The 576,716-nt window shown below is 37.1% G+C and overlaps 13 protein-coding genes and 4 long non-coding RNA genes across 38 annotated transcripts; 9 read left to right on the top strand and 8 right to left on the bottom strand.

Annotated features, from left to right (window-relative positions):
• Nucleotides 1-10,946: 10,946 nt before the first annotated feature.
• Nucleotides 10,947-73,863, top strand: LOC136263126 (uncharacterized). The gene is made up of 31 exons (XM_066057619.1): nucleotides 10,947-11,875; nucleotides 18,597-18,764; nucleotides 20,539-20,817; nucleotides 29,707-29,979; nucleotides 30,946-31,196; nucleotides 32,826-33,027; nucleotides 33,311-33,414; nucleotides 39,190-39,297; nucleotides 40,260-40,323; nucleotides 40,799-40,903; nucleotides 42,808-43,090; nucleotides 46,847-46,910; nucleotides 46,970-47,038; nucleotides 47,423-47,552; nucleotides 48,025-48,147; nucleotides 48,205-48,274; nucleotides 49,610-49,715; nucleotides 49,960-50,030; nucleotides 50,099-50,234; nucleotides 50,531-50,622; nucleotides 52,561-52,672; nucleotides 56,360-56,516; nucleotides 58,359-58,443; nucleotides 59,304-59,370; nucleotides 59,574-59,680; nucleotides 65,749-65,878; nucleotides 65,936-65,977; nucleotides 66,909-66,977; nucleotides 67,514-67,580; nucleotides 68,845-68,919; nucleotides 73,624-73,863. The coding sequence occupies exons 1-31, from the start codon at nucleotides 11,011-11,013 to the stop codon at nucleotides 73,704-73,706; spliced, it is 4,557 nt and encodes a 1,518-aa protein (XP_065913691.1). The 5' UTR covers nucleotides 10,947-11,010; the 3' UTR covers nucleotides 73,707-73,863.
• A 10,247-nt stretch (nucleotides 73,864-84,110) lies between these two features.
• Nucleotides 84,111-86,178, top strand: LOC136263110 (uncharacterized). Its single transcript, XR_010704462.1, has 2 exons — nucleotides 84,111-84,210; nucleotides 86,015-86,178. It is a non-coding gene; the product is annotated as an uncharacterized lncRNA (long non-coding RNA).
• Nucleotides 86,179-104,323: 18,145 nt separating this feature from the next.
• Nucleotides 104,324-310,349, bottom strand: LOC136263117 (uncharacterized). 2 transcript variants are annotated; one of them, XR_010704463.1, is made up of 2 exons: nucleotides 310,306-310,349; nucleotides 104,324-104,491 (listed from the first exon to the last, which is right to left on the bottom strand). It is a non-coding gene; the product is annotated as an uncharacterized lncRNA (long non-coding RNA). The 2 variants fall into 2 exon arrangements; XR_010704464.1 differs by lacking the exon at nucleotides 310,306-310,349 and adding an exon at nucleotides 309,102-309,166.
• On the top strand, nucleotides 105,185-176,420 carry LOC136263035 (adhesion G protein-coupled receptor L4-like). Of its 3 annotated transcripts, none has more exons than XM_066057487.1 (31): nucleotides 105,185-105,351; nucleotides 113,033-113,120; nucleotides 115,390-115,640; nucleotides 116,934-117,132; nucleotides 125,845-125,945; nucleotides 126,303-126,410; nucleotides 127,713-127,794; nucleotides 127,930-128,205; nucleotides 128,792-129,073; nucleotides 136,930-137,031; nucleotides 140,022-140,280; nucleotides 142,571-142,640; nucleotides 143,137-143,205; nucleotides 144,647-144,785; nucleotides 148,092-148,232; nucleotides 148,296-148,365; nucleotides 150,243-150,348; nucleotides 150,395-150,465; nucleotides 152,323-152,461; nucleotides 152,746-152,834; nucleotides 154,420-154,531; nucleotides 156,936-157,092; nucleotides 161,147-161,231; nucleotides 161,336-161,402; nucleotides 166,676-166,779; nucleotides 168,649-168,778; nucleotides 168,835-168,876; nucleotides 170,525-170,593; nucleotides 171,178-171,244; nucleotides 172,356-172,442; nucleotides 176,163-176,420. In XM_066057487.1, exons 2-31 carry the CDS (start codon nucleotides 113,039-113,041, stop codon nucleotides 176,243-176,245), a joined length of 3,639 nt encoding a protein of 1,212 aa, XP_065913559.1. In that variant the 5' UTR covers nucleotides 105,185-105,351; nucleotides 113,033-113,038; the 3' UTR covers nucleotides 176,246-176,420. The 3 variants fall into 3 exon arrangements, with proteins under 3 accessions (XP_065913559.1, XP_065913567.1, XP_065913574.1); XM_066057495.1 differs by having other exon boundaries at nucleotides 105,185-105,359; XM_066057502.1 differs by lacking the exons at nucleotides 105,185-105,351; nucleotides 113,033-113,120; nucleotides 115,390-115,640; ... (1 more) ...; nucleotides 125,845-125,945; nucleotides 126,303-126,410 and adding an exon at nucleotides 126,743-126,761.
• LOC136263056 (adhesion G protein-coupled receptor L4-like) lies at nucleotides 178,235-209,122 on the top strand. Its single transcript, XM_066057514.1, has 22 exons — nucleotides 178,235-178,327; nucleotides 179,943-180,035; nucleotides 180,095-180,249; nucleotides 183,410-183,565; nucleotides 183,881-183,940; nucleotides 183,993-184,098; nucleotides 184,231-184,344; nucleotides 184,397-184,496; nucleotides 184,553-184,667; nucleotides 187,283-187,329; nucleotides 187,391-187,526; nucleotides 188,602-188,690; nucleotides 193,761-193,872; nucleotides 194,712-194,868; nucleotides 196,042-196,126; nucleotides 197,186-197,252; nucleotides 197,908-198,011; nucleotides 199,701-199,836; nucleotides 199,888-199,929; nucleotides 200,434-200,502; nucleotides 208,395-208,458; nucleotides 208,905-209,122. The coding sequence occupies exons 1-22, from the start codon at nucleotides 178,237-178,239 to the stop codon at nucleotides 208,985-208,987; spliced, it is 2,181 nt and encodes a 726-aa protein (XP_065913586.1). The 5' UTR covers nucleotides 178,235-178,236; the 3' UTR covers nucleotides 208,988-209,122.
• On the bottom strand, nucleotides 211,213-230,757 carry LOC136263065 (uncharacterized). Of its 9 annotated transcripts, none has more exons than XM_066057541.1 (16): nucleotides 230,242-230,757; nucleotides 227,497-227,796; nucleotides 226,614-226,685; nucleotides 225,961-226,038; nucleotides 224,935-225,096; nucleotides 224,041-224,079; nucleotides 223,662-223,682; nucleotides 222,732-223,265; nucleotides 221,437-221,532; nucleotides 212,499-215,657; nucleotides 212,340-212,451; nucleotides 212,191-212,291; nucleotides 211,902-212,141; nucleotides 211,786-211,846; nucleotides 211,673-211,731; nucleotides 211,213-211,616 (listed from the first exon to the last, which is right to left on the bottom strand). In XM_066057541.1, exons 1-10 carry the CDS (start codon nucleotides 230,573-230,575, stop codon nucleotides 215,584-215,586), a joined length of 1,710 nt encoding a protein of 569 aa, XP_065913613.1. In that variant the 5' UTR covers nucleotides 230,576-230,757; the 3' UTR covers nucleotides 211,213-211,616; nucleotides 211,673-211,731; nucleotides 211,786-211,846; nucleotides 211,902-212,141; nucleotides 212,191-212,291; nucleotides 212,340-212,451; nucleotides 212,499-215,583. The 9 variants fall into 9 exon arrangements, with proteins under 9 accessions (XP_065913613.1, XP_065913603.1, XP_065913622.1 ...); XM_066057531.1 differs by having other exon boundaries at nucleotides 211,792-211,846; XM_066057550.1 differs by having other exon boundaries at nucleotides 211,673-211,846; nucleotides 212,499-212,565; nucleotides 212,618-215,657.
• LOC136263104 (uncharacterized) lies at nucleotides 228,603-230,234 on the bottom strand. The gene is made up of 2 exons (XM_066057590.1): nucleotides 229,021-230,234; nucleotides 228,603-228,971 (listed from the first exon to the last, which is right to left on the bottom strand). Exons 1-2 carry the CDS (start codon nucleotides 229,648-229,650, stop codon nucleotides 228,963-228,965), a joined length of 639 nt encoding a protein of 212 aa, XP_065913662.1. The 5' UTR covers nucleotides 229,651-230,234; the 3' UTR covers nucleotides 228,603-228,962.
• On the bottom strand, nucleotides 233,423-284,171 carry LOC136263018 (uncharacterized). 3 transcript variants are annotated; one of them, XM_066057477.1, is made up of 11 exons: nucleotides 284,040-284,171; nucleotides 283,572-283,980; nucleotides 271,200-271,478; nucleotides 270,893-270,976; nucleotides 268,719-268,799; nucleotides 267,838-267,885; nucleotides 262,695-262,736; nucleotides 251,738-251,788; nucleotides 251,560-251,685; nucleotides 233,801-233,894; nucleotides 233,600-233,754 (listed from the first exon to the last, which is right to left on the bottom strand). In XM_066057477.1, exons 2-11 carry the CDS (start codon nucleotides 283,960-283,962, stop codon nucleotides 233,733-233,735), a joined length of 1,218 nt encoding a protein of 405 aa, XP_065913549.1. In that variant the 5' UTR covers nucleotides 283,963-283,980; nucleotides 284,040-284,171; the 3' UTR covers nucleotides 233,600-233,732. The 3 variants fall into 3 exon arrangements, with proteins under 3 accessions (XP_065913532.1, XP_065913541.1, XP_065913549.1); XM_066057460.1 differs by having other exon boundaries at nucleotides 233,423-233,894; XM_066057469.1 differs by lacking the exon at nucleotides 284,040-284,171 and having other exon boundaries at nucleotides 233,423-233,894; nucleotides 283,572-284,025.
• Nucleotides 284,092-307,181, top strand: LOC136263000 (uncharacterized). 3 transcript variants are annotated; one of them, XM_066057432.1, is made up of 8 exons: nucleotides 284,092-284,250; nucleotides 290,442-290,590; nucleotides 296,650-296,774; nucleotides 299,395-299,706; nucleotides 301,312-301,596; nucleotides 304,076-304,179; nucleotides 305,646-306,016; nucleotides 306,682-307,181. In XM_066057432.1, exons 2-8 carry the CDS (start codon nucleotides 290,523-290,525, stop codon nucleotides 306,992-306,994), a joined length of 1,578 nt encoding a protein of 525 aa, XP_065913504.1. In that variant the 5' UTR covers nucleotides 284,092-284,250; nucleotides 290,442-290,522; the 3' UTR covers nucleotides 306,995-307,181. The 3 variants fall into 3 exon arrangements, with proteins under 3 accessions (XP_065913504.1, XP_065913512.1, XP_065913521.1); XM_066057440.1 differs by lacking the exon at nucleotides 284,092-284,250 and having other exon boundaries at nucleotides 290,326-290,590; XM_066057449.1 differs by lacking the exons at nucleotides 284,092-284,250; nucleotides 290,442-290,590; nucleotides 296,650-296,774 and adding an exon at nucleotides 297,824-298,077.
• A 454-nt stretch (nucleotides 310,350-310,803) lies between the features above and the next one.
• LOC136262961 (uncharacterized) lies at nucleotides 310,804-322,419 on the bottom strand. The gene is made up of 5 exons (XM_066057383.1): nucleotides 321,906-322,419; nucleotides 320,674-320,976; nucleotides 318,253-318,408; nucleotides 318,057-318,198; nucleotides 310,804-310,935 (listed from the first exon to the last, which is right to left on the bottom strand). The coding sequence occupies exons 1-4, from the start codon at nucleotides 322,294-322,296 to the stop codon at nucleotides 318,059-318,061; spliced, it is 990 nt and encodes a 329-aa protein (XP_065913455.1). The 5' UTR covers nucleotides 322,297-322,419; the 3' UTR covers nucleotides 310,804-310,935; nucleotides 318,057-318,058.
• Nucleotides 322,157-327,977, top strand: LOC136262994 (uncharacterized). Its single transcript, XR_010704418.1, has 3 exons — nucleotides 322,157-327,078; nucleotides 327,128-327,660; nucleotides 327,725-327,977. It is a non-coding gene; the product is annotated as an uncharacterized lncRNA (long non-coding RNA).
• A 17-nt stretch (nucleotides 327,978-327,994) lies between these two features.
• LOC136262971 (uncharacterized) lies at nucleotides 327,995-347,063 on the bottom strand. Of its 4 annotated transcripts, none has more exons than XR_010704416.1 (7): nucleotides 346,218-347,063; nucleotides 340,359-340,415; nucleotides 332,522-332,689; nucleotides 332,436-332,472; nucleotides 331,622-331,678; nucleotides 330,037-330,114; nucleotides 327,995-328,476 (listed from the first exon to the last, which is right to left on the bottom strand). XR_010704416.1 is itself a non-coding variant. In XM_066057401.1 (7 exons), exons 4-7 carry the CDS (start codon nucleotides 332,464-332,466, stop codon nucleotides 328,106-328,108), a joined length of 537 nt encoding a protein of 178 aa, XP_065913473.1. In that variant the 5' UTR covers nucleotides 332,467-332,472; nucleotides 332,522-332,689; nucleotides 340,359-340,415; nucleotides 344,916-346,083; the 3' UTR covers nucleotides 327,996-328,105. The 4 variants fall into 4 exon arrangements, 3 of the variants coding, with proteins under 3 accessions (XP_065913473.1, XP_065913467.1, XP_065913482.1); XM_066057401.1 differs by lacking the exon at nucleotides 346,218-347,063 and adding an exon at nucleotides 344,916-346,083 and having other exon boundaries at nucleotides 327,996-328,476; XM_066057395.1 differs by lacking the exon at nucleotides 346,218-347,063 and adding an exon at nucleotides 332,723-332,780 and having other exon boundaries at nucleotides 327,996-328,476; nucleotides 332,522-332,677; nucleotides 340,359-341,013.
• Nucleotides 347,064-347,155: 92 nt separating this feature from the next.
• Nucleotides 347,156-351,430, top strand: LOC136262953 (uncharacterized). The gene is made up of 6 exons (XM_066057374.1): nucleotides 347,156-347,323; nucleotides 348,340-348,648; nucleotides 348,799-349,092; nucleotides 349,630-349,721; nucleotides 349,874-350,253; nucleotides 350,631-351,430. Exons 1-6 carry the CDS (start codon nucleotides 347,260-347,262, stop codon nucleotides 351,064-351,066), a joined length of 1,575 nt encoding a protein of 524 aa, XP_065913446.1. The 5' UTR covers nucleotides 347,156-347,259; the 3' UTR covers nucleotides 351,067-351,430.
• Nucleotides 351,431-371,893: 20,463 nt separating this feature from the next.
• On the top strand, nucleotides 371,894-378,177 carry LOC136262946 (uncharacterized). Its single transcript, XM_066057367.1, has 21 exons — nucleotides 371,894-372,118; nucleotides 372,181-372,356; nucleotides 372,624-372,749; nucleotides 372,935-373,078; nucleotides 373,159-373,368; nucleotides 373,422-373,602; nucleotides 373,666-373,944; nucleotides 374,003-374,497; nucleotides 374,554-374,730; nucleotides 375,340-375,417; nucleotides 375,468-375,881; nucleotides 375,960-376,031; nucleotides 376,081-376,202; nucleotides 376,897-376,963; nucleotides 377,016-377,102; nucleotides 377,160-377,228; nucleotides 377,277-377,374; nucleotides 377,515-377,639; nucleotides 377,691-377,790; nucleotides 377,835-377,893; nucleotides 377,947-378,177. Coding segments are annotated over exons 1-12 (2,415 nt in total). The 5' UTR covers nucleotides 371,894-371,985; the 3' UTR covers nucleotides 375,962-376,031; nucleotides 376,081-376,202; nucleotides 376,897-376,963; nucleotides 377,016-377,102; nucleotides 377,160-377,228; nucleotides 377,277-377,374; nucleotides 377,515-377,639; nucleotides 377,691-377,790; nucleotides 377,835-377,893; nucleotides 377,947-378,177.
• Nucleotides 378,178-393,291: 15,114 nt separating this feature from the next.
• Nucleotides 393,292-440,492, bottom strand: LOC136262884 (uncharacterized). Of its 2 annotated transcripts, none has more exons than XM_066057305.1 (10): nucleotides 440,011-440,492; nucleotides 437,302-437,604; nucleotides 433,407-433,478; nucleotides 429,268-429,345; nucleotides 428,635-428,793; nucleotides 422,796-422,831; nucleotides 403,856-403,885; nucleotides 401,482-401,520; nucleotides 394,028-394,300; nucleotides 393,292-393,969 (listed from the first exon to the last, which is right to left on the bottom strand). In XM_066057305.1, the coding sequence occupies exons 1-10, from the start codon at nucleotides 440,378-440,380 to the stop codon at nucleotides 393,608-393,610; spliced, it is 1,722 nt and encodes a 573-aa protein (XP_065913377.1). In that variant the 5' UTR covers nucleotides 440,381-440,492; the 3' UTR covers nucleotides 393,292-393,607. The 2 variants fall into 2 exon arrangements, with proteins under 2 accessions (XP_065913377.1, XP_065913382.1); XM_066057310.1 differs by having other exon boundaries at nucleotides 437,302-437,565.
• A 22,621-nt stretch (nucleotides 440,493-463,113) lies between these two features.
• LOC136262866 (uncharacterized) lies at nucleotides 463,114-556,576 on the top strand. Of its 3 annotated transcripts, XM_066057293.1 has the most exons (20): nucleotides 463,120-463,723; nucleotides 484,474-485,166; nucleotides 485,761-485,872; nucleotides 486,576-486,730; nucleotides 486,786-486,927; nucleotides 486,975-487,145; nucleotides 536,212-536,334; nucleotides 536,383-536,535; nucleotides 537,197-537,367; nucleotides 537,421-537,589; nucleotides 537,647-537,748; nucleotides 538,082-538,170; nucleotides 538,226-538,282; nucleotides 539,491-539,639; nucleotides 539,696-539,831; nucleotides 545,274-545,408; nucleotides 547,770-547,925; nucleotides 547,987-548,133; nucleotides 548,187-548,359; nucleotides 556,253-556,576. In XM_066057293.1, exons 1-20 carry the CDS (start codon nucleotides 463,251-463,253, stop codon nucleotides 556,416-556,418), a joined length of 3,672 nt encoding a protein of 1,223 aa, XP_065913365.1. In that variant the 5' UTR covers nucleotides 463,120-463,250; the 3' UTR covers nucleotides 556,419-556,576. The 3 variants fall into 3 exon arrangements, 2 of the variants coding, with proteins under 2 accessions (XP_065913365.1, XP_065913374.1); XM_066057302.1 differs by lacking the exon at nucleotides 486,975-487,145; XR_010704362.1 differs by lacking the exons at nucleotides 547,770-547,925; nucleotides 547,987-548,133; nucleotides 548,187-548,359; nucleotides 556,253-556,576 and adding an exon at nucleotides 539,887-539,989 and having other exon boundaries at nucleotides 463,114-463,723; nucleotides 545,274-545,401.
• LOC136249910 (uncharacterized) lies at nucleotides 509,056-509,745 on the bottom strand. The gene is made up of 3 exons (XR_010698380.1): nucleotides 509,556-509,745; nucleotides 509,416-509,499; nucleotides 509,056-509,366 (listed from the first exon to the last, which is right to left on the bottom strand). It is a non-coding gene; the product is annotated as an uncharacterized lncRNA (long non-coding RNA).
• Nucleotides 556,577-576,716: the final 20,140 nt, after the last annotated feature.

Raw genomic sequence — 576,716 nt, 5'->3', positions numbered from 1 at the left:
CGGTTTAATCACTTGAGTTCCTCCTGCCACAAGTAGAAGAATGCAAATGAAAAAAATGATGGTGTCTTCTTTGATTGACTTCCCAAAGCTACATCAATTCATCTTTATAAAACAGACTAGTTACGTAGATTGATCACCAGTTCTATAAAAAGAACACAGAACAGGTATAAGAAAAATTAGGAATTTTAAACTAGAGTAGGGATCACTAGAATATAGTACACCAATAAAAGTACTAAAACAAGCTTGAGTTCGTATAATTATAATGACAGCCAATTACTGTAACACAGAAAGAAATAAATATCCCTACTGCACATTTCAATTACGGAAACTCCACAGCGCAGTAAGGATATTCACTTCTTTTTGTGTTACAGTAATTTGCTGTCACAATACACTAACTCAAGCTTGTTTCAGTACTTTTTATTGGTGCACTATGTTCTAGTTGATCTCAGAGAGGAATTTATAACTAGCCTTCGTTGATCTGACATTATGTCAGATCAAAATCAAACTTGATCTGACATGATCTGGCATTGTATGGCAATGCAGTATGCATAAGCATGCCAAGCTAGGGGGATGTGGGACATGCCCCCTGAATTTTGTTTTGGATTTTCAAATCTTGGATGTGAGTATTTTGACATTCAAAACTCCTTAAGTAGCCATGCACTGCATCATTGCTAAGCCACACACATAATAAATCTATAATAATAACATTATGATGATTTGATATGAAATTATCCAATATGACATGTATAATAGTAATTATGGTCATAATACTTCAGAACATTTAAAGACCCTTTAGAAACCATTAAAACAATGTGTGAGCATGTAGTAGAAAGATGCAAATTGCACTTTATTGAAAGGTGCAGATTTGATTTCCCAACTCAGACAACTTTTATTTTCACTTTTTTGGGACCTTTTAGGTATGCCTTTTTAGAAGTTTTTCGACTGCTCTATTAGAGTAGTTCACTGTTCTATAAGAGTACACCAATCTTTTTTAGCAGAAAGTGGTTGACCATCCTTGACTGGTTCAGTAGGTAATTGGGCGGCTTCGAGCTAATCAATCAGTAAATGTCTGATGGCCGGCCATTACAATCCACTCTGCATGTACCCCTGTACCTACCATGGAGGTAGAATTATAATATTATAAAGATAACATGGCACACAATAGTGTTATTCAGCCAAGGAAAGTAAGGGCACATGTAACAGACGATTGAGTGTGTTGTATACTGCAGCTGGAACCAAGATAACATGATTATATGCATTCATACGTGGCTCAATAATAATGTAGCAAACATACTAATTTTGCATCAAATATTTAATCTGGGTGGGACACTTTATATTACAAATTTGTGCTACAGTATATTGGTTTGACCATATTCAAGTTACAAACCTTCAAAGTTTGTCTTGTGTATGTTCCTTTCAAGTACTGTACATAATGGTTTTTTTGTGTTTTTTTTTGCACGTACATGTAGATAAACCTCATAACTCATACATGCTTTATTTGATTCATGTCAAATTTTGAGGGACAATAATTGTTTTCTGATTTGTGTAAAGATTATGGAATGCACTTAATGAATTTGAAAAAAATTCTAAATGAAAGCTACAGTACACCCTTTTTTACAACTTGGCTGTTTTGGCATGGATTTGATATAGTACTCAAATGGTGTACACTATTCCAGTGGTTGAGGAAGTTGTTGATATGAGGGAGCTGCATGACCAGGACATAGAGACACTTGGAAGCAGGAGGGCAGAGGGACCAACCTGGATTTTAAAGCATGCACTCTTTGAACTACAGTATAAAGCCCTCAGATTTTAGCCTTTCTGTGTATCTTGTTTCAAAATGACCTGCACAGTGTACATATTACCATTAATTTTGTGTTATTTATATTTTGCAGTTTGCAATAGGTCTCTTTGTCAACATGGTGTGACCAATGCGGACTGCAGTGGCTGTGTGTGTGATAGTGGATACACCGGAGTATATTGTGATAGTGATATTGATGAGTGTGATACACCAGGGGGTGTATGTCAAAATGGTGGAAACTGTACCAACACTGATGGAAGCTTCACTTGTAATTGTCCAGTCACTTATGGTGGTTTTACATGTGCAGATCAGTGTTATGCATGTTGTGATAACCCCTGTACTAGAGGAGGAACTTGTTTCAGTGATAATTTGAATAACTTCACGTGTATGTGTGTGCTTGGATGGGAAGGACCACGATGTCAAGATTTTGTGGGTTAGTAAGAATTTTGTACACTAATATCATTGTCGTTTATATTGAAAGATCAAAAATCCATGCCCAGCAAAGTGTAAACTATGAAAGCAACCTGCACTTGACATTGCAAAAATGCTAAAACTAACCAAACTAATCATAGCTGTTTGCTCTACGAAACTGCTATAGAAATACTGTAAGTTATATGGACAGTCTGGTGGCAGGGGTGAATCCAGAGTTTTGGCAAGTGGTTGCACCAGGATAGTAAGTATGTATATAAAGCAAGGGGTCTGAGGGTGCAGCCCCCCAGAAGCTTTGTATGCCAGTTTCAGGCCCAGAAGTTAAGCAATAAAACTGTGAAGTATTCTTAATAGTGTTACTATACATATGTGACCCAGTATGGGGAAACCAGTCTTATTGCTTATTTAAAAGTATCAAGAAATGCCGGTTCAAGTATTTAGTGTGTTGTGGCTCACCAATGGTTGAAGCTGTGTGTATGAAATTTTCACAGGTTTACACCAATTCATTACCTTCTAGAGTATCCACTGTGCAAGTAGCCAGCAACTAAGTTTCCCACCATTTTAAATAGTTTTAAAACAGAGGTTGACTGTATCAGGTGAGCTCCAAAAGGGGTGGGAGGCAGGAGCCTTGAAGATGGGCAAGATCACCTATGTTTTCCCAAACTCCTAATAGAACGCTCACATAAACACAACCTTAGAAACCTCAAAAGAAGCCATAGAAGTTAATTCGGAAGAAATTTTGGTCCACTAACCAATATGAAGTCAAAAGGACCTGATAAAAGTACTTTTAAAGAACTGAAATCTACCATTTTGAGCCATTTTGTTCATCTTATTATCACCATACTGTATATTACGGATCACAGAGGTTTGGGTCTTTCTGGACAAAAAAAATCATCCAAAAAACAGCTTCACAATACCATAATGGCACCTTAGCAGTATTGGTTAAGTATAACCAAAAGCCCAAAAGTGCCTTCTGTACAAACCTAAATGCTTCCAATAGATTGTTATGAAATTTATAAAAAATCTATGGCATTGTCTACTGACTAACTGCCTGTCTGGCAAGCATAACTTGATAATGGCTAAGACTACAGGCTTGATTTTTCACTGTTTGATGTTGCTTTGTCCTGAGACGTGCCTTTTGGCATACCACAGTACGTGCAATGTATGTATCATGTACTTACCTTTGTCCTCTTTTATATCCCATTTCTTTTTGCTGACTGCCCAAGGTGTCAATTCACAATATGGCTTCCCTACATTTGTAAATAGGAATTGTCCATATTTTCTGTAGTAACTGGATTGATTGCAGAGACTCTTCTGATACTGTTTTTTATTTGTAACACTGTGTAAGGGGCTGAAAATAGGAGAAAGTGAAGCATACTAGCCACTTCATTTTCGAGTCAGTAATTGATAGTTAGGGCATGCGAATCGTCTGTATTTTTCGTGGTGACTGGATTGATTGCAGCAGCACTTTTCCTACTGTTCTTCATTTGTAGCACTGTGTAACGGGTAACGGGCTGAATTGAAGTCTAATGATCAATTTACTTTCAAGTCAGTAATTGATAGCTGGGATAGGTGCAGGCAACCTCCCTTGTTTCCCTACTTTTTTCTATGATCCCAATAGTAGAGCAGTTAAGCAACAAATTTTGATGAAATCATTCACTTTGTGATAAAAGCACCAAATTTTCTGTGGAAGTTGCTGAATCATTTGAATACGATGCCACGAAATCATTGCTTTAGGGGATGTTTGGAAACTTTTGAACTAGGTTACAAACCTGTTTCTAGCTGGCCAGGAAACCATACAAGTACACTCAAAATCTTTATAGCATGAATGTATCAAAACACACAATAGTGTGTGGTGCGGCCAAGTACAGCCAGTGCGGGCGCATGACAGACAAGTGCGTATTTTACAGGAATTAAGTAAACACCGTTTTCGCGCATCCATAACTCAATAGGACCTGACCAGAAATTTACCATTTTTGCTGTGGAATCACCTTAAGGTTTTATATGGGCACATAAGTGGGGTTATTGTGGGATTGGATTAGATGTTGTTTTGGAATCATCACATAACCTTAACATAAGTACAGAATGCGGAACATATTTTTGTCAAAGAGCTAAAAAAGCTAGCACCTTATTGTCTCAACAAGGAAACTGACCGGTTGCTGCCATTACATGTTCCATAGTGTTACAGCAGTGTGAAGAACAGGTGCATTATAGTGTTTTGCATGTTGGTTGTCAGTTGCACAAAATTTCTGAATGGGACTGACCCAATGATAGGTGGTCAAACTTTTTTCAAATTCTTACAATATCTGATTGGCTGTTTTTCATGTGATATTTTGAATTGTAACTGACAACTGTCTTGCAATCTACTGTTATGTAACAGTTGGCTTGAGTGGTTACGATGACAAGTTGTATTAATTTTGTGGTGCAACAGCAGTATAAATACCAGACTCAGTTTCACATATGGACCACACCTGCACATTACAAATAATGCAAATTACCATTCTACAAAGACACTTACACATCTAGATCTTTGGTAAAATCCATCTACAGTTTAATTGAAGATAAAAAATATGCTTAAAACACTCTAGAAAACAGATAGGCACTGAGCAGAATTTTCTGTGATACATTACTGGACTTCTCTGTTCATCCTGACAAATGTAGCTACAATTTTAAACAGTGCCTCCCATAAGTGAATTGCTTTTGGCATGCTTATGTGGTCAAATTCATGTTGGCTTGGGTGACTTCGCCCAATGCAGGTTATTAGCCTGTACTTTGGGAAAGCATAGCAAATGAATAATCGAAAGAGAGATTTGCAACGCTTGAGGTCTTTTCTGGAGCAGGTTTTTAACCATCTCTAGCAGGTCTTTTAGTGTATTTTAAAGACCTCATTATCTCCCAAAGATCAGTGCATTTTATTTATACCATTTTCTAATAATAACATTACTGAGATGATACAGATGCATGTGTGTATACTTCAAGTGGGTTTCCTTGTTAAACTCAGACTTCCACCATTTATAGATATCTGACCGGATTTGCGAAAAGGGGTCTTCCACACACATTTAATTTACCAACTTTGGTGACTCATAACTACAGATTGGAAAATGCTATTGACTTGACATTTGGTCAGTAGTGAGCACCACCATAGCTTAGTAGATGAAGAAATTTTTACGTTAATGCATTACTTAAGTATTTATGTAGTTATGATCTTCTGAATTCATAGAATTGGATGTGTGTAGAAGACCCTTTTTTGCAAATCCAGTCACCTATGTGGCTTACTGTTGTCTGACTCTTATACATACATTTTAGGTTTTACTTTAGCTACACTGAGTCAGTGGCAACTAGATATGAATAATGGAACCATCACCTTGGAAGTTGAAGGAGTTTCAGAAATTAACATTGCACACTTGGATTGCTCACAAATTACAATTGTCAATAGTGATACTTCCAGTCCTGGGTTGACCTCATACCAGTTAACAGGTTGTGAAAATGAGCAAAAACTAATGATGACTAGATTACAATTTGATCTAAATGAGGCTGATTTAAGTGTACTTAAGACCCTAGAAGATCTGGCCACAAGTGAATTAAATTCATATATTAGCATCAATGCTGGTAATGGCATCCTTGGTGCTGTAAATAATGTTGAATTAGTGGCTATACCACCTGATATGGCAGTACAAGTCACCCTATATCTGCCTGATATAACTAGCCCTGTAATTGTCAGTGTTAACAACTTTGATTTGAATGCTGGTCAATTTACCATACAGTTTGATGAACCTATTGATGTCTCGTCACTAATAATAAATGGAAATACTGGCTTTCAGTCAACTGAACAAAACACAGATAATTCTATGAATTACACATTGCAGTTTGTTACATTTCTTAATAGAAATGCACATTATAACATTACCATCATTCTTAGCCGTACAGATGTCAATAACATCAAAGCAAACACCAGACTATGTACATCATACACCAACTGTTGGCTATTTATTTCGGATCCCAGTCAGTTAGTACATGATACAGCTGGTAACACACTATCCAACAACCTGACTAATAGTTCATGGGCTGTGCAATCTTTTATTGATGACACAACTGGCCCCTTACTGGAGTCATTTTCTTTAGATCTTGGACAAAGACAGCTTATCATGAGTTTCAATGAGCCAGTTAAAGTAATATCAACAGTATTTGCTGGCATTAACCTTTTGTCATCTCCTGGAGAAAATACTACTATGTCATTTTATCAGTTGCAACCTGATAACCTGTTAAAAATGAATGATTTGGATATAACTGTATTACTAAGTGATTTTGATTTAATCGAACTGCAATCTAGACCTAATTTTGCTACACAACTAAACAACACCTACTTGTGTTTGCATTCATTTACTGCTATAGGTGATCTCTCACATAATCAAAACTTGGTTTTACCAATATCTGCTGACTATCCTATTGGAGCCAGTAGCATAGTTTTGGACAATGAACCACCTGAGCTTGAAAGGTTTGATTTAGATCTCAACACAAATGAAATCACACTATATTTCAATGAGCCTGTTATAGTAGAGGAATTGTATTTTATATTAGATATCTCTTTTGATTATGGTAATGATTCTGTCGAAATTAATAGAACGGAAAACACTTCAAGGGCTGCACATTTTCTGACATTTTATTTGTCATCTGATATAGACCAATTAAAAGCTTCCATCGCTAATAGCAATTATTATGGTTACAGCTATGACATTATTTTCCATTCCCCAGCTGGTCTAGCTGTGGATACCAGTAGCAACCCATCAAATGATGTATTTGTGGATACTTTTAATATCATTAATGACACTACTCCAGTTAGCCTACTTTCTTACACTCTTGATATGAACATTGGGGAGATCACTATGACTTTTGATGATGCAATAGGGTTTAGTGGTTTTAGACGTGGTGCTTTTCAACTGTTAAATAATGATTCTACAATTTTCCCCCGCTACTTGACTATCTTGACTGCTCCTCCTTCTTATCGGGTATTCCCAGCAAGAATGTCGGGTTTCGATTTAAACAGACTAAGGCAGGTTAGGTCTGGAGCACAGGACATGCTTATTGCCTTCACTGAGTCATTTATACAAGACCGTTTGGGTAATCCTTGCATTCCCATTACATGTGGTGAGGCTCCACAGGCAGCGATATTTATTCCTGACATACAACAACCTTATGTTGAATATATTTTGCTTGATATGGATAAAGGTTTCTTTCTGTTACGCTATTCTGAAGTTGTGGACATTTTAACATTAAACATCAGTGGAGGATTTGTTCATTTTGAACATTTATTTCACTTTGACATATTTCCGTATGACTCGCATGATACTTTGTATCTTACAATATCTGAAAACAATCCAAATATGCTTGACGATCTTAGTTTACTCAAACTGCAAGATAGCACAGAAGATGTCTATAATGAAATATATTTGAATGTTTATGTGCTTGACATGGTTGGAAATCCTCTAGTACCTTTTAACCTAAATGATGGCAATCATAGTATCTACTTTACTCCAGATATGACACCACCAAAACTAGAACAGTTTGTTTTTTACTTATTTCATGGTGCACTAGCATTAAAGTTTAATGAAGCTATAAATGTGAGCATGATAAACGTTGCCGCAATAACAATAATAAACAATTTTGTTTTGTCACAGAGCACTGCTAATTACACTCTAACAGGGGGTACTATCGTTAGTGAAAGAGCAGATCAGGTAAATATCACATACACAGACCAAGATTTTTATGCTATTGTAAGCAACTATTATTTGGTTTCTAATCCTTTTGTGCTACTTCACTACTGTGCTGTCTTGGACATTAGCGGTAACTGCATTATTGAAAGTATGCCATTGAAAGCATTTGTTACCAGTTATGATACCAGCAGGCCATCCATGCTTTCATTTTCCTTGGATTTATCAGCTAATATTTTTGGCTTATACTTTTCGGAGCCAGTAAGATTTGGTAGCTTAGATCCCACACAAATCACAGTGCATAACACTTCAAGTGGGCCAGGCTCATCATACAACCTAACTGGTGGGGCTCCACTGCATGATCCTTACAACAAATCAGTAGTCTTCATGGTTCTAACACTGTATGATCTAAGTAGCTTAAAATTAATGCAAAATATAGCTTCAGATTCTGACAACACTTATATTTCTTTCACAAATAAAACTATAAAAGATTTGGCAAACAACAATATATTTGACAGTGCAGCAAGTGGTCGCTTGAAAGTCTCTAACTTTACTGCAGATACAGCTGCTCCAGTTTTGTCTAGTGTAGAGTTAAATATTCAAGATAACCAAGGAATTCTGTCATTGAGTTTTAATGAACCTGTTGAGATTGATTCATTATTAAATATCAGTGGAATCAGTATACAAAATGAGCAGTCTGATCCTTCTTTGACATGGACATTGAGCAGTGGAGTTGTTGCCATTAGCATAGACAGTGTTGTAGTAGAAATAACATTTGACAATACTGATTTTGTTGAAATCACATCTATCTATAACAATAGTAATGGATCTATATTTGTCACCATTGATAGCAACACAATTACAGACATTAGTGGAAATCTTAATAGTCCAATAACCAGTAACAATGCTTTGCAAGTTAATGTTGACCTAAACCATCCACCCTTTACATTAGATTATTTTGATCTAGATATGAACACAGGTTTATTGACTTTGTTTTTTTCTCATCATGTAAACCTGTCAAGCATTATGCCGTGTCAGATAACTGTACAAAATTCACAATCTTGTCCTACGGTTCTCTACACCTTAAGTGGATATGCAAATTTGGAAGAGGATAACAATCCTACCACTACTGTAAGTATTTATTTAACTAGAGCTGATATGAATTCAATAAAGTTCAACTTACAATTGGCTATTGATGGAAACAATACCTTTATTAGTACTACTAGTTCATTGGCTGTGTCACTGTTAAGTGAAAAAAGTTTATCCCAAATTCCTGTAAGCAATGCACTGCAAGTGAGAAATTACAATGCTGATGTTTCGCCACCTACAGTAGAGAGATTTGGTTTTGACTGTAATCGTGGAATTTTATCTCTACATTTTGATGAAGTAGTATACATACCTCAAACAAACATTAATCCTGCAGCTATTACATTGCACAATTTTTCTGGACCTTCAGGAAACCACTACACACTAACGTCTGGTAGCTCGACAGATCATGGACTTATCTATAATGTTGTGCATATATTTCTTTCTATGGATGATCATAATTACTTAAAATTTCTAAGCATATGCAAAGACAACGAAAGCTGTTTCTTATCCTTGTCGAATGAATTTGTTCAAGATGTTAATTCAAATTACAATCAAAACATATCATTCAACTTTCCACTTCAAATTTCATATTATGTACCTGATACAACCAGGCCTTCTATATATGTCAATGGTTCATATGCTAATTCAGGGCTTGATCTCAATTCAGGAATGTTGTGGTTATATTTAGATGAACCAATTAATTTAAATGCGACTAAACTTGGATTATTCAGTTTGATCACTTTTGGTTTACCTGCAGCTTTGATTAATATAAATAATAGCACATTATATCTGAACAATCCAACACACTTGATTTGTTTGTTAGATTCAACGGATTTAAATGCTATAAAGCTCGAAACTGATGTATGTGTGTCACCAAGTAATTGTTTTATTAGTATTGAAACTTACGACTTATTTGGAAATTCAATACTTCCTAATGGTGGTTATCCTCAAATAACTAACCATTTTGTACAAGAATTCATTCCTGATACTACTAGCCCTGTGCTCCAGTCTTTCAGCTTTGATCTCAACAGAGGATTATTTATATTTACATTTGACGAGGTCATAAATATAATTTGCTTTAATACCACCATGGTCATGCTTCAAGATGAGCATTTCCCATCCAATGTAAATTTTTCATATAATCCAATTATGCGGGGAACTATTAGCCATTCTACAAATGGGATTGAAATTACATGGCTGTTGGATTCTTTAGACTTGACATTGCTTAAATCTCTTGGTCAGCTTTTTGTTTCTATCAATGCATCATATTTGAGCTACTCCAACTTTATTTCAGACTCTAGTGGTAACTATATATTACAAAGTAATGGTGTAGGCCTAGCAGCTGCTACATTTATTGCTGACACAACTAGTCCAACATTAGTTTCTTTTGTAGAATTAAACTATGCTGATGGATTAATGACTCTTTTATTTGATGAACCAGTTACCAACATAAATTTTCAAGCGTTCACTATAGACAGTATGGTAGAAGTACAGCTAACCAATGGAACATACATTTATCTAAATGAACAAAAAACGTATTTAAACATTCAATTTGGTCAGTTTGATTTACGGAACCTTAAGCAATCTAACTTAAATGGAACTGCTGTGTATCTATCCTTTACCAATAATGCTGTAAGAGATTTTTCTGACAATTTCATTGTTCCTGTATCTAGAGTATTGCCAATTGAGTTCATACCAGATGAGTTCATACCAGTTACAAGGAGTGCAGTATTCCTACATTCTGTACTAGACATGAACACCGGTAATTTAACCATTGAGTTTGATGATATCATCAACTCCTCAACGATTAATCCAAATGCTATCACTATTAGTAACGGTCAAGGAAGTTATTATACATTATCAGCAGATTATCCAGTGAATCCATTTCAAAGCGATTTTAGTGTTTACATTCCTTTTGAAGTATTTGATTTAAATGCCATTAAACTTAACACTGAAATAGCTACTGAGCAATCAAACAGTTTTATTATGTTCAGTGAAGATTTGGCTAAAGACTTTGGCAGTAACACTGTCACAGGAGCAGCTACACAGAATCCTGTAGTTGTCACAACCTATATACCAGATACAACTGGGCCTTCACTTACATCTTTTAATTTGGATTTAAATGAGGCTATGCTGAGCCTTAGCTTTGATGAACCTGTGCTGTTAGCCTCTTATTATGCTCCAGGTATTATTTTTCAGGATGATGAACGACAGGACACTGCACATCATCAGTACATGTTGACAGGTGGGGTTGTTGTACCAGCAGACAACAACACAGGGGCAGTAGTAATTACCATTGCATTGTTACATTTAGATCTGAGTGCTTTGCAGTCACTGGACAATCTGACCAATAGTATCCACAATTCGTATATAAGAATTTTGCCTGAAGCTTTTGTTGATATGAATGGAAATGCAGTGAATAGTAATAATGATTCAGCTATTCATGCCACATTTATCACACCTGATGTATCCTATCCTGTACTGTTGTCATTTGATTTAATCTTAAATGATAGCCTATTGATACTGAGATTTTCAGAGGCTGTGAATGTGAACTTCTTTAATGTATCAGGGATCATTTTAATAAATGAACCCACTATTACTCCTAGTACAATTCAGTTAACAATTAATCACAATTCATCACATTTTACCAGTGAGTACAGTACCAATGTGCACATCAGACTGATGCCTGATGATCATGCCTTCTTGACCAATCCCAATATACCCATTGCTAAATCAAACTCAAGTGTTTATCTTTTCATTGAAAATGCAACAGTTTATGACTATGCAGGATTGCCATTGCTATCATCCTTAAGTGCCATTCCGGTCAGCAATTACAATTATATAGGTGCAGGTGAGTATTATAGAGCTGTGTAACTAATGTATGTTAAATTTACTTCACTCACCATTATACATACACTCTTCTTTCTTCAGCACCATACAGTGCCTGATTTCCCACCACTATCAACTATAACACGCACTCGACACTTTTATTTTGAGTTATTTTAAATCAGAAGGAATTGAACACACCTCATTGAACCATAAGCACACCAATAACTTACCTGGTGGTGATAGCTCCATCACACTGTACCACTTACAACACACCACACTGTCACATATGCATTAGATTTGCACTGCAAAATACTGCTTTCCCTGAATGGAGAGAATTGTATTCATTAGTTGTACATACCATAGTTGCTATATGACACAAGACATTATTGGTAATATTAATATCTAATCCAAAACAGCCAAGCTGTAAAAAAAGTGTGCGGCCCTCAGAAAAGCTATGGTGAAAAAAGATGTGAAATCCAAGGTGGCGGCCAAGAAATGGCTGTGATGGTAGGTTAGTGGTAAAAATTTTAATAATGGCAATTCAGGTGAATTTTTGTGCCGCTTCACAAAAATTCACCTGAATTGTTGTTATTAAAATTTTTACCACTAACCTACCATCACAGCCATTTCTTGGCCGCCACCTTGGATTTCACATCTTTTTTCACCATAGCCTTTCTGAGGGCCGCACACTTTTTTTACAGCTTGGCTGTTTTGGATTAGATTTCATTTCTTTTTGTATTTGTATACCCCAAAGCCGGCCTATGGCCAGCTTTGGGACTTTTTTAACCTATGTTTTTTTCTTTACTACAGGAAGAAGAAAAGATGAAGTAGATGTACTTTAAATATTTTATCAGTAAATGTACAAATTATATATACTGTATAATACATATGTGACCGGATTTGCGAAAAGGGGTCCAATTTGCCAACTTTGACAATTGATAACTTCAGATTGGAAATAGCTATTGCCTTGATATTTGGGCAGTGGTGAGCACCACTATAGCTGAATACATGGTGAAATGTTCAGGTTAATATGTTACTTGAACACTGAGTTATGGTCTCCAACATTTACGGAATTGGATGTGTGTGGAAGACCCCTTTTCGCAAATCCGGTCACATATATTGATTACAGAAATCTCCATGGTGGTTTCTTTGTAACTGAACACTCTACAAGGTGACTTCTTCTAATTGCTCTCTCTACAGGGTGAATTGTTTGTAGCTGAACGATCTACAAGGTAACTTCTTCTAGCTGATCTCTCTACAGGGTGATGTGTTTGTAGCTGAATTTTGTATAGGTGATTTGTTTGCAGCTGAGCTCTTTACAGAATGGTTTCTTTGTAGCTGAACTCTCTAAAAGGTAACTTCTTCTAACTGATCTTTCTACAGGGCAATTTGTTTCTGGCAGAATTTTCTACAGGGTGATTTCTTTGCAGCTGAACTCTCTACATGGTGGTTTCTTTGTAGCTGAACTCTCTACAAGGTAATTTCTTCTAGCTGATCTCTCTACAGGGAGATTTGTTTGTAGCTGAACTATCTACAAGGTAACTTCTTATAGCTGATCTCTACAGGGTGATTTGTTCGTAGTTGAATTCTGTACAGGTGATTTGTTTGCAGCTGAGCTCTTTACAAAATGGTTTCTTTGTAGCTGAACTTTCTCCAAGGTAACTTCTTCTAACTGATCTTTCTACAGGGTGATTTGTTTGTAGCTGAACTATCTACAAGGTAATTTCTTCTAGCTGATCTCTCTACAGGGCGATTTGTTTGTAGCTGAATTCTGTACAAGTGATTTGTTTGCAGCTGAGCTCTTTACAGAATAGTTTCTTTGTAGCTGAACTCTCTACAGGGTGATTTGTTTGTAGCTGAAATCCCTACAAGGTAACTTCTTCTAGCTGATCTCTCTACAGGGTGATTTGTTTGTAGCTGAACTCTCTACAGGTGATTTGTTTGTAGCTGAACTCTACAAGGCGATACTTCTAGGTGATCTCTCTACAGGATTCCTTGTTTCTAACTGAACTCTCAACAGGGTGATCTGTTCATAGTTAAACTTTCTACTGGGTGATTTGTTTGCAGCTGAACTCTCTAAATGGTGGTTTCTTTGTAGCTGAACTCTCTACAATGTGACTTCTTCTAGCTGAACTCTCTACAAGGTGACTTGTTTCTAGCTGATCTCTCTACAGGGTGACTTGTTTCTAGCTGAACTCTCTACAGGTGATTTGTTTGTAGCTGAACTCTCTACATGGTGGTTTCGTTGTAGCTGAACTCTCTACAAGGTAACTTCTTCTAGCTGATCTTTTTCACTGCATATTTGTTTGTAGCTGAGTTCTCTACAGGGTGATTTGTTTGCAGCTGAACTCTCTACATGGGAGTTTCATTGTAGCTGAACTCTCTACAATGTGACTTCTTCTAGCTGAACTCTCTACAGGGTGACTTGTTTCTAGCTGAACTCTCTACAGGTGATTTGTTTGCAGCTGAACTCTCTACATGGTGGTTTCTTTGTAGCTGAACTCTCTACAAGGTAACTTCTTCTAGCCGATCTTTCTACAAGGTGATTGAGTTTTTTGCAGCTGAACTCTTTACATGGTGGTTGCTTTGTAGCTGAACTCTCTAAAAGGTGACTTCTTCTAGCTGAACTCTCTACAGGATGATTTGTTTGCAGCTGGATTCTCTACGTGGTAGTTTCTTTGTAGCTGAACTCTCTACAATGTGACTTCTTCTAGCTGAACTCTCTACAGGGTGACTTGTTTTTAGCTGATCTCTCTACAGGGTGACTTGTTTCTAGCTGAACTCTCTACAGGTGATTTGTTTGCAGCTGAACTCTCTACATGGTGGTTTCTTTGTAGCTGAACTCTCTACAAGGTAACTTCTTCTAGCTGATCTTTCTACAGGGTGATTTGTTTGTAGCTGAATTCTCTACAGGGTGATTTATTTGCAGCTTAACTCTCTACAAGGTGACTTCTTCTAGCTGAACTCTCTACAGAGTGATTGATTTTTTTGCAGCTGAACTCTCTACATGGTGGTTTCTTTGTAACTTAACTCTCTACAGGGTGATTTGTTTGTAGCTGAACTCTCTACAGGGTGATCTGTTCATAGCTGAACTCCCTATAAGGTAACTTCTTCTAGCTAATCTTTCTACAGGGCGATTTGTTTGTAGCTGAGTTCTCTACAGGGTGATTTGTTTGCAGCTGAACTCTACATGGTAGCTTCTTTGTAGCTCTACAATGTTACTTCTTCTAGCTGAACTCTCTACAAGGTGACTTGTTTCTAGCTGATCTCTCTACAGGGTGACTTGTTTCTAGCTGAACTCTCTACAGGTGATTTGTTTGCAGCTGAACTCTCTACATGATTGTTTCTTTGTAGCTGAACTCTCTACAAGGTAATTTCTTCTAGCTGATCTCTCTACAGGCCAATTTGTTTGTAGCTGAACTCTCTACATGATGGTTTCTTTGTAGCTGAACTCTCTACAAGGTGATTTCTTCTATAGCTGATCTTTCTACAGGGTGATTTGTTTGTAGTTAAACTCTCTACACGATAGATTCTTTGTAGCTGAACTCTCTACAAGGTGATTTCTTCTATAGCTGATCTTTCTACAGGGTGATTTGTTTGTACCTGAACTATCTACATGATGGTTTGTTTGTAGCTGAACTCTCTACAAGGTAACTTCTTCTAGCTGATCTCTCTACAGGACAATTTGTTTGTACCTGAACTCTCACATGATTGTTTCTTTGAAGCTGAACTCTCTACGAGGTGATTTCTTCTAGCTGATCTTTCTACAGGGTGATTTGTTTGTAGCAGAACTCTCTACAAGGAAACTTCTTCTAGCTGATCTCTCTACAGGGAGATTTGTTTGTAGCTGAACTCTCTATACATGATTTGTTTGCGGCTGAATTCTCTACATGATGGTTTCTTTGTAGCTGAACTCTCTACAAGGTAACTTCTTCTAGCTGATCTCTTTACAGGGTGAATTGTTTGTAGCAGAACGATCTACAAGGTAACTTCTTCTTACTTATCTCTCTACAGGGTGATTTGTTTGTAGCTGAACTTTTTACAAGGAAACCTCTTTTAACTGAGCTCTGTACAGGGTGAATTGTTTGTAGCTGAACTATCTACAAGGTAACTTCTTCTAGCTGATCTCTCTACAGGATGATTTGTTTGTAGCTGAACTATCTACAAGGTAACTTCTTCTAGCTGATCTCTCTACAGGGTGATTTGTTTGTAGCTGAATTCTGTATAGGTGATTTGTTTGCAGCTGAGCTCTTTACAGAATGGTTTCTTTGTAGCTGAACTCTCTACAAGGTAACTTCTTCTAGCTGATGTATCTACAGGGTCACTAGTTTGTAGCTGAATTCTCTACATGGTGGTTTCTTTGTAACTGAAGTATCTACAAGGTGACATCTTCTAGCTGATCTTTCAACAGGGTGATTTGTTTGTATCTGAACTCTCTACAAGAAATCTTCTTCTAACTGATGTTTTAACAGGGTGAATTGTTTGTAGCTGAACTCTCTACAGGGTGATTTGTTTGTAGCTGATCTCTATACAGGTTACTTATTTCTAACTGATCTCTTGAATTCTGTTCAGGGTGACTGCTCTATTAGGATGACTGCTCTATTAGAGTATCTCGATCTCGCACTTGCTACACCTAGTTGGATTTCGTGTTATAACTCCGTGGCTTTAAGTCTGATTCTTCTACACCATTGAAGAGCCTTTCTAAGATGATAACTCCATCTGTACAGCGATTTTGAAAGCATTACCCCAAGCGGTTTACCTGGTAGGCGTGGCAAGCATAATAATAATAATAATAATAAAATAAAAATATTAAAAATTAGCTAATCTCGATTGCGTAATTGTTACACACTGTTGATTTTTTCGCTGTATCTTCCTGGTTTTTAGCTCGATTTCTTTCAAACCACAAAAGGTTTGAGGTTCAATAGTTAACCTATTCACCCACCGATTTTCAGCTTCTTCCCATACGCGGTTTACCCTGTAGGCGTGACAACATATTGGTGTTATTTTTCGTGCATAATCGCTCATAACTATTTGTCTGTTTATGGTATTCCAGCCAAAGTTGGTACCGAGATGCGCCTTTATACCCCCCTTCTGTGTGCCAAATTTCAAGGCAATCGGATAACGCGTTCGAGTTTTATAGCAGTTTTTGTAAGTGTGCGACAAGAAAAAGAAAAATAAGAAGAAAAAAAAACCCGAAGAAACTCAGCCAATTTTTGAAGTCGCATATCTCGGGAACGCGCGAAGCGATTTTGCTCAAATTTGGAATGTAGAGTGCTGCAGTTGGGGGGCATGTCCACAGCAAAAATCGTCTTGTTTCATCAAGGAAGCACAGAGCTACGGAGGTGCGAAAATTGCGTTTTCTTTCTTCCTGTTTTTTTTTTTTTTTTTGAAACCATCAGAATAATGATGAAATGACAAAATTACATACAGAGCCTCGGACACATGCGACTACAAAGATAAGATCCGCGTAGGCATGGCAAGGATACATACAAAAATAATTAACTACAAAACTTAACTTAAAGTGCAATATACTCACGGGTGTTACGCGCCGGCTTCTTGGGCCGCACGACACACTACCGTGTGTCTTGATTCCCTGTAAGTTTTATTACTACCCGAACACAATGAACATTATTGTAGCCATTGATTGACTGCGACACAACAGATACACTCATATAGTACTTATGAGTACATTGAATACCATACTACCATTATCACATGCCAGGAGTGGTCACCCAATATCTTTAGTGGGTTGGGTGGGAGGGGGAAAGGAGTTAGCTGAAGCTTGAGTAGTGCCAACATCATGTCAAGGTGACAAATAATGATCACGTGCCTACTTCAAGTTGTGCATGCATACATCCTAACCACAGCTGTTTTTTGTTTACCACAACTACCTCATCCATTTCATAAATTAACTTGGTTTAAATTGTGCCAATGTAAACCTCATAACTACTGTGTGAACATATAAAAAGCTACTGTAATATCAAGCAAAGCAAATGTTTTCAATACAACTACCTTATTTAAGCTGGGCATAAAAATTGTTAGACTCACTTAAGCACTGTATGCTTCATCCCAAGGTATAGGTTTGTATAAATGTTGCACTGTAAAATATATTAGTGAATTTCACTACTAATTCTGCCACAATACTCACTACAGTGTATTTCAATAGTGACCTTCACTACTCTCTTTTCAACATGACATAAACAAACACCCATAACTTCCAAATCTACTGCAACGAAACGATGATTTTCAAGCTTCTCATGAGTAGGCAAATACAGCAGAACCTCAATTATTTGAGCCCCTTGAGACCAGGAGTGGTGCATAAATCTGAAAAGTCCATATCTCTGAAACTGTGTATAAATAAGTTTAAAATAGCATAAAGAGCATTGTTAGATATTTTTGTATTTCATCTACTCGGACTAGTCACTACTCTAGTAGAGCAGTCATTTCCATAGTTCAGTTAGCCGAGAATCCAAGTAAGTGTGGTCTGGATAACTGAGGTTATCCAGGTTTTATTATTAGACACTTTCTTCATTAAGAATATAACGTTCTAAAATTTATGGAATTTTTAATATTATATATATGCAAGTATTTGAATCACCCCATTGTATTCAATGCTTATGCTGTAAATTTAGGCTTGCATGATTTTGTGTTGGGTTTTCGCAGATCTGGTCACATAATTATTTGTTTACATTCTGCATTTATATTAGCCCATCTGTAACAATTGTGTACAATGCATTGCACAGGTGTAATGTGTGAAGCTTTCACAACAACTGTTGAAGGTTCAGTAATAAAGAACTGTACATCTGGTATATCAGGAGTTGGATATGTAGGGGATACATGTATTGTTATGTACTATAACATTACTGAATTGTGGCTTTGTCAGAACAATAGAGAGTGGACTACAGTATCTGGTAAGTACAGTGTATAGATACTACCATGTTGGCAGATAATATAATGTATGTACATCTACATAATTTGTTTTGTGTCAAGAGGTGATAGTAAAGTACACAACACATTGGGCTACATATGTTAATATTCAGAGCAAGGGTGATATCTTTGAATAATTGATCAGAATTGTTTCTATAACATTGAAAGAAAAGAGAGTTGTATTTGTATACTTGACAAAGTTTAGTTTTCTAGCAAGCTTCAATTTACTTACCCCACTTTCTTCAGCAAATCAATGTCTGCATATCAGTACAAGCTTTGAAGGGTTTGCTGAGAAAGTCATTGCAATATAGACAATGCCAATTTTCCCATATATATCTTGAGTAGGTTAATATAAATAACAGATCTTATCATGAAACTATTCAGGTACATGTAGTAATCATACGTAGATTATCCTTCTCTGTATCTACTGCTGAATGTATTAGTATATAAGTCAAACAATCTATTAAAGTTTTGTAATTTATACACCTTGTAGTGATTTTAAAAAATGCAAGCATGTCACATATTTATGCTTGGTATACAAACTTCTGGTTATTATTTTGCACCTACCTGTACCAATAATGTTGACAGCCACTACAGTGGCATAGATATACATGTAGCCGTAGTTGAAGTATTGCTGCGACAACTACTAAAGCTGCCATGGTACACTAAGTTAACAAAGATACAGTAGAAACTATCTAAGCTCATCACCCTCAGGCCGCAATTTCTCATAAATAGGCAGGTGGCTGCTTTAGACAGGTAAATTGGTGTATAAACATTAGGAATTTGAGGTGACTTTTTTGGATAGGTTGCCTTTCTATGCAGGTGGCTGTTAAATATAGGTTTCACTGTAAGTAATACTCTAAAATACTCCAACAGAGCAATCAGATATTCTTACAAAGGATCAAACTGTCAAATGGGCACCCAGTGTATTACTATTTTTCTGTGACCTAGTCTGGGAAAACCGGCCTTATCACCTATTTAAAAGTATCAAGAAATGTCAGTAAAAGCATTGTAGCTCGCTAATAGTTGAAATTATATACATATTTGTACCATATTTTCACATGCTTTACACAAATTCCTGACCATCCAGAGCATCCACTATACAAGTAGCCAACTGCATCCTGCCTTTTTAGATAGCTTTTAAACCAAGTAGGCTTGAGCCAATTATGCTTTGAAAATAGCCTATTATGCTTTTGAGCAGTACTCAAAAATCCAGCCTATTATGCTCAAAATTATGCCCATAAAATCTAGATCATGCTCTAGATTTGGCTATTTTATTAGTGTATATCAGCCTTCCTGGCTGCTGTATTAGAGTAAGTGACTGCTCTATTAGAGTATTTCAATCTTATTTCCATCAAGTGTGAATAATCAGCCAAGGAACAATAAAATTAATAACCTTGTGTTCTTGGTGAAAAATCAAATATGCGATCAAACCGGTTTTCCCAGATTTACTGTATATAATTTAATATGTACATAGTAGTGATGACACTATATTTGTACTTTCAAGATTGTACTGTAACAATTACCACACAACAACAGCCAAGCTGTGAAAAAATGGTGCGGCCTTAAAAAGCCTGGGTGAAAAAAGTTGTGAAATCAAAGGTGGCGGCCAAGAAATGGCTGCAATGATGTTAATGCTAATAAATTTTTTAACAATGCACACAGCCATTATTAAAATTTTTAGCATTAACATCATTGCAGCCATTTGTTGTGGCTACATGAAATAAGCATAATACTGTATGTTCAATTTTTACACAGTTTTAGAGTTATTACCAGATATTTTTCAACGTCAACTTATCAATGTGTTGGAGACAGTCAGTTTTACTTGTGTAGCAACAGGTTACCATCTACTGTCACTTAATTGGTCATATCCTATCAGTGATGACAGAGTGAATATTGTCACTATTAACAGAGATGATTACCAGTTTACCTCCATATTGACCATAGACTCCACTCTGTTAAGTGATACAGGAGTATACATCTGTACTGTTTCAACACAAGAGTTAACTGGATATGTATCTTACAATCTAACAGTTGGTATGTGTCTATAGTCATAATGTATGTTATTTGTTTTAGAAAAGTACATAAATATTTACTTTAGAAACAAATCTATTGGCTGTTATAGTATTGTGCAAACACCCTTCTTGTCCTTCCCATGCACACACAAAAGAAAATGGTCTGAACCATCTGATTTTATGTGACTATGTGTCTGTATGTTTGTTTGCCTTTCTGTATCTACATGAGCAAAACAATTTATGACTGTATGTGAGAAATATGAACATGCCATAATACGTAGCTACATTAATGTTGTTGATTCACTTCATAGCATTATCTCGCAGCTGCATGCCAATCCACTACTGATCCTAGCTGCTTGTCTGTCGATCCTTCTTCTGTCTCCATGTGGCCACCACCACAGACCTCTCACAATCAAATGATTGTGGATGGGGTTTGGTGAGCGCATAGGGACTTGACAGTTGCAGGATGTTTTTTTTTGTATTCCTTTTTCTTTTTTTATTGTAGTCTGACAAAAAAATGTAAGCTGTTAATATCAGAATTTTTAAATAGATACTTCAGGGCTAGCTTTAGTCCCTCCCCAGACTTTTGCTACTATTTTAAGCCAAACATTGTGTGAAGCTGTGCATTGTATGAACCTATTCAGCTGTTATTCTAGTCACATTCCCTCTATTAAGGAATGAAGAAGCTGTGTGAGCAGCAATTACTCTGTTGTCACCCTCCTTTGATGGATTTAAGCATGTTTGAATGCTTGTTCAGTAAATTAAACAATTTTGGCCTAAGAAAAGAGGTGGGCTGAAAAGCGGAGAGTGAACCCCTAGCACAGGTACTGTGTTGCTGCTACTGTTGCCACTGCTGCTGCTCTTTTTTTATCTCTGTGGCAGCAACAGCAACACTGCTAGTGCTGGGGTGGTGAGTTCTAAAAGGAAAAGAAAACAAGTTGATGCTGTGCTACTTCTAAAAACCAAGCACCATGCAGATACCTAACATATCTGGAATTAACCAACTACAGGTATGTATTACTGTTAAGCCAATAGGCAATAATGTATACTTAATTTATTGCAATTCTTGGATTTCATAAATCATTAAATTTTTGTAATTTTTCAATTATGTTGCTATGCACTGCTAAGAAAGTGCTTGTTAAACAAACTGCTTTTAACTACACACAGACGTATCTTCTAAACTGCTTTATAGTTTGCCTATCATGTTGTTTCCCACAAATTCTCTTGACTAAGCTTCAAAGCTGTTCTTCATTTTTGTTTGCATATGTAGGGGATACACTCTCTTTCAAATGAAGGGATAGGCTATTCCTGGTAGTCTACGAGGTCTGCATTGTTGTTTTCAGTTGTTAAATGCCTGTAAAACCAGAAGGGAAGGAAATTCACAAAGTCTGAGGAGTTGTCACACCCATATTTCAGACCGCCAAAAAGAAACCACCTCAGAGCAATGTGGAAGTTTAATATAGACTTCTCTTTTTACTTCTTACATAAAACTTCCTTTACCATTTAACGATTTTGCTCATGTGGGTGCATACTGACAAACATAGATAAACTCTTTTACGAAAACAATTCCAGTAAATCAGGTGCATGCCCACAGCCGGCCTTTGGTTGGCTGTTGACGCTCGCCTGGTTAAAAAAAAAGATGCATGCATGTACACATGCACACTGTAGTGTAGTAGTATTTAGCACTGTATGCATGCGTGTAAGTACATGTGATTGTAGTTGTTGATTGTTAATAATAATGGCGTCGTAACTCATTTGATTGTAATCGCTCTAATCCTTTACATTGGCAACGAGGATGGCTCAATCAGCTGTGAACTTTGAACCCTACAAGGAGTCTGATGATATTGAGGACTATTTCGAAAGACTAGAACTGTTCTTTGCCATGACGGGTGTGAAAGACGAGAAGCAAGTGGCACACCTGCTCACTGGATTGGACGCCCAGACGTACGCAACTCTGAAGAACTTAGTAGCACCCAAGGCACCAAAAGACTGTGAAATGGACAAGATCAAGGAAGTCCTAGTTAAACATTTTAAGCCCAAACCACCCGTAATCGCGGAGCAGTTCACCTTTCATAAACGAGACCAACTCCCAGGCGAGCCTATCAATGAGTTTGTTATTCAACTACGGCGCCTAGCCCAAACTTGTGACTTTGGAGCGTTTCTAGATGAAGCCCTACGTGATCGCTTGGTGTGTGGGTTACAGAATAATGTAACACAAAAGAAGTTACTTGCTGAATCAAATCTGACCTTACAGAAGGCAGTGAACATCGCTACTGCATCTGAAATGGCTGTTTTGGAGGGTCAACAGACCAACACACCAACAAATGAGTCAGAAGTCAACTTTGTGAGATACACTAAGCATTGTCAGTGTTGTGGGAAACGTGGCCATGTAACGTCGGTATGCCGTCTTCGACAGAGTGTGTCCTACAAGTGTGAGAAGAGAGGCCACCTGCAAACAGTCTGCAAGTCATCAATTAAACCTACAGCAGCTCCTGACAAGGCAGTCAAGCAAGTGATGTCCAATGATGATAGTAACTCCCTTGACCAGCTACTGAAGGGTAAGGATGGTGATGGCACTGATGAGTTGGACCTGTGGACCATTACTGGAGGAGTGACACAGGGATACCATGTACACTTAAAAGTAAACCATAAACCAGTCCAAATGGAGTTGGATACTGGAGCTGCAGTGTCGGTTATGTCAGAACAGCAGTGGAAGAGTATGACAAATGGTGAAACTGTCAAGCCATACCAGGGCAAACCTTTACGAGGGTATTCAGGACATGAAGTGAAGGTAGTGGGGCAAGCAAAAGTGAAAGTGGAATATGAAGGGAAACAAGCACAACTACCACTGCTCATTGTAGAAAGTGAACACAAACCAGCACTGTTTGGCCGGGATTGGATTACTGCTATCAAGTTGGATTGGACAAGGGTACACCGACTACATAGTGACACGGCAGTTGCAGGGATGGTGAAGCAATTTCCAGATGTTTTTCAGAAAGATGTGGGATGTATAAAGGGATACACTGCAACTATCAGGCTTAGGGAGAGCGTAAAACCAATTTTCAAGAAAAGCCGCTCTGTGGCGTATGCCTTGCAACCAGCCTTAGATACAGAACTAGAACAAATGCAAAAAGATGGCATCATTGAACCAACAGACAACAGTGAGAGGGCTACCCCCTTGTAATAGTACCCAAGAGTAATGGCAAGATAAGAGTGTGTGGAGATTTTAAGGTGACAATCAACCAATGTGTGGAAACCAAACCGTATCTCTTACCAATGGTAGAAGACATCTTTGCACGGCTAGCAGGGGGCAAGGTGTTCACAAAACTGGATTTGTCGCAAGTGTACTTGCAACTGCTGGGTAATGAGGACAGCAAGACACTGTTAGAAATTAACACACCGAAAGGATTGTTCCAATATAATCGATTGCCCTACGGGGTTTCAGTGGCACCAGCCATTTTCCAGTCAGTGATGGAGCGTGTCCTTCAAGGCCTACCAGTGGCATGTTACTTAGATGACATACTAATAGCTGCCCCCACTGAGCAAGAGCACAACTTGATTCTGGAGAAAGTCATGAACAGGTTACAAGAGAGTGGAATCCATTTACGAGAAGAGAAATGTGAAATTGCCAAGGGACAGGTTGAGTATCTAGGCCACATGATTGATGCTACCGGAATTCACCCAACTGAAGACAAGGTACGTGCTATACATGAAGCACCAACACCACATGATATCACACAGTTAAGAGCCTTTGTGGGACTACTTAATTATTACGGGAAATTTATCCCACAGGTTGCTACGCATGTGGCTCCACTGTATAAGCTGCTAGAGAAAGACAATAAATGGGCTTGGACCAAGGAATGTGATGCTGCCTTTAAGACCTGTAAAGACCTTTTAACAAGTGAAGCAGTGCTTGCGCATTATGACACTCAAAAGCCTATCAAACTGGCTTGCGATGCAAGTTCCTATGGCTTAGGAGCTGTCTTATCGCATGTTTCAGAAGATGGAGAACATCCCATAGCATTTGTATCCTGTTTGTTGAGTAAGGCTGAAAGGAATTATAGTCAAATAGAGAAGGAAGCGTTGGCTTTGGTGTTCGGTGTTAAAAAGTTCCACAAGTATTTGTTTGGTAGACAATTTACTTTATTAACAGATCATAAGCCACTGATGTTTATCCTGAATCCCAAGTCTGCTCTACCTCCAATTCAGCTGCCCGCATCCAGAGGTGGGCAATTTTCCTTTCAGCTTACAACTACTCAATTGAGTACAAGAACACCAAGTCACATGCAAATGCTGACAGCCTTTCGCGGCTACCAATGGAGGGGGATGAGGAGGACAATATAGATAGCGTATTCAAGGTCTCCCTTGTTGACGGGTTGCCATTAACAGCCACCGATATAGCTGCAGAAACAGTTAAGGACTCTGTCCTGTCACATGTATTCCAGTATGTGTTAGGGGGCTGGCCACAAAACGGTGTGAGTGATGGGTTGAAACCATTTTATCAGAGAAGAGACCAGTTATCAACTGATCAAGGATGTGTGTTGTGGGGAACTAGAGTGATCATACCTGACTCACTGAGAAGCCGTCTGCTGAAAGAGCTTCACTACACTCATCCTGGAATTGTTAAGATGAAACTACTTGCTCATAGCTACATGTGGTGGCCAGAACTTGATGTTGATGTTGAAAGAATTGTTAGGAACTGTCAAGAATGTGCTATGCAGCGCAATTTACCTCCAGTGTCCCCACTGCATAGTTGGCCTTGGGCTAACATGCCAATGAAACGACTACATGTGGACTATGCAGAAATAGAAGGGTACCAAGTGTTGATTATAGTTGATGTCCATTCTAAGTGAATTGAGGCAATACCCCTACGTCAGGCAACAACGGCAACCACACTTCAGGCACTGCAGACCTTCTTTGCTAACTTTGGGCTTCCAGAAGAGATTGTGAGTGATAATGGGCCACAGTTTACTGCCACAAATTTTGCAGAATATTGCAAGAACAAGGGAATTAAACATTCTCGAACACCTCCCTTCCATCCGGCATCCAATGGAGCTGCTGAGAGATCTGTGCAGGTTGCGGATCATCTACTGCCTGCTGCTGACTCTACACAAGATAACCATGAACTTCAGCAACCCGATAGTTTGTATGTACCAGAAGCTGATGTGGCCATTTATGAGTCGACGAATGAGGATGTTGAAGGGGTCAATCAGCCAGTAAGTGTAGGTGCACCCCTGAGACGGAGTTCTCGCAATACCCAACCTCCTAAAAGATTAATTGAAGTAATGGAGGAACACTAACTTGTATTATTATTTCGCTATGTATAGCTGCTAAATTGATTATCAATCTTGTATGATTATTCAGTATATTGTTTTGTATAGGAAGGGAGGAATGTAGTGTAGTAGTATTTAGTATTGTATGCATGCGTGTAAGTACATGTGATTGTAGTTGTTGATTATTAATAATAATGGCATCGTAACTCGTTTGATTGTAATCGCTCTAATCCTTTACACACACACACACATGCGCTCGTGCACACAACCTATGCATAAAACAGTAACACATACAAATGAAAATTAGTGGTGATTATAATGCTTTTTATCATGGAGCAGTATACACATGTATGCATGCAAACAGTTTCTTGGACACATGTACAGGCACATAGAAAGGTGACCGAGTACATTTTATGGCAGTGCAATGTGGGTGGGTGGGAGTTAGATAGGATAACTGAATAAAGCATGAGGTGATTGCACAAAAAAAACGTGTTCACTATACATGAGCAGGACTTCTATTTAGAGCCCAGCCATTTCCTTTTAGTGCATATTGTTCCCCGCTCACTAAGTTGCTTGTTGCTAAATGTAGTATGCTATATGCCCGCTGTTCCTTCCAACATTAATTTGTTTAAATATCCCATATAAATTTCCAGGCAGGTAAGTTTTGCTTTTCAAGTGGTCCATATTTACCGGATTGATATACAGTTCACTTTTGTACAGATGAAACAAGTTTCAGGAAATGTTGTGAATGCTTTTCCTAGTATACTGGCATTAAATGTAGGGTTGTACTGTTAAATCAGATTGGTATTAATCAGTAGGGGTCAATAATTAGGAGGTGTTTTTGCCATAGTTGGTAATCAATAATTGTAATGGTATGGCTAGCAGTTTATTAGCCAATTCAGCTTTAGCAGCTGCAGTACTATTGGAGTCCAGTGTATAAGGATCTGCTGAACATGTTTCTTACTATTCTGATTACTCAATTAGCATAATCAGTGATTTCCTAAAGGCTCTGGGTTGTATTTATTATGGTTTCTGGTAACCCCTAAGTAAACAGTGATGATTGGAGCTCTAACCCAATTGTTGATTAGCAGCTTTGAGCTGTGGTATGTGTACAACTTCTTAGCTTTACAAGCATTACTTAACATGCTGATTGGTATGGCAACACTCTGGGTAGCGTGCACATGGTAGGTTCAAGCAGTGCACACCCCGAGGTGCAATCACCACTTACCATGAGTGCATGTGTACATTTAAAATACACATTACTATATAATATGTGACTGGATTTTGGAAAAATGATCCAAATTGCACATTAGAAGTTTTGAGATAAACAGTTTTAAAGAATTCAAGCCAGCATAATTCTCCAAGGATAGCAAGCACGTGTATGAAATTTATACAAAAGATGCATCAATCTACTGTATTACCTTTCAGGCCACTTCTGGTACTTGTAGCCGCTTGTAGAGTTTCCTGCCAAATAAGATAGAAAATCTGAGCAGTTGGACGAGCGAAGTAGTATCATGAGTGCTCACAAAGGGGTGGGGGTGGTGGGGTGGGCAAGAGTTAGACCTCAAAATGGAGGCAGAATACAATTGGAGTCCAGAGACGAGATTACAAGGCTGTACTGGCTCCTTAGTGGTTGATATGTAGCAAAATCCACAGAAAAATGTCTGGCCAACATTATCAGGCTGTCCACCAGTAGACCACTGGTTCTTGCCAAGCCAGGTCCTTCACAAGGCCTAAGACTGCCACTCGAGCTCTACACACTACCTAGAAAAGACATCTGTTGAAACCAGCCTCGAATAGTTTGAGTGGTACTGAGGGTCAAAACTAGTAGTACAATAGTGTAGCTATCCACTGGTGGTGTTTGTTTTATTTTTCCTGATGTGCGATTTGGATCGGTTTTGTAAAATCTGGTCACATATTCTGTCTGCTAACACACCATGGTTTGTAAGGGGTCTAGTGACAGTGCTCACTAGACACATTTCCCCCTAAATTTGGTTGCATTTTGCCCACATTCCATGCGCATCTCATACATCATTCTGTGTAAAATTAGGCTGTAGCCACATAACATCTACACACAGATGTAAGTGTTGCAATACAAGTTTATTTGTGGTACAAATTGCAAGAGGATGTGACTTGCCCATGATATGCAGGCATTTTGCAAGTGTCTTGCCTGCATTTTTCCTACATTTCGATTGTATTTTAATTGTGGGAAAATGTTACCTTGGAGCTGAGCTGTACTGTAATATTGGTTATAAAACATGATCCCTTTAAACACTGTAGGATTACTGTGTCAACTATTACTTCAGCACAGTCATTACTATTGAAGTTTGTGAAGAGTTGGTTGAACCTCCCCGAATTTGCATTCCTGGAACTGTTTTTTACCCGGATGTGTTAAACCACCCCTTTTACCTCACCTGAAGCAGTCAGCTAAACTCTCATACGTTCTGGCTGTTGAGTGGTCAGTTGACCCACTGATTGTAGAGCTGCAATATTCTGTACTAGCCAACAGTGTAGATGTCTCTCCCACTGTCCTTTACCCTCTATCTGCTGCTAAGGCTTCAGTTGCCAACATCCACACTATGACATTCAAGAACCATGTATGTCATGATTTACGTCATACTCACGTTGATTATGGAAATCCAAATTCAAGATATTAACTGTTCAGAATAAATTTTTAGACATTGTCACTCTGGAGCAAACGTGTCCTTTATGGAAGAGATTGATGTATGGCACCCTGAGAAGCAAAGCTGTCCTTGCTACGTGCTGGTTGTGATACTCTACCAACTCCTATGAACCTGGCTAGGTGGAAATCATTACCAGCCCTTTGTCAAGTTCCACAGCCCACAACAAACCATATCTTGACGGGATGTTTTGTTGTTCTTGATCAAGGTAGGTATACTTGGAGACATGATTCAGTTCTACAGGTTCTCATTCATGGACTCCAACAGCACTTACCTGACATTTTAAAACTCTATGCTGACCTTCGAGGATATCTTGCTAGTGTCTGCCCTCCTAGTATCATTCACACCAATCTTTCCTCCACCCTTAGCAGATGTGCCTTGGTGTTGGTTTCCAATAATTGATCTGTTTGTTCAAACTAACTATCCCCACCAACACCCACTAATACCCAGCAGCATATTTTGGCTACTAGAGCTCAGAAGGAAGATTGGTATGGCTGTTTAAAATATGATCTGCAGCTTTCTGGCTTATCTGTTAATATCATTTCCATCGAGATTGGTTGTTTAGGCCATTTTTTGCCAGACACAATTGCTCAAGTGGCCAATGCTTGTGAAGCAACAAAGAAGACTATACGATTCCTGTTTGAGCATGTTACTCATACTGCTATCTCCTGCTCAAACAGGATTTTTAATTCTAGAGCCTCCCTGGACTGGGATCTATCAGTTTGCCTAAACTGAAGTTTCTGCATTATTATTATTTTTTGCATTGTATTTTAATAGTGTAAGTATTGCCAGGGCTCCTATATCCAGTGCATGATACCCCTGAGTCTAGACCCCTGTACTTATGTTGTAATTGTATTAACAAAATAAGACATCTCTCTTTCTCTGTAGTACTTTTGTATGTATATAAGTGTGAGAGTATGCTCTATGTTTCTTGCATGCACTGTTTCTTTTCTATAGTGCCACTATTACAAGAAAGTGCTCAAAGTATTACAACTCTAGAGGGCCAGTCAGTTAGTTTGGAATGCCTACCAACATCAAACAATTTCCCAGTCCAATGGATGTTTAATGGAAACAACTTGCATGAGTCAGGAAAGTTCACATTTTCACCAATAAACCTCAATCACTCTTTAAGTATTAGTGACCCTGGTATAGATGATAGTGGAGATTATAATTGTTACCTGGATAGTTTTCCAATGTTAAACAGAACTATCACTCTTGAAGTGATTGAAGGTACGTTTGTAAGCTAACCTAATGTGTAGTTTTAATTTTTCACAATTTTATTTTCTTTTGCATGTACAAAAGAATTGATAATATTTAACAGGACACTGGGCACTTGCCAATTATACTGGCCTGAGTTATAGTATGTATCCAATACATCAAGTATAATGCTAACATAATAGGCAGAGTAATTATGTCTTGCTACAAATTCTTAGCATGTCACAGAAAAAGTTCTATGTATTCTAAAAGAACAGTCAGTAAAGCAGTCAAGTAGCGCTGTGTTTGGCATAGTTGTTTTATTCGAGGCTGTTAATAATATTCTTCACAAAGCGGTGAAATTGATCACAGGCTGGCGATGCTTTTACTTTTATTCACAAACTCGAAGTTATCATCATCTACATGTGTACAGTAAATTTGAAACTTGGAAACTGCACTATAAAATTATGAGTGTAATGGTTGAAATGTTAAGTACTCCTGCATAGCATACAGATTAATAGGTTAAACTAAAAGCACTAGTGGAAAATGTTACATTATGCTATGTAGAACATAGCAAGGCTATCATGGTTACATATGCAGGGGTGGATATGGGGGGGGAGGGTCAAAGGGGGCTCTTGACCCCCCTCCAAAAAGTTTTAGCATACCAAGATCAAGATACTCTAATAGAGCAGTCATTCTAATAAAGCAGTCACAGTATTATAACAGTGTGTAGTGAGCTATTTAAGGATTTTTATATACTTTATCAGCTATAAATGCATAGTTGGTGAGGTATCCAGTTATTGTCAGCTGGCTGTGACTTTTTTTTTTTGGTCTCACCTTACTAAACCAGAGACAATGTAGTGCACAAGTTGATTTTGATCCCCCCTTCCATAAGTCTGGATCCAACCCTGCATATGTACAGTGTAATATACATGTAAAGCTTTGCTATAAATTTTATTGTTTTACAGTTAAAATTGATATTTGCAATTGTCTGTTATGTAGTTTGTCAACCAAATTACATTGATGGAGTTTCATGGGACAGACATAGAACTGGACAACAGGCTCGTATTAGATGTTCAAGATTTCACCCAAGCTTTCGTCCTGGAGTATACATTACTAGAATGTGTAATGATAACAAAGAATGGGGTGATGTGGACTATTCCAGTTGTACTATGAGACCAGAAGCTGATCCTTTTGTTATGCTAGAAGTAGAAGCAATGGCTGACACAAATTCATCATCCATAACAGCTGAGGTGATTTGATGTTAATGTACCAGTAAGCTTCTATAGTGGCTGGATAGCTTTGGGCACTGAATGTTCTATTAAAGTGCACCTGTAGCTTTTCTGCATATGCAACTTGCTTTATGTTTGTTCAGTGTAAAATAATTTTTGTATGTAAAACTAGTACAACAATTTCTTACACAAAAAGTTTTATAAAAGATCTAACTACTCTAATAGAACAGTAATTTACGTAAATTATACTAAAATGTTTATACACGAAACATTTTATCAGCATATTTTTTTCCTGAAAATAAAGCAAATTACGGTAGTTTGAGTATTGTAGTTGGTCACATGATGGGTTGTATACTTATACATATTTCCATATATTTTACTTGAATTTCTTGTAACAAAATAAACTTTGCAACCAAAATTTGGAATATAAATTTGAGTTGTCACATTAAAATTCATGAACAGAAAAGCATTTTAATCTACTGTACTGTACCAATTAGCTTTACAATGATTTTACACTGTACGAATAAGGCAAAGATTAAGTACAGGATATAGGCTAGCTAAGATGTCAATACTGAATGCTAGCTATTCCCTTGAAACCATAAATGTCTCAAAAACTTGACTTGAACATGAAAATATTTAAAAAATATTCTTCTTGACTGGCAGTGTCTACATAATAATATTATAAATGTAGGAAGTTGTACCCACAGCCTCAGGATAAAAGTAACGTATGCAATAGCTGCAATATTCTTATCAAGAGACAGACAAACTGACAGTATGCTTGCTTGTTGGAGACCCAATGAGGAGACTAAGGACACTATGAACAGTAATGGAGCCTCCTCATGGAGCCACTGTAATCCATTAAGATATTGCTACAGTATACATACCCCACTACATAATTTCTTATCCATAAGTCGCAGGTATTAATAAAGGCTATAAATTGGCAATAATTATCCAATTACTGTAGCTACCTGTAATAAACCTCTTCAGTAAATCTTTGGAAATGTTGATACATAGTTTCAAGGAAGTACGTACTTTGTAACTCTTGAAAACTGATGTACATGTATCTAATCTTTACTATCCATCATCAATTCGTAGACTTTCAATGCACGTCCCCTGTGGGATACTCAATGAAAATTTGTTGACTGCTCTATTAGATTATTTAATGCAGACAACTTTTTTTCAGATTACTTCAATTTTACTTAGCGGAAAGATCCAACAATTTATCAATGGAGCATTGCACTGTAAAATCCATTCAGTATTATATTGATATGGTGATCTTTACCAGCCATTTTCCATTGGTCATTCCTTCTCTGTTCCTACCTTGCATGTTCTAGAATTTTACTTCACTACAGTAACCAGTTAATACTCAACTATTCACCATCCGACAACCAGTTTTGATTAATTTTATGTGTTTAAAGTACTTGTATATATGTGACTAGCGGCTGTTAATCTGCAGTAGCCATGTACGGTATATAATGTTTATTCACCATTTCATCTCACTTCTAGCATCCTTACTTTTGAAACTAAGTACTACTGTACTTTTTAATCTTATCCTTTTATATAAAGCTATAGTTTGTCATATTAACAGTTGGTGTTGTACAAGTACCAGTCTTGTTGTTCAAGTAACAATTGATCATTTTCAATACACAGGTATTACAGTCTATAGAACACTTGAATTATGGTATAACAAGGACAGCTACTGATGTATACCTCATCTCTTCAGCTACAGTTGTTGTGGTGGTTATTGACATTGACAATAACACTTTATCTGAAAGCATAGTTGGAGACATTATGATGACATTAATGGTAGGAAATGGCCAAGTTATATCAGCAACAGCCTTCAATCCAGAATGTATGTTAGCAGTTATAATAACTTGATGTGCATTGCATACAGTAGATGGTTCATTCCCTATTAATGTATTTAACAAGGGAAATATAATTAACTGTGCGCTTGTTTTTAGAAGTACAGTACTGCAACACAACATTATTATTATCTGTAGCATTAATGTATTTGAAATAGGTAAAGTATCTGTATTTTTATGATGTAAAAAGGGGTGAGTATATGAATGAATGTGTGCTCATGTCATATATACAGTATGTTTCCCTACTTGCATTAACTACAACTATCATTTTAGATCAGTGCTCCTGCACTGATGTCCTGACCAGAAATAGACTAAACCACATTTGCATTGGACCAAGTGTTGCTCCATGTACGCTGCTATCAAGTGGAAGCTTTCAGGTAAAAATCATTTGACAACATTTGCATGTGTATCAATTAAGAAATAATTTGTAGGTACATATCGGTGCAAAAATTTATGTGCGCATTTAAAAATATAATTTAACTTAACTGATTGCAATCACAACAGCTACAAATTGTATGCACAATACTCTTACAATCTTGTTTTTGTTTATTTTATGGCAATTACTTTAATTTGTACCATATCTGACCTTGTATTCCACAGTAGCTTTTCTTTACCATTCTAAAGGTAGTATATATAGCCATCGAATGGTGCTGAATTTCTAACTTTTAGATTCTCACAAGGTCTGAGAAAACTGACCAGTTGTGCACAAATAAAAAATAAAACATGATAATCTGTTTAAAAAACTTGAGTTTAGTTTTATATGCATGGAAGCCAGGCTATCTCAAATCCATTTAGACAATAAGTAAAATCAGAGTACACCTGTAGGTGTTGAATCCTTAAGCTAGGACATATGAGTATCAAATATCAATTAATCTGAAATGATCTACGTAATTTTGAATTCTAAATTATGATAAATGGTGTTATAGTAACTAGTATTTTAAAAATTGTTAATTTAAAAATGAAGTAGGGATCTATGCAATAAAAAGTAGTGAAACAAGAGATGAATGATGGTATTATAGCATAGCTCGATCGGAAAGTCCCTATTTTGGCACATTAGCTATAATTTTGCTCAATGCCAAAAGTAGGGACTTCCCACTGAGCTATGCTGTAATACCATCATTCATCTCTTGTTTCACTACTTTTTATTGCATAGATCCCTACTTCATTTTTGAATTAACAATTTTTTTAAATACTAGTTTGTTTAGTTTTTGTTGTAGCACAGCTAGTTACAGTGTAACTTGTGAGCTAGCTATTATGCACCTATCAATGTCAAGTCCCACCTACCCCGGGTTGGGCAGATTTGGGGATTTGAAAATGTTAGATGACAAATTCCCAACCCTGGGGACAACTTCGAGTTACAAATCCCCTACTAATTTGTATTGTTTATCCCAGGAATCACTAACAATATGGCCAAGTATGGCTATTTGTGTTGCAAATGCCCCTTCCCTGGGGACGAGTTTGGGCGACAAATCCCATACAAATCCCCACTCACTGCCCAACCTGGGGTAGGTGAGGCGTGACATTGATAGGTGCATTAAGTTTCTGTACAGCTTATTAAAATATGTACTGTGCCAAAACTGGAAGCACATAGGCCCGTAGTAACGTGCATGGCTACCTTTGATCGTAGTAGCAGTGGCGCTCAGATCTATGACCTGTCTCAGTACGATGATCTGCATTCTATTCACTTGGGCCGGAAGTTGTTCAAACGAACAGGCCCTTTCAGTTGTCTGGAGCTTAGTCTTGACTAACAGGATGAAGTAACACAATTTCCACTCGAGTACTATCCAATCACTCGCTGATCTCACAGACAGCATGTTCAAAGGAACAAGCTGTTGAGTCTCAGTCCATCTACAAATCTCTTTGTCAATTGCAATCCAGGTGTTGGCAAAAGTCTAAGTGACAATTCAGCAGCCTTAATGTTTCACCATAGATTTCATGTGCAACGCTTGAAATTATAAGCGCCCCGCTCTTTCACAGTTTCAGCAGCATAAGTGCTTTCTGAAATAATTTTGTGGTGTCTACAGAAACTGTTGGTACGGAAAATTAATGCCTCGGTATGGATGGTATGGTTTTGATGCTTGAAGAAGAAGACAATCAACCTGATTGAAGATAAAAGGAAAGACAAGACACACAGGGTGTACACTCGTTGGAACCCCAAAAGGCACATCCCACCAGTGAGTTTGTTGTGGTATAAAATGGTGACCGTGTGTTGCTTCGTTTAGGCTCTAGGCTTGTGACTGTGGTCAGGCAGTGAGTGAGTGAGACGAAATTTCAAGGTTTGGAGGTTTTTTCAAATTCTCTATCCGGTCACCGGTAAATGTTTTCTTGTTTTAATGCTGTATTCATGTTAGATGGACTAATATTACTCCGTAAAGGTTACAATTTCCGGATGTAGCTAATATTTGTTATAATTATATTACTTGCTACTTCATCATGTAATGTGTATTGCTTGTTACTACTGCAAAAGTAATGTTATTACATATGCGTTATTTCCACTACAGCTAAGTGACTGTTATATTAGAGTAGTTTATATTACTTGACTGCTTTATTAGAGTATCTCGACCTTTCATGCATAGCAGTAACTATCCATTGTATCTATATATAGTAGAGAACCTGACTAAGTTATGTATGCACTTCATTTAGGAGAGCATATCTCAACTGTTTTAGGGTAAATTGACCCCAAGGAACAACATGGGATATGTGCCAAAACCTATATCTGCTGCGAAATATGTAAAACTGACCATGCCCTTTTATCACATTGACGCCTTAAAATAAAGCATTGTTTCTTAAATTGTTGGAGCTACAGATCTTTTGAGGTTTTTAAAAAATGTTGAAAATAGTCCTATTTGCATGTGTATGTAGGCAATAAAAGAGTACAAATTGTTGACTTAAATATTTCATGAGATAATGGCAATAACCCCACAATTAACCTATTTTGTACAGCATGTGTGAACAATAAATGGTGGACGAAAGCATGCTGGAGGTTAACTTGCACAAGCTTGTTTACATTCCTTTTTGACAGTAATGTCACAAAGCTGCTTAATTCATGAACTCTGACCAGTTTGACAACATATTTCTTGGTATAGGTGGATTTCATATTGAGAAGATTGTGTTGGCCTGTCTTGGTTTGTACTTGGAACCATCTGGAAGTAATTTTTGAGCAGACAGTGTGCTATGGTACTGCTACAAAGTCTTTACATCTATGATGGTGGAGGAATTTCTCTCCAAATATCCAGACAGGCAAATGGAACTAGAGGCAATGCAAGTCAACTGTGAGTCCAAAGAACTCTTCTGTGAAAATCGGATCACAGCTAAGCAAGGTATTTATAATATCCTAGCAGCCTTTGAACAATACCATAAGGAAAGAGTATTGCAGTCTTAGTCCTTTATTAACTGGAACACATATATTTCTGACCTGTTCCTAATTGTCAGGGATTTGAACAATTTTATGTGCACTGGAGATTTGGATTCTTTGCCTCAGTGCTATAGAGCGGACAATTTCATCTTTTGGGAAAACTAACTACTCTTGATGGACACCATTATTCCTGCACGACTGTTATTAACTAAATGAAAAATTCCCACTCCTCTACAACTCCTACATTAAAAGCTGATTTGTCATGAACAGAATAAAGAAAGGTAGTAGAGTCAGGCACTGGAGCAGTGCTACATAACAAGTCTGCCAAAGTAAATGGAGGAATAATTGGAGTCGCCAAAAACAAAGATGCAGTAACTTTGTGGAGAGTCATAAAGCATTAAAAAGATCAGAATGCTGACCTCCTAAAGATGGAGGATAAGGAAGTTGATGCAGGAAATTCTTTAAGTCACCAGTCAGGGCTTACTTCCATGTTCCATCACATTGTTATCAGGTGATACAGATGTCTTTGTGTGCTTTAATTGGAGAAGTCTTGGTCTCTAAGAGCTCTGGCTGATTCACAATTCAGGAATAACACTACTACTTCACAATATCTGCAGAAAGCTGGGAGATGAGCTGACACAGTGCCTTCCTACACTCCATGCACTGTCTCGGTGTGACACCACTAGAATAACAAACAAGCATGCAGCACTCAAAACCATCCACAACCCAGAAAATTATTCTCTGATTGTGAATTTTGACTATCCACCACTCAGTACAAATGGCTGAGACATTCTTGGTCAGGTGTTTAAACCATGAGACATTTGATGACACATGCCATGCTGCATTCAGTAGCAACGCTCTGAAAATGGATTTTGAGAAAACTCCTTGCGCTTCAGCAAATGGAAGAAATCATATTCACCGAGCTTATTAGAGATGCCACTTCTTTTTATAAAAGCTGAAACCTTTGGTTTTGAAAGAAGAGACAATATCCTGGTTCCTAAAGTTTTGAAGGGACAAAAACAAAGCTTGAAGGTTTGCCAGATCCCTGCACATGCAGCAAGTGTGCTTGGATAAGATGTTGCTGCAGGGCATGTGCTGAAAATACTGCAAATGCAAAACTGCACTAACCCTATCAATGAATGAACAGTATCAATGAACAAACAGCTAGTATAAATGAGCCCTGTCAATTTTTTTGTGCCATATCCATTTATGTTCACTTACTACTTTATATTATATATAAACTCTTAATAATATATTAGCTATGCATATTTTCCTTTTAATATATAGTCACATGCAGGTGTTCTACAATTCCAGACTTTACTGTCTAAATATGACCATTTTGAACACTGGAAACATGTCAAAGAATCTGTAGCATCAATAGATATAACTATACTTTATGTAATAAAAAGGGCGTGGTCAGTTTCACATATTTCGCAGCAGGTATAGGTTTTGGTACATATCCCATGTTTTTCCCTTGGGGTAAATTTACCCTAAAACAGTTGAGATATGCTATCCTAAATGAAGTGCATACATAATTTAGTCAGGTCCTAGACTAACATATAAAGCTTAAAAGCTGTCCGTTTGTCTGTCATACATTCCATGGCATCCAACAATTCTCTCACCAACCACTGTACAAGTCGATGTGGTTTTAGCATCAAACAAAGCGCTCATCGCCTAAGAATTGTATCACTTTTAAATGAAGTTTCCAACTACCATCATTTGTCATTTACAGCTCGTTGAATGCAAGGATTATATAACCTAAATCTTGCTGGGATTCTTTCTGTAAACTGCATGCAAACCGCAAGTAAACAGCTTTCCATTCAACTTAAACTGGCTTTTATAAGCAACTTTTAAGCTAAAGGACCACAGATCACATTTGGTCAAAGGGGTAGAGCGTCGAACTTGCGAGGGTTCAGTCCCCAGATCAAATCCTCATGATAGCATTATGGTTTTTTCTTTTACCTGACCTTTTTGGTTACAACTGTTTTTTGCTTCCAACCATTTTGGTTACAACTTTTTTGTTACAGCTTTTTATTGCTTCAACAACTTTTTTGGTTACATTCCATTTACTGTTACACCTTTTTTCTGTTACATGTATGTGTTCTTTAATGCACATATATGGCATACCATTATTCTCTCACTGGGCACCTGCTTACCTTTTTTTTGTTTTAAAAGAAAAATTTATTTCAAGTGTTTTGTACTTGCAATCAATACAGCTTATACTTGACTGAGGTATGAGGAAGGTGTTGAGGTGATGACAGGATAGCATTGTTTTAGATATACATGTAGGCTAACATGAATTGCTTCAGTGCTTTGTTTCACCTTATTGTTAGCTAGATTAAGTAATTGTAAAGTCTAAAGTTCCAGTTTGCTAGGTTAGGTAATCCAAAGGATGCAACACATGTTGCTGCCAGACCTTTAGTGCTGGCCACAGTAAAGTTATACTAAGAATAAGATATCATTAAGTACACAGAATTTAATAGTGTAACTAATGGCATGTAAGGAATCCACAGGTATCAATCACAACAATCTATCACCATACTTGAATGCATAACATGTGAAATTCCTGCAGGTATCAGTGCTGTAGGTCACTGTATACTGATGCTACATGCTGCATTATGTACAAATTCATTCCTTTTTTGGGGTTTCCAATGCTGTGTGGGAAATTTTGTCACTAGATAGCTACAAGATTACTTAGTGTAAAATGCATGTGCATGACTCATTGTAAACAGTCCTGTACCATAGGGCAGATACCAGTTGTAGTGTTCAATAAAGCATTATATACTTACCATTACAGTGTACAATCTTATCATATGCTGGTAATGGGATATGGTGTGGACTAGATTCTGATAGTGATGGATATCCTGACATTCAGCTGGACTGTTTAGGGGATAGTTGTGAAGAAGTTAGTGTTCTGTATGTAATGCACTCCATATGTACAGATGTGTGGTTTGTATAAACATTTGGAGCTGCTGAAAGTACAGTGTAGCATAGGTACGTAGCAAAGTTCCTTTGATGTCACCTTTGATTTAGATTCTTAAACTGTGGATTATTTTAATGCTGCATCCTTTCTTGCATGGATCCTTTCTTGCATGGCTTTAAGGCTTGCAAAATTCACAACATATTTTGTAAGTTTTGCAAGCCTTAAAGCCAGTCTATTAATGGGTTTGCTCATGGCTGTCTGAAAGAATAACAGAAAGACTGAAGATCGATTGCCTTAATTTGTATATTTGTTATTTGCTATTTGCATTATTTTATTGTTGAAATAGCTGAATGCTCTATTAGGATGACTGCACTATTAGAGTACTTCAATCACCTGAGTTTAGTTTTGTGTAGTAACTTATTAGATTACATTTTATCCACTGAAAGATTTTTCTATAATATTATTAAACTATTTACATACATACTGGAAATTTTATTCATGAAACTCCATCCCACACATTCATTTCATGGTTGTCAAATACATTTGTATTGTACTGGCTACTCTGTGGAGATTAAACTCACCTTCATGCTGTTTACCACGTAGGTATAAGACATTAGGGGTTTTAGCAAATGATTGATCATTACTCTGCCTTTATGTTTATCAAATTCATGCAAAATTCATTAAAAAATAATAATAATAAAACACCTTTGGACCTCCTTGAGGGCACTAAGATTATTCTTACAATACTAGATTTAATGTTAGAGTAGGGATTCCTCAAAAATGTAATTGCATCTCTTAAATGCTACCCTCAATATAAATTTCACAATGCAAAATACTCGATAGAAGAATCTTGGTGTATCTTTACAGTACTACTGTACTGTAAGAGTATTGCTAACTATATGTACATGTTATTGGTTTGTGATTTTGTTGCATTTACACAACAGGATGAGTGTCCATTAACTTATAATACATTGGGAAACAACCCAGATCCATGTAGTGATCAGCAAGGCAAGTAAATGAGTTTAATGAAACCATACATACACTGAATAATTATGCTTGTACACACTAACTAGTTGCAAGGGAGTGTCCCTTTGTATGCAAACGAAGTTGAAAATCAACTTTGAGAATTTGCCTCAAACTTTTTGTAAGAAAACTGTTGAGAAATACTTCTGTATGTAATATTACATGTACAGGTGTACATACGTGTTTGGTTAAAGACAGTTTTTTTGAGATGCATTTCCTTAACAATGCTAACAACACAATAATAGAAAGCAATTGATGATCAATAAAATGCATGAAAATAATTATAATAACTAAATTAATTGATGTTTTGTATATACAGTATATTATCACAAAAACTAATTAGCTAAAATAAACAAGCTTAATACAGTATGCAATACATGGTTGAGTAGTACTATATGCAGTACAGTATAATTATGTTTTCTATTAATTGGACAAATATGGCAAATTCATAAATCACTAGGGTTAGGATGCCAACAGGAGAATGATGTATGGGGAATACAATGGCAGTTTACAATGGCTGGAGTACTGGCTACACAGAAATGTCCTGGACTTGCTGAATCATCAGGTAGTTATAGATGAAAATACATATATGCATACATCTGTCTGTAAGCTCTAGAAATTAGGCCTTTGAAATCATCTGTCATAATAAAACTATAACCACTGGATAGTTAGTAACACATTTTCTTATTACATTGTAAGGCTGGTGTAAGCACTAAGGCCACTACTGTAGTGGCCATAGTAGCAAAAAACCTAATTGAAGTATACAGCTATTAGATTAATACGCTGTACCTTAGTAGTCTAGAATAGTCAGGCAATTATGTAATGTATTCTAATTCAATAGTATTTGTCCTGTATACAGTTAATGACCAAAACTGTCTTCTGAAAGTGCTCCCAGATGTAATGTCACTTATTTGAGTTTTAAATATTTTTCTTTGGAAAAATGTAGGCATATCTTGCATACAACTGTGCTTCGCAGGGTGGCAATGATCAGACATCACACAGTTGTCACTTGGCATTTGTCACTTTCTCCAGTTCAGTAAGGACAAAACTGATACAAGCAATATCTTTACTTAATGTTCACATTTAATCACTGCTTTGGTTCATATAGCTAAATCAGAGGATAAGTATATTATTGTAATCATCCCTTTTCAAGTTTTGACTGTTTTGCACCACAACTGGCCTTCAGTCGGTTGTGTAGTGAGTCTGGTTTACCGTAATTCTTTTATAGGGACTGTGATAATGCAAATGTTCTCACTATGATTGAAAAGGATCAAACAATTCAGTTGTACAATTAACACACACCATCAGAAATGTGACCTGGAAAAGGGTGTGTGTTCAGTAGTGTGCAAGTGTGAATATTGATATACTACAATCCTCCCCTCTAAAAAGAATTGGGGGAAAAACCTACATACGGAAAGTTTTGTCACAGTGAAAAAATAAAGAACCTGTCACAACAAATGGAAACACACATACACATTACAAATATGTCTGGTGCATTTCTGACTCTAGTAGATTTGTGTAGTGATTGAGGTGTCTGGTCTACAGAGTTGCTGGAGCCTCCTTCATCACTGTGTACAATAATTGGAAAATGAAAGTCATCATCCCCTGAAGACATTTGCTGATTTGAGACTGGTACATTAGCAGGGCTGCCTTTTCTCTGGTTATGGGGACATATTATGCCATGGCGTACTTTGTAGGATACTGGACTTGTAACAGCAACAATTTCACCCTCTACCCATTGGGGAGATCCAATAAATTTTTTTACAGCAATCTGTCTCCAGGATTGAAAGTCCTGTCCTTTGTGTGTCGGTCATGCTGCTCCTTTTGTTTGCTTTGAAGGTCTGTAACATATTTAGTCAGATTTAGCACAATTAAGTCTAACTTCGATTTTGGCTGCTGATTCATCAAGAGGCTAGCCAGCAAAATTCCAGTTGTATTATGAGGAGTAATTCTGTAATCAAACAAAAAACTTTGAATTATCGCTTGTAACGAACCCTATTTCAGTTTCTTCAAGGCAGATTTGAAGGTTTGTACTGCACTTTCTGCCAAGCCATTAGTGGCTGGGTGGTATGGGATAGATTGATGCCATTTGATGAATAAAATTGTTCCATTTCTGCACTGGTAAAAACTGTCATGTTGTTAGTAACAACAGTGTTAGGTAGGCCATGAATAGAGTAAATTCCTCTGAGCTTGTCAATTGTAATGCTAGATGTTGCCCATTTTACTGGTATAATTTCTAACCATTCAGAAATGCATCCAAAAAACAAGGAACATGTGTTCCAGTAAGGGACCTGCATAGTTTGTGTGGGGTCTAGACCATGGCTTGTCTGGAATAGACCATGAATGAAAGGGGGCTATAGTGGTGGCAAATATTTGTGCTATGCACTATTAATGTCATACAGCCATATGTTTAAATTTACACTTTCCATTTTAAATGCACAAACATCCATCACTGTGTCTTTCTCACAGCACTTGCATCTAGATACTGCTCTGAGGATGGAGTGTGGGATGTGACAACCAATGTTACTCAGTGTCAAAATATTGAACTGATAGTACTAAGGGATATTTTAAGTGAACAGAGCAACATTCTTTCTGACAACACAAATACTACAATGATGGACTTGACCACATTATTTGACATTGATGAAGTACAGTCAGTTAGTGAAGAGCTCTCCATACTCACTGACACTTCATTTGCAATTGTACCAAATGACATCAACACAACTAATAGTGCAATTGAGATAATTGTGAGGTTAGTTATGTAATAGTTGTATCCTGTTCACGAGGGCATGTGATACAACTGATATGTACCATGCCCTATACAGGCTGGTAGCCTGTGGGTGATTAACCACCCAAGATACGAGTCGGAACACTGAATTCATTATATAGACCAACTTGCAAATTTTGATTGTGGTACAAAACGTTGTGACTACATTGTAAACATGAATGGGCAAGTCCTAAGAGTATCCTGGAAAAGTTCAAGTTAGCAATTTACGAGTATTTAAAGCTGCTGCATTGTTTTATAAACTGTTTACAACATTTACTAAACACCTATAGGGGTAAGCTTCACTGTAGAGTGTTTATATAGTGTTACTCAAAAGTGGGTGTGTCCGCAATCCAAAATGCGGCGAATCGCTTCTGAATGTGCTATAACACTAGTTCTCACCTTAAACCAACGTTTCTCAACTCATAGGAAGGCAAGGGTGACAAATCGCTTCGGTCTGAGTATTGTAGGATGCAAAATCGAAAGTATTGTTTTTGTCACGTGACAAAATTAATAATAATTTCCCACGATTGATTTCGACTAGAGTTACTATATAAAGAATTCGGCGGTACTGATCCCACATCAAGGCCATGGTTTAACTTAAATGTACCATGGCCAGTCAGGGTTTATAAGATATGTACCCTGAAATTTTCCTTTGAAGTTAGGTGGCTTCATGGTACATATGTTATTATATACCATTTTGACACCTCAGATCAAAGGAAACCATAGGGTTATATATCACATATTTCCCTGACCACAGGGCGATGTCATGTTATAGCCCTGACCACAACTGCCTTTGATGCTGAGGCAACTACAAAGCATTAGTTCCCTTTGATTGTTTATATAGAGATTCTTAAAGTTTTGCATTGTGGGTTTGAATTAGAGCTGCTTAAAGTTTTGTATTGTGGGTTTGAGTTAAACATGTTGGTTTAGTTAGGGGCATTGTTGTGAAGCAAAAGGAATTGAGTGAGTCAGCATTGCATAGTTCAGTTACTAAGTATCACTAAATAATCATTTTTGTAATGTGGGGATTGTTTTTCTACAGAGTACGTTTCAACTGCATGAAAAGATACCTCAAACATTCACAACCTATATGTCTAAGTGTTTATTTTAGCACCTTAGGTTGTTTTATTCATCCACAATGTGGTTATTAGGTTTAAAATGGTATCACTACAACGAGTGAAACCCACAATCATTTCATTTTTGTGCCCACAATTTAAACCACAATTGGTGTTTGCAAACCTCTTTATAAAAGTAATGTGGTGAATGCAGGTTTGTCTTCCTTCACCTATCAAACAGTACAGTAGTACTGTTTAAGTAGGATTTGCATCAAAAGTGACGCGCGCCGCCAAAAATGCCGCCCTTAAAAACCAGCTTAGAAACTTTTTGCGTGACAAAAATCACCTTTACGGAATAATATTAGTCCATCTAACATCAAATGTAGCGTTAAAAACAAGAAAACACTTACTGGTGGCCGGATATAGAATTTTTTTAAAAATCGTCAAAACTCAAAATTTCGTCTCACTCACTCACCTACTCACTCACTCACTCGCTCACTCACTCACTCACTCGCTCGCTCACTCACTCACTCACTCGCTCGCTCACTCGCTCTCTCACTTACTCACTCACTCACTCACTCACTCACTCACTCACTCACTCACTCACTCACTCACTCACTCACTCACTCACTCACTCACTCACTCACTCACTCACTCACTCACTCGCTGACCACAGTCGCAGGCCCTTAAAAACCAGCTTAGAAACTTAACCATGCCCTTGATGTGGCTTGGGCATATATATCAGGCAAATCCCTCGTGGCCATGGTATAACTATTAAATACAGTATAAAGTGAAATACATACTACTTTACAAATTTTGTGTTTGTCACAATAAAAGGAAAATTCAAATGACATTATAGCCTTAACATTACCAGGACAACTAAACTAATATGTTTTTTTAACACTTAATGTACCATGAAGCCACCTAACTTCAAAGGAAAATTCAGGGTACATATCTTATAAACCCTGGCTGGCCATGGTACATTTAAGTTAAACCATGCCCTTGATGTGGGATCAGTACCGCCGAATTCTTTTTGTAGAAACTCTAGTCGAAGTCGATTATGGGAAATTATTATTTGTCACGTGACAAAAATGATACTTTTGATTTTGTATCCTACAATACTCAGACCGAAGCGATTTGTCACTCTTGCCTTCCTATGAGTTGAGAAACGTTGGTTTAAGGTGAGAACTAGTGTTATAGCACATTCAGAGCGATTCACTGCATTTTGGATTGTGGACACACCCACTTTTTGAGTAACATGATATAAACACTCTACAGTGAAGCTTATCCCTATAGGTGTTTAGTAAATGTTGTAAATAGTCTATAAAACAATGCAGTAGCTTCGTAAAATCGCTAAATTGAACTTTTCCAGGATACTCTTAGGACTTGCCCGTTCATGTTTACAACGTAGTCACAACCCTTTTGTACCACAATCGAATTATGCAAGTTGGTCTATATAATGAATTCAGTGTTCCGACTCATATCTTGGGTAGTTAATCACCCACAGGCTATCAGCCTACATTGGGCATGGTACATATCAGTTGTATCACGTTCCCTCTTGATTTGCCTGATATGTACACCCACGCGCTCTTGGGCCTAATGGCCCTCGAGCTTGGGGTGTGCATATCAGGCAAATCACTAGGGTACATGATACAACTATTACTTAATGCATAGGTCAGTTGTGTGAGGATACAATCAGTGACAGAGAAAATTGTTTATTTTAAGCCTAAAGGAAGAGGTTAAATGTCTGGCAGTATAGGGTCAGAAATGTAGAAGTTTTAGCCTTCACAATGTCTCAAATTTCACCAGACTATTTATATTTATAGATATATGTACTGTACACATGATTATTCTGAAACAAAACTTCAAATTATACAAGCCAAAAGTGTTTAAAACAGCATTTATTAGACTACTATATTTGCAGTCAATGGAAGCCATTTTGCTGGAAAATTTACAGTGCTACTACAGTGTGTCCATCTCTTATAGGGCTTATACACCCTGTGTGTGTAACTACAAATACAACATTTGTAATCAGTACAAACCAACTTAAGATACACAATTCTCAAATTGAGACATAATCCCAACAAGCGCAACAATGGTGGGGAATTTGGGACAAATGCCCCCCATTTGTAGAGGAGCCATACTTCTTTTGATTGAAACGTTGCCAGGCCAAAATAAATTTATAGCTCATAAAACTATTTATTGCAAACTCACCTGAAGCCAAAGTCAAACCAGCTGTCAAACATTCACTTGAGCACCTTCTGGCATACTAAGCGCCTCTAAAAATAATTGACAATCATACTCTTATAAACAGATTTTCAGACTTTACAACCTACTATTTGTAAAGGCCAAATTGGCAAAAATCAACAGCAATATACAGCTACTAACAAGAGAATTCATCTCTGTAGCTTAGCCTGTTTGTGACTCTCCCCTTGCCAGCTCCTGAATCTGCCCCTGGACAGTTGCTTTTATTTAACTGTTCCATTAGGGTATTCGGGCATTTATCAATCTTTTTGCAGTCTTCAGCTCCATTCTAGAAAAAAATTTGTTTTGCCAGATCATAAGCCCTCTCCTTTCCACTACCTATGGATACAATACACACATGTAACAATAATAATGCTACATGCATTCGACAATGCTAAACCATTTGAAGTTATATTCACTTTGTATCATACATATGTAATAGTATTGTTAGAACTACTAGTAGAAGTGGTGTTGCTGAGTCAGTGCAGTTGAATCAGATTGTTGAGGTACATATATACTGTCTATATGGATTCTATGCATTGTAACAACAACTCACCTGCTGTAGATGACTTCTGATATTATTGATAATTTGCTTGATATCTCCAACAATGCATCATTTGAGATCTCAAAAGAAGTAAGGTTACATAAAAAAATTATAAGTTTAATTAATTAACCACCATTTCATGCTATTATCTGAAACTTTCTGTACAGTATATTTAAGTAAAAGTGATGCTATTGTATTCCTGAACAACTAGGTACTCAGTATATCAATTGTTTTTTAACACACTTTAACAGTATACATAAAATATTTTTTCTATAGTTGTACTGCACTTATGTATGTAGAAAACTATTTTGTAATGGAATTAATACATAAAAGTCTAGTTACACATTCTTTTACTACTGACTGCTATAGATTCCCTAGAAATCAACAGCAAATAGCTACAGACACTTCTGAGTAGCTTTCTGTATAATTTGGAATTCACATAGAATGTTTTACAAAGATGATATTATTACACAGATGCAGTTACCTGTAGCAGAAGATTTACTGAGGAACATCGAAACATTTGCTTTAGCAATTGGTGATATACTAGAAATTGGACAAAACACTACTGAAAATAGGACTGTTACTATTAACAGGGATAATATAGGTATACGTACATAATATTATTAATAATTATACACGTATCGTGGTCATTGTTAGAATTTGTATATGCATAAAGTTTCAGTTATGCATTTTGAATATCAATGTCACAGGGCCGCCCAGAGAAATAAAGGGGCCCAGGGCAAAGAGTTAAAGTGGGGCCCCAGGAGCAAGGAGGGTTCCACTCTGAATCACAACTTCAGCCTAGCTTAAGTCAAAGACCAAAAAAAAAGGTCATTATGTGTTGACAATGACAATATCCGCCCCTCACCAACTGTATCTCCTTATTTATAACTATATACATACATAATCTTTTTAGCAGGTGTTCAAGGGGCCCTTGATTGGGGTCCCCTGGGCCGCTTTCAGGCTGGGACCTGAAGCAAAACGCCCCAGTTGCCCCCCCCCCCCACCATCCCCTGTGGGTGGCCCTGATCCATGATCTTGCATGTTTCACAATACTTAATTTTGCATTTTTGTAGTTATGAATGCACAAAATGTGCCAATTAATCCTGAGCTGATATCTACCATTGTATTTCCTGAGGACTTCCACACTCAGATTACTATACCAGCTAATGCCATCATATATCAGAGAAGTACAGAAAGTAAGCACTGTTATCTGTACCAAGTTGTTGTTTTCCTACTGCCATTTGTACTTATAGGTTTAAGAGTACCAGTTGTAAGTTACCTTGCTAGTAACTTGCAGTCTTATCTAAACAACCAATCCATTAGGTAAAGTATCATATAGACACTGTATATGTGACCCGGTCTGCGAAAAGGGCTCTTATAGCCTTTCCAATTATCCATGTTTGGCTAATCATAACTCCTAATCTACTAAAGCTATCACCATGTAATTACCCCCACAGCTACTGCCAGGTTAGGGTTGTTGAGTGACCAAATTGTAGGCTTGTACCATATTCACCAGTCAAGTTATGGGTTACCATATATATGCAATTGGAAAGGCTATCACTACTTGAAGGTTCTTAGTTTACTAATTGTTAAGCTGCTTTACTGTAGTTGTACCCAGTTATACTGACAGTAAAATTTCAGTAACTTTAAGTATATGTAACATAATTGTTTTACTAAGTTTTAAACTCTCAGTAAAACATCAGTGAATACAGGTTTACTGAAAAACTACTAAAATAACAAACAATTAACTGTTCCATATACTGGGGATATACCACTGTAGTAAACTAAGAAACTTCAAGCAGTGTATAAGAGCCCTTTTCGCAGACCGGGTCACATATGTATATTTGACGTACATTACAGTATTTAATGGTCTGAACAAATTTTTCTATATACATGTAGTTCTAATATACTGTAACAACTCACAATTCAGCAATATTATAGCTAATTGGGGTTTATTGTATGTACATTCGGTCCTTTTAAAGTCAAAGCGTGCTACTAAATGATAGAATATAATGCAATCAATTTGCATTTAAGGACTAAATGCTTTGCATTAGCTATGTATGAGGGGCAATTATACTGTCATCACTCTGCGTAGCATTATGCCAGCATTTTGAAAAGATATCAAATATATATATAAAGAAGGAGCATTTAATAACAAGACACCAAGATTTTATTCTAATTGCATAGTCACACCACCTAACTTTTGCATGCCGCTCTACTAGAAAATGAAATAGCTTATTCTCCTTGGATGCAGATAAAGCTTTAAGGTTATGTTACACTTTTATTTTGAACTTATTCAGATCATAACAATACTATATACTCCTATAAGTTTGCAACACAATGCTATGTATGTAAGTTTTTGCAATCAAAATGATGACCATCATTACTTTCATTCTAGTTGATAGTTTTTAGGTTCACTCTATACAGAATGAAATGTAATATTGCCGTGCTAATGGGAGCCTAAAGCAAATGCATACTGTGTACTGTGTCCTTACAACCAATATTCATAAGCCTACATGCCCACAACGTTTTGTTAATATCATTTAATTTTGGCCGTTGTGTTTTGTTATACGTACATATATGCTGATTATTAAATTATTTGTCAAACTGCATATTTGTGTATATTATGGATCTTCATGCTCGTACATTATTTTACAGTAATCAACAGAGTAGTAACAACATGTCAGAACTTGTCATATCCAGTCAGATATCTCAAGATTTCATCAGTTTACCAGAAAATGGAACTGTAAAATTGAACTTCAGTGTAAGGATCATGTTGTCAACAAGGAAATATCCCTTTGTTTGTGGATAAATCCCAGTACATACTATAGTTTCCATTCTATTTTGTTAGCTAGCTACAGTATCCGAACAATGTATTATAATATCCCAAAAGTCATTCATACTTTTAACAATGTATTCTTACCAATTTAGTTTAATACTGCATATGTACATACAGCAATTTAGTGTTTATTCTACTTTTTACTGGAGTGTTTTGTTGTGATTTCCAGTTAGGGGATAGAGGCAATATAAAGATTACTGCTCAGTGTGTGTACTGGGACTTTGATTTAATAACTGAAAAGTATGTGAGCTACAGTACAACACATGAATGAAAGTTACAGTATATATATATATATGTAAATTTCACAGCAACCAAACTAGAGGAGGATGGTCCATTGAAGGTATAATACAAGATGGTGATCCCAGTCCACCAGCAGTGATATGTAATAGTACACACTTGACTAGTTTCTCTGTATTAGTCAGTGCTAGTAGTGAGGCAGCTGAGGTATATTATAGTATGCTACATAATTATCTAAATTTGCCATTGTCAGTATATTGATGAAAAGTAGCATTAGTATCCATTCATGACCTTATTAGTTAGTACTGCAAGCATGCAGAAAATCATCAGTCATGTTGGAAATGGTCTGCTTAACTTCATCAATATGGTTGCTTTATACTGTACAGTATCATGTTATTGGTGAAGCCAGTATGCAGTACGTATGTATTGTACACTTAAACAACACAGATGCATACATGTAAACATGTTAACTTCAAAGACATACAGTATGTTATACAATGCAGACAGCACCTGGACTCCAAATTGTCAGTTACATTGGATGTGGGGTGTCCATTGTGTGTCTACTGTTGACCATTTCAGCTATCCTCTTTTTAAGGTTAGTGCAGTTCAGTGTATTATAATGTGACCAAATTAAAAAGAAACAAAGCAATATCATACAGTACTATATTGTACTGTATAGTACTGACACTACTTGAAGGTTCTTAGTTTACTAATTGTTAAGCTGCTTTACTGCAGTTGTACCCAGTTATACTGACAGTAAAATTTCAGTAACTTTAAGTATATGTAACATAATTGTTTTACTAAGTTTTAAACTCTCAGTAAAACATCAGTGAATGCGGGTTTACTGAAAAACTACTAAAATAACAAACAATTAACTGTTCCATATACTGGGGATATACCACTCTAGTAAACTAAGAAACTTCAAGCAGTGTGAGGAGAGTATCATACTCTCGTATATCCCTGTTGAAGGGTGTATCATAAAGTTATGACGTAATGACAAGATGCTGTAGTTTGTGACGTACGAGCAGCTGTAAAAGTGCAAGAATCGTTAACACCATTTCACACTCACGATGCTCAGGATAGCCGTATTTGCAAATGGTCTAGCAAGAAATGCCTACAAAGCAGTCTTAACCCATAAAGGAACGATTGTAGTTCAGTGAGAAATGCTTAGAGCTGGAGTTAATTTGATTGCTAGCGACGTTGTTAGGCACACGTTCAATCAATATCATGTTCAACTAACGACATCATTAATTATACAAGGAAAAATGGGTGAACTCAGAAGTGCTACGTCATAACTTCAAGATACGCCCTTCTACAGGTGTATATGAGAGTAGGATACTCTCCTCAGTATAATATGTATTACGAACTCTTGATAGTAGGGACCACAAAGGAATAGGCGTGGCCCACGAAATAACATCAGCCAAAACCAGCCTCAATTGTCCCAGACAACAATGAGGCAGTATTGGTTAGGTAAAACTAAGCCCAAACAAGCTTTCAGATCAACCTGAAATGCTTTCAACAAGTTGCTACAGAATTTTATTTGATGGAATTTTCTACTGACTGACAGATGCCTTTAGACAAGCAAAACTCGATAACTGCTAAGGATATGGGCTTGATTTTTTCACTGTTTGATGTTGCAATGGCCCGAGAGGTGCCTTTTGGCATACCGCAGTACGTACAATGCATTCTTCATGGACGTACCAGTGTCCTCCTTTGTGTCCCATTCATCTTTGCTGACAGCAAAAAGTGTTGATGTGGTGGTAGCACATGATGGCTTCCCTTCTAAATGGAAATCATCCATATTTTTCATAGTAGCTATTTTAATTGCAGAGGTACTTTTCGAATAGCTCTTGATTTATACTGCTGTGTAATAGGTAGAACATAGCTGACAACGAAGCGTAATGGATACTTCACTTTTCAGATGATAATTGATATAACTGGGGCGTGGCACCATTTCTTTCCTTTGGTATGTGTGGATCGCAGAGGTGCTTTCAAACAGTTCTTGATTTGTAATACTGTGTAACGGGTTGAACATAACTGACAACAAAGCATAATGGATACTTCAATTTCAGATGATAATTGATATAGCTGGGACACACGGCGCCATTTCACTGAGATGCGGTATATGTATGGGTTGACCAATCAAAATAATTACTTACAAAAAAATTTAACAAACAAATACACAAAAAATTTGGAATTTTCAACTAGTACTGAAACAAGCTGGAATAGTGAAGTGTTATATCCCTACTGTGCATTTTTATTATGGTATCTTGAGCACAGTAGAGATATAACACATCTTATTGTTTTACTGTGATTTAATATCGTGAACTACTCCAGCTTGTTTCAGTAGTTTTTATCAATGTAAAATGGTCCCTACTCTAGTTGAAAATTCCAAAAATTTTTGTACTTATTTTGATTAATGTAACATGCTGTATTAGTGGAACAGTACTATACAAATTAGCAGGAGTATCTATTTGTTAAATAATTCAAGTAATCAAAAGCATTATAATGATAGTGTATGAATCTATTACAGAAAAACTACTTTGAAAGCAAAGCACAATCAAATCCACTTAAACCTCTCAGTTGCTCTTCTGCTTGCAATGATAACATTTGTTGGTGGCATAGAAACAGCTAAGGATAGTAAAGTGAGTGTCTCTGTGTAATTGATGTCTGTAGTCCACTAAAGTACAAGCAACAGATGTGCATGACTATTATACTGTAAATCTTACATCACTGTACAAATTGACTCTGTTTTTTTACTTCAGTGGCATAACCAGACCATTAGAAATGGGTGGGCATGCCTACCCACAATTTTCACCCCATCCAACTACTGTAACTGGCACAAAACATAATGCATTTCCATCATTTGTGAATTATATATAATATTATACATCTTTTAAACAACTGTTTTAAATGTATATAATATCTAGATAGCTAATTATAGCACAGCTGTTTCTGTAGTTATTTCACTAGTCTAATGCTACTCATGAATGTAGAAACAACATTATGCAAAAACTTACTTAAGCTTATTACACCTCCTTGTACTACTGTGGCTCTTTATATTTGTACACAACTCTTTATACCCCAGCTTGATTCTTGAGATAATCAATTCAGTTGCTACTTCCCTTCTCACACTGACTTGCTTGGTGCCAGATACTGTAGTTTAACTTTTTGTGCATCACTTTAGTCCACTCAATGACCAACAAAAGAATACGTGCTGTTGCTCACATAGGATAGACTTGATTCCTGTCATGGTTTCAACTCCACCTAAAGCATTAATCATCTGATGCTGTGCTTTAAATAGAAAACCTGTTAAGTTAACTAGATCACATGATGTACTTATTGAGCATTTCTTTTAATATCAGGTGTTGATTTTGTCACTTTTAAGGTATGCACACAACTTTAATAGTCTCTTGTTCATTGTAGCAATAACAAGCCAGCAAAGGGAAACCTAAGTGCATGGAACCAATGAGTAGGGATGCATCGATTTCACTGGAAAGTTTTTGGGAATAATGGATGGATAAAAGCAATAAGCAAAATGCTGGCATAATTGGTGCAATTTTTGTGGAGTGGGCATAGATTTTGTACAAAAGATCGAGATACTCCAATAGAACAGTCACACGCGATTAAATATCAACAATACCTAGCTAATTGTTATGGAAAGAGCATGTAATGATTGAGATATCCTAATAGAGCAGTCACATAAGCAATATATAGCTAGCTTCTTGCTATATATGATAAGTCCCATAAGCAATTATATAGCTATGATCATGGTAGAACAAGTGCAGATCAAGGTATTCTAATAAAACAGTCACTCTAAGGTTGAATTGTAGCTTGGTAAAGCTATATGCGGAGCAAAATAGATAATTCTTGAGCAAAATGTGAAGCATAATAGGTGAAAATAAAAGAATTTCTGGAAAGAAAACTAGGTGGAAAAAAAGCAAAGTAGACTCGTCCCTACCAATGACAACTCCTTTGCTCTCTTCTTAGGCCCTTTTGACTTACTTATAGAACAATATTAGCATCAAAACAGGCTGGGAATCATTCGCACTGTATTGAAGTACAGTAAGCCAATGAGCACATTGAATTTCAACAGTATAATAGAGGTGCACTGAATCAGACATTTTCCAATAATTATACTGATAGCTAAACACCAAAACTTATTTTCCTCCCTCAGGCATCTTGTGCTCACTAACAATGTCTCTGAGATCTGCCTAGCAAGCAGGCATGTGCCATCCTACAGAAATTTAGGCAGGTACATGCCCACCCTGGTTACACAACTGCTTCACTTGTTGTAAAATGAAACAACAGATGATTCTCTTTGTAATGTACCCATATGACAATCCTCAAAAATGGCGTGGACATGATATTAATGAATTTTATACAGTATTTTATATGCATGTTGTATAGTCAGTACTTGTTCACCTGAGCCCCGCCAAAAACAGTGAACATGTGTTCACTACCAATGGTTTTGTGCTGGAACAAGCATGTTTTCATGTTGTAAACATGTTTGCATGCGTAAATCAATGTATGGGATATTTTTAAGCCTCACAACTTACCTTGTCTTGCCCGTATTAATTTGACTAATAGTTCTAACGTTTAAAGAGGTTCACAGTGCTGCTAAATGTTTGGGCAGGTGGCCCATGTAACAAACAAAAAATGAGAGCTCAGGTGATGCGAACCAACTATATATAGTCCATGTGAGGCCATTAAGTGATGTATTGGTAATGTACTGTGTGGTGTATGTAATGTACTGTGTGGTGTATGTAATGTACTGTGTGGTGTATGTAATGTACTGTGTGGTGTATGTAATGTACTGTGTGGTGTATGTATGTATTTTCTGATTGTGCTTTTAGTTTCTAATTACTGTAGTTTATACCCAACCTAAATATTATTCTTGGAGTGATGCTACAGTGTTATACAGGCAGCCCAACTTGTAGGAATTGGATAAAACTGGTGCAGTAAAGAAGCAAGCACAAGACACTCTAACAGATAGTGTTCAGCTACTCTAATAAAGCAATCTACAATATTAAATTAGTGCAATAGTATGATTACTAGCAGAACTGACTAAACTTGACAATTCACAATACTCTAATAGAGCAGTCACAAAACCTGTTGGTGACTGTGTTATTTGGGCATGTGTGTGCCCTATTTGAGTTTCTTGATCTTTTTGGTTTATGCTAGCACTATAGCGATAAGCAGTGCTTTTGGATAATCTTTTCTGTTATACTGCAAGTAAAATCATAAATTCGGTCAGACTGGGTCACATGCATACATTATTCTTTTACTATTAGAATAAGTACTGAAGTTAAACAATGTTATCTACATACTAAGACTTATTTTGTTCTAAAATTAGTAACTACAAATAAATAATTCAATGACAGCTTAGTATGATGCATTACTAGCAAATCTGAAGTAATAGCTAGCTATGATATTTTCTTACCAAAATATTTTGCTAATACTGTGTGTTACACTTTCATGTTTCATAGTTTGTTAATTGAGTTTATGTGATTTTGTCCACACAGCATAATTCATACACAAATACTGACTGTATTTATTCCGTCTATGTTTTGGTGTTGGACTAATATTCCAAAAATTCTACCTCAGCTCAAACAAAAACAGACCACAGCCCCGTATAGTAAATAACATTGTAGCCATTCATAGATTTGAGATTTGTTTTGTCTCACCAGCTCGTTATAGGGAGTTTTTAAAAATAGCTGTTTCAATACTGACTAAAGGCAGGATTAAAATAAGTAGTATTGGAACACAATTTTTTTGCTGTACCAAGTGTACAGCTTAAAAATAGTTTGTATCCACTCTGGAAATTTATCCAGTGACTTCTCAACACCACATAAAAAAGTTTTCACATACACCTTGATAACTAAATTTAAAAATATACAGTCAGTGTGCTTTAAAGATATGATTTTGTAGCAAAATGGTTGTTTTCTGTCACATAAATCGTGACCGAATTTTGGTAAATCACCAATATGGTTGTGCATGAAATTTCTTAATGTTGAGGCGATGCTGTTTAGTGCAGGGTCCAGTTTAAAATATATTTCAGAACCTTTATTGTAATTCAATGAATTAAGAAGTGATAATAATAATTAACAAGTAAATTTACGCCATAAAGCTGATTATTTAATCATTAAATATTTTAGGTGTCAAATGCACCGGTATGGGTGATTTCCAAAATTCAGTCACATTACTACATTATCATTAAAATTATGTAGTGGACCAATTAAACATATACAGTACATGGTGGTGTTTTATAAGCCTGTGGGCCATGGGGACGATATACATGTATAGCCATCTATGTTGCTATCATTTTATAGGAAGGTTGTATAGTGGTCACCACCCTACTACACTACTTCTTTCTGGCTGTTTTTTGTTGGATGTTGTGTGAAGGGATCATTATCTTAGTGCTGTTTGTGAAAGTAATTTATCATGGATTCTTCCAGCGTACGTATTTCTTCTTATTGCTTGGATGGGGTAAGATTATACCGGGTACATGTACAATATTTCATTATGCAATGCAAGTGTAAGCAGAAAAATTAATGTTTGTACACTCACACATTGCAGGATATAAAGTGCACAGTATTTGAATGTGCACCTAAAAGGACACAGTGTGTGTATGAACTTGCTTTTCTCTTTCTCCATTAATTATCAATTGTTTAATTTTACCATGTGCACTTTCTAAACTGTACTACAGACATAACAGAGTGGGTATTCATTAGAAAAGTTGAAAATATACAAGAGAAAGGTTGAAAATAACAGAACACTGTATGTGGTAAAATTTCTACATTGGCATGCTTTTATTATTCAATGTAAGAGTATTCCCAAAATCATAATATTATGTTGGTATACCATCATGTCTTTTACGTCACTGCTTTTAATAGCATGAATATCTCCTTTATTCTTAATCAATACACACTAGCATAATTGTTTAATTTTGTTGCCACATAGCAACAGTGTATGATATGCATATTGTATGTCACCTTTCTAATTAGAATTTCATACATGGTTGTTGCATTACAGTGACTACTTTATTAGAGTCACTTGATCTCACTGCTGAGAGAGAGAGAGAGAGAGTATACTGTATATTCTACATGGTTGATCATTTTTGGGCATGGTCACCGTGTGCTCATGTTTCTGTTGCAAAATTGACTATATATGTGCAACTACTGTACTGTGTAACTCTAAAGAGGGAGATTCACCTCTTAAAGTAGATCTACTTCTTCTCAAGGTGCATAGAGTAGATCTTTGCCTTTGCTTTTGTAGTATATAAGTAGTTAGCAGTCTAATTTACCTTTTGTCCTCCAATTTTTTCTAGCATTTCTTTTATTTTTCACCTAGTTTTTATTTCATGAAGAAATTTTGTATTTTACTTGGAATTTATTAACATACATAGTGCATGTACTGTAGGTCTAAGTTCATTATGTGTTTCCAGTCACTATTCTGTATTAGTAAATGCTATTAGTGACTGCCGTATTAAAATATGGAGATTTCCAATGACCTAAATTTCTGCAGGAAGCACAAAAATAATACATGTCTTGGAATCTTGGTAAATTGGTGTGTATATTTGCTTCAAGCACAGACACAAGTGCAATTTGCTTAGTTTGTCAGCAGTTTGCTCTTTGCTTTTATCTACTTAGTATATATTCCAAAAAGTATTCTGACACAATCAATGCATCCTTACTTCTGAGGCAAATTCATCACGTTGGTTTAAAATACAAGTGTAAATGAGTTTCTGAAGGTACTGAGGATTGCCTTTCCCATTGAGCTGTACACCTACTGTGAAGTTTTTAAAATTGTTGTAATCATAAAAATAATTAGGGATAATGCTACTAACACTAGCTACTACCTGCAACATGTATATAGACTGAGGTAATATTTTTACTAAAGTTTTATCACATATGCATCCTGTGATTATGGCTTTTGTAAAAGCAGATGTGGTTTGGCAGAAGCACGAACACTTTTTCAACTGCTACATCACATTTCCAGTAAATTTTTACAGATTTTCTCTATAACCGATACTTTGGGACCCAGAATTTTGTCCTGTGTTTGCAGCAATAAAGAGGTTTTCCTCTTTCAGAGGTAGTCTGTATGGGACAAGACATGATGGGATCACAATCTTTATCCTTATTATTGAGATTAATTTTTTTCTATATATTCACGGAGTTTGATAAGAGACTTTTCACTGTACTATATACAATATATAATAATGTTAGGAAATTAATATTGTAACTTGCATACTATTGCATACTTAACATACACAGTACTACATATGCCAGTATAATATCCTGCCAATTACAAATACACATTTGTGCGCAGGTCTTCCAGTACCAATAGTAGCTATATCAGCAGGATTATCATATAACAATTATGGTATTGAAGGTGATGATGGAAAAAGAACAGTGTAAGTAAGGGTGAAGGTAAATACATTCACACACTGAATGCCCATAATAATCTACAGTACCTATACATATACTATGGTACCTGTACATATACCCCTAAAAAGTCAAGGTTTAAATAAAGGTAGGAAAATTAAAAGTGGCAGCCAAAAACTGACTGCAGTTAACATATTTCCTTGATTAAATGCTGCACCTTCGAAGAATAGTAGCTGTACTCGAGTGGTCCAACAATCGATTTTGAAAATAAGAGCTGCACATGCATTTTGAGCATTGGGTAGTGGTCAAATTTGAATAGTTGCCACATTTACTTTTAGAACTAAGGTGATAAATGATGCGGTGTTTAACCAAGTAAATACAGTATGTTACTAATGCTAGTTTAATGATAATTGTAAAAATTAATTGACATCAATGTCATTTTAGCTATTTCTTTGCCATCCAATACTCACATTTTGAAAGCCACATACCTTTTTCAGCTTGGCTGTTGGTTTTATAATGAACATAGTTTTGCAACTTTTAATCACTTATTTAGAGTATACTGTACATAAAATATTGTAACATCTACAGTGTATGCACTGTATTGCTATGTAATTTATTGCAAATTGGATTTGTGCTGTAGATAAAGGTTCCCAATATGTAATTATCTTACCCTAAACTTACTTTGTACTGTAATTTACTTTATTTTTGTGCAAAAAAATTGTGATAAAATTTTTCATGTAAAAATATTTTAATATTATGATTTATGAGAATGACTGCTCTATTAAAGTAGTTTGATCTTAAGTAAAAATTTTCGTGTAAGAAATTTTTGTATAAATTTTGCATACAAAATTTGAAAAAAAGCAAATCATGGTATTTTAATACATATTAGGTGCTGGATCTCAGATGAAGATGGTGCTATTTGGGCATTTACTGGCCCAGTGATTGTGATAGTAATGGTTAGTATACATCAGACATACAGTATACTTGCAGTTACATCAGACTTGTATGGATGAAAAGCAAAGTGATCTTGTCCTTTATATCTTTATTTAACAGAAATAAGGTCATACACCTGTAGCTACCAAAATTGCAATTTTTAATAAACATGTACATTAAATTGTATACATTATTTTATTGCTTCCTTCATATGTTTTTTTTGTAGATTAATCTTTTCATTATGGTTATCTCACTGGTGAGGATTTATCAGTCAAGAAAGTTACATGCTATGATGACAGACACAGAACAAAAGGCAAAGCTTAGCGCAGCAAAGTAAGTGTGTGTCTACAAGTTTGTATTGCATAGGTATATGATGTATATTATTGTGTGTATGCACAAGGAAACATGCTAGTAGAGCTTTGCATACGTAGGCAGGTACCTTTCATGTGGCTTCCACAAATTAAGCCATATCTGTAAAACTAGCAACCCCACTAACCAAAACCTTTACATTGAACTTCTATTTTTTGCACAACCATGTCCATGAGTTAAAATCTCTAATACATGTACCTCAGTAACAGATAACCCATTTTTGTGAAATATATCTCAGGACGGAACAACATTCATACCGAAATTTGAGCTAATCGGTCAAGCTGTCTTTGAGAAACGTGCCTTCAGATTTCATCTTTTTCTTTTAATTTTTTATCATCTTCCATTAATTTTTTGCGCTACTTACAAAAATTGCTATAACCTAAGTAAACCGTATCAGATTCTTTTCAAAAGTGGAGGGTAAAAAGATTATATTGTAGCACATTTATCTTCCAATTTTTGTACAGATTGGTGCAAATTACAAGCATTTTTCAAAATTACAAATGCAATTTTAAGTCATGCCTGCAGGGTAAACTACTACTTAAAAATCAGTTTGCAGATAGGATGACTATCATAGTATAGTGATTTGAAAGTACTGAAAGTGTTAGATAAGGAGATGTAAAGCATAAAAAACCAAACATGTGAAACAAGCACGATTGAGGTACTTTAACAGAACAGTCACCAAAAAGTAAGAAAACTTGTGTGGAGAATGTCAAAAATGTTCAGGGTTTGAACCATGAACCTTTACACCTGTGCATCCAAATCCTGCCAATATTGTCTGTTGCTCATCTCACTTAATTTCTACCTGATAAATGGAAGTTCTAGTTTAATACACTAGAGTGATAAAGTTTTATAATTTTATTGATGTAACAATGGAAATTCTAGAACATTCTGTACAGAACAGCTCAGAAAATGTGTGCTCTATTAGAGCACTACAAAATATAGATGATCTACCACCAAACATCACATGTGATCTAGATACTCTAATAGTAGCTGTCAGTGAAAGTGCGATCTGTTGTCACTTGTACAGACTAAATTACTCATGCAAACTACTTGAATTTTCTTGCACATGTCAGTAAACTATTAAAGTACAAATGTTCGGTAATGCAATTGAAATCTGTTTAAATATCTAACGTGAAAATCAGCCATAAATGTGTGTAAAAAGCACATATTGAAATTCCTTAACACATGCGTCATTCAACAAATAATTATGAAGTTACAAATAATACAAAATTAAGTTCGATATAGTACAAATGTTACGGGGGTTTAGAAAACCCGGACCGGACCAGACCAGGTCAACTTCTTCAAGTAAGCCAATTCACACAATAGCTATAACATACAATTCACACAATAGCTAGCTATAACATACACTCTTCACCTTGTAGCCACTCTGCCAAGAAAATAATTAGCTAGCTACGATGGCTCAGACTGCAACAGCGATTGCGCACGAAACTTCATTCACGATAAAACAACCTAACTAAGCTATTAAAATACTTTCTACTACTTTTCACTACACAATCGCTACAAAGCTACCAGCTCTTTCTGCTGTACTCAACTGTTACACACACTAGTGACCGCCCGAATTTATTAGAATCGTGATATACAAAGTGAAAGGAACTAAGATAACAGCAAACCTTTGAACTTATGTAAAGGAATGGTCATGGATGACTGGCTAAACTAAGAAAGGTAAGCTAGTGCCCATGCAGGGTAGCTATATAGAGATTTCTGGAGTAGTAAGGTTTTGTTCTATTTAAAGCTTACCTTGACATGTAGCAAATACTCCATTACTCATTCATCACTACCGAAATAAATTCAGAGGTTTGCTGTTATCTTAGTTCCTTTCACTTTGTATATCATGATTCTAATAAATTCGGGCGGTTACTAGTGTGTGTAATGTGCCTATAAATGTAATTCCCGACTACCACTGATACGGGCTGAGGGTGGGGAAAGGTCGGGGATGGTGGGGGAATTGATCGCTAAATTTCCCCGACATAGTGGGGATTTGTCTTCTCTAAAGAAATTCACTCAGACAGCGAAGATGTGTGCTTTCAGTTTAGGAAAGAGAGTCGGGTGCTAGCTATTACGTTTATGCTAGAATCCACTCAAACTAACTCATCACTAGACCAACGCCACACGACCGTACAAATCCCCGCCTAGCCCCAGTATTCCCGGGGTCTGCAGGTCGAGACTTGGTCGGGGTTTGTATCGCCAGTACTCCCCCAGTAGGTGGGGAATTGTCATTTTCAGAAATGCAAATCCCCACCTTCCCCCACCTCAGCCCGTATTAGTGGTAGTCGGGGATTACATTGATAGGTGCATAACAGTTGAGTACAACAGAAAGAAGTTGTAGCTTTGTAGCGATTGTGTAGTGAAATGTAGTAGAAAGTATTTTAATAGCTTAGTTAGGTTGTTTTATCGTGGATGAATGTTCGTGCACGATCACTGTTGCAGTCTGAGCCATCGTAGCTAGCTAATCATATTATGTTCTTGGCAGAGTGGCTACAAGGTGAAGAGTGTATGTTATAGCTAGCTAATTCGTGAATTGTCTGTTACAGCTATTGTGTGAATTGACTTACTTGAAGAAGCTGACCTGGTCCGGTCCGATCCGGGTTTTCTAAACCCCCAAATGTTACTTAACTATTCTACTTACCTGTAGGAAAACAAACAGATAGACAAATTCCAGCATATATGAATTTAAAAAGTAATCCAAAACAGCCAATATGTGAGAACAGGTGCTGCTTTCCAAAAATAGGGTAATATGAACAAGTTGATACTTCTAAAAACCAGGTGCCATGCAGCTAGCTACGTAACTCATCTGGAATATTTTTAACTATAGACAGTATATGCTACTATGAATTAACCAACTGTGTATTACTATTTTACAATAGGGTAGTTTTGGGTTGTACAATAATATTATTAGCTAACTCTCGTATTTTGTAATTTATGAAATTTACGTAATTCGTTCAATTACGTTGCTATGCACTGCTAAGGAAGCGTACGCGTTTGGTAAACAAACCGCTTTTACCAACATATTACGCACAGAAGTATCTTCTAAACTGTATTATAGTGTGGCTAACATGTTTTTTCCCACAAATTCTCTCGACAAAGCCTCAAAGCTGCTCTTCATTTTTGTTCGCATACGTAAGGGATATGCCCCCTTTCAGCTCGAAGCGATAGGCCATTCCTGGTAGTGTATGAGGCCTACACCGTTCTTTTTCAGTTGCTAAACGCCTGAAAACCTCAAGGGGAAGGCAGTCTGAGGAAAGTCGCCACATCCGTATTTCAGTCCGCCAAAAAGAAACCACCTCAGAGCAAAGTTCACCTGTGTAGAAGTTTAATGCAGACTTCATTTTGCTATTACTTCTTACGTAAAAGCTGCTTTTACCATTATTTAATGATTTTGCTCACATGGGTGCGTACAGACAAACATAGGTAGATAGGTAGATAGGTACACACACACACACACACTTTTACGAAAACAATGAGCCTTATCCAAAATTACGTTACAGACATAAAATGGCCACTGTAGTGTGGGGACGTTCGTAAAATTTGTATGGGCGACTATGGAAAGAAATTTTTTGAACGGAGATATCTCAGCCAAGAAGGAAGATATCGAACTCTAACTAGTCGGTATGGCTATAAGACAATACAGTAAATGCGTAAAAGTGATTTTCGGTTGATTTTCAAAACAACGCTAGATTCCTATTCTTTCAGCTAATTTATAACGATATCTGCTGGTTAGAGATCGATATCTTCCGTCTTGACTGAGATATTCCCGTTCAAAAAATTCTCCCCATAGACATCCATACAAATTTTACGAACGTTCCCACACTACATTGGCCATTTTTATGTCTGTGACGTAATTTCGGATAAGGCTCATTTCAGTAAACCAGGCACACGCCCACAGTTCGGCCGGCTGTGGGCGCGCGCCTGGTTTAAAAAGATGTGATATCAAAGTGGAAACGGCTGCAATGATATTATGTCAATTAATTTGTAGTGTCGCAGACATTTTAATATCATTGCAGCTATTTCTTGGCCACCACTTTTGATATCACATTTCTTCATTTTTGGGAGGCTGCACCTTTTTTCAAATCTTAGATTACATTACTTGTATACTGTAAGTTAATCAGATAACTATTGCAGCTTCAAATAATTATAATTAGGAGAGATTGGCAAGCTGCACAGAGCATACACACCTGTATATTGTTGTACAAACTCAACTAAGTATTTCATCAGCAGTAGCACACAAAAACTATGAAAAATAGACTTAATTATCATACAGTACGCAGACATGGGGCCAAGTACATGAGTACTTATACTTAAGTACACTTAAGTACAGATTTGAAAGTACTTGTACTTTACTTAAATACTTTCTTAATTTCTCCAGTGTACTTGTACTTATACTCAAGTACTTTGCTAAGTACTTGTATGTACTTAAGTACTTAAAGTACTTTTAAGTACTTGTAAGTACTGCAAACATTGTACGTAGTTTGTACACAGTGGGTGAAGGTGCAGTTTACAACTTTTTGCAATTCTTCTACTGCCTTCCCCAACCTTACTATGTACCATATTGCCACGATTAATGATGTCATAGCATTCTGGCAAACAAAACAATGCTGCTATTCAAGTCAGTGAATTTTAAGAGTTTAAGAGAGAGAATGGTTGACAAAAACCAACCCCCTAGGCGCACTTACATACTACAATACACTGAATACAGCATATATTTTACTACAGCAAAATGTACTTGTACTTTACTTAAGTACTTCCAGCATGTACTTGTACTTTACTTAAGTACTCTCTTGATTGCTGCTGGAGTACTTGTACTTGTACTTGGAAAATTCAAAAGTACTTGTACTTTACTTAAGTACTTTTAAATGTACTTGGCCCCATGTCTGACAGTACGGCAGTACCATATAATAGGGACCACAAAAGTGTGGGTGTGGGCCATGAATAAACAAAAATCCAACCTCACTTTTCCCTGATGACAATGAAGCAATATTGGTAAGGTAAAACTAAGCCCAAGCAAGTCTTTAGATCTACCCAAAACGCTTTCAACAAGTTGCTATGGAATTGTAAAAAAAAATATTAAACAGAACTTTCTACTGACTGAATAACTGACTGACTGACTGACTGAGTAACTGACTGATGTCTTCAGACAAGCGTTCATGTAACTTGATAAGGCTAAGACTACAGGTTTGATTTTTTCACTGTTTGACATCGCTCCGGCCCGAGTGGTGCCTTTTGGCATACCGCAATACATACAATGCAATCTTCATGAACTTATCAATGTCCTCCCATTCATCTTTACTGACAGTGAAAAGTGTTGATTTGGTGGTAGCATGTGATGGCTTCTCTTTGTTATGGAAATTGTCTGTATCTTTCACATTGGCTACTTTGATTGCAGAGGTGCTTTTTGAACAGTTCTTGATTCATAATGCTGTGTAATGGGTTAAACATAGCTGACAATGAAGCATAATGGACAATAATTGATAGCTAGGGCACATGGCGCCATTTATTTCTTCAGATGCGGTATGCGTGGGTTCAGCAGTCATAAAAATTCTCTTTTACAAAAAAACCTTGACAAACAGGTATACAAAATATTGGAATTTTCAACTAGAGTAGGGGCCATAACACATTGATAAAAAGTACTGCAACAACTGGAGTAGTTCACGGTATTAAATCACAGTAGCTAAAACAATAAGAAGTGTTATATCACTACTGTACTCAAGATACCATAATGGAAATGCATAATAGGGATATAACACTTCTTATTGTTTTACTGTGATTTAATATCATGCACTACTCCAACTTGTTTCAGTACTTTTTGTCGATGTGCTATGGCCCCTACTCTACTTGAAAATTCTAAATTTTTCTGTGTACTTGTTTCATAATAGAGAGTCTAAATTACTTGTGCAAGTACAGTTTATACAATAATTATTTTATGATGTCTATAGTTTCCTTTGTGTAGTTGTTACAATGTTCAAATTTAGGTTAATGTCGTAGTACTGATTTAACCATTAAATGAACAATCACAGAACATTACTGTTGAGTATTTTGGCACTTCTACCATTACTTGGAGGAACTTGGATATTGGGACTGTTGTTTCTGATTGATAGTGACTCTGTAGCTTTAGCATGGATCTTCACTATTGTGAACTCTTTACAGGTGAACATATGGTTATTCATTTCAATTTAATTAATTTGGTCATTTACCTGTACACAGGGGGCTACAATATTCTTCTTTCATGTTGTTAGGAACAAAGAGGTAATGATGTTTTGTTGAATTAGCTACAGTATGTTATTGGATAGACAAAGTGACACAATACTAAAGTTTTTTTCTTCTAATTTTGATGCAACTTAAAGTTGAACTTGCTTATTTGCACAACTACTGTACCAATTTTGATCATCTTTTATGTATATCATTATGCAACACTGGCAAATTTTGATCTCGAGTAACTTTTCTCAGAACCTGTGTGAACCACTTGTGGAAACTATTCAATTCAGTAGCAATTGCATTTTTGGAAATGTGGACACAGAGCTGGTGTAACCACAGAGAACTGGCCAGCCATATTTGTCTCTTGCCCTGTATTTAACGTAGTATTCATGACAATGCTTTATTCATAACTCACATATATGAAAATTTCCAATGTTTGATCACTTCTACAAATTTGATATTTGAAAATTCTTACTAACAAACATCAGTTGACTTTGATTTCGGTATTGTACTGGAGGCAAGCCAAGGAACTTCCCATTGCTAACTTATTTATTCATCACACATAATAATAGTTTCATATTCCCTCTACATCACTGAACTGTTTAACAACAACCACCCACGTCATCACTACAAATAACCAGATATTATAAGGCCAGAAAATCAGTCGGCTGGATCAAGCAATAGTGCATGGATATAGCTGATGTTAATCCAATTAAATGTGAAAATCATTGTTTTGGCTTAACAACAACAGTTGGTTATAGTATTTGTATTGCTATCCACAAAAACGTAGCTATTTTTCACCCGTACTTGTAGTAATCAAGAAGCAATTTAAGCAAAGCCAAAGAAACAGTAAATTTGAGCCAATTGGTGTGACTGCTCTAATAAAGTGTCTACACACTACTGTATTCAACAGTTTGTGCCATCCGTATATCTTTTGCTTTGTTGCTGAAATCACTAGTAACTGTCCTCTATACCACTACAGGTAGTAAATGGAATTAAAGAAAAAATTGCACGGTGGAAAAAGGATAGATTATTGAAGTCTACAATGAAGGTTACCTACAGTACTGTATTTGCACAGTGTTTTCACACATACAGGTTACATACTATTCGAACACACATTTACTTACACAGACACAATATATACACATAAATGTGTGTGCATTTAGTCTCCAATTGGTTCATATAGAAGTACACTAGTACTATAATAATTTGATACATGGCAATAATGGCATAGCAATAAAGTAGAGTGTATATCAAGAATAAAAAAAAATCCATTTGAGATGAATGAGGTCCATCGCATTCACATGCATAGCCGTGATAATTTATTAGAGATTTAGCACAAGAAAGGATAATAAATAATTAAAACTTGAAGAGATGTACAGAAGGTGAAAGAAATGTAGTAAAAGCAATTTCAAAGCATTGATCATTTTTTAAAAAACCAGTATTTGTATTGTGTGTATATACTTTGTACTTTATAATACAGTGTACTGTAGTTGCACGTTAGATTTACATATTATGTGTAAAAAATCACTATTATGTTCAAGTGCAATAAAATATTTAATGAATACAGGCTTTCTTTATTTTCAGGATTCGTCACTGGATAGGCGTTATGGGCTTTCCAACTTCATACTGAAGCAAAAGAGTCTTGAAATCAGTGAGATAGCAATAATTAATGCAGAAATAAAATTGACACTAACCTCCAATTGCAGGCATGAATTTCTTCAAATTCAAACTTTTCAACCCTAGCATTTTTTTGAGTATCAAACCCTTTTAATCATATGACAAAGAGAAATTTCAGTTTTCTTAACAGTGAAAATTCTTTTACTGTACTTTCTTACAGCATATCAAATGGTACGGTACGTACCATTAAGTAGGAATCACCTCAAACATTTTGCACGCCACCCAAAATTCTGCCTTTGAAAATCATCCTAGACATCTTATGCGATGAAAATCACCTTACAGAATAGTACTAGTCCATAATTATATGTATACATCATGATACAGCTTTAAATATAACGAAACACTTATAGATGGCCGGATATAGAATTTTAAAAATCACCATAACTCGAATTTTAGACTGCCTGACTGCCTGACTGACCACAGTCGCAAGGCTAGAGGCCTAACGAAGCAGTGCACGGCCACTATTTTACACCACAATAACAAACTTACCAGTGGGATGTGCCTTTTTGGGTGTAGGCCCTCTTCGCCTTGTGTTTCTTTTATCTTCAATCAAGCCGGCTGCTTGTTTTCTTTCAGCAGCATATTTAGATGCCACAGAATTATTTCAGAGCTGGATTTCAGAAATGATTCAATTCCAGCATAACTATCTATAAAAGGTATACTAGCCTGCAACTTCACGATTGGGATCCCATCCGCGGTAGGTTCGCGACCATAAAAATCTAGTAATAGACTACAGATACCACACCCTTTAACAATCTAGCTACATGTATTTACTTAACAGTAAACAGGCCATGATAACCTCACCCCTTATTGGTCTAGCTTAATGCACACCCCTTGGCTGATTCAAGATACTCTAATACAACAGTCATTCTAATTACACTGTAGCTACCTGTGCTACAACAACAAAAACTAAACAGACTAGTATTGTTAATTTAAAAATGAAGTAGGGATCTATACAATAAAAAACAATGAATAAAGACATGAATGGTAGTAATAGCTTGGTGGGAAAGTCCCTACTGTACTTTGGCATATTAGCTATACAATTATTTTGTTCAATGTCAAAGTAGGGACTTTCCCACTGAGCTATGCTGTAATGTCATCATTCATCCCTTGTTTCACTACTTTTGCACAGAATCTTCATTTTAAAACTAACAATTATTTTTTTAAATACTAGTACAATAAATATACTCTTACTCATTGTGGTGTATGCATACATATACTGTATACTGCTGTTACAGGTAGCACAGGTACTGGGTTGCCTCCTAACCATAAGTACTTCGTTTCACCCTTTGAAGATTATAGTTTTCTTACAGGTACGTTATATAATTGGGGAGTATTACTGTACATGTTCACATATTTATTTGAAACTCTTAATTGTTTCTTTAATTAAGTAGGGTTTAACTAGTTGAATACTCAAAATCTGATTGGTTGAAACAAAATGAATCTCCTACATCCACACATAACTCTCTCTCTCACCACATCATGAGGCTATATATTTACAACACAATTATGCTACAGTTACATTAGTTTTAATCTTCTTTTGCAGTTGTGAGGGTAGAATAATAAGTTGAAGTTATGCAGTAAATTATGTGCTTACAGTAGGTGTCACAACATATTTAACGGAATAACTGCCATATGGTAGAATCAATTATATATATATAAAGAACTTTGTGCGAGAGTATCAAAGCAAAAAAAGTGTTCTATATTCGCCATAAAGGCACAAGTGTTCTATATTGGGCAGTTATAGAACACTTTAATAGACCACAGTTCTATATCAGGTAGTTATAGAACTGCCAGGTCTATTTTGTAGGCTGATAGCCTACTTTGAGTGAGTAATCACTCATTTTGGTCAGTACAACCAATCAACCAAGCCAGTGTAGGCTGATAGCCTGACTGTGCTGGCTGACCAGTCAACCCAACCAGTAAGAAGAAAACCACTGGATTTTATTTATAGACACACTTGAAGATTTCGATGATGGTTTCTTGTGGTCAGCAGCAGTGAACATTCTTAGTACGTTTTGCTCACATAAACGGACGAGTACTAGGAATATAACGGAAGTATGCTTATTAATATACCACAATCAAAACCTTTACGTATTGAGAAGACGGACTAGACTCACAAAACGACTAATGAAGGCGTAGCACAGTGCAACGCAGGCGAAACACAGGCGCAATGCTTATTCTACCGATGATAACACTCCTCCGTGAGTTTCTAATTGTTTTGTGTGTCTTGTGTGTACCTCAAGTTGACAGTTCTCTATACCAGATAAAGCACTACCTTTCGCTCGTGCTATACGCGAAATATAGCACTCAAAGAGTGGTCTCGAGACGAAATATAGTGCTCGGCTTCGCCTCGTGCTATATTTGTCTCTCGCCCACTCTTTTCGTGCTATATTTTCCATATAGCACTCGCGGCAGTGTTTTATCTAGTACATATATAACATCACTTTCTAAGTGCTCTGTAACTACTATCAAATGTTTCAGTAACCCTGTGCTTATCCTGTAGTAGCTGAGTTGCACTCTTAAGTGAATGGGAACAGGGATAACTAGTCCACTATGCAGACACGTATATTATTCTTCAGTCTTATATGTACAGTATTTATACCATTAAGGCATTCATATTTAGTTTTAGTGGATGTTATTGGCTATTGCCATAAACTTTATATCCCTGACATTTTTTTGATATAAAATGTGACCCAGTTTGGGAAAACCGGTCTTATCGCCCATGTCAGCAGATCCGATTTTCCACCTAGAACACAAAACTACATGAATAAACTATCTAATTTCACAATCAAAATCAGCTAGATTTGAGTGGTCTGGTTTTGCTGGCTGCTTTTCCCAAGCCCAGTGGCAATCCATACATGCGTGTAGGGCCTTAATGGAGCTGTGGTCAACCCGGGGATGGCTGTAAGTGATTTTACAGCTCTGTGGTGTTGAATAAGTACCTCTGCTGTGAATTTCCTCCATTTTAACCGATTTTGAGACCTGAATGGCCCATAACTTGACTTAATTCATCCCTATGCCTCCATTAAAATTTTTTGAACAGTCTCTTGCTCTTCTTCAAGGCCCCCGATTCCCTCCCCTTTAGGAACTTGCCTGATACAGTCAACCACGGTTTTAAAAACTATCTAAAATGGCGGGAAACTTAGTTGTTGGCTACTTGCACAGTGGATGCTCTGGAAGGTAGGGAAGTGGTGTAAAGCATGTGAAATTTGGTACACATACTGTAGCTTCAACCATTGGTGAGCTACAACACACTAAAAAATACATAAAACCTGCATTTCTTGATACTCTTAAATAGGCGATAAGACCGGCCAGTTTTCCCAGACTGGGTCACAAATTATACCAATATATATATTTGCAGTATATATTTTATAGCTGTAACATTGGCATGAGTGATTTGCCTGATGTGTATGCTCAAAGCCCGAGGGCTGAGGGCATACACATAGGCAAATCCCGGGTGTCCATGTTACAGGTAATATGTAACACTTCCATTTCAGGCTGATAGCCTTGATGCCAATATGAGTGTAACAACTATATGCATGCCTGATAGATTCAATTATGGTTAGGCAGCAAGTAACATTGTTACTATGTTATAATAAACAGACAAGTCTTACAAATATCACGGAAAAGATGAGTAGGACAAATTTTAGGTAATTTACAAGTGACTTTTAGTGTTTTAATGCTTTCGCATTGTTTAAAGACTAATCACAACGTATACTAAAGACCTAAACGGGTAAATTTCGTTATAAAGTGGTTACCTCATGTCGTCCGTAATGTGGATGTGTCTGCATTCAAAAACATGCTGAAATGCTTGTGATTGCACTGTAATATTAGTTCTCACCTTTAAGTAACATTTCCCAACTTGTAGAATGGCAAGGATACTGAAACACCTTTATTTGAGTACTTCTTGTTACAGCACTTCAATTTGAGGTACTCATCACATGAGTATTGATTTATTCCCACAATCAATTTCGGTCTGAGCTTGTATAACAAACAGAAGGTGGTACCACTACTTCATCCACTTCAAGACCATGCTTGCTTTGATGAAAGTAGCTTACTCTTTTAGAAGTGCAACCTCTTTCCCGGGATACATTTCAATGTACAACAGTGTACATTTAGATGTCTCCCTGTAAAGAGGTATGGCAAATGTATCCTCTGGAATTCCTTTGATCTGAGGTGTCAAAGTGCTACATACCACTATGTAACACTTCCACACCTCAGATCAAAGGAGCCACCTGGGCTACATTTCGTACAGTGTATGTAGTCCAGCTAACTGGGCTACATACGAAATGTAGCCAGGCTACAATTAAGCAGTGATTATATAGACGTCAAGGCCAAAATTGATTGTGGGAATCGATTAACACTTACATGATTGGGATGCAGGACTTGGATTTTGCTATGAAAACCACTTAGACAGAGAGCGTTTTGTTATCCTCACCATCCTATGAGTTGGAAACGTTGGGCTAAGGTGAGAACTACTGCTACGGCCTATTCACTGATCATTTCCGCATGTTTTTGAATACGGACAGACCCCCATCATGAAGCTACTACTCTGTATGGAGTAACCACTCAACAAGCAAGTTTACCTATCTATGCTTTTAGTGAACTCCATACTTTTTCCATAAATGATACTGATTAAAACATTAAACTCACGTAACCAAAATTCTCTGTAATATCTCTAGGATATGTCTGTTCATCGTAACTGAACATAACCAGAATGAACCAGCTGCTAACCCATAATCAAAACTTTTAGGTATGCATATATAATATAGCCAGTGGCTGCACTCGTATTGACTTGGGTGATTGATGCCCTGTACAGGATATCAGCCTGATAAGTCTATTACTTAGTGTGGGCGTTCAAAGGCATCACTCAGGGTTTAACTTGCATATTCATCGGGCAATATCTAGATATTACCCTGGCAATGGAAACGTGGTTTGCACATGGCTTTTATTCCCAACCAGTTCAAAGATACAAGATGATTTGACTTGTTTTATTGAGCAACACAGAATGTTTTATTGTGGGTTTTAGTTTACACATTAGGCAAGGCTCAGTGTAGTTGCTAAGTTTAGATTATTTGACAGTATATAAACTACATTCTAAGACAAATGATCTGTAAAATGATCACTTGGGCAAGCGATGCGTAGATGCGTATTTCTGCCCACTGTGCAGGGGGCATATCAGCTATTGAGCAGACCATGAAGCAAGAAGAATATGACAACTAGGTGAACAGTGCAGTACTTAACTTGATGTATTTACTTACTTACTGCCACAATAGTGAAGGTTTAATGTAGTATTAAAAGCTTTGCACCCCAAAAATCAATCCCACAATTGAAAGTTCCTGGCATGTGTAGAAACATAACGACATGAGAATAACATTCTGAGAGCTATTTGCATATGCAATGAAACCACAATTGACAATCAGATGCTTAAAACAAATTGGGTGAGTGATCTGTAGTTCTTTCAGCTATCAGGTGAGTGTGCCCTGAGTGCTATATATGCACTTATACCACAACTGTGTCAGGATTTTGCCGATATATACACCCTTATCCCTCGGACCTGCAACCCTTGGGGTTCATGTGTATATATCACCAAAATCCCCCGCAGCCATGGTATAACTATTGCATATTTGCACCTGTAAATTGGCGTGTTTTATATCTACAAAGTATAGATAATAAAATACATATCAGAATATGTGCCATTACATGATAATTCTGGCCACACACTGTACATTCATTGTTACAAGTAAATTTTCAATGATTTGATGTACAGCATGGTAATGCTGCATCAGTGATGCTGACCATTTCATCATCACTGGATTTGGCAAGATTTGCTTCTTTTGCCTACAGAATTGATGGTATGAATGGCAAGTGATGATCCTGAGATGCAATTTTTAACTATCTGATTATTAATAATGCCAATGGTCTGATGTGACCCAATTAAAAATATGATTGAGCAGTTTCCCTGAATGTGTACGTATGTGTATTTCTATCTTATTATGTGCTGCTTTCTGTAGCTGGAGACTCACTCATTGCAGATAGTGATGAGAAGGTTACTTTTGCTGATAAGGAATACACTCCAACAGACCAACTGTATTAATTCTTTGTTACAGCATAAGCATGCAACACTATTTGCACAATGTTCTTTTTTTCAATAATTGCTGTAGTTACTGTAGTTTATTCTTTCCACTTAGAGATTGTAAAAGTGTTTTTTCTCTGTTTCTTGCACTGATGTTTTCTACAGTATGTATGGCCTCTTGTGGGTGTGTAGTGGGATAGCAATGTCTTCATGCATGACTAATTTATTAATGATACGTTTGATTTATAATAATATAATATTAAATTTTGAGGATATTAAATAGCAGGATGACAGTGTTTAGATTTATTGTTGGCAGGTGAGGATTATGTTCTCATTTGGGGTAGGTATCAGGGATGGATCTAGGATTTCAGAAGTGGGGTTCTAATAGAGGCATTTATAGTCGCTGGTTTGCTAAGAAAGGTGACAACTGGTTGATACAACTAGCTTTATACAGTATAATAATATAGTGTGTGAAGCACACTTAGCATGCAGAGCATGCTGTATCTAAGGGGGTCTGGGGCATGCCCCCACAGAAAATTTAGCCTATTCAGTATTGCATTATGAGTCATCTAAGCGTAATAATGATGAAATGACACCTGTATTCCTGAACAGTTGTAATACTAAGGGTACAGCCACAATGGCAGATCCAGGATGGGGCACTTGGGGCAAATTCCCCCCATGGAAAAGCCATACTTATTTTGATAGGAATACTATTCACCATGTTAGACCAAAATCAATGATATAACTCATGAAAACAGCATATTACCACCATTTATTGCAAACTCACCTGAAACCAATTTTAAAACAGCTGTCACTCGTTACCTTCGTGTGGATTAAGCGCCTCTAAAATAATTATCATGTTGCTGGGGTGAAGACTTTCATAACTTTTTGAACAGCTTTGAAGATTTAACAACCATCTGTAAAAGCCACTAGTATATTAAAAATTATAAATTTAAAAATGAAGTAGGTTTCAAGCTATAAAAAGTAGTGAAACAAGATATGAACAATCATTATGGTAGCTATTACAGCATAGCTCAGTGTTAAATCCCTACTTTGGCATTGAACACAAAATAATTGTTATACTCTGCCAAAGTAGGGATTTAACACTGAGTTATGCTGTAATAGCTACCATTGTTCATATCTTGTTTCACTACTTTTTATAGCTTGAAACCCTACTTCATTTTTAAATTTATAATTTTTAATATACTAGTTTGTTTAGTTTTTTTGTTAAAGCATACAGCTAGCTATAAACATGTGACTGTTTTATTAGGGTGACTGCTGTATTAGAGTATCTCTAGTCAGCCTGCGAAGATGTGTGCTTACCCCAAAAATGGGTGTGGTCATCGTGGTTCGATCGATTAATAGACTAGAGTATCTCGAATCAGCCTACCAACTTGAAGGTGTGTGGTCACACATACAGCTAGCATAAAAGGTGCGTGGTCATCGTGGTCTCGATCGATAGATCGATAATACGTAGAATAAAGAATGGGCGTGGCTTATCGTGAGTACTGGTACCTCCGTACAGTAAGGGGCCGTACAGTAGCGTAGTCTAAGCGCCTTAAATAATTTTGTGGCGTCTATTATGCTGCTTAAAGAAAGTGTTGATATGGAAAATTAACGCCTCGGTATGGTTTCGTTGGATGAAGAAGAAGACAAGCAGTCTGATTGAAGATAAAAGAAAAGACAAGGCGCACAGGGCGTACACTCGGCGGAACCCCAAAAGGCACATCCCACCGGTGAGTTTGTTGTTGTGGCGTAAAATGGTGACCGTGCGCTGCTTCGTTTGGGCTCTAGGCTTGCGACTGTGTTCAGTGAGTGAGTGAGTGAGTGAGTGAGTGAGTGAGTGAGTGAGTGAGTGAGTGAGTGAGTGAGTGAGTGAGTGAGTGAGTGAGTGAGTGAGTGAGTGAGTGAGTGAGTGAGCGAGCGAGCGAGCGAGAGAGAGAGTGAGTGAGTGAGTGAGTGAGTGAGTGAGTGAGTGAGTGAGTGAGTGAGTGAGTGAGTGAGTGAGTGAGTGAGTGAGTGAGTGAGTGAGTGAGTGAGTGAGTGAGTGAGTGAGTGAGTGAGTGAGTGAGTGAGACGAAATTTCGAGTTTTGACGATTTTTAAAAAAATTCTATATCCGGCCGCCAGTAAGTGTTTTCTTGTTTTTAACGCTACATTTGATGTTAGATGGACTAATATTATTCCTTAAAGGTGATTTTCGTCGCGTAAGAAGTTTTTAAGCTGTTTTTTAAGGGCGGTATTTTTGGCGGCGCCCGTCACTTTTGATGCAAACCGTACTGTTTGATATCATTGCTACTTAAAAATTACAGTAACTAGCAAAAGAATCTGCTCTCCCCATCACCTACAACTTAGCCTGTTTGTGCCCCTCTCCTTGCCAGCTCCTGGATCCACCCCTGAGCCAGTAACTAAAAATTTATTCTTTACATCTTAAAGAACAGGAACAGGAAAGATATGAATAATACATGATCATTATACTTTCCATTAATTTTGTATTTGAAATACCTTACTATAATTTAGCAGTGTACTACACCTTTAAATTAATTTTACTGGATTGTAAGGCAATACATTGTCAAAGATAATACACAGGATTGGATCTTGAGGTCATTTATATAGTCACATGCATAAAATGCACACAAAATTAACTTCAACTTTGTATTATAGCCACAGACTGTTCTGTTGCTATTTCAATCTGACTTTTTACAACTATGGCTCCATCATCATAATTATTTACAAACGGAGTGCAAAGTTACTTACATATACAACCAGTTTTGGCCACAACTAATCCTCTGAGCACACTGACAGTGTAAATGCTGCAGTATCATTTGAGTTTATAAAGTTGAGTTTCAAGAGATTTGGGAATGCAAACTCTTAAATTTTATTAGCTTCATTTGATGGTAAAATACAGGGAGATTCATCAGATAAATGTAGCATGGGAACTTTGGTACTGATAAAGCAAAAACAAACCGTTCTCAGATACTAAACCCTGTTAACTTTATGCATGCTAAGAAATTCAGTTTTACTTAAGCATGTCAACCCTAGCATCAAGTTTGTAGCAACAATTGAAAATACCCACTATGATATTAAACAATTTTACAGAAGCTGTTCTCAGAGAAAGTGATTAGTATATGGCAGGATGTTTGGAGCAACAGTGTACAGGTTAGGAAGACAGTGTTTTTCAAGAAGTTACCAGTGCATGACATAATGGTAACTTTTTGAAAAACATAATTTTAATGATGGATGTTCTATTAGAGTGGTTGACCGTTCTATTAAATTATTTTGATTTTTAGCATGCAGCTTTTTAGCAGCAGTCTTACACCAAAAGTATAATTTAAAATGAATCCCTCTCAGTAACTATTAGCCATTAACCTTTTCTCTTTCCATCTTTTCATTGCCCATGCATATGTAGTTATAACATATGTAGTTATAAGATGCAATTGCAACCGTGTACTACAACTTCTAGAAGCTTCCTAGCTTGCACATAGTAAAATTCTGGAGGGAGCAGCACCCCCCTTCCCAAATCCGCCCATGGGTATAAACAGTGGACCCAGGACCAAGGACCCAGGACCAGGGGACCCACAGAGATTCAGCTCTTTTTTGCAATTTTATACACTTTACAATATTCTATACTTGTACTAGATAGCAGGGACGGATCCAGACTTTTAAAAAGGGGGGTTCCACTTTGGAATTGCAACTTCAGCCTAGTTGTAGGCTAAAGACCAAAAAAAAAAAAAAAAGGTCATCACATACTGACAACAGCTGCCCCTCACCTACTGTGACTGCTCTTTTAGAGTATCTCGAGTAAGAGAGGCTCTCTCAAAAGGGGGGTTCCATGGAACCCTTTGAACCCCCCTGTATCCGCCCCTGGATAGCTAGCTACCTTTGCAAGTAGTCTTGGCATGGCCAATCCACTTTTTCCCGTCACGGTGTCTCAGTCTCACAATGTTTATAAGCACCTATGAAAAAGTGTCTGCATGAAGCTGACTGCATTAATTTATAGGCCACTCGTCTGCTGCACAATGAGCGTACTATAGTCTATTATATCACCTAGCTACTAAAGTTTAGAAACGTTGTGCAAACAATTATTCCGGGGAAATAACAATTACTACTGAGACTAGCTATATATAAAGTTAAGCAAGTTTCAGTTCAGGAGCTGGACAACCGGACCTCTGGTGCATTTGCACAATGTTTCTGTAGATAGGCGACATAATAGACTATTGTGCAGCAGGCGACAAGTAGCCTATAAAGCGCTAATAATAATAATAATAATAATTGCTAAAAACACTTTTCAGAGGCGCTTATAATTTCTAATTAGAATATTAAACATCGTGTAAGACACCGTGACTGGGAAAAGTGGATTGGCCATGTAGACTACTTGCAGAGGTACCTAGCACAAGTATGGAAGTATAAAAAGTTGGATCCTCGAGGGTTCCCGGGTCCTTGGTCCCCGCCGGTTCCACTGTTTATAGCTACCCTCTAAGTTGGTCTGGTGGGCAGACAAGGCAACCACAAATCAACAACTCATGATCACTCCCTTGGACTGTAAGGAGAAATACCGTCTCCTAGCAACCGAGTGACTGTTATTATAAACAAGTTATATACTAGAATGTAAACTCATCTTCTAGACTTCCTTCTGTCACTTTTGATCTTACTGTGGTCAACTAAGGGCTTTTGACAGATAACAATTTACCAAACTGAAAGGACAATGCATTACAACTACAACTGATAAGCAATGACAGACTCACCTTGTGTATTATAGTAAAGTTTCAGTCCTGACATAATGTACGTATACGTGTATGTAGGAAAGAAACAAAATCCTAGGTCATCATTATGAAGCTCAATACATTATTAATAATTGCTAATGTCAAGTCATTACTCTTTTATAACATAAAGGCTACCAGCTTTCATTGGTGTGATTAGTACATAAACACACAAACCAGCTTTTCAAAATAGAAATGTTTTGATTTTAGCTGTGATGTGCTCATGGGATGCACAAAAAATTATACCTGTTAATAGGCATTCCAGTATCCGAGATTTTTTAATTAAAAAATTCTCCGTATATTCCCCAATAGAACCCTGGCACAAAATAACAACTCGTATTTAACTTGGGATTGCTCCGTCGTCCAAGCTCCAATGAGGATGAAAATCACTGTGGGGTTTGTCCACACGCTGATCATGAAAATCCTAGTTTTATCGTGCGCGTTAGCGGTGGGGACTATTCTACGGAACGGAACGGAATGATGGACTAAACTACGGAACGGAACGCTTTCTCAAATTGAATCTTGCAACTTACCATTGCTAAACTGCCCTTACGAGTTATCAGTGGCACCTCCAGTGGGTGATTAAACATAAGATAAAAAGAATTAAAGGATCGATTGTGGGTTCTTGTTGGTTGTCATTAGTAACGAAGTATTAATTGTGGGATGAGCTGTATCAGTGATGTTCATCCTTGGTTCATCTACGGATATACCAAGAAGGGCATTTTATGTAAGCTGGTTTGCTCATTTTGACTTTAGAAAACAGTCTGGGCCGGCTTTTCAAGTCATTTGTCAGTGTACAAATAAAGCAAGCAGGAAGACACTGGTAACAGGAAAGAGCCAGCTGAATTAAAACTTGAAGAATTTTGTGCAGTGTGAGAGGAGTAAATATTTTGGCAGATCGCAAAGGGGCTATATTCTGCGAACATCACTGAATTGTATGCATGGAGTTATTAACAGACGGTGCAGTGGACTAATGCTGTATTCAATAGTGAACTGATTTTAACAAATTCAAGGATGTGTCTGACTGCTAGCCTTGAATCAGCCAAAACTCCAAGATCAACCAAATCTCAATTATAAGCTTAGCTATGCATGTGAAACCATGCCCATAGCCACCAGGCAAATGTGATTTGGACCAAGATGTGTGTGTAATTTCAATGTATATAGTCAGACCGGAAATGGAACACTCACATTAATTACATACCACCTAAGAATCCTAGGATTTCTTAAGTGTAACATTTCACATGCTTCACTTCAAACAAAACAGGTTAAATTTGTTCATCTATTTTCAAGTGTTTCCCAGTCCAGCTGCATGGTCCATGAAATTACAGTGGGATCACATGTATTTGTTACAGTGTGGGCTGCTCTGTGTTGGATCTACTCTAGAGTTGAGATTTCAAGGTAGACTGCCAATGTACCGACACTGTTGTAGCATATTTAAGTGGAGGACAAATGAATTCAGTAATGCTAGATTATTTAAGTATACAAATTTTTCATAATGAAATTGATATCCCATTTTGAGTTGTACCTCCACTTTGCAACATATTCAAGAACAAGAAGTTACCACCCTTTTAATCTCCAACCGCTGTCATTAAATATAACCAAGATCTCACCAGTCCTTGTTTTTTCCATCTACAATTTTGCTTTGGAACAATGATTATCTAAAAGCTCTAATTCATATTTAGTATTTAAATCTGTAATTCACCTTGTTGTGGTTTTACAAATTTTATTCTTCATTTCCTTTGAAGTTGTACAGTATAGGTAAACAAAGATAAATTTTCTCTCCCATCTTATTCTAGGACGGAGAAAAATTTAATTATTTGTATACAGGTTCAAAATTGAGAAAATATAAAGCAAGTGAATTAATATTATACAGTCAGTTTGCTTTTGGATATTTAATGTCTCCAATTGTAACAAAAATTCAATGAATCCATGCATCTCATCACTGGTTGTCTGAACCTTCTGCAAGTGATACCTCACTCAATCAACCATATATTCTGTTTATTAGACTGAATAAAGTCATGATCACCTAGACTGTTCCTGTCACCAGTAACTTTCTAGTTAATTTCTCTGTGGATATTACGCTCTGAAACTGAAGAAATTGAGTGGTCTTCTAAACTATTAATTTATCTTGTCAAGATCACCAGAAGCAACTGACATCCAATCAGCTACTGTATTGTAGTAACAAAACTTGCCTTGGTCATGCAATAAATGAATTGAAGAGACCTGCTTGATATATCAGGTAATAGAACAATGCACTGCATGAAACAGCTATTAATATTTTATTATTATCCTATTCCATTTCCTGAAAGTTCCACTGATGAATGCAACTTCAGTAATGATAGCGGCTAGACAAGCTGTAAGTTTTGATTCAGAAAACATTCCATTCTGTAAAATAGACCCCATCCTGGATTCAACTCACTACTCGGGCTAAGATATCTGACATTATGTAGTCCACTATTCTGCTAATGAAGCATTGATGTTCACACAATATATAGCCTCCTTGAGGTATCTGAATGTTTGCTCCTCACACACCGCACAAAATTCCTTTAGATTCTGTTTAGCCTGACAGAGTTGATTCAGCTTGTCACCATACTTGTTTCCTTTGTAGTGTAGCTACATACTGCCGGATTTATGCCTATTAGAAAGGCTGAGCCCCAGATTGTACATTCTAAAGTCAAAGTAAGCAAAAACAACTCACATATTAGCAAAAACAAGTCATGCATTAAGTTCCCTACTTGATACATCCGAAGATAAACAGCAAGAACTCACAATCGATCCTTAAGTTCGTTTTATCTTTCTTGGGATACGTTTGTTTACCAGCTGGAAGTGCCACCGATAACTTGTGCAGCAATAGTAAGCTGCAAGCTTCAATTTGAGAAAGCATTCCGTTCCGTAGTTTAGTCCATCATTCCGTTCCGTTCCGTTCCGTTCCGTAGAATAGACCCCACCCGCGTTAGCTACATATAAGTAAGTTTTGTGTTGTTTTGTAATCTTTTGAAGCCTTATAATGTATGTAGAATACTTTAAAACTTTTTAAAAAAGTACTGTCGGGTGGAAGGTAGTCACTGGTGCTTACTTTAAAGTGCGTAGTTACTTTGCTCGGGTTAGCGATTTTCAGCTCCAGAGCAATTTTCTGATGGCTGTGTCATCAGCTCAAAGTATAAACCACTTCAAAGTCGGCATAACAATACCATAATTGAAACCACAACTCCACCTTAGGTATTGTTGCAACATTGCGGCACCCGAGTCCACTTTAGTTGTTTACCTTTATAAGTTGTTTACTTTTATAAGTTGTTAACTTGATGTTTTTACTTACTTGACATAGCCTCTTGCCTATATATAGGTATACACCATTGTATTGAGAAGTGTGCAATAGGTGAACATATTTGCTCACCACAAAGTATACAAAGATAGCTGAGATCTGATACAATCTGAAGTTACTCTCATTACATGTACAAACTTGCAGATAGAAGCAACTGCAGTTTCAAGATGGCCCAGATTGCTAGATGGCTTCCTGATTCAATTGTGCCATTTTCCCCTTTAAAATGTATGGGGAGCCCCAGAGAAAAAATGTACCTTTTTTCAGTTTTTAAGCACTGTGCATGCCAAAGTAGCTAATTTCAACCCAAATAACTATATATTTCTGAGATCGGCAATCAATACTCTATCCATTGGGCATATAAAAAGCCCATTTTTCCAAAAATTAAAAATCGGGCTGGAATGCCTACTGTTAAAGCCTACAAGCTTTTAATATTAATCCATTTGAAATATTGTTTACAACATAAGTTATGTCATGTACACTGGTTTCCCCATCAATAGCCATCTGTTGTTAATGTGGTACATTTATTTAACCTTTAATGTTTGGATGTGGTTTAATGACCTCGTTTTGGGTAGCTACAATGTATTTATGCATACTACATTTAGTTGTATGGTTTGAATAATAAGATGCTCGGTTACATGCATAAAAGCATGCAAGTCTACACAATGTAATCACTCTTTTAGATAGGTCAAGGTATTAGTATTAGTAGTATTCAATTATGGACAATGTACAATCATTACAGGTAACTTATAGTCAATAGGCCGAGGGCCTTTTAGTCTGTCCCTATCCAATTTGATGTCAGTAATTATCTAAATTGATCTTAAACTTATTTAAACTATCTGACACGATCACATATAGGGGGAAGGAATTCCACTGATTTACAATTCGGTTAGTAAAGAGATTTAATCTTGGGTTGATCCTGGAGTAAACTAAATACACAATACCTACTTGTGAGAGTAATAAGATCATCCAACTACAGTTAAAAGGTGATTACATTACTACTCTTTAGCAGTTAATATGAAAACTTCCATGTAGCTAAAACAACTAATTTTGTAGTTCATTTCATACAGTGTCCTACCATTTTTATAAGTACATAAGATACCTTTTTTTACAATTTCATAGAGAATGTATGTAGCTACATCAGGTGAACACATGCATAGTTTCAGCATACAGTAAATACCGTACGTACCCATAAATGTATAGCTCCAGTGCCTAACTGGTAAAGTACATAGATAATAATAACAATAACACATCAACATTAAAATTAAGTAGCTAAAGAAGTCTAAAAGTCACCATTACTACATGATAGCTATCTGAGTGTTGAAATAAGTTACTGCTGTTGGTCCAGCAATGAAGGTTGGCTCAAGGCTTTCCGAGAAGCAGTAGCGTCTTGCAATCAGCCTTCTCTCAGTATAGCAGACTGTGGCTCATGCATGCACTTGATTTATTAGCTCACGTCAAGCCGAAGCACCTCAAATAGTCTGTTCTATTCGCTCCTTTTCTTTTACGTAGTTTAGCCCATTAATGTAGCGACATAATTATCTCATTATTTGAACAACAATTCTGAGAATGAGCTTAGAGTATTTCTTTGAAAAACCACAATATATATAAATAAACACTTAAACTTTTTTTTTAAATTTTTAAAATTTTTATTTGTTTTTGACAATGATAATAATATAAATAAACACTTAAACAGTGGGCAGAGAGGCAAACTCTGCCCAGTCCTGGGATGATGGTATTGTTGCCATTACAGAAGCAGCATTGCCACGTTGAACATCAATGGCAACCTTCTGAATTAAAAATTGGGTGGCCCTATTATCACCAGACTGTTCCATCACCCAGGAACCTATCCGCCTCACTAATGAGCGTGCACATGATCCCCAAGCACCCAGGGTCTCAACACGTAAAGGGGAGAAGTACAGTGAAATGATGAAATCAGAGAAGAATACTTTCTGCACTTAGCTGACTCTGCAGAGTTTGCCAGCCGGCTGGCACCACTTGCAGAAGTAGATAAATTAGATGGGGCCAGAGTGTCTGAACAGGTAAAGTCCCAGAGCAAGAGTAAGCCCGTGACCAAGGAATCAATGACATGCCATCTGGCCTCTTACCATCATTACGACACACACCGACTGGCTCCAAAACAGCAGGTACACCTCCAGACACCAGAGCACGACGAATAATTTCATTCACTGCAGCGTGCCGAGGAATACGGCCTCCACTACGCCTGCAAGACAAACTATGAGTTCCAAAAACATCAACTTTACAAAACAGTGGGCAGAGAGGCAAACTTTGCCCAGTCCTGGGATGATGGTAAAAACCACAATTCTGTTTATTAGGTGTTTTGCTAGCTAGCTATACGAGGTTCAGTAAACGTTTACTATATATTTGAATTTTGGGCGTATCATTATAGCGAGGCTAGCTATCAGAGAGCTTAACCGGCTGTTGCTGTAAGTTAAATCTGTTGCTTTGTGAAGCACACACTGGCTGAATTATTGTGGTAAGCAGGTGGCACTTAAATAGCTTAAATTGTATATGCAGTGGAACCTCTCTAGCTACAACGGACACCTTGGGACCAAGAATTTTTGGCTACTTTTCGTTGTGGTACTGTAAACAGGTTTTCCTTTCCGTAATACGCAGAGTTGTTAGCTAAAGAAATATTCCGCTAAACTGTTAGTCTCGGGTCTGCGAGGACGAGACTACTAAACTGTAGGGTTGGCAATGAAAAAATCGACCCTTTTTAGATTAACTTGTAATGGGGATGGAGCCTACCAATGGTCTAGTTTTAAATGGCGGGTTCGGTAATGACCAAATGCCTTCCGTTTCATGTGGGATATAGCCGTGTCATAAATTTTTAACGGATTTCGGCTCATTTTCATAAAAATGGGCAGGAACATCTAGAATGTTGTCCATTGCTGTTTTGGGTTATTGAGTGAGGTGCTCTACGCTTAAAAGGTGATTTGCTGTGCTTCAATTTTCGCTAAAACGGCACTTGACGGGTCTGCAATGAAAAATCAACCCACTGAAACGCACTTAACAAAGTATAAGGTTAGTTTACTAACTCCCAGGCACATTTTTGGACCTTATACGTGGAGATTTACAGTGTTTACGTGCCAACGCAAACTGATTCCCTTGCTCACGCTGTACTAGAAACTCGCAGCATGCGCATCTGTTTCACCAAGAATACGCATCCGTTTTCGATAGTATACTGACCACCATGCAATGCACCATTCATGGAAACATTGAAGTGTTCTAAACAGCATCGATGATGCTGCTGCCTATTTTTATTTAAAAACCTGAATAATCGCGAAATTTTAAAGTGCGCGCTACAGAAACAGCGAGGGGAATCACTGTATTATTACCCTACGGCTTTGAATGATGTAGACTTGGGTAGGTTTATCATCCAGAGTTGGAGAAGAGACTATAGAGGGAGAATAAACGTCTTAATGATTAAGACAAAATATACATTAGGAGCATACAGGGGCCTAGTCACAGAGGGTACCATGTGCTGATGGATCAGTACAGGAGCCCTGGCAAGAGTTACATTAACTAAAATTAAATTACAATACACCAAAAAATATAATACTTAAAGCTTACCTACGGTGGTCTAAAAGATCCCATTCCGGGGAGGCTCTAGAATATTTTTTCATTGCTAACCCTAAGGCCATACCTATTTGATCTTATGTTGCGCGGGCAAAATTATTTTAAATTTGGGTAGGTAGGTCGGTTTGAAAATGAAAATGATAAAAAATTTTAACACAAGCGTACAAAATGCAAATAATGAATGTAGCTATAATAGTACATACACAGTTAAAAAATCTAGGTTTCATACTCTTCTAGTAGCATCAGATTTAAACATAAATCTCCAAAAGAGCTTTCCCATCGTATTCTACAATTTTAGAGCATTGGACGATCTTCAATGGTCCCTTTTGGACTATATCACGAGGGTGTTTATGATGTGTTGTCCTTAATTAAGAACACGTGATCCGCAAACGTGATTTTCAAAATTATTTCATTTGAAGAAAAATGCAGTCTGTCGGGCCCACGCAACATAAGATCAAATAGGTATGGCCTAACGTGCATTAGTTAGTCTGGTGTATAAAAATATTAAAGTAGCATTTTTAAAATTTATTTAACTTATTAGCTAAGGCTTTACAGCACAAGGGCTCCACTGAAAATCAGTGTTTTTCACTGAGTGGAATCCCTGTTTAAATATTACAATTACAATTACAATTACAATTACAAGTGCTTAAGGTCCGCTGTAGGACACCTGGTCCGAGGGGTCCGCCACGATTCGGAATCACGCCGAAGACCTCAGGAATTACTGGAATCAATCAAGGAATCATGGAAGTATGGGAATCTGAAGTGGAATCAACTTTGTAATTAGAAATATTTTGAAATAAATGTTATGAAAATTATATCGTAAATTACCGTTTAACACAGTATAACACACTCATAAGCTAAAGACGCTAACTCTCACTTGTTTTGCACCTGGTTTTACACTTTGTGTATACGCCTACGTGTATTACAGTGAGTGTTCCTGTGCGTTTCTAGTGAGGTTTAAGTCTTCGCAAGTGAGTGCGAGCCGTCGCAGAAGCAGCTAACTACAGCCACTATATACTAGCTAATTCATTCTCCGTCGGCTGGCTGTTGGATCGAGGTTTCCCGGATTCCAGAACATCCTGTAATCTAACAATTTCAATAACAGCTCCTACAAGTTCTCAGTGGGGCCCGGATCCGGTGTTCCCAACGAGACTTATACTAACCCTTAGCTAACTAGCTTGTTAATGAGTTGCAATACATTCTTACTATAATTATTGCAGAACTCATATGGGTGGGTATATTACAATATAGATGTAAAATCATGAGGCTACAAATATAAGCTATAAAAATAAATTACAATGTAATATGTTTCAGAAGTTCCTTAAAAGTATCTATATTGTCACAATTTATATCACTAGGTAGAGTGTTCCACAATCAAATTGAAGCAGGAAAGAAACTGTATTTATAAGAATCAATAGCTGTGTCTGGCTGTATAAATTTAAGTTCACTACTTCTGGTATACCTTGATCTATGAGCTATATAATCAGGAAGTGATACATCCGCAATGCTATGAATAATTTTATGGAACATCTGAAGCCTTAAATGTTTGAAATGAGTTTCAATGGTGCTCGAGTTAAGACGTGATAACATGTTTGATACACAGCTGGTTTGATATTAATCATTCATTACAAAGTGAGCTGCACATCTTTGCACAGACTCAAGTTTGTTTTTTGACTGTCTGCTCTAAGGAGCCCATGCTGCAGCTGCATATTCCATTGTGGGCTTGACGTAAGTAAGAAACAGGTCGATTCTTTGATTTTACAGGAGCAGTTTGCAAAATTTCTCCTCACAAAACTTAATACAGACTTTTCCTTTTTGCACACATTGTCCACATGTTGGTTAAAAGATAATTTTGAATCAATTGAGACTCCCAGGTACTTGGCACACTGAACCACAGTAAGTTGTTCTCCATGAAGGTGGTAACTGGAGTATACGTATATGGTTTCGTTTAAGAGTTATAGATACAACCACGCATTTGTCAACATTGAAAGACATTTTCCACTTTTTCTCCCATAGCTCCAATATCTGTATGCAAATCCTTAACATCTGTTAAACTATCAATTCTCCTATATAGAATGCAGTCATCAGCGTATAAGCGACAAATAGAACTTAATTCGTTAGTGATATCGATTTGATTGATTGATTGATTTGATTTTTAAATTAGCTTCAAGTCAGTCGGCAATGCCGTTCTTCCCTGACTGAGGAGGAAACACAAAAATAGCATACATATACACGTATAAATTACAACTGCACACACACAGACTGAACAAAAAATTACAACATACACATAGCACATACAAAACAATTAAGCAAACAATTTACAAACATAAAAATCATCAACAAATTTTACAAAAATAAGAAAATAAATCATCCTGAAAAGTTGGAGATGTTAACATGTCGTTAGGAACTGCATTCCATCAGTGGGCAGCTTGAGATCTAAAATGCTTTTGAGTAAAAGAAACTCTACATCTTGGTGGCTGTGAAAATAGCTGTGTAGTACGAGTAGCATATTGATATCATTTATGTATGTAAAAAATAGCAGAGGCCCTAGTACAGAACCTTGTGGGACACCACTCAAAACATCACAGGGGGTGGAAGTGCAACCACCACACACAAAACTCTGTGTACGTCCAGTCAGGAAAGATGTGATCCAGTTTAAGGTCTTTCATCAGGGTTAACTAGTGTTGTGACGGTGTCCACTGACACTTTTGCCAGACGCCGAAATATAGAGCTGCCTGCCCAGTAATGATAAAGTAAATAGGCTATTGCCAGCGAATTTCTAGCGGCTCGCAGCGGCTCGAGTCCATGCCGGGTGGAACTTAACGTGACTTCAATACTCACCAGTAGGTTCAGCAGAGGTAGCTAAAGTGATACACTGTGATAGTCACCATTCTGGCTCGCCTATAGTACAGAATCCATTCTAGGGAATCGTGGAATCAACTTGGGAATTACAGAATCAGCCTTGGAATCAGCCGGAATTATTAGAATCATATGGAATTATAGGAATCCCTTTTGGAATTAGACGGAATAAAGGAATCGAGAGGATTCAACGTTCGGAATCTAGGAATCAACTGGAATTACGCGGTGATTCCGAATCACGTCGATCATAATCCTGAGTGGCGGACCCCTCGACCTGGTCCTACTCACCCCTAGCTAGCTATAGCTGTAACTACAGTATATACCTTAGTCCATAAACCGTAATAAATTCATCAATGATGTAAAGTAACCAGTTTGCTGGTTCATATAGTGGTAACGTATGTGAAGAGATGCAAGTTGCTACATACAGTTTTTACACAATTGAATCATAGTAATTTGTATTTTGTAATTGATGAAATATTTTGTAATTCAGTTTGCTAAGCACTGCTAAGGAGGTGTACCTCAAAGAAACCAATTTAACCCACTAATAATGCACAGAAGTATCTTTATTAGATTAGATTAGATTATCGATTTTTGTCAAAAGACAAGGGTCACACAAAAGGCAAGGCCTGCAAACGTGCTCCCCTTACAAAGACATACATACATACATACAGTTACAAGTACAAAATAAAACATACAGCAGAAATATGACACACGACAACTACATACCTATACAAAAAGAAAACAAAGAGAAAAATACAAAATCAGGTTAGCTGAGCAGAAATTGACGAAGTGCCATCCGAAAAGGAATTGCTTTGGAAATTTGTAGTTTGTCTATAACATTTTCTTACACAAATTCTCCAGGCAAAGCCTCAAAGCTGCTCTTCGTTTTCGTTTGCATACGTATGTACGATCACGCCCCCTTTTCAACTCAAAGGAATTCGTTATACTCGGTAGTCTAGGAGGCAAGCGGTGTTGTTTTTCGACGACAAAATAATAATAATAATAAATCTGCTAGATAAAATAAATCTGCTAGTAGCATATAGAATGGTACGGTACACAACTGAACATTTTTCTCATGTTAAGGGTTAGAAGCATGCACTTTTTGTTTGTTTTATATAGCAAGTAAATGAATAAAACAAGAGACAACAATTCAAAGTACATGTGATGGAAGCACCTGACCATAGGATAATGCAAGGTCAAGTGCTCCAATAGTCATGATCACTGGGCTGCCACGATGAGACCTGGCTCCACGTTACTGTATGTCGAACAGTCTTAGTTGTTTAACCAAGAGTTAATAATGGAGTGCATTCACTATTATCATTAAGATTATTACTAATATTATTATTATCACTATTATCACTATTTAAACCAAGAGAAGTACAATACAAAATAAAGCACTTAAAGCACAGAAACAGTATTTTACAGTATATATTTTGTACTTTAATTGTACTCTTAAAATACACAGCTTGCCTCCTCCTTTTTCCTACTAGCAGATTTAATTCAGTCATTGATGTACAGCATGAGAACTAGCCATCTACATTGGTTAATGTTTCATGATGACCTAGCCTTGTTACCTGATTTTTGATTCAGATATTAAGCATTGTGGAATACATATCTCTGTTACATTTGATTTGTAACTATATAACTATGTGCGTATTTCCATAGTTATGTCTGGTTGCGGTTCGTAGCTGGGTTTCATATGCTATGAATGTGACAATGACTCATGCAGTCTTGTGGACAAACCCCTTCATATTGAGTTGACTTGCCTGTTTATGTTACAAGAGGATGTTATTATTGCATAATAAAAGTCACTCTTTTGTAATAATGTACCATGCAATTAAATTACAGTTATCATTATAGCTGTGGGTTACGTAAACAGACTCCAAATATGTACAGGTCAACTTTAAACTCCTTCCCGCTTTAAACTTTAAACCAAAAACCACATTAGATTCTCAATTTTGGACTTCCAGTCCAGATAACAGAAGTACTCTAAAATATAAAGAGTGCTTAGAATTACATTTAAAGTCTGAATTGCTACATTTTCCTTTTGGAGGTATAGTACAGTATTTGGTAGTAATTTTCCATATCAGTTGGGATAGATTTAAAAGGTTCTGTGAAGTGCACTGTACTTTACTTATCATTAATAAGTGCTTCCATCTTGGTTACGAGAAAAATTTTTTTGTGTTACGTACATTATGTATGTGTAATGCTACAACAAATATTATTAAAAGGAAGTTTCATATTACACTGCTATGCTTGTTGGTGTGTACAGAGTACACAGGTTTATTACAACATTCATTGAAATATCTGAAATATGTGATATGCTAGTCACATGCAGGTCATCCCAAATTATGCAATAGGGTATAAGATCATTGATATAATGGTTAGCCACACCAAACCCACTTACTTTTTTGAAGTTGTCAATAACAACAGGTGGCTAATAGTGATAACAGTAAAGTATGGTACACTTGAAAGGTTAAGTTTTAGAATATCATATGTGACTGAATTTGACAAAACAAGACTTCCACACACATTCACTTTTATGACTTTGAAACACCATAACTTAATGCTGGAGTATGCCTTAGTTTCAAATTTTGACTTCGTATTTTACAATGCTATAATGAAGAATTGCGTGAAAATTTTAGGACAATAACTTACTGAGTAGCTAAGTTACAGTTGGTTAAAGTCAAAAATTGAATGTGCATGGAAGCCTTGTTTTGTCAAATTCAGTCACATAAATATAGCATTTGTGGTTTGTATACAATATCTCAAGACAAAGATTATATTTTACATTAGATAGTGGTATGTATGATATGCGTACTTTGATCTTTGGAAGATAATGAAGCCTTTAAAAGCCACAAAGAGACCTGTTAGCAGGTCCTTAGAGTTAACTAGTTACAGACCTTCTCTAGCCCTAATAAACTGGTTGGAGACCTGCTAGCAGAAAGACCTCAAGCATTGCAAGTTCACTTTCGACAATTAAATTGCTATGTTCTTCGAAGTATACAGCCCGCATGCAGCGGGTGACCAGTCACCCAAGTCAATACAAGTTTAACCACTGCACTCCTTTTTAAGCATGCGTAAAGGAATTCAATTATGGGAAGTGCATGTAAAGTCTAACATTTACATTTGTTATGACGCACAGACAAATTTTCATGGAAAATTCTGTTTAAAGTGCATGAATTTAGAAAGCGTTTTAAGCTGGTTTTGTCTTCTATTAAACTATTGGTGAAGTTTACAAAGACCTAGATGGGCATGCTTCCTTTTATAATGGTTATTTTTGTGTTAACTGTAATGTGGGTGTGTCAAAATCGTGCCTGATCTTTGATGATGTGGCATCATAGTGAAGCCAGCAACAATTTGTGACAAGTGTTCACCTTTGTTACCCACTCAAGTTTCTATACATCTGTTCTTCACACTGCTGCGACACCATGGGCACTTGGCAACTCATTACTTTTCTTGTGGTACATAATTTGCTATAGCACTGCTCTCAGTTCCACTTCTAACTTTACTAGGAAGCAGTGATAAATTAAAGTGCAAATTTCAATTTTCTATAGCTAGCTGTTTGACAAAACATTTTCAGTCTTTTGCACTTACTGCATTTTACCATTGTATGATGATTTTAAAATGATTTATCCAATCCCACAATGACTACCCATATCCATTATCCAAATTGGTTAGGAACCATACCCTCGGTTCTTCATGGTTAATCAAGAACCTCGGCTTGGGTTCCTAACCTATACTTAGATGTTGGCCACCAATTGAAGTTGTGAAGAATACACAATGCATATACTCAGAGACATGTGTATAGATTGGAAATATCGCTATCATTCTATTTAAATAAAATCTGAGAATAGAACAATGTCAGCTGTTGTTTGATAGAAGTGTGTTTGTTAGTGAATAATTGGTAACAGTTCTTTTTAACTTTTACTGTATACCCAGAAATTTTTGCGGTACATTAAGTATTTTTCATGGATTTAACAGTTAGTAAAGCTACCATGAAATTTTATCATGTGAACAATTATGGTCTGGCACACATTAAGGTGAGCCCACCAGTGTTAACATGCGCACAGCAAAGGAATGACTGCAACATTTAATCTTGATGATAGTGTTATACATATGTGACATTGCTAGATTGACTGTTTGAAATGGTGAATTTATTATTTTTAAAAACAGTTCAACTTTAAGATGATTACTGAAGGGCAGCCTACTCACTTCCTTAAGCAAGCATTCATATTCAATTCAAGATTCATTTTTATCCTGTAATTACAACAGCAATTGTAGCAGCATGATACATGTATACGTTTATACTGTAGGTTAAGACTTGAATCGTACATAGCCACTGTATGTAGTAGAATGTTCTTCATTTCACTTGCATCAATTAACTACTGCTGTTATAACATTTTCTTTAGTGCATGCTTCAGAATCTATAGAAGACTAAGGTTTGTTACAATAACTCAGTAGATATCAAGGCTATGTTATAAACCAAGACACAAAAACTAATGCACATAGGCCCTAGCAATGTGTAACTGCCATAAAATCAAATCCGTAGTGTTACCCATTGTTGAGTTATAATTGTCAGGAATAGTTAGTTGGCTAGGAAGTTGTAGAAATTTTCATAGCTGGGACGTTTGGCAGGAGGAAACTTTGGCAAATTTGCCATGATAGGATTTTGGCAAAAGTTTGGTGAATTTAATACAGATTTATATTAGACATTAAACGATTTGACAGATTTTAGTTTGGTGAAACACAACTCACTCCAAATTCACCAAGCTTTCCTCTCACCAAACTTCCAGCTATATGGACGGTACAGGGTATATATTACATTGTATTTTATTGAGTTTTTAGAAGCTCATTAGAAGTCATGTCGCTTTGAAAGCATGTTTGGGGTTGTTTGTATCTACAACTTGAGATAAATATATTTGGGAGAAAACACTGTGATCTCTATACCAAATACCCGGAAATTTTCACAGTATATAATTATATATTCCACGATTATGCACTCCGTCCGGATTTTCATGTTTTAAATGCCATGGATGTCTCCTATCCCATGATTAAACTTTATATAAAAATCATGGGGCACTGTTGTATTCGAATTCATCTACTGGCTTCCCAACTTCTAGCTTGATTCAAAGATTTTTGTTTTCAACCAAGCATTTGGACTACTTTTGCATTCTGACCAAGAATCTGGAATTTGGATTGATTTTAACTTCAGTGATAAGGCACCTTGTAGCTGTAACCATCTGTATAGCTGCACCTACAGAACACTCCATAGTAGTCTAAGAGTTGCAACGATACAGTGTGTAGACATATCAATTTATTGCCTCTGGTATACCACTATACAGTGATATACACCTGTATTGCGTGATACAAAGTGGAGTCTAAGCAATGGTCTATGTTGTTGTTGTTTTTTTGTTTTGTTTGTTTTTAAGAGAAATAAATGAGCTAATTTTTCTTTGAGAAGCATTACATACAATGTACAATAATTTGATTGTCAGCCATGTTAACAAACCACGATATGTCGATATATCACAATACACGATATATCGATACGGTTTGACTTTGTATCGATACAGCGAATATTGTCTTAAAATGATACGATACACGATATATTGATATATTGTTGCATCTCTACTCCATAGTCTTTCAACTGGCAGTATCTTACCCTGGTGTCTATGGGCACAGTAGGGAACCAGAGAGCACAATTTGTATATATGTAAATTCTCATACTGTATGCTTGATTGAATGATGTTATGTATGTCATTATGTAATTACTTAAACTTGTGTACTAGTTTCATGTAACAGGTACCTGTAACTGTGCTGTGGTTTAGAAGTCTGATATGGATGTTAGCAACACGTATTTTATTCTCATGGAATAATTGTGTCAGTTGCCAACAAAGTGAGTGAGTCTACATACTGTAGTAATGCATTTATATGTACTGAATTATTTTATACAATTTTCCTGGCAAACACATTGTAAGATACAGTTAAAATGAATATTCAGCAAATATTCATAACTGGAATAATTTCCAACATTGATGAGTTATGTACAGCATATTTTCACTAGTCATTTATTACCAAATGCACATTGCAACCAAATAGATAGTTACAACTGTAATAAAATTATTGCATAAGTATGTTATGATAATGCGGCTGGGCCTACGAAAACAGGGCATGTGGGCACATAATTTTTGCCTACTTATTCAAACTTTCATCACTCATAACGTTTTGTACCATTATGCTATGGCAATGCAATTTCTAGCTCTGAGTCAGCATTTAATTGGCTTTATGATGCAAGTTACAGAATGCAAATATTATTATTCTGTTCCAGTACTGAGATATGACCTGTATAGTGACGGGGTGTAGTTTGTGCCCAAATGCTCTGTTTTCACAGGCCTGGTCACATATGTATAGTGATACTGTGCTTACTGTATTCAACAGAGACAGATCTGGGAGTTCAAAGGGTCAATGGAATCCCTCTTTTTGGAAGAGCCTTTATATTAGAGTACTTGATGGACTGCTGCCAAGTTTTTGTAAATTCAGTACACCACAATAAGTTTATTAGTCAAGATTGCAACTGCTTCTACAGAAACGCTAGAAACTGCTATACTCCAGCATCTTTATGTGTAATACATCCATCTAAAATAATTATAGCTTGTGTTACTCCAGTTAAGATGTGAAGAATCAGTATTTTATCTTAGCCAAACATATGTATGTAATTTTAATACATTATTAAACCAGGCATGTACCCACAGCTGGCCTTTTGCTCAATGTGGGCATGTGCCTGGTTTCCTGAAATTGGTTTGGCAAAAACTATGTGTCTGCATGTATAGGTGTATGTGTGTCTGTCCAACACCCATGAGAATAATGAGCTACAAAAAATAAACCTTCATTCAATGAATAAAGGCTGTTCACATACTGGCTTAAAGCTTAACTTTCTGTGTTCATCGTGTTTACGTACTTTAAGGGTGTGTAGCTGTTAACTGAAACCAGGTGAAACAGTTCAGTAATGGCTATAGCCTACATGCTGTAAGACTGAAAAACAATGCCTTATAAGCTATTAATGATGGTGTACCTTCTCAAGTTGAAAAAGAATGTATCCCTTTGTACGTGAAAGAAAATTAAGAGCAGCCATACATGAGGCTTTGTGTAGAGAATTTGCATATGAAAACACGATAGACAAACTATAGCAGTTAAGAAGACACTTCTGTGCATAATTTGTGGTTTAATTGAATCATGCTTACTTAACAATACATAACAATGTAATTAATGAATTACAAAATAATTGGTGAAGTACTAAATACATTGAATGCACTGCATGTATCATTACAAAACATGTGCCGCACCCTCGAGTAGTACCACAGTACGGCACTATTTGAAGGTCTTTATCCTTGTTTCTGAAAATACTTTTAATACCACACCGTCAAATAGTACCGCACTACTTTCGTAATTACTCTTTACTAGTGCACTCAATTTAAGGAAGGTGTTGTCCTGGTAAAACTTAAATGGCTGTCACATAATCAAAATTCCAGTTATTAGTTAGTAAATTGACCACATAGCATGAGGTGTGACATGGTTGTGCTACAAGGAAGAAAGGTCTTGTATAAAAGAAGCAAGTAGTAATGTGTTGTAATTGTTTTATAAAACTACAATGTAGATAGCTATAGTAATGGTAGGTTTAAAGTATTGGACTAAGTAGTGCACTCTCAAATAATACCGCAGTGCGGCACTATTCGAAGGGTTTTATCCTTATTTTTGGGCAAAAAATAATAGTAGCCCTGGGGAACAAATTGAGTAAGTACAATATTTGCTGGGCGCCTGGTTTTTAGACATAGCACAGCATCAACTTGCACTCTGTTGAAATTGTATTGCTTGCAACGACAATATACAAATGCATTTCTGAATAAATACACTGTACACAGGTACAGAAGGATTTTTAAGTTGGAATAGGGATCAAAAGAAAAAAAGTATTGAAACAAGGAAATAGCTAAAAAGTAGGAGAGGTTGTTTATACCTGCAGATATATTTAATCCCTATGCTTCAGTCTAACTGTGACTGAAATAAGTCCATTAGTATATCTGCAGGTATAGACAACCTCTCTTGTTTCACTACTTTTTCTTTGATCTGTTAAAATTCATAATTTTCCTTCTACCTGTTTACTCTTTTTATAGCACAGTTATGACTACTGAACCCACACAAACTGCATCAAAAAAAAGAATGGCTCCAGGCATGCCATAAAAATTAACTAATTTCGCATCTAAATGTGCATCCCAACAATCAATTACTGAAGAGTGAAGTGGCAAATATGCTTCATTTTCAGCTATATTCTGCCCGTTACACAGTGTTACAAACAAAGAACAGTGAGAAAGTGTCTCTGCAATCAATCTACTTGCTAAGGAAAATATGGGTATTTAGCATAATAGCTATTCAATATAGCCACAGGGAAGCCATACCACATTATTGTGAATTGACACCTTGTGTTGTCAGCGAAAAGAACTGGGACACAAAGGAGGACAAAAATAAGTCCATGATGCATGCATTGTACACACTGCAGTTGGCAAAAAGGCATGTCTTGGGATGAAACAGTGTTGAACAGTGAAGAAATCAAAATCCATAGCCTTATCCACTGTCAAGTTTTGTTTGGCTGGAGTCACCGAGTCAGTTAGTAGAAAATTCAACTAAATAAATTAAAATTTCATAGAAACTTGTTGGAAGAGTCTAGGGTTTGTCTGAAGACTTGGTCATGCCTAAAAATACTATCAAGCTGTCGTAAAGAAAAGTGAGGCCAGTTCTGGGTAATATTATTAGGCACGAAAACTCAAACCTCCATGATCCCTTATATACAGTACTACTGAACTGTATGATAACTACTATACTGAAGCTACAATTAACTACCATGTTTTAGAGTGAAATCTTTCCCCCCTTGTCAAAAGTCTGGATTCACCATGTGTATGCGCTCTCATTCATATTTCACTATTTAGATGATGCTATAGTTGTACACTCATATGCATGCATAAGTAATCTGTTCAAGAATTTCACAATTATACAATTCATGTGTGCACATTCGTAGCTTGTCAAGAAGAGTAAATTGGTGGAACTTTGTGGAATAGAAATGTGATTGCACAATTGGGATACAAGAGTTGTTCGAGATTTCATGAAAGCTTTTGTTCTGGTGTCTACATCACCAGAATGTGTCGTTTTGATGGTGAATGGGGTTACATAGACTATTAAAGCTGCACAATGGGAATAAATGCAACTCATTTAGTGATGGTTGAGGTGACAGGATCCACAGATTTCTGTGCCAGCTATAGTGAATCAGGTGGGTAGATACCATGCATATCCACACGTGGTTATGTGAGGTTTTACATGGACTACACTAGCTTAATATATGCAATAGGTCTTTTAAACCAAGTGTACAGTCAAAGCTACCATACAGTATAGCAACATTTTAACTTATCAAACTTTATGTCATTTTATTTGTATATTTCAAAATATGACTGTACCTGCAAGAATCTCACATGTTGGTGCAAGCCTAATTTTACAGTAAAATGCAATAAATGCAATGGGTGAGATATTTATAAAAGTAAAAAGTCCATAAATATTTGAATGCTTGTTTCATAATGAAGGAAGGTGCTAGCGGAAAAACCCTTGGTTGCATCCCAATGCAGGAGTAGTTTGACAATCTTTATTTTGTGTCAGTACTCTCAAGGAAACAGAAGATAAGATATGAGCATTAATCTGCCTTGCATTGGACCAGTGGTTCTCTGTAGGTTTTTCTTCAAATTTTTGCTATTGCCCTGGTCATAGGAAGGACCTGGTAAACAACGCTTACCCAGCAATGGATTTGCCTGTTCATGGAGAACCGGATCGTGTAAGTTGCATCTTGGTAGAGGACTGCATACGTAAGGTATGACCGTTATAATTAAGCGCCTGTAGTATTGTCAAGTACAAATCAATGTTTCTATTGTTGCCACTTTGTAGTGCTGCAACTTCAAAATTTCTTGGCTTCTAGGGCTAAAATTTTGGTTAACCATTCTTTTGGCTATCTAGATAAAGAAAATGTAAATAATTTGAAGAATGCACTAACATGTGGGGTTCTTGCAGATTCAGTCACAAATGACAACAGACATGCCCAGAGGAGTAGATAATGTATTATCAACTTTCAAAAATGCATACATAGATAGTACACTGTATGCATTTGTTTTGAAAGTTTGCATTATCCACGTCTTTGGGGCATCTACAGTATGTTCTGCTCAAATGTTACATCGTCTTGTGAGAGTGCGAGTTATTTTAAAACTTGCTAATTAAAGGGTGCAGTACTAATTTCACTCACAAGTATTTATCCATTTCATTTGGGATGAACACTCATGGGTGAAAATTAATGGGTGCCACACCCTTTAATTAGCAAGTTTTTAAATCACTCGCGTTCTCACAAGATGACGTTGCATTTGAGTGATATATACTGTAGCTGTTTTGTAACTGGCTGAGAAATGGTAGATGTATATAAAGGGTAGGTATGACATTTCAAGGGTAAACCATGAAAGTTATAGCTCATCATCATCTGTGGTATTTGTGGATCTTAATATCAGTGATTCTGAAACATTATAAGTGATATTAGGAGCAATGCATTATTTGGAAATCAAGAAATCACGGTTAATGGATTTCGCCCATCATGTATTAAGTGTATATGTTTTAGCATGTTTACAACAGATTCAAGAGTATGTGCCATTGCATGATAATTCAGGCCATATATGTGACCGGATTTCACATAACAAGGCTTCCACACACACAAAATCAAACTTACGTTTTTACCAGAAATGGATTGCTGGCCTAATACACTACTGTACTTCCTTCAGGACTGGCAAGTCTGGTTTCTGTGGCAGCTTTCTTCCAACCCTGTCAAAGCCACGAGTGGGAGATTGGTGCCATTGAATGGCCATGGCTTTGTGATAATGGTGTGTAGTGAGCTGGGACTTCACAGAGAGCTCGCCAATAGTGTTCTCAGTCAATTTGGAGTGATTTGATGGCCATGGAGGGCCATGGAGAGCCCAAACTTGGCCTCTGGATTCCAATCGTCTCCTTGCTTCATTTTATACCCCTATATTAAGCCCACCCACCGCCCCCCACCCTCCCACCGCCCCCCACCCTCCCACCGCCCCCCACCCTATTACTACCACCTGTGATATTATTACCCGCTCAAGAAAAGCTGCCCAAAACAGGGCTAATTTTGGGTATCAGAAATGTATACACCCACTCAGTGATAGCTAGTAAATAGATGCATACTTGGTGCAAATTTTGTTTGCACAGCTGTAGGCACTGGGAAGTTATTACACAATGATTACTTAAAATCACCATATCTCCTAGCGAAGCTTTGTGCGTCGAAGCCAGGTTTTGTCAAATTCAGTCACATAATTATACTGTACATTCATTGTTACAAGTAAATTTTCAATGATTTGATGTATAGCATGATAACGTTATTGTTATTAAAGCTTTACAGTGACCAGTACTGAAGGTTTGACAGCAACACGTGCTGCAGCCTTAGGATTACCTAACTTAATTGCAAGGACTTAGACTGAGTGGCTTATAGCTGAAAAGGTGCTGCATCAGTGATGATGACCATTCCATCATCACAGAATTGGACAAGATTTGCTTTTTTTGCCTATAGAATTGATGGTATAGACAGCAAGTGATGGCTCTGAGATGCAATTTTTAACCATCTGATTATATATTAATAGTGCCACTGGTCTGATGTGATGAAATTAAAAAAAAATGATTGAGCAGTTCCCCTGAATGTGTACATATGTGTATTTCTATCTTATTATGTGCTGCTTTCAGTAGCTGGAGACTCACTCATTGCAGATAGTGATGAGAAGGTTGTTTTGCTGATAAGGAATACCCTCCAACAGATCAACTGTATTAATTCTTTGTAACAACATAAACATACAACATTATTTGCACAATTAATGTTCTTTTTTTCAATTGTTGTAGTTACTGCAGTTTATTCTTAATTTCCACCTAAAGATTGTAAAGGTGTTTTTACTGTTTCTTACACTGTTACATTAGTGATACAACCAATGTACAGTAATCCTAAACACTGCCATCCTGCTATTTAATATCCTCAAATATATATTATTTACAAATCAAAAATATCATAGTTAGTCATACAGGAAGACATTGCTATCCCACTAAGGACCCATAAGAGGGATAAAACCATACAGTACACAAAGTAGAAAACATCAGCTAATAATGCAAGTACTTTACTTGTATTATTATGCACGTCTTAAAAACATATAAATGAATGCTTTCATACCTTGGTATCAAAGTTGGCTCAAGCCTATGCAGAAGTGATGTATATTTAATTGTCCAAATTCAGTGTAACATTATAAAATTAATTACGATCATTGATGTGACTGAGTCTGCAACTAGTAATAGCTAACTGCCTGATTTTTAGAAGTAGCACACTGCATCAGCTTGAGTTAACTTGTACTGTAGGGCAAGAAAAGCTACTGTTTGGTTAATTATTTGTACCAAATACAGGATGTGGCCAGGTTTGCAGTAACCAGGAATGTGTGTGCATACTGCACCACTAAATGTTGTGTTTTCTAAAGTTTGGAAAAGTATGTAATATTTATGTGATCACATGCCCCATTTTTGCAGACCCCTTTCTAGCTAAGGCAATCACTGAATCAACCATTTATTAAATTTTAAACTGTAAGTGTGCATAGCCAAAGAAAAAATAGCTGTCACTGGTAGGGTACAGTGGGACACTTTCATTTTGGAGACGGATGTATATCAGTATAATAGTTTCAAATTTTCTCTACAACAAAACTTTCAATGCACTGTAGTGGACAAACAAAACCACATGTGTACTGTAGAAACATTGATATTTTAGTGATTTTTGTGTGAATGATTTGTACCTATAGCTATATTCAACTGTTGACCATAGAATTTTAAAAGCATTACCCTGTAAACTACAGTACTATACCATGGGTACAGAACACTTTCATCACAGGCGGATCCAGAGTTTGAAAAGGGGGGTGCACTTTGCTGAAAAGTTGAAGGGCAAAAAACAAAAAAAAAAAAAAAATAAAAAGGTCACAGCAATAATGGCTGTCCTTTACTAAATGCATATACTATTAAGTATATAAAGATCCTTATTCAGATTCTTATTCATAACTTCATAGTTAAGCTACACTGCCTCATGAACACTGTGTCTGCTTTATTAGAGTGACTCCTCTATTAGAGTATCTCGATCTTGTATGCACTTTTTTGAAAGGGAGGAGGGGAACACGTGATCCCCCCCCCTCTGGATCCGCCACTGCTAACTGTGTGGCAGAAACTGTATGGGATTCTACCAGGGGAGGAAATGTACAAACATTGAAGGGAGTCTTGTGTGGCAGATTTGAGTACAGTTTTCCTTATTCCAAGAGTAGCTCTTCCCAAGAATAGCTTAGAATGTGATAATTAATTAGGATTGTTAGGATGGCCTTAGAAACCCATGTGGCTTCAGAACCCCCAGAAATTTAATCGGCCATGAGAGCCACAATTTGTGGCTGATCATATCACTAGTCCTATTGCATAATCATAATACTAGGAGAACCATGGAACCTTGCACATCTACCAAAACAACCACCATCATTGATGCTGCCTAGGTCCAGTCGTGGATTTTATTCTCCTTTCTCCACCTTTTCAAACATACTTCCTGTAACAACTTTAAACAGGCTGTAGGACCAGGTATCCTACAGAACTTCAGCACTTGTGCTGTAAAGCCTTAATAAAAAAATAAATAAATAAATTGGACAATGGTTGACAAGCAAACAATATCAAACAGCTACAGATTCTATCATTTACTGACCACATTAAACAATACATAATTATAGTCTAGCACACTGGCAAGTAGCTTGCATCCTAACACAAGTCATGAGCACACAAGTCAAAAATTATTAAAGTTGCTAATGTTTAGCTGTCTTGCTATTGGTAGCTGATACACAGCTGCGCAAAGCTAACATGCTCATCTTAAACCAGTTTAGCCAGACCACTTTCTTTATGTGTAGGTGTAAGTTATCTAACCATACAAGACTACCTCTGCCTACATACACATAGTCAACATTCAGTGTAGCATTACCTGCAACCTGTTGCCTAACTCAGCAACATGCTGTTATCAGCTATTCTGTATGTCACAACCAAACATGAACTCTTTTTGGATAGAACCAAACTGGAAGCAGGATGCCACTGTTATTGCTGTGCCTTAGCCCCCCACAAGGTATATGGGATAGAAACCAGTTTCATCCCAACCACACTTAATTATCTAGTTATCAAAACTTCTCAGTTTAATAATCAAGATATCTTGCTGGCAGGTGGGGATTTTGTTATTCTATTTACTGTATACAGTATGTTATTCTGATTTGGTCTGGTGGGCAGACAAGGCAACCACAAGACAACAACTCATGATTACTCCCTTGGAGTATAAGGAAATACCATCTCCTAGCAATCGAGTGACTGTAAGAAGTGACCAAAATGTAAACTCATCTTTTAGACTCCCCTCTGTCAGTTTGACCTGACCCATATTTTACTGTGGTCAACAAGCAGCTTTTCAGATAATAATTTACCAAAATAAGAGGACAATGTATTACAACTACAACTGTTAATCAATGACAGTGTACATAAACACACAAAACCTTTCAAAACAGAAATGTTTTGGCTTAGCCATGATGTGCTCATATGATACACAAAATAATATCTGCTAAAGCCTACAAGCTTTTAATAATCCATTTGAATTATTGGTTACTATTGTGTCATGTACACTGCTTTCACCATCAATAGCCACCTGTAGTTGATATCTTTTAAGGTGGTGTATATTTATTTATGAAAATAACCTTTAGTGTTTGAATGTGGTTTAATAACCTCGTTTTGGGTAGCTACAATGTATTTACACATGCAATATATGTTTAGAATAACAAGATATGTGGTTACATGCATAAAGCCATTCAAGTCTATATATGTAATCACTCTGTTGGATAGGTCAAGGTGTAACTAAATACACAAAATGGCTACTTTTGAGAGTCATTTAATAAGATTATCCAATTACAATATATTAGCTATAGGGTGATTAGTACATTACTACTTTTTAGTAGTTAATCAGAGAACTTTTATGCAGCTAAAGCACAGCTACATTCTGTAGTTTATTTCATACAATGTCCAACCAATTTATAATTATACCTTTTTTTACAATTTCATATAGAGAATGTAGCTACATCAGGTAACACATGCATTGCTTTCAGTATACATGTATAGTACATACTGTACGTACCCATTAATATATAGCTACAAAATTCATACACACTTAATTCATGAGTTTAGAGCACACAGTCTTGTAAAAACTGCACGCTAAACACTCGAAGATCTAGTTACTATATGTAACCGGCTGCACATTATGTGTGTAAATTCACTGTGAGCCTCCATCTGCTTATGTTTCTAATGTACTATTTTGTGGAACATACATCCAGTAGTTCTAAAAGACACATAAAAGTATACTTACTATATACTGTAGATAATGAATGTAGTTCAGACTCTAATCGTAATAATTGTATATACAGTGTAATTAGCTACATGCAAGTAGTAGACAGTTTATAATTACATGTATGCAGAGTCATTAAAACTGATACTTAGCCATTGTATTGGACATATCTCAGTGTCACAACCACATATCAAAACTCATGTCAAATTAACCCATACATTACAATTTTTCGTAAAATATTATTATGCGTAAAATCAATGTACAGCAGCCTATGGAGGTAAGTTAGTTTTAAGTTACATTATTCATCATAACTCTGGTTCTGAAGGCGGTATCAAAATTGTTCGGCCGCCATTATATACGCATAACACTCCTCTATTCGATGGTAACAAAATTTATTCGAGGCTAAAGTGTTTACAGCTTGCAAATTTACAACAAACGATGGTAAATAGCAACTTACGCAATACAAAATCCATTGGAGAGCAAATCACGAATTTCGCGTTCTAATTAAATAGCGGAATCACGCCGTTACCATAGTGATTACGAATTTTGTTCGGCCGGAATCGGATAGAGCAATTCATAAGGAGTTGAATGATATTAAGTTTTATGGTATTTGATCGTGTCTAGTGCTTGCAATTATTGAATATACAAAATGATGTAAAATGTATGGAGTTTGTATTGGAGAAACTGAAAAAGTGATCCATCCATCCTGAAATCTTTGAAAAAATCAGTGTTTAATCAGTCCATTTCATGATCTAAGGGCAGAAAACAAACAAAGAACACTGGTAATGTACAATATTGCTGATAAAATGATTACTGGCTGTAAATTTGATTTTGCCATTTTTGCAATTCTGACTTTACAAATCCCAATAGCATGTTTTGATATGAGTGATCTAGCATCTATGACCAGCACACTGGCTTTTACACAGTGCAACTGTATGGCTGTCTTCTGCAGTTGGTTAACTTATACTAGTAGCTAACAGGTTTGCATAAAATCAGAATTTCTTTGCCGGCGGCCCTAACTCGTGTGTCGACAATGGTATAATAGACCTTCATTTTTATTCTGTTCTGAAACAAGCAGCTAGCTAGCTACTATATCATTTGAAATGACCGATTAACTAAAGCACACTTGTAGCTAGCTAAAGAAGTCTAAACTTGCCATTATATCTGAGTGTTGAAATAAGTTAGCTACTGCTTTTGGTCCAGCAATCAAGGTTGGCTCGATACTTTCCGAGAAGCAGCAGCTAGCGCCTTGCAATCGGCCTTCTTGCAGGTTCCTATAATTAAAGCAGACCCGCATGCATATGCACGTGATTAATTTGGTTAACTCACGTCAAGCACCTCAAATAGTCTGCTCTGTTCACTCTTTTTTTTTTCCCTTTTAGTTTAGCCCATTAGTGTAGCGACATAGCGCGACACAGACCTGAGACTAACTAAAGGATATTTCTTCGAAAAACCACAATAGTGATATTTTCGGTGTATGGCTACGAGGGTAGACGTCTAGTTGTACATTTGAATTTAGGGCGTATTATAGTGAGGCTCCGGCTCAGCGAACTTGACTGTTGCTGTAAATCTGTTGCCTTGTGAAGCACATAGCAATCATTAAAAGACTGTGGTAAGGAGGTACTAACTTATAGCTAGCTAAGTATCTTAGATTGTACTGTGACATGCAGTGGAACCTCTATAGCTACAACGGACAGTTAGGGGACCAAGAATTTTTGGCTACTTTTTGTTGTACTTGTACTACTGTAAAATTAACAAAGTGGATAATTATAGTGCCGGCACCGGTTACGAACGTGAACAGCTATTTTACCGGCACAAGTCCATCAGTTGCTGGACTATCAAACAAACCAGTTGTGCATGTCTAGGCGAGCTAGGGTTGGTACGCGTCCAATATGCCCCGAGCATTCGACTTCAGGGCACGCGTCTAGTAGGTTTCCCCGAGCATTCAATTTTAGGGCACGCGTCTAGTAGGTTGCCCCGAGCATTCAACTTTAGGGGACGCGAAAAGTAGTTCCTTAGCGTTAGGGGTAGGCTAGGGTTCAGCTTTGGTTTCTTGTTATATGTAGAAGTCACCTCACTTCAGTCGGATGTTTATAAGGTAGAAACTAAAACGAGGTGAGTCATAGCTGCAGCACCGGTGGTATAATCGTTACGAACATTGCTTATGAGTACGGATGCCTGGGTTCTTGCTGAGACAACTTTTTTTTTTTCGCTTTCTTAGGTTTTTTGTCTAAGTTTTTTTTAATGCACGTGACTGCCGGCACTATATAACTTGGCTTTTTTTTAATGCACGTAACATTCTAAGTATAATTATACCCTCTACTACCGGCAAAATAGCCAGAAAAACAGTGTAACCGGTGCCAGCACTATATAACCTGCCTTTCCTTTTCTTAATTTTGAGAGTTGTTATTGTTATTATTGTTACTATTGTTACTGAGCAGACAGCACAGCTGATATGCTCAGGAAAAGAAAAGCAATCATAAAATGAATTTAGCTACGTGGTTACAAAGATTACAGTTATTGAGTTCCATACAATGTTTGCAGTTCCACTGAAAAAGAGTCAATATTGTTGCTCTCAATGTTAAAGAAATATTCCGCTAAACTGTATTACTAGCTTGCTATATACTGTGTTGTCAAAACATAGCCTTCTCACAGGTCCCTAGTGGGATAGAATTTAATTAAAAAAGCTAGCATTTTTAGGAAGTGGATTAATGAGTCTACACTGTAGTGCCGGCACCACTTATGAACGTGAACGGCTATTATTCTAGCACACGTCCATCCTTTAACCGGACTATCAAACACACCAGTTGAGGTGAGCTAGGGTTGGTACGCGTCCCAATATGCCCCGAGCATTCGACTTTTAATAGGGAAAGCGTCTATAGTATGCCCCGAGTATTCGACTTTAGGGCACATGACCAGTAGTTTGCCTCCGGTCTTGCAGGGCACGTGAAAAGTAGTTGTTAGGGTTAGGGTCAGGTTTAGCTCTGGTTTCTTCTTCACTCCTGTTGTATATAGAAGTCACTTCAGTTGGACTTTTTTAAGGTAGTAACTAAGGTACATGGGTAGCTACAGCACCGGTGGTATAGTGGTTACGAGCATGGACTATGAGTATGGAGGCCTGGGTTCAAGCCCCAGCACCGGATCCGTGTATCATTGCATAATAAATGCGACTCTTGTAATTAAATTACAGTTATCATTAGCTATTAGTTAAGTCAACAGGCTCCAAATATGTACAGGCCAACTTTAAACTCTTTCCCACTTTAAATTTTACTATATGATAAGTCAACTGAAAACCACATTAGATTCTTTACTTTGGATTTCCAGATAACAGAGGTACTCTGATAGGTAAAAAGTACATTTAGCTTAAGTCACCAATTATCGGCACCATTTTGTCACGCAATTGTAATTCCTTAATTCAATAGCATATGAACTTCTGGTTGGAACCATTAAACAGAGCAGTCCTTTGTCTCTTAGTGCACGAAATTTTAATTATCTCACATGAATAAACATCTTGTTATGAGGAAAATCGTAGCACCTATCATGTGCCAATTATCGGCATGGAGTACCTATTATCGGCAACTGTACTTCCATGATTGACCAATTTTTGGCACAATGTGCAATTTTGGGTGTAATTCCATGATGGCTTGTTGTTTTTTTGGTGAATTTTTTTATGGGAGGTGTAGTCCTTGGATAACTCCATTTCACAGAAGTTTTATGAAGATGAGGCCAGCTGTTTAAGAGATATTCAGGTTAGACATAAGAGCATACTGGTTTCCAATGCAAAATTATTAAATTCCATGCTTAACCAGAATGGCTTGTATAGTGCTTTAACAACAATAATCACCAAATGAAATGTATTTAAGAAATGTTTTAGGGATATAACAACCCATTGTGGAACTCATTGTGAAACTTGGTAGCCTCCACTATATACCCTGTAGCCTCTATAGTTTACAAGTGCCAATAATTGGTACCTGACGATAATTGGCAACTTATGCTAATTACATTTGAAGTCTAAATTGCTACCTTTTCCTTTTGAAGCTATAGTATTTAGTAGTGTATCAGCTGTGGTTACTTTAAAAGGTTCTGTGAAGTACACTTAAGTGCTTTTCATTTGGGTTATGTTATTGGTGTAACATGTATGTGTAATGGTACGCCAAATAATACACTATTATAAAAATGAAGTTTCATACTACACTGCTCTTTTTACCTTGTGTGTACATGCAGAGTACACAGGGAATATTATGTTTATTACAACATTCATTGAAATATTTGAATCATGTGACATGCTAGTCACATGCAAGTCACATTTAGGTCACATGTAATTATGGGATATAAGATCATTGATATAATGGTTAGCCACACCAAACCCACTTGCCTCTTTGTCAATAACAGATGGGTAATAGTGAAAACAGTAAATCATGGGTTCACTTGAAAGGTTGATTTAGAAAGTTTTAGAATATCAAATGTGACCAGATTTTACAAAACCGATCCAAATCACACATCAGACAAAATCAAACTAACACCTCCAGTGGATAGCTACACTATTGTATTAGTAGTTTTGACACTCAGTAACACTCAAACTACTTGAGGCTGGTTTCAACAGATGTCTTTTCTCGGTGGTGTGTAGAGCTCGAGTGGCAGTTTTAGGCCTTGTGAAGGACCTGGCTTAGCAAGAACCAGTGGTTTACTGGTGGACAGCCTGATAGCAATGTTTTTCTGTGGATTTTGCTACATATCAGCCACTAAGGAGCCAGTACAGCCCTGTAAGCTTGTGTTTGGACTCCAATCGTGGCGTGCCTCCAATTTGACCTTGCCCACCCCATCACCCCCACCCTCCACCCCTTTGTGAGCACTCGTGATACTACTTCGCTCGTCCAACTACTCACATTTTCTATCTTATTTGGCGGGAAACTCTACAAGCAGCTACAAGTACTGGAAGTGGCCTGAAAGGTAATAGATTGATGCATCATTTGTGTAAATTTCATATGCGTGGTTGCTATCCTTGGAGAGTTATGCTGGCTTGAATTCTTTAAAACCGTTTATCTTGAAACTTCTAATGTGCGATTTGGATCGTTTTTCTAAAATCCAGTCAAAAAATTATAGTGTTTGTGGTTTATATACAATGCCTCAAGATGAAGGTTATATTTTTCATTAGATAATGGTATACATGATATGCATACTTTGATCTTTATATAGAAGATAATAACGCTTTTTAAAACCACAAAGAAACCTGTCCTTGAAGTGGTCAGAGACCTGCTAATAAAACTGGTTAGAGACTTACTAGCAGAAAGATTTCAAGCATTGCAAGTCTCACTTTCAATCATTAAATTGCTATGCTCTTCCAAGTATACAGCCCACAGTGGGTGACCAGTCACCTAAGCCAATACAAGTTTAACTACTGCATTCCTTTTATAAGCATGCCTAAAAGAATTCAATTATGGGAGGTACATGTAAAGTCCAACATGGTAGCTACGTTTGTTATGATAAACAGACAAATCTAAAAATATCACAGAAAATTCTGTTTAGAGCACATGTGTTTTAGTTAGCATTTTAAGCCTATTTTATCTTCTATTAAATTATTAGCAAAGTTTACAAAAGACCTAGATGGGTAAGCTTCCTTGTAGAATGGTTGTTATGTGTAATGTGGGTGTGGTCTGTAATCAAAACCATGCCTGGTCTTTAATGCTGTGGCACCGTACAGAAGCTAGCAACAACTTGTGACAACTGTTTGCCTTCGTTATATCTCATCTACAAACTGTAACAGTTGTATCTACCTGTTCTTCACACTACTGTGACATCATGGTAACCAGCAACTCGTGACTTCCTTGTTGACACTTCACTACATAATTTGCTATAGAACTGCTCTCAGTTTACTTCTAACTTTGCTAAGAAAACAGTGATAAATTTCAGTGCAAACTTCAATTTTTCTAGCTCTTTGACAAAAACATGTTCAGTCTTCCACAATTATTGCGTTTTAACATTGTATGATAATTTTAAAACGACTTATCCAATCCCACAATGACTACCCATATAAACAATCCCATTATCCAAGTCAGATAGGAACCATTGCCTTGACTCTTCCTGATTTAAGAACCTTGGTTTGGGTTCCTAACCTATACTTAGGTTGGCCACCAATTGAAGTTGTGAAGAATAACAGTGTATATACTCAGAGACATGTATAAGTTGGAAATATTGCAATCATTCTTCGTAATTTAAAATCTAAGAATAGAGCAATGTCAGCTGCTGTTTGATTGAAGTATGTATTTTTGTTAGTAAATCATATAATTATAGCTCTTTTTATCTTTTACTGCATACCTGTAATTTTTCGCAGTAAGTACTTTAATGGTTTTAACAGTTAGTAAAGCTACAATGAAATTTTATTGTGTGAAAATGTATAATATGGTCTGGCACATACAGTGTGAAGGCTGTACATGAGCCACCAGTGTTACATGTGCACACCAAAGGAATGACTGCAACAAGTGTTACATGTGCACACCAAAGGAATGACTGCAATATTTAGTCTTGATGCTAGTGCTGTACATATATATGACATATACAATGATATTTGGCTTTCTCCATGTGCAATTCTTGCTTAATTTAGTCACCTCTTGAGTTTACTGCCTCGGTCATCATTTCCTACAGGGATCATGGACATTATGTCACTACATGTACTTCTCGGTTCAGATGCCCTTTGCAATTGGTTTATCACTGAAGTTAAAATCAATCCAAGTCCTTGGTCAATCCAGATCGTCGGTCTAGAATGTAAAAATCAATCCAAATCCTTAGTTGAGAACAAAAATCTTTCAATTGAGCTAGAAGTTGGGAAGCCAGTAGATGAATTTGAATACAACAGTGATGTGTGATAATTTAAAGTGACATCCATGAAATTTTAAAACATGAAAATCCTGACGAAGTACATATCATGAAATATACATACTGTGAAAATTCCGGGTAATTGGTATAGAGATCAAAATGTTTTCTACCATACGTTTGCATTTATCTCAAATTGTACTTTCACGAGATACAAACAATCCCTAACATGCTTTCAAAGCAAAATGACTTCTAATGAGCTTCTAAAAACTCAAAAAATATGTAATATATAATTAAATTTTTTATAAATTGTAACTAACTGACTAACTACTCCAGACAATCATAATCCAACAGTGGGTTACACTGCGGGTTTGATTTTATGGCAGTTACAGTACATATCTCTAGGGCCTGTATGCATTAGTTTTTGTGTCTTGGCTTCTTACTTAGCCTTGATATCTACTGAGTTATTGTAACAAACCTGTAACTTTGTACACTGTATATTATGGATTCAAGTATTAACCTACTGTAGTATACAGTAATATGTGACCGGATTTGCAAAAAGGTACCTTTCCACACATTTACATGCTAGCAAACAAAATGTCATAGATGTTGACTTGTTATACTGATTAAGTTGCTCTTTGCATCATAATGTAGCCAGATACTGTAGCTACACTGATGGAAAAGTCCAGGCAATGGTATGGTATGATTAAAAAGTTATGAAGTTGTAAAGTTCAAAAATGGGTCAAATTTTGTATGTGAAAAAGGTACCTTTTTGCAAATCCGGTCACATATACGTATATATCATGCTGCAACTGCTGTTGTAATTAAGACAATAATGAATCTTGAATATGAATGCTTGAAGTGAGTAAGCTGCTCTTCAGTAATCCTCTTAAAGTTGAACTGTTTTCAAAGTATATAAATTCACTTTCTCAAACAGTCTGACTAGCACCTGACTGAGTAGGCACCTAGTAGCTGTAACCATCTACACCTACAAAACATTCCACAGTCTTTCAGAGCAGAGTTTATATTGGGCTAGGAGGGAGGCCAGGCATGGTGGTATTGACATGTAATTAAGTTATTTGTTTTTGGTCTGTGGTGACCACAAAGGTATGTACTCTGAGGTTGAAGTTTACTATGCTATACCAGCCTACTTGTCTCAGTAACCTGTACTGTAGTAGTAAAATATATATATATATATAACCGGGTAGGTTAAAACAGTGGACCCGTGGACCAATGACCTGGGACCAGGGAACCCGGGGACCCGACTCTTCTTGGAATTTTATACCCTTCACAATATTCTAAACTTATACTAGGTACCTTTGCAAGTAGTTTTGCATGACAAATCCACTTTTTCCCCTGTCACAGTGTCTCACACGATGTTTACACCAATTAGAGCGCCTCTGAAAAAAACCATCTGACCACTAGCTGTAGGCCACTAGCTGTAGGCCACTTGCCTGCTGCATATTATGAGCATACTAATCTATTATTTTGACTTGCTACTAAAGTTGTGCAAACAAATATTCACAGGAAATAGCAATTACTAGCTAAGCAAGTTTCAGCTCAACATTCAAACAGACTTCATACATCGTGGTGCATTTCCACAATATTTCTAAATTTTAGTAGCGAGTTGACATAATAGGCTAGTATGCTCATTGTGCAGTAGCCAGTAGGTTAGTGGCCTATAAATGCAATCAGCTTCAGACACTTTTTCAGAGGTGCTTATGATATCTGATTGGTTTAAACATCGTGTGAGACACTGTGACAGGGAGAAAGTGGATTGGCCATGCAAGACTACCTGCAGAGATACCCAGTACAAGTATAGAATATTGTGAAGTGTATAAAATTCCAAGAAGAGTCGGGTAACCAGGTCCTCAGTCCCCGGGTCCACTGTTTTTACCTACCCTTTATAACCTGATTGCCAGTAGTACTTTTATTTGTGGTATACGTATATTCATGATCACTTGACTGTACAACCAGTTCATATTTTAAGCTAGAATGAGCAAGGCATCAGTGCATCTCTTATGTTCATACACTATATTAGGGATAAAGCCAGTACAAAACAGTGGTAGCATAAGCAAAGTTTGACCACATATAGCTATGTAGAAGGCCTTGACAGAAGTCCTTATGACTCATTTCTTTGTAATAGAATCGATTCCATAGAAGCTCTTTTATGTGACAAGTAGTTACCCTTTAAAATACTGTAGTATCACTGTGAGTGGTTGAGTAGTAATCGGCTCTACAGTACATGGGTGGTCCCAGAAGCAAACGTCTACTGTAACTTGGTAGAAATACAGGAAAGGAGAAACAACAAGATAAAATGTCTGGTCAAATAGCTTGATGTCCACTCAACTTTCACAATGTCCTGACAGTATGTCAGGGCATGTATGAAAAGTTATTTTGCACACTGTTATGTATGTCATACGTATATAAGTAAAATTACTTACACTTGCATTAATGTGTACTGATTACATATTATGTAACAGGTAACTATGCTGTGGTTTAGAAGTCTGACATGGATGTTAGTAACAAGCATTTTATTCTCATGGAATAATTTTGTTTGTTGCCAACAAAGTGAGTGAATTTATGTACTGTAGTAATACATTTATATGTACTGAATTATTAACTATTCTATACAATTTGCCTGGCGAGTACATCAGTTAAAATGACTATATTAAATAGATAGTTACAACTGTAATAAAATCAGGTCATAAGTTTGTTATGAATATAATGTTATTGTGCTTACTGTATTCAACAGAGACAGACCCAGGAGTTCAAAGGGTTCCCTCATTTTGGAAGAGCCTTGATATTACAGTACTTGATGGGCTACTGCAAGTTTTTGTAAATTCAGTACACCACAATACGTTTGTCAGTCAAAATTGCAAATGCTTATAGTGGCAAAACACTCATTTTACTTTTCTTTACTGCGAAAACACAGAAACTGCCATACCCCAGCATCTTCATGTGTAATACGTGCCTCTAAAATAATTATAGCTTGTGTTACTCCAGTTTAACTCTATTTTATCTTAGCCAGACAGACATATATTCATTTTTAAACCAGGCATGTACCCACAGCTGGCCTTTGGTCAACTGTGGACGTATTCCTAGTTTCCTGAAATTGTTTGGCAAAAACTGTATATCTGTGTGCATGCCTAGGTGTATGCATGTCTGTCCAACACCCATGTGAGCAAACAGGCTTTGAGCTACAGAAAATAAAATCTTCATTCAATGAATAAAGACATACTGTATTAAAGCTTAACTTTCTGACTATTTGAAGGGGTGTGGCCATTAACTGAAACAGTTCAGTAAGAGCTAGTCTATGTACTGTAACAGGCATATAACAACTGAAAAACAATGTAACAAGCCTTGTAAGTTACCAAGTATAGTGGCGTATCTTCTAAATTTAAAAAAGGATGTATCCCCTTTGTACGCAAAAGAAAATTAAGATCAGCCATATATGAGGCTTTGTGGAGAGAATTTACGTATGAAAACATGATAGACAAACTATAGCTAAAACAGTTAAGACGATACTTCTGTGTGTAATTGGTGGTTTAAAGTGGTTTGCTCGAGTTATGCTTACTTACCAATGCATAGCAACATAACTGGTGAATTACTAAATACATTTAATTTCAATGTACTGCATGTATTGTTATAAAACAAGGCGAGACAAAGCTATGGCATGTTGTGTGGTTAAGTTAAGAATTGATTAATTCAAGGGATTGCTAGTACCTGGTTTTAGAAGTACTGTAGCACAGCATCACCTTGTACTCTGTTGAAATTGTATTGCTTGCTACAACAATAAACAAATGCATTTCTGACTAATTACATTGTACACAGTTAGAAGGAATTTTAAGTTGGATTAGGGATCAAAGGAAAATAGTAGTGAAACAATGGAATAGCTAAAAAGCAGTCAAGCAAGAGAGGTTGTCCATACCGGCAGATATACTAATGGCAATTTAATCCCTATACTTCAGTCTAACTATGGCTGAATTAGGGATTAAATGTCCATTAGTATGTCTGCAGGTATAGACAACCTCTCTTGTTTCACTATTTTTAGCTATTCCCTTGTTTCACTACTTTTTTCCTTTGATCTGTAATCCAGTTTAATATTCATAATTTTCCTTCTACTTGTTTACTCCTTTTTAAAACAAGTTACGACTACTGAACCCACACATACTGCATCAAAAGAAAAAATGGCTCCATGCATGTCATCAAATTAATTTCGCATCTGAACGTGTGCCCAAACAATCGGAAAATGAAGTGGCCGGCATGCTTCATTTCAGCTATGTTCCATCAGTCCATTATGCGGTGTTACAAACAAAGTACAGTACGAAAAGTGTTTCTGCAATCGATCTACGTGCTATGGAAAATATAGACATTTAGTATAATAACTAGTCAACACAGCCACAGTGAAGCCGTATCACATTATTGTGAATTGACATCTTGTGTTGTCAGCAAAAAGAACTGGGACACAAAGGAGGACAATAGTAAGTCCATGATGTGCATTAATTGTATGCACTGTAATTGGCAAAAGGGCATGTCTTGGGACGAAGTAATGTTGAACAGTGAAGAAATCAAATCCATAGCTTTATCCATTGTCTAGTTACATGTATGCTTGGCTGAAGGCATCAGGCAGTCAGTTAGTAGTAAATTTTGTAAAAAAAAAAAAAGTTCATGGGGGTGACTTGTTCATGCCTAAACAGTAATGCCACCATGTGTATGTACTCTTATCCATATTTCACTATTTAGATGATGCTACAGTTGTATACTGATATGCATGCATAAGCAGTCTGTTCAAAATTTCATAATTATTATAATACAATTCATGTGTCCACATTCGTAGCTTGTCAAGAAGAGTATATTGGTGGAACTTTGTGGAATAGAAATGTGATTGCACAATTGGCATACAAGAGTTGTTCAAGTTTTCATGAAAGCTTTTGTTCTGGTGTCTACATCACCAGAATGTGTCATTTTGATGGTGAATGGGGTTACATAGACTATTCAAGCTGCACAATGGGAATAGATGCCACTCCTTTTGTGATGGTTGAGATAACAGGATCAACAGATATTTCTGTGCCAGCTACAGTGAATCAGGTGAGTAGATGCCATGCAATTGCGTGGTACCATGCATATCCACACGTGGTTAAGTGAGGTTTTACATGGACTGCGTTAGCTGAACATAGGTAATAGGGCTTTTAACCATGTGTAATGGAGCTACCATGCAGTATAGCAACATCACACTATTTTTAAATCATCAAATTTCATTTCATTTTAATATGGCATGTTTGTACATATATTTCACACAAAATGTGACTGTATCTGCAAGAACCCCACATGTTTGCGTAAGCCTACTGTAATTTTACAGCAAGAAATATTTATGAAAGTAAAAAGTCCATAAATAATTGAATTTTTGTTTCACAATGAAAGAAGGTGCTAGTGGCAAAACCCTTGGTTGCATCTTCAATAAAGAAGGGGTTCGACAATCTTTATTTTGTTTCATTACTCTCAAAGAAACGGAAGATATGAGCATTAATATGCCTTGCATTGGACCAGCAGCTCTCTGTAGTTTTTCTCAAATTTTTGCTATTGCCCTGGTCGTAGGAAAGGCCTGGTAAATAAAACTTACCCAACAATAGATTCACCTGTTCATGGAGAACTGGACCAGTAAGTTGCACCTTGGTAGAGCGCTACATTCGTAAGTTATGACTATTTATAACTATAAGCTCCTGTAGTACTGTCAAGTACAATCAATTTTTCTATTGCTGCCACTTTGTAGCTCTGTAACTTCAAAATTTCTTAGCTTCTGGAGTTAAAACTTTGGTTGACCATTCCTTTGGTTATCTAGATAAAGAAAATGTAATGTGAAGAATGCACTAACATGTGGGGTTCTTGCAGGTTCAGTCACAGTTGACAGCAGGCATGCCCAAAGGAGTAGATAATATATTATCGACTTTCAAAAATGCATACATACATAGTATGTATTTGTTCTGAAAGTTTGCATTATCCACTTCTTTGGGGCATCTACAGTACATACTGTTCAATTGCAACATTGTCTTGCGAGTGTGCGAGTGATTAAAAAACTTGCTAATTAAAAGGCTTGGCACCCATTTTGATCACAAGTATTTATCACTATTTCACTTGGGATGAATACTTGCGGGTGAAATGGGTGCTACACCCTTTAATTAGCACGTTTTTTAATCACCCGCACTCTCACAAGATGACGTTGCATTTGAGTGGTACATACTGTTGCTGTTTTGTAACTGGCTGAGAAATGGTGGATGTATATTGTAAAAGGGTAGGCAAGTATTACTGTCTTTTTAGAATTATAATTATGTCTGTTTGTACGTGTAATATTATAATATGTCAATTGCAATTTTTATTGATTAGGTGATCCAGTCAATAGAAAGGCTCAATTATGACATTTCAAGGGTAAAACATGAAAGTTATAGCTTATCATCATCTACTATCGTTGTGGTATTTGTGGATCTTAATAATATCAGTGTTTCTGAAAACATTATAAGTGATATTAGGAGCAATGCATTATTTGGAAATCAAGAAATTACAGTAAATGGATTTCACCCATCATGTAAGTGTATAAATTATGTTTTGGCATGTTTACAGCAGATTCAATCTCTGTGACAGGATTCAGAATAAACAATTCTTGTTACCAGTGGGGTAGAACAAGCCAACTTGAATTGGTAATGGAATTACTTAGGTCCTTAGCACTACTAAAATATACTCTAAATAAATGGGTTGTTCTACCTTTGTATAAGGATATATCCACCATAGATGATTGTTTCTGGTTGTTAGATAAATGCGAAGACTGTTCGTGGCAAATTGGTGGCCACCACATGTCCTCATTTTGGAATGCCGATTTCTTCGTAACGGTTTGGTTATTCTTCACAAAATGTACAGTACAAACACGGTAGATATCTATGAACCTTATCTAACTTCTTCATCGATATTTTGTACAGTGACCATTGGCTCACGTGAAAATACTTTAATTAGAACACCACTTAGTACATTGCGTAATGCATATCAGTTCACGTGGGCTTGTCCTACCTCCTGTCTTACTACCAGGAGTAGCAATCACATAATCAATGTGTACATGGTATTATATATTATCGATTGTGGCTTCTAATCATAACTATACACAGGCTTCCTTGTCTGTTAACTTTATTAACAGTGTTAGTGAAACCATACTTAACTTAATGGCCATGCAGCCACATGTTGTGACTTCAAAGTAGTAAAGCTAACATTCTCTCAATAAAGTGACTGGCCAACCATGAAGTATGTAGCTAAATGTGACACTGCAGAGCTTGTGCAAATTGACAACAAGTTATTATTAATGGATGTTTCTTTACATGCATATCTACTTTCAGCCATATCAAGACACACGGTAGTGTGTCGTGCGGCCCAAGAAGCCGGCGCGTAACACCCGTGAGTATATTGACAGGAAGAAAGAAAACGCAATTTTCGCACCTCCGTAGCTCTGTGCTGCCTTGATGAAACAAGACGATTTTTGCTGTGGACACTCCCTCCACCTTCAGCACTCCACATTCCAACTTTGAGCGAAATCGCTTCAAGCGTTCCCGAGATATGCGACTTCAAAAATTGGCTTAGTTTCTTTGTTTTTATTCTTCTTATTTTTCTTCCTCTTTTCGCACACTTACAAAAACTGCTATAAAATGCGAACGCCATATCCGATCGCCTTGAAATTTGGCACACAGAAGGGGGGTATAAAGGCGCATCTCTGCACCAACTTTGGCTGGAATACGATAAACAGGCAAAGAGTTATGAGTGATTATTCACGAAAAATAACACCAATATGTTGTCACGCTTACAGGGTAAACCGCGTATGGGAAGAAGCTGAAAATCGGTGGGTGAATAGGTTAACTATTGAACCTCAAACCTTTTGTGGTTTGAAAGAAATCGAGCTAAAAACCAGGAAGATACAACGAAAAAACCAACAGTGTGTAACAATTATGCAATCGAGATTAGCTAATAAAAAACGACTACTTGTCACGCCTACCAGAAAAACCACTTGGGGTAATGCTTTGAAAATCGCTGTACAGATGGAGTTATCATCTTAGAAAGGCTCTTCAATGGTGTAGAAGAATCAGACTTAAAGCCACGGAGTTATAACACGAAATCCAACTTGGTGTAGCAAGTGCGAGATCGAGATACTCTAATAGAGCAGTCATCCTAATAGAGCAGTCATCCTAATAGAGCAGTCATCCTAATAGAGCAGTCATCCTAATAGAGCAGTCACCCTGAAGAGAATTCAAGAGATTAGTTAGAAACAAGTAACCTGTATAGAGATCAGCTACAAACAAGTCACCCTGTAGAGAGATCAGCCACAAACAATTCACCCTGTAGAGAGATCAGCTAGAAGAAGTTACCTTGTAGGGAATTCATGCAACTATAGAAAGAGATAATTCAGCTAGAAGAAATCACCTTGTAGAGTTCAGCTACAAAGAAACCACAATGTAGAGAGTTCAGCTACAAATAAATCACCCTGTAAAGAGATCAGATAGAAGAAGTTAACTTGTAGAGAGTTCAGCTACAAAGAAACCATCATGTAGAGAGTTCAGCTGCAAACATATCACCTGTAGAGAGTTCAGCTACAAAGAAATCTCCCTGTAGAGAAATCAGCTAGGAGAAGTTTCCTTGTAGAGAGTTCAGTTACAAAGAAACCACCATGTAGAGAATTCGTTTACAAACTAGTGACCCTGTAGAGACATCAGCTAGAAGAAGTTACCTTGTAAAGAGTTCAGCTACAAAGAAACCATTCTGTAAAGAGCTCAGCTGCAAAAAAAATCACCTGTACAGAATTCCACTACAAACAAGTCACCCTATAGAAAGATCAGCTAGAAGAAGTTACCTCGTAGAGAGTTCAGTTACAAAGAAACCACCATGTAGAGAATTCATTTACAAACTAGTGACCCTGTAGAGACATCAGCTAGAAGAAATTACCTTGTAAAGAGTTCAGATACATAGAAACCATTCTGTAAAGAGCTCAGCTGCAAACAGATCACCTGTACAGAATTCAGCTACAAACAAATCACCCTGTAGAGAGATCAGCTAGAAGAAGTTACCTTGTAGAGAGTTCAGCTACAAAGAAAACATCATGTGGAGAGTTCAGCTGCAAACAAATCACCTGTAGAGAGTTCAGCTACAAACCAATCTCCCTGTAGAGAGATCAGCTATAGAAGAAGTTTCCTTGTAGAGAGTTCAGCCACAAACAAATCACCCTGTAGAAAGATCAGCTAGAAGAAGTTACCTTGTAGAGAGTTCAGTTATAAAGAAACCACCATGTAGAAAGTTCAGCTACAAACTAGTGACCTTGTGGAGACATAAGCTATAAGAAACTACCTTGTAGAGAGCTCAGCTGCAAACAAATCACCTGTACAGAATTCAGCTACAAACAAATCACCCTGTAGAAAGATCAGCTAGAAGAAGTCACCTTGTAGAGAGTTCAGCTACAAAGAAACCACCATGTAGGGAGTTCAGCTAGAAGAAGTTACCTAGTAGAGAGTTCAGCTACAAAGAAACCATCATGAAGAGAGTTCAGCTGCAACCAAATCTCCCTGTAGAGAGTTTAGTTAGAAGAAGTTACCTTGTAGAGAGTTCAGCTACAAAGAAAACATTCTGTAAAGAGCTCAGCTGCAAACAAATCACCTGTACAGAATTCAGCTACAAACAAATTACCCTGTAGAGAGATCAGCTAGAAGAAGTCACCTTGTAGAGAGTTCAGCTACAAAGAAACCACCATGTAGGGAGTTCAGCTAGAAGAAGTTACCTTGTAGAGAGTTCAGCTACAAAGAAACCATCATGAAGAGAGTTCAGCTGCAACCAAATCTCCCTGTAGAGAGTTTAGTTAGAAGAAGTTACCTTGTAGAGAGTTCAGCTACAAAGAAAACATTCTGTAAAGAGCTCAGCTGCAAACAAATCACCTGTATAGAATTCAGCTACAAACAAATTACCCTGTAGAGAGATCAGCTAGAAGAAATTATCTTGTAGATAGTTCAGCTACAAACAAATCACCCTGTAGAGAGATCAGCTAGAAGAAGTTACCTTGTAGAGAGTTCAGCTACAAATTTAAAGAAAGCATCATGTGGAGAGTTCAGCTGCAAACAAATCAACTGTAGAGAGTTCAGCTACAAAGAAACCACTATGTAGGGAGTTCAGCTAAAAGAAGTTACCTTGTAGAGAGTTCAGCTACAAAGAAACCATCATGAAGAGAGTTCAGCTGCAAACAAATCTCCCTGTAGAGAGTTCAGTTAGAAGAAGTTACCTTGTAGAGAGTTCAGCTACAAAGAAACCATCATGAAGAGAGTTTAGCTACAAACAAATCACCCTGTAGAGAGATCAGCTAGAAGAAGTCACCTTGTAGAGAGTTCAGCTACAAAAAACCACCATATAGAGAGTTCAGCTGCAAACAAATCACCCTGTAGAAAAATCAGCTACAAACAAATCACCCTGTAGAAAGATCAGCTAGAAGAAGTCACCTTGTAGAGAGTTCAGCTACAAAGAAACCACCATGTAGGGAGTTCAGCTAGAAGAAGTTACCTTGTAGAGAGTTCAGCTACAAAGAAACCATCATGAAGAGAGTTCAGCTGCAACCAAATCTCCCTGTAGAGAGTTTAGTTAGAAGAAGTTACCTTGTAGAGAGTTCAGCTACAAAGAAAACATTCTGTAAAGAGCTCAGCTGCAAACAAATCACCTGTATAGAATTCAGCTACAAACAAATTACCCTGTAGAGAGATCAGCTAGAAGAAATTATCTTGTAGATAGTTCAGCTACAAACAAATCACCCTGTAGAGAGATCAGCTAGAAGAAGTTACCTTGTAGAGAGTTCAGCTACAAAGAAACCATCATGAAGAGAATTCAGCTGTAAACAAATCTCTCTGTAGAGAGTTCAGTTAGAAGAAGTTACCTTGTAGAGAGTTCAGCTACAAAGAAACCATCATGAAGAGAGTTTAGCTACAAACAAATCACCCTGTAGAGAGATCAGCTAGAAGAAGTCACCTTGTAGAGAGTTCAGCTACAAAGAAACCACCATATAGAGAGTTCAGCTGCAAACAAATCACCCTGTAGAAAAATCAGCTACAAACAAATCACCCTGTAGAAAGATCAGCTAGAAGAAGTCACCTTGTAGAGAGTTCAGCTACAAAGAAACCACCATGTAGGGAGTTCAGCTAGAAGAAGTTACCTTGTAGAGAGTTCAGCTACAAAGAAACCATCATGAAGAGAGTTCAGCTGCAAACAAATCTCCCTGTAGAGAGTTCAGTTAGAAGAAGTTACCTTGTAGAGAGTTCAGCTACAAAGAAACCATTCTGTAAAGAGCTCAGCTGCAAACAAATCACCTGTATAGAATTCAGCTACAAACAAATCACCCTGTAGAGAGATCAGCTAGAAGAAGTTACCTTGTAGAGAGTTCAGCTACAGTAAAAAGAAACCACCATGTAGAGAGTTCAGCTGCAAAGAAATCACCCTGTAGAAAATTCTGCCACAAACAAATTGCCCTGTAGAAAGATCAGTTAGAAGAAGTTATCTTGTAGAGAGTTCAGCTACAAAGAAACCACCATGTAGAGAGTTCAGCTAGAAGAAATTACCTTGTAGAGAGTTCAGCTACAAAGAAACCATTATGTAAAGAGCTCAGCAGCAAAAAAAATCACCTGTACAGAATCCAGCTACAAATAAATCACCCTGTAGAGAGAACAGCTAGAAGAAGTTACCTTGAAGAGTGTTCAGTTACAAAGAAACCACCATGGACAGTTCTGTAATAAATATATGTATTATATATATAATTTGTACATTTACTGATAAAATTTAAGGTACATCTGCTTCATCTTTTCTTCTTCCTGTGGTAAAGAAAAAAAGATAGGTTTAAAAAGTCCCAAAGCAGGCCATAGGCCGGCTTTGGGGTATACAAATACAAAAAGAAGTGAAATCTAATCCAAAACAGCCAAGCTGTAAAAAAAGTGTGCGGCCCTCAAAAAGGCTATGGTGAAAAAAGATGTGAAATCCAAGGTGGCGGCCAAGAAATGGCTGTGATGGTAGGTTAATGGTAAAAATTTTAATAACGACAATTCAGGTGAATTTTGTGCCAATTGACCAAGCGGCACCAAAATTCACCTGAATTGTTGTTATTAAAATTTTTACCATTAACCTACCATCACAGCCATTTCTTGGCCGCCACCTTGGATTTCACATCTTTTTTCACCATAGCCTTTTTGAGGGCCGCACACTTTTTTACAGCTTGGCTGTTTTGGATTAGATTAGAGTATCTCTTCATCTCTCATGCAAAGTATACAAATTGTTTTACAATTTGCCAAAAACTGCACACTGCAATATGCTCAGCGTCTTCACCAGCCTAATACCGGTATGTGTACCTCAATTTTGCTAGCATGACAATTGCCATATGCCTACATTATACAGACTATGGAATCATACAGTATGATAGTACTGTATAGTAGGGACCACAAAGGAGTAGGTGTGGCCCACGAAATAACATCACCCAAAAACCAGCCTCAATTTTCCCTGACAATGATGAGGCAGTATTGGTTACGTAAAACTAAGCCCAAACAAGCTTTCAGATCAACCCGAAACGCTTTCAACAAGTTGCTATGGAATTTTAAAAATAATTTATTGAAGGAATTTTCTGACTGACTGACTGCCTGTCTGACTGACTGATTCCTTCAGACAAGTGTAACTCAATAACAGCTAAGACTATGGGCTTGATTTTTTCACTCTTCGACATCGCTTTGGCCCGAGAGGTGCCTTTGGCATATCACAGTATGTACAATGCATTCTTCACGGACTTACCAGTGTCCCCCTTTGTGTCCCATTCATCTTTGCTGACAGCAAAAGTGTTGATTTGGCGATAGCACGTGATGGCTTCCCTTCGTAACAGAAATTGTCCGTATTTTTCATAGTGGCTGTTTTGATTGCAGAGGTGCTTTTCGAAGAGTTCTTGATTCGTACTGCTGTGTATAATGGGCTGAACACAGCTGACAACAAAGCGTAATGGATACTTCACTTTTCAGATAATAATTTATATAACTGGGGCACACGGCACCATTTTTTTCAGTATGCATGGATTGCAGAAGTGCTTTTCTAGATCCAAAATGCTGTGTAATGGGTTGAACATAACTGATAATGAAGTGTAATGGATACTTCACTTTTCAGACGATAAATGATATAGCTGGGGCGCACGCGTTATTTCAGATGTGGTATGCATGGGTTCACCAGTCATAATAATAATAATACTTCCAAAAAAAGTTAACAAACAAGTACACAGAAAAAATTTGGAATTTTCAACTAGAGTAGGGATCATAGCACATCGATAAATAGTACTGAAACAAGCTGGAGTAATGCACGATACTAAATCACAGTATAACAATAAGAAGTGTTATATCCGCACTAGATGTGCTATGGTCCCTACTCTAGTTGAAAATTTCAAAATTGTCTGTGTACTTGTAATTATATGAAGCTAAGTAAAATAATTTTGTATTGGAAACCAGTATGCATCTAACCTGAATATCTCTTAAATGACTGACCTCATCTTTTCTGTGAAACAAGAGTTATACAAGGACCGTATATCCCACAGAAATTTCACAGTGAACCAACAGGGCACCAGAAAGTTACTCACAAATTTGGCGATAATTGATCAATCACTGTATCACATGTCGATAATTGATGCACAATATGCTTTGCAATTTCACTTATAACACGACAATTACTTTCGTGAAATAATTAAAATTTGGTGTGTTAAGAGACAAGTGACTGCTCTATTGAATAGTTTAAACCAGAAGTTCATACATCATTCCAGTGAAGACTTACAATCATTTTAGGTGACTGGGCCTGCAAAAGCAGGGCATGTGGGTACATAAAATGTGCATATGTTTTCACACTTTCATGGCTCATAAAATTTGATACTATTAAGCTATGCCCATGAAATGTTCAGCACATATTACTCATTTAATTGGCCATATAATACAAGTTATAGAATGCTTATATTCTATTCCAGGACGGAGATATGACGCGTTGTGTGACAAGGTGTAGTTTGTGCCCACGTGCCTTTGCAGGCCGGGTCACATAGTATGTACTATGTACATGTTGAGCTGGATCCTCAAAAAAGCATTTAATAACTCATGGATGCAATTACAAATGATCTTGAAATTTGGCTCATTTGTAGTACTGCTTGCAATTGATAGGCATGCGTACGTTATCAATGCCGGGATAAGTTTTGGAATAATCAGTGGTAAAAAGTATCAGGAATAATTCCGGAATAATAGGGTGATCTTCCGGAATGATTAGTTAGAATTCACACATTTTTCATGTAGTATCGCAGAACAATTGTAAAGGAGCATCCACAATCATTGCTAGCACAAAATCGGGCAAAAAGATCGAGATACTCTAATAGAGCAGTCACTAACCCTAATAGAACAGTCAGACTGTGTCTGCTCTATTAGAGTATCTTGATGTTTGGGCATAGTTTTTATGCTTGTATTTTCAGCTGCAGAAGAATATCCATTTGACTTTTACAATTCCAGGAATTACTCCAGGAATATTTGGGAATAATTTTGGGAGTAATAGGTGAATAAAAAAGAACTTCCAGAAAGAATAATAGGTAATTAATTTAAAAAGCATAATGTACTCAAACCTAGCAATTGACCTGCTAAAAATATTTCAAAATATTTTTGTTCAAATGCTTAACACAATATTTATGGTCAATCAAACTTCCACATACACTTCATATTCATATGGGGAAGCCACAATAGTGTGGTATCACTACAACCTTTTCCCAAACTTGTACTGGATCCAAACCGTATATGTCTGTTGTTGACACTTTTACTGTTACCACTAATCATCTGGTTGTCTGAAATGTTAATTCTCTTGAGAAAAAACTACTTTTCATTTTTACAGGATCCAGCTCAACTTGTATGTACTATAGACAAATGATGCCAATAAACATACGGTTGCAATAACTGGCTGTCTGTTTTTTTTTCTTATGAGAAAACCTCATTTGTACAGTAACATCAATTCTTCTTGTAATCGCATTAAATTGTGGTTTTTAATAGCAGGACCACCTTATTAATAAGGCCACTAAAGTTTGGGTCTTGTAGTTAATAACATTTCACTGTATCTACAATGTATTAATATGACTACTGATCAATGTGAATAATCCTTGGTCAAACATTCTGTTGGTTTGCATCAGTGTAAGACTTAGTTTTGTAGCTGTGTCCTGATGATCATGGTATCATAATTCTCATGTGTATTAATCACACAGGTCACTGTCCTTGTGCTAATTTTATGAATAATGCAATGAATTATGTCTGTATTGGACCAAGTATAACTCCATGTACCTTACAGTTTGATGGCAGTTATCAGGTAAATGGTTTTGTGTTGCTTACATAGTGCCATTAGACATGTATGTATGCAGTACAGTAGAAATGATCTTGGCATATCTGCATCCTTATGCAATGAATGTATTATGTGATTATCACTACTCCCTTAATCAAATACAACAGAAAACACTAGATTACTTACAAGTATTTAGTATGCTGTTTGAACGTGTGATCAGTTTGAAAATATTACACGAAAGCATAATAAGTAAATCACAGACTTATGCATTTGCGCACATTGTACATATAAAAATTTTTGCTTTCTTGAATGTACTGTATAATCATAATGTACTGTGTGCAGTATGCGTATATAGTGTAGAACACATTTAATCTAAATTAATAGTGTACAAGGCCAATGTATGCTGGTAATGGGGCACGGTGTGGACTAGATTCTGATAACAATGGCCAGCCTGATGTTCAATTGGACTGTATAGATGAAAGTTGTGAGCAGGTTAGACTATCTTCTTATTAACTGGAAGGGAATGACATTACTGTATGTAAGTAAAAATTGTATACAGTGGACCCTGGTTATCTCAACCTCAATGTTCTCACTCAGGTAATGGGAAAATTGTTCAGATAAGTGAATTGTTTGCATAACTGAAGACCATGCATTTGTATTATACAGAGCTATACAGCTGTACTCAGAATACTTTAATAGAACAGTCATTTCCAATTTTGGACAACTAGGGTACATGGATAAATGAGAGTCGGATAACTGAAGCTCTACTGTAATACAGAAAACAATCATTATGATTCCTTCAGTAGTTGGTTTAAAGACTCATTCCTGTGGTAAATCGTACAGGTATACCAGTTAGCCCTCATTGTTTCTTCCGTGACTCCCTATGCTGTTATAAGTTGTTAGAAGTATGTAAAAGTGTTGATGTGTCCATGTCCTACCATCCATGTATGAAGCTGGATTGAAAATCACAATTATAAATTATACTTGACTGTTGTATTAGGATGCACTAAGTGTTATATTAGGATGTTTCAATCTTGCTATTTGCAACAACGGAATCTTAGGTAAAGCTGACCCCCACAATAAACCACTAAGGAGTGCGGTCATGTGCTTAATTTGTGTGAAAAATTGACAGTCATAAATACAGTTATCCATCTTTCTTTATCTTAGTATATAGCATCACACGTTAGGTTTGTGTTAATTATGGCAGCATAATTTGGAGCATAAAAGGTTAGCAGAAGCATCAAGCATTATGCCAGCATAGTAAGAACGATTTTGTAGATGTTAATAGCCCAGAGGATAAAATGTAGTGGTAGCTTTGATATTGTGCAGTATCCAATGTCCTTTATACTGTGTTGAAGCCTGAGATTAAGAACTTTTGAGGACACTGAACCACTTTTGTTTTAGACACCCTGGGATTATCCTAAAGTGTCTTCATCAGCCTGTATAGAATTTTAATTTCAAAAAGTAATGTATAAGTGGAAATGCATACTCCTAGTTACATTTACAAGAACCATGGTCACCTATGAAATGTAACTGTTAGAACCGAATGTTTTGATAGTTACATATGTAGGTAATATACATATGTACGTACGTTCGTTCGTTCGTTCATATGTTCATACATACATTTGCTTTCAAATTCAGTGATTGTACTTTTCTTTCCAAAGTAGGAGTTCTATGCACAATTTATTGAATGGTATGAATGGCATGCATGTATTCATACTGTAATAAACAGACTGTTATAATTTATTATATTTAAAAGGACCGTTCGTATTATATGAATGTTGTTAATTTTAGCTGTATCAATGTCGAGACACTTATAATATGCATAACAGAGATATATGCTCACAACGAGGAAATACTCAAATTGAGCCTTCAGGTACATGTTATGTTTGCACGTATGTGTATTAGAAACATCAATATTATTTATATCAATTGTGATACCTCATAATATGACCGTACTGTACATTAATAAAACTGTGTATTATACTGCAATCTATTATGTCTTATACAGGCATCACAGTTGAAACATTATCTCATATCGTTGTGGTATTGCAAGGACAACAAGTTATGTTAGAATGTACACCTACACCTGGCTATTTACCTATAGAATGGAAGTTTAATGATGCAGAAATTGAAAGAGATGATGTTACCTTTTCCCCACTTGATCTTCAACGTACTTTAACTATTGATAGTGTAGAATATGATGACAGTGGAGAGTATACTTGCTTTGTGCCAGGGAACTTCATAGCACCAATTAACCAAACAATTACTCTAGATGTTTTGTCTGGTATGCTGTGCTGTATGTGTCTGTTCCTATGCATTTAAAAGTACACGTGTGTGTGTGTGTATCCATCCTATTACTTCCTGTACTATGTATTTTCATGGTAGCAGTGTAAAGAATAATATGTAAACCAACTACATGGTTCGCATAAGCAAACACATGACTAGATTTAATTTGCTGCAGTACATACAGAAGTAACAAATCACACAGGAGCAGTACTAAAATGTAACAACCAGGATATAATTTCAAATCTGTAGCATTTATCAAAGTAAACAAGGCTGGCGTACAGAGCTGCCTTGTTTAGGGTGTGTGATGACAGTAAGTGGATGAAAATAAGAGTATAGATTGTAAGAAGCAGTGACATGCATTGGTGGCTTTGTAAAACTACCCATTGCAAGCTTTATCTGTGTATATCATCCATTAGGGAGTGTCAGCATAGCTCCAAGTTATCTAGAACTCCAATACAAAGCCTGCCTGGTAAATATCGCTCCATTTAAAACTAAACCTGTTTGTGGTTTCAAGGTAATTGTCTAGTATAAATCTTCATAGTGTATGTATAATTTATTAGATTAGTGTCATGTTAATTTTATAGGTGCCCCAAGCATTATAGGATTATCTGCTTCCCAGCTAGTTGCTATAGAATCACAGCTCACTCTGATATGTAATGCTAGTGGTTTTCCTACACCTGCAGTAAAGTGGAGAATAAATGGAACAGTATACAATAGGGATTTTGTACACATGCAGTTGATTGATAAAATTGTCATTGAGACATTGACAGTTGATTCTGTGGCATGGAGTGATGCAGGATTCTATGAGTGTGTAGCCACAAACAGTCTGGGAGTTGTTGTTGGAAACACAACAATAAATGTTGAAGGTAATAGCTATAACCTAGATCATTTATGCCACTTACATATTAACAAGTACACAGAAAAATTTGGAATTTTCAACTAGAGTAGGAACCATAGCACATTGATAAAAAGTACTGAAACAAGTTGAAGTAGTGCACGATATTAGATCACAGTAAAACAATAAGAAGTGTTATATCCCTAATGTGCATTTCCATTATGGTATCTTGAGCACAGTGGGGATATAACACTTCTTATTGTTTTACTGCGATCTAATATCGTGCACTACTCCAACTTGCTTCAGTACTTTTTATCAATGTGCTATGGTCCCTACTGTAGTTGATAACTCCAAATTGTTCTGTGTACTTGTTTGTTAACTTTTTGTAAATAATTATTATGACTGGTGAACCCATGCATACCGAATCTGAAATGGTGCCGCGTGCCCCAGCTATATCAATTGTTGTCTGAAAAGTGAAGTGTCCATTATGCTTTGTTGGCAGCTATGTTCAACCCGTTACACAGCATTTCAGATCAAGAACTGTTCGAAAAGCACCCCTGCAATCCATACATATTGTGCTGCGGACCCCAGTTATATTAATTATCATCTGAAAAGTGTAGTATCCATTACGCTTCATTGTCTGCTATGTTCAACCCGTTACACAGCAGTACGAATCAAGAACCGTTCAAAAAGCACCTCTGCAATCAAAATAGCCACTACAGACGATTTCCATTACGAAGGGAAGCCATCATGTGCTACCACCAAATTGACACTTTTTGCTGTCAAAGATGAATGGGACACAAAGGAGGACACTGGTAAGTCCATGAAGAATGCATTGTACGTACTGCAGTATGCCAAAAGGCACCAGTTGGGCCGAAGCGACGCTGAACAGTGAAAAAATCAAGCCCGTAGCCTTAGCCGTTATCGACTTACGTCTGTCTGAAGGCATTAGTCGGTTACTCAGTCAGTCAGTCACTAGAAAACTCTGTTAAATAAATTATTTTTAAAATTCCGTACAACTTGTTGAAAGCGTTTTGGGTCAATCTGAAAGCTTGTTTGGGCTTAGTTTTACCCGACCAATATTGCCTCATCGTCGTTAGGGAAAATTGAGGTTGTTTTTTGGGTGATTTTATTTTGTGGGCCACGCCCACTCCTTTGTGGTCCTTACTATACACTACTATTGTAGTGTATGATAATGTAACGTACAATGTCACTTCTCTTACGCAGGTTCATGTTTATTGTTACAATATATACATGTGGCAAACATAATGTACATTTATATAAAGTTAGTGTCCACATGCACAGAACTGATGTGTTTCATGGTGGTGATTGTAAAGCTTCCTTGTCGATTCATCCAACTTTGGTTTGTGAATTCACCTATCAAAGGTGTAGGCATTTCAATTTCAGTGTAAACAAGCCATTGTGTGATTGCATTAAATGTACGTTTTTTTAGATCTATACATACTTGTATGGTGAATAGGGACCCGCCGATTATGCTGGGATAATAATGAGCATAATAGGTGCCTGAAAGCACTGAACATATTGCTAGCATAGTAGGCAGAACATGTGTGCATTACTGTAAATTCTTGCTTATCAAAATACATATCACAGAAAAAGATCGATATACTCTAATAGAACAGTTAAGACAATAATCAGGTAGCTGACTGTTCTATTACAGTATATTGATCTTTTTCTGTGACATGCATTTTGACAAGCAAGGATTTAGAGTGTGTGCTTCAGCAACTTACTGTTTTCCCAGAAAGTGCAAATTTACTAGAAAAATATGGAAACTGAGGTATAAATATTGAGCATTAATTTAAGGATAATAGGCAAAATTTTGAGCAGTGCATCATAGCATAATAGGTAAAATAATGAGCATAATTGGCGGGTCCCTAACGTTGAGTACTTACATCAGCTTCCCTTGACCACAAAATATGCTACAGTGTCTTGATTGCACAATGGCTTGTAATGTAATTATACATGCACATACATACTATCTAATCCAAAACAGCCAAGCTGTAAAAACAGTGTGCGGCCCTCAGAAAGGCTATGGTGAAAAAAGATGTGAAATCCAAGGTGGCGGCCAAGAAATGGCTGTGATGGTAGGTTAATGGTAAAAATTTTAATAATGACAATTCAGGTAAATTTTGTGAAGCGGCACAAAAATTCACCTGAATTGTCGTTATTAAAATTTTTACCATTAACCTACCATCACAGCCATTTCTTGGCCGCCACCTTGGATTTCACATCTTTTTTCACCATAGCCTTTCTGAGGGCCGCACACTGTTTTTACAGCTTGGCTGTTTTGGATTAGATTTCATTTCTTTTTGTATTTGTATACCCCAAAGCCGGCCTATGGCCAGCTTTGGGACTTTTTTAACCTATGTTTTTTTTCTTTACTACAGGAAGAAGAAAAGATGAAGTAGATGTACTTTAAATATTTTATCAGTAAATGTACAAATTATATATATAATACATATGGGACCGGATTTGCGAAAAGGGGCCTTCCATACACATCCAATTTGCCAACTTTGACAATTGATAACTTCAGAATGGAAAGAGCTATTGCCTTGAAATTTGGGCAGTGGTGATTTCTTTGCAGCTGAACTCTCCACATGATGATTTCTTTGTAGCTGAACTCTCTACAAGATAATTTCTTCTAGCTGATCTCTCTACAGGGAGATTTGTTTGTAGCTGAACTATCTACAAGGTAACTTCTTCTAGCTGATCTCTCTACAGGGTGATTTGTTCGTAGCTGAATTCTGTACAGGTGATTTGTTTGCAGCTGAGCTCTTTACAAAATGGTTTCTTTGTAGCTGAACTCTCTACAAAGTAACTTCTTCTAACTGATCTTTCTACAGCGTGATTTGTTTGTAGCTGAACTATCTACAATGTAATTTCTTCTAGCTGATCTCTCTACAGGGTGATTTGTTTGTAGCTGAATTCTGTACAGGTGATTTGTTTGCAGCTGAGCTCTTTACAGAATGGTTTCTTTGTAGCTGAACTCTCTACAAAGTAACTTCTTCTAACTGATCTTTCTACAGCGTGATTTGTTTGTAGCTGAACTATCTACAATGTAATTTCTTCTAGCTGATCTCTCTACAGGGTGATTTGTTTGTAGCTGAATTCTGTACAGGTGATTTGTTTGCAGCTGAGCTCTTTACAGAATGGTTTCTTTGTAGCTGAACTCTCTACAAAGTAACTTCTTCTAACTGATCTTTCTACAGCGTGATTTGTTTGTAGCTGAACTATCTACAAGGTAATTTCTTCTAGCTGATCTCTCTACAGGGTGATTTGTTTGTAGCTGAATTCTGTACAGGTGATTTGTTTGCAGCTGAGCTCTTTACAGAATGGTTTCTTTGTAGCTGAACTCTCTAAAAGGTAACTTCTTCTAACTGATCTCTCTATACAGGGCAATTTGTTTGTGGCAGAATTTTCTACAGGGTGATTTCTTTGCAGCTGAACTCTCTACATGGTGGTTTCTTTGTAGCTGAACTCTCTACAAGGTAACTTCTTCTAGCTGATCTCTCTACAGGGTGATTTGTTTGTAGCTGAACGATCTACAAGGTAACTTCTTCTAGCTGATCTCTCTACAGGGTGGTTTCTTTGTAGCTGAACTCTCTACAAGGTAACTTTTCTAGCTGATGTCTCTACAAGGTGGCTAGTTTGTAGCTGAACTCTCTACATGGTGGTTTCTTTGTAACTGAACTTTCTACAAGGTGACTTCTTCTAGCTGATTTTTCAATAGGGTGATTTGTTTGTAGCTTCACTCTCTACAAGGTAACTTCTTCTAGCTGATCTCTCTACAGGGAGATTTGTTTGTAGCTGAACTCTCTACAGGTGATTTGTTTGAAGCTGAACTTTCTAAATGATGGTTTCTTTGTAGCTGAACTCTCTACAAGTTAACTTCTTCTAGCTGATCTCTCTACAGGGTGATTTGTTTGTAGCTGAATTCTGTACAGGTGATTTGTTTGCAGCTGAGCTCTTTACAGAATGGTTTCTTTGTAGCTGAACTCTCTACAAGGTAACTTTTCTAGCTGATGTCTCTACAAGGTGGCTAGTTTGTAGCTGAACTCTCTACATGGTGGTTTCTTTGTAACTGAACTTTCTACAAGGTGACTTCTTCTAGCTGATTTTTCAATAGGGTGATTTGTTTGTAGCTTCACTCTCTACAAGGTAACTTCTTCTAGCTGATCTCTCTACAGGGAGATTTGTTTGTAGCTGAACTCTCTACAGGTGATTTGTTTGAAGCTGAACTTTCTAAATGATAGTTTCTTTGTAGCTGAACTCTCTACAAGTTAACTTCTTCTAGCTGATCTCTCATACAGGGTGATTTGTTTGCAGCTGAGCTCTTTACAGAATGGTTTCTTTGTAACTGAACTTTCTACAAGGTGACTTCTACAAGCTGATTTTTCAATAGGGTGATTTGTTTGTAGCTTCACTCTCTACAAGGTAATTTCTTCTAGCTGATCTCTCTACAGGGTGATTTGTTTGTAGCTGAATTCTGTACAGGTGATTTGTTTGCAGCTGAGCTCTTTACAGAATGGTTTCTTTGTAGCTGAACTCTCTAAAAGGTAACTTCTTCTAACTGATCTCTCTATACAGGGCAATTTGTTTGTGGCAGAATTTTCTACAGGGTGATTTCTTTGCAGCTGAACTCTCTACATGGTGGTTTCTTTGTAGCTGAACTCTCTACAAGGTAACTTCTTCTAGCTGATCTCTCTACAGGGTGATTTGTTTGTAGCTGAACGATCTACAAGGTAACTTCTTCTAGCTGATCTCTCTACAGGGTGGTTTCTTTGTAGCTGAACTCTCTAAAAGGTAACTTCATCTAACTGATCTTTCTACAGGGCAATTTGTTTGTGGCTGTATTTTCTACAGGGTGATTTGTTTGCAGCTGAACTCTCTACATGGTGGTTTCTTTGTAGCTGAACTCTCTACAAAGTAATTTCTTCTAGTTGATCTCTCTACAGGGTGATTTGTTTGTAGCTGAATTCTGTACAGGTGATTTGTTTGCAGCTGAGCTGTTTACAGAATGGTTTCTTTGTAGCTGAACTCTCTACAAGGTAACTTCTTCTAACTGATCTTTCTACAGGGCAATTTGTTCGTGGCAGAATTTTATACAGGGTGATTTCTTTGCAGCTGAACTCTCTACATGGTGGTTTCTTTGTAGCTGAACTCTCTACAAGGTAACTTCTTCTAGCTGATCTCTATACAGGGTGATTTGTTTGTAGCTGAACTCTCTACAAGTTAACTTCTTCTAGCTGATCTCTCTACATGGTGATTTGTTTGTAGCTGAATTCTATATAGGTGATTTGTTTGCAGCTGAGCTCTTTAAATAATGGTTTCTTTGTAGCTGAACTCTCTCAAGGTAACTTCTTCTAGCTGATGTCTTTACAGGGTCACTAGTTTGTAGCTGAATTCTCTACATGGTGGTTTCTTTGTAACTGAACTCTCTACAAGGTAACTTTTTCTAGCTCATCTTTCTACAGGGTGATTTATTTGTAGCTGAATTCTTTACAGGTGATTTGTTTGCAGCTGAGCTCTTTAAAGAATGGTTTCTTTGTAGCTGAACTATCTACAAGGTAACTTCTTCTAGCTGAAGTCTCTACAAGGTCACTGGTTTGTAGCTGAGCTCTCTACATGGTGGTTTTTTTGTAACTGAACTCTCTACAAGGTGACCTCTTCTAGCTGATCTTTCTACAGGGTGATTTGTTTGAAGCTGAACTCTCTACAAGGTAACTTCTTCTAGCTGATCTCTCTACAGGGAGATTTGTTTGTAGCTGAACTCTCTACATGATGGTTTCTTTGTAGCTGAACTCTCTACAAGATAACTTCTAGCTAATCTCTCTACAGGGAGATTTGTTTGTAGCTGATCTTTCTACAGGGTGATTTGTTTGAAGCTGAACTCTCTACAAGGTAACTTCTTCTAGCTGATCTCTCTACAGGGAGATTTGTTTGTAGCTGAACTCTCTACATGATGGTTTCTTTGTAGCTGAACTATCAACAAGGTAACTTCTTCTAGCTGATCTCTCTACAGGGTGATTTGTTTGTAGCTGAGCTCTTTACAGAATGGTTTCTATGTAGCTGAACTCTTTACAAGGTAACTTCTTCTAGCTGATGTCTCTACAGGGTCACTAGTTTGTAAATGAATTCTCTACATGGTGGTTTCTTTGTAACTGAACTCTCTACGAGGTAACTTCTTCTAGCTGATCTTTCTATAGGGTGACTTGTTTGTAAACGAATTCTCTACATGGTGGTTTCTTTGTATCTGAACTCTCTACATTGTGGTTTCTTTGTAGCTGAACTCTACAAGGTGATTTCTTCTAGCTGAATTATCTCTTTCTATAGTTGCATGAATTCCCTACAAGGTAACTTCTTCTAGCTGATCTCTCTACAGGGTGAATTGTTTGTGGCTGATCTCTCTACAGGGTGGCTTGTTTGTAGCTGATCTCTATACAGGTTACTTGTTTCTAGCTGATCTCTTGAATTCTCTTCGGGTGACTGCTCTATTAGGATGACTGCTCTATTAGGATGACTGCTCTATTAGAGTATCTCGATCTCACACTTGCTACACTAAGTTGGATTTCGTGTTATAACTCCGTGGTTTTAAGTCTGATTCTTCTACACCATTGAAGAGCCTTTCTAAGATGATAACTCCATCTGTACAGCGATTTTCAAAGCATTACCCCAAGCGGTTTACCTGGTAGGCGTGGCAAGCAGTCGTTTTTTATTAGCTAATCTCGATTGCGTAATTGTTACACACTGTTGGTTTTTTCGTTGTATCTTCCTGGTTTTTAGCTCGATTTCTTTCAAACCACAAAAGGTTTGAGGTTCAATAGTTAACCTATTCACCCACCGATTTTCAGCTTCTTCCCATACGCGGTTTACCCTGTAGGCGTGACAACATATTGGTGTTAATTTTCGTGAATAATCGCTCATAACTCTTTGCCTGTTTATCGTATTCCAGCCAAAGTTGGTACCGAGATGCGCCTTTATATCCCCCTTCTGTGTGCCAAATTTCAAGGCAATCGGATATGGCGTGCGAGTTTTATAGCAGTTTTTGTAAGTGTGCGACAAGAAAAAGAAAAATAAGAAGAAGAAGAAGAAGAAGAAGAAGAAGAAAAAAAAAACGAAGAAACTGAGCCAATTTTTGAAGTCGCATATCTCGGGAACGCGCGAAGCGATTTCGCTCAAATTTGGAATGTGGAGTGCTGCAGTTGGGGGGCATGTCCACAGCAAAAATCGTCTTGTTTCATCAAGGAAGCACAGAGCTACGGAGGTGCGAAAATTGCGTTTTCTTTCTTCCTGTCAATATACTCACGGGTGTTACGCGCCGGCTTCTTGGGCCGCACGACACACTACCGTGTGTCTTGATAATTGTATTAGTTCTACTGATCATGCAAACTTTGGTACAGTAGTGTATGGTTGAAATATCATTTGCTCTAATTTTTAAAGTAGACATGAGTCCACCACAGCTGGCCAAACATCAACAGTAGTTGGTTTGGGAAAACAATGTATATGCCATGCGTAAAGGACTGGTTGTCCCTGTTATCATTCACTGATGCTTACAGAATAAGTGCAAGGGCTACTAAAACATTCAACAGAAGCTACAAAACACTTAGAAAGTGATGCTAAAGGCGTATTTAATTGATTTCTCCATAAGGCAGTTATGACAGTGAGTGGGTTAATGCAAAATGCAGCTACATGTATTTGAAGTCAGTTTCTTTAATCCGTATCTGCCTGTACATGTAGGGATGCTAAATTGTGAGCCTTGTACAGAATTTTCACATTCAATAAGTTCTATGTAAAATTGTTTACTGAGATTCTTAGTACTTGGTTGTAATAGTCACCAGTTTAATCTATATGACTTGTAATGATTTGCAGATAAAAATTGTCCTGAAGAAGTTGATAGTGTTTGGGGCATTGAGTGGCAGAGAACTCTTTCTGGATCTCGATCAATGCAAAATTGTCCTGGCATGTCATCAGGTAGTCACATCATTAGTACATTAATTACATGTATGCATATGTATATTATGGTATTATGCAAGTTTACAATGGGTAGGGATCATAAAAATAATGAAACAAGGAAGGACATCACCACCAACACCTATAGTGGACATTTAATTCATACATCAGCCTGTCAACACTCAATAGTATAGCTATGGCTGAAGTAGAGATTAAATGTCCCCTAGTCTAGCTACATGTGTAAATGACCTCCCTTGTTTTATTGCTATTTGTTTGTTTGATCCCTATAAAATTTCTAATTTTTACTCACACTTTATTTGTAAAAATGTACTGGTTACCACATCAAATGAAAGAATGGCACTAAACACAAACTTGATTGTGTGACTGAATATGTGCCCCAATAATCAAAATTAATATTACTGAAATACAAAGTGGCCATTCCACTTCATGGTTAGCACCTCTACAATCAAACAAGTCACACTACACTACAAGACACTGAAACCATGATGTGTCACTGTGAATCAACATTTATGTGGTAGTGGAGAAAGAAATGGGACACAAAGAGTAATTTCATGATGCATGTGTTGTAGCTGCTGCAGTTAGTGTAAAGACATGTCTTAGGCCAAAGTGATGTTTTTAGCAGAGACGAACTCAAGCCCATAGCCTTAACCATAGGTCAGGCTATGGTTGATTGAAGGAATTAGTTATTTAGTCAGTTATATAGTAAAAAACAAATCTGTTGATTTTAAACCAGGAGCATGTCTGGTTTGTTGAATTTTTTCCAAAAAGTGCATGTGTGTACCTATCTACCTATCCATATGTACCCATGTGAGCAAAACCATTAAATGGTAAAAGCAGCCTGTGTAAGAAGTAAAAAAGCAAAAATAAAGTCTGTATTAAACTTCCACACAGGTAAACTCTGAGGTGGCTTCTTTTCAGCGGTCTAAAATATGGGAGTGGTGACTTTCTTAGATCCTACCCTTGGGTTTTGCAGGTGTTTAGCAACTGAAAAAAGTCGCAGGCCTCATAGACTACCAGGAATAGCCTATAATTCACCAAGTATGTATTCTTTTATATGTAATGTACTGTATCTTGGTTGAAAACCAATAGCTATATTGAAGGTAACAGTAGTAAGCCTCACAGTTAACATGCTACATATTTATCATACAGCACAAATTATTAAACCAGGTGTGCACCCACACCCGGCTATGGGTGCGCACCTGCTACTGAAATTAACAACTTCAAAACAACATTGAAGGCCTCTTAGACTACCAGAGATAGTGTATCTTTCAAGTTGAAAGGGGGCATTACCCGTACTTATGCGAAAGAAAATGAAGGGCAGCCTCAAGGCTTTCTCTAAAAAATTTGCATGAGAAAACATGATAGATGCACTATAAAACAGTTGAGAAGATACTTTTATGCATAATTTGTGGTTTAAAGTGGTTTGTTATATGTACACTTCTTCAGCAGCACATAGCAACGTAATTACACCTGCAGATCGTTTAATCCCTACACCTGCACTTCTAGTACTTCAATCTATACCCATATCCAAATTAGGGATTACATATCCACTAATATATCTGCAGGTGTAGATAAAAGATGCAGATACAGGGGGGTTCAAAAGGGTTCCATGAATGGAAGAGCCTCTAATTCAAGATACTCTAATAGAGCAGTCAATATGAGCAGTCAATATCGAGGTACTGTAATAGTGCAGTCAATATCGAGGTACTGTAATAGAGCAGTCAATATCGAGGTGCTGTAATAGAGCAGTCAATATCGAGGTACTGTAATAGAGCAGTCAATATCGAGGTACTGTAATAGAGCAGTCACACTATTTTTCTGAGGAGCAGTGCAGCAAGCTACGTATGTAGTTATAAATAAGGAGATGTAGTTGGTGCAGAGATGTAGGGCAGCTATTGTCAGAAGATAGTCACCTTTTTTTTGGTCTTCGACTTACAGCTAGGCTGAAGTTGCAATTCTAGGGTAGAACCCCTCTTTTTAAAAGTCTGGATTCACCCTTGGGTGACCTCCCTTGTTCCCTAAATTATTTCTATGATCCCAAATTTAACTTAAAATTCTTAATTATTTTTTTCCTTTTCCTTATACTTGTTCGTTTACTTTATTTGTAACATTATTATGACTGGTGAACCCCTTACATACCACATCAAAAGAAAGAATGGCACCAGAGTTGATATTTTCGTGCCATAACCATCAATTGCTGACTCAAAATAGAAGTGGTCATTATCCTTTACTTTCAGCTGCTATGTTTAGCCCATTACACAACACTACAAATGAAAAGCAGTAGGAGAAGTGCCTTTACAATCAATCCAGTCACCACGGAAATACAGATGATTCACTTGTCCCAACTATCAATTACTGACTTAAAAAATAGTGGCCATTACGCTTTGCTTTCAGCTACTGTATGTTCAGCCTGTTACACTGTGTTACAATGAATGAAGAGTGCCTCTGCAATCAATCTATCCACCACCACAGAAAATATGGACGAATCCCATTTACAAACATAGGGAAGCTATCATGCTACTGCGAATCGACACCTTGGGCTGTCAACAAAAAGAAATGGGATACAAAGGAGGACAAAAGTAAGTCCATGCCACATGCATTGTACACAATGCAATATTCCAAAAGGCACCTGTTGGAACGAAGTGACATTAAACAGTGAACAAATCAAACCCTCATCCTTAGCTGTTATTGAGTCACACTTGCCTGAAGGCATCAGGCAGGCAGGCAGTCAGTACAAAATTGATTTAAAATAAAAATTCATAACAATTAATTTTATGGAAGTATTTATGTCATACTGAAGGCACTTTTGGGCTTGGTTATGCTTAACCAATACTGCCAAGGTGTGGAGGAAGGTATCATGAAGCTGGTTTTTGGGTGATATCTTTGGCCAAAAAAACCCAAACCTCCATGATCCCTAATATACAGTACTACAGTACTACTGCACTGTATGATATTCAACAGTTAAATATTATTCTATGTCATTTGATTAGGACATGCTTATAGATGGTGCTTACAAAATGCTACTTGGGACACTTTTATAAATACTACTTTGTGTCAAAACACACAATTGGTTGAATTAAATGAAAGAGTTAATAATTTGAAGACCCTCCTTAGCAACAATACCAACCAAACTGTAACTGAAGTTGAAACTGTGAGTGAGGCACTGATAATGATCACTGATGCATCAATGGGAAGTATTACTCCTAATGATGTTAACAGATCCATTGAAATAATTGATGTTATTACAAGGTACGTATGTAAACATACCGTCCATACTGCTTGCACTCTGAAGCGTATGGTACTACTGTAATATTATAGCCACTTACTGAATTTATGATAGACTAGGAAGCTTAACCTGTGCCGAGAGCTTTTTTGCGCAGTGGATTTCCTATGTTGTAATTAGTATAAGCATGGGTGGGTTATATATATCCAATTGACATGCAATGGAAATGCTGAACTAAAATGTGAGAAATCTATAATTGTGACCAGATTTTGGAAAACTGTCGATCTATGCACAATAGTACTTTTGTAATACAACACATTTAAAAACAATGGGTAAAATAATGCAAGCTCCAGAAAAAAACTTTACACAAGTAAATCCTATGCATTGTCGTATTTGCCAGTTCATAGGGAGTACAAAAATCCTTCCATACACCAAAGGGTTTTGAGTTACAGACATATGCTTACATTGTGGTGATGAAAAAATTTGTCGACAATTGTTCTACAGTGAGTTTTCCTTTCTTCTTGAACGTGCAAGCATACCTAGGGAAAAAAGCTATACCTTGGTGGATTCACAGATGCATGGTGAGCACAATAAACTAAGATTCCATTCCATATGCCATTGTTTCAGTAAGATATGATGGTTTATGTAAGCACCTGTAGATTATTTTCTCATTGGCTTTAATACATAATTGTGTGACCAGATTTTACACAAATCGCACATCAGGCAAAATCAAACTAACACCTCCAGTGGATAGTTACACTATCGTACTACTAGTTTTGACACTCAGTACCACTGAAACTACTCAAGGATGGTTTCAACAGACGTCTTTTCTGGGTGGTGTGTAGAGCTCACATGGTCCTATAATCTCGTCTCTGGACTCCAGTTGTGGTCTGCCTCCATTTTGAGATCTAACCCTTGCCCACCCCGCCACCCTCCACCCCTTTGTGAGCACTTGTGATACTACTTCGCTCATCCAACTGCTCAGATTTTCTATCTTATTTGGCGAGAAACTCTATGAGCAGCTACAAGTACTGCAAGTGATCTGAAAGGTAACAAATTGATGCATCTTTAGTGTAAGTTTCATATGCGTGTTTGCTATCCTTGGAGAGTTATGCTGGCTTGAATTCCTTAAAACCGTTTATCTCAAAACTTCTAATGTGCGATTTGGATGGTTTTTCCAAAATCCAGTCACATATCAATTTATTTGCTCGTCCGGCTGTCTAGTGCTGTATTTCCAGCACTGCTCAATAATAAAGCTGAAACTTAGCCAGTCCATTCCTCTGTCTCTATAGACAAGAAAGAACAAAAAATTGTGCGGATATTGGTTGGTTTTCTAAAATTAAGTCACAATTATTACAGAGCTTGATCTCCATTAATGATGGATAGTACAAAGCATGGCGCCATATACACTGTACTGCAAAGAAACATCAAAAGACTGAGATCAGTAAAGGAGATAAAAAGGACAAAATGTGACTGGATTTTGGAAAAACAATCCAAATCGCACATTAGAAGTTTTGAGATAAACGGTTTTAAAGAATTCAAGCCAGCATAACTCTCCAAGGATAGCAAGCACGTGTATGAAATTTACATTAAAGATGCATCAATCTGTTACCTTTCAGACCACTTCCAGTACTTAGCTGCTTGTAGATTTCCTGCCAAATAAGATAGAAAATCTGAGCAGTTGGACGAGCAAAGTAGTATCACAAGTGCTCACAAATGGGTGGGGGGTAGAGGGTGGCGGGTTGGGTAAGGGTTAGACCTCAAAATGGGGGCAAACCACGATTGGAGTCCAGAGATAAGATTACAGGACTGTGCTGGCTCCTTAGTGGCTGTTCTGTAGCAAAATCGACAGAAAAACATCTGGCCAACATTAGCAGGCTGTCCACCAGTAAACCACTGATTCTTGCCAAGCCAGGTCCTTCAAAAGACCTAAAACCGCCATTCGAGCTCTACACACCACCCAGGAAAGACGTCTGTTGAAACCAGCCTCGAGTAATTTGAGTGGTACTGAGTGTGTGAAAACTGGTAGTACGATAGTGTAGCTATCCACTGGAGGTGTTAGTTTGATTTTGCCTGATGTGTGATTTGGATTGGTTTTGTAAAGTCTGATGACAAATATTATGAAAGCCTGATATCAGAGATGTTCTCAGATTTGTATTGCACCCAACAAATTGTTTGGATGCATGTGGTACGTACATCACTGCTAAATGCTTCTTTTGCTTGTCACCAGACAGTTGATGTTGAGACTTTTGAATAGCTCCCACTCCATATGGATGTATTACAAATTCACAAGATTGTACATTTCTTTCAATGCAGGATCACCCATGATGCAAGCTCAAAGGAGACTACAAATGACACAATACGATCGCTTAATTCTACTTTAAATGTATGTATATAATATAAACTAATTTTGCACATATTGTAGCTAATGTGATTATAAAGTAATGTTCATACTACATTAGGAAACTTATCATAGGAGTGCACTAGACTTATCTTGGGTGAAGTTTCCTTTAAAAACAAATTTCAGAAGTGCTGCAAGGCCATGCCAACTCGACAAGTAGTATGTGTTTAGTAAAATATCATGAGGAAGCAACACTATTAATTTTATTGTACTGTTATAAAAGACATGAACATTCCTTATAGTTGCAATGGAGTTGTATAGCTTTAGTGTTGCCACAGAGCATCATACTGTAGGTACATACACTGTACATGCATATTGTACATGTATACAAAAATAGCATATTTTGGAAACATCTTTGATTTTACTACATATCTGCATACCAGTTTTTTATGATAGTATTCTTTATGTTATAAATAAAAATTAATTTGTGTAAGATATTATTATACGTCATCTGCTGTATTTCTCTTTCCACTGTAAAAAGAATGTAGCAACCACAATTGATAATTTATTAAGTGATTCAAACAGAGTGTCTTTTCAAGAGTCTCAAAATGTGAGTTAAACATATGTAAGCAATTACTTGTGTGTAGATACAAGGCAGTCAAAAGAATATTATACCTGCACCTATGTGCGTATATATATTAAATGTACAGATTGTGTGTGGTTTGTGGATGTCTGTCACTGTTAACAAGGTAACTGAACACATTGCTTGCTAGTGCTATCATTGCCACTTTCACTGTTTAGCTGCTTCTCACTGCTGTAACATGTACATTCAACTCATGCTTCATGCGGAAAATTTTGCAGCACAAGAATCTGTCCTTGTGTTTTGCTTTAATAATTATATTGTACACTTATTTAGCTTGATACTGATGTCTGTCATCATACTCTGAGTTTGAAAGATGAAGTATACATATCATACAGAAAGACTCAATTGTTAGGTGCAGATATGGACAACACCAACTAGAACAATACCGTAGCAGTAAACTACTTAATCTAGTTTGCTTGATAGTGATGATTTTTAAGTTGTGGTAGTATTTTTGAAACTTGCTTATGAAACTTTCACACAGTACATTCAGTGTTGGGGGTAACGCGTTACATAATAATTATTACTTTTGTGGTAACAAAGTAATACAATGAAATATGCTGTAAAAACTGATAATATAACTCAAGTTTCCTTACTTGCAAATGTAACGTGTTTCCTAAGCAATAAAGTTACTGTAACGAGTCTAATATTATGTAATATTATTACTTTAAGGAACAAAGTTACTAATCTCGTTAGTAATCCACTGAGTAATGCCTAGCCACTACGAAGTAACGAAGCCTACTATTCACCAGCTTCTTGCTTATAACCAAGATTTGCACATTGTCCAACAACACAATCATGTCACGTGATAAAGTGGTAGTTTCACACGTGACAGCTTAAGGCTGTGGACACAAAGTAATATAATATGTAATATTATTATTATAGTTACTTTATTATATGGGTAATATATAACTGTAACTAAATACTTCAGTTGTAAATAATCTGTAATGAGTTACATTTAAACAGTAGCTGTCCCAACACTGAGTACATGTATTCAATACCATGTTATTTTTTGTAAACTATTTAAGTAATTTTTTTATGCAAAAATTTCTTACACAAAAAATGTTGCAGAAATTGAAATACTCTAATAGAGTAGTCATTCATGAACATTACCTGAAAATATTTTTACACAAAATGTTATCATGAATTTTTTTGCATAAAAATAAAGTAAATTGTGTATGATGCACTGTAGTTTGTCTCAAAACTATGGTACAAAGTTAATTTCAGAAGGCATCCATCTTGTTTGTGAGCGCACCTGCTCATAAACATATTGCAAGCCAAACCATTAGCATTTCAAAAATGTGAAAGATTTTTTTGTTGGGAATTATAAGGAATTTCAAATTTAAACAATAAAAAATCAGTCTTTATTTCTATGTAATTTAATTAATGTATATGTGATACTTTATTATAGTCACAGTTGCCAACACTTGGGGAAGATTTACTGAGAAGCATTGAGAATTTTGCTATAGCAGTTGGTGAGGTTGCTACTACTGAGGCTAGTTTTAACAATCTCACAAATATGAGAAAAGCTATACCAAATGATAATATATGTAAGTGAACTTTGTGAGTGTGTTTGTTATAAGTGCTGGCTTGTGGTTTAACATGTCATGTGCAGTATTTATCCTTGATAGTTGTGTATAAGAACACATGTGCTCTTCAATTTGAATTAGATATAATGGATAGATTTTGTACCTGTAAATATAAGTATGTACTTTGATTTTATTTAGACTGTTTTCGGTATTCAAAATCTAGGTTTATCCATTGGAGACTTGCTGTGTGACGATACGGGCTAACAATGGTTGTCATGTTTTAAGACAACTTTGTATGGTGCACATTGGGTCAGAATGAAGGCAATACCATTCATGTACTAAAAACTGGGTATAGCAATACTGGGAAGCCGGGCTAGATTAGAACTCAACATTGGCTAATTGGGTAATTGAATTTCAATGAACTACTCGCCAATTCAACTTCTTTGCTGTTTCTAACAAGCTGGGTATTGTTCATTCAACAACTTGATACTCATTTGCTTCACTATTGTCCATCACTAGGCTTGAGTCTATTATGCTCCGAAATTTACCTGTTATGCTTTTTGGCATTTCCCCAATTTTCCACCTATTATGCTTGTTTTTATGCTTTTTCAGAAATGCATTATGCTTCTATTTTGTGTATTTTTTTCTTTTTGCAGAGAGAAGGTCTTTATAAAATGATAAAACGTGAATGGATAAGTGTCACTTCAACTGCAACATATATAACAAATGATAGCAATAGCTTGAAATTAAGATGTGCTCCAGAATTAGTAGGCATATTAGAGCGAAGTGTCTAGGGGTCATATCTATAGTTATTCAGACGCTAAAGACATTTTATTGTCTAGTATCTTCATAGTTTTGTATGCAATTAATTATATGTACGTATAAAATATTATCATGGTTTCTGATAGATTTTCTGAGTTGTAGCAACTGGTATTCAAAGGACAGCAACTGTTATGTGTGCAGCACCATGCCAAGCACATATTAGTTTCCTGGAGATAAATACTTAAATGGTTATCTCTGTTGCATGCAGTGACTGTTCTATTAGAGTGTTTGACTGTTCTATTAGAGAATCTCGATCTTTTTGAAATAATTATTTTTCTGGTTTGATATAAACTCCAGTCTCATCCTGCACAGACTTCACTATTTTCAATGTCCAGACATTCAATAGCTATACTGACTCAATACTAACTTTATTATCATCAGAGTTTCTATTGTATAATCTTCCAATCCAATAATCATTATCATCATATCACATTTTAGACGAAGAGACATGTTACATAATACCAAATTCAATAACTGAAGCTCAGCTAAACTGCTTTGCCATGCCTTGGCACTAGTTGGTACATGACTGCATCTGTTCATCTGTCCTATAAAACTCAAACCCACAATGAAAAAAAAACACTCATTCCGTTGAGTGTAAATTGTGTAAGTAGTATTAAAGACTGCAGTGCATTATTATACTCGTTGTCAGGAATCATTAATTTCGCCATCCAAAACAGGTTAGCCTTGACTTTGTGACTGTTACAGCAGAAGTTATACTTATAGTGGCAGAAATTTGTCCATTGTGCTCTGAATTATGCTCCATTATGCCAGCATTATGCTTTATGCATTTCATCCCCTATTATGCCAAAAATTATTCTGGCATAATCGACACAAGCCTAACCATCACAAATAGTGAGAAGGCACTTTTCAGTCATAACATTGTCCAGAAACATAGTTAACAGCTTTGGTTGTGTAGATGAAGTATGTCACTGTGCAAGTTGTCTATGAGTAAGTATTCCTAAGTTATGGTGATGTGATATGGCACTGTGTCGTGTGGTTGCCATGGCGCCAGTATTACCGTTGATACAACAGAAATAGCCATGAATGTAGTAACTACAGTAATTTGAGTGTAATGTAAAATAGGTCTAACACAGTGATATGGGCACAATGTGGATAGGGACCCGTCGATTTTGCTGGCAAAATTTTTGGCATAATGGGTGAGTAAAAGCAATGAGCAAAATGCTGGCATAATAGGTGTATTATTTGTGAAGTGGACATAAAAATTGCACAAAAGATCAAGATACTCTAATAGAACAGTCACTTTAAGGCGAAACTGTAGCTTTGCACTTGGAAATATTCAAATAACAAAGATCAGTGCTGAGCAAAATTTATAATTCTTGAGCAAATATGGAGCATAATAGGTGAAAAATAAAAGAATTGCTGGAAAGAAAAATAGGTGGGAAAAAAATCAAAATAGACTGGTCCCTAAATGTGGAGTCTATGAAATTTATAAACCCTTGGGCTCTTAAAGTAACTTGTGCACTACAGACTCAGGCCTTCAGGTTTATAAATTCTATAGACTCCACATTGTGCCTGTATAACTATTATATATTTAACCCATTCACGGCGGCAACCACCATATGGTGGATCGCCCTAATAAAACATTCGCTGAATACAATTTCGATACGCTTACACTGGTATTGTGCATTTGTTAGCATGATGCGCCTATGTTGAAATGCACACACCCATAGAGGTCCCGTTTCTGGGATTACCGGATCCTTCGTGGACTATTGTGGGTTTGTTACGTGACCCGGTAAAACTTTTCTTGTGAACAGAGTCGAGTTAAGTGTTTCTTCGAGTTGATACTAGTGTTTTCAAATACTCTGAATTGTTTCTGATGTGCTACAATAGCTGAAGAAGACAGTCGAGTGTTTTTCAAGAATGTGGCATTATGTGCACAGTGTATATACGCATACGCAATGAGGTTGTTGAGCTAAATCTCGATAAAACCAGCCAGGGAGACCATCGCTCAGTAAGCAGACTATCTAGAACTGTTTAATAGACTGTTATAGTGATTTGTACATACTTTGTTTGTACCCGACTGTTTGTATGTGCTGTTTATATTGTTTTTGTCTTTGTTGTGTTGTAATTACTTTGCGGTTTGTGTTGTGTAAACATAAACAATATCACCAAGTTCACAAGTCTATAGCAAATATTTCGAGGGGTGGTTACTAAGTAGTTTAGTGTACAGGTAGTGTTACACTGGGAAATTCGGCGAGACCTATATAGTCCACCAGGAAATTCAGCCGTGAATAGGTTAATTAATGAATGGTGCACAGAAAATCTTAGAGATTTATTCTATTTGTTGATGTTGCACTAAAATCTCATATGTACATATACCCTTATTCCGAAACCTGAAATTGCCTCTTTGATGATTTCCATAACAGACCTTTACTTGTAGTAAACCGTGGATTAATGATTTACAGAGCTTTATGTTTTTATTGTGATGAGTTGAAAAGATTTTTACTGCATAATGATTCCCTGTATTAATTTTTTTTAAAACAGTTGTTGAGGCTCTCCTGCCAGCAGACAATGAAGAGATGATTGAAACTATTGTGTTTCCAGATGACAATGTTGTGACCAAAATAAATGGTGTAAAAATTACAATACCAGCCAGTGCTATCATCCAACAAAGACACTCAGAAAGTATGTGTGATAAATATTTGTGTGCATACATTTGAAATACCATCATTCTTATACAATACACAGATGCTAAAGTACCAGTTGTCAACTTCATCACTAATAATTTGCAGTCATATATTAATGATCCAAATCTAAGGTATGTAAATAGTATTGTTTCACAGTATGTTGGAGATGTTCAACTTCTTCATGTGCATGCAATGTCCGTGTACTGTACAGTGTGCAGTATATAGTAATTGTATGCATGCAAGAAAATACTATGAACTATTTTATGAAGGCTTGTATCTCAGTGATGGCTATGCAGATTCAACTCAAATTTGGAAAGAAAGATGTCTTAACCTGAGGAAGTTTCTACAGCTAAAATGGTGAACTACTGTTCTGTTCAGGCATTATCAAGCTACAAATACGTACATGAAAACAGCATTTTCTTGGTTCTGTAAAATGAGTTGTAAAATACACTTGTTTGTAGTGTGCCTGCACAGGAGCACATCAAATCCTATGGATAAGGGAGCATGTACCTTCGTAAAGAGTGAAATTCTAACTTGGCTGCTGTGTACTACACAGTAAGTAACTTTTAAAATTTCCTAATTGGGATATTATGTGGAAGTGTATGCTCAAGTATGTCACGTTTCTACTGCAACAAAGCAAAGCTATGGAATTGAAGTTCAATGGCATGACAGAGGAATTGTAGTACAGGCTTAGCAGGACAGTCTTTCTACAGTTGCTAATCACACAATATTACTCCACTTGGCTATTTCAAGCTTTATCTTCAATTTGATCATCTTCCTGTCGAAGCAGTTTAGCTACCTTCACACAAGACAATGGCATAGCAGCCCATTCATTGTATCCCTGTTGCATGTAAGGATGATGTAACCAATTATATACATAGTAACACTCAACCTCATGTTTGAATTTTGCTTGTAGTATTGGTAGTAAATGGTCCTTTATCCATAGGATTCGATGAGCTCCTGGCCTGCATCAGCTGTACTTGGCTACATGACACACTACTGCATGTGTGCCTATTTTAATATTTTTGTAGTCTTGTAATAGTGCACAAATTATTCTGAGCATTTCTATTACAATGGACATAGAACAATCTAGAATCTCCACTGATAGATCTACTGTCACACTTCGTTATGCTAGTGTACTAAACTAGAAGTTTCATTTATAAGGTAGAAATTAAATGTCGTGAACAACTGAAAGCAGTGGTGGAGTAGTAAAGAGTTTGTACATATAGGTGTGGAGGTCCCTGGTTCAAACTCTTGAGAAGCTTTTTCTGTGCACATTTGTACTTCTCAGTGACTGTTCTATTAGAGTATCTTGATAATTCTTGTTTCACATGTTTGGTCCTTGTTTATAGTTTATATCTCCTTAACTAATACCTCAGTACTTACAAATCAAAAAAAAATTTAACTATGATAGTTACTTCATGTACAGACCAATTTTCAAGGCTTTCTATCAAGCAGGCTACCTGTAGGCATGACAACAAATTGCTTTGCAATTTTTAAAATTGTACATAACTCCCTTGTTCTTAATTTGATCAGTGCTGTAAATGTGCTGTTACTACTTTCCAAATTTGAAGTATGTAAATTTACTAAAAACATGCATGAGTTATTCCAAGTTTTCTAAAGTGTGTGAAAAGAAAAAAAAAAACATAAGATTAAGATGAATAAAATAAGGTAAACTTTGAAAGTGCATATTACAGTAATGGCTGGGCAGATTTGACACAAATTTGAAATAGGAGGTGCCCTATCCCGGGGGTGTTTCCACGGTAAACTGGTTGATTCTTGTTTCAGCACTATCAAGCTACAGATGTGCATTTTTTTGGTTTCTGTAAATACACATTCTTGTCCGTTGCACATCCTGTCATAAGTCCTGATGAGTGCACCATGAATGTGCATCTGCTTAGTATCCATATGAAAGTCAAAATGTTGTATTTTTTTGCACTGATTGTCAAGTAAATATAGACACAAAATGTAATCGTATGTATGTAATGTATATTTTGTAAATTTCCAGTGAGCAAAGTAGCAATATGTCATCTGGAGTAATCATTTCCACAAAATTCTCTGAAGGACCCATCAACCTATCAAATGAAGCCAGAGTGATGTTAACTTTTAACAATGTTAGTAATGTTACCACTATGTGGATGTGCTATTTATTATCCGTAGTTGGACATCTCAGAAAATGATACAGTCACCACTGAGTGTGTATTTTGGGACTTCAATCTAGTACGTGAAAAGTAAGGAGCTGCTGTGTATACCAGTAGAGAACTGAGTATAATTATATATAGTTCAGACAAAAATGTAGTGAGTACCCTCATAACAAAATAACTTTTCCATGTAACTACAGAATATACATGTGTGCCTATGATCACCATGATTCAGAACTTGTGTTTTCTTTATTATTAACACATGTTTTGAATACTCACTTTGCTGTGAGCCATTTATATTGTTTGTGTCATGACTTGCCGGAGAATGGACGTACAGTAACATACAGTGCACTTATCTCACCATAATGTAAGTACAGGTTTATCTGTGGGCATATGTTCCATGTTTTATACCGGAAATTTCATAGTTTTGGTTTTGGTAAATAAAAGTCCCCAGGTGCATAGTGTGCTTAATGCATTTGTGAAATGAACACTGCTTGGAGACATAGTTAACAGATTCATAGTATAGCACTACACAATATACCAGTATAATCAGCAATGGTAACATATAAACAATATACAATAGGTGTGTGAAGATGTTGTTGAAAATTATTCTAATAGAACAGTCAGGTTACAATGAAGATACAGTAATATGATTGTGTATGATGATAATGCCATAAATTTGACGATTACATACAATATAATTACAAGAGGTCAGGAGTCTAGTCTCAGTATTATCAAGTTATTAAAAAAGTAATAATAACTGGAGCCCTGGTAAGACAAACAGGAAAAAAAGATATTTGTGGCTACATACTTATAAGACTAAATAATTATATCAACTGTTCAACAGATTAATTACATACCAGGATGCTGAAGCCCAAGCATTATATATCCTGTATGAACAGGAGATGGCAACACAGGCTGCCTGCTGAAGTATACAACGTATTGTACTCTTTGGTAGATCACACACTTTGCTAATGTTGAAATGGTCAATAGCATGGAATGGCCAAGACAACTAACTTCAGTTGTCACAAGATCAACCAAAAATCAGTTATGTTAAAGATCCAGTAGTAACGAACCATAGCAATCTTCTTTATGGTTCCTGGTACCTAAAAGGTGATGTTCAGCTCCACCGTGCTATTAGAACTCTCTGTTCTAATAGCATGATGGAATCTGTGGAAACCAGCACGAGATCAGGTCTGCTTGGAGTAGATGTGATATGAGGTGGAATAGTACTTGGGGGACTAACACTCACCTGGTACAGGAAGATCACTATAGTGGTGCAATCATGTACATTGTTATGTGTGACTAGATCTGGGAAACCGGTCTTATCACCCATGACAGCAGATTTGATTTTTCACCAAGAACAAAAGCTACATGAATACTGTATCAAATTTCACAATCAAAATCAGCTATAATTGAGTGGTCTGCTTTTCCCAAGCACACTGGCAATCTGTACTAACAGTTTGGGGCCCTAATAGAGTGGCTGTACAGCTCTGTGGTATTGAATAGAGACCTTTGCTGTAAATGTTGAATGGCCCATTAATTCATCTCTACACTTTCCTCTTTAATTTTTTATAAACAGTTTCTTGCCCTACTCTGGGCCCCCACCACCCGCTCCTTTGGAGCTCGTCTGGTGCAGTCAACACTGAGTTAAAAACTATCTAAAATGGCAGGAAGTTTAAGTGTTGGCTACCTGTACAGTGAATACTCTTGAAGGCAAGTAAATGGTGTAAATCATGAAAACTTGGTACATGTAGCTTCAACCGTTGGCAAGCTACAACGCACTGAAAACTTAAAGCAAGCATTCCTCTATACTTTAAAATACAGTACTTATTAGGCTGGTTCTCCCAGACCAGTTTACATGTATGTAACAACTATGCACTGTACTGTATGTTGATGCATTTTGACATTTAGAGTTTCTCATCATTATTATTATTATTGTGTTAGCGACCAAACCAGAGGAGGATGGTCCAGTGAGGGTATAATACAAGATGATGATGACACTCTACCAGTACTGTGTTATGCGACACACTTAACTAGTTTCTCTGTATTGATCAAGCCAAGTGGTAATACAAGAGCTATCAAGGTAATATAAGATACTTTTAATACTGTAGCTACTTTATGATTTAATACTGTACACCTGATGAACACTCAAGTATGTACGTATGTATGTATTTTACTTTTGTCCCTTGGACTGCTAAATACTGTTAAGGTACACAGTGTACACATACTGCAAATAGTACAGTAAATGCCTGCCCAGATTCTACATTCATTTCCTAAAAATCATTTGAAAACTGATATTTAGCCTTTTCAATGATGTATATACTCTATTTTGCTTACATAATATCTATTATTAATTATGATATACAGGAGTCTGGACTACATATTGTGAGCTACGTAGGATGTGGTATATCTATTGTAAGCCTACTACTGAATATTGCTGCAATAATTGTACTAAGGTATATACAGTGAGGAGTATGTGTTAATGTTAATGAAATGTTTGACCGGCAATTTGTAAACATGACTAATGTGAATGTGGATCACGTAGTAGTTTATTCATGCAATATTATACATACAGTATATAACTGACCTAAAGCTGTGACCAGGATATTTACATATATACCGTATGCACAGTATGGAGTGGTGTGCATAGAAAATAGTGTTAAATTTTGTTTTGGTTATGACCATTGTTACCTGTCTATCAGTGTGTTTTATGTTACATCTCTTTACCTTGGTGCTAATGCATTGGCTGTTGCTACCATAGTTATTGTCAAACCTGTTTTGTTTCTTTTCATACACCAAGTTAAAAGTGGCCTAGTCAATGTTTATCAATTCTACGTACATTAATGATTAAATCTTTGGTGGATAACTAGCATGTGGAAATAGACCAGTTCATTTAAAGACTTAAAATGCAGTTAGTATTATTTTCACATGACGTAACAACTGGATGCTGTAGATGCCCATAAAAATGTATTGAAGCCATTGGGAAAATGATGATAATAATTATTGATGGTTAAATCTCTGTTAGTTACAAGGTATATCTTTGTCTGTAGGTTTAATGAGACTACATTAATTGCTCTTTAGATTTTGTGGTTCTCCACAGTGAGTAAAGTGAAAGATGAGCAAGTTATAGTATGAAGTTAAATATTTTGCTGAAAAACACTTTCCATAACTAATACTCATGAGTGGATCTAAAAACTACTCAGAAGTGGGTGAAAAAGCTTGCTATAGTAGAGCATTTCATCAATCACAGCAAAGATAAAGCCATATACAATCAACTTGATGTGTCAGCAAACAAACAAACATCATATTTAGCAAGCTAGTAAACACAGTCCAAGTGATCTGAACACTTGTTTTGTGTTGTTCAATTTAAACATAGAAACAAGCACCTTTTTACATGTTTCACTAGTCACCAAACAACTTTTTTTCCAGGCACTTTCAACTTCTGAATTACCTGCATATAAATTCCCAATGGTTACACCTATAGAAAGAAGACAACCACCAAAAGGTATAGAAATCAATGTGCTGTAGTTTTCCATGCTGTTTGGACACTTCTTTAGATTCTGGGTAACAAATATTTTAGTGTCCATAGTCGTCCATTTCCCAATAGTTTCTGTATACTTTAATGGTTAACCATAGCATCTAGTATTGTGCAATAGCAAATACCAGAGCAATTAAAATACTTTTGCCTTAAATGGACTGGTCGATTCAAAATACAACAACAGCAAAATCTGACCCGAGACTGAATTTAGGAGCTGAAAATTTTAAATGAATTAAAGTGCAATGACCCTCAGATATGTGGTATTTAAAATGTACATACTGTAGCCTTGCAGAAAATAGAATACCAGCAATTTGAGGAATAGAGAGTTAAATCTCCTAACAAAAAACATTTCACATCATACAACCAACTAGCTAAAATAATTTTATTACTAAGTAGTAATACAATTATTTTAGTCGGTTGGTTGTTTAACAAGTTTTTACTGTAAATGGATTTGTATGGTATGCTGTGTTACCTGGTATTTACATGTGTGTTATTTATTACAGACGAAATTCACTGAAATCCAAACATAATATTGTTCATCTAAATCTTTCAATTGCTCTTTTAATTGGTTTAATACTCTTTGTAAGTGGAATAGAAAATTCTACAGGCAGTGAAGTGAGTTGTTACAGTTATTGTATCATTGAATGGTGTTTTGTCGTACAAAGAAGTTCTCCTAACATTGATATGCATTACATCTTATCAATTTTGATTTATCTGGGTACTAAGAGTATGCTTATGTATTGTGCAGGCCCCGGCCTATTATGCCCAAAATTTTACCTATTATGCTTTTGATCAAAAATTAAGCCTATTATGCTCAAAATTATGCTTTCAAAATCAAGATTATACTCTAGAACTTTATTAGAGTATATTAGTGTGTTCTGACTGCTGTATTGGAGTAAGTGACTGCTCTATTAGAGTATTTCGATCTTTCTGCAAAGTGTGAATAACCAACAAAGAAACAGTCTAATAAGTGTTTTAAAATGTGAAATGCACTAATAATACTATTGGCAGTGATTATTTACATTCTTTCAGGTGCGCATATTCCACATTTTAATTAAAATTTTAAATATTGTCCATATTATACTGGCATTATGCTTGATGCTTTTGGCCACATATTATGTTTTAAATTATGCCGACATAATCGGCTGGGGCCTAGTATTGTGAATAAATTTAAAAAGTGGGTGGTGCCTGTTTCTATGAGCAAAGCCCTATAACATGCAAGACATTGTGTTTATGGCTATAATATGTGACACAATAAATGCCAAGTTATACAGTACAATTGTACAGCTAGACTAGAATCATAAAATAATACTTGTCTAGCAACTGTAATACAGTAGATATACAGTAGATCCCTCAGTTATCCAACCATCTTTTATCCATATCCTGATTTATCCGAAATTGGAAATGATTGTTCTATTAGAGTATTTAAGCACACATGTATGCTCTATTAGAGTATTTCAACAAAGCTCTGTATATAAATGTGTGGGCTTCAGTTATCCGAACAATTTACTTATCTGAACACTTTCGACATTGTCAGAGATATATTGGGGTTTGGATAGCCAATGTATACAGTGTTTTAATACTAAAATAACTATTACTGATTTAAAAACGAAAAGGGATAAAAAGTAGTGAAAAAAGAGATGAAATGATAGTACAGTATTACAACATAGCTCAATAGGAAAATCCCTACATTGGCATGTCATAGCAATTTTGTTTAATGCTGGAGTAGAGATTTTACATGCTGTAATGCCATCATTCATCTCTTTGTTTCACCACTTTATCACTTAAATCCCAGCTTCATAAAAATAATATACAGTACTAGTTTGCTTAGTTTTTGTTTTCAGCTAATACACATAACTGTTTTATTACATGACTGTTAGAGTGACTGCTGTATTACAATATCTTAAGTGTGGTGTTTTAAGGGGACATGTTCACTATTCCTTATTTTCACTGTGCTACCATGCTATGATTATAAATTCAGCTACAACATATACTAGGTGGGGTCATCATGTTTGAGTATATAGTATGTTAAGAGGTGGCCTCTGCACTCAATAGTTATTAGTTAATTTAGATCATTAAGGGGCATGACCTCAAAACCTGTTGTGAAGTTACAGATTTGTATCTACCAGGTGTTCAGTACCTCGTACAATAGCGTAAGCACTTTAAATAGTTTTGTGATGTCAAAATATGATCCTCAAGGATAGTGGTGATACGGAAAAGTAATGCTTTGATACAGTTTATTTGCATGAAGAAGATGATGACCACCTGATTGAAAATAAAGACAAAGACACTTGTCAGAACCCTAAAAGGCACATTCCACTGGTGAATTTGTTACTGTGGCATAAAATGGTGGCAAGCAGGCAGACCAAAAGTCAGGTTTTGGCAATTTTCTAACAGTTCAATATCCAGTCATCTGTAATAGCTTTTAATGCAGTGAAAAGAAAATTTTTATCATGTTAAGATACCTCTATACACTGTATGATGATGATTTTTACCCTTAAATGCACATAAGCCTATATATAGACAGTTTAAGTATGGCCTTTAAAAACCCATAAGCCTTTATTTAGGCTTTTACATATGGCTGTAAACAAAGCACTGTAACTTTTGAAGCTTTCATCGTATAATTTGTGCCATTCTACTCGTGATGTAAAATGATACCTAGGGGTTTACCCTACGAGTAAACTATAGGAACCAAAACTTGCCATAAAAAATAATTTTCAACAAAGAACCACAAAAATCCATTACATACTGTTAGAAACCTTGCCAGTTTGTCCGAATCACTGCAAACAAGCATTATTCAAATTACCATTCAATGGCAAATCAGGCCATATACAATTAACTCATATGATTAAACGCACAATCAATAAATTTGCTAATGAGTACCCACATGTGCCTAGGTAGTTCACCCAGATGAAGATGTCTCAAATTTAAGCAACTGGTTTTGGTGTTGCTACCTTTTTGTTGTTGCTACTGCTGTGTGATACATTTATATTTTTGGTGTTGTTTTGTGTACTTGCAGGGAACCTGTTTAGTGGTCGCAATTCTTCTACACTACTTCTTTTTGGCTGTGTTTTGTTGGATGCTGTGTGAAGGAATTATAATCTTAGTGATGTTTTTTGCATTGTTTTACAAAGGAATTTTCCAGCGTTTGTTTTTCTTCATGATAATTGGCTGGGGTAAGGCATTACTTGTTCATACAGACACAAGGAATAATTAGGGATTTTAAACTCATATATAGAAATAAAAAGTATATGTTATGAAACAAGGGAGCATGCCTACACCTGCAGATATACTAGTGCATATTCATCCCCACTTCAGTATTATAGTCAATAATATAACCATGACTGATTCAGAAGTATATAGTAAATAAATATCTGCTAGTATAGCTGCACTTATATTGCTGCAGAGGCAGTTGACCTTCCTTGTTTCACCTCAAATTTAAAATTCTTAAATTTTCTTGTATTGTGCAATTGTTTGGTCTTTTTGTAGCATAACTGTAACTGGTGAACTCGCACATACCATATCAAGGAATAGAATGTGCTAAATAATAATTAGACACCAAGACCAAGGGAACTAAGCAATTTAGTAACCCCGATGGCCCAAGGCTGTAGCATCCTGAGCACAGTGAGGGCACTACTAAGGGCCAGAGGAGTTACTAAATTGCTTAGTTCCTCGGTGTCTAACTTATTTAGACTATGGTTTAAAGTACGTACCTTTATAGCCAGAGCATGAGTGTGGGGTGAAAGAGCAATGCAGAACAACAGAATGGTTTCTTCCTGAAGTCCTTACAGCACCCAAAAAATAATTATTCGACCGGTAACCAAAGTAATGGCTAGAGCTACAGCATATATGCTGTATAGTCTACTATTTGTCCAGAATTATTTGCGGAACACGGAGAAGAAGACTATTACAGTATTATCAAGTACTGCAGTGTACCTTTCATGTTACAATTATTTATCATGTACAAAATTGCTGGAGGGCGGGTTACTAAATGAACATGTGTAGGTGACTAAATGAGCATTTCAGGTGACTAAGTGATTTAGTAACCCTGTAAATGAGTTGTACCATAGTCTAAATAATAGTTATACACCAAGACCAAGGGAACTAAGTGATTTAGTAACCCCAACGGCCCGAGGCTGTAGTATCCCGAGCATAGCAAAGGAGGTACTAAGGGCCTGAGGAGTTACTAAATCACTTAGTTCCGTAGATCACTACTGTGTCTAACTTACTTAGACTATGCATTGTAATGGTTTAATGTATGTACTTTTTTATAGCCATGACATGAGTATGGGGTGACAGAGCAATGAAAAATAGCTGACATCCATCCTGAAATTCCTATGGTGTCCACAAAAATTTTTTTGAGGGGTGGGTACCTGTAACCGGAGTAACAGCTTCAGCTAGATGTGCTTATATAGTCTTCAGATTATACATTTGCAGAACACAAAGAAAAAGAGTATTACAAATATTAACAATAAGCATTAAAGATGAAAATGAAAGTGTAATTCTGCTCCCAAGAATAAAGAATTGCTACTTGATGATCCATGACAGCGAACGTTGGCCGGTTCTTCACCTAGCCACTCCGCTAAATTAAAAACCAAGTTGTTCAACAGCCTGTGATGCATGTAATGGTAGATATAGAAAGACACACGCGCCAAGTACTTCAGTGCATATTTTTGTTTTATCTTGTACAAAATTTCTTGTGAGCACACAGGTGATTAAGTGAACATGTGTAGGTGACTAAGTGAACATGTGTAGGTGACTAAGTGATTTAGTAAACCTCTATATAAATGAGCTGTTATATAGTCTAAATATTCATAAACCGAATTTTCATGAATGTGCTTTCCGATCATCATTTATATGAACGCTACAGTACTTGAAGTGTCCATTCTTCTTTGTTATCATCTTGGCTGCCATCTTTGATTTCACAACCTTTTTAAAACCAGTGCTTTGAAGGCCACCAACTTGGATGTTTTGTGTGTATCATACATAACACACTGGCTTGGTAAATTAGTCATAAACCTAGCATTGGTTCACAGCATTGTTACAGGAATATTCCAACAAAATCTTTAGTATTCATAATTAGAAAAAGACTAGCACGTGTATTCCCCATAGTGCCAATCAGACTCTAAAGTGAAGACTATGTAGACATGTTAGCCACCTTTTGTAGTCAAATGTATTTGGCAAGTATCTATAGATATGAAACCACACATTTTGGGAACTAGACATATATGTACTAAACAATTACTGAAATATGAAGTGGCCATTCCACTTCACTTTTAGCCAAAGGCGTAGGAACAATTTTCAGAGTGGGGGGCCAAAGATAGCCATTACCAGTTAACCATAAACTGATCAACACCCATGCAGACACACAGGGTCCCATTGTTACAGCTCCTCTGTACTAGTGCTCGGCGGTATTGAAATTTGAATACATGGTATTAGTAACAAGAAGATATCGCGGTATATCGATATATAGTTAGCTTGTTATTGTAGCTATTGCATCATTTCTTGGGCCTAGTATGAAGCAGTATGCATCCCAAAAACCAAAACTATATAGTTCAGTACAAGTAGGCATGTGTTGTAATGTGACAACCTCAAGTTTTTCTTTAGGGTGTGTCTGCTAAACCATCAACAATTTGGGTAATTAAACACCAAAGGCTAGCTGGGTTAAAAGCAATCCTATACTGGTATTCATCAATATACCGGTATTTTGATATATCGGTTATCAAAGATGTCAGGGTATGATAATTGGTTATGATAATTTATCACAATAAACGGTATTACCGGTATATCGCAGAGTACTACTCTGTACCCAGTTCATACGTGCGTTTATATAAAGGTGTTGTGGGGTGTGTTATCACTAGTTAATAGCCCTACACCTATACTGCATAGCTACCTCTTCACTCCCTATCCTGCTAATGGCTGCTATGCTCCTCTACACCTACTGCATGTACTCGATGCATGTATATATCATGTGAGAAATCATGTTCATGTGAAGGTCTTCTTTTTATGCTACTACACACTACAAGGATTACAAAATTAATAGTTGCTATCCGAAGAGTGAAACATCATTACCTTTAAAGAACTACAAACTGGGATGTCTGCTCTAGCAGGAGTTCCCAAACTGAGTGTAGATCACGTGAATACCATACTGTATTCACAGTTGGCCACTTTCATTTTCAGCATCCTTGTATGTTCCTCTTTAGACTACTTAATAAATCTACTTCACCAAAGTATTTATATAAATTGTCGGTAGTCAGCAACTCCCATACACTCGCACACTACAGTGAGACTGCCCTTAGATTTTTTACCAACCTCAATTCGAGTTAAATCTTTTCCACATCATATAATGCCATGGATGTGGCACTTTTTCTACTGTTTAAACTTCTCACTGCACGGGATTCAGGAAATATTTGAACAACAGATATCATGTGCAAGCATAACAGAAATAAAGTTACAGGCACTTCTTGTGTTTAATACAGTACAATGAATGGCTTGACAGTTGTGGTGGACTGGTGATGCCACACTCCAGAGAATGATTTTGCATGATGGTTGTATGGCTTCTCGTATCGAGGTATGCATTTCTGTGTGTGTATATAGCTTTGGCTACTTGGCTCAAAAGTGGGAGGGCCAAAACATGCTTTTGAAAATAGTGTGGGGGCCTGGCCCCCCTGGTTCCTACGCCCTTGCTTTTAGCTATTCCATTTGTTATACAGCATTAGAAATGAAGAACAATACATGAAGCACCTCTGCAATCACCAGGTCACATGACAAAATCAAAGCACTGAAGCCATCACGTGTTACTGCAAATCAACACCTATTTGATAGTCTAGAAAGAAATGGAACACAGGACATGCTGTGAAGGCATGTCTTTGGCCAAAGCAACATCATACAGTGAAGAAATAAAGTCCAGAGCCTTATCTGTGTTGAGTTATGTTTTGTTGAAGGCATCAATCAATCAGTCAGGCAGTTATTGTAGTCAGATTTAGCTACTGTAAATGAAAGATTAAAACCTTCCTAGAAATTTGTTGAAAGGGTTTGGGGTCCTTTTAATGACATTTATGGGCTTTGTTATGCCTAAACAATACTGCCAAGCTGTTATGAAGGATAGTAATGCTGGTTTTTGGGTGATAATTTTGGGCAGGAAAGTGAAAACCTCCATGTTTCTTTACTATTCAGTACTACCATACTGTATGGTTACACACTTTGCTTATATTTTAATATATTCTACAGGTCTTCCTATACCAATAGTAGCAGTATCAGCTGGACTGTCACACAAAAACTATGGAATTAAAGATAGTGATGGATCACTAACAGCGTAAGCATTGATTATGTATAGTTTAATGGATGATTAATTCTACTGTATGCATATATACATGTGTAACATCTTCATATGCAATTCTCTTACACATTACTGATTAGTTGTTGGATCTCTGAAGAAGATGGTGCCATTTGGGCATTTACTGCTCCTCTTGCTGTTATTTTATTGGTTAGTTTAACTCTTCATTGAATATTATGTATATACAGTATATATTGTGTATTTAACTCCACAAGTGAAGAAAAACAGCCCTTGCTCATAGCTAAATACCGTATTTGACTGGATAATAGCCGTGGCTACTATAACCTTCAGCAAGCAAGACCCTGCGGCTATTATGTGAAGGCAGCTATTATCCGAGGGCGGCTACTATGGGCTTGTGTAGCAGCAGCTCGTGGTGTTTATATGGATTCACGAGTGACTGACCTAACTTCTCTCAAAAATGCTACTGTATGTCCTGGTTTAAAACAATTTCTTTGCCAGTTTCTGCTTCAAACGTGTATTATCAACACTTGTAACGGTATGTTCTGATACAAGCCATGGCTCTTATCCAAGAGCGGCTCTTATTACAACAATTCTAGGCTGTAAAGCAGCTACTATCCAGGGGTAGCTATTATACAAGCCACGGCTATTAACTGGTTAAATACAGTACTTAACAGTATTATGCAGCTAATTTTTCAGTCATGAATATGGCATAGAATTTTGTTTGAATTTAGATCATGTGATTTACACTGTATAATAAAGCAGTCAAGCTGTGGAATGGTGTGTACCCCAAAATTCAGGGTAGAAAAGTTGTAAAATCACAGATGATAGCCAAGATATGGTTGCAATGATCAATCATTTTGATTGTGGTCATTATAAATAGTTGACAGTAACATAATGATACAGCCAGATCTTGGCTTCCATTTTTTGGTATCCCAACTTTTTTACCCTGGAATTATTTTTGGAGCTGTTTTTGGGCGACAACTACAGAATTTCAGCTAGTATTAAGTTGCAAGGCCAATGACACTAATAGAACAGTCCCATAAAGTAAAATGGTGCCCCTGAAATGGCAAACAAGCATTGTCCATGCAGAATACTAACCAAAGACTGCATCTAAGCATTCAAGCCATTGAGTCACTACAGCCAGTTATTTGTCTCCCTTATTTTTGTCTTTACACAGTAAAATTGAAGTTCAACTTTAAACATGACATATCTGAAGAAAGAGCTAAACATGTGCATGCAGGCCTATACTGTAGAAAATGTTTAATGCAATGGATAAAAGGTGCAAACTGTGCTAAAAATAATGTGAATAACCATTAATTTTATTAATGAAACTACAGCTGTAAGTTGCTATTGGCAAAAACCTTGATGTCATGGTATAATTATATTAAAGCAAGTGGATTTGAAAATCTTTGTTTCATAATAGTATGTTTGTTGTGTGTGACATGTTGAAAGTAGGCTTCATGAAATAATGGGTTTCAGATAGGGACCCACCGATTATGCTCATTATTTTACCTATTATGCTATGCTGCACTACTCAAAATTTTGCCTATTAGGCCAATGAAACTTGATTACCAGTTTCTCGCTCAGATTTTTGAAAATTTGATGCGGGCGGGCGGTTATTATTCATTATTCATTATTTTTCCAAAAGCACAACACACATCCAAACATGAAGATTTCTGTCAAAAAAACAGTGAGATCTACACTGATTATTCTTGCATTAAATAGCTAAAGTACGTTACTAATCTATAACAAGTGATTTTTCCATTAGAGTATAGCTGATTGCTCTATTAGAGTAAAAGTGACTGTTCTATTAGAGTATTTCGATCTGAAATACCAATAATGAAATTCCATGCGGGTGTATCAAAAGCATGCGGGCGATGACGCGAAACTGCTAATCAAGTTTCATTGGCCTTATGCTTACATTAATGCTCAATATTTATACCTCAGTTCCCATGTTTTTCTAGTTAATTACACTTTATGGGAAAACAGTAAGTTGCAGGAGCACAGACTCTAAATCCTTGCTTGTCAAAATGCATGTCACAGTAAAGATCGATATACTCTAATAGAACAGTCAGCTGTCTGATTATTCTCTGACTGTTCTATTAGAGTATATCGATCTTTTTATGTGTTATATATTTTGATAAGCAAGATTTTATGGCAATGCACAAATGTTCTGCCTATTATGCTAGCATTATATGCTCAATGCTTTCAGGCACCTATTATGCTCATTATTATGCCAGCATAATTGGCGGGTCCCTAGTTTCAGATTAAGTCACTAATCTATTGTACATAGTGACAGTTGTGATTTGATACATATAAATTTTGTGGTTACCAATAAAAGTTTGACTATTCTATGTGCATTGTATTTGAAGCCTGAAAGAGTACTGCTGTACTGCTGTACTGTGTATACAGTATGAGAATATCTTCAATAAACTATTATGCATACCACTATTTTTGTGACTACTTCTGTGAATATCTTCAATAATAATCAGATAAGAAAGGCCATGGGCAGCAGAAAGGAGGGCTCAGTCTGCTTAAGGGGGCTTAGTTCTCTTCAGATTAGAAACTATTCCTCTTTGAGTGGGGCTGAAAATTGCAAGAAAAGATGAATATACTCTAATAGAACATTCAAATACCATAATAGAGCAGTCAAGTGCTTCTTAAAGACTACAAGTAAACAAAAGCTTTGCCTGTACTGAAAATTTAACCCACACACAGTATATGACTTCTGCATTTCTTCCCATTGTACATTGTATAAACTGTATCCAAGCGTAAAAAGATTAAGGAAGAAAATCCATCCCTCCTGGAGGAGACTGAGTGTGGCCCCGACTAGACATTGGGTGACCTGCAGTTCGATTCCTGGGGTTGGAGGGATTTTTTTCCTTACTTTGGCCCCTTTTCTGTTACACCTTTTCAGCTATAAGTCACTAAGTCTAAGTCCTTGAAATTAGGTTAGGTAATCCTAAGGCTGCAGCACATGTTGCTGCAGACCTTCAGTGCTGGTCACTGTAAAGCATTGATACAGTAATACAATACAATACAAAAGGGTGATTTGTACTAGTGCTTTATAAATGTTGTATAACTTTTAACCTTACACAGATAAAGGTAATAACTTTTCCAATAAAGTTTCCAAAACAACTTTTACTTCAAATACATATAGTCTGTTTCAAATGCTTACAGATAAATGAGTTTAGCTAAAAGGTTTCAAATTGCACCTATATCTATATCTTTGATAAATTATGAAAGCCAAATTGGCTACAGCTTTTTGTGGTCCTACTGCCCAAAAGCTTTTACTCATGTGATTAGTATACATGACTTGGATTTGGCCATGAAATCATTCAGATGGCCGGAAAGCATTTTGTTATCCTTTGAGTTGAGAAACATATAAGAACTAGTTCTATAGTAAGTGTTTCCGCATGTTTTTGAATACAGACCACACTCACATTACTGATAACATGAAATTACTACTCCACATGCAAGCAAGCTTACCCTGCAAGCTTAATGATTAGTATAGGTAATCACACACATTTGAGTGCAATTAGGGAATAATTGTACGAGTAACAGTCAAAATTGCACGAGGCAAAGCCGAGTGCAATTTTGGCTGTTACGAGTACAATTATTCCATAATTGCACGAAAATGCGTGTGATTGCCTACTAATCACATAGTGACCACCCTTCGTGGTTTGTAGTACACATCTATCCAGTTCTATGTGGCCATTAACTTCAACCAGGTGATTGCATAATCCTTCTTTGTATTACATCATTAATTTTGTTGTTGCACTTAAAAGACTTCATGTGCCAGCAATTCTGATTGGCTACACAAAATGTCTACATATGTTGCACTTAAAAGGCTTCTATTGTCAGCTTCTTTGATTGGCTATTCATTATATCACTTTCTTGTTGCACTTAAAAGGCTTCTGTTATTCCGCTATTTTATTGGCTACTTTACAGTGCAATTACAGAAACAAGGCCATGGGATTTGGGATTAATTGCACTCCTACTATTGAGACTAATGTATGGCAAATTAAATCACTATGTGATTATGCCATAAATGATTCAATTAAAACATTAGGGTCACAAAACCAAAGGTATCCCTAGTTTATCATAGCCAAACATATTCAGAATGTAGCAACTGCTGATCCATAATCAATTCTTTCATGCATGTACATATATATAATGTATTCAGTGGTTGCACTCATATTGGCGTGGGTGATTGATCACCTGGTGCGGGCTATTAGCCTGCTATTGATTGTGAGTGTTACATATTAGCTGTAACATGGGGCAATTGGTAATGCCCATGTTACAACTAAAACTGTTACTATACAGGATTGACTACAGCTGTGTACATGGATATACAATATCTACTGCCACTACTTACTTTACTAGCTGTATGAATGCAATTGTTTATTTTGCTTTCAAATCTATTATAACAAGTACTAAAATTTTTTTTTGGAATTTTAGGAGTAGGGACCATAACACATTGATAAAAAGTACTGAAACAAGCTGAAGTAGTGCATGATATAATAAATCACAGTATAACAATAAGAAGTGATATATCCCTACTGCGCTCAAGATACCATAATGGAAATGCACAGTAGGGATAACTTCTTATATTGTTTTACTGTGATTTAATATCGTGCACTACACCTGTACTTCAGCTTGTTTCAGTACCTTTTATCAATGTGCTATGGCCCCTACTGAAGTTAAAAATTCCAAATTTTTTGTGTACTTGTTTAACTTTTTTTGTAAAATAAATTGTCATGACTGATGAACCCCACGCATACCGCATCAAAAGAAAGAAATGGCGCCACATGACCCAAAAAATCAATATCATCATTGGAAAAGTGACGTATCCATTATGCTTCGTTGTCAGCTATGTTCAACCTGTTATAAAGCATTACGAATCAAAAACTGCTCAAAAAGCACCTTTGCAATCAAAGTAGCCACTATGAAAAATATGGACGGTTTCTATTACTAAAGGAAGCCATGCATCATGTGCTACCGCTAAATCGACACCTTTCGCTGTCAACAAAGATGAATGAGACACAAAGGAGGACACTGGTAAGTCCATGAAGAATGCATTGCATGTAGTGCAGTATACCAAAAGGCACCTCTGATCTTGCGGTGAAGCGACATTGAAACGTGAAAAAAAATCAAGCTCATAGCCTTAGCCATTAGCAAGTTACATTTGTCTGAAGACTTCAGTTACTCAGTCAGTCAGTCACTAGAAAATTCTATTTAATAATTAAAAAAAAAATTTCACAGCAACTTTTAAAAAGCATTTCAGGTCAATTTGAAGGCTTTTTTGGGCTTAGTTTTACCTAACCAATGCTGCCTCATTGTCGTGAGGGAAAAGTGAAGTTGGTTTTTGGGTGATGTTTATTTGTGGGCCATGCCTACACCTTTGTGGTCCCTACTATACGGCACTATTGCACTGTATGATTAACCTTTCCTCCCTACAGATCAACTTATTCATTTTGATTATTTCACTTGTAAAAGTTTATCATTCAAGAAAACAGAAGGCTAACATGTCCAAAGCACATATGTCACAACATAATGCTGCCAAGTGAGGATTAGAAAATGAGTCATAACACTCCTTATTAATACGTATATGTATGAGTGTGCTCAATGTACCTGTTTATAGTATGATGTATTTTTATTCAGTGGAATTTTCTACTGACTGACTGACTAAGTGCCTGCCTGCCTGATTCCTTCAGACAAGCGTAACCCAGAAATAGCTATGGCATGTGCATCCATAAATGCCCAAGACTTACGCATTAAATTTTACACCATTCCATTCAAATTCTTGTAATTCAACACTCGCTTGCACTATTTCCACAAATCAACTGCCATTGTATTCCTTATAGATTGGCGATCATGATGGTATCAAAGATTTCTTTCTTGAACAATAGTAAGGTGTTAAAACATAGCTTTCAAACTAAATTCTTCGTTTGTACACTGTACTTAGAAAACCTGCTGTAACTTCGTCCCCATTTACACTACAGTGCTGGGATAAACATCAAAAGTCTCATCACGTCATGGCACATCATGTGGTATGTAGTGTCACGTGATTACAACTTAATAAAATGGCGGAGCGAGACGAAAATGCAATCGATGCAAAATGAATATTGTCAATTACGCGTGTGATGGAAGAGGAAAAAAGACCTTTCAAACTTTACGGAACTACTTCTATACTACTGTTTTGTGTTAGACAAATATCTTCTGTGAGATTCAAGAACATTTTACTGAAATTCTTGTGATCTTTATTGTACGTCAATAGCTTTTGTATGCTGCTTGAAATTTCTTTTTATAAAAATGATGTAAAAGCGACTGAAACTGTTATAAATCAAGGCTACTGTTCTGTATGTAAAATATCTTCTGTGAAAAGTTGTGTGACATGAAGGGGAATCTGTGCAAGAAAGGATAGCACCTTGAGATTTATGGTAGCACAGAAAATTCTCAAAACATATATATGATGTTTAATCAACCACGCCTCCAGGGGGTATGTCATGACCTCACCCTTCAAGTTTGTTATAAGTCAAGTTAGTTTCCACTTGGCGTCCAAAAGTGATGTACTAAATAGAAGAAAGTTATGGGTGTTTTAAAATTTGGACATTTATGGATGCAGGCACCATAAGACTACAGGCTTGCTTTTTTTTACCGTTTGACATTGCTTTGTCCCAAGATGTGCCTTTTGGCATACTGCAGTACATACAATGCATGCTTATGGACTTAAATTTGTCCTCTTTTGTGTCCCATTTCATTTTGCTGACTGCCCAAGGTGTAGGTAATTAATAGTTGAGGTGTGTGAATCATCCGTATTTTTCTGTGGTGACTGGATTGATTGCAGAGGTGTTTCTCCCGCTGTTCTTCATTTGTAGCACTGTGTAACAGACTGAACATAATTATAGCTGAAAGTGAAGTGTGATGGCTATTCCCTTCCGAGTCTGTAATTGATAACTGGGGTGTGTGTTCAGATGTAAACAAACAAATATAAGGAAAAATAAGGAATTTTAAGTTCGATTAGGGATCATATAAAAAAGTAGGGAAAAAAGGAGGTTGCCTACACGTGCAGATGTACTAGTGAACATTTAATCCCTAATTCAGTCATGGGTATATATACACTGAAGTAGGATATTAAATATCCACTAGTATTTCTGCAGATGTAGGCGACCTTCCTTGTTTCCCTACTTTTTTCTATGATCCCTAATCAAACTTACAATTCCAAATTTTTCTTCTACTTGTGTGTACTTCAATATTATACTGTAACTGCTTCCACTTGTAGACAACTCATTATAATAAATACTCATTCTTCACTGTCACGTTAATTTCGTCGTTGTATGAGTCTTAAAAAATAATAGTTGTTCATAGAACATGTACAAACCTCATACAGTCAAACAGTAGTATGTGTATTATCTTATTACATACTTTATAGAACATTGTTGGTGAGCGTGTTGGCTCTTCTGCCTTTACTTGGAGGAACTTGGATATTGGGAATGTTGTTTTTGGTTGATAGTGACTCTGTAGTTGTAGCATGGATCTTCACTATTGTGAACTCAATGCAGGTGTGCAATTCAAACTTCAAATACTAGCATGTTTACTAAGTTTGTATATTTCATAGGGTTTTGCAATATTTTATTTCCATGTTGTTAGGAACAAGGAGGTATGATTTTTGCATTACATCAACATCCACATGGAATATACAGGGTGTACTTATGTCTTGAAGTGTGCAATGTTTTGCAATCCTTGAAAGAATTATTATGTATGTGTGTAGCATCCAATAATTTTCCTACATGCAACATAGTATCTATACCAAAGACAGCCAAGGTGTAACAAAAGGTTGTGGGACCCACCAGGGTGAAAAGGTTGTAAAAAAATCAAAGGTGGCAGCCAAGAAATGGCTGTGATTGTAGGTTAATTATGGCAATTCAAGTGAATTTGTGCTGCCTCTTTCAAGTTTCACTAGGATCGGCACCAAATTCATCCGAATTTTTGGTATTAAAGTTCTTGCCATTAACCTACCATCACAGCACCATCTATGATTTCACACCTTCTTTCATCCTGGCCATTTAGGGGATGCACCTTTTTACAGCTTGGTTGTTCTCGGTATAGATACTGTATTATTGCTTTTTGTAATTGCAAGCCTCACAGCCGGCTTATGGCCAACATTACTACTGAAAGTAGAGAAAGATTTTTTTAACTTGCACGGGTCTAATTAATTATTAATTTGCAACTGTGTAATAGTATTGTATACGTATGTGTTTCTGGGAGACTTTGTTGTGTAACTGAACAGTTTACAAGGTGACTTTTTTTACAACTGAATACTCTAACATGATGACTTGTTATGTGGCTGAGCACTCCACAAGGTGACTTGTAATGAAGCAGAAACCTATAATTGTTGGCTTGTTATGTATCTGAATACTCTATAGAGTGACTTCTTTTTAGCTGAACTATCTGACTCGATGTGTAGCTGAACTTTCTACTGGAAACTTGTTACTCGCTGAACTCTCTACAAAATTACTTATTACATATGTAGTTGAACTCTCTACAGGATAACTTTGTTATTAATTTGACCTCTCTTGAGGGTGACTTGTTGAGTAACTGAATGATCTTTTAGAGTGATTAACTAAAATGTAGCTGAATGCTCTAATAGGGTGACTGTTAGAGTCTGTCGATTGCATACTTGCTACACATAGTTGGTTTTCGCATTGTGGCTTTAATCTGATTCTTCTCTACCACTGAAAGGACCATCTACATACTGCTCATTCCCCTGAGCAAATTGCCTGATAGACGTGATAACTAATGTTATTCACAAAACTCAATCTTGCAGTCATTGTGCACATTTGGTTATATTTTACAGGTGCTTCTCTATGGTCTTTATCCTGATTACTTTCACACCACTAAAAGGCATTCCTACAATGGTTGATATACCACAAATCTATTTTCATTCATTCCTTGAAGCAAATCACCCCTCAGCGGATCATCTTGAGGGATGATAGAATTAGAATTTTTTCATGTGAATAATTGATCATAACTCCATTAGATTCGCACAAAAAATTGTACTGATTTACTGCAATGATAAGTATTCAAATGCCGTTACAGTATTTTGTTAAAGACATAGCCAAAAGTGGTCAACTGAAAATGGAGTAATTTGTTTTCTTAAAACTATACTGTAAGTGCAATGAGAGTGATATGCAGAGTATGCTATAGTATATTTCCTTCATATAAGTAAGCATTTATAAGATTACAGTATGGTAGAGTATGTTGTTACCTTACACTGAGTATTGTATATACCCTTTTAACACATGCAGGTAAAGGCTGAAATTCAAGAAAAATTTACAAACTGGCGGAAGGAAAGAATGCTGAGATCATCAATGAAGGTTAGTTGGCAGCTAAAATAGATACAGTAATTGAGCAAAGTGTACTAAAGCCTGAGCTAACCTCATAGACAATAATTTTTATGCTTCAAACTTCAAACATTTATAGGCAATTTTAATGCAAGTAAAGATACTATTATGCATCACTGTATGCTATGTACACTTAATTGTAACAGCAATAATGTACAGATCATTTTCCATTGCATGAAAACTCAGAAATGTTGAGCCTTTTATTTTGTAGAAGGTGAATGAAACAACATGGGAAGCACTAATTTATAGCCCACATATATTCATGTCATTTTCTACGCTACTGACATAGTGGAAGTTAGCCATAGCCATTGACATTAAAATACACACTGTATCTAGTGCTAAAACAAGTTTGCATGTGCTTGTGTATATAATGTGCTAGACTAGTATGCTGCATGCATACAAAAAAATTATGGAGTAGGAAAATTTTAACATATCTATATTCCCATGTTTTCTTTGTATTTGCAACATTAAATTTTGTAATATTAATTTTGCACTTCTTTGGTTTTACATTATATTAGTGACATGCACTCATTTAAAATACTGTACTTTCATTACAGTCATCTTTTATGAAAAGCAGCGCTAAAGACTCCACATTGTCCAGACAAGACTCTACTGTACAGTCTAGTAAGACATGTATTTTTGTTATTAGCAAAAGTGTATGTATGACTGTGTAGCTACGTTATAACACTTCTACACTGTATTAGTGCACGTACAACAGTAGTCACTATCCTTTAAGTGTAAATATCCTACATAACTGGACTAAGTGGTGGTGTAGAGAGAAAAATCACTTGCTGAAATGGTTAGAAATACTGTACGATATCATACTCTGAGCTACTAGCCTTTCATATATACTGTATAATATAGGTAAAGCTACTGTAATCATTTATCCAACACAGTCTTTCTGAACTCTCCTTAATCGTAAAAGATACATTTCATGTGATCTAGTTATCTGGACACTAATAATGTAGAAGAGTAGATTGATGTCTTGTACTGATACTGGAATATGACTAGTTATATTATACCACTTAATAAGTATAGTGATGTACTGATACTGAATCAGATACTGTTACTGGTATTGACCCTATTTTACTGTGTCATACTGTACCAGTATTGATATGCCTGATACTACAGTGTAACTAAAACTTTGCATGATGGATTTACAAGATGGTGGTATATGTGTAGCAAGTTGAACAAACTCGTATAGGAGCAGAAATAAATCATGAATTCTTTGAAAGTAGATTAAGTATTATTATACATACGTAACAGCGAAATGAGAGGTTAGCCATGTAAAGTGATTAATCCTTGTGATTGATGGTCACAAACCAGCGCTTTGTGAGATAAGCAAATTTGTTTTGTAATGTGTATACATAGCAAAGTATTGGTATGGGATCAGTATCATCCATTTTCACCTTGATATTGGATTTGCTAGTATATTTTCAGTATTGTAAAAGTAACATCAGTGCATCACTACTATAGTACTGAAGGACCTGTCTTATAAAACTTTGTGTGCATGACATCTTCCATTATCCATTTTTGTATAATACAGATAAGTGACCATTAATCCTTACAGTATACGTATATATATATATAGATATAGATATATATAGAATATGCATTGACTTTAATATGAACTTGTAAGTGCAAAATAATGTTTGCAAACCCATAACAAACTTATGCATAATAATCAGTTAAATGTACCATGGTACAAATGTGAATTTTACTTTATTTTCTACAGGTGGTCCACTTTCCAGAGCTTCTTCTCGTTATGATAAAAACAAGCATTCCTATGTATCCTCCTCCAAAGGTTATAGCTCTTCTACAGGTACAGAAATTATTGTGCATGTGGGGGGGTGCATAATATACAGTGTATGTGGCTGGACTGCACAAAGTAAACCATATGAATGGGTGAAAGAAACAAAATTGAGATAGCACCAGTGCAAAGTTGCAGTACTAATGAGCTAACTATTTCCTCACTAATTTAAAGTTGCCTTCATCTCATTGGGTCTGAATTTTACAGATGCTATTCTGACAGTTTGTATAACCATGTCAGATGTGTCTTTAACACTGTAAACATGTACATATGATCATAAGTAGGGTACTGAATGTGTAACACTGTACATGTTTGTTTTGTAAGATTTCTGCCTATAAACTGACCCTAACAAGCTGCTTTGTAACCTGGTGCCTTTAGTTACCATCCCATATGTTTGAACCTACAGTAGCTGGGCCCACCTAATCACCACCCATTGTGAGTACACATAATAATTAAAAGTATAACTCATGTAAAACCTAAATGGCTGACAAGTCAACAGTATGCTGGATGCAAGAAAATTACATTTTTAATCTTTTTTTTTGATGACACACTGGAATGATGCCAGGTTTCTTGGCTGCACTACACAATATTGTATATCTTGATATGCTGCATAATGCTAACGATGTCCATTATTAATAAACAGTTGGCAGTGAACGTATAATGTATAATTCTGCAAGTGCACTAAATTTAGCCTCACAGATATACAGTACTATACCATCTCTACAAGTATTAGCTAAGAATTTTAAGTTTGATTAGAAATCATAGAATGAAACAAGTGAGGTTTCCTACACCTGAAGATATACTAGTGGACATTCAATCCCTAACTCAGTCATGGGTATTGACTGAAGTGGGGATTTAATGTCCACTAGCATACGTATCTTAAGGTGTACACTTACCACACAACTAACCAACCCACACAGTCATACAGGAAAGAAATGGCACCAGGTTTATTGTTTTCATCTGGGGTACTGATGAAAGCCGGAATGGAACGGAATGGAATGGAACCAATCGGGGCGCGCTCCAAATTAAAAAAAAATTGTTTATAACAGATTGTGCACTATTTCCAACTGTCACACAATAACTAGAATTGTGCTAGAATTAGTTTGTTTCTGTTAATAGGCATGCTAGTAATCGTTCAATCAAAAGTTCTATTAAATGCCCACCACGTGGCAAGGTGTGTGTAAATAAAATCCATCCAGTTTAGTTTAATCCTGATGTAGAAGTACTTCCTTACCATTCCAAAAGGTAAACTACTGTAGTATTTTCATGTTGTAGCGGTATTCAAGCCTTTTTGTACAAGTGTCACTGGTTTTCTGAAGCAACTATAATTCTACCATTATTGGCAGCGATTTACGAGAGTTAGCGAACTGCAGTATGTTATATTAACAGTGCTTACAAAAATAGGTTAAGAACTTAGCTAAATGATCGTTTTTCAGCTTAGACAATTGTGCAATGCATTCTTACAGTGGGCATTAAATAGAGCCATTGAGCAAATGTTTTATAGCATGTCTATAGCAGTAGCGAACTAATTCTAGCACAATTCTAGTTATTGTGTGAAAGTTGGAAACAGCACATAATCTGTTTAAAGCGATTTTTAAACTTGGCGCACGCCCCCTTTTGGTCCCGTTCCGTTCCATTCCGGCTTTCATCACGACCCTTTCATCTGAACAATAAACCTGGTGCTATCAATTACTGAATTATTGAAGTGGCCATTGCATATTCGTTTTAGCTACAGTATGTTAGACACCATTACAAACAAAGAAATCTAGGAGAAGGACCCCTGAATTAATCCAGGCACACTAAAAAAATTGTACTAGTGCCATGAAACGTAGTGAAGCCATCACATGGCGTTACCGTGAATCAACACCTCATACTGTCAGTAAAAATATCTGAGACAAATAGGAGGACCCAGGTAAATCCTTGAAGTACACATTGTATAATACTTCAATATGCTAAAATACACCTGTTGAGCTATGTAAAGAAATGTTGAACAGTGAAAAATTAATCCTATTTCCATAGCCGCTATCGAGTTATGTTTGTCTGAAGGCATTAGTTAGTCAGTTGGTCGGGCAGGCAGGTAGGCAGGCAGGCAGTAGAAAATTCCAATAAATATATATAATTTTTTAAAAATTTCATAGCAATTTGTTTGGAAGAGTTTCAGATCAGAAGGTACTTTTGGGTTTGGGCATACCTAACCAATACTGCCAAGATGTCATAAAGGTATTGTGAGTAGGCCTGTGTCAAATATGCCTGCATGATAACAAGTTGATGTTGTGCTACTTCTAAAACCAGGCGCCATGCAGCTAGCTAACTTGGAATTAACCATAGATAGCATGTGCTACTATGAATTAAGTATTACTATTTTAACCAATAAGGTAGTTTTGGGTTGTGCAATATTATTAGCTAATTCTAGTATTTTGTAATTCATGAAATTTTCGTAATTCATTCAATTACGGTGCTATGCACTGCTAAGGAAGTGTTTGTTAAACAAACCGCTTTTACCAACATATTACGCATAGAAGTATCTTCTAAAACTGTTTTATAGTTTGACCATTGTGTTTTTTCCCACAAATTCTCTCGACAATGCCTCAAAGCTGCTCTTCATTTTCGTTTGCGTATGTAAGGGATATGCCCCCTTTCAACTCAAAGCGATAGGCTATTCCTGGTAGTGTACAAGGCCTGCACTGTTGTTCTTCAGTTGTTAAGCACCTGAAAACCTCAAAGGGAAGGTAATTTACAAAGTCCGAGGAAAGTCGCCACACCCATATTTCAGTCTGCCAAAAAGAAACCACTTCAGAGCAAAGTTCACCTGTGCAGAAGTTTAATACAGACTTCATTTCACTTTTACGTCTTACGTAAAAATTGCTTTTACCATTATTTAACGATTTTGCTCACGTGGGTGCGTACGAACAAACATACGTAGATAGGTAGATAGATAGGTACACACACACACACACTTTTATGAAAAAATTTCAGTAAACCAGGTGTGCACCCAGTTTAAAAAGCATAATAGGCTACAATGCCATGCCCTAGCATATTAGGTGACTATGGAGTTTAATAGCAAGAGTACATAATAATAGAGTAGGGAGGAGAGTGTCTAACTTCAGTGGATTCACCAAACTCACAGTGCTCAGACCTTGCGCAATCAACTATAGTCACCAAAGGTGACAAATGGCTTGCTCTATGAAGGAGGTTGTAGTACTTCTACTGCTTCAGTTAGGAAATATCAACAGTCTTCTGTTCACTTAAAGGTATTGATTTATTACTAGAAGTTTTATGGATTGAAGTAGGAGGGTTTGAGCACAGTGTGTTTGTATGGATTATATTGAGAGTTAGACACTCTCCTCCCTCTTCTATTATTAGGTACTCTTGTTAATAGGTTGATATATTCCCTAATAGAACAGTCAGTGGAAACTATTGTACAAAGCTAACAGAACTCTCTAATAGAACAGTCAATATGAAGTGATATATTCTAATACAGCATTCACCGATTACATCCAAATGTTCAAACATAATGTGAACACTGAAAAGCAAAATACATGAAAATTTTCACAAATTCCTGAAAGCATTTTGGGCAATATTTTGAGCATACTGACTCAGGCTTAATTGTGAGGCTGATGTTAGGGTGATATTTTTGACCAGAAAAGGCTAAACTTTATACAGTATTACTGTACCTGATGATAGTATGTCTTACTTATAATAATGTTATCAAAATTATATTGTTGTTATTAGTGGCTGTGGACCCCATCATTGTAGAAACTGATGACCAGGCTACACTTGCTGATAAAGATGTACTACAGTACAGTACAGTTTAATAGTGCTTCGTCGCCCACTGAACATGTTTAACAAACAGCACATTTTGTATTTATTCGCACACTGTACACAGAATATATTTTTTTGAAGGCAGCTATACAGTTTCAAGCATTAACTGGAAACTTGTGTTTGTATTTTGTAAACTTATGTACTGTATATTATAGCATGTTCAATGCAGATCAGCTGTTAACACTGTGTGTGTGCATGAATGTACAAAGATATGTCACCAGACTTGCATAATAGTGATATACTAGTGAAATGTCTATGGCTATCTGTGTTGTCAACTTTAGTATTAATTTTAACAGTTACTGTAACACCAGGTGTAATGGGTTTGGTTTCTCTTGTATTTTAAAAGTACAACTATGTACATATATGTGACTGAATTTTGGAAAATCATCCTTATGGCCGCACCTGAAACAATTAGAATTTTTGAAACTAGCATGGTGCTGTTAATAGCAGAAAGCACTTTTCAAATATTTCTAAAAATTTTCTTGTAATTCAGGGTATCTATGGTTTATTCTACCCTTAATTGGGTAGGAATTTAACTTATAATGTTGTGTTTCAGAACTAAATATTTAATATGTCAAATGCGCCCATAAGAGTGATTTTCCAAAATTCGGTCACATATGGTTTAAATTAGCTATACAGTACCTCAGATCACTTGGGCCTATTCAGGCTCTGTAGTAGCACCTTTGTTTTGTTCAGGAACTACAACACAGAGGTATTATGGGATGGGTATACATACATGGGTTTTGCAGATGAGACTAAAGTCATGCACTTCAATGCAGTACACCATATGTGTGGCAGTGTACTCATAATATTATAGAAATAACTGATAATCTAATAAACTGTTAATAAATTTCAGTGGCATGCTATCAGTGTTAGTGGACAAAATAAACCTGGAAAGGGTCCGAGTAACTTAGCCACCTTCAAAATTTGCAACCACAACTATGATTTATTTATTTTATTAATACATCAAGATTATTATTTGTGTACAAAAATAGGAGTAGTGTTGATGCATAAGACAAAACATAGATAGCATACAGTGTACCCTAAATAAATTGTTTTGAAGGGGAAAATTTTTGCAGTTTTGGGGGTTTAAAATTATCCTTGATTTAGACCTCCATAATTATAGTAGTCTAACACATTTTGGGAGTGTTTAAAAATCCTCGAAACTTTTTGATTAGCTAGGTAACATTGCTCAACCGTGAAAAATTTGCCCTCAAAATGACTTGGCCACCAGTGCAGGATACCGGTAGACCTTCAACACACTGTAAATAGTACAACCCATATAATAATCAGGTACATGTTACATACTGTTGTAATTTTTGTGTGTTGAAAAACATGTAAATAAATAAATAAATAGGTATGATATAAGCGCCCCATAAAATAATCTTAATAATTATGATGCAGATTTGGCACCTGATACCGTACGCAAGGAAATTTTGACGTCAAAAAATTTGACGAATTCAGACTTCAGCAGATTTGACGAATAAAATGTTGACGAAAATGAAGAAATTGTAGGCAAAACGTGTACTTTTAAGGGCGCTTATAAACATTTGACGAATTTAAATTTGACGAATTAAACCGATTCGTCAAATTTTTTTGACGTCAAAATTTCCTTGCGTACGGTACACACAACTAGAAAATAGTGGACTTCTCAAGTTAGTCTCGTCCTCACCATACGTAATATGCCTACCTACTCACAGACCCATTTTCCGGGGTGACGCTTTAGGCTTATCGATTAGAGATATAAACCTCTGTCCTTTGGTGGGGCGCTTATTTGATGATTTTTATCAACGAGCTAATTGATAAGCACCACCTAGCTTTTCAGTCTCAAGCTGGTCACGAGTGTATTTCATTGTATAAGTTAGATGTAGATTTATGAGTTTCACAAAGCCTGATTAATGCCACGTTAACGCATAGCTATATTTTGATGTAAACTTGAAAGGGCGGGGCCTCGGGCGGGGACTTATTCAGTACGGTGGTCATCATGAGGGTGTGGTTGTACGCGATTTTGTTCTCTCAAGTCATCAGGTCTGCACTTTTACAGAGTGGCCGAGAAGTTGACGACTATGACTGCAGTGAGTTTTAATACACTGAAGACACCAAAACGGTTGTGCGTTCTCCATAGCTAGCACTAACCACCCCATAGTACATGTACCTAGTAGCAATGAGGGCAAGCGGATACAATTTATTTTTGTACACCAGATAGCTAGCTGAATTACGTAGAGTGCTGTAGCTCACATCTCCTAGACCGCAACCCTTTACAGTGTAGCTACAGTATGTAGCTATATCAAAGTTATATGATTGTCTAAATGTTCGGTCCAGTTGCTCGTCATACGTGATCATTTATATATCTATGTACTGTAGTGTGTGTGTGTGTGTGTGTGTGTGTGTGTGTGTGTGTGTGTGTGTGTGTGTGTGTGTGTGTGTGTGTGTGTGTGTGTGTGTGTTAGTATAATATACTGTACTTGTAACTTTATGTTTTGTTTGTACTGCATGCATATTACTCAGGCATGGAAGAATGACTATGCGCTGAATGTCATAGCTATACAGTACAAGTTTAAGCAAAAATTAAATGAAATAGTATCAGTAACAGGTGACCATCATCATCCATTAGGAAGAGTAAAAGTTACTATGACACATCAGCCTTGTGGTTACCGTTAATAGTCCATTATCCATATTGATCGTTTGTTAAGGGTAGCAAGTATCATTTTTTGTACTCCTGTTACAGTAGCTAGCGAATTTTGTGTTATTGGATTATTACCCAGTGTTGGGAAAGTTACTTTGTAAAAGTAACTAGTTACATATTGCATATTACTTGCAACTGAACTATTTAGTAAAATAAAGTAACTATAATAATATTACATATTATAATTTATTACTTTGTGTCCACAGCCTTAAGCAGCCATGTGTGAAACTACCACCTTATCACGTGACATGATTGCGTTGTTGGCCAATGTGCAAATCTTGGTTATAAGTAAGAAGCTGGTGAATAAGCTTCATTCAGTAGGCTTCATTACTTCGTTGTGGCTAGGCATTACCCAGTGGATTACTAACGAGATTAATAACTTCGTTACTTATAGTAATAATATTACATAATATTAGCCTCGTTACAGTAACTTTATCGCTTAGGTAACACGTTACATTTGTAAGGAAAGTAACTTGAGTTATATTATCAGTTTTTACAGCATATTTCATTATATTACTTTGTTACCACAAAAGTAATAATAATACGTAACACATTACATAAGTAACGCATTACTCCCAACACTATTATTATCATACATACAGTACCTATACCTAGTTACATATGTACACCTGAACCACACTCTATTTCTTATTTATTAAGGCTTTACAGCACAAGTGCTGAAGGTGCGTAGGACACCTGGTCCTACAGTCTGTTTAAAGTTGTTACAGAAAGTATGTTTGAAAAGGTAGAGAAAGGAGAAAAATCCATGACTGGACCTGGGCAGCCTTGAACTGTAATATTGCGCTTGTCCTGCCTATGTTACCCAATCTTCTTGGCTACTATGTCAAGATCTTAAATACTAGATGGCATGTTACCTACACATGCTACACTGTTATCGAAGACTAATCAATGGCATGCAATATTGTTGTGCACACTATGTTGTGATATCTATCCTATATTTTCATACCTGCATAGTAGAGTACTAGTCATGATTTTTTTTTCAGATTGTGTTTGTCAAGCAGAGGCTGTTGCAGGTGTGTTGTGGGCACCCACTTGTGTTCGTGCTTACATAGAAAGAGATTGTTTTCAAACAAATGGTAAGTACATTGCTTAGATGCATTCCATGTTAACAATCTTCATTTATGTATTCATTCAGATACCACTATGAGTTCTATGGTGTTTGAAAGAGACTGTGTGCGTGACCATGGCTCTACCAGCTGCACATGGGCCCCTGACAATGTAACAATTGTAACACAAGTACGATGCCCTACAGGACAATCTGTTGCTGCTGCAAGGGAATTAGCATCAATGGTAACTTTATATTATATCTGATCACATTAGTTATAAATAATAAGTAATTTCTGTGTGGACAAAATGTACAGCATTGCAACTAGCTAACTATCTCAATTAATTACATTTTGCATATTACTATTTTGTACGTCAATCTAAAGTGCAGACAAAAGTAAATTTTAGTAGGTTTCACAATAATTACCATGCTCCTCAATTCTATTTAAATGTTGTATTCATTACCTAAAGACTTTTACATGAGTGAAGCTTTCCAATACAAAAACTGTGAACCTATTTAGTTCATCTCACTAAAGTTTTATGATTATCATAGTGATAATTCCACACTCAACTTTGGAAATACGCTACATGCTTATAGTAAAAGTACTGCCACATGTGTGTATGGAAAGTACAGCATGAAGGGGTGTGTTGAGAGGCTAATACAGCAAAAGGCAAAGCTGAGTGGAGACCCCCTGAGTGGTGTATTTTTGTAGACACAAGGTGCTTTAAGTATTATATTGTACTTCCTGGATTTCTTGTTTGAAGCATTCATCTTGCATGCCTGAACCACTTCACTTTTCAGTGATCAGACTATCAGTAAGTGTCATGTCAGTTTATCTAGTTGTAGAACCAACTAGTAGGATTAGTCTGGCTAGTTTTAGCAATCTACCATGTAATGCATGTGATCAATCATGCTGTCTGAGTGGGATTGTTTTCATAACATTCCTTACACAAATGTTCCACATAACTGTACTGTACTTGTCCAATTATGCGCATAACTGTACTGTACATGTATGACTCGTACAGTAGTTGCATAGCTAATTGGTACTGTACAGTATGTGACAGCACTTTGATCCTCCCATACAAAGTAAAATAATGTCATTACTGTTTAAAGAACCAATGTGCATGTGTATGGAAAATACAGCACAAGGGGGAGGCTAATAGAGTACGATGCAAAGTATAGTACTATATTTGTTTCAAGACATTCTCCGAATGCTGTATTATTCATATACACAAGCATAGGTACGTGGTGCTTTAAGTGATATAATGTACTTCCTGGTCTTCTTGCTTGGAACATTAATCTCGCGTGCTCGGAGTGCTTCAGTTTTTTTTGGTTATCAGACTATCAGTAAGTGTCCATGTAATCTATTTCTAGTCATAGAACTGACTGGAAAGATTAGTCTGGCTAGTTTTAGCAATTTACAATGTCATGCATGCTATCAATTGTGTTCACTGAATGGGTTAACATTCCTTACATAACTGTTCTGCATAACTTTGCTGTAAGTGTAGCTACCAATTGTCCACATAAATACTGTATTTGCCCAATTATATGCATAACTGTATGACTCATACAGTATGGTTATGTAGAGTAGTAAAATGGCCATTATACAGCTGTACATTGTTTTCAGCTATGTCCAGCTCTTTACACAGGAAAAGAAATGAAGAACAGTATGAGAAGCACCTCTGCAAACTATGGAAAATGTGGACAATTCCTGTGACAATCATAGGGAAACCATTGTGTGCAACACCTTGAGCTGTCGGAAAAGAAAATTGGGAGACAAAGGTAAGCCCATTATGCATGCACTGTACGTACTTCGTTACGCCAAAATACACCTGTCAGGCTGAGCCTGTGACCTTAACCAATATTGAGTTGTGCTTGTCTTAAGGCATTAGGCAGACAGGTGGGCAGGTGGGCATTTGGGTGGGCAGGCAGGCAGGCAGGCAGTTAATCAGTCAGTAGAAAATCCCACGAAATAATTTTTTTTAAATGCAGCAATTTATTGGAAACATTTTGAGTTATACTGAAGGAACTTTTGGGCTTGATTCTGCCTAACCAATACTGCCAAAGTGCCATGAAAGTATTGTGGGGCTGGTTTCTGGTCAATATGTTTTGTAAGAATGTACAGTACTATTACATACTTTGCTTGGCTACACCCTTGATGATCCTTAAAGTTGCTCACTTACGTTGATCCATAGAGACAAATACAAATTAAACTCTGATTGATATTTGGTGCATCACTTTATAATAGTATAGGAACTCATCTGTTTTATATGCGCTTGCATTATTATGTACACATTGAGCTGAGACATGAGAAAACGGATTTTTCTCATGAGAAATAAAATTTTAGCCAACCAGATGATTAATGATGAGAGTAAAGGTGTCAAAAGCAGACATATGTGGTTTGGCTCCATTAAAAGTTTGACAAAAGGTCGTACAAGTTGTATTCACTGAATCACAAATGGTACAATAAAGTGTCAGACATTTAATGAAAGGATTTTGCTAGCAGGTCAAGCAGTGGTACAAAATTAATGATCATCCATCCATGAGTTATAAAATGTGACTGGGTCTGGGAAAACTGGTCTTATCACCCATGTCAGCAGATTTGATTTTTTACCATTAACACAAAGCTACATGAATAAACTACTGTATCAAATTTCATACGAAAATCAGCTAGACTTGAGTGGTCTGCTTTTTCTGGCTACTTTTCCCAAGTACAGTGGTGATCTGTACGAGTGGTCTGGGGCTCTTATGGAGCTCTGGCCAGCCTGGGGTTGGCTGTATGTGGCTGTACAGTACCGTGGTGTTGAATAAAAACCTGTGCCGTAAATGTGCTTTTGTTTTAGCCAGTTTTGAGACATGAATGGCTCATAACTTAGCCTAATTCATCCCTATACCTTCCTTTTAAAAATTTTAAACAGCCTCTTGCCTTTTCCGGGCCCCCACCTCCCTCCCCTATTGGAACTTGCCTGACACAGTCAACCTGCTATCTAATATGGTGGGGAATGTAACTGTTGGCTACTTGCACAGAGGATGTTCTGAAAGGTAAGGAATTGGTATAAAACATGTGAAAATTTGGTACACATAGTTATCAGCTAGGTACAACATACTAAATGTTTAAAACCAGCATTACTCGATACCTTTAAATCGGCAATAAGACTGGTTTTCCCAGACTGGGTCACAAAATTAAAATGAGGACTCAGCTCAACGTGTACTGTACACATGTACTATAGTCTCTGCTTTAATAAGAATGCCATCCATCTGTACTGGATTTCATCAAATTATTTCAAAATAAAACTAAAAACATCACATTTTTCATCACACACACACGCATGCACACACGCACGCACTCATGCACACACGCACACATGCACACTAGCAAACATACACATCCTAACTCCCTTACAGATAGATGATGTTGATGAAATAACAGCTGACACACTGAGAGCATTAACCAACTTTACAATGATTGGAAGAAGTAAAAATGATGTCATTTTAGTTGCTGAGCTGTTTGGTACCATATCATTTGCAATCGATAGAGAATTAACTGGAGAATTTTTTAATGTACAGCAAAGATAAAATACGTGACTGGATTTTGGAAAATCACCCATATGGGTGAATTTGACACCTAAATTACTTAATAATCAAATCGCGAACTTTATAATGCAAATCGATTTGTTGATGGTTTTAAGCTTTTCTCAATACTTTAAATTACAAGAAAATTCTTAAATTATTTTTAAAACTGTGCCCTGCTCTTATTAGCAACCAACTAAACTTGAAAGCTCTAATTATTTCACACATGCCCATATGGGTGATCTTCCAAAATTCAGTCACATATATGTATGTAATTGCATATAATGTATAACATACACTGTCCAGGTCTTCTTTGAGTTACTTGAAGCTTTATTAGCCACTGAGTATCAGACTGTGTTTGATGAGGTAAGCAGTCACATAATTAACTCTGTACATCAAAATAGTGTGTGATTTTCAGGATGAAAAGTTATATTATATGGATAGAATCTTTGATGCTACTGAAAAATTTTTATTTGATCATCTTAACCCTAATGATGAAGATATGTATGATGGCGACTACTTTGGTTTGTTGAATGTGCAACGAGTGTTGCATGATTTTGATGTCCTGCATTTGCGGACTTTAAATTAAAGCCTTTTTGTTAGAATAGCAATTCCAACAATACATTAATGTTAATACGTACTGTATATTTCCACAGAATTTGAGTTGTTTGATTATGAAGAGTTAAATGATAGTGATAGTATATTTCTGTCACATGGCGAGTTGGGGTCAGTACAGTTGCCACGTGAAGCAGTATGCTCACTCACTTTAGGTAGAAACTTACATAGATTGATGAAATAATTGGCACTAAACTGTACATTTAGGTAGATCTAGGAGAGCACTATCAAAGGCATTCAAAAGGTCTATAACAAACCTACTTCCTGGAAATCTCAGCTCCACAGATGGAAAGTTCAGAAATAGAACGTAAGTATTTATTTGTGTTTAATCCAAGCAAGAGACATTTTAACTTTAATTTGTAGGACTTACCGACTAATGTCACCAGTAATTTCAGGCTCTATTAGCTGCTGTGATGCTCAATGTAGAGATGCTTTGAATACAGTTGGTGCTAAGATCACCATCTCTCATACAAGAAAGGTGAAACGGAACGTTAACATAGCTGCTGTGAATTAGAATTAAATATCACCATATCAAAGCAGGGCTGTAGTTATTAATTTGTTATGCTGTAGGATATGTATCCAATTATTTACCCTGAACAGTATACACCTTATTACATGTATCAGTGTGTCACAAGTTTAGCATGTTATGGTGAAGGTAAGAGATAAGCAGTGTTTTACTAGGGTTTGAACTAAGAGTAGTAGTAATAATGTCTTTGAAATTTTGTCATAAAAGGTATGACATTTCGGCGTCCTGCTCCTGCCAAGTTAGCTTGCAAGAGACTTTGTAAATGACACAGTCTGCATGTATATCATTATGCTGTTATGTGGTCTATATATAAAGGACACATGATATTGTGTCATGTAACCAAGAAAGCCGGCATGCTACACCGTGAGTATATTGACAGGAAGAAAGAAAATAGCATTTTCACGCATGCATAGCTCCATGGCCCTTCTCCAAAGCACACCATTTTTGCATTATAGTTGTCCTCCAGGTAGGGTAGGCTACACAGCAAATTTTATTAAATTTGTACCCGCCATTTGTGAGATATGGGCATTCAAAGTTTTGATTTTATTTCTTCATTTTTTTCTTCTTAAGTCGTAGGAAGGCTATGGGGGCTTCAATTTATTTTCGTACATTTTGTAATAATTGCTATAAAACACAAATGTGTAACTCGATTGCCTTGATCTTTGGCACCAATGAAGACAATATACAGGTGAATTCACATACCAAGTTTTCTTTCAATCTGATAAATATCCAAGGAGTTATGAGTGTTTATTCACGTACAAAGATCAAACTACAGGACAAACCAAGTATGGGAATAATTTTAAAATTGGTGTGTAGATAGGCTGATCATCATAGCAGTGTCTATTGGTGGTTTGAAAAGCAGTGGAGTTACAGCTACAAAGTTATAAAGCAAAAATCAAACAAGTGAACAATCTTGGGTCAGAAATACTCTAATAAAGCAGTCACTACAGGAAAGGTGCACAAAATGTAAATAAACCTTACCAAAGTTCAAACCAGAATTCAAACCAGAGACCTCCATACCCATCCTCAACCACTGAATCACTGCTATCTCGGCTGATCACCTCGCTCAATTTTTATAAATGAAAATTGTAGTTAAAAGCTGCTTATAAAAAAAAAACTTTATAATTTCATAGAAGTACCAATTAAAGTACTGGATTGTTCTAGAACATTCTATGTATAAAATGTGCACTCTAGCTATTGAGTGTTACAATGATATTGCCAAATATTGAAGTAAAGCTTGCAGTACAATACATTAATAAGTCTGTTTTCAATAGTCATCATTGTGTCTGTATAAAAAAGAAGTGTTAAAAACAAACCTCAAAGTCAGCCATAGGCTGGTTTTTGGGCCTTGTAAGTATAAAAAGAAGTGAAATCCACTCAAAACAAGCAAGCTGTGAAATGGTGCAGCTTTAAAATGCCTGGGTGAACAATGTTGTGAAATCAAAGGTGGCAACCAAGAAATAGCTGCAATGATGTTAATGCTAATAAATGTTTAATAATGGCTGTGTGCATTGTTAAAAAATTATTACTATTAACATCATTGCAGCCATTTCTTGGCCACCACTTTGATTTCCCAACTTTTGACACAGTCTTTTTAAGGCCGCACCAATTTTTCATAGCTTGGCTGTTTTGTGTGGGCACTAGTTTTGTGTGGGTACTTCTTTGATTACAATTGATTTATTTGGCTAAATGTCCAATTATATAATAAGTTTGAACTTTTGTTGGTACAGTATATATTTTGTATTTTTGTCCTTACTTTGTACTTAATGGCAGATCCAGTATGGGGCATTTAGCCCATCTCCATCTTTTAAGTTACACCTTCTTAATAATATTATTGCTATGCATGCAAGCAAGATACTGTATAAAGCATGTACATGTACATGTAGCTGTATTAATGGTATAAACCACATCATTAAAGCATATACACATACAACTCATAGAGGCATCCTCTCTTACATAGCCCTCTCCAGCTTAAACAGGCAGTCCACTAAAGAAATTTTTGCAACCAATGGAGCTCTTTTTAATAGGGCAATTAACATAATGAAGCAGTCTATTACTCTAATAGAACAACCATTGCAATATAGTTACATTACAGCTGAACAACAAAAATACACACAATATTATCATAGGCATATCAATAGGAGACCTCCACTTTAAATTTTAGTTGGTCCTTTTATTAAGGACAAGATACTCTAATGGAGTAGTCAACTACTGTCATGTACTCAAATTAAATGTTGAAATGCAATTTAAAAAAAAAATACACTGAGTGTGCTTTGCACACTACAACCTGTATCAACCAGTTAGTTGCTAATCTTAGATGCCCACTTAAACGTTTGTTGCAATGCCACGGTATTTACACCACTCTGATGCATGTCTCATTGTAATTGAGTGTGCATGCATTGACGCTATAGCTAGAGAACTTTCTTCATGACCCATGCAGCCATGACCCATGCAGCAGCTTTACTTGAGTGTGCCCTTTCCCCAAGATCTTCCCCTGATACATACTACATATGAAATTACAGATGAGCTTATTTTTATCACATATACAATCTATTGTGTTTACATAGATAAGGGAAAATGAGATTCCTCTTTGTGTGTTCTGGAATCAAACTAGGTATGTTTCTTTTTTATTGTGTATATTCTGTATACAAATACTTTTTTCATTGTCACACTAGGAGCAGTAGAGAGATTAACTCATTCTGGTCTACTGCTGGGTGTGATACAACAAGCTATAACTCTACCCATACAAATTGTGTTTGTTATCACTTGACCCACTTTGCCATTTTGTTTGGATCCAGAAGTTTACAACAGGTTTATATTATGTTCAGTGGTCTGTTGTATGTGTGTAGGTCATTGTACCACACTAATTCTCTCTTTTACACCATGTACACTGAGGTGGTACATAAATTCCAAGGCAATAGATAAAGACCTAGGCTGTGAAGTTACTGTATATTAATGTATTTGTGGACTTATCACCTATAAAACAAGTCTTGACCATTATTATGTAAACAATGTTAATCAACACTTCCTACATTTGCTGTAATCTCAGTTATGAACAATTAATGTAAGATGCAGTAGTTGGTTTTGTGTTAGTTATATTGGCATAGGTTTGAAGGCTGGCAAAGCATTTAGGGATAATCAATCGCAAAAGTGCTACCCAAAATGCTTCCTATGAATCTTTGTTGAAAATTTGTTTTCGGTGGCATTTTCTACAGAATGATACCTTTAGACAAGTGTATCATTTTAAGAGCATCATTTTAAGAGCTATATAGTACTACAAGCTTGGTTATAGTTAGATGTCACTTCAGCCCTACAGGTACCTTTTGGCATACTGCACATGCAATACATGCAATACATGCATCACGGCCTTTCCTTTGTCTGTGGTCCATTTTTCTCACTGACAGCACCAGGTGTCAATTCACAGTACACTTTTTGGTAGTTGACAGTTGGGTGCATATTCAGATGCAAACTTGTTGAATATGTCTGGTGCCAATCTTTCTTTTAATGCATTAATGTGGTATGTGCGGGTTCATCAGTGACATTTTGTTACGAAAATGTGAACAAACAAGTACAAAGAAAAATATATAGCAAAAAAACAAGGAAGGTTGCCTACGCCTGCAGATATACTGTGCCTATTGGACATAAGTTTCCTTTGTTTGATTAGTTGTTATGTCTATGATCTCTAACTTATAATATCTGATCTTTCCTTGTACTTGTTTATAATATAAACCACAAAAATTTTCATGGTAAAACTGTACATGTGTCAGGTAGCACAAATGCAAATTTCCCTCCTTAGAAATTTGAGCAACTGTGTATTAAATTTGTTGATAGATATGTGTATATACCTAAAATTACGGTATGTAATACTCATTCTGGTAACATGCAGGAGACTGGACTACATTATATCAGCTACATTGGCTGTGGTATTTCCATTGTGTGCCTTCTACTGGCTATTGCAACATTTGTCATACTAAGGTACATAAGCACAACTTGCAGATCTAAAAGTAAATATGTACTAGCCATAAAAAACTACATTATACTGTACAATACTGTAATTCTATGCAAAAGTTATTCATGTAAAATTACTCTTGTGCATCATGTGTACAAGTGAAAAACACTTTCATTATTTGCAAGTGGTTATCATTAATGACCTTTGGCTGTGTGTTGTGATCATATGATGTTTGTCTAAATTACGTGTGATGCTTGGCAACTACTGTATTTGCATATGTAATGTATTCTTCTACAACAAAAGGTAATATTTCTGTAGCTTCTTTGTAGCATTTATTGTAGGTACAGTGTACGGCCGTCAGTGTTATAGAGGCTATAGTACACATTGTCACTAAATGGATTCTAGTTTTATAATGGATAGTATAAGTGTTTCCATAGTTTGTGCAGTTTGTAGCAGATCTTTATACAGACTGGCTGACTTATTACTGTGATACCTACTGATAAGAAAAAAAATCACTGTAACAGTCTGGCCTGATACCTGTAGATGCTATTGGGAATATTGCTACTACTGCAGCTGATCTATCATCAAGACACACGGTAGTGTGTCGTGCGGCCCAAGAAGCCGGCGCGTAACACCCGTGAGTATATTGACAGGAAGAAAGAAAACACAATTTTCGCACCTCCGTAGCTCTGTGATTCCTTGATGAAACAAGACGATTTTTGCTGTGGACATGTCCCCCAACTGCAGCACTCTACATTCCAAATTTGATCAAGACACACGGTAGTGTGTCGTGCGGCCCAAGAAGCCGGCGCGTAACACCCGTGAGTATATTGACAGGAAGAAAGAAAACGCAATTTTCGCACCTCCGTAGCTCTGTGATTCCTTGATGAAACAAGACGATTTTTGCTGTGGACATGTCCCCCAACTGCAGCACTCTACATTCCAAATTTGAGCGAAATCGCTTCACGCATTCCCGAGATATGCGACTTCAAAAATTGGCTCAGTTTCTTCGTTTTTTTTCTTCTTATTTTTCTTTTTCTTGTCGCACACTTACAAAAACTGCTATAAAACGCGAACGCCATATCCGATTGCCTTGAAATTTGGCACACAGAAGGGGGATATAAAGGCGCATCTCGGTACCAACGTTGGCTGGAATACGATAAACAGGCAAAGAGTTATGAGCGATTATTCACGAAAAATAACACCAATATGTTGTCACGCCTACAGGGTAAACCGCGTATGGGAAGAAGCTGAAAATCGGTGGGTGAATAGGTTAACTATTGAACCTCAAACCTTTTGTGGTTTGAAAGAAATCGAGTTAAAAAACAGGAAGATACAACGAAAAAACCAACAGTGTGTAACAATTACGCAATAGAGATTAGCTAATAAAAAAACGACTGCTTGCCACGCCTACCAGATAAACCGCTTGGGGTAATGCTTTGAAAATCGTTATACAGATGGAGTAATCATCTTAGAAAGGCTCATCAATGGTGTAGAAGAATCAGACTTAAAGCCACGGAGTTATAACACGAAATCCAACTTGGTGCAGCAAGTGCGAGATCGAGATACTCTAATAGAGCAGTCATCCTAATAGAGCAGTCACCCTGAAGAGAATTCAAGAGATCAGCTAGAAATAAGAAACCTGTATAGAGATCAGCTACACACAAGTCACCCTGTAGAGAGATCAGCTAGAAGAAGTTACCTTGTAGGGAGTTCATGCAACTATGGAAAGAGATAGTTCAGCTAGAAAAAATCACCTTGTAGAGTTCAGCTACAAAGAAACCACCATGTAGAGAGTTCAGCTACAAACAAATCGCCGTGTGAAAAGATCAATAGAAGAAGTTACCTTGCAGAGAGTTCAGCTACAAAGAAACCATCATGTAGAGAATTCAGCTACAAACAAATCTCCCTATAGAGAGATTAGCTAGAAGAGTTACCTTGTAGAGAGTTCAGCTACAAAGAAACCATCATGTAGAGAGTTCAGCTACAAGCAAATCTCCCTGTAGAGAGATCAGCTAGAAGAAGTTACCTTGTAGAGAGTTCAGCTACAAAGCTACAAAGAAACCATCATGTAGAGAGTTCAGCTACAAACAAATCTCCCTGTAGAGAAATCAGCTAGAAGAAGTTACCTTGTAGAGAGTTCAGCTTCAAACAAATCACCCTGTAGAAAGATCAGCTAGAAGAGGTCACCTTGTAGAGAGTTCAGTTACAAAGAAACCACCATGTAGAGACCTCAGCTACAAACTAGTGACCTTGTAGAGACATCAGCTAGAAGAAGTTACCTTGTAGAGAGTTCAGCTACAAAGAAACCATTCTTTAAAGAGCTCAGCTGCAAACAAATCACCTGTACAGAATTCAGCTACAAACAAATCACCATGTAGAGAGATCAGCTAGAAGAAGTTATCTTGTAGATAGTTCAGCTACAAAGAAACCATTGTTTAAAGAGCTCAGCTGCAAACAAATCATCTGTACAGAATTCAGCTACAAACAAATCACCCTGTAGAGAGATCAGCTAGAAGAAGTTAACTTGTAGAGAGTTCAGCTACAAAGAAACCATCATTTAGAGAGTTCAGCTTCAAACAAATCACCTGTAGAGAGTTCAGCTACAAACAAATTGCCCTGTAGAGAGATCAGCTAGAAGAAGTTACCTTGTAGAGAGTTCAGCTACAAACAAATCACCCGTTAGAAAGATCAGCTAAAAGAAGTCACCTTGTAGAAAGTTCAGTTACAAAGAAACCACCATGTAGAGAGTTCAGCTACAAACTAGTCACCTTGTAGAGACAACAGCTAGAAAAGTTACCTTGTAGAGAGTTCAGCTACAAAGAAACCATTCCGTTTAGAGCTCAGCTGCAAACAAATCACCTGTACAGAATTCAGTTACAAACAAATCACCCTGTAAAGAGGTAAGCTAGAAGAAATTACCTTGTACATAGTTCAGCTACAAAGAAACCACCAAGTAGAGAGTTCAGCTTGAAACAAATCACCTGTAGAGAGTTCAGCTACAAACAAATTGCCCTGTAGAGAGATCAGCTAGAAGAAGTTACCTTGTGGAGAGTTCAGCTACAAACAAATCACCCTGTAGAAAGATCAGCTAGAAGAAGTCACCTTGTAGAAAGTTCAGTTACAAAGAAACCACCATGTAGAGAGTTCAGCTACAAACTAGTCACCTTGTAGAGACATCAGCTAGAAAAGTTACCTTGTAGAGAGTTCAGCTATAAAGAAACCATTCTGTTTAGAGCTCAGCTGCAAACAAATCACCTGTACAGAATTCAGTTACAAACAAATCACCCTGTAGAGAGGTCAGCTAGAAGAAATTACCTTGTACATAGTTCAGCTACAAAGAAACCACCAAGTAGAGAGTTCAGCTGCAAAGAAATCACCCTGTACAAAATTCAGCCACAAACTAATTGCCCTGTAGAAAGATCAGTTAGAAGAAGTTACCTTTTAGAGAGTTCAGCTACAAAGAAACCATTCTGTAAAGAGCTCAACTGCAAACAAATCATCTGTACAGAATTCAGCTACAAACAAATCACCCTGTAGAGAGATCAGCTAGAAGAAGTTAACTTGTAGAGAGTTCAGCTACAAAGAAACCATCATTTAGAAAGTTCAGCTTCAAACAAATCACCTGTAGAGAGTTCAGCTACAAACAAATCTCCCTGTAGAGAGATCAGTTAGAAGAAGTTACCTTGTAGAGAGTGAAGCTACAAACAAATCACCCTATTGAAAGATCAGCTAGAAGAAGTCACCTTGTAGAAAGTTCAGTTACAAAGAAACCACCATGTAGAGAGTTCAACTACAAACTAGTCACCTTGTAGAGACATCAGCTAGAAAAGTTATCTTGTAGAGAGTTCAGCTACAAAGAAACCATTCTTTAAAGAGCTCAGCTGCAAACAAATCACCTGTACAGAATTCAGCTACAAACAAATCACCCTGTAGAGAGATCAGCTAGAAGAAATTACCTTGTAGATAGTTCAGCTACAAACAAATCACCCTGTAGAAAGATCAGCTACAAAGAAACCATCATGTAGAGAGTTCAGCTGCAAAGAAATCACCACTGCCCAAATTTCAAGGCAATAGCTCTTTTCAATCTGAAGTTATCAATTGTCAAAGTTGGCAAATTGGATGTGTGTGGAAGGCCCCTTTTCGCAAATCCGGTCACATATGTTTTATATATATATATATAATTTGTACATTTACTGATAAAATATTTAAAGTACATCTACTTCATCTTTTCTTCTTCCTGTAGTAAAGAAAAAAAACATAGGTTAAAAAAGTCCCAAAGCTGGCCTATGGGCCGGCTTTGGGGTATACAAATACAAAAAGAAATGAAATCTAATCCAAAACAGCCAAGCTGTAAAAAAGTGTGCGGCCCTCAGAAAGGCTATGGTGAAAAAAGATGTGAAATCCAAGGTGGCGGCCAAGAAATGGCTGTGATGGTAGGTTAATGGTAAAAATTTTAATAATGACAATTCAGGTAAATTTTGTGAAGCGGCACAAAAATTCACCTGAATTGTCATTATTAAAATTTTTACCATTAACCTACCATCACAGCCATTTCTTGGCCGCCACCTTGGATTTCACATCTTTTTTCACCATAGCCTTTCTGAGGGCCGCACACTTTTTTACAGCTTGGCTGTTTTGGATTAGATTGATTTATCTTTGCAATCCCATTCATTTTCACAGGCTCACAACAAGGGTGTTAATTCATGGGTAGCATGTCAAAAGGCTTCTTTCCCTTAAGTCCTGTAATAGCAAATCCTAATGTTCACCGGTTTTACTAGGATGATAACAATTCAGTAATATACACATATCTCTGTTATTTATACCATATTAATAAAAAAGTACTGAAAAATTTAAAAGTCAGTGTTATTAAATTTTCAACTGAATAGCACATGTACAATCGCAGCTTTTTGTGAACACTTTCTTAATGGATAAAAAATGTATACTCTAAACTAAAGGAATATGAGAGAGTAAGACAGCAATCATATGTATGGTTGTTTTAGTTAGTTTGCTGAAACTCCATCTGCCGAGGTCATACTGTTCTATTGCATACTGTATTTTGTGTTGATATCATTGCATGTTGTGTTCAATTGCAGAAATAGATTGCTCAAATCAAAACATAATTTGATTCACTTAAACCTGTCAATTGCTCTATTACTTGGCTTGATATTGTTTGTTAGTGGAGCAGAAAATGCCAAAAACAGTGAAGTGAGTTGTAGCTTTTACATGTACTGTATTTCAATATGCAAAAGTACATGTATAAACTTACTGAATATGAGATACTCTAATAGAACAGTCATGTACCCTAATAAAGCAATCAACCCCCAAGTCAATAATTCTAACGTGTTTAGTCACATTTACTATATGAAAATCACTAATACTTATTTCTTAAATGTTTGGCAAAAACTTTGGAAATGATTTTGGGATAATTTTGAAAATATAGTAAGTGACAAAATAAAGAGAATTTCCAAAAAGAACAATCAGAAAATTCTGGAACGTCTTACACTAATGTCTAGTTTCAGCATTAATATTACTTAGAATAGTTAAATGAACTGTTCAATTGTTTGTACAAGTGAAAATGTCTAATGAAGACAAGGTACATGTATGTACATAGTACTACATTTTTATACATGATCACTGCTCTATTGCTGTACTGATATAATCTGTTTTACATAGCAATTTTGTGCATGGGGAGTTTTCTCACAGCTACTGCAATACTATTCTGAAAGAAGCAAATTATTAATCTCAAAGTACACTGTACGCTCTGCACACAGTACAACATACATGTAATATTATTAGTATTATAATAGTAGATTCTACAAAGTTTAAATGACTCAACGTTTGATATGAATATTAATAATGCAGTGAGACATAGCTTTCCCATCACAGTGAAGCACTACATGATGTTTTAAACTCAAATAGATACACAGCTTTCTCATTTTAAGAATTTAATTATAACTGAGAGCTGTTTTGTTGTTGTTGTTTCTATACAAAAGTTTGATTTTTTCTTTCAATGTCAATTCCTTATTTATTTGATATTGCTGCAGGAGGGCTGCATAGTGGTCACAACATTTCTACACTACTTCTTCCTTGCTGTTTTCTGTTGGATGTTATGTGAAGGCATCATCATCTTATTTATGCTTTTAGCGGTGTTCTACAAAGGATTGTTCCAAGAAATGTATTTCTTCATGTTCCTTGGCTGGGGTAAGTATGTATTACAGAGTATATTGTGAATGGATACTCATGTGCTCATGTACTGTAAATCTCATACTGTACGTAAGTAGTATCATCATATTAAGGCATACCAGTGTATTACATACACTAGATCTATCATGCTGTATCTTCCTGTACATACAGTATATTTTCAGTACGTATATATATATATATACAAAAAGCAAGCAAATAAATAATTATTCTTAACATTCAAGGTCTCTTGCCCACTCCTCATAGGGGGGCTAAGTGTGAACCTAGCCCACTTTTCCTATAATATGATTGTGATTGGAAAAAGTGAAAACTGATATGAGGTCTTGGATGATGACAGTGGTTGTAGGATAAAAGCTTGTTCGTGAATGTTGCAAATCAAATGGTTATCAATTTCATTGTGAATAAATCTGTACAAATACATACGGTAGTTTCATTCATCCATTCTCAAGGGATTCCCAGTCCAGCAGGTCCAAAAGATTTAAGTATATCACTGTAACAGAGATATATTGTTACAAATCGGGCTACTTAGTGGTGCACCTACTCTAGTTGAGATAGCTGCCAGAGTGCCCAGTAGGGACCCGCCTATTATGCTCATAATTTTACCTATTATGCTATGCTACACTGCTCAATACTTACCTATTATGCTCAAATTATGCCCAATTATTTATACCTCAGTTCTCATGCTCTACTAATAATTTCCAGTTTATGGATAAATAATAAGTGGCTGAAACACAAACTTACTTGTCAAAATGCATATCACAGAAAAGATCGATATACTCTAATAGAACAGTCAGCTATATGATTGTTCTATTAGAGTTACTGACTGTTCTATTAGAATATATCGATCTTTCTGTGATACCTATTTTTATAAGCAAGAATCCATACTATTACACAAATATTCTACCTATTATGCTAGCATTATGCTCAATGCTTTCAGGCACCTATTATGCTCATAATTATGCCAGCATAATCGGTGGGTCCCTAGTGCCCAGATTGTTGCAGCATCAAGTTGGGGAAGAATAAACACGGTATAGGTGTGCAACTTCTTACAAATTTACAAATCGGTAGTGTATTGTGTATCATTCATGTACTGTTACAATAGATGTATGTAACTTTTCCCCAGGAAATACTGTACATACATGGTCAATATTATTTTTGTACATATACTAACAGGTCTTCCAGTACCAATAGTAGCTGTGTCTGCAGGATTATCATATAAACGTTATGGAATTGAGGATGATGATGGGTCAATAACAGTGTAAGCATAGTGTTCAATGTGTGTGTATAATAATGCATACATATCACTAGATGTCATTTACATTATCATAACATTTCTGCAACTATATTATATTAGTAACATTTGGCTGTTTTGAGTTATCCCATGCCCACAAAATAATAACATTCCATAAAAGTGGCAGATCTAGAATTTTTAAAAAGGGGTTTCTGAAAGTTTGTTTAGCTGAAAACAAGGCATCTGAGGACATTTTCAAGAAATTTTTGAGATTTTAGAAGCGCTGAAATTGGATTTTAGGCTACTTTAAGTTAAAAATGGCAATAAATCCAATGCTTTAAACTGTATTAAAACTACAGCTAACTATATGGCAAGAGTTGTGACTATAGTTTTGATTGCTCTATTAGAGTAGTTACTTGACTACTTTATTAGAGTATCTTGATTGTTTTTAACGCAGTGGGAGGTGAAAAGTAAAGTGTTGCTGAGGGTTTAATAGCTATAAATGGTGTTAGTTAAGTGCATGCAATTTGGATGCATGTTACTGAAATACAGTGGTGGGTAGTTGTTTGCTATGACAAATTGTCAATACAACAATAATGAGCTAGTTAGACTGCCACTGAGCTAAATTTATTATTATTATTAGCACTTTACAGTGACCAGCACTGAAGGTCTGACAGCAACATGTGCTGCAGCCTTAGGATTACCTAACCTAATTTCAAGGACTTAGACCTAGTGACATGACCTACTGACTGATAAGGTGTAACAGAAAAGGGGCCAAAGTAAGGAAAAAAAATCCCTCCAACCCCAGGATTCGAACTGCAGGTCACCCAATGTCTAGTCGGGGCCACACTCAGTCTTCCTCCAGGAGGGATGGATTTTCTTCCTTAAACCTAAAGTATTTATTATTGTCAAAATGCAACTTAAAAGGGAGTTTTGTTGAAACCACAGAAACCCATCTAGATCTGCCACTGCATAAGCACTTATTGAAACTGCTTACATGTATGTAGCTGAAATACAAAACATAACAAAATCTATACCTCTTTTGCAACACTACACGATGCATAAAACTGCATACTCCACCTGCAGGTGCTGGGTATCAGATGAAGATGGTGCTATTTGGGCATTTACTAGTCCTGTGATCTTGATCATAGTGGTTAGTCACTTATGCGGTAGTTAATTGTCGATGTACTGGATATTATGCATGTACTGTACAAATTGATATAAATATAAATTGACCATTATGACTGTTCTCTTGTATAATGTGAGTTCATAATTATCTAAAATCATCTATTTAGATTCCAGCATCGAGAAAATAGTCACTGTTATATACTGTATTATTGAAGTATTAAAACATGGCTTACATTAATATAACAAATTCATCTGATTGTGTGCTTACTAAACTTAGTTACACATCTGTTTGATTTTTTCTTGGATATGTTGCAAGCCCACAACAAACTTCTAATTGCAAATCCTCCTTATCATGCACATAGCACACTGCTTGAAACTTCTTTGTTTACTAGAGTGGTATATCCCCAGTATATGGAACAGTTAATTGTTTGGTATTTTAGTAGTTTTTCAGTAAACCTGCATTCACTGATGTTTTACTGAGAGTTTAAAACTTAGTAAAACAATTATGTTCCATATACTTAAAGTTACTGACACTTTACTATGGGTACAACTACAGTAAAGCAGCTTAGCAAATCAGTAAACTAAGAACCTTCAAGCAGTGGCATGGGCATACTTCTTGTAATGCTGTTCACATTTATATCATCATCATCATCATCATTATTATTATTATTATGTTTCAGATCAATATTATTGTTATGATTATTTCACTTGTGAAAGTTTATCAGACAAGAAGGGTACAGGATAAAAGGACCAACACAAATGATGCAAGATATGAGACTGCAAAGTACGATAAAAAAATTGTCTTAACAAACTATACATTGTATGTACTGTGCAACCTCTCAATAAACTCCCCAAATTAAGAATACAAATAGAAAAAAAACCTGCATAATAAGGACAAAGATTTTGGTACCAAACAGGCTTGATTCCACATAGTGTATTAAGGAACGTTTATTCCTGCTGCACATCCCTTCTCGTCTGAACATTCCTAGAGCATGATTTTTGGCAGAGGTATTTCACGTCACTTCATCTTCCTGTGTTCTAAGTTTGGTGTCAAAAGATGCTTCCCTTGACTAGTAACCACTGAAAACATGCAAAGTTGAATAACTGTTTATCGGAACCAGGCTCAATCATTGGGACTCCATATACTTGCATGTTTCAATTATCGGACAATGGTCAAATGGCTGGTCCTAGCCTTGGAACTTCAAAATCTGAAAAAATCCTGTACATTATATGAAGGTCTAACCTACATCCATTCAAAATTTCAGCACATCAGATCACATAATGTATGAGCTACAATGTTTTTGGTTAAAATGCAAACATAATAATGTGCTAATTATACACACAGTGGTAATTTAAAGGCTCTACAGTATTTTATAATAGAACAACCAGCTCCCGACGAACTGTAAATCCTTCTCTTGGTTCTGTTCTTTATGCCTTGAGTTGGTGGTTTCTAGATGCTTTGTAGGGAAAGCATGGTGGCATACTTGAACTCCAGTTGTGGAGATGAGTATTAGGTTCCCTATGCTTCTCAACAGTTGACTAGATGGTAGTACACTATTTTAGACTACATTCTCACTAATCTTTGCCTTCATTACAGCCGCCATAGTGATGAAGAGAAAGTGCCATTAATGGTGCAGGCTGAACTTGCTTCTAAAAGCAGCCCCAATTCTACAGTACGGAAGTTACACGAACTGTTAACCTTTTCCCATTCCTTTATCAGTAGAATTACAACCTTTAACAAACATAACATACTCTTTGTCAACGTTAACCATGCCATTTCTTTGTACCATGGAATTCCACCGTTTTTATTAGTATAATATCCACCTGATAATTGAATCATGTGTTTCTGGTAATTGAGTCATAATGGTTGCTTACGCTAGCTTTACCTCTGAAAGGGGAAACCTCTTTGTTCCAGAAAATATAGTGTATAGTGTCTGCTATACTGCAAACACATCACAGAAGATAATACTCACTACTGGACAGTAATCTATGCTATTACCATGAAATTCCCATTATCCTGTGAAATACTCATGAAAGTTTCTGTTGATAAGTTTTTCATGGGTAATGAAATACCCATGAAATGCTGGCGTAAAATATTGTGCCCTGAATGACCCATGAACGAGTGAGTTTTCATGGGTTTGTATGTTTGTACAACCCATGAAAAACTTGTGAAATCACACCAATGAAAATCCTGTGGAAAACATTCGTAGGTTTTCCATAGGATTTTCATTGGTGTGATTTCACAGGTTTTTCATGGGTTGTACATACATACCAACCCATGAAAACTCACTCGTTCATGGGTCATTCATTGGTACATTATTTTGCTCCTTGCATTTCATGGGTATTTCATTACCCATGAAAATACCAATTGTAACTTCCATGGATATTTTATGAGGATCATGGGAATTCCATGGTAATAGCATGGATATATTGTCCAGTAGTGACTGTAGTTAAATTTTTGTATGTCCTACAGGACATTATTGTTGAGCACTATGGCACTATTACCACTTCTTGGAGTTACCTGGATCATGGGACTGTTGTTTCTGATTGATGATGAGCAAACCAGTGTGCCATTAGCATGGATCTTCACTATTGTTAACTCATTACAAGTAATTTCAATTGGGTAGATTGTTTACACTATTGTTCATGTGTATACACAGGGTGCTGCTATATTTTTCTTCCATGTTGTAAGGAACAAAGAGGTACTATAGGTTCTGTAGTGAATGTTGATGTTGTGTGCATACAAATATACTACAGTTGAACATATAGCAATTCTAGTCATACACCTTACTGACTCAAGCTATTTGTTCTAGAGACTAAACTATCCTTCGTAAACATTTACACCAACATGAGGTCAACCATGGCATGGGCCAACCTAATTTAGAGCAAGATATAATCTAAATTGTTAATTTGCCAAAATTATATCTTGTGCATGATTTACAAAAAAATCTAATTGATTTAAACCAGACACTTGGGTACTTTAATTCTTTTGTGCACATGTTCATTTTGTTCAGTTGACATTTAAATGCCTTGTTATAAACTTAATCTGTAGGGTGTCGGTAATCAGTCTATTTTTCTGCTAACAATATTTTAGTCTAGACTAGCACTGACAAATTCCAAATACATACCTGTATTGCATATTACATCTGTATAGCACTTTGTTACATTTTACAATGCAGTTGTTGTGTTTGTCCATCTACACACAGGTTAAAGGTGGTCTTCAAGAAAAAATCGAACAGTGGAGAAAAAGTAGACGGATGAAATCATCATTGAAGGTTGGTAATGACACACAAATATGAGAGATTAAGCCTGGGCTGGGCAGTATTGACAAAAATGATACCTTAGTAAAACACCACCTCAATATGTGATCAGATTTTACAGAACCGAACCAAATCGCACATCAGGCAAAATCAAACTAACACCACCAGTGGATAGCTACACTATCGTACTACAAGTTTTGACCCTCAGCACTACTCAAACTACACGAGGCTGATTTTAGCAGACGTCTTTTCTGGGTGGTGTAGAGTGCTCAAATGGCGGTTTCAGGCCTTGTGAAGGACCTGGCTTGGCAAGAATCAGTGGTTTACTGGTGGACAGCCTTATAATGTTGGCCAGACGTGTTTTCTGTAGATTTTGCTACATATCAGCCACTAAGGAGCCAGCACAGCCCTGTAATCTCGTGTCTGGACTCCAATCGTGGTCTGCCTCCATTTTGAGGTCTATCTTGTGCCCTCCCTGCCACTCCCCAGCCTCCACCCCTTTGTGAACACTCGTGATACTACTTCGCTCGTCCACCTTCTCAGATTTTCTATCTTATTTGGCAGGAAACTGTACAAGCAGCTACAAGTACTGGAAGTGGCTTGAAAGGTAACAGATTGATGCATCTTTTGTGTAAATTTCATATGCGTGCTTGCTATCCTTGGAGAGTTATGCTGGCTTCAATTCTTTAAAACCGTTTATCTCGAAACTTCTAATGTGCGATTTGGATCGTTTTTCCAAAATCCAGTCACATATACAGCTTAACATTGACTATTCCAGGTTGCATGCAAATGACCTCAAGTTATTGTTTACTTGTAACCCACAAGTACAGTAGTGGTACAACAAATTAAAACTCTTATTTGCTCATTTTGGTAATGAAGAACAAGACTACAAGTCATCTGGCTTTCTCAGAACTCTGGATTGGTGGGCCCTTTGGTTTACCAAGTACAAGTACATACAGTAGGTTGGTACTTGGTAATTACCACAACTGCAGTTGTATAGCCAAATATTGTTAACTGGTACAAACAAAGTACTTTGGTATTTACAAACAGCCGTGACAAAAGTCACCTGATTGCTCTATTAAAGTTACTGACTGTTCTATTAGAGTGAATTTTTCTTACTCTTTTACAAACAAGGATTCATGTATAGTATGACACATCATTCTACCTATTATGTTAGAATTATGCTTAATTTTTTCAGACAACTACTATGCTCAAAATTATGCAAACGAAATTGGTGGGTGCCTGTAATTTGGTAGTTAATGGTATAGGATGCATCCATTTGGGCAGAAAAAAAATGTTTGGAATAATAGAAAGACAAAAGTAAGTAGCAAAATGCTGGTTAGTTGGATAAAGCTCGATCACAATGTATTAGTTGAGAAACAATGATCAAGCTAAGACTACAGAATTATATATAGAAAGAATCATCATTAGTGATCTTATTTTTGAAAAACCATCCTTTCCTGAACATGAAAAAGTTGCAGGAAAACTAATTTGGAAGTTTCAGCAATTAAAAAAAATAAATAAATTTGCGCACTCTGACAAAGTAACTAGTAAACCTTCTTGCTGTGAAGTTTCATACCCAAAACTTCTTTTTCCTAAGAGATATGGATGATTATATATATCAAACCATGTAACAATTTTTACATGCATGAAACAGCATTTAACTTACAAATTGGGTGATTTGTCCAGGTTATGGAATGGATAAAACTAAGAGTTAAGCAATGATGCAAGTTATTTAATTGAAGTAAAGGTCCAAGAACTTTTTATTTAACTGTCAGAAATCTTTTTAATATATTTTAGATGGTGAGAATGGAAATATTTGTGAACAAGGTGATTTGTCACCATTTGTTACACTTAATCATTCACAGAACTCTATGCATTGCTATAAAAAGTTAGTTTGTAATGTACATATCAAGACACACGATAGTGTGTCGTGCGGCCCAAGAAGCCGGCGCGCCACACCGTGAGTATATTAACAGGAAGAAAGAAAACGCAATTTTCACACCTATGTAGCTCTGTGATCCCTTATCCGATTGGAACCAAATTTGCTAGAGACGTGCCGCCCAGTTAGGGGAGTCTACATACCAAATTTAAAGAAAATCGCTCCAGCCATTTCCGAGATACGAGCGAACAAAATTTCGTTTTAATTTCTTCGTTTTTTTCTTCATCTTCATTTCGCACACTTCGCAAAATTCGCCATAAAACACGAATGCGTGCTCAGATTGGGCTGAAATTTGGCACATGTAAAGGGCTCATTAAGGCGAATCCCCGTACCAACTTTGGTAGGAATCCGATGAACATCCACGGAGTTATGACCGATTATTTGCGTAAAATAAGGTCGAAGGTCTGTCACGCCTACAGGGTAAACCCCTTGGAGGAATCAGTTGAAAATTGATATGTAGATGGAGCAACCATCGTAGGAGTGCCTTTTTGTGGTTTGAAAGGAATCGGGATGAAGACCATGGAGATATGACACAAAACCCAACCTGTGTCAAAATTACGCGATCGATTTTTATGAATAAAAAAACTATTAGTTTTTGTATCTACCAGGCAAACCGCTTAGAGCAACGAGCTAAAAATCAGTATGTAGCTGGAATAATCATCATAGAAAGTTCTTGCAGTAGTACAGAAGAATTGGAGTACAAATCACTGAGTTATGATTCGAAAGGCAACTACGTGCAGCAAATGCGAGATCGAGATACTCTAATAGAACAGTCACCCTAATAAAGCATTCAGCTGCATTTATAATTTACTCAGTTATATTACATTGCAAGTTATTCTGTAGGGAATTCAGCTACAAACAAGTCACCCTGTAGTCAGATAAGCTAGAAGAAGATACCTAATAGAGAGTTCAGCTACAAAGAAGCCATCATGTAGAGAGTTCAGCTCAAATAAATCACCCTGTAGAGAATTCAGCTGCAAACAAATTGCCCTGTAGAGAGATCAGCTAGAAGAAGTTACCTTGTAGAGAGTTCAGTTACAAAGAAACAATCGTGTAAAGAGTTTAGCTGCAAGCAAATCACCCAGTAGAAAGTTCCGCTATGAACAGATCACACTGTAGAGGGAAACAAGTCATCCTGTAGATAGATCAGCTAGAAGAAGTCACCTTGTAGAGAGTTCAGCTACAAAAAAAAATCACCCTGTAGGGAGCTAGCTAGAAACAAGTCGCCTGTAGAAAGTTCAGCTAGAAGAAGTTACATTGTAGAGAGTTCAGCTACAAAGAAACTACCATGTAGAGAGTTCAGCTGCAAACAAATCACCCTGTAGAAAGATCAGCTAGAAGAAGTTACCTTGTAGAGAGTTCAGCTACAAAAAAATCACCCTGTAGAGAGCTCAGCTAGAAACAAGTCGCCTGTAGAGAGTTCAGCTAGAAGAAGTTACATTGTAGAGAGTTCAGCTACAAAGAAACTACCATGTAGAGAGTTCAGCAGCAAACAAATCGCCCTGTAGAGAATTCAGCTACAAACAAATCACCCTGTAGAAAGATCAGCTAGAAGAAGTTACCTTGTAGAGAGTTCAGCTACAAACAAATCACCCTGTAGAGGGTTCAGCTACAAACAAGTCACCCTGCAGAGACTTCAGCTAGAAGAAGTTACATTGTAGAGAGTTCAGCTACAAAGAAACTACCATGTACAGAATTCAGCAGCAAACAAATTGCTCTGTAGAGAATTCAGCTACAGATAAATCACCTTGTAGAAAGATCAGCTAGAAGAAGTTACCTTGTAGAGAGTTCAGCTACCAACAAATCACCCTGTAGAGAGTTCAGCTAGAAACAAGTCACCCTGCAGAGATCAGCTAGAAACAAGTCACCCTGTAGAGAGTTCAGCTAGAAGAAGTTACATTGTAGAGAGTTCAGCTACAAAGAAACTACCATGTAGAGAGTTCAGCTGCAAACAAATTGCCCTGTAGAGAATTCAGCTACAAACAAATCACCCTGCAGAAAGATCAGCTAGAAGAAGTTACCTTGTAGAGAATTCAGCTACAAACAAATCACCCTGTAGAGAGTTCAGCTAGAAACAAGTTACACTGTAGAGAGATCAGCTAGAAACAAGTCACCCTGTAAAGAGTTCAGCTAGAAGAAGTCACATTGTAGAGAGTTCAGCTACAAAGAAACTACCATGTAGAGAGTTCAACTGCAAACAAATTGCCCTGTAGAGAATTCAGCTACAAACAAATCACCCTGTAGAAAGATCAGCTAGAAGAAGTTACCTTGTAGAGAATTCAGCTACAAACAAATCACCCTGTAGAGAGTTCAGCTAGAAACAAGTTACACTGTAGAGAGATCAGCTAGAAACAAGTCACCCTGTAGATAGTTCAGCTAGAAGAAGTTACATTGTAGAGAGCTCAGCTACAAAGAAACTACCATGTAGAGAGTTCAGCTGCAAACAAATTGCCCTGTAGAGAGTTCAGCTAGAAACAAGTCACCCTGTAGAGAGTTCAGCTAGAAGAAGTTACATTGTAGAGACTTCAACTACAAAGAAACTACCATGTAGAGAGTTCAGCTGCAAACAAATTGCCCTGTAGAGAATTCAGCTACAAACAAATCACCCTGTAGAAAGATCAGCTAGAAGAAGTTACCTTGTAGAGAATTCAGCTACAAACAAATCACCCTGTAGAGAGTTCAGCTAGAAACAAGTTACACTGTAGAGAGATCAGCTAGAAAGAAGTCACCCTGTAGAGAGTTCAGCTAGAAGAAGTCACATTGTAGAGAGTTCAGCTACAAAGAAACTACCATGTAGAGAGTTCAGCTGCAAACAAATTGCCCTGTAGAGAATTCAGCTACAAACAAATCACCCTGTAGAGAGTTCAGCTAGAAACAAGTTACACTGTAGAGAGATCAGCTAGAAGAGGTCACATTGTAGAGAGTTCAGCTACAAAGAAACTACCATGTATAGAGAGTTCAGCTGCAAACAAATTTCCCTGTAGAGAATCTACAAATAAATCACCCTGTAGAGAGTTCAGCTAGAAACAAGTTACACTGTAGAGAGATCAGCTAGAAGAAGTCACATTGTAGAGAGTTCAGCAACAAAGAAACTACCATGTATAGAGAGTTCAGCTGCAAACAAATTGCCCTGTAGAGAATTCAGCTACAAACAAATCACCCTGTAGAAAGATCAGCTAGAAGAAGTTACCTTGTAGAGAGTTCAGCTACAAACAGGTCGCCCTGTAGAGAGATCAGCTAGAAACAAGCCACCCATAGAGAGTTCAGCTAGACAAAGTTACATTGTAGAGAGTTCAGCAGTTTAGCTGCAAACAAATCGCCCATAGAGAATTCAGCTACAAACAAATCACCCTGTAGAAAGATCAGCTAGAAAAAGTTACCTTGTAGAGAGTTCGCTTACAAACAAATCACCCTGTAGAGAGTTCAGCTACAAACAAGTCATCCGGTAGAGAGATCAGCTAGAAGGATCACCTTGCAGAGAGGTCAGCTACAAAGAAATCACCCTGCTTCATCTTTTCTTCTTCCTGTAGTAAAGAAAAAATGACAAGTTAAAAAGCCCTAATGCCAGCCTATGGCCGGCTTTGGGGTATACAAATACAAAAAGAAGTGAAATCTAATCCAAAACAGCCAAGCTGTAAAAAAAGTGTGCGGCCCTCAGAAAGGCTATGGTGAAAAAAGATGTGAAATCCAAGGTGGCGGCCAAGAAATGGCTGTGATGGTAGGTTAATGGTAAAAATTTTAATAACAACAATTCAGGTGAATTTGGTGCCGCTTGGTCTTGGCACGAAATTCACCTGAATTGTCGTTATTAAAATTTTTACCATTAACCTACCATCACAGCCATTTCTTGGCCGCCACCTTGGATTTCACATCTTTTTTCACCATAGCCTTTCTCAGGGCCGCACACTTTTTTTACAGCTTGGCTGTTTTGGATTAGATTAGATAAACAGTAAACTGGCCACATCTCTGGAATGCTTCAAGTTATCAAACTAAAATTTTAACACAAGATAGATAAACACCCAGTGTTTCATTTTAGCTAAAAAGGAAAAAATGACCAATGTGCAGAAAAGGATGTTTTTCCATAATTGGGTCACAATTTGGAGATTGAGGTACTCCAATAAAGCAGTCACTAAATACAGTCACCCTAAACAAGGAATAGTTCAACATGTACTGTGTTAATAAATCCAAGCACATTACAATACTTCTGGGAAAATAATGAACATATTAAAAATAAGAGGAAAAAACAAAACAAAACAAAATAGACTGATTGACAGCCAACATGTGATAAACTATTGGTTGACTAAGATAAAATTTCGGTGTGCAACCCACTCCATGGTGGATCCATGAGGTGTTTGGAAACTCTCTTGGAAATATCTGAACAACATAGGAGTTATAGGACCGGTACAGTTTAACTTTTGAGAAAAGAATGTCTGGATATCAAAACAGGATGTAAAATGGACTTATCTCTACCTCTATTCCATGAACTTAATGAATCTGCATCTACTGCAGATGGACTGCATGCTGATACAGTCTAGGATAATAAGAGCTTGACATTAACATATTTCTGACTCCCTGTATCACAGGCTTTAAGCCTTCTCACAAGTCCCTAGTGGGATAGCATTCACTAGGGACCCGCCAATTATGCTCATAATTTTACCTATTATGCTATGCTGCACTGCTCAAAAATTTACCTATTATGCTTGCATTTATGCTCAATACTTACCTAATATGCTCAAATTATGCCCAACTATTTATGCCTCAGTTCTCATGCTCGGCTAATAATTTCCAGTTTATGGATAAATAATAAGTACCTGAAGCACAAACTTACTTGTCAAAATGCATATCACAGAAAAGATCGATATACTCTAATAGAACAGTCAGCTATGTGATTGCTCTATTAGAGTTACTGACTGTTCTATTAGAATATATCGATCTTTCTGTGATACTTATTTTTATAAGCAAGAATTCATACTCTTACAAAATATTCTACCTATTATGCTAGCATTATGCTCAATGCTTTCAGGTACCTATTATGCTCATAATTATGCCAGCATAATCGGCGGGTCCCTAGCATTCACAGAACTGAACAGAACACAACAGAATGATTTGCCATGTCTAACTGGCTACTGTTAGGGGCTCCCAATTATCCTTTGAAGAAATTTTTTCTTCACCTATTATTCCCAAATTATTCCCTAATGTTTCCTGTAAAATACTGTAGTTTCTGCTTTCTTCTGCAACTGTAGAGGCAACTACTAGCAAACAATGCAAAGCATTTTACAATATAATAAAGCAGTCACATTGCACTGGGTTGACTGCTTTCATTCTGTGTATTTGAAAGTTCTAGTAGACTATCATGATCAAGTGTTATTATGCATGCTGGCAGTGTTTGAGAGGAGTCACCAAGATAATTTTATATTACATTGCAAGCTTAAGTTAAATGTATGAATTTTAACTAAATATACATCCTAGTATTCCATGTTACTGTATGTTCCATATGTCATCATGGATTAAGCATACTACAGTATACAGAGCTTACCGAGGTGTATAACTAGCTACTCTACCATGTATAATTGCACACTAGTGTTCCAATAATTGCTTACATGTATAATTTTTGATCACAAGAACTACCCATTATTTCCATGCCACCATTTTTATTTGCTGTTTTGAATCGTTTCATTGATGCTTCAGCTTTAACTTTCTGTTGCTATATTAGAGTATTTAAAGTGCTTCATGAGTCTATCTGACAACTAGTAAATTAGTAAAATTAGTATATAATCTTTTTGAATATTAGAGTATCCCATTTTCAAGCCAAATTGCAGACTTTACTACTTTAGAATTTCACCTGATATCCATACATACCTATTATTTCCAAAATTATACTGCCAGCATAATCACTACATTTCTATACCACACATTCTTATGATTATCATTCACAGAGTTAAGATACAATGTTTTTATTATACAGGAGTATACAATGAAGAGCATGAAAGAATCTAGGAGGATGTCAAAACGAAACACTCTTGTGGCCAGTAAGACATTATTGTGCATTGTTGTTCATAATGGAGACAATGTATGTTAGATGAATATCTTGAAGTATTTCACAATTTAAAGGCATTAATAATGACAGCCTGAAAGTCCAAGCTTTTATTCTGTTTGTATATAGATACAGTAGTGGTTGCCACCTTTGATTTCCTAACGCTGTTTGTTCTTCAAAGGCTGCATACTGTAGAGTATGCATGCCATAACTTTGTTCTGCTGTTATGAGCAATGATAACTGTAGTATTGGTACAGTATAATTATGAAAGATTGCATTATTGTTATGATAGCTATGTACCATCCTCTGTTGTTTGAGAATAGTAATGTGAAATCAAAGTGGTGATCAAGTAAAAATGATGCAATGTTATTAATGTTAAGTACTATGGTTGAATCTCATGGTAACATCATTATAATAATCCTTTGTGGTTGTATTATATAGTAGCTGAAGAACTGCCTAATGTGCAAAGTGATGACCAGGCTACACTTCCTGATAAAGATGTACTCCAGAACACTACAATTTAGTTACTTTATAATAATGGCTCATGTTCACTGTATACATGTTGAGCACAGTGGATTAACAAACACACTCCATAAACACTTTATTCATGGCATCCATATTAATTTTGTTGATATAAATTATCTTAATAAGTATCATGCTAGTGTACAAAACTAATCTAGTAGCTATACAAGGGTAAAGTGGAGTCTACGGAATTCATGAACCTGAAAGTCAGGCTGTACTGGAGGAGTGTTGCTAGGGTGCTACTATATGTATGGCCTGAGGATTTATATGCATAAATTTCATAGAATTGACATTGTTCCCGTATAATATGCTTTAGTCTGTATTATACTACACTCAACATAATTACCTCTTCCATGACAGTTGCACTGACAAAATTAACTGGATTTTTCACGGTACTTGTACCATTCATACTTACGTGACATAACTAAGCACACTCATTATATCACTACACATAACAAATGTGTACTCATTGGATAAACCTGTGTGTTGAACGTTATAATATGGCTGAATTAGAAGGCATGGAGTATATTAGAAACAAGGTCATGGAGTATATGAGATTTTTTATTACCATTGTATTCATCAGTTGCTCCTTTTTATTTTAGTTGTAATAATCGAATGATAATAACGTGAAGAACATAAAACTACAAAATGTTATATGAATTAAACTATGTATGTCAGTGTCCAATTGCATCAATTTTACCATATATACTTTCTAAATAATACACTGTATCAATTTGCAATTTTATCATCCACAATACTACTGTACTATATAGAAAGAAGGTATGGACTTTCCTGCCCATGCAAAAGTACAGTACTACCCTAATTTACCTGTAAACCAGTAACTTATTGGGAGGATTTGTGATTACTCTGAAGGTGTTTTAGGGTTTGATTGTCCCTGCCTAGCTGGAATGAAGAAAAAGTGAGGCTTTGTGTGAAATATTTATCAGATCTTCTGTTGACTGACTAAATGATGCCTTCAGCCAAGCATATACTATGGTTAACGCTACAGACTTGATTTCTTCACTGTTTGATGTAACTTTGGCCTGAGACATGCCCTTTCACCAATGACCAACCACAGCTGCTACTATGTATGTATCATTCTCCATATGTCAACAGTCTGTCCACAATGTACATAAAGAATGAGAAACTTGGTGCACGGGTTGGACTAAGTGCATTAGTTAGGGACCCGCCGATCATGCTGGCATAATTATGAGCATAATAGGTGTCTGAAACCATTGAGCATAATGCTAGCATAATAGGTAGAATATTTGTGTAATAGTATGAATTCTTGCTTGTCATCACAAAAAAAATCGATATACTCTAATAGAACAGTCAGTAACTCTAATATAGGGTCCGCAATCCGAAAAATCAACTTTCACAAATCAATCCCCCTACCATTGTGGGATGTTCATTGTAGTATCCCTTTGCTAGATCCACCATGAAACCGGAGGCACGATTGTTGTCTTCACAGAACTATCGATTTTAGTATTTCGTGAGATGCAAAAATTATTTTAAAATTTCGTGCTCCACACAAAGAACAGGATAGAACTTGCTGCTTAGCTAGGTATTATCTAGAGTTAATGTAGTTAAAAAGTACGCACAGTAATAAGCAAATGATTCACTGGGTTCCCAGCACAGGGTTACTTTCTCTCAAAAAGCAGAAAACAAAACACGAATTTTCAAATTCAAACTGCCCTACCAGCCAAGATAAGAAAAGCCAACTCTTCCTCATAGTGATGTGATAAGGTTGGATGCATAGTCTGTCTATACTGTTAGTCTGGAAAGGATCTGAGACTTCTCACCATCTGGGTGAAGAACGTCAAAATTTTCGTGCGTCATTTCAAGGGATTCTCTCAATGGTACCAAAGTGCTTTCCAGTACTTCTGGTGCCACACTGGTCACTTAATTTTGTTTAGAATGATGATAAATGATGGATCAAAACGTTTGGTATAGTACGTTCGCGTTGAGCTGAACCCTCAAAAACGATTAATAACTTACGATTGCTACATCGCATGGGGCTCCTGTATAGCTCGATACGTAGCGCTTCTCGATCCGCTAAAAATATATTAAAAGCGCTTCATTCGAATGTAAGACACTCCCGTTATGGCACTGTAAAGTTTCGCCATACATTTTCAATGGAGAAGCCTCTAAAGCGCGGCCCTTTGATGGTCATGTTGACACATGTTTGTGGCGAAGCCAGACGTCACATACCCGCCCTCAACACGCATGATTTCACCATCCCTTATGTAAGAGGCTGTAATACACTTTTACAAGAAAAATAAAACAGATTTTGTGCGTGTAAAACAGAGTTGCATAAGTAGAAGAGCTGGGGCCACTGTTGCACTGTATTTAGAAGATAAGTGGCCTGCTTATATTCAGGTAAAAACTTCTTCAGCCTCAAAAGAGAAAAAAACCAAATTATAACAGCTCAAAATCCGTTATGTAGCATTGGCGTTCCTGCAAGTGAGCCAAACAACATGTATTTTACTTCACATTCACCACAGCTGACTATCGTCTTCTGTTCCCATTTAGTCAATTTGTCATTTTAATACTTTTCTCATCACTTCACCACACATGTACACAGTTTTTCCAGCCAGCATTTTGTTTTTGAAGATACATTCCCAAAAAACTCTAAAAATTTCAACAAATGAAATAATACTGTTTGTATGAATTTGGGCTGATAGTACCTGTAGTGACTTCCAAACACTCCTGCACTGATTAAATATACAAGGGATGGTATGTTCAACTTCGGATAGCACAATAAAGCAATGATATTTTTTATTAAAGTGCACACACTTACACGTACTTCATCTGTATTTTTATGTACTTCACAGAGTTTAATCCCAGCTACCTGATGACTCCTGGGGAACAAAATCAAGTTATAACACCAATGCTGCAAATATCAAACAATCTTACATCAGATGAAGTAAGCCCAGAAGAAGACTTGGACCTGCTGCTGCTAGTGGACAATTCATTAATACCACCATCACCATCTTTACTATCACTGCCGATTTGGATGAGGAATTGCTCTAGAAGTTCTTCATTACCCAAGTCTCATCCAAATACACAACTGGTCTTCCTTCAGTTCTGTTGCACCTCGTTCGTCTTTAATATTTATGATACTGATGGACTGTGCAGGGCTGCTCATAGCATACCCTGCACATACGTGTAGTGAAATTAAAGCACAAACAGTTTCAATGCTAACCTCTTGTCATTAATCGTCTTGTACTTAAATCCCATATCACTCAACACTCTTTAAAGCAATGTTCTACCCCCAGAGAAAACACCATCATTCTTAAGTTTGGCCTAAGACGGAGTAAGTGACAAAGTTCCAGGTTTCAAAATTTAACTTACCAAAATCTTTGAGAGCGATAGATTTCCTCCCTTCCGTACAATGAATGGATCTTGTCTGATAGTATCTGGGTTAAAACTGTCTGTATCAACAAGGACTCGTGAACATTTGTACCTGACGATTACAGAATTGAGCGGGCTTGTGCAAAGTGCATTTTGTACCTTTTTCTTGGCGTAAATAAATCGCCTTTCTTGCGGTGCTCCATTCTAATGGATGTCCTTGAAATCCCTGCGTGGCGTAATGTATGCCAAAACCCAGCAAAGAAGGCACGATACAATACCGGTGGCCTTCGAGATTCTCTCCGTGATGTTGATAGAAATTTTACATTTCTTCGCTTCTTGCTTAAAGTACTCCCATAGTTTCATAAGTAGATACTTCGTTTGGCTGTTTAACGTCTTCCCAAAAGGGTTTCGCTCCGCACTCGCTGACGGTATACTGGACGCCATATTCTCAACAATTAAGTGCGCGCCCGTAACATGGGTTTACGAATAAATGCGTCATAAACATTATGTTTAAAGCCTTTGATCTTGTATGGCTTCTTAATCAACAACTCAGGATTCAGCTCAACGCGAACGTACTATAGTAGTGGTACTTGGTGTTTCTGTGATTTCATATGATGCAGTATACCAGCAGCTCACCAGGAGCTCCACCCAGCTCGAATCAAAAATGAAAGATTTTGTGCATTTTTCGGTTTGTTTTTGGATGTTTTGAAGCTTAATGGTGATGTAGGGTGATCTAGTGAAGATTTGAAGCTGCTGTGGAGCGTGAGAGGTGAAGTCAAATTTGGACGATTTTGCTGCCTCCCTTGATGCATAGCTTAGAGCGAGGCGTGGAAGCTGTGGATGAAACAATAATTGACAACCGCTATTACCAAACGTTCAGGGACATCTTTTGCCATAGTTTTAGTCTATAATTGATGATTGTTGTGGCTGCAGAAGCGCTGGAAATGATTAGAAAGCGCGACACAATTCTTTGATAGTGCAGAAAATTTTGACGCTTGTCACCCAGATGGTGAGAAGTCTCAGATCTTTTCCAAACTAACAGCATAGACAGACTATGCACCCAACCGTATCGAAACACTATGAGGAATAGTTGGCTTCTCTTGCCCTGGGTGGTAGGGCAGTTTGAATTCGAAACTTCATATTTCTTTGTCTGTTTTTTCAAAAAAAGCAACCCTGTGCCGGACACCCAGCAAATCATTTACTTATTTCTGTGCGTAGTTTTCAACTACAACAACTCTGGATACGATTTGGCTAAGTAGCAAGTTTCATCCAGTCCTTTGTGTGGAGCACGAAATTTTAAAACTAAATCTTGCATCTTGTGAGATACTGAAAATGATATTTCTGTGAAGACAACAATCGTACCTCCGGTTTCATGGTGGATCAAGCAATGGGATACTACAATGAACATCCCACAATGGTAGGGGGATTGATTTGTAGAAGTTGATTTTTCGGATTGCGGACCCTATCTAATAGAACAATCATATAACTGACTGTTCTATTAGAGTATATCGATCTTTTCTGTGATATACATTTTGACAAGTAAGTTTGTGTTTCAGCCACTTATTATTTATCCATATTAAAATTGGAAATTATTACTAGAGCATGGGAACTGAAGCATAAATAATTGGGCATAATTTGAGCATAATAGGTAAGTATTGAGCATATATTTAAGCATAATAGGTAAATTTTTGAGCAGTGCAGCATAGCATAATAGGTAAAATTATGAGCATAATCGGCGGGTCCTAGCATTAGTAGTTGTGGAATAAGGTCATATTAGACAGAGTTTTGTTACAGCCAGCAGTAAATAGGTAGTTGAATAAAAAATGCATGACTGGTCGATAATAGGTGTTGGTGGTTGATAAAATTTTTGCCTTGATCTAACATCCAGAGCTTGTCAATGGAATATCCTACAGTACAGTACAGTACATGAGGTTTACAAGATAGTTCAAGGAGAGATGAAGTGAATGGTGTAAACTGGAAGTTGATATACAGGACAAGTATAACAACAAAGAGGTATAACATGAAGGACCAAACCCAATCATTGACCTTGGAATGCATAATATTATTAATTTTAATGTTCATGTACTTTCTGGGACGGTCATGGTGAAAGATTTACTCATTTTGTTAGACATGCATAATGCTGCCTGTTATGAAACCTTTTGATAGCATGGTCTATTGTCATGGCTAATGCTTCCATCCACCATGCAAATGATGTCGTGGATGCATAGCTCAGGAGGTGATACTTCTACCACCATATTCACCAGACTTAATGCCTTCAGAAGAAGTATTAATTTAGTAAGGTTAAGTATATCATCAAAGCAAGTGATAAAGTATTCCAGTCAACTACAGCATTACTCATAATGACATTTGGAATGGTAACAAGTGAAGACTGTAATGGTCACATAAAAATCTTAGTGGTTGCATTTGAATGAGATGATAATTACATGAAATTCATAAACAAGAGTGCAACTGTTTAATTAGCACACAACTTGAGTTGCATGCTAAGTGTAGGGTACTTTTACAACTTTAACTGCTTGAGTACCTCCGCAATCGCACTTTTCTCATTGAGATATTCATCCTTTGTGATAACATCAGTAATTCTTTAAAATAAAAGTTGTTTAGTTCACTCAGCTGTTTGTAGTATTCAGAGCATGCATTTATTATGTTAGCTGGACTTCCAGAATTTCCTTTGTCTGCTGCCACCATTTTTACTAGCTCTCTTGAACATGGAGCAGGTCACAATTAACCGAGATCATAATTATTTGATGTTGTATTGGCATGTGCAAGTCTGCATGTTTCCCTTTTAATTGTGCCTATAATTTGTGACCGGATCTGCGAAAAGGGTTCTTATAGCCTTTCCAATTGCATGTACTTGGCAATCCACAACTTGACTTATGGTACCATCCTGCAATTTGGTCACTTTACATTCTTCACATAGCAGTATTCCTGGATGTAATTATAAGACAATAGGTTAAACACTGGATGAGTTATGACTTGTCAAACTTGGAAGGCTATATAAGACCTCTTTTTGCAGATCCGGTCACATTCTTGCTGTGCTTTTCTGTACTGTCAGTTTTAAATTTAATTAGTAGGTGCTGATTTACATATACTAAGGTTTAAACTAACACTTCTATAGTAGATACAGTGTGTTTATTTAAATTAATAAAATATCTTTGCATATAAGATTTAGATGACTCTAATCTTCTTACATTATACTACTGTAGCACTGTCATACTGTATCTTATTAGGTCAAAAGATGCTGGTCGTCTCTACTGACAGATTCTTCTTTAACTAGCTTTGTTGCATCACGTTGGAGATCTGTAAATTGTTTTATTAGTGACATTTAACATTGCTTTGTTTTACATCATCATACAGTACGGTGTCATACAGTACGATAATAACTGTATAGTAGGGACCACAAAGGAGTAGGCGTGGCCCACGAAATAATATCACACAAAAACCAGCCTCGATTTTCTCTTACGACGATGAGGCAGTATTGGTGAGGTAAAACTAAGCCCAAACAAGCTTTCAGATCGACCCGAAACGCTTTCAACAAGTTGCTACGGATTTTTTATTTTTTTTAAATTATTCAACGGAATTTTCTACTGACTAAGTGGACTGACTGACTGACTGATGCCTTCAGACAAGCGTAACTCGATAACGGCTAAGGCTACGGGCTTGATTTTTTCACTGTTCGACGTCGCTTCGGCCCAACAGGTGCCTTTTGGCACACCGCAGTACGTGCAATACATTCTTCATGGACTTACCAGTGTCCTCCTTTGTGTCCCATTAATCTTTGCTGACAGGGAAAGGTGTCGATTTGGCGCGAGCACGTGATGGCTTCCCTTCGAAACGGAAATCGTCCGTATTTTTCATCGTGGTTATTTCGATTACAGTGGTGCTTTTCAAACAATTCTTGATTCGTGCTGCTGTGTAACGGATTGAACATAGCCTACAGCGAAGCGTAATGGATACTTTACTTTTCAGACGATAATTAATATGATTTGGGGCGCGCGGCACGATTTCTTTTGGTATGCGTGGATTGTAGAGGTGCTTTTCGAACAGTTCTTGATTCGAAATGCTGTGTAACGGGTTGAACATAGCTGACAATGAAGCGTAACGGATACTTCACTTTCAGACGATAATTGATATAGCTGGGGCGCGCGGTGCCTCTTCAGATGCGGTATGCGTGGGTTCACCAGTCATAATAAAATTATTTACAAAAAAAGGTTAACAAACAAGTACACTAAAAAATTTGGAATTTTCAACTAGAGTAGGGACCATAGCACATTGATAAAAAGTACTGAAACAAGTTGGAGTAGTCCATGATATTAAATCACAGCAAAACAATAAGAAGTGTTATATTTCCATACTGTGCATTTCTGTTATGGTATCTTGAGCACAGTAGGGATATAACACTTCTTATTGTTTTACTGTGTATGTGTTTTGGGGACCACCTTGTACAGGCTATAAGCCTTTTGTCTACCCTTTCTTTAGATAAATTGATAATAATAATAATAATAATAATAATACTGTGATTTAATATCATGCACTGCTCCAACTTGTTTCAGTACTTTTTATCGATGTGCTATGGTCCCTACTCTAGTTGAAAATTCCAATTTTTTTCGTGTACTTGTATTGTTAACAGTATACATAGAGTTATCAGGTCATGTCACTGCCACACCAGAAATTCGATAAACCTTCCTAAGAGTTGTATGGGAGAAAATACAGCCTTCAACCTTTGCATGAAGTCCTGTAGGCATACATTGCAAGGGCAGTAGGCAGGGGGGTTCGGATGGTTCGGACGAACCCCCTTTCAGAAGCAGAATTTAAAAAAAAAATTTTTTTTCTTTTTTTTCCTAAATTAAAATCACACCAAACCTTACAGCCCTGGAGCTCTCCGGTAGCTACTCTCCAACTGGCGCTCCTCTGTACTACTCTTGAGGGTCACATAATGTTGATGCTGAATCCTGCAAATCATATCTATTGCATCACGTGATCAATTGCGCACGCGATGAATGGCGCGGGTGAAATGGCGAAGGACTGTTCAGTGGTTGGTTGAGACATATTACAAGCTTAAGGCAGCAGCTGCTAAACTTGAGTGGTCGTGTTATACATGTGTCAGGTTAGCGTGAACTGTGAATTGTTGATGTATATTTACCTGATGAATTGTTTGTTTATTTATTACATGTTGTGGTCACGTGATGTCTCGAACATATTGGAGTACAAGCCAAGTCTGAAGTTATTGACCATCAACAGGAGGACCGGCCCAGAATAATGTATATAGCTGGAAATAAGTATTGCCAACTAAGGGACTCGAGTGTGGAGGACTTCCGTGTGCTAGGAAATTGAAGTTGGCTGCCAGTATGCTGTCTGTAAGTGAACATTAGTTAGTTTTACGATAGGTTTATAGTTTCTATAAGCTGCAAAAACAGCAGTGTGTAGGTTTTAGCTAGTTAGATCCGCAAACTCCTTTTAGTGTTACTACCTAAGGGCACATTTTGTGTATGCATTTTCATTCAAACATGGTCTAGGGGAAACACCCAGGCCTTCCCCTTAAGACATTCCGGCCACTTTAAATCCGAACCCCCTTCAAAATAATCCTGGCTACGCCCCTGCATTGTTGCTATAGTGTACATCTCATTATGCTATTTCTTTGCACCCCCTGAACAAGATAACTTAATCATCTCAAAAATGTGCAGTAGTACTCTAAGTTTAATAAGGTGTAGTTATATCCATTTAATTTTTGTCACAAGCTGCTCTCCTGTAAGTTTAGTAATACACATATAGAATGGTTGTTGAAGGGTGATACTTGGAAAAAAATGGTATAAAGATAACTTTGGTATCATTAGATGCAGAATTTTCTGGGGAACAACATATCCAAAATCCTCTAAAATCCCCTTTGGGGAAAAAAAGTTATGGACGTTTGAAGTTTTATGCTAATATAGTGCAACAAGGCATTAACATCCAAAATTTGAAAATTCATGTTTCTGAAATTAACTTGAGATGTATACCACATATCTTAATTCTGTTTTCTTGTACATGGTTATGCTAATGTATCTGTACTTGTTTTACACAGGTTACCATGACAACAACCACGATTATCTCACGATTTGTATATTAATTTACAGTTTTTAGTTTTTTCATATCTAGTTTTACGCATAATAGCTATAGTTTTGAGTTTGGTAATAGTTTTGTGATACGTAGATGAAAACTATCATTAAGCCCAACAGGTCATAGTCAGTAGGCCATTTAAAAAAGAATGTTTTAAAACTAAGCTATGGTCTTTTTTGTGATTTGCATAAGGTTTCATAAAAAAATATTTCTACTTCAAAAATATTTTGCATATGTTTTCTGGAAGAAAATGGACATTGCTAAAATCTATAGAAGTGGTTTTTGTAAATTTCTTTTTAGTATTTTGTTTAATGACATTGTGAACTCACGTTACAGGTTCAGACCACAATTTATGTATAAAAGTGTGCTCTGACACTGTAAATGTATATCCACAGTAAAGCTGCTAATTACATGATACTATTGGGCAGTGCACCACATTAAAGCATAATGAACAAAGTAGTGCATATGAATACTTTAAGTTTACCCATCCCTCCTGGAGGAAGACTGAGTATGGCCTCGACTAGACATTGGGTGCATGACCCCTTTTCTGTTACACCTTATCAGCTATAAGCCACTAAGTCCAAGTCCTTGCAATTAGGTTAGGTAATCCTAAGGCTGCAGCACATGTTGCTGTCAGACTTCAGTGCTGGTCACTGTAAAGTGCTAATAATTATGTGTAGACACAGAGGCAAATATTTTGCCATTAGGGTACAATGGACAAGGGATGATTCACTCTTAGATACAATGATCAAAACTATACAAGTACAATGCCTAGTGTGAATAAAGAGCAGTACTTATATTTATATAAATCCACCAGGTATAAAGGCCAGGTCTAGGAAACCAAATATCTGTTATTTCCATATCCTTTACCACTAGAACTGCGCTCTAGTTTACTGTGGCATTTTTGGTGGATATTTTTCAGTCAAATAGTCAAACTATTCTGTAAGGCCTTAGTGATCTTCCGTTTCTCATCAGCATCCCACTTGTATTTTCTTTGCCACAAATATTTTCCCATTATTAAAGATGTAGCCAACCATTATTTGTCTGAATATCAAAAGATTGAGCATGTGAAGTTATGTTTTTAAGATTATTGCACTTATATACCAGCTACCTTGTTCACTGTAGTATTGAATTCCTTAAGGATTGTGCAGTGAACCTTCTAACATTAATTTTATGTTAGTAAAACTCTACAATCACAAAGGACAACTATACATAGCTACATCTGAAGTAGACCATAGTACTGTGGTATTGTGTTGCTTTCAGATCAGTTACCGTATGTATATAGTTAACTAGCAGTGATACAGAGAGTTGGAGTATGATAATAAGCCTATAGCTATATTATAGCAATATTGACTCACCTGTCCATTTTCTGATGAAAAACAGAATCTCACCAAATAATGCATGACCTAATAATGCTACTCCAATATTCTAAATTATTTTTCTCTCAATAATAAAATTAATATGATGATAAAGCATGTTTCTATTCATCTTTGTTGAAAATCAACTACGATAATTGAAACTTCACCTTGTGTATGTTAACTTGTGATCAGCCTCACAAAGAAGTAAGTAAAGTGTATAAGCCCTAAGGTAGCCATATATAGGCTGGCTGCTGGGGTCTCACTAAATATTATGGTGGAAAGCATGAAAGTATTGATGTTGAGGTTGAGGTATTTAAATTGCAGGTTCACTTGAAGGTTACATACTGGAATGAGCTCATAAATGCTTACTAAGCCGTGCCATGCTTTAATGCATTTGTAATAATAGACATGTACACAGTTCACTCTAAATGCAAACTGTCATACTTATGGTGTACATGCGGCAGTTTCAAAAAAGTTAAATTATGTCATAACAGTGGTCAATCATGGATTTACAGCTTGAGGGGAGAATATTGTACAAGGCTAAAAGATTATTGATAAAGAAATTGTTATTGAGAAAGCATGGCACTACTTATACGTAGCTATTTACACTGAAAATGATAATTAGCTATATATGTATACAAACTGTAACAAAACAGGCATGCAGCTGAACAGTTCTGAATTACCTAAAAGTGAATTTGTTAGTTTACATAGAATTTTATGTACATAAGGGTAAGGTTAGAAGCTATTTTTTATAAACTCATAACTAATTCATGCTCCTATATAGTAATTTTTTCATTAAACATCAAACGACTACAAAATATTCTGAAAAGAGATTTCTCAGAGGATTTTGGATATGTCATTAATGACACCAAATTTATCATGATATTATTTTGCTGGTTATCACCCTTCAACAGCCAGACCAATACATGTTTATCTTCTTCCAGAAATATGTTTAAAAATTTTTTGAGTACATAAAATTAGAAATATATGAAACCTTAAGCAAATCACAAAAATGGCTGAAACTTAATTTTAAAGCATTTTTTTTAAATGGGCTACTGACTGAATTTTTGGGCTTAATGAGTATTTTCATCTATACCACAAAATTATTACCAACTAAAAAGTAGCTTTTATGCATAAAGCTAGATATGGATAACAACTAAAAAACCATAAATTAATATATATATATATATACAAATCGCAAGATGATTGTGGTTGTTGTCATGGTACCCTGTGTACAAACAAGTACAGATACATGAGCATAACCATGTACAAAAAAAACAGAATTAAGATATGTGGTATACATCTCAAGTTATAATCAGAAACATAAAATTAAACTTTTTGGAGGTTAATGCCTTGTTGCACTATATTAGCATAAAGCTTCAAACGTCCATAACTTTTTTTCCCCAAAGAGGATTTTAGAGGATTTTGGATATGTTATTCTCCAGAAAATTTTGAATGCAATGATACCAATTTTATCTTTATACCATTTTTTTCCGGGTATGGTAATTTTTTAACCTTCAACAACTGCACTAATAGAGCACACTCCATAGTTGGTTTTACAATGAGTGTCTGGGGAACCACAGTCTTCAATGTTTCCATTCAGAATATTGTGTATACTAACATACCTTCCACAAAACTGCTTTGGGATGATCCATCTAGTTGATAATCAGCTGCTATCTGCTTAATTACAATTGACTGTGGACGATTAACTGTGGGTATTCCTACAGAATTATAAAGAGTCACAAATAAGTTTATGAAAACTTACATAGTTACACTATAACACCATTGGCCAATAATCAAGTAATATTAGATTGCCCTATGTTAGTCTCTGTAGGGATGCATCAATTTTGTTGACACAATTTCTAGTTCAATTGGCATGTATGGGAATAAGGCATTATGCTGGCATTTCGAAGCAACTGTGAAACTTAAACAAAAAGAAAACTTCACAATTCCATTAACAATAGGAACAGTCAAAATTCTAATGGGACATTCAGACTTATTGTATCACTGAGCCTATACTCAGTCAGTTATACTTACATGAAGTGAAATTCTGAATGAAATACCTAAACATAATATATAATCGGCATAGGCATAGCAACCAGGGGGGGAGGGGGTGGAGCTCTCCTTGCGATTTTCTGATTGTAAATTGTAAAAAGATCGAGATACTCTAATAGAGCAGTCAACTACTCTAATAAAGCAGTCACAGTATGCAGAGAAGCAGTGTAGCAAACCATGAAGTTATAAAATTAATAAGGATTTTTATGTGCTTTCTGATACAAAGCATATTTGGTGGAGGGCAGCCATTCTTAACAGATATTGACCTTTTTCTTTTCAATGCTGTGTCCTACTAAACCGAGAGTCTAGAGCCCCCATATCTTGCTACCCCTATGACCAGATAAAAGAATAGAAGACCATCTACAACTAAAAAATCATGTTTGAGAATAATGTAAAGGTTATGTTATGAGTGCTGCTGAAACATACAGTATAATACATTAATTCTCAATTATAAAAATAATGTCTATTACTCTGTAATACTGTCTCAGCACAATCTGAGCATAACACATACATAATAACTGGAGTACCATGAAACTGAATTTCAGGCAACATAATAATCATTTTTAAAATTGTAATAATATTATTGAAATGATTTCTTGGCTGACATTTGATTCTTCAATTTGTTGATGTTGGCTGTTTAAGGAAACACCTTTTCTCACTTTTTTTCCCTTAAAAATTAAAACTAGTTTGTTTCAACACCAAATACTGTAAGCTACATGTATTATGTACTATAGATGTACCTGTGTAGTACAGCATAACCCTGTCTATTGTAGCATTCATATAAAACAGAAAGCAGAATTGCCTAACTTGTTGATGATGCTTGATATACGTGTAGATCACTAACAAAATTGTCTTACAGTCTTACCAAGCTCATTATCTGGTTGAGGGTTCTCCCGTTGTCCACTTATAGTAGCTACCAGACTTCTCAGTGAACTGAACTCAGGGCGATCCAGTACAGATTGACTATTGATAACATTTATCAGCCTTTTATAAGGAAACCGAAATATGCTTTTCCCTTGCAAGCATGGTGGAACACATGTTTTCTTATCATCATCAATAAGTATAGGTAGAAACTTTGGCGTGTTTCTTCCAAGTATGTTCTTCAGTGTCAATCGATCGATATGAGCATATACCATGGGAATCCGGATGTTTACTATACCAGAGGTCTCTTCAAGTATGCTAAACATTTCTTCTGAGCATACCAACAGCACATAACCATGAACAGAAGCTACACAATACTCAATATGCTTTGTTACCCAGAAAGACCAGTCTGGTATATTGTCGTTGGCATAGTAATGGTCAATAGTACAATCTATGCCATAGCTAATCAATTGATCACTAAGACTCAGAACTTTGTCTCCTTGTGGATCATCTGGTTCTTTAGTATACATGATGAAAACTGAAGAGAATATGTTCACATAATTATACATAATTGCGTCAATGCATGTGGCATTATTAACACATGATGCAACTTTTAATATAGTACAGTGTCTTGATGCAACTATGGTATATAAGAATATGTGGGAGAAGATTATACAAGTATTGATATAATTCAGTTTATAGAATATTGTATAACTTAATAAAGGTGTATACTGAAATTTCTTTACTTTCATGCAAAAATTTTCGTAATAAAAATTTTCATGCAAAAATATTTTCGTATGATTTACGTGAATGACTGCTCTTATGTAACAAATTTTGTGTAAGATATTTTTGTACAAGTTTTTGCTTATTTTTTGCAATGAACAAAAAAAGCAAATTACAATATGCAGTGTGCATTTACTTTGTGGATGCTTACCCTTTGGAGAATTGGCAGTATCTGGACAAAAATATAGACTACTATACATGCATGTACAGTAACTACATGTACAATATATAGAACACTATGAATTATACAGAACAGTTTTTGGATAATTCAGCTTGATGAAGTCATACTTCTCTCACTGCACAGTAACGTAGTTATTGTATAGCTTTGATAATATTGCCATGCAGTTTAGTAAGGTGCTCAAAGAACATAAACAGCAGATTAAATTCAAATTCAGGACTATCAAAAACCTTAGCTGGTTGGACTAAATGCAGTAACTGATACAATACAACTGAACATGTATATATGCAGTATGAAACTATACAGTTGTACATGTATGAGCTACATGAGGTTTGTGAATTGTATTACTTACGTAATTGTCTCTGACTCATCTCTGTGGTCCATCCATTTCCTAAGTTAACAGAATAAAATAATTTTTCAGCGTGTACCTAATGCAAAATACTGTATTTATAGTACTTGTTTAACATGTTGGTTAACATGTTGGTTTATGTTGGTTAACATGTTGGTTAGCATGTCGGTTAACATGTTGGTTAACATGTTGGTTAGCATGTCAGTTAACATGTTGGTTAACATGTTTAGCATGTCGGTTAACATGCTGGTTAACATGTTGGTTAACATGTCGGTTAACATGTTGGTTAACATGTCGGTTAACAACTTGGTTAACATGTTCGTTAACATGTTGGTTAACATGCTGGTTAACATGTTGGTTAGCATGTCAGTTAACATGTTGGTTAACATGTTGGTTAGCATGTCGGTTAACATGTTGGTTAACATGTTGGTTAGCATGTCGGTTAACATGCTGGTTAACATGTTGGTTAACATGCTGGTTAACATGTTGGTTAACATGTCGGTTAACAAGTTGGTTAACATGTTCGTTAACATGTTGGTTAACATGTTGGTTAACATGTCAGTTACCCCAGCGGGAATTGGTGATGCCATTATTTATTGAGGGATCCTTTTTTCAATTAGCGATATAAATTATATCACAATATTCATGCATACAGCAGTACAGTGGTCCTTTTATTATCCGGCCATCAACTATCTGAATTCCATCAACCATCTGAATGTTCTGTTATCTGAACTGTAGAAATCACTATTCTATTAGAGTATTTTCCCTAAAGTGTATGTTCTATTAGAGTATTTAACTGTAGACAAATGCATGGGCTTTGTTTATCAGAACTTTTCCAGTATCTGAACACACTTAGGGCCCAATAGTTTGGATAATCCACTGTACATAGTTACGTACCAGTTGCTACATGTGTAGTGGTGCTAGTGATACTAGCATTTCTTTTGCATCGAATAATGATGAACAAGATGACAATAATAACTATGACAAATGATGCTCCTCCCACTCCAACTCCAACTCCAACAATTATTCCTATTTCAATGTCATCACTAGTGGAGTTATCTGAAGTTAATAGAAACAAATTGCATAACATAGTGACATGAAATCATGTTTCATACAAGTACTGTTATACTGAGGAGCTAAAATCACCATTGATAATCCACATACTGTACATTAAAAATGGTAATTTTGGGTAATTTATATTAATTATATTGTACAGCTGTGTAAAATTTATATACCTTCAAAAGTGTACAAAATGACTCTAATGTACAGCTATACCCTGTAGTTTCTATAATGATACTGCAAATATTGCTGTATTTTGTTAATTCTCCTACTGAAATACTAACTGGTAAAATGAATTACACTCATCACAACTAAGTGTGAAATAACTGGTAGCGCTACAGCTAAAATATTCATAATTTGCTTGGGATAGTGGCATCAGCTGTGCCTATTCTTTTGCTATCAGAAAATATCATCATTAATCAGTTTTCAGGAGCATTAGAATTTATACACTATATGTGACATTTCAACAACTACATGTGCATCTGTACTATTACAACTTATATGAATGACTACATTTCCTTTTTAAAATCATCTTATGTGATAGCTTGAAAGCTGCCTATTATGTGCATGGTAACTTTGAAGTAAAGCTATACAGTAAGATTATGGCATTGTGTGTACTTTATGGTAATGTTTACTGTAACTCAGCTTTAATTTTATGTACTTACATACAGTGCAAATGTGTCCAAGTGAGGCTATAATTTACTCCCCCAAATTTCTGTGTCAGATTGAAAAGACTTAAATAAATGCCTGAGAATATTTGTACAATGCAAGTGAATATGTATTTGCTATTCAGTGTGTACAAAATATGTATCAATGTATGACTAACATTATTTTTAACAGAGATATCGCACAGACATTTCTTACCTGATGTATGTGATGGGATAGGAAGTGATGAGACTGTAGTTAAAGCAACTGCTGCAGTAGATATTGTGCCATAGCTCTCTAAACACATACGAGAGCTTATGCAATCATATAATCAAACAACATGGTATTACATCTTTCAGTTGCCAATCTAATGCTGTGCCAACTTGTGTTTTGTTTACATAACATAAATTGTTACTAGAATACATTATATAAAAGTCCAGCTATACATAATGTTTTAAATTTTCAAAAAAAATTCCAGACAGTTTATCAATTTGTGCATTAGTAAAAAGCATGGCTATACATGTAGTTATAGGATTATATTGCATATATTCCACTACAGTATTGTAATATCAGCTCAATAGCTACAGTATATATCAGTTTATCATGCAGAAATTCAGTAAGCAGCTATGTTATGTAACACAGCATATATGGCTATTATACACATGCCTATATTGTTTTAATGAAATCCACATACTTGTACAGTAGCTATTGGAGATAATTGGCTAGGAAGATAGTTTTATGACAGGTAGGGAATGTTTTTGCATATATTGGCATCACTATACTAATACTACATTTATATGAGTACTGTATATCCTAGAAGATGTGTAACAGAGTTGTAACATCCCCTCAGTATATACAGTACAGTATGTTACCTGATTGAGATGTTAATGAAAACAATTCAGTTGAACTGACTGCTCTTGTAGGACTTGGTGTAATGCATTTTTCTGTAATAATATAATATGCACATAGAAAGGAAGCAGGATAAGGAATGTCAGAGATATGCATGCTGATACAAAGATAAATATACCAATGCTGATATCTCAAGTATGTGGATGTAATGGAAAACTCATGCATAAGTAATCGAATTGATATTATCACTGCCAATTATTGTAAATATGTGTAGCAAATAATGAACTGTCAAGTGTGAAGTAGTTGCTTAAGTGGACAAAGGTTCAACAGTCTCAGCATGCAGTCAGTTTTGATTTCAGTTTGAACAATAATTGACCATTGTGTAAAATTTCTTAAGTTCATATATTCTCAATGCTTGTGATGCATACATGACTAGGCTAGAAATTAAGGAAAATAATTACTGAGCTGTGCACCCACCTATATTAACACAGGTACAAATTGAGAAACTTAATATTATGCATTAAGTTTTTGTTTACCTGAACATGTACATATAATGATAGTAACTATGTATCTATAACCAGATTTTGGAAATCAACCACTTTGCCATGCCTGAAATTATTAGAAACTTGCAGTTTACTATGTCGCATACGTAATTAAAGCAGATATATGCAACTACTTATTGCAAACTTTGCTATACTTTAAGGTACTGACTACTGATTTAAAATTGATTGGTACCTCGTTATTTTAAACGAACAGTAAAATGTAACATAGTGGTTGATTTTCCAAACTCTGGTCACTTTTGAGACAATAGCAGAGGTATTGATAGACACATCACAATATGTAAGTACAGTACCTATCATGCAATCAATTACACCTATAATATATACTGCACACCGACATACGTACCATCTGTTAAGCAATCACTAGTATTAGTAAATGAACTTCTTGGAATTGCATATTCAATTCTGTAAATGCCATCACATGTTATAGGGCAGACAACAGTGAAAACATCCATATCAAAATCAAACTTTTCTTGCCGCATCTGAACACAGTTGTCTAGGTCAATGCTTTGGAGTGATTCACCATTTCTGTGGAGCTCACATGATGAATGTATCAAAATTTCAGTAAACCATATCCTAACATATAGTTTAATTTCAGTGCTTGTAGCACATGTTGACACTGACATACACGATGGACATTGATCACCTATTAATTATAGAACACATACTGTACAAGGTGACACATGCAACTTATAACATAGTTTTATATGTTACTGTATATTACATCTACAGTAAACCATACATGTGAATATATATATATCACATGTACATCTAATTATCAGGTCAACCACTATAGGTGCATTTTCACCTGATTTTTCACAAACCATAGAATATAAATCCATATACCTGGTATAGCTACAGGTGTGTATGCATGTAGGTCATGTAAACTTCATAGCCACTAATCTTGCTGACCATGCATACTCATACCTATATGATTGTATCATATCCTGTAAACTTTCTTGTGAATTTTACATCACCTACTGAACCACCCCTATTAGTGTTTGATCAGTAATTATCGGTCTTTACATGACTCCTATAGCTAGCTATATACAAGTTAGCTACAAACCAGTGAGTGCCACTACAAAGTATAAACATTGCAATTTATCAGCTATCTATTCCTTAGATGTGCATTCATGTACAGTGGTAAGTCCTGTTCATAGGTAATTCATTACATTTGTGTAGAAATTAAAGTATATCCCTCACCATAAAGACATAACTATATACACGCACGCACGCACGCACGCACGCACGCACGCACGCACGCACGCACGCACGCACGCACGCACGCACGCACGCACGCACGCACGCACGCACGCACGCACGCACGCACGCACGCACGCACGCACGCACGCACGCACGCACGCACGCACGCACGCACGCACGCACGCACGCACGCACGCACGCACGCACGCACGCACGCACACACACACTTTTCTATTTATAGTGTCAAGAGTTAATAATAAGAGAGGAGGGTGTCTAACGCTGTATTGTCCTGTAATAGATGATTGCGCAGAAGTTAAACGGCTTCCTTTCCGTGTAACGTATAGGCTTCTAGTATTTTAATATGATAAGAATATGGGACATAACACACGTACATACTGAAAACTACACCATACTACTACTTATTACCTAACTATATACTTATTACTACCTACGTACTTAACTTAACCAATGTCAAAGTCAGGAAATTCATCCTCAGCAGTAAGCAAATACTGGCGGAGTATCATTTTCGCATTGTACCTCCACAAAGTCACAGACAGTTGCTGAAGAAGTTGGCGTCTAGCAAACTTTCGAGGTAAACCGTTCTGTCAGCTATGGATCCTAAAATTGATAGGGCATATGGTGACCAAACACCAAAGGTCTCACATACAAGAGGGATAAAATCTCCTCCATTATCATTCACAATGTCCTGGTATTGGTTGTTATTAGCTATCTCACCAACAGCCGCGGCCACCCCAGCCTGAGAAGAAGCAGAAGATATGACAGCAGACTGAGTGGTACTCCTGACGGAGAGATCAAAATAGGCAGGACGACCAAGATGAAAGTCAGGGTGGTATATGTCGCCAGGACGAGATTGGTCAGATGAAATGCCTTGCTCCCTAAGAACACCAAGGCGATCTTGGAGCAAGGCATGGTGTACAACAGACACTAAAGCATTATGACGCTGGATTCTCAAGGGACCATGAGAGCACCCCAGCAGATGATCACCAAACTGGTCAATGACAGATAGACAAGTACAGAGTGGTAAAGAAGGGAACAAAGGAATGCCAAGCCACAAACGTAAAGCTATAGTAAAATCGTGAGGAGGAATAGCTAGACCCAAAGTAGGCTGTGGAAGTGCTTTAAGCCAACCACTGCTGGTGCCAGAAGAACGTGATAAAGTACGCAGACGTGCTTGATCACGAATAGTGGAACTGCTTACAAGCTGTTTAAAAAATGAATCATCTAAAATGGCTTGAAGGTCAGTTTGAGAGGAGTTATGCAACACAGAAACAGACATACCTTCGAAGAAAGCGAGGGAACAATCCTCCCCTGGAATTTTAATTGGTTTAGCCGCACCGTGATGAATCCTCGAGAATATTCGAAGACTGAACTAAAGACTGAGAACAGGGAACAGTGCTCCATCAATTGAAGAATGCTCAAAGGTAGGGTAACATGGCGACGCAGTGAAAATTCGAAGCGATACTCCGCATTTGGTTCAGTGTTTATTGGTTTCTCAGACGCTCTCCCCAGAGTTATCTTCGAGGTTAACAGCCACACTTCTTTACGCAACAGAGCGATGCTCTTCGTGGTGAACTTGAACATCGAGTTGAACGCACGCCCTTGTGTCTGGGATAGCCTTTGTGGTTAAATGCGAAAATATACTAGCTAGTCTGTACGTTACGCGGAAAAGAAGCTGTTTAACTTCTGCGCAATCATCTGTTACAGGGCTATACGGCTCTCCTCTCTTATTATTAACTCTTGATAGTGTCTTATAGCTAGCTACATCAGAAATAGCTATAGCTAGACTACGTTGCTACATAGTCTAGTTAGCTAATAATAATAATTTAAATAATTATTATTATTTGCTACACATTAGCTAAACACCCACCTTCCATTGGTAGAAAATTAATCTGTTCTTCTGTGCCATTCATTTGATTGAAACAGGTATATAGTCCAAACAAGTCAATACCAGGTTGCCAGCTTAATATCAATCCTGTTTGCTCTTCGCGGTAACTAGCGTTGACTTGTGGATGGTGCACGCTAGTCCATCTACATTGTGAAGGATTTTGCATGCAGCAGGAGACTTCTTGCGTGCTTCCGTTATCTGCTGAGAATCGCACTTGAATATCACTACAATGCCTGACGAAGTTCTCAGTCAACGCAGGTACTATGAACAGTGTTACTAAAAGCACCTGAGAATAACACAGGCTGTCATCCATCATACTTAGCTAGCTATACAGCTTAATAGCTAGCTACCTACGCACAGCTGTTTATTAACTTTAGTTACTGTAGCTATAGGACACCAGCTGTACCGACTGCCCAGTAATCATAAATAAACAAAATAAATAAACTATACTCAGGTTACGGTCAGGTTTGTACTAGTTGCAGAGTTTAGCTAATTATGTATTAAATTATAATTTGACTGTGTAGCTAGCTATATAGTCATAATAATATTGCGTACGTAGCTACAGCTAATAGCTACTCTAATGATATCATTTCGGACCTCACACGAGGCAAATCAGTAAACGCCGGAGTTGCATAAAGTATACAGGTGTATAATATAGAGAAATTATAGCAACTATGTGACTACAGTATACGTGTCATTACGAAATGAGAAGTTTAAAGTGCAGCGTTTCCATCATAGCTAAGTACATTGCAGCCTCAAACTTCCTGCGCAATCCACGAAATTAACACGTATGATAGTCATATATTTCAAGTCACGCTACCAGATATAGCATATGAAATTGTCATGAATTTTGCCATGAAATAGCTACTAATATATAAAATTCCCATGGTTTTCTTCTGGGTACTGCATGCATCCATGGAATCTAGTAAGTAGCTACCATGAAATTCTGATGTGCAAAAGCATTTCATGATCTATGAAACGATTCATGGTAGCTAGCTATACTATGACCTTTATGGTAAATTTCATGGAGGTGGTTTAACTTTTCATGGCAAAGTCATAGCTAGGCATTTCATGGCAATTTTTTTCAGGTAGTGATCAGTTAGTCATACAGTAAGTCAGTAGGTAAGTAGCTAAGTCAATATGACAGTAAGTCATACATATTTTTGGTGACATGATGACTTTTGACACATGTTTAGGGTAGTTAAGCCACTTTTGCAGAGCTGGTCAAATCATGAATATTGAATTTTCATAATTATCACCAATGATGTGTAATATTAAATTATTAAATGAGTCACCAAAGTGACAATTAAGTTCCCACATGAAATCATCAATAAACCACAAAATTTTTTATAATTCAGAATTCAGATGGAACTATTATTATTATATACTTCGTACTTTAATTAAACGTAATGTCACATGCTGATGGCTAAAATTATATATTTTTTTACATTGGTCACACCTTCCAGAGTTTTTCAGGCTTTCCTCTTGGTGTTTTGAAGCCAGTACAGCACAGCTTGTAGCTATGCCTATATAATACAGCATATCATACACTTGATATTATACAAGTGTCTAATCAACGAGAACAAAATGATTATAATTGTATATAATGTAATTCATTTTCAATGGAGCCTTGTGTATAGATGTGGGAGCAGAGAGGAATTGATGTTACCTGTAGATGCTAAATTCAAGATGACTTGTCACATTTCTAGAGTGGTGGAAAATGTTTTGCAGATATTATCACACTTCAATCTCTAATCCAGAGGGAGCTTAGGTGAGAACAGCTGATTAACCATGTGGAAAATGTATTATGAAGATATAACACTGGATGCAAGCAGTACTTGTAGTGTATATATATATGCAGTGATCAATTGTGACTGAATTTTGGAAAATCACCCATATGGGTGCATTTGACACATAAAATATTAAGATTTTTGGTATAAACCACTTGTTAATGATTTTAATCAATTCTCAATTCATTTAATTACAAGAATCTTTTTGAAATGTTTTTGAAACTTGACCCTGCATTAAACAGCATCGCCTTAAACATTAAAATTCTAATTATTTCATGCACAACAGTATGGGTGATTTTCTGAACTTTGGTCACAATTGGTAAAACAGCAGTGATCAGTAATATTCTTTAAAAAACATATCGGATTTGCTCTTAAAAATTAAGATTATTTCTATCTACAACTGTACATTTGAAGGAGGTTGCTACTGAGAAAGAATTTGCATTTAACTAAGTATAACTGTGGGAAGCCAGACGGTTTATTATTAAGATTGGATTAGTTATCAGGATTGACTATTATAATGATCATTGTGTATGTAGATTACAAATGTCAACAAACAGACAAAGTCTCTTATTGATACATCATTATTGTTATTATATTTGTTGGTGAGCAGTTAATATTGGGTGTTTAAGTTGAAATTGAATGTAGAGTATACAGTAGATGCACCTTGTACAGGCTATAAGCCTTTTGTGTACCGTTTCTTTAGATAAAATTGATAATAATAATAATAACTGGAGGATCGAGTCACCAAATTTTTTCTGATTTACTAGTGTCAATGCTGGACTCCTGTGTTTATAGGCTTTAGCCTTCTCATGTGTTACTAGAGGAAGAGTTATCAGTCTTATTACTAGCACTAATGCTTCAGATTTTGGTCAGACAGAGGATCTCCTACATATCTATATACTATATGATTTCATTATTATGTTTAAACCTTGAATAGTTCAATTGACTTCATGGTAGTGAAACTACCCTTCTTTGGCACTTGCAATGCCTAGTTGGTAAACAGCTACTGTACCAACTAGTTGCGGTTGGGGCTGGTAAATTTTGACAGGCTCAGTTTGACTGTAGACTGCAATATCTACTGTATGTAATACGACAGTATAATGACTAATAAAATCATTCAGTCAAACTGCGAACTACTGGTAATTGTTTGCATCTTACAGTGTGTAGCTTGAGTATAGTGTATAATATAGCGCTAGAAATTGTGTCAATTTTCAAACTGAATTCACCGCGCTGTATTGCTGAATGATCAGATATACTATATAGTATGTATTTACTGTACAGTTTCAATGATAAGGCCATCTACAGTATAACCTAAAGAAAGTCGTAGTATAAGGCTAACTAATTTCTTACACCTACTGACTGTATTTCCAGCCTTCTGCCTAGTATTGGCAGTATTTTATTTATGAGTTTCTTCTTTTATGGTATACAGCTGTCAATAGTTAGACATGAAAAATAAAAATATTTTTGTTGCAAATAATATTTAAACTTCAGTTTCACGTTGGATATTTGCACTATTATCTTGAAGTGCAACTTGAGTTTCACATTGAATATTTGCACCATTATCTTGAAGTAATCCAAACAAATGTTTGTGACCAGCATGTGAAGATTCATACAAAGCTATCACAAAGTTCTTTTGTGCTTGTGGACCCTTAGAGCGGAGTGCTGAGAGTAGATATCTTGCCTTCACAATTCTGGTTTTAGAATGCTGTGGACCTAAATCATCTATTTCATTATCAGTCAGTATACCATACTTATTTAAATATGCCATCAATTCATCAACATCAAGGCACTTTTCTATTTCAACTTGAAGTTTGTAGATGATGCTCATTAATCCTTCTGGTTTGCCTGTGGTTGAAATAAAATTATATGTACATCTTGGAACATGAATTTATTATGTATTACAAAACGTTTCTAATCCAAATGCACCAGACATAATATTATGTCTCTGCATGTCTGTGTGTGCATATACTTGCATGTGTAAAAGTTAGGCATATGTAATATTTATTGTACCACAGCTGTGAGGGATGGATATACGAAGCTTAGGACTCCAGATCCAAGCTAGAGTTAGGGGCGTATATATACTAAAGAAGTTATAGTGTAATGATATATGCCACCAATATACGCTCATTTAATGGTGAAAGAACTAAAACGAGCACTTGCACCATTTGTTTTATACTAGTATCTGATGTTTAACTGTGGTTTTAATAGCATGGGCTAATAATAACCCTCAGAATATTGTTCATACGTTATTGTATGTTGACACACAATGTTAGTGAACTTACCATTGAGAGATCAAGTTTTTAATTTTACCATTTTGAACTATGTTAAGCCTACTAGCTTTGATATTAGGAGATGAAGGAAGATACTTACATAGGACTGTTAGTAGAGCAACATAGTGTGATAGCTGTGCACTTTTTGATACAATTATGAAACTCTTTCCATATAAGTTGTACTCCTTGTGACATACAGTATTTTTTTGATATAGTTCCATCACATATGTTTACCTTTGGTGACCTTTACAGCCATTTTCGTATTAAAAATTCATTGTTTTTGTCTTTATCTCCCTGAAGCATCATTTTGCACAGTTTCAATTTAAAGGTGCTGCTAAAACGAACTACTTGGCTTTTATTGTAAGTCAATAGGTGATTGCATTCCTATGTTATGATCATTTACAGTATTATTAGTCATGAAATTCTATGAATTACTTGCCCATTAGTAATTTACACTCCAAGGGCAAGAATTTTATGATTTATAAAAATGATCATAACTTTGTGGTGGAATGAAATGCTAATTTCATCAGTATAGTTCTTAGATCAACACCTTTAATTTGATACCATGTTTTAAGAGTGTAAAATAATGCCTCAGGGAGATAAAGACAAAAATGATTAATGTTCAATGAAACAATGGCTGAAAAGGTCACCAAAGGTCAAATCAGTGATGGCTCTATATCAAAAAACATAATGTCACGTGGAGCATAATTTGTGTGGAAAGTTTCATAATTATATCACAAATAAAGTGCATGAAATGTTCATTTTTTTGTGCTATGCTGCCCTACTATATCTTGTTTCTGTCTTAATAACAGTTAGACATCAAGAAACAGGGTTCTACGGTATTTAGAAATCTCAAAGTCCTGGGCTGTAATTCCTGAGCATGGCGAGGGTGCTACTAAAGGCGTGAGAGTTTTCTAAATCCCGTAGAACCCATTGCTTCTTGTTGTCTAACTTATTTAGTTTACAACTCTTTATTGTACCTTGCGTTGATAGATGCTTGTAAACAAGAAATGTCTCGTAAACAAGACCCCAACACCTCCCTCTACAGTGTGGCTGTTGCTATCCATTTAAATACACTGGGTTGCCAATTTTACAGGTGTGTGCTTGCCATGTTATGTTTCAAAATATATTAATTGGACTACAGCTCATGTGCTTTGACAGCTGCTTTTAAACAATAAATGTTGCAAACAAGCCCATTGCACCTCCCACTAATTCAGTATATGTGACTGTCTCTGGGAAAACTGGTCTTATCGCCCATTTAAAAGTATCGAGAAACGTTGGTTTTAAATATTCAGAGTGTTGTAGCTGGCCAATTATGTAATGGTGGTAGCTATGTATACCACATTTTCACACGTTTCACAACAATTTCTTGCCTTCCTGATCATCCACTGAAGAAGTAGTCAACAGCTAAGTTTCCCACCATTTTAAATAGTTTGTAAACCAAGGTTATCTGTATCAGGTGAACTCCAGAAGGGTGGGAGGCGGGGGCCCTGGAGGGTGGGAAGATGATGTTCAAAAATTGAAAAGAAACATGTTGGGATGCAGTGGCGGATCCAGGATGGGGCATTTGGGGCAAATGCCCCCCCCCCCTTCAAGAAATTGCATACAAGATCGAGATACTCTAATAGAGCAGTCAATTACTCTAATAAAGCAGTCACAATGTTCATGAGGCAGTGTAGCTTACCTATGAAGCTACAAATAGGATTTTATTTTACATAACAGACGTGATATAGTTGGTAAGGATAACTAGCTATTATTGTTGTGACCTTTTTTTTTTTTTTTTTTTTTTTTGGTCTTCAACTGGTTTTCAGCAAGATTTTTTGGTCTTCAACTGTTTTTCAGAAAGGTGCCCCCCCTCTTTCGAAACTCTGGATCCGCCCCTGGGATGAATTAAGCCAAGTTATGGGCCATTCAGGGCTCAGAACTGGCTAAAATGAAAGGAAATTTACAGTACAGGTCATTGTCCAGCACCACAGAGCTGTACAGCCACACACAGCCATCTCCTGGTTGGCCAGGGCTCCATCAAGACCCCAGATCACTAGTACGGCTCGCCACTGTACTTTTAAAAAGCAGCCAGCAAAAGCAGACCGCTTCACTCTGGTCGAATGTGGCAGCGAAACTTAATAGTGCATTCATCAAGCTTTGTGCGAGGCTTTGTGTTTGTGTGAAAAAAAAATCAAACTTCTTGTTTTGGGCAATAAGAATGGTTTTCGTAGATCCAGTCACATGTATGATTGTTACTATCCATTTAAATGCTTATGCATTGCTAATGTGATAATGTGACAGGCACATAATTGCTGTGTTTCATATCACCTCAGAGCATGACCTCTATTGGACATGAGTGTGGCACTACAGGATTTAGAAAACATGTTTCCAGCCAATCAAATTTCAGTATCAAACTTGTAATCTAACAGTATTTCTGTTGTCTCATGGTCTGATCAATGGCTCAGCTGACACTTGGTGAGTATAAATACACATTCATGCATGCATTGTCCAAGCATTTATTGTAGTGATCATTCGTAGTAGAATATTATTATTATTATTATTATTTATTATTATTAGCACTTTACAGTGACCAACACTGAAGGTCTGACAACAACATGTGCTGCAGCCTTAGGATTACCTAACCTAATTTCAGGGACTTAGACCTACTGACTTGACTTACTGACTGATAAGGTGTAACAGAAAAGGGGCCAAAGTAAGGAAAAAAATCCCTCCAACCCCAGGATTCGAACTACAGGTCACCCAATGTCTAGTCGGGGCCACACTCAGTCTTCCTCCAGGAGGGATGGATTTTCTTCCTTAAACCTAAAGTATTTATTATTAGCACTTTACAGTGACCAGCACTGAAGGTCTGACAGCAACATGTGCTGCAGCCTTCATATATCAAACAGTACAGTAGTACTGTTTAAGTGGGGTTTGCATCAAAAGTGACGCGTGCCGCCAAAAATACTGCCCTTAAAAACCAGCTTAGAAACTTCTTACGCGACGAAAATCACCTTTACGGAATAATATTAGTCCATCTAACATCAAATGTAGCGTTAAAAACAAGAAAACACTTACTGGCGGCCAGTGGCGTAGCTACACTGGGGCCCACTGGGGCCTGTGCCCCACCGTCAGCTTTCCAGGCCCCACCGTCAGTAAATGTTGTAAGTCACGTGATTCGACGCGCGACGATTTTTCACAGCGCTACCATGCAGATTTTTATATGAAAATAATCGCTGCAGAAACAATTTCTTGTTATTTCGCTATTACTAACATCAGCGGACAAAGAAAATTATAATTCCATTAAATGCCCACTATCACGTGATCGCGAGTTCGAATGTGTGAGTTGGAAGGAAGGTGTCAGTAAAATGAGGCTGTACGCATCGTGATTATATCAAGTCGGTGATAATATACTATTCTATGACAGGTGTTGAGTGAAGTGTTCTTGATAGAAGACGTGCAAGAGGTTTAATAAATGAAGTATTCCTTTTAATGCTCACTGCAAAAAGGTTGTGAATAGTGAGCTAATAGTGATTGGAGATTAGACCTATGATACTAAGGAGATTGTCAAGATGATGAGACACATGCTACTACACATTCCTTTTAATGCCCGCTGTGGTTTAGCGGATCTCCAACACTGCAGTGCTGATTTGGATCAAGAGTTAATCCGTGAGAGCTGTGGAAGAAGAAATTAGGTAAAATTGCATGCTGATCGAGCAATAGCGTAGGTTGTAGGGTCAATTAGCTTCAGAAACAGCAGTGAAGCAGTATATTTAGCTAGCTAGGCACAACCATGCACTTTAATAAGATTTCTATATAAATGTGTAAGAGTCCACAGTGAGATGGACTCGTATGTCGTGTATTTATATTGCATGGGAGGACTTGATGCGAAGGTGTGCCCCACCAGGCCCTACTGTCACTAAATGTCTAGCTACGCCCCTGCTGGCGGCCGTATATAGAATTTTTTAAAAATCGTCAAAACACGAAATTTCGTCTCACTCACTGACCACAGTTGCAAGCCTAGAGCCTAAACGAAGCAGCGCACGGTCACCATTTTACGCCACAACAACAAACTCGCCGGTGGGATATGCTTTTTGGGGTTCCAACGAGTGTGCGCCTTGTCTTTTCTTTTATCTTCAATAAGGCTGCTTGTCTTCTTCACCAACGAAACCATACCGTGGCGTTAATTTTCCATATCAACACTTTCTTTAAGCAGCATAATAGACGCCACAAAATTATTTAAGGTGCTTAGACTACGCTACTGTACGGAGGTACCAGTACTCCACGATAGGTAACAAGGTCGCGCCCATTCTTTATTCTACGTATTGTCGATCTATCTATCGATCGAAACCATGATGGCCACGCCCCTTTTACGCTAGCTGTATTTGTGACCACACCCCCTCAAGTTGGTACGCTGATTCGAGATACTCTAGTCTAATAATCGATCGAAACCACGGTGACCACACCTCTTTTTGGGGCAAGCACATTTTCGCAGGCTGGCTAGAAATACTCTAATACAGCAGTCACCCTAATAAAACAGTCACATGTTTATAGCTAGCTGTATGCTTTAACCAAAAAACTAAACAAACTAGTATATTAAAAATTATAAATTTAAAAATGAAGTAGGGTTTCAAGCTATAAAAAGTAGTGAAACAAGAGATGAACAATGGTAGCTATTACAGCATAGCTCAGTGGGAAATGCCTACTTTGGCATTCAACACAAAATAATTGTTTTACCATGCCAAAGTAGGGATTTAACACTGAGCTACGCTGTAATAACTGCCATTGTTCATCTCTTGTTTCACTACTTTTTATAGCTTGAAACCCTACTTCATTTTAAAAATTTTAATATACTAGTACATATAATATCTGTATTGTTTTATGTCAATCACAGATGCGCATTTCCTCAAATGTCAGTCATTCTGTTACTTTACTGTAGTATATAGCTAGTGCCTTACTGTAGTATGTAGGATTTGCAAAAATGTACATACCTTTTTCACATAAAAAATTTGACCCCTTTTTAAAGCTATAGTATCTGGCTGCATTGTGATATAAAGAGGAACTTAATCAGTGTAGGGAGTCAACTTTTATTTTATTTTTCATTTTCTGGCATGTAAACTGTGTAAGACAGTGTATTTATTTGCAAACCTAATGACATTTTTACTGTTAAACTAACATAAACTGTATTTTATTTTGTTATATATATGCCTTTTGATCTGCAGATTTCAACAAAATTTTGAAGTGACTATGCATAGAGTAAACCCTCAATTATCATCATGTGTCTATTATCGGCAATAAAGTATTTTAAAATCACAAACCATAACTAATATTTTCCAGATCCATGTGCTGTAACGAAGCATGCTGTAGCTAAGGATGGAGGAGTTTGAGAGGTTTATTGCTCTTAATGGGTACATTGGTCGTTAATAATACTGATATCTTTTTATTACAGTTCAAATTATGGAGTTTCTTTTCCTACTTTAAGAGTTTAGGAGGTGTCAACATAATTCCCTATCCAATAATAGTCTCAGTATTCCTCATAGCCAGCCCAAAAGAAAGTTATTGTCTGAAGAGCAAATGTCTGGCACCTTGAATGTGGTGACTATCAGAGAATTAAAACGAACTGAAGCTGTGATTAGCTATGGTCTACCTCACCAAACTTTGAGGGATAGGCTTAGTAGATGCATTGTTCATAGCACAAATCCTGCTACTAAAAGGAGGAAGAAGAATTGCTCACTGAATATCTAATCCTTTTAGATAAACTCGGGTATGGAAAAACAAGTCATGGGTTTAGTGGAGATATATATATGCAAATCGATGACAAGCCTGGAAATGACAATGAAATTAAGATCAGCAGCAGCTGGTGGGATACGTAAGTTTATGAAGAGAAATCTTTCATTGTGCCTCAGAAGTGGAGACTCAACTGCTGGAGTTAGGATGAGTGCAGTAAAAACTGAGAACATAAATGAATATTTTGATTAGCTCCAGGAAATATTTGATAAAAATAGATTTCTGAGCACCAAGAGGATACTTATATGGATGAGACAGGAATGCCATTAGAGCCCCGTCCCCTAAAGTGGTGGCCCAGATAGGGCAGAAGTAATTTCGGCACCAGACACCTAACCAAAAACAGCAGATAACTGTAATTGGTTGTGGTAGTGCGGTCTGGCAGGCTATTTCTCCATTTGTTATATTTGTTGCTAAGCAGCTCAAATATTTGTGGATTAAAAATGAAGTACCAGGTACACATTTTGCCTTAAGTGAAAATGGATGGGTGGATCATAAGCTCTTCAGTTTTTCCTCACCAAACACTTCATGATCCATGCAGTGTCTCATCGTTCTCTGCTATTGTTATTAGATGGCCACAGCACAAAGATCTCTGGAATTTGCTGCTCAGCATAAAGTCATCATATTTTGTCTTCTGTTTCACACCACATGTGTGTCAACCATTAGACTGTAGTCTTTTTCAAGCCCGTGAAGCAACATTAGCAATAAGAATTAATGTTACAGTTTTTAACAGAAAAATCCCAGATTGGTGATATCAAAGTTTAACTGCTGTGCGATTGTCAGAGGGGCATGGAAAAGGCTACACTGATTTGCCTGCTAATGGATTGTTGGCTTCAGAAAATCAGGTATTCATAGGGATGCACTTTAAAATCAGCTTCAGTCAGAATAAAGCAACAACTGGTATGCTATAGGAAATGATATTTGATTATGTACATACATTCTCTGTAGAAAACAGGAAAATAGCTGATCAGTCAGGCAATGCATCGAGTGACAAGCAAGTGGATAGTAATTCTGCAAACAATGTGGATTGTGTCAGACCCACTTTCACCATTAAACAAGAACAGAAGTATGCTCGCAGATGTGAAGAAGGGTTTGACTTACCAGATGAACGGTATGAACTTAGCTGAAGGTTAATCATCCTGAGCACTTCAGAGCAGGAAACAATAATACTCAGTGTTAACACATTTAAATGCTATTTGCACATATGTGGCAGATCAGTTGATTGGTTGAGAGATGTATCAAGTGGCAAGGAGAATGGTAATCCTTCATTGTCTAAGGAATGTGACCCACCACATTCACAACTGAGCAAGAATGAAAGTATGCTTGCAGATTTGAGGAAGGATTGAACCTACCAGATGAATGCTATGAAGCTTGGTTGAAGGTTTATCCCGAGTACATCAGAGTATGGAATACTCAGCATAGTGATTACTCTAATAATTCACCTCATAAGAACTCTAGTACTGATCAAGTCAGCTCTGCTCAATCAACAGCTTTAACCAGTTGTCCATTTTCTATTTTACCAATTAACAATGTGGTGGCTGTTCAACAATCACCTTTAATGGAACTGCTCAATGTGCCTGTAGCTCAAAGACATAAAAAACCGAACACTAGAAATTTGTGTATTAACAAGACTTAATGCAGAGTGTCTAAAAGTATTACAATGATAAAGAGAACGAGAAAAGTTAAAAAGTTGAAGAAAAGGAATGATGGAAGTAAGAGAGGTTGAGAAAAAGACAACTGAAGGAAGAGGAGCTGAAATGTAAGCAGGAAGAGAAGGCACAAAAAGCAGCACTAAGAGAAGCAAAATGTCTTGAAAAAAGTGAAACAGCCACGAAGGAGAAAGCAGAAGAGGGTTACAGAAAGTAATGATGAAGCAGAAAATCTGATCCAGACAAACAGTTCTATTCTTGGTTCTAGAGATAATCAAGCACTTAGTGATGTTGCAAGTGAAAGCCATTCCCCTAATATAAGTGTCACACAAGAAAGAAAAGCTGGCAGAGGTTCCTCAAAAAATGGAAATCTAGCAGCCAAATGGAATTTGTTGCGAAGAGGTCAAGAAACAATGGTAACAATGAAATTGATGCTGACAGGTGTTTGTATGTTTTGACTCATTAATTTTGCTGATGATGCAGGCACAGAGAGGGAGTGGCTGAGGTGTCATTGCACAAGATGGATACATGAAGATTGCATTGACAATGATAGTGTTTACATTGAGAACTGTGTGTTTTGTCCATTATGTTAGATTATTAACTTATCCATTACTGATGTTAACATTTAGCTTTGTAAAAACATAAAACATTTAGGGACCCGTCGATTTTGCCAGCAAAATTTTTCGCATAATGGGTGGGTAAAAGCAATGAGCAAAAAAATGCTGGCACAATAGGTGCAATTTTCGTGAAGTGGACATAAAAATTGCATAAAAGATCGAGATACTCTAATAGAACAGTCAGACACATTAAAATATCAACAGTGCATAGCTAATTGTTACAGGAACAACAAGTGACAATCGAGATACCCTAATAAAACAGTCACACATGCTAAGCAATATTAGCTAGCTTATTGCTTTACATGTTAGAAGTAATTGCTGATCGAGATACTCTAATAGAACAGTCAGTTTAAAGCGAAACTGTAGCTTTTCACTTGGAAATATTCGATTAACAAAGATCAGTGCTGAGCAAAATTGATAATTCTTGAGTAAAATATGGAGCATAATAGGTGAAAAATAAAAGAATTGCTGGAAAGAAAATTAGGTAGGAAAAAAAGCAAAATAGACTGGTCCCTACAAACATTTCGTGAATTAAAATGACATGACATTTTGGTTGGGAGTTCTTTAAATAGTCATAAATACAGTAGTGCCCTTGAAATTGTAGAATTTTTTAAGTGAAATAATAGCTGATAATTATATCTAAACCAAAACAGCCAAGCTGTAAAAAAAGAGTGCGCCCCCCAAAAAGGTCAGGATGAAAAAAAGATGTGAAATCCAATGTGGCGGCCAAGAAATGGCAAAAATTTTAATTACAACAATTCAGGTGAATTTGCGTTGCCTCCTCCATGATTTGGCACCAAATTCACCTGAATTGTCGTAATTAAATTTTTTGCCATTAACCTACCATCACAGCCATTTCTTGGCCGCCACCTTGGATTTCACATCTTTTTTCATCCTGATCTTTTTGGGGGCCGCACTCTTTTTTTACAGCTTGGCTGTTTTGGTTTAGATATCACTTCTTTTTGTATTGCAAGCCACAAAGCCAGCCATTAACTGGCTTTGGTGCTTCCTTCTAACTTGTTTTTTTTTTTTTTCTGCAGGAATATTGGAACAAAGGAAGAAATGTTGTGTACAGTTTTTTGTCTGATTAAAAATATTTTTGTATATTTAACAATGAAAGAAAGTCATACTGTAGGTAATAAGGTAACTTCTTATACATAACTTAACTGTAGCTGAAACTCCCATTGTTTGTAGCTGAACTATTTTCAGGGTGACTTGTTTCTAGCTGAATTCTCTACATGGTGATTTGTTTCCAACACATATTATTACAGGGTGATTTGTTTGTAGCTGATCCCTATAAGGTAACTTGTATCTAGCTGATATTTCTACAGGGTAACTTGTTTGTAGCTGATCTCTCTACAGGGTGATTTGTTTCTAGCTTATATATATCTGACCGGATTTGACAAAACCAGGCTTCCACACACATCCAAATTTACGACTTTGAAGGACCATAATTCAGTAGGAAAGTGAGCTATCAGTTTCAAATATGGGCGTGTTATTACATAAAGCAATGAAAGCATTGTGTGAACATTGTAGGGCAATAGCATACTGCGTTGTCAAGTTACTAGCAATTAAAGTCAAAGAATTGGATGTGTGTGGAAGCCTGGTTTTGTCAAATCTGGTCACAATTTATATATATTTCTACAGGTTGATCTGTGTATAACTGATCTCTCTACAAGTTGATTTGTTTGTAGCTGATCTCTCTGCAGGTTGATTTGTTTCTAACTGATCTCTCTACAAGTTGATTTGTTCGTTGCTGATTGCTCTACAGGTTGATTTGTTTGTCACTGAACTCTCTACAAAGTGTTTTGTTTGTAGCTGATCTCTCTACAGGGTAATTTGTTTGTAGCTGAACTCACTCCACAGTGACTTGTGTGTACCTGAATTCTCTAGAGAATGACTTAATTGTAGCCAAACTCTCTACAGGGTGCATGACTTGTTTATAGTTGAACTCTCTTCAGTGTAACTTGTAATGTTCTGAATCTCTACAGTGATATTTGTAGCATAACTCTCCACAGGGTGACTTGCTTCTAGCCTAACTGTCTATAAGAGTAACTGTTTGCAGCTGAACTCCCTACAGAATAACTTGCAATATACAATGGCGGATCCAGGATGGGGCATTTGGGGCAAATCCCCCCCCCCCTTCAAGAAATTGCATACAAGATCGAGATACTCTAATAGAGCAGTCAATTACTCTAATAAAGCAGTCACAATGTTCATGAGGCAGTGTAGCTTACCTATGAAGCTATTTTATTTTACGTAACAGACGTGATATAGTTGGTAAGGATAACTAGCTATTATTGTCATGACCTTTTTTTTTTTTTTTTTGGTCTTCAACTGATTTTCAGCAAGTTTTTTTGGTCTTCAACTGTTTTTCAGAAAGGTGCCCCCCCTCTTTCCAAACTCTGAATCCGCCCCTGATATAACAGAACTCTATAATTAAGTATGTCATAAACTTGCTGAATGCTCTATTAGGGTGACTGTTCTATTAGAGTATCTCGATCTCGCATTTGCTACACGGAGTTGGCTTTCGAATCATAACTCAGTGGTTTGTAATCCGATTCTTCTGTACTACTGCAAGGACTTTCTAGGATGAGTGTTCCAGCTACATACAGATTTTCAGCTCACTGCTCTACGCGGTTTGCTAGGTAGACGTGCAAATTGTTGGAATTTTTATTCACAAATCTCGATCGCGCAATTGTTACACACCTTCGGTTTCGTGTCATATCTCCATGATCTTTATTTCGATTGCTTTCAAACCACAAAAAGGCACTCCTATAATAATTGCTCTATCCACAAAACGATTTTCAGCTCATTCCATGAAGCGGTTTACCCTGTAGGTGTGACAACAAATCGATTTTGTTTTACGCAAATAATCGGTCATAAATCCTTAACTGTTCAACAGGTTTGCACCAAATGTGATACTAGGATTCGCCTTTGGACTCCCTTTCTGTGTGCCAAATGTCAAGGCGATCGGAGTAAGGTATATGTGGGTATTATGAGTCACTTAAGATAAAAGCATTCTTATCACCTAATAATGTGACCCCAATTTTTCATACTACTTGTAGGCAAAGGTGTACTCATGAACTACACTATCCTAAAATTTCAAAAATTGTCCTACCATGTGGTGGGCTGTATGATCTTTTCTCTAAAGCACCGTAAGTGCTCATATTACAAGTCATATGGGGGTATTATGAGTCACAATATTTATTACTTCATAAGTTCATTATTTTATATCCAATTATGGTAAATATTGTGGAAATATTTACAGGCACTCTAATGGCATTCAAAACAACATAGTTTACTTTGTTTTTGTACTTTATATCTTCATGCTCCTTACTACATGGTGAGAGGTACATGCAGCTAATCTGAAGCAGTATTCCTGCTTAATGAACTATGTTATCTCTTAATCGGTTTTGTGGTTAGCTTATGATCACTGTCTATGTTGATCTGAAGTAATGTCATCCATTTCGTCCTAAATCTACAGGATTTAACCCTCTGAACACATTTTAAGCTATGCGACCCTTCATACAACCTGACCCAAAAACCAGCATATACCTTACGCGTTTGCGTTTTATAGCAATTTTTGCAAGTGTGCGAAAAGACGAAGAAGAAAAAAACTGAAACTTTGGCTACTTGTATCTCGGAAATGGCTTGGGTGATTTCCTTCAGATTTGGAATGTGGACTCCCCTAGTTGACGGGCAACTCTGCAGCAACTTTGGGTACAATCGGATAAGGGATCACCGAGATACAAAGGTGTGAAAATGACGTTTTTTCCGTCCTGTTAATATACCCACGGTGTGGCGCGCAGGCTTCTTGGGCCGCACGACACACTATCGTGTGTCTTGATCTGGCAATCCTATGTGTTGCTGATAATAAAGATAACCTGTCAATAACTGAGTAACTACACCCCCTGCTTTCAAGGCCTATAGCTTGTTACTGGAAGGTCCTAGAAGACTGATACTTTGATATGTTGGACACAAAAGTCAGAGGTAACCTGTGAGTGATTTTAGCACCGTATATGAGGTTTCATGTGGGTGGTGTCATGTCTGATAAATGAGAGTTTACACTATTTGTAATATATTACTGTAAGATGAATAATTGCAGCCAAAGTAATTAAGTATTTACAACTTTATAAACCAGACTAAAAACTTGTCTGCAATAAAGTAGAACTAAGTGATAGTACAAGCTGTAACAGTGACTAAAACAATTAATACCCACATTGTGGTACCTGTATCTAATCCAAAACAGCCAAGCTATAAAAAAGTGTGCAGCCCTCAAAAAGGCTATGGTGAAAAAAGATGAGAAATTCAAGGTGGTGGCCAAGAAATGGCTGTGATGGTAGGTTAATGGTAAAAAATTTAATAATGACAATTCAGGTGAATTTGGTGCCAAGTTAATGGTAAAAATTTTAATAACAACAATTCAGTTGAATTTTGTGCCAAGACCAAGTGGCACCAAATTCACCTGAATTGTCGTTATTAAATTTTTTACCATTAACCTACCATCACAGCCATTTCTTGGCCACCACCTTGGATTTCACATCTTTTTTCACCATAGCCTTTTTGAGGGCCGCACACTTTTTTACAGCTTGGCTGTTTTGAATTAGATTTCACTTCTTTTTGTATTTGTATACCCCAAACCGGCCTATGGCCGGCTTTGGGGCTTTTTAACCTATCTTTTTTCTTTACCACAGGAAGAAGAAAAGATGAAGGAGATGTTAAATACTTTAAATATTTCTGAATTTATCAGTAAATGTACAAATTATATATATATAATACATGTATTTATTACAGAACTCTATGCATGGTGGTTTCTTTGTAACGTAACACTCTACAAGGTGACTTCTTCTAGCTGATCTCTCTACAGGGTGAATTGTTTGCAGCAGAACTATCTACAAGGTAACTCTTCTTCTAGCTGATCTCTCTACAGGGTGATTTGTTTGTAGCTGAATTTTCTACAGAGTGACTTGTTTGCAGCTGAACTCTCTACATGGTGGTTTCTTTGTAGCTGAAATCTCTACAAGGTGAATTCTTCTAGCTGATCTTTCTACAGGGTGACTTGTTTGCAGCTGAATTCTCTACATGGTGGTTTCTTTGTAGCTGAAATCTCTACAATGTGAATTCTTCTAGCTCATCTTTCTACAGGGTGATTTGTTTGTAGCTGAACTTTCTATGAGGAAACTTCTTCTAACTGATCTCTGTACAGGGTGAATTATCTGTAGCTGAACTGTCTACAAGGTAACTTCTTCTAGCTGATCTCTCTACAGGGTGATTTGTTTGTAGCTGATTTCTGTACAGGTGATTTGTTTGCAGCTGAGCTCTTTACAGAATGGTTTCTTTGTAGCTGAACTCTCTACAAGGTAACTTCTTCTAGCTAATCGTTCTACTGGGTAATTTGCTTGTAGCTGAAATTTCTACAGGGTGGCTTGTTTGCAGCTGAACTCTCTACATGATGTGGTTTTTTTGTAGATGAAATCTCTACAAGGTGAATTATTCTAACTGATCTTTCTACAGGGTGATTTGTTTGTAGCTGAACTCTCTACAAGGAAACTTCTTCTAACTGATCTTTGTACAGGGTGAATTGTTTGTAGCTGAACTGTCTACAAGGTAACTTCTTCTAGCTGATCTCTCTACAGGGTAATTTGTTGAAGTCTGTACAAGGTGCTATTTTGTAGGTGATCTCACTGCAGGTTGATTTGTTTGTAGCTGAACTCACTAAAGGGTGATTTGCTTGTAGCTGAACCCCTTACATTGTGTCTAGTTTCTAGCTACTAGCTGATCTCTCTACAGGGTGATTTGTTAGTAGCCGATCTCTCTACAAGGTGATTTGTTTGTAGCTGATCTCTCTACAGGGTGATTTGTTTCTAGCTGATCTCTCTACAGGGTGATTTGTTTGCAGCTGAACTCTCTATAAGGTGATTTGTTTGTAGCTGATCTCTCTGCAGGTTGATTTGTTTGTAGCTGAACTCTCTACAGGGTGATTTGTTTGTAGCCGATCTCTCTACAGGGTGATTTGTTTGTAGCTGAACTCTCTATAAGGTGATTTGTTTGTAGCTGATCTCTCTGCAAGTTGATTTGTTTTAGCTGAACTCTCTACAGAGTGATTTGCTTGTAGCTAAACTTCTTACATTGTGACCAGTTTCTAGCTGATGTCTCTACAGGGTGATTTTTTTGTAGCTGAACTCTCTACAGGGTGATTTGTTTCTAGCTTATCTCTCAACAGGTTGATTTATTTGTAGCTGACCTCTCTTCAGGGTGATTTGTTTGTAGCTGATCTCTCAACAGGGTGATTTGTTTGTAGCTGACCTCTCTTCAGGGTGATTTGTTTCTAGCTGATCGCTCTACAGAGTGATTTGCTTGTAGTCGAACTCCTTACATTGTGTCTAGTTTCTATCTGATCTCTCTATAGGGTGATTTGTTTGTAGTTGATCTCTCTACAAGGTGATTTGTGTGTAGCTGATCTCTTTGCAGGTTGATGTGTTTGTAGCCAATCTCTGTACAGGGTAATTTGTTTGTAGCTGAACTCTCTATAAGGTGATTTGTTTGTAGCTGATCTCTCTGCAGGTTGATTTGTTTTAGCTGAACTCCTTACATTGTGCCTAGTTTCTAGCTGATGTCTCTACAGGGTTATTTTTTGTAGCTGAACTCTCTATAAGGTGATTTGTTTGTAGCTGATCTCTCTACAGGTTGATTTGTTTGTAGCTGAACTCTCTACAGGGTGATTTGTTGCAGCTGAACTCTTTATAAGATGATTTGTTTGTAGTTGATCTCTTTGCAGGTTGATTTGTTTTAGCTGAGCTCTCTACAGGGTGATTTGCTTGTAGCTGATCTGTCTACAAGTTGATTTGGGTGTAGCTGATCTCTCTGCAGGTTGATGTGTTTGTAGCCGATCTCTCTACAGGGTAATCTGTTTGTAGCTGAACTCTCTATAAGGTGATTTGTTTGTAGCTGATCTCTCTGTCTGCAGGTTGATTTGTTTTAGCTGAACTCTCTACAGGATGATTTACTTGTAGCTGAACTCCTTACGTTGTGTCTAGTTTCTAGCTGATGTCTCTACAGGGTGATTTTTTTGTAGCTGAACTCTCTACAGGGTGATTTTTTGTAGCTTATCTCTCTACAGGTTGATTTGTGTGTAACTGATCTCTCTACAAACTGATTTTTTTGTAGCTGATCTCTCTGCAGGTTGATTTGTTTGTAGCTGATCTCTCCACAAGTTGATTTGTTTATTGCTGATCACTCTAAAGGTTGATTTGTTTGTAGCTGAACTCTCTGCAAAGTGTTATGTTTGTAGCTGATCTCTCTACAGGGTAATTTGTTTGTAGCTGAACTCTCTCCACAGTGACTTGTGTGTAGCTGAATTCTCTAGAGAATGACTTAATTGTAGGTGAACTCTCTACAGGGTGCATGACTTGTTTATAGCTGAACTCTCTTCAGTGTGACTTATAATGTTCTGAATCTCTACAGTGATATATTTGTAGCTTAACTCTCCACAGGGTGACTTGCTTCTTGCTGAACTGTCTATAAGATTAACTGTTTGCAGCTGAACTCCCCACAGAATAACTTGCAATGTAATAGAATTCTATAACGAAGTAAATAAATTAGCTGAATGCTCAATTAGGGTGACTGTTCTATTAGAGTATCTCGATCTCGCATTTGCTACACGGAGTTGGATTTCGAATCATAATTCAGTGGTTTGTAATCCAATTCTTCTATACTACTGCAAGGACTTTCTATGAAGATTATTCCAGCTATACACCGATTTTCAGCTCATTGCTCTAAGCGGTTTGCCTAGTAGGCGTAAAAACTAATACATTTTTATTCATAAAAATCGATCGCATAATTGTGACACAGGTTGGGTTTTTGTGTCATATCTCCATGGTCTTTATCTCGATTCCTTTCAAACCACCAAAAGGCACTCCTACGATGGTTACTCCAACCACATAGCAATTTACAACTCATTCTATGAAGCGGTTTACCCTGCAAGCGTGACAACAAATCGATCTTGTTTTACGCGAATAATCGGTCATAACTCCTGAACCATTAATCGGATTTGCACCATATTGATACTAGGATTCGCCTTTGGACTCCCTTTCTTTGTGCCAAATTTCAAGGTGATCAGAGTACGCGTTTGCGTTTTATAGCAATTTTTGTAAGTGTGCAAAAACACGAAGAAAAAAAAAAAACGAAGAAAAAAAATCTAAATTTTGGCAGCTCGTATCTCGGAAATGGCTGGAGCGATTTCCTTTAAATTTGGAAAGTAGACTTCCCTGGCTGGCGGGCAACGCTGTACCAAATTTGGTTCCAATCGGATGAAGGATCACCGAGATATAAAGGTGTGAAAATGACGTTTTCTTTCTTCCTGTCAATATACAGTATTCACGGTGTGGCGCCCCGGCTTCTTGGGCCGCACGACACACTACCGTGTGTCTTGATATAGTAAGCACTACGTATTATCAACAAATATTGAAGGTTGGATTATTGTCACTTGCTCATGACACATGTACTTTGCATACTTAGGGTGATTTTAACATTATATACACAAAGCTAAAAAGTGCAATAAAAATATTACTTAAAGTGAATACCATACACCTGTAGCAAAAGGCTAAAACATGATAAGAATCTTAAACCATAAGGCAATTGACTTTGATTTCTACTACATGATCAGACATCTATTTTTATATAAGTATTGTTACATACAAATCTAAAATTCTGTTATGACTTCTGGTTCTTTTAATCCCTATGCATACTGCACATGTATCAAGCGAAAGTTTATTATCAGCTGTGATCAATATTTAATTGTAATTTTCAATTTCAGTAAATTTGTTTTTATTTTAAATTCACTGCAAGAATTTGCTAAGTTTTCAAAACTTATCTTGGGAACGTCTCAAGTTAATTCTACATACAGCTGTATATGCATCATGTAAAAATCAGGCCTTCAGATCACTCAACTAAAAATACTTTTTTAAATTTGTAATTAACTTACATATTCATGGTCTATTCACTGTAAAATTTTATACAAATTGAATGTACCATGTCCATGTATCAAGTAAATTTGTACCTCTGTTCATTTTCAGTTATACCAATATAGCGTGCATCCAGTGAATATTATCTCGATATAAAACAGTTTATTTCTCTAAAATGGTGTGTGCATGAAAGGCCTTATTTTTATTTGATGCGTTCACATATGCAAAGTGCATCTTACTGTTATGTTTGTTTCTGCATATGTTCCTGTACAAACAGCAAATGATTGTGATAACTAATACTCCACCAGTTATCAGTAGTAGTCCCACTGATACACCAATAGCGACTTCAGTCGTCCTATCACCATCTAAAACAAACACAGGAACTAATCAATTATTTTTCCATCATAGGATACTTACCTGAGTTACCACTTGGACTAGGAGTCAAGGTTGGCCCCAAGGATGGGGTTACTGTAAAGTGATCAAAAGTGATAATATAATGTACTAGCACTGGTATATACCTGCCCTATGATGCAGAGTTGCTTACAATGTCGATCTAATGCACTTTACACTAAATTTAATCTTGTAGCTATCTAGTGACAAAAATTCATATACAGCATTGGAAACCCAAGAATAAAACATAAAACATCACCTGTCTATACTTTAACTTAGTTTAAACATATAGATAATGTGATTATGTTTCAAGGCACACATTTAGAAAAGAATGCTGTCACTTTAAAGAATGTGAGTTGTGCGTAGCTAAGCCTTGCATTATCCCACATGTTTACCACAAAGTTGTGAACTATAAATGCAGTGTTAGTAGTAACTGTCATACAGGTCATACAGGCCATACAGGTAATGGCAGATTCTACGTGACATTTGACTTACTGTACTGACTACAAACAGAAATGAATTTGTCATAATGTAGCATGTAGCATCAGTATACACTGCCCTACAGCACTGGTATGGTGCAGCAGTTTCACATGTTATGCATTCAAGTAAGGTGATAGATTTTTGTGTCTGATACCTGTACATTCCTTATGTGCCATTAGTTACACTATTAATTTTTGCATACATAATGATATCTAATCCAAAACAGCCAAGCTGTAAAAAAACAGTGCGGCCCTCAAAAAGGCTATGGCGAAAAAAGATGTGAAATCCAAGCTGGCGGCCAAGAAATGGCTGTGATGGTAGGTTAATGGTAAAAATTTTAATAATGACAATTCAGGTGAATTTTTGTGCCGCTTGGTCTTGGCAAAAAATTCACCTAAATTGCCGTTATTAAAATTTTTACCGTTAACCTACCATCACAGCCATTTCTTGGCCGCCACCTTGGATTTCACATCTTTTTTCACCATAGCCTTTTTGAGGGCCGCAATGTTTTTTTACAGCTTGGCTGTTTTGGATTAGATTTCATTTCTTTTTGTATTTGTATACCACAAAGCCGGCCTATGGCCGGCTTTGGGGCTTTTTTAACCTGTCTTTTTTTTCTTTACCACAGGAAGAAGAAAAGATGAAGCAGGTGGACTTTAAATATTTCTGATTTTATCAGTAAATGTACAAATTATATATATATAATACATAATTATATTTATTACAGAACTCTCCATGGTGGTTTCTTTGTAACTGAACACTCTACAAGGTGACTTCTTCTTGCTGCTCTCTCTACAGGGTGAATTGTTTGTAGCTGAACAATCTACAAGGTAACTTCTTCTAGCTGATCTCTCTACAGGGTGATTTGTTTGTAGCTGAACTATATACAAGGTAGCTTCTTCTAGCTGATCTCTCTACAGGGTGATTTGTTTGTAGCTGAATTCTGTGCAGGTGATTTGTTTGCAGCTGAGCTCTTTACAGAATGGTTTCTTTGTAGCTGAACTCTCTACAAGGTAACTTCTTCTAACTGATCTTTCTACAGGGCAATTTGTTTGTGGCTGAATTTTCTACAGGGTGATTTCTTTGAAGCTGAACGCTCTACATGGTGGTTTCTTTGTAACTGAACTCTCTACAAGGTAATTTCTTCTAGCTGATCTCTCTACAGGGTGATTTGTTTGTAGCTGAACTCTCTACAGGTGATTTCTTTGCAGCTGAACTCTCTACATGATGGTTTCTTTGTAGCTGAACTCTCCACAAGGTAACTTCTTTTAGCTGATCTCTCTACAGGAAGATTTGTTTGTAGCTTAACTCTCTACAGGTGACTTGTTTGCAGCTGATGAACTCTCTACATGATGGTTCTTTATAGCTGAACTCTCTACAAAGTAACTTCTTCGAGCTGATCTCTCTACAGGGAGATTTGTTTGTAGCTGAACTCTCTACAGCTAGGTGATTTGTTTGCAGCTGAACTCTCTATATGATGGCTTTTTGTAGCTGAACTCTCTACAAGGTGACTTCTTCTAGCTGATCTTTCTACAGGGAGATTTGTTTGCAGCTGAACTCTCTACATGATGGTTTCTTTGTAACTGAACTCTCTACAAGGTGACTTCTTCTAGCTGATCTTTCTAGAGGGTTATTTGTTTGTAGCTAAATTCTCTGCAAGGAAACTTCTTCTAGCTGATCTCTCTACAGGGAGATTTGTTTGTAGCTGAATTCTCTACAGGTGATTTGTTTGCAGCTGAACTCTCTACATGATGGTTTCATTGTAGCTGAACTCTCTACAAGGTAATTTCTTTTAGCTGATGTCTCTACAAGGTCACTAGTTTGTAGTTGAACTTTCTACATGATGATTTCTTTGTAACTGAACTCTCTACAAGGTGACTCCTTCTAGCTGATCTTTCTAGAGGGTGATTTGTTTGTAGCTAAACTCTCTACAAGGAAACTTCTTCTAGCTGATCTCTCTACAGGGAGATTTGTTTGTAACTGAACTCTCTACAGGTGATTTGTTTGCAACTGAACTCTCTACATGATGGTTTCTTCGAAGCTGAACTCTCCACAGGGTAACTTCTTCTAGCTGATCTCTCTACAGGGAGATTTGTTTGTAGCTGAACTCTCTACAGGTGATTTGTTTGCAGCTGAACTCTCTACATGATGGTTTCTTTGTAGCAGAACTCTCTACAAGGTAACTGATGTCTCTACAATGTCACTGGTTTGTAGTTGAACTCTCTATTATGGTGGTTTCTTTGTAACTGAGCTCTCTACAAGGTGACTTCTTCTAGCTGATCTTTCTAGAGGGTGATTTGTTTGTAGCTAAACTCTCTACAAGGAAACTTCTTCTAGCTGATCTCTCTACAGGGAGATTTGTTTGTAACTGAACTCTCTACAGGTGATTTGTTTGCAACTGAACTCTCTACATGATGGTTTCTTTGAAGCTGAACTCTCCACAAGGTAACTCTTCTAGCTGATCTCTCTACAGGGAGATTTGTTTGTAGCTGAACTCTCTTCAGGTGATTTGTTTGCAGCTGAACTTTGTAGCTGAACTCTGTACAAGGTAATTTATTTTAGCTGATGTCTCTACAAGGTCACTAGTTGGTAGCTGAACTCTATACATGATGGTTTCTTTGTAACTGAACTCTCTACAAGGTGACTCCTTCTAGCTGATCTTTCTACAGGGTGATTTGTTTGTAGCTGAACTCTCTACAAGGAAACTTCTTCTAGCTGATCTCTCTACAGGGAGATTTGTTTGTAACTGAACTCTCTACAGGTGATTTGTTTGCAGCTGAACTCTCTACATGTTGGTTTCTTTGTAGCTAAACTCTCTATATACAAGATAACTTCTTCTATTGATCTCTCTACAGGGCGATTTGTTTGTAGTTGAACTCTCTACATGGTAGTTTCTTTGTAGCTGAACTCTACAAGGTAATTTCTTCTAGCTGAATTATCCCTTTCCATAGTTGCATGAAATCCCTATAAGGTAAATTTTTCTAGCTGATCTCTCTACAGGGTGAATTGTTTGTAGCTGATCTCTCTACAGGGTGACTTGTTTCTAGCTGATCTCTATACAGGTAACTTGTTTCTAGCTGATCTCTTGAATTCTTTTCAGTGTGACTGCTCTATTAGGATGACTGCTCTATTAGGATGACTGCTCTATTAGAGTATCTCGATCTCGCACTTGCTGCACCAAGTTTGATTTCGTGTTATAACTCCGTGGCTTTAAGTCTGATTCTTCTACACCATTGAAGAGCCTTTCTAAGATGATTACTCCTTCTATACAGCGATTTGCAAAGCAATCGCCCTAGCGATTTATCTGGTAGGCGTGGCAAGTAGTAGTTTTTTTTATTAGCTAATCTCAATTGCGTAATTGTTACACACTGTTGATTTTTTCGTTGTATCTTCCTGGTTTTTAGCTCGATTTCTTTCAAACCACAAAAGGTTTGAGGTTCAATAGTTAACCTATTCACCCACCGATTTTCAGCTTCTTCCCATACGCGGTTTACCCTGTAGGCGTGACAACATATTGATGTTATGTTTCGTGAATAATCGATCATAACTCTTTTCCGGTTTATCGTATCCTAGCGAATGTTGGTACAGAGATGCTCCTTTATACCCCGCTTCTGTGTGCCAAATTTCAAGGCAATCGGATATAGCGTTCACGTTTTATAGCAGTTTTTGTAAGTGTGCGAAAAGAGGAAGAAAAATAAGAAGAAAAAAAAAACGAAGAAACTAAGCCAATTTTTGAAGTCGCATATCTCGGGAACGCTTGAAGCGATTTCGCTCTAATTTGGAATGTGGAGTGCTGAAGGTGGAGGGAGTGTCCACAACAAAAATCGTCTTGTTTCATCAAGGCAGCACAGAGCTACTAAGGTGCAACAATTGCGTTTTCTTTCTTCCTGTCAATATACTCACGGGTGTTATGCGCCGGCTTCTTGGGCCGCACGACACACTACCGTGTGTCTTGATATATATATTTTATTCTTATCAAAGCTTTCAGTGGCCAGTACTGAAGGTCTGACAGCAACATGTGCTGCAGCCTTTGGATTACCTAACCTACAAACTGGAACTTGAGATTTTACAATTATTAACTTAGCTAAAAATGAGGTGGTAAAACAAAAAATGGGCCAAAGCACTGAAGCAATTATTGCTAGCCTGTATAATGTACTAAAACAATACTATCTTGTCATCACCTCAACACCTTACTCAGTAAAGTATATAAGCTGTATTGATTGCAAGCACAAAAACATTTTTTTAAATGTTGTAGCAGGTGCCAAGTGAGAGCATAATATAATGACACTTCTCTAGCTAATGATCCACTAGCTGGGACCTGACACATCCATCTGTTAGATTTAAGTAATAGTTAGACTTCAGACCACAGGGGTCTAAGTAATTTAGTAACCGATGGCTCTGTAGTAGCAGGGCCTGAGGGTTACTAAAGTACTTAGACCCCTGTGTTCTGAAGTCTAAGTTATTTAGACCTTTATGTAGTTGTTGTATCTTAACATTGTTGACAGCTGCTTGTAACAGAGAAATGTAGCGTTCATTAGTAGAAACAAGCCATTACTCCACCCGTAACAACAGTTACGGGTTTAAAATTAATTTTCAGGTGACGATGCGTTGCCAACGCTACCAGTGTAGGTGCGCATAGTAAACATGAAAAGGGTCTAAGTAAACATGAAAGGGTCTAAGTTAACATGAAAAGGGTCTAAGTTACTTAGACACCTCCAAAATCCACCACAAAAAGGGTCTAAAAATCTGTTACACTATATCATTTGTGACCAAATTTGCGAAAAGGGGTCTTCCACACACATCCAAATTACCAGCTTTAATGATTCATAACTTCATATATATTGGAATTGACTTGACATTTGGATGGTGCTGTAGCAAGCAACAGCATAGCTTAATTTTGTTCTAAAAATTTCAGGCTTGTATGCATTTTGACCACTTATTTATCAATAATATTATGATATTTCAAGTTCGTACATAGAACTGGATGTGTGTGGAAGACCCCCTTTTCATAAATGCGCTCACATTTGATTATTTTGAGAGAGTTTTTAAGGAAAATTATCATAACAGCAGTAAATCCATGAGATATTGTGAATTTTTTCTACAACTGCCACATTTGCAGAGTTGTTTGACTTCATTTAAGGCTCCCTAGTACATTCTTTCTAGAAATTCTTCTTCACCTATTATTCCCAAAATTATTCTCTAATATTCCTGAAATTATTTGTTAAATGAAATTACACCTTCAACTCAGGGGTGTGCGCAGGAATTTTGAAAAGGGGTTTCCACTACAGCTAAGTGACTGTTATATTAGAGTAGTTTATATTACCTGACTGCTCTATTAGAGTATCTTGATCTTTTCACCAAAATCATAATTCAGAACAATGTAGTACAGTCAAAAATGGAAATTCCGTGACCACTCTTTGGCTAACATGTTTTGATGATTGATTTCACTTCTTGAGGTCATTTATTGAAAATTTAGCTCCCAGGTCACTCCCAAAAGTCCCAGCATTTTTTTCTATGGTGCAAAATTTAAAATTGCTGCTAGCGCAACCTAAAATCGGGGTATGCTGTGTACAATAGTGCACAAAGACACCACAAGGATTCCAATTCTGGCATCAATTTCATGCTATTACCTTTATTAGACCCAATAATCAATAATAGTTTCAATTGGAAGAGTGAAAAAAGTGTAAAATCGAGGTAAAATACTTAAGAATATACATGTAGAAACTTGCATAAGGCAAGATGAAATATGCACATTTGATGAGGTAGCAGTATGTGCATGATCATGCAGGAATATTGAGATTTAGCATAAATACAGAGATTTTTGAGCCATTAGTTCAGTCAGTTTAAGTCATCAATTGGGTAAGTCACCTTTCATAGTGCAAGAATTTGCAATACTAACTGCTATACTTTTAGCCCTCTGATTGATCAAATTTAGTGGCAAAGAAACACCAAAAAGCACATTATTTTTTGTAGCTACATCAAGAAAAGGTATGTGGACTAAATGGTTATTTTGGTATTATAATTTAGCCCATTTTGTCCATAAACATGTAGATTGTAACAAGAATAATGGAGTACCATGCATGCTTCAGTGTGGTGAACCTTGTAATCTAGCCACGGATGTCATTGGTTCCATTGAGAGGTGGGAGAGTATCAGGCAATAGACTCTCCTCTGGAATAGAAGGTCTTGATAAGTTTGGAAGTGTTCATGAATGCATAGATTGGGTGAAAGGTCCGGTTGGACACTTCATTCATGATTCCTCAGGATTGACACTTAGCAATACCGGGAAGCTAGAACAGGCTCAAAAGAGACAGAAGAAACGTGAGGTGGATGAATGCCAGTCGCAGTCTTCATCCATAGCTGAGGTTAGTTCCTAAGACGAAACTCCAGCTGCCAAGAGGCTGCGATCAAGTTCAGGGCTCAAAAACAAATGTGTTTGGTATTGCAAACCAGAATCAGCAAAGCATCCAGAGTCAAAGCTTTCGTTGATTTCATATGACCATGCATGGGCTGCTTTCAAGAGCCACACAGTGGCCCTTGAAGATCAGAAAATGCATGACAGAATCAACCGTCTGATTGATTCTGCAGCTGATCAGCCCTATGCTCTTGAATTGAGGTATCATCACAAATGCTGGCTGAAGTATGTATGGAAATTCCAGAAAATGAGTGAAGATGATAACCTTCCACAAATGCAGAACATTACTTATTGTGAGGTTCAGACTATGTTTTTTGACCACACTCGAAAGATAATCTCTGAGAAGCATGAGTACTGACATAGTCTGAACCTCACAATAAGTAATGTTCTGCATTTGCGGAAGCTTATCATCTTCACTCATTTTCTGGAATTTCCATACATACTTCAGCCAGCATTTGTGATGATACCTCAATTCAAGAGCATAGGGCTGATCAACTGCAGAATCAATCAGACAGTTGATTCTGTCATGCATTTTCTGATCTTCAAGGGCCACTGTGTGGCTCTTGAAAGCAGCCCATGCATGGTCATATGAAATCAACAAAAGCTTTGACTCTGGATGCTTTGCTGATTTTGGTTTGCAACACCAAACACATTTGTTTTTGTCATAAATCAGCCCTGAACTTGATCACAGCCTCTTGGCAGCTGGAGTTTCATCTTGGGAACTAACCTCAGCTATGGATGAAGACTGCGACTGGCATTCATCCACCTCACGTTTCTTCTGTCTCTTTTGAGGCTGTTCTAGCTTCTTGGTATTGCTAAGCGTCAATCCTGAGGAATCATGAATAAAGTGTCCAATCGGACCTTTCACCCAATCTATGCATTTATGAACACTTCCAAACTTGTCAAGACCTTTCTATTCCAGAGGAGAGCCTTTTGCCTGATACTCTCCCACCTCTCAATGGAACCAATGACATCCGTGGCTGGATTACAAGGCTCACCACACTGAAGCATGCATGGTACTCCATTATTCTTGTTACAATCTGGACAAAATGGGCTAAACTACAATACTAAAATAACCATTTAGTCCACATACCGTTTCTTGATGCAGCTGCAAAAAATAATGTGCTTTTTGATGTTTCTTTTCCACTAAATTTGATCAATCAGAGAGCTAAAAGTATAGCAGTTAGTATTGCAAATTCTTGCACTATGAAAGATGACTTACCCAATTGACAACTTTAACTGACTGAGCTAGTGGCTCAAAAATCTCTGTATTTATACTAAATCTCAATATTCCTGCATGATCATGCACATAGTGCTACCTCATCAAATGTGCATATTTTATCTTGCCTTATGCAAGTTTCTACATGTATATTCTTAAGCATTTTACCTCGATTTTACACTTTTTCGCTCTTCCAATTGAAACTATTATTGATTATTGGGTCTAATAAAGGTAATAGCATGAAATTGATGTCAGAATTGGAATCCTTGTGGTTTATTTATCCTACAAAGTGTCTTTGTGCACTATTGTACGCAGCATACCTCGATTTTAGGTTGTGATAGCAGCAATTTTAAATTTTGCACCATAGCAAAAAATGCTGGGATGTTTGGGAGGGACCTGGGAGCAAAATTTTCAATAAATGACCTCAAGAAGTGAAATCAATCATCAAAACATGTTAGCCGAAGAGTGGTCACGGAATAGCCATTTTTGACTGTACTAATGCTATAAGTGTTGCTATCATGTTACAAGCTATTATTTAACTAACATAAAAGTTTAAAATGTGTCCTGTTCCATGATAGATTAATAAGATTCTGGAAACCTGAAGTTTCAATTTCTTAATGTTTCAAGTAGTGTGTAAAATCCAAAGGGGTTTCGTGAAACCCCTGGAAACCCCCCTCGGTACACCCCTGCAACTATAAAGGAAATTGATAGTAAACATAAAGTGTAGTTTAGCAGATCAATATATTCTATTAAAGCATTCACATTAACTGGTAAGTGAATGCTCTAACAGAGTATCTCAATCTTTCTTCCGGTTTATGCTAGCATTGTTTAAGAGATATTCCCATGAGAACAGTACTTACGTACATATTTCTGAAAATTGTTATATTATTCCAGAATTATTCCTGATTATTTCTGCTACATTTTATTGTAGAAATGATTCCAGTATATCCTACGGATTCCTATTAATTGCACGAGTTAGCGCAGAAGTGAAACCTACATATTAATGCATGACAGGACTTTGGACGTATAGTATTTTATTTTTGAGATCCCTACTAGTATGATACCAGTTCATGGCTACTGGACTTTGCAGGGGTGGATCCAGGAGCTGCCAAGGGGAGGGACACAAGTTGAAGGTGGTTGGGGAGAGCAGATTCTCTTGTTAGTTGCTGTATTTTTTAATGGAGTTTAATTTGTTAAACAAAGTTAATGGAGGGAGATAATTTGTGAGTGTTTTGGTAGTGTAGCAACACATTTCATCTAGCCAGCATTAGATAGGTGCATAGCACACTTGCATCACAATGCTAGATAAAGTATAGAACGGTTGGTATTAATTGGAAAACATTATGAATGTATGCACAGGAAAAATACCACGTGTATGGGTCATTCCAAACGTGGGGAAAAAAAGTTGCCTCCCATAGCTTTCCCCTTGGACTAGGAGACTATGTCAGAAATGAGTACATAAAACCAAATACATTAGTGCTGCTATAAGAATGATAATAAAATTAATAATAACTTTTATAATAAGGAGGGAATTAACACTATGGTATGGGATTATTCTATCAGGGGAGGAAATGCAAAGATATTGAATGGAGTCTTGTGTGGTAGACTCAAATCCAGTGTTCCCCCATTCCAAAAGTAGCTTTTCCATCTCTAGACTAGTTTGGGGTGTGATAGTGCAGGGTTTCATTAGGATTGTTAGAATGGCCTTAGAAATCCTAAGTTGGAAACCCCCCCAGGTACATCACCCCCAAGCCTCAATTAGTGATGCACTGATACCACTTTTTCACTACCGATCCGATACCGATACATTTGAGGCTGGAAATGGCCGATACCGATCCGATACAGATACTTTGCCCGACAGGCATTTCTCAAAAGAACCAGCTAATAATTTAGCTTACTAAACTCATTTGCTAATCTCATCAACTGCAGTTTGTTGGTTTTGTGGCTATCAATTACACGAAGATAATAGTTTATGGCTTCAATGAATCTTATTTCATGGCTTACTTCAGTTTCCACTGTACTAATAATGCTAGTGGCTAAGGAATTCATGGCTTATATCAGCTTTTGCTCAACTCCGTTCAATGCACTACTGTATGTATGCCGCCATCTTGATAAGTAACTAAACGACATCATTTAAAGTATCGGTTGGTATCGGGCATTTATAGCTTTACTGATACAAGTCTGATACCACGAAAATAGGGCTGATACTGATACTACGTAGTATCGGTATCGGTGCATCACTAAGCCTCATGCAATTGGGAGCCACAATTTATGGCTTATCATATCAATGGTCCTATTGCAAAATCATAAATAGTATAACTATGGAACCCTGCACAACTACCAAAGCAACCAGATGGAAGTTGACAAATGAATAATATCAACTTAAAACAAATTGCTGATTATTTGTGGTTCTTTTATTTAATGACCGACATTAAAGTAGCAATGATCACTCCTTATTAGGTAATTTTTGTCATTATGGCGTGTGCAGAAGGTTGCGAAGACTTAAAAAAGCTGTTTAAAAGGCTATGAAAATCTTTAAAAACTCCAGCACGATAATTGTTTTTAGAGGCGCTTAGTACCTACCGTGCTTGGTGATGGTTTTACAGCTGTTTTAACTGTGGTTTTAGATAGTTCGTTTAATGGTGGTAATATGCAGCTTTCATGAGTTATATAAATTGATTTCAAGGTGTATGGTATTTCTATCAAAAGATGTATGGCTCTTCCACAGGAAGAGAGGGGGGGGGGGGGGGTATTTGCCCCAAATTCCCTATCCTGGATCCAACATTATTTTATCTGGCACAAATTACAGTACATACATGTAGATTTCAGCTGGTAAATAGTATAGAAACTGTACATCAAATTTACTTCTTACCAATTACTGCTGAAATCATTGTGATTTTAGTTGAAAGAATTACTATAAAGAAAATATACATTATAATCTGCAAGTATAATGCATTATGTACACTATATATCTAGTAGCTATAATATATTTATTATTTAAAAACAAGAGCCAAACAAGTAACTATTAAAAACATTGTCTCAGTTGTAATGTGTTGTGTAGGGTCACATGGTCATGAACACACAACCTCAGTCCATATACCAACATTTAACCCGTGCCTTTTGTGCTCACTGTAATTCAAGTCTTTTCTCAATGCTCTGGGTGATAAACTTGGTCTGGAATGCTACGGATTTAGTTTTAAAAACATACCTGTAGCTCGTAGGGAAATCCTTAGGGACCCGCCGATTATGCTGGCATAATAATGAGCATAATAGGTGCCTGAAAGCATTGAGCATAATGCTAGCATAATAGGCAGAAAACTTGTGCAATGCTATAAATTCTTGCTTATCAAAATACATATCCGACAAAAAGATCGATATACTCTAATAGAACAGTCAGTAACTCTAATGAAATTATCAGGTAGCTGACTGTTCTATTAGAGTACATCGATCTTTTCTGTGACATGCATTTTGACAAGCAAGGATTTACAGTCTGTGCTTCAACCACTTACTGCTTTTTCATAAAGTGCAAAGTTATTAGAAAAATATGGGAACTGAGGTAAAAATATTGAGCATAATTTGAGCATAATAGGTAAATATTGAGCATTAATCTAAGCATAATAGGTAAATTTTTGAGCAGTGCAGCATAGCATAATAGGTAAAATAATGAGCATAATCGGCGGGTCCCTAGAAATCCTTACATTGGCATGCTTTCACAATTATTTTGTTCAATTCCAAAGTAAGGATTTTTCATCAAACTATCTAGTAATACCATACTTCACATCTTTTATTAATTAATTAATTAATCAATTAATTTTATTACTCCTGCTGAAAAACGTAAAGCATTGCTGCAAGATAATTTGGATTGTGGTGTAAAATGTAAATCATGAAGGAATTCAACCTCGCAGGAAAGGATCTAATGTACAAGACAGCTGATAAATTTTTGTTAACTTTGAAAGCTGCAGCTAAAAGCAACAGACGACATCAGTACTACCGTACACCACCCAACAAATAGAGTCAATTGTAAATCGCATGAACAATGTCAGTGACAAGGAAAGACAACTCATTAATGAGTCAAGGCACCTGACAGGTCCCACACAAAATGTGCTTGCATTGTGGAGAGTCATTAGAGACAACACTTAGTCTATACTAGCTATTTAAAAATTTTAAAAGGAAGTAGGGATCCATACAGTATAATACACATACTACAAAAAGAAAGGAAACAAGCTCAAAATGTTACAGTTGAAATGAAAATATGATCCATACAACAAAAAGTAAGGAAACAAGCTACTTGCTAAAACAAATGCGACACATTTTATTTGTACTTTTGGCTAACATCTTAAAATGAGACTATCAAATTAGCCAAAAGTAGGGATTAAAATGTGTCTCATTTGACAGTAGCAAGTAGCCATCTAATCTTCTTTCTTTACTTTTTGTTGTGTGGATTATTTCTTATTTCTGAATCAGTTACCATATTTGAGCTTGTTTCCTTACTTTTTGTATGTGCAGTACATGTAATGGGAAAAGGTGTAACCGAAAAGGTTGCCAAAGCAGAATACAACATTATAACAAAACGGTTGTCGAAGCAAAAAAAAAAGTTGTAACCAAAAAGGTTGTTGAAGCAAAAGAAGTTTTAAAGGTCAGGTAAAAAGAAAGGAAAATAAAGAGGTAATACTTCCACTGGGATTCGATTTGGGGACTCAACACTAGCAAGTTCAATGCTGTACCACTTTGACAAAATGTGATCCGTGGTTTGTACCAGCCTATAAGTGATTTATAAAGGCCAGCTCAATTTGAATGGAAAGCGTTTACTTGCTAGTTTGCATGCGGTTTAAAGAAATAATTCAATCAAATTTTTGTCTACACCCTGCTCTAATCGTACTGTAAATGTCATTTTTGTATGCAATAAGAACCTCTAAAATAATCATCATCTTTGTCTTTAAAGCTATCACAGCTGTTAAAGGCTTCAGCTGCATTCTAAAGGCCTAAATGGTGTAAGCTGGGTCCACAAACAGCCAACAAAGAATTCCTTCACTGGGCAACTACCCCAAAAAATGTCATACTTTTATTTATATGTGCTGATGTGTACATGTACAAAGATTGTGTTAATTACTACATAGGCCTATTGCCGTTGTGTGTAATCAACAGTTCTAACTACACAAACTTATGCTACAAAAATAGATTATAGATGCAAAACTACAGAATGCAATTATTCAATCACTGTTACTATGGTAAGATTTAACAGTGAAACATCGTTGGAGAGTTTATCATTAAGAGTAGAACCCCCCTTTTATAAGACTGTAGCCACCCCTGAAAGGCATGATTACCTTGCAAATAATAAAACTGGTAAGACTACAAAAATGCTAGAGACGACTCCTTGACTACTAACCTGGTCTTATAATATATATATATATCAGTATACGGCACACTTTGTTAGAATAACATGTTCAGACAGTAATGTGCGCCACAACTACTGTATCAAGCACCGCAACTATCAATTTTGACTGGATCTGTAAGAAATCCCATATGTTAATGCAAACTTAATTTTACAGTAGAATGCAATAAATACAATGGGCAAAATATTTACAAAATCAAAAAAATAATCAAAAAAATTCTGTAAGTTTTTTGAGTGCTTGTTTCACAATGAAGGTAGGTGATAACAGCAAAAACTATGGTAGCATGGTGATCTCCACAGCAAGGAGTTTGAATACCTTTCAGTACTCTTAAGGAGAGAGAAGATATGAGAGTTAGTTTGCCTTACATTGGATGAGTGGTTTGTTATCATTTTTTTCTCATGTATTCGCCTTCATCCACAGGGCTGGAGGAGGGAAAATTGAGTTGGTCAGGCAATTGTATATGTTGAAATTACTACTATACAATGGCGGATCCAGGATGGGGCTTTTGGGGCAAATGCCCCCCCACTCCCTTGTGGAGGAGCCAGCCATACTTTTGACTCTGATTAAAATACTAAACTTATGTCAGACCAAGATCATATAAAACTCTTGAAAATATAGGCATTTTACTACAAATTCACCTGAAACCAAAGTAAACCAAAGTCAAACTAACTGAAATTGTCAACCAGCACCTTCGTGCGTACTAAGCGCCTCTAAAATTAATTATTGTGTTGATGTTGGTTAAGATATTCAGAGCCTTTAAGACTTCACAACCATCTGCAAAGGCCAAAATGACAAAAATAAACAGTGAAACACTGCTAAGAGGTGATTATTTGCTGGTTCAAAAATGCAGCAATTAACAAGAGAATCATTTGGCTCTCCCTAACCACCTACAACTTAGCCTGTTTGTGCCCCTCCCCTTTCCAGCTCCTGGATCCGCCCCTGCTATATGCATGGTGTTGCCAATGAGAGAGGAGTTGTTGCACATTGTGCGAGGCACACTCTGTGAAGTGCAAAGCACGAGCATTCTAGGGGGGTGGGGCATGCTCCCCCCCAAAGGAAATTTTTGAAAATTAGACACTCATAAATTATAGTGATATTTTACTGCTAACTACAGTAGCTATATAAATAGGTAGAGGCTATTCGTCTGGTTCCGGATGCCGATTTACCAAACATTCATCTGGCCATATGGTCTGGCTCGGTTCATGTGAATAAAAACGTAAACAAAAAAGGGTCCTCAAACAAAAAAAAATCATGGCCTATCTGGGAATTGAACTTGGGACCTCCAGTGTGTAAGCCAAGGATTGTAACCACTGTGCTACCGGTTCCCAGTTACCCACCTCGCTTAGTTTCCACCTTATTATACGTCATTCAAGAAGAAACCTATTTACGAGTATTATCCAGTGAAGAAGAAACCAAAGCTGAACCCGACCCTAACTCTAATGCTAACTTGACGTTTGCCTGTTAAGCACAATGATGACTTTCACTGTCTGTATGAAAGTAAGATTTTGGGTGAGTTTGAGGCAAGCTAGGGTTGGCCCGGCCTTGCCGGGATGCTCGCTCCAACCCTAGGTTGCCTTGAACTCTAAGCCGGGCCAACCCTAGCTCACCTCGAATTCACCCAAACGCGTACCTTCATACAACTAGTGTGTTTGATACTCGAGTTATGGGTGACATTGTTGGATGACTAGTACCGGACGAACAGGACTACACGATCCGAACTGGATGAATAGCCTGGTGAAATCGGCATCTGGAACCGGACGAAAAGCCACTACGATATAAATATGTTCATTGCTCTTCAGACTTTTTATTAGACCTACAGTTACTTGTAGCTGACATACAGAGGACACAGCATCAAACTTGCTAGCTATATGGCTGCATAGCAATTAGAAGTTCAAGGGAGTCTGGGGGTATAACCCCCAGAAGTTGCAGAATTTTTGCAATTTAAAAGCTTGAAAATGCAGTATTTGTGCAATTAAATTTTGATTAGGGATCATAGAAACAAAAAAGTAGTGAAACAAGGGAGGATTCCCCACATGTGAAGATATATTAAAGGACATTAAATCCCTAAGCCGGTCTATACCCACAGTTGAATTAATGATTAAATGTCCTCTAGCATATCTTTAGGTGTATGTGACCTCCCTTGTTTTACTATGTTTTATTTCTATTATCCCTAATCAAACTTAAATTTTTAATTTTTTGTCACACTTTTTATCACACTTTTTTGTAACATTATTATGACTGGTGAACCAATGCATACCACATTAGAATGAAGAGAATGGTGCCAGCCTTATTATTTTCTCCTGAATGCACACCCCAATTATCAATTAATGAAACAGTAAAGCAGTCATTACACTTTGTTTTCAGTAATGTTCAGCCTGTTACACAGCGTTACAGACGAAGAAGGACCTCTGCAGTGATTCAGTCACGGCAACAAACTCCAGTCAAATATAGGGAAGCCGTCATGTGACATTGCATTAATTTAATCCGAGCACTGAACCTACAGTATGTGCTTAATGTACAGTACTTATTAAGATATTAATTCATATAGCAGAACCTCACAAGTATTTATATGTTTACTCACAATTTTACAACTACATTATTCAATCACATGGTTACCATTACCTTGTGAGGAATGTACTTGGCTACTGATAGACATCTTTATACTGGCAGCTATACATGTAATAAACAATGTAAATAAAAACATGTAAATAATTGTAGTATAACAACATACCGTGCTACCAAAGAAAGCCAGTGCAGGTGTGACTTTTGGCAAATTATACTATACTAGAATCAAAAAGTGTGATTGTCATGAATTCATAACTAAATAATACCAAATGGTATTTATAAACATGCAGTGAAACCCCCATGGAGCTGGATACCTTCCATACCAATTGAAATATGAGCTAACCCTTGGGCCTGTGGCTTTTGGGCCCATGGCCCTTGGGCTCTGGGGTAGACATATCAGGCAGACCACCCATGCCCACATTACAACGTAAAATGTCTGAACTGAAGCAGCATCACTACACCATGTACTTTGTCATGCAAAACTAACTATAGCAGGAAGATATGAAATCATTGAATTGGGAGTAAGTACTTTTTCATTCTGAGACTTCTATTAGGAATACAACCTAACTAGTGCTTGATTGCTCTTTGGAGTGTTTGAAAGTTTTATAGAGTACGACTACATCAGTTTCTTTAAATTTGTAGTTTTTAGCCCACTCCAAGAATTTTAAATTCAGCGAGAATTTATTCTGAGAGAAGTGTTGCAGTCACCTAGAGTATGTAGCCTCCCCCCTTTCTGCAGCCTATGCTACAAACTTGGAGAAGGAAGAATAAATCTTCACATTTACTCATGCCTATACTCATTTCCATACCCAGTGCATGATGACAATTGACCTTAGCAGATTATAACCATGTGATGTACCATATGACTATGTGTTCATACTTCTCACTGAAAGCAGCAGATTGAATATATAATTTTTTTGTGTATATTCAATACTAACCACTTGGTACAGATGAGACGTCTACTGATGGTGATGTTGATGGTGAACTGATCATAGGCATGAAAGATGTACTGTGATCAGCTGTAATTTAAAATGATAGTACACATGTAAACTCATTCTGTAGTGTAGAATACAAACAGGTCATAGAAATTCATTTGGTTTTTTCAAACTAGTATATACTGTATGTATATATTTGTAACCAGATTTTACAAAACCAATCCAAATTGCACATCAGCAAAATTAAGCTAACACCACCATTGGATAGCTACTACTAGTTTTAACATACTCAAACTACTCTAGACTGTTTTAAAAGACATCTTTTCTAGGTGGTGTGGTGAGCTCGAATGGTGGTTTTGATATTGTGAAGGACCTGGCTTGGCAAGAAATGGTTGAATGGTCTAATATTGTTGGCCAAGCGTTTCCTTTGTTGATTTTGTTGCATATCAGCCACTACCAAGCCAGCACAGTCTTGTGATCTCATGTGTGGGCTTCGTGATCAGTTAAGGTCTGCCTTCATTTTGAAATCTATCTCTTTGGTGGGAACTCTACAAGCAGCTACAAGTACTGGAAGTGATCCCTTGTGTAAACTTCCTACATGTGCTTGCTATCTAAGTTATACTGACTGAATTCTTTAAAATTATTTATCTCAAAACTTCTAATATGCATTTTGGATCATTTTCAAAAATCCAGTCACATTTGATAATTGACTTTGACACTACCCTGTATGCATAGATAAGTACAATATGTTGCATCAATTGCCACATGTAGTATACACACATAGACACACTACCATCAGTTGCATTACTAATTCCTTGTTCAAAATGGTTGTAAAACTCACTCCATGACCTTTTCCAAACCCCAGATGTCAGCAAAGCATTAGATACTTTTATTTTGGTGAAAATAAACTCAATTAGACTTGGACTTGCTATATGCAACTTACAGTAATGGTATCACCACCAAATTTGTATTGCTATAACTTACACATCATACCATATAATCCTATAAAACTATACGTGTATTTACTTGCTATAGAATAAAGAGCAACTACAATGCCATGATATAACTTTAAGGTGCAAAAATCATTCTAAGTGAATGTGAATTTTCACAACTTCATAGGCTAGCTCTGTTTATAATAATACAATAGACATCACTAGCATTTTTACAATTGAAGAGATCATATCCAAGTCTGGTTTTCCAGCATTTGAGTAAATGTGCATGAGCATACAGGCACTGGGGTCACTGTTTTGAGGTGTACAATAGTAGCAACATGACTCCAACCTATACTCATAACAAGCATGCACAATGCTTGTATCGACATTCCGAAAGTAACATGATCCAACTGCATGATGGTACACGAGAGACCGGTTATCCCTGTTCCTGTTCACTTTAGGTGTGTGTCCGCTACAGGGTATGCACAAGGGCTACTGAAACACTCAACATTACAGATCATTTAGAATGTGATAGACATCACAGGCATTTATGTAGCGAAACTGACATATGGTGGTTGTGGCGGTGAGAGGGTTAAAATTGATACTAGGCATATTGTACCACCTGTTTCTAGTCACAGAACAACAGCTAGCATTATTTCAGCTACTATAAGTTTAGTCGTTTTGATTGAAATATCATTCATACAGTGAAACCTCTATTATCCAATGTTCAATGGGATAAGAAAATTGTAGCAGATTAGCAAAGACGTCAGGTTATTAAGGTAGAATTACATAGAAAATATCTTTTTGATATACAAAAGAACTAGAGGTATTCTGGATTATAGAGGTGTCAGGTTAGAGAGATTTCAGTGTATACACAATTAAAACTGTGCTCACTTATTAAAAAGTTTATCATACACACTATACTTTTAATCAAATTGCTAAATGTACAGGTGTACTTTAACTGTATTACTACTGTATGGAAAATAAATTAACCAACTTCTGCACTTATTAATAAGCAGCAGAAATGTCTTCAAAACGTCAGCTGTATCCAGTATAAATAGTTCTTGGTATAGACCAGTGAAATACAGTGCATCCACATACAAGCACTCACACAAAAAGATTAAATTTAAAATAATAGCAGGAACAACAGTAGGAAAATGCAACTTGTCTGTTGGTTGCAGGCCTTACACTTTATAAAATGAACTGACTCATTGTCACATCCACTGGTAGATATAAAGTACTCACTATTTACTGAAGATGACTGATCTACATGTACTGATGAAATTGTCGTTGAAGTGATTGTGGATTTGGATGATGTACTGTAATTTACTATAAAAAATGTTCATAATAATAAATATACACTGTACATACATGCATGCATGCACAGACGCACAAATGTACAGTACAATACACACATAGATGTATGTAAGCATGATTATTACAGTATGTAAACACATACATGTACTTACAGGGTACATGCATAAGTACAGAAATAAACGCATACATTCATGCACACAGATATACAAAAGTTTAACATACAGATGCAGCTTACCACAACTGCTAACATTAGTAAATGTGCTTCTTGCAATGTAATAATGGATATTGTGCCTACCATCTTCACAAATTGAGCAATCAAAGCTGTATCCCATTCGTTCAGTTTGCAGTGCAGTAGGTGTATTCAGTGTAATAGTGAGGCTTTCTGTAGCATCAGTGTCACACATATGTGCATGGAGCAATGATGTATTAAACAGTGTTTTCAAGACTAGCAATACTTCAGTGTTGGTAGTGCACACTTCCAATGACATGCAAAATGGACAATTTTCATACATGTCTGTAAATGATAAAGAAGATGATGACTTGTAAGCAGTAATATAAAAACAGATGTGATAATTATATGAACATGTGTTTACAGTAGTAACATACTATACTGTACATTGTACAGTAGATATATATTGCAAGCAACAGATTTGTTGTACAGACAGTACTCAAAGGGGTGAATTGATTTTTGATGGCAAACTATCCTGGGTAAAAATAGTATTATGTCATTATACGAATATGTTTTGTAAAGTGAATCTAATCCAAAACAGCCAAGCTGTAAAAAAAGTGTGCGGCCCTCAAAAAGGCTATGGTGAAAAAAGATGTGAAATCCAAGGTGGCGGCCAAGAAATGGCTGTGGTGGTAGGTTAATGGTAAAAATTTTAATAATGATAATTCAGGTAAATTTTGTGAAGCGGCACAAAAATTTACCTGAATTGTCGTCATTAAAATTTTTACCATTAACATACCATCATAGCCATTTCTTAGCCGCCACCTTGGATTTCACATCTTTTTTGACCATAGCCTTTCTGAGGGCCGCACACTTTTTTTACAGCTAGGCTGTTTTGGATTAGATTTCATTTCTTTTTGTATTTGTATACCCCAAAGCTGGCCTATGGCCAGCTTTGGGACTTTTTAACCTGTCTTTTTTTCTTTACTACAGGAAGAAGAAAAGATGAAGTAGATGCACTTTAAATATTTTATCAGTAAATATACAATTATATATATAATACATATGTGACCAGATTTGCGAAAAGGGGCCTTCCACACATCCAATTTGCCAACTTTGACAATTGATAACTTCAGATTGGAAAGAGCTATTGCCTTGAAATTTGGGCAGTGGTGATTTCTTTGCAGCTGAACTCTCTACATGATGGTTTCTTTATAGCTGAACTCTCTACAAAGTAACTTCTTCTAACTGATCTTTCTACAGGGTGATTTGATTGTAGCTGAACTATCTACAAGGTAATTTCTTCTAGCTGATCTCTCTACAGGGTGATTTGTTTGTAGCTGAATTCTGTACAGGTGATTTGTTTGCAGCTGAGCTCTTTACAGAATGGTTTCTTTGTAGCTGAACTCTCTACAAGGTAACTTTTCTAGCTGATGTCTCTACAAGGTGACTAGTTTGTAGCTGAACTCTCTACATGGTGGTTTCTTTGCAACTGAACTTTCTACAAGGTGACTTCTTCTAGCTGATCTTTCAATAGGGTGATTTGTTTGTAGCTTCACTCTCTACAAGGTAACTTCTTCTAGCTGATCTCTCTACAGGGAGATTTGTTTGTAGCTGAACTCTCTACAAGTGATTTGTTTGAAGCTGAACTTTCTAAATGATGGTTTCTTTGTAGCTGAACTCTCTACAAGTTAACTTCTTCTAGCTGATCTCTCTACTGGGTGATTTGTTTGTAGCTGAATTCTGTACAGGTGATTTGTTTGCAGCTGAGCTCTTTACAGAATGGTTTCTTTGTAGCTGAACTCTCTAAAAGGTAACTTCTTCTAACTGATCTTTCTACAGGGCAATTTGTTTCTAGCAGAATTTTCTACAGGGTGATTTCTTTGCAGCTGAACTCTCTACAATGTAATTTCTTCTAGCTGATCTCTCTACAGGGAGATTTGTTTGTAGCTGAACTATCTACAAGGTAACTTCTTCTAGCTGATCTCTCTACAGGGTGATATGTTTGTAGCTGAATTCTGTACAGGTGATTTGTTTGCAGCTGAGCTCTTTACAAAATGGTTTCTTTGTAGCTGAACTCTCTACAAGGTAACTTCTTCTAACTGATCTTTCTACAGGGCAATTTGTTTGTGGCAGAATTTTATACAGGGTGATTTCTTTGCAGCTAAACTCTCTACATGGTGGTTTCTTTGTAGCTGAACTCTCTAAAAGGTAACTTCTTCTAGCTGATCTCTCTACAGGGTGATTTGTTTGTAGCTGAACGATCTACAAGGTAACTTCTTCTAGCTGATCTCTCTACAGGGTGGTTTCTTTGTAGCTGAACTCTCTAAAAGGTAACTTCTTCTAGCTGATCTCTCTACAGGGTGATTTGTTTGTAGCTGAACGACCTACAAGGTAACTTCTTCTAGCTGATCTCTCTACAGGGTGGTTTCTTTGTAGCTGAACTCTCTAAAAGGTAACTTCTTCTAACTGATCTTTCTACAGGGCAATTTGTTTGTGGCTGCATTTTCTACAGGGTGATTTCTTTGCAGCTGAACTCTCTACATGGTGGTTTCTTTGTAGCTGAACTCTCTACAAGATAATTTCTTCTAGCTGATCTCTCTACAGGGAGATCTGTTTGTAGCTGAACTATCTACAAGGTAACTTCTTCTAACTGATCTTTCTACAGGGCAATTTGTTTGTGGCAGAATTTTATACAGGGTGATTTCTTTGCAGCTGAACTCTCTACATGGTGGTTTCTTTGCAGCTGAACTCTCTACAAAGTAATTTCTTCTAGCTGATCTCTCTAGTGGATGATTTGTTTGTAGCTGAATTCTGTACAGGTGATTTCTTTGCAGCTGAGCTCTTTACAAAATGGTTTCTTTGTAACTGAACTCTCTACAAGGTAACTTTTTCTAGCTCATCTTTCTACAGGGTGATTTATTTATAGCTGAATTCTGTACAGGTAATTTGTTTGCAGCTGAGCTCTTTAAAGAATGGTTTCTTTGTAGCTGAACTCTCTACAAGGTAACTTCTTCTAGCTGATGTCTCTACAAGGTCACTAGTTTGTAGCTGAGCTCTCTATATGGTGGTTTCTTTGTAACTGAACTCTCTACATGCAAGGTGACCTCTTCTAGCTGATCTTTCTACAGGGTGATTTGTTTGAAGCTGAACTCTCTACAAGGTAACTTCTTCTAGCTGATCTCTCTACAGGGAGATTTGCTTGTAGCTGAACTCTCTACATGATGGTTTCTTTGTAGCTGAACTCTCTACAAGGTAACTCTTCTAGCTAATCTCTCTACAGGGAGATTTGTTTGTAGCTGAACTCTCTACATGATGGTTTCTTTGTAGCTGAACTCTCTGCAAGGTAACTTCTTCTATTGATCTCTCCACAGGGCGATTTGTTTGTAGCTGAATTCTCTACATGGTGGTTTCTTTGTAGCTGAACTCTACAAGGTGATTTTTTTCTAGCTGAACTCTCCCTTTCCATAGTTGCATGAACTCCCTACAAGGTAACTTCTTCTAGCTGATCTCTCTACAGGGTGACTTGTGTGTAGCTGATCTCTATACAGGTTTCTTATTTCTAGCTGATCTTTTGAATTCTCTTCAGGGTGACTGCTCTATTAGGATGACTGCTCTATTAGAGTATCTCGATCTCGCACTTGCTGCATCAAGTTGGATTTCGTGTTATAACTCCGTGGCTTTAAGTCTGATTCTTCTACACCATTGATGATCCTTTCTAAGATGATTACTCCATCTGTACAACGATTTTCAAAGCATTACCCCAAGCACTTTATCTGGTAGGCGTGGCAAGCAGTCGTTTTTTTTATTAGCTAATCTCGATTGCGTAATTGTTACACACTGTTGGTTTTTTCGTTGTATCTTCCTGTTTTTTAGCTCGATTTCTTTCAAACCGCAAAAGGTTTGAGGTTCAATAGTTAACCTATTCACCCACTGATTTTCAGCTTCTTCCCATACGCGGTTTACCCTGTAGGCGTGACAACACATTGGTGTTATTTTTCGTGAATAATCGCTCATAACACTTTGCCTGTTTATCGTATTCTAGCCAAAGTTGGTACCGAGATGCCCCGTTATATCCCCCCTTCTGTGTGCCAAATTTCAAGGTAATCGGATATGGCGTTCGAGTTTTATAGCAGTTTTTGTAAGTGTGCGACAAGAAAAAGAAAAATAAGAAGAAAAAAAAACGAAGAAACTGAGCCAATGTTTGAAGTCGCATATCTCGGGAACGCGCAAAGCGATTTCGCTCAAATTTGGAATATGGAGTACTGCAGTTGGAGGGCATGTCCACAGCAAAAGTTGTCTTGTTTCATCAAGGAAGCACAGAGCTACGGAGGTGCGAAAATTTGCATTTTCTTTCTTCCTGTCAATATACTCACGGGTGTTACGCGCCGGCTTCTTGGGCCGCACGACACACTACCGTGTGTCTTGATGTTGGTGAACATAAAATTTCCATTACATAGGAGGGGCAAAAAAATTGTAAATTTAAACAAGTAGAATAGGGATTGAAGTTGTGATTTTGAAAAAAAACTGTGTAAACAAGAAGTAATAGGGATGGTGATTCACAATACTGTTTAATACATCAATACAAGCCAAGCAGCTTGATTTGTGTACATTGAATTTAAGATTCCTATTTTGACTGTTCAAATAAAAGCCGAAATAGGAATCTTAAATTCAATGTACACACACACACACACTGCCCAGAATGTAGTTTCAGTGATGGGCTATTGGCCACACTCTTTTTAAATTTAATTACACCACATGCCACACCCCCAAATTTAATCTTTTCACACCCCCTTTCAGTGATGGGCTATTGACGCAAGTTGAAGAACTCTAAAACGTTCAGAAACAAATTTGAGTGAGCAGCATTTATGTTTAATGTTTAGTTTAATACATCTTGATGCATTTTAGTCTCATGCGTTGCTTCAAATGGCATTTTTAACACTGCTGTACTTTTGCTTTTATGGCTTCATGAGTGATGGCATCTCAAAGGCATGACTCTAGCTCTATATCTCGCAATCGTCTTAGAAAGCAAAGATTTTAATACCACACGCATCTATTGCTAGCTGGGTAGGAATGATTTTAAAATATGCCATACATTTTTAGTGCTGATATCTACTTCCTGTGGGCTGTAGACATGTGAAATACGTAAGAAGAAGAAGATGGAGATTTGGGGCGATCTTGGAATTTTTTAAAAGCTCCCAAACCGCTTCCCTTGTGTTTTATACTTCCAGATCAGTTTTTACAACACAAGAGGAAGGTCTGGAAGGTTTTTGAAATACATCCAAAGCCAGGAAGGCTGCTTTTGGCAGGCATTCTATTAGAGAGTCTTGAAAATGTTTGCCCTGATCCCTATTATGAGCCACAATTGTGGTTCATGATATTCCAATAGAGTTCACACACAAAAACATAATACGGTACATAACTTCTTGTTTTGGGAAGACCAACTGAAGATCGAGATACTATGATAGAACAGTCACTGCATTTTACAGAAATGCTGCTGAGAAATACAGACTATGTTTTGAGCAAAAATACAAAATACAATAATAATAATAATAAACCAATTAACAGAAAGAATAAATATGTGGTAAGTCAGCATCAATAATTACGGTACAGCCTTTCATGTTTAATAGTGCATACTTGCTAACATCGTGCTATACATGACCAGGCTTGTGAAAGTGAGGCATTTGGACACAAACTATACACACTCCATCACATAACAGGTCATATTTCAGTACTAGGATACAATTCTGTGACTTATGCTATAAAGCCAACTAAATGTTTCACAAGTACCAAATATTGCATGGCTGTATAATGATTTAAAAGTTACAGTGTAATTTTATGTGCCCACATGCCTGGTCACATACAGTATGAACATTTCAGCCACTTGTACACCTCATACTTTTTTTGCATATTTCAATGCATTAAATAACAAGTGTAAGGAAACCTAGAAATTTTAAATCTCATAAAATTAAAAAGTAGTGTGAAGCAAGGGAGGTAATCTACACCTGCAACTATACTAATGGACATTTAATTCTTACTTCAGTCACATGCAGCTTGCTAATAGTATAGCTATAGGGTCCACTAGCATAGTTGCAGGTGTAAATGACCTTTCTTGTTTCATTATTTCTATGATCCCTACTCCAATTTAATTTTTTCTTATACGTACTTGTTGTTTACTTTTTGTACAAAATCAAAACACACGATAGTGTGTCGTGCGGCCCAAGAAGCCGGCGCGCCACACCGTAAGTATATTAACAGGAAGAAAGAAAATGCAATTTTCACACCTATGTAGCTCTGTGATTCCTTATCCGATTGGAACCAAATTTGCTAGAGACGTGCCGCCCAGTTAGGGGAGTCTACATACCAAATTTGAAGAAAATCGCTCAAGCCATTTCCGAGATACGAGCGAACAAAATTTCGTTTTAATTTCTTCGTTTTTTTTTCTTCTACTTCTTCATTTCGCACACTTCGCAAAATCCGCCATAAAACACGAATGCGTGCTCAGATAGGGCTGAAATTTGGCACACTTAAAGGGCTCATTAAGGCGGATCTGTGTACCAACTTTGGTAGGAATCCGATGAACATTCACGGAGTTATGACCGATTATTTGCGTAAAATAAGGTCGAAGGTCTGTCACGCCTACAGGGTAAACCCCTTGGAGGAATCAGTTGAAAATTGATATGTAGATGGAGCAACCATCGTAGGAGTGCGTTTGTGTGGTTTGAAAGGAATCGGAATAAAGACCATGGAGATATGACACAAAACCCAACCTGTATCAAAATTACGCGATCGATTTTTATGAATAAAATAACTATTAGTTTTCGTGTCTACCAGGCAAACCGCTTAGAGCAACGAGCTGAAAATCAGTATGTAGCTGGAATAATCATCATGGAAAGTTCTTGCAGTAGTACAGAAGAATCGGAATACAAATCACTGAGTTATGATTCAAAAGGCAACTATGTGCAGCAAATGCGAGATCGAGATACTCTAATAGAACAGTCACCCTAATAAAGCATTCAGCTGCATGTATAATTTACTTAGTTATATTAGATTGCAAGTTATTCTGTAGGGAATTCAGCTACAAACAAGTCACCCTGTAGTCAGATCAGCTAGAAGAAGGTACCTAATAGAGAGTTCAGCTACAAAGAAGCCATCATGTAGAGAGTTCAGCTGAAATAAATCACCCTGTAGAGAATTCAGCTACAAAAAAATTGCCCTGTAGAGAGATCAGCTAGAAGAAGTTACCTTGTAGAGAGTTCAGTTACAAAGAAACAATCATGCAAAGAGTTTAGATGCAAACAAATCACCCAGTACTCAGAAAGTTCCGCTATGAACAGATCACACTATAGAGAGTTCAGTTAGAAACAAGTCATCCTTAAGAGAGATCAGCTAGAAGAAGTCACATTGTAGAGAGTTCAGTTACAAAGAAACAATCATGCAAAGAGTTTAGCTGCTAACAAATCACCCAGTAAAAAGTTCCGCTATGAACAGATCACACTGTAGAGAGTTCAGTTAGAAACAAGTCATCTTGTAGAGAGATCAGCTAGAAGAAGTTACCTTGTAGAGAGTTCAGTTACAAAAAAACAATCATGCAAAGAATTTAGCTGCAAACAAATCACCCAGTAAAAAGTTCCGTTATGAACAGATCACACTGTAGAGAGTTCAGTTAGAAACAAGTCATCCTGTAGATAGATCAGCTAGAAGAAGTCACTTTGTAGAGAGTTCAGCTACAAACAAATCACCCTGTAGATAGTTCAGCTAGAAACAAGTCACCCTGTAGAGAGATCAGCTAGAAATAAGTCACCCTGTAGAGAGTTCAGCTAGAAGAAGTTACATTGTAGAGAGTTCAGCTACAAAGAAACTACCATGTAGAGAGTTCAGCAGCAACAAATCGCCCTGTAGAGAATTCAGCTACAAACAAATCACCCTGTAGAAAGATCAGCTAGAAGAAGTTACCTTGTAGAGAGTTCAGCTAGAAACAAATCACCCTGTAAAGGGTTCAGCTACAAACAAGTCACCCTGTAGAGAGTTCAGTCAGAAGAAGTTACATTGTAGAGAGTTTAGCTACAAGAAACTACCATGTAGAGAGTTCAGCAGCAAACAAATTGCCCTGTAGAGAATTCAGCTACAGACAAATCACCTTGTAGAAAGATCAGCTAGAAGAAGTTACCTTGTAGAGTTCAGCTACAAACAAATCACCCTGTAGAGAGTTCAGTTAGAAACAAGTCACCCTGTAGAGAGTTCAGCTAGAAGAAATTACGTTGTAGAGAGTTCAGCTACAAAGAAACTACCATGTAGAGAGTTCAGCTGCAAACAAATTGCCCTGTAGAGAATTCAGCTACAAACAAATCACCCTGTAGAAAGATCAGCTAGAAGAAGTTACCTTGTAGAGAGTTCAGCTAGAAACAAATCACCCTGTAGAGGGTTCAGCTACAAACAAGTCACCCTGTAGAGAGTTCAGTCAGAAGAAGTTACATTGTAGAGAGTTCAGCTACAAGAAACTACCATGTAGAGAGTTCAGCAGCAAACAAATTGCCCTGTAGAGAATTCAGCTACAGACAAATCACCTTGTAGAAAGATCAGCTAGAAGAAGTTACCTTGTAGAGTTCAGCTACAAACAAAGCACCCTGTAGAGAGTTCAGTTAGAAACAAGTCACCCTGTAGAGAGTTCAGCTAGAAGAAATTACATTGTAGAGAGTTCAGCTACAAAGAAACTACCATTTAGAGAGTTCAGCTGCAAACAAATTGCCCTGTAGAGAATTCAGCTACAAACAAATCACCCTGTAGAAAGATCAGCTAGAAGAAGTTACCTTGTAGAGAGTTCAGCTACAAACAAATCACCCTGTAGAGAGTTCAGTTAGAAACAAGTCACCCTGTAGAGAGTTCAGCTAGAAGAAATTACGTTGTAGAGAGTTCAGCTACAAAGAAACTAACATGTACAGAGTTCAGCTGCAAACAAATTGCCCTGTAGAGACAAACAAATCATCCTGTAGAAAGATCAGCTAGAAGAAGTTACCTTGTAGAGAGTTCAGCTACAAACAAATCACCCTGTAGAGGGTTCAACTACAAACAAGTCACCCTGTAGAGAGTTCAGCTAGAAAAAGTTACATTGTAGAGAGTTCAGCTACAAAGAAACTACCATGTAGAGAGTTCAGCTGCAAACAAATTTCCTCGTAGAGAATTCAGCTACAAACAAATCACCCTGTAGAAAGATCAGCTAGAAGAAGTTACCTTGTAGAGAGTTCAACTACAAACAAATCACCCTGTAGAGAGTTCAGCTACAAACAAGTCACCCTGTAGAGAGATCAGCTAGAAACAAGTTGCCCGTAGAGAGTTCAGCTAGAAGAAGTTACATTGTAGAGAGTTCAGCAGTTTAGCTGCAAACAAATCGCCCTGTAGAGAATTCAGCTACAAACAAATCACCCTGTAGAAAGATCAGCTATTAGAAGTTACCTTGTAGAGAGTTCAGCTACAAACAAACCACCCTGTAGAGAGTTCAGCTACAAACAAGTCATCCGGTAGAGAGATCAGCTAGAAGGGTCACCTTGCAGAGAGGTCAGCTACAAAGAAATCACCCTGTTTCATCTTTTCTTCTTCCTGTAGTAAAGAAAAAATGACAGGTTAAAAATCCCTAAAGCCGGCCATAGGCTATGGCCGGCTTTGGGGTATACAAATACAAAAAGAAGTGAAATCTAATCCAAAACAGCCAAGCTGTAAAAAAACAGTGCGGCCCTGAGAAAGGCTATGGTGAAAAAAGATGTGAAATCCAAGGTGGCGGCCAAGAAATGGCTGTGATGGTAGGTTAATGGTAAAAATTTTAATAACAACAATTCAGGTGAATTTGGTGCCGCTTGGTCTTGGCACAAAATTCACCTGAATTGTCGTTATTAAAATTTTTACCATTAACCTACCATCACAGCCATTTCTTGGCCGCCACCTTGGATTTCACATCTTTTTTCACCATAGCCTTTCTCAGGGCCGCACTCTTTTTTTACAGCTTGGCTGTTTTGGATTAGATACTTTATTCCTGGTTAACCATTGCATATACAACATCAAAGAAAAGAATGGCATTGTATCCCAAACTATCAATTACTGAACTGTGAAGTGATCATTACACTTCATTTTTAACAATGTTTCACCCACTAATTACAGCATTGCCAATGAAGAACAGTACGAGAAGTGCCTTTGCAAATAATCCAGTCACTACGAAAAGTACAAGCGAATATATGCCCCAACAATTACTTACTGAAATGCAAAGAAACCATTCCATTTCAGGTTCAGATATCTTCCACCTATTACACAGCATTACAAATGGAGCACAGTACAAGAAGTGCATCTGGAATTAACCCAGCCATGCAGTGGAAATTAAAGCACTGAAACTATTGACATGTTAATACTATGAACATGATACTGCAGAAAGAAATGGGACCCCAGGGAGAACAAGGGTAAACCCATGATGCTTGCATTGTAGCTGCAGCTGTGGTTGTTGAAAATGCATGTCTTGGGCTGAATTGACATTGGATAGCCAAGAAATCAAGCCTATAGCCTTATTCATGGCTGTCCTGGTATATAAACACTGTAGCTTTATGAAGGAAAGTTTCACACAGTTTTAGTGATGGAGCTTGAGAGAAGAGGATTCAACTAAGCCAACTGCAGCTCACCTCAAACTCACCAAAAAGATTTCTTATTATGTGTGACCAGCTGAGCAAAAGCTGGTCATTTTTGCACATTCCTCAAATTCCATTTTATTGCTTTTCTGTTATTGATAGTAACAAAGAAGTAGCACAGCCAAAGTTTCAGCCTTTTGTGATGAATAATCTTAGAGTTAGCAATTGGAACACTAACTAATACAATTAGAGAAAGCATTTTAATAGATTTTCAATTACATGTACATCTGTGATACTGTGATTAGGAATAAAAAGTACAGAAAACATTGGGAAATGCATGACCACAGACACAAAATCTATTGCCACATAGAATCTACAGGAGGTAGCTATCTGAAGCTCCATTGATGCATACTCCCTGTTTGCTGTAAATGCGCTAAACCAATATCGTGTTATGAGCCAGTAAAGCATAGAATTTGTGACTGATGAAAATGTTTTTTTCAGAGATGAAGTATACAGAGAGCTGTTTGGTTTCCTTGTTTACCAGACAAGAAAAAGTGTTGTACTCACCTGGACTATGCATCTGGACTTGTTGAACATTCCTGATAGCTTAGTTGGCAGTCATGTTTATTCAACATTTTCCTGCAAAGCGATTCACATCAAAGCCTATTAGATGTGTTAGCATTCTTGAACAATTTTCTTAGTCTTGCATGGCCAGACTCTACTCTCCACATGGCACATTGGCATTTATTGCTTGAAGATTATAAGTATTATAATCTTGACTCGATAAGTGCTGCATGGAAAGTAGGATCTGGCCAGACAAGACTGCTGATTTTCTAACTCTGAACTTACAAATATCAGCTGTGAATAGCCTTATCTGGTATCATTTCTAATTTTACAGCCCTATAATTTATCCTATCCATAGCACATAGTCATGAAACAACAGAGAATGCAAATATTCTTTCCATGTGACATATAGAAAATTGGAAATTACAATATACTTTGTGCTGCATCTAGCAGAATTTTTACTGTAGACTATGATCATTTTGAATGGCAATTTTTATGTGCATCCACAGCATCCAATGATTGCACAGTGGACAATTAACACTCAGGCTTACATGCAACTGGTGTATTTGTACAGCAACAATATGGTTTGTTTAATCAATCATAACTCATGACTGAAACAAGATACAAAGATGGGACATGGCTTAATCTGTTCACCATAAGGTATATTCCTTGTACTACTCCATGGAAACTGAGAAAAAGACCATTCAAATAAAAATAATGATGATGGCAAACTTTATTTCTACTGCACTGTATATAAACACACATAGCTACAATAGGTTCCTTCCTGATTTGCAATTAAACATGTGGTAGAACCAAAGGGGGATGGTAGAAGGGGGTGTTAATGTTGGTCCAATGGTGGTTGTATTTGTAGGGAAGTGAGGTAAAGGTCTGGAGACTTATGGATTTGAATAATACATTTTGCCTATTTGAACATCACTGTCTGAGTGGGTTATATATTCACATGGCTACTGTTGAGCATTAGGAAGTATTTGACCCTGGAAAGTGATGGATATTCTGTCTTGGAATATCAGGCTGTTAATTGTGCAAGTGTCCCCCCCACCCCCATATTGTGGACAGCTTCCTCCGTAGCTACTGTACACGGTAATTTTACAGCAGTTACACATTAGCTTCTAACAGTGTTGAGTGGTCAAACACTGTACCATATGCTTTAGCTACAGACTTAATGATACTGGCTGCAGTTATAGGACAGGGTTAGCTATGTGCCTGCTGCTACAGCATTTTTTTTATTAATTCATCATTTGCTCACCTCTTGGAACGAAGAGTAGCTGCTTCTGAATCAATACACTTCCATTGGCTCTGTACAGACAATTATACTGACCATAATTGTCAGGAAGGGACTGCAGAGTTAGCTTCAATCCGGTTTCCGTTTCTTGTCCCAAATTGCCAGACAGGTTGCCTTCTCTAACCCACGTGCACTCAGACAGATTACGACCGCTGCAGCATGAAAAGGTTGCGGCTTCATTGTTATCTGGAGGGATGCACACTTCTACATGGTCGTGACACCGTGGAGCTATGTTGCCATGTGTTGACTTCGTGAATGCTAATAATACTATTGCCAACAGTAAAACAGACTCACGATCAAAAAATAGTTCAGTACACATAGCGAACAGCTGGTTACGGGACTGCCGGGTTGGCATTAATTGACAACACTCAACCTGCAAAGTAAAGATAAAGCAGTTTACTCGTGGATACTGACACAAAGCTATCCGGTTACCTCACTGTTGATTTAGAGTTTCTCGTTTGTCAACAAATAGCCGCGAGTAGACTGAAAAGAATCGGCAGAAACGATGAATCCGGGGTGTGGCTTGTGCACGTGCTCCCAAGACCTTCGAGTTAAGACGAGGAAAGTGTAGTTCACTTTGTTGCCTGGAGCTGAGTTACTAGTGACTTTTTCATTCAGTTTACGGACCAAGATCCTTTACTATGTGAGATATTTGTACACCTTATATTAAAGTTATAAACTTTGTGACACCTGTACTTGTTATTGTGGGATTAATTTCGGATTTATTGTAGCTAGCTACGTGTAAGGAGACTGTAGGAGGATTGCTTCTGTTGCATGGGCTATAGCTATATTTCGTTTGTACCCACAGTAAGAGCCGGACCTATAGATTTAAAAATTTTATTGGTTATCACATGATCATTGGATTACATGTAAACCTTTATCACAATAGAGCTACAATATATCATATACATAGGCTATGGTTGTCAACAGGAACTTGTTTTTAGCTATTTACAGTGTTTCACATGCACATAAAATTGCCACAGTTTGATCATAGCAGAGATAATGAACATGGCGCTTGTGTGCCCCTCTGTTAAAGTATCTCTGATAATACATAGGTTTAACACAATTGTACTTGCTACTAATTGTTATGTTAAGTAATGGAAGCATCTCTGTTTGCATTAATGGCAGTGTGGCACAAAGCAAAAAACAAAATGCAGAGTATGCATGAATTACTACATCAAATATTATTGTATTAATGATGCAGTTGTTTTAAGTTTTGCATCTTGTATGCATTGAACATACACCACTCTTATATATATCCATGAGCTGGAATGCCTTTTATGTGAATATATTTCTCTGTGACAAACAAGGAACTGCACAATATCTTGCCATTGTCTCCCATACATTTTCTAGGGAAAGAACTTGCACTGAAGCTTTAGCATATTCCTTGCTACTCTGATCATGAAAGGACTCACCATAGGAGTCTCCATCTATACCAGCTCAACGCTATGAAACCTGGTCCAATGATTATGATGCCTAACTGTCTAGAGGACATACAACACACTGTGCATGTAATTGACATCCCTAAAGTAGTGTAGCAAAGTGGACTAGGTGTCACACTGAGTTGCTACTGAAATGTACAGTAGCTTCAGTATACCTGTACATTATAATTTATGCCTGAACCTGCTAATTTGTAATAAATTTATTAAGAACAAGATTCACTTTTAACATAGTAGGCAAATTATATTGGTAATCTACTAATTTATCTGGTACCTCCCAAGCACTTGTCTGTGAAGTTTTAAGGTGACCTTTGTGTTGTAATATTAAATTTCCAAAACCACAATTACTTTCCTGTTGGTCAAATATTTGACCAATATATTTCCCTATAAAACCACACCACATCCTTTAAAGGTGCCAGAATCTTTTAATTAATTGCTGCATCTGAATCAGCAAATTTCATTTCTTATAATGCACTTGTAAATGTGCTATTGAAGTACTGTAGTACTGCTGTATGCTGGGTTGTGAATGATTCATAGCACTAATGTCCTGTCAATCACATTACATGGCATTGAATGCACCCATGCACACATGTATTTGCATGTACAATAAATGTATACATAACTATACAATATGTCTGCATATACACAAATTCACATGTTATTATACACATAATAATAATTAACATGCATACATAGACATTTCTAGTTTCTGTAATTACATGACCGACACTGTGCATGCTGGGACCAAGAGTACATAATACAGAGTAAGGAGGAGAGTGTCTAACTTCAGTGGATTCACCAAACTCACTGTTCTCAGACTTTATACAATAAATTATAGCCACCAATGGTGACAAATAGCTAACAATTAATTGATGTGTAAAGGAGGTTATGATATTTTTAATAATATAATTAGATCAACAAGTCTTCAGTTCACTAATTTATTACTGTAACAATGTTTCACTGATCGGAGTAGGAAAATGCAAGCGAAATTACTTTATAAAAGTTATATTGATAGTTAGATGCTCTCCTCCCTACTTTACTATTATGTACTCTTGATAGGACTTGTATGGGTGTGTCAGGGTAGAAAGGCCAAATGATTTTTATGCTATATATGACTTACTGTAACCGTATTGCTTTGGAGATATAGACAAGCTCAATGATTTAGAGATGTAGGGTACACATGTCAAACTCCCTAAATTTAATGTGGCATGTTCCTTCTTGTTGCTACGAAGCCAGATGGCAAATGCATCAACCATATTAAAAAAATGCCCCTGCCACACTTAATCACTGCATGTGACTGTTACAGATACAAAATGTGAGTGGTTGGCTGCTTTATTAGAGTATTTTGAACTTTGTTAAAAACGCTAATTGTTCAAAATGTTTAACAGTTTTATCATACAGTACGATAGCACTGTTTAGTAGGGACCACTAAGGAGTAGGTGTGGCACACAAAATATCACCCAAATCAGCCTCAATTTCCTCTGATGATGATGAGGTAGTATTTATCATACAGTACGATAGTACTGTATAGTAGGGATCACAAAGGAGTAGGCATGGCCCAGTAAATAATATTACCCAAAAACAGCGTCAATTTCCCCTGACAATGATGAGGCAGTATTGGTTAGGTAAAACTAAGCCCGAACAAGATTCCAGATCGACTCGAAACCCTTTCAACAATTTGCTACGGAATTTTAAAAATAATTCATTTAACGGAATTTTCTACTGACTGACTGAGTAAGTAACTGACTGAGTGATGCCTTCGGACAAGCGTAACTTGATAATGGCTAAGGCTATGGGCTTGATTATTTCACTGTTCGATGTCACTTTGGCCTGACAGGTGCCTTTTGGCATACTGCAGTACGTACAATGCATTCTTCATGGACTTACCAGTGTCCTTCTTTGTCTCCCTTTGATCTTTGCTGACAGTGAAAAGTGTTGATTTGGCGATAGCACGTGGTGGCTTCCCTTCGTAACGAAAATCATCCGTATTTTTCATAGTGGTTATTTTGATAGCAGAGGTGCTTTGAAACAGTTCTTGATTTGTACTGCTGTGTAACGGGTTGAACATAGCCGACAACGAAGCGAATTGGATACTTCACTTTTCAGACGACAATTGATATAACTAGGGCACGCTAACTGTGGCACATGGCACCATTTCTTTCGGTATGCATGGATTGCAGAGGTGCTTTTTGAACAGTTCTTGATTCTAAATGCTGCCTAACGGGTTGAACATACTGTAGCTGACACAACGATGCATAATTGATACTTCACTTTTCAAATAATAATTGGGGCCTGCAGTGCCATTTTGGATGTGGTATCCAAGGGTTCACCACTCATAATAATTATTTACACAAAAAGTTAACAAACAAGTACACGGTGTGCTCAAGATACCATAATGGAAAGGTACAGTACGGATATAACACTTCTTATTGTTATACTGTGATTTAATATCGTGCACTAATCCAGCTTGTTTCAGTACTTTTTATCAATGTGTTATGGTCCCTACTCTTGTTTAATGTAACAGTTAGGTACTGCCACTGCCCTTCTCTTTCCACCACCTATGTTGAGGAATTCTAAACTTCTTTTCCTTCCTCAAACTCTTGTACTACCAAACAGCAGGGACATAGGTTTCTGCTTGCTGTTGAACTTCAAAATTGTACGCTTCATACAACTTGATGCAAAAACATCATGTTGTATCATATCAAAGTTAACAAAAGTACAGTACAAGACATCAGAGCAGTGCAGTGTACGCTAATGAAATTTTATATTAATTCCTGAGAACTGGATGAGAGAGAACACCTTATCAACTATTATAAAGATCAAGATACTCTAATAAAGCAGTCAAAATAATTGTTTTTAATAGAGCAGTCAGAAATACTTTAATAGAACAGTCAGAGAGATCCATTGCAGTAAAATGGAAGAAAATAGGAAATAACTTAGAACCAAGGAAATTTTGAAGAGAGGCAAAAATAAATAGCCTAAAAATCAATTCTTTATCCAAATAGTGGTGTCAATCTATTCTTGAGGAGCATTCTTAATGTGATATGGTGGTTGGTATTGTAACACACCGATAATGGAAAATTACTGCTAGGCACATAACAAGTGTGGTACTAGAAAATCTTTGTTTTAATTCCTCTGGCAGTCACAGGCACTTTTGAATGTATAAACAAATGATCATTACTTTACTTGGTTAAACACTGCAGCATTTATTACCTTAGTTCCAAACATTGATGCGGCGATGGTTAAAAATCGATCACCACTCGATACTCCAAAATGATCTTTAAGCCCTTACTTTCAAAATTGATTGTGGCGCCACTCAAGTGTGACTACTATTGAATGTGCAGCATTTAACCAAGTAAATATGGTATGATACAGTGTATGATAAAGTCCTAATACTACTTTGTAGTACTTGCTTGCATTTATTTGTTTCTCTTAACAAAAATCACTATGTTCATTATAATTATTGTGCAAAGACCAATGCTCACTTTGTGACAATTATTGAAGTTATTGTACCATGCATTGCAGGGAAACTCTTTCAATATCGAATTGTTTAATTAAAGACAGCCACTAGATACTGTACATGTAACACTGTGTCTGTATTTTGATTTTATTATGTATACTTGTGCAACACACAAGTGGCTATAGCCTTCTTTCATATAAGTTTTATATACCTATACATACTGTCAAGAGTTAATAATAGTGGAGAGGAGAGTGTCTAATACAATACAGAGCCTCTACAAATGATTCAGTGTGATTCTCTCAGATGTGTTAATAAGCGCACACTGCCGGAAAAAGGAAATGTGATGATTGTACTTGGAAGAACAAAGAAATGTGATGATTCACTTATAGAATATACTACAAATCACAGAATTGTACAGAGGAATCCCTTTGAATCACGCTGAATTATTTGTAGAGGCTCTATATTGTGTTGGACACTCTTCTCTCAATTATTAACTTTTGATACTGCATAGGCATAAAGGGCAATCACAACTGTATGTACAAACCTCAACTACATTAGGCCTGAGCCTAATGTGCCCAAAAGTTTACCTATTATTCTTTCCAGAATTTCCAAAAAAATTCTCCTATTATTCTTTTTTTATTCTTGTACCTAGCCTATTATTCCATAATAATGCTCATTTAGTTTCTTTAGCTGTAGTCGCTTAGTTCTCAAGATGCTGATATAAGAAGTAGTTTTGTCAGAATTAATTAATAGCTAGCCAAAATTGAAGCATTCCACCTTACACATAGTTGTTATAGCCATTACAACAGGCTTAAAATGGCTATCAGGAATAGTTTTTCAGTTATCAGTGTATTAAAGCTATAGCTATAATTATATGCTAAGTTCAGTAGATAATGATATCAATATGTTTGTAGAAAGACTTAAAGAAATACACTGGTATGAGATGTACAAGTTTCAGAATTGCAGATAATCATGCAGTTAAATCCCTGATGCTGTCTGCAGATTGTTAACATGAAACGATCTGACTGCTCTATTACAGTATTTGAGCGTTTTATTAGAGTAAATCGATCTTTTAGAGGCTCTTCAACCTCTTTCAGCCAGCACTCGTATAATAATGCCAGCTATCGGCTATCATTCTTAGTAGCTTACTTCCTTCTTCTAGCTAGCTAATCAAGAAGAGGCACGCCCCTTAATTCCGACGATTATTCCCGTGGACGTCCAATAATTCTAAAATTATGCCTGTAACCATCCTATTATTCTCACGAAATTGGTGACTTATTATTCTCAAAATTATGCCGGCATATTAGACGCAGGCCTAAACTACATTAATTTGGTAAAGATAGTCACTTAGTCACTGCAGATGGTGAAATAATATGCATGGATGCATAACAATTGAAATATTGTGGAGTGTGCAAAATGAAAGGATAAGTTTACATACTGTACATGACAGCTATACTCAACATGTCTTATTATGGTTTGCATTTGGTAAGCGATTTAATTTCTAAGAATTGTTATGGCACACCTTTAAAGTTTACTTAATCAGAACACTTGCATTTCTAAGAAGTGTAGGAGTTTGGTGGTAATACCATGTTAGGGATTTAGTCAGATTCCAAGAATTATACAGTACGTGACTAGCAAAAGCCACAAGGGTATTTTGTAGGCAAAAATAATAATAATATGCCTTGATATGATGTAGCGTAAGATATTGTGTAATATTGCAGATATTAATCTAGGTAGTATAGCTGTAAGATCATGTTAGTTCAGTACATAGCTTGCTGTTCTATATAATTATATGCTTGGTTACCATCAAAGTGTTTTGATGCAGTTTATATTTCATCCAACTTTGGGCTTTGAATGAACTGTAAACTGATTTGCTTAAATAGTACACATAATGTAGCCAACTACTTTTACCAATGGTCTTACTATTTCCTACAGGAAAAGGAAACCATCCTCACCTATTTTACTATATATCCTCTCCCATGATCACTTGTTATTGAAAGATACATTGTTATAGACATGGAACTTATGTTTATTGATTATGTTCATCCATTAATTATGACAGACTTGAAAGCTCAACTTGTAAAGTGAGTATGGAATACGTAGAATGTACAGCATACAAGCTGTTTCACAGTATTAATAATTATGTAAGATGATGCAACAGGTATCAATTCCAAGAATTGTTTTAATACAGAATTTAGTAGTTGTTATTGGAAGTGTGGCTTTTCTGAGAAATTGCAGTATCTAATGTCATAGTTTTTATAGATAACAATACATGGATATAAGCCATTCCCCAAAGTAGTTCCAAGAATTGCTTTGTATGAAAACCACAGGGAATCTACCTGCAGCTTGCAACACAGGAATCTGATGTTATACTTGTATAAAGTATGGCTTTATACAGTTGAAGTGTGTTTTTTTTCCAAGAAATTACGTATTCAATCAATATTATAAATAAATGTCACATTAAGCATCATCAGTTTAGTTCCAACAAAAGCCACATTTTACCACAGAGTACATTATATAGTATGAATCTGTATGACTAGTGCATTATCTCATGGTCAAGTTTACATTAGAATGCCCATTATGCACTAGGAATAACCAGAGAAGTATAACTTAACACAACTACTGTATGTATGTTATTGTATATTATACCTGTAGAAAACAAGTGGGAGGGGCACAAACAGACTAAGTAGTAGGTGGGTGGGGAGAGCAGAATTGATTCTCTTGTTAGTTGCTTTTTTTAGCCGCAATGATCACTCCTTAGTAGGTTGGTTTTTGTCATTATGTCCTTTGCAGATGGTTGTGAAATCTTTAAAGCTGTTTAAAAAGCTATGACACTAATGAAAGTACTAAACACCAGCAATATGATAATTATTTTTAGAGGCGCTTCGTACATACGAAGATGCCGGTGACAGTTTGACTGCTTTTAAACTTTGGATACAGGTGAATTTGCAACAAAAGCTGAAGTTTTCATCATAGTGACTTACACAAATTGATTTTGGTCTGATAGACATAAGGTATATAGAATTTCTATCAAAGAAGTAGCTATGTTTCTTCCACAGAAGGAGGCGGGGAGCTGGATCCGCCATTGTATTGGTAGAATAAAGAAGGAAGCATACCTGAATGCAACACTATAATAGGAGCTGCATCATAAACAAAATATAAATGATTCATGATTTATTAGAAAATAAGTACGTAGCATGCAATCTACTGAATCTACATACACACTACTGTAACAATACTGTATGTGTAGAGATGTACGATTGTTGAAAACTTGTCAAGGCTCTACACTTTGTACCCTTTATATCGCACATAATTATATCCGAACTCCATGCATTAATGAATTCCCTTAAGTAGTGAACAGTTATCTATATGTAGCTATGGTACTGCTAGGATGTGTTTGTCAATGACATTAAACCAACATTATGAAAATTATCATCTTCAATCGTCTGTTTTACAGACTCTTGTTTTCTCAAGGGTTTTTATTCTCTACACCTTAATGCAAGAAACACAACCTAAACTAGATGAAGGACAAAACATATGACTGAATAAACCCAAAATAACAACACTGGAATTACAAATAGTTGTTAGTTTCAGAGTTTATTTAACAATCAATGCATTGAAACTGAAATTAGCATAATCAACCATATAGAAACCAAGAAATGATTTAAAAATAGAAAGTTAAACCACATCTTGTATGGGTCAGCATATTTTTCTTAGTCGTAACTGACTGTCTGGAATGAATGAAAGCCAGCTCATGATCACCACACCATGAGTATATTGGCAGGAAGAAAGATTGATTTTCATACATATGTAGTTCCATTATCTCTTAACCAAATTTTCCACAGAAGTGCCAGTCAGGTAGGGGAGTCTGCATACCAAATTTGAAGAAAATCTCACCCATTTGCAAGATGCAAGTTTCATTTTAATTCTTCATTTTTAAATTCCATAATCACTTTCACTGGGCAGAGTTTACCTCTTTGCTCACTGTTTAAGTGTTTATTTATATTATTATTGTCACTAGTTATTTTTTTTAAAAAACCTTGTAAGTTGAGCATTGAAGTCAGTAGTATGAAAGTACATACAGTATACACAGATTAGAATTAATGCAGTTGAACATTATCAGTATACATAAAACCGTATTGATCAGCTACCTTCAATGACAAGTGGGAGAGACTAGTAACATAATTATAATTATACAAGTAAGCATGGTTACATATAAGATGACTGGTAAATGTGATTAGCTGCATTATGTATACCATTCAAGCAAATAAGTTTACAGCACATTGCAAACTTGGGTGAAATATACCTGTGTTTTATGGCAGATTTTGTAAAGTGTGCAAACTCTAGAGTGTGCGCATGCAAACTGTATTATGTAAGATGATGTAACAGGTAACAATTCCAAGAATTGCAGAATCTATGTTGTGTTGTTATTGGAAGTGTGGCTTTTCTGAGAAATGCAACTCCTGATCTCATAGTTGTTATAATGGTGCATGTGTGTAAGTTCCTTAAAGTATTTCCAAGGATTGCATTGTATGAAAACCACAGGAAATCCTACCTGTACCTGCAGCTTGCAATGCCAGTTAAGCTTGTAGTGAATACATTTGAAGTGTGTTTTTCCAAAAAAATTACTAAATATGCCACATAAAGATCATCACTTTAATTCCAAAAAATGCCTCATTTTACCACACAGTACATTATATAGCATAACTCATGGATTATCTCATGGTCAATGTTACACGAGAATTCCCGTTATGCACTAGGAATAACCAGAGAAGCATAACTTAACACAACTACTGTATGCATGTGCATTCATAAGTGCATATACATGTGTGTGTACCTTAGGCTAGTGACAATTACTTCAATAGTGATAGGATCTCATTGATAGAGTAAAGAAGAAAGTATACCTGGATGCTACACTATATAATAGGAACTCTATTTATTGTAACCAAAATGAATGATCCACAATTTATTAGTAAATAAGTAACATACAGTCTACATACTGTAATATTGTACAATATGTACTAGGAAACGTGCCAAGCTTCTACGCATTATATGTATATACCTACCTGAACTCCATTAATGAAATTCTACAATAGTAAAATACCATATCTCTTCTATACAGAGCTATGATGCTGCTTGGATGTGCTTGTGAATGACATTCAAATCATGATGTTATTAGTTTACCAATACATATCTGTTTTATGAACTTTTCTTATCTCAGTGGTTTACTGCGTATTGCCTACACCTTAATGTAAGAAACACAACCTGGACTAGATGAAGGACAATTAATCTGATTGCTGAATAAACCAAAATAACAAGTTGAACACTGAAATTACATAGTTTCAGAGTTTACATATTTAACCCCAAGAAAAAACATTGAAACTAAAATTAGCTCTAATCAGCCAAATAGAAACCAAGAAATGAAATAGAAATATGTGTCAACCACTTATTGAATGAGTCAACATATTTTTCATAGTCGTAACTGACTGTCTGGAATGAATGAAAGTCACTCTATTGCAGCATTAATCTCATTCAGAAATTACTGTTTTATTATACAGCTGCATACTAATTAGGTGGTCATTGTACATGCCCCTAATATATACATCCCGATATCTCAGTAGCACAGGTTATTAAGTCATGCATGAAACTATTATGAATATTAGAGAACAATACTTATTAAGATTGTCTGAAAAGTTACAGTGTATGGTAGCTAGACTAAGTACAATTTGAACATACTGTTATGCAAGCACCAAAATTTAATGGAACAGTGCATTAATAAATAGTACCATAGAATTTCAACCTTGACATGGCAGGATGCTTGGAATGGGGTAACAGTGAAATCGGTTTAATTGTAGGTAAACACCGGTTCATTTTTACCTTATCAGTTGAATGAAACTTGATGTTCTATTAGAGCAGTTGACTAACATAAGTCTTAGAGTATATATTAAGTTAGTCAAGTGTTCTAATAGAACATTTAAGTTTCATTCAACCAATAAGATAAAAATGAGCCAGTGTTTACCTACAATTAAACCTATTCTTTTTACAGTAGTTGACATTACTCCAAAATATGCTTTTAATTTTGCCTTCACCTGACCTTTGTGTAAAACCTTCTACTAACCATATGGATGGTTAACTGCATAGTATATAAATGAACAAATTATTGCCTACATTACCTATTATTACCTTAATTACTTACAGCATACATGTAAATAAATATTCTTCTGTTTGAATCAGATTACTTTTAGGTTTTCTTTGTCCCTTCAAATATAAAAATAATCTAGTTCACGCAGCATGTGTATAGCTATTATGCATTATGGTACTGCTAGTTCAATGACAGCATGAATGTATTGAATTTTGCACATTTAGTAGATTTCAAAATGATTATCTGAGTGGTATATATATATATATATGTGACCGGATTTGACAAAACCAGGCTTCCACACACATCCAATTCATCGACTTTAATTGCTAGTAACTTGACAATGCAGTATGCTATTGCCCTACCATTTTCACACAATGCTTTTATTGCTTTATGTAATAACAAGTCCAAATTTGAAACTGATAGCTCACTTTTATACTGAATTATGGTCCTTCAAAGTCGTAAATGTGGATGTGTGTGGAAGACTGGTTTTGTCAAATCTGGTCACATATATATATATATATTAAGCAGTGGTGGGATGAAAAGAAATGTTACAATTTACACTAAAGATACATAGCTATTAGCTATTATACAGTGTGAGTACAGTACCTCCAACAATACATCATATTCACACATGCACACACTTAGAATCCAGAGGACCAGAGCAAAACAACTGCAGAAGCCAAAAGGCTAGTTGTAAGTGGCTTAAATGGTAATTGGCCATTTGCAAAACTGTAGTTCTATATTGTAAGTCAGACTGAAATATTGCATGCATGTAAATTATATGTCTCTTTTGCAGTCTACCATTTAGCCTCTTTTCACTCTAACCATTTTGATAGTTTAATTATTATATTACAAAGCAAAAAATGCTCAAAGCATCAATTTAATTTTATCAACCTGTGTGCAGCATAAGTGTAGTAAATTCCATCTTCTTTCCCAGCCACAATCACCTATTCTTAGCTAAGGTTGCTTATAAAAGAAAAGTTTTGTTTTTTTTTGCCACTGTTGTGTACTGTCATAGTGTCAAATTGAATCTATAGCTCCTGTAGTGCTAAACGTATAATACTGTATCAACATCAGCACTTTCATTGTGTGACCAATGTACTTAAAAGTAACTTTCAATGTGTATACAGTTAAATGACCAATATGTATATTGCATGGTTAGCTACTTTCAGAGTTTTGACTATTAACACATGTGTTATCCTCTCTATGCTCAGCACACATTTTGTGGGTGATATGCCATATTTCAACCTTTGAGCTCTGCTCATAATTATACCAGCAGTGATTACTGTATGTGGTAAATAAATTTATGATACAGCATATTACACTTTATCAAAAAATTTCCAGTTATTTTATGCACTAGCCTCTAGGGTTAGTAATTTACACAAAGAAGGATACTTACTGTACATTGCATGCTTTGGATACCACAAATATAAATGGGATAATAACCAAATGAAAATATCTATGTGTATAATTTATTGTAGTTATGTGACTCCTGATGATGATTATGATATTAAAATATTCCTATACCTGAAGATACAGTGTACCTCTCCATGCTACAGTGTATAGGCTTAAAACCAAGTGTAAACCACACTGGATACATAAATGTAGCTACTGTGCCAATACTGCAAAAATCAGTCTAATTTCCTTACCAATCACTAAATATAAATTTCACACTGAAATAAAAAAAAAATCAGACCAAAATGCTATGATTGATATTCATTGTGACAGACTATTGAAGAATGATTGTGAAGGCTGGAAAGGTTATACAGTAAGACAGATTGTTGTGTAGCATATCATTTTTTAAATAGGTACAGTAGCTACTATAAATCTATACTAAATATACCATACACTAAACTTTGGTTTTACCGCACCACATTTTATATTTGTGGTTAATAAAGTTTGCTTTCATTATACTTTCGCTTTTGATATAGCTAGCTATTTGGTTTCAATGTGGTGAAACCGGATAGTAAGATACATTGTTCATTGCTAGTTTTGTAATAGGTACTACATGGAAAAGCGCACACGGCCTGTAGAACTCCATCATCATCCACCAGATCATACCAGAGCAGCTACTTCTCAAGAACTGTTAAAGAATGGAACACCTTGCCTGTTAACATCATTGAAACGTATGATCCAGATTCGTTCACATCACTTTTACAATCATATTACCACACTAGTACTAGTTTGTAATTAGTCGAACAATTGGTTTACTGTATGTTAAGTTAGAACTGTTTATTTATTTTTTTTTCCTGAGCATACCAGCAGGGCTGACTGCTCAGTACAAATAAATAAATAAATAAATAAATAAATAAAAGAACTAAATGCGCTCAATACACTAAGCCAATATATAGTAGCTATAGGTCTATACAGCTAAAACATTCCTTCATATTACGGTAGCTAACGGGAAGGCATAATTAATCATAACCATCTCAGGTTGATAATAAACACTGGTGGGTGATAGATACAGGTATATTACGTAGTTATCTAACGATTGTAACCTTCAGGAGATCCCACCCCACTAGTAAATGTCTTAGACTAGCTATATATAGCATTTGGGGGGCGCACGGCTAGGGACTATTATATGGGTGGAGCCAGGTGCGATTTACGTGAGTGGAGTTACGTGAGTGGAGTTACGTCGATTATCACAGGATGCTAAGCTAGAGTGAGTAGACGTTTGCATGTCTGTTCTAATGGCATAGCTATAGCATATTGCGTGACTGCGTAACGTCGTGCGTTACAAGTTAATTAACTCCTCTATACCTATAAATTTCGTTAACGATCAAAGCCGTCACACTCTTCCGTGACAATATTAAGATTTAAATACTATCAATACAGCACATTTCACCAATTTAATGCAGTGGATCTGATTTAGACACTCGTTGAATATGGCGTCAGTTGCTATAGCTACACAGCTATATTTTAAATAGCTATCACGGGCATTGAATTGCTGTAGCTACGATACTGCAGCTACACTATAAAGTACCATAGCTATAGATACAGTAGTTATAGTAACTATGCAAGTACACTTCATTACTGTATGCATTGAAGAATGTATTACTGTATAGCTAGCTAGTACTATAGCTATGTTCTTTCAATACGTCTTTGCATGCACGACCATGCAAGCATGCAAATACTCCCATAAATAAATAAGCAAGTAAATAAATAATCTAGCTACAGCAACAACATATAAATAGCTACATAATGTACCCAACTAGCTATATAGCTACTGTAGATATAAATTAAGCTTATTTACACTCGTATAGGTATATTTAATATTTAAACTATTTCAATCTAGTTTTTATAGGGTAGACGGATCAGCTGCTAAAGTTAACAATCTTCTGCATTGTTAAGGCTTCAGAGTAATCATTTGTTGTATCATGTTAATAATCCAAGGGAATATATTTTTAATCTGTTTTATTTTTTTGGTAGGTAAGTTCTTAGCTTCGTAGCTAGCTATATACTGTAGATTCGTAGATGTACACAGTAGCTAAATTATATCGCAGCCGAAGTATCACGTATACAGTTACACTGTTAATAATGAAGCACTATGATGGCACCTAAAAATGCTATGGTAGCACCTAAAAGTGCAAAATTTTGACTGCTCCAGTCAAAAAATAGCACCTCTAGGTGCTACCATAGCACTTCATTTTTAACAGTGTATGTAGCTATACTGTAGCTAGCTATATGCAGTATGTCGCGGTACACTGTTGACTCGATGTCATATAGCTACGTATATAGCTAGCTAGCGTGTTACGGAAAAGCTATTATACAGCTGTATTGTATTAGTAGTTATCTAAACTACTTTACTGATTTCGATTAAGTTGCATTTGCAAAACTTCAGCTACAGGTGTTGGTGCTTATAGGTAGGTGCTTATAAGTGTTGCAAACGGTACATCTAACTACAGCAATTTTTATGACAGCTATAGAATGCACATAGGTATCATAATAGTACGTACAGTATAATTTTTAGCTTTATAGTAAGCTCCTGATCTCGCTGCTAAAAGTGCTACGGTAGCACCTAGAGGTGCTATTTGAAACCATAGCATATTTAGGTGATGCTATAGCACATCAGCTTCAACAGTGTGCTGTAAATGATCATGAGGTTCTGATTTACCAATTTCTTCATGTTGTGCTTATTAAAAATTGCAACAATGCTATGAATTATCCAATTGTATTAGCTAGCCATTTATCTACACTGTCAAAACTGAAGTGCTATGGTCAGGGGCGGATCTAGAAATTTTCAGAGGGGGTTTCTGGTTCTCTGGAATTGCAACTTCAGCCTAGTTGTAAGTTTAAGACAAAAAAAAAAGTCACTACGTTTTTTCAACGCGGTGAAGGTGATTTAAAGGTAAAAGTATGAAATTTTGCTAATAGAAAGAGCCATAAAATGTATAACTCTTTGTAATTCTTATCACCCAGACGAATAGTAGGGGCGCGCGCTATTCAGAGGGAGCTTCTGGAAACCCCAGAAACCCCCCTAAAACCGCCCCTGATGGTAGCACCTAAAGGTGCTATTTTTGGACTAGAGCAGTCAAAATTAGCGCTTTTAGGTGCTACCATAGAACATCAGTTTTCAGTGTGCATAGTTACTTCGATATTACTACCAAGTATTAAGTGTAATAGCTACTATATTTATAAAATCTGTAGCTAACTTCAGCTGGAACGTTAAACTAGCTGTCAAACTAGAATTACCAATAACAGTGCAAAGCTTAATTAGCTGTTGTTGTTTTTTTACATTTTTTAAAGATCATGCTGCTACAAGGATAACATCAATACCACATCAGCGTTATGTATTAGAAGGAAGTAGAACTAGTGTGAGATGCCAAAACAGAAGTGATGATGAAAGTACATTCTACTCTTACATTACTAATGCAGTTTGGTATCATGATCAAAATGGCAACATTACTAAAATAGGCAGTTCTGGTGCAGTCTATGCACAAAGACACATACTACATTTTCGCTCCATTACAAGCAATGAAGAAGGAGTATACTACTGTTGTATTTCAGGTGGACCATGTGGCAACAGCTCTTCAGCATCAACTACTGTGCAAATATCAAGTAAGTACCTACCTATACCATGAAGACATGTAAATCAGTTGTTGACATGATTAAAATAATGAAAGTTTGTTGGTACATGGCTCACTGTATGCTATAAGGATAGCTACTTAGGAAATCATTTATGGCTGTAACTTTAATCTGTAATACTAACAGTTGTTAAATTAGACATTATGTTTCCAGAAGATCAATGCAACAGAATGTTCCAGCCAAATACCTTACGTATCTGCACTGACCTGATAATTACAGTTTTAGAAGGTTTTGCAGGGTAGGACAGGATACCATACAAGATAATGTATGGAACAGAACAGGTTTTTGTATGGGATACTTACAGTATATAGGAACAAGAAATGGAGGGAAAAGTTGAGAAACATGTTTGGGTCATTTTAAGACCAGTGGTGGCAGTCAACCTCCCTTACTATAGCCATAGGACCCTATAGGGTAGGTGATTATTAATATGTTTGAAATCACATACAATAGCTCTCAAGAAGTACCGATAAATTTACAGTAGCAGAATGGTGAAGTGACTGGAAATGATTGCTATAATATATAAGCTGATTGAGTTTGAAGGCCAGTTTAAGTACTATAATATAATTGCAGTGTGATCAGCTTTTAGTCATCCAAGCCAATAGGCCATCATCTTGTAATATATTAAGCTATGATTAGATAGTGGGAATGGAGTCATTATGCTAGACCACTATGCTTTAATTTGAGCATTATACTTATCAGCAGTGCTAAAAATAACACACACACACACACACACACACACACACACACACACACACACACACACACACACACACACACACACACACACACACACACACACACACATATATGCATTGTGCTTTATAAAATTCCCACTAGCTACAGTACTAGCTACACCTACTGTATATCCCAAAATAATGTAACTACTTTTAGCCAATAATCTCAGTTTATTGCTCGTCTAAGACCAGATGTCTCAGTTATAAACACATTTCTTCTCTCTTCAGCTGATTTTCTTCTATAGTTAGTTGATTTCTTCTCTCATGGAGAATATTTTTGGCTTCTTGTTCTATCTGACTGTAATGAGTGTTCTATTAGCATTCTGATTGCTCTATTAGAGTATCACAATCATAATATGTCAAAGCTTTATAATCACTTCAAAATTTTCCTAATTTCCTGATTCTTAATATCATATTGCTGCCTGACTGTTATTATTCTGGTGTAGCTAATTGTCACATCCTGAGATAGCTAGGTAACTAGACAATAAAATGAAGCTTCTACTTCAAACACAACAACAGTAGCATATCAGTATCCAAGAAATTCCATTGCTACCCATGCTACTCCCAGTGAGTGACTACCCTTAACTTCCTATCAAAAGTTAATTGCCATAGTCACAGTAAAGTATCTTCACAGCAACAGATGCTAGGAAAATTTTGTAGCTTTAGCTAGATGCTTAATTTGATAGCTGTACGTGACATAATGAGCAACAATAATTAGGAGTAATTAGGAGTAAAATGTGTTCATATTCGTAGTTATAAGATAATATGTATCATTCTGTTAGTTCATTTAATGCAATATGAAATTTAATATGTGAACATACTGTATCTTGTATTTGTGTTACAGCTCCACCTGTAATAGTTGCAAGTAATCCTAAATACACAACTACAGTGGGAACACAAGTAACATTGGCATGTGATATTATTGATAGAGGCTTCCCACCAGCAACATTTGGGTGGATAAGGGATGGCCATGACCTGCGCAATGATCATTCGGTGATAGCAAATGGATCGGTTATTTCACTCACAATGTGTAATGTTAAAATAGCAAGTGCTGGAAAATACACCTGTACAGCTTCTAATGCTGGACTGTCATACCGCACTGATACAGTGGAATTAAATGTTCTTGAAAGTAAGGAAGTTATAGCAGTATGTGTAAATGTGACTGGATTTGTGAAAAGGGGTCTCCACACACATCCAATTTACGAATTTGGCTATTCATAACTTCAGATTGGAAAAATTTATTGCCTTGAAATTTGGACAGTAGTGAGTACCAACATGGAGTAATGGATGTAGAAAATTTAGGTCTGTATCTTTCATGAGCACAATGTTATAATCTTTCAAGTTCATAGAACTGGATGGTGTGAATAGAACTGGATGTGTGTAGAAGATCCCTTTTCACAAATCTGGTCACAAATAATGCATGACTGGCTAGTGACATATTACTATGCTTGTGGTTCTAATACCAATACCAATATCAATATAATTATTATAGTTATTAACTAGTAGCAGTTCTCTTGTATTGGTAAGAATGTGTCCAAGGGTTGGCATGTGAAAGTGAATGTAAGCTAATTCAGTTGTGATTAATTTAATTATTATTTATATACACTTTGTTTTCGATGAATTCTGTAAGTGTATGATACAAGGGTTGGTTGATATTTGCCATCTGTATAACAGAAACATAAATACATATAATTTCTGGTATATTCTTATACACTTAAACCTTTCTAATCATTTTACTGTCACTATCAGAAAATGTGATCTAAGGAAACCAGAGGTCAGATTTCAAAATGTCGTAGTAATTTAGTTAGTTAAACAATGCGTGCACATGGTATTACGTATGTAATCAACCTTTATCCATAAGCTTACCATCTTGTAAGAATTTGCACACTAATACACAGAAGTGGCCAAATTTCTTGTGGCAAAACAAAAGTTTCCACACATCCATTTTTTTGTACTTTAACTATGTAAATGTATTTTGATCACTCAACATGCTATTGACCTAGAAATTTCACACATTTCATCCATTGTATTATACAATGATCATCTCAAACTTAGAAACTGATGACACATTCCTACAGGATACTTTAAGATATGGTCCTTCAAACCCATAAAACTTGATGTGTGTGCTACTTGGCTTTGCCAAATTCTAACAATAAAGAGTAGTAAAAACTCATAATTATATCCCTTTCTAAAAGTTAGTTGGATTATATATATTTCTCTGGTGTACGCAACCATGATCAGCTATCAAAACCAATCAATAACACATGGACATACTGTAAGTATACTCTACCAAATGATCCCTTGTGTAAATTTCTGAATATGTTCATTGACACTTCAATATATACAGTAGGTTCCCAAAACAAAACTGTTTAATTGAATTTACAAACAATTCGTCATGGAAAAATATAACATCTTGTCACTCATCTCTTTGGTATGGAGCTAGCAACTCTAGCAACAAAACTCATACTATTGATTTCACAGTCTCAAATTGTCATGTTACAGTAGGTAGACCGATTTGTACCAGGCATTTACTATAGAAAACTCCTTGAAAATCAATTTTCTGATTCTCTTCATTAGCTAGGACAATAATATTCGAGATTCTCTACACAATTGTAATTGTTATCTTTTGCAATCACATTTTATGTGCGTTTTACTGATATTGGGGCAATAATTTTTGCTCAATGTGCTGCTGTGTGAAAGTCATTGGTACAATCTCTTTATCTTTAGCAAACAGTTCTTTAGCTTCTCGCATATGCTGTGTTAGAAACTTTAAGTAAACCTACAGAGAAGAGTCTACATAAGCATAATATTGTGCATCTACGTACATAACCGGACTAATCATACATATACATACAGTAGCTAGGTACTTTACCTTGTCGCTTGAGAGGAAATTGATTTACTACTAAGACTGCACATAAATCAAATCAAGACAGTGAAATATTTAATCCTTACAAGGTGAGTAGTATTTATCTGTTTAACTTGTTTGATTAATTTCATTCTTAGTTGATCAGGATTCATTCTCTCACCAACACAATGCATAAAGTACTGTCAAAGGACAATTATGGAAGAACTTTACAGTCTCTTTCACAGTAGCTACCATAGCAGCATAAAGAATCAAGCCTATAATGTGCATGTTCCATGGACAAAAAGAAGCACACTTGTGTAGCTGCATACACACCCGGGTGTACTGTACTGTATATACTGTACCATGAGGAATTCCAGGCTGGCATTACTACAGTTTAATATTTTTAAGATTTACAACAGGATTCATTATGCTCACTCTATGTTCATGTATAATCTGTATTACCCAATATCTACAGCTGTATAATTTATATGTGTTTAGTGTACATGTGTCATAGCTACAGAAACTTTATTGATGAGCTGTAAAATTTATTGTAAATAATAATAACCAGAAAAAAATCATGTATCTAGAAATGTTAGCATCATATTTTAATGCTCATAGCATTGTACATATAATTTATGCAACTTCAATCTCTTAAAATTTCATATGGATTATATACATTATACTGAATTGAAAAATATACTGTACATATACTGTACTTATACTGTACATTGCATTTTTTCCTGCATATCCATACATTATGTAGGAAGCTATGATGACATAAACACAACCAATGCTAGTAACTACCATAGTGCCACTATATATTTGAAAAGCAAAACTGATGTAAATTCTTCCTGTCATCACACAAAAGTATGTATTGTGTATACATTTTAGTATAATATGTGTTTGGGCCGGCATTTGGGCACATAATTTTGCCTACTTTTTCAAAGTTGATTGACTAATAAATTTTTATACTATTATGCTATGGCAATGAAATATTTCACCATTAGCAAGCATTTATTTGGCTTTATGATGCAAGTCACAGAATGCGGATATTCTGTTCCAATACTGAGATATGATCTGTAGTGTGATGGAGTGTACTTTGTGCCCACATGCCCTGTTTCACAGGCCCGGTCACATATGGTGTATGTGCATGTTTGTGTGTGTGTGTTTGTGTGTGTGTGTGTGTGTGTGTGTGTGTGTGTGTGTGTGTGTGTGTGTGTGTGTGTGTGTGTGTGTGTGTGTGTGTGTGTGTGTGTGTGTGTGTGTGTGTGTGTGTGTGTGTGTGTGCAAAGTCCCAGGTTCAAAGTGCTGTGATGCTCAGTTCATTGTAGACCCACAGTACAGTTAAGTTCACTCTGCTGAATTAATGGAGACCGGGTGTTACCAGGATTCAGAACTACTTTACTAACAGTTTAATGTATCAGTGTACACCTGTACTGCTAAATAAATACATTACATTCACTATACTGTAGATACCGCTGAAAACTACTGTATAAGAACATAAATATAGTATTATTATTATGATCATAGTGTATAAACCCAGATATATCAAAGATACAGAAGTTTGGTAGAGAAACTCTTCAGGCAGAAGATCTGGGTATCTGTGTCTCACAAAAGCTGTAGCCATTTTAGTTCCCCAGAATTGATTATACACGTGCAAAATCAAAAATTGACACCAATTTTCTGCCTTAAAGTAAAATACAGTGGCATTTAGAATACTTTACAGTTAAGCATACTCAAGGCTGGATTAATACTTTTACTGTTGCAATACAGTTTAAGAATTACATACTGCATAAATGCAATATATGCTATGCAGAGACTCAGAATACTTGGCATGATAACAGTAAGTTAAAAATATAGATACTTAGTCCAGGAGTAAGGCTGCTATCCCAGCTGACTACAAATTTAAAAAAAAAATTAAGCTAGTTATGGTAAAAGCACATATTAAACTGGCTGCTTTATTACAGTATTTCATGTCATTATTGGATTATAAGAATCTTCTTAGTGGGCTTTCTCCTATAGAAATATAATTTTTGGATAGATTTCTTTCTAAGGAAGAAAGACTTACATAGCCACTGAGGATGAAAAGTCCCTTGTTGATGAAAGAGTGTGCATAAATAATATGCAAGCAAAAGGGGATAACACCAAGTAGACTTAAGCACATTGAGGCTACTAACATTTTACTATGCACAAGTACACACTGTACAGTAGAATGCTTTTGGTTGTTAAGTCTACAGCATATGTATTATTTCCATATGTGTGTCCATGTAAGTTAAGTAATAATCATGTAGAAAGTCACAGTGTTTCAGTGATGATTTTTCCATGTACTCTAGTTAGAGAGGCAGTTATATGAGGCATTGAAAAACTACCATCAAACTTGTAACTATAGAGTTAAAGTGGAGTGCAATGACACTGAAAAATATGGAGCAGTTTACTATATACAGTTGAACGGTCCAAAGGCTAGTGACATCTTACAGTCATGGCTGCAAAATGAACAAAACAATTACACTGAAGTTGATAATGATAAGAGTACACTCACCATTAGTGTACCCACTTTGTTTCCCACTGGTGTTATATCTGACCACAATAAAAGTGAACCTTCGGAATCTTTTATACCGATTGTTCCTACAGGGATAATTATAATAATCATGAGCACCGCACTTATTGTTGCTTTTTCTGTTTGCATCATCTACTGTTTATACAGGTAATATTGGTTTACACACACGCACGCACGCAGGCACGCACGCAGGCACGCACGCAGGCACGCAGGCACGCACACACGCAGGCACGCAGGCACGCACGCACGCACGCACGCACGCACGCACGCACGCACGCACGCACGCACGCACGCACACACATACATACATACACACACATACGTGTACAGTATGTGCATACTGTGCATATGTGCAGTGTAAATGTATACTTCTATGGTAGATTGTAGTACCAAGAATTTACTAATAAAGAGACTAAACTGTCTAATACAGTACATTGCAGAAATACGTTAACATGTACAATGGTAGAACAAGATGATTAAAAACAATCTTACCTATAGAGTGTATTATAAATTAGAGAGATTTGTAGACAGAATCCCTTCGAGCTACTGTAACAATTATACAGAATTACAGACTGAGGCTCTGCACTGTGTTAGAACAGTACTCTCCTCTCAAAATACCAGCTTCTATGAAAGCAAAACATGTTAATGATAGTCTCTTCAGTCATGTATAGTCCCATTTGCATCCTCCAATAGTGCTTTGATTGCACAACACAAATTCTATTTGTTAGTTGATAAGAGTGTATAATGATACTGACAAGTACACATATTAGCATGCATATACTGAATTGAGTGCATTTATGTATATGTTTTAGGTACAGAAAGGGGATGTACGACATGGTTAAATCTATGAAATTTAAGAACAATACTTTTACAGATGGTGTAGAACAGGTGGTAACGCTGTCACCAGCTAATTACAAGAAGTTGCCATATCTTGATACTTCTTCAGTAAAATCGAGTGCAGAAGAATCTACTCTGCAAAAGACAAAATGTGACTATACTGTTGTTAGTAACAGGCCAGCAATTAATGCAATGGTGGATGGAAGAAGTAGTGCTAAACGCAAAGAAGTACTAAAACCTCCTATTTGGGACATAAATACAGACAGTGTTCTGTTCACTCCATCCTAAGTACGTACAAGTCATCATTTATTGATAGAGTGTATTTTCCACACAGATGACAATGCCCCTTGCATCCCTGTAATTTATAGATTAGTTGTACAGGTTTTTTGTAATACAATGTGCACAGTCTAGTATATACAGTGTGTACATGTGATTTTTATATTTTATATTGAATAATATTGATCACAAACCAGAATTGTAAAATGGAAATTTAACTACAATACAGTAGCTACAATCTCAAAAATTCACAGTTGCAATTTACAGTGTACAGCTGTTAGTAGCTAACACTCTTGAAGAATAATCAATAGCTACCCATGTAGGAAGTTTTTTCCACTCAAATAGGTCTAGTCATGATTTTTTTCTCCTTTTCAAACATGCTTTATGTAACAACTTTAAACTATCTGTAGGACCTGGTGTCATACAGATCTTCAGCACTTGTACTGTGAAGCCTTAAAAAATTAATGTCCATTTGATTCCACATGGGTACTTTGAGATAATAAGTCACTCTCTAGAGTTCCTATGGATACATATACATGAAACTGACAAAGGGAAAACATCTCAACCGCCTGGAAGACTCTTGTAAGCTTTTGAGTGTTAATCGGATGGCTGCAGGTTTGAGGCTGCCCAGTTCCAGTCATGGATTTTCTTCACCTTTCTCAACCTCTTATGCAACAACTGTAAACTGGCTGTAGGACCAGGTGTCCTACAGACCTTCAGCACTTGCACTGTAAAGCCTTAATAAAAATTTGTCTGTAGATAAAAGCTACAATGTCACTAATGACTACTGCTAACTACATAAAAGGTATACAAACATGTATATGCATGCATAACTAATTACTTTTGTCATGCAGTAAACATAGCCATTTATTGGACAACTATCCCTCTAGAGAACTGCAAGGAGGCTAACAGTAAGCCTATGAAATAAGAAGTCAAAAACCTGTAACTGAAAACTATGCTGACAAATATCATGTAACAATGTGGCCAGATACGTACCTCTCCGATGTGCTGGCATGGCAACTGGTGGAGGAGGTATTGGTTGTACTGCAAATCAGACACCATTTTTAATTATGACTAGTGACCACATTAGCACATGAACACATTAAGGTAAGACTTACTATCAGATGAGATGCTGGAATGTAGAAAAAATCCCAGGCCATGCAGGTATTGATTTAATCCATGGCCACAGACAGCTTGCAGTCTATTGTAGCTATGTGGAATCATGGATACACTTGCAGTAATATAATTATAACTTTATAGTTAATGCGCTGCCACATAGAGCGATACTGTTAGGCCTGCATAAAATATTCCAGCATCGAGGCCAGCATAATAAAAAGCATAATAGGCTGGAGTGTTATGCCGGCGTAATACTAGCATATTAGATGGGTATTTCAAACTGTGGAGTTTAATTCCATTAAAATTGATCGATACTCCCTAACACAGCAGCCGGTGGAAACTTAGCTCATTATATCAATACTCTTTAATAGAACAGTCACTTTGTAGTGAAATACTCTAATATAGCATTCGCTAATTAAAATGTTCAAAGATAATTGTGAGAAAAGTTGCTAACCTAGGAGCATAATGCAAGCATAATGGTAACACTGAAGATCACAATGGGTGAAAAATTTAGGGAAATTCCTGAAAGCATTTTGGGCAAAATTTTGAGCACAGGCCTAGATACTGTATTCAGTCTACTACGATAGTCAATTGTGACTGAAATTTGGAAAATCACTCATATGGGCACATTTGACATGTAAATAATAAAAGTAATAAGCTTCTTGGTGTAAATCTGCTTGTTAATGAGTTTCTCACCATTTTTCAACTTGGTGTTGACTGTATCATGTAAGCTCCCAAAGGATTGGTGGGATGGGGTGGGAAAAGGTGGGGTGGGAAAGGGTGGTGGGTATTGCACTGTGCATATGAGTAACATGTATTGTACAATTGCATATACATACATCTTGTACATTACCTTACAAACTTGCATAATATTTTTATACAGTGGAACCTGTGTTACGGTCACCTGGATTAAGCGGTCACCTCTGCATAACGGCCATGGTCACGAGGTCCCAAATATTTTCCCATACAAATGTATGCAATGTGGTCTGCATTAAGCGGTCACCTGTCTAATGCGTATAACGGCCAACCAACAATTTGCCTATGAATCACTGTATACATAACTTTCTCCTTCATATAGCTTATGCCGTACGCATTCCAGCCTGATTTTAAAATTTTGGACAAAATGGACTTTTTATATGCTCAATAGATAGAGTATTGAATGTTGATCTCAGAAATATATAGTTTGTTGGGTTGGGATTAGCTACTTTGGCATGCACAGTGCTTAAAAACTGAAAAAAGGTATATGCAGTTTTTTCTCCAGGGCTCCCCATACATTTTAAAGGGAAAATGGCACAATTGAATCAGAAAGCCATCTAGCAATCTGGACTACCTTGAAACTGCAGTTGCTTCTAGCTGCAGGTTTGTACATGTAATGGGAGTAACTTCAGATCGTATCGGATCTCAACGATCTTTGTATGTTTTGTGGTGAGCAAATATGTTTTACCTATTGCACACTTCTCAATACAATGGTGTATACCCATAGGCAAGTGGCTATCTCAAGTAAGTAAAAACATCAAGTTAACAACTTATAAAGGTAAAAAACTAAAGTGGAGGTGCCACAATGATGCAACAATACCTAAGGTGGAGTTGTGGTTTCAATTACGGCATTGTTATGCCGACTTTGAGGTCGTTTGTATCGAGGTTTGTATTTTTGAGCTGATGACACAGCCATCAGAAAATTACTCTGGAGCTGAAAATCGCTAACCCGAGCGAAGTAACTACGCACTTTAAAGTAAGCACCAGTGACTACCTTCCATCCAACAGTACGTTTTTAAAAGTTTTAAAGTATTCGAGTCTACATACATTATCAGGCTTGAAAAGATTACAAAATATCACAAAACTTACTTATATGTAACGCGCACGACAAAACTAATATTTTCATGATGATCAGCGTGTGGACAAACCCCATAGCGATTTTCATCCTCATTGGAGCTCGCACTACGGAGCAATCCCAAGTTAAACACGAATTGTTATTTTGTGCCAGGGTTCCATTGGGGAATATACGGAGAATTTTTTTATTTAAAAATCTCGGATACTGGAATGCCTACTTATGGTGGCTTGTTAAGCCAATTTCCTGGTACCACTGTACCGTTTCAATTAATGCGCAATTATCACACTTCCTACCTTTCAATGAATACTATATAATCAATCAGGCTTTATTGCTTAAGCGTATTCAATAGCTATAACCAACATTCATATAGACTCACCTTACCCTTTCTGTACTAAATATCCAGACTGTATTGCGGTTGGCGTGAGCCTCTTAATAATAATTACTCATTTATAAAGGTCATGCATAGCCACTAAAATGCTGCTGACCACCTTATGCAGGTTTTCTCTATAACAGCCACCTGTATATAAAGGCCAGATATATCTGGTCCCAAGGTGACCGTTATAGACAAGTTCCACAGTACATATTTGGCTATTGCCATTTATGTACTTGTGTTGTTTTTAGTGTCAAATTCCGTCTGTATATACAATATTTACAGCACCTTAAATGATGAAGTGGCAATTGCTATTTGCAGTATTTACTTATGTAATGATCACACTATAAGCAGCTTACCTGCATGCACCAATGCTATTATCAATATGAATGTACAATGAAGGTGCAGCAATATGTATACCCAGTCCCTATTTATTGAAAACATAATTATTAATGTACACATAGATGTACACATGTATACATCTATTTGTACACAAATATGCAAATAAAGTGCTTTGTTCAAATCACTTTTCATAAGAAGAGTACACTGTAAAATGTCAACTTTAAAACAAGTTAATCTTCTGCAATAGATAAGCAGAAACTGATATTTGCAAACGCTTTTGAAATCACTTTAAACCTGTAAGAAAACAAAAGACATATGCATTAATAATACACAATATATCTATAGCATGCATATTGCCATATATGCACAAAATATGCATACAAAGCAATGTAATATATAGGTGATAATATCTCAGTACGAGGGTGGTAATCACATGTCAGATATTTCCTGAGTGTACTAGGATATATAACTTTTTTTTATCCCAGTTCAAGTCGCAACCATTAAGCTGATTTTAGTGGTTTATTCATAATTTGTGCAGTCATCACGAAGTGACTCACATACATCATGGCCACTCTCAGGTATATTCTAAATGTTAAGCAGTGTGTATCCATCTTACTAGTCTGCCTCTCCCTACTCATGTGTAACATAGCTAGCTTCACGGTTTACTCTGATGCACTAACTGACAACCCACATACTGGACAGGTGTGATAAGCATCACAGCACTTTGACCCTCTTACACACTGAGATAATGACGCATGTATGTCACAGCATTGTATTAGAGTAGGTGCTGACATGAGATCAAGGTGAAGCAGAAGACAAGTGTTAATAAAGATAAATAAAGTGCTTTGATATAACTGGCTTCTACCCAAGATAGGGAGGTAATGGAATGTTACTACTCTAATAATAGTCACATAGAAATGAAATACTCTAATATAACAACCAGACAAAACAATAGAAACTACTTGAATCTGAAACATCAATGTAAATGGTCTAATACTACAATAAAGAAATATTGTTGATGCATATAATTTTGGGAATAATCCAAAAGCATAATAGGTGATTTTTTGAGGACTGCTCAAAAGTATAATGCTTAATTTTTGGAGCAGGTGCCTTATGCCTATTTAAGAACCATCCTTTCATAGAAGACAAGCAAGTACAAAAGTCACATGTTATACCTGTGTGACTGTGCATACTGTAGCAGCTGCTCTATTAGAATATTAACTCAATCTTTCATTCAGGTTGTATGCAAAGGATGCTTTCTCCATTATTACTGTAAACAAACAGTCATAAATTATTAATTTCTTTGAAATATCTTTGATTATGATAGCGTATGCATGAGCATTTGAACAACTTTATATGCATACCACTCTGTGTTTGTAGCAGCTGTTGTTAGTCCTTTGATTTTGACTGGCAGTATAGACTTTATGGTATTAACTGTTTGTTCCTTACTATAGTAGTTAGTTGCATTATTTTAGTAAACTTAATAGCCATAAAGTGAGAATACTGTGGGACATAAGAAACATCCACATGAATTCTTGCTAGTCAGGAGTAGCCAATTAAGATCTTAATTCTACCTATTATGCTGCTGTATGTTGCAATGCTCAAAATTTCTATTCATTGTGCTCATGATTATGTTCAGCATTTATGCCTCAGTTCCCATATTTCAACTAAACAGTAAATTTGTACTTGATGGGTGGCTGAAACACTAGTTATGTCATACTGTACAGCTGTAAATCCTAAATTTATGCTATAGCAAAAGATTGACATGCTGTTTGCAATATTACAGAAGGTCATCCCTTAAAGATATTTTACCAGAAACTTTTGTTGGATGTAAGAGCTCACTCTTTCAATCAATGAATTATCAATACCTGGAACAAGCTCCCTATTGGACTGGTCACTGCACTTACTTGAAGTGTTTTAAAGAGATGGTTTGATAGTTTTCATAGCATTATCTCTCAGAACACATGGTTTTCATTTTACAAGTTATAGTGGAAAAATATCAATGGGGAAACATTCGTGAATGGCACTCTACTCTGTATATTGATGAAAAGGTTTTGCAATGTTGATCATCTGCATAATTATGTATCCCACCTACTGTAATATAAGTTGGGACCAGCCGATTTTGCTGGCATAACCATGTGCTTAATTGGTGACTGAAGCAATAGGGGTAATGCTAGCTTGTTTGTCATTAATTGGTATATCAAGACACACGGTAGTGTGTTGTGCGGCCCAAGAAGCCGGCGCGCAACCCCCGTGAGTATATTGACAGGAAGAAAGAAAACACAATTTTCGCACCTCCGTAGCTCTGTGCTGCCTTGATGAAACAAGACAAGTTTTGCTGTGGACACTCTCTCCAACTTCAGGACTCCACATTCCAAATTTGAGCGAAATCGCTTCAGGCGTTCTCGAGATATGCGACTTCAAAAATTGGCTTAGTTTCTTTGTTTTTTTTCTTCTTATTTTTCTTCCTCTTTTCGCACACTTACAAAAACTGCTATAAAACGCGAACGCCAAATCCGATTGCCTTGAAATTTGGCACACAGAAGGGGGGTATAAAGGCGCATCTCGGCACCAACATTGGCTGGAATACAATAAACAGGCAAAGAGTTATGAGCGATTATTCACTAAAAATAACACCAATATGTTGTCACGCCTACAGGGTAAACCGCGTATATGGGAAGAAGCTGAAAATCGGTGGGTGAATAGGTTAACTATTAAACCTCAAACCTTTTGTGGTTTGAAAGGAATCGAGCTAAAAACCAAGAAGATACAACGACAAAACCAACAGTGTGTAACAATCACGCAATCGAGATTGGCTAATAAAAAACGACTGTTTGCTACGCCTACCAGATAAACCGCTTAGGCTAATGCTTTGAAAATTGCTGTACAGATGGAGTAATCATCTTAGAAAGGCTCTTCAATGGTGTAGAAGAATCAGACTTAAAGCCACGGAGTTATAACCCGAAATCCAACTTGGTGTATCAAGTGCGAGATCGAGATACTCTAATAGAGCAGTCATCCTAATAGAGCAGTCACCCTGAAGAGAATTCAAGAGATCAGCTAGAAACAAGTAACCTGTATAGAGATCAGCTACAAACAAGTCACCCTGTAAAGAGATCAGCTACAAACAATTCACCCTGTAGAGAGATCAGCTAGAAGTAGGGAGTTCATGCAACTATGGAAAGAGATAGTTCAGCTAAAAGAAATCACCTCGTAGAGTTCAGCTACAAAGAAACCACCAGGTAGAAAGTTCAGCTACAAACAAATCTCCCTGTAGAGAGATCAGCTAGAATAAGTTACCTTGTAGAGAGTTCAGCTAAAAAGAAACCTTCACGTAGAGAGTTCAGCTGCAAACAAATCACCTATAGAGAGATCAGCTAGAAGAAGTTTCCTTGTAGAGAGTTCAGCTACAAACAAATCACCCTGTAGAAAGATCAGCTAGAAGAAGTCACCTTGTAGAGAGTTCAGCTACATACAAATCACCCTGTAGAAAGATCAGTTAGAAGAAGTTACCTTGTAGAGAGTTCAGTTACAAAGAGACCACCATGTAGAGAATTCAGCTACAAACAAATCACCCTGTAGAGATATCAATAGAAGAAGTTAACTTGCAGAGAGTTCAGCTACAAAGAAACCATCATGTAGAGAGATCAGCTGCAAACAAATCACCTATAGAGAGATCAGCTAGAAGAAGTTTCCTTGTAGAGAGTTCAGCTACAAACAAATCACCCTGTAGAAAGATCAGCTAGAAGAAGTCACCCTGTAGAGAGTTCAGCTACAAACAAATCACCCTGTAGAAAGATCAGCTAGAAGAAGTTACCTTGTAGAGAGTTCAGTTACAAAGAGACCACCATGTAGAGAATTCAGCTACAAACAAATCGCCCTGTAGAGATATCAATAGAAGTTAACTTGCAGAGAGTTCAGCTACAAAGAAACCACCATGGATGTAGAGAGTTTAGTTGCAAACAAATAACCTGTAGAGAGTTCAGCTACAAAGAAACCATCAGGTGGAGAGTTCAGCTACAAAGAAATCACCCTGTAGAGAGTTCAACTAGAAGAAGTCACCTTGTAGAGAGTTCAGCTACAAAGAAGCCATCATGTAGAGAGTTCAGCTACAAAGAAACCACCATGGATGTAGAAAGTTTAGCTGCAAACAAATTACCTGTAGAGAGTTCAGCTAGAAACAAATCACCCTGTAGAGAAATCAGCTAGAAGAGGTCACCTTGTAGAGAGTTCAACTACAAAGAAATCACCACCTAAAGAGTTCAGCTGCAAACAAATCACCCTGTAGAGGGATCAGCTAAAAGAAGTCACCTTGTAGAGAGTTCAGCTACAAAGAAATCACCCTGTAGAGAGTTCAGCTAGAAGAAGTCACCTTGGAGAGAGTTCAGCTACAAAGAAACCATCATGTAGAGAGTTCAGTTACAAAGAAACCACCATGGATGTAGAGAGTTTAGCTGCAAACAAATAACCTGTAGAGAGTTCAGCTAGAAACAAATCACCCTGTAGAGAAATCAGCTAGAAGAGGTCACCTTGTAGAGAGTTCAGCTACAAAGAAACCGTTATGTAGAGAGTTCAGCTACAAAGAAAGCACCATGTAGAGAGTTTAGCTACAAACAAATCACCTGTAGAGAGTTCAGCTAGAAGAAGTCACCTTGTAGAGAGTTCAGCTACAAAGAAACCATCTTGTAGAGAGTTCAGCTACAAAGAAAGCACCATGTAGAGAGTTTAGTTGCAAACAAATCACCTGTAGAGAGTTCAGCTACAAACAAATCACCTGTAGAGAGTTCAGCTAGAAGAAGTCACCTTGTAGAGAGTTCAGCTACAAAGAAAGCACCATGTAGAGAGTTTAGCTGCAAACAAATCACCTGTAGAGAGTTCAGCTAGAAACAAATCACCCTGTAGAGAGATCAGCTAGAAGAGGTCACCTTGTAGAGAGTTCAGCTACAAAGAAACCATCATGTAGAGAGTTCAGCTACAAAGAAACCACCATGGATGTAGAGAGTTTAGCTGCAAACAAATCACCTGTAGAGAGTTCAGCTAGAAGAAGTCACTTTGTAGAGAGTTCAGCTACAAAGAAACCATCATGTAGAGAGTTCAGCTACAAAGAAAGCACAGTTTAGCTGCAAACAAATCACCTGTAGAGAGTTCATGATCAGCTAGAAACAAATCACCCTGTAGAGAGATCAGCTAGAAGAGGTCACCTTGTAGAGAGTTCAGCTACAAAGAAACCATCATGTGGAGAGTTCAGCTACAAACAAATCACCCTGTAGAGAGTTCAGCTAGAAGAAGTCACTTTGTAGAGAGTTCAGCTACAAAGAAACCATCATGTAGAGAGTTAAGCTACAAAGAAACCACCATGGATGTAGAAAGTTTAGCTGCAAACAAATTACCTGTAGAGAGTTCAGCTAGAAACAAATCACCCTGTAGAGAAATCAGCTAGAAGAATTTATCTTGTAGAGAGTTCAGCTACAAAGAAACCATCCTGTATATAGTTCAGCTATATTTTAAGTCACCCAGTAGAGAGATCAGCTGCTAAAAAATATACTGTGGGGAATAATGGGCATGTAATAAATATATGTATATAATTTGTATAATTACTAATAAAATCTGAAGTATTAAAAATCTTCTATAAGTTCTTTTCTTCTTCCTGTGGTAAATAAAAAAACACATGGGTTAAAAAACCCCAAAGCCAGCCATAGGCTGGCTTTGCAGTATACAAATACAAAAAGAAGTGATATCTAATCAAAAACAGCCAAGCTGTAAAAAAAGGTGCGGCCCCCAAAAAGGCCATGGTGAAAAAAGATGTGAAATCCAAGGTGGCGGCCAAGAAATGGCTGTGATGGTACGTTAATGGTAAAAATTTTAATAACGACAATTCAGGTGAATTTTGTGCCACTTGGTCTTGGCATCAAATTCACCTGAATTGTCGTTATTAAAATTTTTACCATTAACCTACCATCACAGCCATTTCTTGGCCGCCACCTTGGATTTCACATCTTTTTTCACCATGGCCTTTTTGGGGGCCGCACCTTTTTTTACAGCTTGGCTGTTTTTGATTAGATATAATTTGTACATTTACTGATAAAATCAGAAATATCTAAAGTACATCTGCTTCATCTTTTCTTCTTCCTGTGGCAAAGAAAAAAATATAGGTTAAAAAAGTCCCAAAGCCGGCCATAGGCCGGCTTTGGGGTATGCAAATACAAAAAGAAGTGAAATCTAATCCAAAACAGCCAAGCTGTAAAAAAAGTGTGCGGCCCTCAAAAAGGCTATGGTGAAAACAGATGTGAAATCCAAGGTGGCGGCCAAGAAATGGCTGTGATGGTAGGTTAATGGTAAAAATTTTAATAATGACAATTCATGTGAATTTTGTGCCAATTGACCCCATCACAGCCATTTCTTGGCCGCCACCTTGGATTTCACATCCTTTTTCACCTAAGCCTTTTTGAGGGCCGCACACTTTTTTTACAGCTTGGCTGTTTTGGATTAGATTGAATGTTGCACCCAAACTACTGTATTAGCATTTGTTTTATGAAAATGCATGTTGTTATGGAAGATCAATATATCTCATAATAAAAATGCATCCTGTGCGATCCTCTCACACACAGGTGTGAAACTAAAATTTGATGTCTGGACTCTTTGTTAAATTTACATGTGGTGTGTGATATTGTTTTTTAATATATACCATACCTGTTTCACTGCCCATACAAAAGTTTCAATAGTAGCAGTGAAATTTATCCCGTATTTCACTGACAGCAGTGAAAAAGTTGTAATTACAATTTCATTGGCTAGAATTTATGTTAACAATGTAGCGCTAATTAGTGTTGACGCGTGTTTAGTACATAGTGACAAATTGCGTACATAGCAACGTTAATGCACAGCATGCATATATGCAGCGAGTATGGTATTAACTGGGAATAGCATGGGTATAGCAGTGAAATTTGGGATAAATACCACTCTAGTTGTATTGGAAATGGTAAATTTCACTCGGCTTCGCCTCGTGAAATTTATCCCCATTTCCAATACAACACTCGTGGTATTTATCCCAAATTTCACTGCTACCCATGCTATTACTAGTACGAATAAATAGTAACGGGTATGTAGGTTGGAGGTCAGGTATAGGTATTGATGATGGGGATGGTCTCCCAGCTGTTATACCAGTCAACCTCAAAGTAATAATATTTAGGTAGCAATTAAATATAATTTCAATTATTTTAAATCAAGTTATCTTCATAAACGATGACCTGTTCAATATTAGCTCTATAGCATGTAGCATTCTGGAGTCACATATGAGTTTAAAGAAGATTTGCTACATTACTTAATATAGTACAGTATAAATGGCCCGCACAAAAGTAGGGACACTTATTGACACTAGCTGTTGCCTGTAGACAGCATACACATATCACAGTTTTTACCTTTAGCTCTCTATCTCATCCTTTTTTCGGCAACAGAATTTGTATCCAATGAAAACAATTAGCGCAATGAATATTAATGCAAAAAATACACCTAATACTATTCCTGCAATTCCACCTCCAGATAAACCATCAGATCCATTACCTGCACCATCAAACAGAGTTTAAGCATACAGCCATGAATTGTGTGAGTGTTTACCTGGTGTAGGGGTTGTGGTTGGAGATACAGCTGTAAATGTATTTGAGTGTGTAGTTGTATATGAATTTGTGGGTATGATTGTGGATATACTTGAGGGTGTAGCTGTGGATGTAGACACACTAGTTGGAGATACTGTTAGCGATGTTTCTGAAACCTCTACACAATGCAAAAATAGATACATATGTACAGATGTAACAACACCTTTAAGGATATAACACAAAGTATTTACATTTAAGTATTGGTCATGATTTCACAACTCTTAACCCCAGCTTTTCTGAAGGCTGCACATTGTGTTTACATGTTTTATAGTGTTGAATGTTGGTTGTGACTGAATGTTTAAAATGTAAATTTGCAAGTAATTAGTGGACAGTTGTGGTCATAATTGGGGCCAACACAAGCCAGAATTTTGCATGGTGTAATGGTGGTGATGTAATAATGACAGTATTAAGAAAAGCATAGACTCTGCTTTATAGCTTTATAACTAAACTTTACCAAACAGGGATAGTAAAACACAACCAATACAATCCTGACAACCTATACAGTATCTAAAAGCAAACTGGCTATAGAAGTGTTAAATATCAGCAAAGTGCAACACAGATAATTGCATTATGAAGGCTACTGTTTTGGGTAGTTAAGACCTTCTGCTTGATTGTCTGTCTCAGTATTGCCCATGTAAATGTAATGAGCCTGGGCAAAGTCACTATGCATAAAATTATGAGTACACATATGTGACCCAGTCTGACAAGACCGGGCTTATCGCCTATTTAAAAGTATCGAGAAATGCCGGTTTTAAGTATATAGTGTGTTGTAGCTTGCCAATGGTTGAAGCTATGTGTACCAAATTTTCACACGTTTTACACCAATTCCTTACCTTCCAGAGCATCCACTGTGCAAGTAGCCAACAACTAAGTTTCCCGCCATTTTAGATAGTTTTTAAACCGAGGTTGACTGTACCAGGCGAGCTGCAAATTGGGTGGGAGGCGGGGGCCCTGGAAGGTGGGCAAGATGGTGTTCAAAAATTGAATAGGAAGGACAAGGGATGAATTAGGCCAAGTTTGGAGCCAATGAGGTCTCACAACTGGCTAAAAGGAAAGGAAACTCACAGCAGAGGTACTTATTCAACACCACAGAGCTGTACAGTCACGCACAGTCATTCCCAGGCTGACCAGAGCTCCATTAAGGCCCCACACCACACGTACGGATTGCCACTGGGCTTGGGAAAAGCAGCCAGCAAAACCAGACCACTCAAGTCTAGCTGATTTTAAATGTGGAATTAGATAGTTTATTCATGTAGCTGTGTGTCCTGGGTGAAAAATCGAATCTGCTGACATGGGCGATAAGACCGGTTTTCTAAGACTGAATCACATATGTGATCGAATTTTGGAAAATCACCCATATGGGTGTATTTGACACATAAAATATTTAATGATCAAATCTCAAACTTTATAGTGCAAATCTACTGGTTGATAGTTTTAAGCCATTCTCAATACCTTAAATTACAAGAAAATCCTTGAAATGTTTTCACAACTGTGCCCTGCTCTTACTAGCAACCCACTAAACATGAAATTTCTAATTATTTCACACACACCCATATGGGTGACTTTCCAAAATTCAGTCACTTATGTGACTGCTTCTTAGAAAACTAGTCTTATTGCCTAGCTATTTGCAAGTATCAAGAAATGTCGTTTTAAGTATTAGAGTGTTGTACCCCACCAATAATTGTTGAAGCTATGTGTACCAAAATTTTACGCGTTTTACAACAACTCTCTATTCAAATCATTTACTGTACAAGTATCCAACAGGCTTCAATTCATCAAAGTTTGTTTGTTTCATCTAATAGCTACAGTACAATTTAGCTGGCAATTCGCCAAAGTTTACCCCTGCCAAATTTTCCCTCTAAATGGTATTATATCAACAAAATTATGGTAGTGTGACCCAGAAAGTTCACAAGTCTGTTCTCAGCCTGTACCCATTTGCATGGATTTATTTATTTTTAATACAGTATGCAGTATTGCATTTTTTTTGCATGCATGTCTAACTTACTGCAATATACATTACTTGTATAATATCAACCATTATGTAAACAGCAATGCGATTAAACTACTGTACTTTTAAACAAATCCGTTTTAGCATATGCAAATACACATAATATGTTTTGCTGAAAAGGTACACACATATTCAATGGATTATAGTAAACCATTTGGAATTGTCCTAAAAGTACTAAGTTTTGATATTAAAGCAAGCAGAGAAAAAATGTGACCTTTTATGATGATGCAACTTGAGAACTAAAGTGGTTGGGAATTTTGAAATGATTTAATCTTTTTGGTTTTGTGGTATTGCAACTACATTATGGTACAAGTACTACTAGGTAACAAGGAAATTTCCATCAAGTGCTTTAACGACACTCACAGACACACATACCATTTGTAGAGCAATGACGAGCATTCTCAAATTCTTGCGATGAGAACAAATAAGACAGTGTATATTCAGAATCTTGACATAGTACACATTTAATCTTGTATATCAAGTTTGCTTCTTTTTGGAATACCACAGAATTACCTAGACTGATACTTGTAATATTGAAATTTGTATCAAGTTCACACATTGGACGTGGTTGTATATGCAGCAATGACTCATTTATTGAGACTGTAAAACGAAGTTCAAATTCCAAGTTATTTTGCGTAACACATAAGTCAACTGAGAAGCACTCCTGACAAGTTGGATCTGTAAGGAACAATTCACAATAAAATTGACACCGTAAACAATATCCAGCTGCTTAATAAAGTTGATAATCGTAGTTGTAATAGTATTAACATAGCATATGCAACATGAGAATTCTCAAGGTGATTTGATATTTTGTTAAACTAAGCAATCATACTGCAGTTCAAGTTTACACCCTTAAACTAAAGAGCAATAATACTATATTTCTGTCCCAATAATAGGATGGAATAAAATGTCACACTTCACCAAGTGTTAAAGTCATATGATTGAGTGTAGTTAAAATATAATATATAGCTACCATTAAGAAAAAAGGATGAGCCAGAACTACAATAATAATAGTTATTACTTTCAAGTAAGTGAAGTACAGTACAACATTGTGATTACAGGTATGTATGAGAGCTAGGTAGTCACTGCAACTAACGACCCTCAAAAAAAGAGAAACACATGTACAAGTATTCCAAAATTTGAGTAATTAAAATTTCAGTGTTGAATTAGTACTTCAATAAACACAATATTAAAATGCTACTGAGTGTGATGGTCTCAGTTCTGCTTGTATGAAAAATGTGACAGTTGACCACAGGAAAACAAGTTGTGTAGCTACTATACTCCACAGATTAATTGATGAAATCATCTCACAGCCAAATAATTTGAATAGTCATTGCACCCATGCCCAGTCATTGTTATGATTTCGTTTGTTATGATCTGTTAGTCTCTGCATGAAGTATAACTCTTAGCTACATAGTCTTTATAATAATTGGATTTGTGAACAGACAGAATAGTGAAAATACACCATTTTGCATGTGATTAAAGATTATCAGATGGAAGTCCCTTCAGGTACGTATATAGCTATGTTACTTTGTTTTGTTGCATACACATTTTAACATATATTTATCATATATACTGTAGCTACTGACAAAAGTATTGGCACTTACCAAATTCTGAAATAATCAGTACTTCTTCAACTGTCACATTATTTTCTTCCACACAAATATATTGACCTTTAGGATCATCTGGTGTCCACGTTAAGATTAAGCCATGTGGCGGTTGTTGATCGCTAGAAACGGGTAATTTTAGCCATGTACAATTCTGATTAGTGCAATTCGGTAAGCATGAGATAGTCTGAAATCTTTCATTTCCATCTGATGTAAGGACTTGTACGCCATTACATCGCTCTCGACCAACATTCGTTCCAGCTATTATCAAAAATGGCAGCAGCATCAAAAGAACCTTGATAACTATAATCAGAGAAACCTTAAATGTGTAATACATTGTATGGGAGGAGCGTTGACTTCTGATATCTGACTCGGATATCCGCGTGATCATTGCGTACGTAGTTTTTTCACTGAATCAGTTGGTCAATACAGAAAGCTACAGATACACTTGCGCGTTCCACTTTGTACTAAACTGACACTGTTCAACGTCGGGCTTTAATTCGGGTAATTCAAGAGTCTGGTATACCGGAAGTGCACTTTGTCAGCTCTTCCCACAACTGACACACTTTGATCACGAGATAGTCGCGTGAGTAGTTGGGGTTGACACGCCCTAGTTCGAGTGTAGAAACATATACTTGGAAAGTTTTACTTTTTTTTATTTTTTTTTATGCCGGTTTAATTTGGTGCTCTTTGGACGGCGACAGTCAACTAAATGGCTAAATTAAGGATAAGCCGCCTGAACTAAGGCGCGACAGTGAAACCTGGTGGTGACCGGAACCCCTCGAGTCAGATATACAGTAGCTATTAATGCAACAGTATCAATGTTATACGCCCCACCTTCCCCAGGTCGGGCAGCGAGTGGGGATTTGTAGGGGATTCTTCACCCGAACTCCGGCATCCCCAGGGTACGATAGGGGAATTTTCACAGTGAACAACCTATACTATGATATTACCCGTATTGTTCGTGATTCCTGGGGTAGATAATCCCTGGAACTGAACTTGTTAAATGTATGTATTAAATAATGATGTGTGTTAGTACATGTACTGTAGCTGTGTGTTGTTGTACCTGTTTGTGCTGTATGTTATGTGTTTTTACTATTTTAGCTCTGGTAAGGAAGAATCAGGGGCGGATCCAGGAGCTGGAAAGGGGAGGGGCACAAACAGGCTAAGTTGTAGGTGGTTAGGGAGAGCCAGATGATTCTCTTGTTAATTGCTGCATTTTTGAACCAGCAAATAATCACCTCTTAGCAGTGTTTCACTGTTTATTTTTGTCATTTTGGCCTTTGCAGATGGTTGTGAAGTCTTAAAGGCTCTGAATATCTTAACCAACATCAACACGATAATTAATTTTAGAGGCGCTTAGTACGCACGAAGGTGCTGGTTGACAATTTCAGTTAGTTTGACTGGTTTCAGGTGAATTTGTAGTAAAATGCCTATATTTTCAAGAGTTTTATATGATCTTGGTCTGACATAAGTTTAGTATTTTAATCAGAGTCAAAAGTATGGCTGGCTCTTCCACAAGGGAGTGGGGAGGGGGAATTTGCCCCAAATGCCCCATCCTGGATCCGCCATTGAGAATGACTCATACCAATTACCATGAGGATAATACATGTAATAAATCAAATCAAGATACGTATTATATGAATTAGCTAGTAGGGGATAGTTTGTAACTTGAGTTGTCCCCATGCTAGAGTGGATACAGACTTTTAAAGGGGGCCAGGAGGGGGGTTCCACTCTGGAACCTGTTAAATCTTAACTAAATTACCTTTTTTTTCCCCGGGATAGATGGAATGCCCTTAACACCACCCCCAGCACTGGCTGTCAAATGCTGGACAGCTGGATAACACCAGCGACAGTAAAATACTGAGGGTATCAGCATTGAGCCTGCCCTTGGAATAGGCCAGATCAACGTAAGCAGGTATGGGACAATGTACAGAAGATCGATGTCCCCTCAGGAACATGACGGCAGACCTTGACAGTGAGAAGCAAAGCCTACATCTCAGCCAAAACAAGCATTTACTATAGTTCATATCCCATTTGTCTGCTAACACACCTGTAGAAGCTAACTTCTTGTAAACTGTGGTAGCAGTTGGCCCCATGCCACCACTAGCTGAAAACACCAGAGGAGAAAAACATGCCCTCTCAACCCCTCTCACTCTCTCATCATAAGCACGCCTCTTTTCTTGCTCATTGGTAACATAGCAGTGGGACAAAGGAGACTGCGAATAGGAGCTTGCAAATGGACTAAACACCCTTAGGCTAATGTCAAAAAACGCACGCTGCCTGTTCGGGCACCAAAAGCCCCGGGATACCACATCAAGTCTTGCACCATCCTCCCTATTAGCAGTGGCATACCGAAGAGGCTCGCTATCCAGGGGCTGGAGAGCGGGCTCAATGCTAACATCAGAGCATACCTCACTAAGTAGTTCCGCCGTTAGATTACAAAGTTCATTGTGGCGAATTGATGGAAAACCACTACAAGGACAGCTAAAGGCATGTTGTACAGTGAAGGATTTGCCACACACACAAGTCTGAGGCAGGTTAGGAACCTGCCAACCAAAACATAGACAAAGAGCATCCCTAAACTCACCCTTAGGCATGGCAAATCCATGTGCAGCGATAGGGAGGTTAGTCAACCAGCCTGATGAGTCACACTCAGAAGCAGCCTCAAAAGCCTGTCGCAAAGAAGGCAAGAGATGATCAGGAAAAGACCTAGCCATGGTGCACAAGACAGCACGGTGTGAGGACCTTGCCTCACGCTTACACTAGAACATCTGATGGTAAATATTGAGAGGACAAGACAAACATTGTTTCATCAGCTGGTGAACAAGAGGGACTGTAATGTGCTTGGAGGTAGGAAAGGAAGAGGAAAAATGGATAGAAGGGACTATGACACCCAAACCACCTATACGAGCAGGTATATAAGGAGAACAACTCTCTTTCTACGGGTCCAAAGGCTGGCTTATCAGTAATGGCAGACAGCAAACAAACACTAAGAACTTCATCAAGATTTTTGAAAGACTCTGATGACCATATTGCATGGAGTAGTCCGGGCAAATGCCTAAATTACTATTTAGGCATTTAGAAATGCAACTGAAGTATTATAAGTACCCTCCACACACACATACACACACAGGCCGATGAGAACTGTGTTCTGAATGACGTTTTAGAGAGAGGATGATGTATACTTGTTTGGGCATAGGTAGCTAAATGCTAATCAGTGTATGTGCATTCATAACATTATTTTCATAACCTTACTTTACCTGCCATAAGCCTGCACCATCCTACTTATTTCAGCACTTTGAACCTAAGTACAATTTTCTAATATAGCTAGCACACAAATTTGTTAGTGATAATTCAGAATCTGATGTTATATACATGTAGCAAGCTATGATCTGACACAGCCAAACTTAATAACTTTTGGTGCCTTAATTTTTGGGAGTGGCTGTACCAAACGAGGTGGAGTAGCTATCAAAGTTTTCGTTATTAGCTATTTCATGCAAAGCGGCAGCGTAATAGGATTTCTCCTTTGGAGAGAGGGGATCAGGAATTTTGGGGATGACTATATAGGTGAAAGTATATAATAGCTAACTACACTTGTGCTAATGACTGAAATAGTTGCCAGACTAGTTAGTCAAGGCTGTGCATGTGTCACGAGTGCTGATTTTTGTGATTGAGTGTTCTGGTCGATAGAACTTCATTCATGCACAAAAAAGTACACTGTACGTGTATACTCTAGCTATATGTGAATCTGTTGAATACTCAATTTGTGTGAGAGATTGCATTATACCACAAGGCATTAATAATCTAAAGATCAGGGTGTAAATTTTTAAAACTTAGGATACATACCGTAGCTACAGTACAGTACATATAGTATCTGAGATTGAATAACAGGGTATTTTTCATCAAAACAAGGATTGTTTCACAATCAAGATTACAATTATCTGACAGTATATGCTGGAGCAAAGCTTGCTTATATAGTATAGAGTGACTACCTTGACTGTGGTTATACACACAATTACAAAAAGCACCTTTTTCTAAAGACCATATTGTAATAATGGTATTTCTAATAATCTCTCATGGAGAAATCATTACATCACATCTCAGTCAAAGCGTATAGAAGCTTAGGTCTCATCCATCATACTTTTAGATCATCTCATGCATTAGAAATTAAAAACTAGCTCTAGCTACTTATCACTAGTTCAATCTGTTGTAACTTACTGTTCTCCTATTTGGTGACCTAATCTCATTACTGATATTAACAGTCTTGAGAGAATTCTAGCAATGTGCAACCAAATGTATTCTGAATGACTTTACTAGTGACTATCGACAGCGAGTAATCAAACTCTTACCACTTAATATGTATCAATATAAGTTCTCTGACGTACTATTCTTTATCCAACTTTAAAAAATCCAACTGTCAGTTTCAACATTAACAATTACATTTTTTTTCTCTGGAACTACTTGATTTGCTAAAGCGAAATTGAAATATACATAATCTTTGAACAATGCCACAGGACATTCTTATTTCAATAGTATTCCTCACCCATGGAATGCTCTACCAATCATCAATCTCAATCAATCAATGGACACCATCAAAAGACAGCTGAAGTCTTTCATGCATGATCATTTTCTTATCAATTTTGATCCTAATAATTCATGTTCTATGCCCATGTTCAAGATGCCAATCCTGATCTACTGCCCACAACTTTGATAACATAAGTAGAAACTTTTAAGTTATAGCTAAGTAGATAGTTGTACTATTAATTTGTAATTGCATGTGTAGCTAATTACTGTAGTTGTAACTACTGTACATGTACCCAGGCTGTGTGCAGCTCAATGTACCTCATATTGATATAATGATGCATCCAGTTAAAGGTAATTACTGTAATATAATTAGCTAGCTGCAGTACTGTGTTGATACCTGCTCAACATGTGGTCAGCTATTAGCATGGCAATTCAACAGTATACATTATATTATACAGTAGGTCAAAGGTGCATGTATGCATTGTGCATATAGTGTTCAAACAATAAAGAGGTGTTGTGAGGCTGGTTTCTGGTCAATGTTTTTTGTGTGAAAGTGCAAATCCCTAATATCCATACTATGTTTCAAGTGTTCAGCATGATGCTCCCTTGATTGCCCACAGTTGGGGATGAGAACATTATGGCAAAGGTATGATATGTAAAACTAGTTGTTACCATGCTATGTTCATATTTTGCAGTGTACACACCACATCAATAGAGGCAACACACACTCACTACTTTCTGTTTTGTTGATTTTATTTATGTAAATAATATTATATAGTTGGAGAGAGTGAAATACGTAGACTACACTTCTGTGTATGAAAATGCAAACAGCAGCTATCATTATAGCAACCAATGGTCACCACAGAGGTAACTTATCATGATCACCAGGGGCAGAGGAAATTGTTGAAATAAGAAGGGTGGTCAGAGCATAGAATCTCACATCTCAGATGGCAGGCATTCTGAAGGATGGTGTACCCCAGGAGCTGTAGCCATTTTTATTATTATATATATATAATACCTAATGCGCCAGTAGTAATTGTAGGATGCCTGATATAGTTCACCAGTAGTAAATTTATATATCATCAGACTCTATAACAGATACTGTATTGTCATGCCATTTTCTAGTTAAAGGCTGTTTTGGCAGGTTTACTACACCTTTGTGTATATATCTCTACAGTGAAACTTGACATCTTGGGACAGAAAAAGAGCCTCCTGATTAACTATTGAGGTGTCCTAAATTTCACATGATAAGAGACACTTTAGCCAAATGTCCATGTGTCCTCATTTTCAAGTGTCCTGATTAATATGTTTCACCATGGATCCATTATATGCAGTACAAAACAAGATGCAGACATCACTGAAGTTTGGTATAATTGCAATTTTATTATTTATGTAATAAGACTTTTAATTTATCCAAGTACTTACTGCTCTATTAGAGTACGTATTTTAAAACTCTGTATTAGCTAAATTTTTACTGTGGTTTTCTGCCTTACTTGTAAAAAAATGTAATTTTGACTATTCACAACTTCTACATCATTGCCAAGAGTAGCACAGATAAATTACTGTACTGTGTCATTCATGTACTCATTTTCATCAATTCTGCAATAGTGCATGCTAATGATCACAGTTTGCATAATAGCTCAATCTGAACTCAACAATAATAGCATCTAAACTTAAGTACTGCACGTCAGTTCAATAGTCACACCATTATCTTGAAGCAGTTTAATTAAATGTCGGTGACCAGGAACACTTGAAGATTCATATAACGCTTTCACAAAGTTTTCCTCTCCATCTGGTCCAATTGAATCCAAAATCGATTGCAATTGTCGAGTTTTCAAGGTTGGAGATGTTGTAGATTGTGGGCCTAATCGCTCTCTGTCGACCCTTGTCAATAAATTGTGCCTATTTAAAAATGGTAGTATTTCATCTACTACAATGTACTGTTCCATTTCAGGATTTAATGTGGTAATGATTTCCAATATACTTTGATTCTCAGGATCATGTGTTGAAACCTTCAGTGGTACTTGCTCCCCTGGTGGTTCATCTGTAATGTATAAGAGTAGTACTGTAGCAGAAGTTAAGCGTATCAATATATATATATATATATGTGACCGGATTTGCGAAAAGGTACCTTTTTCACACATAAAATTTGACCCATTTTTTCAACTTTCAAACTTTGTAACTTTTTTATCACTGCAAGCACGTATCTGTAATTTTCCATGAGTATGCCTACATTATGTGGCTACATTTTGCTACAAAAAGAAAGTCAATCAGTGCACGGAGTCAACAGTTATGACATTTCGTTTGCTGGTATGTCAAATGTGTGGAAAAGGTACCTTTTCGCAAATCCGGTCACATATATATATATATATATTATTATATTCATTACACTCTCTGTTTGCTTTCAACTATTTCCTTACTTACTCATAATAACACTAAACAGTACAATTTCAGCTCACCTGTGTTCCAAAATAATTTCCTTAAACCATAGTTGGGCATAATTCAATAAAAATGAATTGTGGATTATATTATTATATAAATAAGGTTGTATTCAAGTATAGCTACAGTATTCGCTAATGTTTAAAATGTGTTCATACAGGATAATATATTATATTATAAGACTGATGCTGTTATACTACTATTTGAGAAGCCTGGACTGATGCTTAGTCACTAGGAACAGTAGCTATTTTATTATGCATTCAGTTTGTTATAACATACATTTAGGAAATGTCTATACAATAGTTAGACACCAAGATCAAGGAAACTACATGTAAGTGATTTAGTAACCCTGAAGGCCCAAGGCTATAGCATCCTGAACCTTGGGAGGGAAGTATTAAGGGCCTAGGGGGTTAATACACATAAATCGCTTAGTTGCCATTGGTCATGGTGTCTAACCTATTTAGATTAAGCATTGCAATGGTTTAAATTATGTACCTTAATAGCCATGGCATGAGTGTGGGGTGAAAGAGCAACGAAAAGCAACTGAACACCTATCCTGAAGTTCCTATGGTGCCCACAAAAATAATAATTCGAGGGGTGGGTACCATATTTACTCGATTTGTGCTGCAGGAGTTCTATTATTTTTTTTACCTAAAAAAGAATAAATCACTTCGAATAGTGCCGCATTGCAATATTATTTGAGAGTGCACTACTAATGTTTAAACCTGCCATTATTAGCTATTCCATGATTCTATATGTAAAATTTTAGTTTTATAACAATCACAACACTTTGCTACTTTTCATGTATACAAGACTTTTCTTTCACTCACATTTGCCTCAGCAATATCTTGTCATTGTTCTCACATAATAATTATGCTATCCATGATCAAAATTCACATGGTCCCATATAAATACACTTGTGAAGCATGCCTGCAGTTTCCCACACTTACAGAGAAGTCACTCAAGTGGAATATAGTAGTTGTAACATGAGTACTTGTGATTAGTTTAATATATATATACATATGTGCAATTGCAGGCCCAAGTGCTTGTGCATAAACATCAGGCTAATCACTTGTGTACATATTACAACTGTTACATGTAGATGGTCTTATTTAAATGGTGACAGTCAGGTGAGCTTACACTCTATTATAGGTTTAATACTCACTGTGATTGTATGTACTGCTTTTAGTTGGAGTGCTTTCTGTTGGTGATGACGTCACTTGCTCAGTATTCAATGATGGTACTATGTATTGTAAATAAAAGAATATCTGACTTTTCTCCATGCTAAAAAATTATATCACATCACTACACCTGTAGTATTATTTTATCTACATTTCACTGTATACAAATATTGAATTGGTATAATCAGTATCAGCTCTTTAAACAGATAAATCAAAAATCAGTACAACTAAAAACTCCTTATCGGTACATCTCTACAGGGGCGGATCTAGGATTTATAAAGGGGGGGGGGGCTAACTCAAGGTACTAATCTCTTGGGTAGAGGTGTGCTTCGCATGCTGGAACTATAGGGGGGTCTAGGGGCATGCCCCTGCAGGAAAATTTTGAAAAATAGATGCTAAAATACTGCAATTTGGAGACATTTCCACATAAAATTCATAATATTTTCTGCCTGTAGATATTTTATATACTGCCTTTAGATTATAGGTATGGCTCTCTGACTCTGAAGTATTTTGCTAATGGAAAAGTTTGGGTAGGTACAGGCAACCAAGTACATGATGCACCCCTCTCACAATTGCACAACACTGAATAAGTGCATGTTAGAATAATAATATGTCGAAAGTGGAAAATTTTGAACAATACAAGATTGAATCTGAAGCATTATCAATGGAAATTGTGTACCTGAATTAAGTATTGTCATACATATTAACTATGTACACAAGTAGATGAATGAAGCCCTTTAAACAGACCAATGCACTTCATTGTATGTATAGGTGCAGGCAGATTTGGAAAAATTCCATAACAGAACCAACTACATGTTTCCAGTGAATGTTCTATTAGAGTAGTTAGCTGACTGCTCTATTAGAGTATCTCGATCTTGTACACCTCCAATGCTGATCCGGGTCCTTGTTGCATAAACTTTAGCATAAATCCACTGATAATACCTTGGAAAAATGTTTATAAGGTGGTTTTATGAGTATTTGTATTATTAGTGATCATATAATTATGCTAAGACAAAATTTCATTATAATACTCAGCATATTGATCAAGTAAAGCCTAAATATGAAGGGGGGGCTTCAGCCCCCAAAGCCCTCCCCCCTGGATCCGCCCCTGCACTACTACCAAAATTGTTAGGCCAAACAACTTTAATGGTACAGATATCGTAAGCATTTCCAGTAGTGATAGTACATATAGCAAGGCATTGAAAAGCTGTAACTTTTGTCTAAAGTCAATTAATTTGAAAACAGTATTTTGCAGTATACCACAATTGCAGAAGTACATTAAATTTCACTTTTACTAAGTACATACCTTACCAAAGAATCGATGGACTGAGGTAAATGACTGGCTACATACACCTATTAGGTCTTTATACTGGTGGTTGCTAAACTATTTCATGCAAATGAGCTAGGCACGCCAGTTTTATCATGCTGATACATGTGATAGTTATATATTAAAGCACTTATTTGGCTCCCTAATTCATGAATCAGACTTGTACAATAGCCACAACAAATCCATGGTGTAATAAAAACAGAAGCACTGTACACAATTGACAATAGATACAATATCTGTACCTTCTTGTTTTACTGTCAATCCATCTGTGGTATCACTTGTACAGTTTGTTGAGACACCTTTGTGGAAATTATATATATGCATGTCATACATCAACAGACACAGTATCACAACCACAAATATTCTAAGTACAACCTATATGCCCCTTGATATAATCTACTGTTCATGTTCACCTGATATCAAAAGCTATAAGCACGTTTTGTCTCCTAAGGGTTGTGTACAGAGCAATCAATGTATGTTCTCCTGTTTCTGCACACTTGGATTAGTAAGTGAAGATTAATGAGCAAAAGGTTTAGCTGTAATGATGAAAATGATGGTTTTCAAGATAGTTTTGGCCATGCTATTTTCCTGAGCTGCATTGTGTTGCTCAGGTCTTAGTAAAATGTATATTCACTCAAAGTAGTCACAATTACAGAGTAGCATGAGGAAAAACTGAGTGCTATGTATTACTATATTACTATTTTGTGTCTTGCCTATTATCTTGTAGATAAATTAAAGCATAGCACAAGTATACAGTAGCATCTGCATGCAGGCATAGCATAAACAGACAACAATTGTGACCCGGTCTGACAAAATGGGGCTTATAGCCAGTCAAATGTTTACTATAATTTCAAAGTTTGAAATTTTTTCTGTGAACATGATGAATATTTCAACTTTTCAATATTAAAAATTTATGGAGAGTTTACTGAAACTTACAGAAGTGTTATAGCTTACATAGAAATGGAGATACACATTATTATACAAACACATGTATTTTCTGGCTATAAGCTCCGTTTTGTCAGACTTGGTCACAATTACTATTATAATATTATTTACTTGGACATGTCATCCATTTCTGTATTGTCATGTTTGTCTAAGCGAATAAGATGATAAGTTCACTTTTAATGTATGCGTGAACAAACCTTTTTGATTCACACTTTTCTGTTTAAAGTAAAGTATTCTATGATACCAACAAATGACAAGCAGAATGATAACAAGCATGATAACAGCAGCTGCTATTACTCCAACTGTTGCTCCTGCAATAACCCCTGTTTTGCTATCACCACCACTTGTGCCATCTGAAGTAGATACTAAATGGTAGGTTGAAGTCACTAAATATTTACTTTGTTCTGCTTGGTTTGATAAAGTCGGAATTATTGAGGGTGAAGTAAGTAAAACTAGCTATAAGAAATGGTTAAGGGGACAAGCATGTATCATAAGTGCAATATAACCAAGATAATGAATTCATGAGCTCTATACACTATTATATTGCTACAACTAATATTGGTCTTGATGTGGATGAGACACAAAGTAGCTATATGCCTTAGAGTAAAGACCATTGGTGTTTTCAACATTAAGTTGTTATTAAATTAAATTAATTATCAGTAAGTTTAATGCTTGATCTATAGAGTACTTAATAGACTGGCTGCTTTAAACAAAAACTTTTTTTTGCCAAACTGTAACAACCAAACAATGATACTATAGTCAGCTGTGAATTTGCACTTGTATGGTTTCTTGGATTTATATTGACTGATACTTTGGTATGTAGATAAATTGTGACCAGATTTTACAAAGCCAATCCAAATTGCACATCAGGCAAAATCAAACTAACACAACCAGTGGATAGCTACACTATCACAGTCTACTAGTTTTGACCCTCAGCATTACTAAAACTACTCGATACACAACCAATCCAAATTGCACATTAGGTAAAAACGAACTAATACTACCAGTGGATTGCTACACTATCATACTACTAGACTTTACCCTCAGCATTATTAAAACTACTTGAGGCTAGTTTTATAAGGCATCATTTCTGGGTGGTGTGGCAAGCTTAAATGGCAATTTCTGGCCCTGGCTTGGCAAGAATTAGTGATGTACTCCTGGGTAGCCTGATATGGTTGGTCAAATATATTTTCTGTTGATATTGCTCCATATCAGCCACTAAGAAACCAGCACTGAATTGTAATCTCATGTCTGTACTTCAATCGTTGTGTGCCTCCATTTTGAAGCCTATGTTTCACCCAACCCATCACCCCCACTTTCCTCCCCATTGTGAGCACTCATAATACTACTTTGCTTGTCCAACTGCTCAGATTTTTATCTTATTAACTGTACAAGCAGCTACAAGTACTGGAAATGGTCTGAAAGGTAATAGATTGATGCATCCCTTGTGTAAATTTCATAATGCATGCTTGTTATCCTTGTAAAGTTACACTGACTTGAATCCTTTCAAAAACCATTTATCTCAAAATTTCTAATGTGCAATTTGGATCATTTTTCCAAAATCCAGTCACAATTGTTCCTAAACATGGAGTTTCCTGTTTTAAAAAAATTGTAACACTGACAGTTAGAATCTATTATACTGTAGAGTCTTATGTACCGTATACAAAGTCTTAGTGTTTTATATGTATTGGTTGCAACATGGGAATAAGGCATACATATCATTCAGCAAAAGCCTGATTTCTCAGAGTTACAGCTAATATGTAACACTTCTGATCCATATCTGGCTAATAGCCTGAATTGTGGGCGATCAATCACCCAAGCCAGTATAAGTACTACAGCTACAGTGTAGATACATGCCTAAATATTTGCTAATGGGTCAGCACCTGGTACAATCTGGCTATTTATGTTTGGTCATGATGATCAGAAATATCTTAGAGATATCACAGAGAATTTTGCTTACATGAGTTTAATGTTTAATCAGTACTTGTTTATGTAATAATAACAGAGTTTACAAAAAGCCTTGGTGTATAAGCTTGCCTGTAGAGTGGTTACTTCAAGTGGATTGGCAATTCTTTGTTATCAGTAATAGGGGTGTAGTCTGTATTTGAAAATGCATGGAAAAGCTTGGTAAATATGCTATTGCACTAGTTCTCACCTCTAGCTTAGTTCAACAATTTTCAACTCATAGGGTAACAAGGATAACAAAACACTTTCTGCCTTAATGGTTTTTATGACTAAATCCAAGTCGTACATACTTTAGTCATGTATATTAGTCTTAATGTCTATATAATCACTGCCCAGTCGTACATTCAGATGTAGCCTGGGAAAAGGCATATCATAACCAAATGTAACCAGAACATCCAGCTGCTGACCCATAATCGAATCCTCTAGGCATGTGTATATAATACATCTAGTGGTTGTACTTGTATTGGCTTGGGTGGTTGATCATTCATGCTTCAGGCTATTAGCCTGATATGGGTCGGAAGTGTTACATATTAGTCGTAACTCAGGGAATTCATGCTCTTGCCTGAGATGTATATAGACAGAGGGCATTTTTATCCTCGCTATTGTATGAGAAAATGTTAGGCTAAGGTGAGAATCAGTAAATAACGTATTCACTAATTGTTTCCACATATATGTTTCTGCCATACCCCCCATCATGAAGTTACCATTCTGTAAGAAGTAACCACTCTACAAGCAAGCTTACCTGTCTAAGCCTTTAGTAAACTCTGTAATTACGTATTCCATAAACGATTTAATATACAGTACTGTACAGCACTGATTAAAACATTAAGCTCATGTAACTGAAATTCTGTGTGATATCTCTAGGATTTGTCCATTCATTGTAAACAGAACATACCAGCTGCTGACCAATAATCAAATTGTTAGGCATGCATATATAATAATTATATCCAGTTGCTTGCACTTGTATTGGCTTGGGTGATTGATCACCTTGTGCAGGCTATCTGCCTGATATAGATGGGAAACGTTACATGGGGCATTAGGGCTTTAATTTCCTGATATATATATATATATATATATATATATATATGTACCACTTTCACACTTCAGATCAAAGGAAAGCCAGTGCATATATATCACATATTGCACTGACTCAAAATGTTAACGAGATACCAGTGCATATATCTCGTTAAGGCAGTGCGTATATCTCATTACACATTGCCTTAACGAGATATACGCACTGCGTATATCTCGTTAACTTGAGACATTGCATACCTAATAGGTGTGCACACTATATCCAGAAATCATCAGATATTTTTGACGTTCTACTGTTATCCTCTTCTCTTATATAGGGAATCAAGCAAGCTGCGATTGTCGGATTGAATTCTGCCAAACAACCTGTGATTGTGGGATTCAATTTTAATACATTAGCAGTAGTTTGTTTTTTACTTTTGTAAATGTAGCAACTAAATTAACATAATTAACACTAGTCTCTTAAAATTGCTATATTAGCAATAATAAAATCAAACTACTGTTTGATGCATTAAAATTGTGTAATATTCCTTCTGCACGCGATAACTTTTGAAATAACTTTGATCACCAAAACATACACATAACTTTGTATAAAAACACAAGTCTATTTATACTATGCAAATCTTACAATACCATGGTTACAATACAAAAACAAGTTGTTTACCTATTAATAAGATATCTACACATCCATAAATAAGATGTTTACATAAGTGCTAACAACATTTACACTTCCATAATTATGAGTGCTAAATAACCTAATTACAAAACTCAACAAAACAGTTCATGAGTAAAGCTTCAGTTTACCACAAATGGAATCCCACAGTCAGTCAAAATTTAATCCCACAATCACAGCTTACTTGGTTCCCTATATAAGAGAAGGGTATAACAACTAAAGATTTTGCCAATTAGGTGAGTCTACATGCTAAAGTAGAACATATTAGTTATACCATGGGCACTCATGCTTTGCCTGTATATACGCACTCGCCCTCAGGCCTGTGGTCCTCGGGCTTGTGCGTATATATCAGGCAAAGCACTTTTGCCCATGGTATAACTATCTAATCCAAAACAGCCAAGCTGTAAAAAAAGAGTGCGGCCCTGAGAAAGGCTATGGTGAAAGAAGATGTGAAATCCAAGGTGGCGGCCAAGTAATGGCTGTGATGGTAGGTTAATGGTAAAAATTTTAATAACGACAATTCAGGTGAATTTTGTGCCAAGACCAAGTGGCACCAAATTCACCTGAAGTGTTGTTATTAAAATGTTTACCATTAACCTACCATCACAGCCATTACTTGGCCGCCACCTTGGATTTCACATCTTTTTTCACCATAGCCTTTCTCAGGGCCGCACTCTTTTTTTACAGCTTGGCTGTTTTGGATTAGATTTCACTTCTTTTTGTATTTGTATACCCCAAAGCCGGCCTATGGCTGGCTTTAGGGCTTTTTAACCTGTCATTTTTTCTTTACTACAGGAAGAAGAAAAGATGAAGCAGGATGATTTCTTTGTAGCTGACTTCTCTGCAAGGTGATCCTTCTAGCTGGTCACTCTACCGGATGACTTGCTTGTAGCTGAACTCTCTACAGGGTGATTTGTTTGTAGCTGAACTCTCTACAAGGTAACTTCTTCTAGCTGATCTTTCTACAGGGTGATTTGTTTGTCTCTACAGGGCAATTTGTTTGTAGCTGAACTCTCTATATGGTAGTTTCTTTGTAGCTGAACTCTCTACAATGTAACTTCTTCTAGCTGAACTCTCTACAGGGTAACTTGTTTCTAGCTGAACTCTCTACAGGGTGATTTGTTTGTAGCTGAACTCTCTACAAGGTAACTACTTCTAGATGATCTTTCTACAGGGTGATTTGTTTGTAGCTGAATTCTCTACAGGGAAATTTGTTTGCAGCTGAACTCTCTACATGGTAGTTTCTTTGTAGCTGAACTCTCTACAATGTAACTTCTTCTAGCTGAACTCTCTACAGGGTAACTGCTGAACTCTCTACAACGTGATTTGTTTGTAGCTGAACTCTCTACAAGGTAACTTCTTCTAGATGATCTTTCTACAGGGTGATTTGTTTGTAGCTGAATTCTCTACAGGGCAATTTGTTTGCAGCTGAACTCTGTACATGGTAGTTTCTTTGTAGCTGAACTCTCTACAATGTAACTTCTTCTAGCTGAACTCTCTACAGGGTGATTTGTTTGTAGCTGAACTCTCTACAGGGTAACTTGTTTCTAGCTGAACTCTCTACAGGGTGATTTGTTTGTAGCTGAACTCTCTACAAGGTAACTTCTTCTAGATGATCTTTCTACAGGGAGATTTGTTTGTAGCTGAATTCTCTACAGGGAAATTTGTTTGCAGCTGAACTCTCTACATGGTAGTTTCTTTGTAGCTGAACTCTCTACAATGTAACTTCTTCTGACTGAACTCTCTACAGGGTGACTTGTTTGTAGCTGAACCCTCTACAGGGTGATTTGTTTCTAGCTGAACTCTCTACAAGGTAACTTCTTCTAGCTGATCTTTCTACAGGGTGATTTGTTTGTAGCTGAATTCTCTACAGGGCGATTTGTTGCTGCTGAACTCTCTACATGGTAGTTTCTTTGTAGCTGAACTCTCTACAATGTAACTTCTTCTAGCTGAACTCTCTACAGGGTGATTTGTTTGTAGCTGAACTCTCTACAGGGTAACTTGTTTCTAGCTGAACTCTCTACAGGGTGATTTGTTTGTAGCTGAACTCTCTACAAGGTAACTTCTTCTAGATGATCTTTCTACAGGGAGATTTGTTTGTAGCTGAATTCTCTACAGGGCAATTTGTTTGCAGCTGAACTCTCTACATGGTAGTTTCTTTGTAGCTGAACTCTCTACAATGTAACTTCTTCTAGCTGAACTCTCTACAGGGTAACTTGTTTCTAGCTGAACTCTCTACAAGGTAACTTCTTCTAGATGATCTTTCTACAGGGTGATTTGTTTGTAGCTGAATTCTCTATAGGGCAATTTGTTTGCAGCTGAACTCTCTACATGGTAGTTTCTTTGTAGCTGAACTCTCTACAATGTAACTTCTTCTAGATGAACTCTCTACAGGGTAACTTGTTTCTAGCTTAACTCTCTACAGGGTGATTTTTTTGTAGCTGAACTCTCTACAAGGTAACTTCTTCTAGATGATCTTTCTACAGGGTGATTTGTTTGTAGCTGAATTCTCTACAGGACAATTTGTTTGCAGCTGAACTCTGTACATGGTAGTTTCTTTGTAGCTGAACTCTCTACAATGTAACATCTTCTAGCTGAACTCTCTACAGGGTGACTTGTTTCTAGCTGAACTCTATGCAGGGTGATTTGTTTGTAGCTGAACTCTTTGCATGATTGTTTCTTTGTAACTGAACTCTCTACAATGTGACTTCTTCTAGCTGATCTCTCTACAGGATGACTTGTTTCTAACTGAACTCTCCATAGTGTTAGTAATAATAATAGTAATAGTGTGATCTGTTCAATCGACATAGCGGAACTTTCTACTGGGTGATTTGTTTGCGGCTAAACTCTTTGCATGATAGTTTCTTTGTAACTGAACTCTCTACAAGATAACTTCTTCTATAGCTGATCTCTCTACAGGGCAATTTGTTTGTAGCTGAATTCTCTACAGGGTGATTTATTTGAGCTGAACTCTCTACATGATGGCTTCTTTGTAGCTGAACTCTCTATTAGGTACCTTCTTCTAGCTGATCTGACTACAGGGTGACTTGTTTGTAGCTGAATTCCCTACAGAAAAACTTGCAATGTAATGTAACTGTGTAAATTATACATGCAGCTGAATGCTTTATTAGGGTGACTGTTCTATTAGAGTATCTCGATCTCGCATTTGCTGCACGTAGTTGCCTTTCGAATCATAACTTAGTGATTTGTAATCCGATTCTTCTGTACTACTGCAAGAACTTTCTATGATGATTATTCCAGCTACATACTGATTTTCAGTTCATTGCTCTAAGCGGTTTGCCTGGTAGACACGAAAACTAATAGTTTTATTATTCATAAAAATCGATCTCGTAATTTTGACACAGGTTGGGTTTTGTGTCATATCTCCATGGTCTTTATCCCGATTCCTTTCAAACCACAAAAAGGCACTCCTACGATGGTTGCTCCATCTACATATCAATTTTCAACTGATTCCTCCTTGGGGTTTAGCCTGTAGGCGTGACAGACCTTCGACCTTATTTTACGCAAATAATCTAATCGGTAATAACTCCGTGAATGTTCATCGCATTCCTACCAAAGTTGGTACGGAGATCCGTCTTAATGAGCCCTTTAAGTGTGCCAATTTGCAGCCCAATCCGAGCACGCATTCGTGTTTCATGGCGAATTTTCCAAGTATGCGAAATGACGAAGAAAAAAAACGAAGAAATTAAAACGAAATTTTGTTCGCTCGTATCTCGGAAATGGCTGGAGCGATTTTCTTCAAAGTTGGTATGTAGACTCCCCTAACTGGGCGGCACGTCTCTAGCAAATTTGGTTCCAATCGGATAAGGGATCACAGAGCTACATAGGTGTGAAAATTGGGTTTTCTTTCTTCCTGTTAATATACTCACGGTGTGGCGCGCCGGCTTCTTGGGCCGCACGACACACTATCGTGTGTCTTGATTACATATATATATGCCCTCAGCCCTTGGGTCTTTGTGCCTTGGGCCTTTGGGCCTTTGTCCCTTGGGCCTTTGTTCCTTGGGCTGTCAGATGTACTTATCAGGCAAAGTCCTCATGCCTGTATTGCAATTATTTCATATGTGATTGACCCTGATCAAAGGTGCCTTGAAGCTAGTAAGTTAATTTTGATTAATCACACTGTACCTCTTAGCTTATCATCTAAAATTACACAATGCAATAGTGGTGCTGTATGTGTACATCATTCACTAGTCAAGTAGTGGATTGCCAGGAATGTGTAATTGGAAAGGCTATAAGACCCTTTTTGGAGATTCAAAAATATCCAATACTTTATCTGCAGTTTACACTACCTACTGCCTGCATAACTGGGAATAATATGAATGTAGTATGCAGTACACAGTTTGTACCTGGTGAAGGTAATGAAGTGGCTACCATCCTGTCTGTTGATCTCAACATTTGATTTACTAGGAAACGCAAAGTTGAAGTACAGTAAAAAGTAAATAATGTAAAAGTATATAAAATTATGATACAGTAGGACACAAGCACCCATTAGACCAAACATATACCTGTATACTTACAAATAGGTGATTTCCACACACATTATAATTATTTACTTAACTACAGATTAGAAAAGTCATTGTCTTTAAACGGATACAGTGACTTACAACAGCTCAAGTTTTCATGCTTTTTTTGGCGTTAAGTTATGATCTCAAGTCCATAGACTTGGCAACTCCTTTCACAAATTAATAATAGCTGTACATTTTTAAATTATGGCTGAAGATATAGGTATACTGTATTTATAGTTTGACAAGGAAGGGAATATTTAACACACTCTAACATACTGTACCATATCTGTGTAAGAACAAAGTATAAAATTTGGTGAGGAACTAATACTCAGTCTGGTAATTTCCAAAGTATGAGAACAACTACAAAACGATCAAATTAAAATCTCATTGCTACCAAAGGTAATTACACTGTTGCGCATGCATAGAAGCCACTGTGACAGCATGAATTTTTGCCAAAACAAATATCATAATATCATTTAATTTACAGTTAGTAAATGACATATATCTTTTTTGCCAAATTTATATGGTAACCATTAATACATGTTTATAATTAGGATATTGTTGACTTTGTAAGTTTATTTCATTAACTGAGTACTACTCTCAAAACATTTTCCCACTTTACTTCATACCATAATATTAACACTGAAGCTTATTCACAACGTTCAATCCAAGACATCCTGATAATGTTGCTTACATTGTTTATTAAAATATGCAAAATGCATATATACAGTACATCAGCATTGTAAATAGTGTTGCTAAAATTCCTCATGTACACTTTAGTTACCACCAAACACATATGAACACTAACATACACGCAAATTGATAAGTGTATGCAATTTTTGATACAGCGTGCAAATGTACTTACAGTAGTTGAGTGCGCTAACAGGATTTTGATTTAATTTTTGATTGATTTTTAATTTAACCTCACGATAAAAATACAATTAACTATTCACTGCACAACAAGAAGTCAAAAACAGCGGCCAGAAGGTTCGATGATAAAAAGATGTCATCGGGTAATCCGTTCCACCATTGTGCAGCAGCATGTCAAAAAAGTTTTTGGTGGAAGTTAAATGATGTAATACTGGTGGAACAAATCGTGATGAGCATCTAGTATTATAGTCATGGTTTTTTTCCAAATAAAATTGAAGGATCTAGCAAGTTATTTTATCATCCAACATAGATTTGGCTCATGGCACACAATGAATGATATTTGACTAGTGATGGAACAGATAGCCAATTTAACTTTTTACGATAATGGGACACAGTCAAATTTTTGTAAATTAATAGTGATGCATGTGCCCCGGTTGTGCAGAAGTTGCAGATGTTGGCTCTGGCTCTGGCAGTTAGACAACATAGGACCCCAGACTGGCTGGGTGTAAGTTAATTGTGATATAACTAAAGAATCAATTAACATTTTAATAACATTAATAACAAGCTTAAGATATTTATTAGTGTAAGGGAGCTGTAAAATTAATGTCAGTTGCTTTGTCCATACATTACTATATACCTGATTGTATTGATACAGTTGAACTGCTGGAACTTGGTGCAGTGCAGGTCCATATTACACATATACAATATCACTTATGCATGTTGCTAAGTTGTTTCATTGTGTGTGACTCAACACACCAGAGAATTTATTTTATGTATAATGCATTATACTACATACATACATGTACAGTACTACAGAATGGTAAACTCATAAATAAAAGACTATTATTGGTCCCTATCAAATCATGTAATCAATTTAGTTATCCATACCTAAATGGAATCCCTAGTAACCATCCTTTACTTCATTATTATATTGTGTTCATATTGTTTAGTGTGGGGCAACCATTTACAGGTTTACAATTTTATGCAGCTACTGTATCAGCAATGGCATTAGTAGTACATTAACTGTGCACATGCATTGTAGTTTACAAAGTGAAGTGTTTGTATTAACAGGAATTTATAGTTTCATGCCATAAAGCACTAGTCTTGTAGCTCATACATAATATGCACAACACATACTGTAGTAACCCTGCATGTACAGTAGTTGTGTAATTTCAACTACTGTACTCACAAAATGAATGCTCCACGCTAGAATGGTATTTTGCAACTACACAAGCTTAAAAATTTATGCATGCACATACGCACACTAGCACAAAGCAAAGTCTTTGGCTACCATGCAGGCACAGTCAGTGAACCAGCCCTAAGACACTTATGTGCTACTCAGGTGTTATGAACCAGCATAGGTAATCTTCCTGGGGGAAGACTAGTAGCTAACCCCCAGAAGGCTGTACCATATTTCACAAGTAAAGGTGTGGGCATCTGAAGTACCACCTGGACTTTTACATGTAAATATGAGACATGCACTTGTTTACTCAGTTAATACCATTTATCTATTCATGTTATATACATCCAGTGGACTGGTACCCTTCTAAACAGTTGGGTAGACTAGAGCTTTGTGAGCATGTTTCTTGCTCAAGGAAACAACAACAGCAACTAGGTGTTAAATCTCAAACTTTCAATTGCTAGGCCAATGCTCTAGCCAGTATGCATGTACACACACATGCTCACATGCACACATGCACGCACACACTGTAAACGCATACTTTAGTGTCACACATGCTACAAACACACACATACTACAAACACACACAGTGGTACATAATATATATATATATATATGTAATACTACAGATATCATGGTATTCGAAATATATACCAAAAGATATACAAACTTAGAAAAGATGTTATAGTGCGAGGCTTCGCCTCGCACTATGGCACCCTTTCCTAAATATGTATATCTTTTGGTATATATTTCGAACACCATGATATCTGTAGTATAATATGTTAATACAACATCTCGTCTCCCACTTGGAAGAAGTAACAGCAATTTCTAATGTTTTTACACCATTATTAATACTGGTAAGTAATTCCTTGTGATGAGCATGCTCTGTTGTTGCTAGGTAACAGGTATTGGTTACTATGGTACCAGCAGTTGTCAAGTCGGACATGCCTAACTGGTAAAACAACTAAACACTATCAAAAAATTTTAGCCAATCAGATGTACAACATCAATATCGTATCCTGTACAAAAACTCCAACAGCAGCTTGTGGTATATTTTTGATATACTACAGCAAACTAGCCAATAGAATCAGTATATCACTTGTACATTTGATATACGCATCTGATTGGCTAAAAATTTTTGATAGTGTTTAGTTGTTTTACCAGTTAGGCATGTCCAATTTGACAACTGCTGGTACCATAGTAACCAATACCTGTTACCTAGCAACAACATCGTTGACTAGCAACCGTTGCTAGGTAACCACTACTGATTTTAGAATGATTTTGAAACCATAGCAATGGTTGCTAAACAACCACCAAAAAGCATGTAACTAGGTCAGGTTTACATTTTGTTGCCTAACAACAGTGGCTATGGATTGTTGGGACCGATTTCAAGAAGATTGCAGGCTGCAACACATTTGCATACTCCTTGAGCATGCTAATCACAAGGAATTACTTACCAGTACTAATAATGGTGTTAAAACATTAGAAATTGCTGTTACTGCTTCCTAGTGGGAGACGAGATGTTGTATTAACATATTATACTAATACAACATCAATATCGTGTCCTGTAGAAAAACTCCAATAGCAGCTTGCGGTATTTTATTGATATACTACAGCAAACTAGCCAATAGAATCAGTATATCACTTGTACATTTGATATACGCATCTGATTGGCTAAACATTTTTGATAGTGTTTAGTTGTTTTACCAGTTAGGTATGACAACTAGTGGTACCATAGTAACCAATACCTGTTACCTAGCAACAACATTGTTGTCTAGCACCATTGCTAGGCAACCACCACTAATCTAAAAATGCTTTTGATACCATAGCAACGGTTGTTAAGCAACTGCCAAAAGGTATATAACTAGGTCAGATTTAAATTTTGTTGCCTAGCAATAGTTGCTATGGATTGTTGGACCGATTTTCAAGAAGATTGCAGGCTGCAACACACGTGCATACTCCTTGAGCATGCTAATCACAAGGAATTAACTTACCAGTACTAATAATGGTGTAAAAACATTAGAAATTGCTGTTACTGCTTCCAAGTGGGAGACGAGATGTTGTATTAACATATTATACTACAGATATCATGGTATTCGAAATATATACCAAAAGATATACATATTTAGGAAAGGGTGTCATAGTGCGAGGCTTTGCCTCGCACTATAACATCTTTTCTAAGTTTGTATATCTTTTGGTATATATTTCGAATACCATGATATCTGTAGTATAACATATACATCTATATATATATCATAGATATATAGACAGACAAGCACACCACAAAGGCATGCACACACACATATGTATATGCTTACATACTTATATGTACTCATGCATACACGTACCAGCAATGGAGCAATCACTAGCATTAATCAATGTGCTTCTTGGAATACTATTACTGTGAACCATTACATATAGGGCAAACAACACTGTAATTCATATTAAAGTACAATTCTTCTTGTAATGCATCTGTTTATTTCAATAACTTGTGGTAGTCCAGCATTTCTATGTATTTCATACTGTGTGTCTATCAATGACTTATCAAACCATATGGTGACAACTAGCTTGATCTCAGTTGTGGTAGTACATGCTGTCACTGACATGCACGACTGACAACTTTCTTGTTCATCTGTATGCATTAACTGCATGTACACTGATAAATAAATGATAAAAAAATTCAACCTTATTCACAAGTCAAGTTATAGGTTGCCAGTTACATGCAATTGGAAGACTATAAGATCCCCTTTTGCAGATCCAGTCACAAATACACAACAACACAAGTCAAATGTACAATACACCAGCAAGAAATAAATACACTTAATTAAAATACAATGATGCATGACAAAGCAGTAGCCTCCATAGCTATCTGTTCATGCCAAACTGTTTTATACAACTGCTCCATGATAAAAGAAAGTTCTTTTACCAAAGTTAGTGTAACATCTAAATGGGTTATATGATTCTGAGAAAGGTTAAAAATTATAGTACCCGTGTGCAGTCATGTGATAAATATGAATAAATGCTCTGTTAACAGAATAATGGATAAAATCATGTGGATGTGTATTTGAGTGTGGGCATGCAGGACTGAAATAATGAATCTCCTTGGGATGGCCATACCTTGTAGCTAGCTACTATGCATCCGTTCGCCAGTAATTAGAGCTATCAAGTTAGTGAGTGAAATTAAAGACTTACAATATGTTGACAGTTTAAACCACCTAAACTTACCATCTCTCAGATATAGACATTGTAGAGGGATTGCGGCAGACTATTTCATAACATGCTGGACATGGATATCTCATCTTTATTAATTTACCCTTCAATCATTTTCTAATAGCAAGAGGTCATAATTAAAGATCTATAAACCACATGCTACCTGCTTGCCACACTATCACTTCTTTTCAGTAAGATTTATAAATGATTGGAATGGACTCCTACATGCATGATTCAGTTAATGTTAATTCAAGCAATTTGTTTAAGACACACCTTGATAGATTTTATTATGATTGTATAATTATTTTTGCAGTAGTTTGATTATGTTTAGATCAGGTTTTTACAGGCTTTGCCTTTCTTACCTGTACCCCCAATAACATAATAATAACAATAGTAATTGCTATATCTATAGCTACGTACATTATTTAATTTCCTCTTACCTTCGGAAGAAAAATGCAGGACCATTTTCTCTGTACCATTCATTCGATTTACACAGCTGTAGGGTTCAAATGGGTCACTTCCAGGTTGCCATGTTAAGGCCACTCCAAACAAATTCTCTGTTTCCCGTCAACCGCCCGCATCTAGCTACTGTCAGCTCTAAATATTCCATTATTCCGTATTCTTCCATTATTTTCCGGTGATTGTTGCATACTGACAGGCTCACTTAAAACCCATGTCAGCTCACGTGCCAGCAGTGCTACCAAGTCGGCACAAACACTTCACGTTTGTGCTATTTTTGCAACTTGAAAAGGAAGGAACAAGCTTAAGCATGCTTTTATGCAGTTTTTTTATGGTTGTGCCAGGCAAATAATGGCTTGAAAAGCTGCCAATCTTATAATGAAATAATGGAAATGGACCGCCCGCCCGCATGCAAATATGCTTCAGTCCAGGACGGGAAACAGAGATTTATTTGGAGTGGCCTAACACTAACCCACAGGGCACTTGATATTTCACGATGGGTAACGTTTGCTTGTGGGTTGCTTGCGCTTTCCCATCTACACTGTGATGGGCTACGCATACAACAAGAGATTTCTTGACTGTTTCCATTTTCTGCCGAAAAACGGCGAACTTGAACATCACCACAAAATTTAGCAATGTTGTTTGTTATGGGCAGTAGTAACCCCCAAAAGATGATCGCCTTGTAAACCGACATCAATGTGAAACTTTTTTGGCTGAATATATCATTCTACAATCAGTCGGCATCAACGTACATTTTATAATACAGTATAGATGACTCAGAACATGATCGAATAGTCGGAGTAATGTAAACAAGGTAATAAATAATGAATTCGCCATCATTAAGTGGGTGTGGCTAAGCTAACCATCCATGACAGTAGATGACTCACGAGACTCTTCCTGCTATATAAGATAGTGGTCTCTAAACCAGCTAGCTGCACGGGGTGTGTGTAAACAGAAAGATAGCCAGGAAATTATATTTTTTTTAGCTACCGTACACCGTAAGCTATAGCTAGCTAACAGCAAATGTTTACTTGCTTTGCGAAGATAGTTGTGGTAACTTCATTTCTTTGGCTAACCAAATATAAAGGTAATGTACAGTATAAAATTGCAACATTGTTACTTATTATGTAATTCATGATTTAATCCCTTGAAATAGCTATGCAGCTAACAGCTGCTGTTAGCTAACTGTATGTGTTCGTATAATATAGCCATATTGCGTAAGCTATAGATAAGGATAAGTAGCTATAGCTATTGATAAGTAGCTATTATAAACTACAGTGGTTTTCGTCGCTAATGCGCAATCATTCAGTTTTCCTGGTTGGGCTTGTTATAGCACTTGTTGGCCGTTACCTACAGTACAAAAACTATAGACAAGTAGCCACAAGTCTTGCACTTGAAAGAAAAGGCTCAGTAGTGACTTCGCTATAGTCAGTTTTGCATGAAACTCAGGTAGAATTCAAACAAAATGTCGATAGTTATGATTAGCTACGCGATTAGCTAGCTAAGCCGGTATATAATGCACTTGTCAATTTCATGCCCCACCCCCGGGGAGGGTGGGGGAATACAGGGGATTTGACAAATCGTGGTGTCAAATTCCCCACTACTGGGGAAAAATCGGCTGTCAAATCCCCACCCCCATAGTAGGGGATTTGACAACACCTCAAGGATGACTAAGCGCATATTTCATGCATGCGACTAGTAATAAAATTATAGCAAGTGCGATTTTATTGCTTAGAAATGCAACTACCGAAAATCGGTCAGTGAATTGGACAACTGTCAATTGCCCCAGGGGTGGGGACAAGAAGCAATGTCAAATCCCCACCTGGGGTGTGGGGATGCCCGGGGGTGGGGGGTGGGGCATGAAATTGACAAGTGCATAATCAAACTGTGTTGTCGTAAAAACCATAGTAAGTCTAGCTAGAAACTACCACTTTGGTACAGGCAGCTAATCACAATCCCTAGTGTATCTTCGATACATTAAATAATTATAATATGGAACGATTTCACCAATCATTCATGCCAAATGTAGCTACTGCAAGCGCGCCGAATTCATTCGATAACAAAAACCTGTAATATTAATTATACAGTATCGGTGCTTTACAGGATGTGCTGGGAGTAAAATAATATCATCTCCACAACAGTTGTATGTACTGGATGGAGGCCAAGGCACAGTGAGATGCCAAAATAGAAGTGATAATGGAGAACATTTCTACTCATACATCACTGATGCAGTCTGGTATCGATATTATGACAACGGTTCTAATGTTACTATCAGTGCTGGCTCTGGGACAGTGTATTCAAGAGGGTACACTTTAAAATTTAATCCATTGTTAGCAGAAGATCAAGGCCACTATTTCTGTTGTACACAGAGTGGGCAGTGCAGTGAAACATTGACTACTGCAACAATATCAAGTACGCTATATATATACTGCCTATAGATCTTTGATAAAGTTGACAGCATAGTTACAGTGTACATTCTGCACATACATAGCTATGTGCATATTATATAGTCATAAATAGAAATGTAAAATTAATACACGGATTACTTTGTTGTCTGTATAGCACCACCAACCATTAAAGCTAATAGCTCAAACTACACAGCAGAAGTTGGATCAGAAATAACCCTGGCATGTAGTATTATTAATCAGGGTGTGCCTATTGCGCGATTCAGATGGATAAGAGATGGCATTGAACAGCTTGGAGACAATGTGGTACTTAATGTTTCTCTTGGACTGTTCACGATGACACTACCAAACTTGACAATGAATGATGGTGGAGCTTACACTTGTATGGCTACAAGCGCACGGTCATCACGTAGTGACCACATTGTGTTAAATGTATCAGAGAATGTGGAAGGTATTCATGATTTTTATGTGCATATTTATAATGTACTGGACTTTACATACTGTACATGTCAATAACTGTTCAGTTACAGTGTTTGCCTATGGAACTTTGTGTTTCTATGCACATGCTTGTGTACCGTATGTAAAATTTCCTATTATTGCACTGCTAAATTTTAATACCATAATATATATATATAATATTGTATTAACAAATACATGTAGCTACGCAGAATACTCATCATATTATTAAGAGCATGAAGGGGAATACTTCGGTGTTGGCAAAAAAATATTATTGATGGGTATTTCCAATTAAAACCACAAGTGGTTTCCTGTGTACACGTGATCATTAAAAATTTGCTAATGTGGCTAATGTATATTACCCATGTGTGTAACCGATGTTCCTCCCTATAACCACCAACCTAACTTTAAACAATATCTTTCATAATAATAATATAAATTAAAAGCCACATACACTGCTGTAACATAATTATACATACAAGTATATCATGCACATTATGTGATGCTGAAAATTTTTTTCATTTATTTACAGCAAATATCAACAATACTGATTACAATGTAACAACTAGGAGAGTGGTACAACTATCAGTGACTTTTGCTGTATCACCTTGCCAGACAGCTATGGTATAGAAATATACGTGTCTGATTTGTATATGTTTGATTGATATATGTTACTGTTAATAATAAAGTAATGCATGTATTACATAAATAGCATTTAGCACACACATGAGCACAAATACTCTTGCTTTACTGCATATTTTGTTTTCATATTTCAGACCAGCTTGTCAGAATCTCTGTCAAATTTTGTGCAGACACAGTATGACCACAGTGTCATAGTGACTGTCAATCAAACTGAGTGCATAAATAAAACAACTGCAATATTTGAGCTAACTCTCACTGGTCCTGTAGCAAATCATACATTGCATCATCTTCTAAATGATATGAACATTAATGCTAATGGATTGGACATTGGTATTGGTGTAATTAAAGTTTGTGAGCAGAACTGCACCGGACCTACTGTTGCAAGTGGTCCCAATGATGATGATGATGGTGATGATGAAAAAATGTTTATTATGCTTATTTTTATTGTTCTCATGGTCGCAGTTGCTTTATTCTTAATATTAATCATCATGCTCTGCCTGATAATCTATAAAAGGTGTGTATCTATGCTTAATGAGAAGTACAGTATAGTACCTTTGGAAATTTTGCAGAATCAGTAATAATTATTATTGCAAAGATCTGCAATGCAAACAAAAAGGGAACAATCATACATGCTATCATAACTATGTCCTGTAGAGTATAGCAGCAGCGTTGTATGTGCTTTGTATGTTAAAGTGCACATACACTGATACGCATAAATAATTCCCCCTAAATTTATTGCAGTATGTATTGCATGTGTGTGTGGCTAGATCAGCTAGTATTTAAGCATATAATTTCATCCATGATTTTTCTGTAGTTATCACTTCACATACGTGTGTGTACGATATATATATATACATGCATATATTCCACCAAGTGTGTCTTTTAATGCAGGCGTGCTCATAATACAGACAATAATGTGGTCATTATGAACAAAATTGATGCCATAACTAATGTGATGGAAAATGGAGCTGATGCTCGGTACAACACTTTACAATATCACACCAATGCCCATAACTCCAACAACACGCCAAAACTGGTTCAGAAATGCCTTCCCATGTCCAGCGGTTATGTTGAACCAAACTCAATGAAAACCGAAAACAATACTATCATCAGATACTTTCCTTTAACACCACGAGCAGCTAAAATTAGAAGCAGCCAGCAAAAGCCAGTTGTTGTGTCAACACCTAATGGAACTGGTATAGTCAAAGTAGGAAATCTAAAAGCTGTTATACCATCAAATCATACTCCTGTTGATCTAGATGATCTAAAAATTGTTCCATCACCCACACATGAATCATATGTTGATGTTGTGAAGCAATCAGTGTAAAATAAGAAGTATAAGAGACAGAATTTTTTGTTATCCTGTATATATATATATATACACTTGTGTACTAGACACAGCTATAAAAGTTATACATGTAAATGCATACTAACGTTAGTATGTAATTTTGACCAATAACTGATATCCAGCTCATCCTACATGTGCTTTTGTATGTGTGTGTCTAAAGGCCATTTAAGCTCAATCTTAATTTGGTTGAATATATTATACAGCTTTTTGTAGCTTTTATATAGATATAAATGTATGTTTTAAAACACTTTTTGTACTTTTATATTATAATTCTCATTTATACATATAGAAGTCTAAATATCTTTGCACGATGGTATGTTACGTATTTATGTGCATAATTATATGCGTGAGAAAAAGGTTGCTAGCTACTGAATGTAGCTAGATGCGTACAGTTGCTTAGTTACGTGCATATCTTTTAGGCATTTGGAAGTATATGGAAGAATGTTTACAGTGTAGTGTTACTACAAACTGCACATTTGGGTGTAAAATTCCAATGCTTTGAATTGCAATTTAATTAACACAATTTAATGGTATACATACGGCTGTTGCCAAACAATTGTATAGGTGTTAGGAAGATAAGTCTAATGAATACTTAGTGCTAAGTTATACAGTAGGCATACAGTAAATTCTGAGCAACTACAGTACACTTACAGTGTAGGTAAAGTATGCTTATCTACAATGTACTACAGGGTAGCTGCATATCTCGTACAGAAAATTCCAGGGTTGCATACAGTATTTACTTTTTACTGTATGTTAATAAAATGCTTCTGAGAATTCTATTAGCGTTCTAAAATATTTTCATGCCAGTGAAAAAAATCCACCTGAATTATTAAGATTCAATGTTAAACTTTGTTAACTGCAATTAGTTGTATATCAACATTCACTCAGATATCAGCAGTGAGCTGTTTCAGTTGCCAGTTACTTTCACAGGTACACTTGTTTTACAGCCAAAGTGTTCTTACATAGATTGGTAGTTATAGCTAGATCGATTTTGGCTGCTCAAGATATCACATATATATAGATTTTAGATTCATGAGGACCTTCTCTACAACTGAGCTGTTTTTACATTGGGTTACAGGTACTTGTAGTTTCTTGTTTTTTAGGGGTAGATAAACTTACTTTGATACAGTGTGCATGCAAAATAGCAATGAACTCGAGGGACTCCATGCCAACTAGTCTTAACCAACTCTTCTCTCTGAAAAGTCTTCCCACATAATAAGGATTCAGTATTCATACAGTACCTACAGTATAACCAGTCAACTTTGTGGAGACTTTGCATGATAACACTGTATGTATTAGGAGTAGAGATCGGTGCAACTAAATTGCTCTTAGACATATAGAACCAAACCCTTATATAGTATGCATCAGACTTTGATAATTTTAAAATTAGCTAACCACAACCCATTTATTAAAACTTATTAACATCATCGTAGCTATTTTAAGTAGAGGGCACAAATTATATACTGTTACAGTATTGTGAACATGACAAACAGATAACACAAAAACACACAGAAACACATTACTACAAGTAAGCACATTGATGAGCTTTTCTACAAGCATGGTTAAACTGATACTCAAAATGCATTTCTAAGAGTAGTTTTCCATATTGTGCACAGATGTGCAGAAGTGGGAGATGGTATATATTACAGGAGAAGCAAAGAGAACACCACAGTAACTATTGCCTCTCATATGCGACTGGATCTGTGAAAAGGCATCTTGTACATACATCCAATTTACCAACTTTTATGACTCATAACTTCAGACTGGAAAAAGTCTGAAATTTGGTAGTAGTTAGCGCCAACATAGCTTAGTCAATAGATAATTTTTCAGGTTAATATGTTTCGTGAGCACTGAGATATGGTCTTCCAAGTCATAGAATTGGGCGTGTGTTGAAGACCCCTTTTCACAAATCTGGTCACATATATGGTGGGGTTGAAGAAAAATGATACAGCCATATATCTAGTTAGTACCTGCATAAGCAACATATAATTAACTGATCATGAGTTGTGCACATGTATGCATTCATGCAGTACATACGTACAGTCACCTTTGTAGAAACACATACTGTATCACTCATATAACTGAATAGATTATGCTGAATATTAAATAATTGAAAATTGTAGCAGTTAAGTTGCTAGCAAGGAAGATGAATGTCCAATCCAAAATGGGTTTTGGGTGGGAATACCATTGTAGTATGTACACTACAGATGAGTCAATACAATTATTATGGTAACACTGTGAGGCAGGTACATTCACATTCCTGCAAATTTGTAGCATTCCTATTGATACCCATTTACCTCAAATTAATGCTTTCTGATACAGGAAGTAAGCCTTGATCTCTATAGTTTTCTTCTCTAATGTCTGTTTGGCGTAAATGTATTAATTGAGTGAATGCACCGTAGTCATACTGTAGGTATTTTTTACAATAGCTCTAAGCATGCAGTATCAACCAACCATCCTATAGCCATATGTTTTCAATTGTGTGCTTATTATAATTATGGCAATGATGGCACATAATGAATAATTATACTGGTAGCTACTGTAACAGACTGAAGAAATTATTGTTTTTTGTTAGTTTGAATTGTTTTATTTTATAAGGTATTAATTGACATGCTCAAATATTATTTGACTGACAAGTTTTCTGCAACTCAAAATCTGCCCCTACTGTAAAACGAAAGCATCCTACTATGTTTTGTAGCTATCCAGTATGTTGTAAGTCTACTTTCTAAATTATGGCATCAGACCTTACACTGTAGCTATATTATTATAACACCTCAAAACAACTCCAAAGAGTGGCATTTGGAAGTGTTGATGTTATTATATGCAATGTGATAAATGACCAAAGTGGTTACATGTGGGTACTGGTTTATAATTTTATTAATGTAATGTACATCCTTACAGTGGGAGTAGGAATGTGAAACTAGACATGTCAGCACTTCATTCAAGCATGCTGACTTAGAAACGTCAATGGCACACATTGTACAGCAGTAAAGTACATAATATAGATACTGTATGTTTTTTCCATGTACAGTAACTTTTATCACTTCACTCTAGGTGGTGACAACATTCAGAATGTACATGGTATTGCAGTACTTATTACCCATAGGCTCTTACAAAGTATTATACAAATCCTAAAAGTTTTAAAACTCAGTCAAAGTGCTGATGTTCTATGTAGTTTTCACATCTGCATTCTGGCCACTCATATATACCGCAGTGTCTCATTTAACTATTCACATAATGCAATTTAGAAATTGTTTGAACCGTATACATTATGTGTGAATGCATCAAGTAAATTCCAGGAAAAAAACACATTTTTGAAATCCCAAGAAAAAGTTGAAGTTAATTTGTCCTTCATTACCTCAATGTTCATACATTGTTTTCACATATTCATATCTTTGGAATGGTTGGTCCTATCAACAAAAACTAAATGGTATCTTGCTGTAACTGATGTAGCAAATCTGATGAACCTTATTTCAAGTCTGTGCACTATAGCATATGAACGTTGCTGCCATTTGTATTTTGATAAAGAATTTCAATAAAAATGTGTATGTAGTCAAACTGTTACATGATGCCATCAATTATTACATTAAAATTACATCAAAACTTAATACTATGTAGCTAATGCCTTGTGTAGTGATATTAATAAAGAGAAAAAATATTGGGTGTGAATAATTCCTGATTTTTACTTGATGCATTCACATGTGTGTGTTGTGTTGTGTGTGTGTATGTTGTGTTGTGTGTGTATGTTGTGTTGTGTGTGTGTGTATGTTGTGTGTGTGTGTTGTGTTGTGTTGCGTGTGTGTTGTGTTGTGTGTGTGTGTGTGTGTTGTGTGCTGTATTGTGTGTTGTGTTGTGTGTGTGTGTATGTTGAATGTGTTGTGTGTGTTGTGTTGTGTGTGTGTATGTTGTGTTGTGTGTGTTGTGTGTGTGTTGTGTGTGTGTGTGTTGTGTGTGTGTGTGTTGTGTTGTGTGTGTATGTTGCACTGTGAAAAAGGAGGGATATAATATGGTATTTCCAGTGGCTTATTGAATACAAATAAGCCGTAATATAAATCCTGCATTATACTCATCTTATACTTTAGTATAATCCATACTATACTATTACATATATGGTTTCAGTTTATTTACCACATTACCTCAAATAGCTTATATCTAATATAATTCCCACACTATACCATCACATATATGGTTTCAGTATGTTTAACACATTAACTAAAGCCTTATGTGAGATTCTTAGTACAATACAGGTTATATCAAGCTTTTTTGTATTCAATAAGCCACTGGAAATACCATCTTGTATCCCTCTTTTTTCACAGTGTTGTGTTGTGTGTGTGTGCGTGTGTTGTGTGTGTGTGCGTGTGTTGTGTGTGTGTTGTGTTGTGTTGTGTGTGTGTGTTTATAAGTATTATATGAAGTTCAAAATGGTGCAACTAAGTTTGTTACTCATGTGCATTCAGGCTTCATTTGCATTAGTACTATTATTAAAGGTATTACTTATACACTTATACTTGAATTTCTTTAAAATTGCTCTAACTTTACTCCCTTGAGTATTATCAACTGTAATATACATATATTATTTATAAATTGTTATTTAACAAGTTGGTATGGTGGCAGTTGTGGGTACTTCAACAATGTTATTGCTGTCATGCAGTGGTTTGCTAACCAATCAATTTAATTCCTTTTCTCATACCTGCTACCTGGCTGTAGTAAGGGACTGGTTTATTTGATTATGGTTAATTAGTGCTAACACCACTGTGGTTATATACCAATGGCACAAGTTAATGCTACTGTCAGCACTTGATAGACACAGTGTATATTCCCCACCATATTCATTGCACATTATGCATACATACGTAACTATATATGTGTGTATACATTAACAAGAGTTGTTGTACAACTGACACAAATATACATACACAATACATGTACAGTATTTTGTCAAATTCATTAATTCATTATATATATGAACGTATGTATTGTAGCTATATGCAGCTATTGTGTTTGCAACTTTGCATAAAAAAACTGTACAATCATACTAGGCAGTGATATCATTTTAAAAGATAAAGTAGTTGATGGTACTTTAACAGTTCAATGTATGTATACCATTAAATTTATCTTGGGTTGGTCTGATACCAAGTGTATTCAGTACTGCATATCAAGAATAGTATACATACAGTACATGTTGTAGTGTAGCTATAGATTCATTTTCTTGCTAATGAGGCTGTACTGATTTACTGCATTTCACAGAACAAATAATGTTTTATGATTTTTTACCATGAGATAGATATTGCACTTTAAATGGTGGTAGGGAAATAAGCTCTATTATAACAGTCATTTATTTGTCTACTCAAACACAAGATAAACTTTGTTCAGAGAAATACGTATTGCTGACTAGGAAGCACTGTTAAAGTTAATATAATTTTATTGCTTGATTGATATAATTATTATATTAATGTAATGTGTGATACCGTAGTAAAATTTTATTGCAGTCTTCACATGTTTAATACGTACTGCAATGTTGTTTCCTCCTGCTAGGAAAAGCAGTGTTAGCTAATCATATGGACACTATAGTGTCAAAAATCACTCAATCAGTACATTGTTTGTATGTATCCCTCATATTTGCTAATCAGTCCAATTTCCATCAGGAAAAGATTGATGCATAGTTATATTATAGTGCAGATGGGGCTGCTTTACAGTGTTTTGAGGAAAATGTCTAATTTATAAATGATTCTAGGGATGCGCCGATTCATCTAAATCAAAATTATAGTTACTGGCTTTTGCTGACTATTATGCACTTTATAGAAACAACATGGTTGAGATACAGTATTCTAATAGAAGAACAGCCACTTACTCTAATACAACAATCAAAATTATTTTAATACTGGCACATTGTATTAAAGCAGTCAGCTTTTGAGTATGATATTTTTTTATTGCGTATTATTGAGTATGATAGACTTCATTATTCATTTTCAAAGCATAATTGGTTCAACCCTTGTGGAGGCATTATTTGGTTAACCTATCTTGGATGAGCTGCATAATATTCTAAAAGTCTTCTGTGAGTGCTTTTTCTCTGCTGATTTGATAATGCAATGAACAGATGAACAGGTCTCTAACAAAGAATGAATGTTAAATTGTAAGCTTAGCTTGTGGAGAATAAGTGTGCAAAATCCATGAGATGGGTTGAAAAGTACATGCTTAGATAAATAATTCCAGCAATTCCAGCAGCCTCATTAACATCAAATATTGCAGAATACTTCATATTGAGTAACTTTGAAAAAAAAAACTGTTTTGTAGCAGGAATTCAGAAGGGACCCTTCACACTTATCAAACCCCCTACTATCTTAGCAATGACAGAGTGCATATTATAATCTTCTATTGTTGACATGTAATTCATATGGCGTACAGTATACAAAACTATTGTTTTAAGAAATCCAGTTAAATGCAAGATATTCAGTATAGCAGCTATAAAGCATTCATTTCTGACTAGTAGCCAATCAAATAATTATTTTGGTTAATCCAAATTATTGCATTTTGCCAAGCTAGGCCATGTGTAATAATTACATAGAAACTAAATTATCTAAATGCATCATGTTGTTTAGTCAGGGAAAGACAGCATTAATAACAGCAGGCCACCACGATTAACATGCATTATTCTTTCAGGCTGAAGCTGTTGGAATAAAGAAATAATAGTAGTCACCACCCAAGTATTTAACTTGGATCCATATATATTATCAGGAGCTTATGAGCCGCCTTCATAAGCTCCTGATATTATTGATCACTGCTAGGCTAATTTCTAAACCACTGTACTACTGTCTTCTTAGAAACCAGAGTTTCTATCTGCAGCTCAACTACTTTGTTTGTTGCTGCTTCTTAGAATTAGTGATGTATACATGACAAGTGACTACAATGGGTGCTAATGCACACCCATAACCTTATTGTGGTTGCAAATATTTAGCAGCATTCAAACATTGTCTTTCTTTCAACATTGCCATCAAGTAAATTTCCCTGTAATTCACTGCACGAAACACTTTACAATAATATTGGTGTGTATCTCAATAAAATTTTATTACTGTAATCTGCTATGTAATGATTTAGTTCCCTTTCTTACAATAAAGCAGACTATTTTATTAGTGTGGTTCATTTATGGTACTGTATACACTACCTACACATAGTTTGCAGTGTGGTTAGACCAGTGTGTGTGTGTATGTGTGTGTAAGGCAGCATATCCAAATGGTTAGCTGGTAATTAAAAGGTTCCAGGTTCGATGCCTGGTAATGCCCAGTTCCCATTGAAACAGTTGTTGTTGTTTACTTGAGCAAGAAACTTTGCTTATATCACTCAAGTTTATACCCAACTGTGGGGACTTGGTGTTAACTGAGGAAGCAACCTACCCAGTTGCAACGTCAATGGGTATAGTGCACCAAAGCATGTACTTCCACAAAAGCAAAAGTTAATGCTAACCCTGGACAATATTATGCTACAAATCATAGCAAATGCACATAGTAGGATACTCACACACACACACACACACACACACACACACACACACACACACACACACACACACACACACACACACACACACACACACACACACACACGCACACGCACGCACGCACACACACACGCACACACACACACACACGCACACACACACGCACACACGCACACTCTATGCTGACTCATCTCATATGAGTAATGCATGTACTGGTTCAATGGGTAGGCATGACCATGATGGCATGGTATTGGGAGCCAAAGGATTTTCTTTGCTTTTATGAGTTGTACGTTTGTTTTGCAGTGTGTACGCATGTGGGGTTGTGATTGTGCAAATGTGTGCATGAGTGTGCGAGTGCATGTGTGCATACATGTATTAATTTTGTGTGCTTGTGTGTATGTGATGTGTGTGTCCCTCTGTGTCTGTATGTATGCAATGTGCAGTGTGTAGTATGGTATATAGCATTGTGTGCGTGTTTGTGAGTGAGAGAGTGTGTAGTGTGTCTGACTCCGGAACTCAGAAGATGGGTGTGCCAGGGGTTTACAGGGAAAAATTTTCACAAAAAATCTTGGATACTGGAATGCCTACTATGCAGTATGCATAATTTTAAATAACTACAGTAACACTTAGCTACTGTAGCTATACTGTATGGTTGCACTTGCATGCTGTATTTGCATACTGATCTCTTTACAAAGACTATTATATAACTATGACTCACAAAGTGCAAATATGCATTATTATTCCTGCCTACATATGATTTGCTTATACAATTACACATTAACTATGTATTACATATGTATATAACAATAATGGTTAGAACAATTACATTATAATTACATGCAGTTCCAATTATTCTTCAGTGCTGTGTAATGATTCTGCTGAATCTGTTTTAACAACAACAACACCATTTTCTTGAAGGGTTTTAATCAAAACTTAGTGACTACTATATATGCATACTTGAAGATTCATGTAATGCCTTCACAAAATTTTCTAATCCTTCTGGAGCTTTAGACTCTAATGAAAATATTAAATAATGGGGCTTTTTAGTTGGAGTGCAGACCTAAATTTTCTCTTTCAATCCTTGTCAAAACATCATATTTAATATGTAAATAAGTCATCCATCTTCACATTTCAGGATTTATACTTTTAAAAGACTCTAACCATACCACTTTTAGGTTTCAAACTTTCAGTGATATTTTGCTTCTTTTTGGTTCATCTGCAACAACAAGAAATTACAATTGAAATCAGTAACTGATACAGTAGCTAAGTATATCTTTTCATGTTTTATCTACTGTACATAGCTACAGGTACTAAAGAGCTTTTTAAGGATTGTGAAATCTTTTGAAATATAGACATTGACTGTTTCAACCTTTATTCTTATACAGCATTTGAAAGGTAATTATGTGGTGTTTAAATTCTTTTTGTGCTGCATGAATTTTTAAAATAAAGCATGTATATAGATACCAGGCTTGTTGTAATTGTAATGGTAATTGTAATTAATTACTAATCATTACCATTTTTTCAAGTAATTACTGTTAGAAATTGTAATTAAACAGGTAATTAATTACTAATCATTACCATTTTTTCAAGTAATTACTGTTAGAAATTGTAATTAAACAGGTAATTAATTACTAATCATTACCAAATTTTGGGTAATTGTAATTGTAATGATTAAATCTGATAAGTAATTACAACAAGCCTGATAGATACATTTGCAGCCACTACACCAGGGCATTGTTGTAGTACCGTACTGTACGCAAGTCCAAAAAGTGTATAATATGTATAATTATAGAGTATACATGTATACAATATACTTTATTAAGTACAGTTAAGTACAGAGTTATAGTTGGACACCATGCACATACCAGCATCTTCAAGGCATAAATTAATGCTGCATAGGAGGCGTTAGAATGACAGCATAGAAACCAAGGCATATCCAAGGGTTCTATTCCATTATCTTAACACCTCCTATGAAGCAATTATGCCTTGAAGTCACTGGTATTGGTGTCTAACTGTTTTAGAAAATGGTCAGCCAGCAGCATTGTAACTATGCTTCAGGCCACTGCTTTGAAGAGTTTATGAAAGGCTGCACAGGAATCTCCACTTGAAAATTACATGCGAATATGCTTTTGATGATACTCATTGCTTACTTTAGTGGCATTAATAAGTACCATAGAGTCAGGTTGTTAAAGGCATGCACTTATATAATTCTCAGAGAAAAATTTCTTAAAAATCATATTATATGCTAGGCACATACGCCTAATAAATGATTGTTGTGTGTTTAACACGACATCACTACATTGTATACAGTACTGAACTTTGTGGTTACCACACCAGACAATACTTCACTTTAGGAAAGATGCAGCCTTGTAGTTTTCCAAACATTAATAATTATTTTTCATTCATTATTATTCATGCTGTAATTTTAACCGCATTTCATATTATTCTTAGTACTTGGTTGTATAATTATTCTTAGTACTTAGTTGTATAATAAATACAAAGAAAAAGGTATTACGCCTGTGAGTCCTGCTCGTTACAATAAACAATTACAAATGTTATCAATCAAAATTTTAAAATTGTCAGTAAAATTAGACGACACTACATAATTGGGAAAATTATTCATGAGTTGATGGCTCTTACTGAAAAGAATTTGCTGCGAATGTTCTTGGGCATCAGGTTTGAAAAGTTTAAAGTCATGTCCCCTTGTGACACTTGACAAATTCAGGTGGAAGAACAATCTAGGTTGAAGATTAACATTCCTTTATATATCATAATCATGTTAGCATGATGCCTTCGACATGACAATGTAGGAAGCTTGAGGGTAACCAGACGCTCATCATACTCTAAACTGGACAGATCCTGAACACATTTAGTGGCTCTTCTTTGCACTCTCTCCATCCTGTCACAAATTGGGTCCCCATATATACATTAGCATATTCAAGGTGAGGTCTTACCAGAGCCTTATAGAGTATTGGAAGGGTCTTTCTATTTAGAGTGTTAAATGATTTTTGATTAATCCCAATATGCAATTAGCTTTATTTATAGCAGAGGTTGCTTGGCTATGGAGCTTTAAGCTAGAATCCACTATTATTCCTAGGTCTTTATGTTCAGATACTACCTGGAGGGGTTGTCCATCCATATAATATGTATGACACGGGTTAGTGTTACCCAGATGCATAACAAACGTCTTTACAATGTTGAAATTCAGCAACCACTTCATCGACCACTCTTTTAGTAATAAGAGATCTTGTTCCAATTGAAAGTTACTCTGCTGGTTTACAATTGGGCAAAACAGCTTAACATCATCAGCAAGCAACAACACTTGGGATGATACTATGCTGGGAAGATCATTGACATAAATTGAAAACAAAAGAGGGCCAAAATGAGATATTTTTGAAATACTTAAATATTGGGACTCTCGTACACCGTGTTGGGTTTTTGCGTGGGCGCTGGCTACTCCCCAATTAGTGCATTTCATATTTAAACTATAATTAACTTTTAAACCGTTTCTTTGTTGGTTATTCACACTTTGCAGAAATAAAATCGAGATACTCTAATAGAGCAGTCACTTACTCTAATAGGCTTGCGTCGATTTAATATGCCGGCATAATTTTTGGCATAATAGGGGATGAAAAGCACTGATACAGCATAATTCTGGCATAATGGAGCATACTTAAGAGCATAATGGGCACATTTCCACCACAATAAGTATAAATTCTGCTATAATAGTCACAAAGGCAAGAGCTAACTTGTTTTGGATGGTGAGATGAATCCTGATAACGAGTAGAAAAATGCAATACTATGCAAGTTTACACCCTCAACGAAATGAATATTTTTCATTGTGTGTTTGAGTTTTATTGGATACATGCAGTCATGTGCCAACTAGCACCAAGGCATGGCAAAGCAGTTTAGCTGAGCTTCAATCATTGAATTTGGTGTTATATAACACGTCTCATCGTCTGATTTTGAATAAAATGTGATATGATGATTATTTAATATATTGGAAGCTCGATTGGAAAACAATACAGTAGAAGATAAGGTTAGTGTTGAGTCAGACAGCTAGTGAATATCTGGACATTGAAAATAGTGCATGAGGTCGGAAGTGATATAAAACCAAGGAAGTATTCCAAGAAGATCGAGATTCTCTAATAGAACAGTCAAACACTCTAATACAACAGTCATCGCATGCAACAGAGAGAATAAGAACCATTAAGAACTTATCACCAAGAGGCTAATATGTTCTTGGCATGCTGATGCAAATTCAAGTTACGTATTATACTGAGCAGTTGCTGTCCTTTGAATACCAATTGCTACAACTCAGAAGATCAATCAGAAACGATGCATAATATTTTATTTGCATACAAAACTACAAAGTTATGTCTATAGCTTCTGAGGAACTATAGATATGCCCCCAGCCCCCCTGCTCTAATATGTCTACGAACTCTGGAGCACATCCAATCTCAAGCTATTGGTATTATTTGTATGTTGCAGCTGAAGTGACACTTCTCCTTTTACATATATTATGAAGAACTTCTCTGCACAAAGAAAAAACACAAAAAAGCATAATGAATTTCTAAAAAAAGCATAATAGGCAGAAAATTGGGGAAAAGCATAATAGGAAAATTTTGGAGCATAATCGACTCAAGCCTATACAGCAGTAAGGAAAGGCTGATATCAAGACACACGGTAGTGTGTCGTGCGATGTGTTTGCAGCTGAACTCTCTACATGGTGGTTGCTATGTAGCTGAAATCTCTAAAAGGTGACTTCTTCTAGCTGAACTCTCTACAGGGTGATCTTTTCATAGCTGAACTCTCTACAGAATGATTTGTTTGCAGCTGAACTCTCTGCATGATGATTTCTTTGTAGCTGAACTCTATTCAGGGTGATTTGTTTGTAGCTGAAATCCAACTTCTTCTAGCTGATCTTTCTACAGGGCGATTTGTTTGTAGCTGAGTTCTCTACAGGGTGTTTGTTTGAAGCTGAATTCTCTACATGGTGGTTTCTTTATAGCTGAACTCTCTACAAGGTGACTTCTTCTAGCTGATCTCCCTACAGGGAGATTTGTTTGTAGCTGAACTCTCTACAAGGTGATACTTCTAGGTGATCTCTCTACAGGATGACTTGTTTCTAACTGAACTCTCAACAGGGTGATCTGTTCATAGCTGAACTTTCTACTGGGTGATTTGTTATGCAGCTGAACTCTCTACATGGTGGTTTCTTTGTAGCTGAACTCTCTACAAGATAATTTCTTCTAGCTGAACTCTCTACAGGGTGACTTGTTTCTAGCTGATCTCTCTACAGGGTGACTTGTTTCTAGCTGAACTCTCTACAGGTGATTTGTTTGCAGCTGAACTCTCTACATGGTGGTTTCTTTGTAGCTGAACTCTCTACAAGGTAACTTCTTCTAGCTGATCTTTTTACAAGGCATATTTGTTTGTAGCTGAGTTCTCTACAGGGTGATTTGTTTGCAGCTGAACTCTCTACATGGGAGTTTCATTGTAGCTGAACTCTCTACAATGTGACTTCTTCTAGCTGAATTCTCTATAGGGTGACTTGTTCCTAGCTGATCTCTCTACAGGGTGACTTGTTTCTAGCTGAACTCTCTACAGGTGATTTGTTTGTAGGGACCCGCCGATTATGCTCATAATTTTACCTATTATGCTATGCTGCACTGCTCAAAAATTCACCTATTATGCTTAAATTAATGCTCAATATTTACCTATCATGCTCGATTATGCTCAATGTCCATGCCTTAGTTCATATGCTTTGCTACTAGTTTAACTCTGTATAGAAAGAAATAATGAGTGGCTGGAACACAAATAATAAATTCTTGCTGCATGCCTGCATGTAAAAGACAAGATCGATATACTCTAAAAGAACAGTCAGTTTGATTGTTCTATTAGAGTTACTGACTGCTCTATTAGAGTATATCGATCTTATTTTGCAATTGTCATTTTTCCAGCTAGAGTTTACACTATCGTACAAATATTTAACCTATTATGCTGGCATTATGCTCAATGCTTTTAGGTATCTGTTATGCTCAAAATTATGCCAACATAATCGGTGGGTCCCTATTTGTTTGCAGCTGAACTCTCTACATGGTGGTTTCTTTGTAGCTGAACTCTCTACAAGGTAACTTCTTCTAGCTGATCTTTCTACAGGGTGATTTGTTTGTAGCTGAATTCTCTACAGGGTGATTTATTTGCAGCTGAACTCTCTACAATGTGACTTCTTCTAGCTGAACTCTCTACAAGGTGACTTGTTTCTAGCTGATCTCTCTACAGGGTGACTTGTTTCTAGCTGAACTCTCTACAGGTGATTTGTTTGTAGCTGAACTCTCTATATGGTGGTTTCGTTGTAGCTGAACTCTCTACAAGGTAACTTCTTCCAGCTGATCTTTTTGCAGGGCATATTTGTTTGTAGCTGAGTTCTCTACAGGGTGATTTGTTTGCAGCTGAACTCTCTACATGGGAGTTTCATTGTAGCTGAACTCTCTACAATGTGACTTCTTCTAGCTGAACTCTACAGAGTGATTGATTTTTTTGCAGCTGAACTCTCTATATGTGACCGGATTTGCGAAAAGGTACCTTTTCCACACATTTGACATACCAACAAACAAAATGATGTAACATTTGACTCCTTGTGCTGATTAACTTGCTCTTAGTATCAAAATGTAGCCAGATACTGTAGCTACATTCAGTGAAAATTTCAAGCAATTATATGCCATGATAAAAAAGTTATGAAGCTTTAAACTTCAAAAAAGGGGTCAAATTTTGTGTGTGAAAAAGGTACCTTTTCGCAAATCAGGTCACATTATGGTGGCTGCTTTGTAGCTGAACTCTCTAAAAGGTGACTTCTTCTAGCTGAACTCTCTACAGGGTGATCTTTTCATAGCTGAACTCTCTACAGGATGATTTGTTTGCAGCTGAACTCTCTACATGATGATTTCTTTGTAGCTGATCTATCTACAGGGCAATTTGTTTGTAGCTGAGTTCTCTACAGGGTGTTTGTTTGCAGCTGAACTCTCTACATGGTAGTTTCTTTGTAGCTACAATGTGACTTCTTCTAGCTGAACTCTCTACAGGGTGACTTGTTTCTAGCTGATCTCTTTACAGGGTGACTTGTTTCTAGCTGAACTCTCTACAGTTGATTTGTTTGCAGCTGAACTCTCTACATGGTGGTTTCTTTGTAACTGAACTCTCTACAAGGTAACTTCTTCTAGCTGATCTTTCTACAGGGTGATTTGTTTGTAGCTGAATTCTCTACAGGGTGATTAATTTGCAGCTGAACTCTCTGCATGATGGTTTCTTTGTAACTGAACTCTCTACAGGGTGATTTGTTTGTAGCTGAACTCTCTACAGGGTGATCGGTTCGTAGCTGAACTCCCTACAAGGTAACTTCTTCTAGCTGATCTTTCTAAAGGATGGTTTGTTTGTAGCTGAGTTCTCAACAGGGTGATTTGTTTGCAGCTGAACTCTCTACACGGTAGCACTGCTTGAAGGTTCTTAGTTTACTAATTTGTTAAGATGCCTTACTGTAGTTATACTGATAGTAAAGTGTCAGTAAACTTAAGTATATGGAACATAATTATTTTACTAAGTTTTAAACTCTCAGTAAAACATCAGTGATGCGGGTTTACTGAAAAACTACTAAATAACAAACAATTAACTGTTCCATATACTGGGGATATACCACTGTAGTAAACTAAGATACTTCAAGCAGTGTAGTTTCTTTGTAGCTGAACTCTCTACAATGTGACTTCTTCTAGCTGAACTCTCTACAGGGTCAGGGGCAGATCTAGGATTTATAAATGGGGGGGGGGGCTAAGTCAAGGTACTAATCTCTTGGGTAGAGGTGTGTGAAGCACACTTCCCAGCATGCGAAGCATGCTGGAACTAGGGGGGTCTGGGGGCATGCCCCCACAGGAAAATTTTGAAAAATTGATGCTAAAATACTGCAATTTGGAGACATTTCCACATAAAATCCCTAATATTTTCTTCCTGTAGATATTTTATATACTGCCTTTAGATTATAGGTATGGCTCTCTGAAGCATTTTGCTAATGGAAAAGTTTGGGTAGGTACGGACAACCAAGAATAGGTGCATGTTAGAATAATAATGTTGAAAGTAGAAAATTTTGAAATTTGAACAATACAAGATTGAATTTGAGAGCATTTTCAATGGTAATTGTGTACCTGAATTAAGTATTGCCATACATATTAACTACACAAGTAGATGAATGAAGCTCTTTAAACATGCAGACCAATGCACTTCATTGTATGTAGCTATAGGTGCAGGCAGATTTGGAAAAATTCCATAACAGAACCAACTACATGTTTCCAGTGAATGTTTTATTAGAGTAGTTAGCTGACTGCTCTATTAGAGTTTCTCGATCTTGTACGCCTCCAATGCTGATCTGGGTCCTTGTTGCATAAACTTCAGCATAAATCCACTGATAATACCTTGGAAAGATGTTTATAAGGTGGTTTTATGAGTATTTGTATTATTAGTGATCATATAATTATGCTAAGACAAAATTTCATTATAATACACTGCATATTGATCAAGTAAAGCCTAAAAAGCCCCCCCCCCCCCCCCCCCCACCTGGATCCGCCCCTGAGGGTGACTTGTTTCTAGCTGATCTCTCTACAGGGTGACTTGTTTCTAGCTGAACTCTCTACAGGGGATTTGTTTGCAGCTGAACTCTCTACAAGGTGACTTCTTCTAGCTGATCTGCAGGGTGATTTGTTTGTAGCTGAACTTTCTACAGGTGATTTGTTTGTAGCTGAACTTTCTACAGGTGATTTGTTTGTAGCTGAACTTTCTACATGATGATACTTCTAGCTGATCTCTCTACAGGATGACTTGTTTCTAACTGAACTCTCAACAGGGTGATCTGTTCATAGTAGTGTTGCACCGATATGCATATTTTCACTTTTACCGATACCGATGTTTCACTCATTCCTGTAGCCGATATGCCGATATTTACCGATATTCTTCTATTCTGTAGGTTAGGGGAGAAGGAGCAAAAATCATCTAAAGTTTATGTGCGTGTATAACATTAGTTGAAATAATTTAATTACTTGCGTGGGCCGCCAATTCTACAATGTTTGCTACCAGTGTGCCACTAACCCCTTACATGGAAATGAAAGCCAAGTAGTTATAAAACACCTAAGTCAGCTTCTCAAACGGAGTTTTGGTGGGATTCCAGACCCTTTCCAAATAGTGATTGGTTGATTGCGTGGGCGGCCGATAAATATACACAGCCTATTATAGCCTTGCAGCCACACTATTCACACATAAAAAAGCTTAAATAGTTATAAACAGGTACAGCAAATAAATGTTTACCACTTACCACTGCATTCACTGCTTTCTTTTAATACTGTCACATGTTTATTACTGTCGTTAATGATTGATTGTGGGTTTAGGTTATCGGCAAATAACTTCCTCTTTGTAGCCGATACCGATACTTGCAAAATCACCTTATATCGGCTGTTACCGATTATTCAACCGATTATCGGTGCAACTCTAGTTCATAGCTGAACTTTCTACTGGGTGATTTGTTTGCAGCTTAACTCTCTACATGGTGGTTTCTTTGTAGCTGAACTCTCTACAAGGTAACTTCTTCTAGCTGATCTTTTTACAGGGCATGTTTGTTTGTAGCTGAGTTCTCTACAGAGTGATTTGTTTGCAGCTGAACTCTCTACATGATGGTTTCTTTGTAGCTGAACTCTCTACAAGGTGACTTCTTCTAGGGTGACTTGTTTCTAGATGAACTCTCTACAGGGTGACTTGCATGTAGCTGAATTGTCTATCAGATTAACTGTTTGTAGCTGAATTCCGTACAGAATATCCTGCAATGTAATATAATCCTGTAATGGAGTAAGTTATAAACGTAGCTGAATGCTCTATAAGGGTGACTGTTCTATTAGAGTATCTCGATCTCGCATTTGCTACACGCAGTTACCTTTCGAATCATAACTCAGTGGTTTGTAATCCGATTCTTCTGTACTACTGCAAGGACTTTCTATGATGATTATTCCAGCTACACACTGATTTTCAGCTCATTGCTAAACGGTTTGCCTGGTAGATGTGAAAACTAATAGTTTTTTTTATTCATAAAAATCGATCGAGTAATTTTGACACAGGTTGGGTTTTGTGTCATATCTCCATGGTCTTTATCTCAATTCCTTTCAAACCACAAAAAGGGCACTCCTACGATTGTTACTCCATCTACATATAAATGTTCAACTCATTCCTCCAAGGGGTTACCCTGTAGGCGTGACAGACCTTCGACCTTATTTTACGCACATAATCGGTCATAACTCTGTGTATGTTCATCGCAAGGTTCATCGGATTCCTACCAAAGGTGGTACTGAGATCCGCCTTAATGAGCCCTTCAAGTGTGCCAAATTTCAGCCCTATCAGTGTAGTCTTCGTGAATTAGGCGGATCTCAGTATCACCTTTGGTAGGAATCCGATGAACCTTGCGATGAAGCAGTTTCAAAACCATGGTAACCAAAAATTACGAAATGGACCACACCCAAATCGCCATGTTTTTGTACCAGATTGCTTGATGTTGCAAGTTGAATTCCTCGCTAAATCCATGCCAAGACTTATTAATACGTGAGTAAAATAGATGCCAGTGATAGAATAAAATGTTCAGGTGAGTTATTAGGCATTAAAAGATACGTACTGCCTCTCAACAGGGCAGTTTCGAAGGAAAGAGAAATGCGTAAAAATGGATTTGGCCAAATTACGACCTATTCACCGCCCAAAGGTGGTTAAAACTAGGGGAAACTTACAGTATAGGTCTTTACCCAGCACCACAGCTGCGTACAGCCACATCCAGCTATCCCAGGATTAGCCAGAGCTCCTGAAAGGCACGAGACCGGTAATGGCGTACTACCAAACTGTGATAAAACGCCAGCAAAAGAAGACTCTTAGTGGTGAATTTTGCTAGAGTTAAGTTTTATTGTCGAAATCAACCATCAGTTAAACTTTAGCGGTCTTATTTTGCTGTCTGCTTTTTCACACGAAGTGGGAATCCCAACACATGAGCGATTCTGGCTAACTCGGGGATAGCTCGATGTGGCTGTACGATGCTGTGGTGCTGGATAAAGACCTATACTGCAGGTTTCCCCTAGTTTTAACCACCTTTGGGCGGTGAATAGGTCGCAATTTGGCCAAATCCATCTTTACGCATTTCTCCTTCCTACGAAATTGCCCTGTTGGGAGGCAGTACGGATCTTTTAATGCCTAATAACTCTCCTACATACTTTATTCTATCACTGGCATCTCTTTTACTTACGTATTAATAAGTCTTGGCATGAATTTAGCGAGGAATTCAACTTGCAACATGAAACAGTCTGGTACAAAAACATGGCGATTTGGGTGTGTCCATTGCGTAATTTTTGGTTACCATGGTTTGGAAACTGCTCTATAGCAGTTATGCAGTGCAGTCTTTTCGACACTTCTTGGAGACAGGCATCTTTGCCATTTCGATTAGGAGGCCTGGGGTTACGTGAATCTGCTTTTTTTTTGCTTCACCTGCATTTTTGGGTTCATGCAACAGTGTTCGTGAATTAGCCTCCACCCTTCTTTCTGTTGATGTTGTGTCCCTCATGCGCATTTTGCCCATACGCGTATACTCGTACGGGGTGCCTGTACGCGTATGGGATGCCCATACGCGTATGGGACGATGTTTTGAAATAGGTTCCATCTTACTATGCACGCCTAGATCTTGTCCAAATAGCTTTGTTGCACTACAAAATCACTGTTATCTAGCTGTAACTGAATGAATTGGCTAGATGATAAATGATTTTAGAGGCGCTTAATTCGCTATCGACAGCTTCAATGGGTTGACATGGCGTGGAGAGAAAAATGACTTTTATAGTTTTACTGGAACTTGCATGAAGGTGTAGTACACAGTCTATTGTATGTGAATAAAACAGTAAAGCTAGCTATAGCATGATATCAAGTTTAATATAATATTTATTCTTAATGCAAAACTAACTTATAGATAAAGCAGCTGGTATCCTGAATCCTGATTTGAACTATCAGCACTTAGAAGAGTTAAAATTGCAAAGGTGCAACAAATGCAGGAGTGTATAGCTAATGTATATAGCTAGCTATTCTGGAACATGTGGGGGACACCCCGAAAGGTGTACTGGGAACATCCTTTTTAACAGTGTGGGTCATAAACAACATTATAACTAGAGAAAATTACTTCATTGCATGGGGCAATTAAGTAATATGTAGCATCACCGATAGCAACTGCTGAGCAACAATACCTCAAGGAGCCATCGAAGCAGGAAGTGAAGTGGCTATCCAGTCAACAATCGAACATGCTCCTAGCAACCACTCACCCATGTGGCCTTTGCCACACATGCATAGGGCCGGGGCTGATCCAGGGAGTGGATGGGGTGGCTAGGCACCCACCTTGCTTGGCCTGTGAATTGCATAGGCATGCCTTTACTTCCTGCCAAAAAATAATAAAATACTGTGGCTATGCATTTACATACTAGTTTCATACCATTGACAGCATGTAGAGGAGAAGTGAGTCTATATAGCATAGGCAGTTGGTAGTAAGAATAGTTAAACAAATCCTAGACTTAAAAGATTTTCTTCTATAGTTTTAATCTCAGGAAGGTAGATATTCAAAAATTGGGAAGAATGCCCTTTTATTCCTAGCAGGGCATGCTGTGCAGTATGCTAGCCTACAGTGTACTAAGAGTACACTGTGACTCATCATGTGTTTATCTAGACTGTAAGTCGTACACCAGCCATGGATATGGTCAGTAGCTATCACCACCCTCATTATCTGATACATTGATCATGCTCGAGTCCTACTAAAACTCACTTTCATTTTGTCCATGTATATATTATGTATAGAAGAAGAAACCATCATTAATAATTGTTGAGAAAACACGAATGACTGATTACAAACAAATTATATTATATTGTGTACAAGAGAATGTGTCCTCGGACAACATGCGACCACATGTCTGACTAACAGTGGACAGCAGTGGGCATGGCAAGGAAAAAAATTAAATTACAAAACTAAAGTTACAGGTTATATTATATACAGAATTAAAAGCAGTCTGGGTTGATTATATATTTTATGTAGATTCTACACTTCTATTCTCTCAGCTTGAACTTGGACCAGCCACCTCCCTTCATAATATTATGAACTCTTGATAATATATATTTCTGTATCAGTGCCTGATACATGCTCTCTCTATAATTTTAGCACCTCTCTTTTGATCTCTTTGCTGCTCGCTTTACTGAGCTTATTTTCCGCCACAAGTGCTGATGCATGCAATCCTATAGTGTTTGCTAGCAGTATAGTTTATGACCTGAGAGTATCACCTGAGAGTATCGAGTCCCGCTTGAATGCCGTGATGGATGATAAAATTTCCGTGGAAAGGGTTCGGAGAGAATTTAACGAGTTCCTAGCTAGCCAGGCCGCGAAACGTTCTAATTCTTTGTTTAACCGTGAGAAATTCGATTTAATCAAGGCCACCTTGCTTGAAGGTAGCTAAGCGGCTGTGTAGTATAGGCTGTAGTTCAATGTTCCTCTTTCGTTCGTACATTAGACCACTCTGGTCACGGAGCTGAAGATGGCTCGGAAGATGGTGGTGATTCCAAGGACGATTACGAAATTAAACCAAGATTTAGGCAGTACGTCAAGGAGAAGCAGTTTGAACTGAAAGATTTTCCGCAGATTGGATTAAATAATGCTGTGATCGTTCCTACAAAGAGCAAGAGCATGGTGAGTTTAACGCGGCCGCGCGATCCTTCAACACCGCGCATGTCGGTGGCATTAACTATGGAGTATGCATGGGTACTTGACAGTCTGTCTCAATATTATACCCTTTTGCAATTGGAGAAATAAGTTTTTAACGCAAAATATATCAGACCCTTTCAATGTGTGAGTGGCTAAATCTTTTTAATATATATTATGTAGCTGCCTATAAAATTTGGAGATATATAGCTATAGCTATTTTCACATGTATGCATGTCTCATTAATATATATAGGTTCCGGCCAATTCTCTGTTTGAAGGCTATAGAAGAGTAGTAACAACAGATGATATATTTGATATCATCCAATCTGTTCATGAGAAAGGCACGGCACACTCGGGTGTTAGGAAGACTTATTCAGTGGTATGCATAATAGTATAATATAATTATATGAGTGTTATTAATAAATCAGCTAGCATTAATGCATTAACTATATACACTCCCTAGCTGCTATTGTCATTATTGCATTATTAAAAATGCACATTTTCACTGTATGTGTAAGCGGTATAAGCACTGCCACACAATAATTTTCATTCTTTCGCCTGAAGATTTCGTCAAACTACGAAGGGATAACACGAACTTGTGTAGAGGAATATTGCAGACTGTGCCTCACTTGCTCTTGTAAGAAGCCTCAATTAACAAAAGCTCCTTTGAAACCTATCATTTCAAAGAGATTCCATGTTCGTGGACAGGTAAATAATATTGCTTTTATATTCCATTTATGCAGGAATAACATAATAAGTGTATTATATATATATACTTCATATTGTAGATTGATTTGATTGACATGTCAAGCATTCCAGACAGCAACAACAGATGGATTGGTCATTACAAAGATCACTTTAGCAAGTTTTCCATTCTATGGGCACAATCTAGGAAGTGTGCTGCAGAAACTGTTTTGTGCTTGCAACGATATGTTTTCGCATACCTTGGGGTACCTAAGATACTCCAATCTGATCATGGTCGAGAATTCAACAATGAGGTTGGAAAGACAACTGTCTAGGTGCATGCTGTATTTTATGCATTCCTTTATAGCTTTTTGAGATGATTGTTCATGAGTGGAGTCAAGAGACAATTTTAATTCGAGGTAGACCAAGGCACCCCCAATCAAATGGGTGTGTTGAAAAAGCTAACGGAGTGGTGAAACACATGCTCACTTCACTCATGGCTGACATGAAGACAACAGAATGGGTTCAGTTTCTTCCCAGAGTTCAATGTAAGTTTTATTTAAAACAGGTGCTATTGATGCCAATTATTGTATATAATTTTGTTTTTCCAGTTACAATCAATAAGCAACCACATGCGACCATTAAAACATCACCATACCAAGTGGTGCTTGGTCTAGATCCATCTTCTGAACCCGTGAAAGGAATGTGTTTGGCAGAAGAAGAGACCATTATTATGGATCCTCCCACAGAAACTGATGATTTGACAGAGCTAGGTAACACAGATTCTTACTCTGATCCGGTGACCAAGGCTACGCAACCTGAAGTGGCCAAGGCCAGAACCTGTGTTGGTGACACAGAGTTCAGACAGCAGACACCTATTATTCCAGCAGGTATAAGGGGAATGATTTAAAATTGCCATTGCAGCTGCTTTGTTTGTTATTAATGCAGAAAATGAAGACAGGCACCATGAAGTTAGACAGTTTGCAAAGAAAAACATTGCAAATTCAGCTGCTAAAATGAAGAAACTTTATGATAACAGCAAAAGAATCAAGGCTGTAAAATTTAAAATTGGGGATGGTGTGACTGTAAGGATTCCACGACATGACAGAGGTGTAGGTGATTTGAGAAGAATACCAGGAGTTGTGGTTGCAAAACAACATGGGTCTTACAAAATAAGAACCGAGTATGGACTTTTGAAAGGAAGATGTCAAACTGACCAGCTTCAGAAGTGCTTTCATGCAACAGTACAAACCACTGGGTGGGAAGATGATCCCACAATAGCACTGCGATCGGCTGCAAAAAAATTCAATCGAAGGAAAACTGATGTTTCACACTGCAATTGCAAATCTGGTTGTGTAAATGGCAAATGTGTATGTTTCAAAAGCAAAGTAAAATGCACAACATATTGCCACAAAGGGACAAGATGCAAGAATTCAGTCATCGGTATGAATAGTAGTTATTTTTGTGTAGTATAATATAATTATATTCCACTTTGACAGCAGATGATTCTAGCATTGATGATAGTTTCCCATTGAACACTGAGACCGGTGAACAAGCTAATGAGAATCGTACAGGAAGCACCTCAGTGAAGACAAAACAAATTGGCAGTGATAGCTTTCCAGTGAAGAGGGAACAGGTTGACCTAGAGCCATCATACAGCAATGCTCGGGATGGATGTGAGCACATATGCATACAATAACTATCATTCCAGACATGATATTACAGCTACATATAGTTACAATAGAACCTGTCTCTAAAAATAACTTTGTAATAAGGACAAAAAATATTAGCCCCATGAGTTCTGGTCCACATAAAAATTAATATGTGACCCAGTCTGACAAAATCAGTGTATATCCCGAAAATACACATGTTTACTGAATCTTGTCTATCTCCATCACTGTATTTGACCTAAAATAATTCTGTAAACCTCATTAAAATTGTAAGCAATTTTTACATATTAAGTGGTTAAACGTTTATGTGGATGCTAGCTATAATCATGGACAAAGTAATGTAGCTTCAAGCATTTAAAAGTAGGTCAAATTTTGACAGGCTATAAGAGACTGATTTTGTCAGCCCAGGTCACATATTGGTCAAACTCTTGGTTCCAAATGGTAGACGGTACACTGCATGTACTACGTTGAAGTGAGATGCATTGAAACATCTGCATGGACATGCACACAAAATATCTTTAATGCTCCCCATACATAGCATATTTGTCATGGATATGTCTAAGTAAATGTACATGCACGGGTAGATCATCGGTATAAGATGAATTGGTATAACAGGTAGTTCTGGGGTCCAGGGAGTAGAAGAAGAAGAAGCCAGTAGTATGTCAGTAGAAGAAACCAGCCCTAAGCTTGAAGGTAAGAAATAAATTAGGTGTGTGTTAATCTGCATGGATTATACATTTTAGGGGGTCATGAAATTTTCAGCAATGAAGATATTCCACCAGGGAACAGCTTTCAGTTTGACAAAATCGTGAAACTTAGCAAGAAGATGAAAACTATTATACAGAACCATCCATCGTTTTTGTTTAAGCCATGTGGGCCTGCCCATGAATACATATCTAGCAGTCTCAAAACCAACTTACCAGCTGCATTTCTGCACAGCTATGTTGTGGATAACTATGAAGACCAGAAATGTTTGAAGGATCTTTGCTATGCTCACAAGGAACCAGTTCCAATCACAATTGTACAAAAGTTTACCAACAAAATGTATGATTTTAGGGATGATGTAGAGACAAACAAACAAACAGCCGACTTATTGAATCAAGAAGAGCCTACAATGGCTAATGTACTTATTGACTATTTCCACTTGCACAAATCCTGTAAGGATATTTTGTAGGCTGTAACTACTTTTCTCTATCTACACTTTTCATTCATTCATTTTCATCTTTATTTTGCAGGAGGGGTAGTTCATCAGTATTGTCCTAATTCATCAGATGAAGAAGTTGATGAAAATGATTATCAAACCAAAGGTTTTGTGCCCAGTATATCATCTGTCTGCATAATATTGCTATCATGCAGGCCGATTAATGAGAATCAGAAACAAAACCCAGATGCTTTTTGAAGCGAAGTTTGGTAGTTACAAAGTTTACGACGAGGGAATTCTGTCACTGATCGACACCAATGGATGGGTTACTGATGAAGTACGTGCTTGTAAACTTTATGCAAGCAAGCATATATGTATATATGTGACCGGATTTCACATAACAAGGCTTCCACACACACAAAATCAAACTTACGTTTTTACCAGAAATGGATTGCTGGCCTAATACACTATCACATTCCACACTGTACTTCCTTCAGGACTGGCAAGTCTGGTTTCTGTGGCAGCTTTCTTCCGACCCTGTCAAAGCCACGAGTGGGAGATTGGCGCCATTGAATGGCCATGGCTTTGTGATAATGGTGTGTAGTGAGCTGGGACTTCACAGAGAGCTCACCAATAGTGTTCTCGGTCAATTTGGAGTGATTTGAGGGCCATGGAGAGCCCAAACTTGGCCTCTGGATTCCAATCGTCTTCTTACTCCATTTTATACCCGTACCCGTATATTAAGACCACCGTCCACCCCCACCCTCCCACCCTATTACTATCACCTGTGATATTATTACCCACTCGAGAAAAGCTGCCCAAAACAGGGCTAATTTTGGGTATTAGAAATGTATGCACCCACTCAGTGATAGCTAGTAAATAGATGCATACTTGGTGCAAATTTTGTTTGCACAGCTGTAGGCACTGGGAAGTTATTACACAATGATTACTTAAAATCGCCATATCTCCTAACGAAGTTTTGTGCGTCGAAGCCGGGTTTTGTCAAATTCAGTCACATATGTTGTATATAGGTGATAGCATCTTATCTACTATACATGATCCGTGCCAACAAAAAGGTTAGAGATAATACATAGAAAAGTCTAGTGCATATGAATGTATGCATTATGTGCATGCTCACTTCCAAACACAGGAAGAAGAAATATTTATCATGGACGTGTCTGCAGTGAATGACATTTGTAATGGGACGTATGTCCTTAAGAAGAAAGTTTTAAGCAATGTATGAGTTGGTACTTTACGAGGACTTACAGACACCTGTATACATATATTTCTGCAGGTTGATTTGTCTCATTACAATGCCCTCATTGGACCTTACTGCTACCAGAAGATGCGCTGGATATTGGTGGTCAGACATATTTGTACATTTATATCTTTATAGCTACTATTTCTTTAGATCGTCGAACCAAAGAATGGAAAGGTTCTCTACATTGACCCAAAGAAGTATGAAGAAAGAGATCATAGACTAATACAAAGGATAAGAAAAAACTGGAAGTTAGTACAGTTAATATTTTGCACACATAGTTAGTTAAGTATGTATACACATTAATTTGCATATCAACAGGAACACATTCTTTGAACTCCCTGGCTATTTGCATATAATTCCTGGCTATTTGCATATAATTCTCTTGCAGCGCTTACAGCACCTATCAATATTGTGGTGGATATTGGCCAAAGAAGTATGTATGGGAAGTCGTTACGCCTCCACACATGCAGTATACAGGAAGACAATTCGTCTTGTGGAGTTTATGTTATGAAGGTATGGCCTTAAGTATATTCTGCAACACAACATAAAGAATTTCTAAAATAGTTTGCTGAACAATATTTAAGACATTTACCAATGAACATCCATGCTGGAACAGTTCACGATTTAAGAATAGAGATGGCAAAAGAAATACTTAACAATTCAGGTAAACAAGCAGATGAGTGTTGTTAGCAATCTATTTGTTTGCAGAACCCATAGAAGAGCATTGCAGGACCTGCTCATTCACTGCTACTAAAGCACAGGATTGGGTAAGTGTTGTTTGCTCTTTGTTTCATTGGCTATCAGCTGAATATATACGTAGATTGGCTGTGGAGCATGTGAATCGTGGTACCACCTGAATTGTGTCAACAGGCACATTAGCATTAAGTTGAATCCAGAGGATATACCTATAGTTAACTTTATTGGACCATGCTGTTCTACTGGTGCAACCTATGTAATTGACTTTATGTAATCATGGTTAAATATTAATGTATGGCATATTATAATTTATAAAATTGTGTTTGGCCCCCAGCGAACATGCATGGTGTAGAGCTAGCACTGCTACTGCTTAGTGCAGAGTAGATATTATGATTATGTGATCCTATGTCAGAAAATCAGTCGATTTTTAGTAGTTTTATATACCGTTAAGTGGATGTGTAAACTTCAGTCTCACTTACGCTTGCGTTAACTAGTTGAAACGAATCTCTTGGACTGAACTCTGTGTTAGTGCATGGGTATTATGTTAGCTGTGCTGTTTGCTTTTGTTTGTAAAGCTTTACAGTGACCAGCTGCACTGAAGGTCTGACAGCACTATTATGTTATAAGTATGTAGTCTTAGTCCATGTCTAATTTATATGCATTAATTTATGACCTGGCTTGTTATAGCTAATAATAATTATATTGATTCATGGAATTGCAGCTTTCAATCGATTTTAATGATTTACCCGGTACTGCATGTTGTGCTATATATGCACGAAGTGCATGTAGCTATTTATACTAACTTACCATAGTTCTGCTTACACAATAATTCACATTAATTTCTACCCAGCATGCATTTGACCACTGGTATATGTCCAGTCACATAATAGAATAGCTAGATATTTATGGTGTGCTATATAAATAATTTGCTATTTATCTATTATACTGGACAGGCAGACTGACATGCCCATCGCTACTCCATTAAGAACAATTAGTAATTATAGATTATAGAATTAATACTCAAATTGAGTTTGTACATTGCAAATAAATAAATAAGTAAATATTTTACTGGACAGGCAGAATGATGCCTGATTTGTTCAAGGGACTCGTGACTAGCTAGCCCAAAAGGTTGCTAGACTACTCAAGAAGTTCATCCGATTTAATCAACATATGCATGCTCCACATGATTTGAATGGTGAAGGCCAGATATATGATACATGCAGCACATAGCAGCTTATAGCATGGAGAAGAAACGTGCGCGAAGTACTATGAGGCAAACAAATAGCTAGCTAGCTAGCTACAAATAAGCGCGACAGCAGTGTGCTAGCAACAGTTTTAAAAACCTACTGGATCAACACTTCTCCTCACAAATGTTTACTATCGATCATGACTGGTAGCTAATTTAAATTATGTTTGATTTTATTTTGCTAGCTATAGAATAGGATCATATACAGACATTGCCTATGTATCCTAAATCACTAATACTAATACTACGTAATTTCTACATAGTATATGCCAGTAGGTAGTACAGCCAAAACAAAGGTATATTTAATGAAACTGAACTGCAAAAGCTACGTATTTGTAAACCCAGTTGAATCTATGCAAGCAACGCTAAGCGCCTCAGAATTAAATTATATCGTCCCGTACGCGTACGGGGCCCTATACGCGTACGGAATGCCCATACGTGTATGGGACAGGGAAAATGCCCATACGCGTACGGGATATCCCATACGCGTATGGGTTGTCCCATATGCGTATGGGTTGTCCCATACGCGTATGGGACAAAATACGCGTACGGGATGCAACATTGATATTAATCAGCTCAGTTTCCCTAATGAAGAGGATGCTGCTACCTTACTTTCTTAATCGGGTATTTCCAGTGGTCATTTGCTTTTCTCAGCCTCTCAGAAGGACCTGAAAGCTACATTAGACAAACATTTATTTGATGACTTATTTGTATCCTTTGGCATTCGCGATCAAGCTCGTTTGACTGCTTTGTCACACCCTTCTGGCACAAGTAGTGGCTGGCTCAAAGCTATTACTCGAGTCAGTCTGGGTTTGGCTATCGCTGGGCCTGAATTTGTTATTGGATTACGTATATGGTTGGGTGTTTCTTTGTTTACGTTCTCTCCTTTGTATACCTGTTTTTCTACAATCGATAACTATGGTTACCATCTGTTAGGTTGCTCTCAAGGCCCAATGAGAATACGTCGACATGATGCTGTGGTAAACATCATTTATAATGCCCTTTCACAGGATCACCCTGGGGTTCTTAAGGAACAGAGAGCTTCTTATGATGATTTTATTATTATTATTATTATTATTATTATTATTAGCACTTTACAGTGACCAGCACTGAAGGTCTGACAGCAACATGTGCTGCAGCCTTAGGATTACCTAACCTACAAGGACTTAGACCTGGTGACTTGACTTTACTGACTGAATTAGGTGTAACAGAAAAGGGGCCAAAGTAAGGAAAAAAATCCCTCCAACCCCAGGATTCGAACTGCAGGTCACCCAATGTCTAGTCTGGGCCACACTCAGTCTTCCTCCAGGAGGGATGGATTTATGATGGGTTGCGCCCTGGCGATGTTTTTCATCCTGACTTCCAGCATGGTCGTCCAGTTTACTTCGATGTCTCCATACGCTGCACCACTCAGCCTGCTTTTATCTCCTCCTGTGCTTCATGTGCTGGGATGGCTGCTGCTGCTGGAGAGGTTGCCAAGGATGAGAAGCATTTGGCAGCTGTGGAGAAGGTGGGGTCAGATTTCATTCCATTAGTTGTGGAAACATTTGGAGTTTCGACACCTTTTGCTCTAATAACTTTACAGAGTATAGCTGACCATACCACTCCTCGCAGCGGTGTCCCTCGGAAAGTTGCTAGAAAGAACTTGCTACAACAACTGTCTGTGCAACTGTGGTCCAACAATGCTAAGATGATCTTGAGGTACTGGGCCCTTCAGGGCTCGGATGATGATGACAATCCCCTTTTCCCCTAGTAATAGTTTTCCCCTGTAGCTAGCTGTAGTTTATGTAGTTGTAATAGTTGTTTGTAATTGTAATCAATGGCTTATACTGAAAAAAAATTTTTTTTTGCCCTATCCGAGTATGCATTCATGTTTTATGTAAATATTTTAATAACGACAATTCAGGTGAATTTGGTGCCGCTTGGTCTTGGCACAAAATTCACCTGAATTGTCATTATTAAAATTTTTACCATTAACCTACCATCACAGCCATTTCTTGGCCGCCACCTTGGATTTCACATTTTTTTCACCATAGGGACACACTTTTTTTACAGCTTGGCTGTTTTGGAATAGATCTCACTTCTTTTTGTATTTGTATACCCCAAAGCCGGCCTATGGCCGGCTTTAGGGCCATTTTTAACCTATCATTTTTTCTTTACCACAGGAAGAAGAAAAGATGAAGCAGGGTGATTTCTTTGTAGCTGACCTCTCTACAAGGTTATCCTTCTAGCTTATCTCTCTACCGGATGACTTGTTTGTAGCTGAACTCTCTACAGGGTGGTTTGTTTGTAGCTGAATTTTCTACAGGGCGATTTGTTTGCAGCTGAACTCTCTACATGGTAGTTTCTTTGTAGCTGAACTATCTACAATGTAACTTCTTCTAGCTGAACTCTCTACAGGGTGACTTGTTTTTAGCTGAACTTTCTACAGGGTGACTTGTTTGTAGCTGAACTCTCTACAGGGTGACTTGTTTTTAGCTGATCTCTCTACAGGGTGACTTGTTTCTAGCTGAACTCTCTACAGGTGATTTGTTTGCAGCTGAACTCTCTACATGGTGGTTTCTTTGTAGCTGAACTCTCTACAAGGTAACTTCTTCTAGCTGATCTTTCTACAGGATGATTTGTTTGTAGCTGAATTCTCTACAGGGTGACTTGTTTCTAGCTGATCTCTGTACAGGGTGACTTGTTCCTAGCTGAACTCTCTACAGGTGATTTGTTTGCCACTGAACTCTCTTACATGGTGATTTCTTTGCTGATCTCTCTACAAATGACTTGTTTCTAACCGAACTCTCTACAGTGTGATCTGTTCATAGCGGAACTTTCTACTGGGTGATTTGTTTGTAGCTGAACACTTTGCATGATTGTTTTTTTGTAACTGAACTCTCTACAAGGTAACTTCTTCTAGCTCATCTCTCTACAGGGCAATTTGTTTGAGCTGAACTCTCTACATGATGGTTTCTTTGTAGCTGAACTCTCTATTAGGTGCCTTCTTCTGGCTGATTTGACTACAGGGTGACTTGTTTGTAGCTGAATTCCCTACAGAATAACTTGCAATGTAATATAATTGAGTAAATTATAAATGCAGCTGAATGCTTTATTAGGGTGACTGTTCTATTAGAGTATCTCGATCTCGCATTTGCTACACGTAGTTGCCTTTCGAATCATAACTCAGTGGTTTGCAATCCGATTCGTCTGTACTACTGCAAGGACTTTCTATGATGAGTATTCCAGCTACATACTGATTTTCAGCTCATTGCTCTAAGCAGTTTGCCTGATAGACACGAAAACTAATAGTTTTTTTATTCATAAAAATCGATCGCGTAATTTTGACACAGGTCGGGTTTTGTGTCATATCTCCGTGGTCTTTATCCCGATTCCTTTCAAACCACAAAAAGGCACTCCTACGATAGTTGCTCCATCTACATAAATTTTCAACTGATTCCTCAAAGGAGTTTACCCTGTAGGCGTGACAGACCTTCGACCTTATTTTACGCAAATAATCGGTCATAACTCCGTGAATGTTCATCGGATTCCTACCAAAGTTGGTACAGAGATCCGCCTTAATGAGCCTTTTAAGTGTACCAAATTTCAGCCCCATCCGAGCACGCATTCGTGTTTTATGGCGGATTTTGCGAAGTGTGCGAAATGAAGAAGAAAAAAACGAAGAAATTAAAACGAAATTTTGTTCGCTCGTATCTCGGAAATGGCTGGAGCGATTTTCTTCAAGCTTGGTGTGTAGACTCCCCTTGCTGGCCGGCACCTCTCTAGCAAATGTGGTTCCAATCGGATATGGGATCACAGAGCTACATAGGTGTGAAAATTGCTTTTTTCCTGTTAATATACTCACGGGTGGCACGCCGGCTTCTTGGGAGAGCATTCAGCTACGTTCATAACTTACTCCATTATAAAATTATATTACATTGCAAGTTATTCTGTAGGGAGTTCAGCTACAAACCGTTAATCTTATAGACAATTCAGCTACAAGCAAGTCACCCTGTAGAGAGTTCAGCTACAAATATATTGCTGTAGATATTCAGAACATAATAAGTCACACTGAAGAGAGTTCAACTATAAACAAGTCACCCTGTAGAGAGTTCAGCTACAACAAGTCACTCTGTAGAGAATTCAGCTACAAACAAGTCACTGTGTAGAGAGTTCAGCTACAAAAAAGCTACCCAGTAGAGTGTTCATCTAGTTCAGCTACGAACAAGTCACTTTATACAATGTTCAGCTACAAGTAAGAGATTTCAGATACAAACAAGTCACTCTGTAGTACAAACAAGTGACTGTGTAGCTGGAGAGTTCAGCAACCAATAAAAAAAACCACTCTGTAAAGAGTTCAGCTATACAAACAAGGTATAACTCTATAGAGAAAGTTATAACTCTATAGAGAGATCAGCTAGAAACAAGTCATCCAGTAGAGAGATCAGTTAGAAGACATCACCTTATAGAGAGTTCAATTACAAAGAAACCACCATGTAGAGAGTTCAGCTGCAAACAAATCACCCTGTAGAGAGTTCAGCTACAAACAGATCACTCTGTAGAGAGTTCAGCTAGAACAATTTACCCTGTAGAGAGATCAGCTAGAAAAAGTTATCCTGTAGAGAGATCAGCTAGAAGGATCACCTTGTAGATAGTTCAACTACAAACAAATTACCCTGTTACGTAGAGAGATCAGCTAGAAGAAGTTACCTTGTAGAGAGTTCAGCAACAAAGAAACCACCATGTAGAGAGTTCAGCTGCAAACAAATCATCTATAGAGAGTTCAGCCAGAAACAAGTTCACCCTGTAGAGAGATCAGCTAGAAACAAGTCACCGAGATCAGCTACAAAGAAACCATCCTGTAGAGAGTTCAGTTACAAACAGATAACCCTATAGAGAGTTCAGCTAGAAACAAGTCACCATGCATGTAAGCTAGAAACAAGCCATCCAGAGATCAGCTAGAAACAAGTCACCCTGTAGAGAGTTCAGCTACAAAGAAACCATCCTGTAGAGAGTTCAGCTACAATCAAGTTACACTATAAAGAGATCAGCTAGAAACAAATCATCTTGTAGAGAGTTAAGTTGAAAACAGATCACCCTATAGAGAGTTCAGCCACCCTGTAGAGAGTTCAGCTAGAACAAGTCACCTTGTAGAGAGTTCAGCTACAAAGAAACCATGATGTAGAGAGTTCAGCTGCAAACAAATCACCCTGTAGAGCAGAGTCAATTATTACTGTCTGACATAGGCCATTTGTCAGGCAAATATCGTGCATGGCCGACCACAATGGAACGGCCTGCCTGACAAAATGTCAGATCAAAATACAAAGAAGTAGAGTCCAAGGTTGTATAGTTTTTATAGTGCATAAGTAAATAGCGAACACAATAATGATTGTACAATTATCATATAGTACGATAGTACTATATAGTAGGGGTTGGTAAGAAATCATATGGTTCCGTGGATTTTCGCCCCTTATAAAACGGCCTTGCAATACGTCTTACCCGAAATAACCACCTGGAATGCATTAGTACTGTTATAATGATGCTGTACCTTGGGTAAACGAAGCGAAAAGTCGAATGTTTCGACGTTCAGTGAGTTACTGATAAAAATTTCAAAATTCATCTACATTTCGTCTGCCAACTTGCCTGCTGTAAGACTTGGTAACGCTAGGTGTACGGCTCCAGAAATTTCAGACAGGTAATGACGGCGGATTTACGAATCTGTTGTTCCGATTATGTTCTGTCCTCTGCACCATGCTGTTTGCTTTCATCATTCATCCGCTTCTTTGTTCTTCTCGAACGATAATCAATAGTTGCGGTGCGCCACAACCCAAACACGTGATTTTAACGAAATGTGAATACGTGTGCGTAAGATGAGGGTGAACAGGTGTAGTACCCAAGGAGTTGTCTCTACCATTTGTTAACGCTGGGTAGTTGTTTTATATAGTCTTAATTATCAGTTTAGTGAGGTAGCTAGCTAATAAATAAAATGTCTTTGAGTAGAGATTTCCAACCTACCGATTTTTCACATGTTTGCTAATCAAATTACACCCCTTCAACAAGTGTCTCACGAGCTGCTGTTCTAGTATGTAGTAGCCAATGCTAGGGTCCGCAATCCGAAAAATCAACTTCTACAAATCAATCCCCCTACCATTGTGGGATGTTCATTGTAGTATCCCATTGCTTGATCCACCATGAAACCGGAGGCACGATTGTTGTCTTCACAGAAATACCATTTTCAGTATCTCACAAGATGCAAGATTTATTTTTAAAATTTCGTGCTCCACACAAAGGACCGGATGAAACTTGCTACTTAACCAAATCGTATCCTGAGTTGTTGTAGTTGAAAAGTATGCACAGAAATAAGTAAATGATTTGCTGGGTGCCCGGCACAGGGTTGATTTCTTTGAAAAAACAGACAAAGAAATACAAAGTTTCGAATTCAAACTGCCCTACCACCCAGGGCAAGAGAAGCCAACTATTCCTCATAGAGTTTCGATACGGTTGGGTGCATAGTCTGTCTATGCTGTTAGTTTGGAAAAGATCTGAGACTTCTCACCATCTGGGTGACGAGCGTCAAAATTTTCTGCAGCATCAAAGAATTGTGTCGCGCTTTCTAGCCATTTCCAGCGCTTCTGCAGCCACAAAAATCATCAATTATAGACTAAAACTATGGCAAAAGATGTCCCTGAACGTTTGGTAACAGCGGTTGTCAATCATTGTTTCATCCACAGCTTCCACGCCTCGCTCTAAGCTATGCATCAAGGGAGGCAGCAAAATCGTCCAAATTTGACTTCACCTCTCACGCTCTACAGCAGCTTCGAATCTTCACTAGATTACCCTACATCACCATTATGCTTCAAAACATCCCAAAACAAACCGAAAAATGCACAAAATCTTTCATTTTTGATTCGAGCTGGGTGGAGCTCCTGGTGAGCTGCTGGTATACTACATCATATGAAATCATAAAAATACCAACTACTACTACTACCAAACGTTTTGAACCATCTTTTATCATCATTCTGAACAAAATTAAGTGACCAGTGTGGTATCAGAAGTACCGGAAAGCACTTTGGTACCATTGAGAGAATCCCTTGAAATGACGCACGAAAATTTTGACCTTCTTCACCCAGATGGTGAGAAGTCTCAGATCCTTTCCAGACTAACAGCATAGACAGACTATGCATCCAACCTTATCACATCACTATGAGGAAGAGTTGGCTTTTCTTGTCTTGGCTGGTAGGGCACTTTGAATTTGAAAATTCGTGTTTTGTTTTCTGCTTTTTGAGAGAAAGCGACCCTGTGCCGGTAACCCAGTGAATCGTTTGCTTATTACTGTGCGTACTTTTTAACTACATTAACTCTAGATAATACCTAGCTAAGCAGCAAGTTCTATCCTGTTCTTTGTGTAGAGCACGAAATTTAAAAAATAATTTTTGCATCTCACGAAATACTAAAATCGATAGTTCTGTGAAGACAACAATCCTGCCTCCGGTTTCATGGTGGATCTAGCAATGGGATACTACAATGAACATCCCACAATGGTAGGGGGATTGATTTGCGAAAGTTGATTTTTCGGATTGCGGACCCTACCAATGCTAAGCACTTCGTAATGCACTTGACCGAATTAAATTTCATCCAGTATTTATTGAAAAACGCGAAATCAAGTTTGAGAAATAAAATTCCCCAATGAAAGCCCATACAAAAATTCTGTACGACATAATGTATGGGAAAACACAGGATTTTATGGCGCCACTTATAGTCCAATGTTGTCGAGTTTTCCGCGAGTTTCTGTGACCTGTAAGGCTGAAAGAAGTGATCCTAGGTAAAGTAGATACGCTGATTATGAAATTGGCATTGGGGTTTTGATGAAAAGATGTTTTGTGGTGGTTAACGACGAAAATTTGTCTTGTAAAATGGTATCTAATCCAAAACAGCCAAGCTGTAAAAAAAGAGTGCGGCCCTGAGAAAGGCTATGGTGAAAAAAGATGTGAAATCCAAGGTGGCGGCCAAGAAATGGCTGTGATGGTAGGTTAATGGTAAAAATTTTAAAAACGAAAATTCAGGTGAATTTAGTGCCAAGACCAAGCGGCACCAAATTCACCTGAATTGTTGTCATAAAATTTTTTACCATTAACCTGCCATCACAGCCATTTCTTGGCCGCCACCTTGGATTTCACATCTTTTTTCACCATAGCCTTTCTCAGGGCCGCACTCTTTTTTTACAGCTTGGCTGTTTTGGATTAGATTTCACTTCTTTTTGTATTTGTATACCCCAAAGCCGGCCTATGGCTGGCTTTAGGGCTTTTTAACCTGTCATTTTTTCTTTACTACAGGAAGAAGAAAAGATGAAGCAGGATGATTTCTTTGTAGCTGACCTCTCTGCAAGGTGATCCTTCTAGCTGATCTCTCTACCGGATGACTTGCTTGTAACTGAACTCTCTACAGGGTGATTTGTTTGTAGCTGAACTCTCTACAAGGTAACTTCTTTTAGCTGATCTTTCTACAGGGTGATTTGTTTGTAGCTGAATTCTCTACAGGGCAATTTGTTTGCAGCTGAACTCTCTACATGGTAGTTTCTTTGTAGCTGAACTCTCTACAATGTACCTTCTTCTAGCTGAACTCTCTACAGGGTAACTTGTTTGTAGTTGAACCCTCTACAGGGTGATTTGTTTGTAGCTGAACTCTCTACAAGGCAACTTCTTCTAGCTGATCTTTCTACAGGGTGATTTGTTTATCTCTACAGGGCAATTTGTTTGCAGCTGAACTCTCTACATGGTAGTTTCTTTGTAGCTGAACTCTCTACAATGTAACTTCTTCTAGCTGAACTCTCTACAGGGTGACTTGTTTCTAGCTGATCTCTCTACAGGGTGACTTGTTTTTAGCTGAACTCTCTACAGGGTGATTTGTTTGTAGCTGAACTCTTTGCATGATTGTTTCTTTGTTACTGAACTCTCTACAATGTGACTTCTTCTAGCTGATCTCTCTACAGGATGACTTGTTTCTAACTGAACTCTCTATAGTGTGATCTGTTCATAGCGGAACTTTCTACCGGGTGATTTGTTTGCAGCTAAACTCTTTGCATGATTGTTTCTTTATAACTGAACTCTCTACAAGGTAACTTCTTCTAGCTCATCTCTCTACAGGGCAATTTGTTTGTAGCTGAATTCTCTACAGGGTGATTTATTTGAGCTGAACTCTCTACATGATGGCTTCTTTGTAGCTGAACTCTCTATTAGGTATCTTCTTCTAGCTGATCTGACTACAGGGTGACTTGTTTGTAGCTGAATTCCCTACAGAATAACTTGCAATGTAATATAACTGTGTAAATTATACATGCAGCTGAATGCTTTATTAGGGTGACTGTTCTATTAGAGTATCTCTATCTCGCATTTGCTACACGTAGTTGCCTTTCGAGTCATAACTCAGTGATTTGTAATCCGATTCTTCTGTACTACTGCAAGAACTTTCTATGATGATTATTCCAGCTACATACTGATTTTCAGTTCATTGCTCTAAGTGGTTTGCCTGGTAGACACGAAAACTAATAGTTTTTTTATTCATAAAAATCGATCGCGTAATTTTGACACAGGTTGGGTTTTGTGTCATATCTCCATGGTCTTTATCCCGATTCCTTTCAAACCACAAAAAGGCACTCCTACGATGGTTGCTCCATCTACATATCAATTTTCAACTGACTCCTCCAAGGGGTTTACCCTGTAGGCGTGACAGACCTTCGACCTTATCTTACGCAAATAATCGGTACTAACTCCGTGAATGTTCACCGGATTCCTACCAAAGTTGGTACGGAGATCCGCCATAATGAGCCCTTTAAGTGTGCCAAATTTCAGCCCAATCCGAGCATGCATTCTTGTTTTATGGCGAATTTTGCGAAGTGTGCGAAATGAAGAAGATGAAGAAGAAGAAAAAACGAAGAAATTAAAACGAAATTTTGTTCGCTCGTATCTCGGAAATGGCTGGACCGATTTTCTTCAAATTTGGTATGTAGACTCCCCTAATCGGGCGGCACGTCTCTAGCAAATTTGGTTCCAATCGGATAAGGGATCACAGAGCTACATAGGTGTGAAAATTGCGTTTTCTTTCTTCCTGTTAATATACTCACGGTGTGGTGCGCCGGCTTCTTGGGCAGCACGACACACTATCGTGTGTCTTGATACTGTAGCACCATCTAGGACACTTCAGAAATCTGCGTTACAACCATCCTGGCTTTCAAGGCATCCATCCACGTCAATATAAATATAGTTTGCAGTGGCGGATTTAGGGGGGTTTCAAGGTTTCCCTTTGAAAAATGATTGCGTAACAATTAAGTGTTTTAATTATCGCGGCGTGCGTCTCGATCGAGATACTCTAATAGAGCAGTCACAGTAGCTACTAAAGTAGTGTATAATATATTTTATGTACTATTACTAGGCTGTGACTTTTTTTTTTTTTTTTTTTGGGTCTCACCTTACCAAACCAGACGATGTAGTACAAACTTTTGCGTATCTCATGTCAATATATATCTCCACCTTCTAAACTGGAAACCCCCTTTATAAATTCCTAGATTCGCCACTGGTTTGAAAGTGACCAGTTTGTTGTGTTGCGAGGAATTGCTTTATAGCATGCAAGGTGATGCATAACTTTTGAAAAAACAGTGTTAGACAAGTGATACCAACCTTGTAAGGCTTCACAACTACCTGTTGTGATGTTCTGATATGCCCACTACTATTGTTGTCATTTTTGTTGCAGCTGCATGACTGCAATTCTAGTCAGAGATAGTTTATTGTTTCTCTTTATTAAGCAGTGATGTCATCATATTATATTATTATAATTACTATTTCTGTACTTCTAGTGTGGCAAACAAAGTAAAGTACAGTAGCATCAAACACTTGCTGTCTTACTATAATATTGAAGAATACTGGTCATGTATGATTATCATATTTTACAAAGTAATTGTTAATTGTGCCCTGTAATGTCAAAGGTCACTCTGTAATACAATATCACTAATTAATCATCTGTAAATATGTTTGGCGTGCCTGTGTATAATTTGTATTTACAGAACTCACACAATTCTTAGCAAATTACTGACATAAAATTAAATATTTTAAGTGGTCATTCTACAAAGGAATGGTCACTTTAGAAAGGTTTTACCTAGCTCATACATTTTACTACATTAAATGGTTATGTGGTGAAAATTTCATGCCATTAGGAGATTCATACTCAAATTTATGGCACTTTGGATATTGTGCTTTGTGCCACATTAATGTACAGAAAAGCCCTAAAAATGTCGTACACAAAGATCACCGCTCTGCTGATTTCTTTTGCTTATATCTTTTGGTAGGAGTGACTGATTGAGGTGCGGTTGCACTAAAATGATTCTAATAAATAGCACAATATATGCCATACCAAAGAATGTAAGGAATGTAAAATTTTTGATTTGGTTGGAAATCTCTACTTTGAGGGGCGGATCCACTTCGAGATCCAGACTTCTAAAAGCGAGGGTTCCACTCTTATAATGGTGTACTCTCCAGCAATGTTTTACAGTAAAATCATCAACATTTAGGCCATTATAAATGCAGCTGAAACCTTAAGCAGTTGCTGTAATAGCCTTAAGACGATAATTATTTTAGAGGTGCTTATTGCGTACAAAGGTAAAAGATAACTGCTTCAAGTGATATTTATACTATGTGGAAACCAAAAGGAGTATAATATAGCTAGCTAGCTAGACAAAAAAGTTAACAAACTAGCTATTTAAAAAAATTAAAAATTTCAAAAGGAAGTAGGGGTTGATATAATATACACGCTACAAAAAGTAAGGAAACAAGCTCAACAATGTTACAGCAGAAATGACAGTAGTAAAAAGTAAGGAAACAAAATTAGATGACTACTTGCTAAAATGAGAGATGCTAGCCAAAAGTAGGCATTAAAATGTGTCTCATTTTAGCAAGTAGTCGTCTAATCTTGTTTCCTTACTTTTTACTACTGGATCATTTCTCATTTCAACTGTAACATTTTTGAGCTTGTTTCCTTACTTTTTGTAGCGTATATATTATATCAATCCCTACATCCTTTTAAATTTTTAAATTTTTTAAAATAGTTAGTACACACTAAGGTTGAGTAAATCTATTGATGTATTCCCTGAATGCCAAATTGTGTAAAGCAGCAGTGTATCAATGTCAGGTAAAGCTTTAGTTTGCCTGACATTTTCATTGGGATTTAAAAAAAATTATAATTGTCTCTGCTGTAGAGCGTTTAGTTATAGAAACAAATCATCCTGTAGAGAGCTCAGCTACTGTATATAGAAACAAATCACCCTGAAAAGAGTTCAGCTACAAACAATGAGAGTTTCAGCTACAGTTCAGTTATGTAAAAAGTCACCTTATTAACTACAATATGTGATAATCATCATTCAATGTTAAATATACAAATATTTAATCAGACAAAAACTATACACGCAATTACTTCCTTTGTTCCACAATTCCTGCAGTAAAAGGAAGCACCAAAGCCAGTTTATAGCCAGCTTTGTGGCTTTCAATACAAAAAGAAGTGATATCTAAACCAAAATAGCCAAACTGTAAAAAAAAAGAGTGCGGCCCCCCAAACGGCCAAGGTGAAAAAAGATGTGAAATCCAAGGTGGTGGCCAAGAAATGGCTGTGATGGTAGGTTAATGGCAAGAATTTTAATTACGACAATTCAACTGAATTTGGTGCCGAATCCTAGTCACGCAAATTCACCTGAATTGTCGTAATTAAAATTTTGCCATTAACCTACCATCACAGCCATTTCTTGGCCGCCACCTTGGATTTCAGATCTTTTTCACCTTGGCCTTTTTGGGGGCCGCACTCTTTTATTACAGCTTGGCTGTTTTGGTTTAGATACTCTAATAAAGCAGTCAGTTCTAGAGCATAATCTTGATTTTGAAAGCATAATTTTGAGCATTTTAGGCTTAATTTTTGAGCAATGCTCAAAAGCATAAAAGGTAACATTTTGGGCATAATAGGCCAGAGCCTATCTGTCAAGTTAGAGTACTGTTCTCCACCCCTGTTATTGACATAGCAGTAAACCTTTCAAGTTTACAGAGCATACAGAAGAGGATATACAGAAGGTGATGGTAATAGTGATAATGAAGCAGAATGCAAGTAGCTATGAAGAAGCAAAGAGTTGATCATGATTAGCTATAAAGTTATCTATTGAATACTTGAAGCTAATCATAAAGATTCAGTAGACCAATCTATCACAGCTAGGGACCCGCCGATTATGCTGGCATAATAATGAGCATAATAGGTGCCTGAAAGAATTGAGCATAATGCTAGCATAATAGGTAGAATATTTTGTAACAGTATGAATTCTTGCTTATAAAAATAGCTATCACAGAAAGATTGATATACTCTAATAGAACAGTCAGTAACTCTAATAGAACAATCACATAACTGACTGTTCTATTAGAGTATATCGATCTTTTCTGTGATATGCATTTTGACAAGTAGGTTTGTGCTTCAGCCACTTATTATTTATCCATAAACTGGAAATTATTAGCAGTGCATGGGAACTGAGGCATAAATAATTGGGCATAATTTGAGCATAATAGGTAAGTTTTGAGCATAAATTTAAGTATAATAGGTAAATTTTTGAGCAGTGCAGCATAGCATAATAATTAAAATTATGAGCATAATCGGCGGGTCCCTAATCACAGCTAACTCCATAGCTATTGGACTATTGGTAAAAACATTATAGTAAATGCTAGTGAGCATCAGTATATCAGAAGCTCTGTAAAATAGTAGATTTTAAACAGTAAGTTTCATTAAATTTCAAGCATTGTAAAATTAAAACCTTGTCAGTGTCTTGGGGCTGTGCTCCAAGACCTCCACATCTGAGTCCTACTACAGTACCACTGGAAACCCCTTCTAAAAATCCTAGGTCCACCCCTAAAACCTCTACGCGACTACGCGACTCACTACCGTGAGTCTCGATAAATAAGATTATTATTACATTTACTGTACAATAGCTAATGAAATATATAAGAAATTGAGATATTTGTAATGAGCTAGTGTAAACAAAGTGCTAGTCAGGCTGCTGAAAAAGATGAGTTCAGTTCAGTAATTCAGATAAAATAACATATTTTTGATGTAGCATGTAATAACATAATGCATAATAATTGCTTTCAGTGTAACATATACAAGTTATATAGTCAATTATATATAGCCCTACAAGTTATATAGCCTTTGAAAGAGAAATACAAAACATGACATGTTAGCATTCTTTTGCACAATTGTAGACGCTAAGACTGATGCAGAACAAAGCATTATAAATCCACTATGTGCATGTACGCAAAGTACGTACTAACTGTTTAATTATGTAATACACGTACAGTGTATATAATATATATATATGTATATATACATATATGTAGCTACCTTATTGTTTGAAAAATAATGCTTTATAATTCTAAAAACATATTCAATTCATACATTTATTTGGGATCATTACAACACAATTGCCTTTCAGTAGCCTTCATTGTGGGTAACTAATAATAATTCAATATTTGAACAATAATATAAATTATACTGTTGAGTTACGTTCTATAGTTATGCCCTTTCCTTGAAGCAGTTTGATCAAATTATTATGACCACCAACATGGGCAGTGCTATACAAAGCTTTTAAAAAACCCTCCAGTTCTCTTTGAGTTTTGTTTTCCAAACATAACAGAAAATAGTTTATTTTTTCAGTTGGAGATTTTACAGATGGTCCAGCTGGATTTAAGTGTTCTCTTTCATTTCTAACTAACAATCCATATGTATTTAAAGTTCCATATAACTCTTTCATGTCAATATAGCGTTCCATATCCTTGTGAAGGCTGAGAATAATTGGCAGTAGATCTTTATTTTCACTATTGTTGTTCACCAGTAATTCTCCTGTATTGTCTAAAAACAAGAAAACACATCAATCTATGTAATTAACTTACATGCAGTACACACTTACCACATATCGTAAATGTAGCAGAATATGAAACACTACTTCCACTATCATTGGTAGCAACACAATGGTATTTACCATCATATGCAGGTTGGAGATTCTCAAAACTGAGAGTGCTACTGTTTATTCCCCTGGCATCTGAAGGCACACTGCCATCCTCTTTCTTCCATTGATAAGATGTTGTGTTATCAGCTTGACATGTAAATGAAACAGTTTCGGGTTCACTCAAATAAACTACTTTATTCTCTGGATGGATGGTAAAGGTAGGTGGTGGGTTCCCTGATGTACAATATAAAGTACATATGTAATAAGACAGTGAATCACACTACTTTACATGCAGGTACCAAGGTGAATAAACATGAAGTCACTAAAGTGATGTACACCTAAGCATATAATTTGCTTGTCACATTAGCAACTGTATACTGCTGTTGGATACCTTCTTATCTGTGTGATGTGGGACACTATTGATATAATCTAAACTTCAATAAACCAGTCAATAAATGTGACCAGATTTGCGAAAAGGGGTCTTCCACACACATCCAATTCTATAAACGTGGAAGACCACAACTCAATGATAAAGCACCTTTTTAAACTGAAATTTTCTCCGTCCACTAATCTATGTTGGTGCTCACTATACTGACTAAATTTCAAGTCAACAGCTTTTTATAATTTGAAGTTATGAGTCATCAAAGTTGGTAAATTGGATGTGTGTTGAAGACCCCTTTTCGCAAATCCGGTCACAAATATATATCAGTGACTCTGTGAATAAAAATCAGGTGTAGATACAATACTCAAAATTCAATCAACAAACTGCACAGTTCCTTCTGTTAATGAAATAATCAATAAGTACAGTACCAGTCTGCTGTGCATGCTAATTATCCATTTTATTCTTTATGACTTCTAGGTATAACTTTGTCCTGTTTCACCTTAGGGTACTTTGCTTAAAGATTTTCACTTAGAATTCTAGGCTAATGGTAAATACCTCATGCAGGCTCTACTTTTTGTGTTCACCCTCCAGTACCTAATTAACTCTAGTAAAGTACTGTAGATATAATCTAATCAAAAACAGCCAAGCTGTAAAAAAAGGTGCGGCCCCTAAAAAGGCCAAGGTGAAAAAAGATGTGAAATCCAAGGTGGTGGCCAAGAAATGGCTGTGATGGTAGGTTAATGGTAAAAATTTAAATAACGACAATTCAGGTGAATTTTGTGCCAAGACCAAGCGGCACCAAATTCACCTGAATTGTTGTTATTAAAATTTTTACCATTAACCTACCATCACAGCCATTTCTTGGCCGCCACCTTGGATTTCACATCTTTTTTCACCTTGGCCTTTTTAGGGGTCGCACCTTTTTTTACAGCTTGGCTGTTTTTAATTAGATATCACTTCTTTTTGTATTTGTATACCCCAAAGCTGGCCATAGGCTGGATTTGGGGCTTTTTTAACCTATCCTATTTCTTTACCACAGGAAGAATAAAAAGACAGAGCAGATTATTAATACTTCAACTGTTTTTGATTTTATCAGTAATTATATAAATATATTTATTACATGTCTATTATTCCCTACTGGATAACTTGTTCGCAGCTGATCTTTCTACTAAGGGACTTGAAATGTAGCTAAACTCTCTACAGGTTGAGTTGTTTGTAGCTGCACTCTCTACAGGGTGATTTGTTTGTAGAAGAATTCTAGTTTCTTTGTCACTGAACTCTCTACAAGGTGACTTGTTTCTAGCTGGCTCTCTAAAAGATGACTTACTCTTGCTGATTTCTCTACAAGGTGACTTGTATCTAGCTGAACTATCTACAGGATGATCTGTTTGTAACTGAAATCTGTACAGGGTGACTTGTTTCTAGCTGATCTCTCTATAGGGTAACTTATTTCTAGCTGAACTCTCTACAGAGTGGGTTCTTTGTAGCTGAACTCTCTACAAGATCACTTCTTCTAGCTGATCTCTCTATAGGGTGACCTGGTCTCTCTGTAGGGTGACTTTTATCTAGCTGAACACTCTACAGGGTGATTTGTTTGTAGCTGAACTATCTACAGGGTAATTTATTTGCAGCTGAACTCTATGCAGGATGATTTGTTTGTAGCTGAACTCTCTACAGGATGGTTTCTTTGTAGCTGAACTCTCTACAAGGTGACTTGCTTCTAGCTGATCTCTCTACAGGGTGACTTGTATAGCTGAACTCTCTACAGGGTGATCTGTTCATAGCTGAACTCTCTGGGTGATTTGTTTGTAGCTGAGCTCTCTACAGGATGGTTTCTTTGTAGCTGGTCTCTACAAGGTGACTTGTTTCTAGCTGATCTCTCTACAAGGTGACTTCTCCTACTACAGGGTGACTTGTATCTATAGTTGAACTATCTACAGGATGATGATCTGTTTGTAGCTGAAATCTCTACAGGGTGATGTGTTTGTAGCTGAATTCTCTACAGGATGACTTGTTTCTACATATAGCTGATCTCTATATAGGGTAACTAGTTTCTAGTTGAACTCTATACAGAGTGGGTTCTTTGTTGCTGAACTCTCTACAAGGTGACTTCTTCTAGCTGACCTCTCTATAGGGTAACCTGATGTCTCTGCAGGCCGACTGTTATCTTGCTGAACACTCTACAGGGGGTGATTTGTTTTTAACTGATATCTCTACGGGTAGATTTGTTTGTAAGTGAACTCTCTACAAGGTGATTTGTTTGTAGCTGATTTCTCTACGGGGTAATTTGTTTGTAGCTTAACTCTCTACAAGGTGATTTGTTTGTAGCTGAACACATTGCAAGGTATTTTGTTTGTAACTGATCTCTCTACAGGGTAATTTGTTTGTAGCTGATCTCTCTAGAGGGTGATTTGTTTGTAGCTGATCTCTCTACAGGGTGATTTGGTTGTAGCTGATCTCTCTACGGGGTGATTTGGTTGTAGCTGATCTCTCTACAGTGGGTGATTTGTTTGTAACTGAAATCTCTACAGGTTGATTTGTTTGTAGCTGAAGTCTCTACACGGTGTTTTGTTTGTAGCTGATCTCTCTACAGGGTAATTTGTTTGTAGCTGAACTCACTGCAAGGTGATTTGTTTGTAGCTGATCTCTCTACAGGGTGATGTGTTTGTAACTGAACTCTCTACAGGGTGATTTGTTTGTAGCTGATCTCTCTACAGTGGGTGATTTGTTTGTAACTGAAATCTCTACAGGTTGATTTGTTTGTAACTGAAGTCTCTACACGGTGTTTTGTTTGTAGCTGATCTCTCTACAGGGTGATGTGTTTGTAGCTTAACTCTCTACAAGGTGATTTGTTTGTAGCTGAACTCTCTACAGGGTGATTTGGTTGTAGCTGAACTCTCCAGAGGGTGAATTGTTTGTAGCTGAACTCTCTACAGGGTGATGTGTTTGTAGCTTAACTCACTGCAAGGTATTTTGTTTGTAGCTGATCTCTCTACAGGGTAATTTGTTTGTAGCTGAACTCACTGCAAGGTGATTTGTTTGTGGCTGATCTCTCTACAGGGTGATGTGTTTGTAACTGAAGTCTCTACAGGGTGATTTGCTTGTAACTGAATTCCCTATATTGTGTCTAGTGTCTATATAGCTGATCTCTCTACAGGTTGATTTGTTTGTAGCTGAACTCTCTACAGGGTGATTTGTTTGTAGCTGAACTCTCTACAGGGTGATTTGTTTGTAGCTGAACTCTCTACAGGGTGATTTGTTTGTAACTAATCTCTCTACAGGGTGATTGTTTGTAGCTGATCTCTCTACAGGGTGATTTGGTTGTAGCTGATCTCTCTACAGTGGGTGATTTGTTGTTTGTAACTGAAATCTCTACAGGTTGATTTGTTTGTAGCTGAAGTCTCTACACAGTGTTTTGTTTGTAACTGATCTCTCTACAGGGTAATTTGTTTGTAGCTGAACTCACAGCAAGGTGATTTGTTTGTAGCTGATCTCTCTACAGGGTGATTGTTTGTAGCTGAACTCTCTACAGGGTGATTTGGTTGTAGCTGATCTCTCTACAGTGGGTGATTTGTTTGTAACTGAAATCTCTACAGGTTGATTTGTTTGTAACTGAAGTCTCTACACGGTGTTTTGTTTGTAGCTGATCTCTCTACAGGGTAATTTGTTTGTAGCTGAACTCACTGCAAGGTGATTTGTTTGTAGCTGATCTCTCTACAGGGTGATGTGTTTGTAACTGAACTCTCTACAGGGTGATTTGTTTGTAGCTGATCTCTCTACAGGGTGATTGTTTGTAGCTGAACTCTTTTGGTTGTAGCTGATCTCTCTACAGTGGGTGATTTGTTTGTAACTGAAATCTCTACAGGTTGATTTGTTTGTAACTGACGTCTCTACACTGTGTTTTGTTTGTAGCTGATCTCTCTACAGGGTGATGTGTTTGTAGCTTAACTCTCTACAAGGTGATTTGTTTGTAGCTGAACTCTCTACAGGGTGATTTGGTTGTAGCTGAACTCTCCAGAGGGTGAATTGTTTGTAGCTGAACTCTCTACAGGGTGATTTGTTTGTAGCTGAACTCTCTACAGGGTGATTTGTTTGTAGCTGATCTCTCTAGAGGGTGATTTGTTTGTAGCTGATCTCTCTACAGGGTGATTTGGTTGTAGCTGATCTCTCCACGGGGTGATTTGGTTGTAGCTGATCTCTCTACAGTGGGTGATTTGTTTGTAACTGAAATCTCTACAGGTTGATTTGTTTGTAGCTGAAGTCTCTACACGGTGTTTTGTTTGTAGCTGATCTCTCTACAGGGTAATTTGTTTGTAGCTGAACTCACTGCAAGGTGATTTGTTTGTAGCTGATCTCTCTACAGGGTGAGTGAAGCAATATTCTCTTTGAGGCTTGAAGAGAATATTGCTTTACTCACCCTGTGTTTGCTTCACTCACCCTTTGAGAATATTGCTTCACTCACCCTTTGTTTGTAGCTATTTTGTGTATCCTGTACTATATCACCATCATAATAAACTGTTCTATACGATGCTGTATCACTTGAATTTGTCATGGTTGGTTATCACTAGAGCTAGCTATCATGACCAACCATTGCAGCTAACCACTATTATGAAATCACTTCATGTTACTGTATGTGAGTGAAGCAATATTCTCTTTGAGGCTTGAATTTCAAAGGAATAAATAGATAAGAGTACATTATTTTGGAGAAAATGGTCGCTGTCATAGTGTCACTCTAACATACTCTAATAGAGCAACCATTGACTGTTCTGTTATGGAGTATTTTTATATAGTAGGTGCAATATCATATAGTGATACTAATTTACCATATAAATATATTGCCATATTGATAGATCTCTACTACTTTGTTGTTTGTTCAATTATTAACATTGCATCGTTGACTTACGTAAATGCCTTCACCAAAAACCTTAACATCTATCATCATTGCATCGTCTTAAGTTGACAGAAGGACAAAATGTGTTCCACCACCCTTCTTGAGCTGGAATGTCTACTTTGTGGATCTGGCTAGTGATGATCAGTCACTGCATGCATCAGCAGGCTGGCTACCTTGTGCCTGGTGAATTAAGGGCTGAAACTGGGTTGTTCAAGTTTGACTGCTTATAGAATATCAGATTACAAATGAAATGAGTTAATTATTTTTCTGATGTGGAAGTGTATTGGCCTATAGTCCTTAGTTTTGATTATACTGCTTGTCTATAGAACCTCACCGTTTATTAATGAGAGTAGATGCAGTCTGCATGAATCCATGACAGTGGATCTCTGCAAGTATACATTGAGCTACACCCACTAATCAAATATGGGTTGCAGTCTAGTCTAATCTTTCAACAGGCAGCAACTGTCATGAGCCACGCTTACTTTTATATGTGGAGCCATGCTAATTTATCAGCAAAGTGTGCTTAAGTTTGTAAGCATCCACAAAGCCAAACTAACTTATAGAAAAAGTGTACTGTTGTTTGTAAACTGATGTGGAAACCCACCCAGTAACTGACTGTTTAAACTACCTGTTTACTCTACTTACTGTATATAGAGCGCTCCAAAATGGAGCTCATGGCAATAGGCCTTGCTTTCATAGACTCGGTTTCAAGGTCTCACATCAGGGACATTCATAGTGGAGGGTGCTAACCATTTAACAAAGATAATGGACTGAAGTACAAACAACAGATGTCTTATAAGTGCCAATGGAATCTCAAAACCAACACCAGCAACTGCTAGTGTCACCAGTACTGAACACTGTAAATAGTATTGGCAAATTTTCATTAAGTGATTTGGTGATGCTATAACCATATTTAGTTCTTCATCAGAATTTGGTATTAATACAGTACTGTGCTTAACTATATGAGGTAACCTTTGTATAACGGCAATTGCCACAACGTATATAACAGCCATCCCAAATATTTTCCCAAACAAATGTATGCATCGTGGTCTGTACTAAGAGGTCATCTGTATAACGTGTACAATGGACAGCCAAGAATTCACTTACTGTATGAGCCACTGTATACAAATTTAAAAATATATCTTTAGCTTTTATATACGTAACAGTCATGGACTTAGAGTGATCAGATGTGGTCAGGTAGAGCTTGTTCAGCCAACTACCTGGCACCATAATCGCACTGTGATATAAATAATTCACAATTATCACACTTCATGCATTTCATATATATAATCCAACTGGCTTCATTGTTTAAAAGTATTCAATGAACAAACCAGTATATTTAATTAAATGAAATAGAGATCAATACAACAAAAAGTAGTGAAACAAGAGATGAATGATGGTATTACAGCATAGCTTAGTGGGAAAGTGGCATGTTATAACAATAATGCCACCAAAGTAGGGACTTTCCCATCGAGCTATGCTGTAATACCATCATTCATCTCTTGTTTCACTACTTTTTATTACATAGATCCCTGCTTCATTTTTAATTATGCTAACTAGCATTCTGTAAATGATGAAAGTTTGGTGCAACTCGAGTTTGGTGAATCAGTTTGTGATGCAGGTTGGTGGATAGAAGTTACACACAGCTATTAGTAAACAATATAAACTAGATATTATTGGTGAATAAAGTTTGGCAAATTTCATTCGATTCACCAAACCTTACTCATGCCAAACTTTGTTGCTTACAGTAATGAATTCAAGAGTGTGTCACTCCAATAGGCACTGTTACAGCAGTAAAAGCAAAAGGTCAATGAACAAGGTTGATGTTACATGATGGACAACAGGCTGGCTTCCCAACAAGGTCAAAGCAGTACAATTAAGCATTGCACAAACATAGCAAAGTAAAATGTAAACTGGTCAATGGTCAAGACAATAACTATCTCTAAAAGCTTATTTCAAAATTTAACATTGAGGCTTTGACCATCATTGTAGATTGTAGTACAGTGCCTATTGGAATTTCTTAATAGTACACCTGTATGGGTGTTAACATGTACTGTAGCTAGAGATCACGCTTTGGTTCTCAATAATGAGAACTACATAATTACACATGAAACAGCATATGTACAGTATATATGTACGTACCTATCTGTTCATCTTCATTAATAGGGGTATCAGTCATTTCTGTAGTAAAGATTACATGCATATGTATCATAACCAAATAAAACTAGTGGAATGCTAACATGTGTGTATATTTGTTAAAGCCATTTATTACAGTGGTTTATGTGCTAATACCATTAATTTTACTAATTTTAGCGCTAACACTCCTTCACCTTCACCATATGTGACCAGATTTGTGAAAAGGGGTCTTCCACACATCCAATTCTGTGAACTTGGAAGACCATAATGTACTCCAAACAAACTGAAATTTTTGCCATCCAATCTAGAATGTTGTTGTGCACTGCTGAACATATATCAAGTCAGTAGCATTTTCTAATCTAGAGCTATGAATTATCAAATTTGGTAAATTGAATGTGTGTGGAAGACCCTTTTTCGAAAATCCAGTCATATACGTATATAGGGCCACAAATCTGAGGGAAGAGTGTTTACAAATCAGATATCAGCCTCATTTTTGTGTTATTACTCTTCTGTGGTATGAGGCATGCACAGATCAAAGGTACATATTTATAATATAGCAGGAGAAAGAATGCTATGGCTACAGTATTCTATAACATTGGCTATTGGTGAGATGGTGTGTAAGGAATGATGTTATTATCTTGGTATTTTCCGACGTACAAATTTCTTTTACACGCAAGCTTCCCTAATGGACTTATCACTTGGAAATAATATTCTGCATTGAAAGTTAAATTGTTGCTCGAGACATTTGGAATTTTGGTATGAGCATATTTAAGCCAGGATTAATTGTAATATTTGTTAGATCAATATATCTTTTATTTTAGATTGTTTATCTACGTATAATCAATGTCAAAAGGAACAGCTGATGAACAACCTACTTTGGAGTCCAAATTATGATTTGAAAATAGTTGATTGTGACAGCGACTTATAACATTGAGCGTTAATCCCTATTTCCATGTAATAAGGCATAATGAACACAACAGGCTTGACTTTTAAACACTGTTCAAAGCAGACCTTCAGTGATGGCCACATGCACGGCAGAACAGCTAATAACAATTATAATTACAGAAATATCCAATACTATCTTCAGACATAGACAACCTCCCTTGTTCAATGTGCATTTCTTTTTACTTCAACATGTATGACCCCTTAAATTTTCTCAAATTTCCTTGTACTTGTTGCTTAATACCTTAAGGCTTAATTATGATTGTTGAACCTGTGCATACCACTCCAAAAGTAAGCATAGCAGGCTTTCATCTTAATGCATTACCGGGTATCAATTACTAAAAGTGAAATGGTCATTATATGGTTTAATTTCAGCTACATTCAGCCTGTTACACAGTATTGCAAGCAAGGATCAATCACCGCGTTAAGTACTCTCATGTTGTCATGATTGATACTCTCATAATAAGCTGACACAACTGTAAGTACCTGTAAGCACAAGCACAAGGAAAAGGAAAATTACCGCAAGGAAAATTAAGAATTTTAGTTCATACAATACATATAACAAACATAGTGAAACAACTACAACAAGGAGGTAGTCTAAATGGTCATTTAATCTCTGTGCTTCAGTTTAGTCATGAAATTCTATGTCCACAGACTCCACTAGCACATCTGCAGGTGTACACATTATTTCATTATCACCAGTTACACAGAGTTACAATGAAAAACAGTACAACAATCCAATCACCATGGACACTATGGATGATAACTGTTATAGCTAATCAGCAAAGATACATGTACAGTGAAGCCATAATGTACTTCTACAAATTGATGTCTTGCGCTGCCAGAAAAAAATGGGACAAAGACAAGCCCATGAAGCATGCATTGTAAATATGCCAAAAGGCACCTGTTAGGCTGAGATAAAGTCTAGCAATGCAAAAAACAAGCCTGTATCCTTAGCTATTACAGTAAAGTGACCTGTGAGTAAGTAAGAACACCTGTAAGTATGTAAGTAAACTAGCTAAATAAATATAATTATACATAATTATGTATGCAAATAAGTAAATAACTAAGTTAGTGAGTTGCTAAGTGAGTAAGTAACTAGGTGAGTAATTTAGTGAGTAAGTCAGTAAGTTAATGAGTAATTCAGCTAGTCAGTCATTCTGCAAACAATTCCACTAAATAAAGAAATTTAACACTCTGGCAATTTATTGGCTGATGAAACTGTTGGGCTTAATTATAGTGTACCTTATCAAAAGGCTCCATGAAGGTATTTTGAGGCTGTAATCTGTTCAGTTTTTGGTGAGAATGTACACACCTCCATGATGCATAGTAAAATTATACAGTACATACAGTACTACCGTACTGCATGAACAAAATTAACTGTGTTACATAATTATGATACTCATAATTATTAATGCATGACAGATACTGTACGTACCAATTTCATTTCGAGCACCATCACCTGGTCCTATAATAGTTAAACAATATAATACAGAATATTTACTCCAATTTAATACTAAAGAAATTTAATATACATATATATAAATTAAAAATTGCCAATTTAAAAATGAAGTAGGGATCTAAGCGAAAAAAATAGTGAAAAAAGATTTGAATGATGGTAATACAGCATATATAGTTCAGTGGAAAAATCCTGGCATCAGAGTTCTAGATCTGCAATATTGTGCATTTTGTGTATCACATACCACCATCAATAAACTGTTTGATACGACACGGTATCATGATACTATAATAAAGTGGTCATGGCTAGTTATGACTACTACTAGCTAGCATAGCAGCTAATGGTTGTAAAATATCAAATTTACAATTTATCTGTACCTTAAAGAACTGATACCAATTTTGCATTTACTGTGTATACAAATTTGTGTTTTTGTATACATAGTATAATTATGTAGATACACTGCAGGCGAATTATACTGATGTGACAATTAGCTTGTGTGTTCTGATATGATCTCTTTAGTATGGTGAAAACAGAAGTACTGTAATTCACTTTATTTTTGTGCAAAAAATTGTGACCCAGTCTGGGAAACCCAGGCTTATTTCCTATTTAAAATTAATAATAAAAGTATCGAGAAATGCCGGTTTTAAGTGTTTAGTGTGTTGTAGCTCACCAATGGTTGAAGCTATGTACCAAATTTTCACACATTTTACACCAATTCCTTACCTTCCACAGCATCCACTGTGCAAGTAGCCAACAACTAAGTTTCCAGCCATTTTAGATAGTTTTTAAACTGAGGTTGACTGTATCAGGCGAGCTGCAAAATGGGTGGGAGGTGGGGGACCTGGAAGGTGGGCAAAATGGTGTCCAAAAATTGAAAAGGAAGGCATAGCGATGATGAATTAGTCTACGGTTTGGGACATTGAGGTCTCAAAATTGGCTAAAATGAAAGTAAATTCACAGCAGAGGTACTTATTCAACACCACAGAGCTGTACAGCCACATACAGTGATCTCCAGGCTGACCAGAGCTCCATTAAGGCCCCACACCGCACGTACAGATCACCACTGGGCTTGGGAAAAGCAGCCAGCAAAATCAGACCACTCAAGTCTAGCTGGTTTGAATGTGGAATTAGATATATAGTTTATTCAGCTTTGTGTCCTGGGTGAAAAATCGAATCTGCTGACATTGGCAATAAGACCAGTTTTGTCAGACTGGATCACAATTGCGATAAAACTTTTTGTGGAAAAATATTTTTGTATGATTTAGGTGAATGACTGCTCTATTAAAGTAGTTACATATGTAAAAAAAGTGAGTGTAAGAAATTTTTGTACAAGTTTTGCATGCGAAAATTATTTTATGATGAAAAAAACAAATTACAATATACTGTTACAAAACACATCTCTACCTAAGTACCTATGGTGGTGTGGCTTCTATTACACTACACAGACATTTAGCTACCACAAACATTTCTATCACAAAGGCTTGTCTGGAGTACTCCACATTTTGATGAGTTGTCAAAATGGCTGGTACAGTACATTGTTTAGTGGTGCAGCAGTAATAAACTTTAAAAGTGTAACAGCTACTGTTTTTTATACTTAGGTAATACATATCACAGCATCTCTCTATAATCTATGACAGCAGTACTTATACATGGGTATTTGTATGGTTTCTTATAATGCTATACTTTTGTAGCACAGGTAATAAAAAGGCTTTCTATTTTCCTGTAATATCTCTAAGAAGGAAATAACTGTTACAGTAATAGAGCAATCACTGACTGTTCTATTACAATTTTCAATATATCAATATCTTTTAAGTACAGTATTGTATCATGATACCAATTTACTGTATCAATATGCCATATCAATATGTATTGCAGATCCCTAATTGGCATGCCACAATAATTGTTTTATTCAATGCAAAAGTAGGGATTTTCCCACTGAGCTATGCTGTGATACCATTATTCATATCTTGTTTCACCTTCCATCACTTAGTCCCTACTTCATTCTTAAATTAACAGTTTTTATAAATACGTGTACTAGTTTGTTTAGTTTTTATTATAGCATATTTTATAGTTGTAACATGGGCATGAGTGATTTGCCTAAAATGTATGCCCAAAGTCCAAGGACGCAGCCCGAGGACTGTGGGCATATATACATTTCAGGCAAATCACAAGCGCCCATGTTACAGCTAATATGTAACACTTCCGTTAAAGCTGATAGAATATGAGTGTAACCACTGGATTCGTTATAATAGCATGCTTCAAAGATTCGATTATGGTGAGGCAGCAAGAACGTTGTAGCTAAAATTGTTATAATAAACGGATGAGCCCTACTGATATTGCGGAAAGTCGCTATTTCGGGGAATTTACAAGTGTATTAATACTTTTACTAAGACTAATCACAACATATACTAAAGACCTAAAGGAGTAAGCTCTGCAAGGTGGTGATGATGACTTTCCTCTTTCCCTGTGACTTTTCTTTCTTTGTTGTTCCCCATTCCCAGTAGTTGTATTTTGTTCGTGGTGGCTATATAGTTTGTTTTGTAGATTGTAATTGTAGCATTTGTTGCAATGTGTACTTTTTTCTGTGTATAGTTAAAAGGGGGTGGGGGGAGGGGGGTAAGTTTTGTTATACTGTTGATTTCAGTTTCGTTTGAACAGTTCTGTCTGCATTACAATTTCCGCGTTATGTATGAGATGAAGCTAAAACTCTACTTCAGCTAAGCTGTATTATGGTAGTGTCACTGTGACTTCTTGTGAGTTTTAGCCAATCCGTAAAGGTTCTTGTTGGCTAGTTCACTTTAAAAACTGCCACGGAATAGCTCGTGGTGCGGAAGGAAGTGTTCAAACGGAAGTGAAATCATCAGTACTACTCATGTCGTCCGTAATGTGGGCGTGTCTGCATTTAAAAATGTTCTGAAATGCTTGTGAATGCACTGTAAGACTAGTTCTCACCTTTAATAGGCATTCCCATATCCGAGATTTTTTAATGAAAAATTCTCCATATATTTCCCAATAGAACCCTGGCACAAAATAACAATGTGAGTTTAACTTAGGATTGCTCCGTCATCCGAGCTCCATTGGGGATGAAACTCGTTGTGGGGTTAGTCCACATGATGATCATGGAAATCTTAGTTTTAACTTGAGTGTTACATCTAAGTGAGTTTTGTGTCGTTTGTAATCTTTAAAGTCTTGTAATGTTTGAAGAGTACTCGGAAACTTAAAAAGAAAATACTGTTGTATGGAAGGTATTCACTGGTGCTTACTGTAAAATGCATAGTTACTTTGTTTGGCTTAGCGATTTTCAGCTACAGAACAATTTTCTGATGATTGTGTCACCAACTCAAAAGTATGAACCACTTCAAAGTCGGCATAACAATGCCCATATAATTTAAACCACAACTCCACCTTAGGTATTGTTGCATCATTGTGACACCTCCACTTTAGTTGTTTATTTTTACAAGCTGTTAGATTAATCTTTTTGCTTAGTGTATGTTAGATACCCACTGGAGGTTTTTTAGTAGGATTGACAACCCGAGGGCGCGGTTTGGTCACCGAGGCGTGGCATTAATTAGTGACTGAGGCACAGCCGAGGTCACTAATTAATGCCCGCCGAGGTGCCAAACCAAGCGTGAGGGTTTCAACCTACTGAAAAACGACAGTGGGTATCTAACGTATTTAGAAAGCAGCTTGTTACCAGCACTGACAAAAGAAGCATAAAGTCATGCTAGGTAAGGTCCTTTTCAGCGGAGCCAGTTTAGTGTTGTTTTAGCAGTGTTATTTAGTTCCAAGACTTGTTTACTAGCTAATACTAAGAAGCGAAAAGCCGGCCACAAATCGAGAAGCTTTATTACAACTGGCCACTGTGATAACTCGGTTGATAATTAACATCACGCAATACAATCGAATCATGTACTACCACATTCATACATTATTGGCCTAAATCATATAGTCTAATTAACTACATACTGTCCCATATGTCTATTGTCAACTATTTCCTACACCTCCCCACTAAGCTTTTCACGAGATGTGAGAAAGCTTAATAGGGGCCCTGCCAGGTGGGGTCTTCAATAAGTCTCTGTGGCCTCCTCCTGACTCTGCTAGAACGTCGTGGCAATGACAAGTCCATTGGCAAGGATTGTTGTTCTTGTGATTGAACGACTGGTGCTGGTTGTGGTAGTGATGACAATGGTACTCGGCATCGGATGAATCTTCGATTTCTGATGAGGATCTTTCCTGATGATGTCTGAATCGTGTACTGGCGATATGGTCCAATTGCAATGACTTCTCCATATATGTCCCATAATTTTGTTCTAGGATTTTGCAGAGCTACTTGGGACTGTAACCGTATGTCTGGTAGTGGGCAAGTATTGCAGTTGTAATAATTTGTGGCCTGTTGCCGGACTTTTCCTGCCTTGGCTCTAGTCTGATCTTGTTGTAATTGTGTTATCGGAGTAAATGAACTGGTGTGGGCAGGTAGAGTGTCCTGTATCGGGCGTCCAAACAACTTGTGTGCAGGTGACAGCCCGTCTTTCACTGAAGGTGTGTTTCGATACTGTAGCAAAGCTCTGCAAAGCTTGTCACCATCTAAATATCTACCGTTCCAAGCTGCACGGATGATTTTCTTCATGGATTTAATAGTGGCTTCTGCTTTGCCATTACTTTGTGGGTAGTGTGGGGATGACATCTGGTGTTGGAACTTCCATTGCATAGCAAATTGACGAAACTGATTGGAAGAGAATTGTGGTCCTCCATCTGACCAAAATGTATCTGGGACTGTTGTGCGTGCAAATAACTCTCTGAGTACAGTGATCAAGTTAGTGGCATTTGCCGATTTACCCATGGGAACTACAGTGGGCCAATCTGTGTAGCAGTCCACAATAACAAGATAACATTGGCCCCCATGATAACAAAAATCAGCTGCTAATTCTTTGAAAGGACGGGGTGGAAGTGGCTTTGCAATCATTGGCTCTCTGGTGTTTGATGGCTTATGAACTTGACATTGTGTACATTGTGAGACTATGTTGTCTATGTCATTATCCAAGCCTGGCCAGTAAACTGTGAGCTGTGCGCATTGCTTGGTGTGCACCGCACCTTGGTGTGATTCATGCAGTTGGTTGAGGATTCCCCAACGCATCTGGGAAGGGATCAGCAGGCGACAACCATATACAATTAAGTCATCATCAACAGTGAGTGATGCCACAACTGCTAGTAATGTTTACAACACTCTGGTAAGTCTCCTCTATGGTTTGGAAATCCCTGCATGATGATGCCTTTCAACTGCTGGTATTCTTCATCCTGCCTTGCCTGCTGTTGCAGGTCTTGGAGCCGTACACTCTCTTCTGTACTGCCTGACTGTCGGACTCTCATCTCGGAAATAGAAACAGTTGGGGTATGGTCCTCCTCACATTCTGCGATTGCATCATCTTGTGTTGGTTCCTTGATCGGGTAGCGTGACAGTGCATCAGGTGCTGCATTCGTACTACCCTTGCACCAAACTGCTGTGAAATTATAAGCTATCAGTCTGGCCCTCAGGCGTTGCAATCTAGGGTTATCAATTTCGTCTAGTCGGTGGTTGCTAAGAATGGGCACCAATGGGTTATGATCTGTGAAGACTTGGAAATTCTGCAGGCCACGTAAAAACATGTTACACTTCATGACTGCCTATGCAACAGCCAACAGCTCTAGTTCTATGACAGCATATCTGGACTCTGCTGGTGTGAGAAAACGAGAGCCTGCCTGTACCATGGACCATTGCTCAGTACCTACCTGCTGCTGTTGTAAGATGAAGCCTACCCCATGTCTACTAGCATCTGTGCATAGTCTTGTTGGTTTGTCTAGACTGAAGTATGCTAATGTGGGAACTTCTGTAAGGTGCTCTTTCGCCTTAGTAAATGCTTGCTCATGTTCAGCAGACCATAAAAAGTCATTTTTTGTGCTTAATAGAGGGCGCAATGGTACTAGCAGTTTAGAAATTGTGTCTGTACTAGATGAAAGCTGATTAACAAGGCCAAAGAAAGAGCGAAGGTCAGAGCAGTTGGAGGGAACAGGAAAGGAAGTTATGGCATCAGTGATCGATGAGTCAATGTGGTAACCCTCGGTGGAGAAGTTGAAGCCTGCAAAAGTGATTGTTGTCTGGCAGAATGTGCATTTATCACGGTTGAGCGATATTTGGCGGTCTTGGCAACGTTGCAGAAACTGTTTGACGTGTGTGATATGACTGTCCTTGTCCTTATCGAATATTACCACATCATCCACCACTCTGCGAAATGCTGATAGGCCTTCAAACGCCTCTGCCATGCGACAGTTGTAATGTTCTGCTATGGATGATAGCCCATATGGCACTCTTAAGTACTTATACCTCCCAAATGTAGTAATGAAGGTGGTGTACAACTGGCTCTCCTCATCAAGTGGACATTGGTGGTACACCTTAGCTGCATCAATCACCGTAAAGTACTTTTCTTCACTGGTAGAGATGTCTGCTACCGCCTCTGCAGGAGTTGGAGACTGGTATCGCTCTCGTTTGACATATCGGTTAAGACGGGAAAGGTCAATGCACATGCGGATCCTATCCGACCCTTTCTTAGGGGTTACTACTATAGGGGAGCACCACTCTGTCACTTCAGTGACTGGGGCAATGATGCCCTGTTCTTGCAATAAATCAAGCTCTGCTTGTAACTTGTCCCTGTAGGCAAATGGGATTGACCTTGGCATCTTTATGCAAAATGGCACAGGATCTTCCATCAGGGGGTAATATGGAACTTCTCTCCCTCCATCACATGGATCTGGCCATCGAACACTGCTGGGTATTGAGCCACTAGGGTTTGGGCCACTGACTGGTTCTCAGTTTGCTGGATCAGCGTACATGCAGGTGTCACTTTCTGAGGATCTCCTTGCAGTAGCTGGACTGCTGGTTGTGGGTAGTATGGCGGAAGTATTCCTAAGCCTTTGGCAGCTTTCCATGAAATCAGTGCACCTGTTACTCCAGGATATATGTGTAATTCGTCTTTGTACTTCAATGCACCCAGCTGAATAGTAATTGGTATCTTACCCAGTGGTACCATGCTGGAACCGTTCACCGTTCTTGGACTGATGTTTGATGGAAGTATGTTGGCGGTGTGATGGCCTAGTGTTTGAAGCATCTCCTGCCCTGCAGCTGAAATGTCTGCTCCTGAATCTGGGAGTACGTCAATGTAGTGGAAACCAGCAGGTGATGAAACACGGACGGTAATGGTTGGCGCTGGCTCTGTGGCAGTGTCATCCACTTTGTAAAGCTGCAAGTGGTTAGCCTGGCTGTGATGCTGAGACTGCACTCGGATGGAGTTTGCACCCGGTTGGAGTTGAGGAACAGCCAGCTCCCGTGTGGTGCCACGGTACTGGTGAGATGGTAATGCCTGTGGTCGTGGCGGCTGTAAAGTGTTTCCAGGGTGCTGTCGAACGCCTCTGCTCCGACACACTTTGGCGAAGTGGCCAACTTTATGGCAGGACATGCAAACCTAGGTTGTAGGCAGGGCACTGTTGGCGTCCACCTTTGTGCATATTAGATCCACATCCTGAGCACATCTGTGTTGGTTGTTGGCTACGTTGGTGTAAAGCTGCCACCACTGATCCCCAGGTCTGGCACGTGTATGTCTGAGCAATGTTTCTTTGCAGCCTCAAGACTACGGCCCATACTTATTGTTTTGGCTAGGGTGAGGTTGTTCTCTTGCAATAAATCCTCTATCGTATCGCCATCACTGGCACCTTCGATGACTTGGTCACAAATGTTCTTCTCCGTACAGGCATCAGAGCAAAATTTGCATGTTTTCGCCAGTTCACGTAGTGCAATAAGAAAGTCATCAAATGATTCTCCAGGTTGCTGCACCCTTCGACGGAAATTGCGGCGCTCGATGGTTTCATTTAAGTGACCATCGACGTAGCGCTGAAGCACCTCAATAATGGTCGTTACATCATTCCTTTGCTCGGTTGTAAGGCCTAAGTTCTGAATTATTGATAAAGTTTCTCGTGAAAAACACAAACTTAATGCTTCTACCTGCTTTGATGCCTCCTGTTGAGCCAGTCCGGATAGGCTGCAGTAGGATCTCCACTGTAGTCACCATGCGGTGAAGTCAGTCCCTCTGTCTATTTGCAGATCTAGCTTGGGTAGATCATTCAATCTGAATGTGTAGGAGGGCCCTGGGGCAGCTTCTGAAGGTGGCGTCGAACTCGGGTCCTCCTACACCTAGGAGAAAACAATGGCGGAAACAGACGTAACTTCGCACTACACAGGTACCTGCACGGGTGCCTCTAACCGGCACCAGGGAATCAAGACTGTGGTTACAAACAGGATCGGGCTTATGTAGCTGTCCCTTCGACAGGTTTCTTGGCTACTCGCAGCGCCATGTGATAACTCGGTTGATAATTAACATCATGCAATACAATCGAATCATGTACTACCACATTCATACATTATTGGCCTAAATCATATAGTCTAATTAGCTACATACTACTGTGCCATATGTCTATTGTCAACTATTTCCTACAGCCACAAAACGACAAGCTTTATTACAACTGGCCACGAAGCGACAAGCTTTATTACAACTGGCCACGAAGTTTATTACAACTGGCCAGAAAGCGACAAGCTTTATAACAGCTGGCCACAAAGCGACAAGCTTTATAACAGCTGGCCAATAAGCGACAAGCTTTAGAGTAAAGTATCAATTATCGGATAATATGACGTTCGGACAGCTTCCACTCACTTCCTGGAAATCCTGCAGCTTACGTTATTGTACCAAAAGGTAGGCTACACCAAGCAATAATTATCGACCAATAATCAGCTATGTGTGATTAATAGCTTAAGAGTTACAGTCACTGTGCGTGCCAAAGTAGCTAATTTCAACCCAACAAACTATATATTTCTGAGATCGGCAACCAATACTCTATCAATTGAGCACATAAAAAGTCCATTTTTATAAAATTTATAAATCAGGCTGGAATGCCTACCTTTAAGTAACTTAACAATGGCAAGGATACCAAAACACCTACATTTTACTGCTGCTTCTTGCAACACTTCAATTTGTCGTAATCATCACGTGAACATTGATTTATTCCCACAATCGATTTTGGTCTGAGCTTTCATAAAACAGAGGGTGGTACCACTACCTCAACCACATCAAGGCCATACTTGCTTTGATGAAAGTGGCTTGCTCTTTTGGAAGTGCAACCACTTTCCCGGGATACATTTCAATGTACACCGGTGTACATTTAGATTTCTCCCTGTGTTGAGGTATACATGGCAAATGTATCCTCTGGAATTCCTTTGATCTGAGGTGTGAAAATGTTACATATGTATTGTCACACACGCATATATATATATATATATATACTGTATAACAGAAAATTTCCAGAGGGTGTAATGTTCGCATATTTTGGAAAACTAGTTTCCGAAAATAAGTTTTCTGAAATTGCTTATTCATAGTCTACATTTAGGTAAAAACTATGAGTTGTCATAGCGCTCCTCAAGGTGCGTAAACAGAGTGGCGATACCAGTATTTCTTATTTAGCTACCTGTGGATAACAGTCCTCTGGCTTAATAATTCCCAGTTCTGTAATTGCAGTGTCACCAGAATGATAGAGATGTGCCAGTGGAAGCAGGAAACTGGCAAGCGATGTGGTGAATATTGGGTGTACGCAGGAAAAGAGAAGGCGGAAATAGCAAAGAGAGCAGCTGTTTACGGGATTAGCACCACTATTAGGCATTACGCAAAGTCCATCATGTATGGCAGAGTCCACCACATAATCCATGACCTGAAGTCTTCACCTGCCTTGCCAGAGCACAATTAATGAAGTGCTGTAGAGTATTTCGAGTGTGCCTGTGTCTACAAGGGGTGTGGTCTTGTGTTATCATACCGCTAGGGAGCAAGGTCATCGCGTTTAGTGAATAGATTGCTAAGAGGTGTGGTCTCCTGTGTTGTTGGGCTTGATCAAAGTAAATTGGGTGTGGCATCATGAAGTTTAATACAGAAATTTCCTAGGCTAATACGCCTAGGAGTAAACATGCTTACAGGCTCTGTCCTCTGTGTTCAATCTCCAGTGACTAACTGGTAAAGTTGAATCTTCATAGCCTCACTTAGCAAGACCGTTTATGCACAGCCGCTTATCGAAATGGAAATTATAAGCATCATACTGGTTGTCCAGTACCGTTTTTAGCAGTGTAAGTGCTTTTAGAAATAATTTTGTGGTGTCTGAATATGCTGCTCATTGATAATGCTTCGATATGATGATGCTTGAAGAAGGTGGCCAACCTGATTAAGGATAAAATGAAAGACAAGGCACAGAGGGAACACATTTGTCTGATCCCCAAAAATCACATCCCACTAAAAAGTTTGTTATTGTAGCATAAAATGGTGGCCATATCCAGGAGCTGGCAAAGGGAGGGGCACAAACAGGCTAAGTTGTAAGTGGTTGAGGAGAGCCAGATTCTCTAGTTCTGTGCTGCATTTTTGAAGCAGCAAATAATCACCTTTTAGTAGTGTCTCACTGTTGATTTTTGTCATTGTGGCCTTTTTAGATGGTTGTGAAGTGTTAATAGCTGTTTAAAAGGCTCTGAATGTCTCAAACAACATCAACATGATAATTATTTTTAGAGGCGCTTAATACACACAAAGGTGCTGGGTGCAATTTCACAGCTTTGGTATGTTTTGATTTCAGGTGAATTTATAATAAATGCTAGTAAAATGTGCATATATTCATGAGTTTCTTGGACTGACATAAAGTTTAGTAGCTATTTTAAGTAGAAGTACGGCTGGCTCCTCCACAAGGGGGAGGGGGGAATTTGCTCCAAATGCCCCATTCCGGATCCACCATTGCATACACTACTTTCTTTGGCCTCTAGGCTTGCCACTGTGGTCAGGCAGGCAGGTATACTAAGTTTTGAAATTTAGCTATTTTTAAAAATATTCCATATCCGGTCACCGAAAAGTGTTTTCTTGTTTTTTAATGCTGTATTTCATCATACAGTACGATAGTACTGTATAGTAGGGACCACAAAGGAGTAGGCGTGGCCCACGGGATAACAACCAGCCTCAATTTTCCCTGACAATGATGAGGCAGTATTGGTTAGGTAAAACTAAGCCCAAACAAGTTTTCAGATCGACCCGAAATGCTTTCACAAGTTGCTACGGAATTTAAAGAAAATTATTTAGCAAAATTTTCTACTGACTGACTGAGTGACTGACTGATACCTTCAGACAAATGTAACTCGATAACGGCTAAGGCTATGGGCTTGATTTTTTCACTGCTCGACGTCACTTCAGCCCAACAGATTCCTTTTGGCATAATGTACAATGCATTCTTCATGGACTTACCACTGTCCTCCTTTGTGTCTCATTCATCTTTGCTGACAGCAAAAAAGTGTCGATTTGGTAGTAGCACATGATGGCTTCCCTACATAATGGAAATCGTCCCTATTTTTCATAGTGGCTATTTTGATAGCAGAGGTACTTTTCAAGCAATTCTTGATTCGTACTGCTGTGTAACGGGTTGAACATAGCTGACAAAGAAGTGTAATAGATACTTCACTTTTCAGACGATAGTTGATATAACTAGGGCACACAGCACCATTTATTTCAGTATGCGTGGATTGCAGAGGTGCTTTTCAAACAGTTCTTGATTTGAAATGCTGTGTAACATGTTAAACATATCGTAAATCGGGTTATTTTCGTGTATGAAAATATTCACGAGTTAAATTTTCATGTAAATAAATATTCATGGGTGCCTGGACCCATGAAAATATTTTACATGAAAGTTTTGTCACGCTGAAATTATAACAATTGTGTATTGCTGATTGATAGACTGTTCACTATTTTACCATTCTTTATTTACAGGCACAGTAAGGAACAATACCTACAGCAGCGAGCAAGCCCGCACAATACTTACAAGTTGATCATGTGATCGGTCACGTACAGCTGTATGTCTAAAGCCTATGTTTGAGATCAACTGTTGTGTATGTGGATATCATGCATATCATCGATTATGTACTGCTACAGTTGGCGAAAATCTTACCTGCACACGAGAACCTACAAACAAGAGTGATAGATATGCAGTAGCTAGCCATTTATAATATAAAAGACAGAAGTATTGGACACATTCCTTGAAAATGTCTCGTGTTTGTTCACTGTTTCTTTGAAGAGAAAGTAGTATTACATGTTTAATAACTGGAACATGAGTGGATTTACCACAGGGTGGGTTGGTTACTAACGTGCTGGTTAAAAATAAAACACATGCAAAAAATTGATGTTTGTTTATATTCGCGTATTAAAGTTTTGTGGATGTAGCTAACCTTGAAAATTTATTACTGTCAAAAATAACCCAATTTACGGTAGCTGACAACGAAATGTAATGGATACTTCACTTTTCAGATGATAATTGGGGTGCATGTCGCTATTTCAGATGCGGTATGCGTGGGTTTATTTACAAAAAAGGTTAACAAACAAGCACACAGAAAAAATTGGAATTTTCAACTATAGTAGGGATCATAGCACATTGATAAAAAGTACTGAAGCAAGCTGGAGTAGTGCACTATATTAAATTACAGTATAACAATAAGAAATGTTATAACCTTACTGTGCTCAAGATGCCATAATGGAAATGCACAGTAGGGATATAACACTTCTTATTGTTTTACTGTGATTTAATATCGTGCACTACTCCAGCTTGTTTCAGTGCTTTATATAGATGTGCTATGGTCCTTACTCTAGTTAAAAATTTCAAAATTTTCTGTATACTTGTGTTATATAGATGGGCTAATATGTGACCCAGTCTGGGAAAACCAGTCTTATCACCCATGTCAGCAGATTCGATTTTTCATCTAGAACATAAAGCTACATGATTAAACTATCTAATTTCACAATCAAAATCAGCTAGACTTGAGTGGTCTGGTTTTGCTGGCTGCGTTTCCCAAGCCCAGTGGCAATCTGTACAGTACATGCGGTATGGGGCCTTAATGAAACTCTGGTCAGCCTGGGGATGGCTGTGTGTGACTGTACAGCTCCGTGATGTTGAATAAAGACCTGTACTGTACAGCTACCTTCATTTTAGCCAGTTTTAAGACCTCAATGGCCCATAACTTGGCCTATTTCATCCCCACGCCTTCCTTTTTCAATATTAAACAGCCTCTTGCCCTCCTTCTGCCTCCCTTCCTTTTTGGAGCTTGCCTAATACAGTCAACCACAGTTTAAAAACTATCTAAAATGGTGGGAAGCTTAGCTGTTAGCTACTTGCACAGTGGATGCTCTGGAAGGTAAGGAATTAGTGTAAAACGTATGGAAATTTGGTACACATAGCTTCAACCATTGGAGAGCTACAACTAATACTTAAAATCAGCATTTCTCGATACTTTTAAATAGGCGATAAGACCGATTTTCCCAGATTTGGTCACATATTATTCTGTAATTTTCATAATGTAAGATGTATCTAGGAGGCAGAATTTTAAGTGGTGCATGCCACTTTTTCTGCAATCCTTACTTAAACATTACAACTGTACTGTTTCATATATTATTATAGTATTATATGCAATGACATGAATACAAGCGTACAGTACCAAATCATGCAAGTGGACACTAAAGGATTGTGCATATTATTTGTGACTTTAAGAACGCTAGTGCACCTGTACAAAAAAAGTGACAGAATTTTGGAAAATCACCCATATGGGTGTGCATGAAATAATTAGAATTTTCATGTTTAGTGGGTTGCTAATTAGGGAAGGGCACAGTTTTGAAAATATTTCAAGAATTTTCTTGTAATTTAAGGTATTAAGAATGGCTTTAAACCATCAACAAGTAGGTTTGTGCTATAAAGTTTTGTGATTTGATTATTAAATATTTTAGTCGTCAAAGCACCCATATGGGTGATTTTCTAAAATTCAGTCACAAATTAGGAATCAAAAGTTTGATTAGAGACAAAAGTAGTAATGCAAGTTACACCGGCAAATATTGGACATTCAAAGACTATAATTCAATCATGTATGGTATATAATAGATTGAATTATGCATTGAATATCTACTTGTATATCTGCAGGTGTAGGTAACTTTCCGTGTTTCTTTATTTTTTGATTCCACTGAATGATCCCTAATCACATTTTGGTTCCACTGTATGATCCCTAATCAAACTTAAAATTCCTAATTTTTACCTTGCAATTGTTTGTTTCCTTTTTTGTAACATTGTTATGTCTAGTTCACCCATGAATATTGCATCAAAAAAATTAATGACACCAGAATTAATGGTATTATTTGAACTTTGCACCCTAACTTTTGCTTACCATCTGTGGTCATTATGCTTCTTTTCAGCTACGTTCAGCCTGTTACACAGCATTACAAAACTGAACAATTTGAGAAGCATCTCTGTAATTCAATCTAGTCTCTATGGAGAACATGTATAGCTTCCATTACAATCTAGGGAAACCATCATGTCCTTCCTCAAATCACCATCTTTCATTTTCAGCAAAGTTATATGAGACACACAGGAGGACACAGGTAAGTCTATGGTTCATTCATTGTACACAATATGGTATGCCTAAGTGTACCTGTCAGGCTGAATTAATGTCAAACAGTGGAAAATGAAACCCAAAGCCTTAGCTATTATCAAGTTATGCTTGTCTGAAGGAATTAGTATGTCAGTCAGTCACTCACTCAATAGAACTGAATATACATGTGACCCAGTCTGAGAAAACCAGTCTTATCGCCCATGTCAGCAGATTTGATTTTTCACCCAGGACAAAAACTACATGAATAAACTATCTAATTCCACAATCAAAATCAGCTAAACTTGAGTGGTCTGGTTTTGCTGGCTGCTTTTCCCAAGCCCAGTGGCGATCTGTACGTGTGGTGTGGGGCCTTAATGGAGCTCTGGTCAGCCTGGGCATGACTGTATGTGGCTGTACAGCTCTGTGGTGTTGAATAAGTATGGTACCTCTGCTCTGAATTTCCTTTCATTTTAGCCAGTTTTGAGACCACAATAGCCCAAAACTTGGCCTAATTCATCCCTTGGCCTTCCTTTTCAATTTTTGAACACCACCTTTCCAGCCTTCCAGGGCCCCCTGCCTCCCACCCAATTTGCAGCTCGCCTGATACAGTCAACCTCGGTTTAAAAACTATCTAAAATGGCTGGAAACTTAGTTGTTGGCTACTTGCACAGTGGATGCTCTGGAAGGTAAGGAATTGGTGTAAAACATGTGAAAGTTTGGTACACGTAGCTTCAACCATTGGCGAGCTACAACACACTAAATACTTAAAACCAGCGTTCATCGATACTTTTAAATAGGCGATAAGCCCGGTTTTCTCAGACTGGGTCACATATTTAGGAAGTGTTTTAGGTCTAGGGATGCACTGATTTTGCCAGCAAAACGTTTGGAAAATACATTGGTAAAAGCAAAGAGTTAAATAGCAGAAAAATAGGTGGAAAATTGGAAAATGGGCACCAAGGCATGGTAACTTTGCACATTTCATATGAAAAAGATTGAGATACTTTAATACAGCACAGTTATGCATGGTATTAGGACAACATATTTCATAGAAATCATGACTAAGAGATCAATGCATTCTAAAAAGCAGTCACTATATACAAAACACGAAATGTTCTAATAGAGCATTCACTATGTACGAAATATGAAATATTCTAATAAAACAGTCACATATGCTTGTAAAGCTTGAGATACTGCAATTATGTATAACTTTATTGATGCTCAGCAAAATAGAGAAATTTCAAGCAAAATGGTGTGCAAAATAGGGTTTAAAGAGAGAATTTTTTGGAAGGAGAAATAGGTGTAAAAAAAGCACTCATCCCTATTTAGGTCACAATGAAGGCACTCTGGGCTTGGCTATACCTCAGCAATACTGCCAATGCACTGTGAAAATATTGTGAGGCTGGTTTATTAAGGGTATATAATATTATTGGGGTATTAGTAGAGGTATTATTATCATTTCAATACACACAGAAGTAAAACAAATACATAATTCTGGTACATAATTACAACATCGAAACCTAACAAACGTTTAAAGATGAATGTTTAGTGATCGACGCAACAAACCAGCAGTTTCCAACAAAACACTTTTCTGTAGAGTACAAGGATATAATTATTATTATAAATACACACACAGTTTATTAATGACTAATTATATAAACTGGTAAGAGTCAGTTTCAGCTCGAGCACTATCCAGTACCTGAGAGCTGTAACAGCCAGCGAAGGATTGAAGCTGTACGAAGTAGAGCAAGCCTTTGCAGATGGAAATATTTGACGTCGTGTAAATCGAGCAAGTCAATGTACTGGGAAAACTTCTTAGAAATTGCACCAAGTGTACCAATTACAATTGGTGTAACAAAGGTTTTCTTCTTCCAAAGCCTTATTATTATTGTAAAACACACATCATGTACAACATGAGAAATTAATTATTCTGAAACTATAACATAGTTCAGGAGTGTTCTGTTATAAATCTTTTAGGATGTGGCAGGAACCCAATAGGACGCTTTTCTGTAGTTTAGAAATCAAGTTCCATAGTAGATGTTCAAAGATTGGAGACGCTTGGCCAAACACGTTGGAATCGACCCAAGGGAACCAATCACAAGTGGCACAACCACAGCACGCATATTCCACATTCTCTGGATCTCAATTTTCAAGTTTGTATACTTCTGACGTTTCTTATTAATCTTCTAACTATGCCTGCTGTCACCATATTATTATTATTATTATTATTATTCTAATGACAAATTAAATAAACACATTAAAGCATACACACAATGAAACAACAGACAATTAAGCAAAAAGGAATATATCTGTCACAACTGTCAATAAGATGTCTCATCAATAGCCGCTCCATCTGCCAAACTTAGTGATCTCCATTTTGTTCGTGATCCACGCACACATAATAAGGCTGCTCGAATAATTGCAAATGATAATCGTGCCCTCACATACCCCATCACAACACTATAATTCTTCCCATTTAACTGATAGAGAGTCTGCAAGCCTGCGCAAAAAATAATCAGCCTCTGAGCCAAATAAACCATCTACAGAAAAGCACAGAGGCGTGAAACTGGCACGACGCGCCAGACAAGCAGCACCATACTTCCCCCTTTTTCTCAACTTCAGCAGTACGAAGGACAGCCTGAGGTGAACGAGATTGATATGAAGGAGCATCTGTGTCAACAATCCGTACATCAAACAAAGCATCAACTTGAGACTGCCAAACACCACGAATTCTTACATCAGCAATCAGGGTCTCAGAAGATGGATCATCCATCTTGTCTTCGCAAACCACAGGCTCCTTTTGAACCTGTCCCTAAGCCAATGAAGCTAGATCACAAATTGCATCACGCACCTCATTATGTCTCTGACAAACCAAGCCACCTACACAACAATCTAAGGCATGTTCCACACTAAAAGGAGAGCCACAACCATCACAAAGTATGCAAGCCAGATGAATCAGATAAAGGAAGACAGCCAAGCCAGCCAGAACCTAGTAGCTAAGCCAGGTGAAGGAAAAAAAAGATTAAGCATGCATTCAATTGCCTGACACCAACACAAAGGAAGTTCACCATGCCAGCTGCACAAGACAAGATTGTTTACTTGTATTTTATATTGTAAAGAGTGTGGCATGTGTTTTAATGTTTTCTTGTATTGTTAATTAATTAAATATTTTATGTGACTGGAAGCTGGCATTAAGACTTGAGACGTTACAAACATAAAAACTTACTTGTAATCTTCTTGTTTACGTGTAAAGTGACCTCTCACTCTCCTGAAGTCACTTTGCGGACATTCACTAATCTTCTCCTTCGCGCAATCTGCAATTAAGCAAGGGTGTGGTACTGGGCATTATATAGAATTACACATGTGGTCAAGTTATCAGCATGAACGGGCGCAACGATTATACGTTTGTGCCTTCGTTCACAGGCAAATCGATCCCCGGTTAGTTTATGTCTCTAGGCCTCGTAGTTTTCTCAAACATTAATTATTAATAATTTATTTATTTAATTATTTATTATTTATGATGTAATTTTAACCGCGTTTCGTATTATTCTTAGTACCTAGTTGTATAATTATTGTGAGGCTATTATTGTGTAACTAGTTAAATCTTGACAAATTGTTATTGTGAACAGCAAAACAGCTCATTTCTGTAATACTGACACACTAAGTTATATTTCCACATTCACTCAATTAATACATTATGTAACACTTTCACACCTCAAATCAAAGGAATTGCCTAGGCTACATTTTGTATGTAGCCCAGCTAGATAAGAAATGTAGCAGGGCTACAACTAGGCTGTTTTACATATAAGGAAGATCAGGGGTGAATGTGCATGGTAATTATAACTATTATGCAATGCTTTGAAGTTGTATTTAAAGGCTTAAAGTTATTAAATCAATAAGTTTAAAGCCTTTGAAGTTACTTCATGTATTTGAGAGTACTTTTGATGTACTTGAAAGTGCTTTTGATGTGGTTTAGTATAGTTTCAAAAAAGTTTTAACTATAGCACTAACACTTACTATGTAAGGTTTTCAAAATGTGTAAGAAACCTATATCACCAAGAGATATTTTTATTGTGGGATTCAGTTTGTCTCAATTGAGAGCCACAGTAGACTCAATTGTAAGCCACATGAAACCCACAATGTAAAGTGCATCTTGCCTATATAGGTTTATATACATTTTAGTAGTTTTTAAAAGAAAGAAACACTTAACAACACAAATAGGCAGATCAAAGGAATTGTTCCTTTGATCTTCCCAGATCAAAGGTATTATTTCTTTGACCTACCCATGTAAAGTGTTACATATTAACTATATCAGGCAAAGCCCTCATGCCCATGTTACAACTATTACATGTAGCTTGTAAAATGGCTTAAGAAGCATTGTCAACAGACAGTTGATACTTAAACAGTTGCATTATATTGATTTACCTGTTGGTGTTGTTGTGTTTGTAGTAGATATTTTTCCTGAGCAAACACATAACTCAGATAAACATTCAAAATACCATGTATCAAACAGTATGGCAGTATTGTTTAAGTAGGGATTGCCACAGTGTGATGCATGCCACTCAAAAGTCTACTTTTACAAGTCACCCTAGACACCTTTAATGAATACTGTACCTTTATTAGTCCATTTAACATGAACACAGCATTATAATATAAAATCACTTACAAGTAGCTGGAAATATATATATATATAATATATAGAAAATTTTAAATTTCCAAATTTGATCTGACTGCCTCCCTGTCAGCTTGCAGTCGCAAGGATAGAGGCCAAACAAAGCAGCACATAGCCACCATTTTATGCCACAGTAGCAAATTCACCAGTATGATTTGCCTTTTGGGGTTCCAATGAGTGTGTGCCCTCTGTGCTTTGTCTTTGCTTTTATTTTTAATTAGCTTGGTTGCCTTCTTATCTAATGAAACCATAATTGAGATATCAATTTTCCATATCAACACTTTCTTACAGCAGCATAATATTATTTAGATGCCACAAAACTGTTACTGAAAGCTCTTACGCTGCTGTAATCAACACTGGATACCTGTTAGATATCTGTAACGTCTGTCTTCACTATATACACCCTGTAGGTTAGCAACCATGTCCATTAATTAGCAGTCTAGGTTTACTAATACTCCTGACCAACATGATGACCTCACCCACTCTAGCTGCCGGTATGATAGCTATTAGTACAGTGAGGATATGGAATAGTGATTACATCCTTTAGGGACGTAAAACTGGCTAGAAATGCTAATACAACAGCAAATTCACCCACAAATTCACCAAATTCACCAATGAAACAAGAGATGAATGATGGTAATTATAGTATAGCTCAGTTGAAAAATCCATACTGTGGCATTGAACAAAATAGCTATTATAACATGCCAATGTAGAGATTTTCCCACCGAGCTATGAGTAATACCATCATTCAACTCTTGTTTCACTACTTTTTATCACTTAGATTCCTACTTCAGTTTTAAATTAAAATATAATAAATTGACAATTAAAGGATAGTGTAAAAGTTATAGTTCAAAGTGTATCATACAGTATGATAGTAACTGTATATTAGGGATCATGGAAGTTTGAGGTTTTCTTACCTCCCCAAAATTAGCTTCACAACACCTTCATGATATCTTAGCAAGATTGGTGAGGTATAAACAAGCACATAAGTGTCTTTAGAATGACCAAAATTGTTTCAGATAAGTTGCTGAGGAATTTTAAAAACTTTTATTCAGCAGAATTTTCTACTGCCCGCCCGGCTGCCCGGCCGCCTGCCTGATGCCTTCAGACAAGCATAAGTCAAGGCTACTGGCTTAATTATTTCACTGTTAGACATTGCTTCATCCCACTTGTCCTTAACGGGGTACTGCAGTATGTATAATGCATACATCATGGATGTACTGCTTTTGTCCTCCTTTGTGCCCCATAGGCTTGAGTCTATTATGCTCCAGAATTTTCCTAATATGCTTTTTGGCATTCCCCAATTTTCTGCATATTATGCTTGTATTTATGCTCTCACAAATGCATTGTGCTTTTATTTGTGCAGAGACATTCTTAATATGATAAAGTGTGAATGGAGAAGTGTCACTTCAACTGCAACATACAAATAGTAGCAGAAGCTTGAAGAGGGGATGCATGTGCCCCAGATATTAAAGCAGAGAGTCTGTGGGCATATCTATAGTCCCTCAGGAGCTATAGGCTGAGCCATTAGTAGTTTTGTATGCAAATAATTATGTATACAATATGAATAATTCTGATCAAATCTTCTGAGTTGTAGCAATTGGTATTCAAAGGACAGCAACTACTCAGTATAATATGCAACTTTCATTTGCAGCACCATGCCAAGAACATATTAGTATCCTAGGATAAACACTTAAATTGTTCTTGTTCTTTGTCACATGTGATGACTTTTCTAGTAGGTTGTTTGACTGTTCTGTTAGAGAATCTCAACCTTTTTGAGCCTGGCTTGATATAACCTCAGTCTAACTGCAGACCAGCAAAGATTGAACTATTTTCAATGTCCAGACGTTCACTAGCTACTGACTCAACACTAACTTTATTCATCATCAGAGCTTCTATCGTAGCAGCTATTGTCTTCCAATAACAATATTTATCATATCACATTTTATTCAAAATCAGATGGTGAGACACATTTGTAATTTAATGATTAAAGCTGAACTATACTGCTTGCCATGCCAATTGGTACTAGTTAACTCAAACCCACAATGAAAAGCATTCATTATGACAAGGTAGCAAGGCTGTGGTGCATTGTTTTTCTTGTTGTCAGGAATAATTTAGTCCAAAATAGTTAGCCCACGACTTTGTGACTGTTATAGCAGAAGTTATTATATTTATTGTGGTGGAAATTTACCCCATTTGCTTCAATGAATATTTAGCCTTGATATCATGACCACTTGCTGATCTCATGATTTCTCATGATTATTTTTTTCAATAGAAAGTTATAAAACATGCTACTGTAAATCCCAAAATGTTTTGTACAAATCACATGATCATTATTAAATTATTGGAGCACCTCTCAAATCTCATTTGGAATTTTGGCAGTTTTCAGTATTTTTTACTGTGTCACGAATGAACATGCTTTGAAACATTTTTGAACCAGTCATTGAAATCCATGGGAAAATGACCCAGCACACATTTTAAAGTGAGATGGTAACCTGCCAGTGATGTTGTTACAACTGTTTATTGCTTTGTTGTGAGGTGCTTTGTACAGAGAATAAAATGAGGCAATGTGCTAAACATTGAATCCACTGCTGTATGTCTATGTAATGATATCACTAAAATATGGGAAGTGATTTAGATTAGTGCATTGCAGTTGTTATGTCTGATGTGATATCACGCGATTCAATGATGGAGCAAAGATACAAAGTAGGTTCATAGTGTAGGCTACTCTGTAGCATAGAGATATTTATAAGCTGCAGTAAACAGCAATATTGCACCCACATATATACACTGTAGCTACGTATAGCTAGTTGTGCATTTAAACATTTTTGTTAAAACAAATATAATTATTTTCAGGAGCCTCATCACAAGCAAAGATGGTAGGCTTCCAGTTGCGTGGGGGAGGAGTGGCTGGCTTTTCTCATGCTTCTAGGTTGAGATATCTGCTATTGCATTTGTAATGAAAATATCCATGTTTTTCTTAGTGATTTAGAGGGTATTATTGTACTCTTCTTCATCAGTAATGCTGCATAACAGGCTGAACATGGCTGAAAACAAAGCATAATGGTATTTCACTTTTTAGTAATTATTGATGATTGGGGCGCACTTGCAGATGCAAAATTTAATTGTATGCTATGCCAGGCACCATTCTTCCTTTTGATGGGGGTATGTGTCATTTCACCAGCCATTATTACCTTATAAAAAGTAAACAAACAAAAATTAAGAATTTTAAAGTTGGAGTAGGGATCAAAGAAAAAAAGTAGCAAAAATGGCATTTTCTTTCTTTCTGTCAATATACCCACGGTGTGGTGCACCGGCTTCTTGGGCCGCACAACACACTATCGTGTGTCTTGATAACAAAGTTTGCTGTCATGAATCGTCAAGTAGCATCTTGGGAGCAGAGTTGAACTTTTATTTTCATCTTTAATGCTTATTGCTAATACTGTAGTACTCTTCTCTGTGTTCTGCAAATAATTCTGGACAAATAATAGACTAACCGCATCTAGCTGTAGCCATTACTCTGGTTACAGGTACTGTACCTACCCCTCAAATAATTATTTTGTGGCCACCATAACAACTTCAGGATGAGCATTCAACAGTTTTTTTTGTTGCTCTCTCACCCCCCACACTCATGTCGCGGCTATAAAGGTATGCACTTTAAACCATTGCAATGCATACTCTAAAATGTTAAACTGTGACTTACGAGAGCTAAGTGATTTAATAGCATCTCAGGCCCTTAGCAGCACCCTCGCTGCGCTTGGGACACTACAGCCTCAAGCCTTCAAGGATACTAAATCACTTAGTTCCCTTGGTCTTGGTGTCTAACTATTATTTGGTCAAGCTAGTCCTAGATCATTAATAATAATTATTAAATAACCCTTAAACCTACAACCCTTTTAAAATACATATGCAAGCACTGAAATGCATTGTCCAGTAAACTGGGTTGTATGCATGCCTTTTGAAACAAACACCCATAGCAGAAAAACTGTTAACGCTGTATAAAAATGACAAACACCATTTTACTCACCATCAAATTTTTGTTTTAATGGTAAAATCCTTTATTGCATCTTTCCATCCCAGCGCCTCATGCTATGATATATCTTGAATGTACCAAAGAACTCTTCTTTCTTCACATAATGAAATACAAAAGGCCATAACTCTACTGTACTTTGTCCTATCTAAATGTCATGTTGCTCCTCACATGATGGTGATCTGGTTGATGAGTTCCTTGTTGTAAAAGTTTATACACTGTTTAATAGCTTACTCTTTACCAATGAATAAAATCTGATTTTACAAGAGATTGGATGAATTCTTCACGTGATTGATTGAAACCGCATATGCAAGTTGGCAAAAAGTATTGGGATTTTTATTTCATTGCTATCTATAATCCAGTTTTCTGGATTATGAGGGTTTAAGAGTTAATGGACAAAGTCTTGGTCCTATTGTGAAGTTACAGGTATATACCAGGTATCCAGTAGTACCTCTAACAGTAGCGCAAATTAAACAATCTTGAGGCATCTAAATATGCTGCTCCATGAAAGTATTCATAAGGTAAATTAATGCCTCTATATGATTTTGTTGCATGAAGAACAAGATGAGTAGCTCGATTGAAGACAAAAGGAAAAACAAGGGGCAGAGGACACACACTCCTCAGAACCATGAAAAGCACATATCACTGATGAGTTTGTTATTGTGGAATAAAATGGTGGCTGTACACTGCTTTGTTTGGCTTCTAGCCTTGCAAGTGAGGCAGGCAAACAAATATACAGGTTTCGGTGATTTTTAAATTTTATATCTAGCCCCCTGTAAGTATTTTCTCACTGACTTTGAGGTTAGATGCACTAATACTATTCTGTAAAGGTGATTTTCAACACACAAGATGTCTCAAAGATGATTTTCTTAAGTGCCACTTGGCCTTCTTAAACAGTGCTACCACACTGTTTGATACTGTACATTGCAACAACCATAACACTTGAATATAATTAGGAGACCACAATGCAAGTTATAAAACCCTTCACATGACTGACCTGTACATACATAGCCACTGTACATAGATACTGTACTTTGCTGTTTATCATGATCACTAATTTTATTTGTGGATGGCTACAAGAATTTGTTGTCCGGTTTAAATTGAGACTTTTGTGATGCCAGTATTTGAATAGCATTGAAGCTCAAAATTATGTAGAAAGGAGGGGTGCACACCTATAGGTTTTTGTTAGTGTGAGAAGCACATTAGCATGCAAAGCATGCTGAGATTTGCATGCTGAGAGTCCAGCAGCATGCTCCTTCAGTGAACGTTTAATTGTGAGTTTGAATTTAAGAGAAGTTTCAGCAATTTATCAATGATGTTCACTGCATTAAGGTGACTGCTCTATTAGGATGACTGTTTTATTAAGGGTTTTGCCATCTTCCTGTGTTTAATCAGTTTCTGAAAACTTCAGAAGCCCCACCGGGTTAGTTTGATAGCGAGTTGCACAAATTAATAGCATTGTGATTTAGTTAAATTGTAGGCAGCATAGAAAGTACAGAAGTCTTCATACAGATACAGTGTACCTGTACATGCACATAATTATTTATACAAATTATCCATACCCTTTTGACTGATTTTGCGGTGAGATCGCCTGTAACACCAACAACTGACAGCAAAAATGAGAATGATAACAACAACAACAACTGCTAATCCTCCCACTGTTGCTCCTGCAATGGTGCCTCCATTATTGTCATCACTACTTGTTTTATTAGTGGCAGCAACTGTAAATAAAACAGCAAGCATGCATTTCTACTGAGACAAACTAGTGTTAATTATTTTTATATTTGCTTTATAACATTATCAATGGTGGCTGTTTGTTAACAGAGCTCTCTAAGGTCATTGGGGTTAATGTGTGGCTTGCACATCTCTCTTTTAGTTAAATTATTTTCCCACACACATGCAGTATATAGACATGCTTTGTAACAACTCAAATTTTTACTTAGAAACATATGGAAACTATCTACCATAAACATAAAGGTGCATATAGGAACTTTTGAGGTATTTTAATGAATGAATGAATTTTACACCTTACATGGCTTCATTTTACAGACTGCGTTTACAAAGCATAAAGATAATAATAATATTTCAGGATAATAAAATATTTTAGACAGCTGTTGTAACTAATTTTAAATCTGTATTTATTTTATGTCCCTCCGACGTTTGTACATATCATTATGGTATCTGTATTTGCTAACCTGAAGTGGGTGATGGAGTCATCATTGTTGAGAGTATAGATGAAGTTTCAGTTGTTGTTACTGTGACACTGTGATTTTCTATAGACACACAAAATATTATTAAGTAGCTTGGTAAACACTCAATACAGGTGAATGCATTAGTGCAATCTAAGTGTGTATGCATGCTTATATTCATGCCATACAGTACAGGTACATAATATATAACCACAACCAGATTTTTGAAAAGGGTCTTTTACTTACAACGTTAATATTTAATAACTTTGAGCTATTTACTGACTTTCAATTTGATGGACGGAGAATATTTGGCTTTAATTGTTACACCTAAGTAATTTTATGGTCTCTTAACTTAATGCTTTTATGGTTTGTATGTTTTAGCAAGTTGCGTTTCATGTACTGTATGTAGTGTAAGTGTTTACTTGTATGTGTGTATTTACACCTGTGTATATATCATACAGTACTACTGTACTGTATTTTATGGATCATGGAGGTTTGGGCTTCCTTGTCCTTCAAAATCGCCCAAAAATAGCATAACATTTCCTTCAAAACAATTTGGCAGTATTGGTTAAGCATAACCAAGCCCAAAAATACCTTCAGAGTGATCTCAAACATTTCCAACAATTTCTATGGAATTTTAAATAACAATTCTATTTAACTGAATTTTCTGCTGACTGACAGCCTTCAGCCAAGCTTGATTATTTTACTGATTGACATCACTTTGTCACTAGACATGCCTTTTTGGCAACTGAAATAAGTACAATACATGCATAATGGACTTACTGTACTTTTGTCCTTCTTTGTGTTCCAGTTCTTTTCACTGACAACGCAAGGAGTTGATTTGTGGTAGCACGATACAGCTTCCCTGTGGCTGCAGTAGCTAATACACTTATTATCAGTATTTTCCATAGCAATTACAGAGGTAGTTCTTGTACTGTTATTCATTTGCATTGCTGTGTAACAGGCAGAAAATCGCTGAAGATGAAGCTTAATGGCTACTGCATTTTCATTTAGAGTCCGTATTGATTGTTGGTGTGTGCGTGCAGACTCAAGTAAATTATGACAGGCCTATAGCTCATTCTTTGTTTTGATGCAATATATACAAATTCATTAGTCATAGCTATATCTAATCAAAAACAGCCAAGCTGTAAAAAAAGGAGTGCGGCCCTTGAAAAGGTTATGGTGAAAAAAGATGTGAAATCCAAGGTGGCGGCCAAGAAATGGCTGTGATGGTAGGTTAATGGTAAAAATTTTAATAACAACAATTCAGGTGAATTTGGTGCCGCTTGGACAATTGGCACAAAATTCAACTGAATTGTCGTTATTAAATTTTTTACCATTAACCTACCATCACAGCCATTTCTTGGCCGCCACCTTGGATTTCACATCTTTTTTCACCATAGCCTTTTCAAGGGCCGCACTCCTTTTTTTACAGCTTGGCTGTTTTTGATTAGATTTCACTTCTTTTTGTGTGCCGGCCTATGGCCAGCTTTGGGGATTTTTAACCTATACATTTTTCTTTACCACAGGAAAAAGAAAAAGATGAAGCAGATTTTATAAATACTTTAACTCATTCTGATTTTATCAGTAAATGCACAAATTATATATATAATGCATATATCAAGAGTTCATAATATAAAAAGAGAGCATATATTTATTACATGTCAATTAATCCCCACAGGATACTTTGCAGCTGATCTCTCTACTGGGTGACTTGAAATGTACCTGAACTCTCTACAGGGTGATTTATTTGCAGCTGAACTCTCTACAAGGTGACTTCTTCTAGCTGAACTCTCTACAGAGTGATTGATTTTTTTGCAGCTGAACTCTCTACATGGTGGTTTCTTTGTAACTGAACTCTCTACAGGGTGATTTGTTTGTAGCTGAACTCTCTACATGGTGGTTTCTTTGCAACTGAACTCTCTACAAGGTGACTTCTTCCACCTGATCTCTCTACAAGATGACTTGTTTCTAACTGAACTCTCTACAGTGTGATCTGTTCATAGCGGAACTTTCTACTGGGTGATTTGTTTGCAGCTGAACTCTTTGCATGATTGTTTCTTTGTAACTGAACTCTCTACAAGGTAACTTCTTCTAGCTCATCTCTCTACAGGGCAATTTGTTTGAGCTGAACTCTCTACATGATGGTTTCTTTGTAGCTGAACTCTCTATTAGGTACCTTCTTCTGGCTAATCTGACTACAGGGTGACTTGTTTGTAGCTGAATTCCCTACAGAATAACTTGCAATGTAATATAATTGAGTAAATTATAAATGCAGCTGAATGCTTTATTAGGGTGACTGTTCTATTAGAGTATCTCGATCTCGCATTTGCAACACGTAGTTGCCTTCGAATCATAACTCAGTGGTTTGTATTCCGATTCTTCTGTACTACTGCAAGGACTTTCTATGATGATTATTCCAGCTACATACTGATTTTCAGCTCATTGCTCTAAGCGGTTTGCCTGATAGACACGAAAACTAATAGTATTTTTATTCATAAAAATCGATCGCGTAATTTTGACACAGGTCGGGTTTTCTGTCATATCTCCGTGGTCTTTATCCCGATTCCTTTCAAACCACAAAAAGGCACTCCTACGATGGTTACTCCATCTACATAGCAATTTTCAACTGATTTCTCAAAGGAGTTTACCCTGTAGGCGTGACAGACCTTCGACCTTATTTTACACAAATAATCGGTCATAACTCCGTGAATGTTCATCGGATTCCTACCAAAGGTGGTACAGAGATCCGCCTTAATGAGCCCTTTAAGGTTACGGGATAGTCACGGGCAATCATTCAAAATTTTGAATGCCTATCGATTCTTTTTGAGAAGACCATAAAACCAGTCTAGCAGCGTGAAAAGTTTCAAATGAAGGTGAAGCCCTTCATATTTAATGTTTTTATGTAGCTACAGTGTAGTTTGAGGCAGGTGGAACACTACAATTGTTGTAGTAACACAAGTAAGCCAGCCCATACATCGCTCAGTTCCAGCTGTCACTACCATGTTTTTCCGCCGCCAAATACAGCAAAAGTTGTAGGCTATATTGGCATTTCTAGGGCATAGTGATACTGTATATTAAATTTGTTAGGTCCTGTGGAAGCGTTTTTGGCGTGTTTCTCCCCAGTGACTCGGATACAAGCCTTCAAAGAGCTTGTTTCACCTGAAAAAACTATTAAAAGTTCAATAAAACGTCTATACTACCAGTAACTTAAAAAATCGCTTCCACAGGACCTAGATATTTTAGTTGTTTAGCCACTTGTGTTGAAATTATAAGGATTCAGTAATCTGTTAGTCTGGTTTTTGGCGGCGAGTTTTTATAAAACATCGCTCTATTGTGGACCACACACCCAAGAACAGTCGTTGTTCTGTAGTAAAAACAAACAAGCACAATTAGTCGTATTACTAACACAACACGGTTGTTGAAATTATTTATCCCTGCTTGGTTTAAAGCAGGTTTGGTAATTTGTTCCGCCCACGCATTTTAAACTATTCCGTAACCTTAAGTGTGCCAAATTTCAGCCCGATCCGAGCACGCATTCGTGTTTTATGGCGGATTTTGCGAAGTGTGCGAAATGAAGAAGTAGAAGAAGAAAAAAACGAAGAAATTAAAGTGAAAGTTTGTTCGCTCGTATCTCGGAAATGACTGGAGCGAATTTCTTCAAATTTGGTGTATAGACTCCCCTTGCTGGCCGGCACCTCTCTAGCAAATGTGGTTCCAATCGGACAAGGGATCACAGAGCTACATAGATGTGAAAATTGCGTTTTCTTTCTTCCTGTTAATATACTCACGGGTGGCACGCCGGCTTCTTGGGCCGCACGACACACTACCGTGTGTCTTGATGTTGTAAAAAAGTAAACAAACAAGTACACTGTAGAAGCTGAATTAGGGGTCACAGAATAATGAAGCAGTGCAACAAGGGAATAGCAAAAAGTAGTGAAATAAGATACACGTAGGTTCCCTATACATGTAGATATACTAGTAGACATTTTTCTTGCTATTCACTACTTTTCAATCCCTAATCCAGCATATATATATATATATATATATACGTATACATACATTATTTAGGCACGAAAAACTAGCATACTCACAGATGCACATTATTACTGCAGTCTGCAGTATAGGACATTGTCATTATTTACCTGATATAGACATTGTTGATGGTAGTTCTGATGGGCTAGTTACTCTGGTAGGGCTTGGTGTGAAACAATTCCCTGTATGAGTAAATGCAATATTATTGTTTGTTACTGTTGCTTAACTGTACACACTGTAGACAGTCAAATTCTTTATTTAACTTATTTGTTCCTGGAACTGTGAAAAAATTCTTATAGCCTTTCCAATTGCACATAACTGACAACCGTTAATTGGACTTGTGAATAAAGTACCAGCTTGATTTTTGGTAATTTTATATACTCACCTCACATACAGCTGTACCACCACTGCTGGGGGTAAGTTTACAGTGATAGGATGACCAAGCAAGGAGTTATAATTTGTCAGACTTGAAACCTTGTAAAAGCTATAATAGATCCAGTCACCCCTAGTGCTAGCTACAATATAGCTACATGTAGCTAGGCTTGTTTCCATATAATATATATAGCTCTTCTGTCTGCACAACTGGCAGTTACCTAACTTGAATAACTCTGTGTAGCTTGGTACATAACTCTCCTCTAAAGTCACAATAAGATTTAGGTCGGTGTTGTGGCCCACTTCAGCTCTTCTTAATAGTAACTCACTAAACACAAAAATTTACGTGCACCCATATGCGTGGTTATCCAAAATTCGGTCACATAATATTATGTGTATATAGCTACATCTGGGTATATTTTTAAAAATATTTCAAGTTTTTTTGTAAGATTTACACAGTAAACCATGTTATTTGATCATTAAATATTTTGATGTCGAATGCTCCCATATGGATGGATTTGGTCACATATAAGTCCTTCGTGACAGCTAAGGTTCACTCGAAATTTAATAACTTCTTACTTTAAAAATGCTATGTCAGAGAGTTCACTGCACCTGTCTTTCACATTTTCTTGGCTACAATGTACAAGGTAGTAGCTGTATAAGCACAGCAATCTTGAAAAATGAGCTGCACACTCCCACTACATATTTTGTTATAATCTAGTCAAATAATATCTATAATGGAGAAATATGCGCAGCAGTAAAAATACATGCAGGCATTAAACAGTGGCCTAAACAACAAATCGCTCGCAGATTCAATGTCATAGTTATTTCGGCATGCTCCCAGATCCCTCTACTCTGCATGGGTGTGCTCTGCTACTAAAGGCATGTCATCCCCTGGATAAATCTAGCTACACCCCTACCCCCTCCTCCTTTAAGAAAGTGTCTCCTCCACCCTTGCTTTTCAGCTACATACAGACAACACATGATGATGCATCTGTTTAACAAGGACCCTCAGATATGATTTAGTTATCCTAAATATTATACAGTTAAAATTAAGCGGTCAGCAGATCCTGTATATATTATATGGAAAACCGGTCTTATCACTTGTATAAAAGTATCAAGAAATGCTGGTTATAAGAATTTAGAGTGTTGTACCAACTTATACATAGCTAGCTCGCCAATGGTTTGGGGCTACATGCAACAGTTTCACACATTTTACACTAATTCCTTACCTTCCAGAGCAAGACAAGGTTCCTGCTATTTTTAACTCTAAGCTGACTGTATTATGCAATCTCAGAGTGGTGGGTGAAATGTTGTTCACAAAATAAAAAAAGAATCCATAGGAATAAATTAGTCCAAAATAATTATGGGCCATTCAAGTCTCAAAACTGGCTAAAATGAAAGGAGAATCATGGGGTATAGGTCTTTATTCAACACCAAGAAACTACACTGCCACACTACACTGCCACACACAGTCATCCACAGGTTGGCCAGAGCTACTGTACAACAAGGCCCCAGACTGCTCGTACAGCTCGCCACTGTGCTTGGGAAAAGCAACCAGCAAATGCAGACCACTCAAGACTAACAGATTTTGACAGTAAACGTTGCATGTAGTCTTTTTGTGTTCATGGTGAAAAATCAAAACAGCTTTCATGGATGATAAGAACAGTTTTCCCAGACTCAGTCCCATACAGCTTTGTTAAGTGAAATCACATGATCCAACCAATAATATACCTGCACAAAGCTGTAAGCTTACTGCTATGGCTGTTCTAAGTGGCCACTATGTGTTTCATGGCTCAAATTATAAAGGTACTTGTTTTAGAGTACCTTGTTATCCTACATACACCCTTAATGCCAAGGAATCGCTATTCGTAACAGACAACTACAGTGGTTTATCTGTTCCTAGTAATTTGCAGCATGCCCATTTGCATTTAGATCAGTAGCTTCTTTTACAGTAATGTGGCATTTCACTGTGCCTGTATAGTGGAACCTCAATTATCTGAACTAATTGGGGAGAAAGGGTGTTCATATAATAGTATGTAAATATGAACATCCTAACATTTAATTATACAGAGCTTTGTTCAACTACTCTAATAAAGCATACACTTGGTTACAAAATGCTCTAATTGAGCAGTTAATTTGGTGTTCGGATAATCAAGTGTTCGGTTAATCGGTGTTCGGGTAATCGAGATTCCAATGTATATTGCACCTTGTAGGAATTACCTCCACCCAACTTTTGTGATACAATAAACCACAAGCGAGACTGAGAAGCATACCCATGAGGTTACATTCACCTTACTACCACCTAATAAGCACTATTCTGAAAATTACTTGAGTGGTATCAAGGGTCCTCTACATTCCATTTAGAGGCACTATGCTGCTATGGGTGCATGCCATACTGGGAATGCCCCCAATGAATTTTAGGTACTAACATTCTGAGATATTTGTGTTGGTATATACAAATAAACTGAAAATTTAAAAACACAAATTTGACTTTTTGCATTTTGATTTACACTTTTGATTGATACCTTTGCAAATCAATGCAAGATCTGCATGGACATATTTTACCAGTTTCTTAAAACCTGAAGCCTCGTCCCAAGCCATCCCTACTCAAAATGTGACCCAGCCTGGGAATACCGGTCTTATTTCCCATGTCAGCAGATCCAGAACACAAAGCTACATGAATAAACTATCTAATTTCACAATCAAAAATTCAACATCAGCCAGACTTGAGTGGTCTGGTTTTGCTGGCTGCCTTTCCCAAGCCCAGTGGTAATCTGTACGTGCAGTGTGGGGCCTCAATGGAACTCTGGTCAACATGGAGATGGCTGTGTGTGACTGTACAACTCCGTGATGTTGAATAAAGATCTGTACTGTAAAGTTCCTTTCATTTTAGCCAGTTGTGAGACGTGAATGGCCCATAATGTGGCCTAATTCATCCCTATGCCTTCCTTTTTTCCAATTTTTAAACAGCCTCTTCCCCTCCTTTCTCATCCTGCCTCCCTCCTTTTTGGAGCTTGTCTGATACAGTCAACCTCGGTTCAAAAATTATCTAAAATGGTGGGAAACTTAGTTTTTGGCTACTTGTACAGTGGATGCTCTGGAAGGTAAGGAATTGACGTAAAACATGTGAAAGTTTGGTACACATAACTTCAACCATTGGCAAGCTACATACTAAATACTTAAACCAGCATTTCTCGATACTTTAAATAGGGGATAAACCTGGTTTTCCCAGACTGGGTGACAAATAAGTAGTAAAACCAATAAAGCAGCAACAACCACACGTGTATATCATAGCTATGCTAAAGCAAAATGGTCAACAAACTGGCGCAATTACAAAATTAGGTGAAGTAGGGTTATAGCAATAAAATGTAATGACACAAATGATGATAGCTATTCTATGTACAGTAGTTACTTTGACATTGAGTATTAACAGTACTGTTACATGGTATATAACATTCCAATGTAGGAATTCTTCCACATACAGTACATAGCTATAATGGCTACCATCGTTATCTTGTTTGATTACTTTTTTCACTGGAACTCTACTTCATTTTAAAATAATAATTTTGCACTTACACAATTAGTACGCAACCATCATATATATATATACATTGTCAAATGGTTACATACCAGATATTGAGCAATCACTAACATTAGTCAGCATAATTCTTGGTATATTGTAATGGATATTGTAAGTGTCATTGCATGTAGGGCAGACAATAGTGAAAGTATCCATATTGAAGTCATGTTCTACTCTGTTTAATGCAATACAGGAGGTAGGTTCAATGTTTGGAACCACATCGCCATTTCTGTAAAGCTCACATGGTGTAGATATCAAAGAATCGTTGAACCACATTGTGATGTTCAGACTGACATCAGTGCTGGTAGTGCATGCTGTCAATGAAATACATGATGGACAGCCATCTTGTTCATCTGTATGCATAAAAATAATTAGCATTAAAATGTACATACATGGCACATTGTATTATTATGCAAGCATGCATGAGGGGCTACATACATACAATAACTACATAGCTGCTGCATAAACATCTGGTTGTCTATATTGGTTACTATAATACAGCTGTATATGTATGTGATAAGAACTCATGATCAACCATCCTGTATAGGAAAACTGACAACATAATTCTTGTAGCTCTAAGTATATAGACACATGCAGGTGCAGAGGTTACGTGTGACTTGCAATTGATTATACATAAAAATAATTTTAAAAATTAATGAAAAAGGTAAAGAAACAAGAGTCAAACAAGCCAGCATGTTAAACACACAGAGATCTCTATTTGGACTCAATGGATATGGTAGAAACCAAGGGAAAAAAACTGTAGCTTCTCCATAAATTAGGGAAGATAAGTACTGAGAATGTTTCTGTATAAACGTTAATTTGAGTACAAATAGAGATCTCTGTGGGTTTAACATGCTGGCTTGTTTGACTCTTGTTTCTTCAGCAATTTCTATTCCCATGTTTAATTTTTAAAATTATTTTTACACTGGTTTGTTTATTTTTTATAAATATGGATACCTAACATGATAATTAGAGGTGCTGGCAATATCAAGTTAGTCATCACGTACATTAGTAGCTAGCTAATACTATGAGTGTTACCGATGTATTGTTTCCTTACTATTGAATGTATACTTTGTACTGCACAGCTTTGATATATCCAACTATAATAATATAGGCAACGCATAGCATACTGTGGGTAGCAGTAGTGTGGCTTCAGTTAGGTGACCACAATAAATCAAGTATCCAGTGGTACATATGCAATAACATTGCATGAACTTAATATACTGTGGTTAATTAAAATGTAGGTAATGATCAGGTTTCCAAAATTAATGAACATGTTAATGTGAATAGACTGGATACTTATCAACACATATTAACACGCTAGTTATCCTTGCAGAGACTAAGTCAGAAGATTGATGGAAAAAATGAACCTAAAAGAAGCAAATTTGTTTGAAAGTGGATGTTAACATTAGTACATAAACGAATACATTCGTTCAATGGTCCAAAGGGTGCATCATTCGAATGACATAATCGAAGTTGTGCGTGCGCAACCTGATCATAGTGAGTATAAGACCATAATAATCCAACTGCTCGTCACGCTATTAATAATTTTTGCTATGGGCAGTTATGTTTGAGACACTAGAAAGTAATGAAAGTTGGTTTTACTAGGTGTCTGACAAGTTAATTGCATGAGTGGCCACACTCACCACTAGTCATGAAGTGCAGTTTGGACAAGCTGTAGAAGAAGAATATTGGATTGTGTACTACTTTAAGGTCTTTTGCAGCAGTTACTGTACATCTTGTTTTGTGTTTTCTCCAGCTGCTATATCTTGTTAAACAGACGAATAATAGTGTCAACGTGAGAAATTCCATCAAAGGATTAAGCTACAATACACTCAAAATTATGCCACCTACATAACATTATGTAGCTATAGCACCATAAAATATTCAACAACGGTTACCTTTGAATGTTGCATTTAAACCTTTGAAGCATAAAATCGACATTTGTTTACGCACTAGTTAACATTGCAATATGCATTTAAAAATAGGTCATGGACATGAAGAAAGACATAGGAAGGAAAGTTATGTACTTTTATCCCCAAAAAGTACTCACATTTTGCTCTAGCCCTGTTGAAAAAATAATAATAAGATGAAAAAATGATGGCTCAAAATGGCAGATTCCAGTTCTTTAAAAGTACTTTTATCAAGTCCTTTTGACTTCATCTTTGCCAATTGACCTAAACTTCTTCCAGATTAACTTCTAAGGCTTCTTTTGAGGTTGGAAAAGATTTCTAAGGTGATGTTTAGTTGAGTGTCCTGATTAGGATTTTGGAAAAACATAGGTGATCTCTATTATGAGCCACTACTGTGGTTCATGATCACCCACTACCGTGGTTCATGATAACTATCATTAACCACACTAATTATATAGTTAGAACGAAAAATTGCTACAAATGTAGCCAGTACTAACACTAAACAAATTTTTGAGTCAGGGGTTGGAGTCTTTTTGTTGAAAAAAGCCTCAGTGTTATTATTTATCCAGGTTAAATAACTGAATATTGTTGTAGCTAGTATGGCTAGCTACACTATGTACACCAGTGTTGCTACTTACAGTAATTCTACATTGTAGCTAGCTAGCTACCTACCGAGAGACTAGTAGAAATGGTAGCCCAGAGCTAGCGGACCTTTGTAATTACACTTGTATACAGTACTGTAAAGTCATAATTAAATAAAAAGAATAATTATAATCATAATATTTATGTCTATAGCAGATATTGTAGCTAGCTAGCTAGCTACACACTCACGTAGCTAGCACTTACTTTCTGGGAGGAAAACCACTTCTTTTTGTACATCATCCGTTTCATTTAGGCAGTTGTACTGCCCAAACGAGTCTGTACCATGTTCCCAAGTTAATACCAAGCCGGTTTGTGCAGATCGCTGTCTGACACTGGCGTGTGGATTTCTCACACTGATCCATTGACATCGTGACGAATCTTGCATACAACAGGTTATTTCTTGAATGCCTCCATTCTCTCCTGATAAACACACTGGAACTCCCCCACACTCTTTGCTGGCGCTATCTGTCAACGCTGGTAGCAGCGCTATGAAAACCGAGATGAAAACTATTATCGAAGAGATCTTACTAATAAACTTCAAAAGAAAAGGCGCGAAACTTTCCACGTTACTCATAATGACTGTTACACTACTAGCGCATGCATCAGCGTACAGCTACTCAGTATAGATGACTCAGCATTTGATTACAGAAGTTCAACTTCATCCTAAGTGCACTGTTGTGAGATCACAGGGTGTGGCATTATTGCGAGGTCACAGGGGTGTAGCTAATTACATATGCATGCAATCACGTATATGCTTACATGTATTGCATTGTTAAAAGGGAATTGGCACAGGGGGTGAGAAACCAGAACCTGCAACTACTAGCTCCTGTATTTGTAGTGGTTTATAATATTTAAATACCGATTCCTAGCATTCAGTAAATCAAATTTTTTTTGTATATTATATAATTTTTTCCCGGGCTAGATGGACTGCCCTTGCCACCACCCCCAGCACTAGGTGTTAAAGTGCTGGACAGCTGGAAATACCAGCAATCAAACAAGGCCGCCAGACTCCAAGCGACCCTCGGAGTAGGCTAGATCAATATTAGTGGTTGATGGACGGCCGGGCCAACTGAAGAGCGATGACCCCTCAAACACATCACTGCAGGTCTTAACAATGAAAAGCAAAGCCTACAGCGCAGCCAGAATAAGCATTTGCTGTAATTAATGCTATACGCTTCTCAGCCAACAGCAAGCTTCCTGAAAACTGTTGTAGCAGTGGGCCCCATGCCACCAGTAGCTGCGAACACCAATAGCGAAAAGCAAGCTCTCTCAACCTCTGTAACACGCTCATCATATGCTTTTCCTTTTTCACGTTCATGAAGCTGGTAACATCTGGACAATTGGGAGCGAAAATAAGAGCGCGCAAAAGGATAGGGTTGAAAACCCTGATATCTAAAAACGCACGCTGCCTATTTCGACCCCAAAAAATCCCATTAAATCGGGATAGGAACATTTACTGTGGTGGTTACTACACAGAATGGCAAGTGTAGTACTAATTTGTAACTATACAGTGTAGCTAGCTTTTGTAGTTCAGAACTATAAGCAACTAATTTTGCACTGGGAAGCTACTTGCAATTGTACTGTATAATAGTACTGTAGATACATGTATTGTGCTGTAAATCATGACTTTGGTTTATTATGTAACTTACTCTTACCAAATGTAGATGGGAATTTTATTATTTATGAGAATTCCACTGATTACCACAGGTGGTTTCCTGTTAATATTAATGAGCCACCAATGCAACCAAAGACTTTTCATATGAGATCATGATGCTTTCCGCACAGCCGTAACATTTTATAGCAAATACTGCATACCTCTCAATTGCATTAAATTAATCTAGTTTTTATGTCTGCAAACATACTGTCATATGTACATCAATTAATTAACAAAATCAAGTAGCTGTGACTCATTACTGTATGTAGCCTATGATTGATCATGAAAGCTAGCAACTGACCAGGAATCACTATGACACTCAACACACCATCATGTATAATTAATTGTTATAGCCATTTTTCACCACTGCAATTTCATATCTAATAATGTGCATCAGCCTTTTAAAATTCTACTTGTTTTGGTCTGCTTTAATTTTGTATAGGTGAGCTCTAACACTGGCCTATTTAGGGGCTTGGACTGATGGGGCTCATGGTAGCGAGGCGCACACCACAAACTATAAAATATAACCACTTAAATGCACATCTATATAGCTATAAATTATAATTGGTTTGTCCTTGACCATGTGTTTTTATTTGTGGAGTATATAGCCATCTAGTATGTGAATTTCAGGTGCCATTATTTATAAATAAGACATTAATTTCTGCAAATAACTATAAAAGGCTACAATACAATCACAATAATTTTATGTTTACTACAAATCCTTCTTGGCCAGATTTGATATCATTACTTTTGTTCACAAGTCAGTCTTCATAATAGTAATTTGTGCATTCTTGGCCTTGCCTTTCTTCACAGTGGCAGGCTAGCTGTTTCTGCATGGGATATACCACGTAACTCCTAAGTGGAGTTACATGGTTAAGATAAAACCACAGAATTGTCTTTCGCTACACAATATTAATTATGTTTACGCATGATATAGTATTATAAAATACACTACCATGCATGGTAAAAAATATTGTTTCAGGGTATGGTGCAGAGCTAACCTTTTACGCTATATAAACTTATTAGTGGACACAGGGTGGACGGAGGGCCATGGATAGTTAATTTTTTGCTGGACAGAAAAGATTGAGATGCTCATAATAGAGCAATCAGATACTCTAATAGAGAATACTCAATCACTCTAATGGAACAGTCACTGTTATACTTCTCTTGAAACTGTCAGTAGCTAGCTGCTTCAATAACCTTATAAAGTGTCTAAAGTACTCTCTCAGTGCTTCTAAAATGTAAAATTTTTTCCTGGGGGCAAGCCCTCAGGCTCAGACCCATCAAGTCCCCCATGAATACCATATATACTTAAACTTCCACTATATAAATGTCATTGCCAATAATTTGCATCAGTATCTTGATGATAATACTTACAGGTAATTTTTTATTGCATATAGAAACTAGATTTTGCAAAATCAAACATGAATGTTAATGGCGGATCCAGGATGAGGCATTTGGGGCAAATGCCACACCCCCTTCCCTCTGTACTGCTTCTTTTGATAGAAATGCTATACACTTTGTCAGACCAAAATCAATTTATATAACTCATGAAAGCTGCATATTATCTGAATTTATTACAAACTCACCTAAAACCATAGGTAAAATAACTGTTAAAGTGCCATCCATCAAATTTGTATGTATTAAGCACCTCTAAAATAATTATAGTATTGCTAGTGTTAAGACTTTCATACTAATCATAGCCTTTTAAAACAGATTTTAAGACTTCACAACCATCTGCAAAGGCCACAATGAAAAAAATCAGCCTACTAAGGAGTGATCATTGCTACTTAAAATCTGCTCTCCCTAACCACCTACAACTTTAGTCTGTTTGTGCCCCTCCCATTGCCAACTCCTGGATCCGCCCCTGGATGTAAATGCTAAATTGAGATAATACCAGCAGGAAGTCACTGCACTGTCAGGCTAGCAATTTCCACACCTTCAACTTGTCGAATATGCTTTTGCAGGATGGTTTCCTGAACCAAGCCAGACATCTGTACAGGTTTTTGAACACCAGGGACATGCTGTATCCTAGGTTAACAACATTTATAATCTTGGAACATTTAAAGTGAATTCTCTAATAGAGGATTTCAGTACAAAGTGGTTGTTCTATTACAGAGATTGATCTAAGGAACTATGAATGCTCTGTTGCAGTTTACATTTCCACAGACTTCTCTATTAGCGATGATTGATCTATTTTCAAGGAATTAAGCTCCATAGTTGAAATATCCACCTACGTAATATGCTGGCATAGCACTCTATCCTATTATACTTTTTATTTTGCTGGCATGTTTGCCACTGGCCTATTCAGGAGGTACACCAAAGCTACCATGTGACTTAGTTCTGTATAGCATTTTAAAATGTATTTTTCCCTTGCCATGTCTACTGTATAGGCCAGGTACATATGTGGTCACATAGACACACACATGCCATTTTGGTTTGCATCTGTACTTTCATTGTCTTTCTTTAAGACTGATGCCCATATTTGTGATGCATAGATTACTGATCATGGCTGATGTCTATCATTAATGTCATATAGCTCCACCATCAAACAAATATGCAAATTAAACCCACAATCAAATAGTACAAATTGTATGAACAAGACTGCTCTATCAGAGCATTTCTATTACTTAAAAGCAAGGAATTCTGTTTTTTCCACCTATCAACACTTCCACAACTTTAGCTACTGTACTACATGTATAATTTCCCTCCAAAGAATCTAAATCCTATCAAAATTGCAATGGCTGGCTACATATATACATACAATGTTAAGTTATATGTATAGTAGGGACCACAAAGGAGTAGGCATGACCCATGAAATAACATCACCCAAAAATCAGCCTCAATTTTCCCTGATGATGATGAGGCAGTATTGGATAGTATATATTATGTGCCCGGGACTGGCATCCAAGCCTATCAACACCAATCAACACCTGCACTCCATGTTGTAAAGTAATAATAAGAATTTAGGTATATTTCCATATTTGTATCAGAAAAATCATTAGTGCCTCTAAGATCTATGCTTGAACGCTCTCGATGACACTTGTAAGGCTGGGAGGGGACCAGGAAGTTTGCTACATCATTCCCATGAGTGGTTATAACTACACCACTTCAGTGCAAACTTCTTCAGACATGACAGAACTGAGGTATATAGTGTAGCCACTTTAGCCATAGACAGGGCCGCCAAGAGACCTTAGGGGGCCCAGGACAAGTTAAGAATATGGGGCCCTATAACTGATAGCTACAGATTGCATGTGACTGAAGCATGCTAAACTAGGGGGGTCTGGGAGCATGTTCCTCCAGGAAATTTTTGAAGATTAGACCCTCTGAGAATGAATATGAGAGTGATTTGAGTAGTTTATCACTGTACAATATGACTGTTTGTATTACTCTATCAACAGGGTATCTGAAGCTTAAATTAAAGCTTTTTCTAGCTATCATGCATATGCCACCTAGGAATTTTCTAAATATTGCACCCTTTGAATTTGAAAGTGAGATTGATTTTTAATGTATTATTGTTTAGAGTAGGATTTTCAAAGGAAGTTTCCAGCAGAACACAAGTTTATAATACTAGTGGCAGGGTCTGGGGGCACAGCCCCCAGCCGCTGAAAGATCTTGAATATTTAATGGTCCAAAACTCAATAGATTGCTATAATATAACTTATGGATGAATTATTGTGATACTTTGGACACAGTTATCTACTGGCAGATGGTCTACACATGTACAGAAGAATTTTGCAGTGGCAATAATAATAATGATAATAATAATAATAATAATAATGAACTTTACAGTGTACATATACATACATACATACAAGTTGCAGATGTTGGTATGATAGAATCGGGACACATGGCAGCATACTGATAGTCCACTGACATACTGTGTCAGTGGCCGGAAGCTAAATTGTAGTAGTGATTAGCTACAAAGTTTACTTACTAGATTACTTAAGGGGGGATTAACAGTTAAAGGGGTTGAAGTTAGGTTGGTGAGGGATCTTTGAACACTTTGAGCATGGACATAGAAATGAAAAAGAGCAGGTGTTGTTGGAGGTGAAATTGGCAGTGAAATGATTCCACAGATAATCTAAAAGTTTGGCCTTTATCTTGAGTGGGTTGCCCTGATAGTTGATAACAGGAAGGGCATTCCAGATGCGAGGAAGCCGGTTAAAATAAAAGTTACTAGTGGAATTGTCAGGTGATCTTGTTTGGAGTGGCTTGTTTCCAGAAGCTAGACGTGTGTGACCAGTTGCACATTTAATGAAATTATTGATGTCAAATTCATTGTGGGGGTGGTGGAGATTTTTAAGAAAGAACATCACATCATTTACATCAAGAATGCATATCGGGGGTAGCACATGGAGATTAATAAGACGAGACTTGTAGTCAGTAGAGTAATCATTTAGAATGTATTTAGTTGCACGCCTCTGAACACGTTCGAGTTGCTGAATGTGCTTAATTAGGTGGCGTTTCCAGATGACCGAGCAGTAGAAAAACTGGGATCTAACAAGAGAGGTATATAGTCAAGATTTGGCTTGGGCATAATTTTGTAGGGAGAAAGATCTTCTTAGAAGTCCAAGTATCTGATAGGATTTGGAGATAATGTGGTTATAGTGAGCATCCCATGATAGGTCACTTGATAACATAATTCCTAGATCTTTGTATGTATCAACACAAGAAATCTGGGAGGTGCCGATATTGTAAGATGCTGGAGATTTCCTTTTAAAAGATATTTTTGATAGACCGAATAGAAGATTCCGGTGGGTACTCCATAAGTTTAAATTATTTAAGTCTTCTTGAAGTTTAAGTGAATCTAGTGGTGAGGAGATAGTTTTGATGCATTTGGTGTCATCTGCAAATAGAAACAATAGACAAAATTTAATGATGTCCGGAATATCATTAACATATATGAGAAATAGAAGTGGGCCAAGTATACTTCCCTGTGGGATTCCGGATAGAACTGGGAGAAGGTGAGACAAAGAGCTGTTAATCTTCACACACTGATAACGATTAAGTAGGTATGATTCAGACCATGACCAAAGCTTGCCAGAAATTTCAAGTAATCGAAGTTTGAATAACAGTTCCTTGTGGGGGACACTGTCAAAAGCCTTTTTAAAGTCTAGATAGACTACATCAATTTGGTCATTAGTACTATGTATGGTGTTCAACATGAGAAGCAACTGTTGCACTGTGGATCGATTTTTTAAGAAGCCAAACTGTTGAGATGAGAGAAAACTTGAAATTAATGTAAGAAATGGTTTTGTTGTAAACTAGCTGTTCTAATACCTTAAATGTTCTACAGAGTAGAGAAATTGGACGATAGTTAGTAACTTGAGTCTTGTCACCAGATTTATGTACAGGAACAATTGTGTGTATGCGCCATTTATAAGGTATGGAGCAACTATTTAAACTGATTGTAAACAAATGGTGCAATGTCTTAGCAAGAATGTTAGCATATTGTTTGAGAATCCTTGGGCCAATACCATCAATACCAGTGGCCTTGTCAGTATGGAGTGAGACGAGTGCTTCACATACTTCCTGTTCAGATATTTGGATTGATACTAAGTGACATCTGACAGATGGGTCAATTTTGTCAGGGTAGAGCAGGAGTATGAAATCTGAGGAGGTAAACACAGAGAAGAAATATTCATTAAAAAGAGAGGCTTTATCAGCATTGTCAGTGGCAGGAGCACCATTATAAAGGACAGAAGATGGTATAAAGCTGGATTATTTGACACTTCTTATATATTTGTGGATCATGGAGTTATTATTTGGTGCAAAGTTTAAGAGTTTTTGCTGTACAACTTAATAAATATATTGAGGATATTTGTACACCCAAGTGCATATTTATAAAATTATATATCCATACATTACTAAAAATACAACTGTAGAGTGTAGACCATATAGTATTAAGCTCATACTCAGTCTTGCATCACTCACGGTATTTGTAATGCTACAATGTCTGCTTTAGAAATTTAATGCTCTTTCCAAAAGTAAAGTTTTTTGTCACATTAATCCATTAGTACTTGTATTTGGACATTTAGAGTGCGCTTGATTGCTCTATTAGAGTATATCGATCTTGATCTAAGTCACAGTCCTCTTTAAGCGCCTATATCATTATATTATTACGAGCAGTGGCATGTAATTTGATTTGCTGACTGGAACTATGCTGGATATTGACTTTGCTATCTAATTTATGATATCTGTTAGTACTGTTACTGAGACTTCCTGTATCTTCGAGTCTACAGAGAAGATTTACACCCTTGTATGTTCTTTTATTGTATGTATGAACAATGTATAGCTATGGGGCCCACCTTAGGGGGCCCTTGGGGCCCCAGACAAAGTGGGACCCAGGGCAATTTGCCCCAGTTGCCCCCTAGTCTCGCGTAGCCAGACCCTATTTCTCCGCACGGCGCTTATCGATTTCGGAGCAGGCGCTTATAATTTCCGATCAATAAGCGCCGTGCGGAGAAATAGGGTCTGGCTACGCGAGACTAGTTACCCCCCCCCCCCCCCCCCCCCCCCCTTTCGGCGGCCCTGGCCATAGATAATAATACTTTGGAAGTGGCTACTGAACCTAAAGGTTTTTATTTTCGCGTCTAGTAGTTTCCCCAAGCATTCGACTTTAGGGGACACGTCTAGTAGTTTCCCCGAGCATTCGACTTTAGAGGACGCGAAAAGTAACATTAGCGTTAGGGTTAGGCTCGGGTTTAGCTTCGGTTTCTTCTTCACCGTTAGGTTACGTTCTTACTGTGTTATAGTGTATATAGTGAGACTACTACGTGAGTAGCGTTTATAAGGTAGAAAAGTAGGGGTAGTGGGTAGCTAGTAGCGGTAGCACAGTGGTAAGCCCACTGCCTACAGCTCCAGTAGTCCAGGGCTCGAGCCCAGGTTGAATTTTGTGACTTTTTTTTCGTTTAGTGACCCTTTTTTTGTCCACGTTTTACTGTCGGTTCAATAGCGAGCCCGGCCTATTGAACCGACTTGGTTCAGTAAGCACTGCCTAATACTTTACCTTATATCAAGACACACGGTAGTGTGTCGTGCGGCCCAAGAAGCCGGCGCCCAACACCCGTGAGTATATTGACAGGAAGAAAGAAAACGCACCTTTCGCACCTACGTAGCTCTATGCTGCCTTGATGAAACAAGACGATTTGTGCTGTGGACGCTCCCTCCAACTTCGGCACTCCACATTCCAAATTTGAGCGAAATCGCTTCACGCATTCCCGAGATATGCGACTTCAAAAATTGGCTTAGTTTCTTGGTTTTTTTTCTTCCTCTTGTCGCACACTTACAAAAACTGCTATAAAACGCGAACGTCATATCCGATTGCTTTGAAATTTGGCACACAGACGGGGGGGGGGCATAAAGGCGCATCTCGGTACCAACTTTGGCTGGAATGCGATAAACAGGTAAAGAGTTATGAGCGATTATTCACGAAAAATAACACCAATATGTTGTCACGCCTACAGGGTAAACCGCGTATGGGAAAAAGCTGAAAATTGGTGGGTGAATAGGTTAACTATTGAACCTCCAACCTTCTTTGGTTTGAAAGAAATCAAGAAATCGAGCTAAAAATCTGGAAGATGCAACGAAAAAACCAACAGTGTGTAACAATTACGCAATCGAGATTAGCTAATAAAAAAAAACGACTGCTTGCCACGCCTACCAGATAAACCTCTTGGGGTAATGCTTTGAAAATCGTTGTACAGATGGAGTAATCATCTTAGAAAGGCTCATTAATGGTGTAGAAGAATCAGACATAAAGCCACGGAGTTATAACACGAAATCCAACTTGGTGCAGCAAATGCGAGATCGAGATACTCTAATAGAGCAGTCATCCTAATAGAGCAGTCACCCTGAAGAGAATTCAAGAGATCAGCTAGAAACAAGAAACCTGTATAGAGATCAGCTACACACAAGCCACCCTGTAGAGAGATCAGCTAGAAGAAGTTACCTTGTAGAGAGTTCAGCTACAAAGAAACCATCATGTAGAGATTTCAGCTACAAACATATCTCCCTGTAGAGAGATCAGCTAGAAGAAGCTACCTTGTAGAGAGTTCAGTTACAAAGAAACCACCATGTAGAGAGCTCAGCTACAAACTAGTGACCTTGTAGAGACATCAGCTAGAAGAAGTTACCTTGTAGAGTGTTCAGCTACAAAGAAACCATCATGTAGAGATTTCAGCTACAAACATATCTCCCTGTATAGAGATCAGCTAGAAGAAGCTACCTTGTAGAGAGTTCAGTTACAAAGAAACCACCATGTAGAGAGCTCAGCTAGAAACTAGTGACCTTATAGAGACATCAGCTAGAAGAAGTTACCTTGTAGAGAGTTCAGCTACAAAGAAACCATTTTGTAAAGAACTCAGCTGCAAACAAATCACCAGTACAGAATTCAGCTACGAACAAATCACCCTGTAGAGAGATCAGCTAGAATAAGTCACCTTGTAGATAATTCAGCTACAAACAAATCTCCCTGTAGAGAGATCGGCTAGAAGAAATTACCTTATAGAGAGTTCAGCTACAAAGAAACCACCATGTAGAGAGTTCAGCTGCAAAGAAATCACCCTGTATAAAATTCAGCCACAAACAAATTGCCCTGTAGAAAGATCAGTTAGAAGAAGTTACCTTTTTAGAGAGTTCAGCTACAAAGAAACCATTCTGTAAAGAGCTCAGCTGCAAACAAATCACCTGTACAGAATTCAGCTACAAACAAATCACCCTGTAGAGAGATCAGCTAGAAGAAGTTACTTGTAGATCATTCAGCTACAAACAATTCACCCTGTAGAGAGAGCAATTAGAAGAAGTCACCTTGTAGAGTGTTCAGTTACAAAGAAACCACCATGGAGATTTCTGTAATCAATATATGTATTTTATATATATATATATATATATATATATATATATATATAATTTGTACATTTACTGATAAAATATTTAAAGTACATCTACTTCATCTTTTCTTCTTCCTGTGGTAAAGAAAAAAAGATAGGTTAAAAAGTCCCAAAGCCGGCCATAGGCCGGCTTTGGGGTATACAAATGCAAAAAGAAATGAAATCTAATCCAAAACAGCCAAGCTGTAAAAAAAGTGTGCGGCCCTCAAAAAGGCTATGGTGAAAAAAGATGTGAAATCCAAGGTGGCGGCCAAGAAATGGCTGTGATGGTAAAAATTTTAATAATGACAATTCAGGTGAATCTTGTGCCAAGACAGCCTTTTTGAGAGCCGCACACTTTTTTTACAGCTTGGCTGTTTTGGATTAGATAATATATGCTTTAGCTCTATGATGATAGTCTTACATCCTTGTTTCTCTCAGCTGGGCTGCAGCCATAGATAATATATGTATTCTTCACGCTATTAGTACATGTCTGGCTTACAGGACAGTTTTTAGCTGCACGTATCACCCCATTGGCTGGCATGGGGTGGATTGTTAACTTTTCATGCTACACTATGTGTGTTTACTGTTTCATGAATTAACTTTGTTTAGTAGCCATCTCAGTAAAACCAAGAGTTCATAATATAAAAAGAGAGGAGAGTGTTCTACTGCAGTATAGCCTGTACAAATGTGAATCTCAAAAGTTATGATGCAATACAGTACCTATAGTTAGACTCCTTATATCCTAACAGAACAGTCACTCTAATACAACAGTCTCCTTAATAGAGCAGTCACGCTAGCCCATATAAGTCTCCGTAATAGAGCAGTCACACTAGCCCATATAATGCAATACCTATAGTTAGACTCCTTATATCCTAACAGAACAGTCACTCTAATGCAACAGTCTCCTTAATAGAGCAGTCATGCTAGCCCATATAAGTCTCCGTAATAGAGCAGTCACACTAGCCCATATAATGCAATACCTATAGTTAGACTCCTTATATCCTAACAGAACAGTCACTCTAATACAACAGTCTCCTTAATAGAGCAGTCACGCTAGCCCATATAAGTCTCCGTAATAGAGCAGTCACACTAGCCCATATAATGCAATACCTATAGTTAGACTTCTTATTTCCTAACAGAACAGTCACTCTAATACAACAGTCTCCTTAATAGAGCAGTCACACTAGCCCACAGTCTCCTTAATAGAGCAGTCACACTAGCCCATATATGGGCTAGTGTGACTACTATATGGGCTAGTGTGACTGCTTTATTAAGAAGACTGTGGGCTAGTGTGACTGCTCTCTAGCCCATATATAGGTTAGTGTGACTGCTCTATTAAGGAGACTGTGGGCTAGTGTGACTGCTCTATTAAGAAGACTGTTGTATTAGAGTGACTGTTCTGTTAGAATTGTATGGGCTAATGTGACTGCTTTATTAAGGAGACTGTGGGCTAGTGTGACTGCTCTATTAAGAAGACTGTTGTATTAGAGTGACTGTTCTGTTAGGATATCTCGATCTTATTTGAACAGTTTCTGGAAACCACTCAGAAACCATGTCTTATCCATCCACTGTCACTCTATATGTAGCTAGTAGGGAGTCCTGACTGTAGCCCTGTCCCTAATATCCGCTTTCATCCCCAGTCCCATCCCAGTTTTACCACTTTTGGTCCCCATCCCCACCGGTTTTACCCCACCCCTCGTCATCACGACATCTTGACACTTCAAAGGATGAGGTGTTAATGAGGCAATGCGGACAGCACAACAAACATCAAAGGCACTAAAGTCGGTCGTAAATCCCAGGTACGTAGTATATATTATCTATGCCGTAGGGTCCGCAAACCAAAAAATCGATGTATTCATATTGATTTACAAACTACAGTCATGTGTAGGGGTAGATCTAATCAAGAAAACATTAGAGTGGCAGCAAATTTCGTCCATCTCTTCTAGTGAAAATAACATGAAATGTTTTGAATTTAATCAATTTTTCACTGTCTTACAAGTATTCTTTTGGTACAAAACTCTCAAGTTTTGAGAGGTTGTCCACTCTTACTATGAAGTATAGGTAGTATAATATAATTAATCAATATTTGGTAGTAGTATCGTGCACATTGCCGATCGGCGAAAAAAATACATTTCGTGATCTAGAGCACAGCAGACTTGCAGGAAATACTGCAACATTTACTGCAGTGATCACCTCCAACTCAAGTACCTGTTTACAGAATATGGTGTGGATTGAAGTTTGTTGACCATCTGGCTGAGACCAGCTTTGCCAGATTTAGCAAAAAATTCCTCTGCGATCCAACAAATACTGTAGTCTTGTGCAAATTAACACCTTTAGGTTTGCTGAAGTATGGAAATGATTGCCCAGAGCAAGTATAAACTTACAGCTATGGCTTGATTACTGACGGTAAATTTTAGAGTTAGCCAACAATGCAATTTATTGAGCAAAACTAAAACTCTTGTAATGAAAGTATGGTTATAAATTACTGTGAGCACAGTAAGATGATCATTTGTGACTGGATTTTGGAAAAACGATCCAAATCGCACATTGGAAGTTCCGAGATAAACGGTTTTAAAGAATTGAAGCCAGCATAACTCTCCAAGGATAGCAAGCACGCGTATGAAATTTACACAAAAGATGCATCAATCTGTTACCTTTCAAGCCACTTCCAGTACTTGTAGCTGCTTGTACAGTTTCCCGCCAAATAAGATAGAAAATCTGAGCAGTTTGACGAGCGAAGTAGTATCACGAGTGCTCACAAAGGGGTGGAGGCTGGGGGGTGGTGGGGAGGGCAAAAGTTAGACCTCAAAATGGAGGCAGACCACGAGTGGAGTCCAGACACGAGATTACAGGGCTGTGCTGGCTCCTTAGTGGCTGATATGTAGCAAAATCAACAGAGAACACGTCTGGCCAACATTATAAGGCTGTCCACCAGTAAACCACTGATTCTTGCCAAGCCAGGTCCTTCACAAGGCCTGAAACCGCCATTTGAGCACTCCACACCACCCAGAAAAGACGTGTGTAAAAACCAGCCTCGTGTATTTTGAGTAGTGCTGAGGGTCAGAACTTGTAGTACGATGGTGTAGCTATCCACTGGTGGTGTTAGTTTGATTTTGCCTGATGTGCGATTTGGATCGGTTCAGTAAAATCTGGTCACATTTCTGTAGCAAGGATGGAGTCCAGAGGTCATGAGTGCATAGACAGATCTATATAGCTATAATATTTATGCAGGTCATGCAGCATAGTTATAATCATGCACACCTTTTGATAGGTAAATCAGAGCTTATAATTAACTGATCGTCTATTTTCATGTGATGTGATACTCAGATGCAGTAGCATGCGAGGTCAGATGATAAGCTCCCCAGAAAGTTTTTACGTGCCATGAAATCACATTTGAAAACTATTATACAAAGCCATGATATTTCCTGGTAGCTAATTTTGTATAGTGCACCAAGGCATGTACTTGAGTAAAATGTGATTTTACATTTTGTGCTGCAACAATGTAATCAATTAGGCTTGTCATCTAGAAATTTTACGATGCAAGTACCTCAAGTAACTCTACCCTCTGAAGTGTTGATTGCTATGGAAACTTGTTTTAATTGGACGCTAATTGGATTTTACTTTATTTTGGATTTTTTGTATCTACTTTTTGGTATTACTTCAAATCTTGATATTCATAGGTAACCTGTCAAAACCTCTACACATATTACCAGACCAAATTGTAAAATTTGTCTACAATTTATACTTTATAAGAGAAAACATCCATTTTAGGCAATTTCATAAAAACGTTTCTCCTCCCACAGATAATTGCTAATAAAATTTTTATTGATAACAACATGTGCATAACAGGTGGGACTAAATTTCTTGCAAAGTTGATGTTGCAATATTATCTGTTTATAGTCAGAAGCAGAAGTAAAAACATTAAAATACCACTGATAATACCATACCTGTTTCACTGCCCATACAAAAGTCTCAATAGTAGCAGTGAAATTTATCCCGTATTTCACTGGTAGCAGTGAAAAGATTGTAATTGCAATTTCATTGGCTAGAATTTATGTTAACAATGTAGCGCCAATTAGTGTTTACGCGTGTTTAGTACATAGTGACAAATTGCGTACATAGCAACGCTAATGTACAGCATGCGTATATGCAGCGAGTATGGTATTAACTGGGAATAGCATGGGTATAGCAGTAAAATTTTGGGATAATTACCACTCTTGTTGTATTGAAAATGGTAAATTTCACTCGACTTCGCCTCGTGAAATTTATCCCCATTTCCAATACAACACTCATGGTATTTATCCCAAATTTCACTGCTACCCATGCTATTACTAGTACAAATAGCTCAAATTCTGATTAATACACACCGGCAATCAGTGTAAATTAATTTTGAAGAATTGTAATTAATTTTGGTAGGATAATTATGCATGACACTTGCCCACTTCAACCAGGGGTAGCAAAAGTTAATAACTATAAAGAGGTTTGTTTTATAGAATATTGTAAAAACCTTGATGTCCTATGTAAACGTATGGGGGACTCACAGAGCCACTATTAGGAAACCTTAGAAATCAATTAAATTTATAGAGTGAGTTTTAGGGTACATTTTAATTATATTCATGTATGTTTGGTGCATATACAGACCATTATGCAAAAAAATGTGGTAAATTTTCATTTACTCATTGACAAGTACTGTACATGCCTTGGTGCACTATACTAAAGTACCAATTACAACTTGTTCAGTCTCAGTCATGTCTAGTAGCTATTATCATATCCTGTGCAAGACATTAAAAACATAGCATTATTTCCATGAAACAAAATCTCTAAAACTGAAGTTTAGTTATTTGTGATTTGGAAGAAATTTTGATTTTAATTGTTATAATGAGATGCCAATCAGATGATTTACTGGAACTTGAAAATTGACATACATAGTTATAGTGGATTAGATCAAACATTTAATAAGACCTGTAGTCACATGTCACTGAATTTGGAGTAGTTATCGTGATCACTTTGTCTGTTGTATTAATATATTAAGACCTTTTCACAAAATTCAAATAGTTGAAAATTTGTCCTGCACTGGGTCCTGATTTTGAAGTTTTTGAGCTAGAATTATAGTAGTTTGGAAAATTACATGGAATGTAAATACCACTTTGACACCTCAGATCAAAGGAAACCACAGGATTATATATTGCCCTGACCACAGGGTGATATCTAAACAGGTGATATATACATGGTGACATCATGATGTACATAGCCCTGTCCACAACTGCCTATGATGCTGAGGTAGTTACAAAGCATCAGTTCCCTTTGATTATTATATTATAGAGATGCATAAAGTTTGCATTGTGGGTTTGAGTTAAACATGTTGGTTTAGTTAGGGGCATTGTTGGAAGCAAAAAGAATTGAGCATTACATAGTTCAGTTATTAAGCATCACTAAATAATTATTTTGCAATGTGGGAATTGTTTTTCTACAGAGTACATTTCAACTGCATGAAACGATGCCTCAAACATTCCCAACCTACTGTATATGTCTAAGTATGTAGTTTAGTACCTTAGGTTATTTTATTCATCCACAAAGTGGTTATTTGGTTTAAAATTGTATCACTACAAATAGTGAAACCCACAATCATTTTTTATGCCTACAACTTAACCCACAATTGATGTTTGCAAACCTCTGTATAAAAGTATAATGTAGTGAATGCAGGTTTGTCTTCCTTCACCTATTAGGTGAACATACCAGAGTGGTATATATTACTGATATAAGAAAAATTTGGAATTTTAAATTAGATTAGGGTGTAGGGATATTCACTTCTTATTGTTTTACAGTATTTAGACATTACGTACTACTCCGATCCAGCTTGTTTCAGTACTTTTATTGCAGCATTAGGCCACTCCAAATGAGAGTGTAGTTTCCCGTTCTCCGCCTACATCACGTCTGGGCACCTGCATTAAATGGTCATTATTGTCATTATTTTTTCCAAAACCACTTCCTATGCTGCTTTCTAGAAACTTCTCATGGAGCCTTTTATTTTGCATTGCTAAAAAGCACAATGAAACCTAAAATGAACGGTTCTAATGGTTGCTAGCTTGCAAAAAAAGCCATTTTCATGACCTTGAAATCCTCTCAAGGTCAAGATACTCTAATAGAGCAGTCGAATCTTGAATGATGATAATAAGCCTCCCGCCCGCACCAAAAAACGAAAACCTCTGGACGGGAAACTACAGTCTTATTTGGAGTGGCCTTATACATTGTCCCTAATCTAATTAATTTTAAAATTCCAATTTTTTTTCTTATACTTGTTTGTGAAGTTTTTTTGCAAGTTGATGACCACTAAAATCTGCTGAGTTACTCACAACACTATTATACTAGATTATGACTGGTTATGCAGACATTGGCGTATTTTGATAAATATTGTCTTTATGCTTAATGAGAAGATTTTACGCCAATCACTTCTTTATACCTAAAGAGAAGATTTTACGCCAATCTTCCCATTAAGTACTTAATGACAAGCTTTTACGCTAAAGTCATTGGCATAAAAGCATTATGGAGTCACTATATGCACTACACATAAAGGGAATATTTTACGCCAAACACTTAAAATTCACTAATTACAGGATTAGAAGTGATTGGCGTAAAATCTTCTCATTAACCATAAAGACAATTTTTCACATTATACGCTTATGTATGTATGACCGGCATTGCTATGGGAATTGCTGCACTCCACTGAGTGCCGTGGCCCAGCAGAGGCTGATAGCGTTCTGTTTGGCTGGTTACTTTGTTTATGGCAGCGATTTTTTTAGCAGCAGAATTGCGTTATGCTGCTCCGGACCTTGCAGTTGTCTTACAACGCTTTCGAAGATGCGACGTTTGATCTACTGCCTGGAAATCTGTACCAGCCCTTACCTGAACACACAAACAGCATACTTTAGCAATGTGGCCCAGCGGATCCTTGCTGCAGGCTTCTCCGGGCTGCTGGTTGTGTGATTGCGCATTCAAGTTGACACGACGCAGGTAACGGGCTTGGAATCCAGTTATACTATCTCTAAACCGTATATCCGTTCACTGTATAGTGTGATTGACAATTTGTGGTGCATATGGTCGCTTAGAATTACGAACGATGCCCTCAATCTACTGTTAACACGCGTATAGAAAGTTTTTTACACAAAATATTCTACATGCGCAAGCAAATCGTGACGAATCTCGGTAATCCTTGAAGCTATCGAGATAAAACTTTGGTATTTTATAAGGTAAATGCGGGTATTTCCGGACAGCGCACAATTCCGGACACTTCGTGTATAGCACCCAAGAATGAATCAACTAGAACACACTTTTCGATTTTTATAATCCCTATAAGAATAGCTATTCACAGCAGAAATTTCAAGGCAATCCGTTGTTTCGTTCCTCGGCTAGCTTGATAAAGGTACCAAAGTGTCCGGGATTGTACGCTGTCCGGAAATACCCGCATTTACCTTAGCACACAAGTGGAGTACTTAGGTACTCAAACCATAGCCTGATTGGTTTCCATTCCATCCTTCAGTAGCGGATTATAAACGAAGTGTCCGGAATACGCAGCTGTCCGGAAACCCCCTTACTTACCTTATAGTGGTTTCCTGAACAATTTACGAGTTTATATACTGGTGTACACTATGCGAAGCCGGCTGCCTTCCCTGCCGCCCGCCTGTCATCTCACAACACGGGCGTGACTCGATCGCTGAAAACTTCTAGGCTATGGGTAACACCTCGAACAGGCTCTGTGTGTACACTCTCCAGTGCCTAACTGGTAAAGTAGATAGCTAACACCAACAACAACTTCGAGTGAAGGCCAAGGTGAAGGCATGAAAGGATAGAAGGACACTTGTAAGAAGGCGTCACAAGTAATAACAACATTAACAGTTGGGAACTGAATGTGTACTATATGACTATTGCATAGGAGGCAGAAGGATGCTCACTCTCTGACAGTTTGGGGTGCCCAAAATTTATGGTGGTAGTAGTAGGTGTGCTTCATTCTAGGGGGGTCTGGGGGCATGCCCCCCCCCAGGAAATTAGGTGTCAGGAGATTGAATTTGGAGGCATTTTCAGTGGTTTTAGCTGTTAATTAAATAGTAGTACTATTACTTTTATTTTAATACATGCTTGACTGTTGTATTAGGGTGACTGCTCTATTGGGGTGACTGTTCTATTAGAGTATTTCGATCGTGATTGACAAGTTTCTGGATGTTCGCTTGACGACTATTGCGCAATACAGCTTTGAGTTGGGGGTGCTCAGCACCCCCTCTTCCGCCGCCTATGTATTGAGCTGTAATGGTAGACTCTGGGTATCTAAATGTTTATGTTATCTTCACAGCGACCAGAAATGAAGGTCTGCATGTATGTCACTAATTTTACAATATGTAGCTACTCAGTGGATTTGAAAATATTGTTACTTGTGTACTAGGAATAGTGTTTTTTTGCTATAACATCTGTGGAGCTCCACTACAGTGAAACTTTTTTATTATTGGACACATCTGTTATCCAGTAGTCTACACTAGCTGTACTGCCTGTTCCATCAATCATCAAGGATGTATCCAGGTTTAGAATACAAGAAACAAGGTTAGGCCCAGAGGATTTAGTGTGGGGCCTTAGGCCACTCCAAATAAATTTCCTGTTTCCCGTCCACCGCCCGCTTCTAGTTACTGTCAGCTCTAACTATTCCATATTCTTCCATTATTTTCCCATTATTCTTGCATACTGACACACAGTAAAAGCCATTTTGAAACAGTGCCAGCAGTGCTATCAAGTCAGCACGTTTGTGCTATTTTTGCAACTTAAAAAGGAAGAAATAAGCTTATGTATGCTTTTATGGTTGTACTAGGCAAATAATGGCTTGAAAAACTGCCAATCGCCCACATGTAAATATGCCTGAGTCCAGGACGGGAAACAGAGAATTTATTTAGAGTGGCCTTAGCTATATACTTGCATAAGTTAGTGGTAAATATGTAGCAGTTGATATATTATGGTGAGTAGTGGTGGCAATATTGTGATAATTTAGTGGCAGCTGGTCCCGACCACTGTGGGCACATCCCCGAATCATTTAACACTATACCTTGATAGTCAAGCAACCTTGATTGTAATTTTAGTTCAGATTTAGCCTTAATAAAATATACAATCTTTTGAGCGTCAGGTTATAGAGGTTTCACTGTACTTGTGTTAGCATTTATTGCACTTGTTCACAAAATTGATGCAACAACTATTCAAACTTGACCACTACTCAGTATAAAAAAATGTTTTTTTATTATGACACTGCTCAAATTCGGCCACTGTTAAAGGTGTGGTGTTGTTTAGCTATACGTAAAAATGGTACTTGTATTATGCATGAAGTATATAATACTTTAGCTAAGGCTTGGAACCTAATTAACATGGACGTTATATCATGAGGTGATCTTTCAACAAAGTCTTAAAATACACATGAGCTATGTGTGGGACCCACTTGAGTTGGTCACTTTAAATGAGATAATCTCATTATTGCATGAGCTTGTCAAGTATACCTTAGCTATGTTTGAGACCTAGCTACTCAACATGGTCACTGTAATGAGGTGGTCTTATTAATGAGGTCATTTAGTACACTTTAGATCATGTTTGGGATGTACTTGTCATGGTCATTGTAATGAGGTGGTCTTATTAATGAGGTCATGCAGTACACCTTAGATCATGTTTGGGATGTACTTGTCACTATAATGAGGTGGTCTTATTAACTAACTATGTTTGGGACCTACTTGAAATTGTCACTATAATGAGGTGGTCTCACCTTAACTATGTTTGTTACTCGACGTGAGTATTACTATGCATTATAAGGTATTACTATGTATGTATGTACCTGTCGAATTCACGTACTGATTTGGCTTCCACAAACAAAATCAAACTCATCTTTTGAATTGCTGGCTAAATAGGCCACCACATTCTGCTCTTTGTTTTACAGAACTGGAGAGTCTGGTTTCTGCAGCTTTGGCACTTCTATAGCCATGGCTTTATTGGAAACGATGTTTAGTGAGGTGGTAACCATGAAGGGCCAGTTGCATATACACAAGAAGCCAGTACAATACTTACGCATTACTGTATATGCATACATGAGACAAACTTGGAGTGTGTGTATGAGGTCTGCAAAATAGTGTACTAGGAAAAGTAAATGCTATCACATTGTTTTAAAACACTGCTAAAGAGTATACTACATAACTATATAATGTTGTACATAATAATCACTGACTCATAGAATATTCTTAACGTCGATGTAGTAATTAATATATGTGACTAGCTCCCGTACATACATACATACTTGGTGAAATTCTCAAGTATCAAATTAAAGTGTTCAATAATGATAAAACTACTGTATGTCCATCTATACCTTCAAATCAACCAGGCTGCTTGAAGACACCTTGCGTTTGACAGCCTTGTACAAAAGCAGCTGAATGTATTGCTAAAATGGATCAAGGGAAATTATGTATGGGTGTAGCAATCAAGTTGCAGGGTAGAATACCAGAATTGCAGGTTGTGCTAACTAGTCAGATTTGGTAGATTCAATCAGATATTGCAAATCAATATATGGGCAAGATTTTTTTAATCTATTAAAGTAGTGTGGGCTAGTAAGACCTCAAGTAAGTATGGTAGATGTGCAGCACAACCTCAATATCCAGCCAATCATTAATGTTTGTTACAATGATGTTCATCTTATCTCGAAATGTGTAGCTGAACTCAATGTGTATGCACACGTCTCCAATGGCTGGCGAATTGACAATTGATTTCATTTTTTGGTCTCATCGTTACCCTTACATGTTTGATTTTTGGGTGGAAAAGAGATGGACGTGGTAGTTCCTCCTTTGTTGGTGAAATAGCCAGTACAATGATTTGACTGATTCTTGCCAATTATATTGATAGTCCATATAAATTATCAAACCAAGGCCTTCAATAATAATTACATGTGGTCTAAAGTATAACTGTGTGATTTAAATCTAAATTTTAGTAGTAAAGTTAAGTAGTTAGACTAAGTGTTCCTTTACATCAACGTAAATAACAATCTTGTTCCATCAATGGCTGACTTGTTTTGGGTAGAAAGCCAACAGTTATAATTTTATGACCATGGTCAGCCTAAGCAAATTAGCAATATGCTACCTTTGAATGCCCATTATGTGACCACATTGTGAAATAGGTCTCTTCCAAATTTGATAATTCATAACTGTAGACTAGATAGCTATAGATAGCTATTCGCATGATGTTTGGTCACAGGTTAGTATTAACATTGATCATGGATACTGCAATAAGTCTGTGGATCAAGTCACTACCTGGCCTGGGATTTATTCCTGGACATTCCTATAATTACTAGCTAATTTGTGGTCATTCCAATAATTATTCAAAAGTAGATGAGACCCGCTAAACCTGGACAAAATGTAACGATGAAGGCACTTACAACATTGGTAAGAATGACAGCATCAGTAACATGAATTCACAACACAGTATTCAAGGGTGCAGTGCAATTGTAGAACAAAAACAAAATTCTTCTGAGAGCCAAAGATGTGGTACAGCACAATATTTAAATCTCTTACAGTGTGGATCCCATTTGTATCTTGCAGACTTTGAATGAAGCTAGTAAGGCCACTCCAAATAAATTCTCTACTTCTCTTAGCATGCGGTCCATGTATTTCTATTATGAAATGGGCAGCTTTTCAAGTTATTATTTGCCTAGGTACAGCCATAGCAAACAACGTAATGACATTTTCAGCTTGTACCTTCATCATTTACATTGCAAGAATAACACAAACATGAACAGTGGTAACATTCTGACATGTGAGCTGGTAAACCTTACAAAATCGATTTTATTAAGCCTGTACAGCATGCAGAAAATAATGGAAGACTATGGAATAATTGAACATCTTAGAGCTGGGAATAAAGAGATGCGGGTGGTGGATGTGAAACAGAATTTATTTGGAATGTTTTAAAGCGAGTGATAGCTTTTTCATACGCCGGCAGTTGTGAACTTTATTCAATCACACAATACTATGGTACATAGCATAATGAAAATGATGTTAACTTTACACACAACAAAGAAACTACTGTGGTCACAACCTGGATACATACATAATGACATTTAATTCAAGTACAAGATAGCTATAGGTAGTTTCACTCTCAGAGTGTATACAGCAAACAAGGATATTATAGTCACATACTACACATTCAGTTCCCAGCTGTCTTTATTTCTTGTGACACCTTCTTACAAGTGTCCTATCCTTTCATGCCTTCACCTTGGCCTTCACTCGGAAGTTTTCAGCGATCGAGTCACGCCAGTGTTGTGAGATGACAGGCGGACGGCAGGGAAGAAATGTCCACCCAGGTAGGTTTCGTCCGTTTTTCACAACATCTTTGAAGACGACCGATACACTTAAGAGTGACCTTTTCGAGCCCGGACCTTTTCCTTCTCCGCAAACAATGTTGCTTTCCATAAAACAAAGGAAAACGATAAGTTCACAAAGCATGAATTTCCTAAGTCAGAAGTGCATCCAAAAAAAAATTCGCCCGGTCTGGTCCGTAAAATAGACACCCCCCTCTGCCAGTTGAGTATCGATCTGGCCTAGGTTTAATTCCGATTCCCTCGAATAGCTTTGTTCTTAATAGTCGCTGGTGTTATCCAGCTGTACAGCACTTCATAGCCAGTGCTGAGGGTGGTGGTAAGGGAATAATTCCATCTAGACCGGGGAAAAAAAGAGCTAAATATAGAATTCCTTCGCCCAGTGCTATATTTGTCTCTCGACCACTCCCTTGTGCTATATATTTTCCATATATTGCACTGCGAGTCACTGACCACGTAAGCATCGCTCTATGGCGGATTATTACCTGGGGTAAATCTATGATTCGTTAGTGGATCGTCAGATATCGTTTTATCTCGTACCATGATCATGACTTTATATTCACTATACATTGGACTGGTATGCTTAACCGTAGTGCGAGTCGTAGTCTCTTCTACAGCTTACTGCTCAACAACAAACTTCACCGTATCCAATCAATCGCAATTGGTCCGCCTCTTAGATAACATGACGTTGTTGATGAAAGAAGAAGGACCAAGATGCATTCAGTTGTCACTAGCGGCTAATATTTATGATATGTTTGCGATAGCAGAGTTTGTAAGTAGAGTTCACTTAACTATATTGGACAGTCTCGTAGTGGTAGGGGAGGTCAGTGGTATGGTGGACATAAACTGTGATAATGTGACTATGGTGTCTGAAAAGAATTACCTAAACAACACTGATGTAAAGATAATACGCACCTCAATGGTTGTTTTTGATGGACTACAGTTTACTAGATGTCTGCTCCCAATACACGTGGAGGAAGTGAACACTGTGGTGATCCAAAATTGCGTATTTCGGCAAGTTTGTGTGTGCGCATGTGTACGTGCATAGATTTATAAACTCCAGGTAACTGGGATTTATAAATCTAGTGTAACGGTGTGCTCTCTACTATCTATGGCATATGTGTGCGTGTGTGTGTGTGTGTGCATGGGTGTGTGCATGGGTGAGGCAGCATAGCCAAGTGGCTAGAGCATTGGCCTGGTAATCAAAAGGTTTTCCAGGTTTGATGCCCAGTTGGTGTTGTTGTTTCCTTGAGCTAGAAACTTCACTCACATTGCTCCGGTCTTCCCAGCTGTATATATCGTTGGGGGACTGTCGATTTGGTAAATGACTGCATGTTTTCTAGGTCATATGAGACCATAGGCAGAATCTTGTGGTAAATCACCTAATTAAAATCCTAGCCAATTAAACCGCTTATGCGATATGATATATTATAATAATTGGTCTATGTGACCAAGTAAACCAATCCCACTTTTCACTCCACCACCTCAATTTTCATTGTTGCTGTCATTATTATGATCATGGAAATCCCATTTTTTTGTGGATTAGAATGTTTGCTTGCCTAGTTTGAGGGGTCCTAAAATCTTATAGAAATCTTTAAATGTGACTGGGCCTGCGATAATAGGGCATGTGGGCACATGATTTTTGCCTACTTTTTCACACTTTCATCACTCATACCTTTTTGTACCATTATGCTATGGCATTGCAATTTTCAGTTCATAGTAAGCATTTAATTGGCATCATGATGAAAGTTACAGAATGGAAATATACTTTTCCAGTACTAAGATATCACCAGTAGAGTGATGGGGTGTAGTTTGTGCCCACATGCCCTGTTTTCGCAGGCCCGGTCACAAATATAAATCCAGGAAACTTCTGTTAATAGATCCATATTAAAATATGATTTTATATTTCCAAGCTGTGACCTTGCAACAGGTAGAGATGGACCTATTATTGCTTTTCCCCCACCTGTTATAGCTATTACCTTTAACCCATTAACGGCAGTAACTGCCATGTGGCAGCATGGCATTGTAAATCACGAAGGAAATAAAATCTAGCTTTGCTATAAACTGTTTAGTACATGTAATAGTGAGATGTGCTAGTGCTAAAGTGTTCATGCCCATAGGGGTCTCGTTTCTGGGATAACCAGATCCTTCCCGGACTAGTGCGTGTTTGTTATGTAATAGCGTAAAGTGTAATCTTTCATAATAGGCAAATTAAATCATTCTTTGAGTTGAAAACAAGTTGTTAATAACAAAGGAAGTGTTATATATCGATGGAGACAGGTAAAGTCAACAGTCGGCTGCTTTATCCTAGACGTGGCATGGTGGTCATGAGTGCAGATACGCATGCGCAACAGCAAAAATGGGACAAATCACGAAGAAACCAGCTGTGGAATGGATCGCACTGTAGATAAACTGTATAGAATAGTCCTTTGGGGTGTAAGGCACCTTTGTAGATAATTAGTTGGGATTCCGTTGTTTGTTAGGGCTGGTTTTTAGACTTTGCCGAGTAATAACTTCTTTGCAGTTAGTATTATGTAAACAAAAACAACATAGTTGAGTTCCTTATTTCATAGCAAGGATTTAGATGTATGGTTACTAAGTAGTTGTGTACATGGTAAGGGTAATATGATGTAATTCGCACTAAAAAGTATATTTGTGTGTATGTGATATGCTCTAAATGTGTTGTACATAGTGTGCACTCCTGTGGCGTATGTGATGTGTAGGAGATGATAGTTCACATTTGCCTCAATGAATGCGTAGCAAATGTGAACTATCCTCTCCTACACATCATATACCCCACCCAAGTACATTCTATTCATATCACATTTTTAGAGCTCATCACATATGCACAAATATGCATTTTATTGTAGTGTTGGCAATTCGGCTAGTAGTCGCCAGGAATTCAGCTGGCAATGGACTAATTAAGGTAATATTTATTCTTGTGAGGTATTCTTGTGGGATATATATGTGATCAGTAGGAGATGATAGTTCATATTTACTGCAGCAAAAACCCAATTTGTTCACAGGAATGTGCACATACTACACATTCCTCTGTTATGATATGTGATATGTAGGAGATGATAGTATAGGTTTGCTGAGACGGTCACATTTCATAACATAGTCACTTTTCTATGGGCGTTTGGATTCAGTGGAATGGAATGGTGGACTGGAATGGTGGAATGGAATGGAATGGAATGGTATTTAGGTAGGGTCACCTCTTAAAAAGGTCCACCTTCTAACAAAGACCACCTCTTTACAAAGACCGTTTTACTTTAATATCTGAATTGTTTTTTAGAGCCCTATAAGACAGTCTTATTGATGAATTGTGTGCCACATGTTATGTCTAGAAAAGCCAGAGTGACATCTGATTTATGATACAATACAGTAATAGCTATATACATTGGCATAACTAAACCCGGGCCTACCCGGGCCTAGGCCCGGGTGTCAGCAAATTGTTTGATTGAAAACAGACATTTTGTATAGCTCTAGGTCAAGATAGGTTTGGCCAACCGTCATGGACCGTGGGCGATTTATCAAAAAATCGAACATAACAGCGAAGAAGACTTACTGGTCTTAGGTCTATACTCTAGAGTATCTCTTAGTGAGCAATAGTGGACCATTGGTCGATTTGATCGAGGCACAAACTATCACGCCCCTTAAATTTAAATTTCACGTGCATAAATTAGACTGCGGCGTTTAGACCATGTAAACAATGTTGAGCACGTGTCCTAGCACATAGTAACAGTCGTGCTAAATGGCCAGCTTCTTCAGTGCTATTCTCTTCAACACTTTGATGCAATAGTTAACAAAAGCATCGTCCATGCTTGAGATAACAAGTAATGAAAATATTAGTTACTCACACTAATTATTGTTCTATTTTTAGACTAGCTTACTCACATGATAATGCATTTAAACAAAGGCGGTTGACCTGCAATTGAGGCTTGAGATAACAGTGATAAACTGCACTACGAGGCGATGAGCTGGATTGTTGAGAGAGTTGGTCTGCTATATATTAAAGTAGAGGGGATTACTCGGAGATAGAGATAAGGAGTCAAACGAATCTAGAGTCTGAGTTGAAATTCACTAAATTCAGTGGACGAAATCAGTGTGGCCAGGAGTGTCTACCCTAAATAGTATAAAGCATTATACCATACTGCCAGTGATGTATATCTGTACTTGATCATGGACGAATATGTTGGAGTACAGTTGAGACACGTGAGATGAGGCTCGATCTGCAGTGGTTATGTTATACTTACATAGATAGTAATTTGTAATAAAGCAGCAATATGTTAGCTAATACTACACTGTATGTTGGCTAGCCCATCATTGGGTCATTAGCCTTTTTGCACAATCATGATATTAAGTGTTCTGTGGGGTGTGTGTCACCTCATCACGTTCGGGTTAGCTACGCCACTGATTGCACTAGGCCCTGGTGTCAGTCTGGTTCTAGTTACGCCACTGGCTATATACCTCATACAGAAACAGCTTGGCTATACAAAAAAGGATATGTCCACGAAACTAAAAGCAACTGGCAACTAAAGGAGCTAATATCTGGTGAGGCCAAGAAATGAATGTTAATATATACTGGCAACTAAGTATAATTTACAATAACCTTGGTCCTTTGTCATTGACTTGTGCAGTCTGACTGTATTCCTAATTAATTCCCTGTAAGTCTAATAGGCTATTAAATTGGTACCTTTCTCAATAGTCCAGCGTTGTAGAGGAGAACAAGACGTCTAAATTACTAGCCAATTAGAGTTACTGGGAATTAATTAGGAATGCAGCAAGACTGTACGAGTCAATGGTAAAAGACCAAATGTTTATAAATTACAGTGAGTTATTTGCCAGTATTTCTTGGCCTCACCCAGATATTCGCTCCTTTAGTTGTTAGTTACTTTTAGTTTGATGGGGACATCATTTTTGTATAGCCAGACTTTTTGCATGGGGTATATTGCTGTATTACAAATCAGATATCACTCTAACTTTTCTAGGCATGTGGCACACAATTGATCAATAAGACCATTATATGGAGATACACTCTAAAACAACAAGCAATTTAAACATTAAAGTAAAATGGTCTTTATAAAGAGGTGGTCTTTGTTAGAAGGTGGTCTTTATAAAGAGGTGACCACCAATTGAAAGTACCATTCCATTCCACAATTCCAGTCCACCATTCCATTCCACTGAATCCAGACGCCCCTTTTCTATTAGAGTTTAGTTGCTCTTCCTATACCAAGAAGCTGAACAGCATGTATGTTGTGTGACTGTTTTTTAAGAGCACCTCAATCTTTTCATGTAAGTTGCTGTTCCCAGTGTCCAACTTAAATTAAGATTAAAAAATCCACCTCTTTTTGCCAGCATTTTGCTCACACATTGCTTATACCAGCCTATTTTTCCAGGAAGTTTACTGGCAAAATCAGCTCATCCCTAGCGAGATCCAAAGACTTCCATGACAGATTTTCCCTGGAAACTAATTGGATCACGTAATTACAAAATTTTGTGGAAAATTTGTTTAGAAATGTTAAAATCTCTCCAACAAATGAAATGTTGTGCTGGATTTTGCAGTCAATATATTTCCATACTGTGTAGTGCTGACAAACTTTGGAATAATTAATTGAGTAGCTACCTCCTAACCAACCTTCTCGATATTGCATAGTTGGTAGTAGTAAGCAGAAAAAATTATACAACAAAGGTATTGAAACAATATTATCCTGCTAGTATCTAAAAATAGTGTATACGTTATTGAATATAAGGAAAAATTAAGAATTTTAAACTCAATTAGGGATCATAGAAAAAGTAGGGAAACAAGGGAGGTCGTCTACACTTGCAGATATACTAGTGAACATTTAATCCCATTCACTAGCATATCTGCAGGTGTAGGCAACCTCCCTTGTTTTCCTACTTTTATTTTGTATGATCCCTAATCGAATTTAAAGTTCCTTATACGTACTTGTTTACTTTTTTATGACTGGTTAACCCGCGCATGAAAAGATGATGCCAGAGTTAATTTTTTCATCTGAACACGTGCCCCAGCTATCAATTACGGACTCGAATGTAAGTGGCCATTACACTTTGCTTTCAGCTGTGTTCAGCCCATTACACAGTGCTACAGTGAAGAACAGGAGAAGTGCCTCTGCAATCAATCCAGCCGCCACAAAAAATACAGACAATTTGCATGCTCCAACTATCATTTACTAACTTGTAAGTGAAGTGGCTATTACTCTCCGCTTTCACTTATTTTCAGCCTGTTACACAGTGTTACAAATGAAGATGCCTCTGCAACCAACCCAGTCACCACAGAAAAATATGGATTTACAAACAGGAAGCCATGCATCATGCCACTGTAAAGTGACACCTTGGGCAGTTAGCAGAAAGAAATTTATACAAAGGAGACTAAGGTATGTAAGTCCATGATGCATGAATTTTACATAATAGTGGTATGCCAAAAGGCACATCTAGGGATGAAGCAATGTTGAGCAGTGAAAAAATCAAGCCCATAGCCTTGGCCGTTGTCTGAACGCATCAGGCATGCAGGCAATTAGTCAGTCAGTAGAAAATTTCATTGAATAATTTAAAAAAAAATTGTAGCTGCCTATTGAAAGCATTTAGGGTTGTACTGAAGGCACTTTTGGGCTTGGGTATACCTAACCAATACTGCCAAGGCACTAGCTGAGCAAATACTGGCCATTTCCGTACATTCTTTGAATCCTATTTATTGCTTCTCTGTTATCTATAGTAACAAAGGAGTGGACAACCATAGTTTCAGCCTTTTGTGATGAATAGTCTTGGAGTTATAGTGCTAGATAGTTGGAACAGGAATAAAATTGATTTGTACAACAGCAATACAGCAAATCGTACAGTACGATAATACTGCATAGTAGGGACCACAAAGGTTTGGGCATGGCCCATGAAAAAAAACATCACCCAAAAACCACCCTTACTTTTCTCTGATGATGATGAAGCAGTATTGGTTATAGGTAAAACTAAGCCCGAACATTCAGATCAACCCGAAACACTTTCAACAAGTTGCAACATAATTTGTGACTGGATTTTGGAAAAACGATCCAAATCGCACATTAGAAGTTTCGAGATAAACGGTTTTAAAGAATTGAAGCCAGCATACCTCTCCAAGGATAGCAAGCACGCGTATGAAATTTACACAAAAGATGCATCAATCTGTTACCTTTCAGGCCACTTGTAGCTGCTTGTAGAGTTTCCCGCCAAATAAGATAGAAAATCTGAGCAGTTGGACGAGCGAAGTAGTATCACGAGTGCTCAGAAAGGGGTGGGGGGTGGCGGGGAGGGCAAGAGATAGACATCAAAATGGAGACAGACCACGATTGGAGTCCAGACACGAGATTACAATGCTGTGCTGGCTCCTTAGTGGCTGATATGTAGCAAAATCAACAGAGAAAATGTCTGGCCAACATTATAAGGCTGTCCACCAGTAAACCACTGATTCTTGCCAAGCCAGGTCCTTCACAAGGCCTGAAACCGCCATTTGAGCACTCCACACCACCCAGAAAAGACGTCTGTTAAAACCAGCCTCGAGTAGTTTAAGTAGTACTAAGGGTCAAACTAGTAGTACGATAGTGTAGCTATCCACTGGTGGTGTTAGTTTGATTTTGCCTGATGTGCGATTTGGATCAGTTTTGTAAAATCTGGTCACATTTATTAAACAGAATTTCTACTGACTGACTGTGTCTTTTGGTGGAGATGCCAAGCCTTGTTGAAGGAGCCAATCAGTTTAACAAAGAATCTCTTTTCCTTTACCAACGAGTCAAAGCACTTATCAAATCTTATCATTGACAAAAGGCTGACTTAATAATATGTTTACAGCATTTTTATACACATTTAACATTACGTGATATTAAATAGTGTTTGTGACGTAATGTATTACAAAAATAAGTGTCAATGACTTAATTAACATTATCATGTTCACAACACTCCGGGGTAAGAGAATGCCACCGTCACTGGTTGATTGTCCATCTGTAATGTAATTCTCTTACAAGCCTCAATACTTGCAATTCTAAATGGAGGTTTAGAGGGCTTCAAATCCTTTTCAACAGATATAACTTTATTTGTAAGTTAATTTGCTTGACTCAAATCAGAGGCAGCTTGTATCTCTGAAGGATATAAGTGATTAATGGCTCTGGAAAGTACTTGTTTATTAGGTAATTCAATTTTCACAGAATGTATCTGTCCATCTTTACTATGGATGAATTCTTTAATCAAAGCCAACTTCCACATCCTACACAGTATATTCTCATCTTTCAATATCACAATTTCACCGACCTTTGTATTTCTGAGTGTGATCCTTTATGATGAAGTGGCAAAGTTGCTCTAAGCGACAACAAATATTCTCTCCTCCACATCTCCTAGAAATGGTTTAACTGCTCCTGCCCCTTTCTCCAGCAATCAACTAATTCTTGTGCCGAATCTTTCTTTGGCCTTTATTCTGTCTCTTCATAATCATCTGAACTAAAGGAAAACTGTATCAAGATTACCACTTAGGAAATGTGCTGGTGTTAAAGCGAAGTCTAATGAAAATTCACTGTATCATTAAGTATGGTAGTAATTAAGTAGGGATTGGCGGAAATCATATGGCTTCGTAATTTTTTTTGCACTTAAAAACAGCCTTGCAATAAGTTTTACCTGAAAAAACCACCTGAAATACATTAGTACTGCTGTAATGATGCTGTACCTTTGTTAAACGAAGTGAAAAGTTGAATGTTTCAATGTACAATGAATTTCGTCTGACTGCCTACCTGCTGTAAGACCCAGTTGCACTAGGTGTACAGCTCCAGGAATTTCAGACAGCCAATGTAAAGACGGCAGATTCGCAAATCTGTTGTTCCGATTACATTCTGTCCACTGCACCATGCTGTTTACTTTCATCATTCATTAGTTTCTTTATTCTTCTCATAGGATAATTAATAGTTGCGGCACTTCCAAACACGTGATTTTAATGAAGTGTGAGTATGTGTGTGTAAGACAAGGGTGAAAGGGTGTACTACCCAAGGAGTTGTCTTTAGCATTTATTAACACTGGGTAGTCATTTTATAGTCTTACCAGTTTATCTTTTTTGTGAGGTAGCCAGCTAATAATGCCTTTGAGGGGCGGATCCACCTCGGGATCCAGACTTCTAAAAGTGAGGGTTCCACTCTTAATGGTGGACTCTCCAGCAATGTTTTACTGTTAAATCATCAGCATTTAGGCCATTAGAAATGCAGTTAAAGCCTTTAACAGTTGCTGTAATAGCTTTAAAAGACAAAACGATAATTATTTTTAGAGGCACTTATTGCGTATGAAGGCATGGGTGGATCTAGGATTTATAAGGGGGAGGGGGGGGGCTAACTCAAGGTATTAATGTGTTGGGTAGACGTGTGCAAAACACACCTCCCAGCATGTTTCGAAGCATGCTTGAACTAGAGGGGGATCTGGGGGCATGCCCCCCCCCAAGAAAATTTTGAAAAAATAATGCAATTTGGAGACATTTCCACATAAAATACACATTTCTGCCTGTAGATATTTTATATACTGCCTTTAGATTATAGGTACGGTTCTTTGCAGCATTTGTTAATGGAAAGGTTTGGGTAGGTTCAGACAACCAAGCACACGATTCATCCTCTCACAATTGCACAACAATAGGTGCATGCTGGAATAATGATGTTGAAAGTGGAAAATTTTGAAATTTGTATGATATGAGATTGAGTCTGAGAGCATTTTCAATGGAAATTGTGTACTGAATTAAGTATTGCCATACATAATAACTACACAAGTAAGCCTTTTTAACCAGACCAATGCACTTAATTGTATGTATACTGTAGGTGCAGACAGATATGGCTAAATTCCATAGCAGAACCAACTACTATGTATCTGCTGAATGCTCTATTAGAGTAGTTAGCTGACTGCTCTATTAGAGTATCTCGATCTTGTACACCACCATTGCTGATCCATGTCCTTGTTGCATAACCTTTTGCATAAATCCAGTGATAATGTCTTGGAAAGATGTTTATAAGGTGGGTTTATGAGTATTTGAATTATTAGTGATATGCTGAAACAAAAATTCACAGCATATTGATCAAGTAAAGCCTAAAAGTAAAAGGGGGGGGGGGGGGGGGGGGGTAAAATATAGCTGCTTCAAGTGGTATTTATACTGTGTGAGTATAATATAGCTAGCTAGCTGGACATAAAAAGTAAGCATACTAGCTATTTAAAAAAAAATCTTAAAAGGAAGATTATACATACTACAAAAAGTAAGGAAACAAGCTCAAAAATGTTACAGCTGAAATGAGAAATGATCCAGCAATAAAAAGTAAAGAAACAAGTTAGATTAGATGACTACTTGCTAAAATGAGACACACTTTAATCCCTACTTTTGGTTAATTTGATGGTTTCATTTCAAGATGCTAACTAGTCAAAACTAGGCATTAAAGTGTGTCTCATTTTAGCAATTAGTCATCTAGTCTTGTTTCCTTACTTTTTATTGCTGGATCATTTCCCATTTCAGCTGTAACATTTTTGAGCTTGTTTCCTTACTTTTTGTAGCATGTATATACTTCCTTTTAAAATTAAAAAAATAGCTAGTTTGTACATAAGTAAGAGGACGTGTATTAATAATAGCCTCTACTACCAGCCAGTATAGAAGCTTCCTACCAATTCCCTTTCTTAATGACTGCTTTACAAGTCCCACAAGTCTTTTGTAAAAGCCTCCCTTCCAGGGAGCCATTGCAGTTGTAAACCTCCACACAATTCCTGTACTTGAAAAGAAATTCAAAACATTATCACTTTTGATCAAGTTACTCCACTGCTGATCTAACACAGTTTTAACCAAATTAAATTGTGGAGTGTTATCAGATATTAATACTTCTGGTTTGCCGCGTATCTCCGAAGACAGTTTAAAAAGTGTTCAGCAGAAAGACCCTTAACTAATTCAAGATGTATAGCCTGAACAGCTTGGCAAGTGAAAATACAGATCCATATTTTTGAAACTCTCCATTATCTTTAACATCTATTGGTCCTAGATAATCCAGACCCACATACTGAAAGGTACCTATTTTGAAACCCTCCATGGAGGCATACTGGGTACAGCAAAGGGAGTTCCATTTTTACGTTTACAAATTACGTACACATCTAGACAGAACAAATTGTACTTCAGCCCTCACCTGAGGGATCCAAAATTCTTGGCGAACTTGGTTTAAGGTATGAAATGTACAAGACAATGGTGAACTTCTTGTATAACAAGATAGGTAAAATGTTCATGGCGAGGCAATAATTTTGGACATTTTGCTTCTTCAGGAACACTTGCATGTAAATACCTCCCATAACGTATTAATATGTCATCTTCAGCAGTATTCAAGCTGAGCTGCATAACTAAACAATGTTTCCTTTTATTTTTGATAGCAATAAATACTTCACTGACACTGGATGAAAGAAGTCCACATCAAGGATGACAACTTTACTACCTGGGCTGAAATGGATCCACTATCTTTAACAAAGTCAAGAACTGTTCTAAGCAACTTGTATTGTTTCAGAAACCTTTCCCTGCTTATCTTATTCCAAATTTTCCTTTAAATAAACCTCTGATATATGAAGCAACTTTCTAAGTAATGAATGACGCTTCTCATTTATTCCCAATAATGAATATTGTTGACTTGTTTCACTGTTATCAACTCCTGTAACAATAGTGATTTCAAACACATGCTGAACTCTTGTTTCTTGGTTTATTTTGCTCAGAATATCAGGTGTATTATCAGGCAAATTCCACAGTAGCCAAAAGGAATCCTCATTCTTAAGCCAGGTATGACCATGCCACCAAAGATCTGATTGACTAATCTCTGAGATACAACATCAGCAGGATTCTGGGTTGATTCATTGTAACGAAAGGTAGTGTCTTTCTTATTAAATATTTCCTTCGCACGATTTTCAATAAGCAAAGATAATGGCTTCTTTGTTTTAAGCCAGTGTAGAACACACAGCGAATCAGAGAACAAAATCTTTTCAGCTATTTCTAATCCCAATTTTTTCACAACAAATTTACCTACTCTAACTCCATGAGAACAGCTAGTAATTCTAAATGGGGTATTGTAAGATATTTAGATTTTTAAACCAGGCGCACGCCCACAGCCTGCCGAATTTACTGAAATTGTTTTCGTAAAAGTGTGTGTGTGTACCTATCTACCTATCTACCTATGTTTGTCCGTACGCACCCACGTGAGCAAAATCATTTAATAACGGTAAAAGCAGCTTTTACGTAAGAAGTAAAAGTGAAATGAAGTCTGTATTAAACTTTTGCACAGGTGAAGAGGTGGTTTCTTTTCGGCGGACTGAAATACGGGTGTGGTGACTTTCCTCAGACTACCTTCCCCTTGAGGTTTTCAGGCATTTAGCAACTGAAAAACAACGGTGCAGGCCTCCTACACTGCCAGGAATAGCCTATCGCTTCGAGTTGAAAGGGGGTGTATCCCTTACGTACGCGAACGAAAATGAAGAGTAGCTTTGAGGCTTTGTCGAGAGAATTTGTGGGAAAAAACACGTTAGTCACACTATAAAACAGTTTAGAAGATAGTTTTGTGCGTAATATGTTGGTAAAAGCGGTTTATTTAACAAATGCTTCCTTAACAGTGCATAGCAACGTAATTAAATGAATTACGAAATACGAGAAATAGCTAATTATATTATTGCACAACCCAAACTACCCTATTGTAAAGTAGTAATACATAGTTGGTTAATTCATAGTAGTATATACTGTCTATAGTTATTCCAGATGAGTTAGCTAGCTGCATGGCGCCTGGTTTTTAGAAGTAGCACAACATTAACTTGTTTCTTTTAACTCTGCCCAACAGGTACCAACTAGTAGAGTGGCATAGTGCACATTTCATGCACTTTGTTATGCAATTATGGAACTTTCCACATAAATAGTAATCCTTGTGACATTTATTTTTTGCCACTGCATATTTGGCCTTAGGCAACCATTATAGCGATTTTTGCATTGAAAATTTATCATTTTTGTCTTTATCTCCCTGAAGCATTGTTTTAAATTGTTAAAACGTGGTTTCAAATTAAAGGTATTTATCTAAGAAACAATACGACTTTTGTTTGAAGTGAATAGTTCATTCCACCACAAAGTTATGATTACTTTAAGTAGTCATAAAATTTGTTGCCCTTGGGGTATAAATTACCAATGGGCAGTAAACTTCATAGAATTTCATAGCAAATGTAGCATAAGCGACCAACCATCGACGCATATCTATTATCAACAATATTAAAGCATGCATAACGTAAATGGTAATATTATGAGATTAGTAGTATATGGATTAAACAAAGAGCAAAATATGTGGTTTTCTTTACTGGTAAGTGTTAGAAAGTATTTCTTGTATATTTTCTACTAGTCCTAGATCCTAGATACCCAGTTATTACGAACAGTTTGGTGGTTTTTCACCAACCACAAAAACCTGTAATGTAATTACGTACAGTACGATAGAACAGCACAGCAAAGCCAAACCTGAGCCACTTACTCCCCAAGGATATCCTCACATTATATAAAAACCTTTTGGGAATCCATAAATTCCACAGAAAGTTAGAGAGGAAAGTTTCTAAACCTGTCGATAATAGATCTATGGAAATGTATTGGGTGGTCGATAATAGATTCATTTTGACGATAATTGATTTATTTGCGGTTTTATGCTTTTCGACGTAAAGAGCTAATTACTTCCACTAGTACTTCAAAATTCAGTTTCTATAGAGAGTGAAGAACGGTCTATCGAACAGTGAACACTGGACCTTCATGGGTTGTTCACTTACAAAGTTATGATAGTTTTGATGAAATGCTGATGCTAATCGATATTTTACGCTAAATTATCATAACTTTGGAATAAAACCACCTATTGACTTAAAATAAAAATCAAGTAGTTCCTGTCAGCAAGACCTTTAATTTGTAACAGTGTAAAATAATGCCTCAGGGAGATAAAGACAAAAACTGTGAATTCTCAATGAAAGGATGGCTGTAAAGGTTACCAGAGGTCAAATCTGCAATGGCTCTATATCAAAAAATAGTTATCACAAGGAGTACTATTTGTGCAGAAAGTTTCATAATTGTATCACAAAGTACATGAAATGCCAATTTTTTTTGTGCTATGCCACTCCACTAAACTGGATCTTTAAAATCAAGAAGTTAGTTGGAAAACTTGCATCTCTGATTCTCAAATACATAACAGTAGCGTAGGCCTTTGTTGAAGCGTCACAAAATATTAATTGCTGATTATCACTCTTTGCAGTCTTCACAATCTAGGAATCTTAAGACCAGTTATCTCTATCAACAATTGTAACACTTGACTCCATTCTGACATGAGCTCTGGACTTATTGGCTCATCCCACGACTGATTAGCAACCCACAATTTCTGTAAAAGCAACTTGCCATGAATCATTATCGATGAAAGAAATCCTAGTTGGTCAACTGTCCTAGCAACGCTGTGAAGAACACCATGTTTAGTTGTAATAGTGCTTGCTGGAACTTTATTAAGTCCTGGAACACTAAGAGTGTCTCCCACTGGATCCCAAAACAAACAAAGACTCTAAAAACTCTGAACAATTTGAATTCCATTCACGTAAATCCATGGCAGACTTCTTAAATATGTGTTTGGCTTCTTCATAAATTCCATGAGTATCATTAACATTATCCACTCCTATTAGAACATTATCTACATAAATGTTATATAAAATATGTAAAGCAAGGGGTGATACTTCTCTTTTCAAATGAAACTTGATGGTTGCTGCTAATAAAAATGGGCTACATATCAACCCAAATTGTACTCTGCAAAAACAAAATATACACAAATTGTGACCGGATTTGCGAAAAGTTACCTTTTTCACACACAATATTTGACCCATTTTTTGAATGTTGAAGCTTCATAACTTTTAAATTATGGCATATAATAGCCTACAATTTTCCATGAGTGCTGCTACAGTATCTGGCTGTATCTTGATACTCAGAGGAAGTTAACCAGTAGAAGGAGTCAAGTGTTACATCATTTTGTTTGCTGGACCAGGTATGTAAAATGTGTGGGAAAGGTACCTTTTCACGAATCCATTCACAATTGCTCTCCACTTCTAACTTATTTTGATCCATAAGCTAAAAAAACGTGTCATACCTCTGTCTACATCTGGATTGCTACTTGGAGAAAAGCTTTCTTGATTTCTGCCAGAATAACAATAGAATAAGTTTGAAATCTCAGGAGGAGACCACCCATGTCTGGCGAAAGTACTGGTCCCCTATGTAAACACTCATTCAAACTGTTAGTACCCAACTTTTCCTTAGAGAAAGCATCATAAACAATATGTACCTTTGTAGTAGACTTCAATGGAGTTAACATTGGATGATGAGGTAAGTAATATACATTTATGAGTGCTGTTGTTGAATCACATTATCATAGGATTGTAGTAATGAAATATCACCCTCTATAGTGGTACGCGTTCACCTGAGCCCCCGCCAAATATCAAAGAGGTGAACATGTGTTCACTCCCAATGGTTTCGTACTGGAACAAAAATGCTTTCATGCTGTAAACATGTTTGCGCACCTCAATCGTCCATACTAAATATATGGGATATTTTTAAAGCCTCATAACTCACTTGTTCTTGCCCGTATCAAAGTGCTTTTCCCGGAATTTGAAGGGCTTCACAGCACTACTAATACTAGCTCCAAATGTGGAAACAGATAATGATCCTGATGTTCTGACCTTAAGTTCAATCGTTTAGCTAAATTATTAGTCATGAAAGTGTACTGGCTGGCACTGTCCAGCAAAACATGAGCAGTAGTAGTTGCCATTCCAGTACAAGAACAGTTGCTGTCTGTAATAGTACTCTCTCATCAGAGGCCAATAATGAGGAAGTAGTAGTAGCTAAAGAGTTTGACACTACAAGCTGATCACTGTTAGAAGGTTTAACACTCTCCTCTTTGTTATTCACAGGCAGTTCAGGAACCATTACATTCACATCAGATGTTCCAAACTTCTTAGGATGTATGCATCTATTATGGGAATTACTTTTACCACAATAATAACATGATTTAAGCAGTGAACTAGGACAGTACTTACACATATGGCCCACTTTTAAACATCTAAAGCAACATTTCTGCTGAGTTTTCTCTCAGACAAAGAAACATATCTATCACACTTATCATTGAGTGGCCAGCCACCTTTACAAAAAATACATGGCAAAGTAGGCTCAGTAGAACTACGTATTCTCAATACGCCTTCTCTGTGAATTAGCAGCCAGCACATCTGGTCTGTGGGAAATATCTGAGGAAGCAATAGAAGGCTTGTAACTGCTTGTAACAGGTTTTGACACAACTGCTGACCTTTAACATAAAGGTTAGTGTATACACATAACATTGTACATTTTCTTGTATTGTCACATACTGACAAATGGCTTCTCTCAAAGATTTCATGTCCCAAGGAACAGCAGGTTGTTTATAATCCTCAATTCTAGTTACAACGTCGGTAGGAAACTTGGAAATTATCTGTTGAACTAAGGTTCGTTGATCATTGGTTATTTCACTAGGCCCTGGCCTATTATGCCCAAAATTTTACCTATTATGCTTTTGAGCATTGCTCAAAATTTTAAGCCTATTACGATCAAAATTATGCTTTCAAAATCAAGATTATGCTCTAGAACTGACTGTTTTATTAGAATACATTAGTGTTCTCTGACTGCTTTCTTAGAGTAAGTGATTGCTCTATTAGAGTATCTTGATCTTATTCCTGCAAAGTGTACAAAGAAATGATCAGTTAAGCTATATTACATGTTTTTAAATATGAAATGCACTAATAATAATACTATTGGAAGTGATTATTTGTTTTCTTTCAGGCATGCTTATTGCGTATTTTAATTAAACTTACAAATATCGTCCCCATTATGCTACATTATGCTTGGTGCTTTTGGTCAGCTATTATGCTTTAAATTATTGCGGCATAATCGGCCGGGACCTATATTTCACCCTGTGCCTCTATTTGTCCCAGCAGTCTCACAATTGTTTCAGATACCTTTTGAACTTCAACAAACTTGTTATTAACTACCCTTGGATTATTTTGTAACTTGGCATACAGAGAATCTATAATGGCTTCTTTTCTTCCAAATCTATTTTATAAAAGCTGTGTCTCTCTACAGCCACTAATCCACCTTGATTAAAACTACCTTCAACAGTACAAAGGATATGAATTCCAAGCCCTATAAGTGGTGACTCCCTTGAATACACTGACTCGTAGAGGTGTACCTATATGGGTTCTTGGCATGTACTGATATCCGATATTGATGCCACCAAAAGAAGCCAATATCCAACAGTCGATCTGATGTGTGCATTGTAGTTAAAACTGTACATTTACCTACCCTACAACAACATGTGCATGTATTCATTGTATACTCTGTGGTATACAGCTTGTGAAATCCAGACAATTAGGCACCCACAAACATTTTTATGTATACTCCCATGAAGCCTTAAATGGATATTTCTGCATTGCTCCGCATTTTATTGGCTTGTGTGAAGGCTGGTACAGCAAGTTTCCTTGGTTATCCTGTGACCTTTCAAGGTACTCTATAACTGCTTCATTTGTAAAGACTATGATACGCTTGCACTAAAATCGCTTGGATTGATATGGCTTCTTGTAGTGTAGCACTTGTTTCAGAGTGAACAATAAGCCACTGGCACTAAAAGTGCCACATGAATACGTAGAAGATCAATGCATAATCCGTTTATGTACAAACTATTGCTACTGTATAAGTATCGGTAGCAATATCGGTCCTCCTGCTGTTCTGTACTGATACCAATATTGGTAAAAATTACCATATCGGTGGCCAATATTTTAGCCGATCCAATTATTGGTACACCTCCAACACTGAGGTGCTTATATGTGTAAACAAACATTATTCCACTGCGAAGGGTGATTTTACTGGCAGAGTCAATCACCAGAGCCTTTTGAATTACTACAGTCAGTCTCTTCTTATGTCAAACACCATGTGTAAAGCTCAGTGTGCACTACAACAACAGAAACAACACAGATAAAGTTCAGAATGCTACTAATACCATTTTCATGCCAAGAATAACAGACTAGCATATACAAAATAAGTCATAAACAAACCTGTCTTCATTCACCAACAACACAACGTGACAGAAGTTGATTTAAACTGCTAGAACAGCAAAACAAGGCTGCATGAGGCAGCTTATTGTAGTGAACTCCGTGTTTGAATCCGGATTACATACGATGATAATAGACGTCAAGTTGGCCAATAATAGACGTAGGCTGATAGTTGAATGCTTGCGCTAATTGAAGAAAAGGTCCAAGAACACTTCATTTAACTATTAGCAAACTCTTTTTATATATTTTAGATGGTGGGAATGGAAATATTTGTCAACAAAGTGATTTGTCACCATTTGTCACACTTAACCTGTAACAAGTTTAAACAGGCTGTAGGACCAAGTGTCCTACAGACCTTCAGCACTGGTGCTGTAAAGCCTTAAATAATAAATAAAAAACCACTCACAGAATTCAGTGCATTACCATAAAAAGTTAGTTTGTAATGTATTAGACAGTAAATTGGCCATATGTATATCTGGAATGCTTCAAGATATCAAACTAAAATTTTAACAAACGATAGATAAACACCCAGTTCTTCATTTTAGCTTTTAAAAATAAAAATGACCAATATGCAGAAAAAGGATAATTTTCCAAAATAATACACAAAAAATTGGAATTTTCAACTATAGTAGGGACCATAACACATCAATAAAAGTACTGAAACAAGCTGAAGTAGTGCACTACTCCAGCTTGTTTCAGTACTTTTTATCGATGTGCTATGAGTCCCTGAAATTCCATTTTTGTGTACTGATAAATTACAGGTGCTTATTTGATCGATCATAACTCACGATTAAAACAAGCTACGAAGATGGAATTTTGCTCAGTCTGCTCGCTATGAACTGACACATTGATCAAGGGATAGTGTTTCCCTGTTCATCTCTATGTGGACAAAAAATAAGGCCATTTCAACAATTAAATGACAATGATAAGCATTATTTTTACTACATAGTAAATAAGTGCCCATAGTTCATGCATTGTATGCTGTACAAACATAAAACAAAGATTTTCTTACTCCCAATAAACAGGAGAATCTGGTGGTGTATAGATTGTATTAATTTGAGCTTTGTTTCAGTACATACCGATGTAATTGAAACACTGATGAATTTTATGTAACACATGTATTTTTACCCAGTTGATTTCTATAAATTTTTATAACGGCCTATTTTTGCTCAGTGGATTGCATATATTTGGCCAGAAAAACGCAAACCTCCATGATCCCTAATAATGTATGATGATTTGACAGCTATGCGCAGTGTTTTAAGGTATGTTGTTTTTCATGTTTTATTTTTCACCATGCTACCAATAAGAGGTATGTATTTTGTGATCAATTACTACGTATAAGGTACAGTTATTCAATCATTAAGGGACATGTGCATGTGCATTGATCGTCATTGGTCCAGCTAGTTTGTAATAGGTCCTATTGTGCAGGTACAGTGTCTGCCAATTGTCTACCAGTAATATCTCTTAAAGCAGTGCAGTGCTTTAAATAAACTTATAATGTTTAAGTACGGAAAGTGTCAGTATGTAATATTAATGCCTTGATATGGTTTCCTAGCATCAAGAAGAAAAAGATAACTACAATGATTAAAGATAAAGGAAAGACAGGGTACAGAAAGCAAGCACTCGCTGGAACCTCAAAATGTTATTGTGACAAATAGTGGTGGTTATACAATGCATCGTTTAGCCTCTAACCATTTGACTGTTGTCAGGCAGGGACAGGCAGGTAGACCAAAGTATGATTTTGGCATTTAAAAAAAATCAATATCGGCATGTACATGCATGGGGCTTTATTTAGATTTATTGCTATAATTGACATTAGTATAACAAGACTGTTCTGTTAATGTACTTTTACCACTTAAAAATTTCTAGGGTAGTTTTGTGGGACAGGCATCATTTTGGGGGAAGGCTCCCTATTATAAGTACTAACATACTGTGTGATGATTAATGTAGTTTGACTAATCACAAATATGTATATATATATATATATATTATGTAACTGGATCTGGGAAAACCAGTTTTATTGTCCATGACAGCAAGTTTGATTTTTCACCACGAACACAAAGCCGCATAAATAAGTGTTAAATTTTGCAATCAGCTATACTTGCTTTTTCTGGCTGTTTATCCCAAGCCCTGTAGCAAGCCATATGAGCAGTCTGGGCCCTAAATAGAGCCCTGGGAATATTACTGTACCACTCCACGGCATTGAATAAAGACCTGTGCTGTAAATTTCCTTCATTTTGAGACCTGAATGGTCCATAATTTAGCAATAATTCATCCCTATGCATTCCTCTTCATTTTGTAAGCAACCTGTTTTCCCCAACCCCCCTCCCACTTGTCCTATTTAAGCTTGCCTGATACAATCAACCTTGAATTAAAACTATCTAAAATGGTGGGAAACTGATCTGTTGACTACTTTTACAGTGGATACTCTGGAAGATAAGGAATTGGTGTAAACGTGACAACACACTTAGTACTTAAAACCAGCATTTCTCAATACCCGATAAGACCATAGTTTTCCCAGACTATGTATATATATATATATATATATATATTAATCCAACAACTGAATGTGTTACAGTATAATACTCTCAATAGCACCTTGATGTATTATCTTGAAATACGTCAAGAGATTAGCCAATAGAATTAGTATTACACTTGTTTGTCAAGGTCCCTTGACAAAAATCTATAATATTAATTTGATTGGCTAATATAGTGTGATATGTTATATTAGAAATAAATGTCTGACTTGACAACTATTGTTACCATAGTGATAGATACTCCAAGGTATAACACACAATATGGTTGCTTAGCAACGGTTGCTAGGTAACCGTTGCTAAGGATAAGTCTTTTTGAGACCATAGCAATGGTTGCTAAATCTGATTAGCCTTTTGCAATGGTTAATTTTCAATTTCTGTTGCATAGCAACAGTTGCTATAGTTGTCGGATTAATTTACAATAGGATGGATGGCTGTGATATTCGGAATTAATAGTTCTCATATTGTAAACTGGAAGGAAATAGTGTTCGGCTTCGCCTCGCACTATTATACATATTGGATGGCTGTGGTAATCGGGATTAATAGTGCGAGCATTGTAAACAGGAAGGAGTAAAATAGTGCAAGGCGATGCCTAGCACTATTTCCTTCCTATTTACAATGCAATAACTATTAATCCCGAATACCACAGCCATCCATCCTATTGCAAATTAATCTGACAACCATAGCAACTGTTACTAGGCAACATGAATTGAAAATTAACCGTTGCAGAAGGCCAATCACACTTAGCAGCTGTTGCTATGGTCTCAAGAATACTTTACCTTAGCAACAGTCACCTAGCAACTGTTACATTGTGTTATACCTTGGGGTATCTATCACTATGGTAACAATAGTTATCAAGTCAGACATTTACTTCAAATATAAACACGCCACACTATTTTAGCCAATCAAATTAGTATTATAGATTTTTGTGAAGGGACCTTGACAAACAAGTGCAATACTGGCTAATTGCCTGACGCATTTCAATATAATATGTCAAGCTGCTATTGAGAGTATTATACAGTAACACATTCAGTTGTTGGTTTAATATATATATAAAATATAATATAGCAATATAATAGTATGATATTTCAATTACAGACATAGTTGGTATAGAGCAATAAACATTCATAACTCACCAAATGTGCAAGTAGAGAATTGTTCATTTTACAACAGCTCTAAAGGTCACTACATCAACAGGTCTTACCTGGATATAGGTGGAGTCCTCTATATTTCATATTACAGTGGAATATCAGACAGTGATCTTGATATTAAGGTCAACAAATGTAGCTTTATTCATAATTATGCTGACTTGACTGATCCACAGTACAACACTTTTGGACGCCTTGGTGGAGGACTAGCAATCCTTGTCAGAATTATAAGACCCAGATCAGTCATTTGTACTGTAAATAATTCAGTGTTTGACAACAATGTAGCTAGTGGTTATGGTGGAGGCCTGTTTGCAGAGGTATCACCGGGCAGTTATATATTTGAAAACCTCTTGTTTGCTAATAATCATGCTTTGATTGGTGGAGCCTTGTTCTATTTAATATTGCAAGATAGTATTCTACAATTTACCACTACAACAATAATTAATTGTAGTTTTGTGGAAAATACTGCTGGAGGTGCTGCTGGTGCAGTAAACATATATGCTGGACTGACTAATAATTCTCTGGTATTTAAGCAGTGCATATTCACTGAGAATACTGCTACATCTTACGGCACTATCAACATAGAGTCAAATAATTTCTTCATGAATAGACCATTTCATATTGCTACAACATTTGTTAATTGGTAAGCAGTGAATGGTGCAATTACAGTAGATACTAGATAGGCAGTAGATGCAAGGATTTATGTAATGTAGTAAATTGAAGGCACCTGAGTGAAGGATGAAGCAAGGATACCACTACTTTAGGCCCTGAATTTTACTATTTACATACTGTGTAATACTTTATTTTCATGGAAAATTTTTATGTTTTACACTGAACAAAGTTTTTTTTGTAACTACTTTATTCGATCTTTTGCAACACTGGTAGTTCCAGTGGTAAGGATTTTGCCACATCCTTGATGTTTGCTGTGTTTTTAGCTAAAAGCAGTAAACCACACAGTTAAGCTTGGAAATTTTCTAGTTTCTGAAAAATCAAACTGTGGTACACCGTAAATGTTGCTGTTTATGTGGTCTGGACATTTTAGACTTCAATTCATTTGTTGTACTGTTAGTTACTGAATGGCATAGGTTGCTGGATTTACACTACATACCAGAAAATCACATTAATGAGTATTGCAACATGTTATGATCTAAATGTTTATGCAACCATGAGGTGATGCCCTTGGGTGATGTGTAGTAGATTTGTGTTGATATTAAACTTGTAAATTTTCTTTCTGTAGCATATTTGACAGTAATTATGGTGCTGATGCTGCAGCTGTTAGTATTGCTTTTTATAATGCTGTGTTTGAGAATGTCACATTTAAGAACAACACTGGAAGATCTACAATTCAGGTACACTGTAGGTGTGCAAAGTCAGTTTATAGAAACCTTTAATTTAAGAAAAGCAAGGGTAAGCATTGGAAATGGGACTATAGCCGTTCACTTCAAATTTGTATCAAAAGATTGAGGTGTAGTAGATTCACATTGAGCTGATACTTTAATAACAATTACACAAGACCTGGCTCATTAGTAGTACTTCTTGAACAGCTAAGCATTAATTTCATAGTTTTCCTAATAACATCACCACACAATTCTGCCTTACCATACATATTTTCCACGCCTTCACAATTTTACTTTACAATGCAAGCATGTAGCTTTTTTTTCATGCCATAACAAATCAGCACACAAAATTGAAGCGAATTATGGTATTTTTGGTACCCAAGAAAATAGTAAAAGACAATTTTTTTCTCAAGAGAAGTAATGTTTTAGCCACTAAATGATTAGTGATGACAGCAAAGGTGTGAACATGCAGTTTGGCTCCAATAGAGGTTTGAGAAACGATCATATCAGGCTGTGTACTGTTATGGTTTCTATAAAAGAAATGGATAGGAAAATTTTTAATTGTCTGATGAACAAAAAGATATACATTCATGTAGAAGACTCACAGCAGTGATTATTATACGATGAGCTGCATGCAATTCACTACTGTGAGTCTTGATTTTTGGCATACATAATAATGCAGCTAATGTTATAATATGTGCTTAAATCTCACAAGGCGATTGCTGGATTTATTTCTTTTAATGGAAGTGTCGTATTTGATGCCAACAATGCCATATCCGCTGCTGTTGGAGGTGCAGTTTATCTGTTTCCCTACAGTCAAATAATTCTTCTAAATGGTGCTCATGTTAACTTTTTCAACAACACTGGGAAGTGAGATACTTCTGTGTACTTTGAATTGTAGTCTAGTGTGGTACTTATTATTTAGATTTGGTGCAGCAATTGTTTCAGAAAGTGGACCAAGTTTTGTTTTTCCACTGGGTTTTGAAAGTATCTTCCATATTCCATTTTGTTCAATTCGGAATTATGATGATGCATTTGTGCCTTTTAGTGATATTAACCCTAATCAGGTATGTTTTCTTTGTCGTATCTTTTACTTGTAAATTTTATTTTATAGACATCTATTACTTTTATTGACAACAAAGCTCTTATCCAACCTGAAATACTCAGTGATTTAGAATCATGCTCACAAACCATAAGCTCTGTTAAATACAACATACTAGAGTTACCTTTCATCATAATTGACAAGAAGACAAACACCAGTGCAATGACTACATTAAATAATAAAGTTAGCACAATTTCAGTTTCATGCAAGCATGTTATCTTTTACCGTACCTCTTACCACTATTGTATGGTAAAATAATATAATTGAGCTTAGTAGTATATGTTTTTGTCATAAAATGACTCATCTTCAATAAGCCTGTGTGATGTAACAGATGACGCTGCAAAGTTAAACATTTCCAAGATATATGTTTAAAAAAATGTTAATTTGAAAATGAAGTAGGATCTATGTAATATAAGTAGTGAAACAAGAGATGAATGATGACATTACAGCATGGCTCGGTGGGAAGTCCCTACTTTGGCATTGAGCAAAATAGTTGTTATATATGGCTAATGTGACAAAGTAGGGACTTTCTCACTGAGCTATGCTGTAATACCATCATTCATCTCTTGTTCACTACTTTTATTGCATAAATCCCTACTGTTACGAGGTGTGCATGGTCTTCATACTCTACATATTGCTATTAGTCCACCTGAATCTTTATTTGATGGGTGTGGTTGCAAACCTGTCGTGAACAGGATCCCAATCACGAAATTGCATGCAGGTTTCTAGCTAGTATAGAGTAACTCACTAATATCGGACGGATTCCAAAATCGGACACGATTACTCGAGCCACAACAGGAATTTTCAAACAACTTGTATGTCTTTAGATAGTTCAAGGCTGTGGGACTTTGCACACAAAGTATCAGCTTCCTTGGCTTCTTTGTTTGGTGGCAGCAGACCTGCAAAGTCATTTCCGATTAATACATATGATCCAGAAAAAAGGTTGATTCATGGACACCCACAGTTTACAAATCACACTAACATTTAACCAACGGTTTTATATCTTTAACTAATAGAGCAACTCATCTACTTTCTAAATGTCCCTAGTTTATTTAATCAAATCCTTTGAATCATGAATTACAAATCAAATAAAATGAGATGTCACTGGAGTAATCATCACACCATAAATTTAAGTATACAGAAACTTGATTAAGTATACGTTGTTTGAGATAAGTTTACGGGAGATGTGTACCGTATACTTTTACAAACACCGTATACTTCCGTACACTTAAATTTATGGTGTGATTATTACTTCAGTGACATATCATTTTATTTGATTTGTAATTTGTGATTTTAAAGGATTTAATTAAATAAACTGGGGTATTTAGAAAGTAGATGAGTTGCTCTTCAAGTCAAAGATATAAAACCGTTGATTAAATGTAAGTGTGATTTGTAAACTGTGGGTGTCTGTGAATCAAATTTTCCGGATTATACGTATTAATCAGAAATGACTTTGCAGGTCTGCTGCCACCAGACAAAGAAGCCAAGGAAGCTGATACTTGGCGTACAACAAAGTCCCATGGCCTTGAACTATCTAAAGACATACAAGTTGTTTGAAAATTCCTGCTGTAGCTCGATTAATCGCGTCCGATTTTGGAGCAGGTCCGATATTAGGTGAGTTACTCTACCTGTTATAGTAACACCAGCACTGAAGTGCTTCTGAAATCTAGCTCTGAAATAATTCTGTGATGTCTAAATATGCAGCTGAAAGAAAGTGCTGATATGAAAAATTAATGCCTCGATATGGTTTTGTTGGATGAAGAAGACAAGCAGCTTGATTGAAGAAAAAACAAGGCACAGGGGTCCTACACTCATCAGAACCCCAAAAGGCACATCCCACTGGTGAGTTTGTTTTTGTGGCGTGAAATGGTGGCCGTTTGCTGCTTCATTTCGCCTCTAGCCTTGCGACTATAGTCAGTCAAGCATTCAGTCAGGCAGTCTTTAAGTATAAGTAATGTAATACGGTAAGTAATTTTTTGAGTTTTAATGGCCGGTAGCCTTGAGCTAGTGGACCATCAATACTGTACTCTAAAGATTTTATTAGTTGTACATCCGTTACTCTATGCTTGTATGCAGTACTGTAAAGTTATAATCAATCAATCAATCAATCAATCATTCAATCAATCAATCAATCAGTCAGTCTAAAATATATTCGAGTTTTGGCGATTTTTAAAAATTCTATATCCGGCCACCTGTAAGTGTTTTATTATAATTAATGTTGTGTTATATATCATATTGACTAGTACTATTCTGTAAAGGTGATTTTCGTCTCATAAGATGTCTCTAAGATGATTTTCAAAAGCGGAAGTTTGGCGGCTCGTGATTTTTTTTTGGGGGGGGGGGGGGATCCCACTTTAATGGTACTACCAAACCATTTGATTCTTGTCCTTGAAGTAGCTCTAGTGAAATAACTAAGCAACAAAAATTGTTGATTAAATTTTAGATAAAAGTACTATATTTTGTACGTCGTTACTTGATTCATACCATTTCATATTATAGTATAAGTAATTTTAAACTAAATTAGCACCCCAATAAAAAGTACTGAAACAAGCTGGATTTGAGTATACCATAGTCTGGAAAATTTTTGGCAGAAAATATTTCACTATTAAAAAATTTGATTGAAAATATTTTGTGGCTGCATGCCAACCACAAAAATATTTCACCACGAAAATTATTTGCTAAACCACACCGCAAAATAATTCCCATGCAATAAAATTATTTATTGAGAATAAGCTAGTTATCATACCGCCATTTCAACAAGTAATCTGCTTTGATAATCCGAAGGATTCCATTCATAGACTAGTGATTCGAAGAAACAGGCAACCTAAATCGACAACATGTGAAGTTTTCTGCATGGAGCAAGGCATCAATTCAGTCATGGAGGCAGCAAGAATGGAGGAATTTGAGCGCAGGTGGTGTGTGCGTGGTTACCACGTATATCAGACAATATGGGATGCAGTTGTGGGAGAGACACTAGAGTGTGCAAGAGAGCCACTCATTGAACATTATTATTATTATTATTAGTGCTTTACAGTGACCAGCACTGAAGGTCTAACAGCAACATGTGCTGCAGCCTTAGGATTACCTAACCTACATGACAGGTGTTCGGTGGTGGTGAAAAAAATGGCATCATTATCGGACACCTGCCGAGAAAGATTTCAAGAATTTGTTCACTATTTTTGCGTCGAGATGCATAATTTGCAAAATAACTGGCAGAAGGCATTATTGAGCAGACCTACCACAAGGTGGTATGGAAGTTCCATGCCTAAGTATACAAAAGTTGAAACGAGTTTTCTGTAAACGATTAAGCATTGATGAGATAAAGGAAACTCAAGGATGAGCTAACTATGTGTAGGCTCATTACACAATGATTTGTACATGTACACAATTATTTGCCTAACAGTTCAGTAGTTCTAGCTACTAGTGTTTATTACTGTTAAATTATAGAGTTAGCTAGCTACATTTCTTCATCTGAACTTGACAGCAGCACTACACAACTGCTGTTACTGGTATCTTCTGATGAATCCTCGTCTTTGGATGTTACTTCATCTGACGAATCTTTGTCTTTGGATGTATCTTCATCTGAAGACTCTTTTGAAATTTCACTATAGTCTGGGTGTGTATCATCTTCACTATCAATACCATCTAGAGCTTTTAAATTCCAGAATAACAATATCCTCAGACAATGAAGCTGAAATATATACTGCCATTTCAACCAATCACTTTGTTCCCAACTCACGCAATGCTGGAAGGGAAAGATCAACTGGCTGTAGTTGTTGTTCCTTGATGCCCACAGATGGATCTAGCTGCTGCCAAATTTGATCAGAATACTACTGCTGGAATTTCTCCCTAAGAAAGTCTTTAGCAGGCGTGTTGACTGTTAGGTCCATCAGCTGCAGCTTATCAGTTGTATTGAAGACACACATGAATGGTATTCTCCTCTAACAATTTGGTAATAGCTGGTGTCACTTGGCCTTTGAAGTTGTCCATGATCACAACAGCTGCATCATCTGATCTTTCACTGTTAGCATTCACGTATCGTAAAATAATTCCTTCAATGTATTGTATCATGGTACCTTCTGTTCACAAGTGATTTTTAGTATGCGTGATGTGCCAATCCACTGGGAAATTGCAGCGAGGAAGACAACGACTTGTTGTACCTTTATACATTAACTGTATAGGGAGAAAATCTCCCTGAATAGACCCACAAAATACGGCTGTGATCTGTCGCTTATCTTTCAAACCAGTAAGCTCTACTCTTGTTGCACCTCGCTCATGCATCGTCCAAGATGATTACAGGACAATCATGATTCCTGTTTGATCCCAATTTAAAATCAACCCAGGTGGGATTTCCTCCATTGTAACTGTATCAACCACTGATTGAAGAAATGACCCTTTGATTTTAGAAAAATCTGCCGTACTGTATTTGCTCTTAATGGTCGTGGCTTTTCTTTTGACATAATTCATTCTCCTTAGGAAAGAATAAACTCAGTGTCTGTTAAGATGTACATACCCCACACCACTTCCAGCTTCTTCATCCTCTAGTTCGTCATCTGCCAATCTCTGTCTATCATAGGCTTTCAATATCCCACAGGCAGCTGCCATCACCACCTTAGACGACACCACTGCACTACCTTCCCTCACTTTCTTGACATACAGCTGTAATTTTTTATCCAGGTCTTTTCCCAGAAGTAGTGGCCTTCCATGTGCCTTTTCTGGCAGAGTTCTTATAGGTTCAGTAATACCACACTGCCGGCGGAGTTTTAAGTCTTCTCAATATGTATCACTTATTAAACGGGCTGTAACACGATGTTTCAACACCCTTGAGTAGTATTTTGTGGCTGCGGCAACACCATACTGGTGAGCATAACTTCCGATCCCCTTGCACGTTCTGTGTCTGAGTACCTATATAAATTGCAGGACTTTATATCAGGTATAGTGCTAAAGTATGGCACAATTATTAGTAGCTTCCTGTTATGCGCTCCACGCTTTCCAGTGTAGTAGGAACTGCCATTTGTTGTCTTCAACAAGGCTTCTACTTCCCTGTTTGCAGAAGCTATAGCACTAGGAGGAAGCGAAGTAGAAAGTGATCCGCATGGATCTGGTAGGTCCAGCTGATCTCGACGATGGAGTTTGAAATAATTTAAAGTAGACAACACTTTCTCTGTCCAACTTTATGCTTCCAATAGTAACTTGACCTCGCAACCAACCAACAACAATGGGCAATTAACCTTGCAAACGCTCATGTCACATGTGTACTGTGACCGCAGTGTTATTTTCGTAGCTAAATTATTTTTTGTGCAATACATTTTCGTGGGCCTGTGAACCCACCAAAAGATTTTATTGTCTAATATTTTCCAGACTACGATAGTACATAATTCTATAACTGAAATACACAGTACGGATATTTGCTTCTTACTGTTTTACAGTGATTGGAAATTATGCACTATACTCTGATCCAACTTGTTTCTGTACTTTTTAATGGGATGCTATTCTAGTTCAAAATTCCTAATTTTACTTATATAGCTACTTGTTTGTACACTTTTCTGTAATTTATCTATGCCAGATTAATTCAGACTAATTCATTCACTAGTATAAGACAAATTCAGTTTAAAGGTGCCAAATAACTAGCCAGTTAGAGTTAAAAGGAATTACTTAGGGATGCAGCCAGACTGCACAAATAATGGAATGGTGGAATGGAATGATACAATAATTATATAATTATTTTACCCAGTGGTCACCCCTTTATAACTACACCTCCTAACAAAGACTACCTCGTTATAAAGACTGTTTTACTAAATTGCTACTATCTTGTTTCTAGAATGCATCCTCATAGGATGGTCTTAATTGTGTACTGCATTCCTAGATTTATGATCAAGACTCACAGTAGTGAGTCGCGCGGCCAAGAAGCTACAAAGCGCACGCCCATATAAAAGATGCATGGCTACTACTCTGAGTTATTTACATGTAGGGTCAGTTTTGCAATATTAGTCCTGGATCATGCAACATCTCTCAATAGATTTGTATGGCGTTACTTGATAAAAAAATCTTTAGGAGTTATCATCATTGTCTTGTGACCTCGCTAAAATATGAATTGGTGTATTTGTACATACCGTATACGGCAAAACTTTTGAGGGGGAAAACATTCGCGGTTTTCGCGATTATGCTGTTAACCGCGAATGTTTTCCCCTCGAATATTTTGTGTGCAAAAAACCTAAAAACTATACCTTTTTGCATTTTGTAGGTCTTCGTAGCCAGAGCAGCGGTTTTGCCTCGGGTTTTGCAAATCATCACACATTTGACGTTCTTTAATTGGAGAAAAAGATAATGTTTGTTTGGGAACGCTCCGTATTTTAACGCTCAACACATGGCATTGCTCAAAGCTCAAGAAACTGAATTTGCCAGGGGTCCTTATCCTTAAGTGCTTATCACGTTTCACCAGGTGCTTAGCCACTATCCGCGAATGATTTCCCCGCAAATTGCAAGATTTCTGTGCAACCGCGAATATTTTCCCGTGAATTGCAATGCTTCTGTGCATCCACGAAAGTTTTCCCCCTCGAAAGTTTTGCCGTATTTCACTTTATTTCTCTACCTTATGTTACATCTACCGTCACGTTGTACCTATCAACATACTGTGTTTGTGCGGTCCATCTAGCACTGACACTATCTAATTCTGGTTTGCCCATACGTGTATTTTCTTCAGTCAAACCTCTAATCCCTACAATAACTTTTAAAGACACGATGTGGACACAAGCCCCAATGTCTGATAAACAAGTTGTGAAAGCATGCAGAAGTATAAGTTCCCTAGGGATGGCATATTAAGCAGAAATCTTTTAGATTCCATTTAGTGCTACGCCCCATGCGAGCGCCAGATGTCTTATAAACAAGATGTGATGAACAAAATCATAGGAAAGGTGTTTTAAGCATCATCTTCTATTGTTTTTAATAGATTAACCACAAAGATAAGGTAAATACAAAAGCAACAACCCTATATAGGGCTACCACCTCTATGTAGTGTGCACCATCAAGCTTGTGATGTGGATTTCATTGATCATTATGCACGTACCATGGCACAATAAAATTTTGTGATGGAATGTGGTTTGCCAGTGACTTTGTATGAGTTTCTGTTGTGGCTTCCAATGTTTATAACGGATTGCTGGAATGTGGTTCATTGTTTGCCAGTGACTGTGTATATGAGTTGGGGTTGTTCCACACAACTTGCACAATTCAAATTTCAGTGTAAGATGGCCACAAAATCCATGAAAATTTCTTGCCTTATATGGTAAACTGACATACAACAATGCTATTACAACATGTAACACAAATTTAATCAACATCAAGACATTACTAAAAAATAGTTTAACACCAGTGATGATTTCTTTTTCTTGGATGTCTGCATAATGACACAAGATTAAGTGAGACTTGTAAATGAACAAGCAGGCACTGAACTTTACCTAAAATAAACACACATGTAACTAACCTGGAACATTGGTCGCAACACCAAAGACACTTACTTGGATATCTGACAACACAATCGGCCTACAAAAATCAACAAGTGGGCATTAAATACAGTATGCCTAAAATCTGGATACTGGAAAATATCTATATAAGCACGACATCTAAATGACATGGGGGTGCCATCATAACGGTACCCCTGATCCAGAAATAATAATCAACTATGTTCCTTAGTGCATACATAGACCGACCTGGAAATTCACTACACCCTTGATATCACTAGTTGATCCATGTACAGTTAACAGTTAAGAGCTATAAAAGTAACACACAAGATAATACAATTCGTAAACTTACCTGAAATTCATGACCTCCTACCTGGTCCCCTTGGCAAGTTATGTATGTACAATGACCACATCCAACTGTTACTGCATAATTATTATGACCAGATTACCTGTAAAACTGACAGGTGGGCATTAAATACAACACACCCAAAATCTATGTCACTTTTTACACATTTAATACATTTGAGGATTCATAAGTTGGCCCGGCAGTGACCTTACTACACAGTGTCCTGTTTCACTGTGCATAAATTTAGTTATTTAGACTAGTATGTAATGTGAATGAGTATTTTTTTGCACAAGCATTACGTACATTACCTTACTTCTTCCACTTACAGTTCTGGGACTTCTAAATTGGCACTAGAGTGACAATACTGAAAGCTGTTTAGTCTGTACGAGTACGCCTTGTTGACAATCCATCCATGATGAGATAATTTCAAGCGGGACAATACTGGTATTTACTGCTACTCAAGTTGGTACCATCACAGAAGTTTTCAGTTTGGTCTCAGTGAATTTGCACTAGTCAGTGCAGACGTCTGACAGTCTAAAAACCAATCGCATACACGCGGGTAATCAGTGTGAGGTGATGTGGCACTTTGTACACTAGCCTCATCTTTCTTCACTCCTCCTTTCATTACTGAACCTCCACTCCTTGTTTCGTTACTGAACCTCCACTGCTCTTTTCATTACTGAACCTCCACGAAGAGCTAAGTACATCAGTATTTTAATATCCATTCGACTTCTTCAATCGGTGTAGCTACGTATTTTAGTTTCAAATCAGTTACAGTACGCTTCACCACTCCATTTCAATCCAGTTACAATATGACAAATATTTATCATTCGTATTTCCCTCTCAAGACATAGACTGCCATCAATAATAAATGTAAACCGCATATCACGTGTGTTCACTTGAGGTGTTACAGGGACTTTCCAAGAGATTTCCCCTAAATAGGTCACGTGATCATTGTCAGTCGGGTGGAACTTGTTCTTAGTTATGACTCTACAATGCAGTACGCATACTTTATGTATTTTAGTGTTTAATTATTATTCATAATTCCCTCTCAAGACATAGACTGCCATCAATAATAATATAAATCGCGTATCACGTGTATTCACTTTTCACTTGAGGTGTTACTGTACAGGGACTTTCCAAGAGATATTCCCTAAATAGGTCACTTGATAATTGTCAGTCAGGTGGAACTTATTACTTCCCATTAATGTACCATGGATCTTGTGTTGTGGCTTTTATTAATTGATCATTATGCACATACCATGGTACAACAAAGTTTGGAGCAGATTACTGGAATGTGGTTCATGGTTTGCCAGTGACTGTGTATGAGCTTGTGTTGTAGCTTTCAACTTTTGTAACAGATTGCTTGAATGTGGTTCATGGTTTTCCGGTGACTGTGTATATGATATAAATAAGTACAAGTTTGCACATCATCTGGTAAAACAGTAGCATTGCACAGTTCCATAGCTAAATGAGTCAACTTCATATCACTCAGCACCTTCCATAATTTAACATGATCTACTTCTGCTGTACTAATTCCTAACAAGTTGAGTCTATTAAGGTGGGGACAGTAATTTGCAATAGAACGTAAATCTTTTAAACTCCCTCAGCAAAGCATCTTGCTCTACAAGTGGCAAACCAAGTTGATCAGTTGTCCTCAGGACACTTCAGCCACTATGGCAGTGGCCATAGCAGGTTTTATTCATTGATAAGTACAGAATGATTGATATACTCCAATAGAACAGTCAGGCAATAAATACTCTAATAGAGCAGTCGGGCAATAAAAACTCTAATAGAACATTCATTGAAAAATATAGCTGAATATTACATCTCTGCCTGAAAACACTCCCATATCACAGATGCAATCTCAGTTGCTATTTCAAGATGGTGGCATTCCCCAAGATCACCTAGAAAGCATGCTTTGCAAATAAGTGCTTACACACAGTCATCTTTGGTAACCCTGACTGTAGCCATTACTGGCCTGACCAGTAAATTGCAGTAATTTCCACTGGCCCTTGTCCTAGTCAAAATTAACTGCTACTATAGGATTTTATGTTATATGCTCACCACCTATAAGCAGATTTGTGTTTGGTTGCAACACCTCTACAAGGCAGAATTCATCATGCACCCCCATGGCTTGAACATTGAATCTGTAAATTATATAACTGACAAAATCAGTGATACCCCCAAAAACACCTTTACTGTAAAAAAAAAAGGCACGTCTAATAAACTACAAGGATCTGTAACCCATGTAAAACAGATATTAAGCTGTAGAAAACACTCCATGAAATAAATAGGTAACTGAAAGAGTTGATATCTAGAGCGGCCAAGAATAAATAATGTTACTACAACTAACTATGATCACCAAAGAATACCTTGGCTGTAAAACAGCCAAATAAAAGTAACTGGCAACCAAAACAGCTGATATCTAAAGCGGCCAAGAATAAAAGTTAAGTTGATCCAACTAACTACAATTATTAACTTGCAACACTGAATCTTAATCATTCAACTGTGTTCTATACATTCACCCTTGCTACATCCTAAATTAATTCTTTGTAACTCTAATTGGCTGGTAATTTGGCCGCCTTTTTCTTTTACTCTGACTATTGAAAAATGTGGCAAAATTACCGGCCAATCAGAGTTACAAAGAATTAATTTAGGATGTATCAAGGGTGAATGCATAGAACACAGTTGAATGATTAGGATTCAATGTTGCAAGTTGATAATTGTAGTAAGTTGTATCAACTTAACTTTTATTCTTGGCCGCTTTAGATATCAGCTGTTTTAGTTGCCAGTTAATTTTATTTGCCTGTTTTACAGCCAAATTATTCTTTGGTGATCATAGTCAGTTGTAGTAACATTATTTATTCTTGACAGGTCTAGATATCAGCTCTTTCAGTTACCCATTAATTTCATGGAGTGTTTTTCTACAGCTTGTCTGTTTTTACATGGGGTTACAGATACTTGTAGTTTCTTGGACGAGCCTTTTTTACAGTAAAGGTGTTTTGGGATGTACAATATCCCCATACAAAAATAGCTTAGCTGTACAGAAAAATGTGTCCACGAAACTAAAAGTAACTGGCAATTAAAGGAACTAATATCTGGTGAGGCCAAGAAATGAATGTTAATACTAATTTACACAAATCCGATCTTTTATCAATTATCGTTCCCAGTCCACCATTCCATTCCAGTCTATTACACCATTCCAGTCCACCATTCCATTTCACTCAATCAATACGTCTGTTGTACTTTGTTTTCAGTTACGTTCCACCCATTACACAGGATTACAAATGAAGAACAGTACGAGAAGCATCTCTGTAATTAATCCAGTTGCTACGGAAAATACAGGTGATAAGCATGATAGCATATCAAACTATTACAAATTGACACCCTGTTTTGTCTACAAAACACAAAAGAGGACAAAGGAAAGTCCGTGATGCGTGTGTTTTACATACTGTGGTTGGAAAAAAGGCATGTCTTGGGACAAAGTGACATTGAACAATGAAGAACTTAAGCTTGTATGTAGCCTTATTCATTATCGAGTTATGCTTGGCTGAAGGCATCAGTTAGTTTTGTCAGTTAGTCAGCATAAAATTCAGTTTAAAAAATTGAAATTCCACAAAGGTCTCTCTGAAGACATTTATGGGCTTGGCTATGCATAACCACTACTGCCAAGCTGTTATAAGGAATAGTGAGGCTAGATATACTAGTATTGGTACCTGCCCTACATGTAGGACTATCTCCACATTAAATGTTTTAATGCCGGAAACAGAGACCAAGCATTAAACACCTTGTAGCTATGTAGCTGAGCATGCATAGTGGTTACTTTTTAAAAATGTGAGGTTTTCTTATGCCACCCTGCAAGTATACTGAAATTAATGATGCAAAACACAAACACCTTATGATGCAAAACACCTTAAAGTTGTTTGTCTATGACAGGAATGTAGCTCAATTATTCAGTGAGTCTTCCGTACCAGTGCCTTCAACGTGCTGTAGTAAGAGCAAACAAAAGCATTGGTACCTGCTTTACATGCAGGATAACTAATGTGACATAAAAATACATTGGGAACCAAGCATAAATATCAGTGTCCTATATTGCTGTGTAGCATGCATGTTGATAGTGCTTTAACCCTTAAACCAGCAGAGAACTTTTCAGAAATGCGTGTTTATACAATATGGCCACGCATGGTGACACTAGGTGGGGTAACTTAATTCTTGCAGCCTACAAATATGCATGCATTAAAAGTGTGTTTACTGGGCTCCTTGGAAAAGGTTAAATGAACACTGTAACTACAGTGGCTTACTTGTTATGAAGCGGTGAACAGCGACGAGTTCCGTCTCCGTGTTTCTAAATTCTTGCCACGTGTTTAATTTCGATTGTAGGTTTACTCATGTGAGTCGTACATGGCCTGATATGAAATTTCATGACAAATTGAATGGAAGTTGTTGCAAAGCGATAGGACCAACTACCAACAAGTTATCAACCATTTTATAAAGGTATGTAAAGGGTTTGTGTGATTCCTTACCAAAAAGTTATTTTCATGGCTAGTTTTGGCATCACCATTTAGTATTAGGGTAAAACCCTAGGTATCATTTTAATCCTTGCTAGATCACAAGTAGAATGACATAAATTGCATAGCCATAGGATGGACACTTCGAAAGTTACAGCGCTTGGTGCATAGCATTAAGCTTAAATCCAGTTTTCTGGATTATGCGGGTTTAAGGGTTAAAGTTTATGATCCTAATGTCATCTTTTAACTACATACGTATAGTGAAATAATGAACATGCAGGGTTTGTTAAACTACACTAAGGCAATACCTACATGACGTTTACCTTATACTGTTAACAAAGAGAAATGAGCTTGTGCATAATTTAAAGCCAACACATGTACAATTTGTATTTATAGTTGCTGCATGGCAAGCAAAGGTTCAGAACTTGCCCTATGCTATGCACTTTAAGTTTTAATGTTGTAGTGAATACCTATTTCCATACAAAGCCCCATGCAGGTGTGTAAACAATAAATGATTATGGCCTTTAAGGTAATGTATGATCCTTTAAGCAGATCTAGATCTAGAGTGAAAGGATGTAAGTAGGAATAGTGAAATAGTTGTGCCAGGTCAAGCAAATTGGACACACATTCCTAGCATGATGCCAGTAATTTTTTTCAGATGCACGGTAGTACCTATCCAGTCATGATAGTTGTTTATTTTCTACAGCAGTATTGGTAAATCTAAACAAAGTGCCATACCAATTAAGTGTGAAAGAAGCTTCTACAAACTGGACAAACACACAGATGAACAAATACATTGGCAATTTGCCTGCCCTACCACAAATTGCTACAAGAGTCCCTTTGATGTAAGGCAGTCTATGTGCCAGTACTAAAAAAACTGTGAGCATAAGAGTTTGAGGATAAAAAATAAACATGGAACAAATAAAAGAAAAAGGTGTATCAAAAAGGTCCCAAAACTGAAAAAATAAAGTTATAATATAACCTGGGATTGAACCCAGGTTTATTATAATCACTTGGGGTTAAGGGAGGTGCACAAATCACCACTGTATTGTTTGGTTTTTCACAGGAATGTAGCTCAACTTTTCAGTGATCCTTTTCCACACCAGTGCCTTCATCGCCCTATAAAGAACAACAAAAACACGTATTGATTTGCTACAACAATGCTCGAGCTGCCAGATAATGGGCATTTAATTTAGCTAAAATTCCGTGTCAATAGCTGCACGCTTTTCATTCCAAGATACTATCAGCTAAAAGTTGAGTTTTTAAAAGGTGTGCCCAAAAAGGTACTGTTTAAAAAGAAAAAAAGAATTGTTAACACATGGATTCGAATCCACCACCTCCTACATGCTAATCAGGCATTCTACCACTTGAACAGTTTGTGTTGTGGTTTACAAAGGAATGTTGCTCAAGTTTTCTCTACACCTTGACCTGACCCTCTACGTACTGTAGAGAACAAATGGAAGCATGCGTGAACTCGTTATAATAATCTTAGAGTAGCTTGATGATGAATGGTTGATTTCCAGCACTGATTGTGTCGATTCGCACTGAGTGTGGTGAGAAAGTGGCTTGACGGACAGACAAATGGCTTTTCAGCTTTATATATAGAATCTGATATATGTAACACTCTCACACCTCAGATCAAAGGAGCCACCCAGGCTACATTTCGTATGTAGCCCAGCTAGCCGGGCTACATATGAAATGTAGCCGGTCTACAACTGGGCCATGATTATATAGACGTAGATGCCGGAATCGATTGTGGGATCGAATAATACTCACGTGATTAGGATGCACAACTTGGATTTTGCCATGAAAACTACACAGACGGAGAGCGTTTTGTTACCCTCACCATCCTACGAGTTGAAAAACGTTGGCTAAGGTGAAAACTAGTGCTATAGCTTATTCATTCGAATATTTCTGCACGTTTTCGAATACGCACACACCCCCATCACGAAGCTATCACTCTGCACGGAGCAACCACTCTACAAGCAAGCTTACCTGTCTCGGCCTTTAGTGTACTGCATAGTTTTCCCATAAACGATTCAATAGCACTGATTAAAACATTAAACTCGCATAAAGGAAATTCTCCGTGATATCTCTAGGATATTTCCGTTTATTATAACCGAACGTGGCCAGAACATACTAGCTGCTGATCCATACTCGAAAATTTTAGGTGTGTATGTATAATACATCCAGTGGCTGCACTCGTATTGGCTTGGGTGGTTGCGTATCGTCACGAACATGCAGATTGCTTCGATTGTGGGTATGTGATTAAACACAGGAAGCCCAAATACAAGCTGAACAGCTCATAATGAAGCTTAAGTGCACTATAAACTATTTGCTATATTATAGCCATGAATAAACTAAAGCAGTGAATATATTTACAGTGCTATAATGGCCTAGCCAATTGAGTACCACGCCCAAATATACTAGATGTTTTTATTACTGACAGACCTTCGTTAGTTGAATTTTGTAACACAATTGATGGTATTAGTGACCATGAAGCTATCCTTGTGACATCTTATGTCCTTGCTCCGTTAGGACCTCCTATAGAAAGATCTATTTACCTATGGTCTCGAGCTAATTTTGATCATATAAGACAAGAAATGCAATCTTTGTGTGATGAGTTCATCACCACCTACTCGTCCTCTACACCAGTAGATGTCCTATGGAATAATTTTCTTGTGATATGCAATGCTGGTCTGGCCATGGTTCCCACTAAGTCCACTTCCACTCAACCTAAGCAGCCCTGGGTAACCAACAATGTCAAACGCTTAAGTAGGAAGAAACAACGTGCCTACAATCGCGCACGTACTTCTGACTCCCCTTTAGACTGGTCCAAATATCATGACCTTAAAAGACAATGCCAAAGAGAATGTCGTCAAGCGTTCAATAATTACATCTCTTCCCTGATAGACCCTAATAGCAGCAAAGTTACCAAAAGATTATGGTCATTCATCAAAAGTAGAAAACATGATAATACTGGAATTGGCCCTCTTATCCACCAAGGAACTACATTTATTGATTCTGTGGACAAAGCTAATGTGCTGGCTGATTACTTTTCATCTGTTTTCACATGCAACAACACTTCCCATTTACCTGAAGTAAATGACATCCCTTTGCCTAGCATATCACCATTAACAGTCCATGTTGAAGGAGTGGCCCAATTACTAACTAACATCCAACCACACAAAGCTAGTGGACCAGACAATTTACCTGCTCGTTTCCTCAAGGAAGTTGCTTACGAGATTGCTCCTGTTTTATCAATTATATTCCAGGCATCATTAGACCAAGGTCACTTACCAAATATTTGGCGAACTGCTGCAGTCGTTCCGATATATAAAAAAGGAAGTAAAACTGAGCCAAGCAATTACAGACCAGTATCCCTTACTTGTATTTGTTCCAAAATTCTAGAACACATTGTTTATTCTGCCATATCCAAGCACTTAGAACACCACCAAACACTTTGTGATGAACAGCATGGATTTCGTAAGAGAAGAAGTTGCGAAACTCAATTGATTTCCACAGTGAATGATTTTGCCGAATGTCTGAATCAAAGGGGACAATGCGACATCCTTCTACTAGATTTCAGTAAGGCTTTTGATAAAGTTTCTCACTCGCTCCTGTATCACAAGCTAGCACATTACGGAGTACAAGGATCACTACTATTTTGGCTAAAATCATTTCTGAGCCACAGATCACAATACGTTATTCTAGATAACCACAAAAGTGATACCACCCAGGTCCTTTCTGGTGTACCTCAAGGCACGGTTCTTGCCCCTCTATTGTTTTTGATTTATATTAACGACCTACCTTTTTCCATCCACAATAAGATCAAACTGTATGCAGACGACGTATTGTTGTATTTTCGAATAACATCAATTGCTGACTGCTTAAGCTTACAACAGGACTTAGACCTACTTGCTCAATGGGCCAACAGATGGAAGATGACATTCAATATCCTGAAATGTGAGTTCCTGAGAGTAACAAACCAACGCAATCCTATCTTGCACACATATTATATTGAAAATTCTCCTATTAAGGAAGTTCCATCTACCAAATATCTAGGTGTCACCATCGACAACAAGCTTACCTTCAATGACCATATCCAAACAATCACCAATAAAGCTAACCAAATCAATGCCTTTATTTACAGAAACCTGCGCCACTGTCCAAGCACTGTGAAATGTAACTGCTACAGAAGTATGGTCAGGCCAGTACTTGAATATGCATCATCTGTATGGGATCCCCATACCTTAAATAATATTAATAGAAATTGAAGCAGTACAGAGAAGAGCGGGCAGATTTTGCCTAAATGAGTTTTCAAGTTACTCTAGTGTTACTAACATGCTAAGCACACTTAACTTACCTCCTTTACAACAAAGAAGAGAGAGAGCTAAACTTATAATGATGTATAAAATGATTAATGATCTTATTGATATCCCCAAAGAGTACTTTACCCCTAATGATTTGCGATTAAGAAAAGGATACTACAGGCAACTGACGACAAACATTGACTCGTATAAATTTTCCTTTTTCCCCTCTGCAATTAAACTTTGGAACCCCCTTCCCCCCTATATAATTAATTCCCCTTCCCTGGATAATTTTTGTAACAACTTAAGTAATTATATCTGTGCGTTATAATCATTTGTGATTTCTGCACAGTAAAAACAAACAAAAACAAACCCAGTCACTGCGCGTGTGTGACATCGTGCCAGGTGTCAAAACAGCAATGTAAAGACGATTCAACTGCACTAAATTACTTACTTTACTAGCCATCAATAAACTAAAGTAGTGAATACTATTAACACTAATGGCCAAATCAATTAAGCGCTACACCCAGTGTCTGGACATCGCCACACAACTATTGAATGCAACATGTTCAATATAAACTAACCTGTGACCTTCTTCATTCAGTAGAACAATGAACTATCTTCTTCCCCAAGTCCATGATCTGTGCTTTGGCTCACTTTACAAAAACTAAAACCCACTATCTATCCTGTGAAGTGTTGCTATATTAAAGGAGAAGAGATCACACAGTTTCATCAAAGAAATCAAATGATTTCTGAGAATGCTTGGAATGTATTAAGGATTCTCCTTAATACATTCCCTAGGAGGGATATAACTTGTATATACTACCTCCTATTCTCAATAATACATTCCTGAGCACTTTTATGATTACTATCGCTGTAATACTTCCTGCACCAGAGCCCATGAACTGTCTATTGTACCTTTACTATCTTCTATCAACAGTCACTGTTATTCTTTTTTTGTGAATACTGTATTTTTGTGGAACACTGTATCATTTGATACACTCACTATTAAATCTGTAAATTATTTTCGTCGCACCATTTATCATCTTTTTTGTACGTAGCTTTTTAAGTCTCTGTGTGTGTTTTGCTTATTGTAACTATTGTTTCTTTTCTTTGTAGTGTACTTTTGTGTTGTTGTTCGTTATTTTTGTAATGTGTGTTTAGGGAAGCACCCTTGTACAGGCTATGCCTTTTGGTGCCACCCTGTCATTTTGACAAATTAGATAAATAATAATAATGATAATGATAGCAGTGCTATTATACCACTTATACACCTTCTCTTCATTTTGAAGTGAGGTGTGAAAGTGGTATATGTAATAGGTATACCACGGGCACGAGTGTGTATATATCAGGCAAAGCACAAGTGCCCGTGGTACAACTAAGTCAACGTTGAAACCGGGTCACTACTGCTGACCCGGATGACCCACTGACCCGGATAGCAATCCAGGTCAGACCCGGATGTGACCCGGATTGACCCAGATTAATTAAAGCCGAGACGTGTTTCGGCTAGTCTCGAGCGAGCGAACGAGTCTACATTTTGAGCGTTTGATTCGTGTTGAGTAAATATTGCAACTTCAACCTATCTGTAGGTTGAAGACCAAAAAAAAAAAGGTCTTCACCTACTGACAATAGCTACCCTCGCGTATGTCGGTAATTCGATAAGTGGGCGTGGCTCACGAAAGAGCTACGGGATAGCGTTTAGAAGTTTCCGGGTTTTACTCTTTTCATAACCCTTACGTAATATTAAGCTCAAAAGCATCCAGACTTCCTACTGTAGTTGTTGCTCTCTCTCTTCGACTTTAGGGAACTTATCTAGTAGTTGCCGCGAGTAGTCGACTTTAGGGGATGCGTCCAGTAGTTGCCGCGAGTAGTCGACTTTAGGGGAAGCGTCCAGTAGTAGCCACGAGTAGTAGACTTTAGGGGAAGCGTCTAGTAGTGTTAGCGTTAGGGTTAGGGTTAGAGTTCAGCTTTGGTTTCTTCTTCACCTTTAGGGTTAGGTTCTTCTTACTATATACAGCTTATTTCGTTAGTCACATTTATAAGATACAAAAGAAGGGAATCAAGGCAGCTAGCAGCGGTAGCATAATCGGTAGCACACTGGACCATCACACTGGGATCCTGGGTTCGATCCCTCTTCAATACTGCACTTTTTTTCCGCCTTTTTGGTTCACCGTTATTTTTCTAAGTTCTGTAGGGTTATGAAATAGGGTGAAAAGAGTGATACCCCACAGTTTCCACGTCGTCAAACGAACCATTTCGTTTCTCACGTGATTCAATCCAGGTCAGACCCGGATAAATTGTAAACCGGGTCAGACTCGGATGACCGGGAGAAAATGTGACCCGGATGACCCGACCCAGTTTCAACGCTCGTTCCTGACCGTCACAAATCAACAAGCTGTGGTACCGTGGTGATTTTCGTAACGGTACCCGAGAAGGTTTGACTGTTTAGTTGCTGTTCCGTTCTTGTGTGTTTCGTTTATGACAGATAGTACGCGTCAATTGGAACTAACATCTTTAAACGATGGCTGATGGTGGAAAAAGAAAACTAAGCCCAGGGTCAGTGTCTCCTGAGACTAATCAGGCAAAGAAGTACCAAGGAGATTCGTCCCCAGTCAATAGAAATGATGTTTTGGCGTCCCTTCCTGGCGCGCGATGTCCACACTGTAGTGAAGCTTGCCTCTCAGAAAGTAATGCTGTACAATGTGACCTGTGTGGAATATGGGCTCATGCAGAATGTGAGGGTATTTCTAATGAATTATTTGATAAGTTTAGTGATGTGTGTGCAAATATCAATAATTTGTCGTATTTCTGTGAGGCTAACCGTTGTAATAGTCGCATGAAGCAACTTATATATGCCCACCATGCCAACCTAGAGCAGCAGGTCGACATTCCTTCTTTGAGAACAATACAAGCTGAACAAGCAAACCTACACTGGTTGATTTCTGAGGTGTCCATGAAAGTTGATGATTTAAAGTGTCGAAACAATGTTCTACGTAGTGAAGTTGAGACAACCTCAGAATTAATCAGTGTGGAGAACCAATCTATTGTACGACCTGAGTCACCAGCATCAACGTTTCTTACTATTGCTGAAGAGTTGGATGACAGAGAACGTAGAAAAAACAATGTGATAATTTACAATTTACCTGAAACAAGCCCATTGCAAGATGAGAAATGGTTTACAGACCTCTGTAAAACTGTCTTTGACACTGGTATAAAAGTCACCAAAATCCTACGACTGGGCAAACCTACTGAAGACAAAACTAGACCATTACTTATTAGATGATTTGTCTCATAAAGAATTCATAGTTTCTCATTCCTATTATCTCCGACGTCACTCCCAGTATAAGAATATCTATGTTTCTACTGACATGACCAAATTTCAGCGTGACAAGCACAGGAAATTAGTACAAGAACTAAAGCAAAGGAGAGAAAGGGGTGAGAAGAATTTAATAATACTCAACGGTGAAATTGTACTTAGAAGGTATCGTAACCTAACTAGTGCAAGTAATTCTCCCCCTGTTGGAGAAGTGAATAGTTCCTGATACAAATAATCTTAATATTAATCTTTTGAGTGATAATTCTGACCTTTTACCTATTAATAATACCCAATTGACTACTCATCAACTAAAAATTTTAAATCTGAATTGTTGTAGCTTGCGAAGTGATGCAAAAAAGGCCAGTTTCTTAGCTCTTGTGAACGAGCACAATTCTAATGTAATATGTGGTAGCGAATCTCATCTCGACCAATCATTCTATACATCTGAGATATTTCCTGATACATACAATGTGTTCAGGAAAGACCGAACCTTGGGTGGCGCAAGAGTTTTTTTGTGCATAAAGAAGCAGCTGCAAGTTCTAGAAGAACCACCTTTGGACACAGAAGCCAAACTGATCTGGATTAAACTAACACCTCCCAACCAAAGTCCTATCTACATATGTGCTTTTTATCGCCCTCCAACATCTGACTTGTATCCAATAGAGCAACTCCATCTATCATTATCTAACCTGTTGAACCAATCTAAGACTCTACCTAACATCTTACTAATGGGAGATTTCAATTTCCCAGGTATTACCTGGAATAGTGGTTATGGCCAAATTAGTACACCAACTTATGGCAGTAGGCTGAATAGCTTTTTAGAAATAATCAATGATGTTGGTCTTGAGCAGTTTGTACATCAAGCAACTCGCCAGAATAATATATTGGATCTAGTTTTTTCTAATATTTCTAATCTTAATACTATACCTGGCATCTCTGATCATGATGCAATTATATTTGACCTTTGCATAACTCGAAAGCCAACAACAGGTAAAAATCAACACAGTGTTGCACTATATCATAAAGGTGACCTCCAGTCAATAAAAAATGATCTTGCAACCTTTAGTAATAATTTTCTGAACAGTGATCCTCAATCTAGAACTGTCGATCAACTATGGCAGGAATTCAAGATGGCAGTTGACAAAGCAGTTATTGATCATGTTCCACACAAAGTGAACAATTCACGTAATAGACTACCATGGATAATTAGGCAAATTAAAGCAGACATGAAAGTACGAAAACGCTTATACAACAAAGCTAAAAGAAGTAATTTGCAACATGATTGGGATGCTTACCGTAAAACAAAGAACTCCATAAACACTAAATTGAAAGAAGCACATAACAACTACTATAAAATACTGTTTGATAACTCCTTTAGTGGTAACCGACGACAATTTTGGAAATACATCAGAGCCAAGCGTCAAGACAAACCAGAAACCTGCATTATTCATAGACGATCAACCAATTCATAGTGCAAAGGATAAAGCTAATGCTTTGAATAGTCACTTTAAATCAGTTTTTACAGAAGAAAACTTGTCATCAATACCAACTATGGATAATCATACTGATGTACCCAACATGCCTGATATATTCATTTCTCAAGCTGGAATATACCAATTACTTACATCACTTGATGAACACAAGGCCAGTGGACCAGACCGTATATCACCTTACATCTTAAAGCACTGTGCAGATGAAATAACACCGATATTACATATAATTGTTACTCAATCTCTATCTACAAGCCTATTACCAAATGACTGGCTAAAAGCTAATATATGTCCTGTACATAAAAAGGGTAGTCGTAGTAATGTTGCTAATTATCATCCTATTTCATTAACCTCCATTTGTGCTAAAGTCATGGAGCATATCATATATCACTCTATCATGAACCACCTAAATCAGAACAACATATTAATTGAAAATCAACATGGATTCAGAGCTAACCATTCATGTGTAACCCAACTCATCACACTATCTGAAGATATCTTCTTTGCTTTAGACCACCAAAAACAAATAGACATCATCCTATTAGACTTTTCCAAAGCATTTGACACAGTACCACACCAGCGACTACTAACCAAATTAAGATTCTATGGCATTAATGGTAATAGTTACAATTGGATCCAAACTTGGCTTACTCACCTCTCCCAGTGTGTTGTGTTAGATAGCGAATCCTCAAGTCCAGTTCCGGTGCTTTCTGGAGTACCACAAGGCACAGTGCTCGGACCATTAATGTTTCTGTTGTACATTAATGACATTACTAAAGATATCAACTCACCACTCCGCTTGTTTACTGATGATTGTCTACTTACAGAGTTATTAACAGTGCAGAAGATGCCAACATGCTTCAAGAAGACCTGAATAGGTTATCAGAATTGGCAAACACCTGGCAACTTAGATTCAATGTTAGTAAATGTACTGTCATACGTTGTACAAGATCCTTGACACCATTCAATCATGTCTATACCCTCAATAATTACATCTTAAATCTATCTGATCAACATACTTACTTGGGAGTAATCCTTAATACATCACTATCTTGGTCACCACACATTTCTAGTATTGTTACTAAAGCATCTAAAACACTTAATTTCCTGAAACGTAACTTAAACAAATGTTTAGAACAAGTTAAAGAATCTGCTTATCTAACAATGGTCAGGCCACAACTAGAATATGCATCTGACGTCTGGGACCCTCACCAAACTGGAGATATTGTAGAGCTAGAAAAAATACAACGAAGAGCAGCACGCTGGGTAATGAATGATTATGGTAGACTTAGTTCTGTCACCTCAATGTTAAATCAGCTTTCATGGCCAACTCTCCAGACTCACCGCAAATTATCTTGACTACAAACTTTACACAAAATTTTTTACCAACAAATATCACTTACAATTCCTCCATACTACCTACTAACATCACGATCCACGAGACAGTACCATCCACTGCACTACATCTTACCACATGTATCTACCACAGCACACCAAAATAGTTATTTTTCAAGAACAATTAATGATTGGAACTCCTTACCAGTAGATCTTGTTGAAGTTGCAGATGCTGACATTTTTAGAACTAGACTACAATCATTATTGTAATTGTGTTACATGTATTCGGGCAAATCTGAGCACACCAGCAGGGCTGACTGCTCAGTAATAATAATAATCAATAATAATCAACGCTGAACTAAGTGCCATATGGGTTAATCACCTACATGTGTGGGAAACTGCTGGCATGCTTCACGAGTGTATTTATATTGGGATATGTGAATTTTGATAGTGGGCACTGGAAATAACATAAAATTGATGACAAGGCATTGCTGTGGTAAAAGTTCGAATGTACGAGCAACGACACGAGCATACTGAAAGTTGGATTGTGGGTTTATCAAGTGAGCAGGGAGATACAAGACATCAAAATGCGACTACAGGTCCCTGGTAGGATAGAATTTAATAAGGCCACTCTAAATAAATTCTCTGTTTCCCGTCCACCACCCGCATCTGGCTACTGGCAGCTCTAAATATTCCATTATTCTGTATTCATCCATTATTTTCGGCTATTATTGCATACTGACAGGCTCAGTAAAAGCAATCTTGAAACAGTGTCAGCTCACATGTCAGCAGTGCTATCAACTCGACACAAACTTCACGTTTGTGCTATTTTTGCAACATAAAAGGAAGGAACAAGCTTAAGTATGCTTTTATGCAGCTGTTTATGGTTGTGCCAGGCAAATAATGGCTTGAAAAGCTGCCAACCTTATAATGAAATAATATAAATGGACCTCCCGCCCACATGGAAATATGCCTGAGTTGAGAGGAATGAACTTATAGCGGTATAATGTCAATCTGACTTGTGACTTGTTTTCGTCAAGCCCGCAGTCTTAGCCATTATCGAGTTACGCTTGTCTGAAGGCATCAGTGAGTCAGTTACTTTAATCAATAGAAAATTCCATTAAATAAATAATTTTTGAAATTCCGTAGCAACTTGCTGAAAGCGTTCTGAAAGCTTGTTTGGGCTTAGTTTCACCTAACCAATACTGCCTGATCGTCATTAGGGGAAATTGAGGCTGGTTTTTGGGTGATATTATTTCGTGGGCCACGCCTACTCATTTGTGGTCCATCAGGCAAAGCCTGATTGCTCATGTTACAGCTAATATGTAACATTTATCAGGCTGGTAGCCTGTACAGGGCGATCAATCACCCTAGCCAATACAAGTGCAGGCACTGAAAGTATTGTATATGCATAGCTAAAATTTTTGATTGTGGGTCAGCCGTTAGTACGTTCTGGTTACGTTCGGTTATGATAAACGGACATATCCTAGAGATATCACGGAGAATTTTGGTTACGTGAGTTTAATGTTGTAATCAGTGCTATTTAATTGCTTATGGAAAAAGTTCACTAAAGGCCTAGAAAGGTAAGCTTGCTAGTAAAGTGGTCACTCTGTGCAGAGTGGTAGCTTTGTGATGGGAGCGTGTCCATATTTGAAAACATACGGAAACGATCGATTAATAAGCTATAGTACTAGTTCTCACCTTAGCCCAATGTTTTTAAACTCATAGGATGGAGAGGATAACAAAACGCTCTCCGTATGAGTGGTTTTCAAGGCGAAATCCAAGTCATGCGTCCTAATCACACGAGTATTAATCGATCCCCACAATCGATTTCAGCCTCAACATCTACCGTATAGTACAAAATATTCGAGGGACAAAACTTTCGCGGTTTTCGCGGTTTATCCCTGAACCGCGAATGTTTTCCCCGCGGATTTTCAAAACTGATGTTTTGGCGCTTTTGAGATTTTAGCACATTAGTCACATGGCATTGCTAAAGTACTTTAATCGTCTTAATGGTTGGTCTGGGACTCCTCTTCCTAACCCAGAGAGCTCCCTAAATCAAGTGGTTGATCGAAAGGCAATCGAAGCAGCTAATGAAGAAGTTATAAAGGTCCATTCGGAGGGGAAAGGTGCGAAACAGCGATTACCATATCTCAAGGCAACACCTGCACAGAAAGCACTAGTTGGAAAGTACGCAGCTGAACATGGAGTGATGAACTCAATAAGACGTTTTGAAAAAGATTTTCCCCCAGATGGATTGAAAGAAAGCACAGTTCATGGCTGGAGAGATGAATATTTGCACCTTTTGAGAGATAGAAAGCGAAAAGGAGAAGACCTTGAGGTCTCGGAGTTACTGTTGAAGAAAGTTGGTCACCCTTTACTGCTTGGAGAAGATATAGACAAGCAAGTGCAAGCCTACTTGATGAAGCTTCATGAAATTAGTGGTGTGGTGAATGGTGCGATAGCTAGAGCAAGTGCTAGAGGTATCATAAGAATGACTAACCCTACATTGCTGTCGAGTAATGGCGGTCACGTTGTACTTACAAAGAAATGGAGCAAATATTTGCTGAAAAGAATGGACTTTGTAAAGAGGAAGGCAAATTCTAAGGCCAGGGCAAATGTAGATAAATTTGTGGAGGTGAAAACTGACATACGTGCCATAATCAGTTTAGAAGAAGTACCACGATGCCTAGTTATTAACTGGGATCACACTGGCCTCAAATATGTGCCAGTGTCGTCTTGGACCATGGCCAAGGAAGGGTCCAAGAAGGTGCCAGTAGCAGGAATTGAAGACAAAAGGCAGATTACTGCTGTCTTTGCAGCTACAATGGATGGAGATTTCCTTCCACCCCAACTGATTTATCAGGGAAAGACCACTGCCTGCTTGCCATCAACAAAGTTCCCTAGCAATTGGCATATCACATTTACTCCTACACACTGGGCCAATGAATCAACTACTTTGGCTTACATTGAGCGAATCATTTTGCCATACATCAAAAGGAAGTGAAGAGCGTGTGGTCTTCCCAATGAGCAACGTGCTATCTGCATCTTTGATAATTTTAAAGCTCAACTTACTGATGAAGTAGTACTGAAGTTCTTGGAAGACAACAATGTTGATGTTGTCTATGTCCCAGCCAATTGCACTGACTGTTTACAACCTCTGGATCTAAGTGTAAACAAACCTGTGAAGGATTTTCTTAAAGGAAAGTTTGAGTTGTGGTATTCTGACCAAATGTTTGAGCAGGGAGATTCAACACCCATTAAGTTTCCCATGCATTTAATGAAGCCACTAGGAGCCCAATGGATGATGGATGTCCATTGTTACAAACAGACCCATTCTGAGATCATTAAAAATGGGTTTCGAGCAGCAGGAATAATTTGTGACTAATTATGACATTGTATAGCAAAGTAATTCATACCTCTGTAATAATTGTACAATAATTGATGTAGTTACATACTGTAGTTTCATTCACCAAATAATCACTAAAAATAATAACAATGTTCTTAGAAACTGTCTAATCTCTAGGAAAAGGAATCATTTTTTGATCTACGTAACACTGCAACAAGTGCTGCCTCAGTTTATCCTGTTGGTAGTGGACTTTGGATGGGTCTTCATTAAAGGCAACTGAAGTCATCATAGCAATGGCAAAAACTCCACAATCCATTGCTCCTTGTTGCTTTTGAACTGGGACCATCTGGATGTGTTAGCACTTTTTAATGAGAACATGGCTTTAACAATTCTTCTTGATTCGCAGTCCAGCTTATCAAAGGCAGTGTCATACACATTCACTTGGCCAGCCCAACACCATTTTGTTGACACCGTTATCCAGTGCCTTCTTTTTTGACAATGGATGACTTGAATTGTGTTGGCAGTACAGCCAATTACAACTTTCTCTTGCATCAGAGTACTGTGAAGTCCACCAATCAATGGGAATTGCTTTTTAATGCAGTACTGGGTCATTAATACATGTTTATCAGAGAGTTCCCCTAATTTTATTATCATTTTATCACTCACATGCAGTATATGTCTATCATGAGTGATTCATATGGGATCACTCAAGCAATTGTCTACATCTTCACTATCATCATCATCTAAGATCTTCTCTATTACTACCACTTCTGGAAGTGTTTCATTTGCAGACTATTCAGCTTTTCATCATCATCATCATCATTGTATGCTGTAGATGAGGAGGGAAAACTATTGTTCTGCTCATTAGCTCCAAGCTTTTTTTCTTGGGGGCTTGGTACAGATTCGGGAGCTAGCATTGATAAGGAATTCTTGTCTTCACTTGGTATTGTTACAGACCTCCGCTTCTCATCACCTTTGTACGTATGACCATGCAAATAGTTTTCCACCTTGCTCAATTCTTTAGGGCTACCAACAAATCGATACTTGCAAGGAACCTCCATACCCTCTTGTGGCAGATCTCTTGAGTACTGGCGTGCTCCAGTTATGATGCAAGAAATAGAGCCACCACATCATAAAAAAACATTACATATAACATGGAATGTGACCTACCACCGCTGAACAGTCAAGCACAGGCACAGCATATCTGTCACTTGGGTTACCCTCCTCTCTTTCACAGAACAGCTCTTCCCCGATCACAGGTGTCCATATATTCTGGTAGATATGAAATCTCCTCACACAACTGGAAGTTTCAGATGTTGCACGATGAAGTGCCATCATCCACGAGGTCATCCACTTGCGCGCTCGAAAACAAGCTGATCACGTGCACCTACTTGCGTATAAGCGCCCCTAGTAAGTAAGTGCCTATAGTTTTTGATCGATAAGTGCTATGACGTTTTTATGCGTGTCATCAAGCAACCGCGAAAGTTTTTCCTCAAATACCAAATACGTAGGTGATCTAACCACAAAAGTTTTGTCCGTCGAATATTTTGTACTATACGGTATATAATCACTGCCCAGTTGTAGCCCGGCTAGCTGGGCTACATACAAAATGTAGCCCAGGCGGCTCCTTTGATCTGAGGTGTGAAAGTGTTACATCTTGAGTTAAGCACTGCCTTAACGAGATATACGCATTGTTTATGGTGTGTTTATCTCAGTAAATTTCCTATATATGTACCACTTTCACACCTCGGAGGAAAGCCAGTGCATATATATATATTTTGTAGTTATATTCTACACCCCAGTAGATAAAGCCATTATAAATAGCAAGGTATAGTGAAACAGCACCTGTTGAGTAGACATCCTTGATGGATCAGACGGTTTAGATTCTTTAGTGGTGCCACGTCCACCTACTTGTGATTAGTGAAGGAGACAAGAGTTCATCGAAAATCCTCCTTGCTCAGGTAAATGATTCTAGGCTCTTGTCAGTATTAGAGGCTTGAAATCCTTGATCGATCAGGCATTTTAGACTCTATAGTGGTGCCACACCCACCTACTTTCGATTATTGAAGTTAGTAAAGGAGACAAGAGTTAGTGAAGGAGACAAGAGCTCATCGAAAATTGCTCAGGTATATATTGTTGGTTGATTTACAGTAGGCGCTTGTTATTAGACACTTGTTTACCGTTTAGATAAGGATTTGCAGAATGTGTGTGAAGTTACACCATATATGATTATGATTATGATTATGATTAAATACGGGTAAAGGCACAGCCTGCATACCCGATCAACGCAGTAATTATACAAAAATAACTCTTGAATCAATTAAATGACTTATACAAAAATAAATCTTGAATCAATTAAATGACTATCTAATAATGATTTAAAAGTGTTAACTTTGGAGGCTACTATCTTAATGGTGTCTCATTGGACTCAGTTAATTGTCATAAGGACTTGGGTATTATATTTGATGCGAATTTAAAGTTCCACCAACACGCTTCTGAAGTAGCTATGAAAGCGAACAGGGTATTGGCTTGTATGAAAAGAAGTTTTATCGATTTGAATGAATTTGTACTATCACGGTTGTATAAATCAATGGTTCGACCAATATTAGAATACGGAAATGTAATTTGGGGACCCCATTATGATTAGATCAACGTAAACTTGAGGGTGTGCAACGGCGTGCTACAAAACTAGTACCATCTTTAAGAGACAAGTCTTACATAGATCGACTGACACCAATGAATTTACCATCTCTTTTGTACAGGCACAGACGTGGTGACTTAATATTTCTTTTCAAGATGTTGAACGATTACTTCAATCTGAATCACTCCAACTTTTTTACTTTCTCCCACAATACACAAACTAGAGGTCATGCATATAAATTACTTAAGCCCCCTACCCACCTTTCATGTCGGGTCAACTATTTTGGTACTAGAGTAATTAATGATTGGAACAATCTTACGAGTGATATTGTAGGAAATTCTTTATTAAATAATTTTAAATCAGCTGTAGATAATTACTTTTATGATTATAGATTTATGTTAATGTAATAATTATATTCATAGTTAAGTTTTGTTCATTGCATCCAATTTATGTATGTATATGTATGTAATTGAATGGGTGTACAGGCTTCTAAGCCTCAACCCAAATCACATAATAATCATAATCAATCATAATCGAAGAACTATTTACGACATAATTAGGCAAACTATTCCAATTGTTGGTGATTCTATTGATAAAGTAATTAGATCTACACAATAGTCTTGAGCGTTCCTTAAACAATTTGAATTGATGCCCCCTGGTAATAGATCTTGAGTACGTATATATATCAGTAAAATCGGTGGTGAAATAATTGTTAAGAATTTTGAAAAGAAATATTAGATCACCTCTCAATCGTCTATAATGAAAAGATATGGTAAGTGTAGCCACAAATCGTGGTATATCAGCTATATACCACAGTTTGCCGTATTATATCAGTTATATATATATACTGATATAACACGGCAAACTGTGGTATATAACTGATATACCACGCTTTGTGGCTACGCTTTCCATATATGGTGTAACTTCACACATTCCGCGAAATCCTTATCTAAACGGTAAACAAGTCTCTAATAACAAGCGCCTAAATCAACCAACAATTATTCACCCAGGAACTGGAACAAGTTTCAATGAACTCTTGTCTCCTTCGTGGATAACTCACTAATCGCGACTATGTGGGCGTGGCACCGTTAAAAGTGTAAAACATCTGATCCATCAAGAATTTCTATTGATTTCCATCTCCAGGAGGTGCTGTTTCACTATAACTTACTATCTAAAATCGTTTTCATCTACTGGGGTGTAGAATATAACAGTTATAACACGATTACTCGGGATATGACTAAATATACGCGCTCTCGTGAATCGTTTGTATATTTTAGTCGTATCCCTCGTAAGCGTGTTATAACTATAAAATATATCAGATATTGCACTGGTTCAGGAAAGTTAGCACGATATACGCACTGTGAACAGTACGTTAATCCTCAGATATTGCACTGGTTCAGGAAAGTTTGCGAGATATGCGCACTGTGAACAGTGCGGATATCTCTAAATCTTCACATTTCTTTAATGTCCTTTGCTATCTCTTTGTGCCATTATATAGTCACACATCTTGAGATCGATTGTGGGATTAAGTTTCTTAGTCCTATTCTCAAACCATGCTGAGGAGTTTCTTTGGCTCAAATGGAGCTGTTTGTAATGCAGGTGAGTTCTATAGTATAAGTTCTAGACAGCTGTCTTGATGTAACCCAACAAGGGCAAAGTAGATTAAGCCATTGTAGGTGAAGTGGTATTTATATACATGCCTGTAATTTTATTCATGGATATAATTTATTCGCAATTATTATCAAGACACACAGTAGTGTGTCGTGCAGCCCAAGAAGCCGGCACGCCACTGAGTATATTAACAGGAAGAAAGAAAATGTGATTTTCACATCTTTGTAGCTCCGTGATCCCTTATCCGATTGCAACCAAATTTGCAACAGAAGTGCCGGCTAGGTAGGGAGTCAACATTCCAAATTTGAAGTAAATCGCTCCAGCAATTTCCGAGATACGAGCGGCCAAAGTTTGGGTTTTATTTCTTCATTTTTTTCTTCTACTACTTTTTGCACACTTCGCAAAATCCACCATAAAACACAAATGCATATTCCAATCAGGCTGAAATTTTGGCACAGTTAAAGGGCTCATTAAGGCAAATCTCAGTGCCCAATGTGGTAGGAATCCGATGAAAATTCATGGATTTATGACCGATTATTTGCGTAAAATAAGGTCGAAGGTCTGTCACACCCACAGGGTAAACTGCTTGAAGGAATGAGCTGAAAATTGCTATGTAGATGGAGTAACTATCGTAGGAGTGCCTTTTTGTGGACTGAAAGGAATCCAGTTAAAGTCCATTGAGATATGACACAAAACCCAACCTGTGTCACAATTACGCGATCGATTTTTATGAATAAAAAATAACTATTAGTTTTCACAAACCGCTTAGAGCAATGAGCTGAAAATTGGTGTGTAGCTGGAATAATTATCATAGAGAAGTCCTTGCAGTAGTAGAGAAGTCCTTGCAGTAGTACAGAAGAATCGGATTACAAACCACTTAGTTATGATTCAAAAGCCAACTACGTGTAGCAAATTCGAGATCGAGATACTCTAATCTAATCAAAAACAGCCAAGCTGTAAAAAAAGGGTGTGGCCTCCAAAAAAGCTGGGGTGAAAAAAGATGTGAAATCAAAGGTGGCGGCCAAGAAATGGCTGTGATGGTAGGTTAATGGCAAAAATTTTAATAACGACAATTCAGGTGAATTTGTGTTGCTTCCTCTACTAGGATTCGGCACCAAACTCACCTGAATTGTCTTTATTAAAATTTTGCCTTTAACCTACCATCACAGCCATTTCTTGGCCGCCACCTTTGATTTCACATCTTTTTTCACCCTGGCTTTTCGGAGGCCGCACCCTTTTTTTACAGCTTGGCTGTTTTTGATTAGATATCACTTCTTTTTGTAATTTCGTACCTAAAGCCAGCCTATGGCCAGCTTTAGGTATTTCTTTTAACTTGTCTTTTTCTTTACTACAGATCTAGAGAGAAGACCATTATGAAGACGATTTCAATGATTTGTTTAGCTACATGTACTTTAGGCAATAATATTATTTATAATTTTGTTGATTGATCATAAAAATAAGTCACACAGGCTAAATTGTTTGCAGCTACAGGGAAATGTGTATGTAGTTCTTTTCTACAGGGAACCTCATAATGTAAGTGTACTCTTTGACTACATGGTGAATGGTTTGTAGTTGAACTCACCACATGATGGCTTATTTATAGCTGAAACATTCTACAAAATGCAGCTGAATTCTCTCCAGTTTCCAGTTGATCTCTCTACAAGGTGACTTGAAATGTACCCTACTGGGTGACCTGATCCAGCTGATTTCTCTACAGGGTGATTTGTTTCTGGCTGATCTCTCTACAGGGTTATTTGTTTCTAGCTGATCTCTCTACAGGGTTGCTTGTTTCCACTGAACTCTCTACAGGGTGACTTGAAAAATAGTTGAACTCTGTGCAGATAACAGGGTAACTTGCCTAACTGATCTCTCTACAGGGGGTTTGTTTCTAACTGAATACTATGCTGGGTGATTTATTTCTAGCTGATCTTTCTACTGAGAGATTTGTTCATAGCTGGATTCTCCATTGGTTGACTTGGAAAGTAGTTGGGCTCTTACTTAATCAGCTGAACTCCCTCAGCCTCACTCTACAGGGTGCCTTGTTTCCAGCTGATCTCTCTATAGAGTGAGTTTTCTAGTTGATCTCTCTACAGCATGATTTTTTCTAGCTGTTCTGATTTATTTCCAGCTGAATACCCAGAGAAAAGCCTATGAAAATGTGCTGGTAAACCATGATAGTTTTCAGGGACACTACCTATAACAATTCATGGACACTGCCTATGAAAATTTGACAATTCATGGCCACTGCAATCATGAAAGGTTTTTGTGCCATGAAATAATTTGAAAATTACCATGAAATCATGAGTATTTCATGCATGGATATTACAATGAAATATCAATGAAATGACTTTCATGGGGCTTAATGGGGATTATTTTACTGTTCATGGATAATCCATAGGTGTTTCATAGCATTGTTCTCTGGTAGTGCTATATGGTGCAGATTTCGTTCTATCTGATCTTTCTTCAGGGTGACTTGTTTCTGACTAATCTTTCAATAGTGTGGTTTGTTTCAAGCTGATCTTTCTACAAGGTGATTTGTTTATAGCTAATCTTTCTACAGGGTGACTTGTTTCTAACTTATCCTTCTATAGGGTGATTTGTTTCAAGCTGATCTTTCTACAGGGTGATTGAAATGTAGCTAATCTCGCTGCAGGGTGACTTGTTTCTAGCTGATCTTTCTACAGGTGAGTTTTTTCTAGCTGCATGATTTCTCTACGGGTGACTTCTTACTGGTTGAACTCTCTACAGGCTGACTTGTTTCTACCAGATCTCTCTACAGGGTGATTTGTTTCGAGCTGGTCTCTCTACAGGGTGATTTGAAATGTAGCTAATCTCTTTACAAGGCTATACTTGTTTCTAGCTGTCTCCTCTGCAGGGTGACTTCAAATGTAGCTGTTCAACCCTTTGCAGGATATAACTTGTTTCTAGCTGATCTCTCTACTGAAAGAGTTTGTTTGTAGCTGAACTATCTACAGGGTTGCATATGTCTAGCTGAATCACTCTATGAAATGTAGCTGAATTCTCTCTAGGTGGTTTGTTTTTAGCTGATCTCTCTATGGGTGACTTGTTTCCAGCTGAACTGTCTACAGGGTAACTTATTTCTAGCTAATCTCTCTACAGAATGAATTGTTTCTAGCTGATCTCTACAGGGTAAATTGTTTCTAGCTAATTTCTCTACAGGGTGGCTTGTTTCTACCAGATCTCTCTACATGGTGATTTGTGTTGAGTTGATCTCCCTAAGGGGTGATTTGTTTCTAGCTTATCTGTACAGTGTGAATTGTTTTTAGCCGATTTCTCTACAGTTTCCAGCTCAACTCTCTACAGGGTGACTTGTTTCTGGCTGACCTTTCTACAGGGTAATTTGATTCTAGCTGATCTCTACAGGATGAATTGTTTATAGCTAATTACTCTACAGGGTGACTTGTTTCTACCACATCTCTCTACAGGGTGATTTCTGTCAAGCTGATCTCTCTACAGGATGATTTGAAATTTAGCTTATCTCTTTACAAGATTACTTGACTCTCTACAAAGTGACTTCAAATGGATTTGAACTCTTTGCAAGATAATTTGCTTCTAGCTGATCTTTCTACTTAAAGAGTTTGTTTGTAGTTGAACTCTCCACATGGTTGCTTATTTTTAGTTGAAACACTCTATGAAATGTAGCTGAATTCTGTATAGGGTGACTTGTTTCTAGCTGATCTCTCTATAGGTTGCTTGTTTCCAGCTGAACTCTCTACAGGGTGACTTGTTTCTAGCTGATCTTTCTACAGGGTGATATGTTTCTAGCTGATCTCTACTGAGCTCTTTACGAGGTGACTTGAAGAGTAGCTGAACTCTCTACAGACTGATTTGTTTGCTGCTGAACTGTCTTCAGGGTGACTTGTTTGTAGTTGAACTCTCTACAGGATGACTTGTTTGTAACTGAACTCTCTACAGGGCTATTTGTTTTTGATACTAGTTGAAGGGTGACTTGAACTCCCTATGTTGTTAGCTGAACGGTGACTTGATTGTAGGTGAACATTCTAATAGAGTGACTTATTGCGCAGCTGAATGTTCTATTAGGGTGACTGCACTATTAGAGTATCTCGACATAGATTATATATACTACATACTCGGGATTGGAAACGCCAGTTTTTATCCAAACTATCCACGTTGGAGCGCACCCTTATGACAGCGAAGCGCCTAGCCAGGCGAGTAGTTGATTCTTTTCATTTTCTTGTGAGTTCATAGCTAGCTAAACAGAGATATAAAGGCTACTTAACTCTACATTTCGTATTTCGTAGGTTTACTAAATGAAGACATTATTTGGAGTTAGCTGACCAGGTGAACTCGACAGGAATGGGCGGTCAGCAGCGAGGTTACTGGTTCATTGAATTCGAGATTGAATTACTCAGACCATGCTCAGACACAATGGCAGTGGCGGATCCAGGATGGGGCATTTGGGGCAAATGCCCCCCCCCCCCCCCCCCCCCCTTCACGAAATTGCATACAAGATCGAGATACTCTAATAGAGCAGTCAATTACTCTAATAAAGTAGTCACAATGTTCATGAGGCAGTGTAGCTTACCTATGAAGCTATAAATAGGATTTTATTTTACGTAACAGACGTGATATAGTTGGTAAGGATAACTAGCTATTATTGTTGCGACCTTTTTTTTTTTTTTTTTTGGTCTTCAACTGGTTTTCAGTAAGTTTTTTTGGTCTTCAACTGTTTTTGAGAAAGGTGCCCCCCCTCTTTCCAAACTCTGGATCCGCCCCTGAATGGTACGTACATTATTGTTACAGAGCAGACAGCACAGGTGACATGGCTAGAAAAATTACAAAACAAATTAAATTTTATGCAATTACAAAATTAGAGTGCATTTCTAGATGGAAAGTATCCCTTAGAGTAGAAACTTTACTGATGTGAACAGGTAGATGAGTTTGGGAGAATGAAACAACGACATTGATGGTATAGCCTGGTGGATCTTTCCATTGTGATGAAATAGTTGAACCATCCAGTTGGTGCCTAAAGTTGTATCGGAATCTACCAATGATTGAAGTCTTCTGGTTATTGTTGTTTTATCATAATGTAATGTAATTTAAGCACATGGGGTCACTAATACTGCATGCTTGTGATGTAACCTCATGACATGTCAAGACAATTGGGGGAATTTGAAACAGACCATTTCTCTCCCTACCTAGTGACAAAGAGAAAAAAGTGGTCTGGCCTAACGGTATGGGTACCAGTCTTAAAAAAACTGCAGCATGTTTCATTGACGAGTTAACAGTAACTGTAGCTATGGTTTCAAGGCCTATCTTATGGTGCATTTCCTGTACAATTTTACATTTAACCATTGTAGGATTCTTCCATTGCTGAGGACAAGCTAAGTATCTGGAATTATCCGCCCTCACTTACCTTAAAGTGAATGTACCATAGCAGTGGCAAGAGTAGTGGTGATAAACGTACATGGCATCTCTACTTAGCACAGTGCAGTATATGATTACTGTGATTTCCCTCTCTTGACTGTTGCATTGTGAATGCATGACATCAATGTGTTTGATGTACAGTGGAATCTGTCCTAAGCCGATCACCTTCAGGCCAACATTTCTTGATGTTTGCTTTATACAATTAGGTTAGTGTATAGTTGCCTCACTAAAGGAATTAAAGTTGGCCAATTTCAGAGAGGTGACCTTTCTATACAGGACAGGTTCCATTGTACAATGTTAGTGTTGCATTTGCTAATGTAGCTCAATCTTTATGTAGACTGTTTTTGTAGGTTAACAAATCTCTTCCTGTGTTGTGTCTTTCTACCACTTGTCAAGGAATACAATGACAGTGTTTGTTGCTGTGAAAGATTCATCTCACATTGAAACTATTAGGATTTTTGTAGAGGACAAGTTGGCTATAGAAAAATTATATGCTGTACCAAGCTCAGGCTGTTCTTAGTAATAAATTAACAACATGACGGTATGGCACAACAGTGTATGTTGCAACATATTGCTAGAGGGATGGTTGTACGTATCCAGCAATGGAGTCGGCTATGACATTATGTCACTTATCTAGAGTCTGCAGTTGCTGTGAATACATGTAGCTAAAACAGCCACTGCCGTGAAATTGAGTATGGTGGTAGGAACCATGTAACATACTCTATTACAACATTCATTATGTACACTCAATTGACTTTCTGTTCCAACACAGAAACATGCACAACATTGTACACTTGTCTCAATCAGTGCTCCATGTGACTATCAAATGTTAAACTGTGTAGCTATTAGTAGGTCTTCTTTGGATAAATATTTTGATTAGCTGAAGTACTATTTAAGTTTGAGAGCTGTACAGTACCACTCTATACAGACTTGCCTATCATTTTAACTTCTGAAATTGTCAGGTTTACAAATGATTGAGACCAGAAGCACTTAAGAGTTTTACCATATTCTTGTACAGGATACAGGCCTGGAGTAGAAGCAAAACGGCTAAGAAAGGGACATAATTACTTAGCTAGTACCACTTGGGTAACTAAACGCTAATCTTGTATACATTTTTTGTGGGTTGGAAATGTTCTCATTACACTGCACACTCCCCAAAACTTTGTTGAGTCCATCGGCTAAATGGTTTTGACGCGCCAGAACAGTGAATTCGCTAGGTACGAATCTCTGGCCCCGGTAGGCGCTTAAGTAACTATTGACCTACCAGTATTAGTGGCTTTACGCATATCTCAACCTGGATATTAAGCCTTCTCCTCCGTCTTCTACCATACAAACACTTTGAAAATGGGCGGTTATTTGGGGGGTGCGCTCCAATGCGGATTGCTTTGAGCAAATGTACACGAGTAATTGGATCATGTGTCTCCGTTTCCAATCCCGGGTATGTAGTTTATATAATCTAATCCAAAACAGCCAAGCTGTAAAAAAAGTGTGCGGCCCTCAGAAAGGCTATGGTGAAAAAAGATGTGAAATCCAAGGTGGCGGCCAAGAAATGGCTGTGATGGTAGGTTAATGGTAAAAATTTTAATAATGACAATTCAGGTAAATTTTGTGAAGCGGCACAAAAATTCACCTGAATTGTCGTTATTAAAATTTTTACCATTAACCTACCATCACAGCCATTTCTTGGCCGCCACCTTGTATTTCACATCTTTTTTCACCATAGCCTTTCTGAGGGCCGCACACTTTTTTTACAGCTTGGCTGTTTTGGATTAGATTTCATTTCTTTTTGTATTTGTATACCCCAAAGCCGGCCTATGGCCAGCTTTGGGACTTTTTTAACCTATGTTTTTTTTCTTTACTACAGGAAGACGAAAAGATGAAGTAGATGTACTTTAAATATTTTATCAGTAAATGTACAAATTATATATATAATACATATGTGATCGGATTTGCGAAAAGGGGTCTTCCACACACATCCAATTTGCCAACTTTGACAATTGATAACTTCAGATTGGAAAGAGCTATTGCCTTGAAATTTGGACAGTGGTGATTTCTTTGCAGCTGAACTCTCTACATGATAGTTTCTTTGTAGTTGAACTCTCTACAAGGTAATTTCTTCTAGCTGATCTCTCTACAGGGAGATTTTTTGTAGCTGAACTATCTACAAGGTAACTTCTTCTAGCTGATCTCTCTACAGGGTGATTTGTTTGTAGCTGAATTCTTTACAGGTGATTTGTTTGCAGCTGAGCTCTTTACAGAATGGTTTCTTTGTAGCTGAACTCTCTACAAAGTAACTTCTTCTAACTGATCTTTCTACAGGGTGATTTGTTTGTAGCTGAACTATCTACAAAGTAACTTCTTCTAGCTGATCTCTCTACAGGGAGATTTGTTTGTAGCTGAACTCTCTACAGGTGATTTGTATGTAGCTGAACTCTGTACAGGTGATTTGTTTGTGGCTGAATTCTGTACAGGTGGTTTCTTTGTAGCTGAACTCTCTAAAAGGTAACTTCTTCTAACTGATCTTTCTACAGGGAAATTTGTTTCTGGCAGAATTTTCTACAGGGTGATTTCTTTGCAGCTGAACTCTCTACATGATGGTTTCTTTGTAGCTGAACACTCTACAAGGTAATTTCTTCCAACTGATCTCTCTACAGGGTGATTTGTTTGTAGCTGAACTATCTACAAGGTAACTTCTTCTAGCTGATCTCTCTACAGGATGATTTGTTCGTAGCTGAATTCTGTACAGGTGATTTGTTTGCAGCTGAGCTCTTTACAGAATGGTTTCTTTGTAGCTGAACTCTCTACAAGGTAGCTTTTCTAGCTGATGTCTCTACAAGGTAGCTAGTTTGTAGCTGAACTCTCTACATGGTGGTTTCTTTGTAACAGAACTTTCTACAAGGTGACTTCTTCTAGCTGATCTTTCAATAGGGTGATTTGTTTGTAGCTTCACTCTCTACAAGGTAACTTCTTCTAGCTGATCTCTCTACAGGGAGATTTGTTTGTAACTGAACTTTCTAAATGATGGTTTCTTTGTAGCTGAACTCTCTACAAGTTAACTTCTTCTAGCTGATCTCTCTGCAGGGTGATTTGTTTGTAGCTGAATTCTGTACAGGTGATTTGTTTGCAGCTGAGCTCTTTACAGAATGGTTTCTTTGTAGCTGAACTCTCTACAAGGTAACTTCTTCTAACTGATCTTTCTACGGGGCAATTTGTTTCTGGCAGAATTTTCTACAGGGTGATTTCTTTGCAGCTGAACTCTCTACATGGTGTTTTCTTTGTAGCTGAACTCTCTACAAGGTAACTTCTTCTAGCTGATCTCTCTACAGGGTGACTTGTTCGTAGCTGAACGATCTACAAGGTAACTTCTTCTAGCTGATCTCTCTACAGGGAGATTTGTTTGTAGCTGAAATCTCTACAGGTGATTTGTTTGAAGCTGAACTCTCTAAATGATGGTTTCTTTGTAGCTGAACTCTCTACAAGTTAACTTCTTCTAGCTGATCTCTCTACATGGTGATTTGTTTGTAGCTGAACTATCTACAAGGTAACTTCTTCTAACTGATCTTTCTACAGGGCAATTTGTTCGTGGCAGAATTTTATACAGGGTGATTTCTTTGCAGCTGAACTCTCTACATGGTGGTTTCTTTGTTGCTGAACTCTCTACAAGGTAACTTCTTCTAGCTGATCTCTCTACAGGGTGATTTGTTTGTAGCTGAACGATCTACAAGGTAACTTCTTCTAGCTGATCTCTCTACAGGGAGATTTTTTTGTAGTTGAACTCTCTACAGGTGATTTGTTTGAAGTTGAACTCTCTAAATGATGGTTTCTTTGTAGCTGAACTCTCTACAAGTTAACTTCTTCTAGCTGATCTCTCTACATGGTGATTTGTTTGTAGCTGAATTCTGTATAGGTGATTTGTTTGCAGCTGAGCTCTTTAAATAATGGTTTCTTTGTAGCTGAACTCTCTCAAGGTAACTTCTTCTAGCTGATGTCTTTACAGGGTCACTAGTTTGTAGCTGAATTCTCTACATGGTGGTTTCTTTGTAACTGAACTCTCTACAAGGTAACTTTTTCTAGCTCATCTTTCTACAGGGTGATTTATTTGTAGCTGAATTCTGTACAGGTGGTTTGTTTGCAGCTGAGCTCTTTAAAGAATGGTTTCTTTGTAGCTGAACTCTCTACAAGGTAACTTCTTCTAGCTGATGTCTCTACAGGGAGATTTGTTTGTAGCTGAAATCTCTACAGGTGATTTGTTTGAAGCTGAACTCTCTAAATGATGGTTTCTTTGTAGCTGAACTCTCTACAAGTTAACTTCTTCTAGCTGATCTCTCTACATGGTGATTTGTTTGTAGCTGAACTATCTACAAGGTAACTTCTTCTAACTGATCTTTCTACAGGGCAATTTGTTCGTGGCAGAATTTTATACAGGGTGATTTCTTTGCAGCTGAACTCTCTACATGGTGGTTTCTTTGTTGCTGAACTCTCTACAAGGTAACTTCTTCTAGCTGATCTCTCTACAGGGTGATTTGTTTGTAGCTGAACGATCTACAAGGTAACTTCTTCTAGCTGATCTCTCTACAGGGAGATTTTTTTGTAGTTGAACTCTCTACAGGTGATTTGTTTGAAGTTGAACTCTCTAAATGATGGTTTCTTTGTAGCTGAACTCTCTACAAGTTAACTTCTTCTAGCTGATCTCTCTACATGGTGATTTGTTTGTAGCTGAATTCTGTATAGGTGATTTGTTTGCAGCTGAGCTCTTTAAATAATGGTTTCTTTGTAGCTGAACTCTCTCAAGGTAACTTCTTCTAGCTGATGTCTTTACAGGGTCACTAGTTTGTAGCTGAATTCTCTACATGGTGGTTTCTTTGTAACTGAACTCTCTACAAGGTAACTTTTTCTAGCTCATCTTTCTACAGGGTGATTTATTTGTAGCTGAATTCTGTACAGGTGGTTTGTTTGCAGCTGAGCTCTTTAAAGAATGGTTTCTTTGTAGCTGAACTCTCTACAAGGTAACTTCTTCTAGCTGATGTCTCTACAATGTCACTAGTTTGTAGTTGAGCTCTGTACATGGTGGTTTTTTTGTAACTGAACTCTCTACAAGGTGACCACTTCTAGCTGATCTTTCTACAGGGTGATTTGTTTGAAGCTGAACTCTCTACAAGGTAACTTCTTCTAGCTGATCTCTCTACAGGTAGATTTGTTTGTAGCTGAACTCTCTACATGATGGTTTCTTTGTAAATGAACTCTCTCAAGGTAACTTCTTCTAGCTGATGTCTTTACAGGGTCACTAGTTTGTAGCTGAATTCTCTACATGGTGGTTTCTTTGTAACTGAACTCTCTACAAGGTAACGTTTTCTAGCTCATCTTTCTACAGGGTGATTTATTTGTAGCTGAATTCTGTACAGGTGGTTTGTTTGCAGCTGAGCTCTTTAAAGAATGGTTTCTTTGTAGCTGAACTCTCTACAAGGTAACTTCTTCTAGCTGATGTCTCGACAAGGTCACTAGTTTGTAGCTGAGCTCTCTACATGGTGGTTTTTTTGTAACTGAACTCTCTACAAGGTGACCACTTCTAGCTGATCTTTCTACAGGGTGATTTGTTTGAAGCTGAACTCTCTACAAGGAAACTTCTTCTAGCTGATCTCTCTACAGGGAGATTTGTTTGTAGCTGAACTCTCTATAAGGTGATTTGTTTGTAGTTGATCTCTCTGCAGGTTGAATTGTTTTAGCTGAACTCTCTACAGGCTGATTTGTTTGTAGCCGATCTCTCTACAGGGTAATTTGTTTGTAGCTGAACTTTCTACAAGTTGATTTGTGTGTAGCTGATCTCTCTGCAGGTTGATTTGTTTGTAGCCGATCTCTCTACAGGGCAATTTGTTTGTAGCTGATCTCTCTACAGGGTGATTTTTTTGTAGCTGACCTCTCTTCAGGGTGATTTGTTTCTAGCTGATCTCTCTACAGGGTGATTTTTTTGTAGCTGACCTCTCTTCAGAGTGATTTGTTTCTAGCTGATTGCTCTACAGGTTGATTTGTTTGTAGATGAACTCTCTACAGGGTAATTTGCTTGTAGCTGAACTCCTTACTTTGTGTCTAGTTTGTAGCTGATCTCTCTACAGTGTGATTTGTTTGTAGCTGAACTCCTTACATTGTGTGTAGTTTCTAGCTGATCTCTCTACAGGGTGATTTGTTTGTAGCTGATCTGTCTACAAGTTGATTTGTGTGTATATAGATGATCTCTCTGCAGGTTGATTTGTTTGTAGCCGATCTCTCTACAGGTAATCTGTTTGTAGCTGAACTCTCTATAAGGTGATTTGTTTGTAGCTGATCTCTCTGCAGGTTGATTTGTTTTAGCTGAACTCTCTACAGGGTGATTGCTTGTAGCTGAACTCCTTACATTGTGTCTTGTTTCTAGCTGATGTCTCTACAGGGTGATTTTTTGTAGCTGAACTCTCTTCAGGGTGATTTGTTTCTAGCTGATCTCTCTACAGGTAGATTTGTGTTGATTTGTTCATTGCTGATCGCTCTAAAGGTAATTGATTTGTTGCAGTTGAACACCCTGCAAAGTGTTTTGTTTGTAACTGATCACTCTAAAGGGTAATTTGTTTGTAGCTGAACTCTCTCCACAGTGACTTGTGTGTAGCAGAATTCTGTGTAACTGAATTCTCTAGAGAGTGACTTAATTGTAGCTGAATTCTCTACACAGTGCATGACTTGTTTATAGCTGAACTTTCTTCAGTGTGACTTGTAATGTTCTGAATCTCTATAGTGGTATATTTGCTTAACTCTCCACATGGTGACTGTCTTCTTGCTGAACTGTCTATAAGATTAACTGTTTGCAGCTGAACTCCCTACAGAATAACTTGTGATGTAATAAAATTCTATAATGGAGTAAATAAGTTAGCCGAATGCTCTATTAGGGTGACTGTTCTATTAGAGTATCTCGATCTCGCATTTGCTACACGGAGTTGGCTTTCGAATCATAACTCAGTGGTTTGTAATCCGATTCTTCTGTACTACTGCAAGGACTTTCTATGAAGATTATTCCAGCTATACACCGATTTTCAGCTCATTGCTCTAAGCGGTTTGCCTAGTAGGCGTGAAAACTAATACTTTTTTATTCATAAAAATCGATCGCGTAATTGTGACACAGGTTGGGTTTTGTGTCATATCTCCGTGGTCTTTATCTCGATTCCTTTCAAACCACCAAAAGGCACTCCTACGATGGTTACTCCATCTACATAGCAATTTTCAACTCATTCCATGAAGCGGTTTACCCTGTAGGCGTGACAACAAATCGATCTTGTTTTACGCGAATAATCGGTCATAACTCCTGAACCATTCATCGGATTTGTACCAAAGTTGATGCTAGGATTCGCCTTTGGACTCCCTTTCTGTGTGCCAAATTTCAAGGCGATCGGAGTACGCGTTTGCTTGTTATAGCAATTTTTGCAAGTGTGCGAAAAGACGAAGAAGAAGAAAAAAAAAACGAAGAAAAAAAACCAAACTTTGGCAGCTCGTATCTCGGAAATGGCTGGAGCGATTTCCTTCAAATTTGGAATGTAGACTCCCTTGGCTGGCGGGCAACTGTGTAGCAAATTTGGTTCCAATCAGATAAGTGATCACCGAGATACAAAGGTGTGAAAATGACGTTTTCGTTCTTCCTGTCAATATACTCACGGTGTGGCGTGCCGGCTTCTTGGGCCGCACGACACACTACCGTGTGTCTTGATCTATGATCTCGATCGCGCACTTGTTACACCTAGTTCACTTTCATAGCGTAGCTCAGTGGATTTTAATCTGATTCCTTGTAAACCACTGAAAGATCTCTCTAAAATGATTTATCTACCCCTCTACCTGATTTCAGCTGATTCCGTTAACTAGTTTGCCTGGTAGGTGTGGCAAGTATTACTTTTTTTTATTAACAAAACTCGACAGTGCGCATTTTACATAATGGTTGGCGTTTTTGTTATAACTCCATGACTGTTAGTGTGATTTCTTTCAAACCACAAAAGGTTTGCGCTACGATGATTACTCCATGTACAGACCGATTTTAAAGTCATTCCTTCAAATGGTTTACCCTGTGGCCGTGACAAAAAATCGCAATCGAATTTTTCAAAAATCGCGTGCAACTCCTTTGTTCTTTATTCAAAGTTTGGACTGTAAATGTGCTAAATTACATTCTTATAGCCTTCCAAATTTGAAGAAAATCAACTAAAGAATGCACGAGTTGTAGCAATTTTTTTAAGTGGTGCAAAAAGAAGAAGAATAAGAAGATGAAGATAAAGAAAAATACGTAGAAACTGAGACGAACTGTGAAGGCGCATATCTCAGTGATGGCCTGACGGATTCAGCTAAAATTTGAAATGGGAGGTGCCCCATCCCAAGGAAGTTTCCACAGAAAAAATGGTTAATTTCCCTCCAGCCATTATCAAGCTACGGATGCGTTAAAACGGCATTTTCTTGGTTCCTGTATAATACACACTTGTCTGTCGCATGCCTGCACTGGCTGTACTTGGCCGCACGACACACTATCGTGTGTCTTGATAGAACAGTCACCCTAATAGAGCATTCAGCTACATTTTTAACTTGCTCCATTATAGAATTATAATTATTATATTGCAAGTTATTCTGTAGGGAGTTCAGCTACAAACAGTTAATCTTATAGACAATTCAGCTACAAGCAAGTCACCCTGTAGAGAGTTTAGCTACAACAAGTCATGCACTCTGTAGAGAATTCAGCTAAAAACAAGTCACTGTGTAGAGCATTCAGCTACAAAAAAAGCTATCCAGTAGAGAGTTTATCTTGATCAGCTACAAACAAGTTACTTTAGACAATGTTTAGCTACAAGTAGGCCTAAGTCACTCTGTGTAGAGTTCAGCTATATATAAATCACCCTGCAAATAGTTCAGCTACAAAAAAAAGTCACCCTGTACCTGTAGAGAGATCAGCTAGAAGAAGTTACCTTTGTAGAGAGTTCAGCTACAAAGAAACTATCATAAAGAGTTCAGCTGCAAACAAATCACCCTGTAGAGAGTTCAGCTACGAACAGATCACCCTGTAGAGAGTTCAGCTGCAAACAAATCATCTGTAGAGAGTTCAGCCAGAAACAAGTTCAGAGATCAGCTAGAAACAAGTCACCCTGTAGAGAGATCAGCTACAAAGAAACCATCCTGTAGAGAGTTCAATCACAAACAGATAACCCTATAGAGAGTTCAGCTAGAAACAAGTCACCGTGTAAAGAGATCAGCTAGAAACAAGTCATCCAGAGATCAGCTAGAAACAAGTCATCCAGAGATCAGCTAGAAACAAGTCATCCAGAGATCAGCTAGAAACAAGTCATCCAGAGATCAGCTAGAAACAAGTCACCCTGTAGAGAGATCAGCTAGAAACCAGTCACCCTGTAGAGAGATCAGTTACAAAGAAACCAACCTGTAGGGAGTTCAGCTACAAACAAGTTACATTGTAGACAGATCAACTAGAAACAAATCATCTTTTAGAGAGTTTAGCTGCAAATAAATCATCCTGTAGAGAGTTCAGCAGTTTCCCACACATGTAGGTGATTAACCCACATGGAACATATGTGACCCTATTTTGGAAAACCATACATTTGGGCACATTGGCCAATTTTCTTTTTTATAGCTACAATGAAGCACTGAATGGTTATCTACCTTGTGTGAAAATTTTGTGATGATATGTTGAAGCATTCCAAAGATATGGCCAATTTACTGTCTAATACATTACAAACTAACTTTTCATATTAGTTTATAGAACTGTATAGTGATCAGATGTGACAAATTAATGACAAATCACTTTGTTGACAAAGATCACCATTCTTATAATATAAAAATTAATGAAAAGAGATCCTTGAGAGTTTAATCATGTGCATGTTCTTTGTGCTTTTTCTCAATTAAATCACTTGTATTATAGTCTAAAGACAAGAAAATGTTTGGTTTTGGGAATGAACAGATTTCCCAATTTGTAAGTTAATTGTTGTCCCACACATCGTGAAACTACTACATGGTCTGATATAATTCAGTATATCTCCTAGATAAAAGAAGCTATGCGTGTGAAATTTCACAGCAAGAGGGCTTAATAGTTGTTTTATCAGAATATGCAAAAAATTAATTTAAAAAAAATCACTGAAATTTTCAATTGAGAATTCCAAAAATTTAGCATGTGCCCAAATGTATGGTTTTCCAAAATAGGGTCACATATTAGTGGTCAGAGTTAGGGTAGTTACTTCAGAAAAGTAACTAGTTACAAGTTACTAGTTACATTTGTTCCATGTAACTTATTAACAGTTACAGTTACTTTTGTAAAAGTAATAAAGTACTTTAATTACTACAGTTACTTTCAATATTGTGTTTTAAATTATTAATTGTTAATGATGAATAACAATGGAAAATTACAATGGCAAATTACAATCAGTTCAAAAAAGTCCATCCAATAGTCTACCAATGTGTATGTAAAATCTAGATATCTAAGTACTCTTTATTATACCTGTACCTCATAAGCAGTAATTTTTCAAACCGTTCATCAACCAATCTGTTGCATTTGGGTGATAATACTAATCCTCCAAGACTGAAGAGTCTTTCAACAGGTGCGCTAGAAGGCAGTGCTGTGTTGTACAACAGGAAAAGCCTTTCACGAGAGGATATTTGTGGAGATTATCAATGCTCCTGACTTCTATGTTGACATTACTTTCTGGTGTAGACTCATCATCTGATTTGAGATCATAGAAGTCATCCTTTTTGCTTCTTGTTGATGTTGCCATTTCATCCTGTGAGTCTTGTACAACTGTTACTGCAATATCAGCAGCAAGGGATCTCATCTCTTGAAGAAGCATCTGCTTATATACATCCTTTGTGTTCTGGGATTCCACCTATTTAAGCTTAAACTTTGGCAATGTTACTGCTGCTAAAATGGCACTATCATTTTGAAACACATTTTCAAAACGATATCTGATGGCATCCTCTATAGCCCCAGCAAGCCCACAGGTCATGGAAGAGAGGTCAGTCTGAAGAGCTACCACTTTTTTGATAATTGTCTCTAGCGTTGGCAAAAGAGTACCGAAAAAGCAGTTGTCTTCCCCTTGTAAGATGTAAAGCCCTCTTGAAAGAGGTTTTAAAACAATGATGTACTCTTTCAAAAACTTCAGCTCACGTTCACTAAAACACCGTAGCCCAAGTTTGGTGCAAAGATCATTTAACTCTGCTAAAGAATTGTCAATAACTCGAACTACTGCGTCATAATGGGAGTTCCACCTTGTGGTAGTAGGTACAATGAGCTTCCTCTTGACCACTTCTTGCACGGCATCAGATGCCACAGTCGATCTGTTGGCTTTGTTCCACAAAGCTGAGCTTTTAGCAAATGAACTCCGGTAAACACCTTTAGATGTTGAGGAAGATGACAGGAATTTATCAGCATCTTTGCTTGCAATGAGATTAAGAGTGTGTACAGCACACCTATAATGTGGCAGCAATTCATATTGTACCTGGGTGAGATCATCATCAGTATTTGTTTCCTCCGAGTCAAATGTTAGCAATTCATCAACATTTTCAAAAGCTGTATCATCCTCTGTTTCTTCTTCTGAATCCTCCAGGGGTGCAGCTGCAGAATCAGAAGAATTTGAATTAACTGTGAATGCTTTCACAAAGTTTGACCCATTATCTGTTATGGTAGCACATACTTTCCCAGTAAGACTATAGCTTGTATGAACATGGTCTATCTTGCAAGCCAAAACATCATAAATATGCCTCCCCATCATTCCTGCACATGCTATGGCCGCTTTGCATCTCTTTAAGGTGTGAGGGTCAATCCAATGGACAGTCATCCCCAAATAGCTTCGGTGGTGTGCCGTCCATACATCAACAGTAGTCGAAACAATATCAACTGTTTCCAATGTCTTTTTGACTTTGCTGACCATTGAATCATAAACTGTATCAAGATAAACTGTAAAAGATTTTCTGTCAGGTAATTGGGTTGGACAGATACTGCCTAAAAGCTTTCTAAAAGCTGGGGATTCCACGGTCGACAAAGGTCGCATGTCTTCTATTACATACTCTGCAAGCAAGCTTTGTAGCTTATTGGGAGGAATGGAATACCTACTCAACACTGCTGGTAAAGTACACTGCCTCTTTGGATCACCATTATTATTGCTATCACCATCAGCCTCCAATCTTCGTTTCCACTGCTCAGGTTTTTAAACTTCTTTTGCTATCAAAGTTGTATTCTTGTGTATAGATGTCAGATGTTTCTTGAGATTTGAAGTTGTATTCTTAGCAGACAACAGCATTTTATTTCCAGCACACAAAGTACAACGGACCTTAAAATTCTTTGCATCTTCACTCAGGAAAATATAATAATGTCTGTATTTCCATCTGTAAAAAGCTGTCCCTGTCCCTGCTGCTTCGCTGCTAGAAGCATCGCTAGGATCCCGTGTAGAATTCGAAGCACCACTGTTATCTCCCATAGCTTCCACGAAGTTACCCACACTCAAACACGAGGTCTAACACGTGGTAGATCATGAGATAGTAAGGTGTGCATTAGCAAGAATGGTTTTGGTTATCATTGAAGTCATGAAAGTCGCCATCCTGCTATATAGCTGCACTTGAACCTGCTGGGTTTTGGGTCCACAAAGGCTATTGAAATCCTGTGTGTAACTTCACTTTGAATTATTGCTGACATAGGGTAAGCAATTGTATTATACATTACGCGGGGGCGACATTACGAGTTGCCTCGAGTAGTAGATTTACTAGTCAGTTGTTGTAACAACGTTAGTTTACATAACTTTGTAACTGCATTACTTAACAACCATCATTACTTTGATTACGTTACTTTACAGTCTCAACTATTGTAACTAGTTACTAACGCATTACTATTGTAACTTAGTTACTATTTCAACAAGTAATTTTAGTTACAAACTACTAGTTACAAGCTATGTAGCGCGTTATATTACTTATTTACTTATAATTACTTAAAAAGTAATACATTACGTAACAGCATTACAACTGTAACACGTTACCCCAACTCTGTTAGTTGTATCATGGGCACTTGTGCTTTGCTTGATATATTCACACTTGTGCTCGGTTCGTGCTTGTGTGTATATATCAGGCAAAGCATCATGCCCATGGTATAACTATTATATACATGTATATATGTGTATATATATTATTGTTGGGCAGCAAGAAAGCCCAATTCTTTTTGATCCCTAATATACAGTACTACCATACTGTATGATTAATCTATAAGTTCCAGTCCTGAAATCATTCAGTATCAGAGGGATATATATTTTTTCTATGTGAGTACCCACAGTTCCCTGTACAATGGGATGTTTCACAAGCACGTATGCAACTTTGCTGTTTCCTACACTTTTGAACAGATATATGCTTGCAAAAAATTTAAAATGCTTGCAATAAAGTTGAAAAGCATGAGTGGTATTTTATGTATATGTTGTAATACAAACTGACTTTTGTCCAGGTAAGTGCATTTCCTGGAGAAAGGATTCCAATAACAATGGTGCTGACTAATCGACTGAATTCCACAAGGATAGTGGAGTTTCACCAGTTAAGACATGCAAGTTCTTCAATTGCTAATGCAACTGTATGGCATCATGTATAATATAGTTGACATTGAAACTTTTAATTTCAGGATATTGACTTCTCAGTTAGCTCTGCTTCTGGGCAAGAACACCTGTCTGGTTCAGATTATGTTGTTAGCTATACTATTTCACTGAATTCAAATCAGATTTTGGGCATGACATTTCGCATTGCAATTTCAATACCACAGATTATTGCACCACCTGTAAGTTTTGAGTATAATGTATGATTGTTTAGGAATAATAATTAATCAGGTCACAAATCATTAACAATTGTATCTCAATCAATGTAAGGTGAAAAGCTTTCTATTGTTACTTTATTGTTATTTTGTGAAATAGTAAGTTGTACTTATACAAAAGAATAGGAAGCGGGGGGTATCCCCCCTCCCCCCCAAATGATTTGGTTAGCCACCACAAGTCATCTCTCAACTGTCTTCTTACCACTAACGTTTCAGATTACTCTACAATTCACTTTATTAATTGATCAGAATCCATGAAACTATCTGCTTGCGCACCTGGCTCCTTAGTAACACTTCAGAACACTCATCATGATAAACGCCTCAAATTAATTTTCATATCAATAGAAATGTTGTGTGGCTGACATACAGGTACGCTATAGGAGTAAGTATACATAGCTCTATTTGATGGCATGATACCAACATGCTTACTGCAAAATTAAAAATACGCTGACATTTAAATAGTTTTTATGGGAAGAGGGACACGCCTCCAGAGTCCAGACCCCCTAGTTTAGACTACAACATGACAACTTACATCTTGTCATCTTGCATCTTATCCTTGCTCCCTCTCTCTTCCCAACTGTGAGGTGTTTCCTAGGCCTATGCTATGCATATGCATCATTTGTTGTAGATTCAGATATCGACTTTCAAATTGACAATCAACTCATGTCCTCCTGGTCACTTGCTGCAATTAGTCATGAGTGTAGTGAATAAAGTGAATAGTTATCACTGTAAATGTAATAATGACAAGGATGTGAATATTGTTGACTGTGAACCAAACGAAAAGAGGCTGATACTACAGGTATGACATAATGTAAGACCACTTTATACAGCTGTCAGTATGGTGCAATACAGGAGGGACTGTGGGCTACTAATATTAACCTTGGAACACTGAATGGGATGATGGAGTATCACCAGTGTCCACCTGGATACTGTCAGTGTAGCAGAGAGAACAATGACAGCATTTGTGACAGTGTATACTACTATGATAACGATGATCATCAGTGTGTTTGTGATAGGCATGGTAGCTAATCACTTTGTCATTGTTTGCTCTATGTGTAAGTATTTCCTTCTTTTAAAGGTTATTTGTGTGGCAAGTGTCGTGCTAACAAAGGAGTTAGTGCTTTACTGAACAACTGTGTGTCCTGTGGATATGCTAATATTGCTCTCATATTTGCTTTAGGTTAGTACTAACCTTATATACATAGCTGTTAGCATTGGTGTACGTTTTTGAGTAGAATTTAAGCACAGTGTCTCCTTCTCCTATGAGTATAACTCTGTAAAGAACACACATAGCTTTAGCCATATATTTTTAGAAATAAGTCAGTCATTAGAAATAAGTAAGTAGAAATAAGAATTAAATTTTAAGACAGAAACTCACTGGAAGCATTTGTAAAGGCATGTTTGGGCTCCTGCAAAGGCACTGGTTTCTAATTGATATTTACAATTTTCTTGGTGGGAAAATGCAAACTTCATTATCACTACTATATTTTTAATTGTGCTAATGCTTTTATAGTCGTTGTGGACACTATTGTGATTACAGCAATTATGTTGTCATCAGTAAGCCTTTTCCATTGGCTTTATCCATCATTATTTTATTTGCAGGTTGGTTAATATTGTGCATTTTAGAATGACATATTATGTTGGTGTTGCATATTAGATCACTCCATACATTGCACAGTACTTTCCAGCAACTTTTAGCATTGTTCAACCATATGTAAGTTACTAGTTGTTTTATCCACAGTGAAGCATGAGCAGACAATGTTCAAGTTTCTGTTGATAAGGTTATGTTCGTAATTCAGAAAGGGTAAAAAAATGCACATGAAATGTGACCGGGCCTGTGAAAATAGGGCATGTGGGCACAAATTACATCCCATCACTTTACAGATCATATCTCAGAACCAGAACAGAATATTAACATTCTGTAACTTGCATCATAAAGCCACGTAAATGCCCACAAAGAGTTGAAAACTTGCATTGCCATAGCATAATGATACAAAAAGTTATAAGTGATGAAAGTTTGAAAAAGTAGGAAAAAGTCATGTGCCCACATGCCCTATTTTCGCAGGCCCAGTCACAAATTGTAAATAATAATAGTAGTTGTGTTTAATTCAGAGATTTTATTTTTAATTATAGAACTTTTTGTGGGCGAGATCAAAGGAAAGAGTGTACTTTAAAGTTCATAAAGTACACTTTACGCCAGCAAACAATGCTTTATTTCCCACAAAGAGTGCTTTATTGCACTGCAAAGAGTGCTTTATTGCACTGCAAAGAGTGCTTTAATTGTACAATAAAGCTCTCTTTGTGGTTCAATAAAGCACAGTTGCCCACATGCCCTAGGGCAGGCTAATAGCCGTGGTGCTCACGCCAGTACGATTAATTACCCAAGCTGGTGAAGGCTGGTAGCCCTCCCCCCCGCTGAGCAGTCAATCACCACAGCCAACACAAGTGCTACCACTGGATTGCTTTTATAGACATACCTAAATGCTTAAATGATGGGTGGGAGAAGGTAACGTTGCTGTTACGTTTGTTAATGTAAATGTACAAATCCTGGAGATATCATGGAAACACTTCACCATGTGTCACAATACAATTGTTTGTGGGATGTGACCAAAACCTTCCAAAATATGCGATGAACGTCTACCATGCCAAACTATGGTGAACTACATTTGAGTTACTTTGTTAAACTAGTTTGTGTGCATTCAGGCTGCTAATAATTCAGGCAACACATGTTATTATAATTGCAAGTCCTAGTGTATGGTGAAGCTGCACAACTAGAAAGTTCCATAAATCATTTAAAACATTGCCTTGCACATGCTGTACAGGTATGAAAAATAAAACCCTCATACTTTATTTTTCATATAGCACTCACAGCAATGCGTTAACATATACGTATTCCACTGTTTATACTTTTATTTCTTATAGCTACACTATATTAGCAGTACTGCCAGTCTCTACTTTCCTTATGATTTTTGTCTTTATCCTGGAATGACTGCACTGGTATCCTATTCCCTCCGATATATACCAGTTTTGTTGCTGTGTATCATTTATGTATGCATCTGGATTATTAGCAGGTATATAGTATGGAGAGAGTAAACAATACAAAAATGTCTATGTAACTTTGTACTAGAAAATACCCCAAGCTATCAGTTTCATGGAGTGGACTGTGGCTACTGATATTGCTTTTGTACACTGATGTGGTAACCACTTCAGTGTCTATTTTGAACTGTCCCATACTGAGTGATAATAATGGACAAAAAGTTATGGTAAGATATATGAGAAGACAATCATATGTATCTGTGCATAGTTGTGCATTTTTAGGATTGCCGTGGTATAAAGTCTTATTTTAACAATGATTGTATTAGATGATTTTGTTCTGTATACAATTTGGAGTGGTTTCAAAACCTGGTGCTTTACTGAAGAAGTAAGACATTGCCTTGTTGATTAAAGAAAGTGCATTAAAGTTTGGGTGAATGTATGTACACTGGCAGATACAAGGGGTAGCAATGGTTTCAGATGAAACCCCCCTCTGAAAATAATGCGCCCCCACAAAGTCAGTTTACAGAGTGGGCACAGTTGGGTAAAACTGTCTAGTCAATAGCCTAGTGCATACCAGTAATTCATGTTTGCTATAATAATAGCAAACAATCAATTAGTGCCACCCCTATCAAGGGTCAGAAGGCAGGCCCTTCATATGCAATAAGTTATATTTAAACATCACCTTGAGTAGGATATCATAGTTATCAACCTGAGGCCGAGGTGTTGATAACTAGATATCCTATGAGGGGTTTAACTAGCTTCTATCCCATGCTTTGAAGCAGTCAAGTTTGTAAACAATGTGTTAATAAGGCTAGATAAGCATGTCAGTTGTGTACAGCCTCAAGTTTTGCTGAACTTGTAGTTTTATGTTTCAATTTTTGCTGAATATGTAGTTTTATAATATGTAAGGCTTTGATTTGCTTTGATTGCACTTCTTTCAACTGAATGTGTAATTATATGTTGTCTTCCGTATATATATAATCCAAACCAAAACAGCCAAGCTGTAGATACGGAGTGCGGCCCCAAAAAGGCCAGGGTGATAAAGATGTGAAATCCAAGGTGGCAGCCAAGAAATGGCTGTGATGGTAGATAAATGGCAAAAATTTTAATTATGACAATTCAGGTGAATTTGCGTTTCCTCCTCCACTAGGATTCGGCACCAATTTCACCTGAATTGTCATAATTAAATTTTTTGCCATTAACCTACCATCACAGCCATTTCTTGGCCGCCACCTTGGATTTCACATCTTTTTCCACCCTGGCCTTTTTGGGAGCCGCACTCTTTTTTATAGCTTGGCTGTTTTGGTTTAGATATCACTTCTTTTGTATTGCAAGCCACAAAGCCAACCATAAACAGGCTTTGGTGCTTCCTTTTAACTTGTTTTTTCTTTACTGCAGGAATTGTGGAACAACGGAAGTAATTGTGTGTATAGCTTTTTGTCTGATTAAATATTTGTATGTTTAACACTGAATGATTATCACATACTGTAATTAATAAGGTTTCTTCTTACATAACTGAACTGTAACTGAAACTCATTGTTTGTAGCTGAACTCTTATCAGGGTGACTTGTTTCTAGCTGAACTCTCTACAAGATGATTTGTTTCTAGCTAAACTATATCTACAGGGTGATTTGTTTGTAGCTGAACTCTCTATAGGGTGATTTGTTTGCAGCTGAATTCTGGTTTCTTTGTAGAGCTGAACTCTCAACAAGGTAACCTCTTCTAGCTGAACTCTCTACAGGGTGGCTGAACTCTCTATAGAGTGATTTGTTTGCAGCTGAACTCTCTACACGGTGGTTTTTTTTTTTGCAGCTGAACTCTCTACAAGGTTATTTCTAGCTGATCTCTCTATAGGGTGACTTGTTTCTAGCTGATCTCTCTATAGGATGATATGTTTCTAGCTTAATTCTCTACAGGGTAATTTGTTTGCAGCTGAACTCTCTACATGGTGATTTATTTGCAGCTGAACTCTCTACATTGTGGTTTCTTTGTAGCTGAACTCTCTACAAGGTGACTTCCTTTAGCTGAACTCTCTACAGGGCGGCTGAACTCTCTAGGGTGAATTGTTTGCAGCTAGACTCTCTACATGTGACCAGATTTTACAAACCGATCCAAATCGCACATCAGGCAAAATCAAACTAACACCACCAGTGAATAGCTACACTATCGTACTACTAGTTTTAACCCTCAGTACTACTCAAGCTACTCGAGGCTGGTTTTAACAGACGTCTTTTCTGGGTGGTGTGGAGTGCTCAAATGGTGGTTTCAGGCATTCTGAAAGACCTGGCTTGGCAAGAATCAGTGGTTTACTGGTGGCCAGACGTTTTCTCTGTTGATTTTGCTACATATCAGCCACTAAGGAGCCAGCACAGCCATGTAATCTCGTGTCTGGACTCCAATCATGGTCTGCCTCCATTTTGAGGTCTATCTCTTGCCCTCTCCACCACCCGCCACCCTCCACCCCTTTGTGAGCACTCGTGATACTACTTCGCTTGTCCAACTGCTCAGATTTTCTATCTTATGTGGCGGGAAACTCTACAAGCAGCTACAAGTACTGGACGTGGCCTGAAAGGTAACAGATTGATGCATCTTTGTGTAAATTTCATATGCATGCTTGCTATCCTTGGAGAGTTATGCTGGCTTCAATTCTTTAAAACCGTTTATCTCGAAACTTCTAATGTGCGAGTTGGATCATTTTTCCAAAACCAGAAACACATGATGGTTTCTTTGTAGCTGAACTCTCTACAAGGTAACTTCTTCTAGCTGATCTCTCTACAGGGTGAATTGTTTGTAGCTGAACTCTCTACAGGGTGATCTGTTATTAGCTGAACTCTCTACAGGGTTATTTGTTTGCAACTGAACTCTCTACATGATGGTTTCTTTGTAACTGAACTCTCTACAAGGTAACTTCTTCTAGCTGATCTCTCTACAGAGTAAATTGTTTGTAGAAGGACTCTCTACAGGGTGATCTGTTCTTAGCTGAACTCTCTACAGGGTTATTTGTTTGCAACTGAACTCTCTACATGATGGTTTCTTTGTAGCTGAACTCTCTACAAGGTAACTTCTTCTAGCTGATCTCTCTACAGGATGACTTGTTTGTAGCTGAACTATCTGTAGGGTGATTTGTTTGCAGCTGACCTCTCTACATGATGGCTTCTTTGTAGCTGAACTTTCTACAAGGTACATGTAACTTCTTCTAGCTGATCTCCCTACAGGGTGATTTTTTCTAGCTGAACTCTCTACAGGATGATTTGTTTGCAGCTGAACTCTCTACATGGTGATTTTTTTTTGTAGCGATCTCTCTACTTCTAGCTTATCTCTGTACAGGATGACTTGTTTCTAGCTGATCTCTCTACAGGGTGATTTGTTTGTAGTTGAACTCTCTACATGATGGTTTCTTTGTAACTGAATTGTCTACAAGGCAACTTCTTCTAGCTGATCTCTCTACAGGGTGATTTGTTTCTAGCTGAACTCTCTGCAGGATGATTTGTTTGCAGCTGAACTCTCTGCATGGTGGTTTCTTTGTAGCTGAACTGTCTACAAAATGACTTCTTCTATCTGATCTCTCTACAAGGTGATTTGTTTCTAGCTGAACTCTCTACAGGGTAATTGTTTGTAGCTGAACTCTCTACAGGATAGTTTCTGTTTAGTTAAACTCTCTGCAAAGCAATTTCTTCTAGCTGATCTCTGTACAAGGTGATTTGTTTGTAGCTGTACTCTCTACAGGGTGATTTGTTTGCAGCTGAACTAGCTACACGGTGGTTTCTTTGTAGCTGAACTCCCTACAAAGTGACTTCTTCTAGCTGATCTCTCTACACGGTAATTTGTTTCTAACTGAACTCTCTAAAGGGTGATTTGTTTGCAGCTGAACTCTCTACATGGTGGTTTCTTTGTAGCTGAACTCTCTACAAGGTGATTGTTTGCCGCTGAACTCTCTACATGGTGGTTTTTTTTGTAGCTGATCTCTCTGCAAGGTGACTTCTTCTAGCTTATCTCTCTACAGGATGACTTGTTTCTAGCTGATCTCTCTACATGCTGAGTGTGCTGAGTAACTTCCACTAATGCCCATGTAAGAATACCCTCAATGTCTAAACCTGAAACCCACTCTGAGATTTTCTAGATCCGCCACTGATGTACTCAATGAAGTGTTTTCGTTACTGACACGGGACCTTGAACTATGCTGATTTCTTGTATCACAGCAATTGCCGGTAAATGTATACTGTGCTTTGGTAACAACATATCTGTTAAGCATTTCTGTATAAAGTGTAAATTAACATGTTTACAAAATTATCCCTTAAATGGCTAACAATATACACTAACACTTGCAATAATATTAACTAATATAGGAAGGTTTGCTTCCTTCAGTAATCATAAGTAATTTACATATGTCATCAATCAATTGCCTTGAATGTTGCATATCTATCTTCTCCACTCACAAAGTCACCTTATCTCATCTGTTATTAATTTAGTTTTCAATTCTTGGATGTTATAACTCAGTTGTTAAAGATATGACCATGATATAGCTAATTTTTCCTCATGCATTATGCACCCTAGGGAATCATACATAAGCAAGTATAAGAGCACAGTAGGGATATTCACTTTCTTATTGTTTTATTTGGATATTACATCTATATACTGTCCCTATTCTAATTTACAATTCCTAATTTTTTCTTATACTTGTTTGTGAACTGTTTTTGCAAGCTCATGACTGCTAAATACCCTGGAAACTAGTCACAATAATTATAATTATAGAGTTAATTACAGCACTATAATATATTATGCAAGTAATCAACTAGCATAACACACGAAGTAAGTTGGATTCATGTAACTAAACAACAATAGTGTTGGTCACAACAAAGAAATGCTTTTAGCTCAGCGTTTAGAAACACAAGCAACTTTGCCAGCTAACTTCGCTGGAAAAGAACACTTATTATGTACAAATCACTAAACTATATTCACTTACACGTGTCTAGTTCACCATGATATTGAACAGGTCGTTCTCACTCAACGATATCAGTGTCTCACTGAGTGGAATCCCTGTTGAAACATCACAATTACAATATCAACTACCAATTTCGAAAACCACTGAACTATGTGTGTTGTTGTAGTGCCACGTGTATTCAATACAATATATACCCATACATGGAAGCCCTACTGTTGTCTATTAACACTATCCGGCAGCGGAGAATCTTGACTGATGGCCATGAATAAAAAAGGATAAAAGTAACACAATGGCGCATTGTAGCTATGTTTATCAATATGCCAAAGGTGTTTTCTTTAGTGAACTAGAAACGTTTCTGTGAAAGAATTAGGGCTGTAGCTGAAGCCAGTTCTCTGCTACTCTTGACTGAAGGCGTCAGCAGGCAGGCAGTAGAAAGTTCTGTTGAATAATATATATATTTTTTAATTCTGTTATTGTAGCAACTTGACAGAAATGTTTTGGGTTGATCTGAAGACACTTTTCGGCTTAATTTTAACTGTCATGATGTTGTGAGGAAAAACTTAGCCAGGTTTTGGGTTATGTTATATCACAGGCCACGCTCATACCTTCGCTGTCCCTACTATACAGTACTATCGTACTGTATGATTTCTGTCATATCCACCATAATGTGTGTAATAAATTATATTACTTCCACTGCATTTTGTTGCATATATACAATTTTATGTAGAGATGGTTTAAGGATGGAACAGTGGAATGCTTCACAGGAAGTCATGCTGCTCTGGCTACATTTGCTATATTGATGTTGATAGTGTTAGTACTCCTTATCATAGCTCTTTTAACAGTTGTACTGGGAAAAGTTAAGGTGTGTAATGTAATAATATTATATGTATGCTTTTATGTTTTTTATCATTCTTGAAGCTTTTAGTATGGAGGAATTAATTTGTGATATGAGTAAATGTCTAGTCTTAAAAGGCATGTCCATTATTTACAAGTAAAGAATGTCTTTCTTAATCAGGTGCCCATGAGTACTGCAATGGGTTTCTGTCATCGGAATTAATTGTACTTGAAGAGTTGTATAGTTACTGAGCTTTGTCAATACTTGTGTGTGACAGTGTAAACTATATCTATAATCCAAAACAGCCCATGCAGCTGCAAAAAAAGGTGTGGCCTTTCAAAAAATAGGCTAGTATGAAAAAGATGTGATAACAAAGGTGGTTACCAAGAAATGGCTGCAATTATATCATGTCAATTAATTTGTAATGAAAATTAAGTTATAGTTAAACCCCACTATGAGTAGAGTAGGATATCATAGTTATCAACCTGAGGTCAAGGTGAAGCCAAGGCCGAGGTGTTGATAGCTAGATATCCTATGAGTGCAGGTGGGGTTTAACTAGCTTCTATTTCATGCTTTGAAGCAGTCAAGTTTGCAAACAACGTGTTAATATATAAGGCTAGATAAGCATGTCAGTTGTGTATGGCTTCAGTTTTATGCTTCAATTTTTGCTGAATATGTAGTTTTATAATGTGTAAGGCTTTGATTTGCTTTGATTGCACTTCTTTAAACTGAATGTGTAAGTACCGTAATTCGCTTTATTTTCATGCAAAAATTTTTCGTATGATTTGCGTGAATGACTGCTCTATTAGAGTAGTTCAATCTTGTATAAAAATTTTCGTGCAAGGAATTTTCGTACAAATTTTGCATACGAAAATTATTTTACGATGAAAAAAAGGAAATTATGGTATACATTGTCTTCTATATATGCACTGGGGTTTAACTTCCATTCCCAGGGTGTAACTACCATATACTCCCAGCGTTTTACTTTGATGTAGGGCTTCAATGGGAAAGAAGTGACAGTATATCATTGGAGCCATTTCTTGGCCACCACCTTTGATATCACATCTTTTAAATTTCATACTAGAAAATTTTGGAAAGCCACACCCTTTTCACAGCTAGGTTGTTTTGAATTAGATATCATAATATAGCTATGTTGGTTTTTGTCTACCTTTCTTTTCCTACATGTAAACAGAAGAACTAGAGTTTAGGACATTTGTACTATATTTTAAAAAATTATATAAATTATATTAATTTTTATTTCATATTAGCTAGTTGCCGAATGTCTCAGGATCTTGAAACATGCTTGGTAAATGCATGTGCAGTTGGTTTTCATGTTATAATTTCCATTACACTACTGAAGGTTTGTACCTTGTACCCTGACATTTACAAAACAAAATCAAGTAGTTTGCATAAGCAGTTTAGCTGGTAAGTATGACAACAAATTGCAGTGAAGCTGACTGGTATATTAGAGTATTTCAATCACATATATGTTTGGTATTATAGCCTGGCTATTTGTTTTTTAAAAAGAAATTGTAGTAGCTACTCTAATCGAGCACACATTTTTTCTGAGCGTTTCTAATAGAACACACATACATGTAGAATATTCTACAACAATCTAGATTTTCCACGAATAGATCTACAATACTATAATTATTCTGGTGCAATAAACTATAACTTTCATTTATGAGGTAGAAATTAAAGAGATGAACAACTGACAACAGTGGCAGAGTATAAAATGGCTTGGGCATAGTGCCATGATGGATAACCTATCTGCATATGGATTCTTAACTTGCTTGTAACTTTGCTCTAACTGTACACAAATTAGAAGATAATTGCACTATAATTTTTTTTGCACCCTTCTAATTTGAATAGGGCTTGTGCGGGTTGTAAATGTTGTGAAAGAAAATTAATGGCAGAATAAAAATACAAAGAAAATAGGACAAACTTGGAAGGTGCTTATCTTGATAACCATTAGTCTGACTTAGCTTAAATGTGAAATGGAAGGTGTCCCACCCCAAGAGATTTTCGAAAAAAAAATCTGACTATATCTGTTTAGCCATTACTGATGTATGAAGGTGTGAAAATAGTTCTTGTAAAATACACACTTATCTGTCACACACCTGAATCCATTGGCTTTCCTTGGCCGCATGACACTCTGCTCTGTGTGTCCTGATGATGGAAACATGTTTGCAAATTGAGTATTAGCTTTGTTGAGGTAAATAACTCTTTCTGTTTTTAAGAACATGCCTGCTTGTGATTACTGTAATAACATAATTGTTGTTGTGGTATATGCATACCCTATTTGCATGCTGACACTGAAAGCAACAATTAATATATATGAGGAAATTATTTCAGTATTGTCACCTGCCTCTTTTGTTTACTATGCAGGTCATCAAGGGTTGCCTCCAGTTAAAACTGTGGACTGCTTCCTTAGAAAAATTATTGCAAGAACCTTTTGTTGATCAATGTAACTGGTGGGCACCAACTGAATTAATAAGAAGATTAATATTCACCATAGTTATTATGTCATTTCATAGAAATTTGGTATGTTTTTAATGCCATTTATTATAATTTGTTGCAGTTATGTATATATTATTTTATGCAGGTCCCTATAATGATGCTGCTAATGATTTATGTGGTAATATTCATGTATATTCAACCATATCACCTATTATACCTCAACGTAATGGAGATTGTTTTGTTGGGGGATATTTTAATTATGGCAATCATTACATCAACTGCTAACTTTAAGGTATTTCTATTCTAGATATGCAAAGCTATATTATGTATTCGCTCACAATATAGTCAACAACTTTTGATAGCCATCATTCCTTCAGTATTGACAAATGCGGTGAGGTAGACAGAATGAGTGAACATGCTACAATGCTGGTACCCTTTTACTTTTTCCCCCTTCTAATAATCTTTATCCTTATTTTAAAAGAAATCATTACTAAAGCCAAAGACGTATACTATGCCAGGTTGGCAGTTTATGTGCTGTATGCTTATGTGTAACTATCTTTTTGTGTGCTAATTTAGTTATTTTTGCAATAGTTAACTGTACACAGTAAATTCAAATGGATCAATTCAACCTCCATGGGTAAATTTAAACTGCAAACTTTTTTGTTAAAATGACCATCTAAAAGTGGTTATTACTAGGGCAGGCTTTTGGACTAAATCAGTCAAAATAACTAGGGTAGGTCAATATAACTGTTCACTTAAGATGTTGAAATAACATGTATGGGTAATTTCAGTGTGTATGGTCAAGTCTACTATGGCACAGATTAGATGACCAGTTACATGGTTAAATTTACAATACACTGGCCGTTATAACATTTGTGTTACATCACACAATCAAAAGTGAACAAAGAGAACATAGGTTTTATACACAATTTGAAAACTCTATAAGATCAGGTATGTTTAAAGTATTAAGATGCAATATATGTAACAATTATCATGAATATGTGTCATAGATAGATTAATGTATGTTATTACTAATGATGACTGACTTGTTAATTAATGTAAACAAATAAATAAACAAATATTTTGTGATGTGAGTTAATTTTACCACAGATGGTTGAAATAACCATGATTGCAAGGTTATTTCAAACACTGGGCTAGAGGTTGAAGAGACTTTAGGGCATCTGAGTAATATGACTATATCTTACAAAGTTAAAATAACCAAGTACATCCTTGGGTCATTACTACCAAAAAATCGGTCGTTTGAATTGCAGGTAAAACAACCCAAAAATTTGGCTCATTTGTACCCATTTGAATTTACAGTGTACATACATATGTGACTACTATAGAAATTCCAGTCTATTTATAGCTCTAGTATAATTTGAATAATTGATGTGGTGTACAGTGTATGGGGTTTGCACATCATTGGAAATCATTCACAGAAAAAAAATTCACAATTTTTTTTCCCATCATACCGTTGTAAAAGGTTTTCATAAAACCTTTAGCCTTTTTCAGTGGTGGAGGAAGTATTCAATGTGATGGCGGCTGACCAGAGTATAGAATCTTTGGCAGCAGGGTGTCTGGGGGCACAGCCCTGTAGCCATTTTGCTTCACAATGTTTCAAAGTTCAATAAACACGATTTGAAGCGTTTTAACTAAAATGGTAATAAACGGGCTATTTGTAGTTAATAAAAACCTCTTTTGGCAAAGCTTTTAGCTATTGACTATATGCAGAGTTAATGAACACAATATATAGCATTTATAAGCAATACAAAACAGCCTTTAGCCACCTGAAAACACTTGGTACAGTGGTAAGACATCAACTCTCGAAGTAAGAAGTAGCTGATTTGATTCCCACTGTAGGCAATGGTTTCACTTGTTTTACAAATTTAAAGAACACGTTTTTATGAAGGCAGCAACTGCTCTATTAGAGTACTTGAGCATTCTATTAGAGTATATTGATCTTTATCACGGTTTTCAGCCCCACTCCAAGAAAGATAATTGTGGTGAGATGTCATTCTGAGAGGAAGGGGCCTTCAACCCCCTAGCCCCTCCCCCTTCTTTCCACTGTCTTTTGTTCCTTTATTGGTCCTGTAGCTATAATTGTTTGCACAAAATCTCCTCACACGATTAAATTCATACTTTATAGTTCAGCATTCATATGGCGAGTGAGAATAATCATACTAGAGCATTCGAATCATGGAATGATCATGTGGGGTGTAAAGGTAATTGGAAAAGATTATCACAAGAGGATAAGTTTTTTGCATCATGCTAAACTGACAATACACAGTTATGCACCAAGCAATACCTGCTGTTGAGCAAATACTCCAGCCAATTCACTAGAGCGTGCCTATTGTAGGGTCCGCAACGTGAAATTTCGACCTCCGAGAATCAACTACCAAACCACCCACAAATGCTAGGCTAGGTACCACTTAGAAAATGCCAGATTGGCGTTATTTTTTATTAACGTCTTGTCGTGCAAATTGGCGAATATGCTTACAAATTACGAGATTTTTGCTATATCTTCAAGGAAATGTCTTTTAAAGCTATAATACGCGCTCTCAACCTTTCTTACTAACTGTACTCTAAACTAAAGCCATCAGTGGCTGCATTGTCTGGAGCAATTTCCAGCCGCAGCATCGCGAAAATGAAATTTCGGACTCGAAAAAAGTTTCGATGTCACTGGAGCACACAGTAGCGATACCAAAGTAACCCTCCCAGGTCAAACTGGTCTGGCATGGGTCCAACTACTACCACACCAAATATCATCGAATTCCAAAATTGTTTGCCATCTGGCTTAGCTCGACGGCTGTCAAAAATTCGTCAAAAATGCCGATTTTATTCACTGACAGAAACTTTTGCTAGCCAGATGTGCTAGTTTACTTCTCAAAAGCTTGCTAGACCCATAGCCAGTGGTTTTCATTCATAGGATTGGTCTGGCAGCTCTTCAAGCGACCTCAAAACCGTCCAAATGCCGATATCCACGAATATTGCCGATGTTGACCAATTTACAATACGTTAAAGAAATCTTGCACACCCAACGTGATGCTTTGCCTCTCTAAAGTCGCGCTGCATCCTTGTTTAGTTATATATTCGTCCATGGGTGGCAATGGCGGCTCTCTTATCGAGGCCAAAATCCATCAAAATGCCCATCTCACCATTTGTCATCAGTTTTAGGAAGTTTTACAAGTCAAACATGCTGGTTTGCCTCTCTACATCTTTACTGGACGATTCAATCACCTTCGTCTGTGTAGGCACCTTTCAACCTTCTACACCACTTACTGCTTATTTTGTTTCATTGATTCCACGAAAATCCAGCAGAAATATTACATAACGCAATTGGGGTTAGTCTAGTTTTGAATATCCACCCTTCGGAACTCTGCACGAATGGAAATTTCGATTGTGGTTTTTGATAATCGGAATTTGCATTTCGGTAATCATTTGTATAAACCTGTAGAGTTCAATATTTAGAGCTAGACTAACTCCATTTGCGCTCTATTTCATTTATGCTGGTTTTCCTGTCATTCTTGCGTGGAACTAATAAAACAAAATAGCTAAGCATTAACTGGTATTGATAGTTGCGCCCAATTGGCGTTTTCAAGAGATTGAAGAAAGCTGCCTACACAGACGAAGGTGATTGAATGGTCTAGCAATGATGTAGAGAGGTAAACCAACATGTTTGACATGTAAACTTCCTAAAACTGATGACAAATGGTAAGGTGGGCATTTTGATGGATTTTGGCCTCGATTAGAGAGCCGCCAATGCCACCCTATGGACGAATATAACTAAACAAGGATGCAGCGTGGCTTTAGAGAGGCAAAGCATCACGTTTGGTGTGCAAGATTTCTTTAACGCATTATAAATTGGTCAACATCGGCAAAATTCGTGGATATCGGCATTTGGAGGGTTTTGAGGTCGCTAGAAGAGCTGCCAGACCAACCCAATGAATGAAAGCTACTGGCTATGGGTCTAGTAAGTTTTTGAGAAATAAACTAGCACATCTGGCTAGCAAAAGTTCCCATCAGTGAATAAAATCGGCATGTTTGACGAATTTTTGACAGCTGTCGAGCTCAGCCAGATGGCAAACAATTTTGGAATTCGATGATATTTGGTGTGGTAGTAGTTGGACCCATGCCAGACCAGTTTTACCTGGGAGGGTTACTTTGGTATCGCTACTGTGTGCTCCAGTGACATCGAAACTTTTTTCGAGTCCGAAATTTCATTTTCGCGATGCTGCGGCTGGAAATTGCTCCAGACAATGCAGCCACTGATGGCTTTAGTTTAGAGTACAGTTAGTAAGAAAGGTTGAGAGCGCGTATTATAGCTTTAAAAGACATTTCCTTGAAGATATAGCAAAAAATCTCGTAATTTGTAAGTATATTCGCCAATTTGCACGACAAGACGTTAATGAAAAATAACGCCAATCTGGCATTTTCTAAGTGGTACCTAGCCAAGCATTTGTGGGTGGTTTGGTAGTTGATTCTCGGAGGTCGAAATTTCACGTTGCGGACCCTACCTATTGTCTGCTCAGTGTCGTGAATGTTACCAGCTTTTTTTCTGCATCAAATCAGCCATCCACACAACATGTCACAGTCATTCGTAGGTATGGTGCAGTCAGAATGTTATGGTAGCAATTTAATGATCAAGACATGACTGACTGGTTGTAAGTGTATGCCTAGTTCTTACAGTACAGCTCAAAGGTAACGTCGCGAGTATACACATGCGAGTAATGCTCGCATCTTCTCTTGGGATCATTCTTTTGCAGTGTACTGTACAATACCTGTGGAATATCGCGTGGATATGCACTAGCCGCGCGAGAGACTCGACACTCATGAGAACACTCGCTACTGAGTTTAGTAACTTCATACAACACTTAAATCACATAAACATTTGTGATCGGTCCCATAATTATGTTCGTGCAAGCCTAGCTAGCTAATTATACAGTAGAATGCAATTAACGCATGCCTGGGCCCACAGAACGCAATGGGTAGAATATTTACAAAAACGAAAAAAATCCGTAAATTCTAAAGCGCTTGTTTCACAATGAAAGAAAGTGATAACACCAAAAACCTTGGCAGCATCGTGATCCCAAAAGCAAGAGGGGTTCCAAAATCTTTGTTTCGTGTCAGTACTCTCAAGGAGACAGAAGATATCAGCGTTAGTCTGCCTTGCGTTAGACGAGCAGTTCACTATCACTTTTTCTCACGTTTGTTTGCCTTCGCCGGTCCCCCGTGGACGTAGGAAAGGTCTGGAAGACAAAACTTACCCAGCAATGGATTTGCTTGTTCATGGAGAATTCGATGGTGCAAGTTGTATCTTGGTAGAGGACTACATCAGTATGTTATGATTGTTTTATTAAACGCCTGTAGTTTATTGTCACCGTACAAATCGATTTTTTTGCTGTTAGCACTTCGTAGGCCCTTCGTAGCGCTGTAACTTTGAAATTTCTTGGCTTCTAGAGTTGAAACTTCGGTTGACCATTCCTTTAACTATCTAGATAAAGAAAATATGAATTAGAAAAATGCACTAACTGGGGTTCTGTGGCATTACTTGGCGATCAATCCATTTAGGTTTACGGTAGCTATACTGCTAGCTAGGGCTGGGCGGTATTGGAGTTTCGCTTCACGATATATCGTACAGAAATATATCACGATATTACTATTTATCGCGGTTATTAAAGATGACTGCTATATTAGAGTAGCTGACTGCTTTATTAGGGTATCTTTATCTTTGTAAAAAAATTGACTAGCTAGTACTAGGTCCTTGTTTGCAGTAGTATCACGTGATTATTTGAGGTGCATTATAACAACCTTAAGGGCTTAATAAGCTGTCACAAACACTAAAAATCGTAATAATATCGATATCGTGATATTATCGTTTCGCCGAAATCTACGCGATACAGATATCGTTTCATTGCAATACCGCGGTATTACTATAATACCGAGAAACCGCCCAGCCCTACTGCTAGCTACAGCACTGACTGTAGTCTGTGACAGAGTCAAGGTCAAGTCAGTAGCTAAGTTACCAAGTATTCGGTAGCTACAACACAGGCATTGCAATAGGAGACTTCACAGCTGGCGGAACTGAGCCAGTGCCACCTCCCAAGACCATAGGTGAGACCTGTTATCTGGTCTTGCATGACGCTCTCGGGTAAAGTTAGCTATCGTGGAGCATTACTGTAGCCTTGCTGCATCCACATGGGTCACTCGAGCGCACGTCACGTGTGTCATGCGTGTACATGCGACATTACCTGTGAGCTGTACTCAGGGGCGGATCTAGGATTTATAAAAGGGGAGGGGGCTAACTCAAGGTACTAATCTCTTGGGTAGAGATGTGTAAAACCAGCATGCTGGAACTAGGGGGTCTGGGGGCATGCCCCCCCCCAGGAAATTTTTGAAACATAGATGCTATAATACTGCAATTTGGAAACATTTCCACATAAAATTCATAATATTTTCTGCCTGTAGATATTTCATATACTGCCTTTAGATTGTAGGTATGGCTCTCTAAAGCATTGTGCTAATCGAAAAGTTTGGGTAGGTACAGACAACCAAGTACATGATGCACCCCTCTCACAATTGCACAACACTGAATAGGTGCATGTTAGAATAATAATGTTTTTCATGGAAAATTTTGAAATTTGAACAATACAAGATTGAATCTGAGAGCATTTTCAATGGAAATTGTGTACCTGAATTAAGTATTGCCATATATATTAACTACACAAGTGGATGAATGAAGCCCTTTAAACAAATCAATGCACTTCATCGTATGTATAGGTGCAGGCAGATTTGGAAAAATTCCATAACAGAACCAACTACATGTTTCCAGTGAATGTTCTATTAGAGTAGTTAGCTGACTGCTCTATTAGAGTATCTTGATCTTGTACACCTCCAATGCTGATCCGGTCCTTGTTTTATAAACTTTAGCATAAATCCACTGATAATACCTTGGAAAGATGTTTATAAGGTGGTTTATGAGTATTTGTATTATTAGTGATCATATAGTTATGCTAAGACAAAATTTCATTATAATACTCAGCATATTGATCAAGTAAAGCCTAGATATGAAGGGGGGGGGCTTCAGCCCCCAAAGCCCCCCCTGGATCCGCCCCTGGTACTGTAAGTGATAAATCATAAATTTTTTCATATGAATGAGAAATAGATAGACCTGAAGTTGTAGACATGAAGTAATAGTTGACATGAAATTGTAATGTTGACATGAATAGACATGAAGTTGTAATGGCTGTAGTTATGACTGGTATAAGCTAGCACAATGAATTATTTCAACTAATAGTTGTATATACCAATATCCAATTTATCTGTACCTTAAATAGCTGATACTAATTCTATATTCACTGTGTATACATTTGTATGTTTGTATACACAGTGAATGTAGATAATAAACTGTATAGCTATACAGGTGTGTTGTGCTGCTGTGAAAGTTGGGTTGATATGATTTTTTAATGTGGAGAAAATAGAAAGGCTGTTACAAAGCACATCTCTGTCTGGTATAACATTGGTCCCTTATCATTGTCTCGTGCAGAATTCCTAATTAATTCCTGTTAATTTGGCTAGTAGTCAGGTGCCATTATATCAATACCATTGGAGAGGAGAAAAAAGCAGCCACATTACTAGCCAATTAAAGGTACAGGTAATTAATTAGGATAAAATAAACGATGTTATATAGATTTTTGTAAATTATAGTTATTTGCCAGCATTTCATTCATTCCTTGGCCTCATCTTTTGTTGCCAGTTTCATGGATACATCTTTAAGCTGTTTTGCATGGGGGTATTGGTGTATCATAAATCAGGTATCACCCTGACATTTCTAGGCATGGGCACACAATTAATCAATAAGACTGTTCTATGGGGATACACTTTAAAACAACAATTTAGACATTAAAGTAAAATGGTCTTTATAAAGAGGTGGTCTTTGTTAGGAGGTAGTCTATAAAGAGGTGCCCACTAGGTGAAAATATCTAATTACTGTTTCATTCCACTCTACAATTATTCCACTGAATCTAGACGCTCGGCTGGTACAGCAGATTGTTTACTTTATCTTAATGGTGCAGTTCCTTATAGTTAAGTGTAACAGCTACTGTATTCAGGAGACTTGGGTAGGAATATTATAACAATAACAGCAGTACTTACACACATATTTGTATGGCTTCTTGTAATGCTGCATTTATGCTTTTTGTTGGTTAGTAGTATCTCTAAGATAGAGATCACTGTTACAGTAATAGAGCAATCACTGACTGATATTTTCAATAATTGATATTAATTTTTCTAAGTATACAGTATCATATCGTGTATATTTCTGTATTGATATGTATTGCAGATCTCTAATACATACATTTGAATGCACACACAATAACCAGGTATAATGGATGATTATTGTTTACCAATTATAGGCAATATAGACAAAGGCTAGCACCTTGCAAGCTACAGAGAAATATTTCTACTGTTGTAATTAAACGTCCTATTGGAAACACCTATGAACTGAAAATTGATGGTATGAAAGAATTTAATTTAATATTGGCAACACCATTTCTTCAACAAAGTGCACCAGAAGATTAGCCACCATTATAATGTGTGATGTCAGTAATGCTTTCTGTCATGTATAAGTATTTTGTTAATAATTATTTTTGATTTCTTCAGTTGTATACAGTTCAACTGTTAATTATGTAGCTCTTTTGTGTATACCTTGTTATTTGACAAATTTATTAACTGCATAAATTGGTAAGAAACCTTGTGACCAGGTTTACAATAGACTGCAACTGCAGTAAAAGAATAGTCAAAAATGAGATTCTAAAACTCGCTGTAAACAGACAACATAGCAAGATTATAAACCAAATTTATTAATGTTGAATTAATTATTTTGAATTGATACTTGAGTGATAAAAGACCCTTACACATAAATTATTGAAGCTGTATAGTAGTTATGGCCCTATCCTCTTTATAGTCAGTTGTAAAACGTTTATAGCCACTGTCTTTTGGAAGTATTTTGGAGCCACATTTGGCAGCATTTATATGCTTAAAGTTGCCATTTTTTGTCAATTATAGAATGCAGACACATGGTTTTTGCCAGACCAATTTCTGTCCAACACATGGACAGACCAGTGGTGATTCTAGACCTGACCTACAGGGGGGCCAAGTAGGAAACAGCATGATTATTGTTGTATGGCTGTAATATAAAGTAGAATTTCAGGGGGCAGAAGCTGCAGGATATTTGCAATTTAAAGGCTTGAAAACAGCCTAAAATTTATGCTAAAAGCAAGAAAACTGCTAAAAATAACAATGCCAATCTATACTGCAACTTTTCCCCTATATTTTTAAAAAGTTATTTTTCAGCTTCCCCCCCCCTCCCCCCATAGAATTGCCTACGGGACAGACACACAGGAACATGGATCTTTCCAAACCAATTTCAAGTGTGCACCCACAGCCGGCCAAATGGCCAGTTGTGAGCGCACACCTGGTTTAAAAATAGTCAATAAAATAACAAATTCTAATGATGATTGTTGGTAGGGTCCAACATCTATCCTAGGTGTTTGGGTTTGGTAAGTATACAGGTTCCCAGAGTCTTATTGCAGCATTTCCAGTATTCTCAAATACTTTCTATTGGAATGCTGGTATAATTCTGTCAACTTAAATGCCACATTGGTTTCCTTTCTCAGTCAAAATGACTTGGGAGTGACCTGTTCCTATTGACAGCCTAATTTGAATAGGAAGATTGCTACAATAAGCCTACTGTACATGGCCAAAGCTATTGTGTTAACAGTGATTTCAAATGGAATGCAGATACGTAGTAATGTGTACTCTATTCAAGTATTACAATAATATTGAAGTATAAAACATGGAATATGTAGATCTCACAGTGGAAGTTCTAGAACCCAATGAAAACAAATTAACCTTCTGAAAATTTTGAAAACCCTCAGAAAAGTCAAAATTTCATTGCATTTTCACATACTAAGCCTATGAAACTTTTAATTACCAATGAACACTCCATTCAGTATTTTCATAGAGTTTTCAATGGTTACTGCTATTTTCATTGGACATTCATTGATTTGTCCAATGAAAGTATTATGAAAATAAAATTACACTAGGGCCACCAATGAAATTTACATCTCAGTGTGTTTATTTTTTTGAAAATTTCATTGGATTTTCAAGGCCAAATTGTCCAGTAGTGTCAGTAGGTTAAACAAGCTACTTATTATTAATCGAACATGTATAATTATAACAGCCCCACTCTTGATTTATCCAGTACAAAGTGTGCTTGTAATTGACTGTTCTGTTGCAGGTTAGCACATCTCGTTCATTGATATAAAAGAACTGTTAGCATTCAACAAAGCAAGATATCCTGACTCCCTGGGTTTAGCCTTCTTACAGACTAGGTGCCTAGCTTCATTACACTTTTGATTTGCACACATAGCCACCCACTATCATATAAAATAAAGTTATCTAACACACAATCACTAATTGCTTGCTGTATCTATAGGCCTCCAAATCGATCTGTTGACTATATAGAAGCTACATGCAGTACACTTGAAAGCATTATCTTATCCTCTCCGAATGATATCATCTGGATTGCCGGCAACTTCAACCTCCCTGATATAAACTGGACTGATTCTAACATAGTTGGTACCAATTACCCCCTATCAGTAAATAGCACATTTCTGGACTTTGTGAATACTTTTGGACTCACTCAGATCGTTGGATTTCCAACCAGATTAAGCAACACACTAGATATCTTTTTAACCGATAGACCCTTAATTATTGTACACCAATAGCTGGCATTTCTGACCACGAAGCTGTACTGACCGAATCCACATTAGCATCTTTGTGCAAAAACAACTGAGAAGAAAAATTTACCTGTGGAGCAGACCAGACTAGTACTCTAGCTTAATAAGAAACTTCTTTTATGACTTAAGCAATGAATATCTACATTCAAACACCACTGACACACCAATCAACCAGTTGTGGACTGATGTTAAATCTGCTTGTCACTTCTGTCTGGACACTTTGGTTCCTAGCAAGTTACCTTCGAACAAGACATCAAACCGACCATGGATCACCACCTACATTAAAAGACTTTGTAGACGAAAGAAGCAAGCTTATGCTCAGTATCACCGATCACGCTCACATACCGCCTGGAAATATTACAAAACCCTTAAACATCTAGCTCAAAAAGAATGCCGTCAAGCCTATAATGACTACTTTTTGAAGCTCATCGATTCCAGTTCCACAGCTAATTCAAAAAAACTATGGTCGTATATCAAAAGGCAAAAATTGGATCACATTGGAATACCCCCACTGTCACATAATGGTCATACCATCACTGATTCCACCCACAAAGCTAATATCCTAAGCGATTATTTTAGCTCAGTGTTTACCACCGAGGACACCCAGTCTACTCTCACACCAGATGAAAGCCCTTATCCTGACATACAACCTATTTCCATTACTTATACTGACGTCTCCTAGCTCCTAACAACTTTGGATGATTATAAAGCACCAGGACCAGACAAAATTCCATCACACTTATTTCAATTAGCCTCTCAAGAAATTGCTCCAGTACTAACTCTGATCTTCAATTCATCATTTCATCAAGGAGAACTTCCCATGGACTTGATCAAATGTGCTAATATTGTACCTGTATTCAAAAAAGGAGACAAAACACTTGCATCCAATTACAGACCAATATCACTAACCAGTATCAGCATGGAGCGCCTAATTCACACTCATCTCTTCTCCCACCTAGAATCAATAAATCAAGACACACGGTAGTGTGTCGTGCGGCCCAAGAAGCCGGCGTGCCACCCGTGAGTATATTAACAGGAAGAAGAAAACGCAATTTTCACACCTATGTAGCTCTGTGATCCCTTATCCGATTGGAACCAAATTTGCTAGAGAGGTGCCGGCAAACAAGGGGAGTCTACACACCAAATTTGAAGAAAAGCGCTCCAGCCATTTCCGAGATACGAGTGAACAAAATTTCGTTTTAATTTCTTCGTTTTTTTCTTCTTCTACACACTTCTTCATTTCGCACATTTCGCAAAATCCGCCATAAAACACGAATGCGTGCTCGGATCGGGCTGAAATTTGGCACACTTAAAGAGCTCATTAAGGCGGATCTCTGTACCAACTTTGGTAGAAATCCGATTAACATTCACAGAGTTATGACCAATTATTTGCGTAAAATAAGGTCGAAGGTCTGTCACGCCTACAGGGTAAACTCCTTTGGGGAATCAGTTGAAAATTGCTATGTAGATGGAGCAACCATCGTAGGAGTGCCTTTTTGTGGTTTGAAAGGAATCGGGATAAAGACCATGGAGATATGACACAAAACCCGACCTGTGTCAAAATTACGCGATCGATTTTTATGAATAAAAATACTATTAGTTGTCGTGTCTATCAGGCAAACCGCTTAGAGCAATGACCTGAAAATCAGTGTGTAGCTGGAATAATCATCATAGAAAGTTTTTGCAGTAGTACAGAAGAATCGGATTACAAACCATTGAGTTATGATTCGAAACGCAACTACGTGTAGCAAATGCGAGATCGAGATACTCTAATAGAACAGTCACCCTAATAAAGCATTCAGCTGCATTTATAATTTACTCAATTATATTACATTGCATAGGGAATTCAGCTACAAACAAGTCACCCTGTAGTCAGATCAGCCAGAAGAAGGTACCTAATAGAGAGTTCAGCTACAAAGAAACCATCATGTAGAGAGTTCAGCTCAAAAAAATTGCTCTGTAGAGAGATCAGCTAGAAAAAGTTACCTTGTAGAGAGTTCAGTTACAAAGAATAACCTGTAGAGAGTTCAGCTAGGAACAAGTCACCCTGTTCAGAGATCAGCTAGGAACAAGTCACCCTGTGCAGAGATCAGCTACAAACAAATCACCCTGTAGAAAGATCAGCTAGAAGAAGTTACCTTGTAAACAGTTCAGCTACAAACAAATCACCCTGTAGAGAGTTCAGCTAAAAACAAGTCACCCTGCAGAGAGATCAGCTAGAAACAAGTCACTCTGTAGAGAGTTCAGCTAGAAGTTACATTGTAGATAGCATTATTATTATTATTATTATTATTATTATTGTAGTTCAGCTACAAAGAAACTACCATGTAGAGAGTTCAGCTGCAAACAAATATCCCTGTAGAAAATTCAGCTACAAACAAACCACCCTGTAGAGAGTTCAGCTACAAACAGAGAGATCAGCTAGAAACAAGTCATCCGGTAGAGAGATCAGCTAGAAGGATAACCTTGTTGAGAGGTCAGCTACAAAGAAATCACCCTGCTTCATCTTTTCTTCTTCCTGTGGTAAAGAAAAAATGATAGGTTAAAAAAGTCCTAAAGTCAGCCATAGGCCGGCTTTGGGGTATACAAATACAAAAAGAAGTGAAATCTAATCCAAAACAGCTAAGTTGTAAAAAAAGTACGGCCCTCAGACAGGCTATGGTGAAAAATATGTGAAATCCAAGGTGGCGGCCAAGAAATGGCTGTGATGGTAGGTTAATGGTAAAAATTTTAATAATCACAATTCAGCTAAGTACATAATAATTATTAATTTTGTTTATGGATGTACAGGCATGAGCCTTTATCCTTAAAATACAAATACAAATGCAATTTTTTTTCTTTTTTTAAATTTTTTTCCCCGGGCTGGATGGACTGCCCTTGCCTACCACCCCCAGCACAAAGAAAGCACGTGCTGGACAACTGAATAAAAAGGACCAGATTGCTAAAAGTTTAAAAGTCCCTGTGCTCATCAATGCGGCCCATCTCGGGAGAGGCATCAGAGGAGCGATGCGAGATGGACCTACTTCCACAGGGGCGGATCCAGGGGGGGGGGGGGGGGGGGGGCTTTGGGGGCTGAAGCCCCCCCCCCCCCCCCCCCCCCCTTCATATTTAGGCTTTACTTGATCAATATGCTGAGTATTATAATTAAAGTTTGTTTTAGCATAATTATATGATCACTAGTACTAATAATACAAATACTCATAAAACTACCTTATAAACATCTTTGCTAAAGTTTATGCATCAAGGACCGGGATCATCAACAATGGAGGTGTACAAGATCGAAATACTCTAATAGAGCAGTCAGCTAACTATTCTAATAGAACATTCACTGGAAACATGTAGTTGGTTCTGTTATGGAATTTTTCCAAATCTGCCTGCACTTATACATACAATGAAGTGCATTGGTCTATTTAAAGGGCTTCATTCATGCATCTACTTGTGTAGTTAATATGTATGGCAATACTTAATTCAGGTACACAATTTCCATTGAAAATGCTCTCAGATTCAATCTTGTATTGTTCAAATTTCAAAATTTTCCACTTTCCACATTCTTATTCTAACATGAACACCTATTCAGTGTTTTGCTATTGTGAAAGGGGTGCGTCATGTACTTGGTTGTCTGTACCTACCCAAACTTTTCCATTAGCAAAATGCTTCAGAGAGCCATACCTATAATCTGAAGGCAGTATATAAAATATCTACAGGTATGAATTTTATTTGGAAATGTCTCCAAATTGCAGTATTTTAGCATCTATTTTTCAATATTTTCCCAGCATGCAAACTCTACCTAAGAGATTAGTACCTTGAGTTAGCCCCCCCCCCTTTTATAAATCCTAGATCCGCCCCTGTTCCACGTATGCACATTGTAGCTGACCGAAGTAGAGAAAAAGACAATGTGCATCGGATAAAAGCCAGAGTCTGACTGTAACTAGTAGAGCCGCGGCGAAATAGATGGTCAGCCAAACGACGGTAGAAAACTATTGCCTCCCTTCCCATACCTCCAGTGGTCGCAAACAGTGGCGTAGCCAGACTTTTCGCCATGCCTGGGCAATGGGTGGGCAAGCCATTCCTATGTAACACACGTACGCATGCCCATCTTCATATGGACATCAATATAACATTTTTAAAATGCATTATGTATCATCCTACACTACTGTATGCAAGATGACTAATATCAACCTAATAGAAGCAAACGCCTAGCTAGCTATTGGCCTTCTAACACATTACATACATCTAGCAACATGTGTCTTAATACCAGACTACTAAGATTTTTGAATTAAAGCATGAGGCGCTCTATCACGTGATGACTATGCTCTGCACTACAGTTGTTAGCCTAGAAAAGTGGAAACAAAAAGAAAAAAATTGCTGACTGAACAAGTACTCCATACCGTTTGAACTGAGCAGTATCCACACGGATAGATGGGTGCTAATTTCACAAATACCTCTAGACTGCTTTGCCTGCCGAGTTTTGACCACACCAATAGCTACCGTGATTACTTAATCCAAATGTAAACCGTCCAGCCCACTATAGTGAAACCAATTCTTTGTCCTTCACTCCTTGCCACAATGCTGCGCGGTATTTTGTAATCACGTGATCTTGCTTCTATTTATTGCCTCCTCTATTTGTGCACAATCAAGTTACTCGGAGGGAAAATCCCTTGGATAACCCCATCTCTGTTTAGCCAAAAAGAAGGAAACCATCAGCGAAAATGGCACGGTGAGTGTTGTATAAGTTGTGCTATACTTATTCTTGTACAGTGACTATAGTTAAGTAACTTTAGCAAAATCTCGAGCTATCCAGCCCACGTCTTTATAATTACTCTAGGAGCTGATGGTGGGGCAAAGAAGTCTGATGCCCGGGCAATGCCCTGGCTTGCCCGGGTTTGGCTACGCCACTGGTCGCAAACACAAGGGGAGTGAAGGAGGCCTGCTCAACCTCTCTGACACGGTCACCATACTCACGTTTCTTCTGTGCCTCGTGACGTCGATACAAAGAGGGGACACTGGTGTTGCAGTAGCTCGGTGCATTAGGATGAAACACCCTTACGTCAAAAAAGGCACTTTGCCGCTGACCCCAGAGTCCCCTAGCATGTATGTCTGCCCTAGCCTCATCTTGACGGTTGGCAGTCTTAGGTGCAATGATCTCCCCAGTAAGTGGCTGTAAAGGTGGCTCAAGGGCCACATCATGACATGTCTTGGAAAGCCACTCTGCAGTGATGTTTTGCAAAGCATTGTGGCGAACAAATGTGAGGCCTCCATGTCTGCAAATCATAGCATGATCCGCAGAAAATGGGACCCCACAAACACAGTGACTGGGTATGTTCAGGAGCTTCCAGCCGTATCTAAGATGCAAGGCATCCCAAAATTCTTGCTTCATCATTGTATCTGCACCTAATGTACTGATCTTTAAGACTAAATTAGATGTATTTTTAGATGACCGCCGGTTTGATTTTATTTAGATGTACTTGAGATTGGTTTTTATAAGACTTTGTCTTCCTTATACCAATTAACAAATAATAATTAATAATAATAATAATCAGATGGAATCCCTGCTCTGCTAAAGGCAATGCTGTCAGCCAGATACAAATACATTCAGATGAATTTTGTGCCAAGACCAAGCGGCACCAAGTTCACCTGAATTGTCGTTATTAAAATATTTACATAAAACACGAATGCGTACTCGGATAGGGCTGAAATTTGGTACACTTGTAGGGCTCATTAAGGCGGATCTCAGTACCAACTTTGGTAGGAATCCGATGAACATACACGAGTTATGAAGTGGCGAGTTCAGCTAGTACACGAGCTGAACTCGCCATACACAAGTTCTGTTCATACACGAGTTCTCTACAGAGACTCATTAGCTGAGTCTCTGTAGAGAACTCAGCTACAAACAAATCACTCTGTAGAGAGTTCAGCTACAAAGAAATCATCATGTACAGAGTTCAGCTATGAAAATATCACCCTGTAGAGAGTTCAGCTAGAAGAAGTCACCTATTAGAGAGTTCCACTGTGAAAAAGAGGGATATAAGATGGTATTTCCAGTGGCTTATTGAATACAAAAAAGCTTGATATAACCTGTATTATACTAACAATCTCATGTAAGGCTTTAGTTAATGTGTTAAACATACTGAAACCATATATGTGATGGTATAGTGTGGGCATTATATTCGATATAAGCTATTTCAGGTAATGTGGTAAATAAACTGAAACCATATATGTAATAGTATAGTATGCATTATACTAAAGTATAACATGAGTATAATAAAGGGTTTATATTAAGGCTTATTTGTATTCAATAAGCCACTGGAAATACCATCTTATATCCCACCTTTTTCACAGTGTTCAGCTACAAATCAACCACCATGTAGAGAGTTCAGCTAGAAACAAGTCACCCTGTAGAGAGATCATCTAGAAGAAGTCACCATGTAGAGAGTTCAGCTACAAAGAAACCGCCACGTAGAGAGTTCAGCTGCAAACAAATCAGCCTGTACAGAGTTCAGATACAAACAAATCTCAGATCAGCTGGAAACAAGTCGCATTGTAGAGAGATCAGGTAGTATAAGTTACCTTGTAGAGAGTTCAGCTACACAGAAACCACCATGTAGAGAGTTTAGCTGCAAACAAATCACCCAGTAGAAAGCTTAGCTAGGAACAGATCACCCTGTTGAGAGTTCAGTTAGAAACAAGTCATCCTGTAGAGAGATCACCTAGAAGGATCACCTTGTAGAGAGTTCAGCTACAAACAAATCACCTGTAGAGAGTTCAGCTACAAACAAATCGTCCTGTAGATAGATCAGCTAGAAGGTTACCTTGTAGGGAGTTCAGCTACAAAGAAATCACCCTGTAGAGAGTTCAGCTACAAAGAAATCATCATGTAGAGAGTTCAGCTGCAAACAAATCATCCTGTAGAGAGTTCAGCTATGAAAAGATCACACTGTAGAGAGTTCAGCTAGAAGAAGTCACCTTGTAGAGAGTTCAGTTACAAAGAAACAATCATGCAAAGAGTTCAGCTGCAAACAAATCACCCAGTAGAAAGTTCCACTATGAACAGACCACACTGTAGAGAGTTCAGTTAGAAACAAGTCATCTTGTAGAGAGATCAGCTAGAAGAAGTCACATTGTAGAGAGTTCAGCTACAAAGAAACTACCATGTAGAGCGTTCAGCTGCAAACAAATCACCCTGTAGAGAACTCAGCTACAAACAAATATGCCCTGTAGAAAGATCAGCTAGAAGAAGTTACCTTGTAGAGAGTTCAGCTGCAAACAAATCACCCTGTAGAGAACTCAGCTACAAACAAATATGCCCTGTAGAAAGATCAGCTAGAAGAAGTTACCTTGTAGAGAGTTCAGCTACGAACAGATCACCCTGTAGAGAGTTCAGCTACAAACAAATCATCATGTAGAGAGTTCAGCTATGAACAGATCACCCTGTTGAGAGTTCAGTTAGAAACAAGTCATCCTGTAGAGAGATCACCTAGAAGTATCACCTTGTAGAGAGTTCAGCTACAAACAAATCACCTGTAGGGATTTCAGCTGCAAACAAATCACCCTGTAGAGAGTTCAGCTACAAAGAAATCATCATGTAGAGAGTTCAGCTGCAAACAAATCATCCTGTAGAGAGTTCAGCTATGAAAAGATCACGCTGTAGAGAGTTCAGCTAGAAGAAGTCACCTTTTAGAGAGTTCAGCTACAAAGCAACCACCATGTAGAGAGTTCAGCTGCAAACAAATCACCCTGTAGAGAATTCAGCTACAAACAAATCCCCTGTAGAGAGACCAGCTAGAAACAAGTCACCCTGTAGACAGATCAGCTAGAAGAAGTTACCTTGTAGAGAGTTCAGCTGCAAACAAACCACCCTGTAAAAAATTCAACTACAAACAGATAACCCTGCAGAGAGTTCAGCTAGAGTCAAGTCACCCTGTAGAGAGAATCCTGTAAAGAGTTCATCTACGTACAAGCAGATCACTCTGTAGAGAGTTCAGCTACATTTCAAGCCACCCAGTAGAGAGATCAGCTGTAAATTATCCTGTGGGGATTAATTGACATGTAATAAATATATGCAAGAGTTCATTATATAATGAACTCTTGATATACAGTATGCATTATATATATAATTTGTACATTTACTGATAAAATCAGAATGAGTTAAAGTATTTATAAAATCTGCTTCATCTCTTTCTTTTTCCTGTGGTAAAGAAAAATTATAGGTTAAAAAGCCCCAAAACTGGCCATAGGCCGGCTTTGGGGTATACAAATACAAAAAGAAATGAAATCTAATCAAAAACAGCCAAGCTGTAAAAAAAGGAGTGCGGCCCTTGAAAAGGCTATAATGAAAAAAGATGTGAAATCCAAGGTGGCGGCCAAGAAATGGCTGTGATGGTAGGTTAATGGTAAAAATTTTAATAACGACAATTCAGGTGAATTTTGGTCAATTGGCACAAAATTCACCTGGATTGTCGTTATTAAAATTTTTATCATTAACCTACCATCACAGCCATTTCTTGGCCGCCACCTTGGATTTCACATCTTTTTTCATTATAGCCTTTTCAAGGGCCGCACTCCTTTTTTTACAGTTTGGCTGTTTTTGATTAGATATTCTCTGTGACCAACAACATGGTTTCCGACCTAGAAGATCATGCGAATCACAACTTATTACTACCGTAAACAACATTTCTAAATCTCTTGACTCTGGCTTTCAAATTGATATCATTTTTCTAGATCTATCTAAGGCATTTGTCCCCCATCACCGTTTCTGTAACAAATTATCCTACTATGGTATTAGAGGGGAACTACTAACATGGCTACAAAACTTCCTCATCGGTAGGCATCAACAAGTAATTCTTGACGGTTCAACCAGTGAGTCACATGCAGTTAACTTGGATGTCCCCCCAAGGAACAATCTTAGCCCCTCTATTATTTTTATGTTATATTAATGACTTACCATTATCAATCAATGCCAACATTGGTCTGTATGCTGACGATACCATACTTTAATTTATACTGTTATTCCGACTGTTTATCACTTCAAAATGATCTCAATTCCTTATCGTAATGGGGCACTAGATCTGGTATGTTTTTTAATCCTGATAAAAATGTATTCATGAGATTTACTCGTAAACACAATCCAATCACCTACAACTACACCATTAATGACATCTCTATCAAAGAAGTTTCATCTACCAAATATTTAGGAGTTACAATCACCAATGACTTGTCTTGGTCTGCACATATTACTAACATCACATCCGAAGCTCTATCAGTCAAAGCATTCCTACAGAGAAATCTTAAGTCCTGCCCAGCACAAATTAAATTGAAATATTATAATGCCATGATAAGACCAATCTTAGAATACACCAATCCTGTCTGGTCCCCTCACATCAGAAGAGATATTGATAAGCTTGAAAGAGTACAGAGGCAATCTGCCAGATTCATTATGGCTGACTTCTCACTTTTCAGCAGCCTATCCAACATGCTCATTGACCTTAACATTCCCAGTTTAGAACACTGCAGACAAGTATCCAGTATCACCCTCCTCTACAAAATTGTTCATAATCTCATTGATATATCTCCTGTTGATTTAATCCCTGTCACTTCCAATACCAGAGGACATGATCATGACCAAAGATTTCATCACATCTATGCAAGGACCAATCAGTACAGTAATTCATTCTTCCCTAGATCAATAAGACTGTGGAATTCACTCCCACCTGACCTAATTCAACAACAATCATTACAAATTTTTAAGCACCAACTGAAATTATTATTACTTTCCCCTATCAATCAGTAATCCCATAATCAATCATATTGTAAAACATTTTGTATGCATGTTTCATTATGTGCGTTAATCCTCAAACTGAGGTTGCACATTTCTTGGAAATAAAATTAAATCTACATTACAAGTCAGCACATAGACAGCTACGCGAAGATCATCCTGTAGAGATTTCAACTACATTGCAAGTCACTATGTGTAGAGTGTTTAGCTCGGTTACAAGTGACTCTGTGTGGAGTTCACCTACAAAAGATTCACCATGTAGAGTTAAATTACTTTACAAGCCTTCCTGAAGAACTTTCAGTTACATACAACTTGCCCTGTAATTATTAAACAATATATGTTTAAATGTGTATGTAGCTAAGCAATTAAGCAATTATGACAGAGAACAGAGATTATGACAGAGAACTGAAGTTCAGTTCTCTCTCATAATCTCTGTCATAATCCTCATTACTGTAGTAAAGAAAAAAAAGATACATTAAATGAAATACCCAAAGCTGGCCATAGGCCAGCTTTGGGTATTTCAGTCATTACAAAATGAAGTGATATCTAATCTAAAAAACAGACAATTGCAAGCTGTAAAATAAAGGTGTGGCCCCAAAAATGCCAGGGTGAAAAGGAGGATTTGACAAACTCTGGAATGCCTCACAAGCTAGGTAAACAAATGAATACTGTGTCTAATAGCTCCGGTCACTTGTACAGGGCCTTTTTTACAGCATGGCTAGTGCTGTTTTTGGATTAGATATCTATTACTATTGTTCCAGCACGACTCAATTTTCCACTTGTGGAGGAATACCTATATAATTCATTAGCAAAGGGCATGTAGTTTGGGACATCAAAGGAAGAAGAGGGATACAATACTGATGGTACTGCAGCTAGCTCTGATGCTGAAATGGCAACCATGTTTAATGACTATTTTTCTAGTGTTTTTACCTGTGAAGATACTACCTCCTCCCCTGCAGTAGACCCAACTGGTGTTCCTTTCATATCTGACTCTATTGAATTTACCCCAGAAATTATTTATAGCAAAATTGTCGTCCGTTTGTTCCTCTAATTAGGAATGTGACAGTACGGTCAAGGTCCAACTAAACAGCTGTATGCCGTCTAAGTTGGTCTATTTTTGGTATAAATGAAGCATAAATCCCAAAATAGCCCATTTTGTACCTAAGCATTATGTTCCTTTCCTGGTGGGTAGGCAGTTTACACTTACTCGCCTGATTCAATAGGCCTTCCTGCAACTGGAACCTCTTGTACAATTACCAAACCACCACCCAATCTTTTGACTGGGTGTTTGCATCCTCCAGAATCTACCATGTGTCCAGGCACAGTGGTAGAGGAGGTTTAAAGTAGGGCTGGGCGGTATTGGAGTTTCGCTTCACGATATATCGTGCAGAAATATATCACGATGTTACTATTTATCGCGGTTATTAAAGATGACTGCTATATTAGAGTAGCTGACTGCTTTATTAGGGTATCTCGATCCTAGCTGACTGTTCTATTAGAGTATCTCGATCTTTGTAAAAAAAATTGACTAGCTAGTGCTAGGTCCTTGTTTGCAGTAGTATCACGTGATTATTTGAGGTGCATTATAACAACCATAAGGGCTTAATAAGCTGTCACAAACACTAAAATCGTAATAATATCGATATCGTGATATTATCGTTTCACCGAAATCTACGCGATACAGATATCGTTTCATTGCAATACCGCGGTATTACTATAATACCGAGAAACCGCCCAGCCCTAGTTTAAAGCAAGGAGTAATATTAACTCAATGATAACCACAATTTACATGCCACATCTATGTGTTTCCTCAGTGTATTTAGCTACCATTATGAAATGCAAGAGAGAGTAGCAAGATTTTATAGTGCTGGTCATACAGTATAAGATGCACAGAATTTATAGGGCTTACATAATCATTAGGCTTTGTGGTATGCGATCGGCAATCAGATTATGCAGGGATGAAAACCATAATCAACATTTCTATTACAATTCAGCATAATTTTAAAACAATATTGACAAAACAATTCAATATTATGCTACATATTTTGCAAAATCACCATTTAATAAAGTTGTTAAGCAGCTACTACACTTTCTACTAATTGATGTCCATTGCCCAACTGTGCTCATTATCAAGAACACAGTTAAAGCAGTGTTCGGACTCTGTGTAGGAAGTGCACAGAGAAGATAACTCTATAGATGGGTCGCAAGTATGAGCAATTGGCTGACAAGCAGTGGATGTATTGAACAAAACATCTACATGGCTGGGCAGCATGACAGAACTACCAGTTACAAAGCGTAGCAACAATTGCAACCTATCCAGCTAAAAATATTTCCAATGTATTGCAAGAAAAAGCCAAACACTCTGTTTTGGGCTGCATTCATCTCTGCAGGTTCAACTATCTGATCAATTACTTTTTCATGTGATACTTCAAGGGATTTATATACAGAGTACAAATCTGTGACTGAAGGCTGTGCCCAAAAGCACTTGTCATCTTCTGATAGGCCGGAATTCATGGCATAAGTTGCTCCTAAAACTTTAGTAGTGAATTTGCATCAGGCAACTTCTGTAACTATTGCTTTAAAGTTGTCTGGCTTTGGTACTTCAAGACATCCATGTCTGCTCAAAATAGATACCAGCTTCTCAGAAAGGCTTGGCATCAATGCAACATCTTGAAGAGCCCTTCTGAGTGTTTGTCCCTCATAATCTACAAGATAATCTATACATGATTCAAGAATGATAGCATCTGGTAATACGACAAGTAGACCAAGTAAAATTGAAGCAATAACTGGGAATGCAATTCGCAGAGGAAGGAATCCACAGGCTAAATATCCATGTGACATTATCTTGCCCAGAATTGGAAATGCAGCAGAATCAATCTTGTGGTGCAGAGCTGGCACAAGGAGTGCAGCTCCATCAAACATTGCTGCTTCACTACCAATCAAGAACAGAAATCTATCGAAACTCCTTTTTCCCCAAGACAACCATAGAATGGAATTCCTTATCCTATCCTGATCTTCATGAGACTGATACAGACACATTTAGGTCATACTTATTTACTTAGTAATGTAATTGTACATTAACGTTTTACCCCTAAGGGTTTTGCTAATCAATAAATAAATTTTTTTTAAAATAGCTTCCCAAAAAAGCTGAAAAAGATTCCCTTGTGACTCCTCCTGTATCTATTGCTCGTTCATCTATACATTTTACTCTGAACAGAAATTCCTTGGCAACAGCAGGACATGATCTGTACAGTTCAATTATATCACTAAACAATTGGTGACGTGTGATACTGTGAGTGGCACCAACTGTGAATCTCTGAAGTGATTCAAGGCGGTAAGCTTTTGCTATACAACACAGAGCCTTGTCAATAAGTAACAAAGAACTGGGAAATGTATTCTACCTCTCTGAACAGCTTCATCTTCACAATTTGAAAGCAGTTGTTCCTATGTTAAGAAATGAATCAGTTTTAAACTTAATTCCACAGAATTCATATAAACACCTGTGCTAGAATGACTAGTGGGTCTTCAGCATCTTCGCTTTCTTCTATTGCTAGCAAGGATCTCTGAATGTGTAGTTGACTGATTAAAGTTGTAGGAGCTAGTAACTTTCGATGTAGAATGGCAGACATATGGAAAGGCTGTGTCAAATGACTTCTTGCAAATGCTATCTCATATAAAGCCTACATGTTATAGAACATGATGCAATAATTATTATTTGCAATACAGGTGTTGTAAAGATTGCTAACCTTGATGGTGCAATTTTCATCTACTACTGCTCTCACTTTTGTACCATCAGGAAGCCTCAACGTTACCCTGATCCCTGTCCCAGTGCCAGTTGAACCATCTCCCCACTTTTTCAACAGATGTATACGTAGCTCATCATTTTTCTTATGGTTGGGTGCATATATGTAACACATATTCAAGGGTGAGGCAAGTTCAAACCTCTTTAGTATTGGAACCATCTTGCATTGCATTTTGTTCACTTGATTTTTCTATAACAAGGTGTGTATTTGCTATAATATTATACACACTTACACACTCACTATATAATACTATACACACTATAAGTTATATTCATGTTTAAGGTCATTTTGCAAAACAGTTGACTACTCTAAGAACATACATAAGGAAAGTGTGCTGGACTGTACAGTGAAACCTCTATAATTCAATGCTCATTGGGACAATAAAATTGTGTTGGAGTCAGAAGTAAATATACACAGAAATATCTATTTGGTACATAAAACAGTGTCAGATTATAGAAATATTCTGGGTTACAGAGTGTGTATAAGGTGACTTGATCCATTATTTCTGGGTATATGAACTGTACGGAAAGATACATCTCGGAAAGTAATTTTTTATCTTTGAATATAATAATGGGTCTAAGCTGATTAACATTATTCAAAGTAACATGCAAACACTCTGAGGGCAATCTTAATAAATAATCTGTACTTACACTGAACTCCTGTTGATGTTTTATGAAGTGAATACTTTTGAATTGGTAAAGCCTGCATGGATTTAGTCTCCAACTGCTGGAATCTCTGAATTGATAACTAAGACTAACTTGCATGAAATAGTGTGCATAAAATCAAGCTTGCATTGCACTGTCAATGCAATCTATGCATCGACGTACACTTTATTAGTAACTAATCTATATCACATTGTCACCTATCAATTGTGACTAAGCCTGAAGATGATTTTGGTACCATAGCAATGGCTACTAAGCAGCAGCCATGAAAAATATCTTACTACATCAGAGTTTATTATTGCTTAGCAACAGTTACTATGGTTAGTGTTTAAGTAGATCAGAGACTTCAACCTATGTGTATCCTCCTTATAGTGTGCCGAACAAAAACATTAGAATTATCTCCTGTTGAAAGATGAGATGTGTTATATTACAGATATCGTGGTATCATACAGCAAAAGATATATTTAGGAAAGGGTGCCATAGTGCAATTTCTGTAGTATAGGGGATTCCCCCTCTCTGACATAATAATTTGAGGGGCTTCACTGCTGCTGTCCTAACTAAAGTGTGTAGTGATATGAGGGTCGAACCTCCATTACAGTCTCTTACAGGTGAGAGCCTTCAATTTGCATCAGCTAACTAATAATGAGGATGGAGCTCGTGCAGATGTGGGATTACGGGGATGTGAATATCAGAAGACATTTTTTGATGTTAAGGTATTCAATGCTAATGCTCCTTCACATCGTGGTAAACAAGTATCCTAACTTTAAAGATGTTTCAACTTTTGAACGTGAGAAACAATAGTGCAAGTATACTGCATCTGGCTACAGAACATTCAAATGGTGCAAGATGTGTATGATAAAGTATGTAATCATATAAAAGACTAAAAGGTGCTGAACATGTTCTCACTGGAGAAACTGTGACCAATGTAAAAGCAGATATGTTACTTGAAGGGAGGCAATGCTACTAGAACTAAAGTTTATAGATGACCGACTAAGTAATATGCACTCATTTATTAACAAAAAAAATATTAGCTACCGAAGCTTCTTACTAAAGTAATTTGATATTTGGTTACAAGCACTGGCTAATAAAATTTGGAGGACCATGACCCCAATATCCATTCCATTTTCACCATCTGTGAACATTGAATATTTGGATCTCAAAAAATCTGTGACTCTAAAGGTTTTAAGACATAACAGTCATTTTCAAATAATATTATTTTGCAGAGGATTCAGCACAATCATGTACAGTTACTATGTTCTTCCTTCAGGTCACATTACCCTGTAACAGTTGATCGACACTCTCCTAAATTGAATGCATTCATACCTGTCGTGTCCTGTGCTAAGTTTTATTATTAGAATATCACCTATCCCCTTGCTTTTCTTATCCTACCAATATATGTTTAGATACAATACACCTGTACCTTCTACTTCAACCAAACAATTAGCACGATAGCTATAGTGTAAGAAAGCTTTTGAGGAAATGCTTCAGAATCTCTATTCTGGTGCCTTTAAGATGTGATCTGTATGTATATTTAGATATAAACATGTTTACTGTATATAAATAATGATATTAGAGTTTTGTGATTTTGAGGTTAAGCGCAATACAATAAGTAGTTTTACTACCAAAATCCTAAAATATTAAGTACCTATCATGCTCTTAAATAAAAACTGATTTAGCTAGGGAAAACATATTCTGCTTTTCCACTTTCTTTAGCAATTCTTGTTCTTCTGACCTATTTTGCTCAATACTTTGCTAAAATTATGAGCATCAATTAACAACCATTAAATGCATCATCTCAACCTCACAAGCATATTATGTGGCTGTTGTATTAGAATATTTTACATGACTATTCTATTGTATATCTCCATCTCTAACTGCCCTTCCTATATTACAACAAGAAACTGATCTATAAAACTGTGTGTGATTGTTCTATTAGACTATCTTGATCTATATAATGCTTCACTTTTCAAAAAATCCACCTATTTTGCAAACATTTTGTTCATTGTTTTTACTATCCTATTTTTCTAAAAATTTAGCCCTAGCTCATCCCTAATTTTTTGGTGTCACCAAAAAAATGGAAGAAAGTTTATGTAACTATGATTATGCACCACTAGACTTGTGAAAGTTACACGTTGATGTTCTGCAGAAGACTTAGGATTACGCTAAGAGAGGGAGTGCATGCACTCTGCTCTACAAAAATTTAATGTGAAGCATGCAAGAGCTTTAATGATATAGGTCTATTTCCACAGCCTACATGTTATGTGTTGTAGTAACCAACTTAGATAACTGTTACAATTATTATATAGCAAAAATATAATATAATCAACACAAAAGAGCAACTACAGCAACTGCACCATACAAAAATAATTACTACCTATATACCTAAGTAAAATTAACCACAATACAATTAATGTCCTAGTGGCTTACACTTAAAATCCTATTACAAGAAATAATGTATGCATTAAATCCAAAACGAACTGTTACCACACATTTTCACCCCAAGCCCTCTTTGTCCATGCAGCTGCGAATGTTACGTTCTGCGACAGGATGTTCCAGATGGTTTGGACACTTCTGTGACAAAACAGCTCCTACCCCACATAGGAAGGCATCACTTAACTCACAATCAAGATTGCAATGAGGGACATAGTAAAACTTTGGACTTTGGCTCCTTCAAAGGTTTGTTTATTTTGGCTCCTCTCCCCAATGCCATTTCAACTTCAGGGGAGCCAGGGTTGGCTGAGGTAGTAATTTGCTGTAATAGTTCACAAGTCCAAGGAATGAACAAAGGTCTATGTTACCATTATCAGCATCAATAAAACTGTTGATCTAAGTTTTCTAGTGTTGCTTGTGCATGGCACTCTTTAAGATGAGAATAAAACTGCCAGTCTTCTGCACAGTGCTCTGAACAGTTCTTTTCTAAACTCTAAAAGAAGAAAGATCAGTGTGATTAACAATAAAATCTCTGGATGCAAATGGTCTGGGGGCACAGTTCCCCAGACACTATAGATTTGCTGGAGGGCTTTAATATGCAGTGGAAGTATAGCTGCAAATGTAAGCACTTCAACTCTATATGCATGCAGTTTTGGTAAAGCTGAAAATGATTATATCCACAATAGTTCAGTACAATCAGCCAAAAGGCTTTTTCGCAGCTTTGAATTTTAATTTTGTTACTGCATGTGCAGTGTGTACAATTTGAAAGCAATTTCGTGATTCTTTTTTTGAAACAAATAATATTACCACAAGCTCAATTGTTTGCCAAAATTATAATATTGTGTTTGCTTTTAATCTTAAATGGAAAAGCGGTTCATATCAAAATAATATAGCTATAGTATTTTTGAGCAAGTGATGACATTAGGATCCTAGCCAGATGTTTAATAGTGAAATAACAGTGCATGCAGAGGTCAAGAAAAGAATACGTTTAATTTTATTGCAAGCATTAAAGTCGTTGACTGTTCTATTAGATAGTTTCAACAGCTTACAAACAACTGAATCATTGTCTAGCTATGTATAATCTACTGCTACCAAAACTACAGAACTACATACTACACCAGGAAATATAAGGGGATTGACATTTGTCATCATCATCAATGCTCTGAAATACCTGCTGCCTCAGGACTGATCATTCAGTTCTGTCATTGTTCATCCATATTACAACATACATTGCTGGAGGAGGTTCTTTTGCAACTTTATGAGGAACACGCATGTACCAATCTATGGAAGGTGTTATACAAGGTTGGCCACTGGCAATTCTAGATATACAGGGGGTACAGCATAAATATTATTGTTGTTGTATGACTGTAGTGTAATGTAGAATTTTAAAGGGGATTGGGGGTGCAACT

This window comes from Dysidea avara, chromosome 1, assembly GCF_963678975.1.
Source record: "Dysidea avara chromosome 1, odDysAvar1.4, whole genome shotgun sequence".
NCBI lineage: Eukaryota > Metazoa > Porifera > Demospongiae > Dictyoceratida > Dysideidae > Dysidea > Dysidea avara.
Note: the sequence above shows the minus strand (reverse complement) of the source record. Positions and strands in the feature narration are given on the sequence as shown.

Bases quoted from the DNA above. Each gene is read 5' to 3' on its own strand.
- LOC136262971 (XM_066057401.1), bottom strand. From the start codon at position 332,466: ATGACAATACAGAAATGGATGACATGTCCAA. The intron at 331,679-332,435 runs GTAAATAATATT...ATTTCCACAAAG, and splicing joins GAAATGGATGACATGTCCAA to GTGTCTCAACAAACTGTACA. The intron at 328,477-330,036 runs GTGAGTATTAAA...TATACATTACAG, and splicing joins AAGCAGTACATACAATCACA to ATGAACCACCAGGGGAGCAA.
- LOC136262953 (XM_066057374.1), top strand. From the start codon at position 347,260: ATGTTTACTTGCTTTGCGAAGATAGTTGTGGTAACTTCATTTCTTTGG. The intron at 348,649-348,798 runs GTACGCTATATA...TTGTCTGTATAG, and splicing joins GACTACTGCAACAATATCAA to CACCACCAACCATTAAAGCT. The intron at 349,722-349,873 runs GTATAGAAATAT...TTCATATTTCAG, and splicing joins CACCTTGCCAGACAGCTATG to ACCAGCTTGTCAGAATCTCT.
- LOC136263035 (XM_066057487.1), top strand. From the start codon at position 113,039: ATGCTGTGGTTTAGAAGTCTGACATGGATGTTAGTAACAAGCATTTTA. The intron at 127,795-127,929 runs GTACATGTTATG...TGTCTTATACAG, and splicing joins TACTCAAATTGAGCCTTCAG to GCATCACAGTTGAAACATTA. The intron at 161,403-166,675 runs GTTAGTTTAACT...TCCTCCCTACAG, and splicing joins CTCTTGCTGTTATTTTATTG to ATCAACTTATTCATTTTGAT.
- LOC136263126 (XM_066057619.1), top strand. From the start codon at position 11,011: ATGTTCAGTGAAGATTTGGCTAAAGACTTTGGCAGTAACACTGTCACA. The intron at 40,324-40,798 runs GCAAGTAAATGA...ATAAATCACTAG, and splicing joins TCCATGTAGTGATCAGCAAG to GGTTAGGATGCCAACAGGAG. The intron at 47,553-48,024 runs GTATACGTACAT...GCATTTTTGTAG, and splicing joins TATTAACAGGGATAATATAG to TTATGAATGCACAAAATGTG.
- LOC136262946 (XM_066057367.1), top strand. From the start codon at position 371,986: ATGGATGATAAAATTTCCGTGGAAAGGGTTCGGAGAGAATTTAACGAG. The intron at 373,369-373,421 runs GTTGGAAAGACA...ATTCCTTTATAG, and splicing joins GTCGAGAATTCAACAATGAG to CTTTTTGAGATGATTGTTCA. The intron at 375,418-375,467 runs GTAAGAAATAAA...TATACATTTTAG, and splicing joins AACCAGCCCTAAGCTTGAAG to GGGGTCATGAAATTTTCAGC.
- LOC136263018 (XM_066057460.1), bottom strand. From the start codon at position 283,962: ATGCCAACCCGGCAGTCCCGTAACCAGCTGTTCGCTATGTGTACTGAA. The intron at 268,800-270,892 runs GTGAGTACTTTA...TTTAAATTACAG, and splicing joins TCAGTCATCTTCAGTAAATA to CTGATCACAGTACATCTTTC. The intron at 262,737-267,837 runs GTAATGGTAACC...TTTTCTTTATAG, and splicing joins CCAAGTACATTCCTCACAAG to TAATTCTTTCAACTAAAATC.
- LOC136262866 (XM_066057293.1), top strand. From the start codon at position 463,251: ATGATCATGACTTTATATTCACTATACATTGGACTGGTATGCTTAACC. The intron at 486,731-486,785 runs GTGAGATACTTC...CTTATTATTTAG, and splicing joins TTTTTCAACAACACTGGGAA to ATTTGGTGCAGCAATTGTTT. The intron at 547,926-547,986 runs GTATGTTTTTAA...TATTTTATGCAG, and splicing joins TGTCATTTCATAGAAATTTG to GTCCCTATAATGATGCTGCT.
- LOC136262884 (XM_066057305.1), bottom strand. From the start codon at position 440,380: ATGAGTAACGTGGAAAGTTTCGCGCCTTTTCTTTTGAAGTTTATTAGT. The intron at 394,301-401,481 runs GTACGTACATAT...ATTGTACATCAG, and splicing joins TAATGAAGATGAACAGATAG to GGAACCCACCACCTACCTTT. The intron at 393,970-394,027 runs GTAAGTGTGTAC...TCTTGTTTTTAG, and splicing joins TGCTACATTTACGATATGTG to ACAATACAGGAGAATTACTG.
- LOC136262961 (XM_066057383.1), bottom strand. From the start codon at position 322,296: ATGATCACGCGGATATCCGAGTCAGATATCAGAAGTCAACGCTCCTCC. The intron at 318,409-320,673 runs GTATGTGTGTCT...TGCATTGTGTAG, and splicing joins TCGTCATTGCTCTACAAATG to AGGTTTCAGAAACATCGCTA. The intron at 318,199-318,252 runs GTAAACACTCAC...TTGATGGTGCAG, and splicing joins AACCACAACCCCTACACCAG to GTAATGGATCTGATGGTTTA.
- LOC136263000 (XM_066057432.1), top strand. From the start codon at position 290,523: ATGGAACTTATGTTTATTGATTATGTTCATCCATTAATTATGACAGAC. The intron at 290,591-296,649 runs GTGAGTATGGAA...GTTTTGTAATAG, and splicing joins TTGAAAGCTCAACTTGTAAA to GTACTACATGGAAAAGCGCA. The intron at 299,707-301,311 runs GTAAGTACCTAC...TTTGTGTTACAG, and splicing joins AACTACTGTGCAAATATCAA to CTCCACCTGTAATAGTTGCA.
- LOC136263056 (XM_066057514.1), top strand. From the start codon at position 178,237: ATGAGGGTGTGGTTGTACGCGATTTTGTTCTCTCAAGTCATCAGGTCT. The intron at 198,012-199,700 runs GTACGATAAAAA...TATGTCCTACAG, and splicing joins GCAAGATATGAGACTGCAAA to GACATTATTGTTGAGCACTA. The intron at 199,837-199,887 runs GTAATTTCAATT...GTGTATACACAG, and splicing joins CTATTGTTAACTCATTACAA to GGTGCTGCTATATTTTTCTT.
- LOC136263104 (XM_066057590.1), bottom strand. From the start codon at position 229,650: ATGTCTGTTTCTGTGTTGCATAACTCCTCTCAAACTGACCTTCAAGCC.
- LOC136263065 (XM_066057523.1), bottom strand. From the start codon at position 230,575: ATGATGGATGACAGCCTGTGTTATTCTCAGGTGCTTTTAGTAACACTG. The intron at 226,686-227,496 runs GTACGTATGTCG...ATATTATTACAG, and splicing joins TAGTGATTGCTTAACAGATG to AAAAATGCATTACACCAAGT. The intron at 224,080-224,934 runs GTACGTAACTAT...CTGTTAACTTAG, and splicing joins CACTACACATGTAGCAACTG to GAAATGGATGGACCACAGAG.